Here is a 521,881-nt window from a genome sequence, read left to right as displayed (position 1 = left end):
GTTTGGTTTTCATTTTGTAAGCTATAGACTAGTATATGGTTCTATAGGATGGAGAAGAAAGGATGCTGAGGCCAGTTTACCCCAAAGAAAATTTTACATAAACATTTTGTTTCCTAAAACACAGTATAACCCTGCTCATAACAACCACAAAGGGTTGACATTTAGCTGGACATTTAGCAGTGGGATCAGAGACTGTACTGGCTGTTAGTTGCTTGCTAGCACGTGTCATTGTTTTATACTGAAGAGAAATTGTGTTCTGTGGGCCAGATTCTGATCTTGGTTACACTGTTAGAAGTCCAGAAGAACTCCACTGATATCAGTGGCAAAGGCATCAGAACCTTTGTAGAACTGAGGGAAGGCAAAGTGCATTCCAGTGCTCATTCGTCCGGTCATCTGTAGAAGTGGGTTGTGCCCACGAAAGCTCATGATACCATCCACATGTTTTGTTAGTCTATAAAGTGCTACCAGACCATTTGTTGTTTTTTAAGTTTATCCTTTTTACTTAGTTTTCTTTTGTAGCCACCTTCCTAACTGCAAATTAGTTACAGCACATTCACTTATCTTTCTTCACATATCCATGGTGGCGCTGTCATGTCTCTAAACATAACTGAGTAAAACCAAGACTGCTTATGGTAGATTGGGACCTATCTTTTGAGCCCTTTCATTCTATTAACGGAACACTTTTATACAAATACAAGGTGTTGTGCTGGTGCCGTTTTCCAGAAGAAGATCAAATATACTGGGTTTAGTTTGTGTGTCCTGGTGGCCTGTAATTATACAGGAGGTCAGACTACATGATGGTCCTTTCAGGCCCTGAACTTGATTCTGTGCATTTCAAAAATGTGTATGTTCAGCTGTTACTCCCCCACCAGTGCAGTGCATTGCTATCTTACATCAGTGCAGTGCGTTACTATCTTACATATATATATGAAAGCAAAGGTAAACGTGGGGTTTTTTTTTCCTCTCCCTACTAAAGTGTAAAAGAAAGAAAGCTAAACTGCAGACACCTTGATTGTAACTCTAGAGATTCTGCTGACCCCCACCCAAATGCAAGAAAGCCTGTCTGCAACAGGGCTCCACTGCCTCAGCCTGAGCTCATCTTGTGCCTACTAGGTTGAAATGAAAATATTCAGTGTCAAGGCCAGGGCCTGATCCTTAGCTTTTGCAATTTAGCAATGCTCTATTGACTGCATTGGGTTATGCTGATTTACACCAGCTGAAGGTCTGGCCTGGAATTTTAGCCTTGCCTCTGCAGTTGATTGTGTGTGTGATCATCTCCACCAAAGTTGATTGTGTGTGTGTGTGTGTGTGTGTGTGTGTGTGTGATTATATATCATCGCCACCAAGCTCTGAGGTTTACTTCTGTCACCCACAGTTCATCTGTTGTACTTCCCACTGTCCTTGATGGCTTATGCCACAGTCTCCATCTTTCAGGGTGAAGAGAACTTGACACAGAGGAGGACTGTCAATGCTACGTCTCAGTTAAGCCAAAAGGATTGCTTTGCATTTAATAAAAAATGCCTTGTAATGAATTTTTGTGTTCCAGAGACAGTTACTGCATATGTGTATCTCTCTCACGCACACACAAAAACATAGGCATCCACTAATTAAGCTAAAGAGGAGCTCCTTCAAAAAGTAGTAGTAACAGTAAGTCCCGGAGAGGGGCGCCTACTAGATTGCACTATTACTTATGCACAAAAAGCAAGTACAATATAGTCTCTGTGGCCCTCTGGAACACCACTGTCCTGAGCATGAGAAATGGTAGTTCTGGAAATCCAGGATACTCTCATGGCAGTAAACACTAACAGCAGGTCCTCAAGCCACCTTAGAAAAGGCCCTTCGCTAACTTAAAATATTTACCATTCCTGATTGTCTAGGCTACCAAGAAGAAATAGTCTTATATTAATTGATGTAGATGTTAGGGCACAGGACGCCTCTATCTAACAGTCTCCCAGGAAGAATTAGGTGGAAGGAAAAGGGAGAACAGAATATTTATCAGACTGCATGTGAAAAGCATTGAAGTGGCAATATTATTTATTAGTGGAATTTTCTAAAGCATATGACTTAGAAAAAAATCAGTGGGACCTTAGTGGTGTTTGCTTTCCTAATTTACTCATATGCAAATTGAAAATTCCACCCTATAATGAAAGTCTCTATTTTTCTGTAGTCTGACCTGGAGTGGGTTTTCTGAGAAGGGTTTGTTGCCCAAGTTAGTCAGCAGAACTTTATACATGATTGGAGATGGAGACTTGTGACCGAAGCATGTCTTTCCATAAAAAAGAGCAGCGCAGTTCTCTTTTGCTCAAGTTGGAAAAAAATAAAACAGTCGCTGCAGTGGAGAGTTGTCTGAAGAACCTGAGAGGACTTGAAGGAGACTGGTATTGCACAAGGTAAGGAATAGAAAGACATCAGGTCAGAGAAGCTGTCTCAAGAGAAGCCAGAATTGTTTATGAAGCAAGGGAACCAGTCCCAGGGCAACACGACTGAATGTTTTTGGGGCAATTAGCAGCTAGAATCTGTGTGTGTGTGATTTTCCTTTTTTTAAAGGAAATTATCAGCGCTCTTATTAGTGTGACACTGATTAACATAGCAGTTTTCCAGGGACCTGTTATATTGGAAACTACTAACATTTAAAGTTTAATATTTCTATATTGTTTGATTATATGTATTGATTAAAATTGTTTGAGCTGTTCTTAGTCCTACTGTGTGATTAGTTGTGTTTACTGAATGGCTTTTGAAATCCTTGCTCTGTGTAAGAGACAAGTAAGCTAGCATTGTAAAATTGCCCCTTATATAGTGATTTAGAGTTACATGACTTAAATTGCTCCCACAGCGACCTACAGGATGAAGGCAGGTCGGCAGGCTATAAATCAAGCTGGGTGCAACTTGTGATATTGGTCTTGGGTGAATTATACTTTTATATTGATGACATTCAGATTTCACGGGGAAACAAACTCATATTCTTGGCTGAGGACAAGCTTGCTAAACTTTTTGGATGGATGCCATGATGAGGGAGTAGGTTGGTGACCAGTTACTATTTTCATGCACTAGCAACTAGCACTGCCAATAAAACTCTATCGTAGCTTTCCTCGGTGTCATTTGTTGTTAAGCTGCAAATACAGACGGATAAACCTAATCTATACAGGCCTGCAGCTACCATCAACTATGAGTTGCTATATTTATTTTGTAGCAAATGTACTGTGCTCCTTCTATTGAGTCTGTGAACAGATTCATTCTTTTGGCTTCTCTCTATTAAGACACCATGGCTGTGTCTAGACTGGCAAGATTTCGCGGAAATACTTTTAACGGAAAAAATTTCCAGAAAAGAGCGACTAGATTGGCATGGATGCTTTTGCGCAAAAAGTGCAAAAAGCCCATTTTAGCCATCGGGCTTTCTTGCACAAAAAATTGAGGTGCCTGTCTACACTGGCCCTCTTTGTGCAAGTATTCTTGCATAAGAGGGCTTATCAAAGTATTTGCGCAAGAAGCACTGAATTCTTACATTAGAACGTCAGTGCTCTTGCGCAAATTCAAGCAGCCAGTGTAGAAAGCTGGCAAGTTTTTGCGCAAAAGCACGTGCTTTTGCGCAAAATCTTGCCAGTCTAGACGCACCCCATATGTATATTTTAATAACGCTGGATAGCATCCTTTTGGTAAAACTTAACTCATGGAGCAGCAATCCTTGGAAATGTTTGTGTTGAAAATGACTTGTCAAAACACTGGAAAAGTAATTGTGTTGCTATCCCAGGTTTTCATTTTTTAGAGTTAAAAGTAGACCTGTATTTTTCTTTCAAAGTGGGTTTTGATTTTTTCCTTGTTTTTTTTCTTCTTTCCTTCCAGTCACTTTTTTTTTAATGTAATATGGTTGTGGGGTGGGGGAAGAAAAGAAGCAAACACTCAAAGCCCCAAAATGCTGAAAATGGAAAAAAAATTTTTTGAAAAATAAGCCATTTTTGAATGAAAAATTTCATTCAGAAAATATCGTCCTGCTGTAGCAGTGAGCTTGAATCACTTCAGTCCTGTTATTTCTAGTATTTCTAGTCCTGTGACTAGAAGGAAAAGTGTGTGTGTGTGTGTGTGTGTGTGTGTGTGTGTGTGTGTGTGTGTGTGTGTGTACACATATACTTACATACCCTTTTTGAAGTATGCATGTTGGGGCGATCTGTATTCTAGTAGCCATATGACCATGGCTACTCAACTTTGGAAGTCTTGGGGGCCGCTACAATACTCACAGCACGTGCTGAGGGCCACAACTTAAGCGTCGTTGTATATGCATGCAAATAGTGTGTCTCACACTGACGGGCAAAAATACAAAAATTAAGGCAAGACTACACAACATACAGTCCCCATTTATGTCAGTTCTACTGATATTAATAAAACTAGCCAATTAGCCTGTCCTAAGACGGGATTTTCAGGTCTTCTCTTCTGAGCGCTCTCACTCTGTGTGTCTGTCTCTCTCTCTCTCTTTCTCTTCTCCTACTGCCTATCCCCCTCTCTCTCAGCTCTCCTCCGCCTCCTGCCTCTCTCTCCAACTCTTTCTTTCTTTTCTCTCCCTCCTGCCTCTCACTCTCCCTTTCTCTTCTCCTCTTCCTCCTGCCTCTCTCTCCCCTCTGTCTCTCCCCTTCCCCTACCCCTTCCCGTTCTCTCCCGCCGTGGCGCTTGGCTGAGTGCTGCCTGCTCAACCAGGCTGCCGCAGGAGAGGAGGGGTGCGGCGGTGACGTACATGGCCAGTGGGCGGGGCTGTCTACGTCACCGCCCCCCCCCCCGCGGTGGCCCGGCTGAGGGGTGCACCATTCAGTGCCACGGCGGGAAGAGGAAGGGGTACGGTGATGTACATGGCCCTGCACCCTGGCCATGTACGTCAGCGCCCCGCCCCCGTTCCCGTCCCAACAGGGCTCAGCTAAGCATCGCAGCGCCAGCGCCACTCAGCTGGGCCGCAGCGGGTGAGCAAACGGCCGCTTGCTGCCCGGGGCCCAGCTGAGTGGCACTTCCGCCGGGGCTAGGGTTGCCAGGTGTCCGTTTTTCTACCGGGCAGTCCGGTATTCGCACCATCTGTCTGGTAGAAAAATTCAGAAAATACTGGACACGTGCAATGTCCGGTATTTTGTGAATTTCTGGCTGGGCGCCGGAGGGAAGCCTGGCGGGGGCGAGGGAGTGACTGGGAGGCGGAGCGCAATTGGCTTTGGGAACCCTGTGGACGCGCGCAAAAGCTGGGTGGGGCGGGGGCTGGGACTCCCAGCCCCGTCTCTCCCCCCCCGGCTTTTGCACGGGACCAGAGGCTCCCAGGGCCAATCGTGGCCTGTCTCCCAGCTGGGAGCCTCTGGTTGCTAGCAGAAGCCGGGCGGGGGGAATGGCTCCCAGCCGCTCCCCCGCCTGGCTTCTGCTGGCAAGTAAAGGGAGTGCCTGCCGGGGGCACAGCCAGAAGGACTCCAGCTGCGGCCAGTGGCTGCACCCCCCCTTGCCAGGTCTGCTTCCTGCCCCCCTTCCTCTGTCCCCCCCTCCTCACGTCCAGCCCCCGATCCTCCCCAGCTCTGCTTCCTGCCCCCCTTTCCCTCCCTCCATGGCACGCTCAGCTGGGAGTGCTCAGCTGGGCCCCGGCAGAGAAGCAAGCGGCTACTTGGGGTCCGCGCTCGCCATCCATGGAGCGCCGCTCAGCTGGGCCCTGGGCAGCAAGCGGCCATTTGGGGTCCGCGCTCCCCATGCGTGGGAGTGGATGGGAGGCGGGGCCGTGTACGTCAGCGTTACAGACGCACAGATACTGGGCTACTATATATATGATGCAATATTTACCTGATTTCCATCCATATGACAGCACTTTTAATGAGCAATGACAGACCAGGAATTTAACTACTAAATACATATGAACAAAAGACGGTTATATTGACTCGCTGTTGTGTAGCGTGTTCCCAGTGAAGGCCATGTTCAAAGGATCCCACCCACGGGCCAAGTGTTGAGCCCTGCGTAAACCCAAACCGCACTAAGGGCCACAAACAAACAGGTCACGTGTTGAGTAGTCCTGCATTAGACTCTACAAAATAGCTTATGTCTGTATATAAACACACACAGGCTACAATTTTAGGCCTTTTTTTGTGAGAAGTTGGCTTATTCACAGATTGGAGAGTGGGGCCATGAGTACGGGCACTAGCGAAAGCTTTCTGAGGATGCCTTACAATCAGAAAAAGAAATAAATGCCACTGGCACTAGAGAGCAGCTAGTCTAGTCAGAATTGCAAGCCAATGTGTTTGTTTATAGAGAGAGAGAACCCAAAGCTGCTAGCTGTGTTAAGTGAGTAGACTCCTGAGCCTTTTCACAGTGCTACAGATTCATGAGGAATCTCTATGGGTACCAGGGTGAAGGCCTTAAAATTTAATCTGTTTTCCTGAATTTATCCCACTTGTGATATGGGGAAAATGGCAAGCTCCCAGCTTTATAAAGCCTTTTACTATCTCCAGAGAGACTCTCAGCATGAATTTATTTAATTTATAATAAACAATGTGATTTTTGAAGATTTCTTTTAATGTGAACACTCAGCTGCTGAGCTATATAAATAGCAGATTTTATTTCTAAAATATTTTCGCTGGTTGGTTTGTGAATTGTGAGATATTGTTAGTTTCTGGGATAAAAGACCGCTTAATTTTTCCCTGGTGGATTTGAGGTAGAAACACTCTTGGAAATACTTTCAGTGTAATGACTGATAATCCATCTGGACTGTGGGTGGAATGACAAATATTGCCAGCTCTGTGTGTATGTGGCATCATTCTGTCAGGGAGATAAGTCACCTCCTCCAAAGTGTCTTGTAATATACTTTGGGCTCGATTCTCAGCCGGGGCAAATTAGTGTGACTTCATTCAAGTCAATTAATCTATGCAAACTTATACCAGTTGAGCATCTGGCCCTTTGTTTTACTATCTCCAATTGTCTCCACCCAAAGTGCTTACTACTAAATTAATTATTACACGTTCAATAGCCAGATAAATCGAGGAGCCTGTTTTCTGTCATTTTAAAATGTTGCCTTTCACTATAATTGAATATCCCCTTGTCCTTGCATTATATGAATGTGTAACTAGATGTGCTAGATTTATCTTCTCTTTATTATTGTATCCTCTCTTCTGTTTCTCCTTTCTGAAGGACGACCCCAATTGTTTCAGTCTCTTCATAGGGAAGGCTTTCTATGCCACTGATCATTTTGCTATCTGTCTCAATATCCCCTCAATTCCTGCAATATCATTTTTGAGCTAAGGCAACCAGAACGATACTCCAGATGAAGGCATTCCATTGACTCCTGTAATGGCTGTGTGATATTGTCAGTGGTGTTTTCTATCCTATCCCATATGCTTCCAAACATTTGTTTTGCATTTTTCAGTTGCTGCCTCAGATTGAGCCAGAGGCCTTCACTGGGCTTTCCAGTGGCCCACTGGTCAGTGAGGAGAGGGAAACAGTAACAGGAAACTTGGAAATGGCAGAGATGCTCAATGACTTCTTTGTTTCGATCTTCACCAAGAAGTCTGAAGGAATGCCTAACAGTGAATGCTAGTGGGAAGAGGGTAGTTTTAGAAGGTAAAATAAAAAAAGAACAAGTTAAAAATCACCTAGAAAAGTTAGATGCCTGCAAGTCACCAGGGCCTGATGAAATGCATCCTAGAATACTCAAGGAGCAGACAGAGGAGGTATCTGAGCCTCTAGCTATCATCTTTGGAAAATCATGGGACACAAGAGATTCCAGAGGACTGGAAAAGGGCAAATATAGTGCCCATCTATAAAAAGGGAAATAAGAACAACCCAGGAAACTACAGACCAGTTAGTTTAACTTCTGTGCCAGGGAAGATAATGGAGCAAGTAATTAAGGAAATCGTCTGTAAACACTTGGAAAGTGGCAAGGTGATAGGGAACAGCCAGCATGGATTTGTAAAGAGCAAATCATGTCAAACTAATCTGATAGCTTTCTTTAATAGGATAACGAGTCTTGTAGATAAGGGAGAAGTGGTGGATGGGGTATACCTAGACTTTAGTAAGGCATTTGATACGGTCTCGCATGATATTCTTATCAATAAATTAGGTAAATACAACTTAGATGGGGCTACTATAAGGTGGGTGCATAACTGGCTGGATAACCGTACTCAGAGAGTAGTTATTAATGGTTCACAATCCTGCTGGAAAGGCATAACAAGTGGGGTTCCATAGTGGTCTGTTTTGGGACCGGCTCTGTTCAATATCTTCTTCAACGATTTAGATATTGGTATAGAAAGTACGCTTATTAAGTTTGCAGATACCACCAAGTTGGGAGGGATTGAGACTAATCTGCAGGCTGAAGGAATTAGGTTTGTCTAATTTAGAAAAGAGAAGATTAAGGGGGGACATGATAGCAGTTTTCAGATATGACACCCTTTTAGATAAGGAGGAGGGAGAAAACTTGTTCATCTTGGCCTCTGAGGATAGAACAAGAAGCAATGGGCTTAAACTGCAGCAAGGGAGGTTTAGGTTGGACATTAGGAAAAAGTTCCTAACTGTCAGGGTAGTCAAACACTGCAATAAATTACCCAGGGAGGTTGTGGAATCTCCATCTCTGGAGATATTTAAGAGTAGGTTAGATAAATGTCTATCAGGGATGGTCTAGACACTATTTGGTCCTGCCATGAGGGCAGGGGACTGGACTTGATGACCTCTCGAGGTCCCTTCCAGTCCTAGTATTCTATGATGGTCTTCTTCCTGAGTTTATGGTTAATTCAGCAAAGTGTGTGAGTGGTTCAAATAATTCAAACATATTGTTTGCCATGAGTGGTTTTTTGCACATGCCACTGAATTTCCTCTGAAGTCTCTCACGGCTTTCTGTAGTCTTGACTAAACTAAGTAAATACATTAAATACTGGTATAGATAGATATATAAAATCGCTCTGTGTGTGCATTAAAACATAATTGGTTTTAATATAAATATTTTACACACAAGTGATCTTACCAGGGAATGTTGAGGCAAATCTTATTAACCTTTAATCATACTGAAGATTTGCTCATTTATTTTCTTTGTTTCTTAGTGGCTGCTGATGCTGGACTTTAGCAAAGGCTTTCTGAAAATAGAACTATATTCTATTTACTGTTTCTCTTTTGTCTTCTACTAGTTAGACATCCTGTTCATAGAATACCAGTAGATTAAAGGAAAATCTTGCTTTGTAGCGTCTCTGCTGATTTGTCCCTATTGTATAATGGTCATCTGGAATAAACTCCTGCCCATGCACCAAACCACTGTCTCTGATTGTAGCTTTCTCAAAATATAGCTTTTTATGGGTGGTTGTGTAGTTAGGTTAGTATGCACCGTAGTTTTGCTTTCTTTGAGCTGGTTGTTGGTGTTCCCTCTAAGCTGAGCATCTGGGCAGTCACCCAGGAGAGATTCAAATGCTGCCCATCTGATTAGAAGAGCTCCTGCAGCTGACCATGTGTGTTTCTACTGGTGGTGCACATCCACACATATCTTGGTGCCCCTAGTAAAATGTATTCCACACATGGATGGAAATAGTTAGAGAGGATACTGGTATATAGTAGTTTCATCTGAGGTGTTACCATGTACGTACAGAGTGGATATTAGATTAGTAGAATGTGTGAGCATTTTTTGATGGTCACAGCAGATCCTTGGTGGGGGGTAATGGGTGGTGTGCCTCTCCTTCTATTCCTACAAATCGCACTAGAATTTGAGGCACATGTTGCTGCAGAGAACTGCGGGCTTTGATAGGAGGAATATTCACTGCACTTCGCTGATCAATTAGTTTTTACTGCTCCTTTAAGTAACAATAAAACCCCTCAGTTCTGCTTTCATTTTTAGGAGTAGCTATTCACACAACAGCTCAAGTCTAATTCAGTTGTTCAAGGTGACATTTTAACCCAATGTGCTTTTTTAAAATGTTGGAGAAAGTGGAATGAAAATCAGAGAGCACCTTTATGTGGATTTCAACATTTCCCCCAACCCTGCCACTTGCACAGTCAGAGTTGACATCCTGTACCCTTGTTCAATAGTAGTCCCCACGGGACTATTTATGAAGTAAGGTGCTTCTCAATGGGAGTAAGGGTGGCAGCATCTGGCCCAGAGTGGTTTGGATCTGGGGTTTTGCTTCAAACCCTTCTCTAAAGGAAATCTATCTATCTTGTAAAGTGTTCTGTGTTTGTACCAGTGACAGCACAATGGGCTTCTGGTCTTTGATTAGGGGCCCTAGATACAGTAAACTTCCGATAATCCGGCACCTTTAGGACCCAGGGGGTGCCAGATTATCAAATATGCCAGACTATAGGAGGGGGGCTATGAGCAGTCTGGGGTGGAGTGGGGGAGATGCGTCCCTTGGTGCTAGGGGACCAACCCGGCAGCACCCAGCTGCTCTGCACCAGACTTCCCCAAGTCAGCCGCTGCTGAAACTGACCAGCAGCTGACTTGGAGAAGCTGGGGGCAGAGCAGCTCCAATTGTCTGGCTGCCCGGACCACTTCCGGGTTCCCGATGGTGCTGGACCACCAGGGGTGCTGGACCACTGGAGTTTTATTATAGTACCACAGTGTAAACAATGACAGGTCAGACTTCCTTGGTCAGGAACCCTCGGGACCTGACTGGTCCCAGATGAGGGATTTTGCTAGACCAGGGGAGATCATTTCTGGTCCCTCTACTGCTGGTGTCTCCTCCGCCTCCCCCCTGCCTTCCTCCCTCCAAAGGCTTCCTGGCTCCTGTGTCCCTTCCCCATGGCCTACTTGAGCCATGTGCCGGCTCCAGTGTCCCCCCCACCCACAGCGCAATTGAGTTGTGTATTGGGTTTCTCATCCCCCCATATTGTGCTGGGCTCCTCCCACCCTCCTCTCTTCCCCCCCAGGAACCACAACACACTGGGGCTCTCTGATCCTGGAACATCCGTGATCCTCCCGGACCAGAGAATCACGGTTTATAGAGGTGTAACCTGTACTAATAAGAGTTGCCTCTTTCTGATTTTGTTGCATGTAAATTTATTAACACTCGCTTTTCTGTATGCTGTAGTGAAACATCCCCTTTGCATTTTACTGTTGCTAATGTGCCCATCATGACAGTAACATGAAGAAATCTGATCCCTGAAAGAGAGCTTGTGCCAAGCAACCCCCAAAATGATGGCGAATTATGTAAGAGCCGAGCAACCATGCTAAGCAGATTGGCACTGGTAAAGTACCTCTGATGCTTTCATATTCATCTTCTGGTTAGAGACATCCTTGCTCCTCGCTTGATAAAGCTTTTAATATTAGATTTTATTTTCCCAGCCAAGATTTTTGATTTATGGCTCAAAGAAAGACCTTCTGTAATTACACTGCAAGCACTTTACAAGATGTCCTAGTGCTGTGCATGTCTTGTTAGTGACAATATGTGACAGATCTGGATTAGAAAATAGTGAGGCTGCTGTTCAAACTGCCTAGCAGGGCAGGGGGATTGGCAGACTTCCCGCAAAAGCTTAATGAAATGTCTTTTTTTTATGGGATTCTTACTGAAAAGGGAATGAGGAAGGAGGGGGGCAGATGGAATGTTGCCATCTGAGATGTATTACCATAACGTGTCTCCCCCCCTCCCAACTAATACAGCATTGTGAATTCAATCCTATCATCTGAACTAGAATATAAGAAGCTTGCATTTTTAAGATTTGCCATTTGTAGAGGCAATCTTCCCGACCTGCCATCTTCAATATTAAAGGATTTGTTCTACCTACTAACTTATTGCTTCCTTTAAAGCATCCACTTGCTCTTTTTCTTTCTTAGGGAGGAAATTTAGGAGGGGCTCTGCAGGAGAGAATTATGCCTTGAAAAACATACCCATTTTGTATTTAATCCAAAGAGCCTCTGGCAGCATTGCTTTCTAGTTTGAGTGTTGTTTTGCACATCCTTATGCAAGAATGGTGCAGTGAGACTGAGTGCATCTGCCACACTACACATGCGAGTGGAAATAGTCTTAATATAAACAAGAGGGGCTAAGTCGCATGTGCATTCATATTTCATACATAACTTTTACAAACTGTTTTCTTTTTGACATTGAAATAAATATCGATTTAATTGCCCTCCTTCCTGAGGGCTAAATCCTTTTTTGTTTGAGAGATAGGGTGCAGGGAAGGCACTTCATTGTCTAGCAAGCATGCAGGATCAGTTCATCCAAACAGAACATTCGGCTATGTATAATTTTAAAAGCATGTTCTCTCCATAGCAGGTTAGATTCTTCAGACAAAAAAGACGAAAAGTGAAATATTTCATCCAGAAAACCAAAATAGTAGTTTAGAAATGCCATGGCAGTTCCTCATGGGAGGTGCAGTTCAGATGTTTCATACTCCTGCTCCCTTCCTTCTCTTTGGTTAGATAACATTTTGATGAGGGGAGGCAGTGTATCCTGGAAGTCCCCGGCCATGGTGGAGAGAGAGGACAGTAGGCAACTACACTACAACTCCCATGAGGCATTGCAGCAGCACATCTAAAACGAAACTTTTTGGTTTTCAACCAACATATTTGAGTTTTCAAGCATTCATTTTTTTTCTCCACAAGAAATTATTTTTTTAAAAGCACTGATACATTTTGCACAAAACTTCATTTGCTTGCAACCCCAATTTTTTTTGTTGAAAATAATGTAAATTGATTTTTTTTTTTTTACCAGTCTAACTACAGTTGCAGGTTACATTTTCAAAAGTTTCTTTTCTCTACAGCTCACCCTGTTGTGCCTGGACTGGGGAAAAACTCAGTAACAAAACTCCTTAATCCTCTTGTATAGTTACTGCTGAAAATGGCAAGGCTTTCCTTTCTCCCATCCTGCATTGGTCTAGGAAGCCAGAGAAAAGTACTGGGGGTTTCCCATGTAAGCTCAAAGCTTGTTGCCACCAGGTGTCTCTCTTAGTAACCCATGCTTGTGGATTTACAGCTGGCTATTTTAAGAGACATGGTTTATTTAATGTCTCATTCTCTAGGTGCATTGCTGCTGAATAAAAGATTGAGTTGCTATAGATATGGTCTAGTTAAAAAAGGAATTAATATCAGGGAAGTTCTGTGGCTATTGAAATGGTCCCTTCTGACCCTTATAATCTGTGGCTTGGTTTACACTATTGAGGGCCATTGGTCTAAGTTATGCAACTTCAGCTCCATATATAAGGTAGCTGAAGTTGAAATACTTAGATCTACTTACCATGGTTTCTTCACTGTGGTAAGTCGACAGCTGGTGCTCTTCCATCAACTCTGCCTGTGCTTCTTGTTCCACTGGAGTACCAGAGTCAAGGGAGAGCGCTCAGTGGTCAATTTATTGTGTCTATATCAGACTAGACATGATAAATTGACTCCTGCTGGATTGCTCACTGCCTGTCAATCTGGCAGGTACTGTAGAAAAGCCCTGTGCATAAATGGGTTTTAGATAAAGGTGATAGCAGGTTTCTGGTCATTAGTAGGGCATACAAGGCTGTAGAAAGTAGGAGTGATATTTTGAAAGGCATTCATTCTTGGCCTAAGGCTTTTCCCACTGTAATCAATAGGGACTTTTACCATTGTCTTTGGGGGCTGAGCTAAACCAATGCCAAGCACTTCTGAAAATCCTACCCTAAAACTCACTCTCTCAAGATGAAGAGTTAGCTGGACTACAAGTGATCCCTAAAATGTTCATGAAGTAATATTGGTTCTTTAACTTCCACCTGGTCACAGGGTAGGTTGAGTACACATGACCCCATGAGGCCTTGCCTCTCTTTTGAGTCCTACATCCATTGCTGTCATGGCTCCTTCCCCACTCTGGCATGATAAATGCAGAATTGGGGGCCAGCAAGTGTACCCCAAAACCTTATCTAACTGGCTTTAGCATAAAACTTCCCCCCCCCCCCAAAATCTTAAAACCCTAGATTTTGGGGCTAGAATCTCTGCTGCCACCACCCAAATTAATAAAGAAACCAGGGGAGAGACCATTTGGGAAAATCTCACCCCTAAAGTACAAAGCAGGACACAACCATTAACCAATACCAGGTTACTAAAAGGAAAAAAGAAAACTTTTATTATCACCACACTATTCCTGTTGCAAGCATAACGATTAGATGGAAAAGTAACAAAATAATATACTTCTATAGAAACTCCATGGGCCTAGAACTTAGTTACAAAGAAAAGCCAAACATTGCTTAAAAGTGCACAAACATCAGATCTCACACCCAACCCATAAAACAATAAAACAGATTTATCTAAACTTTACCCTACTTACAGAAATTGAAGAATTGTTCCTTAGAGAGAGAGACATGTTTGTCTCCCTCAGAAGCTGGAGGGAACTCTCTCGAACAAAGGAGGGAAAACCAAAAATTCCTTTGTCCCAGTTTGAAATCCCTATGTACATTCCTATTGGCCACTCCACCTGGCTAGGTAAGGGACATAGTTAACCCCTTAGTCCCCAGGCTGCTGGCTAACGCTCATGATCATGACAGTTGCAAATCTGGCAATTTACGTGGTGACTCTATCTGTGTGGTAGCAGCTCCAGAACAAGTGCCTAGTTCATTGCTTGACTCAACCCTTAAGGCCTTTCAAGTTGTTAGGTCAGCCCCGACTGGACAACCACTGAACACAAACTACCAAAATTCCAGCTGTTTTTTTCCAGTATAATTCCAGTCTGCTTAAATTAATTAATTTCACTGTTGTCAGTCAAAGCTAAGAGACAAGCAGACCATAGGTACTTGGAATGATTTAGGATCATTAACCTTCAAAATCTACTTTACAGGACAGCTTGAATTGTGCTAGTTTGGGCTGCGTGCATGATGTCAGGACTAAGAAGAACAAAAGTGGGTTTGGTGCACCCATTCTGTCTAGTGACATTGTTCTGAATGCAGCCTGTGTACGGTTGGAAGGCTGGAGCTGGGAAGGAGACAGATGAGAGATGGTTTAAAAAAACACCCAACTCTAATCAAGTATTGCTTATGTGGGATGCTCTCCATTGTCTGTTCAAATCCTTAGGCTCCCTAATCCCTGAAGCGTGAGCTATTTTCTACATGGTTAAGTCTGAAGATAAGAGCCACATGACAGCTCCAGCTGGTCCCGAGCCATAGTAATTAAAGCCAAGTCTTTCCTATTTCTATGTAGGCTTCAGACTCATGTTTAGGCTTTTGCCAGCACTAATCACCTTGCTCACGGGAGCTGTCAAGCTATGGGAGCAGCACCAACTAGTAAGTAGTCTTATCTTCTAAATTGGAAGGGCTGAGGGAAGGCTGTTAGCTAGCCTTTGTTGCGCCACTGTCTTCGGTAAGATAGATGGGAGAAGGGATTTTGGAGAGTGCAGGTGTAACACTGACAGACCCTGGTCATCAGGCAGGATCAAACCTGGGGCCTCTGGAGCAAAATGCAGGAACAGGAACTGTAGAGCAGACTCATTCATCTCTTCCTGAGTGGTCTCAGGGTGCCACTAGATGGGACCGAACACCACAACCAGGAGGTGGGTGTGTTACACAAAGACCAAGTAGTATCTCTTTAAAATATTGCCAGCTCTCTAGTGGCATTCAGTGCACTCTGATTTAGAAGCCCCCAGAAACCAGCGGAAGCAGTATGTTTGTTTGTAAGCAGGCCTTGCATGTTAAGTGTATAGTTAGTACACATGGTTATTTTGGACCCAACTGTGTCCATGTGGTTTCATGTTTTGGTTGTGTAATGAGCCAAAAACACATCAGAGCACAAAACATTCCATCTGAATAGTTCAAGGATGGAGCTGACTTAATTCCAAATGACTGATAAACTGGGCCAAAGGAAAATCAAATTCATCATGCATATCTAATGACATGTGCTGCATCCCTTCTGCAGGGCAAAATGACATACATTATCCCTACTGAGCAACGTGCATGTTATTCTTCCAACAGTATTCCGGTTCCAACTTTAACAGTGGTTACAATCACTGAATGTTATGAACCCTATTTGATACGAGACCAAAGCTTCACTAAAGTGGCTAAGACAAGAGTCGGCTCTGGTGACCTGTGCGGCAAGGAATATAACTTACATTTTGGACACAAGGTATTTTAAAGACTGCATTAGACATGGGTTTAAGAGTCGTGGGTTATGTCTACACTGAAAGCTAGGGGTGTCAGTTCCCCTGCCCACATACATGTACACACACAGGCTCCCATCAAGTTAAGGTGGGTATACACAGCAGTGTAGCTGTAGTAGCGTGGGTAGTGGCAGCAGAGACACAGCTAAGCTGTAAAGAGCCACTGGTTTCAGGTAGGTTTGCACTCTGCACAGTTAAGCTATATGTCCTCTGCCGCTATCCCATGCTACACCACTACGCTGCTATTTATATTTGCACCAGGTCAAGCAGAGCTGATGCCAGCATGAGGAAGGGAATCACACCCCTAGTTCATAGTGTAGACAGAGCCTGAATCTGGTGCAGGAAATACACATATTTGTGAGGGTTGCTTCATGGCCTTCACTAAATGGGTGTTGGGAAATGAACAATTTTAGAAAGCTGCAATTAATTGGCACATCTGTCAGAGGTAATTCATTCTTTCTTAGCCCAGCTCCCTATCAGGTTGGCCTAGCATTTGAGGACCTCCCAAAAAAGAGAAGCTGTAAATCCATCTACCACCTCTGATGCTATTGTATAGAAACTGCATGACTGAGGGCAGAATGCCTCACAGTTTTTCCACCACCAGTGTTTTGCACTTGAGAGAACAGGTTCACTGGCAGTTGTATTAAATCTCTAGCTCAGCTTTTCATCACATCAAAATATGAAAACATATGCTGAGAGAAGGAAAAATATTGTAGCTTGTGTCCAGCATTCAAAATGTACAAGCCACGTTTGCTTGGCAAATGTAAATTGTAGGGGAAATAGGAGAAGTTGTTACTTCTGCAATTACAGTAGCATCTAGCTTACTCCATATTGTACCTGGTAGAACTGATGTACTTGTCATTAATGCCAGAATGTTTTGGATCAAAGTGTTTGGAAAAGAGACATGTAGAACCTGACTCTGGGAAGCTACCTACACCATACCCCATTTCTAAGCTTAGATGGGTCATTTTTACTGTAGCTAAAAAATTCTAACTTCTTCTTCTGCCAATGGACTTGTATAAGCAGGAGCATTTACATCACATCTCAGTTGAAGTCAGATGTGGGATTTTGCAGCTTCTGCTTACTATTCTGGAAATGCACTCAAATTTTTAAAACAGAAAATAGCCAGCCATCTGATAGAAGAACCATGATGGATTAATTCTCCTCATCCTTGAGAAATGTTCTATTTTTTTCTATACCATCTGTGTCATCTTTGAACATGTTGACTTGGGATCTTCCCCCATCCCCTAGTCTGAAAAGGTCCTACAGTAAACAGCAAAAGATACCTACCAAAAGGGTTCCATGTGTACACGTGTTTATTTGCAATGTATAAATGACTAAGGAATACAAATCCCATGTCTAGCATATAGAGGAAGCTTTTCCAGACATGTGGATTAGCTGGATTTAAAAACTGCTTTACTTTACTACTACAGATAATGGCTCAGTTTTCCACCGCTAGGCGCTTTAGTGGGACATGCAAAAAACAAAACTCTATGCAAAATTTGTGACATTACATCCATTTCGATGCTCAGCTTGGCAATTAAGTATGCAAGTCTTAAAATGCTCACATATATAAATAAGGTTCAGTGTGAATTTAAATTACCTTTTGAGACAGTGTTGTAAGTTCTGTGGTGCTGAGGCTTGTAGCTATTTTATTGGTGATACTTTTTACCTCTGAAGACCTTTTTAAAAAACTGACTGGTCTCTGTAAAATACAAGATGTATCAGCAATATGTTAATTGGGAAATGGTAATCTAAGATTACAGCAATGGTTCTCAAACTTTTTGGCCCATCAACCATCTGGCTCAATGTAAACCTTTCTGTGGACCACAAGTTGCTAATGGAAACTCACCATTAATTACATAATTATGCCCAAGCCATTTTGCTAGTGCTGCAGCTGAGGAGAATGGTTTAATTTAAATTATTAAACAAATTAAATGTTTTAACTTTCTCATGTTAGTTTATCAAACTTCATTTTAACTAAAGTAAAATATTAATTTATGTCCACAATAAAAGGTTTCAATGTTTTCTTCATTTATGGCAGGTGTGGGGAAACTTTTTTGGGGTCAGGGACCACTGACCCACAGAAAAATCAGTTGGGGACCACACAAGTGAAAAGTAAAAAAAATCCTCCAAAACCCCCAACCTTCACTGACGTGTCCCCCAACTGAGACACCTCACTCTTCTGGCACTCCAGCCCCATGGAGCAAGGGAAAGGACAGGGAGGACCGAGATTTGGGGCTTCCCATTGGCCAGATTTACTTTTCTGGGGTTCTAGAGTTACTGGATTTTATGGACCCCTTAGGCTCTGGGGTGAGGACAAAAATGAGGGGTTCAGTGTGTGGGATAGGGTTGCCAGTGTGTGGGATAGGGATGGAGTGCAGGATCTGGTCAGGAGGTGGGATGCAGAAGGGGGAGAGGTTGTGAGGTCTGGGTGGGGGGTAGGGTGCAGAAACAGGCTGTAAGTAGGGTCTCTGTCCGGGGGAAGGGAGAAGGAACAAGGGAAGGTGCAGGAGCAATGGTGGATGCAGGAGCATGGTGGGAGTCGGTGTCTGGTCAGGAGGGAGGGTGCAGATGCAAACTGGTAGGTGCGGGGTCTTGACGGGAGAGGGGAGTGAGGGAGATTGGAGTGCAGGGGTCTGGACATAAGGGGGGATGCTTATCTGGCTTCACACCCCCTTGCAGCACGGCACTGGGTCCGACCTAGCCGGCATTTAAAAATGGCGCCGGCCGGCTTTATGCAAATGAAGCCCGGGAAATTCAAATCCCGGGCTTCATTTGTAACTCCGTATGACTACATTACCCCCCCTAGTTCGAACTAGGGGGGTAGTGTAGACATACCCACAGTTACAGTCTTGAAAGTGGCTATTCTCATGCCTAAAAAACAAAACAACAAAAAGACCCTTCAAAAACAGATTGCAATGTGAAATTCATGTACAAATTTGACACCATCAGAATATCAGAATGTGTCTGATATTACAATAAGACTAGGAATGTCTCTCTAATTACAATAGGTAATTTTCCACTTTAGGTATTCTCACCTTCTTATCCACATCCACCCTGATTGAATCAACTCTAATGTAACACTTCCATCTCTGTAGCATCATTGTCTGTTTCTTTATCTTTCACTTCATGCATTGGACAAAGTAAGCTGTAACTCACAAAAGTTTATGCCATAATAAAATTTGTTAGACTTTTAAGGTGCTATGAGATTTCTTGTTGTTTTCATCCTTTTCTTGTTAGCACAAGTGTATGCTAAAAGCAGTGTATAAATTGTATGTAAATGCCTAATATATTCACGTAGAGAGCAACAAAAATAAAGGAAGTTAGGGCTGTTCTAAAGGTTCCAGAGATGTAAAGAATTAAGAACTAAGAAAAGACCCAGTAGGGACTTCTTTAAAAACCTACACTTTTCTCTCTGGTTGATTAAGTTTTAATTTTTATTTGATATAAGGAGAAAAACCTGTTCTACACAGATCCACAGCCAGGCAATTAATCTCAACTGGAGGCAGAATGTGCAACCCAGAAATATATTTTCCTACCTGTCAAAACTCCCACTTGATGTGTAGAAGAAGTGTTTTCACATTTCTCACATTGGGTACCAGATGTAATTTGTGTCTCCAGGGATCTATGATTTTTATTTGTCAATGGTATTTAATAATTAAATTCTCATTCTTTGCAGCTGGAGAACGAAGAGGGAAACAGACATGTAAAACTTACTTTTTAAAAAAATCCCACTGAACAAATTCATACCTAGTGTAACTCTGGCTTGACTGAGGTTACACCAGGGATGAACTTGGCCCATTCTGTCCTCTCCTAGAATGTGTTTGGCTTTTTAAACAAAGACCAGGATTATAGCTCTAATGCACAATCTCTCTCCATTTCTGGTTTAGCAAATCAAGCTAGTTCAAGGAGAGTCATAATTTTAAAATTAGGAGCTAACATTAAATGCCTGTGATTACTGGCTTCCCATAAAAGCAATTTGCCACCTTAAACTTTAACCAGGAAGTGGAAGCCCTCTAGTTGGTATATTGATACTCGTGCCCTCTCCATCTTAAATTACAAGTTTTTTGGCAGTGTAATTGTAGCCATTTTAGTCCCGGGATGTTAGAGATAAGATAGGTTATCCAATATCTTTTATTGGCCCAACTTCTGTGACGCTTATGGAAAAAGAAACATATTGCGCACTCCATGTTGGCTGTCTACAGGCCAGCTGACACAGGAGATAAAAAGGACAGCTGTACCGGGGCCCGGCAAGTCAAAAGGGCCCAGGCTCTTGCTGCTACCTTGGGCCCTTTAAATCTCTGCCAGAGCCCTGCATGGCATGCTCTGGGCAGCTCTGAGGGCAGGGAAGGGCCGGGGTGGTAATCTCAGGGTGGTACTGAAAGCTGGGTCCTCCAGCCCCTTCCCTTCCATCAGGGAGCATGAGGCCGGGTGCCCCTCCATCTTGCCCAGGGGCCCAGCAAATATATTGCCCCTCCCTTACTGTATAACATGTGCTTACTTGTTAATACATCTGATTTGTTAATACACCCTTTTGATACGTTTATGCTCAAAAGTTCTACATCACTCATCTTGTATCAGTCTTTAGGCTGTCTTCATATGTGAACAGGGATCTCATCACAAATTTATTTTGAGGAATCATTCCATGACCTCCACTGGTGTTATGTTTTAGAAACAAGTTTTAGGAGGGGAGATACTTATTTGAAGTGATTCACTATTAAATAATTTCTATTACAAACCATCTTCTCTTTGTGCTCTCTACCTCATCTAGTTAAAGTCTGGCCCAGCTACAAATATTCCCACAACTCTGCAGTGGAGTAACAGAGATTTCATGCAAAATGACTGACAATTTTTTTTTAATCTGTCTCTTTTTAAAATAGAGGAGCAGACATTGTAGATACAGAGCTTGCTCCTGTGACAGATGAAAAGATGTGAACATCTTCTCTTTTTTTTACTTAAAATTGTCACCATCTTTAAAAAAATTCAATGGATTAGATTGATTTAAAATTCAGATCCTTCAGTGATTTTTTTTTTCCTGTCCTTGCCCCTAATCCCCCCCTCCCACACACACACACACACAAATTCCTATCTAGCATGGGGGTTTTTTTTGTTTTGTTTTTTGTTTTGTTTTTCTATGGCTAAGGTTTGGAATGTGATAAGCTGTCAGGACTTCGCATGTATTTGGAGACCTGTATGTATTTGTGCTAAAGAGCCCTTTAGGCACTTTTATTATAATCAACATAAGAAAATAAATTGCTTTTTGCTAATGGAATAAAGAATCAAAAATAGCTGTCACCCAGCTAGTATGAGAATTCTATGAGACAGATTGCCATGCATACCACATGATGGAGAGGAAAGTTATTTGGGAAGAAACTGATTTTTGTTTTCAGGCTTTCAGGAGACTAGTGGTTAACTACTATACATGTGTTGTTTTTTTGTTTTGTTTCCTGCAAATATATATCAAGCAGTTCAGAAGTTGGGCACACAAAATTGCAACCAGTTTTAGAGGCCTAGATAAAAGGCCTTTGAAGATGAAGCCCATCAAGTCTATAGTTAAGATAGTAGTTTGCCTTTGGGCAGATGTAGCTGTCAGCGTTGTCACTTGTGATGCACTCTTGTTCTTGGTGAACTCCCATCTTTTTAATATTATGACCAGATTTAATTGTACTGTTTTAACAGAAGTGAGCAGCCTGTGAGCAACCAACGGATTATTTTACTGTAATCATTGATTCCTTATTTAGAAATAGGCAGATTTTCTGCCTCCCAGCAACACATTGAACGGTTAGTTACTGGAGTCCTCAAATCTTGATTTGAAGACTTCAGGTTAGAGAATCTATTATTTATTCCAGTTCAGACCAGCAAGACGTGTACTCCATGCTTCAGAGGAAGATGAAACCCCTCAAAGGTCTCTTCTGGGGGAAAATACCTTCTTGATCCTAAATACGGCAATCAGTTAGACCCTGAGCGCATGGGTGAGTCCCAACAGCCAGACACCTGGAAAAGAAGTCTGTGGTAACTCAGAGCCCTCCTTATCTTGTGTCCATCAGTGGTCATTGGAGATATTTGCTGCTAGCAGTCACAGATTGGCTACATGCCACTGTAGGCAGTCTCATCATGCCATCTCCTCTATAAACTTACCTAGCTCAGTCTTGAAGCTAATTAGGATCCGCCCCTTCTCCCTCCCTCCCTCCCCCCCCCCCCCCCGCTCCTTTTTGAAGGATGTTCCAAAGAATTTCACTCCTCTGATGGTTAGACATTAATTTCAGACTTAAACTGGTTGATATCCCATTTACATCCATTTGTTCTTGGGCTAATGTTAGTGCTTAGCCTCTCCCTAAAAGGTATTTATCCCTCTGATGTATGTATAGAGAGCAATCATATCTCCCCTCAGCCTTCATTTTATTAGTCTAATCAAGCCAAGCACCTTAAATCTTGCCTTGTAAGGTAAGTTCTTCACTCCTCAGATCATTCTGGACCTGTTCCAGTTTGAATTCATCTGACTTAAACATGGGAGACCAGAATTGCACACTGTATTCCAGATGAGGTCAGACCAATGCATGGTACAATGTTAATAATGCTTCCCTAGCTCTATGTGAAATCCTCATAGGATTGCATTAGTGTGTGTCTCTCTTTTTTTGTTGTTGCTGTTGTTTGTTGTTACAGCTGCATCTTAACTGGCAGCTCATTGTCATCCTGTGATCAGCTACTACATACAGATTTTTCTCCTCTGTCTCTTCCAATTAGTAAGTCCCCAACTTTGCATGTGCCTGCTCCCTGGCCTCCATCCAAGCAACTAGCTTCAGCCTTTCCTCCTGCCTGTCAGCGTGCTACTGTTCCAGTCTTCCTCTTCTGGTACTGGACCTGTTCATCTGTCCTCTCCAGAACATCGACTATAACCTCATCAAGGAAACACTTCCTTTCGGAGCAGTCTAAGAAGGTATGTTGAGGAAGTGGGTCTGGCCCACGAAAGCTCATCATCTAATAAACCATCTTGTTAGTCTTTAAAGTGCTACATTGTCCTGCATTTTGGGTCAAGAATTGAGTTCTTAGAGACCAGCATGCAGTATAGGCAAGGTTGGATTTCCAGTTTGGCACAGTAGGCATGTGCCTAGTGATGCTGTCATTCAAAAGGCACAGGTGTTGCCAAGTATATGATGTTTTTTCTAGCCTTATTGGGCTATTTTTTTTTTTTTGCTGCCAGTTACTAGGGATTTTAGCAGTTGTGAGTTGTGGTATTTGGGGCTATTTTACTGGCTGCTTAGGAGTTCTTGGATGAGAAGGAACCTCTTGGTCTGCCCCATCTCCTACCAAAGCACTCCACATGCTGCTTGTCTCAAGTCATGCCTCCTGCCCTTAGGTGACACTTGTAGCACGTGCAGAATTCTTGTCTGAGGGAAGCAGAATTTTTTTCTTCAAGCAATGTGCTGTAGTTCCGCCTTCCACTCAACACAGGCCAGTGTGGCACCAGAAAAGCCTAAGCTGGTTGAGGCTGACTGGTCTGGTGGGTGGTGGCAAACAACTAGCAGACTTTTCTTCTTGGAGCCAGGCTAGGAGGAAGAACTGGCCACATAAGACGGCTGGGAGTTGGGGTGGGGGGAGGCACAGGGCCACGTGGGACACAGGAGGAGGGCTCTGGGCAGGACCACATGGGGAGAGAGTGGGAGCACTTAAGATGCCGTGTCTAGGGGCACATCAGGTATAAATCTAGCTCTGAGTACAGTGAGCCCTCGCTACTTCGCGGTTCGACCATCGCGGATTCACGACTTCGCGGACTTTTTTCATTACGTATGTATATATTATAAAAGAATTATATCGCGGATTTTTTTAATATTTGTGCATGTTAAATAAATACGTAAATATGGTGTCCCTACTTCGTGGATTTTCAGCTATCGCGGTCGGGTTTGGAACCTATCTACCACGATAAACGAGGGTTCACTGTATAGCTGAAGGGTTCTGAAACAGGACAAGAAACAGGAGAAGGGCTCAGGGGAGGGGCACAGAATTAATTATTGTGAAATCTCCAGGATGTCAAATATAACGTTTTGGAAGTGAACCAACACACATTGTGACTAGGTTGCTTTGGTCCTCATGCTGTCTCTGTACACAGCCTTGCAAATCGCAGCTACAGAAGTGCCGTCATAATGGTAACATTAAAATCGTAACCTTTTGATTTAATAAAAAATGCATCACTGATTGCCATATGGAGGGCGGGGCTGGCGTGCATTGTACTTTTGCTGCACAAGGTTTTTTTCTGTCATTTCAGGCCTTTCATATTTTGGAAGACATAATTATTCTTATGTCTATCGGCAGAGGGGGATGTTAATCCAAGATGCTGGAGGGAAAGCTGTAGTGTATGCAGTATTCAAACACATAGTGCCTGAACAGCATAGTTGTGAGTGGAGTGGGCTAGTTAGTTCGCTAGTTAGTTCCAGGGTGGCCTGGAAAACACTCCCTTCCCCACAGAGTGACTACCTGGAGTTCTCGCTTCAGGAAAAGTTGGCACCAGTGTTCCATGTAAGGTGAGCACATGGGCAGCCACCCAGAAAAGATTCAAATGCCACCCACCTGATTAGCAGAGCACCCACAGCCATCAGAATGTTTCTAATGCTGGTGCACATCCGCCTATGCGGTACTGTGCATAACAAAATTTATTCTGCTCACATATGGAAAAAAATTAGAGGGAACTTTGGTTAGCACCTTTTAGCAGCCGGGATTAGGTCAGAAGGTATTCACGTGATGTGATGGTAGTTCACACATGGCCTACTCTGTTACCTCTGCATACAAACATTCTGAAATCTGCAACTTTCCTCCACCCTACACCAGGCACAGTACTGCAGGGAAAACGTACACCTCCCTCTTCCCCTACTTCGGAGCAATGGTGACTGTCAGATTGCATGGATTACCTCTAAGTGGCATGAACTAGATTTGACAATAAGATACAGTTTTCCAAATGCACACATTCAGTTTATTGTTGTACAGGTGGCTCCGCAGACCCAGGAGGAGTGATTTATTGAAAGGAAAATACGAATGGCTCTAGCAATCATCTGTGACACAATACATAATTTAATTTTCACAGCTGTTTATGAATGTTTGAAATTCCAAGGTGCCATTTTGAACTCCACGTGGTGAAGGGGACCAGGGGGATGGGGGGAGGGGGAGACGCCAAGGCGCTGTGATACAATCTGCCATTAGTGGATACACTAGTATCATTTTTTGCCTTGCTCCCTCAGAGAGCAGAAATCCCTCCCATCACTGTAATAACTGTCAATTAGAGTTCTATTCGCAACACGCTCCAAGGAAGCTTCTGGGTTTTCTGCAGGCTCTGCAACAGGCTATTCTGTGCGGGCAGTGGGGGAACCAAACAGCTCTTCCCAGTAAGGATTGAGAACTTGCTGTTGAGCCAAGGCTACTTGGCACTGGTTTCATTAAAATAATCACTTCATGCTTCTGACAGGGAGCTACTGGCTCCCCTTAGTCCCCATGCAGGAGTCAGGGCCCAGCAGGGCATCCTGCTGCCTCACTAGGTTGGCATGAAGTATGACTGGATCCATGCTGGGTGCAGTGCCCAGAGCCTGGTCAGAACTTTCATAAAATGGACGTGTTGTGGGAGAGTTGAACAAGGTGCGGTTCTTGTTCCAGTCTTCTGGTTCTCTTCACAGGTGTCCTGCCTGGATCACCTGTCCAGAAAATGTGTAGTGCTGCCAGCTTTTTAGTTATCTGCTGATGTGTGGCCGGTCCTGATGCTTTTGCTGAAGTCCACTGTTTTACTTCGCACCCTTGGCTACGTCTACACTGCAGAGTTTTTGCACAAAACCAGCCATTTTTGCACAGAAACTCATGGAGCGCCTACACTACAAGTACTTTCACTGCAAGAAAAAGTACAGTAGATCATCAGAAGACAGGGCTTTTTGTGCAAGAGTTATTCCTCTTTCTACAAGGAAGAAGCCTTTTTGCACAAGAGCTCTTGTGCCTAAAGGCATGTGTGGACGGACACCAAGAGTTTCTTGTGCAAGAAACCCCTATCAGAAAAGCACAGGTGTTCTGATGGCCATTCTGTGAATGCGATCAGAGCTTTCTTGCACAAGAGTGTCCATGGCAGAGTGGACGCTCTCCTGCACAAAAGCACATCTGGTGCGCAAAAGCACATGGGACCATCATGATCATCTAGTCTGACCTGCACATTACAGGCCACAGAACCTCATCCACCCACTCCTGTAATAGACCCAGTATCTCTGGCTGAGTTACTGAAGTCCTCAAGTCATGATTTAATGACTTCAAGTTGCAGACAATCTGCCATTTACTTTAGTTTAAAGCTGTGAATGGATCATACCTCATGCTGCAGAGAAAGGCAAAAATCCTCAGGTCTTTGCCAGTTCCTTCCTAGCCCCAAATATAGCAGTAAGTTAGACCCTGAGCATGTGGGCAAGACCCATTAGCCGGACACCTGGAAAAGAATTCTCTGTAGTAATTCAGAGCCCTCTGTATGTAGAGCCCCCATCACTGGCCACTGGAGATAAATTTGTTGCTAACAGTCACGGATGAGCTACATGCACCTCCATAAACACATCAAGCTCAGTTTTAATGCCACTCAGGTTTTTTGCACCCACTACACCCCTTGGAAGACTGGTCCAGAGCATCACTCCTCTGGTGGTTAGAAACCTTCATCTGATTTCAAACCTACCCTTGTTGATGGGCAGTTTCTATCCATTTGTTCTTATGTCCACATTGATACTTGGCTAAAATAACTCCTCTCTCTGCCAGGGATTTATCTCTCTGCTATATTCATAGAGAGTGATTGTATCTACCTTCAGCCTTCTTTTGCTTATGCTAAACAACCCATGCTCTTTTGAGTCTCCTTTACAAGCTAGGTTTTTTCATTCCTCGGATCATCCTAGTAGCCTTTCTCTGAACCTATTCCAGTTTGAATTAATCTTTCCTAATCATGGAAGACCACAATTACACACAGTATTCCAAATGAGATCTCACCAGTGCCTTGTATAATTGTACTAACACTTTCCTGTCTCTATTGGAAATATCTTGCCTGATGCATGCTAGGGCTCCATTAGCTTATTGCACAGCCTCATCACATTAGTGGCTCCTGGTTATCCCAATCCACCAAGAACTTTCTTCTCCTTTGTCACATCCAACTGATACATCCCCAGTTTATAGCAAAAACCCCTGGTGTGGGTCCTTAAATGCTTGACTTTGCACTATAACATTTCTTCCCATTTCTGTTACTTCAGTTTACAAGGTCATCTAGAACATCATCTGTGATATTACAGTCCCCTTCCATATTGGCATTATCATCCAACTTTGAGAAATTTTATTAGCACACTCCAACTTTTTGTCCTAAGGTCGGTAATAAAAATGTTAAATAAGACTGGTCCCAAGACTAAGGCCTCTGGAACTCCACTAGTAACCTCTCTCCAGCCCAACAGTTCACTTTACAGTATGTCCCATTGTAGGTCTCTCCTTTAACCAGTTCCTTATCCACCTTTCAATTTTATTAATCCCCATCTTGTCCAAATTAACAAATGATAGGGACGTGATAATGTTGCAGGCATTAAAAAAATGTCTACAAATAACAATACAAATACTTTCTGCTCAATGGGACTTAAAAGGGAATGTGTGAAAGTTGTGACTGGTCTTATAGCAGAAAGTGCCCCCTCCTCAAAAGACAATGAAAAAAACCCAGCTACTCAGGCTGAAAGGATTGAAAAAAATCTGCTTTGCTTTTCCTGCTTTCTTTCCTCCTGCGTAATCAAACATCTATATGTTACTGAGCTACTGTGACAGAAAAATACATGTTCTGGGGCTTTGCATATCTTCCTATGTTTATTAAATTGTGATGCATCATAAAATGTCTATGATCAGCTGAAGTAGAGACAATTTGCATTCCCATTCAGTTATAGTGGGTTATCTATTTAGTTCTAAGGAAAAACGCAATGCATCCAACTGTAATGGAATATTGTAACCTAGTGAACTCTCAGCAGTGGTCTATTCTTTTATCCTTACTGATTTTTCAGCTTCTAATCCCTTCTTAATATATCAGCCATCTCTTCCCTGCTGCCCTCTCTTTCCAGAAAAAACACTAAAAAGGTAAAGATATGTATGACCATCTTTGCAGGCTCTGTTGTGGTACATAATGCAATGTAATAAAATGAGTCTGTATAGTGACACCACAGTAATCAATGGCATAGTTTTAAGTTACTGTTGATTGGTTGCCCACCCCAAGGCATGAGGATCTATGCTATAATGGTCTGGGTAGGTACAACCCCCTGGCAGGCTACCATTGAGAGGACAGAATTAGGATCCTGTGGTGCACAACAGGGATGCCATGCTTGTATTTGCTTGGTAGAGTAATACACTCCTACAATGTAGAAGAGAATTGAAAGATAATACCATACCCTTGCTTACACAATTGCTTGCAAAGATACGTGACACACAGTAGGTGATCGTCAGGTGGTTAGTTGCACCTTTCCCTACAAAAAATTATCCTTTATAATTGGTTGTTTTAGTGCTCCTTGATTTCATGCAAATTCGGATGCATGTCACCCTTGTTTTCTTCTCTAAGTTTGTGCACACTGTTAACTAGTTGTTTATTTACCTCGTCATTATTTGTTAGTTGCATGGTATTTCTGTAGTATTCCTGGAGCTAACTTATGTCTTCTGAGGAAGTGGGTTGTACCCGTGAAAGCTCGTGATGCCATCTACATGTTTTGGTAATCTTTAAGGTGCTACTAGACTATTTGTTCTTTTGTAAGTTTTTCCTGTTACAGACTAACTTAGCTAACCCTCTGAAGATTATAAGTGTCAGTTAAATTTACTCCTTAAACTTATCCTAAAATACTAATAAACTTTACTTTGTAGTTTCATACATCCTATCAGCTAATTTTCTTATGACTGGCTTCATTTTGTGCTTTGCTGTCACCTTCCTTTCAGTTCCTCATGTTATGCTAAACTTAGGCCTTAATTAGTTATGCTAAACCAGGGGTGAGGAACCTAAGGCCTGGGAGCTGGATGTGGCCCCCAGCTTGCCTGGATCTGGCCCCTGAGGCTCAGGGCTCCTCCACAGATTTTCCCCACCATGACATTGGAGCACACAAAATCTATTAGCCTGCCTCTCCCCCACACCCCCCTGAGCTCTGGAGTATGAAGGGACTGTGAGGGAGTGTCTTTGTACTTCTCAGTCGAGGGCCACGTCAGAGGCTTTTTTTGCTTCTCACTTGTGTGTGGCCCCTGACTGATTTTTCTGTGGGTCAGTGGCCCCCGACCCAAAAAAGGTTCCCCGCCCCTGCGCTTAGCAAACTACCTTTTAGGCTTTGGCCCTGTTAGTTCTCTCCTTGGGCTCGTCTACACTGGCCCCTTTTCCGGAAGGGGCATGTAAATTTCATGAGTCGTAGTAGGGAAATGCGCGGGGGATTTAAATATCCCCCGCGGCATTTAAATAAAAATGTCCGCCGCTTTTTTCCGGCTTTTAAAAAAGCCGGAAAAGAGCGTCTACACTGGCCCCGATCCTCCGGAAAAAGCGCCCTTTTCCGGAGGCTCTTATTCCTACTTCAAAGTAGGAATAAGAGCCTCCGGAAAAGGGCGCTTTTTCCGGAGGATCGGGGCCAGTGTAGACGCTCTTTTCCGGCTTTTTTAAAAGCCGGAAAAAAGCGGCGGACATTTTTATTTAAATGCCGCGGGGGATATTTAAATCCCCCGCGCATTTCCCTACTACGACTCATGAAATTTACATGCCCCTTCCGGAAAAGGGGCCAGTGTAGACGTAGCCCTTGTGTTTAGAGCATTAAGCAATATCTATCTGAGCTGTAGCTCTATATGGAAGGCTCCATATGAAGCCAGAGACCTTCAGCACCAAAGCCCCAATTCAGCCAGATGGTCTAGCACAGGGGTGGCCAACCCATTACAGATGAAGAGCCAAAATAGTGGTGGATACAGCACAAAGAGCAGAGGGGGGAAAAGTTGTTGAGCCCCCCCCGCCCCCTCCCCCCAAAAATCCCAGCCGCCGCCCTTTTAAGAGCAAAGCAAGCATTGCCCTTTCAAGGTGGCATTATGAACTCTGCACGGGACACTGCAACTCCGGCTCTGTGTCTCAGACACAAACCTGCTGCCCCTTTCAGAGCCACAAGAGCCGCAATTTTTTCTTTGAAGAGCCACATGGCCACCCCTGGTCTAGCATATGCCTCACTTGAATCATGTATGTTGCCATGGGTTTATTCATACATGTAGAGTGAGGCATGTGCTTCAGTGTCTTGCTGAATTGGGCCCCAAAGAATTAACTACCCAAGTAGAGCTTCAGCCATGAGAAACTGGTTGCTAGAGGCTGTCGTAACCTCCAGTAAAGCTGTGTGTTTACAGCAAGATATCTTACTGCGGAACCCTAGTGGAAATAAGACTCAGGTGTTTTTACCTCTGTGTAGCCAGTTAATGTTCATGCTATACCCTCTTCCCCTTCCTAGAATTGACCTCAGCCTTCTACATCTAGTTAAAAACTACAGCCCCTTCTTGTCTCCATTAAGTTTCCTCACTGAAATAGCTAACGTGATCTAGCTGTCTCCCTGCAAAAACTTAACCTCTGGAAAGACTGGGAGAGGGAAAGAGAGAGGGTGGGGGGGAAACCTGGGAGGAGGGAGCTGGAAGGGGGAAGAAGGGGGAGGGGAAGCTCAGGGCTCAGGGTTGGGGGTCTCGCCGGACCAACTTGACTTGCATGCAAACCTGCTCCTGGGTTCGCATGTGGCTTTTGGTGGCCAGGCTGGCAGCCATTCTGCCATTGATGGCCGCATTCCTCTGTCTAGTGCGGAGATCATGGACTTTGGGGGTCAGAGGCCAGGGCCCCCCCCCCCAAACCTGAATAAGGTCCATGATCTCCACCCTGGACCAGGAAGGTGCCTCCCTTCTCTGGCCCCTGTCAAGTTCCTGGGAGCTGGCAGACTGCTCTTGGGGAGCGGTGGAGGGCTTGCTGCCAGTGGCTTGCTGGCTTGGGGCCACTGTGTCAAGGGCCCCGGTGGCCACTGCTGGCTCTGGGCTGGCAGGCTTGGAGCTGGCACAGGCACTGTGGCCAAGTTCCACCCCTTTAATGGCTCCAGGGCTGGGGGAGAGGAGAATAAGTTTTCCTGGTTGTGCCCAGAGTGGCCACCAGGGCTCCCTGGGAAGGGCTGGAGCCCCCCTATTTCAAATTAAGGGTCTAGACAGCACTTAATTCGAAATAGCTATTTCAAATTTGGCGTTACTCCTCACAGAATGAGGTTTACCAAGTGCGAATTAAGGGCTCCACTAGTTCGAATTTAATTTGAAATAGCGATTTGCATGTATAGACACTATTAAAGTTAATTTGAAATAACGGCTGTTATTTCGAATTAACTTTGCAGTGTAGACATACCCTTACATAATAATTAAGTAACGTTAGATATGATTTATCCTTGCAACCCAACACACTTCCCAAGGTGCGGCACCCAGGGTTGCTCCACTCCTTCCCCCAAGCTCTTTACTTCTCTGCCCCTTCCTGCCTCTGATCCACTCCCTTGCCTGAAGCTCCCTCCCCCCAAGCAATGTGAACCAGGGGATTACTGGGGGGCCTGCCATGGGACAGCAGCAGGGATCACCCCCCCCACACACAGGCTCACTGCAGTGGTGAAAGCCAGAGCGACCCAGTAGCCTGCTCCACTCAACCCCACTGCCCCTCTCCCCATTGTGCTGTGCTCTGCTGAGGCAATGAAGCTGGGTGCAGTGGACTAGGAGATGGGTGGCAGGGAGGAGTGGAGTAGGCTGCTGGGTCGCTCCAGCTTCCTCTACTGCAGTGAGTGGGGAGGGGGAACCCCTGCTGCTGTTCTATGCCAGGCTGCCCTGAACCCCATCCATAGGATGGTTGATGCAGTCACCAGGGTGACCTCCCTGGTCCGGCATCCTTTGCTATGGATGGGACGGCTCTGCCTTCTGCAGCAAGAGAAAGCAAGACCAGTCATGAGGCCTGTGCAGAGGGCAGCGACCTATTGTCTTCAGAGTGAGAGTGGGCCATCAGTGGCCTTCTGCCAGCTACCTCTGCTGTGCCAGAGCCTGGAGCTACTATTGCCTAAGCAAGACAACTTACTATTTGCAAGTGTTTATTTGGAAACTGTTGGACTTGTAGAGTCAATTATTTAGGCTCAGCTGGAGGTAATGACTAATGTTTCTCTTTAACACCAAAAAGTACAATATATAGTCTCTTTCTGCAGCTGCGAGCTCAACTCCCTGAAGCCTGTAAACTTGTTTTCTCATAAACGTTCACATTTTATTAGACTTTGAAATAAATGATAGAGCTGATAATTCCCTGCAGAAGATTTTCTGAAAGCTGTCTCCACAGGATTAAAACAAAGGCAAAGCTTCTATGCAAGCGAGCTGGAACTGTGCCTTTAAGGTATGTGGGCTGATCCATTCCCACCCAAATGCACACACCTATCTTTTTCAGCAAGTCCAGCTGGGAAGAGATGAGCCACCACTTTTCTCCCCTTTGAGTCAGCTGAAGAGAAAAGCCGCCTTTAACATTACTGGTGCTATGATGAGTAGTGAAGCAGAAACAAGGCTGAAACAACCTGCCTAAAAATGACTCCAACAACAGCAGCTGTAACGATAACAAAAACAGTAACTTCCTGAAAAATCTTTTAGCTCATATTGAAGTTTACTTATGTTAGATTAGAGGTTCTCTTTCAGTAGTGATGCCAGGTTGTAAGGACTATGCAGTACACTATGTACATCAGCGTTGGGCAATAATTTTTGACAGGGAGGCCACTCCAAGAATTTGGAAAGTGGTCAAGGGCTGCACGCTTCTGTATTAATGGAGGAGTGGGGTCTGGAATGGAGGTTGGGTGCAGAAGGGAGCTTGATATAAGGGACTGGGGTGCAGGAGAGGGTCTGGGAAGGAGTTTGGGTGAAGGAGGCAGTTGTGACCTGGGCTAGGTGATAGGGATGTAAGTGACTAGTCAACAAGTCGACTACCCGATAAGCCCAGGCTTATTGGAGAGTTGAGTCACTACTCGACTAGTCACTCCCCCACCTTGCTGCCTCTAGCTAGATTTAAAGCTGGTTCCTCAGCACTATCTCCACAGGAGGGTTTTGGGGAGGCAGAGGTGCACCAGGGGAAACAGCACAAGTGGGGACCGAAGCAGTCTTCACTCATGTGGGGTCCTGACTGCGACACCTCTTCCTTTGAAATGTGCAAGAGCTGCGGGAGGTTCTTGTACATTTCAAAGGCCATTGACTACTCGATTCGCTGATTAATCGAAATTTCATATCCCTATTAGAGGACTAGGGTGCAGGGGTTTGGCTTGTGACCTTGGCCAGGAGGGGATTGTGACTTGGGGCAGGCGGCTGGGGTGCCGGGGTTTGGGTTGTGACCTATGGCAGGAAATTGGGATGCAGGATCTGGGAGGGGATATGGATGCAAGAAGTAGGGCAGAGGGTTTGGGCTATGTGGAATGAGGGCCAGAGTGTTGGGGTGCCAGAGGCAGGTTCTGGCTGGGAGATTTACCTGCTTGACTCCCAGCCAGCAGCCTTCTGAAGGAGACTCTCTGCTTGCCCCACCCCTGGCCTGGCTGCAGAGGCCATGTGGTTTTTCAACAGCTACAAGCCAGAGGGGGTAGGGTGCTTCACAAATTTCCTGTTGACAATAGGCAGCTCCCATTGGCCAATGGGATTGTGCTAGGGGAAGGGGCAGCATATGAAGCCTCTCCTTCATTATCTGGGATCACAGCTGTTCAAACAGAGTCCCACAATAGCTGCTTTTCTCAGAAGTATATGGGGGGCATGAGAGAGTCTGCCTTAGGCTCCCTATTGAGTCCGCGGGCCGGATCTGGCGGCTTTGTGGAGAGTATTTTGCCCAGGCCTGATGTACCTACATCTGCCCTATTTTCCTCCAGCATTCCAAGAACATAAGAACGGCCATACTGGGTCAGACCAAAGGTCCATCTAGCCCAGTGTCCTGTCTGCCAACAGTGGCCAATGCCAGATGCCCCAGAGGGAATAAACAGAACAGGGAATCTTCAAGCAATCCGTCTCCTGTCACCATAGTCAGACAGGTTTAGAACACTTGCTGGTATTATTATACGCTAAGATTTCCTGAGTAACTGGTGTTAGCTCTTTCATTTCATTTCCAGCATACTGATACCAGCACTGCTATGGCATAGCCAGGAGCTGGGGAAAGCGTGCTGAGATACGATGTTCAAATCAATCCATAAAGACTTCTAGTTGGTGTATGCAATCCTAAAGTCAGTAAAGTAAAAACACCAGGTTCTTTTCTAGGTCTTGTTGTACAAACCAACGGAAGCAGGGTCTCAAGGAAAGCTTCCCTGACGGCTATCAGGAAGGAGGCAGAGACCCTGTGTAAATACATTTTGCTCCTGCTTTGCTTAGATTTGCTAGGTATTCAGTAGGTAGAACAGTATTTTGCTCTTTGTAATCAACTTATTTTGTGACCCAACATCAACAATGTTAGCACTGACTATCGTTGGTGTGGTGACATTTGTGCAATTGTTGTAGGAATACAGAAAAAACAGAACTTTGTGCTTAATCTGTTCCATAAGAAGTACTCACGTTTAGCAGAAAAGACCCTAGGTCACGCCGGAACCCACCCCACCACCTTATTCTTAGGGCGTCCTTTATCTTGCCTCCCTCTGGGAGGCAAGTTAAGTAGGGAGCTGAATTAGAGAGAATAAGAAAGGTGGGGGCATGTATTCTGGTCAAGAGACCATGCACCGTTCCCCAGGTTTGACACATTTTCCCATTGTTCAAAGAATACAGCTAAAGAGGCTTCATTAGGAGCCCCTTTGTTGTGCTAATTGCAGTAGAGCTGTGTTATTTTATCTATATAATTTTGTTTAAAGTATTTTTTTGAAAATTTGAGGTCCCTTGCTACGTTTGTTATGAGAGACTAAATATATTAAACTTTCTTGGCTTACCTTTTATGAGCTGAAGTTTTGAACGTTTTTGTTTTTAAAATGATTTTAGACTTTCAAAGAGCTTTGGGGGGGAAGGGGGCGTGTGTGTAAATTGCAAGTTATGAACAAATGACTCATTTAAACTGCTATTCATTTTTATATTTAAGTATTGACCAAGGTTGATTGTGGAATTTTTTTCCAACTGAGATCTCTTTTGGTTTGGGCTTTGATCACTTCTGTATTTTAGCAATGTTTAGTTCCATCTTTAACTTCCATGTTTCAGCTATCTGATCTTATCTACATTTTTTATGGATAAACAGCTTAAATGGGATTGTTCTTGTACCTGCTGCAACCATCACAATTCATTCTTTGCAGGCTTAGGAAACACCCATTTCCTTCAGAATGACTGTAAGGCGTTCCGTATTGTGTGTGGTGACACGTCATATAGTGCAAGGGTGGTCAATAAGCAGATTGCGGGACAAATACAGTACAATGGCATTTAGGGTCAGCCATAGTAATAAAGATGTGTGGGTGAAAGTGCTGATTTAACAGCCCTTTTTATTCTTTGTGACTGGGAAAGGACTGGTTTTTAGTATTCTTTCTTCCATAACATGATTACATGAATATATTTGTTAGTAACTGGGGTCCGAACAAGCGCACATGACCTCAATACTGGTGCACAAGACAAAACTCACTCCACTCAGGGATGGAAAATCTTAGAGGGAACAATGATGGGCAGGGATGGAGAGATGCAGCCAGCAGGGTGGCAGTGAAGAGCAATGAGCAGGTGGACGGTAAGCAGCCAGCAGGGCAAATAAGGTGCCTCTCTCCTTCCCCCAGTATCGTGCCAGAATTAAGGTCAGGAAGTAAAGAAAAATGCTGTTCAGCTGAAATGGCAGGAGATGTTTTAGCTAAATAGATTGTAATGATCTAAATTGGAATTGTGCCAGGATAGGAGGCGGGAAATAAATGCAAGCAGCAAACAGTGAAAGGGTGACCCTTTTTGAAACTACATACCCCTTCTAACCATTTTTCTGGGTGGTGGGGTGGACAATGCCTCTGTGCCAATTAATAGAGGGTAATAATTGCACTAATTAATAATTCAGAGTGGAGATATTGGATGTGGCCAGGTTGGATAAAACACTGTTCTCTGTGATGAATAACATGCATGTTCAGAACTCATGATGCGCAGTAAGAGAAATTATTTGGTGACAAGCTTAAAAAAAAGTAAAAAGGGAAATATTATTAGTGTTGGATAGCCAGATGAGATCAATCTGGGGTCAGTATGGCTCTGTTAGAAAGGCTTGCCACATTCCTGTGTGCGTGATGATGCTTCATAAACATCTCCTCTGCGCTGTGAACAGTGTCATCATAATAACACTCTGGTGGCTTGGCGGCTAAAGTGTGCTGTCTCGTAGTGGGGAGGTGTGCCTGGAATAGAGATTGTGCACCATGTCAAGCAGCGTGCTTCCACTACTGAATGTAGAGAAGGGGAGAGGAGAGGAGCACTAACAAATACCAATGCTTTCTCCTTCTTTATCCTGACTCTGTTCTCTCTGGCTGACCCGAGCACTTTGTCCTGATTTGCCCGAGGTAATAAATCTACTGAAATGGCAGTGGGACCACTTTCCTCCCAGCTGTCACCTGTCAGCATGCCCTGTGATATTAGCAGTGGGTAACTGTGGCGCTACATTTCCCTTTCTCCCAGGGCAACCACTGAGCTAATGACTTCTCGGGTTCCAAGGCAGTGCATATGCTGACACAGTGAGGCTTTGAGATTACCAGCGCTGTCAGAGAGCACATTATTAACACCCCAGCTGGCTGAAGGAGACAATGTGTTAGTGCAACCCACATGCTGGGCAACCCTCTCCCCCCCCCTGAGTCTTGTCAGCTTTGAGGTGCCTTGGCCAATTACCACATACAAAGAGATGTAGCGCTTGCTGCTTAGATTTGCTTATTGGAGGACTTTTTGCTGTGTGATGCATGTAGGCAGGTACTTAGCACTCAGGTGAGGTGGGTGGTAGGAAATGTTGACTTAGATGTTAATAATAATTAACAATCTGATTAATAATCATTGGCTGATGCTATGCGGGGACTTGTGCTGGTTCATTGGTCAGAGTCACATCAGCTCTCTCCAGATTTGGCCCTTGTCCCGCAAGTCTGTGGCTGGTGCACAGCAGGGAGTACTAGGCTACTGCATGCCGGTGCAAGTGTAATAGGATGCTACCTGTGAGTACAGCAAGAGGAAGTAGTCCTTCTAGCCCTCTGCAGCAAGCAGACTATAGTGTAGACCAGGCCTCAGCAAAATACCCTCCACAGGCTGGATCCAGCCCACCAAGCTGCCAGATCCGGCCCACGTATGCAGCGGGGAGCCTCAGGCAAAACTCCCTGTCTGCTCCCCACACAGCACTGAGAAAAGCATCCATTGTGGGGCTCTGTTTGAACAGATGTGAGCCCGGGGAAGGGAGGAGCAGCTTCATGTGCTGCCCCTGCCTCCAGCACAATCCCATTGGCTGGTTTCTGGCCAATAGGAGCTACCTGTTGTCAACAGACAGCTTGCGAAGCACTCTTTCCCCTCCCCCAGGATCATAGCTGTTCAAAGACCATTTGGCCCCTGCAGCCAGGGCGGGGGCGGGGCAGGCAGGGAGTCTGCTTAAGAAGGTTGCTGGCTGGGAGTCAAGCAGATAAGTCTCCTGGCCAGAGCCTGCCTCTGGTACCCCAACCCCCTCTGCATACCTCCTGCACACATATCCCCTCCCAGATCCCGCACCCCAGTCACCTGCCCCAAGTCACAACCCCCTTCTACCCTAGGTCACAGCCCAAACCCTGCACCTTAGTCCCCCAACCCAGGTCACAACTGCCTCCTTCACCTAGACTCACTCCCAGACCCCTGTGGGGGAAATCTCGCTCCCCTGGGATACAGAGCCCCCAGAAGGGTCCGAGACTGGAGGTCAAAACAGTGAGGCAGGAGAGAAACCTAGAAGGAAAAACTTTATTATGCATGCATGCAGGCTGTCACTTCCAAGAGTGAAAGCAGCCCTGAGATACAGGTTTAGGGATCCTTTATACAGAATGCTTAGACAGTTCAGTTGTTGATTGTTTTCTTTAACATATCAAAGTCTCAGCAGAAGTACTCTGAGATGTTTCTGTTCACACCAGGAGTGCTAGAAGTAAGTTTTACAGAACAAAGCCATATGAGAACTTGAGTGGAGAAGTTTACAAGGCAAACTGTGACAAAGATAAGGGTTTACATGACAAATTGTGACAGACTAGGAGTATCCATGAACTTGAGATAGGCATTGTAAGGGTCTTGATTAGAGTTAATTTGATTTCTCTCTGATACAGGGAGAGAGTTCTGGAAAACTTTTAACCCTTACAGCAGTTTTCTTTTAGACAGTTTTGATTTCCTGCACAGTCCCCCCCTTTAGACATAATTGGAGTTATTTGATTTTTCTCCCACACCCCACACCTTCTCCTGCTTCCCAATCCCTTATGGCAAATTCCCTTCTGCACCCAACCTCCATCCCGCATCTCCTCCATTAATATAGAAGAGTGCAGCCCTTGACCACTTTCCAAATTCTTGTATTGCCCCCCCTCCCAGCAAAAATTATTGCTCACCCTGGAATAGAAATTGCCTCACTTCTGGATCTTGCAATGGCACAGCTGTGCCCTTGTAAGGTCTCCTGTGTGGTGCACTCCTGCTGCCATAATTAAACTATCCCCAGTGGGTGGCGGTAGCTATGCTGGAGCTTCTCCTGCTGATCTAGCGCTGTCCACACCAGTGCTTTTGTTGCTGAAACTTATGTCCCTTGGGGTGTATTTTTTCACAACTCTGAGCATCTAAAGTTTGGCTGACAAAATGCTAGTGTGGATATAGCCTAAATCTCTAGCTCCTTGTCCACTTGTTCCATTACTTTCACCAGGCAGGGTTAAGGAGGGGAAGGATAGGGGCAGATAATGGCTGTGTCTGAGGCAATGTGCTTATAAGTGATCTTCATCACACTAATGAAGCACTTAGCTAGATGGCTCCTCCTGGGCCTTATTTATGTTATTAGGCTGGGCTAGCGCTATGTTTTCACTCCAGAAGTTACGGTGGCACTACTGTGAGAGCTCGTCCATTCACATAATTAAACCACCCTCAATGAGCAGAGGTGGTTGTGTTGGCAAAAGAAGCTCTCCCATTGACATAGCATTGTGCTTACTACTTCATATGCCAGGGGAACGTATGTTGCTCCGGAGGTGTTTTTCACACCCCTGAGCAACATAAGTTTTGTGGACATGAGAGAGAGTGTAGATATGGCCTAACTTGGAGGTCACATAGCAGTATTCTCACTAATGCAGGATCAGGGGTTCCCTGAATTCTGCATTAGTCACCAGCAGAGAAACCTTCTTTAATCCAGAGTAACCCATACTGGTTTCTATCCTGTTCAACAATGCGACAGGCTCAGATCAGCAGGCTGTAAGAAAGTAGTGGAGGGGAGGTATATAAGCCTCAGACTGAGGAGATCTCTGTTCCCAGAATAACAGGGAGGGACTGGTTTAGAGCCAGCAGAGGAAATCTGGGGCTATTGAACACCTGGGGCTAATTGACCAGGCCTGCAGAGTCAGGCCAGCCTGGGCTGATTAGGACACCTGGGGTTAATTAAGGAAAACCAGTTGAGACTGGCTATAAAAGGAGCTTGCCTGCAGTTGGTGGTAGGTGTGTGTAGCTGAGAGGATGGAGGAAAGCTCTGCTGAGAGTAAGAGGAAAAGAGACAACAAGTGGACACCAGGAGGATGAGCCAGAGAGAAGGAAGGTGCTGGGGAAGGTGCAGGGGAGTAACCCAGGGGACTTAGAGCTGTCGTAGAGCAGGTGTCGGGAACTCACGTAGGCAGCTGCTATTACAGGTCCTTGGGCTGGAACCCAGAGTAGAGGATTGGCCTAGATTCCCCCCAGCACCCACTTCCCCATTTCCACTTGGGGAAAAGACTGTGGAGACTATTCTCCCCTATTATCACATACTGGCCAATGATGAAAAGAGCTCCTTAAACAGCAAGCTAACGCTGTAGGTGTGTGCCTAAAATTGGGGGCTGCTGTGAGCCTCTGAGGCAAGCAAATCTGCCAGGAAGCGCAGGACCCACCAAGTTTAAGTAGGAGCTTTGTCTCAACAGATATAAAGGAAAACCCAGTCTCTACTGTCCCCTGCAGGGAGTAAAAGGCTGGGCCAGCATAACATGAAAAAGGGATGATCGGCTACATAAAGAGGAATGCCCAAGTAAAATCCATGGGAAGGAGATTTGTTAATACCGGTTTATTGTCCGCATTGCAAAGGTCTCCGTGTTGTAATTGATGGTGAGATTCACTCAGTCGGAGTCTATTTTAGGTGTACCTTTTCAAATTTCAGTTTTCATTGTTTTGCAACACTGAATGAGCAAACTTTGTGTGATATCTTTCAGCGTTTGTTTCACTCTGTTGCCTGTGGCTCCCATGCTGACCGTTCTGGGCGCTGGGGGTTGTTCTCAAGGAATCAGTCTATTGGCTCACAAGTGCTATTTACTGTAAATATTCTTTAAAAGTCCCGTCTGAGTGACTTCACTATCACCCTACTGCTAGTGGGGGAGAGAGGAAAGGAATGAGAAATTCTGACTGGGCTCATTAATTTTTTTAAATGTTTCACAGATGATGAATTGTTATGCTTGTCTGGCTTACAAACATTTTTATAGATGCTGCCAATGCCAATTTGAGAGTTGAAACCTGCTGAAAAACAGCTTCAGTGAATTTTTATGGCACTAAGAGATAATAAGCAATACTAATGATTACTTGGGTAACAGTGCCTGGAGACCCCATTATGCACTACGCACATATCACATCACAAAAGATGGTCCTTGTCCACCAAAAACTTAAAACCTAGGTGGAGGAGATGTGGACGGTCAGTCCCAGAGGAGACTGAAAATCCCAGAGTTTATCCATAGAACAAGTACTGCACATGCAGTAAAAGTACAAGATCTCTCATGCTGCCCTCAGTATATTTCAGTTTTATCCTAAGAAGATCAGCTAGAGTGAAATGGCACTTCAGTCTCTCGGTCTGGGTTCATCCAGGTTTGGCTTTCCTGGTATTTAGCATGCTCATAGGCCGTGTCCAGACTCAGGGGTTTTTTCGGGAAAAGTAGTCTTTTCCCGAAAAAACTTCCCCTGCGTCCAGACTCAAGCCGCGTTCTTTCGAAATTATTTCGAAAGAACGTGGCTTTTCTTTCGATGGCGGTAAACCTCATTTCACGAGGAAGAACGCCTTCTTTTGAAAGTTCCTCTTTCGAAAGAAGGCGTTCTTCAATGTAAAGAGGCCGTCTTCGAAAGAGAGCATCCAGACTCGCTGGGTGCTCTCTTTCGAAAAAGCGGATTTTTCTTTCGAAAGATCCGCCTGCAGTCTAGACGCGATCTTTCGAAAGAGGCTCTTTCGAAAGATGCTTTCGAAAGAGCCTCTTTCGAAAGAAGCCTGCAGTCTAGACATAGCCATAGTGTGGGTGTCTCTTATTCTGGCAAAATCTGCTTTTGCCAGCACACCTTTTTTGCAAACCCTACACCCAACCGAGTGAAACAAACTATAGTGGTGGCCGAGCAGATTTACCAACAGAACTGCATCTACAGCAGGGGTTTGGTAACACAGTTGTCTCTGCCACAAATCGCATCTCATCACACCCCTGACCAGCGTAGCTATGCCAGCAAAAATTTTTCATGTAGACTTGGCTTGAATGTCATGCTGAACCAGACAAAACTCCTGTCCACTTGAACATGAATCTTACCTACGTAAGGACTGCAGGATCAGCCCCTGTCTTTAACTCACTCAGGTTTGCCTATGTATTGGGAGTTTTAGGCTCAGCGCTTAGTGTTAAATGTCATACAAATTAATCTGTAGCTTTAGAGCACAGATCAAATAAAACTAAAAAACTGAAAGCCTTAATTCTGCTTAAACCTTTAACATCAAGCTTGCTTTTTAAAGTGACAATTCAGTTCCACATAGGGTTGTATTTAATCAGCTGAAGACATTCCCCTTTGGAATGAGTTGCAAAGTTGTTGGCAGGAAATCTGCTGTGGGTGACAGTTTCCCTTTTGCTGGACAGATTTCAGCTGCTTGGTATAAAGGTACAGTGACCATATTCGCCGAACCAAAAATGGGGACATGTTAGCCACTCCCCCAGTCCTGTTAGCCGTGCCACTGACCCTGTTAGCCACACCTGCCTTCCGCAAAAAGTCCTCCCGCCCGTAAGTAGTACTTGCAGGGTCAAGATGGACACATGATTTGACCCCTCTAAGAACTCTTCCCACCATCCTCTACTAATAGGGATGGGTCTGGACCCCATAGACCTCCCCCCCATATACAATTATACTGCATTTACATTAACCCAACTTGCATTGCATTAACTTCGAGGGGAGAGGCTGGGGGTGCCTCTATTTCAGTGGTTCTCAAACTTTTTGGCCCATGAACCGCCTGGCTCAATTCAAACCTTTCCATGGACCACCAGTTGCTAATGGAAACTCACCATTAATTACATAATTATGCCTGAGCCATTTTGCTAGTGCTGCAGCTGGGGAGAATGGTTTAATTTAAATTATTAAACAAATTAAACGCTTTAAATTTCTCATGTTAGTTTATCAAATTTCATTTTAAATAAAGTAAAATATTAATTTATGTCCACAACAAAAGGTTTCAATGATTTCTTTATGGCAGGGTGGGGAACCTTTTATGGGTCGGGGCCACTGACCCACAGATAAATCAGTTGGGGACCACACAAGTGAGAAGCAAAAAAACTCCTCCCCAAACCCCCCAACCCTCACTGATGTGGTCCCCAACTGAGACACCTCACTCTTCTGTCACTCCAGTCCCACAGGGCGAGGGAAAGGGACAGGGAAGACTGAAATTTAAGGCTTCCCATAGGCCAGATTTACTTTTCTGGGGTTCTAGAGTTACTGGATTTTATGGACCTCCTTAGCCTCTGGGATGGGGTCAAAAATGAGGGGTTTAGTGTGTGGGATAGGGCTGCCAGTGTGTGAGATAGAGATGGGGTACAGAATGTGGGCAAGAGATGGGGTGCAGATGGGGGAGAGGTTGTGAGGACTGGGTGGGAGGTAGAGTGCAGAAGCAAGCTAGGGGTAGGGTGTCTGGCCAGGAAGAAAGGGGCTTGGGGCAGGGTGTCTGGCCAGGAGGATGTCGGAGCAAGCTGGAGATGCAGGGTCTTGGTGAGGAGAGTGAGTGAGGGGGATTGGAGTGCAGAGGTCTGGGCATGATTGGAGACACTTGCCTGCCTTTTTGCCCCCTTGCAGGAGGGAAAACCTTGAGACAGCGTGCTGCCATTCCCCCAGCAGGGCGGGAAAGGGGAGGGAGCTCAGCCTCCCCCCGACCCCCCCCCCCCCACACACACACATACAGTGGACACCCTGACGCAGCTGCAAGGCTGCAGTACCAGCTCCCTGCTTGGAGGGTGTGGAGGTGTGTGTGTGAAGAAACCCTGATCTTCCCCACCAGACCAGGCTCGCTGCAAGTGGGGGGGGGGGGGCAACAACACATGGAGCACACCTGCCAAGCCTGACCACGCTCCATGCCTGAGCACACTTACCAAGCCACGAGCAGGCCCCTGCTGGGGCTGAGGCAACAACTCCAAGGCGCAGAGGTCTGAGAGCGGCTCCACAGGGTTTTGCCTTGGACCTACTCGCCCCACTCCCGCGGTGGTGGCCACTGTACCAATAAGCAGCCTGGAGGAGGAGGAGGTGGCACAGCTGGACTGGGAGACCCACGTGCCAGAGGAAGTCCCGCAGGGGAAGGAAGGGGGCTGCATGCAGTGCTGGGGCAGTGAGTGGTGGAGTGTCCGGTGTCCTCACCAAGTAGTGAAATGTCTGGCAGGGCTTTTTGGGACACAAGAACAGGGTATTTAAAATCAGGATAGTCCCAGAAAATCCAGGACGTATGGTCGGCATATATAAAGATGGAGCTGACTGCATTGCTGTCTTAACAGTGAGAGTCCCAGTTTCAACACAGTGAGCAGCCATGGTGCTAGCCCACTGGGTGCTCTAAGCAGGAATATTTCTGAGAACCCTCCCACCCCCCATTACATAATAAAAAGCAAATAACCCTTTAAGCTGCTTGGAGCTCTGAGCAATCTGCTTATGCCTAGTGCCAGCTCTGATTGCAAGGAAATCATTCTCTAGCTATTCATCTTTTCATACAATAGGCCTTTAGGTTAGGACTTGCCTACAATGGACTTCTGAGCTGGCTTTTTGATGCAGTAATGGAAATGTCAGTTTCTCACATCCCCCCAACGTTTTCTGACAGTATCAAACCACATCAGCATTAAGCCGGGATGATGACAGTTCCAAAATACTTACAGCCTTTGTCCTGTTTATATTTAAGATATGACAGGCTCTTAACAAAGGAGCTCCTTCATGCCTGAGCCCTCTCCCTGCTGTGTCTTAAACACCTTCTGTCATGTGTGTGAAATTTCATTTTCCATTATGGCTGCTAAGTGTCAGTCTAGCTTTGTGCTTCTTCTGTCTGTATAATCATTGCTTTCTTTTTTTGCAGGAATGAAGTGGTGTCCACAGCCCACGAAGAGGAGATTTTTCTTAGGAGGCTGTCCTTAATTAGCAATACTGATTAGTGGTTCAGTGGCTTTCACTGGGGACAAAGAGTTCTCTCTAGATTTGGGACTCTCCGTTTTCAGAGATCTGAACTCAAAAGCTGTTACTTGTGTAGGCTGGGTCTGAATCAATGCTTCCATTACAGCCAGCTGGAATGGGAAAGAAATCCTGGGTTTGTTTATGTAAATACAGTTTGCCCCTACTTTGCTTAGGCCTGCTAGATATTTAGCTGTTACAATGGTGTTTTGCTCCTTGTAACAAAATTGGGTTTTGTGGACTCCCAAATTGTGTTAGCACTAACTGCAGGAATTGTGAGATATGATCACCAATGCTTACAGACAGCTATTGTGGGAATGCAGCAAAGTCAGACTGTAACTCAGTTCCAAAGGACAGACATCTCCAGTGTAAAGAACCTCAAATGGACAAGAGCTCACCTGCCAAAGCTCTGTGAAGTTCACTGGGAGAAGGGTAGGACTCTGAATCAGCAGGCTGCATGCCCTCCAGGCATGAGCTGTAAGACTGGTTCAACCTGTTTATCCCCAGTTGTAATAGTAGAACTAGAACAGACTTCACAAGGAATCTCTCTTATTTAAAAATTACTCCAGTGGATGCTGGAATCTCTTATGGCTGGACTCTTATGTGCTTTGGGCCAAGAGCTGAAATCACTGAGAGCTGAAATCACCAGGTTTGGCCAAAAGCCAAATCCACCACAAACCAGCAGAAGATGTGATGAGGGGTGGTGGCACAATGAGCGGCCAGCAGAGCGGCGATGGAGAGGCGCAATGAGCGGCCAGCAGAGTGGCAGCAGTGAGATGAGACGAGTGGCCAGTAAGGCAGCAGCAGAAAGCAGTGAGCAGGTGGATGTCAATGCCTCCTTGCCTACCCCCTCCCCTGCCAAGGATGGAAGGTGAATTCTGTGGACGTACCTCTGAGCTCTAGATCTGCCCTGACAAAGGGCAGCGACTGTGAGTGGGGTGCAGAGAAGGGTTGGGCATGTGACGGGGACGTTTACATTGCTGGACTTAAGAACCTGAGAGGAAAAGGACATTGTCCAACCCACTTGGGGTGGGACTGTCATTCGTGGTTTGGTTATGAACTCTGTGGTGTTTTCCCATATTAATGCCATGTTACTTCCCTCCCTTTTATTAAATGTTTCTTTCCTACACTCAGACTCTGTGCTTGTGAGTGGGGAAGGGTTGCCTCCTAGAGGCACCTAGGGATGTAATGTGAATTTCCCATGTTCCTAGGTGGGGGTTCGAGCCAGTTCTGTGTTGGATGGATGGAGAAGAACCCCTCGATATTGAAACCGGCCTTGGCTGCTGCTGGCACTACCTGGCAGAAGGGTTACACTTGTATATTTTGGAAGGAGGAAAACAGAAGGCTGACTACCCCTATTTTTTGCAAAAGTTATTGACAGGCCCCAAGATGCAAAAACTAAATTTGAATGCCATAAGCTTTTTGGATTCAGGAGGGGCCAGCCATGGGAATGGATTCTGAATGCACCCAAATCAGAATGGGTAGGGTCAGAATATGTATCCACTGCACATTCTGAATGTATATCCACTGCTGTGGCTAAGAGCATCCACCCGCTTCACTGTGACACTGTTAGCCCTGAACTGTTTGCTTGGGTGATTCGTATAAATCTACATTTTAACTGGGAAGAGAATGCCACTGAGAGGGAATTGGGTGTGTGTGTGTAAAGTTCAGCTCTGTGGATTAATCTGCTAGGCAGTTAATGATGCACTAACAGCTTGAAATTTGACAGGGTAATGATATAACTTGTAAGATGTTCTTGGGAAGCGGATATAAAAGTAGTCACCCAGTTAAACTGATGCCACCTGGTGGAGACAATTGAAGACTTACATTTATAGCAGCTTTTAAACCCATGTTTCTCAAACATCTTCCTTAACCCAAGCCCCTCGTCTACCTTTCATCTAGTTCTGTGTTGGGGGAGGGGGTGGTATTTTCCTCCTGACCCTCTCAGATGGTAATTAGCTTGTGCCTTAAATCATTGCTATTAGCCCATGCCATTTTCTCTTAGCTAGGGTAAATACACAGATTCTATTCTCATTCATCTAATGGGCTCATCCTTTTAAAAAGCTCCCCCGCACTCCAGGACTATGTCCCCATCGTACTGTCCAGCCACACGGGAGAAGGACCTGACTTCAGAGAACTTTGGGGCACAATGTGCTGGGATCTCTTGGAGCTGATGGAGCACGGCAAGCAAAACCCAGGCTTGATCCTAATGATTTTTTACGTCATCTGCAGGTGCAAACGTGACTAAAGAATGTTGTTTGATCATAGACATTCCGAGAGCGGAGCCCTCTGGCACGGTAGGTTCTCTGAGTGAAAAACAGGTTTCAGTTGCAAGCTGAGCAAACAGCTGCCCAGGAGACAGGAGAGCCTCAAAATGCTACAGGCAGAACCTCTTCTAGGATTGTACAGAGGGAGCTGATTTCACAATTTCCTTTCTCATGTTTGCTTTATTTGACAGACAATTATCATTCCAGAGGTAATGGCTGGAAGAGCCATATGGGACTCATAAGCCTCTAATGTTGAAGGATTTTCGAGTGAATACAAAAAGTTATATTTATTTGGTTTAGTTTGCCACAGCACCCAGGATCTCCAGTTCTGGATTAGGGTCCCCTTGCAGCCCTAAAGGTTTGGATCTGGTAAGAAATGAGTTATAACCGCAATCCTCCACCAGGGCTCTGAGGCCCCCTGATGGGACGGAGAGCAAGTTTCAGGAGGTCTGCCAAGCAGGGCTGCCCAAGACTTAGGCTTTGTCTACACTGCGAGTTTTTTGCAGCAGAAAATTTGCGAATGAGGAACTCATTAGCATAAGACGTGGCTTCATTGGCATATTTTCTGCCGTTTCTTTTTGTGCAAGGGGTTTTTGCTCGAAAAAAAAGCAGTGTAGCCGCCTCTATTTTGCACAAAAACCCAGTTTTGCGCAAGATCCTTATGCCTCTCCTGGCAAAAAGAAATGGCAAGAAAATATGCTAATAAAGTCACACCTTATGCTAATGAGGGACTCATTAGCATATTTTCTGCCGCAAAAACTCGCCGTGTAGACAAAGCCTTACTGTGGCCAAGGACAGAAAGCTGAAGCTCTGAGCTCTGACAGCCAAGGCTAAAGGTGAAGACTGAGCACCTTAATTTTGTGGAGCCCCATGTGGCCAGGGGCCCAGGGCAGTTGCCCTGCTTGCTACCCCCAACACTGGTCCTGACTTTTATATGCAGAAATACAGCTGCGGCACAGGAGGGGTGTGGAGCTTTTATAGCATGTCAGGGGTGTGCCTTACAGGAAAAGGAGGAGAACCCCTGGTGAACAGACTTTAATGAGAGATTTATCATATAAAATGACCCAAAGGAGGGTTAAAATAATCCTTGGCATTTGCATACCTTCCCCTGCCGGGTTAAGTTTGGAGGAAATGTTCTCTACATGACAGCTGATACGCAAATGTAGAGGTGATCCAAATGGAGAAGCCTGCAAGTGGGTCCCACTGTAACACTGGGTCCAGGACACCTTGGCCAAGAGCTTGGAACGCAATTAGAGATTCTGGGTGCCCAATTTGAAATATCTGAAAGGGAATATTGTTTTTTCCAAAAGTGTTGAGCACTTTCCCTCTGAAAATCAAGCTTCTGTAAGGTGTTTCAGGTTGGACACCCAAAAATTGGGGCACCAGAATCATTTAGTCCCTTTTGAAAACCTTGGTCCTTGTGGACAAAAGAATGTTCACCAGGGCCGCGGTGAAGTGGAGCGACCTGGCTGGGGATGATGGAGTGGAGCAGACTGTTGGGACGCTCCAGTTCCCGCAGCTCCTGCTGCCACAGTGAGAGCGGGGGAGGGGGACCCGATCTGATAAATCCACCAGATTGCCTGTGCCCTATAGACTACCATCAATATGCAGGGCCATCCCATCCATAGAATGGCTGGAGTGGCCGCTGCAGGCCCTCCAGAGTGCAGGGTCTGGGGTGGCCTCCCTGAACCATCCTATGGTGGGAACGGCTCTGTGGGCAGTAAATAAAAATGTGTGGCCTGTGAATCTCCATGACTTCTATTATATTCCTCTGACTTGAGGGGAGGGAGGTCTGGAGATTTCCATGGGTTGTGGGAGAGGTGACCTGGGGAGCACTGTGGGAGCTGGGAGTGGGGGGGGGGGGGGGACACAGGCTGGAGGCATCATAGGTGCATGGGTGGAAGGTTAATGAGACTTGGACAAGCTATCTGGTTCCTGGGAAATGGTGCCCTCCAGCTTCTAGCTTCCACTCCATCCCAAACCCTGGTTCTGCAGCCCCTATTGGCTGGGAACCATGGCCAATGGGAGCTGCAGGGATGGTGCCTGAGGACTGAAGCAGCATGTGGAGCTAGGAGCTGAGGCAGGGGAGTTCTGGGGAGCCCCCTCTGGGAAGTACCACTGCACACCCTCACTCCTAGCCCTGACCCCCTCACACACCCAAATTACTGCTGCTGGGGAGCAGGGGGAAGGGACTGAGACTGGCCCAACAGTGGTGGGTGTGCTTGGCTGGGGGGTAGCCTGACTGCTTGAGCGGCTCACAGGTTGGCCACACAGACCACTGCAGAAGTCATGGAAAGTCACGGAAAGTACACAGAGCTCTAACTATAATCTCCTTTTTAAAGAGCTGCTTGTTACACAAGCTGTAAATTTATGCTGGCAGCCTTCAGTTTTTGCATGTGTGTGTGTGTGTGTACGCACAAGAAGATTATCTATTAAACTGATTCTTAGGCTCCAACGATTCTGATACTTATATCATAAATTCAGTGATCTTCCTGTTACTGATCATTAAGCTGCTTCATCTCCTGACAATTTTATATTCTTTTGATAAACTGTTTGTCTAACCATTTGAAAGAAACAATGTCAGAAGCTCTACTTGAGGCATTCTCCAAACTAATGAGGACAATCCATCACTGGGAGAGTTTATCTCTTTCTTTGTTGGATGTAAATAAAATGTTAGACTAATTTACCTCCATAAATCTTAAAGGTTGCTGCCACAATAATATTCTCTCATTGGTGTGGGGGTTCTGTTTTCTTTTTCAGGCTAAATATTTAAACGAGTATCAAGGAAACAAAATCAATTGAATTATCTTCTAAAAAAAATCAGATTGTTTTGATACCTGCTGATTTAGTGATACATGTGGATTCATCTGCTAGATTTTGCTGTTCCCGAGGCAAGTAGCTCTGCTTTCTATTCAGGGGTTGCTGCTATCCATGTGGTATAATTTACCAACATCCATCTCACTATTTCTTTTAAGCAGCTATCTACATGGGTTCCAATGGGGAGATCTACTCTTACGTATAGGTACGAGGCTATAAATCCATTGCAATAAAGTAAAATGCTATCTGTTTTGTTAAAAGGGGGAAACCACTGGCTTACACACACAGAAGAGTCCCTAAGTGTATTTTATGAAAGCTAACCAGTTTTATTTCCTTCATTTTGATGGTGGATGGTAAAATTCTTTGGTTACCAGGGTCAGCGCATCAGGACTGAGGCAGTGAGAAAGATGTAAGTCCTGATCCTGCACTGAGCTGTCTGTGGAATATTAATGTAGCTTCAGGCAGGAGGCTGCCTACATGTAGGTTATGGAAAGGTAGGGCCTAAAATATCTGGAAGAAAATTTTAGGCTGAAAGACTTTTACAATAGCATGTCCTTACAGGTTTCACAGTTTAGATTATTAGATTCTGCTTGAATGAAAAAATTACATTGTAAAGGCAATTATTGTAGTTAACTTACTCATTTTAGTCTGGCTTATTTGAGCTAACAGAACTTTTCTGATTACTGAAGTACTATGGGCTGCTGGATTTCCATCTGTAGAAAGGACAGTAGAATTCTATCTAACTTTGGCATTTGGGCTGTTTTAAAATGACTAAAGCTATGCTACAGACTGAGCATGTGCGCCTTTGAAGGCAAGGCAGTACGTGGGTGGATTGGGCCCTTAACTGGCCTGCAATGGCTAATTTTGGAAACCCATCACTTTAACAACAAATTTGTGTCCGTTTCTTTCCTCTGATTCTTTATTACTAGGAAGATTTGTATGGGAAAAAAAAGGATCTTTCTTCTGCTCTTGAGGGCTGAGCCCCCTCCTAAGTTGTCATAAAATCATTTCCATGGCAACCGCTTGTGGCTGAAGAAAGGCAAGACACACTTGTTATGAGGGTTTGTTAAGGCTGGTGTGCCTCACTGCTCTTTAACTCTTAAGAAGACATTCTATTAAGATGCTGGGGTACAACAGGCACTACACAGATAACCATGGGGTGCATACAGGATGGTTAAACCATATGATTCAAAAGTACATTGTCCTGGATAAACATTATCCAACAAATGGTGAATCTGAATTGAGTTTTCATTTAGTCTTTGATTTAAACCCACTATTTTCAAGGTTTCTTTTTCCACGATATTGCAAAGGGTGATGCAAATGACATTTCCAGCCTCACATTTCCCACCAATTTTTGTATCGTACACATTTGAATAAACCTCGAGATTGGCTGGATGATGATCTGAACTGAAGTAGGAGGTCCCTTTGATTCCTTGAAGGGAGCGCCTTGAGGGGAGCTCACCAGTCAGGTGTGAGAGGTATGCACAGAATGCAAGCACTTTCCCCTCACTCCCTTACTGTCCGGGGAACAGGAAGCTGTGTCCCAGAGCTCATGGCTGCTGCCCCCCTACCCTCCCAAAATGGCTCCCTTGGTTTGTGCACTGCTGATAGCAAGATGCTTCCTACAGGGCTGGGTGCCTGGCTAAGAGCTTCTGCTTCCCAGATGCCCAGCTCTGAAGGTAGCAGCACAAAAATAAGAGTGGCTAACTTACCCCTAAAATAACCTTTTGACCTCCCGGCAACTCCCTTTTGGGTCAGGACCCCCCAATTTGAGAAACACTGGTCTCCCCTGTGAAATCTGTGTACTTTAGGGTAAAACCATACAAAAGACCAAATTTTAGAGGAAGATCAGATTTCACACTGTGTTGTGTTTTTCATGGCCATGAATTTGGTAGGACTCTACTTATATGGTTTTCACCATCATGGGCAGTTCTAGAGTTGCCTCAGTGTTTCCAGTCCCAAAGTTTGACTGGCTAAATGGCGATAATTCCTGCTCAGTCACACAATAGCAGAGGTGAGGCGAAGCCTCCTTGAACTTGATTTCCTGCCCATCCTTCTTCCACCCCCCACACAGGGTTCAGCACAGTCAAGCCCTATAGCTCCTCCTCTTCACTTGCTGGTCTCATTGTATCCAAAGGTATTTCAGGAGCCTGTCATTGGCTGTTTGCCAGACTTAAGCTGCATTTGAATTATGTGAGCATAGAAATGTCCCTCCGAAGTGTCCACTTGTATTGTCTTTTTGCACACATTAAATCCGTAAATGCCCAGTGAAATGTGATTAAAGAAAGACTCGCTCATGAGATGAGACTTTAAGCTAGAGTGAATTTTTACGATCGAGTTATAAAACCCTAAATATAGGTTTCAAATGGGAAGCTTGACGCAGCCTTAACTGAATCAGAGTGAAGGCACTGCTGGAACATTATACAACACACAACAATTTTCAAAGCAGTTCTGAGGATTTAGCCACACATCTTCTACTGATTTTAACAGCTAAATCTCCTGCACTGCTTTGAAAAACAGCCTAGATTTAGCTACATCTACAACATCAGCATTCTCATAGCCCATGATCATCTAGTCCAGAAGTTGCCAAACTGGGACATGTCCCCTGAGGGTCATAAAGGAACATTTTGGGGGAGGGGCGGGCAGCCAGCCAGGTCAGTCCCCATAGGGGCAGGGAAGGAGCACTATCCAGCCACAACCCACCCCCTGCTTTGCTCCAGCACTGCCTCCAGCCATGATTCTGGCTCTGACTCTTGGCCCTTTGCCTCCCTGACCCTGTCCCTTGCCTCAGTGCTGCTCCATACCTAGCCAAGGGCCTGGCTGCCAGTCCCCACTGTAGACCTGGCTGCTGGCCCCTACTGCAGCTCTGCTCCCACTACCACCCATGGCTGCTGGCCTCTACTGCAGCTTTGCTCCCACTACCACCCACAGCATCGGCCCCTGGCCCCAGCTCCATCCTCAGGCCTCTTACCCTTTCCACATTTTCCCCATCCCAAGCTGCAGTTCTGATCCTGGCCCTGGCTCTGTAGGAAGTGGGGGACTCAGACAAGGGGAAGGTGTGACCCTCAAAAGCCTTGGGACTGCTGATTTAGTCTTACCTCACCCACCTCTTCCACAGTAGGCCTATAATCTTCAGTTAAATTACTGAAGTCCTGAAATCTTGGGCTACGTCTACATTGGCAAGATTTTGTGCAAATACTTTTAATGCAAGAGTTTTTGCGTTAAAGTATTTGCGCAAGAGAGCGTCTACACTGGCATGTGCTTTTGCGCAAGAGATGTGCTTTTGTGCAAAAGCATCCGCGCCAGTGTAGCTGCTTTCTTGCGCAAGACAGCTCCAATGGCCATTTTAGCCATCAGGCTTTCTTGCACAAGAAATTCATGTTGCCTGTCTACACTGGCCTCTTGCGCAAGAACACTTGCGCAAGAGGACTTATTCCTGAGCGGGAGTGTCATAGTTCTTGCACAAGCAGCACTGATTTCTTACATTAGAACGTCAGTGTTCTTGCGCAAGAACTCGCGGCCAGTATAGATAGACGGCAAGTTTTTGCACAAAAGCAAATGCTTTTGCGCAAAATCTTGCCAATGTAGATGTAGCCTCTATGTAAAGATGTCATCTTGCAGAGAATCCATGTTTACTCTAGTTTAAACCAGCACTTGCTGTGTGCCCCACATCAGAGAGGAAGGCAAATACTCCCCAGGGTCTCTACTAATGTGACCTGGGGGAATTGTCCTTTCTGAACCCAAATATAGCAATCAATTAGACCCTGAGCTTGTAGGTAATACCCACCAACCAGCCACTTAGGGTGGGTCTACATAGCACCATAATTCTAAATAAGATACGCAATTTGAGCTATGCAAATTGCGTATCTTATTTCAATGCTATTTTTAAATAGTTTATTTCATCATTTGGCACTGTCTGCACAGCGCCAAATTTCAAAATAAAGAGCCATTCCGAAACAGCCCTTACTCCTCGTAGAGGGAGGTTTACAGGGACGTTGGAATAGTGAGCCAGAAATAATGGGCTTGCTGTGAAGACACAGGATAGCTATTTTGGGATACTCCGGTATCCTGAAAAAGCATTGCTGTGTGGCCATAGCCCTAGGAAAGAATGCTCTATAACTGACAACCCTCCTCATCTTGGTTCTGTTCAGAACACATAGTGATGAGTATTATTAGTATCACATCTTAGTGTAGCTTTAATTTTTATTTCATTTATTATCCACACAGAAACTACAAAAACACAGAAGAAAAATGCAAAAAGCTGCATGTTATGCCATGTTAAATCTGAAAAGATTAAAAAACCCACAAAAAAGTGCATGCAAAGTTTGTGTTTCTAAAAGTAACATGAACTCAGCTCAACTGGCCATCATATATGTTTGTGGTATTGAGTTTGACATTAACATAAATATATCAGCCAGAATAAACAAGAATGGAGCTTCTTACACATATACTAGATGGCCAAATGACTGTTGCTGTTGGGACTTTAACTTTTGCAGTAGTTTTTGTGGATTTAATTGTGAAATATTCTTATTTATTTGTTCATGTAGCTCTCTAGCTGTGCATGGCATTTCACAGAACAAATAATGGCTTACTCTTTGCTCATAAGAGTATAGCACAGTCTCTAGCCCTATAGCTCCTCCTCTAGGAGGACTCAGTTGGCAAACACTTACTGCTGACTATAATGCTTCCTATTATGAGGCATCCCTGTGATGTCATTGACCTCTTTTGGGCTCCTCATGGACACAGTAGCCAGAACAACAGGAGGTGAGCAGGAGAAAGATGAACACAACTAGAATACTCAAGGAGCTGATAGAGGCGGTATCTGAGCCTTTAGCTATCATCATTGAAAAATCATGGAAGTTGGGAGAGATTCCAAAAGACTGGAAAAGGGCAAATATAGTGCCCATCTATAAAAAGGGAAATAAGAACAACCCAGGAAACTACAGACCAGTCAGTTTAACTTCTGTGCCAGGAAAGATAATGGAACAAGTAATTAAGGAATTCATCTGCAAACATCTGGAAGATAAGGTGATAGGTAATAGCCAGCATGGATTTGTAAAGAACAAATCACCTCAAAACACTCTGATAGCTTTTTTTGATAGGATATCAAGCCTTGTGGTTAAGGGAGAAGCAGGGGATGTGGTGTACCTAGTCTTTAGTAAGGCATTTGACATGGTATTGCATGACCTTATTATCAATAAACTAGGGACATACAACCTAGATGGGGCTACTATATGGTGGATACATTACTGGCTGGATAACTGTTCTCAGAGAGTAGTTATTAATGAACCATTCACAATAATGCTGGAAGGTCATAACAAGTGGGGCTCCACCAGGGTCTGTTTTGGGACCAGTTCTGTTCAATATCTTCATCAACGATTTAGATGATCACATAGAGAGTACACTTATTAAGTGTGCAGATGATACTAAGCTGGGAGAGGCTGCAAGTGCTTCGGAGGACAGGGCCATAATTCAAAATGATCTGGACAAACTGGAAAAATGGTCTGAGCTAAATAGGATGAAGTTTAATAAGTACAAATGCAAAGTACTCCGCTTAGGAAGGAACAATCAGTTTCACACATACAGAATGGGAAGCGATTGTCTAGGAAGGAGTACTGCAGAAAGGGATCTAAGGGTCATAGTGGACCACAAGCTAAATAGGAGTCAACAGTGTGACACTGTTGCAAAAAAAGGAAACGTGATTCTGTGATGCATTAACAGGAGTGTTGTGAGCAAGACCCGAGAAGTCATTCTTCTGCTCTACTGTGTGGTGATTAGGCCTCAATTGGAATATTGTGTCCAGTGCTGGGCACCACATTTCAAGAAAGACGTGGAGAAATTGGAGAAGACCTAGAGAAGAGCAAACAAAAATTATTAAAGGTCTAGAGAACATGAGCTATGAGGGAAGACTGAAAGAATTGGGCTTGTTTAGTTTAGAAAAGAGAAGACTGAGAGGGGATATAACAGTTTTCAAGTTTCTAAAAGGGTGTTATAAGGAGGAGGGAGAAAAATTGTTCTCCTTGGCCTTAGAGGATAGGACAAGAAGCAATGGGCTTAAATTGCACCAAGGGAGGTTTAGATTGCACATTAGGAAAAACTTCCTGTCAGGATGGTTAAACACTGGAATAAATTGCCTGGCGAGGTTGTGGCATTTTCATCACTGGAGATATTTAAGAGCAGGTTGACAGACATCTATCAGGCATGATCTAGAGTAGACAGTGATTGGTCCTGCCGTGTGGCCTGGGGACTGGACTTGACCTCTCGAGGTCCCTTCCAGTTCTAGGATTCTAACAGAGCAATGGTAAAATGCCCACTGACTTCAGTGGGATAGGATTTCATGTGTTAAAATGGTGTGGTCAGTATGGAGGCCAATGTGGTGTCTAAGGCATGGTCTACACTAGGGGATGAGTTCATATTAAGATAAGCTACACAATTAACATAGCTGAAGTTACATAAGTCAAAGTATCTTAACGCAAATTCTGGCACCATCCCCACTGCAGGAAGTCGATAGGAGCACACTCTCCCTTTGACCTCCCTTACTCCTCGTAGAAGCAGGCATCGACAGGAGCACCCTCTGTTAAAATTAGTGTGTCTTCACTAGACCTGCTAATTCGAACCTTGGAAGATTGACTGTGGCTGCTTCGATATTATCTGTAGTGTAGACATGGCCTAGGTGACTACAATTTTTTTACAGTAATAGCAATTGTTTTGACTTGATAAACATGGCACTAACGTCAGTTGTATCATTTAATCTTTCTCTTACAAAGAAATGAGAGAAAGGGAAATTGCTTGTGCTGTTAGATGGTTGGTTTTATATTATCCTCTTTAAATTTTGAAGCTCACACCTTACGGAGTTGAATATGGTGGGGAAAGGGCGAGTTCCTGTATTTTCTGTTCTTTTTACTTGACTGGAGATCATTTTCTGCAAAACAGATTTGTAGGGTAGCAGCACATATGTTTACACTGCAGAAGATTGTTTTTTATTACAAAAATGTAGGTCAAGACTTCCAAAAGTGGCTGATGGTTACAGGTGCCTCAGTTGAGCGTCCAACTTGGGAGACCTTGAAGGAACCTGGTTTTCAGAGAATGGGTGCTTAACACTGTCTGAAAATCAGGCTGCTACACATGTCTTAAGCTGAGCACCTGGAGGCACCATGCTACACGTCTTAAGCTGAGCACTTGGAGACACATGTCTTAAGCTGAGCACCTGGAGTCACTTCTGAAAAGCTTGGCCTCAGCTTACATGGCAAATACAAAATATGCAATTAGAATGGCAGGAATATTGTAGAAAGGAAAATTTCAAAGAGCCTTTAACCTACCAGAATCCCAATTTTTTTAAAAAAAATTGCCCTTGCAATTTTGTTTGTCAGTATTTTTGGAGGATTTTGCTGTGTATTTTTCCATGAGACATTTTCAATTTATGTCATCTATGTTGTCTCAGTACTAGCCAGAGAGACACAATCACACTCACTGTCGGAGCAGCCAGGCACATGTACAGTGATGACAAAAATAAGACAGGACTCGGCTATGCCAAAATTCTGAGCAGACAGTATGGTCAGAAGTAATTTTGCAGTTGTTTATTTTAAAAATATGTCCCTACAAACCAAGGAAGGTTTTGAGTTTCGGACAGCTGATTTTGCTGCTGCCATGTCCAGAAAAGGGTATTTAAGAGCGGTGGGAGGTATTTTTGTTAATTTTCCCAGAGCTCCAAAATGACACATGATTTAGTTCATACTTTTTCAAATAAAATAAAAACTCACTCCAGACCTAGCATGGAAAATTGCAGCTCAAATACTGAATGTTTCAGGAATCACTGAGTGTATGAAAATCAAGAGTTAAGATTGCAAAGTACTTTCTATACTAACTGTAGCAATTGCTGCTAGATGCTTGCAGCACTGCATTATGGGCCAGATTCTAAGTTGCCATTAACTGATCTACCTACAGTATCATAGGTACAACATTAGATTGAAGACCTATCTTAGGTCACATGCTCTTACATAATTTATGTAATTCACTTTGGAGGTCCCGCCCTTTTTTCACGTATCAAATCAAACTGGCTTCATTGACTATTTTTGAAAGTTGATCAAAAGTCTACTGAAGTCAATGAAAAGACTCATTGTCTTCTGTGAGCTGTGGTCAGTCGCTCAAACAGTTGAGTTAATGTTTTTCATGCTGTCCTTAGTATTTTGCCCTAACATTCAAGATAAGATTTTCAAAGGAAACTAAGGGTGTTAGGTGCCTACAATCTCAATAAGATTTAACTCCCTTGAAAATCTAAGTTGGGAGTCAGTGCTCAGTGAGTACTTAGTTAATACATTTCCCCAGCCTTTCTGAAAAGTGTCAGAAATTCTTTCCCCCAGCGCTCTCTTCCTGGGATCTATTCTGCTTCTTCAGGATGTGTTGCCAAATTTGATTCTAAAGAATCAAGCATTCAAGATCAGCATTGGATCATAAGAGCTTTAGAGAACTGAGGTATATATCCATGGTTGCAGCCTTGCTCTTTATTTCAGATGAGTATCACCCTTGTAGGGAGCATGTTTTAAAGTGAAGAATCCTTAAAGCTTGTCAAATTGTGTTCCTGAATGTGCTGCAGTAGGATCTCTCCTCTTCTGTTAATGACATGAAGCAAGTGTCTAAGTCCTTGGTATCCACCCTGGCTTTCCCAGAATTCCTGATCTGTGTAGAGTGACTTCAGAAGCATGTTCTGTAAACATCCCGATTTGAGCACGGTCACAGCTGTCTCAGGAAACCTGATAAAGACAATCAGAACAGAGCGGGGAAAAAGGATTTGGAAAGGTAAAAATCATACAACTAAGGCGCTAGAGCAGCAGAATAGTGTTTACTCCATTTCTCTCTGTGTTGCTGGAAGTAGTCCTATTTTATGCATAGCAGACAACATTGGTGTGGTGCTAACTATTTTTCTTGGCTGCAGAGGTATAGAAAGCTATAACAGTTTAATAAGCACAGAATGAGAAATCTGGCCCTTGCCCAAAATATTTAAATTTGGATTAATGCTTCAGTGTTTGGGGGTATTTGGAGCCTCATTTTAGGTCTATGTCCAGTTTTAGCAAGGAGGCAAAAGAGCAATTCAGTATGAAAAAATATACCCTGATATTAAAGGGCTATGCTTTAGGGGGGACATAAGAACACAAGAATGGCCATACTGGGTCAGACCAAAGGTCCATCTAGCCCAGTAGCCTGTCTGCCGATAGTGGCCAGCACAGGTGCCCCAGAAGGGGTGGACCGAAGACAATGATCAAGCAATTTGTCTCCTGCCATCCTTCTCCAGCCTCTGACAAACAGAGGCCAGGGACACCATTTCTATCCCCTGGCTAATAGCCTTTTATGGACCTAACCTCCATGAAATTATCTAGTTTCTCTTTAAACTCTGTTATAGTCCTAGCCTTCACAGCCTCCTCTGGCAAGGAGTTCCACAGGTTGACTAAGCGCTGTGTGAAGAAGAACTTTCTTTTATTAGTTTTAAACCTGCTACCCATTAACTTCATTTGGTGTCCTCTAGTTCTTCTATTTAGGGAACTAATAAATAACTTTATTCACCCTCTCCACACCACTTATGATTTTATATACCTCTATCATATCCCCCCCTTAATCTTAGGGGACAAGTTGCCTAAGTGTCTAGTGACACGTTATTTCCTAGCACATACAAAGGGATTCAAGCAGCAAGATCTGGAGCTATGTCCAGATTTCAGATAACCCAAGTCCAGGATGATTCTGATCCAGGGATTTGAGTAGTTCCCATTTCTGCTAACAAATGACAATGGATGTAAAATATATAAAAATCTGCTTGTAATAGGCAAGCTGCTTCCACAACAATGCCGTCATAAATTAATCCAAGTGATCTCAAATCAAAAGGCTGATAATGTGTGAAAGCTGGCTATGCAATGACGCATGAAGCACTGAAATACCTGTTGAATATTTTGGGCAGCTGCCAGCTAGAGGGAAAATAATACACTTTATAGATTCTGAGATAGTCATCAGCCATCCCCATGGTGTGATATAAATATCCACCTCTGCATGAAGTATCCACATATAGGGCCTGATTCTAATCTCACTCTAATTTTATACCTCAGTAATGCCATTTATTTCAATAACACCACTCCTGATTTACATTAGTGCATGTTAGATCAAACAGAGGCCCCATAATTGTGTTTCTGATCTCTGCATGTAGCACCTTCTCCAAACCCCACTACAGTCAATGGGAGCCTTTCCACTGTCTTAAAGAGGGCCTGCCTCAGTCTCCATATTGAGGACTGAGTGAAAAGGCAATCCAAGAACCTAAGATATCATTGTGGGATTGCACAGCTTTCAGTACTGGTATATGTAGAACAAATATTTTTAGCACAGTCCTGAGGGAGGGGAGGGGGGAGCTGTAGATATCAACAAGGGATATGGGAAGTAAAGGACTCAGATTTTCTACTGGTGGTGAGCCCTAAGAATTACTGTCTAAAAGAAAACTTCACAAACACAGGGCAAGCCCCATCTCTCCAATATATTCTTGCCAGAGACATCTGTTTTTATGGAAGAATCTTAACTTCTGCCTTTTATCTCCTGAAAGGAAGGGACTGTTCCAATGGCATGGGTTGTGACCAATGTTCCTTTGATTTCCCCCCCCCCATTTATATGCAGAATAAATTTTGTTATGTGCACCAAGGCATGTATGGATGTGCACCACCAGTAGAAACACATGCTGCTGGCTGTAGGCGGCTGTGGTTGCTTTGCTGATCTGCTGGGCGGCACCTGAATCTCTCCTAGCTGGCTGCCTACATGCATGGCTTACAGGGAACACTAGTTATGACCCTCCTGTACTTTTAGCTAGAATCACTTCTGTTGCTCTACTTACCCATCAATGCCTTCCAATAGTCTGAAGTTGAGTTTGGCTTCCGGATGGTGAGGTCTACCTGCATTGTCAATGAATACCAGGCGAGATGGGTCACTGCCTCGGATCTGGGGAGAAAAAAGATGTTCAAATTTTGGAGGTTCTTTGAGCTGACATTTTAGGAGGAAAGGTAGTTTGTATGCAGAGTGGGGTGGGGTTTGCTTGTTTGTTTGAACATTTAGTGTTGACAGCAATGACACGCCATAGAAAGGATGGACCCATGGATCACGTATGAACTCTTAGGGCATGTCAACACAGCAGTGTTATTTTGGAATAATTGATGTTATTCCAAAATAACATAGCCCATGTCTACACTACAAGCTGTTATTTTGACATAATGTTGAAATAATGACGAGCCAGAGGACATCTTACTCTGACTCCTGTAACCCTCATTTTATGAGGAGTAAGGGAAGTTGGAGGGAGAGTGCTCTTTCTTGGCCTTCCTATAGTGTAGACAGTGCTAAAAGCCAAAATTCACTATTTCAACTTAAGCAACACAAATGACATAGCTCAAGTTGTGTAGCTCATTTTGGCTTTAGCCCTGCTGTGTAGACGTGCCCTTAGAGACCAGCTTCTTGTCTGTGCCCAGCCCGTGCAACTATGCACCACCCTTCACCTTGGACTGGTAGCAAAACCATAATTTAAGCTGAAAGTCTTAAATTGCTGAGCATATGTACTAGTTGCACCAAATAAAATATGCAGAGGGTCATCATAGATAGGTGCCTACAGTTAAACTAACCTCATCTCCAAGGATTAAATTGGCCTGTAGCAGATTTCTAAAACAAAGGTCAGATTATCATTAAACAACATTACTGAGGAACCTCAATGTCATGCTTCATTCTTAGTGGCCTATTTTATTTGATTTTGTTACTATCCAAAGATCATACTTATTAACAACCTATCTGGTTTCATGATGAGAATTCGTGTAGAATGAATATAATTTAATATTCTGGCAGAATAAAATGTGAGTATTGCTGATGTATGGAGCCAGTCTTATGATTTATGTCCTGTGGTACTTGTACTTCTGATGCAAAAGGAGATAATCTCATACTATTTTTTATGTGCTGCAACTTTAAATGGAGAGAGGTCTCCCTGCTGTCATGCTGCATTTCATTTTGGATGCAGAATGTTACAAAGAGAATCACACACTGTGCTTGCTGCTCTCTCGGGACTAGATTTGGATACACTTATATAGTACTTACTATACTCTTACTTACACTAAGCACCAAATAACTCCAATTATCCCACTGAATTAGAAGATAACCAAAACAGATAAAATGTAGAGGTTTGAAACAGAAAGGATGGAGGCACACACACTCTTTAGCCATATCGTACCAAGATGTGGACGAGGACCAACTCTGCAGGATTCCTACATTTGTCATGAAGCATTTCCTCCCTGCAGGGTTCTGAAGGGTCTGGCTGAAATCCACAGCAGTAACGATCCAGGCGGTCATGAACCTGTGGGAGACATTTGGAGTATTTAGAGACATCAGGAATTTCAGGATGGAGGTGTTAAGTTGTAGTTTAACAGGGAACTTTTCATGCCCAGAAGAAAAATGCTTGCTAAAATGTAGAGAAAAATCCAGGCTATTTGCTAATGAAAGAGCTGTTTATATAAAAGATTTGTAGATCTCCATTCAAACATTTGCTGCTTTTCTGTACTCTAGCTAAACCATTTTGGTCTGGAAAGTGGACTGCAGAGTTCCCAATAGCTGGCTTTCCTCCAAGATTTCAGACACCTCCAGCTTGCAGTATTTCAATACTCGATGGTTGCATGGGCTGAATAGATTTTGGCGTCTTTTGGAAAACCAAGAGGAGATGCATATACAAACTAAAAATCCACAAAACAAAAGTTAATCGATTTTTTTTTAACCTCATAAGAGGATTTTCTCAGTGAAAATCAAATAGATGGATGAAGGTTTAGATTGATATTTGCTTTATATGAACCATTTCACCCTTCCCTTAACAGTGATCTAAACAACACTTGACAAAAATGAGAAGAATGAAAAAGGGAGCATAGGGAATTATGCTCGCTTGGCCCATTGGCACATTCTTAACACCTGCATGCTGCAGAACTGGTGGTGCCTGCAGTTTGCAGAGCCAGATGAATACTCCAGGTGTGGCACTGTCATTTTCTTTAGCTGCATCTGGGATTCATCATTCATGGATACTTTTGAAGGGGCTCCTTCTCACTCGTGACAGCCCATTTAATGAAATGCTGATGCCCTCTCTGAAATCTTGATCCTGTTCTGGAGCCTTTACCGGAGTGACATTGTACAGCCTGGGGCACAGAAACAATTGCCCCCCGTGGATCCTTAATCTAACGTCAAGATGTTAATTTAACATTTTGGAATTTAGCCTGGCATAAGGATGACACAAGCTTATTCCCCCAGTTTTTGGTAGGTGAGTACCCCAATGTTAAACCGCCACTGCTAGGAAGGACCGCTCTCCAGCAGCAATTGTTATGCAAACCCTTAGGCTCAAATCCTCCCAAGGATATAGGTTGGCACAGGGGAGATGGATTCCTTTCCTAGGCTGTTATGGGGCCACTATAGCCCATTGACCGCCAGTTGGGTACCTGCCCCAAAGAGGCAATGGCTGAGTGAATCCCCCTAATGACAGACTGGCTGGCCTTATCACTCTCTGACCTGCTCCATTTACTAACCCCAGGTCAAGAGTGTTGGGCAGCGTGACACCCAGCTGTGCTGATACTTTCTACAGGGGCCTCTCGTGACAAGTGGAACCACCTCACCTGTGCTGCACCCATGTCACTCCGTATCTTGGAGAAAGAACGAGGATTAGACTCTCATTCATGACTAACGCTCTCACTATCAAGTCAGGCCCAGAGCCATAGCCCCTAATTTTTCATATCCCCTCCCCTATTTTGTTAGCTTTGTCACAAGAAGCGATTGGGTTTTATGCCTCTTGGTACAAGGTAGCCAGTCTGTTGTCTCTGTTATATAATTAGTCCCCCTCCCCCCTTCCCCCCAGAGGCATGGGCAGTGGGTGATGTAGGCAAGGGAAGGCATTGCCCATCCAAAAAGATCCAAGTAGTCCCACCCACACTCCAGCTGACTGACCACTGGCTTATGCAGGCTGGGGCTGCAGCCTGGCTGCCCTGCTGGCCAGTGCTCCTGTCAGATGCTTCAGGGACCAGAGTGGAACCAGGGCCACCTAGATGCTCCAGGGGCCAGACTGGTGCTTGGGGGTGGGGATTTCCCATCTACTCGGGGAGGGGTGGGGGCCGGACCTTGTAGCTGCCCAGCTACTCGGGGCTTCTGGTAGTGGAGAGATGGGGCTGCCGAGCGCTCTGGGAGCTGGTGAGAAACCAGTCTGCCTGGATGACATGGAGGCTGGGGTGGGGGAGCTGGAGCTGCCTGGCTGATACGGAGGTGGAGGGAGCTGGAGCTGTCTGGCTGCTCTGGGGCCAGCAGCCAGGCTGAGGGGAGTCTGGGATGCTGGGCAGTGGCCAAGTAGGTATGGAAAGGGCAGGGCCTTGGGCAGAAGTGGTGGAGCTAGACCTTGCCTTCCCAAGCCAGCCATTCACCTACTGCTCCTGCCCAGAGGTGTGCAAAAGTGCCAGGACTGCATGCATACAGGAGATGGACTCACTGCCTTCTCCAAACAAGGCCTGGCCAGAACACAGCAGCATGAATCAGCTCCTGCAAATACATCCTCCTTTCCTGCAATGGGACCAGTGCAACGGAGACAGGCAGAGTTTCCAGAGTAGCTAGAGAAACAAATGGATTTTGCATGGGGCTGCCAAGGAATCTGGTTCAAACCTGAGACATGACTATGGCCTGGTTTGGGTTATGAACCTGTAAGTCAGGGCAGGTTTGCTGAGCTTCATGAACCTCTCAGTCATGCTGTCCTGCGTTTCAAGTGCAAAGGGGGGGGGGGGGAGAATTTATGATTTTCAGTGGAAACCATCTAATACTAACTCATTTCCACAGTTTTACCTGCCAACAATTTTAGCTGAATTGTGTTTTGTATGATCCCCCAAACTCAGATCAAAGCACAGGAGAAGAAGGTGATATCAGGAGAGCAGAGTTTGATTTTTGTGACCATTTTTGGCTTAACTCTTAGATCCCTGTCAAGGGGCAACCTACTATAGAAGCCCAGGGCCCTGTTGGCAGTGGAACAGGTCACTGCCTGCTCAGCAGGGAATCTTGCTGCAACACACTGAGCACCCAGGAAACAATTCTCCTCCCTGGGCTACTTCCTACCATTCCACATACAGTGTTCTTCTCCACCCTCTTACTCCAGGGTCATGGTTCCTGGGGTAGCTTCTCCCAGCCTGGTGCCTGCTCCTCTAGTTCCAAAGCTTTCTCCACACCTCCTTCCCCTTCCACAGTCAGCCCAGACTGAACTGCCCCAGGGCCTTTTATAGTCTGGTGCCACTGGGAGCATGCCCAGTAGGGCTGTGGAGGAGCGGCTCTCTCAAGCAGCTGGGCCCTGCTTGCTCCCTGCTCTTCAGTGCAGGAGTTGATATACCCCGTTACAATCCCCAATTAATTAATTTCATACCATGCTAGTCAGTTGATGTTTAATGAGGCACTCCAGGTAGTATTTCTCTTTCAGGGAAACCCGAGAGCTAAAGTATTTTCTGAAACAAAACACACTTGAACTCAGAAAATCGTCATACTTATTCCACGTGCATCCGACATCTAGGTGTCTGAAAGCGCAGCACACTGATTTCTCTCACCTTTTATCTTCTTTTCTGTCACAGCAGAATTAATAATCTGTGCAGAACATAAAGAACATCTCAGCTGCTTTAGAGAGATTCAATGTGCCTGTGCACTAGACAGACGTTTGATTTGATATACTCACTGGATGCCTAAGGAAAAAGGCATAGATTATCATGCACAGGAGAAGACATTGGCCACATTTTCAAAGGCAACTGAGTTTCAATTTGGATGGGTACTTATGACGAAGGCTACGTTTTACTCACAATATTTTTAGTAAAAGTCATGGACAGGTCACAAGCAGTAAACAAAAATCCATGGCTCTGTGACCTGTCCATGGTTTGTGCTATATACCTCTGAATAAAAAATGGGTGCTCTGAAGTCCAGAGGTACCATGGATGCTCTGAAGGAGGCTGTCCAGGGGTGTTGTGGCTGGTCTGGGGAGGAGGTAGCCCAGTTCCTTCTGTCACTGCTGAGGGATGGTCTGGCTGGCAGTGAGTGGCCTGGGCCTGCCACTGTTACTGGTGAGGAAGGGGGCTAGTGGGGATGGCAAGCTCCCTCCCCTGCTCTGCTCTCCCTACCCTGGAAGTGGGGGCATGTCCCTGCTGCCCCTAGGCAGAGGCACGGCCAGGGAGGCTCCATGTGCTGCCTCTGTCCCAAGTGCCCATTCTGCAGTTCCCACTGGCTAGGAACCATGGCCAGTGAGAACTGCAAGGGTGGCTTCAACAGGCAGCGTGGGGTGCTGCCTGGCCACGTCTCTGCCGAGGTGCCACAGGGACATGTTGCCGCATCCAGGGAGCCCCTCCAAGGTAAGCGCCACCTAGAGCTCTCACCCCAAACAGTTTTTAAACTAAGAGATGAGGGAAAGCCGATTGGTGCAGAGGAGTACAGGGATCAGACAGAGACATCTCTTAGGGTATGTCTAGACTGCATCCCTCTGTCGCAGAGGGATGCAGATTAGGCAGGTTGACATTGCAAATGAGGCAGGGATTTAAATATCCCGTGCCTAATTTGCATAAAAATGGCCACCACATTTTGCTGACTCAGCACTTTGTCAGCAAAAAGCAGCAGTCTAGAGGGGGATCTGTCGAGAAAGAAAGCCTTTTTCGACAGATCCTGTAGACCTCCCTGCATTAATTAACGGTAATTCGAACTCCTCCTGGAATGAGGGGTAACAGGTAATTCAAACTAAGGACTTAGTTCGAATTAATGTTTAACTGCCGCATGTAGCTGCGGGCAGTTAGTCTGGACTAGTGGCATTTAAAAATGGTGACCGGATGGGAAGATGCAAATAAAGCCCGGGATATTTAAATCCCAGGCTTCTTTTGCAACTTCGAATGCCTACATTAGCCTCACTAGTTCAAACTAGGGGGCTAGTGTAGACATACCCAATGTTAGGAATCATTAAAAAAGGGATAGAGAATAAGACAGAGAATATCTTATTGCCCTTATATAAATCCATGGTACTTGAATACTGCATACAGATGTGATCTCCTCATCTCAAAAAAGATATACTGGCATTAGAAAAGGTTCAGAGAGAGGCAACTAAAATGATTAGGGGTTTGGAATGGGTCCCATGTGAGGAGAGATTAAAGCGACTGGGACTTTTTAGCTTGGAAAAGAGAAACTAAGGGGGGATATGATAGAGGTATATAAAATCACGAGTGGTGTGGAGAGAGTGAATAAGGAAAAGTTATTTACTAGTTCCCATAATATAAGAGCTAAGGGCCACCAAATTAAACTAATGGGCAGCAGATTTAAAACAAATAAAAGGAAGTTCTTCATACAGGGCATAGTCAATCTGTGGAACTCCTTGCCTGAGGAGGTTGTGAAGGCTAGGACTATACCAGGGTTTAAAAGAGAACTAGATACATTCATGGAGGTTAAATCCATTAATGGCTATTAGCCAGTATAGGTCAGGAATGGTGTCCCTAGCCTCTGTTTGTCAGAGGGTGGAGATGAATGGCAGGAGAGTGATCGCTTGATCATTACCTGTTCGAGTCACTCCCTCTGGGACACCTGGCATTGGCCACTGTTGGCAGACAGGGTACTGGGCTGGATGGACCTTTGGTCTGACCCAGTACGGCCGTTCTTATGTTCTTATGTCCAATCCCTTGCCTCAGCCCTGTGCCCCCTCCCATGCTTAAATGCCTGTTGCTGCTGGAAGTGCCCCAACAGTGGTTGGTACGGCTGGCCCAGGGGTTGCCCAAACTGCGCAGGTTGCTCTCAAGCCAACCACTGCAAAAGTCACGGAGGTCCTAGAAAGTCCCGGAATCTGTGACTTCCCTGATGTCTCTGACTGACTTGCACCCTTACTTAAGTCTACACAATTGCACATAAGAATGGGTAATAACACCCCATCACTCTGCGGGGGAAAGACAGCAGCTAGCAGCATGCACAGCAGTAATGGAGGATCGGTGTGGATGGTGAGCATCATAGAATCATAGAACTGGAAGGAACCTCAAGAGCACATCAAGTCCGGTTCTCTGCACTCATGGCAAGATAGAGCACCATTCTAGACCATTCCTAACAGGAATCGGTCTAACCTGCTATTAAAAATCTCCAATGATGGAGATTCCACAACCTCCCTAGGCAATTTATTCCAGTGCTAAACTAGCCTGACAGGAAGGTTTCTTTTTCTAATATCAAATCTAAACCTCCCTTGCTGCAAGTTAAGCCCATTGCTTCTTGTCCTATCGTGAATATTTTTCTCCCTCTTCCTTGTAACAATATTTTAGGTACATGAAAGCTGTTAGCATGCCCCCCTCAGTCTTCTCTTTTCCAGACTAAACAAACCCTGTTCTTTCAATCTTCCCTCATAGGTCATGTTTCTAGATCTTTAATCATTTTTGTTGCTCTTCTCTGGACCTTTGCCCACATCTTTCTTGAAATGCGGCATTCAGAACTGGACACAATATTCCAATTGAGGCCTAATAAATGCTCAATAGAGATGAAGAATGACTTTCCGTATCTCGCTTGCAACACTCCTGTTAGTTTACCCTAGATTGTTGTTTGCTTTTTTGCAACAGTGTCACACTGTTGACTCATATTTAGCTTGTGGTCCACTATGACCCTTAGATCCCTTTCTGCAGTACTCCTTCCTAGACAATCACTTCCCAGTCTGCATGTGTGCAACTGATTGTTCCTTCATAAGCAGAGTTCTTTGCATTTGCCCTTGTTGAATTTTAACCTATTTTCCTCAGACCATTTCTTCAGTTTTTCTAGATTATTTTGAATTATCCTATCTTTCAGCACTTGCAAATCACTCCAAGCTTGGTATCATCTGCAAATCTAATACAGTAAACTTCTGGTAATTCGGCACCTTTAGGACCCAGGGGGTGCCGGATTATCAAATATGCCGGACCATCGGAAGGGGGAGCTATGAGGGGTCTGGGATGGAGTGGGGGGGATGCGCCCCTAGGCGCTGCGGGACCAATCTGGCAGCACCCCAGCTGCTCTGCCCCCGGCTTCCCCGAGTCAGCCGCTGGTCAGTTTCAGCAGTAGCTGAATCGGGGAAGCCGAGGGCAGAGCAGCTCCAATTGTCCAGCTGCCGGAGCACTTCCGGTTTCCAGATGGTGCCGGACCATCAGGAGTGCCAGACCATTGGATGCTGGACCAGTGGAGTTTTACTGTAATCATACTCTTTATGCCATTATCTAAATTGTTGATGAAGATATTGAACAGAACTGGTCCCAAAACTGATCCCTGTAGAATTCCACTTGTTATGTCCTTTCAGGATGACTGTGAACCAGTTATGCACCCAACTTCCATCTGCGTTGCATTTTCCTAGTTTGTTAATGAGAAGGTAATGTGAGACGGTATCAAATGCTTTACTAAAGTCAAGATAAATAACACATCTACAGTAATTACTCATTTAACATGTGCCTACTTAACCCGTTTTCACAATAGCACAATTTTTTTTGAGGGAATGTTTTTCGAATAACATGACCGTTCCCAAAATAACACAAAAATAATCAAGTGGCGGACTACTTTGCTCAGCAGTAGAAGTTGGTGAAAACAGTGGTAATACGCATGAGCGGATGAATACACGTGATCACAGCGCTCCTCCGCTCACTCACATGTTTATCTTTGTGTTTTAACAAATTGCGGCGACTTGTATTGCTAGATATTGTGTTGCTAGAGATCTAATGTTGATGTTGACGACCCAGCGCCAATAAAAAATTGACTGTGCCACCACCACTTGAAACGCAACTCCCATCTTTTCCATTATTTTTAATGGGAAAATTGGCCCTGTATAGCACGTTTTTGCTTAGGACAAACATTTTCAGAAATGCATCTATAGTGTTAAACGAGGAATTACTGTATTACCACTTCCCTCTTAACCACAAGGCTGTTATCCTATCAAAGAGAGTTAGGTAGCTTGATTTGACATGATTTATTCTTGGCATGCTCAGAGGCTCGAGATGCCTTCATGTCATCAGTCCCATGGTTCTGTTACAGGGGTTCTCAAACTTCACTGTCCCACAACCTCTTTCTGCCAACAAAAATTGCTACAGAACTCTGCGTGGGGCTGAAGCTGTAACGTGAGCCCTGCCAGCCTGGGAAAGGGGGCTGAACTCCTCAGGGTTTAGCTTCAGCACTGGATAATGGGGTTTGGGTTTCAAATTCAGCTCCAGGGCCCAGTATGTCTAATGCGGGCCCTGGTGACCCAATCTAAAAGGGGTCATGAGCCACTGCTTAAGAACTATCATTTCATTAGCATACCCGGCCCCATCCTCCTATATGATACCTGCCTTTCTACCCCCTCCCCCCCATCTCCTTTGATGAAGGCTAACCCTCCCCCACCCCAGCATTGTGCCTTCATTCAAAACCGCCTTTGCTTGGTTCCTGTGGTAATGTTATGTGTGCCCCTCTAGATATGGACATATTGCCTCTGCTCCACCCACTAGAATGTGGGAGGCTATACCATGAAGTCTGTTGCTAGGAGACTGTTTTTAGGAAACCAAGGAATACATAAATGTATATTAGCAAAGCAGAATGTATAAAGTCTTGGCTGAGTCTGGCATCTGACTTGAGTCTCTCTCCAAGAGATGGTTTGGTTCTTTGTCCCTGGCTGACAATGATGATTTTGCAGAACAGTTGTGATGCACAGTGTAAGGTTCATGCACTTACTCGCAACTGACAGCTGCTCCCCTGCACAGTCTGGCTACGTCTAGATAGCGGCACTATTTTGGGATACCGGAAGTATCCCAAAATAGCTATTCTGCATCTTTAAACACGCCCATTATTTTGAAATAGATTTCTAAATAACGGCCACGCTATTCCAGTGTCCCTGTAATCCTCGCTCCACGAGGGTTAAGGGACAATTTGGAATAACGCTTAATTTTGAAATTTGGTGCTGTGTAGACAATAAGCTATTTTGAAATTAGATCAAAATAAGATATGCAATTTGTGTAGCTCAAATTGCATATCTTATTTTGACCTACAGGTGCAGTGTAGATGCACCCTCTGTGTCTTTATTTATAGTATAACTAGAGCCAGGATAAACCATATTCCATATAGGTTAGACCTACACCATCTATTGCATATTGCACATTTCTGTACTAGAAACAGACATATACCATACAGCTCAGGATCTCAAAGTGCTGTCTAATAATGATTTTGGCCTCTCAGCCCCCCTATGAAGTAGGCAAATATCATTATACCACTTGTACAGAAGAGGAAACTGAAGCAGAGAATTTCAGTGACTTAGTCTCATCCCTAAATCTTAGATCTTCAAACTGGGACCCCCACATTCTATTCCCGGCACTGCTCTAGACACCTTGGCTACGTCTACACTGGCCCCTTTTCCGAAAGGGGATGCTAATTTTCAACTTCAGAATAGGGAAATCCGCGGGGGATTTAAATATCCCCCGCGGGATTTAAATAAAGATGTCCGCCGCTTTTTTCCGGCTTGTAGATAAGCCGGAAAAAAGCATCTAGACTGGCCCGATCCTCCGGAATAAAGCCCTATTCCAGAGGATCTCTTATTCCTTATTCCTTGAAGTAGGAATAAGAGATCCTCCAGAATAGGACTTTATTCCGGAGGATCGGGCCAGTCTAGACACTTTTTTCCGGCTTATCTACAAGCCGGAAAAAAGCGGCGGACATCTTTATTTAAATCCCGCGGGGGATATTTAAATCCCCCGCGGATTTCCCTATTCTGAAGTTGAAAATTAGCATGCCCCTTTCGGAAAAGGGGCCAGTGTAGACGTAGGCCTTCTGGGGCCTTGACTATGTAATCTAAATGCCCTTTGGAAAGGAGGTGTCTGTGATGGATTTCAGTGGTTCTGGCAGCTACAATACAACAGTGAATATATATCAGAGACTGCCTTCGACTGAAGAGAGCTTTAATGTGATGGAAGAGTATACAGCCTGCTTGGACTATTTAAGTCAGAAAATCTGAGGCCTATTTTTGTAAAGTACTTTGGGGGGGGGTTCATACTTGAAATGGAAATCTAAGCCTTTTTCTGGCAAGAGTAGTAGAAAAATGGGAAGGTCTTGAATTTGACTTGTACATAGTTGACAAGAAATTGCTGGCTAGACATAATAAATTGTTATTTGAGCTTCCAAAAAACACCTGGTTACATTTGCCAAAAGTTAATAAAATGATACAGTGCAAACAAATATTTCTTCTCCAGAAACTTTCAAGTTCATATTTTTCATAAGAACTGAGTGAAGTTAAAAAAAAAACAGGTCCCTTTAAGCCCAAGGGAGAAAAAGCAGCAGGTGTAGAGCTGGTTAAACTACAGTCGGGGACGTTTTTTATACTGTATTTCTAGCAGTGGGTACTGAGCAAAGAAGATCAGACGCAGAGCTATGTATCACTGGCTGGCTTTGGCCTGCAGAACTGTCAGAGCATTTGTCATCACTTTTGATTCATTTAATTTCTCACATCTCACCCCTCTGAGCTGCTCTTTACAATTTGAGTTTATTCTAATGTAGTATAGTGATGGCATGTTGAGTTGAGTTAAGCTCCCTGCATTACATTTGGGGTTGCCAAAGGTTCATCCAGCCTGGAAAATTTACCATGTTGCAACATACTGCAGGTTTCATACCAAAAGGACAAAGCAGAATCTGAAAAAATTCAGGCCTCATCAAAGACTCCAAAAAAGTTTACATTAATTTCAACCCTTCCAAACGGGTGGCAAGTCACTCTCTGTGAACTGTGCGTCCATTTCATGATAGCATAGTCAAAAGGCCCAGTATGGCCATGATATCGTGTGTTCCTGCATGGTATGCCACAGAATTTCACACTGATTCTTGAGTGCAAGGAAGAAAGGCATGGGAAGTGGGTGAGTACAGAACTGGAGGAGGCAAGCCCTCAGCCTCGCCCCATCTTCCTGAGGCACCGCCTCCCACACGAGCCAAGCCTCCCTCCTCCCCACCCCCGACCACCACCATAGGAGAAAGCCTCCAGTCCCCCACGGGAGCACGTGCAGGGTGGGAAGCAGACAGCCCCAGCCTCTCAGAGCATGGGGAAGGGGGGTAGCACATGTCCACTGCTTCCTTGGCCTTGGAGCAGGAAGGCAGGCAGAGCACGGTCCCAGCCTGGGAGCTGTGTTGAAGCAGAAGGTATTCTGGGGGGCAGAGTGTGAGTGGGGTTATGCTTGACAATTTGGAAAGCCATTGCATTCCCTTGCCTCTGATACCCATCGCCCATGAAGAAAGGTGCGGGACAGGAACCATGGAGTGGGAAGGGGGTTAGAAAGAGAGGGGCAGGTGGGCAGGACCAGGATGTGGGAGGGTGAGATGGATTGAAGCAGAGGGAGACAAATGCAGGCTGTGGGCACAAGGGGCAGATGGGCCTATAACCACTACAGCACACTCCCCTCCAGGTCCTGGAACTGAGTCGTGAGCTTCTATATTCCTTTGCTGGAAGCAAGGAGCTGTGAAACCCAGTGGCAAACTGTATGCCTTTGTCACGTGGAAAAACTAGTACGTGACCTTGTGCTTAAAGGCTGCATCATCGTGCATATGCACAAAAGGGCTTGGTTAACATTGCACAGCCAGTCTTCATTCTAGCATTTCCTAACTCCGGACAGCTTGACGATGAAACCTTAATCATGGGCTTTCAACATACTTGGGTTTTTTGGATGAACTTAACATTTATAAATATGGAATTGCCTGCAGGCCAACCAGTTCAGGGACCTGCCATGATAGATGTTGGACAAACATATGGTAAATTACCATCCTTGCACCAAAGGACCTTGCTGTTTAGAAGACAAGACCCAACAGGTCAATGTGGAAAACAAGTGAGTTATGGTGGGGAGGGCAAGGGAGATGGGATAACAGAAATAACAGGGGTGTGCAATTCTTAGCCAATCAGGAACAGTGATCAAAGCTCTCTACCTACCTAGCCATCAGCTGATTGTAGTTTGCTATCCACATTACAGAAGAGCTGAGCTTTCTCTGGATGTGGACCAGGAATTTTTCTCACTTGTAAAGGGCAGCTTGGAAGAAAGACCAAAAGAGCATGTCAGAGAGATGGCTAGCATTTGACTCTAGAACTCACTCCCCATCTTCGTCTGACAGAACTTGCATTTGTGGACATTGAGAATAATCTAAAACCCTTACCTATTATCTGCTAATTTTGCTGAAGGATGGTGGATTGAGGGATGGGGGCAGTGCTGATGTTGGGCATGGTTATTCTAGATTTGATTTTTATTTTACTGGACAATTGCTATATTTTGTCTAGGTTGGTTTGTATGGGCAAGTCCTTGTGTGTCTGATTCTTATTTACATGGAAGATTCTTCACATTGCTCCGACAATATAAAGGGTCCTTAATGAGGGCACACATTATATAAGCATGCATTTGCAAGTCCCTTTACACTGCTAGAGAGGTGCAAAGGGGCCTCAGTGTAAATGAGAATAGGACCCCATATATCAAATGTTGGACAAAATGTGGCTAGGTTCTTTCCCATGGAGCCAGCTGAGTTTTGCACAAAGTGGGGCTTTGCTATGTAAGGCCCACGTATTTCTACTCACAATGGTTCTTACTACATCCCTAGGGGTACGTCTACACTACAGCGCTAGTTCGAACTAACTTAGTTCGAATTAGTTAATTCGAACTAAGCTAGTTCGAACTAACGCGTCTAGAACTAAAAACTAGTTCGAACTAGCGTTTTGCTACTTCGAACTAGTAAGTCCACATTGAGTGGACTCTGAACAGGGCTTAAGGATGGCCGGAAGCAGTGCCGGCAGGGCATAAAAGGAGGACTTAGAGCATGGAGATACTGTCTCAGGCTAGCCGAGGGCTGCACTTAAAGGGTCCCGACCCCCACCCCGGACACACAGTTCTAAGGGGTGCCCCGCTTCCAAAGAAGTTCTGGCTTGGAGTGCCCTGAGTGCCCACACTGGGCACATCACACCACTCGGCCATCAGCCCGGCTGCACTTGCCGCAGGCTGCCATCTGGGGAGAGGGAGTAATTGGGGGGCTGCAGGAGAGCTTCCACCCCCAGAAGCCCGCAGAGCCAGCCCAGTCCTCCCCATCGGGGGCTCGTACCCCATTCCTCCCTCACCTCCTTCCACTTACCCTTCCCTAGCCCCTCTTCTTATTGATGTACAAAATAAAGATAACGTTTCTTCCAACATTGACTCTGTCTTTATTGAAAAAAACTGGGGGAGACTGGGAAAAGGAGGTGGGAGAGGGGAAGAGAAAGGCTGGGAGAGGGGAGGGCAACTAACATGATCAGGGGTTGGGAACAGGTCCCAGATGAAGAAAGGCTACAGAGACTGGGACTGTTCAGCTTAGAAAAGAGGAGACGGAGAGGGGACAGGATAGAGGTCTCTAAAAGCAGGGGTTGGGTGGAGAGGGTGCATACAGAAAAGTTCTTCCTGAGTTCCCATAAAGAAGGACTAGAGGACACCAAAGGAAAGGAATGGGTAGCAGGCTTGAAACTAGTAAGAGAAAGTTGTTGTTCTTGACAAAGCAAATAGTTAACCTGTGGAACTCCTTGCTGCAGGAGGCTGTGAAGGCTACAACTAGAACAGAGTTGAAAGGGAAGTGAGATCAAGTCATGGAGGTTGGGTCCATGGAGTCCTATTAGCCAGAGGGTAGGAGTGGTGTCCCTGCCTAAAGTTTGTGGAAGGCTGGAGAGGGATGGCACGAGACAAATGGCTTGGTCATTATCTTCGGTCCATCCCCTCCAGGGTCCCTAGGGTTGGCCGCTGTTGGCAGACAGGCTACTGGGCTAGATGGATCTTTGGTCTGACCCAGTACGGCCATTGTAAGCTCAGGGCTCAGTGTCGGGGGTCTCAGTGGACCCCCTTGATTTTCATGCACACCTGCTCGTGGGTGGCCAGGCTGGCAGCTCTCCTGCCCTAGACGACCACTTTCCTGTGCCTAGTGCGGAGATCGTGGACGAGGTCCACGATGTCCGCACTAGCCCAGGAAGGTGCCCGCCTCTTGCGGTCCAGGGCAAGCTCCCGGGAGCCGCCAGCCTGGTCCCGGCAAGAGGGGGTGGGCTGGGGGGCATCGGGTGGGTGGCTCTGTGCCGTGCCAGGTGCAGGGTCTGCTAGCTGGGTGCTGGCAGGCTTGCACCTGGCACGGGCACCGTAGCCAGCCCGTGCCCCTTTAAGGGGTCCGGGGCCGGGAGGGGGGCATAGAGTTTCCCTGGTGTTGGCCAGAGTGGCCACCAGGGAAACCTGGGGAGGGCTAGCCTCCCACTAGTTCGAACTAAAGGGCTACACAGCCCTTAGTTCGAACTAGCTAGTTCGAACTAGGCGTTAGTCCTCGTAAAATGAGGTTTACCTAGTTCGAACTAAGCGCTCCGCTAGTTCGATTCAAATTCGAACTAGCGGAGCGCTAGTGTAGCGCATAGGAAAGTTAGTTCGAACTAACGTCCGTTAGTTCGAACTAACTTTGTAGTGTAGACATACCCTAGGAGTCTTTAAGCATGTGGAATTGGGTCATTTGGGCCTAATTTTACCTCCACTGGAGTTAATGGGAGTTTTGCTAGTGACATCAATAGGGACTAAGATTGGGACCAAATTAATTTAACCTTTTGTCTTTTGATGATTTCCTACCATAAGGTCAATGTTGCCAGTTGAGGCAGGAAAGTGCAAACAAAAGGCAGTATTATTGAGCCAAATCAAATGATCAGCTAACGCAAAGCCAAAAATCACTACCTAAGAGATGTACACTGCAGACATTGCCAAACTAGAAGATAATTGAAACAGAGTGGGCATGTCTACACAGCAGGGCTAAACTTGAAATAAGCTACACACCTTGAGCTACGCTAACTGCATAGCTTAAGTCCAAATAACTTATTTCAAATTTGGGCATGTGTACACAGCACTTATTTCAAAATAGAGTACTCTTCCTCCGACTTCCCTTACTCCTCATACAATGAGGTTTACAGAAGTCGGAGTAAGAAGCCCGTTATTTCAAATGTATTTGGTTTGAGTCATGTTAGTGAGCCACAGTATGAAAATAAGTGTAGTCTCTGTGCAGTGTTTATAAAGGATTTTGATCAATGTAACAAGCCTTTGGAAACTACTATGAAACAACTAAATGTTAGAGAGGCTGCAAATAATAGAAGCACTCTATTCTTTATGGCGATGCCCCTAGAATGTAATACAGAATGAAAACCCTTGTATGGAATTTTGGCTAATCCTATAGAATTCACCACTGAATTTTATCTCTGCTCAAAAACTCTACAGAATTGTTCAGGATTCAAAGGATTTCATTCGCTATTAAATCCTATGGGTGCTTCTACACAGCAGGGCTTACCTCAAAATAAGCTACGCAAATTGAGCTATGTCAATTGCGTAGTTTATTTCAAAATAGCTTATTTAGAAATTGAGAGCGTCTTCACAGCACTTATTTCGAAATAGAACACTCTTCCTCCAACTTCCCTTATGCCTTGTACAATGAGGGTTACAGGAGTCAGAGTATGAGGTCCTCAAGCTTGACAGTATTTCAACAATATTTCAAAATAACTGCCTGCTGGGTAGATGCACACTAAGTTATTTTGATATAACACGAGTTATTTCAAAATAACGTTGCTGTGTAGATGTACCCATAGGGTTTTACAGTCATTTCTGAAGACATTGTTACATTTTTATAATATCTTGCTAGCTTCATCCCTATTCAGCTTTATAGGACTTTTCCATCCATGATGATCTCTTTGGAACTATTGAGAAACTCTGTGGTCTGTTTATGTCATTAGGTCTGCTTCATACCCCAGACATCATACTTTTCATTCAGGGCCAAGTCCTTGCCTTAAGTCCAATGAAATTTTTACGGTCAGGCCCAATTTTCCCAATGGGAGACACTTGAAGTATTTTGAGTGGTGAGGCAAGGAAGTGGAAAAGAGAATAAACTTGTCCTGAATCTTCCCCTTCCTGGTATTTTTGAGTCACTGTCTGGTTTCTGTCTAGTATGCCCGTGGCCCACTGTAGTCTCCACATTATTGCACTGTGATTGAATCTGAGAGCCACCTTACCTCTACACAGGAGGAGAGGCAATAGCTGTTCAAATGGTGCCCTGGCAATCAACCCACAAAGGGACACTAGTGTTCTTCGTTAAGAAAGCTGCTTTCCTAAAACTCCTTGCCCAGAGGTAAATTGCTACTCTGCAGTTGTGGAGGATTATGAATCAAGGAGCAAAGAAGGGAACCATGCTGAACTGTTTTTTCACAGAGGGAGCCCAATAAAACCCACTATCAGGGCCTGACATCACAAAAGGACATGCTCATGGCCAGAATATGGGATGTGGTGGTACTGGAATGAGGAGGGCGGAAAATGGAAAATGCATTTTGGAAAAACCTTCAGCTAAAATTGTATAGCTCCATAGAACCTAGTGACGAGTGCTTCTTAAACTTTTTGTCTCACGGTCCACTCCACTCCACACAGACCTTTCGGGGGCAGAGGGGGAATCACCTGCCAACCACCCATAATGACAAAATGGGAGCAGGAGCAGGCTGGGGTGGGGGTCTGGCCAGGAGGTTGGGTGCAGGAGGAGGCTGGGGAGGTAGGGTGCAGGAGCAGTGGGCTGGGTCTGGCTGGAAGGTTGGGTGCAGAAGCAGCAGGCTAAGGGTGTGGGGTCTTGGTGAGAGGTAGGGTGCAGGAGTGGGCAAGGGGTGGAGGATCTGGGCATGAAGGGGGTGGGGATGCTTACATGGCTCCATGGCTCCTGTTGCTCCCAGGCACCACCCATGCTGCTCCCATAAGCCATAATTCCAGCCAATCAGAGCAGCAGGAAACACCTCCAGGAAAGAGGGTTTCTGCATTGCCATTCTCCCAGGTTGGGGAAGGGGGAGCAGCAGCATGTGGAGCCGCTTCCTTCCCCCACGAACCAAATCTAGCCCACAAGGTTCATGCCTCCTCTCCCCAGCAATGAACTATAGCTGGAGACAAGCCCTGAGCCTATGGCCCACCTGCAAGTCTATCTGGGACCACTAGTGGGCTGCGGACTACACTTTGGGTGTGTCTAGACTACAGGGTTTTGTTGACAAAAGTTGGCTTTTATCAACAAAACTATACCTGCGTCTCCACTACCGCCGCGTTCGGTCGACAGTAAGTCAACAGAATGCAGCAGTTTTGTCGACAGCGGTAAACCTCATTTTACGAGGAATAACGCCTTTTGTCAAAAGCACTCTTTCAAAAAAAGGCGCTATTGCATGGAAACTGTGCTTTTTCAAGAGAGCATCTAGACTCTCTTTCGAAAAAGTGGCTTGCTTTTTCGACAGTACTGACTGTAGTCCAGACGCTCTTTTTTGACACAGGCTTTGTCGACAGTATCTGTTGACAAAGCTTCTGTCGAAAAAGGCGTGCAGTCTAGACATAGCCTTTGAGAACCACTGCTAGAGACAGATGATGTAAATCAATGTAGCTCCACTGATTCTATGCTGATTTACACCAGCTGAGGATGTGACTATAATACAGTTTTGAAGTAAAAATACCACAGGTGAAGTCCTCGTTCCATTGAAGTGAAGGGAATTTTGCACTGTTTTCAATAGGGCCAGGATTTTACCCCATAACACCACTAACCCATACTGAGATGTGTTTATTAGTAAGCTCTAAAGTCAGAGGTAAACATAAAAGAGCTGGTCACAGAATTTCCATTTCCGTTCCTTAAAAGCTTATTTTGCTTCCTCTTAATTATAATATGAATGCTAATGACTTTAATGTAAAATATTCCAGTCATGACTGGATTTGTTAAATCTAATCAAGATTGGCCCCTTCTGCCAGCCATACTTTGAGGTTATAAAGATCAATGGCTAAGATCTGTCAATAAATAACAAAATAAAAAGGAACAGGAACACATATTTTAGTAGAGATTTAAAAAAAAAACTTTTCAGATGTTTTCCCCCTTAATGCTGATCCCTAAAGAGCTAAGTAATAGCTCTGAGGTGCATAAACAAGATTCCATCTCCCATATAAACTCTATCTTCTTCCTCTCAATTGCCCCTAATAACGCACAATTCTCTGTTCAGAGACAATGTGATAATCCCCCACAGCAGCAGGTTGTGATGTTCCAGATGGAAGATTAAGCACCCTTAATCCACACACAGAAGAGAAGGAAAATCTCCATGATGGGAAGAGGATCCTGTTAGAGAAAAAGCTGATTTTCAGCAACAAAATAACACCCAGGAACAAAAAAGTCAGGATAATTTGAGACTGACTTAAGATTCTTTTAAATAAGCATGACCTCACACAGTGTGAATCAGGAGTAACTCCACCCAAATCAGTGAAGTTACATCAGGATAAAACTAGAATAAGGATCAGGTTAGATGTGTCTGAAACTTGCCTGGGTATCCATGTTCCCCTTCAAGTCCAAAAGGCTTTGCATGCACACATTTTGTTCAGGCACAGCTTTTACACTGAGCTTCCAAACTGCACAGAACATTGAGAAGTGATAAAACAGCTGTCTCTCCCCTCCACACACATTGATTGATTATTAAACACATGTTTACTGAAGATTAACAGCTATGCAAACAGTGATGGCATTTCATGAGCACAAAAGTGAAGACATTTTTATTTACATGTACCTTGTAAATGACCAAAAAAAAAAGCCTTTCTGTGCTTCTCTCATACTTACAGACAGATCAGAAGGGCTTTTGGTGTTTGAAAAGCAGCTTGGATTCTATTTGGTTGGAGGGGTGGGAGGGAAGGTCACATTAGAAAAAATCAAGTCCTGTCTAGGCTTAGAGGCCCTATAAGGACTAGTGAAGTGGTGACATCAGGAGAACCAAGAGGATACAAGCTAAGCAGGAGCTAAAACCTTTGAACACCTCTGTCTTTATAGCATTCTTTATACAGCACAAAAACAAGAATAGGCAGTTCCCCTTTGAGTAATACGGCTTAATGGCAGGTCTGAAACATAAATGGCCTTGAGCCAGATTCCCTGTTACTCTGCATCTCTGCTAGTTATTTCCACTTCTACAAAGTGAATGCAAAATGCTGTCAAATCTGAATGGTAAAGAGCCCCACTAGTGTAAGTTACAACACAAGTTGCAGGGCAGCCGAGGGTCAGGCCCCCTTCTCTCTTCTTTGAATGAGAATGGAAAGACTTTACGTTGAGGTATTTGTAACTCCATCACTGCTTTGGTTTTGTTGGATTCCAGAGGGGAGCCCAAGGGGTGGGGGAAGGGATGCTTCTTGCTGTGCGCAATACCTCAGTGCGAGTGACAACAGTCAAGACTCCCTGTGGCATAACACATATTTTTCTTCTTCTTTTAGTCCTAATGACGGGTCCCAAATTGACAGCTCTGCAGTCTGCTATTTAGTGACACAGCTGAGACAGCATGGGCAGCTGCAGTACACACTTCCTCCCACTGCGATATATCTACACTTTGATCTATATTTGGACATCCGCTAGATGAAAGTTACAGTTCTCCCTCCCTACGCATTCCATCAACTGTCTCACTCCTGAAGCTGTTAACAACTGTGCCTGTTATATGGGGCAAGGATTTTTGCATTGTGGACACTGGTCCTTCAGAACCTGGGTGAACCTCCAACTCCTTGTCCAGACACTAGATCAGCCATACGGAGGGAATGAGTTTTGACAACATATGACAAGGGTCCTAGTGAATTCACAGCCATGAAAAACGTATCATGGACCATGAAATCTGGTCTCCCCTTATGAAATCTGGCATTTTCTGTGCTTTTATCTTATACTACAGGGAATTAATGGGGGAGACCAGCTTTTCCCAAATTGTGGGTCCTGATCCAAAAGTGAGCTGTCTCAGGAGGGTTGTAATATCATCACCTTTACTTTTGTGCAACTTTCACAACTAGGCATCTGGAGAGCAGTGGCTATTAGCCAGGTGTCCAGCTCTGAAGGCAGTGCCCTGCCAGGAGCAGCACAGATGTAAGGGTGGTAATAGCACTTCCTGACTTCTGCACTCCTGCCTGCACTGCTGGGTCCTCAGTCAGCAGCCACCACTCTTTGGACACCCCGTTCTGAAGGCAGCAGTGCACAAATAAGGGTGCATGGTATGGTACTACCACCCTTACTTCTGTGCTGCTGCTGGCAGCGGCTCTGCCTTCAGAACTGAGGTCTCAGCCAGCAGCCGCTGCTCTCCAACTGCCCAGTTTTGAAGGCAGCACCGCTGCCAGCAGCAGTGCAGAAGTAAGGGTAGCAGTTCTGCAACCTTGCCACAGTAATCTTGTGAGTTCCCTTCCATCCTGCAACTCCTTTTTGGGTCAGGACATCTACAATTACAGCACTGGGGAATTTCAGTGTTAAATAAGACATTTATTATTTTTTAAATCCTATGACTATGAAATTGACCGAAATGGGCCGTGACTATGGTAGAGCTGAGTGCTCACTGTAAGCTGTGTGCTTGGGTGACCAGCCAGGAGAGATTCAGGTGCTGCCCAGCTGATTAGCAGAGTGCCTACAGTCACCAGCATGTGTTTCTAATGCCTCCGTGCACACATAACAAAATTTACTTTGCACATGTAAGGAAAAAAATTAAAGAGACACAGACATTTAGCTCTTTAAATAGTGGGAGATTATTTAAAACATTTCCTAACCACCATGAATGTCATGTATTGCACATGCTCACTAACTTCCGCCAATATGCTTTAATAAGCAATTTTCTCTTTTTTCCAATAGCTGGTAATTGCCTTATAAAATGTGCACTGAAAGATCCAGAATTAATCAAGCTTCTCTGATGACTAAACAGGAGAGATGTCCCCAACTCCCACTGAAGTCAGCCCCTTCAGGAGCAAAGACTAATGAGGACCAAAAGCCCACAGAGCGAGGACACTACTGTACGTAACAGTAAATGCCAGGAGAGAGTGGGGTTAATGTCAGAGTGGGCAAATGTGTATTTTGTAATTAAAGGTTGAAGTTTTCTACAAGATCCTTCTATTCGGCTGCTTTTTCCCACTGGTAAGCCAAAGAGTTCTTGACACCTTTTTTCTAGGAAACCTAATCCTCTGCCCATAATCTTATGCCAACGTTTTTGAGGAAGCCTGGAATACTTCAGGCATCACTGTTTGACTTGGTTGGTGTAATGCTAGCCAGGAAATGAATGGCAAAGACCCAGCAAAGCTAGATGAAGCTCCTTGCTGGCTGCACAATTCTCTACTTGAAAGGTAGTTCGTTCTGCAAACAGATTGAGTCTGGTGGGTTAGGAGATTTGCCACGCTTGGTACAGCAAAGATGACACTGAAGGTTTGTTCAGAATGGAAAGCTACTGTGTACAGGTTTCAGCCTTTTCCAGTGTCAAGTCCCAGACACACTGAAACCTGAAGAATTAAAACAAATGATAGCAACAGTTTGCCCTGTCAAAGAGGCAGCAATCCAGCATATCCCTGCTCAAGGCAGAATTCCCCTGGGTTAGTATCAGTTTCAGGCTTCAGACTGAATCAGTTATCTGTGTGAGAAATCCCCGGCACAGAGTTCTGCTGATGGATGATCAGGGCTTGCTGTTCTTTATCTGTAGTTTGAGAATTCAAATAAGGTTAGATGCTCATGGCAAACTGAAAAGCAAATGAATACATGAAGGAGTCCAGACTGCAGACGTTCTGGGACTGAGTGGCTTCTTATGGGAACAGTGTTTGCAGATGGTGAGGTGATGCTTTTGGTGTAAGTCACCACAGCATCTTGTACATCAAGGAATCTACACTGATTTATCCCAGCAGGAGATCTGGCCACTCCCTTCCCTCCCCCTCTTCAAGGCTTGGTCAGGCAACCTTTCCTCAGGTAAGCAGGCCCATTTAAGTCCCTAGGGAGGATAATCTGAGTCAGAATGGCAGGACTGAGCCATGTGTCACAGACTGATTATCAAATGGCATTGTGAACTCCATTAACCTGAATCATAATGAGTCAAAGCCATGGAGTAGTGGCACAGTGATCAGCACATGGTTATGACCTCATAAACCTACAATAACACAGAGTACAAAATCAAGTGTCACAATCTAATTAGGATGAATACGAAAATGAATATATTTTTTAAAAGGCGTTAACTTTTGCACATTTGTCCGTGATTCATTTTAATCACGCAGCTGCATGGGAAAAAAAGCCCATGCCTCTCTTGGAGTGGACTTTGAAAACAAACAAAACCAGTGAGTTTTCATTTCTGATGGTAGTTTGAGTTTGGAAACCAAACAATCTGGAACTAAATTCTGCTTCCTCTTCAGCCTCCCGTTTACCTTCACTCTCCCAGTTGTGTTCTATTTGGCAGGGTGTCTGAGGAAGCACTTGGATGGAGACACACACCTTTGCATAGCTACGTTGACTGGTCTGGAGCCAGGCATTCTTGAGTTTTAATTGTGGCTCTCTTACTGATACACTCTGTGTCCTGGAGCCGTCAGTTGGCTTTGTGCCTTAGATTCTCTATTCATAAAATCAGAATAATAATGCCTACCTGTCTGCCGCCCAGAAGCTTTGGGAGGGTTAATTAGTATTTATAAAGCATTTTGACCATGGAAATTCTTTTACAAATGCCAAGCATAATTATAGAGACAAGGTGGGTAAGGTAACATCTTTTACTGGGCCATCTTTGGTTGGTGAGAGAGACAAGCTTTTGAGCTACACAGAGTTCTTCTTTGGGTCTGGGAAACTAACTTAGGGCTTGTCTCCATTATGAGGGGAGCGACTGATCAACCGGCAGTCGATTTAGCAAGTCTAGTAAAGACCCACTAAAGTGACCACCGATCACTCTCCTGTCAACTCCAGTACTCCAGCAGGACAACATTAGGGGAATCAACAGGATATTTTTTGTGTCAACCCTCTGCAGTGTGTACTGTGCAGTAAGCAGATATAAGCTAGTCGATCTGAGTTCTACTAACATAACTCAAATTGCTTAGATTAGATCGATCTGTCCTTGAAGTGTAGACCTTGTCTAAGAGTATTACTGCTAATACAAGGTGAAACAGATTGTTTAGCATGCTGGTTCCCAACCGCTGGGCTGTAGCCCACTGCCGGGCCACTGACCTCTGGCTGTCGGGCCGCAGTGGCTCTGGGGGCTGGGGTACGTTGCTCTCACCGCGGCTGTTGGGAGAGGCATATCCTGCCACAACTCTCAGTCATCCAGTGCCAGGCAGGGGCAGTGTCTCCTCCCAGCCGCAGAAGAGTGTTTCCCTGTGCGGAGGGAAGACCGTGCAGATATGCCTCTCCCAACAGCCATGGCAGGAGGGGAGGTGATAGGCAGTGTACATGGGCAGCTGTGCAGGGCTAGGCGAGAGGTGCAGGGAAGGCACTGGGACTCCAGAGGCAGGGCTAGTGCTGGGGGGCTCTGGAGCTGAGCTAGTAGTGGGGGGCTAAGGGGACAGGGCTGGCACTGGAAGGCTTTGGGGATGGGGCTAATATTGGGGGCTGGCACTGGGGGAGGACTCTGGACGGTTGGGACTCTGGAAACAGGAGGCTGGTACTGAGGAGGTTATAAGGGGCAGGGAGCTGGCACTGAGGTGTTTGGGATGAGGGTTGGCACTGCGGGGGCTCTGAGGGTGGGAAGCTGGCACGGGGGGCGTTGGGTGCAGAGGACTTTGGGTTCAGTGGCTAGCACTGGGGGTAGTGGAGTGGTAGAGGGCTCTAGGGATTAGGGCTGGACCTGGGACTCTGAGGACTGGGCTTTGGCAGATCAGTAATGCTTTATTTGCATATTTATCATTTGCATAATGAATATGCAAATAAAATGATGTTTACTGGGCTCTTAGGAGAAATGTAGGGGTAAATTAGAACTAAATAACAGCACAGAACACTAAGAGCAAGGACTGGTGGCTGTAAACAAACTTTATGAGACCGTGGGAAACTTGGCCACACCCATGGTAAGTGGACATCCAGCTAACTAAAATCATGCTGGACCACGGATGTTGTCAGACCAGCAAATGCTGTACTAGAGAAGTTCAACCTGTAATGGATACTTCTGCTGGGTTTGTTTGGCTCACATTTTTTTCTACACTCCAGAGTTGGAAATCTTCCCACATCTCCCCTGTCCCCAACTTTGTGAAATAAGACTTTCACTGAAACAAGATGTAATGCTGAAGGTGGAACCAAACCTGGGACCTGTAGAGTTTAGTGCATGAGTCTTTACTACTTGAGCTAAAAGTCAGCTGGTTCTCAGCTAAGGCTGTAGAGGAAACTCGTTCTTATGCACGCACTCATGCACGCATGCTCTCTCTCTCCTCTCCCCGCCTCCAAGAGAAGAAAAAAGCATACCAATGCCAAGAGCATACCAATCCCATGTTCCAATAGCAAGCATACCTGTAGGAGAAAATCAAAGAGCGCCAATTTGGCCCATTCCGTGTGCCGGACACTCAAACACGGAGCTATTCCGAGAGCTGCTGTGGAGTCCGCCATGCCACACCGCTGCCGCAGCAGAGTCTGATACTGTAGCCACCCAAGTGCAAAAGAGTTCTGGTCATTGTTGGGGTCATCGAGGTGCTGGATATCTGGCACCCACCATATGATGGGCCTCGCTGCACCGTTGGTGTATTTATAGGGCAGCAGGGGACTGTTGAATTTGCGGGCCACTGCAGGCAGACTCCTATTCAGCCCCAGCACTCTGTCCAAGTGGAAAGCTAGCACCTCATAGAGGTCACTGGGCCGCTTTATTAACCCACAGAGCCCATCCAAACAGTCTTGTTTAAGGTCAGATGGGGAAATGTCTTGGCTGGCCGAAAGGCTGACTCTGAGTATTTGTCCATGGGCAGGAATTCTAGTTTTGGTCACCACTTTGCCATTTGCCAGCCATTTCATCTTCTGCACGTCGTCTGCCGTAAACCAAGGTGGGATCCTCTCCCCAAACCTCAGGCTTCCCTCCCATTTGGCAGAAAGGGCATCTGCTCGAGTCTTCATACACCATTCCGATGTCTGTAACTGCTTAGCCACATCCACCCCGAAATGAGCTCCTGGCTCTCCAGGCTCCTGGGAGTAACTGCCTGTCTGTCTCTGAGTGCTTGCTGCACTTTTGAAGGGCAGCCTGATATCTGCTTCTGAGATAAAGGCTTTAATCAAATCTGAATGCTGCAGCTCAGTGCCAGCTGCTTGCACATCTGGTTTGCATTGGTCCTGCGCCACAGCTGGCTGGCTTGCAAAAGAGTTCTTAAGAAGTAAAACAAACTCCCGCTTTCCATCCTGCAAACCCCTTTTATTGCTGAGGGAAGAAGAAAAGAAAGGGGCCGCCGCCATTTGTGGTTTCATATCTGCCTTCTTCACTGTCAGTTTATAGAAATGGCTATTGTTCCCCATATTCTTTAGTGAAAAATGAGTATTAAGCTCCCTTTTCTTCTCACCATTGGTCCCGCGAGGAATGTTTTCATGCGGTAATTTATTGCTGGCTTCAGAGCTTTTCCCAACAATGTTATGTTTCCTAATCTCTCCTTTCTGCTTTCTCTTTGCTTTCAGCAGCGTGTGGTTTTGTTGGCGCAGGCTGCTTGGCTTGATCTTTTGTTTGCAAGTGGCATGGGGATGGTGTGAGGATTGCCTGTCCTTATTGGTGCCAGGAGGAGCGGATTTCCATTCACTGTGGTCAAAGCTCCTGGCCCCCCAGGGAACAGAGGTAGTGGTGTGTGTCCACAGTCGCCTGGGCCGGATGACTTTCCTATCTGGCTCAGCCAGTACCAAGAACTGTAAATCGGACTCCCTGTAGCTGTTTGGAAGCAGCAGTGGAAAACTTGTAAATGCCACCACAGAGAAAGCAAGCAAGAAGCAGAATCCAGCCACAGGTGGCTTCTTCAGCCTCCCCCTTCTCCGTGATCTCTGAGCCTGTGGAGGCAGAAAGAACAACCTTATTGACTACATTATGGGGGAAAGCTAGAGCTAGGGCAGAACCTGTCTTCATGAAATGTATTGGCCTACAGGGAGTTTGGTTGATCAATGCAAATGGTATCCATAAATCATATTGTATTAGCTCTCACACAAGTGGCATCCATACTTCCAGGAAGATCGGTGCTCTGTAGGTCGATCTTCCAGGTTCAATTTAGCAGGTCTAGTAAAGACCCGCTAAATCGAACACTGAGGATGCACCCATCGACCCTGGTACTCCTTGGAGTTGCAAGGAGTAAGGGAAGTTGATGGGAAAGTTTCTCCCATCGACCTCCCACTGTGGGGCCAACCCAGAAATTCGGTTTAAGGTATGTTGACTCCAAAAACACTATTCTCATAGCTGGAGTTGCGTATCTCAAATCAAAATTTCGCCACCAGTGTGGACTTAGCCTATGGCTCCTATACAGCTCCCACTAATGTCAGTAGCAAACCCCCAGTGATATCAGTGGGAACAGGGCTGGGCTGTGATGTAACTCCAGAGGCTTCACCGAAGCTGAATTTGGCCTAAAGAGGGGAAGAAAGTGAAAAAGTCAGGGTTTTTAATTAAAAAGACAATTATGCATCATCCTGGCCATTGTAAAACATGCTTCACTGCTTCACCAGCACTCTGATAATATCTTATTATTGGGGGACAGCAAGAGAGCTTAAAGGAACATCTGGAAAGACACAGATTTCCAGTGCATAATGTAATGCCAACTATTGCAGGACTTTGACTTATATTTGCCATAACCCTCTATGTTTCTGCCTTGCCTCTGTCTCTTTCTCATTTTGTATAGATTCATACATTCCAAGGCCAGAAGGGACCAGTGTGATCATCTGGTTTGACCTCCTGTGTAAGGCACACCATGGAACTGCCCCAAAATAATTCCTAGAACAGATCTTTTTGGAAAACACCAAAATTGTGATTTGGAAATTGTCGAAGGTGGAGGATGACCCTTTGTAACTTGTTCCGATGGTTAATTACTCTCACTGTTAAAACCTGGATGCCTTATTTCCAGTCTGAATTTGTCTAGCTTCACCTTCCAGCCACTGGAAGTTGTACTCTTCTCTGCTAGACTGAGGAGAATATTCAATATTGTTCTTCATGTAGATACTTAGAGTCTGCGATCAAGTCACCCCTTCACCTTCTCTCTAGGCTAAGGGGACAGCCCCTGGAGTCTCTCTCTTCAAGGCATGTTTTCTAATCCTTTCATCATTCTTGTGGTCTGTCTCTAAACCAGTAGTCACCAACCCGTAGTTCAGGATCTACTAGTAGATCTTGGAGCCTCTGACAAGGGATCCTGACTGGTTTGGCCAAGAGGCTAACAAGTGCCAGCACTTCAGCTGCTCCTCCTCCCACTGCTGCACACCTCCTGCCCTTTGCCGGCAAGCTGTTCCCCTCAGGAGCCTCCTGCTTTCTGGGCAGGGCAGTGGAGGAAAAGGGAGCGCTGATGTCAGGGTGCCCCCTCCCCCTCTGTATTATTTCTCCACAGAGCAGAGTGTGGGGCATAACAGGACTTGGGATGGAGTTTACTGGCTGCTTTTGGGAGTGGTGCAGGGCCAGGGCAGGGGTGAGCCTCCCTTAGCCCCACTGCACCACCACCCAGGAGCCACCTGTGGTAAGCAGCACCTAGCTGGAGCCCACATCCTGAAACCCTACCCCAGTCATGAACCCTCTCCTGAACCCCAAGCCCCTGCCCTAACCCCGAGCACCCATGTATCCAAACACCCTCCCGGAGCCTGTCCCTAGAAGCCCCCCTGGCATCCAAACTGCCTGCACCACGCTCAGCTCTGAGCCCCTCTCGCACTCCAACTCCCTTAATCCAAAACCAGAGCCTGCACCTCAATCCTCTGCTCCAGCCTGGTGAAAGGGAGGGAGGATGGAGTGAGCAGGGTTGGGGCCTCAGAGAAGGGGCACAAAGGAGGTGGGACAAAGGTATTTGGGTTTGAGGTAGATCCTGGATTGCACTTAAATACAAAAAAAGTGATCTCATGCTTGAAAAGTTTGGAGACCACTGCTCTAAACTCGCTCCCATTTTTCAACATCCTTCTTGAATTGTGGACACCAGAACTAGAGGCTGTATTCCAGCAGCAGGCTGAGCCGTACCAAATACAGAGGTAAAATAACTCGCTACTCCTACTTGAGCTTCCCCTGTTTATGCATCCAAACCCTGTTTATGCATCTCCTGTTTATGCAGTGGCCTCTTTGGCCACATCACACTGGGGGATCACAATCAGTTGGTTATCCAACACAATCCCCAAATGTTTTTCAGAGTCACTGTTTCCAAGGATGGAGTCCCTCCTCCTGTAAGTATGGCCAGCATTCTTTCTCCCCCGATACATACATTTAGCCATATGCAATGCATTGTTTGCCGGTGCCCAGTTTGTCAAGAAATCCACATTTTTGGCCTCTTCATTATTTATCCCTCCCCCAACTTTTCTGTCATCTGCAAACTTTCAGTGATGATTTTATGTTTACTTCCAGGTCATCAGTAAAAATATTAAATAGCGTATGGCCATGGACCGCTCCCTGAGGGACCCCACTAGCAACTATTTGTTGAGGAGAACCCATTTACAATTGCACTTAGAGGCCTATCGATCAGCCAGCTTTTAATCCATTTAATGTGTGCCAGGTTACTTTTATATCGGTCTAGTTTTTTAATCAAAATGTCACACTGCCTGATGTTCTAGCACACCCCCTATGTTCTGCTCAGTTGTCTCACCTTCTTCTCCCTGTAACAGCCTTTTTCTATTGATATTGGCATGGGAGTCACAACAGCAGCTTCTGTCTCTCATACATGTCATTGTGGTCAGCCCAGCTGAGCCAGCCTGGAGGGAAAAGCATGAGGATCCTGGAAAGGAGTCTCCATAGCTTACTACTCCTATGGAGCAAGGGGGAAGCAGGGAACAGCCTTTTTCCACAAGAAGCATCTTTGTTTTGTATGCCGCCTTTTGCACCTGAACGTCCGCTGTGCCTCATAACCTCACCCCCTTCTGTAAAGTCGACGGACCCCTTCTATAAAGCAAGCTGGCCCTTCTCTGGTCAACATACCCATACAGTAAATCAGATCTAGTTGACCGTGACTCTCCCTAAGTGCTGCATTTAACCCCACAGTTGCCCATCACTCACAATTCAGTCCCTGCTTCCCCTGTGTTCCATAGGAGTAGTAAGCTATGGAAATTCCTTTCCTGGAGACACATGCTTTTCCCTCCAGGCTGGCTCAGCTGGGCTGACCATCATGACATGTATGAGAGACGGAGACTGCTGTTGGGACTCCCACTCCAATAGCCAACACAAAAGCATAAGACGGTATCTCACACCCCATGCCCACCTGCATGGGCGCAGAATAGAGCCAATGAGTGAACCCTAAGTTTTACCAAACCAACACCCTACAACAGCATTTTGCTTCTGGTGCAGTGGAAATGGGCTCTCCTGCCAAGCGTGTATTGAGGAAGTGACCCTAATAATTGCATAGGCTTACTCACCAATTCGTTTTGTAAAATAACAAATGACGGTGGTACCCCTCCCACATTGGGACAATGCAACATAACATCAAAACGCAATGCAAAACTGCTGCCATTCAGCTGTGGAGCAGGAGAGCTCTGCCTGATGTCTCTACCTACGGCATCTCTGTCTGCTTAGCAGGTCTGAGAGATATTCCAGTACTAGGCTTCCACTGATCAGTGCTTCATTGTGATTCTGAATGTGCCTGGTTTGGTGAGCAACCCCCACTTCCACGTGTTCTTGCGAAAGGTCTAGTTCTGTCACAGCTGGCTGGTTTGCAGCATTGGGGCTTCCTTTGGCACAAGGAGATTAAAAAATGCTTGCAATGTGATTTATGTCAAGTGGCTTCTGACAGGCATCTTAACTAAGTATCCAGTCAGAACAGGAGCGAGCCTGTTACCGATTTTTTTTCGGACTTGTGTTTAGCCGTATAACTGAAATAAAGGAGAAAAAAAAACCATTACCTTTAATGAATTTGTCATGGGAAACATTTAGCTAAAAGTTTGTGCCATAAAAATGAATAGTCATTCAAAATGAATTTTGTTCTCCTCATCTCTCTGGCTGAGTAGGTCACTGATAAAACTGGAATTCTTCCTTTGCTTAGTGCTTGTTTAAATCTTGCCGAGGTTGCTAGCAACTGTTTTTGGCTTAGTTGAAAGGTGGTGTTCACTCAGGTCCCACTTTTGACACTACAGCTATGGCTACATTATGGATGAGGGCTGAAATTTCCTCTGCTTGTGTACACATATGCGGGCTAGCGCTCATCAAAGTAGCACAAGTATAAATAGCCGCATAGCCGTGGTAGCACTGGATATAACAGCAGGGACACAGCTGAGCCAGGCAAAACACATGCCCACCAGTTTCATGCAAGCATGGCTCAGACTCACCTCCATTGCCTCTACCTGTCCTACTATGGCTATGCTATGTTATACTACAGCGAACTCAATGGGAGTACGTGTACACAAGCGGGGGAATCCCATCCCCTGCTTGTATTGTAGACACAGCTTGATAGCAACGTGGGTCCCCTGCTGGGTAATCCCAGCCAACAGGCCAAGGACTTAATGTGCATGGAGGATGATCTACCTGCTTGTCCCTAGAGGTAGTCCCTCCATGGGAGGCAGGGCAGCATGGGGAGCCACATTACCTCGTCCGTAAATAGAGGATGTCCCGCTCTAGAGCTGTTAGTCAGGCACAAAATTCACTTCAAAAATGGGAGAGCACTAAAAATGGATGAAAGGTGTCAATAGATTTGAGTCTTATATTTAAAAAACGGTAAAACAGGTGCCTTGTGTGTCCAGGTTGTAGAAATCTGTCAGCGCCCTGGAGAACAAGCTCAGGCTGAGGGATGTGAGGTTGGTAGAGGTCCAAGAAAGAACTGAATCTGAAACCGAGAAATTATTCTTAGGTTGCCGCGATGAGAAAAGTGGTAGAAAGGGCTCTTCTGATGTTCTCTGTGCAATGGCATGTGAATTATTCCAACATCACCACTTCCCACTCCTATCCTCTGGCGTGGGGTGAAATCCCATTTCCCCCTTTCAGTCCTATGAGAGTTTTGCCAGTGACTTCAATGGGGAAAGGCTTTTCAACATAAAACTGACCCTTTTCCGAGTCAGTGGCACTCGCTCTTTCACCACAATAAAAGCCCTGTTTCATTGCTGTGCCCTGCATGTATCTGAGGCCCTGACCATGCAGATATGTATGCACATGCTTAAATGTACTGCTGTGAGCGGTCCCATTGATCTCAGTGGGATCATCATTCACCGGAGTATAGTTAAGGATGCATGCATGCCTATAGGACTGTGGTTTAAATCAGTTGTGCACCAAGATCAATGGGACTGCAATTTGTGCAGCTCCTTCTTGCTGCGTTCCATTGCACACATCCACATGCAATATTCCCCAATACACACATATCCTTTGTCCCAAGCTTAACAAAACTGCTGATGATTCTGTGTTCTGACAGGGAAATAACTTAGTTTCCTTCTGCTACTGGTGGCATCACAAGGAAAAAATAAGTAAGACAGCTAATGTGTCAGCTTAATCTGGGATCTCACTAAAATGCCATAACCATATGGGTATTACAAGGTGTCACTACAGGGCAGACATAAGGTTGTTTGAATGCTCTGCATGACTTTGTAGTACTTACTTTATCGTGGCTGGATTTCTTGTATGTGAACCCTTAACACTGAATTACCTAAGTGAGTAATGGTTAGTTTAGTGATATCACAACAGCCATGTAATGATTTTTCCCCTTACCTTATCAGTATATACTCTCAACCTTAATTCTCTCTTAATATAGATTTTTTTCTGGGATGACTTCATGTATATCATTTAACAAGATGAATACACAGCAGCTGTACCTAGCAGCCTCTCAGCTTTTCTGCTTTAAGTTGTCAATTTCTTATTGAGTTGTGGGAAAAGTGCTTTGTGGGGTATCAACAATAGCAGAGGCAGTTAATTGATCCACCTTAACCCCTTCAGGTCTTGTGTGAGGTGGACACTATCACAGGTCCTCATAGTGATGATCCATTATTTCCATTTGCTGAAAACCTGGGCGGTGCCATATAATCTGGTGCAGCTATGGGTAGTAACTCTATGTTCCTATTGCTCGAGTTACATAAGCATGCCTTCGTTTGAGGAAAAAGCACTGCCTTCCAGTTCTGGAATTGAATCCTCATTATGTTTATAACTTTTTAGCTGAATAAGCACTGAAGAAAATTAGAAATGGAACAGGGCAAGTAAGCAAAATTCTGGTTTCGGATTTCTGCACACATAAACACAGTATGGAGTACATTTACATAGAATGCCTGTCGTGTTTGTGGTGCATAGAGACAGGCCTGAATTAAAACCCTGGACATGCATCCTCTCAAACAGTGAGAACACTTGGATTTGGATCAGAATTTTGACCATAGCTCACACCTCTATTACAGACTTAACTCACAACCCAGAGGCAAGAGCCCTCCGATCATGAGATACTTTGGAGCTCTGCCTGCCTGTTGCCACTTAACAGTTTGCCCATTGCTAGTTTGAATATTATATAGTTACCCAGCATACATTGCAGGGGCTAGGCAAAAAGGAATTTCATTTAGTCTGATTTTCCTATAAATTCAATTCTAAAGGAAGATACATTTGTCCTAGCCCCAGGGGCAATGATATTCAGACTGCACATTCAGGGTGCATCTAGACTATAAAGCTTTTCCGGGATACCAGAGGTATCCCGGAAAAGCTCTACCATGTCCAAGGAATGTGTCTGCTTTTCCGAAAAAAATTTTGGAAAAACAGATGCATTTTGTAGGCATCCCTGTAAACCTTGTTTTACGAGAAAGAAGGGATGTTCCGAAAGAGGGTTTTTTCCCGACATTTGGTCCCGTGTAGACGGGCCAAATGTTGGAAAAGCCTCTTTCAGAAGAGCAATTCACAATTTGCATATCTTTTTCTGACTTTTCTTTGTAGTGTAGACATAGCCTCAGACTGCAATTTGAAGCTATGAGGAGGGATTCTTCTTCATCTTTGGCTATTGTGCACACACGATAAAAGTCCATAAGCTGGTGGAGAGAACAGACAGGCACTGGACAGGACTGCTGAAAGCTGACCTACATAGGCCCACTCACAAACTCCAGCGTCAGGGTGTGTCAGGCCAGGGGCAAGGGCAGAAAGGGTGTGTGGGGAGTAAGAAAGCCTACACATGTCCAGAAAGTCTCTTCTTAATAGAACTGAGCAGCCCAGCGCTGGGAGGGGGCAGGGCAGTGCTGCAAAGTAAAGCTGCTTCTGTCTGCCCTGCTGTATGTAGGGGGTTGCACCCTGGGCTGAGCTTTGCTGTACTGTATTTCCTGGAGCAGCGACACAGAACCTCAGCCTTTGTGTTTACATAGTCAGGAGTTAGTGGATTAGCGTGTCTTGGTCAATAGCTGAAGCATTTCTATGAGACTTATGGGGCAGTTCTCAGATGATACACATTGGTATCCGGAGGAACAGAACTAGCACAGCAATACTTTCACATTTCTTTAGCGTTGCCCAATAGCTACATGAATATATATAGGTACAAATAAAATGAAAGCTGTCCCTTTTAGCCAAACTCATTGAAAGTCATACCCAGGCGCACATCCCACTTGGTCATTTGTCGTGCACTGTGTCTTGCCTGTCGCGTTGCTACAAGGCACTGTTTCTTTTTGCCTCCTGATCTAAAGGCTGCAGAATTGGCTGGGCTCTCTGCCCAAGACTACACCACAAGCTGTCTTATGAAAAGCCCAGATGCCGCCAGAGACAACACGAGTCCCCAGGGAGTGCTGAAGTTTGCTGTACAGCCACATGTCAGTTAGTATAAAGGTGTGCACACATGAAAGGCATTTTGCTGTTGTTTTATTTCACAATATGGTTTTCACTCCCGTGAGTCTTAAAGACACTCAGACTTACTGACCTCCTCTGCCTTAAATCTTTTTTTCTAGGATCTTAAGTTCTTTTCCATTCTTTCCTTTCTCCAGTGCCTACCTCTCCCAAATTAGCCTCTGCTGAATGAGACTATACCAGTAGGGCTCATCTACACACTAGAAGCACTATTGCTGCCTCCAAACTAGATGGTTGCACTGATTTCATGATATCAGTTTTAAATTCTTACAGTTAAAGTAATCCAAAAACTCTGTCAAAAAATCCTTCAAGTGGAGTTGAACAGAGATTGTCACAATGTGTTGATTGAACCATTTGGCATTTTCCCACTTTGAAATATATTCCACAGTTTAGTTTGACTTGGCATGATTTTGATAGAGCCTCTAACTGGTGCATTGTTTGTCTGGGGTATGCAATATAATTCATACAGAAAGACTGGGAGATGATCTATCTTGTATGTAGGAGGGAACTAAGGCTGGTCTACTATATTTGGAGCCTGAAAAATTGCTGCTTTACCACCAGCAGGGAAGTGTGTATGGAGAGAGACTACAAAATTTTGTTTTATGCACAAAGCCTTAGATCTTATTTCCTTGTAGTCATATTTAGTAGGCTCATAAGAGACTGATAAAAATTGTAAACTGGAGATTGGAACATTGTGAGCGGATGCTATGCAAATTTCTCTGCATTGCTTAGCGAATTTAGCTCAGCCTTGGCCTGAAGTAACCCCTTGTATTACAGCACTGGGCCTCCTTTATGTACAGAATGCTAGCTGTGCATTTGTCGCCTGCTGCAGTGCACAGAAATATTCACTGGGGACTAAGCTGAGACCACGGTCTCATTCGCATCGAGCTGGAACTTGCCTGCTATGAAATGTTGGCATATTTCATAACTTTCTGTCCTCGCCTCTCTCAATATTCCCCCCTCTTATTGAAAAAAAGATTTTCTAGAAGTAGTTCAATGCACTGGCATGGTGGCAACAATTTCTTAAAGAGTATTAAAGTATTAAGCACTCAAACTCCACTGAACTTCATTTGAAAAAAATCTCAACCTGTACGTTCCAGGAATGGCTCAGAAGTGAAGGCCAAACTATAATAATAGTCTAATGCACTCCTGAAATGAACTGAGTACTCATGTGAACTGTGGAAATTCTTATGGTTACATAGGCATAGTCATACAGAAATCCCACAAAATAAAACCATACGGCTTTGTGTGAAAGAAAACATAGCTGTTCGCTAAGCCACCTCCATGTGGTTTAGGGAACAGAACACAAAACTGGCGGTTCCAAACACAGCCCTCTCACACAGGAGTTCAACGAGAATGCCCATGCGCTGTTACTAGGTGTAGCGGTGACAACTGGAGTGGGGGGGAATCTTTTTTTAATGAAACCTAAAAGCAGGAGTAGCTCATCTGGCTTCATGTTTCACTGCAAATCTGGAACCCAAGTCCATGTCCAGCAAACCAAAGTCTATGTTTCAAATGAACCTGATTAGTGCATGGCCTACTGAGGGAGTTGGAAAATGTCATTGAGGAGCCTTTGGCCATTATCTTTGAAAAGTCGTGGAGGTCGGGAGAAATCCAGGCTGATTGGAAAAAGGCAAATGTAGTGCTCATCTTCAAAAAAGCGAAGAAGGACGATCCAGGGAACTATAGGCCGGTCAGTCTTACCTCGGTTCCTGGAAAAATAATGGAAGGGATCTTTAAGGAATCTATTTTGAGGTACTTGGAAGAGAGAAAAGTGATTAGGAATAGTCAGCATAGATTCACAAAGGGAAAGTTGTGCCTGACCAATCTGATTAGCTTCTATGATGAGGTAACTGGCTCTGTGGATGTGGGAAAATCAGTGGATGTGATATACCTTGACTTCAGCAAGGCTTTTGATATGGTCTCCCACGATATTCTTACCAGCAAGTTAAGGGAATGTGGATTGGATAAATGGACGGTAAGATGGATAGAAAGATGGCTAGAAGGCCGGGCCCAGCGCGTAGTGATCAACGGCTCGATGTCAGGATGGCGGTCGGTTTCTAGCGGAGTGCCCTAAGGTTCGGTTCTAGGACCAGTTTTGTTCAATATCTTTATTAATGACCTAGATGAGGGGATGGATTGCACCCTCAGCAAGTTTGTGGATGACACTAAGCTAGGGGGAGAGGTAGATACACTTGAGGGCAGAGATAGGGTCCAGAGTGACTTAGACAAATTGGAGGATTGGGCCACAAGAAATCTGATGAGGTTCAACAAGGACAAGTGCAGAGTCCTGCACTTGGGATGGAAGAATCCCAAGCATTGTTACAAGCTGGTTAACCAACCAGTTAAGTAGTAGTTCTGCAGAAAAGGACCTGGGGGTTACAGTGGATGAGAAGCTAGATATGAGTCAACAGTGTGCCCTTGTAGCCAAGAAGGCTAATGGCATATTAGGATGCATTAAGAGGAGCATTGCCAGCAGATCCAGAGATGTCATTATTCCCCTTTATTCGGCTCTGGTGAGGTCACATCTGGAGTAGTGTGTCCAGTTCTGGGCCCCCCACTACAAAAAGGATGTGGACGCATTGGAGAGGGTCCAGTGGAGGACAACCAAAATGATTAGGGCTGGAGCATATGACTTATGAGTAGAGGCTGAGGTCTGAGTTGGGTCTGTTTAGTCTGCAGAAGCGAAGAGTGAAGGGGGATTTGATAGCAGCCTTCAACTTCCTGAAGGGAGGTTCCAAAGAGGATGGAGAGAGGCTGTTCTCAGTAGTGACAGATGGCAGAACAAGGAGCAATGGTCTCAAGTTGTGGTGGGAGAGGTCCAGGTTAGATATTAGGAAAAACTATTTCACTAGAAGGGTGGTGAAGCACTGGAATGGGTTCCCTAGGGAAGTAGTGAAGTCTCCATCACTAGAGGTGTTTAAGTCTCGGCTTGACAAAGCCCTAGCTGGGTTGATTTAGGTGAGATTTGTCCTGCCTAGAGCAGGGGGCTGGACTTGATGACCTTCTGAGGGCTCTTCTATGGCTTTGAATAGAGACCATACAAAACTCAATGGAGCTGCATGGGGATTGCACAAAACCAGACAAAATACAACAGCAATAAGTGAATCACAGAGTGCAGGGGAGTGGGGACTGAAAACATATAGGAACCTACCTTTGTTAAAAGTTCACACAGGACCCTGTGGCTCAGAACTAGTGTGACTAAATAGCCTTTTGCCTGGGAAAAATTAGACATTTTCAAATCATTGCAGTGTAGACTGGAAACAAGATCAACTTTAAAACAAACAGGCTTTTGCATGCCGAGCCAAACTCGTCACATAAATCTGACACTGCAGCCAGGGGGGATCAGCACTTCTAGTGAAAAAAATTATACAAAGCCAAATTATAAAGTGTGGGACAAAGGATTTTTACTGTGATGTGACACGGCCAGAACACGAGGTTTGGTTGTATTCTGCCTTTGGAATTATTTCTTTTTGGAAACACAATCCAATCCAGGCAAACATAACAGCAGAGGAGAGCCAGAGGAAAGATAAGATATGGTTTATAGGCCGAAAAGCCTGAAACCAGACCTAATAAGCTAATGGCATTGGAGCCAGCAGCTGGATCTGCTTCCAGCCGTTTATGCAGCAAACAGCTGAGATGTTCACAAAGCATGTTACAAGCACTCTCCATTTAAGAGAACACTCATCTCTGAATTGCAGCCACTTCTGGGGTGGAATGAGGCTGCCATTTTGCAGTCATAAGTCCCCAAGCTGGACCCTGTACTGGGTGCCCAGGCTTATATAACCTTACCAGGGATGTAAAATCCCATTTAATTGGTTAACTGGTTAAATGCAATGTTTAACTGGCTGGACTGGAGCATGTCCCTTCCCCCCACCGCAGGTGGGGGCTGTTCCACCCTGGCTGGAGCAGTGCCAGTCTGCAGCATGCCTGGGCCCTTATGGGGGATGCTTACAGGTTAACCTTTCACATCCCTAAACCTTACTTGGATGAAAAGGGGTGTGGGAGCTTCACTGAATACAAGTGCATTGGGCCTCAGTTTTATGTCACAGCCAAAGGACAACACCTCAGTCAGTAATGCTATCCTGGGACATGGCATCAATGCTCACCTCCAGGAGTTACAGAATTACCACCACGGCTCCCAGTAGCACCCTGACTTTGCCTCGAATGTCTCTGTTCCAAGAACTAGGCAGATCTCCTGCAGCTGACAAGAAGTAGAGAGAGCGCAGTTGAAGTGATTCAACATTAGAGATCTTATTTACTTGCTTCTCTAAGGGCGACAATGAGGGGGCCCAGACCTCTCCAGCCTCATGGCCTGTGTGTCCGTGGGGGAAGGAGGAAGGGGCACAGAGAATATCCCCTTTCCCTTCACTAGCCTTCAGTTGCTCCCCCAGCTGGGTGACTGGTGTGTGTGAGATCCGCCTCAGCCCAGCATGAAGCTAGAAAGCCAGGCCAAGCTGTTGAGCTTCCTCCATGGCTGTGAGGGCAGCCAAGCCCACAAAACAGGGCTGCTGAAGCAATACTGGTTGTGGAATCCAGCATGGGGACCACCTGATCCCAGCCTAAGGCAGGGCTCTTCTGGGCGAGGTGGGAGGAGGCCAGGTCTATAGGGTCTTGAGGAGATGGTGCCCCCCCCCCAATACTTGTGTGCAATGGAGAGAGCTTCCATCTGTGCCCCTGGGGATGGGGGTGCCTCCTAGGTGCCACTGAGTTTTCCTAATATGTGCTTGGTTCCAGGAAAATACCCCTTTCCCTACTGCCAAAAAAAGGAATCTCTTAGTCTTCCCTACCTAAACTTTGGTTGTGCCCTTGGCTTCTCATATAGAAATATCATTAAGTTCAGCAAAACATACTTGCAGAGCTTGATTCTTTACTCATTTCCATCAGTCTGGCGTGTTCCACCAACTTCAGTCTGATTCACACTGGTGCGAGTGAGAGGTGAATCTGGCTCATTCAAATATCAGTGAATTGTTATTCCCACATACAGACCCCCTCCCCTCCACCACCACAGAAAGGCCTCCAGGACCCAAAAGGACCTTGTGCTATGGGCCCATCCCTGAGAATCCTTCTGGGTTCCCATCTGTAAGTCATTTATTTGGAGAACAAAGGTACTGTGCTTTTTCAGGAAAGAATGGAAAAGTCCTTGATGTTATGCGCAAGCCCCACCTTTACAATCACACATGGAAGAGATTTGGGGCAAGGGGAAAATAAAAAGTCTTTTGGAGTTAAGAACCATCTGTTTTTCTGCTGCACAAATCAGGCTTAATAGAAACAGCTGATTCTTGGGTTTTACGCAGGCCTAGTGTCAGAGTTCTATCTCATAGCTTTCCTGCTGTTACTGCCCTTACACAGAGAAACAGCAACACACAGGACAGCAAACCTGATCTTGCAGACTATTAAAGTGCTCTCAGCTCCTGAAGGGGATAGAAGCACTCAGCATCCAGCAAAGAGAGGTTCTGCACTTTGCAGGATTGAGCCTACTATATGCATTCCAGGAATTCCTGTCCTCTGAATGCAACAACAGGCCCTCAGTCCGAAGAGGACAGGACAAGGAGACAGCTTAGGAAACAGTTTTAGTATCTCTAGACACTTTCTACTAGGAAAAGCAGATGTTGCTAGGTGCTTTTCAGAACTCTTAGAAAAACGTAAATATAAAACCAAAAACATCTGCATTCCTCAGCTCCTTTTGAGCTCCAAAATCAGGTTTTTAATGTTGCCAGGAGCAGGAACAGCAGCTGCATATGAAAAAAGTTCCTTGATCAAACGCCAACACATTTATCTTTGGGGTCTGTACAGCGCTCATCATCTTACTATCTGAAATTTGTTGCGAGTGAGTAAAGTTCCCATGAGCGGAAAGGAATTGCCTGTGCTCATACCAGATAGGAATTTGGGCTATTATTTTTTGTTGGACACACTAACAAGACGAGGAGGGGAAAATAAAGCAATACAGAGTTGTACCAACTGAGGATCTGGTCCAATAAATCAGAATAGCTCTATTTACTATAATGTAATGATAGCAGCTGACTCCATTTGGGGATTAAGATCTACCTAATGTGTAAAAATAAGTAGAGCCTTGCATAGCCGCAGATAGGGGAGCAGATATCTGCGCAGGGCTCTCTCCTGCCCTCTGCCTGGCCACCAGTTGGGGAGAGGTGGAGCAGCTCCAGGGCAGGCCCATGCACTGCCAGAAGGGAAAGGACAAGAGCAAAGAGAGAAGCAAGGCAGGAACTGAGAGCAGAGGTGTATTTGAGCCAGAATGCCTCTTGGGCTACTTCTAGGCTCTGGCAGTATATGCATTGCTCCTTGCTCCAGACTAGGCTCACATCATTTATAGGCCTGTAATACCAAGTCATGGGCAATTAATTCAAGAAGCTGCTGATAATCTGAGAAGTACACAGGCGGTTGAGGAGTGGGCACACAGCATGTGTTCACTCCTATGCACTGGTAACTGTCTTCAGGCGTCTGCATGGGAGCTTGCAAGTTCTTACTCCCTGAGTCACAATCTAACCCTTACTAAACTCAGACTTGGTATTAAGGTTCTGATCCCCTTACTCCTGTTGGGTAGCATCTTAGTCCACAGAGAGTCTCGCTGACTTCAATGGGGCCACTCGTTGCATAAGGTGCTGCTCGGTATGAGTGTGTTTGCATTTGGCCTTGACCCCTTACTCTGTTTGCGAGTCCTGTCGGTCCTGCGGCACTGACACTGTGAATGGCAGCTCACCAGTGGGAGTCAGGGCTTCACAGTCTGGCCCTTTGATCCCAGAACCACCCATACAATATTACTGCTGCCCATGCAGCTATTCCTGTCCCTAGCCTCTGTTTGTCAGAAGCTGAGAATGGGTGGAAGAGGATGGATGAAGATTGCCTTGTTTAAGTGGGGTCAGACTCAGGCTTTGAGTCTCAGCTTCCCTATGTGTATTCAGGTCCCTCCTTAAAACATGTTTCTTCCATGAAACCAGCCATGAACAATTCACCTCCTCAGAGAAAAGACACCCGCAAAAACCTGGAACTAACGTGTTTGATGGATGCCAAACTCCGGCAGTAATTTATTTCTTTACATTGTCTCCTTCCGCCATTCTTTGGCTGTATCTTGTCTAAGGTGCTGTCTCGGCAGCAGGGGCATTTCTGTCTTATGGGTCACTAAAGCAGCCCTCCATTCCTGTTGGCAGCAGGCACAGTTGGGCTGAGGCTGTGTTGCAGAGTATCTCTCATTGTGCACAGCACTGTAGTTACTTCCTTTGATTGCTATTACCAGCCTCCGTCAAGTCTGAAAATGCTGTATGTGAAGAGCACATCCAACAAAATCCATGCATCAGATGTGTGGCTTTAAAAAGATCTAGCCAAGCCATATTTGGTTATTCTCTAAACAGCCCTAGTACTGTATGAAATGCTTCATTTAATCTGGGATAGGAGTACAGACAGACACAGCAGTCCAGTGGGAGCCTAATGGACATAGGCTGGAGCCATTTTTTCCCCTTGAGTTGGTTTACTGACCAAATAGTCAGAGCATTGTTCACTTCTAAAACCACTTTGCCTTTTCTGTCAGCGCATGCTGGTTTGGGCACTGCAAGTTATGGCTTTATTTCACTCCTGCTCTAGGTTCCGAATCATACACTGTGAATCAAAACAAGAGCAGTCCCAGTTTCCCTTTTCCAGCTTTAACCAGTGAGTCAAGTTTTCCTTTTCACATCAACAACAACAACAAACTGAAGGAAAGTACATTCTTCATCAGAGACAAGGTGGCTGAGGTAATTTCTTTTATTGGACCAACTTCTGCTCGTATGAGAGACACGCTTTCAAGCACCTCAGAGCTCTTCTTCAGGTACTCAGAATGTCATAGCCAAATACACGATGGAACAGATTGTTTCATTCTACTCTTTATGTTATTTCTGGCAGGTGAATATTGCAAACTTAACAGAGGATGACGATGATAAATATAACACTACAGGAAGAGTGTTGTATTTATAAGCCCAGTGTAAGCAGTTTTCCAAAGACACTTGCTTCATTTTACCACACTTGTGGTAAAAATGATCTAGTTTATGCTATGGCTTCAATTCAGTCTGAAATGAAAACCATACCTACTGCTCTGCTTGGCCAATTTGACAATCTGGCAGGTACAGCATGTCCTTCTTGGAAATTAAGTTCAGTTCTCAGCAGGCATGCTAACAACAAAACCAATAAAAGATGTGAAATGTATTGGTTTTTTCAAAAAAGACTTTTATAACCACAGGCCAACATGACAAATTCTTACTGATCAAATGCAAATATAATGGCACGTGGCTCACACAAAGCATCTTGAAGAGCTGTGGATGTTGTTTGATCACCAAGATTGCATTTTTTTCCAAGTGTGATTCAGAGTTTTTATCTTTGAAATTTTACTCCTAGGAGGCTTGAGCTTTGGCAGCATTCAAAATCAAGAAGTATGTTTTCAATTTCTCTTTTAAAGCTGAATTTAATAACCTGGCATTGTTGATAGCTCAAGAGAGAAGTCCACAGTTTCGAAGTATAATGGGCAAAAACCCACTTCACAAAACATTTCCATGAATAAAAGTGGACAACTTTCTTCCTGCTCAGAGGACTCCAATTCTGATTAAGCCTACAGGGTGAGAGGATTAGGAGTATGTTTTTATTTTAGTTTAATTTTATTTTATTTTATGTATTTATTTTATTTCAAATCATAGTGAAATAACACCTAGGGAAAAAGCTATAGGCAAGATGACAATTAATTAATCTCACAAAACCACAATAATGACCATCCAGCAGCATTAAAAAAAAATCCATACAAATAACACCAACTTAGCTCACCAGTAGCATTAAACGATCATAGATGTTAACAAATTAACTCAGCCAGCCCATAAAACAAAACAGCAAAGCTTACTTATGCCTCTTACCATTTCTGGGAATGTACTCTCAACTTTCCCCAGCCTTATCCAATAAATGGCATTTGCTGTATGGCCAGAGGCCGTCAAATGTTTAAACAACAAAACAAATGCAAAACATACATAAAAATGTTGAAAAAACATGACATTTCTAGCCACCTTATTGTTTGCTTTGCTTGTACATTCTGTACCTTTCCCCTACTCTTTTAATTGTGTTGTCTATTCAGATTGTAAATCATTCAGGGCTGTCTCTTATTCTATATTTCTATAGGCAGGGCCTAAACAATGGGGCCCCCTGTTCTCAGAAGGTCCCTGGGTACAATTGTAATAAATTATAAATGATAAGACAGCAAAGCTAATGTTTGGAAGGGGGGGGGGGACATAATTCAGCCCCGATCTAGAGCCGGGGGCCCTCTGGCACAGGGCTGATTCCTGGAATACATTAGAGAAGCATCAATTGCAGGGGACTGGCCTTGATGATCTCTCAAGGTCCCTTCCAGTTCTAGAGTTCTATTCTATGAAGGAAGCCCTGACCGCGTCATTTTCCCTCAAGTACACCCATCATGCTAGGAGCCAAAGGAAGGGGGAGTTGGGGATGGGACATGGGACCCGCCACAACGGCTCTACCAATGCTGGGTGAGATCCTGTAGGGCAGTGGTTCTTACTGCAGCCTGCACCCCTTCAGTTCTCAAAATATGTTCTCGCTTCCCTTATTAAAAATTGTTGAAGTAGGTCAGTTCTTTAAACCCAAGATAGATCATAAAAATCTGGCTTGTCTTCCCCCCCCCCCCCCCGGAAAGGGCATCTAGCACCCCCAGGGGGTGCGTGCACCCCAGGTTAAGAACCACTGCTCTAGGGCTTAGGTAAGCAGCGTTAGGGCTGCTTTGCATCAGGAGAGTGTCATTAGACTGCCCTGACACAGCGCAGGATCTGGACTCTCACCTTTTGCCTTTCCTGAATTTTTCCCATGCAATCATGAGGCACATGACCGTATTTTTTATTTGTTTGTTCAGCCACTCTGTTTATGTGTCTGTCTGTCACCCTCCCCAGCTTTGCCCTCTGCAGCAACAGTGGCTATGGACAGGCACTTCTCACCTGGCCCCAAGCTGCTGCGATGAGAGAGGGCTGGGGTTGTGCTCTCTCGCTGGGGCAGCCTGCATAGTGAACCCCTCGTCCCCAGCCCCACCCCACAGCAATGATTCAAATGAAGACAAACAAAACTTATCTGAGTTAAGAACACAAGCAACACTGGGCAACTCTTCTCGTGTACTAATATTGAAGTTAAAAAAATGGTGTTGAACTACTTATCATGTTCCAAGTACGTCCCATTTCTCTCTCCACCTTAATCCTCTCAAGTCTCTACAGTGACATCTTGGGAGCTTGAAAACTGAACTCCGATTGCCTTGCTTGTGAGCTGAGCTGCTGGCATTGCTTTTGGGGGGATTATTTTACTTATTTAAGTTTAGAAAATATCACAGAGATTACAATTCAGCAAAACGCTTTGGTGTGTGCTTGAAGTTAAACATACACTAACACCACCAGCTGTCCATGATCCTCCAGCTGGACTGTTAAAGCACTGAGCATTCCAGCCACTTCCCCAAAATGCCTCCTATGCTGACCGCTAGACAGAGGGAGACATCAGAACTGGTTCCTCTCCTGTTGGGGATGCCATACCCTTTCCATGTGTATTTGGACTGAAATCTTCACTTTGATTTTCTATAAATACAATTCCCAGTAGAATCAGGAGCTGAATCTAACTCAAATCCCATACTCACAGATTTCTAGTTCCATCCTTCTGAGTCTCTTAAGTGATGCCCTGATTTGTCTTCCTGGCGGCACACAGGGTTTGATCTTCAGCAATGATGTAGATGATGGCATAGAGAATGCGATAATTAAGTTTGCAGATGATGCCAAGCTGGGAGGGGTTGCAAGTGTTTGGAGGATAGGGTCATAATTCAAAATGATCTGGACAAACTAGAGAAATGGTCTGAGGTTAACAGGATGAAGTTTTATAGGACAAATGCAAAGTACTCTGCTTAGGAAGGAACAATCTGTTTCACACATATGGAATGGGAAGTGACTGTCTAGGAAGGAGTATTGCAGAAAGAGATCTAGGGGTCATAGTGGACTGCAAACTAATATGAGTCAACAGTGTGATACTGTGGCAAAAAACAAAAAAAAGCAAACATGCTTCTGGGATGCATTAACAGGAGAGTTGTGAGCAAGACATGAGAAGTCATTCTTCTGTTCTACTCTGCACTGGTTAGGACTCAATTGGAGTATTGTGTCCAGTTCTGGGCACCACATTTCAAGAAAGATATGGAGAAATTGCAGCAAGGGAGGTTTAGGTTGGACATTAGGAAAAACTTCTTAACTGTCAGGGTAGTTAAACACTGGAATAAATTGCCTAGGGAGGTTATGGAATCTCCATCACTGGAGATATTTAAGAGCAGGTTAGATAGACATCTATCAGAGATGATCTAGATGGTGCTTGGTCCTGCCATGAGAGCAGGGGACTGTATTTGATGATCTTTCAAGGTCCCTTCCAGTTCTAATATGCTATGATTCTATCCCATTGGAAGGTACATACTCAAAGTTAACGTGCTGACATGCTTTTTTTGAACAGGGGCCTCTGATAGAGTGTAGTAGCCCTTCCACACCCCTGCTGAAGGATCTGTGATCCTACCACTCCCTGCCCCAAGAAAGGAGCAGTGAAGGCTGGGTCCTCCACAAGTGCCTAGAGCTGCAGCCAATCAGAGCCCAGCAGGATCAGATAAAAGCAATTGCTGGGTTCATTTCCTGGGCTGAGAGCAAAGGAGCAAGGATGGGAAGGACCAGAAAACAGGTTCTGGTGGTATGTGCATTTAGTGAGGAAGAAGAAGGTCTGAGAACTTCAGCCCTGAGATAAGAATGATAAGAAAGGGGCTATGTGAGAGAAGGCCCAGAGATTGTCCTATTTTGGCCAGGACAATCCCTTTTTTAAGGCTTGTTCCAGCTGGCATGATTTTTTTCCCCCAGAAGTGGGCATTTGTCCCTGATCAAGTTGACAAGAGCAATCAAGACAAATGTTCACTTTTTTTTTTAAAACAAAAGTGAGGTGTGGAGGAACACACGGGAAAGGAGTGGCTATGCCGGTCACACGCAAAAGCAGGAGGCATGGCTCAGGTGTGGGGCAAGCATGGCTTGAGTGAGCAGCAATGCTAGCCCCAGGCTTGCCTGGGAGGCTGGCAGGGTCTAAGTGAGATGCAACGCCCGCCCCTGTCTCATGTGGGGAGAAGGACTGGGCAAGCAGCTCAGGCCTGCCCCAGGCAGGGTAAGGGCTGGGGATTTGGGCCAGCCCTGCACAGTATCCCATTATCCCTTTGCTAAACCTAAATGAGTAAAAGGGAGATGTGGTCACCCTATCCAGGGAATAGTAGCAACTAATTAAAGGAAGCAGCATATGACTGTCGTTCATAGGGTCCCTGGGTGTGAGCCTGGAGTAGCGGGCAGGACTGTGTTCCCCCCGACTGGGAAAGTGTCCTCAGACCCAAGAAGAGGACAAGGCTCTTTTGCGAAGCCTGAGTCAGAGGCGGGATGTAAAGGGCCCAGAAACAGGGCTGAAGACCCTGGTGAGGGTTCACCATTTGTGGAACTCTTTGCCACCACAGAAAGGGTTTGTCCATTTGACTGTGAGACTCGGCCAGAGTGCTGAGCCACTGAAGATCTGTCTGGCAAGGTCGGCAACCTATAGGAGGTGCTGGGGGCAGGAAGAGAGTGCAGTACCACCTCCAGCTGCTAGGAGGCTCTCTAGAGATGAGTGCACCCACCGCTCCCCTCTCACAGGGCCTAACATGTTTTATATGGCAGGGGGAGGGGTGTAAACATAAAAAAATTGCATAGACTTTGCAAAACGGTATAAAGAGGAGGAGGAAGAAGCAGCACATTTTGGGCCTTCTTATCCTGATAGGGTCCTTGCTACTATAAATCTATGTCATTGATTTCAGGTTCAGGTTCCACTCGCCCTGGGTTTTCTGTTTCTCAGGACAGGGAGTCACATTTCTCATGTTCATCATCACCTCACAGTCACAAGTCTGTCTGCATATTTCCCACCATGTCCCTCATGCCAGGGACATCGCTGCTGAGTTATGGCTGTGTATCATGTGTGGCACATTCCTTTACGAAGAAAAATGTTTCAAAACAAAATCTTCTGCCAAAATCCTCATTTTCCAATGTTAAAAAACTGCTTTGTCAGCAAGAAAATTCCAGTTACTGTACATAATAATAGGGCTGCCATTGCATTGACTGCTTCTGATTACATTACAAACCAAACAAGTACACCTCAAATGCTTTGTTTATGCCATCAGAATTCCACAATAGGATTTCATTATAGCCTTAATATGAATAGTTCATAAGCACACCAGCAGCTGAAATACATTCTTATTAAACATTAATTGAATAATTTTGAATAATGACAGAATTTGTAGATTAACATCTGCTTCCTGATTTGCTAAAAAGAAAAAGGGTTAGTTGCCAAAGGGGCTACATTTACACAGAAACATTATTTCAAAATAACTAGTGTTATTTCAAAATAACTTAATCTGCATCTACACAGCAACCAGTTATTTCGAAATAATGTCAAAATACTGTCAAGTTGGAGGACTTCTTACTCATACTCCTGTAACCCTCATTATATGAGGAGTAAGGGAAATCGGAGGAAGAGTGCTCTATTTCGAAATAAGTCATGCAATTGACATAGCTCAATATGTGTTGCTTATTTTGAGTTAAGCCCTGCTGTGTAGATGCACACAAATAGATTTCTCACCAGGAATAGTTTGCCCTGCGATCTTCAACTAGGGGTCACCAAAAGAAATTAATAGGTGGCAGGTTTAAAACAAACAAAAGGAAGTTTTTCTTCACACTGTACACAGTCAACCTGTGGAACTCCTTGCCCAAAGATGTTGTGAAAACAAAAACTTTAACAGGGCTCAAGAAAGAACTAGATACATTCATGGAGGTTAGGTCCATCAATACTTATTAGCCAAAATGGGTAGGAATGGTGTCCCTACCCTCTGTTTGTCAGGGGCTGGAAGTAGATGACAAGAGAGGGGTCACTTGATGATTACCTGCTTCTGTTCGCTCCCTCTGGGACATCTGGCATTGACCACTGTTGTAAGACAGGCTGCTGGGCTAGATGGACCTTTTGTCTGACCCAGTATGGCCGTTCTTATGTTCAAGTCATTGGTATGATTGCCCACTGCTCGATGCTTTTCCCAAACAAATCACTGCTCAGGCCCATTAACTGGTTACCATGTTGAAGCAGTAACAAGCTTCAACATGGTAATCAATGGGGTCAATAGGGGCAACTGCCCCTCGGGTCTGATCTGTGTCAGCGGTAACAACCAACTCCCTGGGCCTTTAAATCACTGCTGGAGCCCCATACAATGTGTTCCAGATGGTGCTGAGAGGGGGAGTATGGTCTGGGCAGTACTAAGGGCTGGCTGCTTGCCCTGGACTCTTTTACCTGAGGTCTCACCCCTTTTGGGAGCACAGAGCTGCCCTCCCTTCCCTTTTCTCCTCCCCCTCCCCCCGGCTTTGTCCAGCAAGGTTGTCGGCTTGCTTGTTACTGCTTCAACATGTAAGCATTCTGGTCCCTTCTGCAGCCCCTCCCAGTTAAGCAGCTGTTTAAGTTCCATGAAAGTCAGTGGAACTTAAGGATGTGCTATATGCTAAGCATGGAAGTTGGTCCCATACTGCACTCAGATCAGCAGGACTCTACAGAGAAGACACTTTTTCTTCTCCCAAATGGTAGAAACTTGACTATTTATAAACTACATAAGGTTGAAAAAACATGCAATGTTTCTGTAAAATCCTAACATACTGGGCCAGATCCAAAGTTCACTGAAGTCTATGTGAATCTTTGCATTGAGTTTGGTAGACTACGGATCCGGCCTTCAGATACCATGGTGATGAGCACGATATAAATACCTAGATATGTGTGCTGGAAAACATCACCTAGTATGTATTTTAATTATGAAACTATATAGGGAGACAGATAATGAGAGCATAAATATTAGTCATAAAAGTTCTGCTCAACGCAAATGCTTTAGGTTGCTCCTAGCTAGAGTGGCCTAACCAGCTAATTGTGTGACTTTGGCACAAAAAAATAAAGAACTCATAATACTCCCTAATCTTCCTCCCCTCTGCTATATAAATCTTTCAGCTTATAGAGAGTTAATAGTGATCCTGTGATTCATGGAAAAGGCACTTTTCATTTAGAGGCTGTGTGTGCGGCAACTTAAAAACCACAAATTTAATCCCATAAGTCAATATAAATCACTTACAAAAAGAAACAAACAGTCTCCTGCACTCCATACTTTGACATTAATAGCTTTAAGATGCCCCCTCACCCTCTTTCCCAAATGTAAAAGAGGGATCAGATCACATGCCTGGCAGAGGCAGCATTAGCTCTTTATTCGTATTTGCAAGGTACCCAAGCAATGCTCTACACAAAGGTTAAAAGCAACTGAGTAGACCAAAGAAAGCATGGAAGGACTCTCCTACCCTCCCATCCTCTTAAACCACACCTAGCCCACCTCTTCCCCAGAAAAGCCCAGAAGAACAAGTGTCTTGTCAGCATGTACTGAAATCCCAAGTTACATGTTTTGGCCCACTGAGCAGCAGTGGTAGGAGGCAGGTGCTCCAGAATGAAGGAGCCCTCGCTGAGAAGGTCTGTCCAAACCAGCACTTCAGCTGATTTCTGTTGCCACTATGCCTCAGATGACAAGTAAGTGGACCAGGTCCCCTAAGCTGGACCTCAACCATTTAGGGCTTTGCAGACCAAACCAGCATCTTACACGTGTTAGGTATCAACCCATCCAAGCATCCCTGAAAGAATAACTACCAAATTAAACCCATCATCCAGGCAGTGGGAAGGGGATTTCCCGTCCCCCATAAATCAGCCCAGCTATTCTGGTTGCCCCTGACCCCTTTAAGAACCGCAGCATCTAAAATCTCCAAACAGTGAAGTCTAGAAAAACAGCAAGGCTGTGTCTACACTGGCGGCTTCTTGCGCAAGAACATCTTGCGCAAGGGTTCTTGTGCAAGAAGCCTTGCACAAGAAAACGTCCACACTGCCACATGCGAGCTGTGCTTTTGTGCAAGAGCGCCCATAGCAGTGTGGACACTCTCTTGTGCAAGAAAGCTCTGATGGCCATTTTAGCCATAGGGCTTTCTTGCGCAAGAAATCCCTGCCGAGCGTCCACATTGCCCTCTTGCGCAAGAACTCCTGCACAAGAGGGCTTACACCTGTTAAAAAAAAGAGCGTAGCTCTGGTGCAAGAAGCCCTCTCTTACCACACCGTACTGTAAATTTCCTTGCACAAGAGTGGGCCGGCAGTGTGGACGCTCTGCAGATTCTTGCACAAGAATGGCCATACTTGCACAAGAAGCCACGAGTGTAGACATAGCCCAATGGTTTATGGGCCAAATCTTTCAGTCTGAGTGTTCAGCATGTATGTGGGTTTTTCCTACATCTCTCCATGGTACCTCTGCCAAGAACCACCACAAATCAGTGCCCTGATAATTGTGTGCCTGCCTGGTGAATGTTTTCCTACACAAGGCTCTTCCAAGACTGCTGTGGCACACAGGACACCAGTGCATGTCATTCCAACTTGTCACTCCAATGACAGTCATGTTTATTATTATTCAGGGTTTCCTCTCTCTGATTCTGCTCTGAATGATCTTGTTAGTCCCCTTCCCCCCACCATTTTCCTGCCTGTGCATTGTGCTTACCTCAAGATGTTTTCAGACCAGCCTTTACATTTATGTGGACGAGAAAGGAATAACAGCCTCCGCCCACCCCAAAGAAATATGCTTCTTGCCTTTGTGTAGCATCCGTCTTGTGCTTTCATTTACATTCAGTAATATTCCCTTTGTTTGTGAGGAATTATGCTGCAGATGCCTGAGGGTATGGGAATAGCCAGCAGTGCACCAGATTTTATTTCTAGAGCTTCTCGACTGGTTTTTCTTTGGTGAGGAGGGGCAGAGTTTCCACAACTTTCAGGAATCCAGGGTCTGTTTCCCTGTTGGCATAGTTCAAAGCAAAGTGAAAGGGGTAGATGATACCCCCCTAACTGATGGGCAGCTTGACCAATGGACTGATCCTTACAAAGAACTCTTCTCAAAGGATACCATTATTTGTGACACCGCCTTAGTAGCCACTCCCCAGCTTCCAGCAATGTAGCTGCTAGGTTGAACACTATTTCTCAACAATGTAGAGAAGCTATCAAAGAGCTTGCACCTGGGAAAGCAGCAGGCAATGATCTAATCCCTCAGGAGCCCCTTAAGGTGGAGGAGGGAAGCAGAGGGAAGCTGGCAAGCAACTTCCACGCACTTCGCTGCACCTTCTGGGAAGAAACCCCCATACCAGATCTGAAAAATGCAAACAATTACTTCATGCAAAAATAAAGGGGACACAGGCGACTGCAGCAACTACCTCAGCGTGGTGGGCAAGGTGCTTCCAAGGGTCTTGCTGAAAAGACTCCAAGTCCTTGTTGAGAGATTTTATCCTGAGAGCCAGTGTGGGGTCAGAGCAGGATATTTTACGACTGACATGTCCTTCACGATGTGCTTGTTGCAATAAAAAAAAGCTGTGAACAGGAGCATCTCTCGATGTAGCATTTGTTGACCTACAAAAGATCTTTGAGACAACTGGCAGGAATGGTATATACAAGAGCCTGTTGAAAAAACTGGCTGTCCACACAAAGTGCTCTCCCTATTTAAGGAGTTCCATAAGGGAATGAAGGCAACTATTAAGTATGAAAATGAAACATCATCTGAGTTTAGCCTTGATATTAGCTTGATACAAGACTGCAACTTAATTCCCACTGACTTTGGTATCTTTTTCTCTATTCTTCTTAGGTATGATTTGGGAAAGGACCAATGTGGCACACTCCTGGAAAAGCCTAGAATTAAAGACCGACAGCAGCTTGCAGGGGTGCCAACGGCCTCCACAGGCCCCTGGGCAAGATGGGGGGGGGAGGAAGGGCTGGTTTCCCACTCCTGGAAGGGGCGGGGCCTCAGGCAAAAGGGGCTGGGGCAGCCAGCCCCCGAGCAGTTCTCAGCACTGCCTAGAATATGGCGCACCCCTCCCTCCAGCCTTTAACATTGCCCAGAGCGTGCGGCCCAGAGTGCTGGCAGTGATTTAAAGGGTCTGGGGCTCAGGCTGCCTTTGAATTGTGAGCCTTCTCCCCCACCCGCTCATCAGTGGGTCTGGCAGTTTGTTCAACATCAGACTATTTCAGAGTAAAAGGCACCTGCTCACTCTTCGGGATCTGCTCTTTGCAAATGCTGCTGCATTCATTTCTAACTCACCAGGTGAGCTGCCAAGCATGACGAATAAGTTCTCTGATGCAAATATCAAGTTTGGTATGGCTGTCAGTATGAAGCCTGGGGCTTCCCTCTAAAACAGGCATGTCCAAAGTCCGGCACGCGGGCCAATTGCGGCCCGTGTTCTGGTTTAATACGGCCCCACAGGTAATTTGGCAATATCTATCTTTTATGGCCCCCAACGAATCCATATGTATTGAGATGAATACATTGTAAAATCTCAGTTAATGTCAATTGGTCTAAATCAGTTATAAATATATTTGGACACAACATGTATACTTGGTGTTATGTTTCTGTTCACATTTTTTTAACTTAAAAGTTGACAGACAACCTTTATTATCAATAATATGTAATGTACTTTACAATGTTCCTGACATATATTTCAGCTTCCTGGATTTTTTTTTCATCTGGCCTTCAGATATGAAAGGCAGAGTGATTTAACACCTGTTTAGATTTATCATCCATGTGACGAAATGAAAAGTATGCCATTTGCAATAAACTTTGCATAAAATAGTTAATTTGCATTTAATTTTAATGGTTCAAAGAATGTCAGGCAAAATGGTCGGCCCTCACGCATGTTCACTTCATCAAATCTGGCCCTCTTTGAAAAAAGTTTGGACACCCCTGCTCTAAAATCTATGTCAGTAATGAAACTCTGTACAACATGGATCACTTCTTGCTACCTTGGCTCAACTATAACTGGCTCATTGAGCCTTTATAGAAAACTTGATGTGAAAATTGGCAAAGCCTCTGTGACGTTGGCAAACTTACCTCACGTCACGTGTCCATTTATCATGCCTGTGTCCTCAAAACCCTCCTTTACAGCAGTGACAACTAGGTCAGGTACTCCAAGCAGGAGTGGAGATTGAACAGCTTTCACCTTTGCTGTCCCTTAGAGTCACTTACGACTGACAGGTCACTGACAAAAAGATCCTTGAGAGAACCGGCTTATAGGCTATGCAGACCACACTGGATGCTCACAGGCTTCACTGGTTAGGACCAACAGAGCGTCTCTCTCAAGATTGTCTGTGGAAGGCAATGCTTGATGGACAACTCAAGAACTACTGGCACTGCAGAGGAAGCCATAGCTCTGATACAGCAACAAGGTCAAGTAAGGTCTCAAGAAATTCAGCATTCCCACTGACAGCTGGGAGAAGCTTGCCCACAACTGTTCAGCCTGGAGAAGCCATCAGAGAATCCAAGCCAAGGCCAGCAGGCAAACCAGGAAGCAGAGTGATCTCCAACCTCCATCTGCCGAGTGGACCTGTAGCCATTGTGAGAAGGTCTGCCACTTGTTCATTGGCGTCTTCTCCCACATCACTCTCAAGCACCATTGACTGACTGACTTTGCCGTGTTTCCATTTTGCCATTGTAGTCAATGAGGGCAGGATTGCTCTGTTAGAATCATAGAGTCATAGAATCCTAGAACTGGAAGGGATCTTGAGAGGTCATCTTGTCCAGTCCTCTGCCCTCACAGCAGTCAAACACATTCTAGACCATTCTTAATAGATCTAAATCTAACCTGCTCTTAAATATCTCCAGTGATGAAGATTCCACAACCTCCTTAGGCAATTTATTCCAGTGTTTAACCATCCTGACAAACTTCCCTTGCTGCAATTTAAGCCCAGTGCTTCTTGTTCTATCATGTGATGTTAAGGAGAATAATTTTTCTCCCTCCTTGTAACACCCTTTTATGTACTTGAAAGTTGCTATCATGTCCTCTCTCAGTCTTCTCTTTTCCAAACTAAACAAACCCTGCTCTTTCAGTCTTCCCTCATAGGTCATGTTTTCTAGACTGTTAATCAAATTTTGATTGCTCTTCTTTGGACCCTCTCCAATTTCTCCACATCTTTCCTGAACTGTGGTGCTCAGAATTGGAATTAAACACTGCAGAGGGGACAAAGTCAGGATCCTCACACCTGGTGAAGCAACCTGGGACTTGATCCAACCTGGAAAGGTTCCTTTTCTCTCAGCATCTCCCACACTGAAATGACACTCTCGCTTGTATCTTTGTTTTCATCCCACTCAAATCTTTGCACTACATCCTGAGAGAAGCAGCCGACAACCATCAGCTGTGTATTGCATTACTGCCTGCTATTTTGTATGGCACATAACAGTTTCAAAGTAGCAGAAAATCACTTACCCACACTTTTTGTAAAGTACTTTGGCGATAGATGGAGTGTGAGAGGCATTATAGAAACCATATCCTGTTTTATATTTTTCAATCTTGATGGGATTACCAGTCTCTCCTTTGAATGCCTGAAGAGCCACTACGTATCATTTAAATATTTTGGCACCCAATCTAATAATGCAATAGTTTTATTTATTTTTCTGAGGGTTGTTTTTTGATCTGCCTATTTTCAGTTTTAGTTATTAACCACCAGATTAGTACAAGAAATGTAGGGCAATCATTCAATTTCCACAATGGTTTGCAGTGCACTCATTTTGACAGAGTTCTTGCCTTCTGAGGACAGTGTCAGATTCCCTTGAAGGCAGTTTGGCAACGATCGCTTCAACTTTTTCTTCATGGACAGCGAGGAAGTGAATTCATAGCATTCCAAAGCACAGCAGACAAAAAGGAACGGAAGCAATACTGAAGGCCCTGCATCACAGATGACGTTATTGAAAATAGACAGAATTGTTTCCACGTGGATTTCAGACAGGTATCATCCTCCTCAGTTTAAATCACTCCCACATCTCTTAGTACAAAAAAAACAACCCCAAGCTGCCCACTGCTCCGACTGAACTACCACCTGAGTCACTGGTGCATTCATAACCACACCCCTGGAGAGCCACACAGAGCCAGCACTGCAGCACACCTTGCCCATGTGAATCCCAATGGTCAAATGAACCTAGTATACACTAGAGCATGGGTGTTGCCCATCTCTGAAGGTCCGGATTTGTAAGGGCCAGCAAAATAGCTACAAACTAGGATTATTTAGTTTAAGAAGGAGAAGAGTTTATTAAAGTATTTGAGGATGTACAAGTATTAACAACATCTGATCATTCTTCCTATTCACACTGTCTCATAAGAAGAGAACAAGTGAGTCACTTGTAATTGAAGGCTGGTAAACTTAAAATCATAAGAAAGGAACTATATCTTAACATAGTCAGCCTATGGAATTCACTGTTCCAGGAGGTCAGAGAGTCACATAGGGTTGGATTCCAAATGTCTGACTATAAGACTGTGATCAGTAACATTTGTAGTCTGACCTGGTCCTTTAGGGGTAAGCATGCACCATGAATTCAGATGACTGAAGTAAGGCTGGAGGCTAGCCCCTAGCTCCCATGTGCCACACATTATGGCGGGTGGTGCAAGTGAGAAAGTGCCTTCTGACGCTGGGAGGGGCAAGGTAACAGACTGATCACTTGATATGTCTGAACTGTCATGGCGGATCCTATGTTCTTCTGACCCTCATGAAACTTATCATCGCTTCTAAACTAAAATGCACAAGTAAATGCTTTTTGTGCTGAAAATGGAGGACAGCTTGTGGCAATAGCCCCCTTGCCTGCCCCTACAGGCTAATAAAGGGTTTAAGATATAGCTTGTGGTTCCTCAGAATAATGTAACCAGAGCCTCCAAACCCCACAGTTCTGGAGCACTAGGGCAGTGGTCACCAACCAGTAGATCAGGATTTACTGGTAGGTCTTGGAGCCTCTGGCAGGTGATCCTGACTGGTTTGGCCAGGAGGCTGTCAAATGCCTCCACTTCAGCTACTCCTCCCACTGCTGTGCATCTCCCACCCTTTGCCTTGGAGCTTCCCCCTCCCTCCCCTGGAGCCTCCTGCTTGCAGTACAGAGAAGGAAGGGAGAATAGGGGGGCACTGATGTCAGGTTGCCCCCTCCCACCCTATGTTCTATCTCCACAGAATGGATTGGGGGGCATAGGGCTTGGGGTGGAGGGAGTTTGCTGGCTGCTTTTGAGAGTGGTACAGGGCCCAGGGCAGGGGTGAACCTGCCTTAGCCTCACTGCACCACCACCCAGGAGCCACCTGAGGTAAGCAGTGCCCAGTTGGAGCCAGAATCCCGAACCCCTGCCCCAATCATGAGCTTCCTCCTGCACCCAAAGCCCCTGCTCTAGCCCTGAGCCCCCCTGGGCTCAAACTCCCTTACAGAGCCTGCACCTTGCACCCCCTCCTGCACCCCAACTGTCTGCCCCAGGCTCAGCTCAGAGACCCTCTCACACTCCAAATACCTTAGCCTAAGACCAGATCCTGTGCCCCAACCCTCTGCCCCTGCCTGGTGAAAGGGAGGGAGGATGGGGAAAGAGGGAGGATGGAGTGAGCAGGGGTGGGACCTCAGAGAAAGGGCACGAAGGAAGCGGGGACAAGAGTATTAGGGTCTGAGGCAGATCCTAGATTGCACTTAAATTAAAAAAGTGATCTTGTGCTTAGAAAGGTTGGCAATCTCTGCACTAGGAGAATGGACAGCATTGACTCAGTGTTACTGTTCCTCCACAGTGCTGGTTGGCCCCTCTCCTTACTTAGCGGCATCCTGCACTGGTGCAAACATCTCTCTCTAAAGGGGTCTGTGGGCATCAAGCTGGAGTTAACACTGCTTGAGTCATACAGCTGTCCCTTTGGCTCTCCAAGCATCTCTGATAGGGCAGTGTGCCTCTGAGAGCAGCTCGGAGTTTCCTCCTTTGAGGTACGAGCTGGGACCTCACAGCCTTGAAGTGATGGGGGTTTTGCAGGCTAACGGGAAGGCTAGAGGAGCCTGCAAGCTGATGCATCCCCTCCTCCACATCTCCTTATCCAAGTCCTCCAGCTCCCAGCCAATCACATGCGTAAAGAACACACATCAGGCCCTTTGCCTTTGAGAACCAGGCTCCACTTTTATTAGTCTCAACCTCAATTAACATGAATGTCCCCTGCACTGTTCCACAACACTCCCAAATGACAATTTGTCAGTGGAGGAGCCAGAAAGTGAAGCAAGTCAAGCCCCCGGGGAGCATGGTTTCTGCCTGCAAGTTCACCTCCTCATGCGGCACCCTGCCTAGCTATTCCTCAACCTGGCCTTTTCTCAGTGATGTGATTGGTTGCTTCTGATGGCAAAAAATAGGAGAAATCATCATTTTAGAGGGGGTTTAATTAAAAAGGCAAAGGGAAGGCTCACAGGATTATAATTACTATTATAATGAACTGTGGGAGAAGTCAAGCATCCTTTATTATGAATGATCCATACTTGATTGTTTTTTTTTAAACCCAGCACCACATCTATTCAGTACCGTGCCAGTTCCTGGGGGAGGCTGGCTTAGTACTGAGCTGTCTAATAGGACAAAACCAATGTCATTCCCCAATGCCATCTGACTGAAACCAGAAACTAGAAGTGTTGGTTGTCATGGATATCCTGGTTGACACACGCCGTTTAGAACCAAGAGCTGCTATCGCTTACACACAGGGATGACTTTCGTTTGTATGAATCGTCTCCAAGAAACACCCTCTGTGGAGATTGCTCTCACCTAACTATAATTAAGAAGCAGGTTAGCAAAAGGAAACAGGTTAGAAAGAGCCAATGCTCTAGTTTCTTAACATGCCTCGGAGGGAGCAGGAGGACATAAGCAAAGGGGCACAGAAGGGGAAATCTCATTGAAATCAACGAGACTACTCACAGGAGTAAAGTTACTCACTTATGTAAGTGACGGCAGGCTCTGGCCCTCCATCATGAATGATCCAGATGGGAAAGTTCTGCATGGTAACAACTATCACCAGCACCTGTGAGATTATGGGTGAGGAGTGAAAACAGTAGGGATGTTAAAGTGCAACCCAGTAACCAATACACTGATGCTTATTGGTTAATGGTGCCGGTTACACTCAGACTCCTAGGGAGGCTGTCCATTCCACTCCCCTGGGAGGTGGCTTCACTGCCACAGCAAAACCTCCTCCCTGGGAGCTGGGAAGGCAAGGGCTGCTGGCTCTGATCTTGGGGAGGAGGCTTTGCTGTGGCAGGGAAGCCTCCTCCCCAGGAATGGATCTAGCAGGGGCTGGTGGCCCTGCTCCTGGTGGGGGCTTAGTTGCAGGCTCTGCAAAATAAAGTTTGTTGAAGCTTTATACTGCAGAGCCCACAGCGTGTAACCATGTAACTGCTGAGGTTTTCAACACTTTCACGGTTACCTATTTAACCAAATTTTAACATCCTTAGAAAACAGACTGCTCCCAGTCTGGTGGGGATGGGGATTGCTATTTGCTTTATAGTTAAAAAAAAAAAAACGACATCCTAGACTAATGCATAAGACATGACAGTACTGCCATTGGAGAAATGCTCATGTTAGGAGACAGGGTGGCCTTTTTTCAGTTCAGGTGCCAAGACACAATCTGCAAATGGATAAAATAAACAGCTGTGGCTATATCTTAATATATCACCTGGACAGATCAGTGATGTCTGCCCCCACATTGTGTCTGAGGACTGTCTCTTTGGCATACAGCATTTCCAGGGCTGACACGCCTCAACATCTCACTAGCACTCAATTTAATTAGCTAAACAATGAGAAACCAGTGCACAATCCTCATTTGTTACCATGCAGAACTTTCCCAACTGGATCATTCATGATGAAGGGCCTGGTCCTGCCATCACTTACACAAATGTGATTTATCCTGGCTAAATATGGGATTACTCATCTGTCCGAGCGTTTGCAGAATCAGACCTTAAGAACATCCTTTACTGAAGCCCTGGGCAAAATACCCTTTGTGGGCCAGATGCAGCCCGCCAAGCCACTACCCAAAAAAATATCAGTGGCCTGATCATACTATAGCACTAGTTCCATGCAGCTGCACCAGAAACTCATTGGCTGTGTCTACATTTCAAGTAGGAATAAGGGATCTTCCGGAAAAGGGTTTATTTTCTGCAAGATCCTGTCTAGACTGGCGCTTTTCTCCGGCAAAACCCCAAGCCGGAAAAAAGCGGCAGCCATGTTCATGCAAATGCCGTGGGGGATATTTAAATCCCCCACGGCATTTGCAATTCCGAAGTGTCTCATTAGCATCCCTTTTCCGGAAAAGGGTGCCAATATAGACACAGCCAATATTGGGTTTATTCACTTATCAATACACAGTTGTGCAATACTGCACATTTTCTGGAAGTCCTATTGTTCTCTCACCTTAAAAACAAAATCTCTTCATCCTTGAGCTCCAAAAGACTCTTGAATGGCTACTGACTATATAATTCTCTTCTCAATGGCTAGCTAGTGCCAGGGTTTCTCAGGCACTTTTGCCATGAGTGCCATCCTGGGATGCCCTCAGGCTAGTTGGGAAGAAATGGTATTGACTAGCAGAAGAGGAACAAAGGGTTTGCTTTATAATAGTTTACAAATCCATGTAATGGGACAGGGACAGTGTTAAGACATCTGCAATGGACATGTTCTATAATGTGTGCTGGCTATGGCCAAAAGTAGCAGGTTTTACAGGCACCACAAATATCTTGAACAGAGATGGACACTTCAGCTTTAACATGAAACCCGATACTGAGAGCAGAAAAAAAAAATCTGGGTTCATTCTCTCTTAAGCTGTTATGTTTGTGCTAGTGGGAGACAATGTATTTGCCTCAAATCTGAACATTTTTGCGAGTTAAAAGCAGTCTGGTTTTCAAGACATCTTCATGTTAAAACAGGACCATTTTTTGAAAATTTGGGTGTGTTGTAAAAATGAGACATTTCTCAATTTTGCTCTTCTTATGCAGCCAAATAACCATTCTTTTCTTTGGGGATGGGGAGGGGAGGTTGTGATGGAATCTGTGTGCCATGGGTGTGAAAACAGACAAAATGATAGACCATTTCATCACGGCCATTGTGTATTTTCACATAGCTCTAAGTTTACCCCATTCTTTCAAAGTAGCAGATCAAACTGAGGAAAAGAAAAAGAGGCTCATGGGCAGCGTTCCCTGTGAGCTGAGCACTTGGGCGGCCACTCAGGAGAGCGTCTAATGCCACCCAACTGATTAGTAGAATGCTCACAGTACCCACACCTGGCAATGTGTTTCTACTAGTGGTGCACATCTACACATACATTGGTGCATATAACAAAATGTATTCCTCACATGAAAAAAAAATAGAGAGAACATTGCTCACGAGGGCTTATGATTGGAAGTCTGGAGAGGGAAAAGCCAGCAAACTAGCTGTTTGTGTGAGGAATTTCATTTTAGATTTCTTTTCCATTCCTTTCATCAGTTTGTACAGACTGATGATAATGGTAGCAAAATTCCACCACTCACTGTCCATGTTCCTTATCCATCCCCTTTGAGTCTGTGTATACCAACAATGATTCAGTTCATTATTTATTACTCTGTCACTGTAGATTGCATAGTTTATTTCTTTATACACTTAAAAAAAACCACTTTGTTCAAATGCTCCCTGTTTCCCAGGGTCACCTCACTGACCAACAGAGCAAACTGGCACAAGCATGCTTCTGAATAACCAGACATACCAGCCTAACGTTATCCACTAACTTCTAGGGAATTTTGTGTTTCAAAGCCTCTTAGCAGTTTCTTGACTGTCCACCCATGGCATTATAAAGGACACTTATTTAATAGGGGGCAAATGAGCTTCTTGTTTGCTTACCTGTGCACCAAAACATCTGAACAGGTCTAATCCCAGTTTTCTCGGTACCATCTTGGACAATGAAATGACCTGTCGGGCTGATTCTATGACGTCTATGAATGGCTAATGCTTCTCAGCAGCTTAAACATCCTTTTGCACCAAGAACTTTGCAGTAAAGCATGTAAATCATACCATAGTTTTGCAATGCAGGCAGTGGGGCTTCTCCTCTTCTCCCTTAGCCACCTTCTCTCTTCATCTCCTGGAGGAGACACTGCCCACTGTAGTCTTGTCCTTTTCAGACATTAAACCCTGTGGTTCCTAGGCTTGGACTAGTTGTAGGGCTTTTGCTCTGGGTTTGCACAAGAAACCACTAAAAAACAACAACCCAAACTTCAGCTATTAATCAACACGTCTCCTTTCTCCATTTTTCTCTCCTTTTTTTTAATTACAACCAGCTGTTGTCACTCCAGGGTGCCTATTCCAACCAATATATATTGCCCAGCGGGAGGCTCTTTGCAATTTGTACCTCCTACTCATTATTCCAAAGGGTAGTTAGTTTTCATAAATCCGTGCTGGTATGTTGTCATTAGCCTTTACAGAAGGGTCCGGTGTGTGTTACTTTTTCCTTCTTGGAGTCATTCTTAGCCGTGTGCTGGATGGGTGCATGAGTTTGAAGAATATAATCTGGTACTATGGGCCCAAATGCACTTCAGCAGCTAGTGCATATCCACAGTGTACAACTGGCAAACTTCAGCTGCTAGTTTTAAAGTATGTAGCAGCCCGACAGTCCAGACCCACCTCCCTGTGGGGAGGGGAGAAGAGAAAGGGGGGGTGCCAGCCAGTTAATTTGAAGAGGCTCTTTTCACAATAAAAGCCCTGCCTGCGTTCTTAAATACTGGGGGCTGCATTTAGCCACAAAGCACAGGTAAAGTGAAGCTAAAGAAACAGTGGCACAGACCATAGGAAATACATTGCAGGATTGTATTTATCCTGGAACTCAATAGAAGACTAGTGAAAGCAAACGGTAACTAACTGCAGAGATGCCTGAGAAGAAATCCTTTGCTTGTTTTTATAGTATTGTTTTTGCTTTTCATAATGCCATAACAAAGGCCTGTGTCATATGCTCACATAGTGCTCAAGCAAAGCACATCGGGACATTGGGACAAAGCTGCTTAGACGGTCTGATAATAAATGATCAAAAACTAATGCTTTGGCCTGAGTACTGTAGCGGATTTCATCAGTCTTTGATCAGCTCTGTTTCATCGCGGCCTAGCTTCTGCCTTCCTGTCAGGGAGATAGCTCGCTTCACAAGCAGGCCATCCAGCAAGGCGAGGAGTGTGCCATGTGGCGTAGGGTGACCATATTTCCTAAAGCTGCCCCCCATTCTGTTGCTGGGACTGGTGCTGAGTGCCTGAGCCCCATGCTGCCCAGGGATGGGGCTGGGACTAAGCACCCGAGCCCCATGCTGGCAATGGCTAGGGCTGAGTCCCAAGCTCTGTGCCTGCCGGCAGCTGAGCTGACTCCCCGCAAACCCTGCTGCCCAGCACCCAGGATTGCTGCCCCCCTCGAATGTTCTTCCACACCCCCTCTGGGACTTTTCTGGTAAAAGCACAAAGGCAAATCAGACATAATTCCCTTTTTTGTCAAAAAAGTCAGGATACCCAGGAGAGGACTGTCCTGGCCAAAACAGGCCCTACGGTCACCTTACGCTAGAGGCATTTGTGGAGATAAACAGCATTTTCCCCCTCAGCCAATTGAAATGCTTCTGTCAGCCACATAGCCCTGATGGGGTTTGATTCCCAGGCAGGGCAGGGTCTATTGACCGAGGGGCAGGGTGGGTGGTCAGCTGAAGCAGCTCTCCTCTCTGCAAGCTCCCTCAGGCAGCCAGCGGCTTGGGCTCACCAGGGGAGGCTGCCCTCTCTTCTTCCTTCCCAGAACACCCACAGTATTTGTCTGTTTTCCAGAAATGCTCCAGCCCTCTCAATCCCACACCTAACCCTCCACTCTGGCACCCATTTGCTCCTCCTACCAGCCCCATTCCATCTCCTCAGGTTCTCCCTGTCAGGACACTCTGCCTCCCTCCCTCCCTCCCTCCAGTTATAGCCCTCTATCCTATCTCTTCCCCCCAGCCACATCCCTCCACGTGCCCTGCAATTGCCCAGGAATGCCTTGGCTGTAGCTCTGCTCCACAACTTAGCAAATGAAGAGCTGGAACAGGAGCAACAGAAGGGGAGCTAGTGACCACAGCATTCCTCACAGCCCCTGGCTATCAGCTCTCCTGCCCCCGTCAGGCAAGGAAGGAGCAGAAGAAAAGGCCCATGAGGAGATCAACTTCCGGCTTCCTTGCTTCTGCTGCAGCCCCAGCCCATGAAGCACAGGTGGCCCATGGAGAGGTGACAACACTACCACAGCCTGAAGGCTGACAACCTCATAGCATTGAACCACCTCTGGGTCTCACAGCAGGACTGGTGATCTGGCGGTGATCAATCTCTTGGCTGCATTTTAGCACTGGGGTATTAACTGGGGATGGAGAAGCCCGGGGGTATGGCCAGAGGGAAGAGGACCCTGCTGGGGAGAGAACACTGCGCAGAACAGAGCTCCAACAGGGGAGTTTTAGAGCTGGCAGGGAGGGTATTTCCAAGTGGGAACCCACTGAGCTATTCATGTTCCCTTTGGGGACGGCAGCCTTGCCAGCTCTGTTATGGGCCCCTGTTGTACTAGGGAATAAAATTCACCCGTGGTGCAGAGGAACAGGGCAAGGTGCTCACCGCTATTTAAACTTTGCACAATGGGGAAGAGGGGCCAGCAGACCCAGTGGTCACATAAGGGCCCCCACCTACACCTTGTTTCCTGTGGAAAGGGTGTACCTCTCAGTCCTGCCTCTCAGTTCAGAAGGCTGCGATGGATACAGTGGCCCCGTGCCTCTGGCACAAAGATGTTCTACTTAAATTCCAAGCCCTTGGGCTTTACAAGGGAGGAATGGGTTTTGCTGGGCAGTGATGAGCCTGTCTCCTGTATCGTTGCAATGAGGAAAGAGGTCCCATGTCCTCTCCCCTCCCGTTATGTATCCACAGAGGGGCAGCCATACTTCGGCCCTTTTATACTGTGTTGAAATATGACTGTACGTTTGGTACCCCAGCACCTTATTTTTATTATATACTATTACTGCAGTGAGCAACCTGTGAAATAAACAAGATCAAGGCCAATTATTATGTACATATATTATGATAGCATCTGAAGGCTCCAACTGAGGTTGTGTGTAGAGCTAACTGAGACATTTTTTTTATATTAAATTTTTTTTTAACTAAAAGATATTGATTTGTCAAAACCAAAATGATTTCTGAAATAGTATCAGGTTCAGATCAAACTCTCAAAGGGAAACATGTTTGGTTTAAAAACGTTTTGAGATTGTTGAACAGGAAAACTGGGGGGAGTTGAGTCAAAATGACTTTTTGTTTTGAAATGTTAATCACTTTGCAGATAAGGGAATGGGGATAGGATGACATCAAAACGAACCATTTTGGTTGACCTGAACCAAACACCTTTTTTGGATTTGTGGTTTGCGAAATTTGTTTAATATTTTTAATGTAAGGTTATGATTTGTGATGGAAAATTTGCAATGTCAGAATTGTCATGGGATGAGAAAGCAACTTTCCACCCAGTCTTGTGTGCGAGGCAACACGGGAAACTGGTGGGAAATGACATGGCCAAAGTTACACTGTGGGCAAGTGGCAGAGCCACACCCAGGATTAAAACTGAGGTTCCTTGAGCCCTCGTCTAGTTCCCAGTTCACTGACCATGCTGCCTCATTGGCATGTCTTGTAAGACTGCAGAGAGTTAGACAATTATAAGGAAAGGTTACACTGTCTCCCACTGCGCTTTAGTCCCTCCAGGCCCAGAGATTTTTAATTCCTTCATGGCTCTGCGTGCGTGCGTGTGTGTGTGTGTGCACGCATGTATAAAGTGTCTCCTAGAATCCCTCGCTGCTATTCAAACTCCAACTAATAACTAGGAAAAGAGGTGAATTAAAGGTCAGACACAAACGGAATGAGTCTGACTTGAGATCATGCAGCATGATTTATATCCTGCCTGCTAGTATAAGCCAACCTAGCGAAGTAAATCAACTAAACCAAGTACCGAGCCCTGCCAGCTGGGATGTGAAAGCTCTCCAGCTCACCTTTTGCCTCTTGGTTTCATTACTGATATGGCAGGATTTTAATTTTGTTACTGGCCCATCACATTATTTGCATTAACTAAGTGTTTGGGATGTTTTTGAGACAAGGGAAGCTTCATATTGATTGTAATGATGTTTTCCTACCCTGCCATCTAGTGTTCCTACCCTGCCAAACCACTGTTAAGGCACCAAAAGCCTGAAACTTCTTCTGTTTATGTCAATAGGAAATTTACCACGTAAGAGCAGGACTGAGACATAATTAATTAAAACAAACAAACAAAAAACCCATCCCTGAGTAAATAGTTTGATCCTGCGGGTCAGACTCAGAAGATGTATTTGCAACATATTTGAAAGAGATGCCGTACAAGTAGCCTGTGCAAGTGTGAAGAAAGCAATTGGAAGAATCCCCTGTTAGAACAGCTGTATGAGGCTATGGGGAAAGAATGGCAAATCCAACACGTACATATTCTCTCCTTCCCCTCCTCCCCATTCTGTAGCCAGCCAATAGCGATAGATGCCTACTGTGGGCAGGCCCGGCCAAAGAATTTGCAGGGCCCAAGGTGGCATTTGTCGTTGGCTGTACCGCATGTCTGGGTGGCTCCCAGCCAGGGTAGCGAGTGAGCAGCCGGGCAGCTGGTCACTGGGAAGCGCAGGGACCTGAAGGTGCAGGGCTCAAGGCAACCACCTTGCTCGCCTTGCCCTAAGGCCGGGCCTGCCTGTGGGGTATTTGAGCTGTCATCCCTAGGAATTCACTACTGGAAGAGCTGCATTTAGACTATTGGGGGAGGGGGGCTTAATGAAAGTTTTGGCAACAAGTTAGGTCTGGTGGCTAAACATCAATATCCAAATTAAAAAGTTGGATGTGCAATGTGTCAACAGGCACAACATGCACAGGGAAGACATCAAGCCACTCTTGGGAGTGCATATCTATGGCTTTCATGGGGCCTTTCTTAGGCCATATGGCCCTTGCTGTGTGATCAATGACTGTTCAAAATGACTGGCACTATAATGGATGGCTGTGTCTAGCCTGGCAAGTTTTTCCGCAAAATCATCTGCTTTTGCGGAAAAACTTGCCAGTTGTCTACACTGGCCGCTTGAATTTCCGGAAAAGCACTGACGATCTCATGTAAGATCGTAAGTGCTTTTCTGGAAATACTATGCTGCTCCCGTTCGGGCAAAAGTCTTTTTCCGAAAGACTTTTGAGCAAAAGGGCCAGTGTAGACAGCACAGTACTGTTTTCCGCAAAAAAGGGGCTTTTTTGCGGAAAACTGCGTCTAGATTAGCCACGGACGCTTTTCCACAAAAAGTGTTTTTGCGGAAAAGAATCCTGCCAATCTAGATGCACTTTTCTGAAAATGCTTTTAACAGAAAACTTTTCCATTAAAAGCATTTTCGGAAAATCATGCCAGTGTAGACGTAGCCGATATGTTCTACAATACCACCATGTAGCAGTGTTGTATCACACACTTTGCTTTTCCTGGGTTTTAGCTCACCCCTTCAAGTAAGAACATGACCTAATATTCACTATACATGAGCTTCCAATGGCTGAGGCTCCTCCTTCCCCAGTTATCAGATAAATTGTCTCTTTCATCAAATTGCCCCCTGCAAACAATTTCACATGCTGACAGCTGTGGAAAAGTTCAACAGAAAAAAACCCAATAACCTTACGTGTGGATGTGCAGAAACCTAAATTATTTCAGTGGTGTCTGTCTTATCTCCCTGTACTTTATCTATCTGAGTGCTAATAAAGAACAAATATTGGCCCTGATATACCACTACCTTATCCCTTGTGTGGACATTTACACCTGTGCAAAATGGGCATCCAAAATTATCCAACCAGGATGGTACCATTACACACAAACTTTGCACTCTTTATCTATCTAAAGAAGTAAAGTCATGCACACTATGCAAGACAGTATAAAAACGGTGTTTAGACACTACTGGGAGGGAGTCTCAAAGAGGTAGCTGTATTAGTCTGTAAGGGTGTGTCTAGACTACTGGGTTTTGGTTTTTTTAAGTGGACTTTTTTCGAAACAACTTTCCCTGCGTCTAGACTGCTGCCACGTTCTTTCGAAAGTAAATCGAAAGTACACAGCAGTTTTTTTGACCGCGGAAACCTTGTTTTACAAGGAATAACTCCTTTTTTCAAAAGTGCTCTTTCGAAAAAAGGCGCTATGTAATGCAAACTGTGCTTTTTTGAAAGAGAGCATCCAGACTGCCTGGGTGCTCTCTTCTGAAAAAGCGGCTTGCTTTTTCGAAAGTACTGGTTGTAGTCTAGATGCTCTTTTTCGAAAGAGGTTTTTTTTTTTTAAAGTATCTTTCGAAAAAGCCTCTTTTGAAAGAGGCTTGCAGTCTAGATGTAGCCTAACTGAAAAGAACTTAAAAAACAACAAATGGTCCTGTAGCACCTTTGAGACTAACAAAAAATGTAGATGGCATCATGAGCTTTCGTGGGCACAACCCAAAACCAGTTTCAGCCCACAAAACCTTATGATATCAGCTACATTTTTGTTAGTCTCTATGGTGCCACAGGCCCATTCATTGTTTTTTTAATGTTTTTACTGGGAGGGAGGAAGGGAAGGAGGGAGGGAGGGATGAATGGATAGCAGGGCACAACCAGAATTTTCCTAATGAATGGATGCAGAGTTCTCCCTCCACTGCCCTGCACCCAGACCCACATTTGATCCTCCTGTACTCACCCCCACACACGCCTCCTCACACTGTCCCAGCACCCAAACCCACACTTTCCACTCTGCAACCAGCTCCACACTCATTGCCCCTCACCCAGCTCTCCCCTCTGAATTCTGACCCCAGCTCTTATCCAGGGAGGCAGTCAGACTAAAGAGCACCTCCCCCACCAAGAGACAGGCAGTTCTGGGAGCCCCAGGCCAGACCCCATCTTGCTTCTGCGGCTCTGCTTCCCTAAGAAGCACCAAAAGCCTAGATCCAGTTCTCTCACCATCCCAGGAACTGGGCTTTTTCAGTGCCCCCTGCTCTGCTTTTTTCTGGGATCTAGGGGTACCCATGGGTGCCAGAGAGACTGCAAAAGTGAATGGAGAGAGCAAGCAGGTGCATGGGGTCACAACACCACTCAGATTTGGCCCATGAGGGAGGGGCAGCCTGCACAAACCTCTAGCTCTGGTCAGGACCCTATGGGGATAGACTTGGCCCCTTCAAAAACCCCTCCCACTCACAGGTCACTTTTGGGTACTACAGTCCTGGATCTGATGGACAGCTATGCTGAGAGCAGGCCATTCCATACACTGCTTATGTGGGAAGTGGAGGGAAGCAAATATAAGTACAGTTGTCTGCCATATTATTGTGGCTGAGCTGTATCTCTTTGCTTCACAATTCATTTCCTTTTGGACTCATTTACTTTCCTTTTTTTTTTTCCTGCTGAAATGTTTCTATTTATATGCAATTTCCTGTCAAAATGATTCCTGCTGCGAGAATGCTGTTATTCTGTGGGGAGCAATGGCACTGTCAATTGTGATTGACGTGCCAGGTGATCCATCTCATCTTTCCAGATTCCCTCTGCATGCAAATAGCTACTTACAATGCATGCCTGACATCTGCAGAGTCTGCTGTTAGCACAACGCTTGGACTGCAGCTGGAAGCAGGATGGCAGACTTGAGGGATCATTGGGCTGAACTTGTGAGGCGGACCCGATGGCCTGTGCTCTTAGGAACAATCCATTTGCAGTATTTTGAAAGTGTGTGTTGTTTGTGTGGAGGGTTTGACTTGGGTTTGCAGCAGAAAAATCCGATAAAATTCAGTGAAACAGGAACAAAGATTTCTGTAAAGGCACTACCCAGGGAGGCTCAGAGACTGGGCTCCATGCAGCTATATAAGAGCCCATAGGCCAGTTAAAGCACAGTTAAAGAGTACATTGGAACTTCATCTGAAACTTGATGATTGAACAACTTTTCTTAACCTGGGCCTGCTACCCAGTGCTCCTTCAGAGAGGAGAATGGGCAGATTTGCGCAGGGCCAGAGCCAGAATGGGAGGACTCCGTTTAATCACAGTCTCTAAAGCAAAGAAGACATCACACTTCAGCAGTTTACTCACTGGCTTCTCCTGGCGCGGTGTAGTCAGAGTCCCTGGCTGTCATTCGGCACGTCCATGCTAGTCATGCTGCGTCGTGGGCTGAACTGTTGCAGTTCTGCCCCACATCCATGCAGCGACAGTTGCTCTGCCTTGCACGAACCTATCCCACAATTCCTAGCACCATTTCCAGCCCGAACAGCTTCTGGGAAATGCCAGCAGTGCCTAGAGCATTGTGGGACTGTGGTGGCAGGGCTGCTGAAAGCGTTGCTATGCCAGTGACTCCTCCCTCCACAGTACCACAAAAATAGTTCCAGCTCACCTGGTGGCTACCTCCATGGAGCAGCACTAAGTGCCACTGGGAGAACAAACAGCAGCACCATAGGTTCGGAAGTGGATGTTACTGTGTGAAGCAGCCAAACCTCCGCTCTCACCACTGATTTAGCTGTAACATAAGAACATAAGAACGGCCGTACTGGGTCAGACCAAAGGTCCATCTAGCCCAGTATCCTGTCTGTCGACAGTGGCCAGCACCAGGTGCCCAGAGAGGGTGGACCGAAGACAATGATCAAGTGATTTGTCTCCTGCCATTCTTCTCCAGCCTCTGACAAACAGAGGCCAGGGACACCATTTCTATCCTCTGGCTAATAGCCTTTTATGGACCTAAAAGGTAACATTCCCTAACACCCACAATCCACACAGCTGGACTTCTGTAAGGTCTGGAGAAGGAAGGATGCTGCTGCTTTAAAGTCTACTAATTAATGAGTAATGAATGGGTGGAATGCAATGTCCCATCGTTAGCAAGCCAATTAAACAAGGGCCCAGTTCCCCAATGCCCTGACCCATTCTGAGGTGGTAGCATTTTACCATACCTTTGCACCGCTGTGAATGACTACACAATGTGCCAAGCAGCAGAGAATCAGGACCAAAGGAGTCTTGTGCTCCCAAATCACCTAGGAGCTTTGAAACTCCCACCACTAATGCCAGTGGCTCCTATCCCACTCCCATTGGTCCATGGGCAATATTCCTGTGCCTACATTTCTGTGGGAGAGGAAACAGGCTCCAGTTCCAACACCATAGATTGAAAATGTGACCAGGAACATCTCCTGGAAGTATGCGAACATCACAGTGAAAATTAGAAGGGTCAAGATGAACATTGGCAATGGAGCCAGATTCATTCACTTGACAAATCTGAGGCATTCGGAAGTTGCTGCACTGAATGTATGTCACAAATCCACCAGCAGCTCTGAGCATGTGCAGGGTGGAGAGAGGCCAAATCATGTAGAAAACAATCATTTCCTGACCACCACCACAGAAGCAGATTGGCTTTGCAGCACAGACTCCTCTCACACCCCACTCTTGAGTAATATGAAAGGGCCCAAGCTATTTCCACGCATTGAGGCGCTCAGAAATGGCAGTCAGGCTAACAGCTTGGGACTGTTAGCAGCTGCCGGCTTGGCAGGAACGATTTCACTATTCGCTGTGAGATATATATGCCCTTAGGCACAGCCCAGAGCAAGAGCTGTGGTGCAGGAGCTGCTGTCTCCCAGAAGGCCCGGTGCCAGAGACAGCCCCTAGGGTGCCTTATTCCTCACTTGCTTTCCTTTGCTGTGAGGGAAAAATAAGTTATAACAACGCTTGGAAAGGGCACAGTTTACATCACTGCCTTGCATCTAACCAGCAAGTAGCTGTGCTGGAGTAAAGACTCCACCCGTTCGCAACCCCTGTCTGTCCTTATGCTCACAGACTAAGGAGGGCATTTGGTGAGCAGGAACTGTGCTCTGCTCCAGTTCAACCCCAGGATTCATTTAGGTCTTAGAGCGTGGGGCGCTCATTCCCCAGCTTTCCCAAGTAAGATGAGAACCCTTTCCGAGCATTTGAAAGGTGATCTGCTTCCTGAGATATACCTGGCCTGCCTGGAAACTGCGCTGGAGGAAGAGGCAGATGTGGCTGGCAGTCCTTTCATTGATTTGTCTCTGCAGGGAGGGGGAGAAATAAGGGTGGGATGCTGCCATCAACAGGTAGATTTAGAAATGGGTCTGAAATAAAATTTTCTCTTTGAAGCCCTCTAGTGATTTCACACCCTTATGAAAGAGGCTGATCGAATATACTCAAGCACAATATTCTTTCTACAGTGTTCTAAATCAACCAGCAGAATTCTGCAGCAGGGGTAGAATTCTCTTTCAAACTCTACAGGGAAATTTAAATTTTATACAGGAAGGACGCACCCTGTACTGTAGGGCTCTTAAGTAATTTATATAAAACTCCACTGGTTGCCTCCACAGCCAGTTCTCTAGGACTTTTCCATAAAGCACACCAAACTTAAGCAAAAGAATTGTGCTCATCCACACATTTCTCATTACTGACTTCCAGAGCAGCCAGTTCAGAGAGAAAACGTTCACGGAAGTGGCAATGAGTGGCCAGTGGATAGCAGGGGAGGAGTAGATCTGCTTTCCCCACCTTGTGGTGGTTGACGGGAGCGCACAGTGGACAATCCAAAGGCAGATTGTTGTAAGGAAGGATTCGCCAAACAGACAGGAACCTTTCTGAAGCTCAGGGCAGACCGTTCTCTCATGAAAGGCCCTGTACCAAAATAGCAGGAGCATACAGCCAGCATTCCAAGCCCAGCAAAGACAGCTTTGAATGTTAACCTCAGAAAGCAAAATATCAAGGAGGGAGCTTTTCAAAGGCAGAAAATGGAGTGAGGCTCCCTAGTGCCATTGACATCCTATGAAGGTTGAGCACCTTTGTGCCTTTGCTAACCTGAGACCCAGGTCACACAGCAAATCTGTCGTAGAGCCAGGAATTAGACCACAAATATCCCGGGCCTGACTCCCCACTGCCTGGGCCTGCCTCTTGTGAAGTTGTTTAAACCAGTCAAACAGGTGTACAATGCTGTTTTCTAGACTCGTTGCACTGATGTAAATGTCTAAATAAGGGGCAGGGCAAGAGAGAACCAGGACCCTGAGTCTCAGAATCATTTACAGGAAAGCCAGCATAGTTGTACTGTTCCCTGCACAAATTTCTCTATCCCTTCCACACTTTAGGCACACACGCCTTTACCCAGTTCCTAGGGCTCAGGACATAACTTCCTGCGGATTTGCAGGATCTTTTGCCACTGAAAGAGCCTCACACAGTAATATTCTTATTCCGTATTTATTGACAATTCCCAGCAAGCCAAATACACATGGTAAGCATACAGTGTCATGATCACCAATCCTGATAAAGGCAGGCAGACTTCCCCTGTTGCCCAAGCAAGGTCAGTCTCTCTGGATCCTAGCTGCTGCACTCATGGTCGTGCAAAGGAGTTCTGGCAGCTCTGGTCTTAGGCTGTGTCTTAGAGGTGAGTTCTTCCAGGTCTTCTTCTTCTTCTTCTTCTTCTTCTTCTTCTTGCTTGCAGGTCTCCTTCTTGGATCCCAGGTTATATAGTGAAACTTGAGTCCTGCTTAGCTATACTTTAACCAATTATTTTAGTATAATTTTACTAACCAATCATAACATACTGTACCAGAATTACCTAACCAATCATACCCCACCACCTTAGTTGATTTACATCTAGCAAAATTAATTATACAGCAGACAGAAACAGTTACAAACCAGACAGAGATCACCAGGGGCAGACAATAATTTTGCGGGGCCCAAGGTGGCACAATTTCGCGCATGCGCCTCGGTAGCAGCCGACTAGAAGTAGCGTGCGCGGAGCGCGTGCGCGGGACCTATTGAAGCATGGGGCCCGGGGCACCCGCCCCGCTCACCTTGCCCTATATCTGCCGCTGGAGATCACACAGACAAACAATAGGCAAGTGAGGACAATAATCATAGATTCCACAACCACAACTATATTGTTACAGTACTGGCAAACCCCTCCTAGGCAGCAGGGCCAACATCCTTGTTGGGTTCCTGGTAAGACGGAAAGGGCCTGCTCCACGCCCCCAGAAGGGGCAGTGCCTCAGGCAGAAGGGGCAGGGCTGGGGTTAGGCAGTCCTCAGTGCGGCTTGGAGTGTGCCCTGGGTTCTGGGCCGTTTTGTATCACCGGCCCGCAGGGGAGTTGGCCCCTTCCTCCTCCCACCCCATCCCTTCCCACCCCCGTCAGTGGGCCTGCTCCTAGGACAGACACAGTTTATACCAAAGAAAAAAAAGCTTTTGCCCACATAGCTTATACTGGTTCCCTGAGCAAAGTAAGTTATCTCTGCAAAGGGACTTTTATGCCAATGCTACTGTTTCTGTACTACAGCTTTTGCTGGAATAGTGATATCACCAAAAATCACTCCTAGCCCACGACTTCTAGCTTAGACCCAACCCCAGTCTGTCTCAGGCCGCAGGCTCATCCCTCCTCTCACCATCAAGAAAAAGCAACAAAGAAAAGGGAGAAATATATTGTTGATATTTCAAACTACACTTTGTTGGTCTGTTTCTTTCACTGTGAAGTTGAATCACTTAATTGCCTTGGGTGGCTAAGGCAGTCAATGGGTAGCATAGACTTCAAAGAAACCTAGAGAGAACAGAGAGCCATTTTTGCTTCTAGGAGAAGAAAAGTTGAATTATTCTTTTTCATTTGGAAATATATGAGGTTATAATGAGTTTGGGGGGCTACCAATGCAGCTTCCCACATCCACCATGATAATTATAAGCTTGACTGCATTTTTAGGCCTCAACTCTACCCACATAAATCACTGCCTAACAGCCACTGCTCACAAATTAGCTGCTTACAAATTCTTAGAATTTCTCTCTTTTTTTTGTTAGCAATAACATCTGTCTGTAATGGTCCTAGACTCCTTGCTAAATGATAGCTTTTGATGCTGTATGAAAAGCCTTGCTATAGCAGCCTTTCTTAGCATGGACGACAAAATGAAGCGAGGAAGGCTGAAGGCGTGGCAGAAGCAAGATAGTGTTAGAGCGAGGTCTCATGAGCAAAGTTTCATTCCAGATTCCAAACAGCTCAGTGTTTCAGGATGGTCAGCTTCAGAGTGTGATTCATTAGTAAAACTGAGGTTTGGATCTGGGTTCAGATTCTGACAACCCACCTCTCCTCTGCCACCACCAGTCTAGGGTAGGGCAGGCAAAATATGGCCCATGTCTGGCCTGCCAAACATTCAGCTCTGTCGTGCCATGATACTCTGGGCCACCAATGTCCTGCAGCCCAGTGGGGCCCTTGGGCAGGCTCCCTGGCTGCTGTGCCCCACACACCGCTCAAGCAGCTGGCTGCTGTGTGTGTGTCTGTGTGCGGAGCACACTACGAGGGGGGTCTCCAAGTGCTGCCACCGTCCCCAAAGCCATTGATGGATTCTCCATTTCTTATAGTCTTCTACTGAAATCCTGATGCCTTACTGGTGTGTGCTTGGATCAAAACTTAGCTACCATGATGGACAGGAGGGCTGGGATATGCAGGGATTTTTTTGATGTTCTAACAGTCTCTTCTGGCTTTAAAGTCTGCTAACTAATGGAAAACTAAGTGTGACATAGGGAGCAGCCTCTGGGCTTTACTGTGCAGCCAGCCTGATTCCCAGACTCAGCTGCCATTAAGTGGGATGATCTAAGGGAAGCTACTCAAATACCCAAAGAGGCTGTCCAGGTTCAGGACACCAGCCTTACAAGAGGGGTGGCAGTGACATCACAAACACATGTTGCAGGAGCTTAGCCTATTGGAGGACAGTGGTGGGGAGGTGATGACTTCATAGAAAGACCCTGACATCAGCCAGGCAGGATAGAGGGGCAAGGCATGGGCAACCTCAGACACTCCCGTGGCTTTGCAGCCGCAAGGCTCCTTCTCAAGGTTTCTCCTTGGGGATTGAGAGAGAATTAGGAACAATGTACATGAGCATGAGTAGGAACCTCACTGGAGTTTTCTCCTTCCCTACGACTGATTTTGTAATCCTGGTTTAGAAGGTAAGCGCCTCAGAGAGATTTGGAACCTGTTTAGTCTCATCCACCTAGTACCAGCTGAATTCTAGGCATAGAAATAAATAGGTTAAGGTGATTTTGTTTCCAAACACACATTTTGTCCTGTAGAATCACTGGGAGAATTGGGGGTTTGTCCTTTTAGGTTTCCCTTTTCCTCCTTCCCTTCTTCTTCTTCTTCTTCTCCTCTTGCTTCTTCCCCCTTTCCTATTCCTCCCTACTTTCACCAAGAAGTGAGGAGGGTGTGTCAGGGGGGTTTGCTGTCACTGTGGGAGGCCCTCACAAAGAGGTGTGGCTGGAAGATGGCTCGGAGACAGATCCTCTCCAATGGAGACCTGGGCCATCCTTTTGGACTTCTGCTGAAGACCCCTCCACTCCCACATCAGCTCTCAGAGTCTCGATGCTGATTGGCTGAGCAGGTGGCTATTGACAGGGAAGACTTGGGTTCTTTTGTTCTCTTTTAAGACCAAAGAAATGTCACAAGCAATCATGTATGTGATTGATCATGCTGCTTCTCTGCAATTATTGTCTCTGTGTAGTTCCTGATTCTCTCTAATGTTTCAGTTCTTCTCAAATACTTGCTGAATAATGACTCTGAACAATTGTTGGTCTTTAGCTCATTTAAAAGCACTTTATTCTGCTCAGTCAGTGCACCCAAAGGGGCTAGCTAGGGACAGGACATCAGCCTTGTAGGGGAGAAGGTGGATGTGGCAGTGACATCACAAAGGCCTGTTGCAGGACCTCAGCCTATTGGGGAAAGGTGGTGGGGAAGTGGTGACATCACAGAGAGACCCTGACATCAGCAAGGCAGGATAGAGGTGCCAGGCAGGGCCAACTTCAGACACTCCCACTTATGGCTTTGTGGGAGGCCATCCCAAAGAAGTGGGGCTGGAATTGCTCTGGTGGTGACCTGGGCTATGCTCTGGGACATCTGCAGAGACCTCTCAGTTTTCTGCTTCTCAGAGTTTCAGTGCTAATTGGCTGAGTAGGGAGCTATTAACAAGGAGGAGAAGTTGTCCCAATTTCCCAAATGTGACCCATGGCTGTCCCTTTCTTTGCAGACTCTGCACAAGGTCTTATCTGACCTCAGGCACGCCATGAAGGGGATCCTACTGGCAGAGTCCCCAGATACAGTCATGCTCCAGTACATCTCAAAGGTGAGCATGGTCAGGAGGGGCAGAGGGTAGTTTTACCATAGCACAGGGCAGAACTGGAAAGGAGAGACTGGAAATCCATCTTCCAAACTGTCCTCCTGGCTTGCACCCTAGTGGGCCATCCTTGGTCAGGACAATCAGGGAATGCTATGTTTGGTCCTTCCTCCTTCAGGGGTAGAAGAAGGAGATGGCACTTCAAGTTAGGGCCCTGGCTGGGTTTGGCTGAGAGAGAGCCTCAGATCCGTCACCCCTGTCCAACCTCCCCCAGTCCCACATTGAGATTCAGGAAGTGGTGCTCACAGAAGAGTCAAAGACTCCTTCCTAGAGAATCAGTTGGGCTGAAAAGACATCAGCTCTTCCCTCCTAAGAGCACTGAGATTCCGGAGCAGCTGGGGGTGCATGTCCTCAAGGAGGACCCTATCTACATCCCTTTGTTCCAGGAACCCTTGGGGGCAAAAGCAGCTGATTTGCTGGCTTTACAAACTGCTGATAAACTAGAGGTAAAGAAGCCAAGTTGGGAAAAGGGACCTAATAGAAGAGTGACATTGACAGATGCCTAGCAATGGGACCCCTAAAGAAATGATCCACCTCCCGTCTGATCCACTGTCCCCCATTGAGTAATGGGAACCCTGTTGAAACTTGCCAGATCTTCTGAGATTGGCCCCAGCCAGAGAATGAATCTGTCTCTCTCCTTTTCCCCCTACTCCATTAAGGATCAACCCTCCTCCCCAGGCACCAAGGATACACTGTAGGGAGTCCTACTATTCTGTGGGGCCAGAAATGTAATCCAATGGGAATGGAAGAATACAGACAGAGAAATCTAACAAGAACCTGCTAGAGAACAGCTGTCATAGGGAGATATAAAGAAAGACTGGAGGCAGGAGCTCCTCCTACAATAAGGTGTGCGGGAGGGTCTTGCATTGGAGGTCCTTAGGGAGGAAGACAAGTCCACTCCAGGGTGCCAGTTGCCATTATCCTCCCTGATTCCTGGGGGCATACAAGCCTCTGACTCACCCTTGTTCTCTTGAGACAGGAGCACATCACAACCTCGGTGATGCGCCAGCTCCACTCCATCGGATCCTGTCAGCAGGTGCCCAAGACCCTGCAAGGACTGTGCTTATTAGGGTGCCACTGATGGGATGTAGAACCTTACACTGGGCCTGGAGGGGTTAGAAAGTAGGCCTCAGCTGCTGGGCTCCCATCCTACCACCCTGCAGAACCTGTTCCAATTGGAGGAGAAGTTCCAAAGGGAGCCTGTATTGGGTTTTGTGTTCCCGCATGCTCAGCAACCAAAGGGTTAATCCAGGCACTGCTGATTGGCAGGCTAACAGCAGTTGGGAGGATCAAGGTCTGGGAAGAGAGTGTTGGGGCTGCTAAAGAGAAGCGAGCAGGCAGGAGGCAGGAACTCAGCTCAGCAGACTGCTAGAGAACCATCCAGGGACAGTACCCAGTAAGGGGTAAAGAGGCCAACAGACCAAATCTCCTGACGGGTCTGAGAACAGAGTGAATTTCCAGATTTTTGGACATGAGGAGTGGACTGACAGCCCCACTGAGCTGAGTGAGCCGGAGCCACATTTTAACTGCCCAATCTTCAGTTACTTACTGATTCTCTCTGCTCTCTGACTCCTCCCCCCGCCTTCTGTTTGTCCAGGGGATGCACCTTTGCACTGATGCACCATCTCCCTGAGCCAGACCGCTCCGAAAGGGGAGAACAAGAGACTGACTTGGGTTGATGCTGAAGAAGGGTGCAGCAGGAGTCCTGGCTGCAGGAGAGATTCCGCCAGTAACAGCTGCCCCAGGCCTGAGAGCAGGGCCAGCCTTTGCCTCAGACTACAGACCCCTTTGCTCTAGCATCTGGAGGCTCCTGGGTGGCCATATGCCTAGTGGAGGGGAAGGGCCCAGGCTCCCTCCCTAACCACCCATTTCTTGGAGGGAACCCAGACCCCTTTTCCCTCCATTGAGGAGGAGGAGAGGGGAGAGACATGATAAGCCCTGAGCCATTCACAGGATCCAGTGGTGGCTGCAGGCCCTTTCTTTGTGGGAAGGTTGGACTGTACATTGTGTTGCACTTTGTTAACTTGGAACTCAGTTGGACAACCTCAGATCCCCATCGCTCAGCCTGTTTGATCCCACACCTCCTCTTATCTCCATTGGAGCTGCTATCTGGATGGCAGCCTCACAGGATCCTAGAGCTTCTCCACAAGACATGGAAGGAGCCAGACTCAGCAACAACCAATGTGGTACAATGTAGGGATGTTAAATATTGACTAAGCAAATAGTCGATGCATTTTGCATTGACTATTCGATTAGTCAATAGGGCACCTCTACCTTTGAAGTGTAGGCCATAGCTGTTGCTACACTTCAAAGGTGAAAGTGCCGCATGGAGCCTGGGATCAGCCGCTGATCCCAGGCTCTGTGTGGCCACTGCTGCTTTGAAATGTCACGAGGAGCCTGTCACCGGGCTTCCCACAGCATTTCAAAGTGGCAGCGCCGCATGGAGCTCAGGGTCAGCTGGGGAGTCCCCACCTGATCCCGAGCTCCACATGGCACTGCCACTTTGAAACGCCGTGTGTGGCTTGGAACCACCCTAGCTGACCCCAGGCTACACATGGCATTTCAAAGCAGCAGCACTGCATGGAGCTCAAGGTCTGACCCCAGGATCCAAGCAGTGCTGCTACTTTGAAGTAGCCCTTCCTGTTCCCCCCGCCCCTTGCTGCCTCTATCTGATAAGCATTTGCTTATAGGATAGTTGACTAATCCTTCACATCCCCTAGTATAATGCATGGTCTGTCAGAGGGAAAACTTGGAGCCTTTGCAGGCTTTGTTGCAGGAGAACCTGCTGTAATCTCAGAACCAGGAACAGTGTGACAACAATGGCCCTGAATGTGAATATTTAAACCCAGTGAGAGGGTTTGTTGTTGCTGCCAACCTTGAAGTTAAAATTGCTGGCCAAGTGGCATGAATCATTCAAGGTTAGAAACAAGTCAAAGGCAGTTGATGATGAAATCCGCCCTGGGAAGAGAAACAGGACAGAAGCAATACTACATGGACTTACTGAAGACTTGAAAAGACCAAACGGGCCTCCTCCTCATGTCTTTTTCACTGGAACTTGAGCTCAGGCTGCCAGCACCCTTAACCCATGATACTGGAAAGAAAAGAAACAGCAAATACAACGAATTGCAGACCTCCCCGTGGTGTTCGTAGCATCGCCAGAACATTCCAATGGAGACAACCATCCACTGCAGACCACTGCAGGGAAAAAGGTCTTTGAGAATCTGACTACTGCCCTATCACTTTCACAGCTGTGAAAAATATGTCACAGATTATGAAATCTGCCCTGCACTGTGAAATCTGATCTCCCCATGCTGGTAGGAGCCTGGGGCACCCAGCTGCTAATCTGGGCAGGCTAGGGAGAGACAGAAGCTGTCCTTCTCCTACACAGAAGCTTCAGGGGGTGGCTGAGTTAGTCTGTTACAGAAAAAAAAATGGTCTGGCAGCACTTTATAGACTAACAAGACACGTAGATGGTATCATGAGCTTTCGTAGGCACAGCCCACTTCTTCAGATGACCGGAGTTATGAGTTTAGGATGTGCACACCCAAAATAAATAGGGAAGGGGAGGGGGACAGGGAAGAAAAAAGAAGGCGGGGGAGGAGTCAGAGAGCAGAGGGAATCAGTAAGTAACTGAAGATTGGGTAGTTAAAAAAAGCAGATAAGAATCAAAGTTAGTAGATAGTATCCTTCCTGGCATGGGAGTATACAAAAGTGCAAACAGCACAGAAGGGCTACGTCTAGACTGGCCACAAATTCCGGAAAAGGGATGCAAATCAGGTAAGTCAGCATAGGGAAATCCGCGGGGGATTTAAATATCCCCCGTGGATTTAAATAAACATGTCCGCCGCTTTTTTTCTGGCTTGGGGAAAAGCCGGAAAAAAAGCGTCTAGACTGGTGCGATCCTCCGGAATAAAGCCCTTTTCCGGAGGATCTCTTATTCCTACCTGGGGTATATTTTCTATATATTGCTGATGCAGATTAATCAGAAGGGGTAAAAATCACCCCTAAGGAGAGGGCCTATACTTACTACCAGGTAAGACCTATTTCCAGATTATCTCACCTGAAGAAGTGGGTTGCCCCTCAAAAGCTCATGAGACCATCTATATATTTTTGTGAGTCTCTAAGGTGCCATAGGACAACTCGTTGTGTTTCAAGTGTGACACAGGTCAAGTTCAGCTGCCTTGGAACTCTAACAGTACAGCATGTTTGCATTCCAGGCTGTACTTCAGCTTGACGTTGATGGCCTACTAGTTTCTAGAGAGAACTTGTCAAAGCCTTTCAGGGCCTGAGGGCCACTGCACTTAACCCAGATAAGGCAGCTGCTGGGAGAGAAAGATTTTGACAGGCACTGACTGAAGATATTGACCTGCCCAAGTGGGAGTGCTAAATCTTTCACCTACTCTTTTGTTCACAGCTGCCTGTTTCACAATACAGTCCAGCCCCACTCCTTTAGCAATAACAGCCGTGAGCAGCTCTCTGAGCAGCGGGATGGGTGGGGGGCAGTCTCCTCTGACACACTGTAAGGTGAGCTCACCTCCTCTGAGCCTGGGCATGTATCCTCTGCAGAGAAAAGAGTCAGGAGGGCACTTTTGAGGTCAGGTGGTCTCCCATTCACTAGCCCCTACCATTGTTCATTCATAGCTAGAGCATCATTGAATGGATGAATCTATGTAAATCCTGTGAGATATGGAATTATCATCTCAGTATGCAGAAAAGGAACTGGAGCACAACTGTCCAGATCCTCAAAAATATTCAGATGCCAAACTACCATTTAAATCATTAGGCACCTAATAGCTTTGAGGATCTGGGCTAAAGAGATTAGATAGGTGTACACTGGTTTGTTTCCTGAGACTATCACAGTAAATGGAGTGTTTGTATTTGTATGAATATATTTTTGCCATCAGAAAAGCGATGTCAAGAGTTTGCTAAGGCTGCACAGATGCACATGTTAAAGGTGCATGTGCTGCTTTAGCCCAGCCCACCTTCGGCCTATGCTGTTAAGCACTCTACTTCTCCAATGATACGATGTAACCACATACTGTTTTTTCCCTATAACCTATAAATGGACTCCATACAGTGGGTAGGAACCAAGACAGAACGTTGTGCTCCTTGCACGGGTAGGTGCTGAACTAAGGGTGCTGCGGGTACTGCCACACTCCAGCTTGCAGTGGTTCCCATCACACACAGACTCTACAGTTTGGTTCAATGGCTCTCAGCGCACGCACACACACACACACACACACACACACACACCCTACAAATTGTTCCAGCACCCCTGCCTCCACAGCAGCATGTGTGTTATATATTAGTGACAAGAAAGGCAGAGGCCCATGAGTCTATAGGCAAGGAGACTATATACTCATCCACCTGTTGTGTCTCCTAGTTCTGTGAAGAAAATATAAATGCAATAGCAAGAATGATAACTTATTATGAGGCAGCAGAATCAACGGTGTAACTTTTTAAAGCAGGCCATTCTTCACTCAGAATCACAGTACTACTTCATTTTCTTTATTGTACTATGTCTAGGCCTCATGGGAAAATGGATGTGAAGGATGCATGACTAGGAAGTGCTGAGTTTTCTGTAATATTGCAAATACCTATGGATTTGAATAGATGGTACAGTGATTTTCATTGGCTTCATGCTCTGCCTTTCTAGAAGACGAAACGGCTGGTCTCATAGGCCTGTTAAATGTCAGAGACACCACACTACATGCTTGTGAGTGTGTGCACAAGAACAGACTAGAACAGTGGTGGGAAACCGGTAGCCCAAGGGCCACATGTGGCCCACTGGTGTTCGATGTGCAGCCCACAAGACATTTTGTTTACTGTTGCCCATGTGTAGGGTTCCAGATTCCACTGGTTTCCATCTGCGTAGGTTTTTTCCTACCAGAATTACTAAAGTGACACACACTTAAAGCAAAGGCATGCAAAGTGAGGTGTGTGCTGATTGCACACAACACTGACTGTGAGAGCCATGTGTTCCCTCTGCATTCAATGAAAGTGCTGTTATGGTTCAATCAGCACCCCCACAAATTCTAGCTATGCAAGCACTGTTAACAAAACTAACCTATTCTGGGAGACCGTCTTGGTCTTGTGGCCCATGGAGATGAAGGAGGGCCATTCATGCAACCCACTCACTAGCTTAGCTTGCCTGTCACTGGGCTAGAAGTTATGAAGGCTGTAGAACGCCTCCCTTTCACTTCTGATGCACTAGCCCCACTGCCAAGTACGCATCAGATAAGGACACACATTCCGTGCACCACAGCAAGTCTCTAGACCCAGTCAGTGGGGACTGTACACATCACATTTTAACTACAAAAGGAAGATACAAAACTAGCTGATCTGTTTCTTTTCCAAATCATGGTCTGGAAGGCAGCCAGTAACATAAGCTAGGGTTTTGACTGCTAAATTTTACATGTGTGCACTAGGAAATGAGAGTAGTGTCTCTCTGTTAGTAGTATGGCAGGAGAGAAAAAATATAGGTATTGGCACATGGTGCAATCCAACTGTACAGCCGTACTTAATTCCAAAGATCTGATGAGGTCTAGGAAAACTCTTACAAGTCAACTCATCAATGCCTCCTCACAGCTCAGCTGTTACAGGAGTGAGGAGTGGTGTCTGCAGGTTCGGGTATGGCCAGACTGCAAGAATCTATCAGAAAAAGATACACACAATGCGCTCCACATTTTGCGTATCTTTTTCCGATGCTGTTCTCGGAAGAGGCTTTTCTGAAATTTGGCCCATCTAGACTGGGCCAAATTTGGAAAAAGACCCCTCTTTTGAAAGCCCCCTTCTTCCTCATGGAACAAGGAATACAGGGGCTTCTGAAAGAGTGTTTGCTCTTCCACAAAAAAAAAAAGCAAAAGAGCAAACGCATTCCCTGGATGTGGCAGATTTTTTTTGGGATACCTCTGGTATTCTGAAAAACCCCACAGTCTAGCCATACCCTCAGGGAGTGAACTGTAACACTGAGGAGAGCTGTGTGAATAACTGATTTTTCAGTTCACTGTCAGTTACAAGAATATCGGGTGGGGGGGGGGGGATGTCAGTATGAGTTAAACCAAACCTTTTTAGAATTTTCAGCTTAACAAAAAAGTCAAAACAAATTTTATTTCAGCTCAGACAAAATTTCCATTTGAGCTGATGCTTCATAAAAGCAACTGAAATCAAGAGCTAGAGTCACAAAAGAGGAGGCCGACGCGTTGATCAGAGGGCACACACCTGGGTTGTGGGATAAATAATAATATGGTCACTAGAGCAGGGACTGGATCCAATGCTCCCTCAAATCTTTTCAATCCATATACGGAACACATTTGTATGTGCACTGGGGCGTGTGCGAATGTGCAGCATAAGTAGAAAACAAAACCTAGCTGTAAGTACTCTGCTAATCAGCTGGGTGGCATTTGAATCTTTCGTGAGAGACCACACAAGCGCACAGCTTACAGCAAACACTGACTGGAACTCAGGTATCTACCTCTTACAGGGATGCTCCAATATCCAAGTATTATATAAAGTGATCTCATGTTCTCTCTCTGGCCTACTGCCTGAAATAGCTTTAACAGGCAAGACTGAGCAAGCCTCAGTCCAAAATATGTTGGTGGTTGTTGTGTATTGGGTTGTAGATCTAGATCTTGTTATAGTAACTGAGGGTGTGTCTAGACTACTGAGTTTTGTCGACAAAAGTGGACTTTTGTCGACAAAACTATACCAGTGTCTACGCTACTGCTGAGTTCTGTCGACATAACGTCGACAGAACTCAGCAGTTTTGTTGACGCTGGTATACCTCATTTTACGAGGCATAACACCTTCTGTCGATAGAGTTCTGTCGACAGAAGGTGTTATTGCCTGTAGGCATCTAGACTACAGGGTTCTGTTGACAAAGCAGCTTGCTTTGTCGACAGAACTCAATGTGTCTGGACACTATCTGTCGACAAAACTTCTGTCGACAAAACCCGGTAGTCTAGACGTACCCTGAGTTAAGTCACTGGGGTCAGCCCAGCTAGTTTGGGCTTGTTTTAGTTAGTTCTGTGCTATGCAATAAAATGGACACTTGCAACTACTCAAACTCTCTGCATTTCCACTGATTTCTTCCTGTACTGTGAAACTCCCCACTCCGTAACAAGTGGTGACAAGGATGGGATACCTGTGCTGCCTCCAGCAACAAAAGAAATAGAAGTCAGTGTAAGAAAACAAATTTTTTTTGTCTGTTCTGGAAGGTGGGGGTAAGAACTGACTGCTACACCGTGCAAACTGAAACTAAGATCAAGGAGCCCAGAGACTGAAAAAGAGAAAAGAAAGGGGGAGTGCAGCAGCCATGGCTACACTTATAGGGCCACTGGGACCTTTTGAGGAGACTATAGAGCAATGGCAAGTATATACTGAGCATTTTGAACTTTTTGTTATTGCAAATGACATTAAAGAAGAGAAGAAAGTGCCAATATTTTTAAGTGTTGTCAGGGCTAAAACCTACTCTGCTCCACAGTTTGCTGCACTCTGTTAAGCCAGAGACCAAATCTTACAGTGACATTGTGGAAATCCTGGGGTCACATTATGCTCCAAAACCATTGGTAATTGCAGAAAGGTCTAGGTTCCACAACAGAGACCAAAAAGAAAGTGAAACAATTGTACAATTTGTAGCAAATTTGAAAAAGCTTGCTGAACACTGTGAATTTAAGGAGATGTTAAATGATGTCATACGTGACAGGTTAGTGTGTGGCCTGCACAGTGAAGCTATACGGAGGCGTCTGTTAACAGAAGCTCAGCTCACCCTACAGAAGGCCATTGATATTGCGGTCTCCATGGAACTGGCCACACAGGAATTGCAATACCTTTGTGTACCCCTTAGGGTGCATAAAATGTCCCAAGCACCTACCCACCAAACAGTGGGGAGCCAGGAATGTTACCACTGTGGTAAGTCAGGCCACTGTGGAATGGTGCACATGAAAGAAATTGCACATGAAAGAAATTGAAGTGATGTTTGGTGGCCTGGCTTGGACAGTGACATTGAAGAGAAGGCAAGAGCTTGTATTTCTTGCCAAGGTGTGAGGAATGCACCTCAATTGGCACCTCTACACCCACAGGACTGGCCTGAAAAACCATGGCAACGTATTCATGTTGATTTTGCTGGCCCATTTGAAGGTAGCATGTTATTGGTGGTGGTAGATGTTCATTCCAAATGGCCAGAAGTCTGTATACTGCCTTCCACACTGCTGAGAGTACTATCCAAAAACTACAGGGAATCTTTTGTTGTTTTGGTCTTCCTAAACAACTTGAGAGTGACAACGGTCCACAGTTTGTCTCTCAGGAGTATGGAAATGTTATGAAAGCAAACGGGATCCATCACATCACTTCAGCACCGTATCACCCAGCCACAAATGGATTGGCTGAAAGGTTTATCCAGACAATGAAACAAGCTTTGAAATAGGTTAGAGGACATTCACTCATACAAAAGAGTCTGGACACCTTCTTACTATCCTACAGAAACACTCCTCATGCTACAACCAAAGTGTCCCTGGCTTTTCTAATGATGGGACGTCAGCTGCACACGTGCTTTGATTTGCTGAAACCGTCAGAACTGCGACAAATTGTGCAACATTAGCAGCAAGGTCAAGTTATCAGGCGTGCATCCAGAGCAAAAGATCGGACCTTTAGTCCTGGACAGCCAGTTTCGGCTCGGAACTATGCTCCTGGAGCTAAATGGGTCCCTGCCACTATTATTGCTCAAACAGGACCTGTTTCCTATACTGTCCGGATGGTGAAGGATCTCATCTGGCGGCGGCATGTAGATCAGTTACTGACAAGTTATTCCTGCCCCCAAGACACATCTCCAGTTGAGTTGCCCGTCCTTCCCACTGCTGGTGAGCTACCGTGGCAAGAATCACCTGCTCCTGACTCTCCTCCTCCATCACCACCAGCGGCAAACAATGACCCCCTCCCTGAGCAGGCTGATCCAACAGCCTCGCCTGTTCACACTTCAAGTTCCCAGCCCAGTGTCAAGCCTGCACCCATAACATCTTCGGGTGCAAGAACGCCAGACATTCGCCATAATCCACCTAGAGAAAGGAGGCCTCCTCAGCAGCTGGACTTGTAGTTGTGAGTAACTCACAGATGGGGCAAAATAATCCCCAGGGAGGGTTAGCTGGGAACTTGAGGTGTTCTACCCTCATTTCATAGTTAGTTTTTGTTTTCTTAAGGGGACGTTTTTATTAAGGGGGGAGGAATATGTTGTGTATTGGGTTGTAGATCTAGATCTTGTTGTTATAGTAACTGAGTTAGGTCATTGGGGGTCAATCCAGCTAGTTTGGGCTTGTTCTAGTTAGTTCTGTGCTATTCAATAAAATGGACACTTGCAACTACTCAAGCTCTCTGCATTTCCACTGATTTCTTCCTATACTGTAAAACTCCCCATGACATAACAGTGTCAGGGCATCCATCACAATGCAGCGACCTGCGTTCAAGTTCCTGCTCCAGAATGGGGAGTCAAATGTGGATCTCCCACAGCCCAGGGGAATCTGCTAATCCACTATTGGATGGGGGATAGGAGAACCCCCAGCACCATTTTTTGAATTCCCTTATGAATACGCTTCATTTTGAGATTTCCCATTTTTTTTTGTTTTGACCTAAACAATTAGAAATCAACACAAGTTAAAATGTTGCAATTGACCCAAATCTGCATTTATTTTTCCTGTGCAATATAGTTTTGGCTGAAAAATTTTGCCCAGCTCTACTCCTGAGTTCCAGCCCCAGCTTTTCCCAGGCTTTGTTTCTAGGACATTTCAGCTACCTGGGCCTCAATGGCCTTCTCTGTGAAATACAGATTTCTCACCTTCACGTCACAGGTGTAATGTCACAAAAACACTGTCACAGCCTTGCCACAAGGCACTGCGCAAGTGCTGTGTTATTATTAGTGCTGTACTTGTCAGCAGCCCCTAACAAGCTGCTATTGCAGGGATGGTGAAATCGAGCAAAATCCGGTGCCGAGACCCCTTGTGATCACTCTGTCATTCCTATATTTGGATCTGGGTTCCCAAGGAAGTGAGTTACAAACCATTAGTTCTCTGATAGGAAGCTGTAAAGAGCATGATTAGAAGGTAGCATTATCACCCAAGGCAGATGGGCTGACGGAGAAAGCTAACTGATGCTTTGTCAGAGTCTCCTGACAGTCAGGAGTTTCACAAGTTCTTTCATTAACATTTCACACAACTCACTCCCAACCTGATGTGTGGCCCAAATGCTTTCAGTTTGCTGGCTGCTTCCTCCAAGATGACATCTTCCTTGAGCTTTTGCTGAATAACTCCCACCTATGCTGGAGCTCTGAGAAGGGTGAGAGCGCTATCAGGGGGAAACTGAGGCAATCCATAGTATCTTACTGAGAACTCAAATCCTAAATCATTAAGGCCAGGCCTGGGAAGCACACAGACAGTAGCTACCATGACCCTGGTCATCCTGGCATCCACATTCCAAAAGGGCCTCATTTTGATAAGGTCCAAGCTGTGCAGGGGTTGTTTTCACTGTCTGCTTTATTCCTAGAAAATAAGCTTGGATCCCAAAGACCATGCCAACCCAAGGCAATATCACCCCCACAGTAGTCGCATTATATTTCCGGCCGACAGATTTACCATCAACACGTCCGTTTTGTTTATGTTGGATCATTTTGCTTGTTAGGAATAGTTGTCTGTATTATTGATAATATGTTTAATTGGCAATGGGCTGAGATATTGTGTAACCTTGTAGCCCATTGGCTTATGTGCTCATAACGTTTCTGTCGCTAGATCTATCAAGTCACTTCCCCCCCTCTCCCCCACCCATCTGCTGCCTATATAATCACAGACATTTACCTCTCCCACCCATCCCCCTTCTGTTCTGAAATTTGATTTGTCCTTTTCATATGTGTTCATTTTTTTAATTGTATCCTTTGGTATATATGGTTGTGACTATTTTCTTCCACTATTTGATCTGAGGAAGTGGGTCTGGCCCACGAAAGCTCATCATCTAATAAACCATCTTGTTAGTCTTTAAAGTGCTACATAGTCCTGTTTTTTGTTTCAGCTACACCAGACTAACACGGCTACATTTCTATCACTATTCTATATAATCTAAGGTATGTTTTGATTTAACTAGTGCTAACCAGGTTAACCCCTGGGTGGTACTCCACCAGCTGTGTGAACCAATAAATCTTCTGCTTGTTTTTACCTACACCCAGTGTGTCCGGAATGATTCCCTACAGTCCAATCACCCAGTATTGTAACCACCATGTTGCCTAAATCTGGGCACCTTTAGATAACACAGATCAGTGTCAATGCCTGATCTACACAAGCACTCCCACCAGTACAGGCGCCAGGGGAGAGTCCCCAGGTTGCAGTAATGGTGGGAGATTTCCATAAAAAAGCTCAGTTCAGAGAAGGTCCTGGGTCCAGAGCCTCAAAGATTTTTAGGCACCTACTTCCCTAGATGTTATTTAACAACACTGCTGATGTGGAATGGCTACTGCAGCTCCATCATGGAAGGGCTGTGATGAGTGATTGCAGTACAGGCTGAACCTCTCTAGTTCATCACCCTCGGGACCTGACTGGTACCGAACCAGAGAATTTACTGAATCACAGGAAATCAATACTGTCTAGCAGCATCACCAACACTTCCACTGCTTATTGGGCTCTTAGAAGACATTCAGGGTACGTCTAGACTGCAAGCTTCTTTCGAAACAGCTTCTTTCGAAAGAGCGCATCCACACCTCAAAACTCCATGGACGCTCTCTCGAAAGAAAGCCCTGATTGCTATTCACAGAATGGCCACCAGGGCACCTGCGCTTTTTTGATTGCCTCTTCTTTCAAAAAATGTCCCTGTTCTGTGTCCACACATGCCTTTTTTCGAAAGAGCTCTTTTGAAAAAGGCGTTCTTTCTCATAATTTGAGGTTTACCAATGTAAAAAAGAAAAACTATGTTCTTTCGATTTAATTTAGAAAGAACATGATTGAAGTGTGGACGCAGGTGAAGTTTTTCGAAAAAAGGGCAGTTTAAAAAAAAAAACAAAAAAAAACAATGTAGTCTAGACATACCTTTAGGGGTAAATGACAGCACAGAACACTGAGAACCAGGACTGGTGGCTGCAAGCAAACTTTATGGGACCGTGAGAAACTTGACCACAACCATGATATGTGGACGTCCAGATAACTTAAAATCATGCTGGACCAGAGAGTGCTGGACCAGAGAGGTTTAACATATGGTTCCCATAATCAAAGCATCTGTGAACCATGCTGTGGTCCCATACGAGAAACAGTGATTCCAGTCAATGTAACCTCCTTTAAGGCACATACATAGGAGAACAAATAAACACTAATAGCGATGGGGAATACAAGGCCTTGGGCCACATCTCCTTACCTCGGTGTTCCACACTTACAAGGTTGAGATGCACATTGCCCTGAAGGTATAGACCAGCAATGCACCAACACTACCAGATTGGCTAAATGAATTGGTGAGCGCCTAATTTGGCAATGACGGGGCTTAGCAGATACCATCGCAGGCTGCTTTGGGCTGGAAACTCTGTCAGCAACACTTATGTCATAGCCCAGCAGGCAGAGGACAGAGACTGTATAGAATCCAGGTTGGCAGATACAGTAATATCCAATGCCCGTGGAGGCCTAGACACCAGCCAAGCTAACTGATTAATCCTAAATAGTTTGAAGGATTTGTCCAGCTCTGTGTCCACTTCATTAGATATAACCAGATATTTGGACCAGAGATTAATTGGATTGCTACTTAACGGGACTAAATTAAAGGAATTAGAAGACCAGGGTTGGAGAATAGGGCAAGCTTTAGCCACTACCACCCAGAAAATCGTAACAATCCTTCTGGATGGTCAAGTCCATCCAGCCCTTATGGAGGTGATGAGTCCCCATGTGCTTCATGCCAAGAATCCATGAGAATCCAGAGACCTACCTGGACAGGCCATAGTATAACCGTTCAACTTCTAGCCCCTCTGGGCATTCTTCACAAGCCAGAATGGTAACTTCCCTGCCTGTATCGAAGCAGGGGCATATAGTTAAATGTTATGTACCTGCCCATTTAACATCATGACGAATCTGTCTAGATTTGAAGTGGTCGTCTCAGAGAAATAAATAAAAACCAAGCTGGTCCAAATAAACGGTACTCCCAAAGTAAATTAAAACCCCCTGAAATTGTTGTATTTAACCTGGCGGGTTAAAGAACCCTTAGGTCAAGAGGAGGGAACTGTAGGGGTAAACTGAGGCAGTCCATGGTATCTTGCTGAGAACTGAGAACTCAAATCCTAAATCATTAAGGCCAGGCCTGGGAAGCACACAGACAGTAGCTACCGTGACCCTGATCATCCTGGCAACCACATTCCAAAAGGGCCTCACTTCGAAAAGGCCCTTGCTGGTGCCTAAACAAGCCGCACAGGGGTTGTTTTCACTGTCTGCTTTATTCCTAGAAAATAAGCTTGGATCCCATAGTCAAAGTTAGAATGCCGTGTGGAGCCCAGGGCCAGCAGGAAGTCCCGGTGACTCCAGGCTCTTCTGCTTTGAAATGCACAAGAGCCCCAGCAGGGACTCTTGTGCATTTCAAAGCAGAAGCACCTGCATGAAGCCTGGGGTCTGCGGGGAACTCAGAGTCCTGCACTGGCCCCAGGCTCCAGGCTGCACTTCCTCTTTGAAACACACAAGATCCCCCACTGGAGCTCTTGTACATTTCAAAGCGGAAGTGCCCGTATGGAGCCTGGAGTCAGCTGGGGACTCCCCAGCTGATCCTGGGCTCCAAGCTGCTTTGAAATGCCGAGTGGAGCTCAAGATCAGCTGGGGTCTCAGGGCTCTGCATGGCATTTCAAAGTGGCTTGGAGCCCGGGATCAGTTGGAGAATCCCCAGCTGACCCCGGGCTCCACATGGTGCTGCCGATTAGAAATGCCACAGCGGCATTTCAAAGGGGCAGCATTGCATGAAGCCCAGGGCCAACTCCATGCAGCCCTGCTGCTTTGAAACACTGTGGCGGCGTTTCTAAGGAGTGACGCTGCACTGAGCCCGGGATCAGCTGTGCGGCGCTGCCCCTTTGAAACACCGCCACAGCGTTTCAAAACAGCAGCACCATCCCAGGCTCTGTGTGGTGCTGCTTTGAAATAACCCCTCTTCTCACCCTCTTTCTACCTCTATCTGATAGAGGCAGCAATGTGGGGGTGGGGAGAGGGAGAGACTCGTCAACTATCCAGTCGACTATCCAATAAGCATCTACTTATCGGATAGTCAACTAGTAGTCTAATCCTTAACATCCCATTGCAAACTAAGTTGCGTATTTTAGTAACTATGCAATCCTTTGACTGGAGTGCTCTGTAAATTGTTTGCTGTGAGAGAAGAATGTGTGTGAAAGTCATCAGGAAGGTCCAGATGGTCAAAAAGACTTGAGACACTTGGAGATGATGAAAAAACATCCATGGTGCCTGAGGCTGGATGAAGACTGATGAAATTAGCAGACTAGCCAAGCCCTGGAGACAGACAGACACTCCCAAAGGTGAGACCACAAACAAGAGATAACACAACCTGACCATAAACATCAAATGATAACTGTGGAGAAAACACCCCAAGATTAACATATCAAGGACTGCAGCATGACACTGCAAAACCCATAGACTCAAATGGGAACTTAAATGTATAAAAAGGGGTGCCTTTCCTCTGACTCTGGGTTGGGTCCTGCAAGCCTCAAATAGCAATTGATGAACCCCAACTCCTCACTCAGACAATCTCGCCTGGCCAGTAAGGCGGACTTGAGCCACAACAGACTATACACCCCATCTGCAGGACCTCTGTGTGTGTGTGTGTGTGTGTATGCGTATGAATACATATGCTGCTTTTCATGTTGTACTTTCCATAAACATGGTGTATTGCCTTTCCCCTTGAAAAAGACCTTGTGTCCTTCTTATAAGTATAATATGCTTGCTTCTTATTATGAATAAAGGAGGTCTACAAGAAGATATTGAGTTTTTCTTGGGTTGTTGCTGTTGTTATTTTAAACTTATAAATATAAGAAACATCAAATCTGGTCTGCCCTGATTTTTCCAGAGAATTTCTTAGAGGTCTCAGACAAGAACTATGAGCTTTTTCAGCCCTTAATTCATATTGACTCCCAACAGCTTCTCAGACATTTGAGTTACATTTTAAAGTGTTTTAAACATTGTTCTAGAAAGGATTTCCTCTTTTAACCCATCTAATTTTACTTACTTCATTTTGCTGATGTAACAAACCCACCAATTCTCCAGCCATTCACAGAGTTTTCCAGCATAAGCTAATACTCTACCTGAATATGTAATGTATAAGAAAAGCAGGAAAAATACATAAAAACCTAAAAAATAATTTGACAGCTCCTTTATCTCCTCCCTCCCTCAGAAAAACATCCAGAATCTAGTTTTCCTTCCTTCCGAGATTTACCTTTGTTCACCACCTCATTGCAAAATGACCGGTTCCAACCTGTTCTATTATTCACTGTGCCTTATCAAACACTTCTTTAAAATGTCTTGGCTGACAATGTGCTATGAGAAGTAGTTTGTATTCAGATGTTGCAGTATCCCACTGGATGCCTTCAGGTAAGCCTCCTTCTGCAATCTCCGAGCTAATATCCTTTTATATTATTTAAAAATAAACAATATTGCTTTTCAAAGCATCTAACATTTTCATCAAAGATGAATTTCCCATTGAGGCCCCCTTCCCCCATAGCTTTATCAGTACCATGGACCAGCGGAACTGCTCCTGGCTCTATCCAGCTCTCAGAGAGCACAGCCTGAAGCACATGTCTAGACAATCGCTTATCTCTGCTAGCTGTGATGGCAACAATCAATAGCTGAGCTCCTGCAGCTCCAGTAGTAAGCAATTAAAGCACAAAAATAGTAGCTAGATAAACACACACACACACACACACACACCTTTCATACCATGAGGCCACTGGGGAACTGTCTAATAGAATCCTCTCTATGAAAACTAGGTCAGTGCGTCCTATGAAGATGGAATTTACTCCATGTTAGGTTTAAAAGCATAACTCTGAAGTTGGTAATTAGCACAAAGAGCTAATTTCAGATAAAAGAGCTTTACAGAGCCACTCCCGCCTGCAAGCAGTGCTTTGAAAGCTTTGTTGGGTTTTTTTTAAAAGAACAGTTACAAAGACTTGGCCAGGGGGACTGTGGCTTTTATTTGCATAACCAGACTCACACATGAATCCTGAAATTGACATGAAGCAAGTGACTTAATACAGGATAAGGTACTTAATACAGGGTAAGGTTTTTTTTTCATGTATTTACTAGGGCCTCTCCCTATCACTAGTTGAATTTTAGGGCTCAACCATGGGAAGGGCTTAGCTGGGCAAAGCACCCACTGATATCAATATGAAATTAGCATGCTCAAAGCCACAGCTTCTAAGGATTAACCTTTTGACATGTGCATAGGAGAGATAAGTGGTCTTACAGAAGGACTGCCCAATAATCAATGCACTTAGAATCTATCTACCCATATATTTGTTCTGGGATAAAATGCTGCAGTAAATGAAACTCGTCTGGGGTAGCCAGGAATGCAGTACAGAATCAAGTAAAATCAGTAGTTTAAGTTCAGAGGAATGGAGAACTCAAGACAAGCCCCAAATATCTGAGCACAAGATGTAGTAAATATAACCCTACCCACTGCCCAGAGCAGAAGAGCTGCTTGCGAATTTTTCAGCAAAATAGCTTTTAATCAAAATGAAACTTTTTGTAGGAAAGGATGGATTGCAATGAAACAGTCAGTGGGGCGGTTTCTTATGTTCAGGACAGAGGTTTTTATCCTTGACAGACAGCCTGACTCACCATAGACTATCCACTACCCCAGTGCTGAGGGCTCAGCTGGGAGATCCAGATTATCAGTATCATAAGCACCATGATCCCATCACCACAAATGACCATGCACCCCTCAACTTGACCAGGAAATGCTGCTACCTGCGTAGCATACATTCCAGCAATGCTATGTTGGATGATGAGATTATTCAGAGCATGGCAAAGGTCAGTTTGGCACTTTGGCAGGCTCACCCACCAGCACTGGAGGGAGCGTGGAGTCTGCCTCAGAACCAAGATTATTTCCCACACTGTGGCATTCACCTCATTTCTCTACAGATGTAAGACCTGGATGCTCTATCGATGTCAAATCAAAGAGCTGGAGAGCTTCCACTTGTATGTTGTCAAGTGGCAGGATGGGATCGCTAATACTGAAGTCCCTGCGAGGTGCCAAATTTCTTGCATGAAGAGTATGCTCATCTGGGCCCAACTTGGCTGGGTCAACCCATGCGCTCTGCATGGAGGTTTCCTGCATGGCGAAAACAGTGCTCTACTGCTAACTGAGCATGAGCACATGCAGGGGCAAGATTAGAAAGACAAAGGCACAGAATGAGCTCAAACTAGCTACCGGAATAAAGGGAAACAAGAAGACTTTTTATAAATACATTAGAAGCAAGAGGAAGTCTGTAGGAATGCCTAACATAGTGAATGCTAGTGGGAAGGGGGTAGTTTTAGAAGGTAAAAAAAAAAAGAACAAGTTAAAAATCACCTAGAAAAGTTAGATGCCTGCAAGTCACCAGGGCCTGATGAAATGTATCCTAAAATACTCAAGGAGCTGATAGAGGAGGTATCTGAGCCTCTAGCTATTATCTTTGGAAAATCATGGGAGCCAGGAGAGATTCCAGAGGACTGAAAAAGGGCAAATATAGAGCCCATCTATAAAAAGGGAAATAAGAACAACCCAGGAAACTACAGACCAGTTAGTTTAACTTCTGTGCCAGGGAAGATAATGGAGCAAGTAATTAAGGAAATCGTCTGTAAACACTTGCAAAGTGGCAAGGTGATAGGGAACAGCCAGCATGGATTTGTAAAGAACAAATCATGTCAAACCAATCTGATAGCTTTCTTTAATAGGATAACGAGTCTTGTGGATAAGGGAGAAGCAGTGGATGTGGTATACCTAGACTTTAGTAAGGCGTTTGATACGGTCTCGTATGATATTCTTATCGATAAACTAGGCAAATACAACTGAGATGGGGCTACTATAAGGTGGGTGCATAACTGGCTGGATAACCATACTCAGAAAGTAGTTATTAATGGTTCACAATCCTGCTGGAAAGGTATAACAAGTGGGGTTTCGCAGGGGTCTGTTTTGGAACCGGCTCTGTTTAATATCTTCATCAACGATTTAGATATTGGTATAGAAAGTACGCTTATTAAGTTTGCAGATGATACCAAGCTGGGAGGGGTTGCGACTAATCTGGAGGATAGGGTCATAATTCAAAATGACCTGGACAAATTGGAGAAATGGTCTGAGGTAAATAGGATGAAGTTTAATAAAGACAAATGCAAAGTGCTCCACTTAGGAAGGAACAATCAGTTTCACACATACAGAATGGGAAGCGACTGTCTAGGAAGGAGTATGGCAGAAAGGAATCTAGGGGCTATAGTGGACCACAAGCTGAATATGAGTCAGCAGTGTGATGCTGTTGCAAAGAAAGCAAACATGATTCTGGGATGCATTAACAGGTGTGTTGTGAGCAAGACACGACAAGTCATTCTTCCACTCTGCTCTGCACTGATTAGGCCTCAACTGGAGTATTGTGTTCAGTTCTGGGCACCGCATTTCAAGAAAGATGTGGAGAAATTGGAGAGGCTCCAGAGAAGAGCAACAAGAATGATCTAGAGAACATGACCTATGAGTGAAGGCTGATGGAATTAGGTTTGTTTAGTTTAGAAAAGAGAAGATTGAGGGAGGACATGATAGCCATTTTCAGGTATCTAAAAGGGTGTCATAAGGAGGAGGGAGAAAACGTGTTCATCTTGACCTCTGAGGATAGAACAAGAAGCAATGGGCTTAAACTGCAGCAAGGGAGGTTTAGGTTGGACATTAGGATAAAGTTCCTAACTGTCAGGGTAGTCAAACACTGGAATAAATTGCCCAGAGAGGTTGTGGAATCTCCATCTCTGGAGATATTTAAGAGTAGGTTAGATAAATGTCTATCAGGGATGGTCTAGACAGTATTTGGTCCTGCCTTGAGGGCAGGGGACAGGACTCGATGACCTCTCGAGGTCCCTTCCAGTCCTAGTATTCTATGATTCTATGATTCTAAGGACTAAGCCCAAGTGGTGTTGGTGCTTTCAAGTACCCCCTCCTGTTCCGCACCCCTCTGGCTGCCTCTTTCTGACACAGACAGCAAGCGGGGGGGGGGGGGGGAGAGCGACTAGTCAACTAGCCTGTCAACTATCCGATAAGCATTTGCTTATCAGATAGTTGATGAGTCCTTCACATCCCTAGGCCAGAGCTCCCCTTCTTATACATATAAGTTCCCATTTGAGTCTATGGGTATTGCAGTGTCATGCTGCAATTATCCATCCTTAAATGGTGTTAATTTCAGTTTTCCAGTTATCATCAATGTCTGTGGTCAGGCTTCCTTATCTTTTGTTTGTGTCTCACTCTTGGGGGAGTCTCCAGGGCTCGGCTATTCTGCCAATTTCTTCAGTCTTAATCCAGCCCTCAGGCACCATGGATGTTCTCTCATCATTTCCAAGTGTCTTAAGTCTTTCTGACCATCTGGACTAATGATGTTAAATATGGAGTAATTTACTAGTCGAGTAGTTGATGGAATTTGCATCAACGACTCAATTAGTTGATTAGGCACTTCTCCCCCAGCAGGGGCTCTTATGCATTTCAAAGCAGAAGCGCCCACATGGAGCCTGGGGTCAGTGAGGGAATCAGAGTACCCCACTGATCCTAGGCTCCATGCGGTGCTGCCGCTTTGAAATGCCACACAGAACTGGGGTCAGCTGATTTCACATACATTCTTCACTCATAGCAAACAATTAGCAGAGCACTCCAGACAAAGGATTGCATAGCTACTAGAAGACACAACTTAGTTTATGAGGCAGACATTGTCTAATCACGAGAAACAAGGTGAAATAGAAGCATATAGCTCTCATAAGCAAATCCTTATACATCACACACACACACACACACACACACACACACGATACTAAAATATTACATTTTTGCTACAACTAACGTGGGCCCGGACTGAGAAAGACACTCCCCATGTTCCCTTCACACAGCAGAGAGTGGTCCAGGCTAGTAGATTTTGTGTGCTCCAGCCCTGTGGGGGGATGTGGGTTGAGGGGTGGAGCACCAGCAAGGGCTCTCCAATGTTGAGGGAAAAGCCCCAAGTCTCAGGGGCTGGATCCAGGCAAGCCGGGGGTCATGTGTGGCCTCCAGGCCTTAGGTTCCCCACCCCCGCACCAGAGCAAGCTTTTAGTTCACCAGGTGACTGGATTTTTCAAACCCTGAACACACCACCAGTCTTTTCATACACAGAAAAGGGTTGTTAAATACATGGGTAATCATGGAACTAAAGGATTCTTTTTTACAACATTTTGGCAACCATGGGAGTGAAGCTGGACTCCGTTGTGATGTTATTAGACCCTGAGATGTATGTGTATGCTTTTAGTGTGCACACATTGTATTTTATGTATTTTAGAAACAAGATTTTAACGAGGAAAATGTTATCAGTCCCCCCTCCTCTCTAAGCAAAGACCGCCTGCCGGTTTGTGTCATTTTAAAGGAAAATCCATTTTTTCCTGTGTAAATGTATTTTTGTTAAGTTTCATTTAAATACAGTAGTCTGACAGCCTTACAAGATAATTTCAAGTCATCGGCTTCTGAGTTTATTTCAACCCATTGCTCTGTACTAGACAAGAAAGTGCTTCCACATTTGCTTAAGCAAACTATCTTCTATTCCAGATCAGTACAATATACATCATTTGCGAGTATGCTTGCAAATTAGTTTTTTTCATGGAAACAAAAGATTGTTTTTCAGACATTTTTGCAAATTGCAAATTGAATTCAACATATTTGCTTACATCAGATGTTGAAGAAAGACTAGATGTGATCAGACGGCAATAGTTAAACAGAGCCATCTTGTGGCAGCTTTGGAGAACTAAATTCTCTTTATATTTCAAGATTACTGCTTATATGTTGAATTTTTGTAGCTGCATCTATCACACAGTAGAAATAAGCAGATTAAAAGAAAAGTTCAGAACAGCTTTAGCTGTCATATTCATGCATGAGCAGTGCTTTGAAATCGAAAGCATTTAGCATTTATACATAGTTTTTATATCCTGTCATTTTGCTTTAAACGCACAGTAGAAATTTAACAAGCTACAAAGCATTACTTTCAATCCCTCCAAATATTCAATAGTGCAGCTGACACATCAGCATGGCAGAATTTGCATTTTACAGAAAAGCAGTGTATTGGTACAAAAGAGGCAGTAACTACTGAAAGCTTCAAAACGGGCAAAACATTAGTATTTCTAAGTGACAAACTCTTGCTCCAAGTGCAAATGCTAGTTCTCGGCACTGAAAAAAGGCAGGTACAACTACTGCACAAAAACGGATATGGTAAGAGCAAAGTGTCTGACTTCTGCTTATTTTCTTTTAGCTATGAATGAAAATGAAAGCTGGATTCTTCATTCCAACACTGACAGCTCTGGCTATGTCTAGACTATGTGGTTTTTACGGGATAAACTCCACCATGTCCAAGGAATACATCTGCTCTTCTGCTTCCCTCCCACACACAAAAGAGCAGATGTGCTGTTTCGGAAGCCCTGTCTTCCTCCCCCCATGAGGAAGAAGGGCTCTTCCGAAAGAGGTTTTTTTTTCCAAAATTTGGCCCAGTGTAAACAGGCCAAATTTTGGAAAAGCCTCTTCCAAAAGTGTGCATACCTTTTTCCAATAAAGCCCCATAGTCTAGACATTGCCTCAATGAAGACACTGTCAACAACAAAAGTATTACATGATCAATCTCCCGGGGGTTCAATTTAGCAGATCTAGTAAGGGTCCACTAAATCAATCGCTGATTGTGCCATCAATTCTGGTATTCCACCAGGTCATGAGGAGTAAGGGAAGTTGGCAGGAGAGTTTCTCCCATCAATTGCCCACAGTGGGAACGCCATGAACATCTGAACTAAGGTATGTTGACTCAAGCTACACTATTCATGTAGCTGGAGTTGTGTGTCTTAGTCTGACTTTGTCGCCTACTGTAGATCTAGGTTGAGTGACCTAACAAATTTTTTAAGTGAAGACCATGACTGAGTTTCCAAGCCTGTTCTCTGTAAAACAGTAATACTGCATTTTTCCTACCTTTCAGGAATGTGGTGAGGGTAGATATATTAAAGATTGAGAGGCACTATGGTAATGGGGGTCATAAAGTACCTTAGATAAGGTACTTAGGGTACACCTAAAAAACCAACTCCCTTTCCTTCCTCCCTCTCCCCCCCTCCCAAAAAGAAAAGAAACCTGCAGCATTGAGTTTCAGTGCCCTGGTGAATTGACCTGGGACTGGGCTATGGGGTTATAAATAGCATATGGGCTCATGCTGGAGTCCCAAGTTCTGAGACCCTCCCCACAGGCCAGGTTTCAGAACCCAGGCTGCAGCCTGAGCCCAAATAGCTATGCTATAACTTTTAGCTCTATACTGCAATTCTCACAAGCCTGGGCTCTGAAGCTCTCTGCCATGGGGCTTTTGGCCATTTGGACATTCTCTTAGGCTAGGTCTACAGACTATGGGGCTTTATCGGAAAAAGCTACGCAAATTGAGCTCTGCAATTTGCGTAGCTTTTTCCGATCACTTTTGCAGATGCTTTTCTGCCATTTGGCCTGGTCTAGATGGGGCAAAGTGGTGGAAAAGCCTCCTCTTTTGGCGGAGGCCTTATGCCTCGTGAAATGAGGCGTACAGGGCTCCCTGAAAGAGCACATTTGCTCTTTCGTGAAAAAAAGCGGAAGAGGAAATGCATTCCTTGGATGCGGCATGATTTTTGCAGGATACCTTCCGTACCCTGCAAAAACCCCATAGTCTAGATGTAGCCTCAGAGATGTGAAAAATTTCACATCCTATGCAACGTAGTTAGGTTGACCCAACATCTAACGTTGAGGAGAGTAGCTAACCAAAGAATTATTCTGTCCATCTAGCTACTGTCTCTCCAAGTGGATGAAACTACACAGACAGGAATAAACCCTCCTATGGAAATAGAAAGAATTGACATTATGCCACTACAGTGCCATAGCTGTGCTGCCATAGGGGACCTTCTTGAAGATCACACAGGAAGCCCGATGGAACAAGAAATTGAACCCGTTCCAAGCTAGTACCCTGCCTACTGGACCATTCTTCCTCCCACTGTCACAACATCTTTGCCACAGTAGAGTAACGGCAGCCATTTCTAGACTGGACTGAGTTTCTGGAAAACTTGAATGGCTATGCTTCTATTAAAATACAGCTGGTCCCCAACTTACCGACCAAACACTTGGTCGTAATTCGAAGTGTTCGTAAGTCAGATCCCATTCATTTACATGCAACCGTGCTGTTCGTAAGCGCGGATCGCGTTCGTAACTTGGGGACCGCCTTTCTGAACGCTTAATGGGAGGTTTGGTCGTTAAGTACGAACGGTTGTAAATTGACCATTCGTAACTTGGGGACCGGCTGTACCAGTGAATAGGTAATGGGAAAAAGTTAAGCCAATGTTGTGAACTGAAGACATGCAAATCACAGCCCTATCTTCCAGCATAATTACTAGCAATGTTACACATCATATAATTGAATAGTTGTGTAACCGCATAAATTATTATCAGTTACGTGATTATTGGATAGTCCCTGAAGGCAGGCCAGCAGGCAGTGTGCTCCAGCCCCACTCCTGGGGAACCCCCTGCCACTTTGTGCTGCTGCCTCTCTATCAAAGGCAACAGAGCAGGGTGGCAGGCGGGAGCTGGTCCGCAAGGGGAGCATTTAAAAACAAGCTCCCATTACGGACCAACTGCCTGCCGCCCTGCGCTGCTGCCTCTAATATAGAGGCAGCAGGCCCAGACTCACTGCAGAGAGGCTGCTCCGTGGGATGCGATGCAGCCTGTCCACGGGGAGCTTGGCTTCACTGCAGCCTCTCCACACCGCTGCCTCTGCAGGAGGCAGCAAGGCGGGGGGCAGGCAGGTCTGAGAGAGCCAATAAGTGTGGGAAGTGTAGTTAGGAAGATTTACTGCTGTAGTGTCCTCACAGATCGCTGGCTCCGACAATAATAACCAGAAGGCTGCTTGCTTGCATGTGTACTCAATGATATGGACCCAATGACCACAGCAGACCCCAAAAAGGCCCCCAAAGACCACAAACCAGGCCAGGTTTATTAAGTACAGTAACAGTTGTCAGTAAACTCTACTGAACCACTACACATATGTACTTGCCACAATGGAATTACTCAGTGTGAAATTTCCACTGCCCCCTAAGACACCACTTTATATACCAGTACAAACAAATCACACCTCACGGCTGACATATCAGGTTGCCACCCTCTGATGCTACTTAGATATCACCCATAACCCTGTACCTCATGGTTTGATTACATTATCTCTATCCATCATGCTGTCATTTCAGACCCTGTCCTGAACTTGGGTCTGTATCTGTAAGGAGTGGGTACCAAGGTCTTTAATGAACTGGTGGTACCATGTGATTTCAACTTAAGACCAGTACCAATTATTGTTCTGTACCTGGGCCTACTACCAATTAGTGATTTGCACTCTCAGCCCTGTTTGTGCAAAGTTCTGTTTGCAGAGGTCTGCCTCTTGCTCACAGCTTAGTTTTATTAAGCCATGTTTTGTCCATTGTTAGCTAGGCTTCAAACCATGCCTGTGTTATATTGGCTTATGTTTTAGGCCTTCATCTTACTACTGGAAGTTGGTTTGAAAGCTGGCTCCCTGCACTTATTTGATCCCGCTTATTCCCCTATCCCTTCCACTGCTGCCTTTCAGTGGGGTGGTGGAGATGGGAGTTCAGGTGCTTGTGGGGAATCTGCTTAAAGCCAGCTCCTCACAAGCACTGGCTGCTGCTCCCTCTCACTTAAGGTGCAGGGGGAGTGTGTGTGTAGTCAACAGGATTAACCGATAGGCCTAGGCTTATCAGTTAAACGTTTATTCGACTATGTGCTGATATCCCTAATAACCACTGAACAAATTCCAGAAGTTGTGACTTGGGTACATGCTAATTGTTACATACATCCTGGATGGTTATAGAATAGCTAATAAACTGGAAGAAATATTTCTTTCAATTGTGTCTTACCACCTGTCAATCTTTCCCACTGATGACCTAGTAGGGCACTAATTATACAAACTGCTACTGTTGCTGTAAACCAGATAACTAAAATGCGTCCTGAAGGTATCATTAAACAGGACCAAAAACATTTACTTTTTAACAATTAAAACATTCCAGGGAAAAAAGTCAATTCTTCAATATAGGCAATTTCACCCTCCCCCACCCCCGCAGTTTTTCTTGTTTGCACATGCTTTGTCGACATCAATAGGAGAGAAAAATTAGGAAAATGGTCCAGTTACTGCAATTGTCTATTAGACCATTTTTGTAACAGAAAATACACTCAAGTGACTAGATTTTTCAGTTAGTCTCCCTTTAAAGTTTCTAGAAGTGTAACAATTTTATTCAGTAAAACACTTGTCCTATGTGGGCAGAATTTTAATCTTGCCACCAGATATTCCTAGAATTCTGAAATATTTGAGGCCAGAACTACACCTCTTTGGAGCAGTGGAAGTAAATTTTGAAGTTTGATGTGTTTTAGAATAGAATTTAATTATGAGCAGTCATTTGTGTTAGCATTTAAAAAGAATGCAAAATATTAACACGTACACAGTTTTTAAATTCCACTGTCCCAGAGACAATTATTCACACTTTAGCATTCTGGATAATATACAGGAAAAAAAAATAGTTCTCTTTCAGTAATCTTGTGTTTCAGACATGATTTTTTGTAAAATAGATTCATGAATTCCACATTATTTTCCATCACAAGTTAGTATAAAATGTATTTGAGGATTTTAACAGCTATTTATTATTAACTGGGGCATTCAACATTATAGGTACTGAAATTGAGAAGCACATAAAAAGCGAGCAGTAACTAACTCACTTCTCATTACTGGTTTAGGGCCTGCTTTTACCATGTGTGGAGTACCACCAACTCACAATGACATAAATTGCTCAGGCAGTTACTAACTGCTGTATAAGATAGTAAGTGATCTATTACCTTAATATTACAACACAGAAAAAACAGACACCAACTATATATTAAACTTGAACTTTATTTGATTACTGACAGTTTATGCTTTTTTGGAAGTTTGCTTCTGGAGCTTCTTCACTTCATGCTTGATGATCCTGTTCCTCTGTAAATTAAAGAAATAATTTTATATCATTAAGTATAAGAAGAACAGCAAATAAATACAATACAATCTATATATCAGTGCTACTCACAACTTTCTGAGTTTTCAAATTCTCCCCATTTTTTGTATAATTACCCTTTGTTAGGCAGATGTAACTGCAGAAAGTTCCCTTGCACTATATATTGGACATATTTCAGGGTACGTCTAGACTACATGCCTCTGTCGCCAGAGGCATGTAGATTAGGCTACCAGACATAGGAAAATGAAGCGGCAATTTAAATAATCGCCGCTTCATTTAAATGTACATGGCTGCCGCGCTGAGCCGACCAACAGCTTATCAGCTGTTGGTCGGCTCAGCGTGATAGTCTGGACGCGCGGGTGGCGACATCAAAGGTATTTGTTGACCACCCAGGTATGCCTCCTGGGATGAGGTTTACCTGGGTGGTCGACAAATGCCTTTGATGTCGACACCCGCGCGTCCAGACTATCGCGCTGAGCCGACAAACAGCTGATCAGCTATTTGTCAGCTCAGCGTGGCAGCCATGTAAATTTAAATGAAGCGGCGATTATTTAAATTGCCGCTTCATTTTCCTATGTCTGGTAGCCTAATCTACATGCCTCTGGAGACAGAGGCATGTAGTCTAGACGTACCCCCAGACACTGATGGTTTACCAAGTGGCAATGGACTCCTGTAAGTCTGGTAGCCTAGTCATTGTGCCCTGCTACAAGTCTGGGTGAGATTCCTAGTCAGTTTTTTGTTTCACAGATTGGCAGCATTGCTATTAAAGCAATGTGTGGCTCTGAAAAGAGGAGGGAAACCAGTGCTTCATATTGTCAACAGCAATCCCTCACAAAGAATCGATGAACTCTGGGACAACTTCAGTTCTCAGAGATGTCTGGTGCACAACTTTGAAGACTAACATGAAGTTAAACAAGAGAAATATAGATTGAATTGTTTAAAAAGAAAAACAGTGATGTACAAGCATCAGCAAACTCAAAGAACAAAATTTGAGTATAAGGAATTATATATTTTAATCTGATTCAAAATAAAGTTAGATTTGTTTTAAAAACACTTCAACTCAACCATCTAAAGACAGCTGCACATTTAACCACTCACCATTTTCTTTGCCTTCATGACCTTGTAGCGATCAAAGTCTGACATCTTGGCTTTCTGTTGAAAAAAATTTGCACTTTAGTTAAGTTAAATCTCCAGTTTGATTCTTTGAACATTAGAATGTAACTTTGCAAAATATGTTGTGCTTTTCAATCAGACAACTCAAAGAACTTTACAAACTACCACTAAAATGAATTTAAAAGCAATTTATCTTCCTAGCTGGAAGTTGATGCAGAGAACAGACAAAACAGTTTGTAGAGATGGCAAAGTAGAAAAATAAAGGATTAAATTCAGTGGTAAAACCTTTTGGTTTTCAATAGGGACATTAGTGTGTAGTCATTTACACAATTAACCAATAAGCCTGGTCTTATCAGTTAATGCCAACAACTACATGCACTGCCCCCTGCTGCCTCTGATAGAGAGGCGGCAGCAGCAGTGAAAGGCAGGGGAGGGTCAGCCAGTACACGTAGGAAGCAGCTTCCAAACCAGCTCCCCGCGCATATAGGTTCCAGTGAAACTGCCTGCCCCACATGCTGCTGCCTCTACCCCAGGTGGGGGGAGGGGCACAGGCAGGAGCCAGTGCTTGCAGGGTTGTCTGCCCCCTCCCCCCCATGTAAACATGTAACCGCTAAAAATTCCAGCGGTTACACATTTATACAAATACTTGTTAGTTAACATCCCTAGTTTTTAATAAAAGAACTTGCATTACAATGTGACAAACCATGTTTTTTCTGCCTTTAATCTTACTTTGCAATATTAATGTCGAGAAACTTTTCCATTGGATTGTATCTGACACTTTAGTAACATGCTAGGTGCAGCGATGAGTATTTTATATCACACTGCAGATCAAACATACCTTTTCTCTAGCTTCAATCTTCTTTGCCCACCTCGTAGCTGTCCACTTTTCATTAATATTTTCTTTCTCCCAGGCAACTCGCACATGCTTCTGACGAGCACTGCATTTAAACAATCAACATCTGCATTATTATAATACACAAATGAACTTCAGCACTCTTTCAATTTTAAATAAGTGAAGTCAAACAACAGACAGGTTACAATGTGAGTATACATCTTTAGTCCTTGTTAAAGGTGTTAAACACAGCAAATTTAATTGAAGTCCTGAAAAAAAAATTGTACTGTGACCTTCACTTTATCCTAAAAACTTCTTTCCTGTGTTAGCAGTTAGGATTGAAGGGATGGGCAATCTAAAAAGATACAATGGAATACTACTCTCCTGGCATTAATCTAAAAAGGTTAGAAAAAGGCAGAAGTTAAACTTTATCTGCACAGTACATCTCATAATAGTACTCAGTAGAGATTGTGGCTTAGTGATTTTATATATCACACAAATAAGGTATGGATTTCTTTCAATAAAGAAGATCTTGAATACAGGCAGTCCCCGAGTTACGCGGATCCGACTTATGTCGGATCCATAGTTACGAACGGGGATTTCTCGCCCCGGAGAACTAGAGCAGCGGGACACCTGGTCCCGCCGCCCGCCTTCTCCGGGGCGAGAAAAGCTGCTCCCCGTCTCCCTGGTCTGCTGGCAGAGCCAGCAGACCAGGGAGACGGGAGCAAAGCGGCGGAGCACCCAGGGGCCGGACCCGCGCCCGCTTCCAGATCAGCTGGAAGCGGCGCGGGTCCAGCCGGGTGCTCCGCCGCTCTATTCAGCGTCTCCCTGGTCTGCAGACCAGGGAGACGCTGAACAGAGCGGCGGAGCACCCGGCTGGACCCGCGCCGCTTCCAGCTGATCTGGAGGCGGCCGCGGGTCCGGCCCCGGGTGCTCCGCCGCTTTGTTCAGCGTCTCCCTGGTCTGCAGACCAGGGAGACACTGAGCAGAGCGGCGGAGGACCCGGGCCGGACCTGCAGCGCTTTCAGCTGATCTGGAAGCCGCGGATCCGCCCGGGTCCTCCGTGGCTTTGCTCAGCGTCTCCCTGGTCTGCAGACCAGGGAGACGCTGAGCAAAGCCGCGGAGGACCCGGGCCGGACCGCGGCGCTGATCTGGAAGCGCCACGGTTCGGCCTGGGTCCTCCGCAGCTTTACTCCATGTCTCCCTGGTCTGCTGGGGGGGGACGCAGCTAGTGCCCCCCCAGCAGACCAGGGAGACGTGGAGCAAAGCCGGGGGCCTGTGGTAGAGCAGGTGGGGCACTGCCGGTTGGTCCTGCAGCACCGCTTCTTGGTGCTACTGGACCAACCCGGCAGCACCCCAGCTGCTCTGCCTCAGGCGTCCTGATTCAGCTGCTGATCAGTTTCAGCAGTGGCTGAATCAGGATGCCTGGGGCAGAGCAGCTGGGGTGCTGCTCTGCCCCAGGCGTCCCAAAGTCAGCCGCTGCTGAAACTGACCAGCGGCTGACTACAGGAGTTGCTCTTCCCTGGGCTTCCTGGAATCAGCTGCTGATCAGTTTCAGCAGCAGCTGACTTGGGGACGCCTGGTGTTCTTATCTTGAATCTGTATGTAAGTGGAACTGGTGTCCAGATTCAGCGGCTGTTGAAACTGATCAGTTTCAGCAGCGGCTGATGCCAGTTCCGACTTACATACAGATTCAACTTAAGAACAAACCTACAGTCCCTATCTTGTACGTAACCCGGGGACTGCCTGTAGTTCACTTTGAATATGCAGCCATAGACTACTGGGTAGGAGCCAACTCATGAAGTTATGCATTACTGTGATTCATTTATCACTGTTCCTTCTAAGTAATATGGGACAGCAGCTGCCTCAGTCAAATCTGCTATGTATCAAAATACTCATAGGAAAGAAACCAGTACTTTTAATCATGATCATATGGTTTGCCAGGTCTTAACGGCATACACATCATTAAATTACTAGTACATTAGAGTTGATTAATCTTGGATTTAAATTATCCAAAGGTTCTAAAAAAAAACATATCCATACGATCTTTTCAAAGTTTTAGACACAAAATTCCATTAGATCACAAACAATGTAAAGCTAGTTTATATTAAGTCAGATTTAAACAGTCAGTACCCTTTGCACAGCCCAGAGGGAAAGACAACTTACCTGTGTGGAAATTTAAGTACAAAATCAGTCAGCTGCATGCATTTGAAGGGCATAGCCTGCCTTCTTACACCACTGCAAGGACCATCAACTAGTGCCTGGAACAAAAGTTTAAGTGAATTCACTAACATTTTTCCAATATACCATGATAGACTAGAGAAAGTTACTTCTAAACAAATTATGGCCCATCAACATGAAGAAAGTGTTACAAACTTGGGAGAGCACTATGCATATAGAACACTGGAAAGCAGAAAAAGAGTGGAGTACACTACCCAAATTCCATGGCAGGATCAACTAGTGTTTATTTAATACGCAGTTTCCACAACGCCAAAGGCCAAGGGAGACAAAAGAGAGGAGCTGAGACTGGGAAACTTTCATGATCTCAATGCATTGCTTTTCCCTCATTCACACATGTTCTATCACAGCTGTAACTAAAGGAGCAGAAAACATCTGTGCATCTTTCCCCTCCCTAATGCAAGTAGTAATAGGAACAGTTCACATATATCGAACTACAGGCTCAATCATGTGAGCAAGAAGACTGAAGAAGCAAAAAGTTAAACTTTTAAAAGTGCAGAAATTGTGGTGAGTTTGGAGATAGTGTTCCTCTTTCCCAGTTTACAAGTTACAAGTATTGGATTCTTGTAACTTGTAACTACAAGTTACAGTATTCAACTCCTTTTAGCAAGATATTAACATAAGAATACCCATACTAGGCCAGACCAATAGTCCATCTAGCTCAGTATCCTGTCTGCTAACAATGGCAGTTGCTTCAGAAGGAGACACAAGAACAGGGCAATTTATCAAATAATAAATCCAGTTTCTGACAGTCAGAAGCTAGGGATACCCAGAACATGAAGTTGCATCCCTGAATATCTTGGTTAAAAGGAATTGTCTAGAGTTCTTTTTATAACCTAATTATACTTTTGACGGCTAAATGTAGTGCCTTGCATGCAGAATCTCTATACTTTTGACCTGTATTAACCTGTGGGAATGAGTCCCACAGGCTGACTGAAGCAGGTGCTAAGTACTTTGTTTTGTTTTAAACCTGCTGTCTATTAATTTCATTAGGACAGTGTTTCCCAATTGGTGCTCCGTGGAACCCCAGGGTTCCGCAAAGTAAAAGTAAGGGTTCCGTGAGAATGCGGCATTCCTCCGCCCCCTCTTAAAGAGACAGAGTATTTTGCAGAGTTTTTTTGCTCAACCAATTCTGGCGGGGCTTTTTTTTTTTTTTTTTTTTTTTGCCAAATTTTACTCTGGGAACCCTAGGGGTTCCTTGAAATTATTTTAAGCTGAAAAGGGTTCCGTGGCCAAATAAAATCAGGAAACACTGCATTAGGAGATCCCTGGTTCTCATGTGATGTGAAGGGGTAAATAACATTTTCCTATTCCCATTCTCCATTGCAGTCATGATTTTATCAGCTTCCATCACAACTCCTTTTAGTCAACTCTTTTCCAAGCTGAATATCCCCAGTTTTAACCTCCTCAGATGGAAATTGTTCCATAACCTTAATCATTTTTGTTGACCTCCTCTTTCCTTTTCCAATTCTAATGTATCTATTTTTGATGCGCAAAAACCAGAACTGCATAATGTATTCAAGGTGTGGATGTATCATGGATTTATATAATGACATATTTACTGTCGTCTTATCTATCTTTTTCCTTATGGTTTCTAACAGTATTCACTTGACTATGACTTCACACTGAGTAGATGTTTTCAGAGAGCTATCGACAATGACTCCAATATCTCTTTTATGATATTTACAGCTAATTAGAACCCATTATTTTATATGTACAGTAAGGATGTTAAGAGACGGGTAACTAATCATGTAGTCCATACAATTTATATCAACTACACAATTAGTCGATAAGGGATGGCACTCTGTCCTGGATCGCACTGGTCCAGGAGGTCTCTCAGCTGCAACTGCAGTTTAAATATAGTAGGAGCTGGCACATAGGTACTCAGCTCCTACTACACTTACACTGCAGAGCACCAGCAGGTGTAGGCTCCAGACTGGCGTGAGCTGGAACCGCTGCAGATCTGCAATTTAAAATTTAGTAAGAGCTGGGCAGCTGGGCTTGGCTGCAACCAGGGGCTGCTGCCAGAGCAGCCTGGGCCCACTGCAAATAGGGGCTGCTTTGTAGCAGCCTCTCTTCCAACCCGTTGCTGCCTCAGATAAGCAGCAGCCGGAGGCGGCGGGGGGGGGGGGGGCCCACAGTGGAGACAGTGATGGGGTGGGGAACCTGCATATAAGCTCCTGGCCATCCCCCCCACTGCCTCAGATACAAGGGGGGTGGGGGGAAATGAATAGCCAAGTTGACTACTTGCTTACTGCCCTAATGTATAATTGGGAGCATGTTTTCTAATGTGCATTACTTTGTATTTATCAACAATGAATTTCATCTGCTATTTTGTTGCCCACTCACCATATTTTTTGTGAGACCTCTTTGTAACTCCCCGCAGTCTGCTTTGAATTTAAATATCGTTAATAATTTTACATCATCTGCAAATTTTGGCACCTCGCTCTTTACCTCTTTCTCCCAATCATTTATGGATAGGTTGAACACCACTGGTCCCACTACAGGATCTTGGAGGGGACACCGCTATTTACCCCTCTCCAGTCTGAAAACTGTCCATTTGTTCCCTACCCTTGGTTTCCTGTCTCACTGATTCATAAAAGGACCTTCCCTCTTACCCTTATTATTGATCCTGAGAGGGAAAACATAACTGTTTGAAAAATCACCTTATTTGGAATCTCTTAAGTCTCCGTACAAAGATTAATTTTTGAAGTCTGCCATGCACATTTGTATTGCATTTTCCTTAACACTGTTAGCCCCGGGAGGGGGGGGGGGGAAATGATGTACAGAAAACTGTTTTAAAATCAGTATTGTATGAAAAAGTATCTTTAAAATAGAGAACGAAAGAACAGGGGAGAAGAGGGCTACAGGTCTTTGAGCTTACCCTGTTCTGGTCAATAACATCCACTATTGCCACCAGCTTGCCAGCATGTGGCCCAAAGGAGATATAGGCAACTCGGCCAATCTCAACGTAACGTTTGAACACCTGGAAAAAGATTTACTTAAATTCAGAGCACGTCTACAAGTAGTATGACTAAACCCAGGAATTGCTATCTACAAAAGTCTCAGAGAGGTAACTGTGTTAGTCTGTAACTTTAAGAACAAGTAGTCCTGTGGCACCTTACAGAGCAACAAAAATATATAAATAGTACGAGCTTTAGTGGGCAAAACCCATTTCTCTGATCTGACGTGGGTTTTGCCCCCAAAAGCACATGATGCTATTGGGAATATTAGATATAACTGAATAGGCATGTAACCACATGAAATCTTAGCAGTTAAACAACTATTCGATAATCCCCAGAGGTGGAGCTGGCAGCCAATGCACTGATATAGAGGTTGGGAGGGAGAGCAGGAGGGAAATGCATGTAGTTGATCGTGTAGTGGTCTACAGTACAAGATGACATCCCTATATACTGTATATGTGTGTGTTTGTCTCTAAGGTGCCACAGGGCTACTCGTATCTACAAATGCATCAATTGCCTGGGACACAGAGCAAACTGCACCCCGCCTTTCCTTCCTAGCAGGGGGGTGATATACAGGTTCCCCGCAGGGATGAGCAGCGGGGATGGTTGGCATCGGGCGCGGGAGGCGGTGCACCTAGGTGGCAGACACCACGTGAGAAGTTGGGGGGGGGGTCTGGGAGGTACCACGTGAGAAGTTGGGGGGGGAGTTTAACAATATAGGCGCAGAGCTTATGACCGGGCGGGGGAGGGGGTGCCTAGGTGGCAGGTACCACGCGAGAAGCGGGGGGGAGGGAGGGCTGGGAGGTACCACGCGAGCAGCGGGGGGGGGGGAGGGGGGGACTGGGAGGTACCACGCGAGAAGCGGGGGGGGGGGGTTAACAATATGGGCGCAGCTTATGGCCGGGCGGGGGAGGGGGCTGGCCACACGCTCGGTGCCGGTCCCAGGTGGCGCGCGCTGCCCAAAGCGTTACCGCTAAGGGGCCATTTCAGCCACTTGGGGCTTGTGCGCGGCCCGGCGCCCTCACCCGCCCAGCGGCCCCGCCAGCCCGGCCACGGGAGCCGCACGTGGCCCCGCTCCGGTCGCTGGGAGGAGGCGGCTCAGCGCCTTCCCGGGCCCCGCGCCGGGCGGGCAGGGGGGATGCCGGGGCAGGTAGCGGAGGCCGCAGCCGCACACACTCACCATGATGGCCGCCCGCGAGCAGAAAAGAGCGAGCGGCTTCCGCTGCGCTCAGACGCCGCTTCCGATCCTCTAGTACGCATGCGCCCCGCTGTGGGGAGACAAAAAGGAGGCGGGGAGGGAGCGCTGCTTTACTAAATGCGCGTGCGCGCTAGGCCCTCCTGGTGGGTGTCGAAGGCGAGCGTTTCCGCTCCTCCTCCAATACGCATGCGCGCCAAACGTTCGTGGTGGGAGGGGCGAGATGTTTAACGCATGCGTGACAAGCCTGCAGGGCATGGAAGGGGGCGTGTGGGTTCCCGAGACGCATGCGCAGTCAACTGCTTTCTTTTGCGGTTGGGAGAGTCTCGCTCCCGCCCCCTACTGTAGTGCGCATGCGTGCGCCCTGTTGCGCTCGCGTGGCAGGTGTATGTCGCAAGGGGAGCAGCCGGCGCGCGGGGCTCGCAGAGGGGATGCGCTGGGGTAGCGCACCGTGCCCGCCCTGCGCCCGTCGTTCCTTGCACGGGGACAGTGCGCCTTCCTCATGCCGTCTGCTTCTGGGGGGCCTTCCCCCTTCTCAGGGCCAGAGGCGAACAGGGCTTATTGCCCTCCGCTAAACCAGCGTCTGTGTGAACTCTTGTCCGGTGCGCAAACGAGAAAAACAAATCCCAGCCAGGTCCAGAAGAAAAAGAGAGTCTGCCCAAAACCACACCCGCTTTTCTAAGCCAGTCAGTGTGCACGTTTCATTTGGTTTGGGAGGTGGAGGTGCCAACAAAAACTCCTGTGGGTCTTGGCAACATCTAAGCTAGGGCAGTCTGCGGGCACAGCTATGTCAACATAGGCTCTGGAGTGCAGACACACCCTCAGCTTTCACGTAGAAAGTGTTTGAAGTCCCCAAGTTTGCAGAAAAAAAGGCTAAAAACACCGGTGTGTGTCCTCAAGGTTCAGAAGGCAGACACATAATGACCCGAAATGGATTGTTTATTTCTCTTTACTCTCATTATTTTAAGCCAGTCTCATGATTTTTTTTAATGTGGCTCCTGATGTTGATCTGCTAGAGGTTGGCCATGGTCCCTGAACGAATTTTGCATTGATGCTATATTTAATTTCTGCTATTCCAAGGAATTAAGGAGGAGGCATCATGTGACATGAGACTACAGAATTAGTAGAAGGTTGTATACATTCTGGCTGATAAAAGTGGCATGTGGACACAATTGTTTTGTCCCTGGATATGTTTGTACAAAAAATGTATATCTCTGTTTAATGCTGATGTTTGACAGGCATAACATACCTGGATTTTCCTGGAAATGACCTCCTTTTTGGTCCTCCAGTCTCCATCCAGACAGATATTTGAACTACGAAAAACTTCCCTAAGAATCTACAACCACTTCCATGAATGTTGTGGGAAATGGTCTGCCAAGAACCACTGGCTGTGTTGGACCTCAGGATTGTAGATGAATCCCCTAGTGAACTGTTTTTCATACTGGGGAACCCACCTTAAAAGGGGGTGACAAAGTGAGTACAGGATCGCTAGTAGGATCACCATACATTTAGGTTTTCCAACTATGGCCTCTTTAGTCCTCTATTCTTTGGGCAGGTGGACTTTGGAAATATGAAAAAATGTCCATGACTCTACCTTGCCTTCAGAGTTGGGTGGCTGCAGTGGCTGCTGTTCCCAGTCGCCTAGCCTGGAAAGCACTGTCACTGGCAGTGACAGCAGCTCAGAAAGAAGAATGGCACACTACCATTGGTTTTGTGCTGCAGGGTAGCAGCAGTGATGCCATCTGAACTGGGCACTCCATCAGAGGCCATTGCTCTGCTGCCATCCAGCTCAGAAGACATCCCTACCATGAGCAGCAGTGCAGAGGGAAGAGAGGCAGTACCATATTCCAGCTTTTCTTCTGTGCTCTTGCAAGTGGTGACACTTACTGCTGACCTGCTAGCGGACACTTGCTCTGCTGCTGCACAGATCCAAAGATAGTGCCACCAGCAGCAGAGAAAGAAGAGTGGCAATACTATACCATGCCACTCTGCATGGCAATGGTGCCACAAGCAGCAACACAGAAGGAAAACTAGGTGCCCAGACAGTGGCCACTGCTTTCCAGCCACACAGTTTGAAAGGCCAGGAAAAATCAGACTTTTTTAATGTTTCCAAAATCTGCTCTGAGGAAAATTTCAGGACCAAAAAAGAGGTTATGTCTGGGAAAACCTAGACAGCTAGTGACCATACTAACAACCCCCCAACAGTAGCCTTGAAACTTCTTTTTTTGGTTGGAAGCCCCAGTTAGAGAAAAGCTGTACATGGGGATTCCCCAATGACTCTGAGGTCCAATATGGCCAAAAGTTTCTGGCAGACTGTTTCTCACAACTTCCTCTGAATAGGTCATAATTAGGGCCCTACCAGAATCACTGGCTGTGTCTAGACTGGCCAGTTTTTCCGGAAAATCAGCCGCTTTTCCGGAAAAACTTGCCAGCTGTCTACACTGGCCTCTTGAATTTCCGCAAAAGCACTGACGATCTCATGTAAGATTGTCAGTGTTCTTGCGGAAATAGTATGCTGCTCCCGTTCAGGCAAAAGTCCTTTTGCGCAAAAGGGCCAGTGTAGACAGCTCAGATTTGTTTTCCGCAAAAAAGCCCTGATCGTGAAAATGGCGATCAGGGCTTTTTTGCGGAAAAGCGTGTCTACATTGGCACGGATGCTTTTCCGCAAAAAGTGCTTTTGCGGAAAAGCGTCCGTGCCAATCTAGACGCTCTGTTCCGAAAATGCTTTTAACGGAAAACTTTTCTGTTAAAAGCATTTCCGGAAAATCATGCCAGTCTAGACGTAGCCTAACTGTAAACATGCCTGAACCTTAAGGGGCTTGGGATCTGATTGAAAATATAACCACTCTATCCTTCTTAAAAATGAAAGTTGTATCCAAACCACTCCTCTGAATCCCTTTAGAATACATGAATTCAAAGTGGGTCTCTAATGCTGAATGTTGTGATGTGGGAGATGATTTTCAGACACTAACGGCAAGCCCCTCAATTGCACAGAAAGTCAATAGGAGTTAGGTGCTTAACAACCATTTGTGCCTTTGAAACTCACTGGGCTTGGTGAGTTTTTAACCACTGGAGAGATATATCCTGAAGACCTGGGCAGTGGGCACTGAGGAATCAATCTTTTGGGGGTACTGAGCCCCAACAATTCTGACTACTGCACAAGATAAGTTCTTCATCTTGCCCGTTTCCTTCTCTTTGGAAGAATAATTTCAAACCTCTTGCTGTTTGGCTACGTCTACACTGGCCCCTTTTCCGGAAGGGGCATGTAAATTTCATGAGTCGTCGTAGGGAAATCTGCGGGGGATTTAAATATCCCCCGCGGCATTTAAATAAACATGGCCGCCGCTTTTTTCCGGCTTTTAAAAAAGCCGGAAAAGAGCATCTAGACTGGCCCCGATCCTCCGGAAAAAGCGCTCTTTTCCGGAGGCTCTTATTCCTACTTCAAAGTAGGAATAAGAGCCTCCGGAAAAGGTCGCTTTTTCCGGAGGATCGGGGCCAGTCTAGACGCTCTTTTCCGGCTTTTTTAAAAGCCGGAAAAAAGCGGCGGACATTTTTATTTAAATGCCGCGGGGGATATTTAAATCCCCCGCGGATTTCCCTACGACGACTCATGAAATTTACATGCCCCTTCCGGAAAAGGGGCCAGTGTAGACGTAGCCTTTGTGTTCTGCTAACATTAGCTACCATGACCAAGAAATAGGCATTGGTCAAGGAACTAGAGAAAATGTGTTCTTAGTTTGTCTTTTTTAAATTAGGAAACTATTCTGACCCTTTTCTTTCAATGAAAAGATGGGAAGATCATTTTTAACTGATCAGACAGATATTAATAGGATTTAATTTGAAGTGTGTAAATACAAACTTAGAATTGGAGAAAATTGAAAATATGAGCAAAGAATAAGAAAGTTACCCACAGAGCGCCTCCTGTAGCACTCCCTGAAGTACTCATCACAGCTGGGAATATGGGCAGCAAACTGCAGGGAGGATGTGGTATCCTTTGGGGAGCAAGACCCAGGAAGGCACGGGACTACCGTGATTCATGTATGCATGGGAGGAGTTGCACCTTTCTCTTCTACAGCTCCCACTCAGTACAAACATGATTTCAATTGCATGCTCTGGCTGCTCACCACCCTTGCCTCTCTCTTTCCCCCTTCCTCCATGACTCCACGTGGTGGTAGTATATGGTGAGCACAGGGAACAGAAACAGAAAGGGAGTTAATTACGCTGATTATTTTCAGGAAGAAAGGCATTGCGCAAGAGGGTTTTTCTTGCGCAAGAAGGGGCAGTGTAGACAGCTCCTTCTTGCGCAAGAGCCTCTTCTGCAAAATAGCGGCTCATTACATATGCAAATGAGGCTCGGCGATATTCCACGCTTAGCCTCATTTGCATAGCTCTGGCCCAAGATCGCGCCAATGTAGACATAGCCTCTGTGTTGAGACACTAGCACTACTGCCTCAGGGTATGTCTACACTACCCCGCTAGTTCGAACTAACGGGGTAATGTAGGCATACTGCACTTGCAAATGAAGCCCGAGATTTGAATTTCCCGGGCTTCATTTGCATAAGCGGGGCGCCACCATTTTTAAATCCCCGCTCGTTCGAACCTCGTGCTGCACGGCTACATGGGGCACGAACTGGGTAGTTCGAACTAGGCTTCCTAGTCCGAACTACCGTTACTCCTTGTGGAATGAGGAGTAACGGTAGTTTGAACTAGGAAGCCTAGTCTGAACTACCTAGCTCGTGCCACATGTAGCCGCGCGGCACAGGGTTCGAACGAGCGGGGATTTAAAAATGGCGGCGCCCCGCTTATGCAAATGAAGCCCGGGAAATTCAAATCCCGGGCTTCATTTGCAAGTGCGGTATGCCTACATTACCCCGCTAGTTCGAACTAGCGGGGTAGTGTAGACATACCCTCAGACAGTGAGCTCTATTCCAGTTGCCCCCCTTCCCCACCAGTCACACATTCCTGGTTCCTGTATTCACAAGCCTCTTCTCTTCCAGGCCTGTGCACCCCTGCAACTCCCTTGCCCCATTTCCCCAAGACTTGGTCAACCTGCTAGTCCCCAACATCTCTACCCATGCCCCTTCTCTTCCATAGAGTTTAACCTCATATGCAGGGGCAACAGGATAAGGGAAAACTTCTTGGTGTGTCAGTATTTCAGAAGAGTCCTATAGCTGAGATATTATTTGAATATGAAATCTGGACAAAGGTGTGGTTGTCTAGAACCCAAAGAAATGTGTGGACAACAGGTCAACATTTTGTTAAGGGAACCCTTTGATATGTTTCTTTTGTAAATGTTTATTAAAAAAGACTAAATTCAATTGCCCACCGAAGCACTGTTATTGTACATGTGGAGACTCCATTTAATATTAAAGTACAAAACAGGTGGATTTCAGGCTTACTTTCAGACTAAATCTTGATGCAACCTTTACTAGAGTTGCTGATAATGTCTCTGCATATAAATATAGCTATACATTTTGACATTTAGTATATCAATCATGGGTTTGGGTTTCTTAAATAAATGCGAAAAGCTGCTTAATAATTGAGTGATCCACTTTTACTTGGTGGCCTAAATCTTCTGTCACGGTCTACATGGTAATGAACAAAGTTTTTTTCCTGAGCACACCTTGCAGTTCCCTGTAAGCTGGGCACTTGTGGAGTCGCTCAGGACAGATTCAAATGCCACCCAACTAGACTTTTTGTTTCTACCAGTGGTGCGCATTTATTCCACACATGGATGGAATAAATTAGTGAGAACACTGAGTACTCAATGTATGGGATGTAACTAATGTCCTTACCAGTTTCAGGAATGAGTTTTTCATTTAGCTTCAATATGACAGATGAGTATTACCACTATTTTCCTCTGTCCTATGGTTTTGTCCTTTTGCTTGTATCTTGAAACTACTGACCAATTATGTCTCTAGGAGACTATTATGCAAAAATAACGTATTGTGCATAGTACTTATTCTTCTTCCACAACTACTTAATAACAAAACAGAGTTTACAGAGTTCACTATAAACGCCATAAGTCTATAGCACTGAGTGCTGAGACCTCTCATGAGAGAGCCAATGCATTATAATACCATTTCCTTGATTTCTGTTCTCCACTTTGGTTTCTGATCTTTTTCCTTTCTTTCAGGATACATTTATTTCTTTCTCACTTGATTTTTCTAAAATGCAGGTCTCCAAAGAACATTTCAAGTTTATGTCTTTTGTTGTCACTGAGCCCTCTGTTCATTCTGTAGCAAGTACATGGTCCATGTGATTGATATTCTTTCGCATACGCGATACAACACACAAATAAACAACAAAGATGAGACATAGCAATGCCACAGCTGTGAAGAAAAAGAGGAGGCCAGCAAACAAAGAAGGGTTCACAGGTCGCTGGATCAGCTGGCTTTCTGCTGGGATCATATTGGTGAGGCTCATCATATAACCAAGAGACCATGCTATACTGCTGTTACCAACCTGAAAGGTGAAAAAGACAATTCATATAAACTTTTTTGCTAAAGGCCAGAGAATCCAAAAGCTGCAGCACAGCTGACACTGGTGACTTTTCTAAAAATATCAGAGGCAAAGCTTTAGCAAAGGCTCGCATTTGCAAGGATTTTTAGAGGCTATACACTTCCCTAATGCTTTTAGCATTACAAAGAAGGACCAAAGTGGAAACCTGTAAAGTAACACATAATGTTTTGCTTTCTAGATCACCTGGCTTAAACAAGTCAGATAAAGACATCAGATTGGTGCCAACACAGAGAATGACTAGGTATGGCTCCATCTACTTCATCTAAAATGTGTGTGTGTGCGCACACACATGTGTAACCAAATCACTATTAAATATCTTAGTGTGAAGTACAATTTAAGATATCAATAAGCAGTGCTCTCTGTAAACTGAGCAGTCGGACAGCCACCCAGATGATATCCAAATGCTGCCCAGCTGATCAGCAGAGTGCCCACAAGCTGGCAGCATGTGTTTCTACTTTCTATGCTTTGGTGCATATAACAAAATTTATTCCACACATAGATGTTGAAAGTTACTGGGAATACTGCCTGTAAGCATAAACAAACATTGAATTGGACTCTCCTTTCACCATCCTAGTGTTTGGCTACTTACACTTGAATTAAAAAAACCCACAACCGCCCAAACGCACACTCACACACAATCCATTTTAGTCCTGAATATTCAAGACCAAAATGGCACCTGCAAAAAGAAGTTAGGAGAAAGCCTGAAATCAGTCACTCTGCTTATTAATAAACTTGCATTCTAATGCAATATTTTTGTAGCTCATTGGTACTTAAAGCCATTGGCTCTCTTCTTTTTGCCCAACAGGAGAAAGAGGGATTGTTTGCAGGCAACTGGTGAAATTAGGCAGATTGGTTGGAAACTGTTAAGAGCGGGCTGTCTGTCATACCTTTGCCTGTCAGGTTTCAGCCTTAGTGGCACTTCTAGAAATAACTGTTCTTTCCACTCAGAAACATGTCCACTTAAATAAGTACGTTCACTTTGATCAGTACTCTATGCTGCTGTTTGCAGGGAAACAATCATAAGTAAAATTTACTCTTGTGCTGAGGACCAATTCAAGGCTTATGCAACAAGTAGTTTTGGCTGAAGACCTCAAAATAACCTGTGTGCTGGCCTTTTGCCTACGCGTTAACTTACCATCTGCTAACACTTCTCCAGATCTTCTGGTAGCTGGCCATTAGATGGTAAAGCAAGGCAGTGTAATTATTTCCTACCTTATACTATATATTTGTCCAAATGATGGAGCTCCATTATTTAGAAGAATCTTGCTCATAATTTCTTGATGCCATACTCTCAAGTGCAGTGAGTGGATTATTTTTATGTACAATACTCAGGGCTGGCCTTACCATGAGGCGAACTGAGGCGGCTGCCTCAGACTGTGGGGGGAGGAGTGGGCGCCATTAGGACCGAGAGTGCAGAAAATTGTGTGTGCTGCTGGTGTATATGAATTCTCTCTGCTCTAGATGCACAGAGATGGTGGAGTGCTGTGCTAGAGGAAGGAGGGCACAAGAGACATAACAGGCAGGCAGGAGAAAAGGTGAGAGGGAATAAGAAAGCAGCAGGAGCTGCAGGGAGAGAGAGGAGGAGCCTCTTATGTACCTCTGTAGCACCCCGAGGAGCCCGGACTGATTAATACCAGCACGGAAAGCACCACTTTGATTATTCAAACAGATAAAAATGCCAGTGTTTACTATGCATACAAGAAAAGTTACATTTGCTGTTCAAGGCGTTTGAAAGTTAAGTGTTACTTAAAATTTTTGAACAAGGCGTTTTAAGTTGTTAGTTCTCCTTTATTGGGGTAGGTAGCAGAGCAGTATCATGAGAGGAGTAGAACAGGAAGAAGGCAGAATTGAGACCTTTCAAAGTTTTGGCCCAAGTGAGGGGGTATGAGGGCGTCATTTGAGCTCCCTGCCTCAGGTGCCAAAATGTTGTGGGCCAGCCCTGACGATACTTACACCTACACTTTGTATTACCTCATGTTGTAACAGGCCAGGGCTAGCCTCCATGAAGAGTTAAAAAATCTGATTGGAACAAGCTGCAGAAATAAGACTTGAGGGTGGAGAGGAAGGAAGTGATCACAGTATAGCAGAGTCTGATTACTCTGAAGAAACAGCTGTATAACTGTTTCAGAATCTAAATGGCACTCAGAATAGTGATAGAAATGTAGCTGTGTTAGTCTGGCGTAGCTAAAACAAAATACAGGACTATGTAGCACTTTAAAGACTAACAAGATGGTTTATTAGATGATGAGCTTTCGTGAGCCAGACCCACTTCCTCAGATCAAATAGTGGAAGAAAATAGTCACAGCCATATATACCAAAGGATACAATTTAAAAAAAAGTGAACACATATGAAAAGGACAAATCACATTTCAGAACAGAAGGGGGATGCAGGGGGGGGGGGAGGTCCTCCCCTCCCCCCCTGCATCCCCCTTCTGTTCTGAAATGTGATTTGTCCTTTTCATATGTGTTCACTTTTTTTTAATTGTATCCTTTGGTATATATGGCTGTGACTATTTTCTTCCACTATTTGATCTGAGGAAGTGGGTCTGGCCCACGAAAGCTCATCATCTAATAAACCATCTTGTTAGTCTTTAAAGTGCTACATAGTCCTGTATTTTGTAAATGGCACTCATCACAGTAAGTTTGTTTATAGTCTTTCGCTCTGTACTTTGGCTAGTGGGTTTTATTACTTCTGCTAATCATTTCATCAACTCTAAGAAGCAAGACTACTTAAAGGTCTTTTTTTCCCCGGGGTCCTCATCCAATCCTGCCATTTGATTTTTATGGCCAGACCCTGGTGCCTGTACAGAGCCCTGTTGACTTTAGTGGGATCCCATATGGGTAGATCATAACACCATACTACAGGAGTGGGCAAGATCTCCCTCGTGGGCTGGATGGGACCCACCAAGCCACAGGATCCAGCCTGCAGACACCCTGCTGGGACCCTCAAGAATGCAGCAGCAGCTGTTTTAAGTGCAGGGCTGTTCCACGTGGCCCTCTGCTCTAAATGGAGGGGGAAGCTTCCGTGCGATCTCCCCAGCCCAATCCTCAGCTCCTATTGGCAGGAAACAACCAAAAAGTATTGCCCACCTGTGCCACACTAGCAGACGTCTTTCCCTAACTGCTGTATAGACACAGTATCTGAACTCTAAACTCTTGCCCATCACCCTAGAGCAGGATGGGCAATAATTTTTGGTGGGGGGCCACTCCAAGATGTTGGTAAGTGGTCAAAGTCAGCACTTTTATGTGGAGAGGGTGCAGGGTCTAGGATGGAGGTTGGGTGCAGAAGGGTGCACAGGGTAAGGGACTGGGGTGCAGGAGATGCTGTGAGGTCTAAGAGGGAGTTTGGGAGAAGAAGGGGGTTGTGACCTGGGTCAGGGGATTGGGGTGTAGGATCAGGGAGGGAGTGTAGGTGCAGTAGAGGATTCTGGCCTGGGGGAGGGGCTTTAAGAGGGAGTGCAAAGTGCTGGGAGGGAGTTGTGACCTGGGGCAAGGGGGTGCAGAGGGTTTGGATGGTGACCTGGGGGAGGGGGGCAGGAGGGGCTGAGGTGCCAGAGGCAGGCTGTGGCTGGGAGGCGCTTACCTAAGTGTCTCCTGGCCAGCAGCTATGCAGCATCACCAACGCAGGATGGACTCCCTGCCCGCTGCAGCCCCAGACCACTTTAAACTGCAGGCTGTTCCTGCCAGGTGGCGCTCAGTTCCAGGAAGGGGAGAGGCTTGCACTGCCCCCATGCTCCAGGCCAATCTATCAGCTCCTATTGGCTGGTTGTTTCCAGGGTGATTACACAAAGCCTCACCCTCCCTGTAGAGCAGAGAGTCCCACGGATTGCATTTTAAAACCAAGGCAACTCTGTGCCTGAGGGTCCTAGCAGGGTGGTCCGTGGGCCAGATCTGGTGGCTTGGTGGGCCACATCTGGCCCCCAGGCCATATTTTGCCCAGCTCTGCCCTAGAGTTTGGCTGTTAATGAAGAAGAGTAATAAGATTAAACAAAAAAATTGGCTGAAACCATCTCTCCAGCAGGCTTAGCTATTTAGGTGGTCCCTCCTTTCAGATCTGCTGCTGTCATGCCAGGTAGCAAGTCCCACCTTGCTTATATCCAGGTGGTAACAAATTAATCACTAACAAAGTGAGTCAACAGAACTCACTTAGTCATGGCAAGGTGTTTCAGGCAAATATGGTCATCCCATTCCACACCACTAGATAGCCCAAGTGACGTCAGTGGATTTGCAGAGGCATAATGGAGAGTAGCATTTCTCACACTCTTTAAAACTCTAAAGAATCTAAGATCACTGAATCATATTGTCACCACTAGAATCATTAGGAGTTAGCATTGGAGCAAAAGTCACAGCTCTTACTTAGCTCTTAATATCTAAAAATCTTCTGCAGAAGCTGTCCACAATCAGTATGAATTTGCAAGGTAAAATGTCCTTCTGCTGCCCTTCTCCAAATACTTCTTCATGTTTTAATACTCACTTCTTTTCGGAAATGTATCTGGGGCCAAGTCTCAGCGTTAAATTTATATCCATATACGAGCAGGTAATAGAGGTAGTTTGCTGAAAAGCAGTAGGATCTAGCATATATTTCTTCAAATTTAGGCAGTATAGATGGAAGCTGAAAAATAAAAATAAGATCAACACAATTAAGAAGGATGTGCATAAAGTACACTTCCCATCTAATTAGCACCTTCCAGAAGTTTTCACAAACATCCTAAGAAAATTATAGGCATGTAGACAGTGATTTACAGGGGAAGTGACTGTGCAGGTGATATATTTTGTACTGTTAATTATATAGTAATTAAAAATAAAAGTTGCATGAAAGATAGAAATTGTGGTGACTAACCATTTCAATCTGACTCTTTAGATATGCTACAAGTGTTGGTAGTAAATTTCAGAGGCAAACCTCTTCAAGGAGATGGCACAGTCATTCTAAGTGTGTCAACAAGCATTCAGATCAAAAGGGCATACAATCATAGACTGGAGAGAGAACTGGGAACACAGGGTGAATTTGTGGCCTCAGCTATCTCAATGTATATCTGAAATTATTCCAGTGAGGTCACTTAGGATTTACTGGTGTAACTAAGATCGGAATGTGGTCTGCAGCTGATATTGCTGTAATACAGAGTTGACAAGAGGATCTGAGAAAGTATGGCAACTGGACACAAAAAATCCTTAGGTCAGATACTATCTGTGCATATTTCTGGGGTATTTTTTGGAGATAATTTTGGAGGATAATGCAGTGTTTGGGTATCCAGTCTGGTAGGAGCTTGAGTACAAAATGATGCATGAAGAATTATGATCCCCCATTCCACTTAATACTGAAAGGGGTGCTGGTGAGGGACAGATTGTTAGTGATGACAGCGAGATGACATGAAGGGTACAAGCACAGCAATCCATAAACAACTTAAAATAAGCAGAGCATCAAGCACTGCTGTCTGAAAGAGCAATATGACAGGTGTCAGCATGCCCCTTTGGGGCCCAGCATGGCTTCACTGCAGCTTTTAATTTTAAGGACTGCTCTAAACTATACTCATTCTCTTGGTGACCTTGACGAAGAATAAATCTGCCTCCAGGCCCAATCTTGCTCCTATCTAAGTTAATGGAAATGTTGCCATTGATTTGATCTGGAGTAGGATGAAGTACAAAGAGTACATAGTACACTTAGTACAAAAGACAAGTCTAGTTGTTTCTGGATTTATTGTACTGAACCCTTACATCGTAACTTAAGACAATGGCTCTTATTATCCTAACTCTCTTCTCTCCTCAAAACAAACAAAAAACCTTGGAATCCTGAGTCTCTCCCTTGATATTACGTACCTCTTGCAATGGAATCATTAGAAATGACTTATGTCCTTCAGGGTAGGTACAGCACAGTATAATTTTTCCTTCCCTGCAACTACCAGCAACACAGAGCAGACACCTACATGACATTTTGGGGGCCACTCAGACCAGCAAAAGGAATCTGTCATTGCCTTCCCTGTAACTTTTGGTACCCTCATGCAGCTTTGAGTCACACCCCTGACACCAGTAGCTTACCCACAAGCTTCCACCAATCTAGTTACCCCTCGCAGGGTGATAGCAAGAGCCCTGCCAATCTCAAGTCTCCCCACATCCATCCTTCCCAGCGTCTTAATTACCATGCACTCAGGACTTTTGCCCTCTGGTTCATCTCCCAAAAAGTGTGAAGCCAGTCTCTCCTCCCCCTCTCCCTGCCCTAAGCACCAGCTTACTTTGGCACAAATACTCTGCGCACCAGAGACCAGCCTGTGGTAAAAATTAATGAAAGGAGTATTTACTAGAAAAGCCACAAATTCAAAGGTGGAATAGCAAGGGAGAGCAAATATACACAAGTTACACAAAGACAGAACCCGATAAAATCCCATTTCTAATACAAGTTACTATTGCGTTTGTGGGATACCCCAACACGACTTCTACCCATAGGGCAGATCCCAGCATTTCACACAGAACCTGAACCAAGTGACTATCCCTCTGTTTCTGGATGTTTTTCACTTCAACTCCCTTCCATTTTAGCAGGTTTTTTTTTGTTTCATCCTTTAGTTACTACAGACATTTGTGCTAATCTGAAGAAGCGGTTTTTGTCCACGAAAGCTCACAATACCATCTATAGTTTTTGTTAGTCTCTAAGGTGCTGCAAGACTATTTGTTGTTTTAAAAGTTATTTTGAAATAGTTATTTTCAAATAGCGTTAGGATGGAGGCTCCACTGCTGCTATTTCAAAATAACTACTTCGCAATCATTCAAAGTAATTACTCCCCAGTGCTTCCTGGGGCTCTAAGTCGAGGTGGCACATCCACATTAAGGAAGCCTGCCTCAGACTAATTTCGAGGCTTCCCTGTAGTGTTGAGATACTATTTTGAAATGAGTTATTTTAAAATAACTCCCAAAATAACTATTTTGAAATAATTTCCTAGGATAGACAAGGGTATGTCTACACTACCCCGCTAGTTCGAACTAGCGGGGTAATGTAGGCATACCGCAATTGCAAATGAAGCCCGGGATTTGAATTTCCCGGGCTTCATTTGCATAAGCGGGGCGCCGCCATTTTTAAATCCCCGCTCGTTCGAACCCCGTGCCGCGCGGCTACACGCGGCACGAACTAGGTAGTTCGAACTAGGCTTCCTAGTTCGAACTACCGTTACTCCTCGTGGAATGAGGAGTAACGGTAGTTCGAACTAGGAAGCCTAGTTCGAACTACCTAGTTCGTGCCGCATGTAGCCGCGCGGCACGGGGTTCGAACGAGCGGGGATTTAAAAATGGCGGCGCCCCGCTTATTCAAATGAAGCCCGGGAAATTCAAATCCCGGGCTTCATTTGCAATTGTGGTATGCCTACATTACCCCGCTAGTTCGAACTAGCGGGGTAGTGTAGACATACCCCATGGCCTAAGGTGCCACGGGACTACTTGCTTTTAAAGTTACAGACTAACACGGCCACCCCTCTGAGACTATAGATATTTGGTTTCCCCACTTTAACTTTCCATTAACTCCAAAGGCATGTCCACAACAGGAAACAATAACTCCTGAAATAACTATTTCAAAATAAGTTTATTCCCCCAAGGAAAGCAGGAGTTGTTATTTTGAAATAACCAGCCCCTTATTTGAAATAACAGGCTTGGTAGTGTGGCTACTCTGCTTGTTATTTCAGAATAAGGGAGGTTATTTCAAAATAACTCCCTAGTGCAGACCAGAGCTAAGAGTGAGGTAAGGCTGCAGTTGTACCACAGTTACAGTGATAACTGTCTACATGTACATGTGCATATATTTATAATAATCACAGTTGCCATGCATAGCTCACAGTAGTCATCAACTGCAGAGCACTACAAGTCTTCATAGAAGACCTTACTCAAAATATTTGTGTAGTACAACATTATTGATTTAACTGCTTATTTTTTGTGGTTTAAATCTTCTGTTTGTTGTTCCCTTGGGATGAATGATTGTGATTATTGCAACTAAATTAAAGAGCAAATACTGAAACATAGTCTAGTTAGTGTATAAGTGATACTGCATTTTTTTAAAATCCCTTCTGCTTGCCAGTAAATACTGTTCAAGAGATAGTACTGATTTTAGACAGTGCCAGGGAGGGAGGCTTCAATTAGGCTACATCTGCACTTAGAACTGGGAGGTGGAATTCCTAGTTATGTCCAACCTAATTTTTTGAGGTTTACAGGATCTTTCAAAAAAGCGCCCCGTTTTTTAAAGAACCGTGTCTAGACTGCGGTTTTAATTTCAAAATAGCGCTTTCGAAAGAGCGCCATTACGTGATTACGCAAATGAAGCATGGGATATTTAAATCCTGGCTTCATTTGCACTTTTGAAGTGTTTCATTTACAACCCTCTGCCGACAGAGGGATGTAGTCTAGACATAGCCTAAGGGTCCTATATCAGGGATCAGGAAACTTTCCAAAGTGGTGTGGCAAGATTTAACCCCCCTACCCTGGGCTATGATGCTCTCTCAGGGTAGGAGGGGCTCTCTTCACTGTGTGCCTGTGGAACACCTGGGTCAATGCAAACCATCCCATGGACCACCAGTTGCTAATGGAAACTCATCGTTAATCACATAATTATGCCCAAGCCATTTTGCTAGTGCAGCAGCTGGGGAGAATGGTTTAATTTAAATTATTAAACAGGTTAAGCATTTTAACTTTCTCGTGTTAGTTTATCAAACTTCATTTTAAATAAAGTAAAATATGATGTCCAACTCAAAAGCTTTCAATGTTTTCTTTATTTATGGCAGGTGTGGGGAACCTTTTTTGGGTACAGGGTCACTGACCCATAGAAAAATCAGTTGGGGGCCACACAAGTGAGAAGCAAAAAAACTCCTCCCAAAACCCCCAACCCTCACTGATATGGCCCTGACTGAGTCACCTCAGTCTTCTGGCGCTGCAGCCCCCATGGGGTGAGGGGAAGGGACAGGGAGGAATGAGGTTCAGGGCTTCCCATAGGCCAGATTTACTTCTCTGGGGTTCCAGAGTTAGTGGATTTTGTGGACCCCTTAGGCTCTGGAGTGTGAACAAAAATGAGGGGCTCACTCTGCGGTACAGCACTGCCATCAAGTGGGATAGAGATGCAGGATTTGGGTGGGAGGTAGGGTGCAGGATGGGGTGAGGAGGGCGGAGTCTGTCAGGGTATGTCTACACTACCCCGCTAGTTCGAACTAGCGGGGTAATGTAGGCATACCGCACTTGCAAATAAAGCCTGGGATTTGAATTTCCCAGGCTTCATTTGCATAAGCAGGGAGCCACCATTTTTAAAACCCCGCTGGTTCGAACCCCATGCAGCGCCCATGAAAGCTCATGATACCATCTACATGTTTGTTAGTCTATAAAGTGCTACCAGACCATTTGCTTGCTGTTTTTTTCCTGCAGAATCTGGCAACCCTGAATGTGGGAAACAGCAAACAAAATGTCTCATGAGCTACACATAGAACCCTGATGGAAAAGAGGTTGCCTACCACTGGTAGAAAGGATCCTGAGTACAGATGGCTGTCAAGCCCTTTGGGGTTTTTTTCTGGCAAAAAATATGATCCATTTGCTATGGTGTGACATGACAGGTGCACAAGACTCACAGAATGAAACAGAAAACATATGCATTTTGTCTTGTTCCTTGTTTCATGAACTTGGGCCACAGTTTAAGCACTCTATAATATTTTAGAGTTTGAAGTGCATTTGAAACTCATAGAAAAGGAAGGCAAGAATTCACATGAACCTTTCAAAAAATTATTCATATGAATCCCTGTGAATTGATGTGACCCAATTACCCATAGTTCTGCGTGACTGCTCCTTGATCTCTCCCCTTTCCAAATGCAGAAAATTCATACTGACCTGATTCCAGCTCCGTGAGCAGAAAAACCACATGCTTGAATTAAAATCAGCTAGGGGAAAGTGTCCAGTTAAATTCAAAGCATTGGCTGTATAGTAGAATCCTGAAAATGCCTATAAATAAAACCAGATGAAAGGCACTTTATTCTCAGGATCTATGTAAATCAGAGATAGGTAAGAAATGCTGCAAAAAGGAACATTGTGCTTTTAGACTTACCACAAAGTTCCCTTTAAGTTTTGGCTGTTGGACTCCATTGAATGAACAATCTTCCCCCTTGTCGTTGCAAGCAGTGAAGTTAAACAATAAGGACACCTGCTCCCGGCACAGAGCTGGATTTCCAGTTCCCCTGAAATTTATGAGCTGTCCTGGGTTGTAATTTGTGGGTCTTACAGGTTCTGTGCAAAAGCTTCCATACAAGTGTTTCATTGTTATGACAGTTTCATAATCCTGAGGATAGCATGGATTATCAACTTTGGCCTTGTCTCTTGAATTCTGAGGGAGACAGTAAAGTTTGTCTTAACAGGAAAGCTTTTAATTTCACATTAATAGTATTTTAACCTTGTAAGTTTATATTCTCCCTATTTGCTTCACTGTCATAACATGTATAGTATGATTTAATGACCATTATTAAACAAATCCTAGCTCACAGAATGCACTTGTGCAGTAAAGCAAAGATTCATAAATCTAGTTTAATCTCTTAGCCGAATATATTTTGTGAAACTCTACAAAAAACACAAGACATTCATCATTAATACTCCATCATATATTAAAATGAGGCCATAGGTTTGTAACAAGGATTTCTCTCTTCCCTCACCATTTTTCCCTCCATTTTCACCAATCTCTTTCATCTCCTTTGGAGAATGTCCGAGTGGCTTGATTTATATATTCTTCACAGTGTTGCTCCTAAGATGGAATGGTCTGGATTCCCAAGTGAATGGGCTCCAGAAAAGCTGACAAGCAAAATAAAATATCCATTTTCCTACTGGTGCTGCCTTGCGGGGTTCACCTCACCCTGCTCAAACAGAGTAATAGGGATTGCAGGGCATCCTCACCAGGAAAAAGGCTGTGGTGAATTGACATACTCTGACCTAACCTCAACCCATTTTTCTTAGTGTAGACATAACCCAGGAGGGTCTTGTTGGGTTTCTGACATGCTCTTCTATCCGGAAGTTTGTTCCCCAAAGTTAGCAGAATCCTCAAGATCTCTAGGTCATGTACCCAGGATCTTTGCAGGTCAGGGCCATTTCAGCAGAGGAACTAGTTTCTTGATCACTCCTTTTCCATCCTGTATGCTGAACAGTACAGCTTTCCACTACGCCTAGGAGGACCCATGATGGGGCTAGCACAGGAGGGGAGAAAGGTGGAGTGATGAAAGTGTGTATCCTCCTTTGAGCGGTGCCTCCTGCCCATGTATTACCAATTTAGATGTTAAATTTAGATGAATTAACTAATCAAGTATCGACTATTTGATTTGTCTATAAGGGGCACTTCTGCTTTTGAGCCCTAACGGGCTCTTGCTACAGTTCAAAAGCAGAAGCCCCACAGGGAGCATGGGGCCAGCGGGGGACTGGCTCTGTGCTTCCTGCAGCGCCTCAGCCTTTGAAATGTACAAGAGTCCCTCTGGGAGCACGGGTCCAATGGGGGAGTGCCACGATCCCTGCGGAGTTTCTGCTTTAGAAGCTCCACAGGGGCTCTTGTACATTTCAAAAGCAGAATTGCAGCAGAAGCAGCACAAGCGGAGATTGCTTTGGTCCCCGCTCACGCCTTTTCTCACTGTACCTCAACCTCCTCTGTCCCCCACAGGGATAGTGCTTGGAGAACCGGCTTTCAAGCCAGCTCCCCGCGGCACTGGCTCATGCTCCCCACCCTTGCTGCCTCTCTCTGATAGAGGCAGCAAGGGTGGGAGTGGGGGAGGAAGCTTATGCTTATCGGATAGTCGACTAATCGCTTACATCCCTATTGCCAACCACAAAGAGGAGCTTCTGCATGCTCCAGGGTAAAGGAACTAGGAGCCTGGAGAGGCAGTGCTCCATTTTCCCTAAACCTCAGACAGAGATCTTTGATGGGGAGGACAAGAAATAAAAGGGGGAGGGGGAAGCAATATTCAATTTAGGTACATGTATAAAATGAGTCCGATGTGTTTGCATCGCATTTAACATAATGGGGCCCAAACTCAGGTCTGTAGGCTCTACTGCAAGAAGAATTTAAGGCAGAAGAGAGAACACGTTCAGAAAGTTACTGAATACAATCCAAACAACAGAGTCCCTGAATGTACCTGCACTAGTGAGGCTAAGAACCTTTTCTCTGCTTCGTCTCTTCCATAACACGGGAAGCTGTGAGTGTACACATTGTATTCATAGCCATACAGCTGCACTTGTAACGTGCTGCTGGAGTTCTGCGAACACTCCTCTGGGACAAAGGATATTTGAGTGGAGGCTCCTCCTAGATCAAGCGCACCCGTGGTCTCTGCTCCATGAGGACGGACCCATGTCCTCCAAAGGGTTTTCTAAAAATTAAACAGGTAGGTATGAAATACCAGCTACTTCTCTATGTTCTTTCAAGCTTTTTCATTCATTTGCTTTTAAGCCAACAATAGTGTAAAACAAACCACTCAAGAAAAGCTCTCTTGTGTGTAAGCATTGTCTGCTTAGGTTTCGTAGATTAGGGTGATTTTTTTTACAAAGGGAAATGAAGAGGAAGAATGAAGGAAAGGGTCAACACTACTAAAACTCAGAGGTATGATTTAGCATTCATAGCTCCGGCCTGGCAGCCTTTAATCCTAGTTCTGATACTGCCTTTGTACATGAGCTTGGGCAGATCACTTAGTCCTTCTGCATATGTAAAACAGAGATAATATTCACTTATCTTCCTAACAAAGGTATATAAAGGTAGTAAGTGTTATAAAGATAACACTTTAATAAAGGATAAATTAAACATTAAAAGGTCTGAAATGGTTAAGAACAAAGTTGGTTAAGCTGTCAGGAAATTTTCCATCAAAACACTTTTTTTCAAAATGAAAAATGACATTTTCCTCAAAATTAGAACATTTTTGAAAAAAAAATCTTTTCACCAAATTTAGTTTAGAAAAAACCCCAAAATGTATCAATATTGTCAAAATCTATCCAGTTTTGATGTTTCAGAATGAACTGTTTTGCTTTTTTTATTTTGAAAAAAAGCTTTCAAAATAAAATTCATGATTTTTTACATGAAAAAACACTAAAAGTTGAAAAGGGTAGAAAATGGAAACTCATGTTTAAATTTTATCAAAGGGTTCTTATAAACCCAAACACATTTATTACATTGCCATTATTTTTTAAAAATATTTTTTTGTTCAGTTTCTGAATAGAAATTTTGAAACCATGCAATTCCCTGGGACACAGAAAATCAGATTTCTGCCCAGTAGCTAGAGAGAGCCAGCTCCTCAGTTAAATGCTTGGCTGAAGTCAATGGAGCGATTGCAATTTACACCAGCTGAGGATCTGTCCAAGAGCTTCTCTGAAGGTTTTTATATTTTAAAAACCATTCCTATTATCTTAGGCCTATAAGCAAGGTCCATTTATCTAGAGGTTTTCAGTTTGAAAAGTTATCCGGATTTTTCTAGATACCTATCTGCCAGTCGTTTTATACAAACAAAGGAAAACGGCTGTAGGATTTGCATGTCATCAAAAGCAAAGTATGCACCATCCAATGATTTCTTTTAATACTGTCATTTATTGAAGGAGTTTTCATTCTGTGCAGGTATGTGTTGTGATGTGATGGGAGATGTGAGAGAGGACTGAATGCTCTAGCAAACATCTGTAGACAATCCCTATGCAGAAGTGGGCAATAAATGTTTTTGGAGGGCAGGGGGACACTGCAAGATTTTGGAAAGTGGTCAAGGGCCTCACTTTTCTATGGAGGTGGTGCAGGCTCTGGGATGGAGATTGGGTGCGGAAGGGAGTTCACGGTATGAATTGGGCTACAAGCTTTACTAGGATAATTTCAAATATTTTGGAGAGTAAACATCTGTAATTAATACAACTGTGCACTGAAGATCACTGTGGTAAAGCTAATTCCACGCACACAATTGAGTTAGGCCTGATCTATACACAAATTTCATACCAGTATAACTATGTCAGTTAAGGATGGGATTTTTTACCAAGATAGTTATACTGATATAACCCCTAGTATGAATGCAACTATGCTGTTACAAAGAAGCCAGATATTAGTTTAATTTTATCTCCTTTCCTACACAGGAGTAGCTCTACTGCTATAATAATCTATTAGGAATGTAAAGGGTAACCAGTTACACGGTAAGTATCACTCAGTAAGCTCCAGCACAGCCGTGCCATGGGAAGGGTCTGTACCATGGTTAACCAGTTAAACATAATGGCTGTGTCTACACTGGGCCACTTATTCCGGAAAATCAGCTGCTTTTCCGGAATAAGCTGCAAGCTGTCTACACTGGCCCTTGAATATCCGGAAAAGCAACGATGCTCTACTGTACAAAATCAGCTGCTATTCCGGAAAAACTATTCTGCTTCCGCTCGGGCATAAGTCCTTATTCTGGAACACTGTTCCAGAAAAGGGCCAGTGTAGACAGCCCAGTAGTCTTTTCTGGAAAAAAGCCCCGATCGCGAAAATGGCGATCGGGGCTCTTTTCCGGAAAAGCACATCTACATTGGCCACAGACGCTTTTCCGGGAAAAGGGCTTTTCCGGAAAAGCAGCCTGCCAATGTAGACGCTCCTTTTCCGGAACTGAAAATGGAATAGTATTCCGTTCCAAGCATTTCTGGAAATTTATGTCAGTGTAGACACAGCCATAGTATTTAACTGGTTAACTTTTTTAAAGACCATTTACATCCCTATCATACACAGTGGCATAGCTGCAATCACATACTACCATAGCTGTACCGACATAGATAAAATGGTTCAAATAAAAGCATTAGGATGAAAGATAAAGTCCGAGATGTGACTGACAAAATCCAGGAAGCATGACTTTTCTAGTTCAGACACACAGAGAGGATGAAAAAGGAGGACCCAGTGAAGAGCACATGGCAGGAAAGAGATCGTGAGGAAAGCTGAGGATGTGATTAATTGAACTTAAGAAGACGATAAACAGGTGGACCTTAGGGCTGCCTGAAACTGACGAAGCTGGAGAATGTTTGCACAATGATCCAGACCCTGATGATGGGATATGGGGAAGAAGAAGCAGCAATACACATTGTGCTTAGGACTAAGCATTAGATTTGCCATTTAGACAAGAATCTTATTTTTGTTTCTTGTTAAGAGTTCTACCTCGGCCATTAATATGCCTTTTAAATATTTCCAGTGTTCCTAGTTAAGATAAACACTCTATTCATTTTATTCTCTATGGACCAAAAGCTTGTCTGTGATCTACTTTTGGCTCCACATTTCTTAACATGCATCTCCTCCAAAACTTGGGATTCATAAGCAACAGTATAAAATAAAAAAACATGCAGTTTTTTCCACACACCTCCAAGAAATTGCCCATTAAATAGTTGGCTGTAATCCATCCATACACCCCTTCCTCTTGCCCAGTTATGATTTGAGCACCCCTAAAATCAAAGGGCTGGGAGCTGAAGTAGTTTTGAATGCTCTCAAGGACTTCATTGGCTGTCGTTTCATTTTGTGACCTAAGCAATTCACAAAACACAAAATGCTGAGCATCTGGAAAAACAAGTTTACCTTTATTATTTTATCAACCTAGTGACTTAAAGGAATGCCCATGATTTCCTACTGACAATCTGAGTCCGTTTTGATTGGAGGGACAGCCTTTAATAAGGAACATCCAAATTAAATGTACAGCCAGTTTTAGCAAGCACAACTGGCTTAAAACAACTCTGACGGTGGTAGAACATCAAACTGTGGGCATGTCTACTCTGCAGCTGGAAGGTATAATTTTCAGCTCAAGCAGACACAACTTCAGTAGCTCCAGTCAAGCTAGTGTGCTAAAAATAGGAGTGCAGACTTGTACAATCCCATCTGAGACCCTGAGGTACTTACTGGGATGGTTAACTTTTCTCACCCCTGTGGCCACACTTCTATTTTTAGCACGTTAGCTCAGTCAGAGCTGGTGCAGGTTGTGTCTACTTAAGCAGGAAATTACATTTTCCGGCTGCAGGGTAGACGGGCCTATGTCCAATGCTTGCCATGTTTACACAATGAGCACCTGAGTATTTTGTTCCTTATATAAGATTGTACTTAGTGAACTGAGTGTCTATGTGAAAGATGCTGGTTTAACTGTTAGAGACTTGAGCCTTTTCTTTAGCCATAGAGCCAGATACAGCACAGGAAACAGCAATGCAAATTTCCCCACATTAATGTGCCCCAAACCTGTTCTGGACGAATCATCTCCAATGATGACACGGTAGAGTTTTCAGGCCCATTCAAGCTATAACTAAAATGGAGAACAAAAAATCCAGCTGGTGCCAGTCTCAAAAGCGCCATGAATGGATATAGTGCATTTAGTACCCTCTCACCTCGTACAACTTTGGTTTCCAGATGAATTACACCATCTATGAATTTGGGTTTCCTAACCTCAAATATTTTTTATTTACTCGGCAGCAGTTGACCCCACATGCTGAGGACAGAAATTTAGACCTCACACTGCTGTAGTGCAAACAAAGCAAATATTTCTTTTATAATACAGTAAAACAATACGGTAAAAGAAAAGCAGAGCTGCTTAAAAATTAGACCAAAAGTTCCAAACCTTTAATTTTACTTGCTGGATTGGATTTTCTTTTGAGACAGATCAAAATTCCTGGCAAACACAGAACTGTCTAATACATTTTTCCAGATTAGTTTCATATGCTGCTGTTCTATTTACATATATTACATGTACTGAGGAGTTTTTGGTTCATACCTCAGTAATCGCATTCCAGCTGTAGCTCCCAGATATGTTGGGGTATTTTTATGCAAGTGAGATGGAATTTTCTCCTTTACTTTATTCATGCAGTTGTCAATGGGTTTGACCATTTCTTGAGGGTTATTCCCATAGCTGGATATACCCGGGCCTTAAAAGGGAAAAAAAAAAAAAAAAAAAAGTGGCTGATTTCATTTGCCTTGTCACCTAGTGACAGAAATCAGAAGAAACAGTTCCCCTTTTTTAATATTCCATTTAAAAAAGATGTTTTACCTTTAAACCAGAACTTAATTTACAAATCTTAATTATTAAAAGAATATTCATGAACATGCTTTGGAGTCTTATACAGGGCATTTGATGACTCTCTTCCCCCCCTCCTTCCACTGCCATCCTTCCAAATGTACATAAGCACAAATTGACAGAAGTGCCACATTAATGGGAAAAATATATTATATGTGGCAGGAACTGCAGAAAAATCCACATACTGGATGGAAAATAACTCTTGAATTACAAAAATTATAGAAAACTCCATCCCTGTGTGACCTACATCATGTGGACTACATCTAACAAACTGGCATATGTCAGTCCAAATCTGGAAGTAGCATCCTATTGATAGCTAACTAGTGACTTGTGAGCTTCAATTTGACCTTTATTTGGACTTAGTGGCAGTATGGTCCACTGGACAGAGACCTAGACTAGGAATCAAGCAACCAGGCAGACACAGGAATAGACCCCCAACAACCTCCTAAATTACTTTTGCCAAGTCATTTCCCTTTTTTTTCGTCTCGGTCTCCCTCTCTGTATAATAGGGATGTTAAATTTTGATTAATCAGCTAATTGAGTAGTTGATGGAATTTCCATTGACTACTCGATTAGTTGGTAAGGGGGGTGCTCGCTATCCCACTGTGTCTCTCCCTTTGGAATGTACAAGAGTCGCCCACAGCTCTTATATATTTCCAAGGGAGAGAGGCAGAGGGAACCCGTGTCAGCAGGGAGCAAAGCAGTCCCCACTAGTAGGGGTTCCCCTCTGTGCCTCTTCCTTTGAAATGTACAAGAGGCACAGGCTGCTCTTGTACATTCCAAAGGGAGAGGAGTAGCAGTGGGACCGGCACAAGCAGGACTGTTTCAAGCCCCACTCCTGCCATTTCCCCGCTGCCCCCTGCTTTCCCTGCCCCCCGCGGAGATATTGCTGGGGGAGGAAGGCTTTTAAGCCAGCTCCCCCCAGCACCAGCTCATGCTCCCCCCACGCCTTGCTGCCTCTCTCTGATAGAGACAGAAAGGCAGGGGGAAGCGACTAATCAAGTTCCTACCCAGCTACCTGATACGTATTTGCTTATCAGGTAGTCGACTAGTTGCTTACATCCCTACTCTTTACCTAAGAGGCTCGTGATCAAATCCAGACTCCAAAGTAGGCATGCTAGCTCAGAAACCATCTGGAATAAGGATGTAACCCTACAGCTGTGGTCCTTAGAAGCAATGGAACTGTCAATTACAAATATGAGACTAGTGGAAGCAAATGACAGCCTTCTAAGCGCTGGCCCCCAGCTAAAAACACACAAGAATAAAGACAGACCACAGACCAGACTGCATCTAGAATGAAATGCAAGCTTCTTCACTGTAGCTTTCCAATAGCACCACTACATTAATCAGAATAATAAAAAGGAAAACAAAAATGCCCATAAAGCAAATAACCAATCTCAACCACAAGGTTGCGGGTAGGACAAGGGAGGAGATGAACAGGGGAATGAGAAGAGAGATGATCTACTATTAAAGGATAGCCCTGAGTCTCCAACACCTTGTTGTTATCTGAACCTCTGCATTATCCAAGTTTCATCCTTGTCATTGCAGGGGCACAAGAGCAAAGAGACCCTCTGCTGCGGGGTGGGCCATCTTGCTGCTGAATAGCTCCTGTGGCAGTGCAGGAAGACCTGTGCCACTCCACTGTTTGGGTCAGATTGTGACTGTGAAGCTCCAGAGGGTCAGCCAATTCCTGCGGGTGTTAGGTGCAGGGGAGGCTGCAGTCTTGTTGGGGCAGATCCCAGTCCTGGCGTGGGGTCTCTGCCTTTCTCCACAGCTTTGCACCTGCAACATTTGAAAGGGCAGGTATATTGGCACAGCTCCCTTGGGCTGGAAACGCCAAACTGGAGCCAATGGGAGCTGTGAGGTTCCGTGGCTATGGACCCTTTAGGTAAACAAAGTGATGCAGGCCCACTAATGGCTTTCCCAAAGTGGGCCTGTGGCTCACTTTGAGAAACACTGGACTAGATGGTCATAAAAGTCTCTCTTGCCTTCTAATTTAGGGCTCTCCCCCATGTATCTCTGCAAACACACTAACGCGCTAAACTGCAACAGCTGTTATTCCACTCCTTGTCCTCTCCTGAACACATTGTGCTAGGTGCATGCCTAACCTGATGGCTCTGTGAGATACAGACATGTCCATTAGGTGAAACACTTAGCCAAATTTGAACTTAGAAAAATGTAAAGGGAATGTGTGACTGGTGAAGAAGAATAGAGCTTTTTCCTTCAAGATCACATGTCAAACTGACCCAGATTAGCAATGTTCAAAAGTTACTATCTGCTGGCTGTTCAATGCCCTATGTGAAATTAATCCAATCCTGTTCTTAGAGGATCAATATTCTCCGTCTCCAAACCATAATCCCAACTAGAACCCTTCCTGGCAGTTTCAGAAGCAAGACCCAGGAATCAATGACCATAAAAAATAAATTCTCCTCTCACCACTAGTGGCTTTCTCTTCAGTTAAGAGATTGATAGGGAAAGGGGAGGGGGAGAAAGCTTGTACTAATGCTTCCCATGCGCTTGTATCTGTTCTTTAGCTAGAGAACTTGGGTCTTCAGGATCCTCAGTCTAGCATCACTCACAAAGCACTAGAGTTACTTATAACAAAAATGTAAAAAAACCATTAAAGTACTCGAGATTTCCAGAAAGGCAAAGCAAATAACATGCCAACCTGCTAGCACAACTATTTTGCTTCCACTGAAATCAACTACAAAACTCCAACAGAAGTTGAGCCCCTAGTACTTTCGAAGAGTTTTTATTTTAAATTATTTTTACATGAAACAGCCTTTTCAAAGATACTAGAAGCACTAGATGTTGAAGGGTCAGATTGACCGGTACAATCTGGCCCCTTTGTGTCATTCAGGCAGTAGAGAGAGACTAGATTCTGCCCATAAATGGTCTCCAGAGCATTTCTTTCACAAGAACTCTGCGGATGTCAGCCCAGTGGAAGTTCCCACTCCAGTTGTCCCACTCCACTAGAGTGGAAGAGTCATGCTGGGGAAATAGGAAGCATGCGAGGGGAAAATCCCTGAAGAAGCATTGCTCCACTAGCATAAGTAAAAGTATCCCACAGATAACACAAACTACCACTAGCACTGGCTGGCCCAGAATAAGGGATTAATAACTTTTTTGGCATTGTACTACTGTTTCCAAATCCTCATTTGATTCTTACCTTTCACACTGCACTTGAAGGTCTGGCTTACTATTCCCGTATCATTTTCTTTTTCTGCTGGCCATTCATACACATAGACTGTAGTCCGAGATGATCCGGCATCAAGCACTATCCCATACTGGAAAAGAAGAGTTGCAATTGAAAAATCTAAAATTGGTCATCTTTTTGTTTTTTTAAAAAAGAAACACAAAGTTTTCAGTACCTGTCATTATGCTGCACATGTACTTAAACGCCAAAGGAATGCTTTGACGTATACTGGAGTCATTAACTAAAGACATCAGGTACTTGGACAATCTGCATGAATCAGGTCACAAGTCTAGGAAGGATTGCTAATGAAAGGATTCCTAATGAAAAACTGGTTCGTAGTCTATCTTAGCATCTCTGCATCTGGCGCTGTGGAAATTGAGAGTGATCAAAACTTTCAGACATATTTAACATGGGCTATGTCTAGACTGTAGGCTTATTTCGGAAGAAGCTTTTCCAGAAGAGATCTTCCGGAAAAGCTTATTTTGAAAGAGAGTGTCCATATTGCCAAAGCACATAAAACAAGATAGCGTCCACATTGATTGGATGATAGCTCGCATTTAAGTTGTGATTACTATGGATGGAGTGGCCACCAGTGCACCTGTGCTTTTTCCTGGAGGCCTCTTCTTTCAAAAGAAATCCCCTCTTCCCTGTCCAGACATGCCTTTTTTTTTTTGAAAGAGCTCTTTTGGAAAAAGGCTTCTTCCTCATAGAAAGAGGTTTACTACTGTAAGAAAAACTCTGCGTTCTCTCAACTTTCTGTCAAAAGAATGCAATTGCAGTGTGAACGTCAGTAGTTTTTCCGGAAAAATGGTCGTTTTTCTGGAAAAACCCTGCAGTGTAGACATACCCATGCTCAAGGCCTGAGCTTGCCAAGTGTTGATTACCTTCAGCTCTTTCTGAAGTCAATGGACACTGGAGGCATTCAGCATCTTCCAAGGGCAGGTTTTTGTGTTCCCTGTTGTGTTCTCCATAGGAAACAAACACGCTACAACTTGGAAATTGTAGTTCAGATCAAAATAGCTAGGTGAATCAGAATGCTACAGAGGCTGAAAAGCGAAATGCCGTATCAGGCAGGCTTCTGCTTTTTCCCACAGCCCTCATAGCTGCAAATCACTTATTTTGATTAACCAAATATTGTCAACTTCAAACTTACTAGAAGACAAAGTCATTCTTGCTTGTTTTGAAGCATTTATAGGAAATGAGTAGTTAACTTTAATGTAGCACAGTCCCCTGGCATTTCTTTAACTCTATTGTTTAGCACAGCCCCATTACTTTAATGTGGAGCACTGTCTGACTGCTCCAGTTTATCCAAAGGTTGTATAAGGAACGTGCTTCCTCTGTGCTCATATAAGCAGATAACAGAATTGGGGAAATATATATTTATATATATTTGTGCTCAATCTAAATTGCTCTAAAAATGGGAGGTAATGCAATAGTGCACTTTGGTGTGTGGGTCACTTTAAGGAGACTTAGATGCTTCAGGTAAAATGTATGTTACTGCCTTAGCCATCAGCACTAGCATTGTCTGACTTGAAGTGTTAATGTATAAAATTTTGCAATGTAACTAGAAGCCTGAAGAAGCCTTGTCTGCCAGTATCATGACCATTTATTGTTGCTGTTTTTTTCAAAATACAATCCAAATATACACAGGATAACAATTAACTCCTTTTGGATACAGACTCATACCTGCTGCAAAGCCACTAACATCAACAGCATCACACTGAGGATGAATGCATCATTGCATATTTAAATAGTTACACAACATGTACATTTTAATATCTCTCTCATCACAATGATATCTAAGTAAACAGGATTTCCCTCCCCTTGGGCTTACTCTTTGCCATATATATACACATATAAAGTCTAACTATACAAGACAGATGGGAGAGAGAATGTCACTGAGCTACAGAGAAATTAAGTAGCTTGCCCAAGGTCAGACATGAAATCTATGGCAGATCTGGGAATTAAATCCAGATTTCACCTGTCCTAGTCTGCTGCCTTAACTACCAGATCATTTTTTGCCTCCATTTCTGCTCTTTTGTGTCAAGTGAATGTTTAAGCAGCTGAAAAGATTATTTGTCTGAAGAAAAGAGGATCAGAATTCATGTATCCTCTTTGTGTTAATTCAAAGAAATTTAATTAAAAAACCGCTCTATTCCCTTGCACACCAAAAAACTCTTCTTTTGTTGATATGAAACTCACAATTCACCTGCTCTACTTTTCCCATCTTTGAAAAAGCAAATTAATGCATGGGAAAGGTACCAGCCTGAGAGGTATGGAGAAACAAAGCCTCCATCAGGCCATTTCAGTGCTGAAATCAGAACTTTGAGGACACGAAGGATGTAAAATTTAGATCAATCAACTAATTGAATAGTCAATGTAATTTGCATAGACTATTCAATTAGTTGATAAGGAAGCCTCCACCTTCGAAATGTAGCAAAAATGTGCCGTCTCTTTCTACATTTCAAAGGCAGAAGCACCGCAGGAAGCATGGCCAATGGGGGACAAAAAGTTCCCTGCTAGCCCTGCGCTTTGCTTCTGAAATGTACAAGAGCCTTCCCGGGACTTTTGTACATTTCAAAAGCAGAGAGTTTGAGTCCCGCACTGGCCCTGTGGTCCCAGCGGTGTTTTCGCCTTTGAAATGTACCAAGAACCCTGCTCTTGCTACATTTACCAAGAACTCTGCTCTTGCTACATTTCAAAGGTGGAAGCACTGCCAGTTCCCCACTGCACCCTGCCCCTTACAGAGATGGTGCTGGGGGGAACTGGCTTTTAAGTAGGCTCCCCTCAGCACCAGATCCTGCTCCCCCACTTGCTGCCTCATTCTGATAGAGGCAAAAAGGGGTGGGGAAGCGACTAGTCAAGTCACTAGTGGACTATCCGATAAGCATTTGCTTATCGGATAGTCAACTAGTTGCTTTCATCCCTAGAGGACTTCTCCTCCTCCCTCCCCTTCCCACCACATCTCTTGCCTCTGAGAACTGGAGAGTACTACACAGCTCAGAAGACAGAACAGGGCTTCCTGAAGCTCAGATGCATTATAGGAATGCAGAAAAAATAAGTAAGGAAGTGTTGCTTACTCCTTCCCATAACACAAGAATTAGGGGTCTCCCAATGAAATTAATAGGCAGCAGGTTTGGAACAAACAAGAGGAAGTATTTCTTCACAAAACACAGTAAACCAGTGGAACTCTTTGCTGGAGGATGTTGGAGGCCAAGACTACAAAAGAGTTTTAAAAAATCCAAAACTTTGGCTAGGTCCATCAAAGTCTATCAGCCAGAATGAGTAGGAATGGTGTCCCTAGCCTCTGTTTGCCAGAGCCTGGGACTGGGCAACAGGGAATGCATCACCTATTCTGTTCATTCCTTCTGTCGCACCTGGCATAGACCACTATCAGAAGACAGGATACTGGGATGGGTATGGCTGTTCTTGTAGAAAAAAATTGCCTAGAGCTAGAATGTAATTTGAGTCAAAGGTTAAAAAAAAAAAAAAAAACAGAGCAGCCTCCCAAAAAAATAACCCCCACAAGGCTTTCTCCCTCTTTTTATTGGGATTTTAACCTATCATTTTCCATCAATATTCAACAATATTCAGTAGACTACAGTATATTGTAAGATTAATAAGAGTATCTCTACACTTGCACTCTCTTTCGAAAGAGGGATGCAAATGAAGACATTCGAAATTGCAAATGAAGCTGGGATTTAAATATCGTGCACTTCATTTGCATAATCACGGACCAGTGCTATTTCGAAATAGAACTATTTCAAAATAACAAACGCGGTGTAGATGTGTTATTTCAAGAGAAATAACCCTTATTCCTTATAAAATGAGGTTTAACAATTATTTCTATAGAAGGGTTTTCTCTCGAAATAACGCGTCTCCACAGTGTGTTTTATTTCAAAATAGCGCTATAACACAATTATTCAAATGAAGCACGGGATATTTAAATCCCGGCTTCATTTGCAATTTCGAATGTCTTCATTTGCATCCCTCTATTGAAAGAGGGTGCAAGTGTAGACATACCCTAAGAGAGGATAGACAGGCAAAAAAAAAAAATCAGTTCTGCTGCTGTCTCGTGGAAATGTGAAAGAAGAAAGTGATGGTTTGAAGGGGAAAAAAATAGAGTCACAGAAGTGTAGAACTGGAATAGGCCTTGAGAGTTCATCTACTCCAGCCCCCTGTATTCAAGGCAAAAATATGTGATAAATAGACCATTCCTGAAAAGTGTTTGTCTAATCTGTTCTTTAAAATGAGAGATTCCCCAGCCTCCATAGGCGATTTGTTCCAGTGCTTAACGACCCTAACAATTAGAAAGTTTCTCCTAATGTCCAACCTAATCCAGCCATGATGCAATTTAAGTCCATTGTTTCTTGTCCTAGCCTCAGTAGTTAATAAGAATATTTTCCCCTCTTCTTTGTAACATCCTTTTATGTACTTGAAAACTGTTACGTCCCTTCCCCCCAGTCTTCTCTAGACTAACCCCCTTTTTTTTAACCAATCTTTTCTTGTAAGTTATATTTTCTAGACCTTAAATAATTTTTGTTTCTCTTCTGGACTTTCTCCAATTTTTTTTTAATCTTCCCTGAAATGTGGCCCACCAAAGTGTACACAATACTCCAGTTGAGGCCTAATCAGTAAAGAGTAGACTGGAATAATTATTTGTCAGTGTTTTACAACACTCCAGTTGACACATCACAGAACGTTTGCCTTTTTTGCAACAGTGTTAGCAACGCTGATTCATATTTAGTTTGTGATCCATTGTGACCCACATTTCCCATTTTGTATGTGGGAAATTCATTGTTCTTTCCCTAAGTGGAATACTTTGCATTTGTCCTTATTAAATTTCATTTGATTTACTACTGACCATTTCTCCAGTTCATTTTGAATTTTAATCCTATCCTCCAAAGCGCTTGCAATCTCTCCCAACATGGTATCATCCACAAACTTTATTTCCCTAGTTTGTTTATGAAAAGGTCATGCAAGTCAATATCAAAAGCCTTAGTAAAGTCAAAATATATCACATCTACCACTTCCCCCATGGATAAACCTTTTTACCCTGTCAAAGTTAGTTATCTGGCTGGTTGGACATGATTTGTTCTTAACAATCTATGCTGACTAATGTATCACCTTGTCTTCTAGATGTTTGCAAACTGATTGCTTGATTATTTGCTCCATTATCTTTCCAGGCACTGAAGTTAAACTGGGGTTGTCTCCCTGTTGCTACATTTGTAATTCCTCCATCATGCACCTTTTACTATTAGTAGGGGCACCCTCTCATTCATCACTCTGGTTTTACTTTACTAATGCTTGTAACTGATTCTATGGAACTGACCTCACTGTCTGATCTCTTGGGTAATTATTTACTCCTGTGCAAAGTGTGTGTAAAACTACCATTTGGATCTGGTGCCATTTTATACCCACTGTCTGTGAATACAAAAAAAATAACTAAAGTTCAAGGAAATAGTGAACCAGGTCCTATGTCCCTAACACAGCTGAATGACCTGTTTATTTAGGCCCGTGGTCACCAACCAGTAGATCGTGAGCTACCGGTAGATCTCAGGGGCTCTAAGAGTAGCTCTTGAGCCCTCTATGAACTGCGCACCTGCGCAGTACATTTACATTAGATTTCCTCATTTGAGGAGCAGCTATTCACTGAGCAACAACACAGGTGAGTAGCTGTGAGGAATGGTGGGAGCTGGGAGGTCGGGAGGGCTAAACACCCCAGCCAGCTGACTGTGGCTTTCACAGCTGGAGCTAGGCGCAACCTCCCTGGGCTGAGCGCAGGGCAGCCGGGATGGAGGGAAGAGAAGCAGCTGCCTGGCCAGCTGGCCATGGCGCTCAGCCAGGGTGCACCACACTCTACGTGGGCTGGCTCAGAGGAGAAGCTGCCTGGCCAGTTGGCTGTGGCGTTCAGCCCAGAGGAGGCTGAACTGTGCTCCAGCTGATTGGGCGGCTTCCCCTCTGCGCCTGCCCACGTGGAGCTTGGTGGCACCCTGGCTGAGCACCATGGCCAGCTGGCCGGGCAGCTGCTTTTCTTTGCTCCAGCCCGGCTGCCCTGCGGTCAGTCCGGAGGGAGCGCGGGTCGGAGGCTTCCCGCCGTGGCTGGTGTAGGGAACTCCCTGCCCCCAACCTTGTTCCCTCTCCTCTGCCCCAAACTTGTCCCCAGCCCTCCTGGCCCCCCGTTCCCTCTCCCTTGCCCCCCCGACCCCGCTACAGAAACCTGCCCCCCCCTACAGAAACTTGTCCCCTGGCATCCTGCCGCCCCTGCAGAAACCAGTTCCTTCTGGCACCCTGTCTCCTACTACAGAAACCTGTCCCCCTGCTCCCCTCTGCAGAAACCTGTCCCCCCCAGCACCCTGTCCCCTGCTGCAGAAACCTGTCCTGGCACCCTGCCCCCTCTCGCCTGCCCCCACTGGCACCCTCTTCCCTGCTCCAGAACCCACTAGCACTCCTCCCCAGTACTGTGTTCCCTGCTCCCAAATGACTTTTCTATGGGTCAGTGACCCCTGACTCAAGGCAGGTTCCCTGCCATTCTCATAAATAAAGACAATGCAGACACTTTTTGTGTTTAACATAGTATTCTATTTAAAAATGAAGCCTGGCCAACAAACCCCCAATTGGGGCCAAGCCCCCATCTGGCCACAACCACTCCTGCACTCCCCCTTCCCCAGACCCTAGATCTGAGCCTATCAAACACTGGAACCTCATGCCCTCAGCCCCTCACATATCCCAACCCAAATTCCTGCACCCTCACATCTGCAAGCCTGTGGCTTGCTTAGTATCCCAACACTGCCCAGCCTGGAGCCCCCTCCCCAAGCCAGTGTCCCCTTCTCCACCTCCTCCTGCATCCAGATTTCCTCCCAGAGCTTGCACCTCTCACCCCTTCCCACACCCAAATCCCTCATTCCCACCCCCATCCTGTCTCAACACAGCAAGGGTCCAGCTAGACTGCAGGAGTTTTTCAGGATTCTGGAGATATCCCAGAAAAACTCTTCTGCATCCAGGGTTGCGTTTGTTCTTCCGCTTTTTTAGTGGAAGAGCAAACAGGCTCTTTTGCTCACCCCTATATTCCTCTTTCCACAAGGAATAAGGTGGCTTCCAAAAGAAGGGTTTTTTTTCTGACATTTGGTCCAGTGTAGATAGGCCAAATGTTGGAAAAACCTCTTCCTACAGAATAATAATAATAAAAAAAAGCAGCAGTATAAGGATTGGGGATAGCAAGTGATGGAGAGGAGGAGAATAGAGAGGGCGGGGCTTCAAGGAAGGGGCGGGGCGGTAGATCTTGGCTTGTTCTGTCATTTAAAAAGTGATCTTGGGTGTAAAAAGGTTGGAGACCACTGATTTAGGCTATGTCTAGACTACAACTCTTACAATGGCACAGCTGTGCTACAGTAAGGTTGCTTGTGTATCCACTCTTTGCCAGCAGGAGAGAGCTCTCCTGCCCACAAAATTAAGCCAACCCCGCAATAAGCAGTGTTAGCTATCTTGGCAGGAGAACCTTTCTTGCCAATGTAGTACTGTCCACACCAGCACTTTTGCTAGTGAAACTTATGTTCATTGGGGTTGTTTTTTCACATCCCTGGCTGACTAAATCTTTACCAACAAAAGTAGTTGGGTAGACAAAGTCAAAGACCTGGTCAAATTGGAAAAAGTTGCACTAGTTTAACTCAATTTGAAGTCCATCTAGTTAAACAGATGCAAACCCCTGCAGAAAACATACTTAAGATGGTCAACCCTTGCTTAAATTGGATTAGTTTAAGTTTGGTAATTTTCCAACAAAAGCTAAACTGGTAACAGTTTTAAATACATCCACATTAGGGCCCAGCTCCACTTTAACTGTATGGATTTAGTTAAATCACAGGAACTATAGACAAGGTTTTCTGGAACTAATCAGTCTGAATCCATACAAATATACTCTGCTTACATTTATATATATGCCATTTTCAAAATACATTAAGGACACAAAGAAAATCATGTGCTAAATGGAAAAAAAAAAAGATAGTGTGATACCAGAGACAGAACAATAGAAAACATTAGCGTGGAGCAAAATACTTCCTATAGGTACATAGAAACTTTTCCATAAGTACCAAAGTTCGCTATGTGTCAAACATAAGAACAGCCATACTGGGTCAGACCAAAGGTCCATCTAGCCCAGTATCCTGTCTGCCGACAGTGGTCAATACCAGATGCCACAGAGGGAATGAACAGAACAGGTAATCATCAAATGATCCCTCTCCTGTCATCCATTTCCAGCCTCTGACAAACAGGCGAGGCATACCATTCCTACCCATCCTGGCTAATAAGTATTGATGTACCTAACCTCCATGAATGTATCTATTTCTTTTTTGAACACTGTTAAAGTCCTGGTCTTCACAACATCCTCTGGCAAGGAGTTCCACAGGTTGACTGTGTGCTGCATGAAGAAAAACTTCTTTTTGTTTGTTTTAAACCTGCTACCTATTAAAAGCTAGGGTTGTTTACAACACTGAACTTATTTCCATGTAATTTAACTGCAGGATAAATTACTTGATCACTGCTCTCATTTCACAATGTTTGAATGAGTCACAAGCCCTTTCAGTGCCTCAATCTATGTGAATAGACTAGTTCGTCCTTCATGAACTACTGAGATGGAAAGAGGATCTGAGGCATCAGTTGACAGGCATGAAATAAGTACTTAATTGGGCAAAAAAATTCACAACAGGACACAGATTGCATAAGACAACAACTTGTGTCTATGTATTATAAAAGTAGGTCTCTGAAGGCGGAGTGCTGTCAATGCTCTATGGAAGAACTACTGTGTAATCACACTGGCTTTAGAGGGTCACATTCTGATGCTTGTTTTAGTTTAATGGACAGTAGTTTAAGATAAAGATGCTTCTGAGGAGGAAACACTTTCTCTAACAATTTCCGTATTTAGTTAAACTAAGTCTAAACTTTAGGATACTCTACGTCCATACTTTCCAATTGTGAATACTACCGGCTTCTCTGTTCACACTGCACCTTCTCCACCACAGAGCCCAATTCTGTAAGGTCGAGTACCTCTCAAGAGACACTGAATCTCCTCTAAACTAAATACAAAGCCCATACCTGTCCTGATTAGGGTGCCCAACTTTCTGATTGCAGAATACTGAACATGCAGCCAATGGGAGCTGCGGCTCCAGCATTTGGGGTGGGGGGCAGAATGCAGAACTTCCCTGGCTATCCCTGTGTTAGTGGCTGCAGGGACATGCCAGCCATTTACAGAAGCCATGTAGAGCTAGCACAGGTAGGGAGTTTGCCTTAGTCCTTCTGTGCTGACAATTGCACTTTTAAAGGCCTAGTCAGCGTCCCTTTTCGACTGGGTGTTCTGGTTGAAAACCAGATGCCGGCAACCCTAGTACTGATGTGCAGACTTGTGGCTGGAACTCCTGAACTCCTAGTATTCAGGCCCTACAAGAAATCCAAGGCCATAGCAGTTGTCTTAGAAACAGCCACTGCTACTCCAATGACACACCCAGCAGGTTCACTGAGGCTGTTAGAACTCAGGAAGCAAATTGGTCATTTCAAAAATGACTTGTGAGGGTCATCACTGAATTCTGAAGTGGTGCAAAGAGAGGAGGGCGGGACAGGGCATCTGCCCCTCCAAGTCGGTTCAGCAAGTTCCCCGAGGACATTATTTCCATGAGGCCAACTGCTTTCAGAGAAGTAACCGTGTTGTCTATTTGTTTGGCCTTATAGCAGTCACCCTGGGCAAAGCCCTCAGAAAAGGAATCATGATGGGCAACCATGGAAATAGCACTGTAGCCTTAAAGGCACTTTTTAAGCAATAAAGTGGATTGCAACATTTGCTTGAACTAGCACCCTGTAGTACCCATTATCAAAGGGAGCAGCTGGGCAGGACTCTAAAGCACCTCAGGGGCCGTTTCCCATAAACCAGGTAGTAGCTTTAGGAGAGGAAACAGAACACCCCTGGGACCTGAATTCAGGACTTGTCTGGGAGGTAGATTTCCATTGTTTTAGAGATGTATGAATCTGACTGAAGTCTGCACATACCTTCTTTTAATGATCTGGAACCTGCAAACACTGAGCTGATTTTGCAGAGCGTTGCCATTCCCCATTTCAGATTTTCCCCACTCTTTCGTGGAAGGATAATAGAGCTAACAAGTTCTAACCAGTGCGATGGGTATGCCATTATACAGTTATGACCCAAACATGGGCGCCTCACAGGGATTGTATCATGGAGGGCAGAATTCAACCCCTAGGTATGTGATTCACATGCAGATCATTTCTTGAATGAAAGCCATTTTATAATTATTGCCAATAAAACCTCAATCTGGACTGACAAAGAGAAATTTCTCTTATTGCAATTCGGGCTTAAAAGAAGCATTGTCTAGAGCACAAGCTTGGGCATGAAGATTTTTTATGGCAGCTTTGTCACTGGTTTGTTGTGTAACCTTGAGCCATTTACTTATTCTTTCAGCTTCAGTTTTCCCCCCTCTCGTCTATAAAATAAAGACTCTAATGCTTATCTCAAAGGGGCACTGCGAGACTTGAATTAGCTAGCACTTCCCTGTAAAGCATTTTGAGATTGCCATGGGGATGCATAGAAACACACAGCATTATTTTTTCAAAGAACATTTTAGTTTATTTTTTCTGTTTCCCTTAAAAACACACACACACACACACCCCTTACCTTCAGTCCTGGAGAAAGGACCTCTTTGTGCTTGATCTGAACAAGGGTAACAGCAATCACAACAACTATGCTTAAAAGCAGAAATACCAAAGCAATTATGGTTGGAGTTTTGGAGAGCACCTTGAAACCTAAATAGAAAAGAGAAAATTCATGTAAAGGAGTGCAGGGATCATCACTAAGTCAAAGGGTTACACCCTGCAGCCCCTTCTTCGGCAAAAATTCCAGTAATATCAGTTTTGCCTAAGTATGAGCTGCAGGATTTGCCACTAGAAGAGTCTCTATTCCTCTCAGGGCCTTGCTGAAAGATGAATTTTGCCACCATTAATCTAGCCCTGTAACAAACTCTAACTGCAGTTGGTGAGTATCACATACTGCACTATCTAAAACAATTCAGAGACAAGTTAAGCATTGTATAGCAGACATTTTCTAACTAGGTGCTGATGTGTCAGCGAAACACAAGGTAGGTTATATACATGTAATACAGAAAGTATTATTGTGTGGTGCCCAAAGTATGCTGGATACTAACACATGAGTAAGACAAGGTCTCTGCCCTGAACAGTTTATGAACCAAACCTAAGTGTATATGTACAAACTAAGCTTAAAGTTAAGTGTAGCTGTTTTGTGCATGAAAGGCAATGCTCTCTCCAGGCTCCACTGGAAATGTTCACTAGGGAGTTCAAGGAGAAGGATTTGTACTGGTTTTTCATTTTAATTTCTACTAACCCTTTAACTCTGCATGCAGAGGTGGCCCTTGCTGGGCAGATCTCACCTCACTGCCCTCACGCATTTCAGTGCCATGAGACAGCAACCTCACCCTTCCCCTGTGAAAGACTATAGGATGAGGTGTGGAGAAAGTAGGCTGGAATGGAGTGGGCAGGCTGTGAACAGGGCTAAGGGTGGTAAGAAAGCTGCGCTGTGATCTAGGGAGGAAAGCTGGAAGGGTTAACTTCTCCCAGGATCCCACAGTGCAAGCTTCCCACACTGCCTAAGCTTCACACTGACCCCCCAAAATCAATCATTCCCGAGACTATATCCTCCCACTGCATTCATTACAAAATAAATACACACTTGTCTTAACAATGAAGACCAAGAATTAAAACTTTGGGAAATGTGTGTGATAGTTTTCTTTTTCCCCCTTGAAAACACTTTGACATAAGCAGCAGGTGCAGCCCATCGTGTATGTTACATCATGCAAGCCGAAAGGGGCTCTGCTCAAAAGAAAGAGCTTAGAAGTTTATTATAGTACAAATGTCAGAAGCACTGTGCACCGATACCATCCAGGTCCTGCTCTTTGAATTAAGTGGGACCGCTCACACGAGTAAAACAACCAGGATTTTGGCTGCAAAGGCTACACAAGGACATCGGCCTGGCTACAGAAGTGTTAGCAGGGCCAGACTGGTGATTCTGAAGGTGCAGTAGCTCTAAAATCTTCTGGTGTGACATGATAAATGGGGAAATGGCAGAGATAGAGCCCTACAACTGTGTGGATATCCACTTTATATTCACAAGTATCTGCATACTAATTTTGCATCTGTGCACGGCTCTAGGCAGAGGGTTAAAGGATACTTAGAGGTCAAAGGGGTCCATGGAAGACAAGAATGTAGGGGAATATTGCAGCTGTGGGAAATTGAAATGGAATGTGAGAAGGGCATATTATAACTCTGAATTTCCAATATTTGTACGTTTTCCTATGTCCATGTTCTGACTGCCAGTGATTTCGCAATAGAAACTTCTTTAGGACTCTGTTGTGCCCTGTAGGCCCAGCCAGGCACTGGGAGCAGCACCATCCCAGGGAGGGCACACCTGTCATTTCAAGTCTTCAGAAAATACAGTCAACTCCTGTATTATGCAGGGTTAACTGCCACACCACAGTGTGGAGCGTGGCCAAGAGCACAGTACTGTCTCTTCACACCCCCTTGGGGACAATATGCACAGTGGCGGTACCTACGTGGTAGCCTCATCTCAAAAAAGATATAGTGGCATTGGAGTAGGCTCAGAAAAGGGCAAAAAAATTATTAGGGGTTTAGGTCCCATATGAAGGAGAAATTAAGAAGACTTGGACTTTTCAGCTTAGATAAAAGGAGACTAAGGGGGGATATAATAGAGGTCTATAAAATCATGACTGGCGTGGAAAATGTAAATAAAGAAAAGTTATTTACTTATTCCCACAATATAAAAACTAGGGGTCACCAAATTAAATTAATAGGCGGCAGGTTTAAACCAAACAAAGGGAAGTTTTTCTTCACTCAGTGCACAGTCAACCCGTGGAACTCCTTGCCAGAGGATGTGATGAAGACTAGGACTTCAACAGGGTTCAAAAAAGAGCTAGATAGATTCATGGAGGTTAGGTCCATCAATGGCTATTAGCCAGGATGGGTAGGAATGGTGTCCCTGGCCTCTGTCTGGAAATGGGTGACAGGAGTGGAATCATGTGATGATTACCTGTTGTGTTTCCCTCTGGGGCATCTCGTATTGGCCACTATTGGCAGACAGGGTTCTGGGTTAGATGGACGTATGGTCTGACCCAGTCTGGCTGTTCTTATGTTCTATGGGGAACAGTCCCTGTAAGCCCCCTGAGTGCAGGGACAGCATTGTTACAAGCCCCACACAGTACATGCAAATGATGGAAAAGTTTCCTTACTCACTATACCCAAACCAAGCACTCACTCAGAGGCATGTCAATGAATTGAGACTAACATTTTCAATATCTTGTGCACTCATAAGTTCTCAAGTTTCTTTATACTGAAACTCTTAACGACCTTAATATGTTAAAGGTCAGCCTCTCACTTCAGTTAATTTTCATTACCACTAATCATAATGAGATTTCTGCATGAAAATCATTAAGCTACTACTAATCACAATAATAGTGGATTTCCTGACTGTACCATATGTTGCTTTATTGTCTTGAGGGAAATTGTGAAATTCAGGAAAATGAGTATTGTATGGGAAACGTGAGCGTGATAGGACAAAACTCTAGTTTTATATCAGAAATATCTGTAGTTACCTAGAGGTCAGTCCCTTTTTAGAACCTATGCTTAATGGTCATTAACGTTATGGAAATTATTCACATACATTGGTTTGAAAACAGACTTCATGCAAGATTGAAAAGCCAGTTCTAACAATCCATCTGGGAACAATAGCTATTGGGGGATAAGACATAACACATTCTTCTCCATGCAGAATTTATAATTTTGTAGCTTTCTGTGATCATAGGATAGCGTACAACTGACAGTTATACAGAGCTAGATTTCTAATACATATCTTTTCCACGAGGAGTAACAGTAGTTCAGAATAGGAAGCCTAATCCGAACTACCTAGTTCGTGCCACGTGTAGCCGCGGGCACGGAGTCCAAACTAGCGGACATTTAAAAATGGTGGCGCCCGGCAATATGCAAATGAAGCCCGGGAATTTCAAATCCAGGGCTTCATTTGCAACTCTGGTTGCCTACATTAACCACCCTAGTTCGAACTAGGGTGCTAGTGTAGACATACCCTTATAGAATGGAAGGGACTAAGTCATTATGAAAGAGTAAATGATCAAGACAAATTAATCAATATTTGTACAGAACTTTGAAGGTGTCAAGCCCTATTAAAGTGCAAATCAGTATTATTATTATTACTTCAGAGCACCTACTAAAATTATGAAATATTGTTGTTCTGCTATAGCCTTTTTAGCAGGGAGCAATGCACTCTAATGCCTATATATTTCAGGAAACCATACATTTCTATGTGCCAAACCCTGGTTCTTTTGAAGTCAATTGTAAAAATGTCATTGACTTTACCGCAAGGTTCCCTCTACGCTGCGTGGCAGCACAGCCCCGCAGCTGCTTCACGAATCTCGCCCAGGGTTTAAGGGATGCCCTGCACAGAGTTGCTGGGCTGGGGGTGGGGCATTTCTCCCTCACTTACAGCGGCAGCTCCCTGCTGAGGACAGAGCATTGAGCCAGTTGGTTCATTAAGCAGCTGTGGGGTCATGCCGTTGTGCAGCTTAGAGGGAACCTTGCTTTACTGGTACCAGGATTTGACCTAAAAGGACTTCACTTTTCTCCTTGAAGAGATTTGTGAAGAGTATTATGCAAATTAACATCATCTGTCACATTCCTCTTTTAATCTAGTGTCACTCCCAGGTAAGACAATTTCCTTAGAACGTAATTTATAAATCTAGGCCTTTTGCCTTCCTGTTTTTCCCTTTGATTTTTTCATAACCTCTGTTCCTTGTTTCCTGCTCCCCCTCCTTTTTTTTCTTCCCCCTTCTCCCCTATTTATTTTGGGTCTGCACATCCTAACTCAACACTCCGGTCATCTGAAGAAGTGGGCTGTGCCCACGAAAGCTCATGATACCATCTATGTGTTTTGTTAGTCTATAAAGTGCTACCAGACCAGTTTTTGTTTTTTAAGTTTATCCTGTACAGACTAACTCGGTTACCCCCTGGATGCCCTCATGAAGTTAGCTACATCTTTTTTAATTACATTAGCTGAACTGTGCAAGAGCCTAGAAGACTTCATGTCAGTGGAACAGAAGCACAAGGACATACTTTTCTCACAGTTACACTCAGGCAACCCCCGATCCCAATTAGTCAGACACACACAGTGAGAGAACAAAATTCATCCCAAGTATTTAAGTTGCAGGAGGGGTTAACTTGGCCTGTTGACTTCCACAACACTGCATAAATGTAAGTGAGAGCAGATTTTGGCTCATTCTAGCTAACTTGGTGGATTTTAGGCAAAGAACCAACAACATTATTTAAAAAGATGTTGATGAAATATTAAAGTGCCGTTGCTCTTCATTACTAAAAACAACAACATTCTGGCACAAGTTATAAAATAAATACAGGCGACTTTCAGTCCCTATTAAATTAAATTAAATTAAATACAATGGACCACACAGGAATACATTGGAAGGAAAGAACATTTTCCCCTTTCATATAGCTTATTGTACATAAAAAGAATCACTTTCTGCAAAGGAAAAATGACTCTAACCTCTCCATGACACTGAAATATAAAAGTTAAATATACATCTATATGTGTGTGTATGTGTGTATGTGTACACATATTATGAAATGAATCTCATCTTAATAACTGACTTGAAACAGCTATGCCAACCTATTTTAAGTACTAACCTGTTTGCTGACAGGGCTGGCGGGAAAGTACTGTAAACATCTTTTTTCCAATCTGTACAATGGGAGAAATAGACATATTTTTAACATTAAAAAAATAATAACTTGTGGTCTCAACTTGAAAGTGTTGCCACAAAATGCAGGGATGGGACTACCTATAACCTTACAATATAGAATTTTTAAATTCCTTAGCTTTTGTTTGCAAAACCATGTATAGGCCCCTGTATTCCAATTGGGGGGGAGGGGAGGGACAGCAGGCAGAAAGAAAATAGTTTCAAGGGTGGGGAGTCCATCCACAATGTACTAAAATTTGTGGCTGAATCTCAAGACCTTCTCCTGACCCACCCATCCCTAATACACAGCATTACTAGCTAGAACCTTATTAGGAAAGGTTCAAGTGTATAGGCCATGTAAAACAAACAGCAAAAAAGTGTGCAGGTGTCATTCCACAAAAAGAGAAGAAGCTGCAAAAACGTCCAAACATATGAGCACCCCCCCCCCCCCCACACACACACACCCTTGATTCTGCAAGCATATCGCCAGCTGTGATCACAGAACACAATAAGGAGCTTTCCTAACTATGTGCCTGTGTCTGAAAGGATACTCATAGCATCATTCCCCAAGATCTTAAATGGAGCTTTTAAAAAATAACCTACCTAGCAGAAGCTTTCTGACATGGTTCCCCTCTCCTTGGCCTTTGCTCTGCCTCAATCCCCGTTCTCCAGCTCCTGTCTACACATATGTCACCTGACACATCCTACCACTAGCTTGTGTGTGTACACACAGGTGCGCGCTACCCCTAGCTGTGTGTACACACACACACGCAGGCTACCACTACCGTATGTGTGTACACACCAATACACACACACACTCTACCTTATGTGTGTACACACACAAACACTACCGCTAGCTTATGAGTGTACACACACACACACACACACACTCTCTCCCACTAGCTTATGGGAGTACACACACACTTACCGCTGGCGATGTGGCACGGGCGGGCTGCTGCACAGCTCCGGCTGGCTCCTTGCTGACCGTGCCCGGGAGGGACGGGACCCAGCCCGACTCGCAGCGCGGGGCAGAGGCTGGCAGGCGGGGAGGCGCGCAAGCAGCTCGGCGCGGCTGGGAGGCGGCCGGCTGCGCTATAAAGCCCGGGGCACCGGCTGGCCCCTCCCCTGCCTCCTGCGGAGCTGCCGCCGCCGGGAGCCTCGCGCGCTCCCCTCCCCGGCGCAGGGCAGAGCAGGGAGCGGGGCCGGTGCCCGGCTCCCACCCGCCCCGCTCGGCTCACCTGAGCCCGGCCCCGTGGAGGCGGGAAGCTCCCGCCCGCCGCAGCATCCCGCGCCGGGGCTGGGCGCGCAGCGAGCCGGGCTAATTGAAACTCGGGGCAAACCCGCGTCACCCGGCCGGCCGGGGAACCCTCTCCCGCCCTCTGCGGGCTGGCTCCCACCGCCGCCCGCTAATCCCGCCCTGGCAGCGCGCGGCGGGGCGGCGCCCGGCTCCTCATGCCCGCGGAACAAGGGGCTCTCTTCAGCCACCCCCCCGAGCCCCCTGTCAGCCCCAACCCCGCTCCCCTCCAGAGCCCAGCCACAGAGGGACTGGGAGGCTCCCACGCCCTGGGATGTGATTGCTAGTTGCTAAAACTGGTTTGAGGGATGCCAGGCCTGTTGTGCCAGTCCAACCGCACCGAGAGCGAAGCGCTCCAGGCCCGCCAGTGACTCGGCAAGTCCTGCAGCCCGGCCAAAACAGGATGGGAGGGAGAAAACAACCCCTCCTGCCCAGCCACTGGGGCAGTGGTAGGGAGAGGAGGGGTTTCTCCTGTCTGACGGCTCCACGGGTTCGCTCATGCCACTTTTCAAGCCCTGCACAGGAAATAGGGTCCTAACTTCTTTGCTTCTTCCCCAAGCCTGCTCAGGCCCCTTCAGCACCATGCCCTGCTTTCCCAGGGATCCTTCAGTTTCCCACCTCTCAGCTCCTCAGCCCATTTTGGCCTTCCTCAGCCTATAGCCCTTCTGCTCCTCTTCAGTTCCTCCCTCAGCTGCTCTCTCCCTGGGGCTTTTCTTCCACTTGACCATCCTAGCCATCTTCCACCTGTAGCGTGGAGCTTCATCTGGCACTTTCCATCCATTCTGCCCTTCCTCCAATCTTCCCGTCACCACCTGACTACCGGACCACCTCCCACTATAGCCAGCCAGGCCCATTGACCTAGGAGGGGGAAGGAGGCAACTGTCCCAATGCCCAAAGGGGTCTTGGGGCCCCGTCCCTTTAATTTGCTGTCGGAGCCCAGCATGGCACACTGAAGACCCCTAGGTGGTCTGTCCAGACAGTGCTGAGGGAGAGGGAATGGTGTGGTCTGGGTGGCACTGTGGACCAGCTGTCCCCCCTTCCTCCCAAAACCCCACCCCTTCCAGAAGCATTGAGCCACCGTCCTCCCACCTTGCCCAATGGAACAACACATCTGTTGGCTCACGTGTACCCAACCCTTCTGTCATCTCCTGGCTGCTGCTCCACTCCTATTCACTTCCCTCTATCCCTCTTTCTAGTTGCCACTTCGGCACCCCTTTCTCCTGGTCCAATTGCCCTCTGTTTAATGCATCCAATCCCATTGGCTTCATAGAATTTGTTCCTGTGAAGAAGAATTTTACCCATACACTTATTTAAAGCTACAGATTAACTGATTTTGCTGACAACTAAGGAAAAGTGAACGTGCTTGGGCTGTAGTTATCTCGTGTAAACATTTGCAATGAAAAACCAGTGCACTGTCTTTGCAGCTTCACAGGCACAAAGTGCTATGATCAGTTGCTAAACTATAGATATGAAAACGACATAAGCAAAATAATTATTGTGTGCAAATTAACTCAATGTGGTTATTACAACACAGGTACACCAGGTAATTGTATTATACTCCCTCACACATACAGGACAGGATCATCATTAAGGCTTTGATTATGTCATGAAGTCATGGAATCTGTGACTTCTTGACCTCCATGGCATTTTTTGACCCTCGGCTGGGGCTGTCAGCAGGCAGCCCTGTGCTGCATTTCTCTGCCCCTGCTGGCAGCAGGCCCTCAGCAGCTCCTTAATTCTGGGCACCCCACAGGTGGCAGCTCTGAGCCACCACAGGTGGCGGAGGACGCCTAACAACTCCAGCCACTGTAGGTGAGAAGAGGACTCTCTATGGACTGCGGGGCTCCCTGCAGCTGCTCAGCAATGGCGGGTAAGGAGGGAACCCCACAGTCAGAGCTGTCCTGTCCATAGGCTGGTTCGGAGCGGCCACCCTGGCCCCGTGATGTGAGGAGGCCTCGCAGTGGCCACTTCAATCATCCTATGGATGGGTATGGCATGGGGAAATAGCAGGGCTCACCTACCTTCCTGTATTCAGTGGGGTGGCAAGAGCTGGCTTGGCCCAGCAGCCTGCTCTGCTCTGCCCCACCACTGTCTCACAGCCAGCTGCACTTAGTTTCTCCATGGCAGCAGGAAGCAGAAAGCATCTCCGCCAGGGCACTCTGCTTCCCACCACCGCAGAGAGGTGAAGCACAGCAGGCCGTGAGGGCGGCGGGGCACAGTGGAACTCAGCAGGCAGCCAGGCCGCTCTGGCTCTCACGGCCTGGGGAATGTGGAGGGGAGGGAGGTGACCCCTGCTGTCACCCCGCACCTGGCCTCTAGTAATCTCCAGGCTTGGGGGAGGGCCAAGGAGGTGGAGCAAGGGTGGAAAGGGGAATGTCAGGGACAGAGCAGGGGCTTAAGGGAAGGAGTAAAGCGGGAGTGGGGAGAGGTGGAGCAGAAGCAGGGCCAGCAGGGGGGTTTCCCTATGTCTGGAGCACTGGGGGGATTGCCTATGCCTCCCTCGGGACAGCCCTCCTGTGGTAAGGAGTTCCACAGGTTGACTATGTGCTGTATGAAGAAGAACTTTCGCTTATTAGTATTAAACCTGATGCCCATCAATTTCATTTGGTGTCCTCTAGTCCTTCTATTATGGGAACTAATGAAGAACTTTTCTTTATTCACCCTCTCCACACCACTCATGATTTTATAGACCTCTATCATATCCCCCTCAGCCTCCTCTTTTCTAAGCTGAAAAGTCCCAGTCTCTTTAGCCTCTCTTCATATGGGACCTGTTCCAAACCCCTAATCATTTTAGTTGCCCTTTTCTGCACCCTTTCCAAGGCCAAAATATCTTTTTTGAGGTGAGGAGACCACATCTGTACATAGTACTGAAGATATGGCTTACCATAGTTTTATACTTCCCTTCCTCCTTCTTCCCCTGGCTTCCCCCTTCCAGCTCCCTCCTCCCAGGTTTCCCCTTCCCCTCTCCCACCCTCTCTCTTCCCCTTTCCCACCTCCTTTTCCCAGTCTCCCTAGAGGTTAATCAACCCCCCTCCCCTCGGTTTTGTTAAATAAAGAGAGTTTCTATTTTTGAACACACGTGTCCTTTATTTTTTACATCAGGAAGGGGGGCTAGGGAGGGGTAAGTGGAAGGAGGTGAGGGAGGAATGGGGCACGAGCCCCCAATGGGGAGTACTGGGGTGGCTCTGCGGGCTCCTCAGGGTGGAAGCCCTCCTGCAGGGCCTCCTGGATCCTGACAGCCCCCCAATTGATCCCCCCGGATGGCAGCCTGCGGCAAGTGCAGCCAGGCTGATGGCCGAGTGCTGTGATGTGCCGAGTGTGGGCACTCAGGGCACTCCAAGACAGGACTGCTTTGCTGTCCCTCATCGAGGTAGACAAGCAAGTGGGGAACCCTAAGAACTGTCTGTCCAGGGTGGGGGTAGGGTCCCTTTAAGCACAGCCTTCAGCTAGCCTGAGGCAGCAGCTCCACACTCTAAGTCCTAACCTGATGCCCTGCCAGCACTGGTTCTGGCCAGCCTTAACTTCAGTTCAGGTCCACTCAATGTGGATATGCTATTTCGAATTAGCAAAACGCTAATTTGAATTAGTTTTTAGGTCTGGATGCACTAATTCAAATTAGCTTAGTTCGAATTAACTAAATCGAATTAAGTTAGTTTGAATTAGTGCTGTAGTGTAGACATACCCTAAGCTAGTAAAGAAGAGAGGATAGACATTCATAGAGTACAGGTAGGAACTGAAACAATCAAACTTTCACTTGCTTGAGCATCTGAGGAAGTGCGCTGTAGCTCACGAAAGCTTATGCGCCAATATCCGGCCTAATCAATGTTTTTGTCTTTAAAGTGCCACCAGACTCCTTGTTGTTTTTATGTATATGTATGAAATCTAGTGCCTGAGGTTAAATGAAGATATTAGTAAAACAGGCATCACAGAAAGTTGGTGGAATAACGATAATCAATGGAACATGGTCAGGGCTGCTGACAGGGCAGGCAAAGGAGTCAGCTACCCTGGGGCCTCGGGTTCCCAGACACCGCTGCTACTGCTGCAATAGCAGCTGGAGCTCTGGGGTCTTTAAATTGCTGATGAAGCCCCAGACATTGTGGTCCAAGCAGCATAGAAGGGCTGGTTTAGACAAGCTAGCCCCCAACTCCACCCTCCCCCTTCTGCCCACGGTCCTGGCCCTTCCAAGAGGGCCCAGATTCAGTTCCCCCTCTTTCCCAGGGGCCCAGCATTTCTGTTCTTGGCTCTGGACATGGCAAATACATGGGTACAAAATATATGGGAATGACAGAGTAGGTCATGTTGGTGAGGGAATGGCACTATATGTAAAAGAAATGAGAATCCATGATAGTAAAAATCTTAAATGAATCAAACAGAACCATAAAATTGCTATGGATAGAAATTCCATACTTGAATAATAAGAGTTCAGTTGTAGGAATATACTAATGACCACCTGGCCAGGATGGTGACAATGACTGTGAAATGCTCAGGGAGATGAGAGAGGCTACAAAAGCAACAACAAAATCAATAATAATGGGGATGTTAACTATCACCAAGTTGTCTGGTCATTTCAGAACACAACACAGAGATAAAATTTCTAGACACCATAGAAAAATGGAACTAGCTTGGGAAAAGCTAGTCCTGGAACCCACAACAGAATAGGCAATTCTTAATTTAGCACTTATTTAGGGAAAAGAGGAATGACTTTTTTCTTGTGGATATAAGTGTCTCCATGATGGTTTTTCCTGCTAGGAGCATTTTGAACGAAACAGTGTAGAGTAGAGTGGGATTTTAAAAGTCCTTTAAAGAATGCACCACTTTCCTTCCTTACCCTTGGAAAAAACCTTTAAAAATGACTTTAAATAACCCAAAGAACAACTCTTCAAAGGAGACTTGACTGGCTTATGGCTACTGCTCCATTTCTGAAGTATTGTTGAAACTAAGTTATATGGAGTAGCAATCAACTGGACCAAGTGTAGCAACCAAGTGTGTAAATCAGGATAGAAAAAAAAGACTGGTGCCCAAATATAATTCTTGTCCTTATCAAGCTGCGCATCCTAAGCACCTATTTACTTTTCAGTCTGAGAGGAAAATTCTCTCTTTCAGAGCAAATTATATAGGCCATTTGGGAGGTGATGACCCAGAGCCCTGGCAGGCAAGAGCCACTAGGATCAGCTATTTCTTTATCATTCAAATGGATTTGGGGTCATGGCTGATACCCCAGCTACCATGTAAAATGCTTCCCCGTGACCATTTGCAGAATTTTGCAAAATTTTTAAATATTGTGTACAGAATTTTAATTTTTGGTTTTGAATGCCCTCAGGAATATAGGGTGCTGGGTAGTTGTGTGTTGGGGGGGGTATAAGAGAGGCACTGGGCAGTGGGTGGGAGGTCTCGAGGCATCGGAATTTGTGGTGGAGATCCCTGGGTGCGGGGCCAGTGGGCATGAGGGATGCTGGGTATAAGGGGGTGGAGGGTACTGGTCAAGCAGGTGGTGTGACAGGCATGCTGACAGCACAGCACTGGAAAGTGCAGGAGTTAGAGGTGAAGGTAACAAAATACAGGTATTGGGGCTCAAGGGTCATAGTGTAGGGTTAGGGTGCAGGGGTTAGTGCCAAAAGGGGTGTCAGATTGCGATACAGAGGTTGGGGAGCCCATAGGAGCCAAGGGAAATGGAGGGACATGATGCTCAAGCGGTGCAGGGGTGCAAAAATACAAGTTCGCCTAAGCCAGCCCTGCAGTCAATGACTTTTTATATTACTTTGTTTATTATGTACACTGAAATGTAGTACAATATTTATATTCCAACAGGTTTATTTTATAATTATATGCTAAAAATGAGAAACCTGCAGGTACACAAGATAAATCAGACTTCTGCAAGGGGTGCAATAATCTGGAAAGGTTGAGAACTATTGTGTAAGTGGGCAAAAAAGAAAGCCACCATGTCTAAATGGCAAAGTTAAAGAGATAAAGAGACAACTCCCTGGTCTACACTAGGAAGTTATTTTGAAAGGAGTGTTATTTCAAAATCCTCCTTATTTCAAAACAACAAGGGGAGCATCTACACTACCAAGACCATTATTTCAAAATAATGGGCTGATTATTTCAAAACAAAAACTCCTGCTTTCCATAAGGAATAATGCTTATTTTGAAATAGTTATTTCAAAATAGCGTTAGTGTGGATGCTCCACTGCTGCTACTCTGAAATAACTGCTCCCCAGAGTCAAAGTAATTAATTACTCTCCAGTGCTTCCTGGGGCTCTAAATTGAGGCAGCACATCCACATTAAGGGTGCATCTATACTGCACCATAACTCAAAATAAGATACATAATTTGAACTATGCAAATTACTTATCTTATTTTGATGTTATTTTGAAATTGCTTATTTTGTCATTTGGTGCTGTCTACTCAGCACCAAATTTCAAAATAAAACACTATTCTGAAATGTCCCTTATTCCTCATAGAATGAGGTTTACAGGGACATTGGAATAGCAATCTCTAAATAACGGGCTTGCTGTGAAGACATGGGCAATGCTATTTTGGGATACTCCAGTAGATGTACCCAAAGGGAGTGTACATGTAGTGTAGATGTACCCAAAGGGAGCTTGCCTCAGACTAATTTCGAGGCTTTCCTGTAATATGGACATGCTATTTCAAAATAGTTATTTTGGGAGTTTTCAAAATAAGTTATTTAGAAATAATTTCCTAGCGTAGACATGCTCAAAAAGGCATCTTTTAAAAACTGGAAGTCAAACCACACTGGGGACAAGAAAGGAGCATAAACTCTGGCAAGTGAATTTTAAATGTATAATTAGGTTGACCAAAGAATTTGAAGAGCAACTTGCAAAAGACACAAAAACGAACAGCAAAATATGTGTGAAGTACAGCAGAAGCAGGAAACCTGTCAGTCACTGCAGCCACTGAGACTATGTCTACACTACAGAGATTTTTCGAAAAAACTCATGAGCTACATCTACATTGGCACCCCTTTCCGGAAAAGGGATGCTAATGAGACGAGTCGGAATTGCAAATCTGCGGGGGGTTTAAATATCCCTGGCGGCATTTGCATTTACATGGCTGCCGCTTTTTTCCGGCTTGGGGATAAGCCAGAGTAAAGCACCAGTCTAGACGCGATTCTCCGGAAAATAAGCCCTTTTCCGGAGATTTCTTATTCAAGTAGGAATAAGAAATCCTCCGGAGTAATGAGTAATGAGTAATGCTGTTCAACTTGTTCACAAACAATTTGAAAAAAGGGGGTAAACTGTGAAGTGCAGTGGGGCCACTGGGAAACATGGGGGGGGGCTGTCTCCACAGACAGAAGGGGTAGGGATGGGGCTAGTCTCCCCCCAGTCAGGAGTCCCCGGTCCCTTGGAATAAATCACCACAACCCAAGGCAGTTGCATGAAGTGAGGGCTTCAGCTGGTAGGGATTTAAACATACAAAAGCTGACCTCAAAGAATTACAAAGGGATCTCATAAAACTGGGTGACTGGGCACCACAGTGGAAGATTAATTCAATAGTGGTAAATGCAAAATAAGGCCTAATGGAAAAAACCCAAAACATCTATAAAAAATAGGTTCTAAATTAACTTTTATCACTCAAGAAAGCCACTGTTGATCATTCTGTGAAAACTTCTACTCAGCGTGAATCAGCTACAACCGTCCTGGGGTCCAGCAACACGAAAAGGTCCAGAACTCCCACCCCATCATCGGTGTGCCTGGTTCTGTGCATATGTAACCTCTTTCTCCGTGATTCTCTCTTTTGGGGCAATACAGGTGTGCAATTCTACTATGCATGTCTAAGCAGAGAGCTGAGGGGGTATTTTCTAAATATGCAGGATGACAACACCACACATTTTAACATTCTGTATAACAGTGGAAGAACTGGGATGCTGCATTTAAATGGCATAGTATTGTACTATATTAGCATTCTGGAGACTTGGTATTCGGCAAATTGTAGACACAGGGATCTACAAAGCTGCTCACCGTACCAGGTCATAAGGATCATTGTTCCAATAATATAATTCTGAAAAATGAGAATTATAGTTTTAAAAATAGGAATAGTCATAGCACATGATATATTAATTCATTCTAAGTTGTTTGTCATGGGAAATTATGAGAAGTCGTATCCATATCCTTTATTTTACAAGCAAAGAGGTCTGAAACCATTTTATATTATCTAATAGTTTAAAACTACTTTAAAGTCCATATTTTGCTACAGTGAGAATGTACAGAGCTCAGTTTTAAGAAATTCCTAGCAGACTGCTTAGTAGCAGGCTGCCCCCAAGACAGAGACCACAAATGAAACTTACAGGTCACAGGTTTTGTCCTGGGCACCATGGCCATGTAAGACACAGCTTTGGGCAGCACAGTCCAATGGATAGAACTTTGTACACCAGGAATCTATTCCTGACACTGACTTACTATATGTTATTGGTCAAGTCACTTCTCTGCTTTGTGCCTTTCCCTCAAACCCTTGATCCATTTAGACCAGCAGTTCTCAAACTATGTCCTTTTTCACTTAAGAGCTCCAGTTGGGCAGCTGGGGCTGTACAGAAGGGCTGTGCACTCCCAGGAGATGGGGTGGAGTGGGGGTAGGATAAAGGAGACAACCAGAGACCCGCTGCCCCAGGGCTGACAGCCAGAGCTCCCACCCAGACTTCTCTCCACCCCAATCATAGAATCATAGAATCATAGGACTGGAAGGGACCTCGAGAGGTCATCGAGTCCAGCCCCCTGCCCTCAAGGCAGGATCAAGCTCCGTCTACACCATCCCTGACAGATGTCTATCTAACCTGTTCTTAAATATCTCCAGAGAGGGAGATTCCACCACCTCCCTTGGCAATTTATTCCAATATTTGACCACCCTGACAGTTAGGAATTTTTTCCTAATGTCCAATCTAAACCTCCCCTGCTGCACTTTAAGCCCATTACTCCTTGTCCTGTCCTCAGAAACCAAGAGGAACAAATTTTCTCCTTCCTCCTTGTGACACCCTTTTAGATATTTGAAAGCCGCTATCATGTCCCCCCTTAATCTTCTTTTTTCCAAACTAAACAAGCCCAGTTCATGAAGCCTGGCTTCATAGGTCATGTTCTCTAAACCTTTAATCATTCTTGTCGCTCTTCTCTGTACCCTTTCCAATTTCTCCACATCTTTCTTGAAATGTGGCGCCCAGAACTGGACACAGTACTCCAGCTGAGGCCTAACTAGTGCAGAGTAGAGCGGCAGAATGACTTCACGAGTTTTGCTTACAACACACCTGTTAATACAACCTAGAATCATATTTGCTTTTTTTGCAACAGCATCACACTGTTGACTCATATTCAACTTGTGGTCCACTATGACCCCTAGATCCCTTTCTGCCATGCTCCTTCCTAGACAGTCGCTTCCCATCTTGTATGTATGGAACTGATTGTTCCTTCCTAAGTGGAGCACTTTGCATTTCTCTCTATTAAACCTCATCCCTCACCCAGAGGCAGCAGCAGGACTCTAGCTGTCAGCCCAGGGTCAAGAGCAGCAGTTCAGAAATAGCACTTGCAATAGGGTGCTAAGTCTGCTGTGAAAAGTGATATTGGAAAATATAATTTTTTACATTACGTACCTCCTTTACTTCTGTGCTGCTGCTGGCACAGCGCTGCCTTCACAGCTGCATGCCTGGTTAGCACCAGCTGCTGCTCTCTCATCTGCCTTCAGAGCTGGGCAGTGGTATATGTACTTGGGGCAGGGCATAAGCAACTATCAACACAAAGAGAAACACTGTCAAATACATTGAGAACCACTGCTTCAGACCGTAAGCTCTTTGAGGAAAGAGTTATCTCTTAGGCTGTGTCTAGACTACATGCCTCTGTCGTCAGAGGCATGTAGATTAGACACATAGGCAAAGGCAAATGAAGACGCGATTTAAATGATCGCGGCTTCATTTACATTTACATGGCTGCCGCGCTGAGCCGACAAACAGCTGATCAGCTAGTCTGGACGCGGGACGAGGTTTACCGGGGCTGCCAACAAAGGGCTTTGATGTCGGCAGGGGAGTGTCCAGACTAGCGCGCTGAGCGGACAAACAGCTGATCAGCTGTTTGTCGGCTCAGCGCGGCAGCCATGTAAATGTAAATGAAGCTGTGATCATTTAAATCGCGGCTTCATTTGCCTTTGCCAAAACAACAAATCTACATGGCTCCGTCGACGGAGCCATGTAGTTTAGACATACCCTTATTGTGCATATGCAAGGTACCTGGTCTTGGTTGGGGCCACAATTTAGCACTGCGAACAAAAATCCATTAATAAAATGAATAATAAATAATAATCCCAAAAGTGGATTCCATGTAAGCCAACCTTTGTGCATGTGAAAAGCGTAGCTGACTTCAGGAAGGTTGTGTGAGAACAAGCAAAAGATTATCAATATAGAAACATTGATCAAATGTCAATGTCTTCTGAGCTATTTCACTTGCCAATAACATCGCTGACTATAGTGGTTTATATTTAGCTTTAGGTTTTTAAACTTTAGCTAACGCTGGATAGAAAATCCTGGACCAAAACACTGTACTTGCGGAGTAGCCAGAGCGAGTTGCTTGTACATTTTCCTGAAATGTACAAGCAACTCACTCTGGCTACTCCGCAAATAGTACATGTTCTAACATTTTACAGTTCGTTTCTCTGCCCCTGCCTCAGGCTCTTTCTTCACCACCTCATCGGGCTGCACTGTAATGCCACCCAGTTTTCTGTTGATTAAAAAAGCATTTCCAGCTACCAAATCTACAAGGGATTAATCTTTTGCTTAACTAGTTCAACAGTGGTCCAATTGTTAGAACATTTTTAAACAGTTTTGTTTAATCAGCTTTATTGTCCAAATAAATTCTAGACTTGCACACAGTAACTCTGTGTTCAAAAATAGAGGGGGGTTTTCTGAATCCACTGCATAATTCCTTTATAAACTCCTAGTACATTTATCTGAAATCATAATTATAGCTACTTTACAGCATGTTAACACTTGCCTTTCTTAGGTTTAGAACATTAATGTCTCTATTATAATGCCGAAAACATTGTTGCTGTTGGTCCTTAGTAAGTCCCAAATCTACACGTATACCTGTAAGCAAGATTATTAATTATTATTCTTATCCTTTATATAGTGCCTTCCCTTCATGACTATATACCTACAACATTGAGACACGGGCAACTCTGACAAGAAAAACATCATCCATGTGGTACAAAGCACAACAGTAGCAAAGAAAGAATATTTGGCCAAAGAAATCAGGACAAACTCTCCTATTCTTGCAAATAATGCCACTGGGTTTTTGTTTTTTTCCCTGCTGATGCAGCATAGCTGGGATCTTGATTTAGAACAGGGGTGGGTAAGAGGCAGCCTGCGGGCTGGATTTGGCCCACCAAGCCTTTTGATCTGGCCTGCGGCCTGCCCCACTCTCTGCTTGTAGCAGCCCCAGGCTCTCTGCTTGTAGCAGCCCCAGGCTGCTCAAAACGGCTGGCTGTTCCTTCTAGGTGCTGTATATCCTGAAACTGGCCAATTGAAGTTGTGATGATTGGGCTGGGGGTGTGAACAGTGAGCAAGGTCCCCCCTCCACCAGTGCAGTGTAGAAAGTTGACTGCCATTTTGAACAGCCTGGGGCTGCGACAGGCAGAGCCTGCCTGAGAGTCCAGTTGGGCTGGTAGCCAGGTGCTGCCTAGGTAAGCACCTCCTGGCTAGAGCCTGCAGCTGGCACCCCAGCCCCTTGTGCTCCCCAACTCCCTGCCCCAGGTCACTACCCCCTACTGCTCCACCTCCCAAACACTCTGCATCCTTTTAACCCAGGTCACAGCTCCCTCCCAGACTCTGCACCCCTTCCAAAAGCCCCTCCCCCTGGCCAGAATCTGCTCCTGCACCCTTACTCCCTCCTGGACCCTGCATCCTAAGCCCCTGCCTCAGACCACAACTCCCCCACCCCCTCACCCAAACTCCCTCTCAGACCACACGCCCCCTCCTATACCCTAAGTTCCCTTCTGCACCCAACTTCCGTCCCAGACCCCGCATCCCTCCATAGAAGTCCAGCCCTTAACTACTTGCCAAAATCTTGGAGTGGCCCCCATTACAATTATTGCATTCGATCTATTACCTTTATGTCCTCCACAGTGGTTGCACAGACAGACCTTCTAGTACCATCATAAAGTCATAGAACTGGAAAGTCAGTAACCACATGAATGCACTTCCATTTTTACTTTTGCAAAAGTAAGCACTCTCTGAACTCAGAATGAACTAAAAAGTACTGAGATAGTGCCAAGAAATTCTTAGCATGAATTTGAATGGGATGAAATAAGAAATATGAGAAGCGACAACATGAGAGAGCTTTGCTTAGAAAAGAACGGTCTCTTTTGAAAGAGTCTGAAGTATCTGAATATAAATCTGAATTATGAGAGAAGTCATGGAAATGTTGAAACATTGTAGCACTAGGGTTGTTCCTTACCAAATATACTGATTTCATATGAAATCCAGTGTGCTGATTCTTGAATCCAGAATCAGAAAAGTAATCCATAAATTGTTTGAGTATCACTGTAAATACACAGAAAATGACAAAAACATTCATCCACATAGAGGAAAGAGGAGAGTTGGTAGGTCTCTGGACAATGTGCTAGGTCCTGTTTTCACTACCAGCCAGATCGATGGGGGCAGCAATCAATCCACTGCAGGGGGGGGGTCACTTTAGCATGTGGAACATAGATGTGATAAGTCAACCACCAATCACCTTTCCGCACCTCAATGAGAAGTGCAAGGAGAGTCGAGGGGAGAGAATCTCCCGTTGATACACCACAGTGAAAAGACACCATGTTAAGTAGATCTAAGTACATCAACTCCAGCTATGCTACTCACATAGCTCAAGTTGTAGATCAATCTCCCCCTGTAGTGTGGCCCTGCCCCTAGGTAGGCAGGAGGAGGCTGCAAGAGGGCTGGATGGGCCCCGTAGATCCTAATAAATCAAATCTTCCATAATGAGTTCCATACAAGAAGTGCAAAAACCCCCTATATTAATGAATTTAACCTAAACACCATTCTCTGAAGTCAATATTATCCAGAGCTGGGTGGAAAACATAGGTATGTTTTACAAAAAGATAAAAATAAAATGAACGATTTTTGAATTTTCTCTTTTTTAATCTCCTTTTAAATTCAACTCTCTCATTTAAAAAATAATCCCCCTCATTTATGGTTTTAAAATAAGGGGGAGGGAATACAAAATTGAAAGGAAATGTTTTTTTCTCCCACTCTTTCACTGTACTTTTTCCACCTTTCCTCTTTTTCTGTAAAAAAGACGGTAGGGGAAAAAGAAGAAAATGTGCTATTTCCCACAATTTTGAAATGAAAACTTATACGTCTATTCATTATTTTTGTAGACATGTTTCATTTTGAAATTGTAGCAACAATGAAACGTTTGAATCAAAATGAATTTTTTCCATCTAAGTGTCATTGGTCTCAAGCTTCTATTTTTCACTGAAAAAATGTCAGCCAATTCTAGTCTTATTCCCACTTTACAGATGGGGAACAGACACAAAAGATAACTCAACTGAGCAGGTGTGTGATCTGCCTCAGGTCACAGGAAATCAGTGGCAAAACAAAATTCAGAGACGGGATTCTCTTGATTGCACTGGCCACTTTACAGATCATTCACTGCAGAACGTGTATGCTCCATAACTCACATCTTTTATGAAAATGACTTCCATGATCTCTGTCTAATATACACAGAGGAGTCCACATTCTAGGAGAAACCACATTGTGCATCTAGGTTTCATCAGGACATGTATCTCTGACAATCAGGGTCGAGATACCCTCTGGGGAGATGGAAGATGAGACCTCCAAAATAAGTAGTTAAACCAGCTGATGGTACACTGTTATTTCACTGTAAGAGTACATCAAGTAAGGTCCTTTATGAAAGCTTATAATGCACTGAAACTTAATAATCCTGATGTGTCTATATAGAAAATTGTAACTAACTCTGGTGTGACTTCAGCAGCATCTCAAAACAGGGTGGTGAAGCTATCAGACAGGGAAGAGCTACCAACAACAAAATTGGGAACAGCTTAAAACTGAAAAAGAAAATGCCAGTCTTGGGAAACTAAGGCTACATCTATACAACAACAGAAAGTTGACTTACGCTACACAACTCCAGCTATGTGAATAATGTAGCTGGAGTCAATGTACTCAAATCGAGTTACTGCAGACTATACTGCAGGTGGTCAATGGGAGAAACTTTCCCATTGATTTCCCTTATTCTTCTCATCTGGCATAGAGTAATAGGGTCAATGGGAGAGTGATCTGCTGTTGATTTGGTGGCTCTTAACTAGATCCGCTAAATTGACCACCAATTCATTGATCACAGAGTGTCAATCTGAGCTGTAGCGTAGCGGTAGCCTAAGCAAGGAGGGTGTTGCCCCCACTTGCACATCTATAGTGAGTAAAGAAAAAAACTGCAAAATTATGTTAGCCAACTTAGATCAGCATAAAGCCTTGCAGTTATTAAATCGCTTGTGCGTGCATGCTTGGCTTGTTATGGCAGCACTCTGTGCCCTCACCAGAAGTGCTTATCTCAACTGCATTGTCCGGGTGGAGCATTGTGGGATGGCTCCTCCTGAAAGGCAGTAACAGTTGATGAAAGCACAGAGCAACACTGACACTGCATCAACCTAATTACATTATGCACGACTGCAGCACTCGGGGAGGTGGCATTATTAAATAAGTGCAGTGAGGCACTTACATTGGCAGGAGCCACATTTCAGTGTTGACACTTGTACAGCTTACATTCACCTAATCCTACAGTGTAGACCAGGCGTGGAAATGGACAGGATCTGAAGTCAAGATTCTGACTGAGGTCCCAAGGGAGCCAGCTGAGGTCATTCAATTAGGGTGAACAGCAAAGAATGGGTCTGCCAAGAACAGGGAGTTTTACTCCAAAAGGAGCTGTCTACAAAGCACTTTTTTGTGCAAAAACCTCTTGTGCAAAAGGGAAAGGAAGAAGAAATGCAAATGAGAGTGTGACATACAAATCAGCGTTCCATTTGCGTTTCCTCTTGCGGAAGAGGATCGTAGTTTAGACGTAGCCAGGGAGAGTATGTGTGGCACAAGAGATGAGAGAAAGTGTATGACAGTGACTGTGTGCATGTGTGGCACAGAGGCAGTGTGGCACAAACTGGATGTGAGCGGCAGTGACACAAAATGTGTGCACACTGGCTGCTGCTGGGTAAATTTCTGAGAAACCACACACTGTCTCTTTAAGACGGGGAAAGCTGTCCTGCTTTGTCATCTCCAGTTTCCCCCCTTCCCTGCTCTGCAGAGATGGGCTATGGGGGGAGATGTGTGTGTGTGAGAGAGAGTACGCACATGAGCAGGAGCACTGAAATCTTAAAAACAGTGCACTGCCTCTTAAGACAGGCACTCCTGAGTCACTTACCATCTATGCTTCAGATTGGAGCAGCTCCACTGTTCAGCTCCACTGTGCGTCTCCCTGATTTTGCCCATCCCTGTACTAAACAGTTTGTCACAAATATAAAAGAGATATACAGGCAGTCCCCGGGTTACGTACAAGATAGGGACTGTAGGTTTGTTCTTAAGTTGAATCTGTATGTAAGTCGGAACTGGCTCCAGATTCAGCCGCTGCTGAAACTGATCAGTTTCAACAGTGGCTGAATATGGACGCCAGTTCTGACTTACATACAGATTCAACTTAAGAACCCCAGGCATCCCCAAGTCAGCTGCTGCTGAAACTGATCAGCAGCTGAGACCAGGAAGCCCCGAGCAGGGGCTTCCTGTAGTCAGCCACTGGTCAGTTTCAGCAGCGGCTGACTTGGGGACGCCTGGGGCAGAGCAGCTGGGGTGCTGCCGGGTTGGTCCCATAGCGCCCAGAGCGACGCTATGGGACCAACCGGCAGCGCCCCAGCTGCTGTACCACAGCCGTCCGGAGCAAAGCTGCGGAGCACGGGGGCAGCAGGACAGCCAGGACGCGCCGTGGCTGTCCTGCTGCCCTCGGGCTCCGCGGCTTTGCTCTGCTTTGCTCCCCTTCCCCCTGTTCTGCAGACCAGGGGGACGGGGAGCAAAGCGGCGGAACACGCGGGCAGCCCAGACGCGTCTGGACTGTCCGCTGCCCACGTGCTCCGGGGCTTTGCTCTGCTTTGCTCCCCATCCCCCTGGTCTGGAGACCAGGGGGACGGGGAGCAAAGCAGTGGAACACGCGGGCAGCGGGCAGCCCAGACATGTCTGGGCTGTCCGCCGCCCGCGTGCTCCGCGGCTTTGCTCTGCTTTGCTCCCCGTCCCCCTGGCAGGGGACAGGGAGCAAAGCAGAGCAAAGCTGCGGAGCATGTGGGCGGCGGACAGCCCAGACGCATCTGGGCTGCCCGCCGCCCGCGTGTTCCACTGCTTTGCTCCCCGTCCTCCTGGTCTGTAGACCAGGGGGACGGGGAGCAAAGCAGAGCAAAGCCCCATAGCACGCGGGCGGCGGACAGCCCAGACACGTCTGGGCTGCCCGCTGCCCGTGTGTTCCGTCGCTTTGCTTCCTCTCCCTGGTCTGCTGGAGACCAGGGAGAGGGCCCCGTTCGTAAGTGCGGATCCGACATAAGTCGGATCCACGTAACTCGGGGACTGCCTGTATAGACAATTAAATTGTTTTACCTAAGATTTAAATAGTAATGGGCCCTTTGATTTCCTAATCAATAGCTATAGGACAGGAACTGTCTGTTTGCGTGGCTAATATCTAACAAGGTATATAAATAAACCCACATAATTAGGTTTGCACTTCAACATTTTATCCTAATTACTATTTACATACTTTTCTAACATGTCTCCACAAGCTGACTCTGGGTCAGTTAGCTTTCAGGATGCTTAACCGTTTCTTCCTCATGTGTCATACTTGGCATAAGATTGTGATATAGCAGTTGTTTTATGGTCATATTATAATCAACTAATGTCACAAAGATCAGCCAGAACTCCAGCGAAAATCTCAAGTCAGAAGGCTTTCTATGAATGCTGGACCCCCTCTATAGCTTGTGATACAATGAGAAACAGTTTTAAGGCAATACATAATCCTTATGGCTGCATCTAGAACTGGCAAGTTTTTCTGCAAAAGCAGCTGCTTTTGTGGAAAAACTTGCCAGCTGTCTACACTGGCCGCTTGAATTTCCACAAGAACACTGACTTCCTACTGTCTGAAATCAGTGCTTCTTGCAGAAATACTATGCTGCTCCCGTTCGGGTTAAAGTCCTTTTGCGCAAAGATTTTGCGCAAAAGGGCCAGTGTAGACAGCTCAGATTTGTTTTGCGCAAAAAAGCCCCGATCGCGAAAATGGCGATTGGGGCTTTTTTGTGGAAAAGCGCGTCTAGATTGCACAGACGCTTTTCCGCAAAAAGTGCTTTTGCGGAAAAGCGTCCATGCCAATCTAGACGCTCTTTTCCGCAAATGCTTTTAACGGAAAACTTTTTAACGGAAGGGTTGTTCATTTTACCCTGCAAAGAGTAACTAGGCTGCTGAGACTTGAGGCTTGTGGATAGGCTACTGGTGTCAGGGAACTATACCATATGACACTCCCACAGTTACAAGGCAGGCAATGACAGAACCTCTTACTGTCTTAGTGGGCCCATATATCATCATAGTATGTTAGTGTCACATTTGACAGGCCACATGTGATCATGTAGTTAAAATCTACATTGAAATGTGTACATGTGGAGGTGGCAGAGTGAAGATAGTGCGCAAAGCTTCCAGCCTGGCATGTCCAGCTTTGTGATCAGTTAACTGTGCAGCCTGAGTGTTCTCTGAGGGTTGGTATTCTATGGAGTTAGCTGGGGTTTTTATCTATTTTTTCCTAGTTGCTTCCTTAATACTCTGAAGTCTGTCTTTGGTATTATTTCTGATCTTTCATCTTGGTTCTTCATGCTGTATTGTGGGAGCAATAGCTAGATCATGAATTGCATTTCCAGGTTGTAAAGCTGAAAGGGGCCAATAAAATGAGCTATTTGTACGCTAAACAGCATGCATAGCAAGGCGACTTGATTTATACTTTATTAATAGGTAGCAAGTCTCATAGGCTGGGAGAAGCTGCGACTCCCCCAGTCAGGTGTGGCCCTGCGCATGATCTGCCCTGCCCAATCTGCCCCACTTCTGTGGCTCCTCTCAGTCCCCCTACGCTCTATCCAGGACTGGGGAAGCTGGAGCCACCCATGCCTGCCTTTCCCATACTCCAGGGGGAAGGTAGCTGAGGCTGCCTGCCTTCCTTGTGCTCTAGTGTTGGGTAGGTTGCAGTCTCATGCCATCTGCTCTCCCCACGCTCCTCGGGGGCTTGGGAGTGCTTCGGATGGGGCTCGGGGCTGATGGCCATGTTGGGGAGCGGGGCTCTGGGCTCCAGTGGGGAATGGAAGGGGTAGGGCTTCAGATGGAAGGGTCAGGCCAGGGGACTAGCCTCCCCCAGCCAGGGGTTCACCCGCCACTCATGACTTTATTACAACTATTCTCATCTACAGCTTTTCCTTCTCTTTCTCAGCTCATGAACCAACATATTAAAAGTTCCGAGCCTGGTGTTTTTAACTTATCAGTATCACATAGAAAATAGTGTGACTGTGTTAAATGTACAGCTTGTATGCAAAGAGCTGGACTAAACTAATAGCTAGCAGGTGTATTTCAAAGTGCATTTAAAAGGCAGGGTCTTATGCACCTCATGCTGTGGCCACGTATGCTGCTATAATAGTATAAAGGAGCCTTAAAGTAATCTACTCCCTCTTTCAGGCCCTCCTCTGTGTTTTTCCCTTTTAATACAAATAAGGCTTGAGCCCCAGACATTTTACATTTGCAGAGCACCTCTCATCTCAGATGGCTTTACATCCCTGCAACGCAGTCATCCAGAGGGCAAGGCAACTGATGCGCAGCACACGGCACTACAGAGCAGCAATGGGAAGTTCTGGCTAGTGATGCCAAGGTAAGTTCCCTTACAAAGAGCAGCCTTGGGATCTCATCCATGCAGAGAGACAGAAGCTTGGGTTTTAAACTAAATTGCACGGAATTCGATTTAGCTACATTCCCAGAGAGAGGAGCTGGTTGGACTCTGCCAAGAATTGAACCAAGAATTGTAGTTCCACAGAGCCTAGTTAGTTCTAATCTGCAGCTTCCGGCCCTGATTCAACAAAGCACTTCGGCATGTGATTAGCTTTCTGCACAAGTCCCATTAGGATTTACAGTTAAGTACATACTCAAGTGCTTTGCTGAACTGTCCCCTCCAGGTGGCAAGGGGGTAGGGTGGGGGGACAAAGATATAGCAAAGGGGAAGGAAATCGCCCCATCCCTTCACTTTACTATTTGCTTGCATCAGAACAGCACAAATTGTTCATCATGCTGTACAGCACACACAGCCTATGGCACAAATGCAGCCTCGGTAATGGATTCCTATGAAAACTGACCATGAACAAGCCTCACAGTTCCAGATATCCCTGCTAGCAATGCTCTTGAAATCCTCTGGGCCTACTGCCACAAACAACAACTTGTTGGGGCAAGAGACAAGGGTTTATGGTGCCTCTATAGCTAACAGAGGAAAATCAACATCTGCCCATTCCAGGGGCGATTCCATAGAAACAAAATCACTGCACTAAATCATAAGGAATTATTATATCATTTGTGAGGATTAAAAAAAGAAACATGCTCTGAGGTGCTTAAGATTGTAAGAGAAGACCTATAAAATGAGAGGTGGGTACAGTGAGAAATCATTAGCTTTCCTTGATGAGACACTGGAGACAGAGAGGGACTTTAGAATTCAGGCCAATGGCTATTCTTGGAAGCGGACACAAATACATTGTTGATGAAACAAATTAAGTGGGAAGCAAAGAAATGCTGTGTGCCTGATGGGAAAAAAGCGTGTTTGTGCACAGCACACAGGAGAAGTCATTCAAGAATAGCTCATCTCTGAGAATGCGACCTTGTACTGCAGCCAAGAACAGTGAAACAGGGTGATTTATGGATCCGCTTTTATTTAGGCACCTAATATTTCCAAGATAAAAACAACAGAATTTGGATCAGTTACTTTGTTGCTTTCTTCTCTTCTGAGAAATACATGTCTCCATCCTTTGCTTTACACCTGGAAGCAATCCAGTATGCTCACCACATTAACATAAAGAATAGCAATTTTGTCTAATTTGAAGAAGGCAGCCACATACTGTCACTTCTTCCATTTAAACAGCATGCAAAGTCTAAATCTGCCCAGCATAAAGAAGAGAACCCTCAAAAATCATTTTACTAGTCTTTATCTAGAGTCATTTCTTGATTGTTTTCTGAAGTAAATTTACTTCTTGACTTCCTATGAATATAGCATTCATTTGCAAATGAAGTCCATCAAAACACCAACATATTAAAAATGTCCCTAGATAAATTTGGGGAGGAAGGCAAATTCTCCATAGAAATAATTCCACTGATTTTAATGGAGTTATGCCAATGGAAGATTTTATAAAATGAAATGTTCATACGACTCACAGCCATCTATTCCTTTTGAAGCAGCCTCAAAATTAAAATTAGAAAGCTCAGGTAATTAGCTCATAAAAAACATTAACTCAACACATGCAGCAAAAGTTAAGTTTTCATCAAGACATGCCCATCTACTCAACACCTTAAAAACAATGGAAATCAGAAGCCAATGGGAAAAGTATTTTGTATTTTTTGCCACCTGTAAGTTGCTCGTCACAACACTTGGTAACATTCCCACACATAAGAATGGCTATACCGGGGCAGACCAAAGGTCCAATCTAGCCCATTATCCTGACTTCTGCCAGTGGCCAGTGCCAGATGTCTGAGAGGGAATGAAAAGAAAAGGTAATCAAAGTGATCCATTCCCTGTCTTTCATTCTCAGCTGCTTGCAAACAGAGGCTAGGGACTAGCATTCCCTGTAAGCTGTGCTCCACTGGCCACCCAGGAGAGATTCAAAGGCTGCCAAGCTGATTAGCAAGGCACTCACAGCCATCAGCAAGTGTTTCTATTGGTGGTGCACATTCACACATGCTGTGGTGCACATAAACTGTATTCTGAAAATGGATGCAAAAAATTAGCAGGAACTTTGCTAGGACGCCTGTCTCCCCACTTCCCTGCTCTGCAGGGCCAAGTACTATCTAGATCAGGGGTGTCCAAACTTTTTTCAAAGAGGGCCAGATTTGATGAAGTGAACATGCGTGAGGGCCGACCATTTTGCCTGACATTCTTTGAACCATTAAAATTAAATGCAAATTAACTATTTTATGCAAAGTTTATTGCAAACGGCAAACGACATAACACCAACTATACATGTTGTGTCCAAATATATTTATAACTGATTTAGACCAACTGACATTAACTGAGATTTTACAATGTATTCATCTCAATTGAAAAAAAAACTTGCCTACACTAATGTGAAGGGTGAAACTGAGATCTGGACTGCAGTACATAGGCTAGGTCTGGTTCAAAGGCAGTGGTTTTGATGCGCAAAATGTCACGCAGGTGAGAGTCACTTAGTCTTGTCCTCACGCGGTTCTTGTTACAGTTCATAGCAGAGAATGTCTTCTCACACATATATGTTGAGCCAAACAAGCTCAGCATTTTCTTAGCCAATGTTCGAATCTCTTGAAACCGGCTCTTATCCAGTTGGCGGTAAAAGTTCACAAGAGAGAGCTGTTGGTGATGACTGCGTAACTCGCTGTCACAATGCAGCTCAATGAGCTCGAGCTGCAGCTGATCTGGAGCATCATCGGGGTCAACAGAGAATGGAGTGGAGAAAAGGCTGATCTCCTTTTCAATAGCTGCAAAGTCCTGAAAGCGCCGTTTAAACTCCCCAGCCAGAGATGCAATGTCTGCTGCATACCTGCTCGTTTGCGCACTGATATTGTCCTGTGGAAAACTGTTCATTATTTCCTGCAACGCTGAAAAATGTATGGTATTGGGCTGTGTTTGTGACAACTGCCTTATGAAAAGTTGCAGCTTTGTCCCAAAGGCTTTGAGGTGTGAATAAAGCTGGTTCACCGCTGCATCTTTCCCCTGAAGACTCGTGTTCAGTACATTCAGATGCTTTGTTATGTCAACTAGAAACCCCAAATCAGCCAGCCAAATAGGATCAGATAGTTCTCGCATTGGTTGTCCCTTTGTTTCCAAGAATTCTCCGATTTCCTTTCTGAGAGAGTAGAAACGCTGCAGTGCAGACCCCCGACTGAGCCATCTTACATCGTTGTGATATAAAACATCTTCGTATTCAGCCTGGATGTCCAGTAGAAACTGTTTAAACTGGCGGTGGCACAGGGCTTTAGAGCGAATAAAATTAATAGTCTTTAGCACCGGTTTCATAACATGATCATATTTGAGATGTTTAGCACAGAGAACTTGCTGATGAATGATACAATGGAGTTTAATAGCTTTGCCTCCTTCTTCGATCACCTTGTTACAGATTAGGGTTGATAATCCACTTCGTTCACCAACCATGGCAGGTGCCCCATCAGTAATAATCCCAGTAACTTTGTTCCAAGGCAGTTTCATGTCATCTATGGCGGAACTAACAGAAACAAATAAATCTTTTCCTCTTGTTTGGTCCGTAAGGCTCTGGAGGTCAAGTAGCTCTTCAGTCACATTCATTTCATCGTCCACCCCTCTCATAAAAATCAGCAACTGAGCTGTGTCAGATAGGTCCGTGCTTTCATCACAGGCTATTGAAAAGAAGTCAAAATCCACTCCTTTGGATGTCAACTGTCTCTTAATATCTGATGAAATCTCCTCAATTCTCCGTGCTACAGTGTTACGAGCCAGGCAAATGTTGGCAAACTCTTGCTTCTTCTCGGGACAGATATTCTCAACCATTTTCATAACGCATTCTTTGATAAAGTCACCCTCAGCAAAAGATTTGCAATTTTTAGCAATTAACGTTGCCACCTCATAGCTCGCCCTTGTGGCATTTTCATTTGACTCACGGGCTCTTATGAAAAATTTCTGTTGTGACATTAAAACAGCTTCAAGTTGCTTCAACTTTTCACTGCGGTCGTGCCCTGTAAGCTTATCGTATGTGCTATGTCTCGACTGGTAGTGTCTCTTGACATTAAATTCCTTATAAACAGCCACAGTCTCTTGGCATATCAGACAAACACAGTGATTCTCTATTTCAGTAAAGAAATATTCCACTTTCCACCTGTCCTGGAAGCGGCGGCCCTCACTGTCAACTTTCCTTCTCTTATTTACAGTCGCCATTTTTTAAAATTGACCAGAAGGGGAAGGGATCATGTGAGCGCAGTGCCAGAGGTTTAATACACTGCCCAAGTAATACACTGCCCAACAAGAATTCTCTTGCCTTTGTGGCTGTTTGTGGCGAAGTCTCTAATGATGAGCTCCACGTGCCTGAGCCCGCCAGGAAGCTGACAGTGCGCAGGGCCAATCGCAGATACTGAGCTTGAGCAGCTGCGGAGTCCGTCCCTGATCTCAGCAGCTGCGGAGTCCGTCCCTGCACTCTCAGCCCCAAGGTAGAGGGCTTGCAGGGTCAGAGGCGGGTGGAGAGCGCAGGGCACGCTGGCCTCACGGCGGCCCGGGGGCAGGGCGAACCCGTAGCCAAGCGGGGGAGCAGGGCTGTGGACGTGCCCTACATGGTGGACTTTAGGACCGCAGCGGCCGCCATGGACGGCGGCAGAGCGGCCGGAAGCGGCGTCAGTCAGAGGAGTGCCGGGGAGCCAGGAGAGGGGGAGGAAGCGGGGGCTGTCCCTGCACTCTCAGCCCCAAAGCGGAGTGCAGGGGCAGGGTTTGGGACCGTGGCGGCGGCGGCGGCGGCGGCCCGAAGCGGCGCGCTGAGCGCGCCAGTTAAAAAAAGCACCGGGGAGCTGGGAGAAGCGGGGGGCCGTATTAAATCCGACCGCGGGCCGCATTTGGCCCGTGGGCCGGACTTTGGACATGCCTGATCTAGATCATCCCTGATAGATGTCTATCTAACCCGCTCTTAAATATCTCCAGTGAGATTCCACAACCTCCCTAGGCAATTTATTCCAGTGTTTTACGAACCTGACAGGAATTTTTTCCTAATATCCAACCTAAACTTCCCTTGCTATCACGAGATGTTAAGGAGAATAATTTTTCTCCACCCTCCTTGTTATCATGTTTCCTCTCAGTCTTCTCTTTTTCCAAACTAAACAAACCCAGTTCTTTCAGTCTACCCTCAGATCATATTTTCTAGATCTTTAATCATTTTTATTGCTCTTCTTTAGCCCCTCTCCAATTTTTCCACATCTTTCCTGAAATGTGGTGCCTGGAACTGGACCCAACTCCAGAAGTGTGGCCTAATTACCACAGAGTAAAGCCAAAGAGTTACTTTTCATATCTTGCTCACAATATTCCTATTAATGCATCCCAGAATGATTTTGCTTTTTCTGCAACAGTGTCACACTGTTGACTCCTATTTAGCTTGTGGTCCACTATGACTCCTAAATCCCTTTTTGCAGTACTTTCGGGCAGTGCTATGCTCTGGGCAGTGCTGAGGACTGGCTGCCCTTGACTCTGCCCCTTCTAGAACCGCAGAGCCAGAACTTACCCCACTTTGCCCAGGGGCCTGTAGGGGCTGTCAGCTATTCTGCCCCATCCCTTCAAAACTTCTGACCAGCCCTATCTACAAGCCTCTCAAGTGCATCACCCAACCACCAAAAAGCAGCACATACCTGAGTTTTGTAAGTTTGCCCTCTGACACAATCTTAATGTCAACCTAAAATGGTCTTTCACCAACACATCTCTGACGGCCACACATTCCAAGGATTCGGGAAGTTAATCAGATTTAACATTGCTGAGATTGCTGTTAACCCATGATCCATCAAACCACCGTGAAAAATTCAAACATTCAAAGTTTACATCTCTGCTCCATCTAGACTGGCATGATTTTCCGGAAATACTTTTAACAGAAAAGTTTTTCCATTAAAAGTATTTCCGCAAAAGCACATCTAGATTGGCAAGTGCCTTTGTGCAAAATATTTGCTTTTGCGCAAAAGCATCTGTGGCCAGTCTAGACGCGATTTTGTACAAGAAAGCCCCGATCACCATTTTAGCCATCGGGGCTTTTTTGCGCAAAACAATTCTTCCTTGTCTACACTGGCCCTCTTGAGCAAGTATTCTTGTGCAAGAGTGCTTTTTCCCAAGTGGGAGTGGGAAAGCATTTGCGCAAGAAGCACTGATTTTGTACATTCCAATGTCAGTTCTCTTGTGCAAATTCAAGCAGCCAATGTAGACAGCTGGCAAGTTTTTGCGCAAAAGCAGCTGCTTTTGCGCAAAATCTTGCCAGTCTAGATGCACCCCCATATTTTGGAGTTTGCCTTTTTTTTTAAATGACATTTTTACAAAATAAATGCCTGTTACACTAGAAGCTCTAATTCTGCCTAAATGTGTCATGATTGTAGGAATAAGAAAGTAGGAATAAGAAATCCTCCGGAAAAGGGTTTATTTTCCGGAGAATCGCGTCTAGACTGGCGCTTTTCTCCGGCTTATCCCCAAGCCGGAAAAAAGCGGCAGCCATGTAAATGCAAATGCTGCGGGGGATATTTAAATCCCCCGCGGATTTGCAATTGCGACTCGTCTCATTAGCATCCCTTTTCCGGAAAGGGATGCCAATGTAGACACAGCCTATATGCTTAGCATGTGCATTCTGCTGGCTTGGCAATTGTTAATAGAGAGGATGGCTACATCTACACTGGTAGCTTTTTCTGCAAGAACAGTTGTTCTTGCGCAAAAACTTGCTGGGTGTCTACACTGCACGCACGTTCTTGCGCAAGTAAATTTACAGTCTAGCTTTGGAAAACAGAGCTTCTTCTGGAAGAGTTATTCCTCTCCCCATGAGGAATAAGCCCTCTTGTGCAAGAGGGCAGTGTAGACAAGTAACATGAATTTCTTGTGCAAGAAACCTCTATGGCTAAAATGGCCATCAGAGCTTTCTTGCGCAAGAGAGCGTCTACATTGCCATAGATACCTTGTGCAAAAGCACATCTCTTGCGCATAAGCACATACCAGTGTAGTCTTGTGGAAGATTTTTTGTGCAAGAACTCTTCCACAAAACAGTTCGGCTATGTCTACACTGGCACGATCTTGCACCAGAGATATGCAAATGAGGCTAAGTGTGGAATATTGCCAAGCCTCATTTGCATACCTAATGAGCCACCATTTTTGCGAAAGAGGCTCTTGCTTTAGAAGAAGCTGTCTACACTGCCCCTTCTTGCGCAAGAAAAACCCTCTTGCGCAACGCCGTTCTTCCTGAAACTAATCAGCGTAGCAGCATTGCGCAAGAGGATTTTTCTTGTGCAAGAAGGGGCAGTGTAGACAGCTCCTTCTAGCGCAAGAGCCTCTTTCGCAAAAATGGTGGCTCATTAGGTATGCAAATGAGGCTTGGCAATATTCCACAGTTAGCCTCTTTTGCATACTTCTGAAGCAAGAAGCCCAAGTGTAGACATAGCCCAAGAGTATTACTGTGTAAGGCTCTTTCACTGGTAAGAGATCCTGCAAACCCACAAGAAGTTACACACTGAGCCCCCAGGAGTTGGGTAAGGTGAGGGGGTTAAATTAACGGGTTACACTTTGAGCCCTAGGAACCAGATAAAGGAGTGTGCTCCTAGGAGGTGGGAGCAACAAAGAATTTTGTGAGGGTAACAAGCTCATCCTGCCTTCCACAGCACTGCTCTGCCTCAGGTACCCACTAGCTTACTAGCAACCAGGTTCTCCCTTCTCCACAGCTGGAGCAAGAGTCTCCTGTGCCTCTTGAGGAGCCCCTATTTATACTACTCCAGCTGGGCCCTAATTGCCTCGGGTGCTTGCTCCACAGGCTCAGCCCTCTCCCAGAGCTGGGTTTAACCCTTGTTCCACCTGGAGCAGGGTGACAGATGCCCCACTATAGGTAGAGACAGTCATCTTGCTCTGTGTTTGTACAGAGCGTAGCACAATGGGATCCTGGCCCATGACTTTCACAATGACATTAGTAATAATGAATAATAATTGAGTGGTGACTCTACTGATACTGTATCAAAATAAATTAAATGAATTTTCCCCTTAAAGAATGACACTAAATCTTACTAGTGATTCTTTCTAGAGATGTCTTGTACATTTCATTCTTGCGTATCTGCACTTTTTTCAAAACAACAAGCAGTCTGAATACAATCATGTATTAAACACAAGGTCCCCCTGGTGGTGAATAATTTAAAATGCCCTCCCACAGATGCAACAAGAGTCTGTAAAACTGACACACCGGCCCCACCCACCCTGCTGCTGGAAGGGTACTGTGTCAACAACACTGCTTGCATGTCAATTTAAGTGTACTGAGGACAGCTGATGGAAGTGAAGAAAAGGGATGAACAGCGGATGGATTTGGGAACATGGGGCTCTAGAGAAAAGACAAAATGTAGAAAAGAAACTCTCCCTGGAAACCCATTTTCGTTGCTTTTTTGTTTAGCTGTAGTTTAATTTTTATAATGTAATTTATCTTAGCGCACCAGTCTGATCAATACCAGTTTGTTCAAATATCCATCTGAAATATTTCTAACATTTACCCCAGAGGTGAGCAAAATGGTATTAAACACACATGTAGCTACTGAAAGATTGTTATTCCACAAGCAAAACATTTGCTTTTCAGAAGTAATATAAACCAGAAGGGGAGATTCCTTCCGTAACAGTATAGGAAATCATCCCCAACCTACCTTTCAGGTCTGTGGCAGAATTTTGGTAAGGATTTATTACTGGACTTCCAGCCTGTACCTCAAAATACAATCCACATTGGCCTTCATGAAGATTGTGCAAATAAGCATGTGGCTTTCTTTCACTTTGTTCCTATTCTATGAGACTTCTACTGAGGCTCTGTCCATAAATATATGCTTGACACGAGAGCTGGCCAGAAAAATGGAACTCCCCTTCCGTGAAAAAATTTGATTTCTCGGGGAAAATGTTCATCCCCCATGAGGATGAAAAGACAATCTATGGGGTCCATTTCTAGGTTTGCCTGATTCCTCAGGAGGCCTGCCTCAGGAGGCAACACAGAGTGGGAATGCAGCTCCCAGGCAGGCACCCATGGGCAGCAAGTAATACACACAAGGGAAAGCCTTCCCAGAGAGATGGGATGGCTCCATCCATGGTCTGGCTGGCTGGGAAGTATAGGGCTATAACCTGGCTGCCTGGCTGCTCCTGGGGCCAGGGTCACAGGGAAGGGAGAACTGGGACCACACAGCTCCCCAGTTGCTCCAGGCTGGGAGCAGGGGCTGCCCAGTGCGCAGGAGGCAAGGAAAAAGCTGGAACCACTCTTCCCACCCACAATGAGAGTGACCAGATAGCCAACACAGGATAAGGAATCCTCTGAAGGTAGGTAGGTGGAGGAGCGGGGTTCTTGAGTGGACTAGGTGATAGGGCACTTGCCTGGGGAGGGCAGAGCTGCCCTGGGTGGAGGGGACTGGGGCTGTCCAGCACCCAGAGGTCCAGGGAGGGAAGATGGGAGAGCACGGCTGCCTGGCTGCTCGGGTGAAGGGGCTCTGGGGCCACCAGGCACTCAGGGCACTGGGGCAGAGGGGAGAAGAGATAGAGCTGTGCAGCTGCCCAGCAGTAGGTGGGAAGGTGCTAGCCTGGGAGACGGGCTAGCAGTCATAATGGGGGAGTCTGGGGTGCAGGGCAAGGGCCAGCAGCCACAATAGGAGCCAGGCTCTGATGGGCACAGAAGGAGCCAGGCCTTGGACTGATGGGGCAGAGCTGGAGCTTGCTACCCCAAGTCAGCATTGTACCCACTGTCCAGCCTACGCTGGGAGCCCAGGCTGGCAGGAAGCGAGGCATGAAGGCTCTCTGGCCAGCACTGTTTTCCATTCAGAGTTTCAGAGGAATGGAGACATTCCCGCTGGATGTCTCAGTTCCACGGAATCACCCTCTTCTAACAGAAAAGTGTTCAGCCAGAAAATGTTTTGACCAGCTTTACTTGACACTACTTTGTGTAGCTGCTTTTTCTACCAGGCAAAAGGGTTCCTTGGAATTAAATTTGAGATCTCACTTTGCAAACAGGAAAAAGAATGAATGCTCTGGACTCATGCCGGCAGGCACCAAGCGGACTGGAAATGATAAGCATGGTAGCTAGTGAAATAAACAGGTCATACTCTGCAGCAGCTAATTATTCAAATAGAGGCACTCATGCTATTGCAAGATAGAACTCCTTCCTCCAACTCCCCGTAGGAAAAGTATTGGGGAGGACACAACACAGGGAAAAGGGGGAACATTACAAGACATAAAAGGAAGAGGTCAAGAACAAATTGGGGTAAAAAAAATCTGCCTGAAGGGTTTTGCAATGAAAAGACAGAAACAAGGACTGCAACCATTAACTAACACAAAGCTCTTTACATTTCCCTCTGGAAATAAATCCGGTTTATTATGCAATATAGCTATGAGCAAGATTCCCAGATGCTCTCAATCGATGTATTTCCAAGCCAATAAGATAAGTTGATTTACATTAGCTGAGAATCTGGCCTGATGTGTGGATGTGAGCTGTTTTAAGGGAATATGGCATATCCAGGAAAAGCACTGGTTTGTTTTTCATGTGCTATTTATGTATCTTCAAGAATTCGTCTGGAGCTTAATGTTCTCCGTATCTCCAGCAGGTTTGCATATTATCCCTGGAACAATAATAAGAAATGGAAAATGGCAGTTCACTGGATGAGAGGCAGGCTCTCTTTTGTTTCATTTTGCTGCAAATATCAGAGTTATGTGCCCATACTGATGCTGTGATTGCTTGTTAACACAATGCTATATTGAGAGAGGAAATTTCTGTCTCAAACTCTTGTGAACCTCTGCTAACCACATCAATGGCACTTTTAAGCTAACAAACCTCTACCTTACACATACAAAGGTGGTTGACACCACATCTGGACCTGTGGGTGGACAAGGAAAGGTAAAGAGTTAGGATGCATTGAGATAAATCTTTAGGGTTGGCCCAATATGACTAATTCAGGGCCTGATCCACAGCCATTCTCCCATTAACTTCAATAGGCTTTGGATGAGATAGACACTGTACTTGCTAGATATAGCTCCTTTCATACTAGAATCTCAGAATGTTGAGCATACATGAATGAATCTAATTTAAAAGAAAAAAAAAGAAATAAGGGCCAAACCTGAATTCTTTGTTCCCAAAATCTGAACAGGAGTTTCAGGTGCATAAAGAATGCAAAATTGGGGCTTTAACATGTTTGTTTTTAATTTGAGGAAACTTTAATGCTATATATATATATTGCATTCACTGTATTGCACATACAATACTTGTTCCAGTACTCATTAGTCCAAAGTTCAAACCAACAGCTAGATTTCCTTTGATCAAACTCTAAACTATTACAGCAGTGATTCAAAAAAAAAAAAAAAAAAAAAAAAAAAAAAACCCAAACACTATGAAATTTCCCTTTCCAGGCACTGGTTCAAGGATAATAGAATTGAGCTATATGCACCACAGGAAAAGATAAAAAAGAATCAATAGCTAAGCAACTTCAACATTATCTTTTGACTCTAATATCTAGTTAATTAGTTTATATCATGATGGATCTGTAGTCCTATTTTAAAACATTCTAAGTGAAGTACATCCTCTCCCTGATTGAAATGCTTCCTAATTGGAAAGAAACCAATACCAAGAAAAGCACAGTTTACCTTTCCAAAACTGAGTTATGCTCAACATGTGGATTCCTAAAATATCACCGTTAGCCTGAGGGAAATCTTCTACAGAATGAAATATTTTAAAAAGCCCAGGGCAACTTAGGGACAGAGGAAAGTATGAGATAGAGGTCCTGCACCATTGGAGTGCCACGTGGTCCAAGCGGTTCTGAGTGCTATGTGTGGGGCTGGCACAAAGGGCTGGCTGCTCCACTCCTACCCCTTCTGCTTAAGGCCCCACCCTTTACAGGAAAATGCTGTTGGCTCCCCTGCCTCCAACCACTTTGTAACCCCCTTTCAGATAGTTAAAGGCTACTATCAAATCCCCCTCCCTCCAGTTCCCTCAGCCTCTCCTCATAAGTCATGTGCTCCAGATCCCTAATCATTTTCACTGCTCTCTGCTGGACTTTCTACAATTTGTCCGCATCCTTTCTGTAGCCGGAGCCCCAAAACTGGACTCAGTACTCCAGATGTGGCCTCACCAGAGCCGAACAAAGGGGAAAATCGCTTTTCTCGATCTGCTGGCAATGTTCCTTCTAATGCAGCCCAATATGACGTTAGCCTTCCTGGTAACAAGGGCACACTATTAACTCATATCTAGCTTCTTGTCCACTGTAATCCCCAGGTCTGTTTCTGTAGATTTGCCACTTAGCCAATTGGTCCCCAGCCTGTAGCACTGCTTGGGATTCTTCCATCCTTCTTCCATCCATTCTTCCAGACTCTGCACTTGTCCTTGTTCAACCTCATCAGATTTATTTTAGCTGAATTCTTCAATTTTTCTAGGTCACTCTGGATCCTGTCCCTACCCTTCAACATATCTACATCTCCCCCTATCTTAGTGTCAGTTGCAAACTTGCCAAGGGTACAATCCATCCCCTCATCCAGGTCATTAATGAAGATGTTGAACAAACAGACCCAAGAACCAACTCCACTTGATACCGACTGCCAACTAGACTTTGAGCAGTTGATCACTACCCATTGAGCCCAACGATCTAGCCAGATTGCTATCCACCTAATAGTCCATTCATCCAAGCAATACTTCTTTAATTTGCTGGCAAGAATACTGTGAGGGTTCATATCAAAAGCTTTGCTAAAGTCAATATATCATGTGCACTGCTTTCCCCATATCCACAGAGCCAGTTATCTCATCATAAAAGGCAATTAAGTTAGTCAGACATGACTTGCCTTTGGTGAACCCACATTGACTGTTCCTGATCACCTTCCTCTCTGCTAAGTGTTACAAAATGAATTCACTGAGGAACTGTTCCATGATTTTTCCAGGGACTGAGGTGAGGCTGACTGGTCTGTAGCTTACCAGATTCTCCTTTTCTAAAGATGGGCACTACATTTGCCTTTTTCCAATCATCTGGGACCTCCCCCGATGTCCATGAATTTTGGTAAAGATAATGGCCAATGGTTCTCCAATCACATCACCTAACTCTCTCAGAACCCTCTGGTGCCTTAGACTTGACCCCATGGACTTGTGTATGACCAGCTTTTGTAAATAGTTCTTAATCTGTTCTTTCACTACTGAGGGCTGCTCACTTCCTCCCCATATTGTGTTGGCCAGTGCAACAGTCTGGGAGCTGACCTACGTGAAAATCGAGACCAAAAAAAGCATTGAATACTTCAGCTTTTTCCACATCATCTGCCACTTGGTTGCCTTCCCCAATCTGTGAGGTTCCCACACTTCCCCTTACCTTCTTGCTGCTAACATACTAGTAGAAACACTTCTTCTTACCCTTCACATTCCTTACTAGCTGCAATTCCATTTGCACTTTGGCCTTCCTGATTACACCACTGCACATTCAAGCAATATTTTTATACTCTTCCCTAGTCATCTGTCCAAATTTCTACTTCTTGTAAGCTTACTTTTGGTGTTTAAACTCACTGAATATTTCTCTGTTAAGCCAGGCTGGTCGCCTGCCATATTTGCTATTATTTCTGCATCCTGGAATGGTTCATTACTGCACTCTTGGAAAGACTCCTTTCCCCCTCATTTTAGCTTCTAAGGGTATGTCTATACTTGTGCCGTCTTTCAAAAGAGGGATGCAAATGAAGACATTCAAAATTGCAAATGAAGCTGGGATTTAAATATCCCGCACTTCATTTGCATAATCACGTTATGGCGCTATTTCATTATAGCGCTATTTCGAAATACAAAATGCATTGTAGATGCGGCTATTTTTGAACTAAATATGACTCAACAGTGTGACACTGTTGCAAAAAAAGCAAACATGATTCTGGGATGCATGAACACGAGTGTTGTGAGCAAGACATGAGAAGTCATTCTTCCGCTCTACTTTGCGCTGATTAGGTCTCAAGTGGAGTATTGTGCTCAGTTCTGGGCACCACACTCCAGGAAAGATGCGGAGAAATTAGAGAAGGTCCAGAGAAGAGCAACAAAAATTATTAAAGGACTAGAAAACATGAGCTATGAGGGAAGACTGAAAGAACTGGGTGTGTTTAGTTTGGAAAGGAGAAGACTGAGAGGGAACATGATAGCAACTTTCAAGTACCTAAAAGGGTGTTACAAGGAGGCAGGAGGAAAATTATTTTCTTTAACCTCTGATGATAGGACAAGAAGCAATGAGCTTAAGTTACAACAAGGGACATTTAGGTTGGACATTAGGAAAAACTTCCTAATGGTTAGAGTTGTTAAGCACCAGAATAAATTGCCTAGGAAGGTTGTGGAATCTCCATCTTTGGGGATATTTAAGAGTAGGTTAGACCAGGGGTGGGGAACCTCATCCCCAACATTGGGGAGCCTGCACTGACTCTTTAGCCCTCCCACTGCCCCACCATGGGGCTGGAGCACACAAAATCTATTAGCTGGGCCTCCCTAGCCTCTGGTGTGGGAGGGGAAAGTGGGGAGTGTCTTTCTTCTTCTCAGTCAGGGGCCACGTCTCACTTGTGTGCAGCCCCAACTGATTTTTCTGTGAGTCAGTGGCCCCCCAACCCAAAAAAGGTTCCCCACCCCTGGATTAGACAGACATTTATCAGGGATGATCAAGATGGCATGTGGTCCTGCTGTGAGGGCAGGGAACTAGATTTGATGACCTCTTGAGGTCCCTTCCAGTTCTAGTGTTCCATTATTCTATTAGCCCCCCGTGAGGGGGTTCACTCACGAACCGTAGCACACCCAGCAGTCTGTCCACAGAATTAGCTCCTTCCGGTGTCAGGGGACCTTCCCTCTGGCAGTGTTTCCCCCTTATCTTTCAGGCCGCGGCGTCCTCTTCAGGACACCGCCCTCCGGCAGCGCCCACAGCAGTCTCTGAGCCCCCCTTCCGGGGGTAGCTGTTGTTTCCTCAGCGGGACTTACTCCAGGCCCTGCAGTCTGGGGGTTTGCTTGGCCAGGGCTCCCCTTGCCTTGCCTTGCCTTGCCTTGCCTTGCCTTGCCTTGCCTTGCCTTAGCTCTAGGGAGTCTCCTCCTCCCCTAGCCAGGCTCTCACTACCTCTTTCCACAGGAGCAGCAGCCCATCATTTTATATGGTTCCCAGCTGGGCCCCAATCATCTAACATGGCCTCAGCTGGGGCCAAATTCCCAGACCCTGCTTCGGGCCGGGGTTTGCTCTTAAAGGGCTAGTGCAGGGCAAACGCCCTGTCACACCCCCTTATCCCCATTTAAAATATACACTCACTTCCTGAGGAATGATGGTGAGTTGCTACCACTCTGAAAACAGCCATTTTCTACCCAGATATTTAAATACAAATTTGGTTTAATCTGTTTTCTGATCTAATTTGCATTTTCTGCTTTAAAGCTGACACTTGCTACTCTGGGAATGCCAATGAGTACACATGGAAGGCTATTTGAGCAAAGAATCACAGTGGATGACACTAAAATAGGGCTCGTTGGGTGTTAGGAGATGGGTTTATGAGGTTTACAGGAAGCTCAAGCCTCTGGATCTATTTTGAATAACTTCCCTGAGGCAATCCAGTAAGTGAAACATAATCACATAATGGAATTGTTCTTGGAAAAACTACTGGCTCCAGAGCCTTGGAACACAGACCTATGATCTCATTTTTAACATCTTTATTAGTTATCTGGGAAAAATGTAAACAGCACACTCATTGTAATGGCTGATAGTGGTGTTAGGGTGTAAGACGGCAATTGCATAGGTGGGATTATTTAGCAACATTTCTCAACCCCTGGACCGTGACCTAAAAGGGGATCACAACAAAGTATGGAAGGATTGAGAACAAACTTTAAAAACAGATCATATTTTGAATACATTTTTTAAACAGATGCCAAGTAAGCTTCCTAACCTGTTAACACTCCATATACCAATAAAGTTATTTGGCCAAACCGTGGCACCTGCATATTCAATCAAATGTGGCATGTGAAGGGTTGGGGAAAGACTGTGCTGGAGATCAAGGATCTCGTGTCCCAGCCCCTGAGCTGATTACCATGGGAAGGGATACGGTGGGGATTATTGGCATGCTTGCCTATGTCTGGCATGTGCATGGTGGCCTCGGCTGGCACTCACCTGCCTCACAAGGGACCCACCCTTTGCTTAGAGGACATGTAGCAGCTCCAGGGACGCAGGTGAGAGAGCAGGGGATGGAGACCTGTAAGTGAGGAAAGCAAGTGCAGCGCAGCAGGAGGGAGTTACCTGGTCTTCTGCCCAGCCACCGCACCACCTCTGGATGCCACTGGGTAGTTTTCAGTACCCTGGATTCATCACCAGGGCTTGGGTTGCACCCTTGAGCATCACTTTCCTGACCCAGGCAACTGGAAGCCCTGGGGGGATAAGAAGGGGAATTATTCCTGCCTCATAAAGCACTGGCAGATGCTGGAGTCCCAGGGGGATGGAGTCCTGAAGAGCTGCAGGAAGTCAGGGTGTCTTTGCAGCTAGTCTCCACAAACAGCTGGTCCCCATGGTGCCCCATATGCCTGTGCACATTTCTCCTGGTGTGTTGGTTGGTTGCAGTGGGGCTGGGACTGGCTGTGCATATTGCGGACACACAGGCCCTACTGGTAGCAGTGAGGGGCTAGCCTGGAGGCCAGGAGCTGAGCACACCACTCTGCCTTTCCTGAGAAGCTGGCAGACTCGGACAGCTGAGGGGCACCCAGGCAAGCACCCCACAGAGACCCAGGAGTGGTAAAGGGATGATGTGGAGGCTCCAGAATAGCACTCTGATGTGGGCTGGGCCCCTGTTCAGGGGAAGGCTGATGAAACACCAAGCAGGGGGTAAAGTTTCCATGACTGCTGGGTCCATGACAGTGCTAAAGCTTCATGTGCAAGGCGGCGGGCATGAGGGGATGGAAGTGCTGTGGGGTAGGTTATAAGTCTTGTGAGAGCAAAATACTTGTGTACTTTCTCCTTAAGCTATATACTGGGTTGGAGCCATCTATCAATATTTATACCCATGATAGTGCTGGAGGAATATTGCACCAAAACATTTAAAAATCCTGCACACAATATTTTAAAATTCTGCAAAATTCCACAAATGTTGTCAAAATAAAACTATATAATGATGCCAGTTTCAATTATGTTGGTAATTTACTTCAAAATCCCTATCAGCAAGTAGGTCTGTAACAATACAGATACACAGACACAAATTCCCCCAGAGGTAGAGAATTAAAGAAATCCTTTTGATAACCCAACTCCTGCTTCTCTACCCCTGCCCCCCAGAGCAGGGGTGGGCAATAAGCGGCCCATGGGCTGGATGAGGTTCATCAGGATAAGCCACTGGCCAGCTACTGGACGTTTTGTTTACCTGAGTGTTCACAGGTACGGCTGCTCACAGCTCCTGTTGGCCACAATTCACCCTTCCCGGCCAATGGGAGCTGCACAAAGTGGTAAGGACCAAGCCACTACTTCTTGCAGCTTCCATTGGCCAGGAATGGCGAACTGTAGTCAGTGGGAGCTGGGAGCAGACATGCCTGCAGACATTAAGGTAAACAACACATCGGCAGCCAGCCTGGGGCTACCTCTGGCAACCTGTGTCCAGCCCACGGACCACTTATTGCCCACCTCTGCCCCAGAGCCTAGCCTTGATTCCTCCCCTGCCCAGACACTCACAGCCCTTCCACCCCCAAAGGCCAGCTGTGTGGTCCTTCAGCACAGACGTCCACAGACCCAAACCTCCTAGAGCCCAGAGATCCATAGGGAGAAACATCATGATGCTGGGTCCTAGGCGTGCACAGAGTTTCCTGCTGTTTGGTGCCTCCTCTTTCAGGGCATGCTGTAAACTACAGCTGCTGGAAACCCTCCACTTTCCATCCCCTTCTCCTGGCCTTGTCTGATATTTAAGAGCTGGCTCTGCTGGGTCCAGTGGCTCCTAGTGGCAGCCAACATCTTTACAGCCCATTTTTGTGGGGGGAAACAGAAAATTCTCTGTGCTCAACATTAATTTCTGTAAAATTCTGCATTTTTGTGCAGCGGTACAGAATTCCTTCAGGAATAAAACTTAATCTGGCCCATACAAGTTTGAGAACTTCTGGTCTAGAAAGAAGTCTGTTAGGTACCCTGATAGGAGAATTCAGACTATATGAATTATTATAAAACTTCGCATGATAGCCTATTTGAGTTAATTGAACAGACAAGAACTAAGTGTCATAGGTTTAAATTACGTGAAAACATATACACAAAGACTTTAAGGGAATACTGGAGTTTTCTTAGTATTATTAGGTCTGTATGAAAAGTTCTCAAAACCCCATATGAAATCAGGAAGGTTGGATGTCCTCCATTACAAGATCAAACATCAGCCCCGCTCAAAGTTTGGCAAGCTTGGGCACAGGCTATTTATACTGCCCTCACTTCCTCCATCTAGGGAGAGTGCCATGCTCCACCCTGTCCTTGCTAGGGCCCAGTGGGAACATCAACCAGTCTTCATATGACAATTCTGCCTATAGCAGGATCTTTGGGTGGCAGATGAGCAAATGCTGCTCTCCCATTGCTAATCCAAAGGGGTTTGGTGGGCTAGAAAGTGCCTGGCTCTGCAAAATGGCCAGAGGATGTGGGAGACTGCCTTCCCAGATTGGTCCTAGTGGACCAAGTAATTTGAGAGAGGTCCCATAGGACATAACAAAGGCTAGGAGATCCAAGGGAGCTGTGCCTCAGCTCTCTTGCTTTCACAGTCTGGAGCAGGCAGAGATATATGTCCTTGTGTCAGGGAAACTCGGGGAAGCTATGCCCCAGAACACTAAGGATAGATTTGGGCCAAGATCTAAGAAGTAAGTATTTGTTAACAGTAACTACAATGATGGTATTTAATAACATATTATGATGTTTATCCCTCTGAACCAAGGAAGAGCATGAGTTAGCATGTGTGAACCTTGCCCCAACATGATATGGCCAGGGGAAGGTTTTGAAGGGACTATAGTCCTTCAAATCTAGCACATTTCTAGCTAGATGCCTCCTAAACTGATGGAAAAATCTCCCCCAGAATGGAAATGTATTTAGGATTTAGCAGTAATACACAGTTGTATAGAGTCGGGGAGATGCAATACTGGAAAAGGGGGAGCAATCAGAAGCCCCAACTACAGAAAGTTCTGCCCAGAAAAATAATAAATTCAGGACAAAAGAAACAGAGGGCTCTTCAGAAGAAGACGCTCAAAGACCATTCTAAAAAGTGCAGTATAAACCATAGGTAGATTAGAGATACAGAAACTCATTTTTACCATTAACACATTCAGAATGTGCTGTCATATTGGCTTTTCTTTAAAATTCAGCTTGGGAGCTACAGCTCGGCATCACATGTAATATGATGAGAAGTGCGGATGGGAAAGCAATTAAAATATTTTCCTGATGGACTCTATCCTTTAAAGGACACTCTATCCTAAATTCTTAACTACTAAGGGTCAGTCTTCACTCCTCCATATATTTTCTTTCCACAACCAACTTTCTGTATAACTTTTCATGAGTAATGAACCCAAGTAATTGGATGAAAACATCTAAACTATTCTGTTAAATTTATTCACCTAAATTTGGGTTATTGCTGACATGCATTATGCATCTTTGACTTTTAACGAAATTCATATTTGTGAATAATCTTAGTATTGTACCCAGATGTACAGATGCTCTTTTCTTAGCCCATGAATTATGTACATTTTTAGCATTAGCTTTAATAAAAAAAATTTTATTCTTGATGGCGTAAGAGTGTCACCCAGTGGCCACAGGGCTTCAGCAGCAGCCATTGTGTTCCTTTTGCACATGCAATGCATCAAAAGTGACAGTCTGAGGCCACATCTGTACTTATGCAGAAGTTTGAATTAAGATACACAACTCCAGCTATGTTAATTGCGTATCTGGAGTTCATGTACCTTCATTCAAAAATCAGCAGGAGGTCAACGGGAACAAATGCTGCTGTTGACTTCCCTTATTCCTTGCGATTCCGAGAGTACAGGCCACCGATGGAGATGCCCTCAGCATTCAATTTAGTGGGTCTTTACTAGACCCACTAAATCAAACTCCAGAAGATTGACCACCGCAGAGTCAATTTTTCGGGAAGCGAAGACATAGACCGAGTGGCACTTCTTACTGCAGTACTGAGATAACCTTCTTGGCTAGATCAAAAAAGCTGGGCATAATTATTAGTGGAAATTACACCTTCTTTTGACCCCCTCATCATTAGAGCCATGCAAATCTGCGATATCCACTTTATATATGAATCTGCAGATGTGGAAGCGTAGGGCTCGACAAAATATTGAATCTACTCGCCAATGGCGAGTAGATTTCAGCCGACCTCCCCATTCATTTGCGGTGTGCGCATACTCAATGCCTGTCTTGCACATGTGCAGTGCGGGGCTGGCGAGCGGCTTTCTCCGCCGTTTGTCAAGCCCTGTGGATGCAGATATCCGTGGATCATTTTTGTGGATATGAATGTGGATACAAATTTTGTATCAAGACTATTGCAAATTTGTGGATATCCATTTTATATTGACAGGTATCAACATCTGCAGATATCAATGTGGATATCCTTGGTGCATTTTTGCAGATACAGATACAGATGTAGAGATAAATTTTGTATCTGCACAGGGCTCTACTCATTATGCTAACTATTCCCAATTTAGATTTCCATTTACCATCAACTTGGAATTTGACTATGCCACTTACTCACAGTGTTTTCTATCTAGACATGTACAGGGGAATTCCTGTTTCATCCTATTGAAAATATTATTTTATCTTTTTTTCCCAACAAAGTTAAATCTATTATCAAAGTTTGCCATTATACCAGGGATAGCATGGACTTATTAAAAGCAAATCTCCATAAATGATCAAAGCCACATCTGTCTTGGAAGAAAAAGATATTATTCTCCCTTTGTACTTTTAGGAGACCTCCTCTCGTCAGGCAGGGAATGAATTTTGAATTTCTCTGAACCTTGTGTGCCCCATTCATAATAAAATATTCTCCAAGGCAAAATTTTGTCCATCAATATTCCCCAGATCACTGACAGTCAGGGAGAAGGAATTTTTGGTGTAAAAGGTCTCTGTGTAATAGAAAGAGAGAAAATAATAGCTGGTGATGCATGAAAACACACCCAGCTCCAGCTAGCAGTGTGTTCCATTATGAACGCAGTATAAAGATAATATATGATACAGTATAATACACTTGAACCTCCGTACTGGAGGTTCCTGGATTAGGTGCCCCTAATCCAGGAACACCCATGGCTCTGAGGAGGAAGCAGCCCACACCCAGACCCCGCAGTGACCTCCCTGAGTTGGCAAATTCTTTACTCTGGCAGACCCTGTTTCCCAGGGTTGTTGGATTAAAGAGGGTCAAGAGTAAATATCTGTAAAACAAACAACTGAAATATATTAATCAACAAGTGCCAAGAGAGATCCCACAGCATGGTCACTGGGTTAAAGAGACCTTAAAAGAATCATCATGGCAAGAATGAGCAAGATATTGCTAGAAACCAACTTGCTACCACAAACATTCTCCCTGGGTTTAAAGTAGCCTGGCCCATTGGCGTCCGCTGAAATGAACAGAAAGCTAAGATAAATGGATGCTATTTTGTGTGAACAACAGGGGATCAGGTGGCTGTTGGGATCTGCAGGAATCGCTCATGCAGGAAAGGGAAAGCAAAATACTGTTTCCTTGCCTTTTCCACTTGACGTCTCCTATGGCTTAGGATCCTGAGTCCTTACACCAGTGGTCCCCAACCATTTGAGGTTGCCGGGCGCCAGGGGCCGTGGCCATTCACCCGCCGGGCGCCAGGGGGCGGGGACACTTGCGTGCCCGGGGGCTGCCCCCCCATAGCTGCATGCCTGGGGGCGGCCCCCCTCCATAGCCACATGCCCGGGGGCAGGGCCCCCCATAGCCGCATGCCTGGGGGCGGGGCCCCCTCCAAGCGCCACGCGCCTGGGGCCGGCGCTCCCCCCGCCAAGTGCCGCGCGCCCGAGGCCGGCGCTCCCCCTGTCAAGTGCCGCGCGTCCGAGGCCGGGACTCTCCCCCCCCCCAAGCGCCGCGCGCCCAGGGCCGGCGCCCCATGCAAGCGCCCCATGCCCAGAGCGTGGGCGGCCAATCCGCGGCGCTCCTGGGGCCGGTGCTCACCATGCGCCATGTGCCCGGGGCCAGGCCAGCCCCGAGCACTTGGTGGGCGCATACAAATGCCCCCACAGGCGCCATGGCGCCCGCGGGCACTGTGTTGGGGACCACGGCCTTACACCTACCAGAGGGAATCACTGAATTCCCCCTGTAAAGCCTTCAGCATTGTCTATGAAGAGTGGGGTGCTCATGGTTAAACCTTTGCATCCATGGTTCCTGTTTGCTATTCAGATGTGGATGCAAATTTTCTGTCCACACAGGGCTCTACTCGTAGTGCTTGGCAGTACCAGGCCCCTAATGAAGAGTGGCGCACAATGCATTCAGTGAGCTAGTTGTCATGGGATTGTTTGCTAAGGATTGGCATGAGCTTGTTCTCCTTTGCCTGTGGGGTCACACCCTGCCCTGTCACGTGGTGGTGTCAGGGCAGCAGAGATCCCAATGTGGGAGACATGGCTGAGTCCCATAGGGGTCTCCCTTTTGGTGGCTTACAAAAATCCAAGAAAAGGGGGGCCACCCAAAACAATTAATTGAACAAGCCAGCAACAGGTCTCCCTCCCTTCCTTTAGGGACCCTCCAGCAGGCCCTAGTCCAGTCCAGTGTCCCCTGGCAGCTCACTCACCAGTTCTAAAGTCACCACATGAGGTTTGGCCCCCTTCCTCTCAGGCAGTTTACATAGGCAGTAGTCATGTGAACCATTCTCGGGGGAGGTATAATTACATCATAGAGAAGCTCCACAGGGGACCTTACAGCAGCCCGGCAGCAGCGGTACACCTGTACAGATAGCCATCAAAATAGTGATGATTCTAGGATTCAGAATGCTACTTATCACACCACCCTAGTGTGACACAGTCCAGTCCAGATGTAAGAGCACGGTGATATTGCAGGACTGGAGAACACAGACCATCTATAACTAACCTTATCTGATAATTTTTCTGTAATGAAAGATGACAGAGGGAAGCAAAAGCATAGCAACCGACCTCACACTGACCTACAGTCGCTAAGAGGATGACGAGCAGACAAACCTACACTAAACAGAAATGGCAGAACTGCTTGGAGACAGTGGGATACAGTAGTTTAATCTGTCCCCATGGATTCATTTGTAATTGTATTTACTCAGAAAATGCTAACGTGTATTACAATACTAACAGACAAACTGTTTGATCCACCATGACACAGCGGAAATGTCAAAGCTAGACAAAAGGCCACATTGGTCCCAGAATATTAGAGAAACAAAGTAGGTGAGGTTGTATATTTTATTGGATTAACTTTGTAAGTAAGCCAGAGAAGACAACCAAAACTGATGATCTGAAAGGAACAGAAGTGTTCTGTGTCAGGATATGCTAATGAGGAGAGGTTCTATGACAATTCATGCTAAATGTTGTCCCAATAAAATATCTTGACACTCACCAAACTAAAGTATATCAGTAACTATGGAAGTTAACTTCACAAAATCTTTAGTAACCATTTGCTTCTCACCATTAAGGAAATAGTAGCATTCAAAAAGGTCAAAAAACCCAGCGCCACCCACCAACACCTTGCCCAGGGCCCGACAAGGTTTGTCGGCCACACTGCATAGGGGAATGCTTTCAAAACTAGCCATGAAAGTCAGGCTTTCAAGGAATGAGTGCCCCTGTTCAAATGAGTACTTTCAAGTGTAAAATATTCACTTATGTACCATCACTGAGAATGTCTTATAGAATACATTTGTAGACTTGGCAGAATTCTGTTTTTAAAATGTTGACAAATAATATGTCTGTATCTATTTTTAATCTGTTTAAATGTTCATAGTTGCATGAAATTATGGGATTTAAGCATTTTTTCTATTGTTATCCATTCAAAGATAATGATCACTGACGTGGTTTTGAAAAACTAAAAATATAAAATCCAATAATACTATATGAATGTTCATACTTGTGGGAAATTATGTAAGGCTACTTCTAGACTGCAGGCTTTTTGCGCAAGAAGCTTTTGCGATGCGCTTTTGCGAAAGAGAGCGTCCAGACTGCCTGGAATCTCACTCGCAAGTAAGCAGTGATTGCTATGGACAGAATGGCCACCAGGACACCTGTGCTTTTTCCTCTTCCCTCTTCTTGCGCAAAAAATCCCTATTCCCTCTCCACACACGCCTTTTTGCGCAAGACCTCTTGTGCAAAAAGGCATTCTTCCTCGCAGAATGAGGATTACCAATTGCACAAAAATCCCACTGATCTTTCAATTTGCTTGCACAAAAATGTGCTTGAGGTGTGGATGCTCGGCAAGTTTTTGTAGAAAACGGCTGTTTTCTTGCAGAAACTCTGTAGTGTAGACATAGCCTAAGTGTCAGACACAGTGGGGCTCAGACAAAAATTATTTAATGGCAGGAGTTAGAATCATAGAATAATAGGACTGGAAGGGACCTCAAGAGGTCATCGAGTCCAGCCCCCCGCCCTCAAGGCAGGACCAAGCTCTGTCTACACCATCCCTGACAGATGTCTATCTAACCTGTTCTTAAATATCTCCAGAGAGGGAGATTCCACCACCTCCTTTGGCAATTTATTCCAATATTTGACCACCCTGACAGTTAGGAATTTTTTCCTAATGTCCAATCTAAACCTCCCCTGCTGCACTTTAAGTCCATTACTCCTTGTCCTGTCCTCAGAAACCAAGAGGAACAAATTTTCTCCTTCCTCCTTGTGACACCCTTTTAGATATTTGAAAACCGCTATCATGTCCCCCCTTAATCTTCTTTTTTCCAAACTAAACAAGCCCAGTTCATGAAGCCTGGCTTCATAGGTCATGTTCTCTAGACCTTTAATCATTCTTGTCGCTCTTCTCTGTACCCTTTCCAATTTCTCCACATCTTTCTTGAAATGTGGCGCCCAGAACTGGACACAGTACTCCAGCTGAGGCCTAACTAGTGCAGAGTAGAGCAGCAGAATGACTTCACGAGTTTTGCTTACAACACACCTGTTGATACAACCTAGAATCATATTTGCTTTTTTTGCATCAGCATCACACTGTTGACTCATATTCAACTTGTGGTCCACTATGACCCCTAGATCCCTTTCCGCCATGCTCCTTCCTAGACAGTCGCTTCCCATCTTGTATGTATGGAACTGATTGTTCCTTCCTAAGTGGAGCACTTTGCATTTCTCTTTATTAAACCTCATCCTGTTTACCTCTGACCATTTCTCTAACTTGCTAAGGTCATTTTGAATTATGTCCCTATCCTCCAAAGAAGTTGCAACCCCACCCAGTTTGGTATCATCTGCAAACTTAATAAGCGTACTCTCTATCCCAATATCTACATTATTGATGAAGATATTGAACAGTACGGGTCCCAAAACAGACCCTTGAGGAACTCCACTTGTTATCCCTTCCTAGCAGGATTGTTAATGCAACAACTCTCTGACTAAGATTATCCAGCCAATTATGCACCCACCTTATCGTGGCCCTATCTAAGTTATATTTGCCTAGTTTATCAATAAGAATATCACGCGAGACTGTATCAAATGCCTTACTAAAGTCTAGGTATATGACATCCACCGCTTCTTCCTTATCCACAAGGCTCGTTATCCTATCAAAGAAAGCTATCAGATTAGTTTGGCATGACTTGTTCTTCACAAACCCAAGTTGTTAAGAAGAGTTAAAGCTTTGTAGCAATTAAAACACAAATTGTCAACATCACATGACAAAATGTACAAAGTAGAGATCTTTAAATCAGACTCTAAGTTCTCACACAAGGTTTTGCCTACTTTGCCTATCTGTACATTTCTATTATTGTCAGTGGAAGTATTTTTGGTTTGTGTGTGTGTGTTGTGAAATCATAGAACACTAGACCTGGAAGGGACCTCGAGAGATCAAGTTCAGTCCCCTGCCCTCATGGCAGGACCATCAGTGTTCCAAGCCCTACATATATGTGTAGTTTTCTTTAAAGAAAAATGGCAGAGCACATCCTGATAGGAATCCCTAGAGAGGAGTGATATATGGCAATACTTAATTTAATTAGTTGCCCTTATTCATCTGAGTATTATTTTTTAAAATTAACTGGCTCCTCTTTGCCTCAGTCCTGGATTTGGGAATTTTTAACCACTAGATGGCAGCCTTTAGCTGATCTAGCTGATCCCACTGACAGATTTTTTTACCTAACACAAAGCAGAAGAGAGCACAAACATATAATGCATGAAAGCAACAGGGAGTGGCCGAATTAGTCTGTACAGGATAAACTTAAAAAACAACAAATAGTCTGGTAGCACCATCTACATATTTTGTTAGTCTTTAAAGTGCTACCAGACTGTTTGTTGTTATATAATGCTTGGCGCATCTAGATTTATTCTTCTAATTGAGATTAATTTCTAATTTGTTTACATAAAAATACTATTTAGTTTCTCTATTAATTATTATTTATAGCCATGATGAATTGTGTATATCCAAGTCCTTTTTGGTATGTATAGTCAGCCAATAAGATCTCAGCTGAGACAATAAGCATAACAGATTGTCTTTGTATTATTGAAATGTTTTGTGCGTACAAAGAGGACAAAACTGATTACTAATTGTTTTGTGTCAGCTGATTTGGAGACATTTTGAAACATCTATAATTGATTTGCTTCTAAAAGCAAGTTTCATTTAACAGCCTAACCTCTTAGAGAAGATAATGGTCACTGACATGGTTTTGAATAAACTAAAAATATAAAATCCAATAATATCATCAAAGCAGAGGTTGCTTAAACTCAGATAACTGTAGGAAAGGTTACTTTCATCATTCAGAAACTCCATTTCAAAGTAGGCTGCAGTCTAGAATGCTCAGTCACCTTTTGCACTCTCAGATAATGCTTGGCAATTGCATGTTGTTTGTACCTACTGAGTTTAACTCTAGTTCTTGCATTTCTTACTCAAAGAATGGTTTCATCAGATAAAATATTCACTGTCATTCTGACATCGGCTACACAGAAATGAATCTTTCTGAATACCAACATATCTCAGGATACATGGTAAATAGGATTAGATACTTAACCATGTTGATTTGTTGCTCAGTGTTTGGGTTTAAATAGATGGCCAGATTTAGGGATACTATTATTTATTTGTATTACAGCAGTACTTAGAGACCCCAGAAAATATTTTGTCCCAGGTTTTGTACCTACACCTTGTAAGAGACCTGAACAGGTTACAACCTAAATAGACAAAACACACCTCGGAGGGGGGAGGGGGGGCTAAGGAGGGGAGAGGGAACCAAATTGTTTTCTACTTCACATTAGCATGGGGTGCAAGATGTTTTCATCTTCCTATGGAAGGGTGTCTGTCAGCAGGTGATTGAGTAGTGGCTTGGATATGTTTCCTTCTTTTAAATCTAGGTCAAAGATATTTTTGGTTCAATTCAAGTCAAACTGTTAAAAAACAAACAAACAAAATGATACTTTGCTCCCTGGATCCATCCAAACTGCATTCCCTAATGATATAAGTCATGCTACCTTCTCAGAGTAGATTGTCACGTTCTTCAAACTACTAGCAGCACTTTTTTATGAGTTTAGTCAGTCACAAAATCGTTTAAAAAGCTAACATGTAAATTACCATCAGGAGGCTGCTGAGCTACCATGTCACTAAAATGACTTGGCTATAGAGATGTTACAGTGCTCTAAGGTGGGACTATGCTCAGTAGCCTAATTGCTACCTCAGTCCCTGTTGCTTTGTTTAATAATGTGCAGTTTATGCATAGATCTATTGCTTTTAATCTTTCTCTGTGGAACATTGTTGAATGTTTCCACTGTGTAAAAACAAATGTATTGTTGCTGTATGCATTTTATCAGGCACAAATACTAAATCTGGGAGCTGCTCAAGAAACTATTAGATAGTCTGGAGCCTTTCAAAATAAGCATCTCTAAAGTTCTGATGGAATTGTTGGTTGCATGTTAGGATTATTTGGATCAGGGATGTTTATTTAGAACAGAGGAGATATAGAAAATGTAAGAATACACATTGCCTATTTCAAGCACCAGGCAGTGGTAAGAGTTTCTAAACCAATAATATGGCATTAATAGCCTAGCTACTGAGGAAAGATGTAATGTCACTAATGTGTATAATAAGCATGACATTGCTAAACTGTTCAAAGATTACTTAATAAGAAAAAGAGCATGGTATTGGTAAGGAGACTATTTGCTATGTGTTAACTGCCATAACCAGTTTCTCAAGTGATCTTGAAATGGATACATTTTCTGATTTTTATCAATGACAAACAATTAACTAAATGAAACCAAAACCAGGACTATGTAACACTTTAAAGACTAACAAGATGGTTTATTAGGTGATGACTTTTCGTGGGCCAGACCCACTTCCTCAGACCAAATAGTGAAAGAAAATTGTCACAACCATATATACCAAAGGATACAATTTAAAAAATGAACACATATGATACAATTAAAAAAAATTGATTTGTCCTTTTCATGTGTGTTCATTTTTTTAATTGTATCCTTTGGTATATATGGTTGTGACAATTTTCTTTCACTATTTGATCTGAGGAAGTGGGTCTGGCCCACGAAAAGTCATCACCTAATAAACCATCTTGTTAGTCTTTAAAGTGCTACATAGTCCTGTATTTTGTTTCAGATACACCAGACTAACACGGTTACATTTCTATCACAATTAACTAAATGGTCTTTCTTTCAGTATATCTCAAAGGCTCTTGTAAACCAGCAGTGGCTCAAATCCTGTGAACCGATTCCTTGAGCACCGGTTGTAATTTGGGGGCAGAGACACCATCATAAGAGGTACTTCTTGATCTAAACAGTCTTGTTCTGTGTTGGCCTCTGTGGACTGCACCTTTTTGCTGCCATGGTTAATAAACATTCATCCAGTCACTTGATTATCTAGAAGAAGACATCTACAAAGAGTGGATACCAGCTACTGGTATTTCATTCAGGAGTACAAACCTGGGGCTGACCACACGAAGCCTGTTACCATGTATCAGTGGGTCTGTGTAAAGTCTTTGACATCACAGCTCTTGTTAGAGATGTAGATGATTAACCTTACTGGTTGAGGCTTGCCGATTCTGGTTAACCAGTAGAGGCTGGAGCAGCTCCCTAGGCAGGGGGCTGCTCCAGTACTGCAGGGCCCTTTGCAGCAGCCCCTGTCCATGATAGGCCCAACCAGGCCACCACAGTGCAGGTTACAAGCCGGCTGTCGGCCTCACTCCTGGGCAGTGAGTCTACAGAGTCTACAGCAAAGCTTCCCCGGGAGTGGGACCAGCAGGCCTTGCTGACTCCACTCCTGGGGAGGTGGCTTAACTGCAGGCTTTGCAGTAAGCAGCTTGTATGTGGCCATGCCAGCCTGACACCCCAATGAGACAGATGAACAAGGTGCAAGTGACTCTTCTCTTGCCAAGCTTGCCAAGTGGTGATGTCATATGTTCTTATGGGCTAGTTTTCTGACAGACTTTCTGCAGAGTCAGATCCCCATGTTTCCATTACTGTTTGCTGCGAGCTTTGAAGCGTCCTTTGTGAGGTGCTGTTACTCTCACCTCCTCCTGGCTCAGAGTCTCTACCATGCATGTGAGCGTTGTTTGAAGAATATCCATAATAAATAGAAGTATTGCACTGTGTCACATTTTAAGAGTTTCTCTGCACGTAGGCTAGATTTTTTTAAAACAAGAGCTTAGATTTTGGGGATTATAAAATTGCACTCACCAAGACACTGCAAGCCAGTCCGACTCGGCCTTTGCTGCTATCACACTCACAAATATTTGAGATGCTAAATCACTGTTTGTAAATTTCCACAGGCTATTCCTGGTACTTTGGATCAACTCATTATGTAACATTGTGCTAGATCCAGAATAGGTAATGCCAGTTAATATCACATACTAGCACATGTACCCAGTGTTGCTTGGGTCTTTAACTGAATAAATTTTTTTCTTAAAAAAAAAAAATGAAAAATGTACATGCATTAGGTCAATGATCGTATTTTTTAAAAATGAAGGAAAATGAAGGCTGGAGTGAGAATTGCAGACGCAGTGAGTGGGAGGGTGGGTGGGGTAAGGCAGAGGGTTGGGAGATGTGGGGGAGGTCAAAGCAGAGGGTGGGGGGCCTCAGAGCAGGAAGTGGAGCTGCATAAGTCAAGGCAGGTGGGAGGAGCAGGACTCAGGGTAGGGGAACTCAAGGCAAGGGGCTGGGAGTGGGGGGGACTCGCCGGGGCCACCTGCAGTGGTGAGGGTTTGCACTGCTCCAATAGAGCCTTCTCCAAAACAGGTGTGGCAATGCTCCCTGGCCAGCAGCTCCTCCTGAGGGGCCAGGGCTGCGCTCCCAGGAGGGCAGATCCTCCCAGGAGGGGGATTCGGGTCTGAGCACTTGTTGGGTGGAGGTTGGGAATCTGCAGGCTGACCCTGTCCTCCAGATGTCCCCCACACTAACCTGCAGCTTATTGGGGAGGGCAGCCTGCAGCCTGCTGCTGCCCCTCCATCCTCCAGGCTGTCGGAGGTGGGGGTGAGGAGAAGACCCTGGCCTGTTGCTGCTCCCTGGCCTCCAGCTGCTCCGGTGGAGGGCTTTCTTGAGGCAGTTGTCCTGTCCTGCAGCCTGTTGAAGGGGAGGGCAGGATTCTGTAGGCTGGCCTCAGCCTCCAGCTGCCCCCCTGCTCTGCAGCTGGTCGGAGGGGGTGGTAACACTTCAGGGGTTATCCCCAGCCTCCAGTGGCTCCCTCCATCCTGCAGCCTGTTTGGGGGAGCACTGGCCCAGCTCTGTGGGCTTCTGGGGGCTGGCCCAGCTCTGTGGGCTTCTCCTGGCCTTCAGGGCACTTCCTCTTAGCAGGGAGGAGCAGCTAACAAGGGGGTTTGGTGAGAGACTTTGACAGGTCAAAGCTGGTCAATTACATGACCATTAGGGGAAGTGGCTGTCTATAGTGTATGTGTTTGTGTTTGAAAGACACTGTGTGCTGGGCTTGTTTGTGTAGAGGTTCATATGCTGAGATTGTTCGTTTGGAAGTCTGTGTATTTACCTTATTTGTTTGGAGGACCATGTGCTGAGCTTGTTTGTTTGGAGGACCATGTGCTGAACTTGTTTGTTTGGAAGTCTGTGTACTTATCTTATTTGTTTGGAGGACCATGTGCTGAGCTTGTTTGTTTGGAGGACCATGTGCTGAGGTTAGCAGCCTGCTAAACCAGGCTGAGAGCTTCTTAACAAGACTTTGAGACCTAATCCTTTTCACACCCATCAAGACTTTACCAGAAAGCAGGACAACTGAGGAAGGCTAGGACTATAAAACGCCTACTTCAAAGTGACCTGGAAGCTCAGTGAACAGCAACAGTTAAAAGGGGAGTTTGGCAAGGGAGTTTAGAAGGGGAGTTTGTAGGGGGCTAGATACACTTGGCATTCTTTAAAACATCTTTCAATTAAACTAAAACCAAAACCACTTGATTTTTTTGGGAAAACTTATCAAGAAACTAATCAGCTGTAGGAGTAAAAAGAAAGGCAGGCAGAATCCTGGCAGCAGAGTGGGGCCGATCCAGATTATTGCTGCCAATGTAGCATGTATAATTAATTACCCTACTGTAGCATATGTGTGCATTCAGTGCAAGGAGTGCTTGGCCCTCAGAGACCACATACAGGCTTTGGAGACCAGGGTGGCTGAATTGGAGGAGCTAAGGGAGGCAGAGAGATACATATATGAGATTTTCTGGGACATAATGGAACAGTCCCACCCCCAGCCAGACAGCCTCAGTATTGTTGAGGATGGTGAAAGGCTCTGGGAAAGGGAATATCCAACTGGAGCAGAGGGAACTGATCCCATAGTTGGGATCTTTCTTCCACATGAGGCTGTGGTATCTTATCACACTGAGGATACCTCTCCAGGGGCGGGAACTCCAGTTATTAGGAAAAGGCAGGTATTAGTAATGGGGGATTAGACCTTCAAAAACATAGACAGCTGGGTTCATGATCACTGGGAGAACCATATGGTGACTTGCCTACCTGATGCCAAGGTGGCAGATCTCTTGAGACATCTAAAAGAGAGGTTTTAGAGGCCAAATTTGGGCTGCTAGGAAAGAGATTAAAATCCAGGACCTCAACGGTAGCGTTCTCTGAAATGCTTCCAGTTCCACACACAGGGCCAGGGAGACAGGCAGAACTGTAGGGTCTCAATGTGTGGATGAGACAATGGTGTAGAGAGGTGGGGTTTAGATTTATTAGAAACTGGTTAAACTTTTGGGAAAGGGGGAGATTTTGGGAAATGAAGAATGGGCTCCACCTAAACCAAAATGGAACCAGATTGCTGGCACTTAAAATCATAAACGTTGTAGAGAAGTTTTTAAACTAAGGGCTGGGGGAAAGCCGACAGGTGTGCAGAAGCACATGGAATTGGACAGTGACATCCTTGAGGGGAGATTCTCTATGTACTAGTACAGAGGAGAGAATGGAAGCTGATAAGATATGGGTAAGATCTGATGAGAAACAATCAAATGAAAAAGAGTCCCATTCAATCACATCAGGTAATGGCAGACAGCTAAATGGTGACACGTTTTTAAAGTGCTTGTATACAAATGCTAGAAGTCTAAGTAACAAGTTGGGGGAACTAGAGTCTCTCATATTGAACAAGGATATTCATGTAATAAGCATCACAGAAACTTGGTGGAATGAGGATAATCAGTGGGACACAATAATACCAGAGTACAAATATATCAAAGGACAGAACACATCGTGCTGGTGGGGGAGTGGAATTATATGTGAAAGAAAACGTAGATTCAATTGAAGTAAAAATCTTAAATGAACCTAACTGTTCCATAGAATCCTTACAGATAGTAATTCCATGTTCTAATAATATGAATATAGCAGTAGAGATATATTATCGCCCATCTGACCAGTATAGTAATGGTGGCTATGACATGCTGTCAGCCGACGGTCAGGGCAGTGAGTCCCTTATGACCAGCTGAAGTTCTTTTAAAATTGTGCTTGGTTCTGTTACAGCAACTGAAGGAATCAGGTTAAAGCTTAAACAGTTACTATTTTATTGTTAGAGGGTAAACTTAGTTGTTAAATGCTACTGCTGTGTTACAGATAACACAGCCACTACAAAGGACAGGACAGAAATTACACTAATAAGTCACTTACAGGTACCATGAAACCCTTTTGGTTCTCTGAGCTCTTATTAAATGCATGCAAAATAGACACATAGCAGGTATATATTCTCACCCCTGCGTTCCAGACTTGGCGTGGCCAGCGTCATTCTCTCAATCCCTCGGGAAGAAGTAGGGCGAGGTTGGGCATCCCACAGACCTCGGGAGACAATCAATAACTGCCAGCAGGTATAGATGATTGGAGCTCAAATGGGGTGGGCTACTGAACCCCTCTTTATACCCCTTGGGTCATGTAGGCTTCTTCCTGGTCTCAAGTGGCCAATTAGGAAAAATGGCTTTGAATGCCAAGTTTCCCACAAAGGGTGCAAAGCATAATTCACACCTGGGAAAATGCAGACAATGGGCACCTCTGGTATGTGATGGGCGAAGATTCCTCTCCTGGGACAGTGCAGGCATGTCAATTACTGGTACTAGCCATCAGGGTGACGGGAGGCCCCGGGTCGTCAGCTAACCCATTTACTGTCTGGTTTCTGTTTATGGTAGAGTCAGGGACAGGCAGCACACCTGCGTTCCCAGGGCATCAAAGGCTGACTGCTCTCTGGGGGGGGTGGGAGGGGGGAACAAGATGGGGTTCGTGTCTGGCTACACATGCTAAGAGAGATTATAAAAATAAAAACCTCAGTAATATTGGGGGATTTCAATTATTCCTATATTGACTGGACACACATCACTTCAGGACAGGCTGCAGACAGAAAGTTTTTTGGCAACTTAAATGACTGCTTCTTGGAGCAGCTGGTTCTGGAACCCACAAGAAGAGAGCCAATTCTTGATTTAGTCCTAAGTGGAGCACAGGATCTGGTCCAAGAGGTAGATATAGCTAGACTCCTTGGAAATAGTGACCATAGTGTAATAAAATGTAACATCCCTCTGGTAGGAAAAACACCACAGCAGCCCAATACTGTAGTATTTAATTTCAGAAAGGGGAACTACACAAAAATGAAGAAGTTAGTTAAACAGAAATTAAAAGGTACAATGCCAAAAGTAAAATCCCTATAAGCTCATGGAAACTTTTCAGAGACACCATAATAGAGCTTCAACTTAATTGTATACCAGAAATTTAAAAAATAAAACCTCAATAAGAGCACCAAAAAAGTGCCACCATGACTAAACAACCAAGTAAAAGAAGCAGCGAGAGATAAGGCATCATTGAAAAAGTGGAAGTTAAATCCTAGTGAGGAAAACAGAAAGGAGAATAAAGTCTTTCAAATGCAGTGTAAAAATATAATTAGGAAGGACAAAAATGAATTTGAAGAACAGCTAGGCAAAATTTTAAAAAGTAATAAAACTTTTTTTAAGTACATCAGAAGCCGGAAGCCTGCTAAATAACCATTGGGGCCATTGGACAATTGAGATGCTAAAGGAGCATTCAAGGATGATAAAGTAATTTAGGAGAAACTAAGTGAATTCTTTGCATTGGTCTTCACAACTGAGGATGTGAGGGAGATTCCCAAACCTGAGCCATTCTTTTTAGGTGACAGATCTGAGGAATTGTCCCGGACTGAGGTGTCATTAGAGGAGGTTTTGGAACAAATTGATAAACTAAACAGTAACAAGTCACCAGGACCAGATAGCATTCACCCAAGAGTTCTGAAAGAATTCAAATGTGAAATCTATCTTCTGCACCAGAGTGAGGTAGAATCCATGAATTTTGCTGCAGATTAGAAATCCAGTTTCCTGCATTGTATGTTGCTGCTATTTTTCATGAAGCCACTTGTGGAAGGAGATAGTCATAGAAAATGGAACTCCGTTAGTTAATATTTTTGTTAATATCTATTGTAAATATATTTTATATGCTTAACAGCATTCTCCATTAGGGTGTATCTAGACAGCACCTTTCTGTCAGAATAAGCTATTCAATTTGCACTATGCAAATTGCGTAGCTTATTCTGAGTCTAGGTTGAAAGAGCTTATTTTGAAATTTTGCACGGTGTACACAGCACCACATTTCAAAATAAGGCAGAATTCTGACAAATCCCCTAACCCTCGTCTGAGGGTAACAGGGATGCTGGAATAGCACACCCACTATTTTGGAAAATAGCAGGAACATTTAAAGATGCGGTGCTGCTATTTTAGGGTACTTCCAGTATCCTGAAATAGCAACGCAGTCTAGACATACCCTTATAGTCCTCAGTGGTACTTGGCAGACATACCATTTGACAAAATCTATTAATGTGTTATCTTATGAAAAATTAATTCTGTTGAAGGAATAAAAAGCTTTGCTTAGTAATCGAATATTGACAAATAATGAACTAGGTTATGATCTGTCATTAATATGCTCCTACAGTCAGCTTTCTGCTTACACTCAAGGGGTATGTCTACACTAGAAAGTTAGTTCGAACTAACGGACGTTAGTTCGAACTAACTTTCCTATGCGCTACACTAGCGCTCCGCTAGTTCGAATTTGAATCGAACTAGCGGAGCGCTTAGTTCGAACTAGGTAAACCTCATTTTACGAGGACTAACGCCTAGTTCGAACTAGCTAGTTCGAACTAAGGGCTGTGTAGCCCTTTAGTTCGAACTAGTGGGAGGCTAGCCCTCCCCAGGTTTCCCTGGTGGCCACTCTGGCCAACACCAGGGAAACTCTATGCCCCCCTCCCGGCCCCGGACCCCTTAAAGGGGCACGGGCTGGCTACGGTGCCCGTGCCAGGTGCAAGCCTGCCAGCACCCAGCTAGCAGACCCTGCACCTGGCACGGCACAGAGCCACCCACCCGATGCCCCCCAGCCCACCCCCTCTTGCCGGGACCAGGCTGGCGGCTCCCGGGAGCTTGCCCTGGACCGCAAGAGGCGGGCACCTTCCTGGGCTAGTGCGGACATCGTGGACCTCGTCCACAATCTCCGCACTAGGCACAGGAAAGTGGCCGTCTAGGGCAGGAGAGCTGCCAGCCTGGCCACCCAGGACCAGGTGTGCATGAAAATCAAGGGGGTCCACTGAGACCCCCGACACTGAGCCCTGAGCTTACAATGGCCGTCCTGGGTCAGACCAAAGGTCCATCTAGCCCAGTAGCCTGTCTGCCAACAGCGGCCAACCCTAGGGACCCTGGAGGGGATGGACTGAAGACAATGACCAAGCCATTTGTCTCGTGCCATCCCTCTCCAGCCTTCCACAAACTTTGGGCAGGGACACCACTCCTACCTCCTGGCTAATAGGACTCCATGGACCCAACCTCCATCACTTTATCTCACTTCCCTTTAAACTCTGTTCTAGTTGTAGCCTTCACAGCCTCCTGCAGCAAGGAGTTCCACAGGTTGACTCTTTGCTTTGTCAAGAAGAACAACTTTCTCTTACTAGTTTGAAGCCTGCTACCCATTCCTTTCCTTTGGTGTCCTCTAGTCCTTCTTTATGGGAACTCAGGAAGAACTTTTCTGAATGCACCCTCTCCACCCAACCCCTGCTTTTAGAGACCTCTATCCTGTCCCCCCTCCATCTCCTCTTTTCTAAGCTGAACAGTCCCAGTCTCTGTAGCCTTTCTTCATCTGGGACCTGTTCCCAACCCCTGATCATGTTAGTTGCCCTCCCCTCTCCCAGCCTTTCTCTTCCCCTCTCCCACCTCCTTTTCCCAGTGTCCCCCAGTTTTTTTCAATAAAGACAGAGTCAATGTTGGAAGAAACGTTATCTTTATTTTGTACATCAATAAGAAGAGGGGCTAGGGAAGGGTAAGTGGAAGGAGGTGAGGGAGGAATGGGGTACGAGCCCCCGATGGGGAGGACTGGGCTGGCTCTGCGGGCTTCTGGGGGTGGAAGCTCTCCTGCAGCCCCCCAATTACTCCCTCTCCCCAGATGGCAGCCTGCGGCAAGTGCAGCCGGGCTGATGGCCGAGTGGTGTGATGTGCCCAGTGTGGGCACTCAGGGCACTCCAAGCCAGAACTTCTTTGCAAGCGGGGCACCCCTTAGAACTGTGTGTCCGGGGTGGGGGTCGGGACCCTTTAAGCGCAGCCCTCGGCTAGCCTGAGACAGCATCTCCATGCTCTAAGTCCTCCTTTTATGCCCTGCCGGCACTGCTTCCGGCCATCCTTAAGCCCTGTTCAGAGTCCACTCAATGTGGACTTACTAGTTCGAACTAGCAAAACGCTAGTTCGAACTAGTTTTTAGTTCTAGATGCGTTAGTTCGAACTAGCTTAGTTCGAATTAACTAATTCGAACTAAGTTAGTTCGAACTAGCGCTGTAGTGTAGACGTACCCTCAAATATTAATACCCTAAATAAAACATGCCCTAGAGTGCCTTTATACAAAAACAAATCCTTTCTTAATGGATCACCTCAGGGACCATCAAAAATTGATTGTTTAATTGTGCTTAATAGAGGCCGATCAAAAGTTTACTGAAAACCTTGGAAATGGTCTAAAGCAGTGTCATCAAAAGTAGAGCTGCCCACTGGACATCTTATTCCCTCAAGCAGGTTTCACTTCAATCACTCTTTAAAACAGTACTAAATAACTTTTTTGCCACTTTAAAAATGAGTAGTCCTGTGGTACATACATATATATAAAATCACAAGCCTTCATGAGCAAAACCCACTTCTTCAGATGAGAAGATCATTTCATCTGAAAGAGTGCATTTTTTCCATGAAAGCTCATGATACTCTCTCTCTCTCTCTTTATCTCTTTCTCTCTCTCTATATATATATATTTGTTATTTTCAAAGGTGCTACAGGACTACACCTCTGAGACTTTTTTTTTGCCACTGAAAACCAAAGATCTAGATGTGAATCATTCATCTGACTCCACACTTATAACTTGGATAAATAGCAATGGGTACAAAATGGTCTCTTGGTTTACCTGTAAACAATTATCCTTCTCCAAAAATATTCTGAAAATTGCAGGCAGAAACAATGCCAGATTCCATGCTGTGCCGATGACTTTCTGTACTTTATGAACATAAGACCAACCATAGTGGGTCAGACCAATGGTCCAACTTTCTAGCCCCATATCTTGTCTACAACATTGGCCAATATAGGGATTATAATAGTGTAGTGATTAACTGATTAACCGATACCCAAAAGCTTATAGGTCAATGCTATAGATTACACGCATTTCCTCCCCCCGCCCCACTTGCCAGTAAATTTTTTAGCAGGCTGGCCAACAGCCCGGCTCAGTCCTGGTTTGCGTTGGGTCTGGGACCTACCCCTGCTGTTGTTCTGCATTTAAAGTGTATTAGGAGTTGGGCAAGCAGGCAGCCTGGCTCAGTTCCAGCTCACGCCAGGTCTGGGAGCTCTGACCCCACCTTAGATAGGGGCTGATGTCACCCTGTGTTGCTGCCTTTTTGTCAGAGGCAGCAACACAGGGTGGCAGGCAGCCAGTCTGTGTGGGGAACTGATTTTTAAACTGGCTCCTCTCATGGACCAGCTCCCACCCGGCACCTTGCGCTACTGCCTCTGATACAGAATGGCAGAGGGCTCCTCAGGAGTGAGACCGGAGTACACTGGCTGCCAGCCCCACCCCCCAGGGACTATAGAATAGTTGACTAACCGATAAGAATTCATGAGGTTACTAGACTATTCAATTAACTGATATTTAACACCCCCCCCCCCCCCCGCCAGGCCAGTAGCACCAGAGCTTCCGGGGGAGTATACAGAACAGAGCAATTTTAGAGAGACCCATCCATCCTCCCCTCCAGACTTTGGCAGAGCTTTAAGGTTGCCCTAGACATGAGGTTACATTACAGCACTGATCATCTTGGCTAACAGCCATTGACCGACATAGCTTCAGTAATTTAATCTAGTTCTTTTTTGACCACCATAACATCCCATGGCAATGAGTTCCATAGCTCAGTTGTTTGTTTGTGGAAAAATATTACCTGTACTTGAATATTCAATGTGCATCCTGTTAATTTCAGTAGATGATCCCTGGGTTTTCTATTATGGGAAAATGTAAATAACACTTATCCACTTTTCCCACACTGCTTCTAATTATATAGACTTTTCTCTTATCCCACCTTTGATTGTCCCTTTTCTAAGCCCTAATCTTTTTAGTCTCTCCCTGTACTGAAGCCATTCCATGCTCTTATCTGTATCTTGTCTGGTGATCGTTATTGAACTGAGAGGTGATCAGAACGGGACACAGTATTCAAAGAGTAGGCATATAATTGATTTGTACAGTGGCATTATGCTTTTTTTCTACCTTATTTTCAATCCCTTTCCTAACAATGCCTTTACCTTTTGGCCACTTCTGCACATTGAGCTGAAATTTTCAGAGAACTATCCATGGTCATGCCAAGATCTCTCTGGAGCAGTGATTGGGAATTAACACTGCAGTGGCTCACAGGCCTAGGAGCCATTCCTTTTCGTAAGAATGGCCATACTGGGTCAGACTAAAGGTCCTCTGACAGTGGTCAATGCCAGGTGCCCAGAAGTAAGAAACAGAACAGATAATCATCAAGTGATCTCTCCCATCACCCACTTCCAATGTATCTATCTCATAGAACTGAAAGGGACCTTGAGAGGCCATCGACTCCAGTCCTCGTAGCAGGACCAAGCACGATCCCTGACAGATTTGCCCCAGATCCCTAAATGGAACCCTCTAGGATCGAGCTTATCATGCTGGGTTTAGCAGGCCAATACTCAAACCACTGAGCTATTCCTCTGATAAACAGAGGCTAGGGACACCATTCCTACCTATCCTGGCTAATTAGGATTGATGGACCTAGCCTCCATGTGTGTAGCTAGTTCTTTTTTGTACCCTGTTAAAGTCCTGATCTTCACAACATCCTCTGGCAAGGAGCTCCACAGGCTGACTGGCCGCTCTGTGAGGAAATACTTTGTTGTATTTGTTTTAAAACTGCTACTTATTAATTTCATGTAGCGATGCCTAGTTCTTATGTTACGGGAACAAGTAAATAACGTTTGCCAAATCTGACATGATTTCATAGTATAATCCCCCTCACTCTCCTCTTTTGTAAGCTGGAAAGCCCCAGAGGGGCATCACTAGCTAGCCAGGCTCAGTGCTGGGGGTCTGCTGCCCTTCGCAGCGTCACTGCAGCTTCTCAGCGCTGCTCCTTGCATCAAACGCCCTTTCCTGCCGGCGCTTCCGCCACCTAGTGGCCTAGGTCGAGCCTGCAGCCTCCAGAGTCAGAGAGGCAGGGGGCGGATCATCCTCCTGACGTCATTCTGTGCCGCTCCAATCAGCCAGCGGGTCTCCCCAAACTGCTTAGGTAGCCTCTGGGGGGGGGGGATTTCCTAGGCGCTGGCCAATCAGAGGCGGCGGCACGCGGCGCTCGGCCAATGGGAAGGGAGCGCTGTTGCGAGGCTGCCGGCTGGCTAGAGTCTCTGCGGGATCGGTGGGTCTCTGCTGCAGTAGCAGCCGCGTGGCGCCCGCCTGGCTGGGGAGGTGAGGCGGGGTCCCCGGGCTGCGCGCGCTGGACGAGGCGGGGGCCGCGCCGGGCTTGCAGCTGTGCGGCCGCAGCGGGGCCTTGCTGCCCGCCTGCAGCGCTCTGCCAGGCCGCTGGTGCGGGGAGCCCCGGGCCTAGCGCCACTCACCGTGGCTGCAGGGCGCGGGTCGCCTGCCCGAGCGGGAAAGCAGCCTGGGGCCGGCTTCTGCTCTGTAGGGGGGTGTACAAAGTCCGCGCTGGCAGGTCCCTGCAGATCGGTGGCGCTGGAACAGTTTTTAGAGCGGGGGTGCTTTTTACTTCGCACCCTCCCTTAGCTCGTCGGGGGTCCCCTCCAAAGGTAGGGCCAGTACTGGGCTGTGGCTGAGGGATGTGGATTGGGTGAAGGGAGCTAACGAGGCTAGGACCACAGCAGCTGGTGGGAACAGAGCCCTTGCCTGAGTCCTGGAGCCCGCCCGTGTGTAGGCTGGGAAGTAGAGCAAAGAAAAAGTAACTTGAATTTCTTATCAGTACTAGAAATGTAGCCGTGTTAGTCTGGGGTAGTTGAAGCAAAATGCAGGACAATGTAGCACTTTAAAGACTAACAAGATGGTTTATTAGATGATGAGCTTTCGTGGGCCAGACCCACTTCCTCAGATCAAATAGTGGAAGAAAATAGTCACAACCATATATACCAAAGGATACAATTAAAAAAATGAACAAATATGAAAAGGACAAATCACATTGCAGAACAGAAGGGGGATGCGGGGGGGGGGGGGGGGGGGGGGGAGGGGGAGGAAGGAAGGTAAGTGTCTGTGAATTGATGATATTAAAGGTAGGGAGAGTGGGATGTTTGTGAGTTAATGGTATTAAAGGTGATAATTGGGGAAACTGTCTTGGTAATGGGTGAGATATCAGTACTATGCTGTCACAACCCCCCCCCCCCCCCCCCCCCCCCCGAGGTTCCTCAGGGCAGGTGGCTCGAAGGATTATGATAGGACAATACCTGTAAAATGTAAGTGTGGGATGGAGTGTGGGTGGCTCAGGGCAGGGAGCTGGGAGTGTGTGGGTGTGGGGGAGCTCAGGGATGGGGGTGAAGTTATGGAGAGCACAGGAGTTAGGGCAAGGGTTGGGGAACTGCGGAGAACTTGGAGGCTGACGGAGTCAAGGCAGGGTGAGGTCAGGGCAGAGAGTGGGGGTGGTGCAGGAGTCAGGGCAGAGGGCATGGGGATGTAGGAGACTCAAGGAAGGGGACTAGCGGGAGCTTGGGGCTGGGAGTGCAGCCACGGTGCTGCCTAGCCATAGAGCCCCAGGTGCAGAGTCCTGTGTGCAGGTCCTGTATCTGGGACTCTGTGTGTGGGGCTGGAAGCAGAGCCCCTGACATGGGTCCTGTATCCAGGACCCTGGGTATCCATGGGTCCTTTCTCCATAGGGAGAAGAGCCCCAGACAGGCATGAAGTCAGGTGCAGAGCCCCAGGTGTGGGGCCATTGGCAGCTGGCACCCCATGTGAAAACAGCAGGTGCTGCAGCACCCTTTGTACCATGGAGATGTGAATGGCTGACCAGATAACTGGTAAGCACCATGCTTGCTGAATGATGCTTTCTGGTTATGGTTAACTGGCGGGGGCTGGAGAAGCCCCCTGCCTGATGTGGGCATGGGACTGTTCCAATCCAGAGCGGTCTGCTGTAGACAAGGGCTGCACCTAGCCGGAGCAGCTCCCATCCATGGCGAGCCTGGCCAGAGCAGCATGACACAGGCTGGGGGCTGCCCCTGTTTAAGAAATTAACTGGTTAAACATAACGTTTAACCGGTTAACTGATTAAATGGAATTTTACATCCCTAGTGCACCTCTAGTTCCTGTGTCTATGCTACAGATACCCTATACTGTGAGAAATTGGTATCTGTTTATAAGCCGGGGGAGCAGCCACCAAGAAAAAAAAAAACAGGAGTAAAGGGGAAGAATAAATGTGGGTGCAGCTGCTTCAAGAAAGATGGTGAAGGAAGCACAGAAGTCACAAGGCCAGGGGGCATGAGGAGGGTATAAGTAGAATTCCTCCACAAACACTGTTGTGATTTCCTTTAATACTTGCTTTCTTATTATTTTGTGTGTACTAGATGGAGAATCCCATGAGCCGTGCTTGTACCCAGTCATGTGACAATTTGGTAGTCGGTATTGTGGAGGACAGTTTCCTGTATTTTGCTTATGGCAGTAACCTGTTGCAGGAGAGGATCCGGCTTAAAAATCCATCTGCCGTTTTCTGTTTCATAGCCATTTTGCAGGTCTGTGTCTATGAGTGAGATGGAAACTGGTATTCTCCTTTCTTTCCCCTTTTCTTTTGCATATACCAAAGAAATGTATTCTTAATCTGTGTTTTTAATTATGATTTCAGGAATCTGGGGAGGAGACATAGCTGCTATGTAAGCGTAAATGTTATATTTCACTAACAATTTTGAAGCCCTATAGAATTTTGAGGGATGCTTTGTGAAGCTCTAAGTTCATGTCTGAACAAGACTTGTGAAATGTTACTGATGCCTTCGCTATACTGCTTCATAGGCTACCTGGATTGAGAATACTCTTGATCATGTAAACTGGCAGAGTTCTGAGTATTTAGAGCCCCCCCCAGGCACCCTTATATGCTCAACCTATAGGTTATCCTCCAGGGAGGCAGACTGAAATCAGTATTGGTGAAGATCTACAAATGAGTCTCTGAAATAATGGAGGGTGCATGACTAAAATGCTAAAATCCAATTGACTGGTTAAGAGTTGTATCCAGTCCTTTTATTTTTTAAAACAACCAGTGTTAGCAGATCAAATTTTTTACCTTGGTTAAAACTATGAGGAAAACTGTGCTGACGTTTTATGCTGTTTGATAGCTTAGATCTGCTTAAAATGTAATGCAATGAAGATGTCAGAGAACTTCTTGGAAAAATATTTTGCTACATAAGGAAATTTCTTCATGAGAGAGAACTTCTGTTGAAACTGGTAAGAGTTCAGCTGAATTAAGAGGACTTCTCATGCCAGAATAAAGAGGAATAGCTCAGTGGTTTGAGGATTGGCCTGCTAAACCCAGGGTTGTGAGTTCAATCCTTGTGGAGGCCATTTAGTGAAATGGGGGCAAAAGTTTGTCAGGGATGGTACTTGGTCCTGCTGTGAAGGCAGGGGACTGGACTTGACCCTTCAAGGTTTTTTCCAGTTCTAGGAGATAGACAAAATTAATGGAGATTGTCTAAGTGAGAAATCTGAAAGTGCTTATTAGATCAAATTTTTCATTAAAAGCTAGATGAGCTCTCATAATCAAGAATTTTTTATTCTAGGCTAAGAAGTTACTAATTTCTCATTTTTCTTATGCCTCAGTATTGTAATCTGTGTGGTATTCTTTGAAGGGCTTACCACTCAAAGTGATGCTGCTTACCAAGACTGCCGATGGGGTGGGCAAAAAGGGCAATTTCCCTGGGGCTGGGCGATTAAAAGGGGCTTGGGGCTCTTGGCTGGCACTACTACAGCAGCAGCTGGAGCCCCAGGCCCTTTAAATTACCACCAGAGTCCCATGCAGTGCACTGCAGAGTCCTAAATGGCATGCTCTCGATGGCGCTGGGGGAGGGGACTGAGGTTGGAGCACTGAGGACTGGCTGCGCTAGCCCCGCCCCTTCTGCCTAAGGCCCCTCCCCTTCTAGACGCACAGAGCCATCCTCCCTTTCCTAGGGGACCAGTGAGTTTGTCGACTTACCACTTGTTTCAACAATCTCCACTGAGGCTGGAACGACGTCCTCTGAAGTTTCTTCCTGGACAAACTGGTTGCTGAAAGGAAACTGGGACAACTCAATTTCTTAGCGATAAATAGATGGCTGCAAGCCTCTCCTTCTCCAGAGAGAGGGTAATGCTCAGTAAGGGTACGTCTACACTGCACCCTTAGCTTGAAATAAGCTACGCAATTTGAGCTACGCAAATTGTATAACTTCTTTTAAATTAATTTTAAAATAACTTATTTTGTAATTTTCAAAATAAACAGCTATTCCGAAATGTCCCTTAATCCTTGTGGAATGAGGTATACAGGGATGTCCCTGGCCAGCTGGAGCATGGGGGAGGGAGCTTGGGGGAGGGAGGCTCCGGCAGCGTGCTGCTCCTGCACTGGAAGACCCCAGAGGTTATGGGGTGGGGGGGTGTTCACACCCTTCACACACACAACCTGCATTAACTAGTAGAAAGGCTTTGGAGTCATTACACTGTATTAAGAATAATTAAATTACATGGCAAACCAGAAAAATGTAATTGGGAAAAATGAGCATGTGACAGCATAAATGAATGTGTTTTTTTTTTTTATCAGAATGAGTGGTTTGTGCAGAAGAATTTTCTTGTTAGTGTTATTTTTTAAAGATATGTGTGATTTTCATGAACAGTAGGACTAAAATCACTGGTTTGAGCCAACTTAATACTGGTGGAAACAATGCAGGTGTAAATTCCACACAAAAATGCTGCTACACAGCCGTCTTGGTATGACATAAACATAGAAATGTCATTCTGCTACTCTTGGACCTCCCTTGACTGGAGGCTGCCAGTTGTGGTCATTTGTGTGGCTTTTTTGTGGTAAGACCAAAGGAGGGGAATAAATTTGAAGTACTTAACTTAAGGCATCTAAGACTATAAGTGGAGAACCCAAGAATGGAGGTACTCAAAATTAGTGGACACGAATGAAAATCTTAATGTCATACAGGGTGGCTCTTCCTTCCAAATATCTTTAATGTGCCACCTGTACTGATTTGTATTTTCTTTGTGACTTTTCAAGATCATGCATCACATTTTTTCTCTTAAGTTTAACCATTCATTCCTGCTTGATGGTTGAGTTGAAGTAATAATCACCTAACTTTAAAATATAGGTTTGTTGTAGTCAATAGAATAATTATTTTATGGCGTTAACTGTGTTTTAACTTTTGGATGTTTATTACAATTCGTGTTGTTCACGTGGTTTCCACACACACACACACAAAAAGGACTAGATAGTGCCATTGAGGCCCAGCCTTGTTTTGGCTGCAGAGCTACTCTGCTTTGGACGGAGCACTGTGAAATCTGCCTGAGTTTCCCCCAGTGAACAGTGGCCCATCAGACATAGCTCACTCCCTCGCTGCATTGCTCCCCCTCCCCTTCCCCCTGCCCCATTATCTCGGTCCTGGGAGAGGGGGAGAAGTGGTGCACTTCTGTCTTTTTCCTGCTGGTCAGAGTATTGGGGAGGGAGGCTGAGGCAACGCACCATCCCAGGCTTCTCCAGCTCAGCTGGAATCAGCCTCATGGGGGACCATGTAGGACCATTGGGCGGAGTGATGTTTGCACCCTTCACACTCCCCTGCATACGAGGCCTGATCTAGCATGCACACACAAAAAGTTGTGTGAAGGCTTTTTGCCTAAATCCAATCTTCAGCTTGCTTTATCGTTTTTTGGGTTATGGAGTAAATATACTGTGCAGCAATGTTATGATCTGGCTCTCAATTTCTGGTGGTTTTGAAAAGACCTGTGTCCTAGATGTACAGTGGGCTAAGAACACAAACTGGGTTTGGTCAATTGCTCTGTACTGATTCAGTTATACTGTGTTTAAAAAAGAACTGAGATTTCAGAATGAAAAGGCACTATTTGGATAATAGTTGACTTCAGACGTAATTTGCGTACTGTGAAACTGGGTACGGGTAGAGAGTAAAATCAGCTTTGGAATAAAAGGTTAAGGGGACTGAACAGGAGTGTTAACTTTGACAAAGAAGCAAGGGAGGGTGTAAAAATTACAATCTGAATGTGAGGGGTGACTGGGGGATGGGAATTAGTGATTATAGTAAATGCGCACGAGGAAATACATGAAGGATAATTCAGCTAAAATTGGATCAACATTTAGGAGAGGGACAAAGAAAAAAATTAAGGGTATGAGCCCAGTAGTGCCCAGGGACTTTATTGCTCTTAATTCCAATAGGCACTAGAGGTGCTGAGTACTTTGCAGAGTCAGGACCACAGTGGTCTTAAAACAGGAAAATCTTAAGACATTATCAAAAAATAATTTATTAAAGTATCCTTAATGTGCTGGGCTCTGTACATAACCCGAAAGGCATCCTCTTTAAGGGAAAGAGAGCCCTATTCTGCAAACACTTACCTGCATCTTACTTTTTGCCTTTGACTTCAGTAGGGCTACTGGCATGCATACAGATACTCATGCTTGAATTTGCAGGATCTAGCCTAGAGTCTTGAGTAATATACAAGAGTCTGGTGACCCTTACACTCTTAAAGCACTTTGTAGCAACTCATGGAATGGCTGAGGATGAGCGTATATAATGTTTTTATTTTAGAGAGCTCTTTGAGAAGTTCCTTTTTGGAGGTTTTAATTGCATCCTCTAGTATAGGGGGCATATCTTGCAAAACCATCTGTTGCATCCTCAAGGTTTATTGAAAATTAGACAAGAGTCTCCAAAGTGCAGACTCGACTTTTTTAGCCCTCCCAATTTCAAAAATATTTCAGAGATTGAAAACATATTTTAAGAGTTGGCTCACTTCAGAATTTAAAATCCTTAAGTAAGGACACTGTAAAGGAACTTCAGTTTGAAATATAGTCAGTTTAAAAAAAGGAGGGGAGGAGCTTAAATGTAGTTTAAAGAAGGTTGCTTGGTCTTGAATAGGGCCCATGCAAGCTGCAAACTGGCTGACAAGTGATTCATCACACAGACTAGGTCTACACTACAGTTGTTTTTCCGCAAAAATTCCCAGAGTGTCCACACCTCAAGTGCGTTTTTGCGCAAGTAAATCGAAAGATCAGAGGGGTTTTTGTGCAATTGGTAATCCTCATTCTATGAGGAAGAATGCCTTTTTGTGCAAGAAGGCATGTATAAATGGAGAAAAGGGTTTTTTTGCGCAAGAAGAGGGAAGAGGGGGAAAAGCACAGGTGCCCTGCTGGCCATTCTGTCCATAGCAATCACTGCTTACTTGCGAGAGAGCATCCAGGCAGTTTGGACGCTCTCTTTCACAAAAGTGCATTGCTTTTTCAATGCGCTTTTGCAGTGTGGACGCGCTCTTGCGCAAGTAGCTTTTGCGGAAGATCTCTTCTGACAAAAGTTTCTTGCACAAGAAGCCTGCAGTCTAGATGTAGACCCAGTGTGCTGAATGCTGTCCAGAGCACGAAGTAAAACTGAAAAAAAAAATGAGGAAAAGTTTCCTGTATTTAATTTTATAGGAAACTTTATGGTAAACTTGGGTGCTATTTGTGAGAATAGGAGGTGTGTGAAGTATCTCAATTTTGTTCCTACAGTGGGTTAAAAAAAACTGATGAAAATATCCCTTAGAAGTCACTCATCTTCTATTCTCAGAAGTAACACCCAAAAAATATTCTAACTGAAAAGCTTAGAAACTTTTTTCCCACTTGCTTTGTGCGTTTGATAGTACTTTCTGTTACTCAATTTTTTTGGTCAGTTTCAGTTCCTTTCTTTTCTCATATGCTAGCATGAGGACTTCTCACATGCCCTGTTTGGCACCACTCAGACTTACTCTTCCTTATGCACTTCAAGAAGCTTTCATGATTAACAGCAGCACCAGAAAAAGAATTAAGCAGCTGACACAGAAAAGCATGCATGTACACAGAGAAGAAGGGGACAAGGAGGAGTACTGGGCCCTAACAGGTGTGATGCTGTGGCTCTCAGCCCCACTCCTCCCCCCGCTGGAAAAAAAACCCTTCTAAACATCTGAAGGGCAGCAGAAAATCATTTCAGAAATGGGATTTGAACTTCAAAAAGTTACTGACATCCCCTTGCTATCATTGTATTTCATTTAGAATGCATCTATTGTATTGAGATGAGGTTCTTGCTCTTTCCTTGCCAATCTCATTTTCTAGCAATTCTGTTGTTTGGCCTAAAAATAGAGATATATCCAGATCTGGGAACATATTTCACAGTGCAGTTCCATTACAAATGAACCTACCATAGCTTTCTTCCTTCTTCCAGACCTCCTACTGAAGTCTGTAGAAAACATCCAATTAAACACAGAGAGAGCTGGATCACATTGTTAATGAAGGAAAAGTAACTTCCTTGTGGTTATTCTGGCTTTTCTTGTAGACAGCTTAAACTAGTGCTTTGTTAAGAAAACCCAAATCACTGAGGTTCAGTGGAAATTGATCATTTGCATTGGTTTAATTTGCAGGATTTTAAACTCATTTTTGGCCATCATCAAGGCAAAGCAACTTCTTACTGGCATGGAGGTGTAGCTACCATTGTTCAAAGCCCTGGAGACGAAGTGTGGGGAGTAGTGTGGAAAATGAACACTAGCCATTTAAATTCTCTGGATAAGTAGGTGATTTATAATTTTAATGTCTTATCATTTTAAGCAAGCCAAATGCAATGGTTATTTTTCAGTAATCCAAGTGGTGAGTTTGTTTTGGATCAGGGAGAAAGCATCGGATTCTAAAACAAACTTAACTCAGTTTTGGAAGTTGATAATCTGTTTTAACTTTTGAAAAGCAAAAGAACTTTAAAGAAGGTCTTTAATACCTGGAGGAGATTCTGAACTGTTGAACTGACTTTAAAAAATTGTCACACTTTCTTTCCACATTTACTAATTATGAAAGTTCTTTGAGCAAGGTTTTCTGCCTTCGCAGCCCCGTTATCTGTTTTGTCCTGCAGCGGAGCGGAGATGATACTGACTTTGACATTGGGATTCCTACATCAGTAGACAGATATGAGCACCATGCTTAGATCTTGGGTTCCAGCTGGAGGAAGATGAGCTAGGCTGCACAGTTGAGAACCAGCTCTTCGATGCTAGCGAAGGGAGCTCTTGGAAGAGCCACTAATACAGCAATTTCCTATGCTTGCCACAGATTTTTGAAATGTTTGCTTTGAGGTTAGTCCAAATTATGAAATAACTAGGGAGCAGACTAAGAAACTCTTGTGGCGGTGCCATTCAGATCTCTAAAATGATGAGCATGGGAACTGTGAATTGACGTAATTATCCTTCCTAATACAAACCTGTCCTGCCCCTGTTCAGTGACAACTTAGCTCTGCCACTTTTCAAATTGTTTATCTGCCTGTATGTGTGCTGGAGAGCATTGAGGCAGTATATAACAAAAGCCTCAGAAAATCATCCCACTCTTTTGCGGGCGCCCTAATAAGGATATAGGAGCATAGCTTTAGGCACTGTTGGAAACTTTGGCCAGAGCTCTGTACTTCTTGTTTGTTACAGCTTTTAATGGTCTTGTCTATAAAACTGAAATTTCAGCTTGCACATTAAGGGTGTGTAATGAGTCTAAATCTGCAAGGGGAAGAATGCTCTCAGCTGCCATTGACTTCATCACCTCACACAATCAGGCCCATTGTGAACACTTTCAGGAGTTGAGGAATAAAATTAATGTTAAAAAGTTTAGTTTGGAGACACTGGAATTAGATTAAATCGGAGCAGTAAGTTACCGTGTGTACTTCTCACTGGGAAGCATTCCTATCCCAGTTCTTTTCTGCCCCTTTCTCCTCACAATGCTGATCCTACTAGTGACTTCTCTCTCTTTTCTACAGCATCTTAACTGTTGTCATGCTTTCCTGAAACCTAACATATGGCACACACCTAAAGAGCCATTAATTGTTTCTGTCTGAGGGAAGATTGTACCCTGACCAACACTATCAGGAAAGAATAGGTTGATTGGTAAATTCTTGTAATTTAATAAATATAATATATGGAGATATACTATTTCATAGATCTGGAAGGGACCTTGAGAGGTCATTAAGTCCAGTCCCCTACCCTCACAGCAGGACCAACTACCATCCCTGACAGATTTGCCTGCGATTCCTAAATGGCTCCCTCAAGGATTGAGCTCACCCCCTGGGTTTAGTAGGCCAATGCTCAAACCACTGAACTATTCCTCTCCCCAATTTGTATTGTGGGATCTTAAATCACTTGCTCTTATTTTTTTAAAATCAGTTTTAATTCTAGTGAAAGTACCTGCTTGGCAGCTCTGGAGACTTGACTGCTCAAACTCAACAGAAATGTTACAGGAAGAGCATTTGTATTGCTGACTCGGTGCCCTGACAAGTTACTAATATGTCCTATAGATGATCTGATAGAGGAAAGAAACTGGATTTGTCCTCCTTTTTGCTTCTTTATGACCTATAAGGAAAACATGATTTAAATTAAAGAAAATCTAGTGCTAATCTTTTCATTGGATAGTCAGGTTTTATCTCCCCCATCTTCCTAGTGATGGGGTATAATTATGATGGAGTAACCATGAAGTGAAAAGTGATGGAGCAGAAAACGTTTTTATCGGATGTTAAAAATTGGCATTTTGTGTCTGTTAATAGACATTTTTTCTCTTTCTGCACACCTTGCCCTCTAGAAATAAAGTAATTACCAGCTTTTTACCTGTTAAAATACTTAAATTGGCTTTTGTTCTGATAACGTGGCAGTGTCCTTGTGAGGACTATGGCTCCAATCCTGCAAAGGCTTACGTTACGTGTACACTATGGATCTTACAATGGCACAGCCGTATCACTACAGTTATGCTGCTGTAAGGTCATCTGTGGGTTTTTTCACACCCTTGAGTTACAAAAGTTCTACTCGGGTGAAAGTAATGTAAATTTCTTACAGGTACTGGCCTATCGCCACCCGGGTCTCTGCTGGTTTTTGCTGCAGCTCAGTCAGTTCTTGCTGGAGCTGTGCAGTAGGCAGCACCCCCTTACTTTCACCTCTGGTTCTAGTGTAGACAAAGCCTTAAATGTTAAATACACAGATCAAATAGTCCTGCTGAAGTCAATGGGACTGTTTGCGTTTAATTTAATTGCACACATTCGTAACTGTCTGCTTATTGTGACATAATCTATTTTTAACTATGACTAACTTTCTTTATGTTGGATTATTAAACATTATTGGCAAATGTTTATTTTTGTAAACTTGTAACTGTTGAATTTCTCACATTTACACGCAGAGGGGCAGGCGAGAGCTGGTGCTCTGGGGGAGCCAGCTCCCACCTGCTCCCTCTGTCCTCCTGCTGCTGCTGCCTCTGTTACAGAAGCAGCAGCAAAGGGGTGTGCGCTCTGTGGGAGTCGGTACACTCAGAGAGCCAGCTTGAAAGCCAGCTTCCCATATATACTGGCTCCTACCTGCCCCCCTCACACTCTGTGCTGCTGCCTTTCTATCAGAGGCAGTAGTGTGGGATGAGGAAAGGGGCGCAGGTGGCTTCTCAGGAGCTGGGACATGGGGGCAGCAAGCTTAAAAATTGGCTATCCTGAGTGCCAGCTCCCACCTTTGCTACCTCTGATATACAAGTAGTAAAGGGTGTGCATGTAGTCGTTAGGATTAACCGATGAGCCTGGACTTATCGATTAATCACGTAAATAACTACATGCTAACATCCCTACTGTGTATGTTCACTTTTCCTCAGCAAGGACAATGAAAGTAGTCTTTGTTGGGTTCTGTTTTTTGGATAACATGTAGCCAATTTCAATTTTAGTTCCTCATTTACTAGCCAAATAGTACAGTGCTTGGATTGCAAGCAAGGGAGAGGAATCTTTGTGTCTTTGTTTTCCTTGGTACTATTCAACTTCTTGCAGACACTTCTCTTAATCATAAGTTTTGGAGGTTTGGTCTTAGAATAAAATTTACATTTCTTGAAGTTTTAGTTTGACCTGACACTCAAACTTTTGTTTAAATCCCAACAAGAAACACTGTTGGCCTCTCCTCTTTCTTCCCCCAGCTATGACCTAGAAATCTGTTTCTGAAGTTCATATACTGTTTATTTGTAGGCTGCAATTCTGCTGCTGGTTCCATGTAGGCATATGGGTATGCTTATATCGAGCCAGCGTGGGCCATGCTCTTCTAGTATGGTAAATCAGTTGTGAAAGTGATTAAATGCTTTCATTTTAAAATATAACTTGTCAGTTTCTTAGATACCTCTGTAATGATTCTGGTTAAAACCTAGACAAGGCGTTCTAAGTGGTCACATTTTTACCTGCCATATTTAGCTAAGAAGTTAATGATTCTATCTAAATTCTGTCCCTGGTCTCATGACATTTCAACTACGTTCACCCATTACTGCTGCCAATTTACTTAGTACATTTGTAATAGTGCTAAAAATTTAATTAGCTTCTCTTTTTTTTTAATCTACTATCCCCCTCCTGCCCCTGGGCAAATCTTTCTTTTGAAAGAAACTAGTTATGGCAGTTCTAGATATAATCTCGTAGCTCATTGCTTTTGTACAGATTCTATGCAATGAGGTCTGGGCATGTTAATGGGTGTGCTGGGTTGTTCACAAGGCTGTGCTTTCCCAGAGAACTGTGGGAGTTTCCCCATTTTAGAACTATCTCCATTTAACACTAATTAAAGGGGCAAGATAAAATGTTACAATTGTTTCATTATCAGAACAGAACTTAATGATCCTGGCATTGTCTTTTAATTCTGATAATTTTGTGGATTATAAAATGTTATTTATATAACAGACATTAACTTATTCACAAAAAGTAGTGTTGGTAGTTAACTTGCATGGTTACGGGGATAGACTTGGTTTTACAGTATTTGTTCTGGATCTAAAAACTTAGCCATTAGTTGTATTGACTTTTTAAATTCAGTTTTCCAAGATACAAGCAGTGATCAAAATGACTGCAATACATTGATTTTATTCAGTACTGCAGCCAAAAAGCCAATTTCCATGCTAAAACTCACCTATGCAAATACATGTTATTTCAGATATAGGATAATTTCCTCCACTGTATTGGTGGTTCAGAATGAAAGTATATGTTTTGATTTTTTACAGGCAAGAAGGGGTTGAAGATGGTTTTTATGTTCCAATAGAAGTTTCCGTTCGCACGCAAGAGGGAAAAGTGTTGACCTGTCGAAGCTATCAGATGACTGATTACATCTGTGATCTCCCATCACCACAGTATAAAAAAGTAGGCATCTAAAAAGAGCATGAACTGAAGCGGATATTATATTACTACTTCCCATTTAAAATACTCTCTTACAATAGCATTTGCTACATAGTATAGTTCCTTCAAATAGAATTTCAATTCTTTCCAAATGTATTAAGCCAATATGTCGCTATTGTTATTCTGACTTCAGTGAAACTAAACAAAACGTAAATCTGACCTATTGAACGTAAAGCAATTGCTCCCATCCACAAATTGCTTCATCCTGAACTCATGTGCAACTACCTATGGGGTGGCATCAGCTGCCCACAAGCACCCAGCCACTTTACAAAATACAGTAAACTTCCGATAATCCGGCACCTTTAGGACCCAGGGGGTGCCGGATTATCAGATATACCGGACTATCGGAAGGGGGGGGCTATGAGGGGTCTGAGACAGACCCCTCATAGCCCCCCTTCCGATAGTCCGGCTCTGCCCCAGGCGTCCCTGATTCAGCCGCTGCTGGTCAGTTTCAACAGCAGCTGAATCCGGACGCCTGGGACAGAGCAGCTGGGGCACTGCGGGGTTGGTCCCCGCAGCGCCGCACCTTGGCGCTGTGGGACCAACCTGGCAGCACCCCAGTTGCTCTGCCCCAGGTGTCCCCAAGTCAGCTGCTGCTGAAACTGACCAGCGGCTGACTTCAGGAAGCCGGGGCAGAGCAGCTCTCCCTCGGGCTTCCTGTAGTCAGCTGCTGGTAAGTTTCAGCAGCGGCTAAATCGGGGACAGCTGGGGTGCTGCCGGGTTGGTCCCGCAGCACCGAGGGCCAGCGCTATGGGACCTACCCAGCAGCACTCCAGCTGCTCTGCCCCCAGCTTCCCCGATTCAGCTGCTGATCAGTTTTAGCTGAAGCTGGGGGCAGAGCAGCTCCAATGGTCCGGCTGCCTGGAGCACTTCCGGTTTCCTGATGGTGCTGGACCATCAGGAGTGCCGGACCATCAGCTGCTGGACCATCTGAGTTTTACTGTAGTTGGAACAGATCACTACTCAACTGAAGTCTCGGGGGAAATTTTAGTGAACAGAACTTAACTTTCTGACCTGAAATCTGGCAAGGATGTAGGTATTAATATCTCCACTCTTGTAAAAGGTGACCTAGGATCTTTAATGACTACAAGTAATTAGTTTTTTGGTTTGACCTCTCCAACATCACAGGCCTTGTAATGTTGTTCTGAGACACTGGCTAGAATGTCTTAGTATATGTGCAGTGTGCCTCAAGTGGCATGTGACCAGGATTCATTACTGAACGATCATCAGTTGGATCATTAGTTTCCCTGGCTTGGGCCGGGTACTGATGGGAAGCGCAACACGAACATGGATCTGTGTTCTCTGCTGTGGTACTGGTTTGAAAGAAAGAGTTCCATATGAGTCACCAGCACCCCTGCAGCACACTGACTCTTTTGGGAGGTGTGCCTACGTTCCAAACAGGCCTGACTTGCTTAGCTGGTGAGATCTGAGGTCCTAGCCAGAGCCAGTGTGACTACATGTCTAGAAATGTTTAGCTAATCAGAATTACAGATGAAAATCAACAAGTTGCCAGAGTGACTTTCTACTGAAAACAACTAACTGGACGTGATTCTACAACGCTTATGCATATGTTACTCCTGTTGAACCAGGGATCCATCCTTATGGATCCACTTGCAGAATCAGACTTTCTTTTTTTGTTTAAAGAACAAACACTACCCCAGGAGTCCTTCATGTGCTGGCCAACCATCATTCCCTCTTATGTTTCTCCCAGACATATCTTTGGGGCTGTGTGAAGAAATACAACTATGCTAATATGAACATAAAGGTTGGTAATGTGTATATATATAAAAAATCTGGGACTCTCCTTGCCATACTGTATGTATGGAAAAACTGATCTTTTATTTGTCAAACAAAATTACCCCATACAAGTAAACTTTTGCAAGATAGTCATCTTACTGTATACACTGTAATCTAATGCGGTGTAATCTAATATGTACAGTTAGACATTTTTATGTCAAAACTGAAACTGTTATGGGCATTGTAACTTACTGACTTAGGCTGCATCTACACTGGCATGATTTTGCGCAAATACTTCTAACGAAAAAGTTTTTCCATTAAAAGTATTTACGTAAGAGAGCGTCTATACTGGCATGTGCTTTTGCGCAAAAGATTTGCCATTTTAGCCATCGGGCTTTCTTGCGCAAGAAATTAACGTTGCCTGTCTACACTGGCCTCTTGCGCAAGAATACTTGCACAAGAGGGCTTATCCCTGAGCGGGAACGTCAGAGTATTTGCGCAAGAAGCACTGATTTCGTACATTAAAACGTCAGTGTTCTTGCACAAATACTCGTGGCAGCCGCTTTTGCGCGAAATCTTGCCAGTGCAGACACAGCCTTTGTGTGTGTGTTTGTGTGTATTTTATCAGTTCTCTTTTCACTCTGGCTCCCCTCCTTCACAATTGCATCATCACTGGCTCATTCCTACTTTGACTTTTCTTCGTTATAGTCATATCAATTCAGACACTGTATTCTGTAAGAGAAGTAAAAGTGCTCTCAAGAAGACAAGTTGGGGCTGTTCATGTCATGTGGCTGTGTCAGTGACTAAATGCCTCTATGTATATGTGTGTGGTATCTCCATACCCGGGATAAGTAGTTTTTATTTTTGTAAACTCTACCCCAGTAATTTCCTGTATCTTTTTTTCTCACTTCCCATAAATATATTACAAACTTTCATTTCATTGTGGATGAAGGAAAGCATCAGTAAAAGAATCAGCAGAGAAACGTCTTACTTTATGCTACATCTAAATAGTTTCTTTGCTACTGTTGTTCTGAGTCATATTTACTACTGTCCAATCAAATTAGAAAGACTTGGTAGCTGTTGGTGCACCATCTCAGGATTTTTTTAATAGCCCAAAGCATTCTAGTTACTTCTCACTAAGGAGGATTTATGCTGAGACTGGTTGAAGATTGAAATCCTCTATCTTGAAGGCAGAAATGAATTGAAATAATGTTAAGGCGCTTACACAATAGTCTCCTAGGGTTTTGTACTAGTACCCAGCACAGCAATATGTGAACTGCTTCAGATTCATTATATTGGCACTTGTGAGATATTCAGAAGTCTTCATAGTTGGTGTTTTTTACTGCCTTCCCTTTTCTGGTAAGGTAAGGTGTGCATTTTGTTTTAGTTCCATTATCTTAAGTGGCACTATTTTTACACAAGTAAAGGTGTGATCTAACTCTTTCATTACAAAGTGATGTTAAAAGTTTTGGTTTTTTTTTAATTGTAGGTCATCTGCATGGGTGCAAAACAGAATGGCTTGCCAGCTGCCTATCAGAAGAAATTAGAAGCTATAGAGACTAACAACTATGCAGGGCCAGTGTCAATCTTTGAAGAAATTGAAGCTGCTATTACGGAGAAGGAAACAACAACTCAGTAGAAAAGTTCTTCCCAAAATATTTCCATTTCCACTTCCTTGCCTGTGATTTATTTGTATTGCTTATATTATACAGGTGATCAAATTAGGTTATCTCAGTGGTCCTTTCTGGTCTTGGAATGTATGGATTTTTCATTTTGATTTAGGCATTTTTTAGGCATCTTTCTTCTTAATATGCTGATTAGCAATAATTTCTTTCTTTGATAAAGAATGGTGAACTTGTCATATGCTGATTAGCAATAATTTCTTTCTTTGATAAAGAATGGTGAACTTGTCATGTTTTAATTCAACAAGATATTGGATTTGATGTGCAATTTAAGGCTCTGATCTTGCAAAGATCAGTGTACATTGTTAACTGTGTGTACCATGTTTAAAGTTAAGTGCATGTGTAAATCTTTGCAAAGTTGAGCTTAACTTTCTACAGTTCTCATACAGTGCTGGTAACACTGCCTATGGTTACAGTGCTGCTGCTGCTGCTGCAATGCTGTGATTTGGGCAGTGTAGTCAAAAAACCCAAACAAGGGCTGTAGTTTTATTGCCAGGGCCCAGGAGTGGGGCTCCCAACGATAAAGTTCTGTTTTATACTGGCATTTTTCAGCATTAAAACTTTTGTTGCTTGGGCTGTGTTTTGTCACACCCCTGAATGACTAAAGTTTTAGCACTGAAAGTGACAGTGTAGATATAGCTTAAGGTTTTTAGGATCAAGCTATGGGTCCCTAGCTACGGTGCACACAGATCTCCAGCCAGGTTTAAAAACCATTTTTTTCCCCCTGATGTAGTAAATAAGATTAATTGGGATGCAAAGTGGGAAATGAAGCTGATGCTGATTTGGATTTTTACATATCTAACTTCTTTAGAAGGAGTGCTGGAACAATTTGTATAGTGGGGATGCTGAGAGCCATTGACCCAAACTGGAAACCCTGTATATAATAGAAATCACTTCAAGTAGGGGCACCCCCACATCCCTAATTCCAGCACCTATATTCTGTAGAGCAAAAAAAATTTCTATTTGGGAGGTGTAAACATTTTATTTTCAAAGTTAATTATTGGCTATTCTTTACCCTTTAGCTGTGCAATCACTCTCTGTGAACCAATATGTCATACCACTGAATACTGGTCACATAAAAGCCAGTTTTAAAAAAAGGAATTTTAAAATACAAATATCTTCCATAGAAAATATGCTTTTTAAAATGTTAAGCTAGGAGGCAACCCACCCCCTTAAGGAAGTTACCAGCACGGGACAGTGTTCTGCCTCTAATGGCTTGCTGGTTTTGTGGTATAATTTCAAGAAATGGGTGAACCAAGTGTAATAAAATACTTTTTTGAAATCTTTATTGTAAACGTTTTACACTTCAGGCTTGTGTAACTTTAGTTGTTATGCTTGTTTTTAAAGGGTATGGGTGGAGTGGGAACGGACAAGAGCGCTTGCAGGCTGATACCTAAAGATTCTGTTTTTGTGGTATCCAGCCAAGTGTGGCCCATGGCCACCGCAGGAAGCCGTCACTTTCAGCAGTTGTAGATAACTGTAGAAACAACAGTATGAGGCTGCCCTGCCCTAAAGTCTGTCAGCCTTCTTCCTGCAAGTTCAACTATACAAGCCAGAAGTTGAATCATATTTTCTGTGGGCATGTTTTTCTAGCTCTTGGGCACTGTGGGGGCAGTAATGCTCTTCCAAAGCACCCATTTCTGGATGCTCCTAGTACGGCGGCACCACCCAGACAAGCCTGAATACTTAGAAAAAGCTTAGAAACAGCTTTAAAAAAGTGAACAGCGTTTGCATCCGCTCCAGCTCTCAAGTGAGCTGGCCCTCCCTGGGTGTGGCTGCGTTCTCCAGCCCAGATACCCTGGGGGGAGACGGGCTTGCAGGGGTCAGCAGGGCTAGGGCTTGGCCCAGCTGCAGGCTGGGTGGGGGGTGGCTGGAAGGTGTAACTCTCGCCTTCCTTAACGCCGGCTGCGGGCCTGGCTCCCGGCTCAGCAGGCGCTGTGGAGGGAAAGCCCCCCGCGCAGCCAGGCTCCGGGCGGCCGGGGCAGGGAGAAAGGGGGCTCAGGCGCCAGACGAGCGGTGTCCTAGGAGCTCGCGCTGGCTGGGGCGCAGGCGGCTGCAGAAGGAGCCGCTGCGCCCGGAGCGGGGGAGGCGCCTGGGGTTGCGAAACCGTCTGGCTCGTCGGGGCAGCAGCTCGCTCAGGCAGCGTCGGGCACCCGCGAGGGGGAAGCGCCCAGCCGAGCAGCGCGGGGCGGGACTCCGGCCCCAGAGTCCGCCGGGCCCGGGCAGCGCCTCGCTCCTCCCTCTCACTCCGTGTCCCGCGCCGCGGTGAGTCCCGGCCGCGCCCCCAGTGCAGTGCCCGGCGGGGAACGGGGGTCCCAGTACTGGGTATGAAGCTGCCTGGAGCGGGGGAGGTGTCAGTGCTGGGGGGGAGGGGCTGCCTGGGGCAGGAGTGGGGGAGGTCACAGTGCTGGGTATGGGGCTGCCTGGGGCAGGAGCGGGGAGGGATCCCAGTGCTGGAGGGGGCTGACTGGGGCAGGAGCGTGGGGAGAGTCACAGTGCTAGATATGGGGCTGACTGGGGCAGGAGGGGGGGGTCACAGTGCTGGCTATGGGGCTGACTGGGCAGGAGGGGGGGTCACAGTGCTGGCTATGGGGCTGACTGGGCAGGAGGGGGGGTCACAGTGCTGGCTATGGGGCTGACTGGGCAGGAGGGGGGGTCACAGTGCTGGCTATGGGGCTGTCTGGGGCAGGAGCGTGTGGGGGGGGTGTGACAGTGCTGAGTGGGGGGCTGCCTGGGGCAGGAATGAGGGAGGGGTGAGTGACAGTGCTGTGGGGAGAATGCCATACTGTTGTGGGTGAGGCCTCGGAGAGGTGAATGAGAACTGCAAGGCACTATGGCTCAAATCTCAAGGTGGCTGGCTGGCTCTTGCACTTCCTTCCCAGAGATCTCTGTGATAGGTTTTGAGATGCCGCTGATTTATGCAAAATAAAAGAGTTGAGTGTCTTTTAAAAAGCACAGTTCTTCTAAAACAGTGATGGGAGCAGACACACCGTAGCCAAGTGGGCCAATGGCCATTTGCAGAGATGTGAATGAATATCCCTTAAAGATCCTTATTAAATGCAAAGAAGTGGTGTGTTAAAAGAATAGTAAGGACTGAGATAAATTACTAGACTCCGAGGATGTGTTGTGGGAAATGGAAGAATTTTCTTTACCCCTCCAGTCTTGTCCTGGGCTGTGTGAGATCCATGTTTCCCACTAATAGGTTTGTTGGTTCTTTGCCTCTTACTGGCTTTTCCAAAATTGAATTGTTTAATTTGGAAAGATATTGGGAGGAAAACAAAGCACTCAGACACTCAGTGCTGTGGGAACAAAATTTTTCAAGAAGCCTGGCCTTAGAATTTAGGTGATATAAAGAAGGAAAGGAGCAAGAAATAAAGGAGGTATCAGATAATGTGAGAATAAATTGTGTGGGAGATGGGCCAGTGAAGCAAGTATGTGAGGAGGGAATAGTGAGGCAAATGGGTTAGTGGAGCTGAGAGAAAAGCTAGAGAAATTTACAAGGTTAATTAATGAAGTCTAGAAAAATTAACTAAATGTAATTGAATTTTCTTAGCCATTTTGGAAAGTGTATTATGGGAACCTCTCTCATTTTGTCCGCATGTGTCCTCATCAGGAGTTTGGTCAGTGAGATACAGCCAAATTCAAATTACTAGGTGACATGGAGACAGTAATGTTTTCTATAGTTTCAGTGTGTTTAAGTTTCTTAGTCTAGTTTAAATTGGTGTTTTTGTCTAAACTTTGTTCATCTAATATTTGTACTTTGTGAATCCATGTTTCTAAATTGTAAGGCTTGAGTTTCACATCTCTTCAGTGAAAGACACTCCCATTCTTCAGAAATTTGGCAGAGGACACGTTACAGTGGAAAGTGCGTTGAGCAACTTTTAGGCAGAGATTTCAGCCCAACTGCTATAGGCTAATACAGGAGCTCCAGTAGCAAAGGCAAAAGAAAAAGCCAAACCTGGCTGCTCCTCTGCTGGCAGAGGAAAAGATTTGCAGTAATACAGTAGAGCTACATTACAAATAACAGATGGTAAGTTACCTCTTTTTCCTGGATGCCAGTAGCAATGCCAGAATGATCAAGCTTTCCACATGATTCATGTAAGAAGGAATATGGCCCTCAGCAGGATGATGAAAGAAACACAAGAGTGGGAGCCCTGCTACTTTGGTTCAACTCAGTTCCATCTCCTTCTTCTAAGAAGAAAAAAAAGGATGATGCCAGTCAATGTCTAGTAAACTCGAATACATTCATACATATAAATATCAATTGCATATAAACATAGTTTAGGGGCATCTGCTGATTAAGATGGAATGCTCACCAGCCACGTGATTACCCCCTGGCCCAAGGAAGTGTGGGGACAATACCCTTCGCCTCCTGTCTGCCTTTCTCCCACCCCTGTTCCATCCCCCCTCCCTGCCTTGCTCTGCCCCTGCCTAGGGTTAAACGCTAGGCTTAACCCATTAACCTTGGAGCAGCGCCTGCCTGTGGCTGGCGGTGCTACAGGAAGGGGGCTGCTCCAGTCCGACGGGGCCTGCTGTGCATGGGCTGCTCTGGCTAGCCAAGCCTGCGGGGACTGCTCCAGTTGGGCCAGGCTCACTGCACCATGGGTGGGGAGCTGCTCCAGCCCAGCTGGGATGGTGCAGCCCCCGCAGCCCATGGTATGGCAGGCTTGGCTGGGATGGAGCAGCAGCCACTGCCCACATCAAGCAGGGGGGCTGCTCCAGCCTGGCCAGGCCACCGGTTGCCCATAAGCATCACCCAATCAATGTGATGCTTAGTGGGTAACTGGCTAACCCTTTACATCCCTACCCCGTCCCACATCCTGCGACCTATATGGCCCGGCGGACTAAGGGGTCAGGAGTCCAGCACGCTCACCGGCAGTGGCAGAGGAAGTGGAGCAACGTGGCCTCAGCTCGCTCTGCTCCCCCAGCCGTGTCGCTCCACTTCCTGCCACTAAAGCATAGGGATGGTCCCGGCCCTCCCCAGATCAGTGTGTCAGGAGAGCAGAGTGAGCTGGGCCCACGTAGCTCCGCTTTTCACACTGTTGCCAGTGAGTGCAGGGGGGCTGGACCCCTGCTGCAAGTGCTGGATGCCAGAGACTCTGGGGCTGTGTCTAGACTGCATTCCTCTTAAAATAAGGAATAAGGGATCTTTCGGAAAAGGCTTTATTTTCCGAAAGATCTCCGTCTAGACTGGCGCTTTTTTCCAGCAAAACTCTGAGCCGGAAAAAAAGCGGCAGCCATGTTTATGCAAATGAAGCGGGGGAGATTTAAATCCCCGCTTCATTTGCAATTGCGATGTGTCTACTTTGCATCCCTTTTACGGAAAAGGGATGCAGTCTAGACACAGCCTGGCTGGCTGGCCCTTTGCCCCTCCTGCCCTGGCACTTGAAGGGTGCACGTGCCTCCTTGTGCCCCGCACGTTGCCACTGATTTAGGCTGCATGCTGATGCTCTCCCTACTGATGGAAGAGGGCAGAAGCAGAAGCCGGCAGAACTGGGTTAGGGGAGATGTAAAAGTGAGCAGTAGGGGCCCTTTGGCCCTCCCCATCCTCTTAATTAAGCTGAGGCTCTGTGGGTCAGCGGAGGAGAAGCCAGGATCTTTGACATGCTTCCATCAAAACTCAGTGGATATTATTACAGTTTGTATCACAGTAGCCCCTTGAGACCTTGATCAGGGCCCTGGTTAGCTAGGTCCTGTTTAACCACTTAATAAACACATGTTCCTTGACAGGAACAAATTTTGCTCCAACTCCTATGAGACCAAGCATGGAAAGTTTCTACTACTGTCAATTAATCACAGTTTACTCGTGCAATTAACTCAAAACAAATTACCTTGACCCAAAAAATTAATTGTGATTAATCACAGTTTGAATTGCACTGTTAAATAACAACGAATAGTCCGGTGGCACCTTAGGGTATGTCTACACTACCCTTCTAATTCGAAATAGGAGGGTAATGTAGTCATACCGCAATTGCAAATGAAGCCCGGGATTTGAATTTCCCGGGCTTCATTTGCAATTGCGGTATGACTACATTACCCTCCTATTTCGAATTAGGAGGGTAGTGTAGACATACCCTTAGAGACTAACAAAAATGCATATATAGTATCATGAGATGCCACAGGACTACTTGTTTTTAAAGTTACAGACTAATATGGCTACTCCTCTGAGAACAACAATTGTGATGGGTTTGATCAGAGGGCCCCTTGGGACTCTTACCCTCTGTGCTGTTCATGTCACTGATGTCCACCTACCTGCTCTCTGGTACCCTATCTTACTGTCCTGCTGTGACAGTATACCAGAAGCTGTGGTTTCTCTCTGCCAAGGCAGAGGTGAGGTAATAGCGCCCCAGCAGAGCAACACAGACACTCAAGCAGCTCAGCTCTGGGAAGGCTCAGCTATAAGGTCATTGGCTGAACCCAGGAACACAGCCTCAAAGAGGACCAAAACTCCAGATAAATGTGTCTTACTCTTTATAAAAGTTTTACACAGAGAACGCTCATAAAGTCTACCCCCTTTACAAATGAGAGATATACACAGTGTTTGCTCCCCTCTCTTCCCCCAGTAACGGTTATTTACGCTGGGCTAGATAATAAACAAAAGTATTTTATTAAGTATAAAAAGGATTTAAGTGATTGCAAGTGATAACAGGCAGATCAAAGTAAAAAGCCAAAATAAAACACGTCAGTGAACCCTATATGCTAAGAAACTTGTTAAATGCAAATTTTTAACCTAATAGTGGTTCTAATCACCTCTTTCACAAACTAAGCTGCCTCTTAGCACGGGCCCAACTCTTCTCCCTGTTCTGATGTAGATGTTTCTATCAGGCATTTTGGATGGTAAAGGGAGGGGGTCTCCTGGCATCTGGCCACCCCGTTATTGTTTGTTTTCCCACCTTTATATCCCTTTTGCCACCTTTATATCCCTTTTGTGTAGTGGAAATTCTTTGTGTTCAGGTCAAACTTTTCTCATCATGAGTGGAAAAGTACAAGATCCAAAAAGGGTTCCAGCATCAGGTGGCTTGACACAGAAGAATGATACGTGCACAGAAATAGAATATACACATTCAGATGATGTGTTACATGATGCATTTTGCTTAAAGCATCTTTGAGTTATACATATTCATATTCATAAGCCAATTTTTATAAGCATGGAGGGGCCATGACACCAATTGAAATTTATTAAAAATATTGTTTTTCTACATTTCCAAAAGTATTGATTTCAATGACAACATAAAATGCAAAGTGCTCACTTTTTTACTAAAAATATTTGCAGTAAAAAAAAAAAGAATAATTTTCAGTTCACCTCATACAGGTACTGTCGTGCAATCTCATTATGAAAGTGCAACTTACAATGTAGATTAGTTTTTGTTACATAATTGTGCTCAAAAATAAAACAATGTAAAACTTTAGCACCTACTAAGGATGTTAAGTAACGGTTAATTTACTAGGAATTTCCGACTACTTGACTAGTTGATAGACACTTCCGCATTCCTCCTTTGAAATGTACAAGAGCTCCTACTGGGGCTCTTACACATTTCCAAGGAGGAATGCGGAACTCCACGTGCAGCCCAGGGTCAGTGGGAAGTCCCACTGTCTCCAGGCTGCATGCAGCGTGCCAGCTTTGAAATGTACAAGAGATCCCAGCGGAGGCTCTTGTGCATTTCAAAGCAGCAGCGCCCTCATGGAGCCTGGAGTCAGCGGGGGACTCAGAGTCCATCGCTGACCACGTGCTCCATGCTGCGCTGCCAATTTGAATGCCATATAGAACCTGGGATCAGCTGGGGACTCCCAGCTGATCCCGGGTTGGGGAGTTCCCAGCTGACTCGGGGCTCCATGCGTGGCAACGCCGCACAGCTGAGCCGGGGATCAGCTGTGCGGCACTGCCCCTTTGAACGCTGCTTTTGCATTTCAGAGAGGCAGCGCCGCAAAGCTGATCCCGGGCTTAGCTGTGTGGCGTTGCTGCTTTGAAGTATCCTCCCCCCCCGCTTTGCTGCCTCTATCTGATAGAGACAGCAAGGGGGGGGGAATCAACTAGTCGACTGACTAGCCGATAAGCATTTGCTGCATCCCTATTGCCAACAAGTCCACTCAATTTTACCTCTTGTTCAGTCAATCGCTAAGACAAATAAGTTTGGTTACATTTATGGGAGATAATATTGCCTATTTATTTAAAATGTCACCTGAAAATGAGAGCAGGTGTTTGCATGTGGCAGGTATGATAGATATTCATATGCCCCTTCATGCTTTGACCACCATTCCAAAGAACATGCTTCCATGCCGATGACAGTTTCCCCGGCCAGCCCTGCTGCACCTGCCGCCAGCCCTGCTTCTGGCGGCTAGTTCTCCCCTCCTCTCCCGATCTCCCCCGGCCAGCCCTGCTGTACCCAACACCTGCCCCCGCTGCCAGTTCTACCTCCTGCTGGCTGGTTCTTCCTCCCGATCTTCCCCGGCCAGCTCTGCTGCACCCCCCGCCAGCGCTGCTTCCATTGACCAGTTCTCCCCTCCTCCTCCTGAGCTCCCCCAGCCAGCCCTGCTCCCGCTGGCCGCACTCCCTTCCCCCCGATCTCCCCCGGCCAGTCCTGCTCCACCCTTCCCCTCCCGCAACCGACCAGCTCTGTTTCACATCGCTCCCCCCCCCAATCTCCCCCAGCCAGTCCCCAACCCCTCCCCTTCCGCCAGCTCTGCTTCCCTACCCCCCGCCCCTTCCTCCCGGCCAGCCCCGCTCCCCTACAGGCCGGTACCTCCCCTCCCCCCCCCATGAAGTGTGTCCGATATTTTTTTTTAAGACTACCTGGTAACCCTATAATGTCTCTCAAAAAAAGTGGCTTTGGATTTTAATTTAATCACATGATACGCTCTTTTAGTTTTAAAGTATGGATTGCTGTATTATGCAATAAGCACTGAATTGCACATGTAACAAACAAACAAAGAAGCACAATGTCCCATACTTAAGCTTGTATTTTTTAAGTAAAGTTTAGTTGTTAATTTAAAAAAAATTAAGTTTAGTTAAGTTTTAGTTTCTTTAGTTTATGATTGAGTACAGCCTCTCTCCGAGTTACAAATGAGTTACAGACCAAACACTTGGCCGTAGCTCGAACTGTTCGTAACTCGGACCCCATTGAGTTACATGCGACCGCACTGTTGGTAAACATGGGTCGCGTTCGTAACTCGGGGACTGCCTTTACGACTGCTCCATGGAAGCTTTGGTCGTAAGTGTGAACGGTCGTAACTCGAACGTTCACAACTTGGGGAGCGGCTGTATTCAATAAATGTTCGCCTTTAAAAAATAAAATAAAATTCCCTGGGTGCACGCCCTAATGACATGTGCTGCGTATGCCTATGGAAGTACTTCAAAGCGGCAGCACTGCACAGAGCCCGGATTCCTGGTATGAGAGAAATTGAAAAATACTATTATCATTTTTACAGTTCAAGTATTTGTAATAATACTGCAAGAGCACTGTACACTTTGTATTCTGTGTTGTAATTGAAAATGTAGAAAAACATCCACAAGTATTTAATAACTTTCAATTGGTATTCTGTTGTTTAGCAGCATGATTAAAACTTTGAGTAATTGTGATTAATTTTTAGTTAATTGTGTGAATTAACTGTGATTAATCAACAGCCCTAATAAATAGGTTTTCCAGCTTCCAGAAACTAGTTCAACCAGTGATGTGTCATAGTTGTTATTTTCACTGAGTCAATAGGAATGGTCTGTTTTGGACAGTCAGACCAGAAATAATATGGGTTGGATTTTTCATTTAATTTCTTTCTTTAAAGAGAAACCATTTTTTTAAATTAGTTTTTCCTTTACTTTAAAAACTAAGTTGCCTTGGGCAAACTTGTTGTTCAGACTAATTTTACTTCCCCCACTTGTATACTCTTTGGCTACGTCTACACTGGCCCCTCTTCCGTAAGGGGCATGTAAATTTCAAGAGTCGTCGTAGGGAAATCCGCGGGGGATTTAAATATCCCCCGCGGCATTTAAATAAAAATGTCCGCCGCTTTTTTCCGGCTTTTAAAAAAGCCGGAAAAGAGCGTCTAGACTGGCCCCGATCCTCCGGAAAAAGTGCCCTTTTCCGGAGGCTCTTATTCTTACTTTGAAGTAAGAATAAGAGCCTCCGGAAAAGGGCACTTTTTCCGGAGGATCGGGGCCAGTCTAGACGCTCTTTTCCGGCTTTTTTAAAAGCCGGAAAAAAGCGGCGGACATTTTTATTTAAATGCCGCGGGGGATATTTAAATCCCCCGCGGATTTCCCTACGACGACTCTTGAAATTTACATGCCCCTTACGGAAGAGGGGCCAGTGTAGACGTAGCCTTCGTCAGTGAATAGACAATTTAATCAGAAGCCAAATTTAGTGGATTAAATACTTCATGTTCTTGCACCCCTTTCCCTGTTGCATGTAAGTTAAGGGCCTCCAATAAGCTCTTTTGGCAATAAGTATTTACAGTATCAGTGAAACACAATATTTTTCACTACCAGAAAATTAGATGAGTTTCTTGCATCACCAGGTGAGGAAATGGCAGGCAGGAGTGGCAGTTGTGACGGGATTTGAGGGAACACTTTGAGCAAAAAGAGAATGTAAATGGTAGAAAGAAGAGCCCATATTTTTTGGCTGCACAAAGATTACCATTTTAAAGAGCTGTTGTAATCAGCAGACTCACTAACGTCAAAATAGCATCATCTTACTCAGCCTTGTGACTCCAGCTCAGTGATTGTCCGACGCCTCGGTGTAAGTGTAAAGTATATGTATGTTGTGTCTACTTACTCTGGCAAGTCTTGACCTCTGTCCCCCTTTCATTTCTCTCTTGCCTCAGTCCCCACCCATCCTCTCCCATAGTCCATTATAACAAGTAGGGATGTAAAACTCCATTTAATTGGTTAACTGGTTAACTGGTTAAACGTGATATTTACCTGGTTAACCGATTAAATGGGGGTGGGCGGGAAGGTGCGCTCACCCCACCGCACAAAGGGGATGCGCTGGCTAGACCGGAGTGTACTTGTCCATGGCAAGCCTTAAGGGGTTGGAGCATCCCCCTGCTTGCAGCCAGTGGGGAGTTGCTCCAGCTCCCATCTGTTAACCAGAACTGGTAAGCCTCCCCCCATTAAGGATGAAGCTAACCAGTTAATCTTTCACACCCCCAATCCCCAGCAATTCATGCTCTTTTCCCTGTTTCCAGGGTTGCTTGTGTTTCCCCTGTCCTACAGATCCTTTCCACCTGCCTATTGCTCTAATTCACTTCTCTCCTTTGCTTTTAAACTCCTTGGATGATCCAGGCCCACCAACGCATGGAAGGAAGGGGGAGTAAAGGGAGCAACTGCCCTAGGGTCCCGCAGTTCAAAGCTATGGATTTGAAATTTGTGCAGGCATTGGCATTAGCCGTTGCCCCATCCCACCCCATCCATGGTTAAGTGAGCCACAGTATGATCACTAGAACTGTGTGCTAAGAAAAGGCTTGCTACAGAATACACATCTTGGTCTCATTGTTACAGCCAATGGGACTTCTTGGAGAGTCAGAACTGTACACCCTAGCATGCATGAAATCAGCAAGCCTCCATGTATTAATGTTATGTTAATGTTCCCCTGAGAGAGATCCAAGGCCCTTTTCATCTAGATAAGCTATTGCCATTTCGCTGATCATTATGTGTGGCTGTGAGGCTTAAAGATAATGTGGGAGGAACAGGAACGAAACTGCTCTTATTTTAAAAAAGGCTGTGTTTTTGGATTTCAAACACCAGCTATTGTATCCATGAGAGAACTGACAAAATTGGATTATAATTAATTACAATTACTAATACTGTACTTAAATAGCAATATAGTAAAATATATATAATTACTATTTTGGTACAAGCATTGTACACTAAACTTCCGATAATCCGGCACCTTTAGGACCCAGGAGGTGCCGGATTATCAGATTTGCCGGACTATCGGAAGGGGGGACTATGAGGGGTCTGGGGTGGGGGGGATGCCACCCCAGACCCCTCATAGCCCCCCCTTCCGATAGTCCGGCTCTGCCCCAGGCGTCCCTGATTCAGCCGCTGCTGGTCAGTTTCAGCAGCGGCTGAATCGGGGATGCCTGCAATAGAGCAGCTGGAGTGCTGCCGTATTGGTCCGATAGCGCTGACCCTTGGCGCAGCGAGACCAACCCGGCAGCACCCCAGCTGCTCTTGGGGACGCCTGGGGCAGAGCAGCTGGGGGGCTGCCAGGTTGGTCCCACAGCGCCACTCCTCAGCGCTACTGGACCAACCCGGCAGCACCCCAGCTGCTCTGCCCCAGGTGTCCCCAAGTCAGCCGCTGCTGATACTGATCGGGGGCTGATACTGATCGGGGGCAGAGCAGCTCTGCCTCGGGCTTCCTGGAGTCAGCCGCTGGTCAGTTTCAGCAGCGGCTGAATCGGGGACAGCTGGAGTGCTGCCGGGTTGGGCCCCGCAACCCCGAGGGGCAGCGCTACGGGACCAACCCGGCAGCACTCCAGCTGCTCTACCCTAGGCGTCCCCAATTCAGCCGCTGGTCAGTTTTAGCAGCGGCTGAATCGGGGAAGCTGGTGGCAGAGTAGCTCCAATGGTCCGGCTGCCCGGAGCACTTCCGGGTTCCTGATGGTGCCGGACCATCAGATGCCGGACCATTGGAGTTTTATTGTACCTACATTTAATTTACCAGCTGAGAAGTAGACTTCTTACATGATCACTGTCAGATCCATTCTGAATACTTCCTGAGAATTTACAAATTGAGCTCTAAGTATGCACTATAATTCCAAGGTGGAAAATGTTGGGTGAAATGATGCAGCTGTTCCAGTGAGATTTTGGTAACACTTTTAGGTTTCTAACTGTAGTAATAGTAGAGAAAATCTCTCTCTCCCCTCTGCAGGAAAGGGAGTGTAGCTGCTTCAAAGTGTATATAGTTTCCCAAGGCATTTACAATGCAGAAAACTTTCCACATCCACCTCACCTTCTTTCCCTTTCCAACTATATATAAAGTCTTATTCGTACTGGGGATTTCATCTATAGTATCCAGACACCAGTGCAGACTCACAGGACTCTTTTGTAGCCACACTAGAAGATGCAGTATGCACCAATGCAGCTTACTGCTGCTTGAAACTGGGATAGGATGTGATTCGCACTGATGAAGTTTGTAATGACTTTGCCTATGTACACTGAGAGCCAGATTCACAGCTGATGTAAATTTGCATAGCTCCACTGTCCCCCTGAATCACCTGAGAATTGCTTTGCACAAGTGCAGTTGCAGTAGTGATTGGTTCTCATTGGCTAAAACTGGGGTAAATCTCTAGCCTAGACAAGTTCTAAATGTCCATTCCTTTAACTGGACGTAATAAAACCTAAACAGCCTGGCTAACATTTTCCGCCACAAATAAGTGATCTGTGTCTGTTAGACCAATCTGTCTTCATTACACCATTCAGATTATCCCTGCAGCTCGGTTGGCTGGTTTCTGCTTCACTTAGCTTACTGGAAGCCACTTTGCTATTTCTCTTGTCAGAAGAATCTTATTGTGTAATACTAATAAACTTTGATGACTAAACCATTTTTCAAACACCACTTCATTCTAAAGCCTGCGGTCGGACAGCAGGGGGCCGAAAGGGAGGCTGGAGCACCAGACAGACTCCCCAATGCCTGAGCGGTGGGGGAGCCCTGAGCCTCAAGGGCTGTATCCAAGCAAGCTGGGGCCTGCAATAATTGTCAACTTTATTATTTCACTGCTGATTGTTTCACATCCAACTAATGTGATCTTCCCACCCCAAGCTGTCTCCTAAATCTACTCAGATGCCATCTCCTATTTTTTAATGTATATGAAGGTGTCATGGATTCACTAGGTCATGTCTATAAGCAACATTTTAAACACATTCTTAGCTTTTTGTAATAAAGCAGAACTGACCTGCTCTGTGAGAAACTATTGCATTTTGATGCAATATCATTTTCTTTCCTTTCTTTCCTGCCCAACGACATTTGGACAGAGGCCATGCCTTACCCACTGAAGCATAAAAAGATAATATAAAATATTCTATCAGACACCAAAGCGCATAAAATAAAGTGGAAAGAAGCACAGTGCAAAGTAAAATAATGTTCTTTTTTACAAAACAACAAATAGTTTTGCAGCAGCTTAGAGACTAACAAAAGATGTAGATGGTATCATCTACATTTTTTGTTAGTCTCTAAGGTGCTGCAAGACTATTTGTTGTTTTTTAAGTTTTTCCAGTTACAGACTAACACGGCTACCCCTCTGAAGCTCTTTATTATAGAGTACTGTGTATGCTTTTATTAGCTTGGACCATTTGGTAACTTTTTCCCAAGAACAGTATGAGTTCAAGTGCTGGGCTAGCAATCCATTGTTCTTGGAAGGTGAGGTTAGCAATTGTACTCTTGATAGACTAGAAAAACTTTGTTTGGTTCGTGTTTGAGGAGTAGTCTCTACTGTTGAATGTTCTTTTAATAGATATTCCATGCTATTAACTGCACAGGTCCAGTAATGCGAAGGACAATCTCTGTGTCACTTGCATTAAACTCCATGCCAATTCCACGCTGCAAATCTACAGTCGCTCAATGATGAAGTTAAAAGGACCAGTCTCTGGCTGTCTTAACAATGGAAGGTCAGTCTTGTGCTAACATAGAGACTATCCAGCAAGTACTCTCCAAATCAAGTCCTCCATCCTTCCTTAATGTGCTGAAAATACATCGAGAACTTTTAGTCAGCAAAATCCGAAACACACAATGTTTGATTGACAACTTGATTAAGAACGAATACTTCTCTATTGAAGATGCAGAGATTGCCGTGCAGTTTCCTACTCAGGCCGACAAGGTATAGTCTTATTTCACATTCAGCTTAAGTTTTTTATTAACCATGTAAAACCGCATAAGTTGGAGCCTGCATGGTAACTTTAACTCAACTGCCTTTTACATTTTTATCATGTTTGATACTCTCGGTCTACTTCCTATGGGTCAGCGTCCTCGTCACCGGTATCACAGCCAATAGTTGGTGCTCTAGTGAGTAGATGCAGCAGAGAGGCTATTGAATGGGTAGGATGACTGAACAGTTGAGTTCTCTATCACCTTGAGGTGATCCTGCCAGTGCGGAAGGTCATTGCTGAGGCAATCTAAGGAAGCTTACACAGTTGCTAGTTTTGCTCTATGGATAACAACAGAACACCTGCACCTTTGACAAGCACTAGATTCACACAGAAAATAAATGAATGTATTAAAACCATTCTATAGGATGGAAATCGTTGGTGTATTTGGGCAGTGAACAGCAGAGGGTGGAGTAGATAAACTGCTTGGTTACTAAAAAACTGAGGACTTGATTGTCAAACCAAAAGCAAGCACTCAGGACTTGTCCACAGTGCAAAGGCAGCAAATCAATTTAAGTTACACAACTTCAGTTATATGAACAGCATAGCTGAAGTTCACTGCAGTGTGTTGACTGGAAATGCTCTCCTATTGACTCCCCTGGCGCTTCTCATTGAGATGGAGTACTAGAGTCGAGGGGAGAGCAATCGACTTGGATCATTCACTGCCTCATTGATCTGACCCATAGTGTAGGCAAGCCCTCAGTGTTGGTCCAACTCGGCTTTTGTTTATTTTATTAGGACAATCAGTGTTCGTATAGGGTCTGAACCCACTCCCATTGAAGTTGATGGGAGCCTTTCTGCTGATTTTAGTGAGAGTTGCATTGTGTCCTCAAATCATGGCAATTAACCTCTGTAAATCTATATGTTTGCCGATATAAGAAAAGCTCTAAAACATACATTTACCAAAAAATCTGTGATGCGAGCAAATACTTAAGAGGGAAACAGAGTTAATATCAATCAAGGTCTATATGAGACCAGGAAGGTCGGCTTAAGGGATGCAACTCCAGCTACATAAATAACATAGCAGGAGTTAGCATACCTTAAGCTGAGCTTGATGCTGTTTTCACAGTGGGAGGTTGACAGGAGCAAACACTCCCGTTGGCTTACCTTACTCCTCGCGAATCGATGTGTACCAGCGACGACTGGGCACACCCTCAGCATTCCATTTAGTGAGTCTTTACTAGACCCGCTTAGTTGAATGCCAGAAGATCATTCTCCGACATGGTGGGTGGAGACGTGGCATAGATGGAGCCCTAGTTTAAAGGAGAAAAAGTGTTCATTTTAAAATTGTAATCATTTTTTCTAATGAAGGCTTTCCCCTCATTTAAACTAGGACCCTCCTATGTCACATTAAAGGTTTTATTTAAATACATATGGACATTCTGTATATTTCTTCATGAAATTGAGGAAAACCTTGATATCTTGACTAGGGATGTGAATGACTAGTTGACTATCTGATAAGCAAATGCCATTTGGAATAGTCAACACATTAATCAACTAGTCACTTCCCTCCGTCCCTTATTGCCTCTATCAGAAAGAGGCAGCAACGGGGGAAGGAAGAAGAGGGGGTGCTTCAGAGTGGCAGCGCTGCGTGGAGCCCGGGTTCTGCCACTTTGAAATGCCCCATTGAACCCTTGAGTCCCCCACTGGTCCTGTGCTCCCCGCAGCGCTTTCATCTTTGAAGTGGGCTGTTGCTGCACTTCAAAGATGGAGGTGCCCTTATCGTCTAATCGAATAGTTGATGCAAATTGCATGGACTATTCGATTAGCCAGTTAATCTAAATTTAACATCCCTAATCTTGTCACACTTTGGGTCTAGATTTCTGTCTCCAGTGGCAAATAATAGCAAAAACTGCTTGGGTTTCCAATTCTTCCACTAGAGAGAGGCATTTTTTCCCAATACAATGATTTAATACAGTACCTGACTGTGATTTCCCTTAAGAACCAGTTATGCAGCTCTTGAGGTTTCAGAACTATGTCACAGCTAGAGGAGAGTGAACTACAAAAGATTCAGAATCCTGGGCTTTTCATCAACGTGCAGATTCCCCTAGTGTAATGACACTTATTTGAGAGTAAAAATTGTAACTGGTGCTTACTCTGTGTAGCTAGCCTAAGCTGGGAGTTGAACAGTGGTGTATTGTATGATTACTTTGGGGTCTTTTTTTTGTTCAGTAGTATAACATAGTAATAAAGCACTCAGGCCAGTTCTACACTAGACCGAGCATCTCGACTTAAGGTACGCAACTCTAGCTACTTAGAATATGTAGCTGGCATCGGCTTTCCTTAAGCTGAGCTTGGTGGCATCCCCACAGTGGAAGGCTGATGAGAACAAACGCGCCCATCGGCTTCCCTTACACCTTGCAAAAGGAAGAGTACCAGATGCCTGTGGGAGCACCCTCTGAGTTAGTTTAGACTCGCTAAATCAAAATTTGCTAAATCAAACTCTGGAAGATTGATCCCGGAGCAGCATTCCTGCATGTACTGAAGACAAGCCCTCAGACACCTACCGAGTGTAGCTCCCAGCACAGGCAATGTGTATTTCACAGGAAAAGGGGGAAGTTTAGTTTTTGGGCCATATTGCCTAACCTCTCACGCAGAATCCTGCAGAAGGGGCCAGAAGTGAGTGAAAACTGAGGGTATGTCTACACTTGCAGCCTAATTCGAAATAGGGCTGCAAATGTAAGCATTTGAAATTGCAAATCAAGCCTGGGATTTAAATATCCTGCGTTTGATTTGCATCTTCCTGCCCTGGCACCGGTTTTTGAAATTGACAAGCCCAGAATAACAGCCCGTGTCCACACACGGCAGTGAAATGGGCGTTCGAAATAAAGCCCTCATTCGAAATACCTGTTATTCCTCCTGCAATGAGGTTCCCATTTCCATACATGAAGCATTTCGTAAATGTAACGGCTGTGTGTTGCTAACATTCGATGTGGTATTTCTTCAGGTTCGTAAAATTCTGGATCTGGTTCAAAGCAAAGGAGAAGAAGTTTCAGAATATTTCATCTACATCCTACAAGAGGTCTCTGATGCGTATTATGAACTACAGCCTTGGTTGGATGAAATAGATTTCCGCCCATCACAGAATGTTCAAAACAAACCTGTTACAAATACAGATCCAGGTAGGAAGAGCCAATAGGTCAATTCTCTGTAGAAAACATGTTTCCAGAGAGAAACATGTGCTAATACCCATCAAATTAATGTCATCTATTGATTAGTCTCACTATTTGTTCTGATTTCCACAGTATTGGGAATCAAGATTTAAAAATATGTAACCGGGATAAACACTACACTGTGGTTCTTGTTTTCCATGTGAATATTATGGGGCGAGATTTTTATCCCTCTACAGCTCCCTGTGGCAACATACTCTCTGTAAAAACTGTAGAGCTATCTGGGAAAAATAGCCTGGTGAATGCATTGGCTTCCTTATACAGGCCTCTTTACAAAGGAACTTAGGAGCAGGGTGCCTAGCACGTAGCGGTGTGGGGACCTTGGGTGGTGCTGAGGCAGATGGTGGAACTTAGAATTGCTCCTTCTGTTACCTAAGTAAGTTATGCTGGCAGGGGAGAGGGGGGCAAGGTCCCAAAGCATGGCAGAATCATGAGGGCACACAAGTGGATTGAAGTAATCTTAGTCCCTGCCCACACAGGGCTGCAAGCAGTACAGTCATCACACTCCCATTTCATTTTATTAATGACCACAAGATTTTAAGTGCTTACAAATAATGAGTGTTCTGATCATCAAAGTTGATCACCTAAGACAGTGGTCTCCAACCTTTTCAAGCATGAAATCACATTCCAGGATCTATCCAAACACCTTTGCCCCGCCTCCTTCCTGCCCTTTCTCCAAGGCCCCTCCCCTACTCACTCCATCCTCCCTCCCCATCCTCATCACTTTTATCAGGCTGGGGGCAGGGTTTTGAGGTGCAAGAGGGATTCAGGGCTGGGGCTAGGGTTTGGAATGCGGGCTCCAGCTGGGCACCACTTACCACAGGTGTCTTCTGGGTGGTGATGCAGGGGACTAAGGCAGGCTCACCCCTGCCCTGGTCCTGCACCACTCCCAAAAGCAGACAGCAAACTCTCTCCATCCCTGCCCCCTCTGCCCGTGGAGATGGGGTGCAGGGAGGGGCACCCTGAAATCAGCACCCCCCCTTTCCTCTTCTTCCCGTGCCCTGCACAGCAAGCAGGAGGCTCCTAGGGGTGAGGGGCACCTCCAAGGTAGAGGGCCGGGCAGCACAGAAGTGCTGAGAGGGGCAGATGAAGTGCCAGCTCTCGATAGCCTCCGGGCCAAACTGTCAGGATCACCTGTCAAAAGCTCCAAGATCTACCAGTAGATCCTGATGTACTGGTTGGTGACCACTGACCTAAGAAATAAAAGTAGAATCACAGTCTGTTTGATAAGGAAGAAGTCCTTTCATAAACGGCCTAGGATTCCTCTTTTTTAGCCTGGGACCACCTCCCCCTTCAAACTCTTTGTTCTCCAGACTTGTTTCCAAGTGTTGAATTTGGGAGGGGGGAAGGAGCCAAGTCTTGATGTCACTTCCCCCTTTTGTAACTTCTTCCAGCTTTACAGTGATGTGAGTCAAGCAGTCTCCATTGTCTCTGATATTGGCACTTTACAGCGCTGTAACTTTCTGGCTCAGGAGTGTGAAAAACACTCTCCTCCTCCTCCTCCATCTGCCTCCCGCACAGCAAATTACAGCGCTGTAAAGCACCATTGTGAACCAGGCTACTAGCTACTTCCTTCACAGAGATGTCTTACATAGAGTACTGGGAGAGCCCTCTCCCAGCAATCCAGCCGTGGCCACACTTTCAGTTTTTAAGTGTAGACAAAGCCTCCGTATGCTCTCTGAGAGGTTTCCATTTCATACGGTTGCTGGGGGTATTCCTTGTGGGTGTGTATTATGGATGTGAACGACTAGTCAACTATCCGATAAACAAATGCTTATTGGAGAGTCAACACACTAGTCAGCTAGTTGCTTCCCCCCTCTCTTGCTGGCTCTATCAGAAAGAGGCAGCAAGGGAGGGGGAGAGGAGGGAGTGCTTCAAAGCGGCAGCGCCATGTGGATCCAGGGGTCAACTGGGGACTCCCCACCTGACCCCAGGCCCCATGTGGCACTGCCACTTTGAAATGCTGTGGGGATCATGGGGCCAGCGGGGAACTGCTTGAGTCTCCCACTGACCCCGTACTTCCCTCAGCACTTTCACCTCTGAAGTGTAACAACATCCCTGGGGCTGTTGCTACACTTCAAAGGTGGAAGCACCCTTATCAACTAATCAAACAGTCAGTGCAAATTACATCTACTATTCGATTAGCCCATTAATCTAAATTTAACATCGCTAGTGTGTATTCCACTTAATGGGCCAGCATCAGTGTCTGGTTGCTCCATTGTACCTGAAAGATTGATTGTGGTGTTTCCAACTTTGCAGCACGTTTCAGTCGCACACACAGAGTGCAAAACTTCATAACATTGACAGCATATACAATAAAACAGGATTCTAACGTTCAACAGATCAAGACTTTTAAAATTATGCTTCAGAAGGTATATTTTGTATAGAACACATCATTGTCATATCACCCTGGTAAACATGGGGTGTTGCTTTGAGGTCAGATCAGCATTTTCAGGTGAAATGAAGCTTTGATTTTAGCCACATAACCTAATGACAGCAGTTTAAGCATCATCATTAACTGATTGAAAGTGAAGTATTTTTGCAAAAGCTTCCTGGTATTGTAGGTGGAGTTTTGAGTAGCGTGCCACTTGACACCTGAATTACCCTTAGGGACAGGAGTTTCTAACCAGATCATAGTGTGATATGGACACCGAGTGCTGTGCATCTAGGGCGGTCTCTGTTGTGCTTGCGATAACCAGAAACTCATGTATTCTGTAAGATGAAGTGTATCTTGACAGCAGCCCAGTCTCAGTATTGGAATGTAGTTAGTGGAGTTAGTCAAACATGTATATTTTGCTTTGTTTACGTAGCTTTTGGGTTTTTTAAAACCTTAAGCACTGTTTTATTTTTACATAGCCAGTAGTGTTGTAAGAGCCTCAGTCTTGGAATGGTGGTGATTATTAAATCAAACTAGCCAACAGGCAAGGAGTGAAGGGGATAAAATTGATCTAAGGGATGGAGGGCAAGCTGTATGAGCAAAGGCTGAAGGAACTGAGGATATGTTTAGTTTGGAAAAGAGGAGACTGAAGTGGGGGACATGACAGAAGTCTTCAAATAATTGAAAGGCTGCCACAGAACAGATGAAGGAATAACTTCAATCTACTGCATAGAGGATTTGGATTAAATCGCAGGGAAAAGTTTCTAACTGCATGAACAGTAGCTAATGGAGCAGCCTTGTGAGGCTGCGGAAGCTCCTTCACTGGAGGTTTGCAAAAGGAGGCTGTATCGCCAGCAGTCTGTGGTATTTAGGCACAACAAATCCTGTATCTTGGCAGGAGCAGGACAAGGTGACCCTTGCAGTCCCTTCTAACCCTGCAGTTCTAACAACAACAAATTTAACTGAAACTGTCTGGGAACCTTACGAGGGGGAACATGTAACCATCTGAATCGGGGTGGGGGTGCAAACTTTTTGTCCTGAGGGCCATATCTCAGCATAGAAATTGCATGGAGGACCATGGATGCTCACAAAGTTGGGGGCCGGGGTGCAAGAGGGCTCTGGGTGGAGGGGGGGAGAGCTCTTGGGTGGGGACAGAAGCGAGGAGTTCACATTGCTCCAGGCTGAGATCGAGGGGTTTGGCATATGTGAGGGAGGCTCTCAGTTGGGGCAGAGGATTGGGGCACATGGGAAGGGGGGTGAGGGCTCCGGCTGGGGGTGCAGGCTCTGAAGTCAGGCTGGGAATGAGGGGTTTAGGATCCAGACTGGGATTGAAGGGTTTGGGGAGCATTTGATAAAAGGTAGAAAGGTGTTAGCTGTAACCTAAAGCTCTTATTTACCTAAGAACCTCAGGCATAAGTTCTTGAATATAGCCAGTCATTCCTCCTTAGTTCCCAAGCATGGCAGGACTGAATATACTGAAGCCCTTATGTTAGAATTGATCTCCTTAATAATTAATTCTTTCTTTAGTTAGCAGGTATCGCCAGAAACTCAAATATGAATTGGGACGAGATACAAAGTTTGTTATGTCTTACGCTCAGAAGGAGGAAATGCTTCTGGAGGAAACCTATTCTGCTAGTCTTATTGAGTTGGTCAGTTATACCAATGAGAGCCTAGGCTATGTGAGCCACTTAGAAGACCTGTTTGATGATAAAACTGGGGTAATTAACGAACATGGAGAGACGATCTACGTCTTTGGTGATGCAGGCATTGGAAAATCCATTCTGTTGCAAAAGATGCAAAATCTTTGGGCCAGAGAAGAATTGGGTGTAGGTACCAAGTTTTTCTTCCGGTTCAGATGCAGAATGTTTAGCTGTTTTAAGGAGAATGACGCCATCTGTTTGAAGGATCTCCTGTTTAAATACAACTGCTACCCTGACCAGGATCCTGAGGAGGTATTCAACTACATCCTGCACTTCCCGCATGCAGTCCTCTTCACGTTTGATGGCTTTGATGAGATCCATTCCGATTTTGACCTGAACAGCATCCCAGAGATCTGCTCACCCAATGAACCTACTCACCCACTTGCCTTGCTAGTGAATCTTCTCAGTGGAAAAGTTCTTAAGGGATCAAGGAAAGTTCTGACCGCAAGGACTGGAACTGAAGTTCATCAAAACATCATTAGGAAGAAAGTACTACTCCGAGGGTTTTCCAGCAATAACCTGAAGGAATATTCTAGGAATTTCTTCAGAGATGAGGAGTGTCGGGTATTGATGTTGAACCAACTGGAAGCGAACCCCAGTCTCTGCAGTTTGTGTTCAGTGCCTTTGTTTTGTTGGATTATCTTTAAATGCTTTGAACACTTCCACGCCATGTTCGACAGTGCTGAGCTTCCAAACTACTCAGTTACACTCACAGATGTTTTTTTGCTCATGACTGAAGTTCACTTGAACCGAACTCTGAAAACAAATTTGCTGAAAAAGAACACCAGGAGCCAAGTGGAGACATTCAGGTCAAAAAAGGAAACTCTGTTCTCTTTGGGTAGAATAGCACATATGGGGATGGAAAAGTCTCTCTTTATCTTTGACCAGGAGGAAGTCACAGCCTTGAACATGTCAGAGCAGGATTTGCACCTGGGATTCCTCAGAACAGTTCATGACTGTGGTGATTATGAAGACCAGTCCTATGAGTTCTTGCACATGACCCTGCAGTCTTTTTTCACAGCTTTGTTCCTAGTTACTGAGGAGAAAATGGGTACAAAGGAGTTACTAAAGTTTTTCACAGAGTGCTCTTCCACTGAGACTGCCCAGTCTACTTGTCTCTCTATTCCGTGGTTCCGTACTCACCCCATAGGAGACGATCCTTTCCGAAACAAAGAACATTTTCACTTTACCAATCTTTTTCTCTGTGGTCTACTTTCCAAAGGCAAGGAGAAGCTCATCAGACATTTAGTTTCACCTGTAGCCATTAAGAGGAAAAGAAATGCACTCATCACTTATCTCTTAAAAAGCATGAAATTTCACATGGAGAGCCTGATGCGGGCAAGACTTAAGGGTTATAAACAGATTCAGGTCATGCCTAATTTTGTTTGGATGCTGAGGTGCATTTATGAGACACAAAGTGAAAAACTAGCCAAACTGACTATCAGGGGCATGAGAGCCAACTATATCAAACTTACTTATTGCAATGCCTATTCTGCGGATTGCAGTGCCATTTCCTTTGTTATGCAGCACTTTCAGAAGCATCTCGGTCTGGATCTAGACAACAATAATATCAATGACTATGGAGTAAAACAGCTTCTACCTTGTTTTAATAAGCTTACAGTGATCAGGTAGGACGTCATGCCAGGTGACTGTTTCTCTAGATTTCTTACACAATATAAGCATTACACTTATAGAAACTCTTTTAAAGCTTGAGAGGGCTAAAGGCACCAACTGCCGCTGGAAATAAACTATGTTCAGCTTTTAAAGCCTTGTTTCAGAATGATCACCTCAGTATCTTGAGAGGAGGCAGTCCCAAGTAGCAAAATTTGGATCAACATTTTAATCTCCCAGAGTTTGCCAACTTCAGATTTTGTGTGTGTAAGTAAAAGGTAGGACAGCAGAAGGGACCTGCTGTGTGAATTTGGAATCCAGATTGCAAAAAATGCCACCAGAAGTTTGGTGTTTAGGTCTGTGATCTTGATGTGGGCCCATCTCAGGTTATCTTGGAAGTAGGCCAGGTTCTGAGAGGGAGGGTGGGGAGGGAGGAGCAGAGAAGTACTTCCCTTACATAAAAATTTGCGAGAGCCCTGTCCTGGTTTTAAAATATGGCAGTGGAAGGGAGGTGCCATTCATAGCAATTGCTAATCAGTGCAGTGTGCCTTGTATGTTAGCATGGCTAATCCAGCATGAGGACTGTCATTTCCATTTGTTAATTCCTGCATGAGAGAAAATGATATTTGTAATAATAAAACCCAGTTTCTCAGCCAGTCACTTGAAACGAAGCAAACTCCTCTGATCTGTGGAAGTTGAGACCGTTCCCTCTACCGAGCAATGCATCTCAGGCCATGTCTTTACAAAACAGAAGATTGATACGACTGTGATTGATCTTCCAGAGTTCAATTTAGCGAGTCTAGTTAAGGCTTGCTAAATCGAACTCAGAGGACACCCCCATCAGCGGCCTGTACTCCTGTTTCTGCAAGTAGTAAGGGAAGCTGACTGGAGCGGGAAACAAGGTACCTGGCCTCAGACTGAGGGAGCTATCGGATTCCTGGAAGAAGCAGGAGTGGCTTTGTAGCAGGGCGTTCTCAGAATTTGTCGGTATGGCAGCATAGTGCGAATTCTGGGTTTGTGTGAATTGTACGGTACGCGAACGGTTTGTGCTGTAACTTCCCTGTGCAGACCCAGCAGAACTGAACGTAAAGCTACCTGCATCTCATTACCTTTTAATTCATGCCAGCAGGGTCTGCGTGGTGCAGTTACAATACAGCAGGTTAATGTGCTTTACTGTTCACACCTCTGTAATCTGCAGTGTGCTGCTGTGTAGACAAGCTCTTGGCATTGGAGCTTGGTCCACAAATGGCACTGGTCAAAACTTTTCCAGTGGATCATTTATGTTGGAAAATGCTGATTTCTTGAAATTGAAATGTTTCACAGGCACATGTTGATGGTTGATGACATTTAACAGAATAATTTCTAAGCTATTCACTTATATAACATGAGAAGAATTCAACTTTATCCCAGCAACTCTTTTATAAATTGTAATATAAAAACCAGAATTATAAAGTTGAAATAAAATGTTCAGGTTTTTTTCAGAAACAAAATATATTGGAAGATTTTGTTTCATGAGAAAATTCAGTCATTTGATTTTTGGGGTCCCAATTCAGGGCAAAAAAGAAATGTCAGAATTTCCTGTGGCATGGAAATTCAGTGCTTGGATCACAGCTCACTAGAGCATACATGGCATGACATCAGAATGTGCTTCTGTACACAGCTGTTTTCTAAGCATTCACTGCATATGAGGAGGCCCATTGAGGAGGGAGTTGTGCTAGAATAGGTTTTGGTGCAGGGATGCCGAGTGGAGCGTCTCCAGTAATTACAATAAAGTGGGGGAGGGTCTGTTTCTGCTTTGTTGATCTACTGATTTTTTCTGGTTTTAAGCCTGTGTACAGAACACACAGAATTATCTGGGAGCTCTATTTTTTTTAAAGTGAAGTTTTTAAACCTGAATTCACATTTCTACTAATGGCTTTTATACATTGAGGTCTGACGCTCTGTTAAAATGTCAAAGGAAGATGTGTAGATCTCCAGCAGTCCATGAAGATCCAAATACCAAGATCCAAATACCCTGTGGCTGGTGAACCCTTCATAATCTGTACTAATCAGCCATCGATTTCCTGCCTTCTTCTTTTAGGCTGAGTGTTAACCAGATCACAGATCACGGAGTAAGAGTACTATATGATGAGCTCTCCAAGTACAAAATTGTGACTTTTTTGGGGTATGTATCAGCATGGAACAGCATAAGAGAGAATTGTTTCATTACAGCACCTTGCATCCTGAGTGATGCCTCAACACTGATAGTTGGGACACTAGCAAGTACAGGATGGAAATGCAGGTCCCTTTAGAGTGTGTCTCCACTGCAGTAAAAGACATGCAGCTAGCCCGGGGCAGCTGACTTGAGGTCACAGGGCACTGGTCTGAACCCCTGGATATGTACACTGTAATTTTATAGCCCTGCCACCCAAGCTTAAGCCACCTGACTGGGCCACGACTGCTCGTGGGTCTTTTATGATAGTGTAGACTTACCCTTCGTTGGTAGATCCTGACTATGGCAGATGTTACAAAGCATGTTTTGTGTCATAATGTAGCGAGATGTGGTGCAGGTGTCCACATGACAGCACGGCAGGAGAGACCATTTCCCCATAAAACAGTTTTCCTCTCCTCTTTGTTCACAAGGTGGATTCTGCTAAGGGCAAACCTCACTCCTGTTGTAATGCTGATAGGGTGTGTTCAGTTTTGCCAGTAATACCTGACCTCCTATGTCTTTATCCACCTGTACAGTAGTTCAGTCATTTCTTTCTTCTGTACAAAGTAGATTTAGCTTACAAGAGAGAAGGGGAGTGGAAGGGTTATCTTTTAAGGGGTCATGTTCACTGGATCCTTTTGCAGGAAGCAGCAATTTCCTTAAAGCCCTAAAAGAAGATCAGTTTCTAGTCAAGTTTGGGGTGTGGGGTTTGTTAGCCTTTATTCGCTACTTTTGATTAAATGGTGGCATAAAAATTACTTAAAAGTGAACTTAAATTCAAAAAAATTGTTTCCTTCCATGCATGCCCTAATTCCCTGTGAACCTACCCAGTAATCTGACCTTGCAGTGCAAGGAACAGGATGTATTTCAGAGGGATTTAATGCATCTAATAAAAGAGCACATATTTTGCATGGCTTCTGGTTTCAGAACTTTTTATATAAAATATGTTCATATTGGGACAAAAAATGGAAGCTGGGTTTGCTGGAAGAGATCATTTACATTTCTTTTAATATGTAAACACTTTAAATAAATTCCAGTCTGCTCTTCTTAAATTTTATAGATCTTGATTAAATTATTATTCCATGACTAAAAAGAAGTATTTAAATCCTTGTACAGACCCTTATAAAGATAGATACTCTGGGTGTACCAAAAATGTCCAGGTTGTATATATTCAGATAACAGCAGAAATAATCTATTTTTATCAATGTGATTTTTCTTTAAGCTTGTACAACAACCAAATTACAGATGTTGGAGCCAAATACGTTGCAAGACTCATTGAAGAATGTTCAAGTCTCACATATGTTAAGTATGTCCAGGATTTTTCTTTATCATGCTCTGAGGTACCCCAGTTAGGGTATATCAACTTTAAAGGAAGATAGCAAAAAGTTTCTTACTTGAATACAAGAAAACACATGTAGATTGAACAAAAGGAGGTTTGCAAAGTTATGTAATTTCTTATAATACTCTGACAATGACTGCTCCGGATTCATTCCTTTAATGCTTAATCTTAAGACTGTTTTGCACAGTGGGATGCATTGACCCTTGGAAGAGGGTCAGCACAAGATCTATACTCCACTTATATCCAATTTTTAGTGCTAGAGAGGCACTTTAGTAACTCATAAACCTTGTCCTGTGACTTCTGCATAGGGATACATTTCCCTCATTGTAGCTAATTTCAGGTTTGTTTAAGCCTGCCCCTTTCACGAGTAAAGGGAAAGAATGTATGCCAGTATTGCATTTCAGTGAAGGAACTACCAGAAGCCAACCAGTGAATTATTACCATTGGTTACAGGGAACTTCCTCAAAGGTAGAATGCTTAGCCATGCACAACACCAGTTTTCATCCTATTGTTAAGCCATGTTAAACTTGTTGCTTAATTATTTTTATCACAGAAAATGAAAAGAAATGAAAGAAGCAATGAGAGCTAGCGGGAGTACAGAATTCTTGGATTCTAGTCATGGCTCTGCTACTAACTTGTTGTGTAGCCTTGGCTCTGAATTTTGCAGCCTAAAATGATTCCTTTTGGTCTGAGGCCTTGTAACCAAAAGTGTAAATGTGTGCAACATTTTAGTCCACGGAAATTTGCAGGAGTCATAATAGACCTCCTCCACTGTTATCTACCATAGGAGTCGGCTGTGAGGATCCGTGTCTAAGCTGGGGGTTAAGTAGCTGTACAGATGAGGTGTTTCTCCTTTTAAGAGCTGCATCTTAACAGTGAATATGTTTTTATGCAGAATAGGGGCTAACAAGATAACCAGCGAAGGAGGGAAGTGTCTTGCCCTTGCTATCCAGAAGAGCAAAACGATGTTTGAAATTGGGTACGTAAAATGAGTTATTGCCTGGCGGGATATTAAACATGATATTTCCTGGGGGCTGCAAAAGGAGCTGGGACTGTTTGTAGCAACTGAAAAGCTGGCCCATTGAGTGTAGGAATGGCAGCTTCCAGAGGGTCAGGGCCTGATTAATATATAGACACACTAGGCCTATGGCCTAAATTCAAGTGGAGGGTCCAAAATCATAGCTTAGCATCCTTTGCCACAGCTGCCACCTCCTTGTCCTGCCCAAGGGGCATCAACCACCTGCAGGAGCACCCACCCCCAGCAGCCTGAGGTCGTGTGAGTGGAGGCCCCATCGTCCTGTCTCCTCTTTGCTTTCTTTGGGGTGCTCAGTGCAGTCTCTCTGTTACCCTGCATGCAGAGCCTGTCACTGTTCCTGGCTCTGACCCAAGCCGTATAGGATATGTGTGGAAAGAGAGGCTCCTTGGGCCCACCCCAGCCCCGTGCCAATGCAACTAAACCAGCCCTGCAGGCTCGTCCTCCTCTGTGATGTGTGAAGATAAAATGGTGGTGATGCTCCTACCACCTTGCCAGGCCAGCGGAGTTGTTGGCATCTCAAGAGCAGACTGACACTGAGTGAAATCTCAGGGAATTGCCACTGTCAGTCTGCTATTGAGATTACTCCTCCTCCTCAAGACTAGGTCAAACCCCGCACATCAGGGCACGATGCCCAGAGCAAGGAGCTGGGCCCAGACAGGTGGGACAGAAGCTGCTGCAGTGGGACTCAGTCTCCTTCCCCTCCCCTGCCTTAGGGCCTCCCCTTCACACCAGGATTAGGGATGTTAAATTGTGGTTAATCAGCTAGTCGAGTAGTCAATGGAATTTCCATCGACTACTCCATCAGTCGATGCGGGGAGGGGGGGAGGTTCTCTACCCCCTTTGAGGCTCTGCAGTTTAAATGTAGTAGGAGCCAGGTGCACAGCCAGTTTGCGCCGGCCCTGGAAGCTACCGCTGCTGTGGCTCTGCATTTTAAGTGTAGTAACAGCCCCCCTGCAGGCTCTTACTACATTTAAAATGCAGAGCCACAGCAGGGGTAGCTCCCTGAGGCAGCGTGAGCTGGGACTGAACAGTCTTGGCTCATGCTGTCTCCAGGATACTGCAGCTCTGCCACAGAGGCAGCAAAGTGGAGGGGGGAAACGTGAGTCGTCGACTAGTCAACTATATTACATCCCTACTCTGGGTCAGCTGCATGGGAAAGTGTCCCATAAAGAGGTGTGGCTGTAGGCGGCTCCCAGCACACTCCAAGAGACACTCCCACCGAAGCAAGCGCTCTCCCAGTGCTCCCTTAGAGCAGAATTGAACCCTCAGAACTCAGTCTTGGAAGATGCTGGAACCTGCAAGGATCAAATGAAGGGGGCCAATTCCTTGACCGGCTTGGAACCCTGCTCAGTAGAACAAGCTCCCTGGGGAGGTGGGATAAAGGTGGCACTAGATCCCTGTCTTGTATGTCTCTGTTTCCTTCCCTTGCCAGAATGTGGGGTAACCAGGTTGGAGATGAAGGAGCGAAGGCATTTGCAGAGGCGCTCAGGAATCACCCCACTTTAACAAATGTGAGGTAATAAATTGGGTTTACCAAACACCTGCCTTTCTCATGTGCTTTGAAATCAGTTCTGATCTGGGGAGGCTTTGTCTGAGAAGTCGGTTCGGTGCTGCAGCATTTCTTCTGCAGGCCAGCATGCCCCTGAGTCAATCAGGAGGCCAGCCTGAGGCCCGTGCTGAGGCGGGATTTTCGGTCACAATGCAGGTGATTGTTTATATACCTGTCATTTTCTCTTCTTATAATGCTCCCTAATTACAGTCTAGGGACTCTTCTCTGCTGCTGTCCATAGTCCCTTAAACCCATGCTTAAACAAATTTCTTGCACTCAGGCTAAAGTTCAAACTAGGCTACTTTTTTCATGATCAGAGTTTATTAAGGACTGATTACACAAAGTTTGGAAGGAGGAAATGGAATTACACTAACACTTAAAAAAATACAGGAAAAAGGTTTCAGAGACTGGTACCATTCTCATTTGATGACACTTGACACCTACTTTGTAATAGTGCAAATGATGGCACAAGCCACAGAGCGGTTGAGAAATAGGCCCCTGTTGCATTGTATGCTAGTAAAGTGTGCTCTCTTCAGGAGAAACAAGCAGTTTCTGAAGTATTTCTTAGGCCAGTGGCTCCCTTTTTTATGCTGCCAACTGGCAAACCCATTCACAAACTTTTGGTGAGCTGGCAACATTTTATTTGCATATTTGCATTATTCATATTCGCAATGAATATGCAAATAAAATATTACTGGTCTGCCAAAATATGTATCCCAGCCCTGAGAGCTGCCGCACAGCAGCTGGCTTCAGCTTAATCGGCCACCGCTTTGTAGGCGGCTGTCAGAGCTGAAGCTGGCTGTTCGTGGCGGGTTTGGGCCCAGGGCAGAGGTACACCCGACCCCCTGAATCATCACTCAGCAGTTGGCTGTCGCTCCAGCAGCCCCTGCGGACCGGCAGTCAGCAGACCGGCAGTTGGGAGCTGATGTATTAGGTTTTGTTTGCACTAGAGACCTTACATAGGTGCATTGATATAGCTGCATGGCTGCTAAGATATCCCATGTAGCTGCTCTAGGCTGATGGGAGAGAGGTCCGTCGACATAATTAAACCACTCCCATGAGAAGATTGTGCTGGGAGCCATGCTATGTAGGTAGCAGTGTATTCACACTGGTGCTTCTGTTGATGTCACTTACGTCTGTCAGGGGGTGTTTTTAATACCCCTGAAGCTATATCTACACTGCGGAGCTCTCCGGTATCCCGGAAAAGCTCTACCGTGTCCAAGGAACACTACCTGCTTTTTCGGAACAGTTTTGAAAAAGTGGATGCATTCTTTCGGCATCTCTGTATTGCTTATTGTATGAGGAATAAGGGATGTTCCGAAAGAGGAGGTTTTTCTGAAATTTGGTCCCATGTAGATGGGCCAAAGTTTGGAAAAGCCTCTTCTGGAAAAAAAAGTGGAAAAAGATGTGCAAATTGCCATTCGCAATTTGTGTATGTTTTTCCAAAAGAACTCTGCAATCTAGACATAGCCTGAGTGACATAACTTACCAACAAAAGTGCTAGTGTAGACATAGCCTTAGGCTGTAAACCAGGGGTGAGCAATAATTTTTAAAAGGGGGTCACTTTAGAAATTTCTAAAGTGGGCCCCCAGTCACCCTGAAGGGGTGGGGCCTTGGGCTGAAGGGGCGGGGCCAGGAGACTTATTGTGCTTCCCTCCATACTGTGATTGTCCTGTGGTTGGGGAGCGTGAGAAGTCTTCCCCTTCCCTTCCCCACTCCGCCCCCTGGAGAGAAATGCCAGCTGTTTTAAAACAGCTGGCGGTTCCCTCTAGGTGCCTAGCGGGAGGAGTCTTTGCGTGCTCTCCCTGCCCCCAGGCCAATCAAAGTCTGGGGACAGGAATTGCATAAAATCTCCTCACCCCCGCAAGAGCATGCGGCGGCTAGAGAGACACACCTATTGGCAGGGCGGGGACAGGACAAGAGAGACTTTGTGGGCTCCCCACTCCCAAGCCCTGATTGGCCTGGGGGTGGGGGAGTGGCCAGACGACTGCGGGCCAGGTCTGGCCTGAGGAGGGCCCTATGCCCACTCCTGCTGTAAACACTACATGTCTTTAACTGTTTGCGCAACCAGGCTACTACAATATAAATTATAGTATTCTGTGCGACAGTGGTGATAATGAAGTTCTGTATCTAAGCTTGACACTAGTATGGGAAGGCACGCAAATGTTTGAAATTGGCAGTAAAGTATAAGGGGAAGCTAGCATTATAAATCTCAAGATTCAGTTCACACCTATTTGCTTTAATGTTTTCAGTTCTCTGAATTTTAAAATAATTCCCAGTTTCAGTGCGTGTCCCCGCCACCCTTTGTTTCTTTTGTATTGGGTCATTTACTTTCATTTTGTCTCCCAGTTACACTAAATTCCACAACCCTTTCTGGAAATTGAGAGCAAATATCCTTGCTTGCTTCCCCCACAAGATGGTGCTCTTCACTAGTTTCTTCAGTAGAGAAGCAAGGATTGTGGTTAGGACATTGGGGAATCTGTGGAGAGCTTGCTGCTGCTGTCTCAGATGATCAGTGATTTCACAGACAGAGCTCTGCCCTGGTTTCCCCAGGCGGATGACTGCCCAAAACAAAACTCAGTGGTGAACAGCTAGCTGTAACCTAGATTTTTGTTCAAATAGAAAAGCTACCTCAAAGAGCCACCTTCTCCTCACTGCAGAATTCCTCCCAGAACCCTACTGTCGAGGGCGGTGCACCTTGAACCAGCATTAAGCTGAGTTATGCTTGTCTGGCACTTGCTGTGGAATTCATGTTTCATTAATTTAGTGCATACAGAAGCAAAAGTGATGATGTGCACTGGCAGGCTCCAATCCGTGTGTGTGTGTGCACATGCACACATGTGCATATGAATTCTGCCATTGCATCTTCACCCAGCTCATTCTTGAACCATATAGGGCTAGAAGGGAATGCAAGGGTCTTCTAGTCTAATCCCCTGACAAGATGCAGGATTTGTCATGTCTAACCCATCCAAGAGAAATTGTGATCCAGCCTCCTTTTGGAACCTCCAGCGAAAGAGCCTCCACAACATCCCAAGCCAGTCTGTTCCATCGCCCTACTGTTCTTACAGTTCAGAAGTTTTTTCCTGTGATTTAATCTAAATCTGCTGTGCTGTTGCTTGAATCCATTGCCTCTTGTCCTGCCCTCTGTGGCAGGAGAGAAGAACTTTCCTGCAACTTGCAAATTTTTGAAGACCACTATTCTGCCATCCTTTAATCTCCTCTTTTCCGAACTAAATATGTCCAGGTCCTTCAGCCATTGCTTGTATGGCTCACATTCCGTCCCTGGGATCATCTTTGTTGCTGGCATCAGGATCATTTCCAGTTTTCCCACATCCTTTCTAAACATTGGCAACCAAAACTGGACCCTGTATTGCAGCTGGGGGCCTAACCACGTAGCAAGGTCACCTGCCATGATTTGCATGCTGTGCCTCTGTTACTATAGTCTAAAATTGCATTTGCTTTTTCTGCAACAGCCAAGACTGCTGGCCGGGCGATTCTGCAACTGCCCCGGGATCTGGTGATTCAAAAGGGCTTGGAGCCCTGGGCCCTTTATATCACTGCTGGAGCACTGTCTGGCATGCCCCAGGCTGCTCTAAGGTTGAGGGCGAGGGGGTGGGCTGGCTGCCCTGGCCCCGCCCCCGCTTGCCTGAGGCCCCACCCCTCTGGAAATAACCCCCCCCCCACACACACACACACACCTTGCATGAATGTCTGCTCCCCTGGCCACAGCATCACACCGGTGACTCATGCTGAGGTTGTGATCCATCACAACTCCCAGATTCTTGTCAGCAGTGCTGTTGCCGAGCCAATTGTCCTCCATTCTGTATCTGTGCATTTGTTTTTTCCTGCCTAAGTGTAGCACTGCATTCATCCTTATTGAATTTCAACTTCTTGTCTACAGCCCAGTTCTCCAGTTTATCAAGATCCCTTTGAACTTTAGCCCTGTTCTTCAGTGTTTTAGGGAATCCTCCTTAGCTTTGTTGCAGTTGCAAATTTGATCATCATGCTCTCTGTTCCTACAATTCTTAAATGAAGAAATTACATTATGAATTTAAAATACTTTAATCTTGCTCCATCTGTTGAATACCCATGAGTGTAAATGGTGGTTTTAATGCAAAGTTTAAGGGTGGATGAAGATAGCCCAACATTTGAGCCATTAGGCTAGCCCTGAGACTATTGCACATAAGCAATGGATTGGTGGCAGCCAAATGCAGCAGCATCAGCAGTGCTGATAACTGACCCAAGCATGCATGCACCTGGCATTGATTTGTCACACCACTGATGGATCCTTCTGAACCAGGTTTGAACAGTCAAAGGGTTAGTGTGCACCCAGCTTTTACATGAAGGGCTAATGAGAGAGTCCCACTGTAGTTGTGGCCCATGCACACAACGTCTCAGCTCAGTGACGACAGCCTTCTGACCAGATTGGATAGATTGGTCAGAGGTAGGGATGTGAACAACTAGTTGAAGATCCGATAAGCAAATGCTTATCGGATAGTCAACACACTAGTCAACTAGTCACTCACACTAGTTGCATTGACTATTCAATTAGCCAATTAATCTAAATTTAACATCCCTAGTCAGAGGCCTCTGGCATTTTGCTGATGAGGCTTCTGCAGAGAGGCGTGGCAAGCTCTGCATCCAGTCAGAAGAAAATCAACTGGTGACCCTTGTGTGGATCCTTTTGTGTCAGTTGACGCCTGCCTTATAGAGCTTAGCTTGTGCCTGCACAGGAACAAATTGCACAGCTTGTCCATGGGGCTGATCCAAAGACCACTGAGTCCATAGAAAGACTCCCAGTGATTTCAGAGGACTAGGGCTTAGGCCCTAAAGGTTGTGTTCTCCCCTACCATGCCCATGTGCTTTCCTCACTTCTTGTCTCCTTACTGCTGGTGTGTTCGTAGGCACCAGCTCTGTGGGTGCTCCAGCCCTATAGGAAAAAATGGTGGGTCCTGATCCACCACCAGTAGCCCCCCTATTAGCTCCTCCTATCTGCCTGTGGAGATCAGCTGCTCCACGGCATACAGGAGGCGTGGAGGGGGCAGGAAGAGGTAGGGCAGAGCCCTGAGAAGAGAGCCGTGGGGATGGGCAAGGGGATCATCCCTTGGCACATTAGAAAGTCAGCACCTATGGCTGTATTTGAATCCAAGGGATACGTTGTGGAGGATCAGTTGGAAATGTGGATAGTTAATAAATTCTCTTGGCTCTCTGCTCCGCAAACCGCCTCCCCCCCCATGTTAGCAGTATGAATTCAGTTTACTCTGTTTGATGTATGGATGTGACTGATTTGAATTTGGGCTTCACTGGTACCCAGTGAAAATGGTGGGCAAAATTAACTCCTGTGCAGCAGGCAAACATGGAGCTTTTGTGCATTTCCATTCCCTACCTGCCCTATTTCGAACACTCACAGGAGAATTAAGTGGTGTGTAGGCCTCATGCTAGGAATCTGCCCAGGACTGATCTTGCCCATTGCACAAGCAATACTGCCAGCTCCTGTTTGGCTTTGAGGGGACTTAGAAGAGTTGCTTTTTAAAGACCTAGAATTGGGAGCTTAGTATTAGACAGATACTCTTACCAATACCTGCCTGAAGATAGAGGGAAGATTTGAAACGCCTACAGTTTGCACTGAAAACTGTGTGTGTGTATAAGCTTACATTTCCATATGCAGCTGCATACTGTTTGCAAGATAACTAGGAATCTAGGAGTTTAAATTCCCCCATTTACGAGCTATAAATGACCAGTTCTCACACTTGATATCTCATTGAACACAGATGTATTGTGGAGCATGTGCCTCAGTCAGGGCTGGTTCTATGGACAATGAGCTGGACAATGAATTTCAAGAGGTGCCGTTCTAGGTTTTCCCCTTGCACTTCACTGATTGGTTTTTGTGGTTTGGGGTTTTGGCTTGGTAACTGGTGAAGATGGAATTAGTACCAAAACATTTTCCACCCTGGCACTCAAAGCTGCCGGTCACAATTCTGCTGTTCATCTCAAAAGTACAACTGTCTGATGCCAAATCTCATGACCTGTGTAACTGAGGGCAGAGTTGGATCCAGGCTATTGACAATAACAGAAGCATGTAGTTAGAATGCTTGCAAAGTCTTAATTAGTTACCGTTTGTAGAGCCCTTTGAAGAGGTAAAGCACTATCTAAATATTATGTATTGGGGCTGGTTTAAAGACAATTCAGGCTTTTTATACAATGGAGATGCTGGCTATTTTTATATATTCCTGTCTCTTGTTTCCCAGTCTTGCATTCAATGGCATTACGACAGAGGGAGGCAAAAGCATTGCTGAAGCTTTGCAGCACAACAACTCCGTGAGGATATTTTGGTAATCAGTAGTATCCTTTCATTCTGTGGAAATATCTGTGGAAAGTTGCAGTTTATTTTTACAGGATCATTTTACTTTAGAATGGGTATGAGCTGTATTGGAGTGCTAGCTCTTATCCGACTGGCACAAGGATGTCTCCTCGAGCTGGGAATCACACTCCTAAGCCAGGTCTATACTACAAATGTACAGCACTATAACTGTTTCTTGGGGGGTGTGAAAAATCCACACCCTTGAGTGATACACGAACCTAACCCCAAGTGTACATAGTGCTGTGTTGCTGGTAGAGCTTCTTGTGTTGACATAGCTACCGCCTCTCACAGAGGTGGATTGACAGTGCTGGTGACAGAAGCCTTCATGTTTTCTCCAGTGCTGCTCCCCTGTCTGGACTTGTCCATGTCTTCCAGTGCATTGTGTCTGTCCTCTCCTGTGCATCCCCTTTCCATTCTGCAAGGGCCACTCCTGCTAACACATGGCAGGGAAATACCATCCCTGCCCCATTGTTAATAAAAGCATAAGGGTATTTTTCCTACTCCCCTACATTCTGGCTTCTCTAGTGCGTTTTTGTGTCCAGTCTTTGAAAGCTGCTCAGGACAGGAATTGTTTGTGGCTTGTCCAAAGCTTAGCACTCAGTCAGCGCTTAAATAATTGAGTAGCAAATGTCAAGATGTGAACCAGAGTTACTGAACAAACTCTCTCTCCCAATTAGGTTGACTAAAAATGCATTTGATGACGAAGCTGCAGAGAGATTTGCAGAGATGCTGAGAGTCAACAAGAAGCTAGCACATTTATGGTGAGTTAGTTACATTTAGACAAGCATGGGATCTTTGGCAGCCATCACAATAAAACTTCCAAGTCCATGCAGGTCGCAGCAAGCCATCTCTGCACTCCTGGGCTACGTGAGTGACAAGTGAATGGAGCTGCTGCTTTGCATTTTTTTTTAAACTTTTGAAAAAAAATTGCATAAAGTTGGACACCTGAATTTGCATGCAGGTGCCTCAGGAAACATCCTGAGCACCCGCAGCTCCTACCTTAAAGAGTAGATGCTCTGGGCACCCAGTACCTCTGAAAGCAAAAAGGGGCCTTGATTTAGGGCGTTTAGTTTTTAAGCACCTACATTTGAACATTTTGGCCATAGTTTATTATATATCTGCCTTCAAATTGTGAGAGCACAGCACCCTTTGGGCCAGAGCCGCTACAGTGGCTCAGTAAAGCATAGGAGCTGCTGCCAGCCGATGAGTGTTTATCACCTGGATTTCTGGGTTAAGCCACTTGATTCTTTGAAATGGCATATTGACCAGGGAAGATATTTAGTCAGTCTCTTCCAGGTGTCAGGGGTGGGGAACCTAATGCTTGGGGGCTGGATTTGGCTCCTGAGGCTCAGGGGCCCCACCATGGCAGTAGGGAGCCTGCACTGATGTTCCAGCCTCCTCCATTTGGAAGGGTCACCTGTGAACAAGATGTTGGGCACACTTTTCCCCCTTGGCCCACAAGAGGGGGAATATAGTGACCTTATTTCCTCCCTGATGTAAGCAGTGGCAACTCCTATTGACTTCACTGGGAGCTGCACTTACTGCACCAAACAGCCATAGTGTAAGCATCTCCAAAGAGATCCCAATCCTTTCTGGCCTGATATTCAAGAGACTACCCTCTAGACTTTCCTTTGGATTGCTCACAAGGCAACTAGTGACCACTAAAACACCTGGCCTGCCCCAGGATTTATGTGCAGAATTGATCTGCTACACCATGAAGAGTCCTTGCTCAATAGAAAATATAACTATGCTGGACTAAAAGCCACAGAGCAGCTAATTTATCAACTGACCCAGTGTTCCTAATTCCACACTGATCATAATCAGTTCCCACTCATCAGACAGCAGATGTATTACCAATTGCATAATTCAGTTCCCTAACCCTGAAACACACATGCAGACACTTAAAATCAAGAGGCTTTAAGCCTCTTGGCCTTGCTGCTACTAGCACATCTTAGAGGGGGGTGTTGTCTGACACTGGCATGCCATACAAACAAGAGTTTGGTAATCAGAAATTCTTTTCTTGGTAAATAGTCAACCCTATTGACTACCTCCGGGTGTTGATTTCTGCCTCAGGCATACCAAGGGTGCAAGAGAGGGGACTGCTACAAATCAGAGCTAAACAGTTGGTTTGATGCAAAGTGCTTTATTTTTAGGCTTATTCAGAATCAGATTACAGCCAAAGGGGCCAAGTACCTCAGTGACGCTCTCCAGGAGAACACAACCATTAAAGAAATCTGGTAAGAGGCCGCTGCTCAGCGTTGCTTTGTGACTTTCTTTCCTGTGACTGTGACACACTTGCAGTAACTCAGAATATCGAGCTCGGGGAATCTCAATCTTTTCTTTTCTGAACCCCTCCCCCAACAGGCTATAAAAATTCCACAACACACTAGTGCCACCACAACTGTTACTCTGCATCTCTGAGGCCAGTATTACAGGGTAGCCAATAGGGCAACTGCCCAGGACTACAAGGGGCCCCACAAAGCTAAGTTGCTTGGGCATTGGCAGCAGCCCAGGTGATGGGGCTTGGGCTTTGTGCCCTTGATCCCAACGAGTGTAATGCAGGCCCCTCGCTGGGTGTGTTTTATTTTTATTTTTTGACAGACCCTCTGAAACCTGCTCACAGACCCTTAGCAGACTCCTGTTTGAGAACCACTAGTTCAGAGCAAATTTCTAGGGGAGTGATGTATTTCCAGCCTGTAGGATTCAGATTTTGAAGGACCCATTCATTCCGACACTTACACCTCTGCTTTGCACATGTGAGCAGTCCCATTGGCTCCAATCTTACTGCTTTCCTGGAGAAAGCAAAGCACATGCATAGCTGGTTGCAGAATCAGGACCTAATTTTGTAGCCTGAGTGTTGCTTGATCCAAATATTCATTTCAAACTTGCTTCTCAACCTATTTCTGCTCACAAGGGGCTAAAGCCAGACCAGGTGAGGCTGCATATAATTAACATTATTAATTTGGTTCACAGACTTTATGCTTCGATTGGCTTGGTTCAGGCAGCACTCCATGCACAGTAAAGATGCTAAACTACAAGGAAGGAGATTAACTTTTTTGCAGAGTTTGCTTGGTTTAGATGAGGTAGGCATCACAAGCCACCTGTGTTCTGAAGCACACAACCAAAGCTCATTCCTTCCACCAGCTCTGAGGGGTGTAAAAGCCTCTAGAATTGGGCTCTTTTTAGCGCTACTACTTTCAAGCTATGATTTTGCACAACATAGATTAAAAAAAATATATTTCTCTTAAGTGCCAGGCCACAGTGTTCTTACTTTGAAAGACTGTCAGTCACCACCTGTGTTCCACTACAGTAGGCCCATGGAGGTGGTGATCTCTTACAGAGCTGGGGCAGAAGGGGGAAGCGTACACACCCCTCGGCTATTTTCAGACCAAAGTGAGGTTCCTATGTCTGTATTTAGATTTCTAAATTGGCTTGTTTCTCAGAGATGCTGAGCAAGGGCAGGATTTATGAGTGCTTCACCCTTCTGAAACGCAGGCTATTTATAGGTCTAGGGGGCTAACTTTAGGCAAGTGGGTTTGCAAATGTCGACCTAACATGATATCACTACTATTAAAATACTAACAGGAATAGCTCAGCAAATTAGGTTGCCCTTGGTAGAGTTGCTCTACTCAGGAGGATAAAGGTTAAATGAGGGTTCAAGGATGAACAAGTCTCTGGCCATTTGGTCACACTAGATTCCCACACAAGAGGAACTCAGTCAGCTGGATTCCTCTTTTCCTATTGGCTGTAATACAAACATACCGTTCACTTTCTGAGCAGTTTGGAGCAGGACAAGATTGTCTTGCTCCAACACCCAACTCACCACATCCAGCATAAAGCTAAAATGTCTAACGCTGGCTGCCTAAACTTAGATGCCTCATGAGTAGAAGACTAACTAAGGGCATGTCTTCACAGCAGCATTATTCCGGAATGACTGACATTATTCCAAAAGAACATGTCTACACTCTTAAGTCATGATTTCAAAATAATGTTGAGCTGGGGGTCTTGTTACTCCAACTCCTGTAACCCTCATTTCACAAGGAGTAAGGGAAGTCGAAGGAGGAGTGCTCTTTCTTTGACTTCCTGCTGTGCAGACAGTGCCAAAATAAGCTATTTTGGCTCAAGCTACACACATGACGTAGCTCAAGTTGTGTTGCTTAATTTGATTTTTTCCCTGCTGCATAGACGTGTCCTAGGGGGTCTGGGCTTTTAAAAGCACCCAGCCTGCCTTGATTCACATATGTGGGAGCTGTTAGACACCCAGCACGTTAGAGTGCCTAGAGATAAAACTAATTATAGGCACCAGTTTTTGAAAAAAATCTTGCCCCCTGTGTCTAATCTGAACTACAGTGTCACCTAGTTAGGGGAGACCCTCCCATTTGAGGTCCATCCCCAGCTATGCACATTTGGTAAATAAATAGCACACAGAGTGCAAGGAAATTTGGATTGCCACTCCACAAACGAAGACGCCATGAAATTCAGAGTGCAAAATAAGACATAAGTTCATATTCATTTCCTTTTCCCTCCCCACTAGCTTAAATGGGAATCTGATAAACCAAGAAGAGGCCAAAGCCTTTGCAAATGAAGAGCGGATTATTTGCTTTTGAGTGTATTCTTTCCAGTGTGGACAAGCTCTGTATCACAGGTACTGTTCCAGCACTTAAAGACTACGGGATTACCAAGGTATCCATCTGCACTGGGAGCCAGTGGTTACTTCACAACATGGGTCGGGTTAACTGGCTTTTTCAGCACGCTGTGCCCTTCACTTCCAGTTCCCAGTAAGGTGCCTGCATTGTTATGCTATGCATTTGCTGAGTGCGAGAGTACCTCAGAGAACTATGTTTGTCCAGTGCTTTGATGATTTAAAGTGCTGTGGCAGTGTAAACAAACCAACTCCCCCCACCCCACCCGGGCAGCTCTGTGTACTTGATACATGTGTATATACATAAAGCTATAAGTCTCTTTATAGCTTACTGATATGTACAATATCTTGTGGACAAGCTACAAGCTCACACAACCATGCCCAATAGAACGAGACGCACTTGTGAGCATTTGGAGATTGAGTAGCACTGTAAACCATCCATGCAAGGCACTTTTTGCTGTTGTCTTCAACACTGCTACTCTTTTCTGCCTGGTACCTGAGGTCTGATTTTCTCAAGGACTCTCAGTGGATGTTCAAGATCCTGCTTCTCCAGCGTGCTGAACTTCAGCCAGGGGTTATTTTTAACACTCCTTCTCTGGAGCTGATTTGGCCAACTTCCCCCGTATACCCAGCTGCATGCCTGCCAGCCATTTTGTTGGCATCACCACCATGGATCCTCTCATTAGAATGCAGTGTTAGGTGTAGATGCGGCCCACTGTCATCGCAATGTTCAGTTGCGAGGAATTGGGGGGGGATAAACCTGAAGAATAAGCAGGCTGCTCTCTGCAGTGCACCCACTGAATTGGCCTCTAGATACTAGACAAATTTAGCTGTAGAATGTGTCAGTTTTTCCATGAGAAAAATCAGACACCTTTTTAAATGCATCTCAAGCAGCAAAACTCTCCAACCCATGAAATACTTTTCAAAAGTTCAGCCAAGGTTTGTTAATTTTCCTTTAGTTAAATGTATTCATTCATAGATCAAGTTAAAAAACCAAAATCACCTACTTGTGTGTGTGCTGGAGTCTCCATTTACTAACTTGCCCCCAGAGCCAGGTGGGATAAAGGAAGGAAGTCATGGTACAGATTTTAGTAAAAACATTCTTTGTGGCGGTCTAAGTTGAAATATTTTAAAGGGTTTTCTGTTTTAAATCCACCCCCATCTCTTTTTGGTAGTAGCACCCTCCTTTTTCTCCAACACGTACTTCCAAACAGTGTGAAGGCATATTAGTGCTTGTTGTTTTCAGTGGCATTTCTCATCAGCTGTCATGCCAGTGAATAGTTCTCCTCCCACCCAGGTGAAGAGATGACATTTCCAGTCTTCCTAGAGTCTAGACAAATCAGCTAAGTGGATTGATTGATGTGGTTTTGTTTACTGAAGCAAAAAGGTGCACAGTTAGTCATGCAGCATATTTTAGCAATGAGGACATCTGCCAAGACAATAGTTAAAGCCCTGTTAAAGGCTATTTAAAAAACCCCACATTTCTTAGACCAGGTCTACACTGTACTTTCATTGTTAAAACTCAGATATGAAAACACACCCCTGAATGATAAAATTGTAAATGATGGAAAACATCCCTATGGACGCCATTTTGTCAGAGGATGATTTTATTATGCCATCAGGAGAGCTCTCTTTTCAACAAAGCAAGGCTATGCTACTTACATTACAGTGGCACAGCTCAGACATAGCCTAAGGCGAGGTCTACACTAGACCCAGAAGCTCAACTTAAGGTATGTAACTCCAGCTATGTAGAATAGGGAGCTGGAGTCAGTTTACCTTAAGCCGAGCTTGGCAGTGTCACCGCAACAGGAGGCCGATGAGAACAAACGCTCCCATCGGCTTCCCTTACTCCTGCCAAGGAGTACTAGCCGCCAGCAGGAGAACCCTCTGAGGTTTTTTTTTTTTTAGCAAGTCTTAATTAGACTATGGCAGATGCAAGCAAAAGAGAAAAGGGTGTGATCCTGAGCGGTAGCAAGTCCTCTTTGTTCCTACGGTGCTCAGCATATCCCAAGAAGTGTGTTAATAGCAGAATTAGACTCTAGAGCAGACTCAACATTTGATGCCCCGCGGCCACAATGATACTCACAGCACATGCTGAGGGCCGCAACTTCAGTGTGGTTGCAGATAGAAGCTATCTGCATGTTTCTCACTGACGAGCATGAATACAAAGATTAAGGCAAGACTACACAACATGCAGGCCCCATTTAAGTCAGATCTGCTGATATTAATAAAATGCAACATTTACCCTTTTCCACCCATCTGACAGCACTTTTAATGAGCAATGACAGTCCAGGAATTTAACTACTAGAACACATATCAACAGGAGACCATTGTATTGACTACATTTTTGTTTTGGCTCCCACCTGCGGGCCACATATTGAGCCCCACATAAATCCAGACCACACTGCGGGCCATGTGTTGAGTAGCCCTGCTCTAGAGCATCAGAGGAAAAAAAATGCTATTTTCACATTCAAAACTTTGTCCTCCTTTTGGTCGTCAGTGATGTGAAAATACAGTGTCATGAATTTAATAGGCACTTTTGGGGCGTCTCCCTTCAGCTTCTTCTGCACTAGGATTTAGACCAGGGTGTGACTAACGCTGTTACACGAATGGGCCTGATGTTACAAGTTCTTACTCTGGGGCATAAGGTTCAAACTGCTCGGGGAAGCAAGCACTGCATTTGGCAGGCAAAGCCTGCAGGAACTGGCCTTGTGTTCAGAAACCGCCTACTGCAGACCATGGCCCTGTTAAACTTTACTGTCCAACCAACCATTAGTGTCAAAGGATGATCGACACGCAGAGAGCTCAGAGGACTGCGCCTTTGCTGTGGGCAGAGGTCAAGCTGTAGCATTGACAGGGCTGAAGCCTCGATACTGAACCCATAGCAAATTTCTGTTCGGAGTGGAGCCACGACAGTGATTTATTTCCTGCATTACATCACAGCTTCAGCTTGGGGGAGTATGGCTGCCATGCATGGAGAAGCTGGAATTTCCTGACAGTTTTGGGCTACACTTTTTTCTTCAGACTTAATGGGCTACTTGCAGTGAGCCCCCAAGCTATAGTTGACTACAGAAGGGGCCTTGTTTACCAGAATTCACATCTCTGAGAAACAGACACTGATATTGTAATTAAATACAGTTTTACACTTGGAATTAGCAATTTACTAAAAAAATCCTTTGTATAAAACTATGTATTTTTTCAACCCTTTGTTAATAAAGAGCTTTTAAAAGCTTCTCTAGCCTTCTCCTGTGACTCACTAAGGTTTATTTCAGTCCTGCCAGGCAGACACAGGGTAGATTCAGACCTAGATGAGAGACCATAGCTCAAGGTTCAGAAATGAAAAGTCTGTAGTGGGTAAGAAGGGCAGCTGCACCTGCTCTAATGGGTACACACGCAGCCCACATGCGGGCAATACTAGACAGGCATGGGCAGAGCAGCTCAGACCACACTATTACTTTGGAACCTCGGTCATGTGCTGAACCTAGCAATTGACCTGTATTCCCCTTTAGCCCCCGCGTGAACTCATCCCACCTCAGGAGAATAGTAATAGAGATGTAGCCGTGTTAGTCTGGTCTTGCTGAAACAAAAGACAGGACTGTGCAGCACTTTAAAGACTAACAAGATGGTTTATTAGGTGATGAGCTTCCATGGGCCAGACCCATTTCCTCAGATCTATTTGTGGAAGAAAATTGGTATCATTAGTTCTTAGCTGGGACAAACCTAGTGTGTTTGTTAGAGACACACACATCTATCCCAACTTTATAGAAAGACTAACACACTGGCCTTTGAAACAAAACAGCTCATGTCACACACTTCTGCACATTCAGGCTATATCTACACTACGGGGGTTTTCTGGGATATCAGAGGTATCCTGGAAAAACTCCACCTCGTCTAGGGAATCCGTCTACTCTTCTGTTTGTTTTTTTTTTTGTTGACGAGCAGACACGCTCTTTTGGAAGCCCTGTCTTCCTCCTCCCAAAAGGAAGAAGGGCTCTTCTGAAAGAGGATTTTCCAAAATTCAGCGCAGTATAGACAGGCCAAATTTTGGAAAAGCCTCTTCCAAAAACACTATTGGAAAAAGGTCCGCAAATTGCAGAGCACATTTTGCATACCTTTTTCTGATAGATCATTGTAGTTTAGACATAGCCACAGTCCTAACCTTGTGTTAGGAGAGAACATTTAAAAGCTGTTCTGATGCCACAAACAGGCTGACGTAAGTATCAACAAATTCCTTTTAAACAAGTGTTTAATAGTTGATTCGTAATAGAAGGTCAGGATGTGTTGCGAACTGCAGCAATGATGTCCAATAGGTTCACTCATTGATACTGATAATTGCTAGGACGACAACAATGCAGGGGTGAGAAGCCTCGAGGACTTTCTAAAAGCCAGTGTATATTAGGCCCAGAGCATTGCCCCGAGCCCCAGTACACACCACTTCTCTAGCATGCATGAAACGGACACGGATCTTCAACAGTTTGATTCTGTTCCTAGTATTACTCCTAAAGTGACTGTGTGCATCCTTTGGCCATGTTACACATCATCATATCCCCCACCATCCAGTGCCAACTCATTAATTTTACAGACTGCTAAAGGCAGAGAGCCCATTTCTATCCCATGTTCATCACTGCAGTTACCTGAGCTAGACTTTGACACTCAACATCCCCTGCTGTTCATAAAACCTTGAGCCAGAGGCAAAAGCATTTAAGGAGTGCTTTTATAATCCAGATAAGGCACTGAAGCTACAGCAGCATGGAAAGTACCTGCAGACAGTAACAACAAAACACACATTCCCTGAGAGGAAAGGAGCAGCACAAGAGTGGGTTACCTATCACTGTAGGGGATGTAAAAGAAATAGACCAATGGTAGATGAAAATGTGCTTTTGGTAGGACTACAGCCTGCTGCACTCTGAGACTGTTTCAGCTGATCGTTGCGCTGCTGCTGTCTGTTAGCTTCCTCGGGGCAGCAGGCATGCGTCTGGACAGTCTCAGCCCCCCCACTAGGAAGGGTTCCGTTTTCTAAAACATGTATTTGGAGCAGGAGGTCTATTCCTGATGTCAGATTTCTACGCTCCAAGCAGACTGAGGATCCAGACAGAGCTATAGGCACTAGAATAATTCCTTGGTTTTAGGCTGACTGAGTTTGAGCTCCCTGGCTGGGTAAGCCTGGGCACCTTCCACTCTTGAAACCCTGAAATGAAAAGAAGCATCAGGTGAAGCACTGAATCATGGGGTTTCTAAGTAACTGGGCCAGTTACATATTGCACTCTGAAAGGAGGCTCTGTTACAGGGAACAGTCATTGTCTGTAGTTCCATATCTATGCAGTCTACATAAAGCACACACGTAAGACAACACACATTAGGGAACGGGGTGGCTCAGGAGCTTCACAAAGGGATAACTGTAATCAAGTTGATGGGTAGAGTATAAAATCTTCCTTACTCCCAAGATTGCATTAATAAGCAGGGCAGAGAACTCAATCAAAATCATCCATCCCCAATAGCCTGGTATGCCACAGGACATAAAAACATACTCTCTTCATTAGATGGGGCAGAGGAGGAAAAGGGAACTCAATACCCACACCTTGAGCTCCCCTCAAATAAGAACGGCCATACTGGGTCAGGCCAAAGGTCCATCTAGCCTGGTATCCTGTCTTCCAACAGTGGCCAATGACCAGAACAGCTAATCATTAAGTGATCCCTTCCCTGTCACCCATTCCCATTTTCTGACAAACAGGCGCCAGGGACACCATTCCTACCCATCCTGGCTAATAAGTATTGATGGACCTAACCTCCATGAATGTATCAAGATATTTTTTGAAACTTAATATCCTGGTCTTTACAACATCCTCTGGCAAGGAGTTCTACAGATTGCCTGTGTGCCTCCTTTTGTTTTAAACCCGCTACCTATTAATTTCATTGGTGACCCCCTAGTTCTTATGTTACAGGAACAAGTAAATGACTTTTCCTTATCCACTTTCTCCATACCTGTCATGATTTTATAGACCTCTCTTCTATCCCCACTTCCTTTCCTCTTTTCTAAGCTGAAAAATCTCAGTCTTTTTAATCTCTCTTCATATGGCAGCTGTTCCAAACCGCTAATTATTTTTGTTTTCCTTTTGTCAGTCCTGTCAAATCATTCAAAAGCTAGCATCCTAAAGACCACCATTTTATTCCCCCTGCCTCCAACAAGCCCAAGCCATTAAAATCACTGTCTTAAAACAAAAGCTCTAAATACCTCCTCTTTGGTAGAGAGAGCAGCTATAGCACAGGAGGATGCCTGCAGAGCCCGGACAAAATTTATATCTGCTGGTTGCTCAGGAACTCATGAGAGCAAAGTTAGTGATCCCAGTGACGGGACACTAGATGGTGGAGGTTACAACAGAATTCTCTCAGGTGTCTAGGTGGTGGACCTCACCCACGTGCTCATAGTCTAACTGGTTACTATGTTTATGGTCACGAATGAATTTCTCCCCAGGTCAGATTAGCAGAAACTCTGGGGGGATTTTTGCCATCCTATGTAGCATGCTGGTTTGAACAAGAGTAAATGTGGATTCTCTCTAACTTGAAGTCTTTGAACCAGGAATGGGGAATATATGGCCCATCTTGACGGGGGAAGGAAGCGACTCTGTGCGCTGCTGTTTCCCCTTCCAGGCTCAGCTGGGGTAACAGCCACAGAGGGAAGCTCTCTCCCTGCATTCACTTGCAGGTTCCACTCTCATTGCTCCCAATAGCAGGGAATTGTGGCCAATGAGAATGGCAGGAGGTGGTGCCTGCAAATGTGAAGTGGTGCAGAGACAACTGTGACCCCCTGGAAGCTGCGCCAGTTTGATGCCCAATCCCCTGCCCCCTCCCACAACCCTCTGCTGCCCAGACCCCACACCCCACGTCCAGTCCTGCACCTCCCTTCTCACTCAGACCCTGCACTGCCATCCCCAGCCCAATCCTGCACCCAACCTCCCTGGCAACCCCCTCCTGCACAATGAACCCCTCGTTTTTGGCCTCACCCTCAAGCCTAACCCACAAAATCAACTAGTTCCCTGACCCCCAGAAGAGTTAATCCAGCCCTGGAGGTAAGCCCTGAGGCTCAGTGCCTCTCCTCCTGCCTTCTCCCCACGGGACGGGAGCGGGAGGGAAGTGAGTGCTTCTCACTTGGGGCCACATCAGAGAGGATTTTTTTTTCTTGTGCTTCTCACTTGTGTGTGGGCCCCTGACTGAGCTTTCTGTGACTCGGTGGCCCCTAATCTAAAAAGGTTCCCATTTAAACCATGATTTGAAGACTTCAGTATCGGGTCAATGTCTGGGTGAAGCTTCTGTGGCCTGCAATGTGCAAGAAGTCAGACTAGATGATCATGATGGTCCTTTCTGGCCTTAAAGCAGACGAATCGCAGCCCCATGCCAAAGTGGCTAAGTACTTGGTCACAAACCGACAGGCTGCGTCTAGACTGGCCAGTTTTTCCGGAAAATCAGCCGCTTTTCCGGAAAAACTGGCCAGCTGTCTACACTGGCCGCTTGAATTTTGGCAAAAGCACTGACTTCCTACTGTAAGAAATCAGTGCTTCTTGCGGAAATACTGTGCTGCTCCCGTTCGGGCAAAAGTCCTTTTTGCGCAAAACTTTTGCACAAAAGGGCCAGTGTAGACAGCTGAGATTTGTTTTGTGCAAAAAAGCCCCGATCGCACCAATGGCGATCGGGGCTTTTTTGCACAAAAGCGTGTCTAGATTGGCACGGACGCTTTTCCGCAAAAAGTGATTTTGCGGAAAAGTGTCCATGCCAATCTAGACGCTCTTTTCCGAAAATGCTTTTAATGGAAAACTTTTCCATTAAAAGCATTTCCGGAAAATCATGCCAGTCTAGATGTAGCCACAAAGTTTACAGTCTCAGCAGAGATCAAGGACTGAGGATAGCCCCTGAAGAGCAGAGTGGCACCCACCAGCCAGGCAGTACATGCTGCTTACCTTGCTGCTGCCTGTGCAGTGGCTTCATTGGTGGCTAAATGAAAGATCTCAGTTATCATGAGTAGCATGATATCCCCCCCCCCCCCCCACAGGATGTTAGTGGCCTGAGGCAGGCTGAGTACTCGCGCAGTGAAAGGAAGGCGGTGGGGGCTGGGGCTGCTCAGTACTTTTTGAGTATCCGGCTGTTAAAGGTTTATATTTATCATAGCAAACGGGGGAGAGGGGGAAAGGGGCTCGATCTTCATCAAGAACTCAGTGGGGAATTCTGGAGCCCCCCTTAGCTCTAATGGACTCACACATCATTGGAAAACAAAGCAGAGATATTTTTGCCTGGCTAATACTAGCTCAGTAACTTCCCCATGGGGGCACTGAAAGGAATACATTCAAGTGTCACTCCACAGAAGGGTTAGTAGCCACTTCCTAGTCAGGCGCTCTGCTAGCAGATAGTCCTTAGGCTGGTGTGGGAAAGACCTGACCCAGAACAGAGCACTTCAGCATTACCCATCGAGAAGTGGCTCTAATTTATTTGTCTCCGAGCTCTTCTCGTTCGGGCCTGCCCGCCCCCTGCTTCTGCACTGACTGCGGCATCACCAGCACCGGTGGAGCCTGCACACTAGGGCTGCATCTAGACTGGCAAGTTTTTCTGCAAAAGCAGCCGCTGTCTACACTGGCCGCTTGATTTTGCGCAAAAGCACTGACGTTCTACTGTCTGAAATCAGTGCTTCTTGTGCAAATGCTTTGATGTTCCTGTTAGGGCAAAAGCCCTTTTCCGGAAATGTTTTTGTGCAAGAGGGCCAGTGTAGAAAGCTAAAAACTGTTTTGCACAAAAAAGCCCCGATGGCGAAAATGGCGATCGGGGCTTTCTTGTGCAAAACCACATCTAGATTGGCACGGATGCTTTTCCGCAAAAAGTGCTTTTGCGGAAAAGCGTCCGTGGCCAATCTAGACGCTCTTTTCTGCACATGCTTTTAACGGAAAAACTTTTCCATTAAAAGCATTTGCAGAAAATCATGCCAGTCTAGATGCAGCCTAGGGGGCCTGCAATCCCTATACAGAGTTAGAGAGTCAGCAAGTCATGCTTCGTGAAGCATGCTCCACACACAAAAAGCAGGGTACTAGTTCTAGGGCATCTAACCCCTGCTCAGCCTGGGAACTTTTTGTAGAGGCTGCCCATTATTCCCACTAGAGCCTGGGTGATGTGGACACCGCTATCCGAGGAATTGGATTGGAACAACTCGTTTCATAGACTTCTTAACAGCCAGACAGCGAGCAGCCTGGAGTGGATTTGAACTAATACCCTGATGGCGAAAGGCTCCAATTCCCATTACCAAGTCCCAGAGCCAGTGAGCCCACCTGCCTTGCTATACATTGCAAATGAGTTATATGCACACAACATGGAGCCTCCGAACAAGCACAATTTGCTGGGTTAAATTTTGAATATCAGTTTAGTGCAGGGTCAGAAATCTAGCCTCAAGTGTTCTGTCCCTTCTGGCTCAGGGTGCAGTGAGCCCATAGGCTCCTTCACTTGTAACCCTAAACTTTGTGATTCTCCCTCCCTGGCTCACAGCCACCATGAGAATGATAGGTCTATTCCTCTCACAATGAACAGGCAATGCGTCACTTGAGTCCTCAGGGAGCCACCACCCGGCACGGGTCACTGGAATCACGTCAAAGCACAGGCCATGAGCGGTTTCAGCTTAGCAGAGAACAGTTGTGTGGGCTGCAATCCAAGAGCAAATTACATGTTGTGCTGAAGTTAAATCCACCTGCAATGAGCCCAGGGGAGACAAGTTCAAGTCCTATCACACATGGAAGAAAGCCAGGAAAACGCAGCACCAGAAGACCCTCCACAGCCAGCACTGGGAGGGAACATGGGTAAGGTGCCCACATGGGACACCTGGTAAAATTATTCACATTCAGGTGAGTTCAATGGCAAGCAATCAGCACTGGGCAGTAACACCTTCAAATTAACAGCAAGTTGACTGAGTCCTGTTAAAAAGAAATGCCGCGCAGCTTGGACTCTTATTTACCTTCTTATCTTTATGACTTTAGGGTTCACCCGGGGAGATATCTCTCTCTTACACACACAGGGCAGGAACCAAGCAACGTGGGCCTCTCCCACCCGCCATGCCTGGCTGGGCTCCTGAGATGGCCCCACCTCTTCCCGTATTTGGCACACTGACTTCCCAAGGCAATATGAGTGTGGGGGGCGGGGGAGGAGGGAAGAGAGCTGCAAGGTCACTCCTCTCCTCTCCTCCCCCCCCTCCGGATTTTTGCTCGAGTGCATCTAGCAGCAGCCTTTTGTCACTGTGCGGCAGAGAAGAGACAGGAGCTGCTTCTACTCCTGGGAGAGGGAAGGGATGAGCTGGCCCGTGTCTTTGCAGAGCCGATTCCTCCCTGCCCGTACAGTGTTGAAAGGCAGCCAACACCTCTGGCCACTGACATAACCCATCTACCTCCTGTCCCTGGGCTACAGAATAGGCAGGAAGGGGTCAAGCTCTAAGGCCCCCTCCAGGGCCCAGGGAGCCTGACTGCAGGGGTCTGAGCAGCCACAGGACCTGGCCAGAAAGATGACAGTTGGGGGAGGGGCAAAAAAATGCTACTCCCCTGCCTTGTGGGCTGCTGTGGAGCCTGTGGGTTTGGGCCAGGAACAGGCTAGAAATTGCTTCCCCCTCCCTCGCCAGCCACTTCAGAGCTTAGCCGAGAGCACAAGGGATTCCCCGTGCCAAGGCTACGGGAGGCTTTAGCATATGCACCACTTGGCTTCTCCTGCCCAACAAGGATCCTGGGCTTTTCTAGGGCATCAGCTCAACCAGAGGGGGGTGGAAAAAGCTGGCCAATGAGGCTACTGGTGAGCTGAGTGCTCCTACCAGGGACTGGTTCTCTGCACAGCACTGGGAGTGGGACTTATGCCACCAAAGGGATATGGAGAAGCAGCAGGGCTGGAGGGGGGTGAATGGGCATAGCAGGGAGAAGGCAGTGAAAGGGGGAAAACATAAAGGGGTGAAGGGTGGGCAGCAGAGGTGACAAAATCAGCCACTCACCCGGCGCCTGCTTGCACTCAACAACTGCAGCTCACAGCCAATGCCAGGCAGAAACGGGACAGGGGCTGGTGCTTTCTGGCTGAGAGCTAGCATGCAGCAAGGGCTGCACTGACAGACCAGCAGGGGGAACAGCTGGCTCCACCTGCTTCAGCTTTGCTCCACCCATCCCCATTGAGAGCTACTGGACCCATCTCACTCACCTCTGGGGGGGCAGGTGGTTGACAAGGTGGTTCCCTGGGATCTGGGCTGAAGCAGCACCCACAGGCACCGATAAGGGCTGGGAGACAGAAAATATGGGACACTGTGCAAGCTTTTAAGAAAAAGTTGGGCCACCTGCAGGAGGGCTTAAATATGGGACTGTCCCTTTAAAAACAGGACTGCTGGTCACCCTATGTCTGGGTAATCAACTATATCCTCACTTTCTGGGAATGTGCTCCTCAGTCTGACAGTTTGCTCTCCTTCTGGGGCTGAGAGGTCTACTTGTACAAGCTTTTTCTGAGGAGATTGCTTCTGTATACGGTTGCCTAATACTGCAGCATCTGAGAAGTCGAGGGTCTGCCCTGTCTCCTTTCTCGAGACCAAAAGCTCTGCTTCCTGTAGAGATTTGGGTTTTGATTATTTAATATTTTAATTCATCTCCTTTTTTATAGGGTTTAGGTATGAAAGGGGGGCAGTGTTGTGCATTTGCCTTTGATAATTTGAGGCAACAAGCTGCAATGAAACTTTAGGGGGTAGCCGAGTTAGTTGGTACAGGATAAACTTAACAAAACAACAAATAGTCTAGTAGCACTTTCAAGACTAACAAAACACGTAGATGGTACCATGAGCTTTCGTGGGCACAGCCCACTTCTTCAGACTGTAATGTTCAGACATGTCTCTTCAGTGTTATGGGCCTGTAGTCACTGGAACAGGGTCTGTGCCTACATTATAAAAATAACCACTACAACTATTGGCCAGGATTGCAAACAGAAGATCAAGATACAGATTGAAACAGAGGGAAATGCTGAGCATGGTTCCTTCTCTCTACATAAGTAAGTGTCACCTCTACTTGCTGTGCTTTGCCGTAACCTAGATTTTAAGATCTTCAGGGCTTGGGCTTTATCTTCTTATTCATTCCTTTCAACTTTTCTGTCATGGCCCATCCCAGGGGGTCAGAATTGCTTTCCTCCCTTCATATAGTTACCAGCCTTGGAAAACGTATTCTAAGGCCGGTTCCCAGGATCCACAGACCAACCACACACTGAAACCCACCGACTTAGCTCTTCCCAGCAAGTGGAGGGTTGGAGCTGTTTCTGAGATGGGCAGCAGGCAGAGACCAGGGGAGGGAACTTCTGAGATCTTGCGCAAGAATCAGCAGTGTCTCCACGCTGCCGGCCCGCTCTTGTGCAAGTCAATTTACAGTACAGCGTGGTAAGGGAGGGCTCCTTGCGCAAGAGCTATGCTCTTTTTTGACAGGTGTAAGCCCTCTTGAGCAAGAGGGCAGTGTGGACGCTCAGCAGGGGTTTCTTGCGCAAGAGAGCGTCCATACTGCTATGTGCATGCGGAGCTGGCCATGGCACTCAGCTAGGGTGTACCAGGCTCCGTGGGCAGGCGCAGAGGAGAAGCCGCCCGATCAGCTGGAGCATGGTTCAGCCTCCTCCGGGCTGAACGCCACAGCCAGCTGGCCAGGCAGCTTCCCCTCTGCACCAGCCCACGTGGAGCATGGTGCACCTTGGCTGAGCGCCATGGCCAGCTGGCCAGGCAATCGCTTCTCTTCACTCCAGCCCAGCTGCCCTGCGCTCAACCCAGAGGGAGCACGGGTCGGAGGCTTCCCTCCGTGGCTGATGTAGGGAACTCCCTGCCCCCAACCTTGTTCCCTCTCCCCTGCCCCAAACCTGTCCCCCACCCTCTTGCCCCTGTTTCCTCTCCCTTGCCCCCCCACCCTGCTTCAGAAACCTGCCCCCCAGTACCCTGTCCCCTACTGCAGAAACCTGTCCCCCTGCCTTCCCCACTACAGAAACCTGTCCTCCCCAGCTGCAGAAGCCTATCCTTCTGGCACCCTGCCCCCTCTCCTCTGCCCACACTGGCACCCTGTTCCCTGCCCCAGAACCCACTAGCACCCCTCCCCAGTACTGTGTCCCCTGCTCCCAAATGACTTTTCTATGGGTCAGTGACCCCTGACTCAAGGCAGGTTTCCATGCCATTCTCATAAAGACAATGCAGAAACTTTGTGTTTAACATAGTATTTTATTTAAAAATGAAGCCTGGCCAACAAACCCCCAATTGGGGCCAAGCCCCCATCTGGCCACATCCACTCCTGCATTCCCCCTTCCCCAGACCCTAGATCTGAGCCTATCAAACACTGGAACCCCCTGCCCTGAGCCCCTCACATACCCCAACCCAAATTCCTGCACCCTCACATCCACAAGCCTGTGGCTTGCTTAGTATCCCAATACTGCCCAGCCTGGAGCCACCTCCTCCTGCATCCAGATTTCCTCCAGAGCTTGCACTGCTCACCCCTTCCCACATCCAAAGCCCTCATTCCCACCCCAGAGACTACACATCCTGTCTCAACCCAGCGAGGGTCCAGCTAGACTGCAGGAGTTTTTCAGGATTCTGGAGATATCCCAGAAAAACTCTCCTGCATCCAGGGCTGCGTTTGTTCTTCTGCTTTTTCAGTGGAAGAGCAAACAGGCTCTTTCGGTCACCCCTATACTCCTCTTTCCACAAGGAATAAGGGGGCTTCCAAAAGAAGGGTTTTTTTTTCTGACATTTGGTCCAGTCTAGACAGGCCAAATGTTGGAAAAACCTCTTCCTACAGAAGATTTTTTTTTAAAGCAGCAGTATTAGGATTGGGGATAGCAAGTGATGGAGAGGAGAAGAATTGAGAAGGCGGGGCTTCAAGGAAGGGCCGGGGCTGTAGATCTTGGCTTGGTCTGTCATTTAAAAAGTGATCTTGGGTGTAAAAAGGTTGGAGACCACTGGGCTAGAGCCAACTCTTTGCTAACAGGAGCAGCAGCCCCAGAGCAGGGAAGAGGGCTGAGGACAGCTGCTCAGTTTAGATAAGATATGTGCTGCTGACGCAGTATCCCAGGATGTTGGGAGGATGTCCAGGGACACTTGGCCCAGGACTGTTAGTAGCTACGGTCTCTATTTCCCAACAATATCAGTGGTATTTCACGTGCAGGACAAAAATTCAAGTTGAACCTACTGACACTACTGGATCACTAGAGGGCAGCAGGCGTGTGCCGCTTAGTCCATCATAAACACAACCTCGGGTAATACGGCCAACACCACCTCTGCTTAAATAAAGCCCAGGAGCGCGACCCATCTCTCTTTGGTGTGCTGTGTTTTAGATCTGCTAAGGCAACTCGGAGCAGGACAACGTGTCCTATGGCTGGGCCTGCCACTCTGCGCCCTTTGTGTGTGTGGGTTGGCTGGCCTCAGCCAAAGGCGCGAAGTCAGAGGTGCAGAACATTCACACAGCTGCTCTGTGGGGGCCAGTCAGGCTCCTCTTTGCCTTTTCACAAAGAACGTCTGGACAGGGACAACACCGACAGTGCTCAGAGAAGCGATCTGTGGATGTTGGACACATTCGAGCAGACAGCTGTAACAGGGGAAGCAAAGCAGTGCGGCAGCCTGACACTAAATGTCACTTTTGAATAATGGGCCAAAGCCTGAGGCACTGCGTGCCTGCCATTCCCACGGAAATCAATGACAGCAAGAGACACTCAACACCCTAGGAATCCAGTCAAATTGCTGGTTTATACTGCTGCCTTTTCAGGGAGCGGAGTCATCTTGCTCCTGAATTCGGGTTGATACTTTATTACTTATTTATGGCAAGCCCTCTCTGCCCACACCCCCTGCCACACCCTGATCTCAACCCACTCAAAAAATGGAGGCTTATTACATGGCAGCTGAAGAACTCTGTTTCCAGGCTAAGGGGATGGTGTTTGACAGGCTTCTTGCTATTTCACATTTGGCTACTAGTGAGATATTTGCGTAAGAAAAAAATATACTGGTTCAGACCAAAGGTCCATCTAGCCCAGTATCCTGTCTGCTAACAGTGGTCAATGCCAGGTGCCCCAGAAGAAGTGAACACAACAGGTAACCCTCATGTGATCCCTCCCCTGTCACCCATTTCCAGGTTCTGTCAGAGGCTAAAAACCACCATTGATGGACCTATCCCCCATGACCTCATCTGGTTTTGACATTGTGCATGAATAGAATGGAAAAGCCTCAGCGAGCAGCACTGCAAATCATTTTGCTAGAGACTCACCCAGCTCTGGAGCAAGATTAAATGCTGGTATCAACGAGGGATGTAAAATCCCATTTAAGTGGTTCACTAATTAAAGGAGGGGTTGGGCAGGGGGGAGGGAGCTGCTCTGGTCCCTATCAGTTAACTAGAACCTCACTCATTAAGGTGAGGCTTACTGGTTAACTGGTCACATCCCTAGTGTCACTTTTGATACTTTACAACATTGCATGAAGCTGGCTGCAGAAATTCTGCTCTGATGGTAAACATCAAACATGTCCTTCAGCTTTGCTGATGTCTCCTGACTTTCCCTCACGGCTCTTGTGAGTAGCAGAGCAGATGTCAGAGCAATAGCAGGCTCAGTGCATGCCTTTTGAAACACCATCATATTAAGAACAACGAATAGTCTTGTCGCACCTCAGACTAACAAAAATATATAGGATCGTATTTAGGAAATCTAGTAAGCAATACCAGAAAATGTAGCACAGTGCTCCAGGGATGTCATAAGGCTAATCCAGAAACATGGATTTCATCTGCAACAGCCAAGAGAATAGGCCTTTAAAAGCACTCAAGTCACAGCTGTGATATTTGATCCATTTGACGAACGCTTCCTAAATCCTAGAGGCAAACTCTATGATTTCTGCTGTGCTTACAATGGTATGGGGAGCAGTTACAGAGTAATTCATGTCCATCTCTCTCAGTTTCATTAAGGGACAAAGGGACAGTCCCAATAGATACTCTGGGGAGACTGATACAACATGCTTTCTTCCTTGCCCCTAACCACTACCACTCTTTAAATCAGTAGCACCTGTGTTGACAGAACTTGCCCACTGGTTAATTCCCAAAGTCTGGTCATGTACGACAGCCAAGCTAAAGGAAGGGGCACTGCACTGAAAATAGTATTTCAGGTTGCTCTGAAGGAGCAGGTGTCACTGCTAGAGTGGCTATGAGGGATGTAAAATGCTAGGTAATCAGTTGACTGGTTAAACCTTAGGTTTAACTGGTTAATCAATTAAGTGGGATCCCATGGGGGTGGGGGCAGCAGCAGGCATCTCCAAGCACAGGGAGGAGGGCAGCTTCTGCTCCTGGTCCCTGCAAGGCAGCTGCTCCCCAGTAGCAGTTACCCATTCATGTTCCTAGCAGGCACCAATTTTGCTTTATTGCTCTTTGTAATCCTATTTTTGAAAGGACAAATGTGATTTTTTCAGTCCAGACTGTGGCACTCACAGCCTGGCCAGCTAGGGCAGAAACAGCAAGCTGGGAGAGGGGCAGGAATCTCGTCCCTTTTTATTTCCCAAACATTGCAGAGATGACATGGAACAAGTCATTTGTAACAATCCTTTATCATCGCTCCACTTCCCCAACACAAACACCCCTTTTCCCCAGACACATTCCCTAGCAGTACTCAGGGCTAGCACGCATGCAGCTGAGTTCAGGTTAGTCAATGGCTCTCTGCCCTGGGTAACTGGGATACTAATCACAGCTTACACCACTAGTTTCTCCTTCGTCCATTTCTCAATTTCATAAGCCATTCCTTAGACAAGTTAATTTCCAGTGAGTCTGCAAAGACGGAGGAGAGAGATCTCCCAATCTGCTGTTTGGGGACCAGTACTGCTTTCTCTCCACCCCTATAGAAGTGCCTGCTGTACCTATTAAGTACAAAAGCTAGCTGGCATTCAGCAATCATCTGGATATTCTATATAGAAACCACATTGCAGTGAATAGGATGTTAGCCATCTCTGAAAAACCTCTCAGTGCTTTCTCTACGGGCTCTTGGCCATCGAACAGAAGTCAGTTTTGTCCACTGGGAACTATTTTACTCATCCTGTTTTTTTAAATACGGCTCCCATAATCATACTGCCTGAGCCCCTCACAATCTTTAATCTATTTATCCTCATAACATCCCTGGGAGCAAGGGGAATGCTATGATCCCCATTTCCAGATGGAAAGTTGGGACCAAAGGGCAAATCACTGAGCCTCAAGGTCAGAGGAAGGGAACTGAGATACAGATACACAGAACAGGTCCTCTCTGATCATAACATGTCTTTTAACCACTGGATAATTCTTATTCTTCCTTCTCACCACTAACTCCTTTAAAGAGCCTTTTCCAGCTCTCTTCTGATCCTTTAAATATCAGAGAGGAATGCAGATGCTTCCCTAAGGTAGCCATTTGACATGAACTGCCAAAGACTATTCCTTCCCTTCCTGCTGATAAGTAATTTTAGATCCTATTAGGTTCTCCCTCTGTCATTGCATCCCTCTCACATCTATGACACATGTACAGCAGAGCACAGGCCAAAACATAGCTCAATCCTCACAAGCAAAGCAGGCAAATTTTAACCACACTTTAGGCCCAGCTGTAGATTGTGCAGCATTCACATTTCATGCCAACAGCCCCACGAACAGGGTCCACCTTTGCATGCTGTAATCCCTACAGCACCTGATTAACATTCTAGTGCAGGCATCTACGGTAGATTAACTGCCAAGCCAAATGAAGCATAGCTCTCTTAATTGAAGACAGAGCTGATATGTTCTAATGATACGTCATCAAGCATAGCATGAACTCAGATGCCACCAATTTAAATTCAACAACATGAACTTCTGTACCTGGTGGATTGGAATAATTTCCAGCCGAATTCCTGTTGCTAGAGCAGACATTGTTGTCCTAAATATCAACTGCTTCCATAATAAAGCCCTCTTTCCATGCGTCCAGAATGGAGGGGGAGAAAGCACACGCTTAGCAAAAGCCTAAGAGAAAAAGAAAAATCAGAATAGCAAAGAGTGTGGGCACATTTCATGGTAATTCTAGCTAAATCCCTGTCGGTGAAGACATGAATGTGAATAATTCATTTAGTAAACTCTTAGAGACTCCCCCAGAAAGAATCCTAATGGTAATAAGCTGTCTTATTTTACTGGCTTTCTCTATGTTGCTTTACATTGGTTGTCCCAGATGATCTCCATACAAGTAGAGTGGGGAGGCACCCATCTGGCATCATGGTGGACAGCCTCTGAGAAACTTGGGCTAAAGCCCAGAAAGAACCTGAGAGTTTTATAGTCAGTTTTTCTCACTACCAAAGAGCCCCATGCTGCCATTTTTGCCATTTTCCAGTTAAAATGAACATGTTTGGCAAATGAAATCTGACAGGAGTATACAGTGACCAGGTTTCTTTCCTATTATATATTGCGTAAACCTCAGCCAGTGGCTATTATAGTAGTGCCTAGAGGCCCACGCTGGAATTGGAGCCTCGTACTTCAAGGCACAAGCACAAACACAGCAAGGAATAGTCCCTGCCTTGAAGAGCTTATAAGCTAAATAGAAAAGATGGGAACAAGGTGAAATGAGGGAAATGGAAAACTGAGGCACAGAGCGGTGATGTGACTTGCTCAAGGTCAGAGAACAGTGGCAGAACCACATATAGAACCCAAGTCTCTCGTCTTCTAGCTCAGCACCCCACACACCAAACTAAACTGTCTTCCTGGTGTGTAGGCTATGACTTGGAGAGAGGAAGGAAGGACCAAATTCTGCACTCAAGCAAACCATCTGAAGTTTGGAATAACTACTGGCTCTCCCAGCTATATCACAACAAAGCAAACCTGAAACATCACCAAAAAACTACGAAAATCTTAGAGGGAACAGTGGTCACAGGGAGACTAGCATGTGAATCCCATGTCTAGCTGGCAGTTTGGGAGTGAATGAAGGAAAAAGGATTTTGTTTCCTCCTCAAATTTGCTATAGCTGCTCTGTGAAACACCCCTTTTTGTCTGATTTTGCTCATAATATGAGGAATTGGCCATAAGCCACCATCTATGCTCATGAAATTTGATATGCCAATCACTTTTTGAGCTCCCTAGCATGCCTGTAATACACCACCATGTGATCATGCAGCTAAATGTTCCCAGTGGTGCACAAGCAACAGTGCCAGCATCTGTACAGCCAGGATGTGGCCAACATCAATGCAGACAGGAAGTGCTAGTATAATAGCCCTAATAGTACTCTTAGTCCTTGCAGCAGTCAGAATTCACAGCCCAGATAAGCCATCTGCTCTTTTATTTGCCCTCTTCCAACAAGGGATTACATTTGCAGAAGCCACTTACCTGTACAAATTGCTCTACCCTCACCAGAGAGCCCGTTTACACACTGCTTTGCCAGCATCTGCTTCTTCTGCAGCCCTGTCTAGCCATCAGCTCCTTTAGAAACAAACAGGTCTCCAAGGAAGCTTTCCCACCAGCATTTAACCTAGAGGCAGATGTGGGGCACTGGCAACCATCTGGAGCAATAAGGAAATCCACTCACAGCTGAGAGATGGACAAATCAATGAACCATTACATTTTGAAGAGAAACAGAGTGGTTGTTTCACAAAGAGTTCAAATTGAACGAAGTACTAACACACCATGCTTCACCATAAAAGAGAGTTTCTGCCAATTTAGCACCTCCCACCACTTCACACCTCCATTTTTCAGAGATTGGACAATAGGTCTCAGGGCTGCTCCAACTTGTACTACTCCCAGAGGGTAACGCCACTCCCCTCATGTCTTTCCCTTAGCCCTGCACATTTCACTGGAGGTGGCATAGTGTCAGCTCAATCTTCAGCTGGCAAATTAAGCCTGTTCTACATCTTCTGCATAGTGCAGGATCCAAAGGGACCATATGGGGAGCCAGCATTGGTCAGCAGAGCCAACAAGCTTTTCTCGGAATTGTTCCTCCACGTTGCTGTTGGTTCTTTATTTCTGGTGTTTCAATAGTCTCTCAGAGAACAGAGACAACAACTCTGCCCAATCTACAGCATTTTTCTTTGCAGTAATACTGAAGTCACCTGGAATCATGGCAAACTGTGCTTCAAAAGATTTATTACACATATATTTGTACATATTTTACATAAATGGAATGTTAAACATACACCCTAAATCAATAAAAAATATTCAGTTCATGATTACACACTGACAGACCATCAAAAATGTACCTTAACACAACTTAAGTCAGCTTCCAATCATACTGCTCAATTACAAAATTTACAAACATGTTTTACATTGCAAGTTACATTCTTACTTATACTCAGGGTAATGAAGGAAGACTTCTTGTCCATTACCACTACAAATAATTGTAGCATTCATAAACTATTACAGTTCCATCTAGCACTTTGTGTACACTTAATTTTATGGGAACAGGTACGTGAACCGGTGGTTGCACTTCACCTTTTACCATCAGCTTGCTGCTTAACGGTAAGAAAAGAGTATGAGAGTTTCTCAGGCAACTGGAAAGGTTCCATGATGAATCACCACTTGCTAAAATAAGTTGAATTTTTAAAATTAAGATGGCCATTATAACATCCCCTCAATAACTGAGCTGCCTCCCCTTCCTCAAGTGCAGCAATTTGGCAAAGTTCTCTAGAAGAGTGTTATTTACTATACAATGATCAACATTTCAGCTTTATTTTAACAGAACCCCTTATTATGCATGAGGCCATACCTGGATGTCCCGATTACTTATAACCGTTAGGAACTTGTGACCATTATATTTGCCATTAAAGCACTTTCTAATATAACAAAGGGATAAAAAAGGCAGAGCTTCTGAGGAGAACAAGAACAAACAGGATTCAACAACAGAGGCTATTTACCTGCAGGTGTGTGGGGGGAGGGGTTACTTACATTTGACACTCTGCCAAAGTCAACTCAATCTTATCCTCGAAAAACCTTTGTCAAAGCAAACCCCAGGGGAAAGTCTCATACCAACAAGTTAATTAGAAGCTAACACAAGGAAATGAACAAGTAGTAAAAACAGGTAAGCAACAAGTGTTAAGGAAAGAAAACTAATCAATCCCAGAGCCAAGAAACACATACTAGCCAATCAAGTCCAGCCTCCTGAAAACGCAAATATGCTATAGTTGCTTACCAGAGCAAAATCTTCAGTTAACTAGCAATGTCTTTCATTAAGTCAGTTTACAATGTATCCAGTCGGTGACTCTGACATACCCATTATGAAGGTAAGAGAGCTTGTAGTCTATACAACACTGTACAGTGGCCTGAGAAATTACTGGAACAAAATTCAAAAGCTCAGTTCCAATTTCAGAGCACAACCACAAAAAACAGACAAATTTACAACTAAAGTACAGCTGGGGAAGGGCCCTCCATTCCAACAGGGAAATATCTTTAATGTCTGTCATGACAAAACGGACTTCAGAAGTGAGCAATTCACTTCTCTACGCAACCTATGCAATAGAGTCAAGTATAAATTCTGTATTTCATAAAGAAAACATTGCCACCGTTTTGAGCAGAATCTCCTGCTCATGGCCATTTCAGATGGCAAGAATTTAAGTGGGGCAAACTGCACCTGCTGATAAAAGCACACCTTAGAAAATGGTTGAAGCAAGAGTTTTGACAAACATTCCTCTTCCAATGAGTTTGTGTGTGTATTTTTACTGACATCATGGAAGCTCTGTCCAAAGAAGAAGGGTAGAATAAATTCCTAAAAATCATATGGCTTGTTGGGGTAGAAGGAGGAAGAAAGGAAAAGCAGCATTGAAACTTGCATGAAAAGTAAAGTTTTGCGCTGGTCAAATCAGAGCTGAGATAACCCATTGGCATGGACAAATTGGAAATCTTCAGGTCAGCACTTCTGTATTCCATCAGGAAACTCCCTCTCCACCACATAAATAGCAAATACAACAGCTACACTGAATCTAAGTGGAATCATTCTATTCCACGTGACAAAGCAACTCAGATTAATAGAAACCTGAAAGGGAACTGAAAGCAAGTGCATTTAAAAAAAAATACTGTTTGCTCCTGCTTCCTTAGAGATATCAAGAACATTAAGTTTCAACTTCCTTGGTTTTGCTGGAAGATTGAGGAGAGAACATCTTAAACCCTAAAATAAGAGTTAGAGTGCTCAATCTTCCAACTGGAAAAATTCTCCCAAGTCTTTGTCAGGAGGAGGTTAGAGGATATAACAAAGTTATAAAACAAAGTTTCAAAAGTTCTGACTCAAAATTCCTTGTCCAACAATTGCTCATGTTTAAGCCTCTTGTGAGGTCAAATTTTGCTTTCCAGCAAAATTGGGAGTCAAAATGAGATACTTGTAATCTTCCTGGGGGTGAGGCGGGGGGGGGGGGGGGGGGGGCGGCCTTAAAAATAAAATCCCCATGACATCACAAAGAAGAGAACACAAAGAATTTACTCCCACCATTGTAGGTTACCTTCAAATGTCCCAATTACAATACTACAGTACACTTCTCCTTGCACCCTAGAATTGAGATGCTCTAATTTTTAATCCATTTTAATCCATTTAAATAAATTCATTTTTCTCAAAATAAAATACTGCACATGTTAAGTAGGAGTCACATTTTCCTTTTACGTTCCACTCAAATCAATTTCTAGAGTACATGCACAGTGAAAACTAGCTCACTATTTAAAACATAAAAAGTGAGAACAGATACCTTAAATACAAAAGACAGGATAATCACTGTCCTTTAATGGCTAGCAGCATGGCTCTCTGGGCTGATCATATAAAACCCAAATCATAGCCACTTTAACAAATCTTTTACTCAACTCATCTGCTAGATAACTAAGTCACATTTCTAGATAACCCACATCTGTTCTTTATGGCAAGCAGCATGTATATGGCAAACCTGAGTATGGGAATTAGTTCCCTCTTCCATACTTGGGCAAGATATACACCACAAAAAAGAAAATAAACTCAAGCAACATAAATTGGCAATGTATATATTTACAGGCAGAAAATGTGGCACACTTAAATTTTATCATAATCTATTGGCTTTTAATGTGTGAAAGTGTGGTCTTCCTCTACTCAGTGATGGAACATTTCCCCTCCCTATTGAACACTGGTCCAAGGTCTTGGTGAGGAGATATTTTTAAAATGAGGATAGGCTTATTTTGCAGTTGTGTGTACAATATTTTTTTCAGAATATTGATAAACAGTAGTTTGAAATGAAAGCTTGCATTTAGCCTTCCACAGGAAGCTCTGAATACAAGTTTTTGTTTAATCTTTCAGTATTGTTTTAATCTTCATCCACATTAAAGGCTCTAATCCTGCTTTCCTTGGCTCTGCCAAAACTTCCATTGACATCAACATTTTGGATGAACCAGGAATCTACGATTAGGCCTCAGTACTGAAGCCATACTAACAATTCTGAACAGTCCAAAAAATCCACTCTCTCCAATGGCTGGGGCAAATCTGCAAGCAGACACCATATGTAAGTGACAGCTGCTGGCATGTTTCAGCTACAGCATGCACACTGGCCTTAAAGTCTGGTAATGATGATAAATGCTGGGGAGTTTGTTCTTTCAACAATTTACTTAGACATTTAAATCTAGAAGATTCGGGTTTTGAAAACATTGCAGTTGAATTAAAAGAGTGAACTACTGAAATAGTGTGTAAACTGTAAACAGATTCATGTTTAAATACAGATTTATTTAATGCCTAAAACAGAGACTACCTACAAAAACAGGATACCAGAATATGCCAAACTTTCTTTGTAACTTACAGAGGAGTTTCTGCTCCAACAGTTGAGCCCACAGTTTGATGTGGAGGGAAGATAATGAGCACTACTTGAGTGTATTGTGCATTGACATTATATGGCATGAAGCCAACAACAAATCAATGTAAATGCAAAAAAATTTACTTTTTCAAGATAAGTGATTCAAAATAGCAAAAAAGCAAACCTCTAGGCAATAACATCCCTAGTAAAATATTACCTACCACTGCTTTAACGCTTGCCATAATGCAAGGCAGCAAAACAATTCCCTGCTACAACAGAACCTATACTGAAAAGTACAGGTTGGAGCTCCCAGGTCCAGCACCCTCAGGACCCCCTGCTGGCTCCTCACTTCCTGCTGCCCTGCCAACCTGCTGGGCAGCCATCATTGCCCTGGCTCTGGGACCCACGGGGTAGCCACGTGGCATGGATCCTACCAGGCAGCCATGCACGTGTCTCCCAACCCCATCAGGCAGACTTGCTGGATGGCTCCATATTACGCTCGCAGCGGGCAGCCCACTGTCCTACCAGCCTTGCAGGGATCCTTGCCACTGACCCTCCACCAGGACTCTCTAGTCCGGAAACATCCATGCCAGAGTTTCAACCTGTACTATCTTAACCATTTATTGGGAAAGCGTATTTGATGTGACTACATGATTTAAAACACGACAATCTGATTCTGCTGCCACTGAAGTCAAAGAGTATGACTGGGCCTTATAACTATAGATTCAATTGAAAGATTATGCAAGGGGAAAAAAAGCCCCTAGGAAACCATGCTATCAGTTGCCAGCATTAACTAGTTTTGATTGCATCAGATTTGCAGCATAACAAAAGGCATTTCACAGCATAACGTTTAAGGGAAAAAGTAATCTAGACAAAGTCATTTGACAAGCAAAATGGGTTGTTATACTGTGCAATGCATTAATTCTTATGGGTGGCAGCAGTTGCTCCTTTACTTGCCTTTATTATGAAACAGCAGCAACAGAGGGAAAAGTTAGACTTAAGAATACATAGCACGCCAAATTAAGTACACAAGAAAATACTTATACACTTAAGAAAAAGGTGTGGTGTAATTTATTTTTGCTATTGAAACAACTAAAAATTGCAGCTAGTAATAAATACTCAATCTGTCCCTATAATGTGAAAATTCAGAAGCTGCAACATATCAATTCTTGAAATAAAATGTTTTTCTTCTAAGCTGTGATATTTATTCCAGTTTTTTTTATTGTGATGTTTTATGGGAACTCTCATTCATCCACATTTTGTTTTCTGTTCCCCCATTCTGATGTGTGCTAAGCCCTGATAAGACAAATATAGTGATATAGGAAAACAGTAATAAATTAAACAAATGCAGGTGCTTGTTAAAAATACTGCCAAATGCTAATATCCACAAACAGATAAATGATGTGAGGTGCAAATTACTATGGCTCTGCTATCAAGAAAATTTCAATTAAAAATTTGCATATAAAAGTGTTTCAAAAGTTAATGCAAATCCCACCCCATGTAATCATTACTATAATGCCTAGGAAACATCACTGTGCCCATTTTCACAGTTATTCTCCTAAACCTGAAGAGACAGACTAGAGATGAAAGTAGTACAATAAAATAATTACCTGAAACTTTTAAAAAAAAATACCCGTTAAACGAATTACCTTGACTGGCAGCACTTAAATTTCTCCCAGTAAAAAAAGTTGCATAGCTGCAAGATTATGCTTTGCTGAATTTTTTTAACCAAAAGCTTTAAGAGAGACATTTTAGTACGCTTAAATAACAATACAGCATCCAGATTTCAACAATTCTATAGCTCAATCAATAAAAGTTAGTCACCTGCCTTGGTTTATTCTTTGGACAGCATTATGACATAGATTTAGTTAAAAAAAAACTTTGAAATACAGTTTTCCTATGCAGAAGTAGTTTTCATTTTCCATTCTTGAAAAAGGTGAAGAACATACTGAGGACAGGGTGTGAATTCAGTGAATAAGGTCATAGTGCTAGACTGCTTGCCATTTACAATTCTTCAGCCTAAGAGGAGATTAAAACACTTCCACGCAAAAATATGGGGATCCTCACAAAAATGTTTCAGATAGTGTTGATTTAGAATGTATCAATTTCCATTTGGGTGAGAGTAAGAAGAGAGAACCATAACCTGCTTCTGCAGAAAAGTTAGACTGAAAAACAACAACTTTGGCCTTTAGAATACAAATAATCAATAACATCTGTGGCAAGAAGACTGTTACAGGATGTGCAGCATTTTCAAAATCCCTGCGTGTCCGGTATGCCGACTCTACTGGCAAGCAAATGGATTCTACAGCTTTTGTTCCACACAACTGTCTATCTTTGCCTTTTCCAGCCGCACAGGAACACAAGTCTGAAGCCAAGTATGTTCTCAAATGTATGTCCAAAGACAGAATCTTAAATCCTCTACATTTTCTGATCCGTGTAAGAAGCTGTGAGAAAATCAATAAAGATGACAAATATTACTTTCCTAGCTAGTTCAGTAAGTTACACGATAATGAATTACTTGTTAATGCAAAGAAATCCAAAGAAAACCTATTTTTCCCTATTTTATCCCAGTGTATCATTCTTATCCTTTACAATTTAAAAGCATTTTATTTAGAGAGGTAGCCACGTTAGTCTTTTTTGGCAAAATCAAAGAGTTTGGTGGCACCTTAAAGACTAAATTTTTTTATGGCATCAACTTCTATGAATTTTGGCAGATGAATGAAGTGACAGAAACAGAAAGTAGCCATACAGAGCTGGGAATATTACATCAGAGATAATTAAATCAGCGTAGATTTGAATAAGGTGGGAATACCTGAAGTGGAAAACTACTTATTGTAATGAGAGAGCCATTCCCAACCCCCTATTCAGATCCATTCTGCAGGTGTCAAATTTGCATATGAATTCAAGTTCAGCAGTTTCACATTGCAGCCTGTTTTTGAAGGTTTTTTTTTTCTTTTTTTTTGTTGTTGCTTGTTTCGCATCTGAGTATGGCAGCTTTCAAGTGTGTAAGTGTATGTCCAGGGAGGTTATAATGTTCTCCCACTGGTTTTTGTATGTTACCATTCTTGACGTCTGATTTGCGTCCATTTATTGTGTTTCATAGAGACAGTCTGATTTGTCCAATGTACATCATAGAGCAGGGCTACTCAACACAGCCTGTGGGCCACAAGTGGCCCACAGCCCCTTTGCATGCGGCCTATGGTGCCTTGAGCCACTTCCCCGGCCACCTGCCTGCCTCATTGCTGGGGCTCCAGCGGCAGAGACATGCTGGGTGTGCAGGAGCTGCCTGCTGGCCGGGGGTAAAGGGAGGGGAGGCGGCGGCAGAGCACACCTACCGCGTCTGCCACAACGGCAGCACCTCCCTGCGAGCAGAGCCGCATGGTGCGGCACTGACAAGCTGCATCAGCACATGCGCAGTAGCTCCTGGCCAGCGGGGGATGGCAAAAGGTGGCAGCAAAGCAAGTCTGCTGCTTCTGCCTAAGTGCTTGCACCAGGCCACGTAGGCGCGTGCGCAAGAGCTGCTGGGGGTGGCAAGAGGCACGTGGCAAGGCAGTGGCAGAGCTGGGCAGTCAGACTACGGTGAAGCCAAGCAGCAAGGCTGGGGTGAGGAAGGTCTGTGCTGGGGCTTGGGTAGGGTTACCATATGTCTGGTTTCTCCTGGACATGTCCTTGTTTTTACATGTTAAATCACCATCTGGACAGCTTTTTTAAAAGGCAAAACATGTCTGGGATTTTTTTGCCCTGCAAAGGAGGGGGCAGCAGCACGTGCCTTCAATGGAACGTTCAGAGCGACACGCCTGGAGGTAAAAGCGTGTGGCTCTGGTGAGACCCAGGGCATTCCCCTCTGCCCCACTAGATTTACGTCCCCGGCTCTGTGGGAGGGAAAGGCCATTGAATTAGAGCAAGGAGGCTGGGGGGTGCCTGGCTCTGTGGGGAAGGGAGGGACACTGGGTTGGAGCAGGTGTCTGGGGGGGGTACCTGGCTCTGGGGGAGGGGAGGGGCACTGGGTTAGAGCAGGCAACTGGGTGTTAAAACTTCTGACTTTTCTTTTCCTGTAGGTGGGCAGTGGGTCTGGTCTGTTGGTTAGATTTGGGGGTTCCAGTCTCTACTCTGAGGACTGTGGGAACTGGTGCTTGGTGGGGCAGGGAGGGGAAAAAAGGGATTCTGGGAAGCAGGATTCCTGAGTTCCTTTTCTAGCTATGCCACTTCTCTGCTCAGTGCTTTTAACTTCACATTATTTGTACTTATATTTCAGTAAATATTGTATTGGCAGTTTTTGTTTGAGTTGTTAAAATTGCAAAGCCAAAACAAAAAAGTAGTCAATATAATGATCTTCTGCTGATGTGTGTTCTAGTAGTTAAATTTCATGAGCAATGACAGTTCAGCAAAGTGCTGTCATATTGGTGGAAATTGGGTAAATATTGCATTTTATTAATATCAGCAGATCTGACTTAAATTAGGCCTACGTGTTGTGTAGTTTTGCCTTAATCTTTGTATTCAGGCCTGTCAGTGTGGAAGAAGACATTTGCATATATTTGCAACCACACTTCAGTTGTGGCCCTCAGCATGTGCTGTGAGTATCATTGTGGCACCTGGGGCTTCCAAAGTTGAGTTGCCCTGTCGCAGAGAGTCACTGTGGCACATGATGGCATATGTTACATTAGTAGATGCCACCGGACTCCTTGTTATATCAATTTAAAATACCAAGTGAAACATCCTTAAGTATTTTCAAAGATAAACATTATTGCAAACAGCCTCTTATGCTTCTCCTGTGGTTGAAACACATGACACTATGTACAGTACACGTCCAAGTTGAAAAATTAGTCTTAATCTTATGCTATGGGAAAAACAGTTGTCCCTGCAGATGTGTACTTTGGCAAGTGTGACAATGCATAACCATCTCTAGTATGACTGCAGCGTGAGCTACAACACATGCTTGTAAAGTGAAAAGGAACACCACGGAATCAAAGATTGCTTCAAAAAAAATCACTATACTATTTTGGGCAAAGAGTTCAAATTCCCTGACATAGTGTTTAACATAAACCCTAATTTGTTTTGTAATGATTGGAGTTGAGTGTAAGCAAGTTACCCGCAAGAATAAAAATGCCCCCCTTAATCCTTTGACTAACTGGTTTGGGATCTAAACCATTAACACATAATAATAAAAACCAGGAAAGCTTTGTACCTGTGTGAATACGGGGGAGAGGGAGACAGGCAGGTCCGTAACATTATATATGCATTTCAGAAAAAGCAATACAAGATAAAATGTTTGTTGAAAGTAATCAGCAGGGTATCAGTGAAAATTATATAACATCCTAAATGAAAATGCAGATTTCAGTATAAAAGGAATGGTCATTCACTAAACTAACACAAATAACGGGTAATTGGTATTTTAAGCAAGTTTAGGTTGCACAACAAAATAATTTTTAAAAGGCTGGCATTACTGCTTCTCCCTTTGCAAGTAGTTAAATTGCAATTTATTCTAGACTACACTGTACTGGATGTGAGTGTGCAAAAACCGTTTATACATTCCAGTATATTTACTATCTATTTAAAGCCTACAATAACCTGACTATTTTAGGATAAACTTAGAATCACAGACTACTAGAACTGGAAGGGATCTCAAAAGATCAAGTCCAGTCCCCTGCCCGCATGGCAGGACCAACCACCATCTAGATCAGTGGTCCCCAACACGGTGCCCGCGGGCACCATGACACCCGCGGGGGCATTCATGTGCGCCTGCCACGTGCTCAGGGCTGGCCTGGCCCTGGGCACGTGGCGTGTGCACAGTGCCGGAGCTTGGAGGCGGCGCCGGCCCCGGGCATGTGGCACTTGGAGGGGGGCCCCGCCCCAGCCCCGCGGCGCCCGGCCACGCCCCCTGGCACCCAGCAACCTCCAAAGATTGGGGACCACTGATCTAGATCATCCCTGAGAGACGTCTATCCCACCTGCTCTTGAATATCTCCAGTGATGGAGATTCCATAACCCCCCTTAGGAAAAACTTACTAACTGTAAGGGTGGTTAAACACTGGAATAAATTGCCTAATGCCCAACCTAAACTTCCCTTGCTGCAATTTAAGCCCATTGTTTCTTGTCCTAGCCTCAGAGGTCAAGGAGAACAATCCCTCCCTGCTCCCCCAGCAACACCTTTTTAGGTACTTGAAAGCAGACCCAGCCAAAGAGTTCGCAGGGCCCAAGGCAGCGTGGCTGAGACATACTGCCGCAAGTGAGCGGATGGGTCACCCATTGCAAGTGAGCGCAATGGGCCTACCCTGTTTTTGGTCATCCTCTTGCTTCTAATATTTTTGTAGAATGTCTTCTTGTTAGCCTTTATGTCTCTAGCTAGTTTTAGCTCCTTTTGTGCCTTTGCCTTTCTAATCTTGCCCCTGCATACTTGTGTTGTTTGCTTATATTCATCCTTTGTAATTTGACCTAGTTTCCACTTTTTATATGACTCCTTTTTTATTTTTACATCATGTAAGATATCCTGCTTGATTCAGGTGATCTCCTACCATACCTTCCAACTTTCCTATGCAGTGGTAGAGTTTGCTTTTGGGCCCTTAATAATGTCCCTTTAAAAACTGCCAACTCTCTTCAGTTGTTTTTCCTTAATCTTGCTTCCCATGGGACCTTAGTTCTGACTACATATTTAATGTACTTATTACTGAAAAGATCAATAAAATATGCAAAAAGAGAAGTTACCTACATAACAGGAACCTTGTAGTCTCAGTCTGAAGGGTGTTCAGGACAAGATCTATTTACTTCAAACCATTCATCTATGCAGCTGTTTGAATGGAAGAGAATAATTGTTATGTGTATTAAATGTTTTAACAATTAAAATCAAATGACTGGAAATATTAGAACATGGGGAGATGGAAGGGAGAGAAAATGTGTTTTAAGACCAAAGTTATTTCAACTAGGGATGTTAGTGTACAGTCAAGTAAACAATTAACTGATAAGCCTAGGCATAAGCAGCGCAGGGGAGACTGCTGCGAAGCAGCCTCTGTCCATAGGAGGTCCAAGCTCCATGCAGAGGCTCCGTATCCCACTGGCTGCCAGCTCCAACCCCTGGGACTACCAAATAATTGTGTAACCAATGATAAATTATGTTGTTACACAACTATTCAGTTACATGATAGCTAACATCCCTAATTTCAACCAGCATGCATGACATAGTATTTTTCAACATTCACCGATTATTGTATTGTATGATACTATGTATTAAACATTAGAGAAACTGATGTGTAACATGTCACTGTTTTTCTGACATTTTAACAAATTTACAAATTATTTTGTGTACTTGTTTCATTTAAGAGGGACATGAGTACCCTACTCATACTACTGCCTGCAATTGTTGTACATTATTGTTATAAACACCATCTAAAATGAATACCAAAAACCAGAAAAACATATTTCTCAATCTTACCCTGTGCATTCAACAGAATACATGTACAGGTTGGACACCTTGCTGGTCCAGCACCCTTGGGACCTGACTGGTCCCAAACAAGGAGATTTGCCAGACCAGGAGAGGACCCTCCTCTCCTAGCCCATGCTGCCACTGGGTTAGGACTCCAGCCTACCCCCAATGCTGCCCCAGCCTCCCCTGGGGCTTGCTAGATGCCATCGGCCCTGCAGCTGCTGGGGTACTACAGCCACAGCTCTGCAGCCTCGGCAGAGCTCCACAGCCGCCTCACTCTGTGGCTGGGGCTAGAGCTGCACAGTCGAGGGCCAGGATAGAGGGCGGGAGCCGGAGCTCCATGGCTGCCCTTGAGTCTAGGGCCAGAACGGAGCTGAGGCAAAGCACCACAGCCACCGCTCCCTGAACCCTTCCTCTCCCCCCCTTCCCCCCCCCACACACAGGGCTCCTAGCTGACTTGCTGGTGCCCCCTACAGCGCTCCTGCTCACCTCCAGACCTTCCTGTTCCTGGGCTCTGTGGTTCAGGAACATCCATGGTCTGTGCTGGACCCTGAATGTTGCTGGATCAGGGAGATCCGGTTAAGGGAGGTACAACCTGTATACATATAGTGGTTTTTACTTCTTCTCTTGGACAAAACTTTTCCTCATTTTATTTCTGGGAGATTTTCAAACAGCAATTAGAAAAAGCAAAGGGGTAAAAGAGGGTACCTCAAGATGTAGTACCTGAAGTACTTTTGTTTTTTTAAAGTGACTAGATGTTAAGTGTCCCTTTAAACATCCTTCATAAAAAATTACACCAACCGATGTGGGTATATGGAATTTTGTCTGGGAAGGATAGCGTGAAGAATACTTGCCCTTTATGATATATGCATAGACAAGGCAGGCGTGCTATGGTATCCCCTTGCTGAAGCTCTTCCAGGCATATTGCACACTCCCCAGTATCTTTACTCAGCACATCCTCTGTAAAAGCAGAACAGGTTTAAAGGATTAAAAAACAACACTTAAGGCAAAACTTTCATCGCATAAACACAATTATACAACCACCATTTTTAAAGATTCTGTTTCAGTAAAAGATGTAAAATTAAGCATGTTTATAATGTGTAATGATGTAGGAGTCTTAAAAGACCAAATTAAACTATGGCTGTGATGCAATCTGACTAAATGCAGTCGTACAAAAAGGGAAAGTACTAGAAGGCTAAATAATAACACCACCATACTGAAGCTTGCAGGTAAAACTGGTTTATGTCTGTGCTGCAATAGCTAAGGGTCAGTTACTCCTATAGTTAGAGACAAAGCATCCACCACCTCAATCACCCTCATTCTGATCAGCAGCATGTTACACAGCATAAAAGCTCTGAAGCAGGACCAACACTGAACACTGGAGAAGTTGGCTTCTACCCTAATGGCTCCATTTCATTTTACGAAAAAAGGGATTTTTCCTCACTGCTACCTCCTCCTATCCACACTTGCAGTACAGACCAGGGCTGAGCCTGGACAAATGGCTTCTCTGAAAAGGATGTTACAGACTGACACCTACCCCCATGATAGCCAGTATTGTCTCAATCTTTCTCCCTCTTAGTATCTAGTCCTTCCTCCCACTTCCTCCCATTTATTCCATCACTATGTCCTTGGCCCCTTCCCCACCTGCGCTCCTGTGAATACCTGGCTCTGCTGCTGCCTCTCACTTTCCACAGCTATCTGTCTGTTCCCCTTCCACACCTGCTTCCCTCCCATTCCCATCATCCAGCACTTTGAAAGGAAGTAGACTTCCCCATCACTGCAACCGATGTATGGTATGACTCACAGCCCTACATTCTGTAAAGTCCCCTAATTTTGTGGAATCAATACTATGCCCTATAGTGAATGGCGAGATTAGGCAGTTGCCAGAAATACACAGAATTCACGTTTAAAATGGAAAATACTAGAATGATCTAGTAAAAGCTGTGTTTTCTGGACACCTTTCTTAGCAGCAGTGCAGGATGCAAAATTCAGCATTAGCACAACACAAATTAAGAGGCCTCATTTACCTGAGTGTAGGCCCACTGTGCTGTAGACTACCAAACAATCTTCTGTGGATTTACACAGCACAAGGTCTGTGACCAAAAGGCACATTCAGGGTATCATAGCAAAGAGCTGGCAATCCACGGCATACCTGAGTTATGCACTCTTAAAAAGGTAAGGCCCCTTTTGACTAACTTTAGGGCACTGGTTCTCAAAGTGCAGGGCACTGCAAGGTTATCATAGGAGCCCTACCCCAGCCATAGCCTGCTGCTCTCTCTCTCTCTCCTCTCAGAGCACTGGAGGCTCTGACTTTGCATGCTCTCCCAACTGCTGTTTGCTCCAGCCCAGCCACTCAGCAGCCACAGCCATGTGTATGTTATACCCTCCAGAGCCTGCAGAACATAATATTCTGTAGCTGGCGTGGGGGAGGAGAAGGTCAGGGGTGTCCAAACTTTTTTTAAAGAGGGCCAGATTTGATGAAGTGAACATGCGTGAGGGCCGACCATTTTGCCTGACATTCTTTGAACCATTAAAATTAAATGCAAATTAACTATTTTATGCAAGGTTTATTGCAAATGGCATACTTTTCATTTCGTCACATGGATGACAAATCTAAACAGGTGTTAAATCACTCTGCCTTTCATATCTGAAGGCCAGATGAAAAAAAAATCCAGGAAGCTGAAATATATGTCAGGAACATTGTAAAGTACATTACATATTATTGGTAATAAAGGTTGTCTGTCAACTTTTAAGTTCAAAAAATATGAACAGGAACATAACACCAAGTATACATGTTGTGTCCAAATATATTTATAACTGATTTAGACCAACTGACATTAACTGAGATTTTACAATGTATTCATCTCAATACATATGGATTCGTTGGGGGCCATAAAAGATAGATATTGCCAAATTACCCGGGGGGCCGTATTAAACCAGAACACGGGCCACAATTGGCCCGCGGGCCGGACTTTGGACATGCCTGCCCTAGGTGGACGGGAGAGCCCGTTATGTGACACCGATGGAGAAGGAGAGCTTAGTAAAAATGTTTGGGAACCTCTTATTTAGGGCATTCAGTACATCACTCCAAAATCCCTAGTTTTTTTAATTAAATATGCAGGTTTGCTTTAAAATTGTGAACAAAGCTATCAAAGTTTCTACAGAACCTGGGAGAGAGTTTCCCTCCTTAACTAGTAACGTGCAGGATTTCAACATTTTCAAACGAGAGAACACACTCATCTTTAAATTATCCTCATCATAGATATTTCTACAGTGCTCATCATACTTGCTACTGCAAATGACGTGCATGTAGCCTAATCAATGTAGCAAATGATCAAATAAAGAAACCAGGATGTAGATTTGCTGTACATGGACACAGAAAATCATTTGCTGCTTCTTAGGTTTCTGAAGAGATGAACTACTTATTCTTTTCACTGACTTAGGGGTTGTTTATTGTGAGAATATCATACCAGAGTAGTATGGCTTCATATGGAGAATAGATGACCTGAATAAACAAACTAACTCTTAAAAAAAACAACATATCCACATAATGATGAGAAGGAAAAATACAGTATGTATTTGCACTGTTTGTAGGCAGTCTACAAAGAAAGGGCTTTTTAAAAAGCAAGTAGTCCTGTGGCATCTTAGAGACTAATATATATATTTTATAATGCATGTGTGTATAAAATTAAATCACAACAAATATCAGCTGATTGCTCACTATTCATATCTTCCTTGTAAGAGCCTCTTCAGACATTGATTTTAATATATAAATAAAATCATGATCAAAACCCACTTCTTCAGTTGAAATGAGACTGAGTGGAGAAAAAAGGGGGGGGGGGGTGCTTCAGAATAAGAAGAGAGAAGAAAACAAAGAATATCTGTCAACTGTAGTTCTGGTGCTAATTAGGCTAATTGAGTGGGCTGAAAGTGTCCCATACTTAGTTTATGTCAATAGGCTGTTGAATGTAAGGCAAGTTGGTGTTATAAAGTTAACCAGTTCAAGTCTTTGTTCAGGCCATAGGAGCCAGTGTCAAATTTGCATATGAAGGTCAATTCTACACTTTCTCTGTGTAGTTGGAAAAATTTAAAATGACAAATAGTCTAGCAGCACCTTAAAGACTAACAAAACTTGTAGATGGTATCAGCTTTCATGGACACAACCCACTTCTTCAGATGAATGGAGTAAATAAAGGTCCAGTTCCAAAATAAATATGGGACATGGGGAGGAAAAATGGAGAAAGAAATAGTCAATTAGACTGTTTATGCCACATGAAACTGATAGAGAAGGTGCAAGTTATTCTTAAGTACCCATTGTTTGGTTTTTTAAGTCATTAGTATGTGGAATGTAGTGTGCTAGCCAGGTAATGTCTTTGTTCATACCTTTATGATGTGTCCCAAACCTGTAAAATTTGTAAATGAAGTTAAGTTCCAAAGCTTCCCTGTGTATTTGGTTTGTGGAATTTGCCGGACAACATGATGACTTGGAGATCCATTAATGAGTGCTCAGGCAAGTTAAAATGTTCTCCCAACAGGTTTCTGTGTGGAGCCTTTTGGATATCTGATTTGTGTCCATTAATACTTTCCTGTACAGACTGTCCAAGATACATGACAGAGGGGCATTGCTGGCATACATCACATTAGTGGATGTGCAGTTAAATGAGCATCTGATGTGATGGCTGATGTGGTTGGGTCCAGTGTGATGTGGTTCCTAGATGATTATGATGTAGGTGTACTGCATGGTTACTGGAAAGAATTTGTTTGAGGTTAGGGGGTTGTGTGTAGGCAAGGACTGGCCTTTCCCCCAAGGCCAGTGAGAGTGAGGGGTCATTTTCCAGGATAGGTTGTAGATTGTTGATAATGAGCTTGAGGGGTTTAAGTTGTGGATTGTAGGTGATGACAAGTGGTGCTCTGGTTTCTCTTCTTGGCTTGTAATGAAGTAGTTCATGTCTGGGTGCTCTTCTGATCTGTTTTTTCACGTCTCTCGGTGGGTATTTCAGTTTTAAGAATGCTCTATACAGATCCTGTAGGTCTCTGTCTCTCTGTGGGATTGGAGCAAATCTAGCTGTATTTTAGGGCCTGGCTGTAAACAACTGATTGGTAAATGTGTCTTGGATGGAAGCTAGAGACATGTAGGTAAGTGTGGCGGTCGGTAGGTTTCTGGTATAAAGTGGCGGAAATGTGTCAAAAAAGTGGCTCTCTCGTGTGGACTGATCCAGGCTGATCCATCTCTGTAGTTGGTTTGTGAAATACCTTTGTAGAAGAATGGCTACTTTTAAATCCATTAATCAGTGCCCATGCAGGTTTTCTAATTGATTTCTGTTGCACTTTAACTATGAAATTTTACATGAACATTAGGGGGCATTTACTATTCTCAAGTGATAAAAAGGTGGAAAGTACCATATCCTCTTGCAGAATCTCACATTTACTGCTTAAACTTCCAACAAAGACACTAAATTTGCCCAGAAAAGGGTACTAAGAGTACACATTTTTCACTTGCCCAATGAATTAACTAATGTAGGAAAAAAATGAAGGACAAAGACATTACATTTCTCTGTTACAGGGGAGATTCTAAGCTTTCTCCAAGGGCTCTTTCATCTCACTGCTGCCTCCTCCCACCAACTCCTATCTTAACAGGACAGGTACTGTCCCAACATGTTTCTCTTGATCCCCTGAACATGTTTATTCTACCTCCTCTTTATGGCCATATAAACAAATGCTGTTAAATATAATTCACATGCATATATACAAGGAGAACACCTTCTAATGTAATGCTATTTTTGGTCACAGAACAAAGCATAAGCTTATTGGGTAGTCAAATGGAGAACTTGATTACTCGCTTCTCCACCCCATCCCTTGCTGCCTCTCTGTATGAGAGGCAGCAAGGGAGGCAACAGGAGTCAGTTAAAATCTGGTTCCCCACACACCATCTCCATGGTGCCGCCTGCCTCCCCCACCCCCATATCAGACACAAAATACAGTCAAATTAGCAGAACTGGATAAACCATAAAGAATGGAAGAAAAAAAAACCCTAGCAAGCCTTGGTCTAGTCAGAATTCTTATCTATCCCAGTTATACACAACCACCCCATGGTACCAGACCTAAAGCACACCACATGGAATTCAATGTAAGGTCCTTTTAACTCTGACTTTTAAATATCTGTCCGGGAAACCCATGTGTCTAAATAATATTTTGCTTACCTAATGAAGCATGCAATAGTCCATACTATTTCTCATGTTGCCCTGGGAATGGAATGATTGCATGCTAACAAAGACAGGGGAAATAGTTCAAAGTCTTTTAAAAGGTTTTAATTATAACACTTATTTATTGCATTAAAGGTATGGAAAAAATTGACATTCAGGGAAGATGGAGAAGAGTTCAGCTGTTAGAGACTCCTATTTGCCAGAGACTCATGTAAAAGAGCCCCTAAGCATGATTTGCCCAAGTCCCCATAATGAATATAGTTTTCAGTTCTGTAGAAATTTGGGGCTCAAGTTCTTCAATCTTCTCTTCCAATATGGAGATCAGCTTGCACTTCGTACAGTCATTTCTATCCTCCAGGAGAAAGACATACATGGCATATCCTTTGCAGGTCACAACAGCTGATCATTCACTATCCATACTGTCTTCCTTGTAACAGCCTCTTCAGATACTGTATTTACTGAATTAGGAAGCTTGAAAAGGCACAAAAAACCAAGCACACCTGTGCGAACTCTCCCTAGGTCAACTCTCAGGCATGTTTGCCTTCCAATAAAAGATCATGAGGCATCTTTACTGAAATAAGCTACAGCCGTATAAGCAGTATAACTGGATCCCCAGTAGGAGGCTACAGCCATTTAACTATGTAAGTTCAGAAACCAATATAATTAAAATTGCTTCAAAAAAAATGTGGATCATGCTATCATTTCAATTTGGGTTTACTCTTCCACCTCCATTCCTTTAACAGCTCTCTGATTTTATACTGTCTGTTCTCTATTTCTTCTGTTTTGTTTTCCCTCCCACATTCACTTCCAAAATCTCTCTACTCCAATATTTTAATTTTTTACTATCAACCCCTCTTCCTTTCACCCCCTTTCCCACATGCATAAGACCAAAAAATTTACTACTGACAGGTAGCAGCTAAAAGATTAAACCCCCTAAGACAACAACTGATACCAAAGATTGGGGAACAGTTCTTAAGGAGGCAATGAACTGGTAAGAAAATGACCATTGGGAGGCTGGAAGAAGGAAGGTAGTGGATTACCTACCAGGACTCTAGTCAAGAGCTCCATATTTTATATCTGCTTGCAGCAAATATATAGTTGAAACAGTTGATGCTTCTTTCCAAAAAGAAAAATGAATATTCCCACTGGAGAGCCTCCTTACCACTACAAGGGTGAGTAGAGTATTCACTAATCTATCCCTTCTCCAAACTTTGTCTGCTGGGCAAGATGTGTCATACTCAATAGTCCCCAATTTTGAGGAGGCTTCCCGAGTGACTAGCTCCAGCCCTCTGTTACTGCTCAAAACGTGTCCAAGCAACAACACAACAAATATCTGATTATTTGCTGTTCATAGGGTTCTCCAAGTATCATTACCAAAAAAAATTAGAAGGTTAGTTATTCTGCAGCAGGCTACCTGTCTGTCTTTGGAAAGCAGTACTAAAATATTTACATTTGGCTCAGGTGCAGAAAGTTTTCCTCAAAAGTAGGAAGCTGGGAATCTTTTTTTACAATGAAAACTTACATTTTGCAAAGTTACTGGCTTTTAATCAGAACATTGATTGCTGATCAAAAGCAAGTGGTGTTTTCAAGCTCCAATATAATTAATTGCTTCTGCTAAAATCCGTATAAAACATCACATTTATTGAAACCACAAGGAATTCTATATTAATGGTACATTTGTAAATTCAGACTTAAAGTTGCTTGCAAGTTTGATTCTATTCCCATTCCATATCCTTAACCTACTACAGGCAGTCCCCGGGTTACGTACAAGATAGGGACTGTAGGTTTGTTCTTAAGTTGAATCTGTATGTAAGTCGGAACTGGCGTCCAGATTCAGCCGCTGCTGAAACTGATCAGTTTCAACAACGGCTGAATCTGGACGCCAGTTCTGACTTACATACAGATTCAACTTAAGAACCCCAGGTATCCCCAAGTCAGCTGCTGCTGAAACTGATCAGCGGCTGATTCCAGGAAGCCCGGGGCAGGGGCTTCCTGTAGTCAGCCACTGGTCAGTTTCAGCAGCGGCTGACTTGGGGACGCCTGGGGCAGAGCAGCTGGGGTGCTGCTGGGTTGGTCCAGTAGCGCCGCCGCTCCTCGGTGCTACTGGACCAACCCAGCAGCACCCAAGCTGCTCTGCCCCAGGCGTCCTGATTCAGCCACTGCTGAAACTGACCAGCAGTGGCTGAATCAGGACGCCTGGGGCAGAGCAGCTGGGGTGCTGCCCGGTTGGTCCAGTAGCACCGAGGAGCGGCGCTACTGGACCAACTGGCAGCGCCCCAGCTGCTGTACCACAGGTGTCCGGAGCAAAGCCGCGGAGCACGGGGGCAGCGGGACAGCCCAGACGCGCCGTGGCTGTCCTGCTGCCCTCGGGCTCCATGGCTTTGCTCTGCTTTACCCCCCCCCCCCCCGGTCTGCAGACCAGGGGGACGGGGGGGGAAGGGGGGCAAAGCAAAGAAAAACAGAGCCAAGCCGTGGAGCGCGTGGGCAGCGGACAGCTCTGTCCGCTGCCCCCGTGTTCCGCCGCTTTGCTTCCTCTCCCTGGTCTGCTGGAGACCAGGGAGAGGATGGGCCCCGTTCGTAACTGCGGATCCGACATAAGTCGGATCCGCGTAACTCGGGGACTGCCTGTACTACCATCCCCATGGTATCAAAGCAGTCACATTGTGCCTTTTTACATATTTCCATTATACACCATAACATATCACCTGGCTTTGCTATTTCAGACCGGGCTCTATGAATAGGCTGCACTTGGATCCACCTACCAAAATGCAACAAAGTTAATCATTCTGTAAGGTACCTGTTACTAGTCATTTAACCAGATGCCAATCAAATACCTGCCCTCTCCCTTTCCTCCATCAATTTCTGTTAAGATATATTTTTATATCTCACCAAATGACAGCCTCCAAAACCCATGACTAATATGCTACAGTTTTCTACAGAGTACAAATATTGTATTTTCTCCCTCAATTTGGTCAGAGACCCTGTGGATAAATCCCTGTAATATTATCACTCTGATATAACTTTGTATTAAGATCTTGTCCTTTTAGATATATCTTTGTTAAGTGTTCTTATAGAATCTCTAACATTTCTCCTATAACTTTGTATTAGGAGAAACTTTCCTTTTTTTAAATTTATAGATAGATTAGATCTTGTAAGAAAAAATGTCTTTTGAGCTCTCCCCTTTCCTTGATTGTCCTCTTGAAATGAATGAGGTGTGAATGGAGAATGAAAGGTGAGCACCTCCAGCAGCAGTTGCAAGGGTAGAGAAGGTCTGGGAGCCAGACCCAAGACAATACCTGTAAAGTGAGCTCATTAAGATGACTGGACACACAGAGGCCTTGGGAGTCAAGCAGCAAGTGCCTGCCCTTGGAAGAACTCTTTGAAGCAGCATTAAGAAAGGCAAGGTGATGACTAATTGGCTGCATGAGGGGGATAAATATGAGGCATCTTGCAGAGGGACCCTAGGTTTTCATCTTGTCAACATGGGAGCATGGATTTGGATCAGCAGAAGCCCGACTCCACCCCTCCCCCATCTAACTCACCTGGCCAGTGCAGTTAGGGGGAGCAACTTTTGGTAACAAGAAGATGGAGTGTGCTTGTGTGTGTGTGAGTGTGCATGAGTGTAATGTATCATATGCATATTGTAAGTATTGACTGATCTATGTATGTTCAATAAATGTGGCGTGTTGCCTTATCCCCCTGAAAAAGATCCCGGGTGCTTCTTTTAAGCACAACAACCTGGACATCAGCGTATAAGCACATATCCACTCAGAGTCATATATTGTCAAACACTGGCTACTATACTCTGTTCTGCAAACTCATTTTCAAAACCAAATACTATATATTGAACAAAGGTGGAAAAATTTGCAAAAGTACTTGAATTAGCATAGAAGCTTATCTACAACACATGTAATGCATACTGAAATGGACAAGTGAGAAGGTTGTTTGTAGCCTCTTAATTCTGCATTTGTAGTCTGTCAAAATTGTAATTAATGTTATTTGGGAGAGTGCCAACTTCACACATTTAAAAAAAAAAAAAAAAAAAAAAAAAAAGAGTAGCCAGAAATAAATCCTGAAACACAAGTAGATAGATACACATTGAATATACATTGACATTTTTTGTAACAACTGAACATATTTTACAGAATAAACAAAAGCACAAAAAAATATTTTATTATTCTTCAGACTGGGATCAACTAAAGGCCAATCTAATTCTAAATTTGGAACATCATGGATTTTGTATGTCTTTGAAGCCATTCTCTGGTTATTACGCAAGTCACTTTAGCAGAGACCAGGATTCAAATCTATTTACAAATTCAAAGTGTCCACTGCTTTGAATAAGATTTCAACATAGTGCAATTCTGAAAAGACCACTTAAGTCGAAGACTTAACTTTCATGCAGCCAAAGATGCAAAATTAAATACAAATCACCGTACCTTAAACAAAGACCTGTAATGTGTAAACAGGTCAAAGCAATATGATTAAAGCAAAAAGAAAAAAAAAATCTGTATTTTCAAAAGAAAATATATCAGTTTTATAAAAGGCATCCAAAAAAAAATTCCATGCTTTAGTTCCCATTATGAAGTATCGCCATTCAGACCAAGCATCCTAACCAAATTATATTTTTCAGCTATTTAAAATACAGGCACTATAATCTAATAGAAAAATAGCAAGCATTTTACCTGAATACTTTTTTTTTTTAAAGCTCTTGAACCCTCAGCAATAGAAAACAAAAGCAGCTCTAATGTGAACTTCTCTAGAAAAATCAATAATTACATTAATAGTTCAGCAGCAATTATGAACAAAACACAGTTTAAGGAGAATGGCAATGGTCTTTTCATGCTTAAATAGTCTGCAGTTTCATTCTTTCTCCTTGTTTTTAAAAGTTGAAATACTGACTTCTTTAAATTAAACTTAATCTGCTGTGCTCTTAAGAGAAGGCAAAAATGGCTTGTGGCTCAACATGTTGAAGAGTTTACTGTAATAAAATATAACTAGTTATCTTACATGCAAAATACAATCCAAAAGGTTGAAGGCAAACAGTTTGCGTATATCTGTTGTTCATAAATGATTCCGTTGCTAATTGACAGAAATAGTATGATCCAATGGTAGTGAGCAATGAGAGTTGGATAAACTATATCTGAAAGCGACAAATCTCTCTATTAAAAAAAAAAAAAACTTTCCGAGGGATGACAGTGACACCACCACATCACTCTGCATCCTGCAGTCCCACCTCCCTCCGTCACCTTGCTCCTCCTTCCCTGCCACTAACCCCATTAGCTTAGAACAGTGGTCTCCAACCTGTTTACACCCAAGATCACTTTTTAAATGACAGAATAAGCCAAGATCTACCACCCGGCCCCTTCCTTGAAGCCCCGCCCCTTCCTCTGTATTCTCCTCCTCTCCATCACTTGCTATCACCAATCCTTATACTGCTTTTTTTCCCCAATTCTTATGTAGGAAGAGGTTTTTCCAACATTTGGCCTGTCTAATGTCAGAAAAAACCCTTCTTTTGGAAGCCCCCTTATTCCTCGTGGAAAGAGGAATATAAGGGTTACCAAAAGAGCACGTTTGCTCTTCCAGTAAAAAAAAGCGGAAGAACAAACGCATCCCTGGATGCAGGAGAGTTTTTCCTGGGATATCTCCAGAATCCTGAAAAACTCCTGCAGTCTAGCCTTACCCTCACGGGGTTGAGGCAGAATGTATAGGCTCTGGGGTGGGAATGAGGGATGTGTGTATGGGAAGGGGTGAGAGGTACAAGCTCTGGGAGGAAATCTGGATGCAGGAGATGGAGGAAAAGGGGACACTGGGTCGGAGAGGGGGCTTCAGGTTGGGCAGTGTTGGGATCAGATGTAGGGTTAGGGTACTAAGCAAATCACAGGCTTGTGGACATGAGGGTACAGGAATTTGGGGTAGACTATGTGAGGGGCTCAGGGCAGGAGGTTCCAGTATATGATAGGTTCAGATTGAGGGTCTGGGGGAAGGAGGAGTGCACGAGTATTATGATGCTGTGGGCAGATGGAGGCTTGGCCTCAATTAGGGGTTTGTTGGCCAGGCTTCATGTTTAAATAAAATACTATGTCAAGCAAAAAGTTTCTGCATTGTCTTTATTTATGAGAAGGGCAGGGAACCTGTTTTGAGTCAAGGGTCACTGACCCACAGAAAAGTCAGCTAGGGCCACGCAAGTGAGATGCAAAATAAAAACTCCTCTAAAACCCCCACAAGCCTCACTAATGTGGCCCCAACTGTGCTGGTGGGAGTAGGGGACATGGTATTGGGGAAGGGTACCAAGGGGTACCAGGACAGGGTGCTGGGTAGGGTGCCAATGGGTGCTGGGGCAGGGGACAGGGTGCTTGTAGGTGCCAGGGCAGGAGACTGGGTGCCAAAGGGTGCTGGGGCAAGGGACAGGATGTCAGTGGAGGCAAGGGACAGGGTGCTCGGGTGGGGACAGGGTGCCAGTGGGAGCAGGGGACAGGACAGAACAGGGCAGGCCCCCCCCCCCCGCCCGAGGAGGGAAGATCTGGCAAAAGCCTCCTCCCAGGACTCCTCCCCTCTCCCCAGCGCGCACTCCCCCCCCCCCCAAGACTCCTACTTCCTCCCCCGCAGGGAGCCCCGGGGCGCACCTACCTTCCCCCTCCCCTCCGGAGGTAAGCCCCAGCACGCGCTTCCCCCCAGGACACCTACCTCCTCCCCAGTGCATGCTTTCCCTTCGGACTCCTCCCTCCTCCCCAGCAGAGGAGGGGAGCTCCGGTGCATGCCTTCCCTCCTCTCTCTTCCCTCCCCTGCCCTCCCCCTGGAAGCCCCAGCACGTGCCTTCCTCCAGGACTCCTACCGCCTCCTGGCACACCACAGACCTGGAGGGGGGGAGTAGTGGGGGCTTCTTGGGGGTTGAGGGAATTAGGGGGGCCCCCCGAACGCCTCACGATCGACTGGTTGAGCCCTCCCAATTGAGCAGTTGATCATGATCGATGGGTTGGTGACCACAGGCTTAGAATGTGGCCTGCACCGCCCCAGCCCTTCACCAATCGGAGGGGGCCGAGAACACATGGCCTATGCTGCCCTGTCCTTCTCCACCAGCCGGAGGGGGGCCACAGAAGCTCGTGCTGGCTTGGGAGCAGGGGCCCCAGCTCCTCTCCCCAGTGGCTGGTGGGGAAGGAGGCGGGGGGCCCACAAGAGGCCGGGCTAGTACAGCCATGGCCCTCTCCTCCCTGGCAGCTGGGGAGAGATCTGGGCCTGCCTATCCCCAGACACAGGGGTTGGCGAGCGTAGCAAGCAGGGGGACACAGACCCCTAATGAAAATTGAAGAAAACCTGAGAACACTGCAGTTACTGACTTTATTCTGTGTAACCATCATGAACGCCACAGTACTGATATGAAGAAGCAGAGAAAATAGCTGCAACTTCTTCTCAATTCACTTGTTACCTTGGAATGGACATGAATTTATATTTTTAGTAGGGATGTGAATGATTAACCAGTTAACAGGTAAGCATCACCTGTATCAGGTCATGCTTATTGGCTACAGTTAACCAGCAGGGCTGGAGCAGCCACCCATCCACGGGCATGGGGACTGCTACAGCTCCATGAGGCCCTCCATGGGTTGGGACGCACCAAACCACCCATCCACCCCAATTTAATCAGTTAAACAATGTTAACTGTTTAATGAAATGGGATTTTACATACCTAATTTTTAGTCTAGTAAAACTCAAACTTAAAATTGGGGAACAACTTGAAGACTGGAGTATTGGACACAAGGGAATAAAATACAGCTCCCTCACTTCCTTCAGAGGGTCTAAAGAGAAATAGCAACACAGCCTTGAAGAAAAGCAGTTTGAGAGACCTGCTCTATAGGTAACATACAACTCAAATAAAGCCAGGCTTTACCTCTCCTGAGGAAAAATCCACGTTGCTCTACACAGGTGGGAATTTGAGAACATCTACTCACATGAGGGCCCTGTTTCCAACTTCTCTTGAGCTAGTCTGCTTGTAGGTTTAGGTACCCTGGGATATTAAGTCCTTTCAGGAAATCCAAATATCTTTTTCAGATATGTCCAACAGAAGAATTGTGTGTCTCACTTTTATCAGTTTTTATGCCATTACCACAACATTGTTGGTCCTGATGAAGACAGGGTGACAAGCTGGACTTTATGGTAAGATGAGTGGTTGGACTTGGCCTCCAGCTCCTGATGTAGAAGGTTTTGCTCCTTCCTGCCTATCATCCTTGGTCAAGTTCTTCCATTGACAAGATCCCAACCTAGCTGAATGTATTCATATCTATGGTTAGGCTGATTCCAAGGGCCCCATGATTCCTGAAAGGGTATCCCTTGGGATATTATAACTATTCATCCCTCATACCAAGTTCTTTACTGCTCCTCAGAGATAGATACTTAAGTCTAAGTTCTCTCCCACCAATGAGAGAATCTCAATGAAAAACCAGTGCAGAGACCCTGAGTGGGACTGAGTGCACAGTACTAAGCCCTAGCATGACACTGATGTCCCTATGATGGACATGCATGTCTGGAATAAAGGTCTGCTGATGCTATGGGAGCACAAGGAATCATGAGAGTCTCTCTCCTTAGAAGCCTCTCTGGGCAGTAGGCATAATTCCCGCTAAGCCTCGCACTTGCTCAGGTGTGCAGAAAGAATTTAAGTCCCACCCATCTCATTAGCAGAGCCACACAGCAGCGTGCCTGCAGCCCTGCACTACTTAGGTCCTACTTGAAGGTGGAAAAAGGTAAGCTGGTGGTGGTGGGCTTGGCCAGGGTGTGGGCTGCTTAAAAGGAAGTCTCAATACAGCCAGGCAGCTCTTTGCTGTCGCCAGGGCTGAATGGTAGCTGCCCAGCTGCTCTGGAGGCAGGACTGTATAGCGGCTTCCCCAAGTGCCAGAGTTTAGATGGGGCTGCAATGCAGCTGCTCTGGGGGCAAGGACCAAGGTGCGCCCTCCTCTGGACTCAAAGAGAAAGCACCCAGCAGCCACATTTCTAAGCGGCCTGTGGGGCAAGCAAGGGAGCTTGCCTGGGATACTCTGCCTCCGCAGACCAGATCTGGTGGCTTGGCGGGCTGTATTTTGCCCAGGCCCCTTGTAGCCATTGCAAAACACTATAAGCAGTTTAGTTATGGAAGGTCAGGTTCCGTCAAAATTGAGAATAGCAGCAGTTGGGTCTTTGCCAAGGAAACGATTCCTTTCACCATTTATTACCGGTGTTGTGTAGCAGCGCAGCAAAGGTCTTTAAGAAAAACAGCTTCTAGTTCAAACTTTGCAGGTGTGTGTGGGGGGGAGGTATCCTTTTACCCCATCTGTAACTGATGGCATACAGCAGCAGGGATGTAAGCGACTAGTTGAGTAGTCAACTACCTGATAAGCTTAAGCTTATCGGGAGGTTGAGTCTGTACTCCAGTATTCACTTCCCCTCCCCCCTTGTTGCCTCTGATAGGGAAGCAACAGTGAGGAGGGGAAGCAGGAGCCGGTGTTGGAGGGAGCTGACTTAAAAGCCAGTTCCCCCCAGCAACATCTCCACAGTGGGAGGGGGGACCAGGGGAGGCAGAGGTCTGGATTCTGGACCTAGCCCCCACTGTAGCTCTGCATTTTAAATGTAGTAGGAGCTGAGCTGCCATCGACATGATTGGCACTTAGAAGTGGGTAATTGACTAATGTACTGTATAAGGATATTAAGGTCAGCCATAATAATGACACAATTTTCATTTTTGGGTAACTCCACAAAATGTCACTTTTCTTCTAACAAAATGCTAAAATCCCATATTTTAGGGATAGTGAATTTAAACATTGCAAACAATCTGAAAGACAAGGTACAATGTCTGCCCTGTGGCAAAATTCCCAGCAGTCAAAAGACAGCAACTGCAGGCATGATTTATGACATCCTCTGAATGACCTCTCAAAGCCTGATTAAGTGTAGGACATAGTGCTATAGGTAGTTCCTATCCAGTTGGATCACATGATGCAGAGTGTAATAAGTTTGCATTTGCTATTGGGCATGTGCAACAGCATTTCACTGTTTAGCACTTTTATCATATAAAAGCAGTGCAATGGATGTACATTTATGAAAAAGAATGCAGCAGAATATAAACATTTTCTCAAACCTGCTTTGAATTATTTATTCCTGAAACAAAAAAAATTCTGGACTCTCTCAAAGTTATATCCTTAACTTTGAAGGGCATTTAGATACTACAATGATGAAAATATTTACCTTTAGCACTTCCTTTTATGGTCAATACCAAAACAAGATTAAAAGATATCACTTATGAGGCTTAGAAACAGCGTATGATGGGAAGAAGGAAGAACCCATGGAAAAGCAATATGTATCTGGTTTTATTAGCTCTATATGCTCTCTCAAAAACCTGGATTAATTTGCCCTTGCTGTGTACAAAGCATTACTGTGGGATGGGTTTAAAGGCAACTACAACTTGTTGAAAAGAAGCCAGAGGTCAGCCTCAGTATTCTATATATTCTAACACACAAAAGAAAGTGTCAAGGATAGAACATTTCTTACGCAGATTGTTTTTTTTGCAAGTTCTTTTGTACCAATATAAAACTGCAAGGCCTTCCTTACCAACAGGCAGACATTACAAATTCTAAAGATGTAGGATGCAAAGACAGCCACACTAGGTCACCCCAATAGTTCATCTCTAGCATAGCATTCTGTTTTCTGGCAGCAACTAACATCAGATGCTTCAGAGGAAATGAACGGAACAGAGCGATCCGTTTGAGTGATCCGTCCCATCATCTTGTCTCAACTTCTGGCAGTTGGAGATTTAGAGACATCAGGAGCATGGGATTGCATTCCTGACCATCTTGCCTTATAGAAGAATGCTTCCATTAGCCAAGTTACTGTTGCTTGGGAAGGGAGAGTTCCTACTTCAACAGGAAAAAACCCTTATGTCAACGTTATGGACTTCCAGTGGCAGAGCTATATCATAAGTACGCCATTATAGCACCCATACTGTGTCCAGACATGGTCTTATACCATCTAAGGATTGCGTCCATCAATGGCTATTATCCAAGATGGTCAGGGAAAGCAACTCCATCCTCCAGTTGACTTTAAATCTCCAAGTTCCAGAAGCTGGGACTGGATGACAAAGGTCACAAGATTTGGAGAGCACAAGGAAGGCTTAAAGCCACTTTAATCCTTACTTTCCTCTGTCAGAGTTCTGGGGTGTGCCTCTCGGAAAGAAAGCACAGACTCTCCCTCAAACAATTTAAAAAATTGTGGCAGGGCGTTGCCCTGTACTGGGCCTTTAAGGGGCTGAGACCTGGAGTCAGGAGGAAGCCCAGATGAGGCAGCTAACCAGGGCCCAGCTGGAGGCGATATAGAGCAGCTCCTGGGAGGAGAAAGACCTGCCTGTCTGCTTGCAATGAGGCCCTAGGGGCTGCAAGGAGGCAGTCATGGAGGGCAGGGCTTGCATGGAGGCAGCCCTAAAAGGCCGGGCTGCAAGGAGGCAGCTGCAGTAGGCTGGGGGACTTTGAGCCAGGGAAGCCCCAGGTCGTAAGTCTGCAAGGCAGGGTTGCAGGAGGCAACTGGACAGGCAGAGTGGGAGAAGAACTTGGGGTCCTAGGAAGGACCCTGGAGGAGGAGTGAAGGAAGAACAATGACTCCTCCCCAGAAGGGGGCATGGACCAAGACCGGAGTGGTCACTGCAGGAGGGCAGTGCCCTGAAGAATAACCCCTCACCCAAAGGGGGCGCATCAGCGTCGGAGCCGCCAGTTACTTCCCCAAAGCCACCCAGAGGGAAGAGCTTTGCAGAAAGTGAGTCCGAACCCGTTACACAATATTTTTGACTACTCACAGAGAACACTTCCCTTTAAGGAACAGCTTGACAACCAACCTGGAGACACACACCAGGATCAAACTTTTCTATATTCCACTTCATATCTATCCTTCTTATACAACGGATACACACAACTTGGAAATATTAGATTAATCAAACTCGACTGCATTTGAATTCCATAAAAGACCATTTCTATTTTAAAGGACATGTTCCAATGTGCTATGTGTAGTGTCCGGTAACTTTTTTTAGACTGACCGAAAGTGACTGTCTTTTGTTCACCGTTAGACATGCAGAATCAGGTTTTCTTTGGTGGTGGTGGTAAATTAGTAAGCAATGGCATTTGTGTCTTAACAGCTGCTTAGCTCACTTAATAAAGTCTGCCCCTAAATAACAGTATACATCCCATTGGCAAGAGGGCCTTGGAAACTGGATTGACATCTCCAGCAGTACATATTTTCTCAACAGCTTACTGAAACAACTTTGATAAAAATAGAACTTGCAAACAGCCATGAGGCAGCCAAGCCATCTTTCCTTAAAGTGATTACTGAAAATTCCAAGTATTTGGATAAAACAATAAAAGCAGTATCTTATTTAGTGTTTTAATTTTGTTTACAGTCATTTATGCCGGCCCCAACTCTCTTCTTGCTAGTCATAGTATTAAGAGTTTGTATTAATGTTCCCTGTAAGCCGTGTGTTTATGCGGCCGCTCAGGAGAGATGAAATGCCACCCAGCTGATTAAGCGTAGGACATAGTGCTATAGGTAGTTCCTATCCAGTTGGATCACATGATGCATATTCCTGGATTTCCAAATATTTTGTTACTTTAATCTTCCACCTTAATTGTTGAGATTATTGACTATAAAAAACAGTGGTCACATAATATCTTATGATTTAGAAAAAAGCTGACTTGATTTTAAATATAAATTCAAAAGCCACAGGCAATGCTATATTGTTTACATATTTTACAGTTGACATGGTTCAGATTTCACTTATTTTTGTAGCTAAACAAGTGAATATCAAAGTTATCCTGAGTAACAGTGTTCAACACTAAGGGTGTGTCTACACAGCGCAGTTATTTCAGAATAATGACCATAATAATAATAATGACCATTATTCCGAAATAACAATGCGAGCGTCTACACAGCAATTCCATTATTTTGAAATAATTTCAAAATAATGGATGGCTAATTTTTAGGTCTGTATACCTCATTCTAGAAAGAATAACTCCTATTCTGAAATAGCTATTTCAAATAAGGCATGTGTAGATGTTCCACTTCTGCTATTTCAAAATAGCCCTTAACAGGGCCATTCTAAATTATTCCTTCTGGGGCTCTCAATCAAGATAGTACGTTTACATTACGGAAGCCTGCCTCGGACTAATTTTGAGTCTTCCCTGCAGTGTAGATGTGCTATTTCGGAATAAGTATTCTGCAATAGCTTATTCTGAAATAACTGTGCAATGCAGACATAGCCTAAGTTGACATGCTACATGCTTTGAAATTCTCCCTTTAAAATTACACTATTAGTCAATCTAAACAAAATCTTACTACCTTGAAATTTCTCTCTCCATCTACAGCCGCTCTGCGAGTTACGAACAAGTTACGGACCAACACTTGGTCTGTAACTCGAAGTGTTCGTAACTCGGATCCCATAGAGTTACATGGCAACTGCACTGTTCGTAAGCGTGGATCGCCGTTCGTAACTCAGATCCGCATTTACGACCGCTTTGGTTGTAAGTGCAAATGGTCGTAAGTGGAGGTGGTCGTAATTCGGGGAGCGGCTGTAGTGTGCTTCATGACAGTTTAATTATACGGATACGAATTAGGAACAGCCAGAGATTCACAAGAAAGTGAACACAACAGATTAAGGAGAAGAAAGAAGACACCAATGGAAGATGGAAATCTCAGTAAAGAGGAATACAGGAAAGTGATATTTCAAGTTAAGACTTGAATTTTTTTAACAGAATCTTAGGTTCACAAGATGATCGTGGCTAGGGCTCGACAAATGCACTCGCCCGCGGTGAGTAGATTTTTCCAGCTGGCGAGTGCAGGGGAGGACTGGCCCAGTGGGCTGTTGTGACGGGCTGGCTGAAGCCCACACTACGGGCAGCGCGGCCCCATCTGATCCGCCGGCTGGCGGAGGAGCAGAGTGCCGCTGAGAAGCAGGAAGTGTGGAGATTCTTCCCACAGGGCTGCCTATGTGCAGCTCTAGCGCAAGGAGGCAGGGCAGGATGCCAGGACGCTGGTGTGACATGGCCCCGCTGATTTTAAAGGGCTGCGTCAACTCGGCTCTGGCTGCATGTCCCTGGGAGCTGGCTGTGGCACAGCCAGGGCCCGCCCTGCCGGCTCCAGTCCTGCCCCAGCCCCCCTTTGTCTCTGCGCCACCCGTTCCCCACGTCTCCCCTGCACCCCGAACCCTCTGCTCTCCCTCTTGCCTGCGACCCTCTGGCTCTGCGCCGCCCTTACACCCCGCACCCTGCTCCCCCGATCCCTGCCCCCCCCAGCTCTGTTCTGCCCATTCCCTGCACTGCCCCTAGACCCCGATCCCTCTGCCCCTCCCGTTCCCCACGTCCCATTCCCCATGCCTCCACCGTACCCTGCTACCCCCGATCCCTGCATCCCTCTGGCTCTGTGCCTCCCATTCCCTGCGCCACCCCCGTACTCCCCCACTGTTCCCTGCACCCCTCTGGCTCTGTGCTGTCCCTGAACCCTGCTCTCCTTGTGGGTCGGGAGTAAAGGGTGCTTGCCCATAGGGAGGGGCTGGACAGCGCAGGGAAAAGGCTGCTGTGACCCAGCAGCGAGTGAAAGGGGGAGGTCACTTGAAGCGCCTTTGCCTTTATGGGAAAAAAATGAAAATGCTATTTGTTGTTTATAGGGCTAAAATGCCGGGACAAAAAAAAAAAAAAAAAACCGTTACAAAATGCAAACGTGTAAAAGACAACAACAAGGAGGTTGGGGGGGAGGGGGAGGGGAATGTTTTGCTTGGGGCAGCAAAAGACCTAGAGCTGGCCCCTGGGGAGGGGAAAAATATGAGGAAGGGGCTTGTGCTGAGTGAAGAAGAAGGAAGAAGGAAGGCACCAAGGGACAGGGGTGCAGGTGAGACAAATGCCAGGGGGCCAAGTGCAGACAGTGAGGAAAAGGGCAGGAGGGGAGGTGTCAGTGGGGGGGGGGAGGGGGACAGGGTGATGCTGGCAGAGAAGAGGGTAAGGGCACTGGGGGCTAGAGGGGGAGGTGCTGGGAGAAGGCTTGAAAGAAGGGGTGGGCATGAGGAAGGCAGGGATGGAGCAAGGCATCTGTTAGGGCACAGGGACATGAAGGGAACGGGGGCAGAGGGTAGTGAGGGGGTGGGTATCAAGGAAAAAGAGAGCAAAGGGGGCAGTGAGGGAAGGGGGAGGCACGAGGAGGGTGCAGGTGCCAAGGGATTCTGGGGGTGAAGCAGAAGGGCAGACACCTGCAGGGGAGGGACCAGCACCAGAGGAGAGAGGCAGGGCAGGTGTGTAGAGGGATGTTTTAGGAGAGGGGATGAGGAGGGGTAGCTCACACGATCAGAGTGGGGCTACTGGAAGAGTGGGTACAGGGCGGAGAGAAGGGCTGGTGGAGGGGGGCAGGTCTCAGGAAGGCTGACGACAGTGAGAAGGGCAGGAGTCAGGACAGCAGAGGGTGAGGAGTTGGGGGGCAGCAGGTACCAGGGGAGCTGATGGAGGAAGGGGAAGAGGCATGGCAGCAGAGAGAAAAGGTAGAGGTTTATAAGATATTTATTAATAACCCGGGTGATATTTATTAATAACTTATTAGTAATTACTGTTATTAGGAATTTATGCCATAAAAAACACTTTTTGTGGGGGAGGGTGGCAAGTCCCTTTTTTGTCTGGCTAGTAGGGTTTTCCATAATTTGTCGACCCCTGATCATGGCACACATCCTGCAAAGAAGGAATGTGTCTTATGTACGAATATTTACTATATTATAGAACTTAGATAAATGCAATTCAGCCTAATGTGATTGTTGCTTTTTGAGCAACTAAATTCCACATGTGCATGATTGCTGACTTCAGTAAGTCATCATCATAAGCTTGCTTCCAACATTATACCAGTTCAGGTTAGGGATGTAAGCGACTAGTCAACTACCTGATAAACTTATGCTTATTGGGTAGTAGAGTAGTGACTCAACTAGTTGCTTCCCCTCCACCATCACTGCCTCTATCAGAAAGAGGCAGTGTGTGTGTGGAGGGGGGGGGGGGGGGCAAACTGGTGCTGGGGGTAGCTGGCTTAAAAGCCAATTCTCCCCAGCACCATCTCTGTGGGGGATCAGGGATGCAGCTGGGGGGACCAGGTGTGAGCGGGATATCAGCTGATTCCCAGCTCACGCCTGGTCCCAGACGCAGTGCCTCTGCTTTTTAAATGCATTAAGAGCCTAGCAGCTCTCAATACATTTAAACGGCAGAGCCACAGCAGGGTTAGCTCCTGGGGCCCAGGAACTAACCCCACTGCAGCTTCCCTCCTTATCGACTAATCAAGTAGTCAATGGAAATTCTATCAAGTACTCGATTAGCTTGTTAAATGCAATTTAACATCCCTAGTCCAGGTACCTTGAATAACTGATTGTTGATTTTGGTACAATTGTGCTTTCAAAGTCAAACCAGCTTTACCGCACCACTGCACCTACAGGCAGAATATATCCTAGAAAAGTTGCAACAGTGGGGAGCATGAATGAAACCAAGTGCAATGCAATAAAACAAAGTGCTGATTTCTCCACTCTTCCAACAATGAACTAAATATATCTGAAATCCAACCAGAGCTATTAATATGAACTATAAACAAAAGACTGATCAAAGACACAGTTGAGATGAGCACATTGTGAAAAATGTACCAAATTCAAAGTCTGAGTGCTTCATTGCTGGGGTAGGAGTGGGGGATTGATGCCACCTTGGTTATTTTTGTAAAACATACAGATCATATTAAGTTCATTATGACCTTCATGTGGGTGCTCTTGATGAAAAGCAGAAAGTGTGAACAGGCAGTCCTACCAGCTCTTAGCTCCAAAAGAGTGATATGCAGGAGTGGCACCTCTTGGAGCTGAGAAAGCTGGGCATGCCCGAGGGGGAGGGGATACTATAATTCTGTAGTGCCGAGGAACGTAGATGAAAGATCTTTGTTCTTTTTATTTTCCTCTTTTTATTTTTAACTGAAAATGCATATCTCAAAATGGGAGGGCGGAGGAGAGAATGCTGTCCAGATAAGATAGGAAAGGATTCATGATCAAATGTAAATATGAAGCAGGAGAGATTTTTTTTTAGCTGCCTCAATATCTAATCATATGAAAAAGCCCACGCCACACTAGGCTACACTTGGAATTTTCCAGTTTTCAAAAATATCATGAAGGACCCTACCTTCAGAGCCCCTCCCACCCCATTTCTTTGCTATAGTTCTAGACCCATGGTCACCAACCAGCAGATCACAATCAACTCGATTGAGAGGCAGTGTTCCCAGCCTCCCTTGCTTCCTACCACCCCCAAAATGAGGAGCCCATGCTGGCACTATAACTTACTGCCTCCTGCAAAAAAAAAAAAAAAAGAGCTAGCCCTGGCTTCCTGCAGCGTGAGGTCCTGTGGCTTCGCAGCAGATCTGGAGCTGCATGTGTCACGGAGCCTCAGGACTTCCCCCGGATGCTGCAGGAAGGAAAGTAGGCAGCACGGGGCAGAAAGGCAAGACAAGAAAGCGCGTGCTCATCCCCTGCCCACAATAGCTCGCGCACTTTCTTGTAGTCCCTTCCTTCCCCATGCTCTGGGGAGGTGGAGGCTGGGGAGTGTTAAGAGGTGGTGCAGGATCCAGAGTGGCTGGATTTTTTTTTTTTTTTTTTTTTTTTTTTTAAAGAGCCACATGTGCGCTTTGTCCAGCCCTGCCCATAGATCCTGCCCCAGAGAGCTTCATCCCTGGAGACCCCAAGGTACTGGCCGAGCTACCCTTGCCCCCTTTCACTTGGCCAGACACCCCACCAGTACCTTGCCAACTCCCCCTGGCCAGACCCCCACCAGCATCCTGCTCCTGCCTCTAGGCCAGACACCCACTAGCACCCTGCTCCTGCCCCCTCCTTCCTGGCCAGACACCTACCCCCAGCTTGCTCCTATATTCCACTTTCCAACCAGATTCTGCAATTCCTCCTCCTCCCCCTCCCCCCCATATTCCTATCCCACTCACTGGCAGCCCTGTCCCACATATTGGATCCTTCATTTTTGGCCCCACCTCAGAGTGTATAGGGGCCCACAAAATCCACTAACCCTGGAAACCTAGAAAAGTTAATCTGGACTGAGGCCTTGATGGGGTAGATCTTGGCTTGCCCTGACATTTAAAAAGTGATCTTGGCTGTAAAAAGGTTCAAGACCACTATTCTAGATTCTAAATGATTCCCTGGCATGATGGGAGGTGAGGGAGGGAAAGGCAGGGCAGGCATGAAACAAGTTAATTCCCAGGTCGACAATGGGATAAAGGGCCTCTGCCAACCATCTTTTAACAAACTGCCTGCTCTGTAGTTAACAAGCAACTAAGGAAGCCCTCCCCTGGATTGTAGAAGACTAGAGGAAACAAGGGAAGTGATGTTTAAGACATAGAAAAGACAAAAGTGAATTGAGTCACTGATCTGCAATGATATGTGTGAAGCTACTCGATCATATTAAAACCTCTAACGGATGTGGTCAGACTTAAGAAACAGTTTATTAATACTACTATTACAGTTCTTAACTTACAGGAACTGTTTCAAATTGTGTTATCCACATGGATTCCATTTGTCACACATGTGACCCACACATGCAAGATCAGATTGTTTAGGTCAGCAGTGTCCATTCACTGCGTTGGTGCGCCAGATGTCCTCACAAATCTCCAGGTGAGGGCCTGGGCAGAGGCAGGCACAGACACCCCTAAGTGACTTTGCCAATACAGAATCCAGATAAAATATAGGGCTCTTCATAATGGAGAAGGAAGACAGGCTGCAAAATCCATGTGGACAACACATCCTGAAGCATTACAGTTACCATAAAGATAAGAATCTTATTTCTTCTTCCAATGACTGTTGACATGTATTCCACTTCTGATGACTATCAACTAGTCACCTCAATCAGAAAGTGGGTGTTTGAAGTCTTATTTAAATAATGATTGTGATGTAGTGTCAGTACCTTGCTGGTTGCTATGCTTGGGCTGTGGGTGACCCATACTGGCCTCTGTCTAAACACTGCCCAGCGGGGGGCACCTTGAGGACCCCCATGACTGACCGAACTGGTCCTACCGGTTAAGGGAAGGGATGGAACAAAGGAAATCAGTGCTGGGGGAAGAGTCAGTTTCTGGCTGGAATCATGAAGGAGACAGACTAAGGAAGGGGGCTGGGAGTCTAAAGGCCGAGGCACCCCAACTAAAGGGGTCTGAGGCATCCTGGCCCAGACTCTTGTAGCCACGTCACATCTAGGCTGAGCTGTATCCTGGAAAAGCAATAAATCCTCTCTATTCTACTGGCTGGCAGAGTCTGTTCTTGCTGCTATAGGGCTGCATGATCGGGGGAACCCTGACTCGCCATCACAATGATAATAGGATACCACTGCCAAACTGGGTGGTAGATCTGAAACTCCATACTATTTCTTAGTTTTGGATGAGAGTGTTGACTGGCATTTTTCCAATCAAGATAATATAAAAAAGCACTATTTGAATCAAAGGTGTGCAAATTCCACCTGGATGGAATGGGGCTTGGGAAAAGACTGGCAGGTAGACAGTCTGATTTAGATGAAAATTTAAAACAATCATTGATTAAAAAAAAGTAAGGTAAGGCCTATGGATCAGTTTTCCTAGGTCTGGGGAAGGTGACCTAGACCTGTGTTCACTGTGGAAATAATGTTCCTTCCTACCCTTTTCAGATGACTTGGGTGGGTGTCTTCGCTACTTTGCCAGACAGAAGATAACATGCTAAAGGAGGGGCTGCTTCAGGAGGGACGCGATATAAGTGTGTCCCGACTGGGAGGCAGTGAGCCCGCAGAGGAGAGCCATCCTGCAGTGTCCACTGGTGGCAGTCAGACCAGGGAGGGAGGCGGGTATCTGTGTGAGTAGAACAGGCCCTAGCAGCTAGGGGGAAGAACAGGTTTCAAGCAGGTTGGGGGGTAGCCTGCAGAAAGGAGAAGAGAGGAAGATCAGGCCTTGGGCAGGCTAGGGGGTGGCCTGGGTGGATGAGGGAGGGGAAGAACAGGCCCCTGATCCCCAGCGTCCTCCATCCCCACACCCTCATCATCCCCAAGGCCCTGTCCAAAGGATCCAGGCAACACCAGGTAAGTCTGCTAGTTAACATATATAGACCCACATAGGAGACCAGAGGAGCTTCTCAACAGCTAAAAGAATGTTTATCCCAGTTAAAATGAAAAATAAATATTACTTACCATTGTAGGTTATCCTTGGCTTTGTCAAACACATCACAAGATGCAAATCCATTTCATCTGAAGATACAAACTTTGAACATACAGGGCACTTGAACCCTATTAAAAAAAAAACAGAGAGATACTGATCACAGGAACCATTCTGATAGAAAGCTGTATATTTGCACTGGATACAAATTTTACACACTTTGAAACATGTGAACAAGTAGCTTTTTATTTATATTGAATCCATAAATGTCTTACATTTATATAGTTCCCTGGATCTGAAAGAACATGGGTGTTCACTCCTTTTGGAAGAGACAGTTTTGCACTCATTGAAATTGACCCTATAATATCCTTCTCTTACTTCATGCATGCTTTGCAACTGCAAATGCTGCAGGCACAAAATTCCATCTTCAGAGAAAACATTCAAGGGATGGCAGGAGTGCCATTTCAGATTTTGGTGGGGGGAGCAACCTGTGCATTCTGTGATGTGCGGGGTCGAAGAGAGTGAGAGCTTGAGGAGGAGTGGCTCGAGGACAGAGGCTTCAGCAGTGTTACTGAGCATGCTCAGTACAAGCCAACCACCAAATGGGGATGGGGGAACCAACCCCATCCACCCACCCAACCCCACTCCTCATCTCTATTCAGGGGCTAACCACGAATGCATTGGAAACTCTCTACTTTTTTGGCAGACAACTTAGCAGTTAGCTGACAGGAGCACTGTATCTAATTCCTACATGAAAGAACGAAAATTAAATAACTATTAGATCCACTCAGCTCTAACACTAGCATATTCTGACATCTTGTGGCAAGTCTCTTAACGGACACTGGTTAGCCTTAAAATTTTAATATATATTCTTACTCTGTTACTAACTCTGTGGATAGAGACACCGTCAGGACTCCTGGGTTCGCTCTCAGCTCTGGAAGGGCAGATACATTTCAGCTCTATACAATAACATCAGAATGGCCATACTGAATAAAACCAAGTATCTAGCCCTGTGTCCTGTCTTCCAACAATGGCTAATGCCAAGTACTTCAGAAGGGATGAACTGAAGAGGCAATCATCAGGGTCTATCCCCTGTCACCTATTTTGTTTGTTTTAAATATGCTGCCTATAAATTTAACTGGGGTCAGCTTCTTGTGTTATGTTAGTGAAGGAATTAATAGCATTTCCTTATTCTGTCTTTCCACTTCATTCATGATTTTCTAGACATCTAGCACATCCCCCCACCCTTTAATAATTTCTTTTCTAAGCAGAAAAGTCCAAGTCTTATTAATCTCTCCTCCGATAAAAAAATGTTCCTTCCCCCCCAATAATTTTTGTTGCCCTTTCTGTACCTTTTCCAAACACAATATATCCTTTTTTTAGATGGAGTGACTAGATCTGCATACAGTATTCAAGATGTGGGCATACAATGACTTTCTATAGAGGCAATATGGTATTTTGTCTTAGCTATTCGTTTATTAATCATTCCCAATATTCTGTTAGCTTTTTAGTTTTTAGACTGCCACTACACATTAAGCAGATGTTTTCAGGGAACTACCCACAAGGATTCCAAGATTTTTCTTCAGTAGAAACAGCTATTTTAGACCCCATCATTTTGTATGTATAGTTAGGATTATATTTTCCCTGTGTGCATTACTTTGCACTTAACACTTAATTCCATCTGCCCTTGTGTTGCCCAATAACCTAGTTTTGTGAGGTCCCTTTGTAACTCTTGGCAGTCATCTTTGGATTCGTCACTGTTTACCCCTTTTTCAAGAACATTTATGAAAAATTTAACAGCAGCGATCCAAATACAGATCCCTGCAGCACAATACTCAGTCCTATTCTTCCTCCCACCCCCACTCCCACTATCTTAAGTGGATTATCCAGCAAAAAAGTTTCCTGGTGATCCAACAATCCTTCAATTGCTTGAATGTTCAGCCTTTGGCCTTTTGTTATTCTTAATCACCCTGCCTCCATCTTTTTATAACAAAATCCCTGCCCCAAAGGCAAAGCTGCAAGCAGTCAAACTCAGTTGCATTTAAGAACTACCTCTGAAGTTAGGATATGGCCTTTAAGCAAACCTTTAGTATGAACATCAGGGATTCAAACTTGGGAGGGGGGTTAATGCCCTCCTAGTGCCTCATAAAAGGCACCTTTGAGTGGTGAAAATTAAAAGGTAGAAAGAATATAGTCACTAAAAATCTGAATTTGGACAGGAGCTCCTAATTAACATCTTCACTTTCAAAAATGCTGTGGAACCTTCAGTTACCACAAACAAATACTAGACTGCAGTTTCAACACTAATGCATCTTCTAATACCACATCCTGGACACAGGTTTAATGTTAAATATCAGCTCACTTACTGAATCACTAATATTATTTCCTGCAGCAGAGTTTTAATTTGACTTCTCTAATTGAAATACTAACCAGGTATGACCCTGCATAACTTGGAAGATCAGAACCCGAAGTGATTTGAGGTAAGGGAGAATTAGTCAGTCTGGATTCTGATGCAATGTCATAATGATGCATGACAGTTTGCTTAATGCTGTAATATCTGGAATCACTCACGACAATGGTCATAACATAAGAACAGCCATAATGGGTCAGACCAAAGGTCCATCTAGCCCAGTATCCTGTCTGCCAACAGTGCCCAATACCAGATGCCCCAGAGGGAGGGAACACAACAGGTAATCATCATGTGATTCCTCTCCTGTCATCCATTTCCAGACTAGAGACACCATTCCTAACCATCCTGGCTAACAGTCATGAATGGACCTAATCTCCATGAATCAATCTAGCTCTTTTTGGTTGTCTAATTAAAGAATAAGATTGGCTGCTCAGGTCTCGGAACGCACATCCCAAGGAAATTTTAAGTATCAAACTTTTCTTTTGATCAATATATTTGGTTTGCATAAGCTGTCTTAAAGAAAAATCTCATCTTAAGGACTAACAGCTTGTTAATCAGTAGAATCACTGAACGTACAGCAAAAATATGTGAACCTAAAACAACATTCAAAGTGAGCCTTCACCAGTCATCCTCAGCTAATAGCATAAGAGAAATAGGAAGGTAATGAAAAAAAATTAACACGGAGAACAATTATGTAAGTGGCTTCATACAGTTAGATACAGAGTCTCCCATCTCCATGGCCAGCTGAACATGGGATTGTTGAGCTTAGAAATAAAAAAAGACAACTGAGGGGAGAGTATGATAGAGTTCTACAACATCATAAATGGTACAGAGAATGTAAATACGGAAGTGTGATTTACCCCCCATTTAAACAAGAAACTAGTCAAACCAACGGAATCAATAGGCAGCAGGTTTAAAACAAACAAAAACAAGTACTTCTTCATACAGTTCACAACCTGTGGAACTCACTGCCAGGGGATGTTGTGAAACCCAGACGTATATCTGAGTTTAAAAAAAAAAAAAAAAGACTCAGATAAGTTTAGAGGATAGGTCCATCAATGGCTATTAGGCAAGAGGGTCAGAGAAGCAACCCCGTGCTCTGGATGTCCCTAAAGCACTTACTGCCAGAAGCTGCAACTGAACAAGAGGGAATGGTTTCAAAGAGGATGGAGAGAGGCTGTTCTCAGTAGTGACAGATGGCAGAACAAGGAGCAATGGTCTCAAGTTGTGGTGGGAGATGTCCAGGTTAGATATTAGGAAAAACTATTTCACTAGGAGGGTGGTGAAGCACTGGAATGGGTTACCTAGGGAAGTAGTGGAGTCGCCATCCCTAGAGGTGTTTAAGTCTCGGCTTGACAAAGCCCTGGCCAGATTGATTTAGTTGGAATTGGTCCTGCCTAGAGCCGGGGACTGGACTTGATGACCTTCTGAGGTCTCTTCCAGTTCTATGATTCTATGATACTTTGATAAACTGCCCTATTGTTTATTCCCTCTGAAACCTCTGGCACTGGATACTGGGCTAGATGTACATTTCGTCTGACCCAATGTGACCATTCTTATGAAGGGCTGATCACAGACTTTTCATAGTGTTTTCCCACAGTCATGCTCCTATTTCTATCAGAAGAACTAAACCATTGATAATGCAGAAAAGTCAGTCAAGAATAACAAATGACTTGATGCCACATTTTCAAGCTAATTATTCCTACAAGCTTTGATCTGTTAAAACACTATACAGAAGTGGAGTCAAATTTCAAAGAATATTTACTTCCAATATTGTGCAATGGATTTCTTTCCACTGTTAATCTCCAGGAAACTATAAATTTTGGTGCAAGATAAAAGGAGGCAGAGATTAAAACAGAAGACACAGAAGTGATGGTTGATGGGTATGAGGAGTTCAGAACAAAGACTGAACAGCTTTAAGAAAGTGATCATGTGAAGTCCTTGCAATCTAGTGATTTCACACAAGACTAAGTGCTCATTACCAAGTAACTGATAAATATGTACTGAGCAAATTTCTTCAGCCACTACCCAAACTGAAATGGTCTGTTTTCTAGACCTTTTTCAGACTACTATGCCCCTTTCAGGAATCTGTCTTCCCCATATCCCCAGGTTTCAACTCACTTAAAAACTTCTTGCCTACAAATAAGACATAAGAATACTGAAGTATCATAGAAAATTACTGAAAAATTGCCTTACAGAATTATAGAGTTCTGTTCAGATAACAAAAAAATCTGTATCAGCTAGGGATGTTAAAATGCATTTACTTAAAATGGTATACGGTTACACGTGGGGCACTCACCGCACACTCATCCCCCTGTACTGCTACCTCTGATACAGAGGCAACAATGCGGAGGAGGGAGGAGCCGGCTTCCTGGGCATACCAGGAGCCTGTGTGTAACTGTGAAGGTTAACTGATGAGCCAAGACTCATTAACAGTGTACACAGTTACACTATCAGGTCCCTAGTATCAACATCAGATCTTAAAAAATTATCCGTGGACGCAGATATCTGTAGATTTGCAGGTCTCCACACAAGGAGTGGTCTGAGGCTCCACAAGGTAGCCGCCACCTTATCAGGGCCGGCTCTAGGCACCAGCAAACCAAGCAGGTGCTTGGGGCGACATGTGGCCAGGGGCGGCATTCTGGCCAGCCTCACCACCCCACACGGGCACGCCCTGTGGCCACCCAGGGCAACGGGCGGGGCAGTGGAACCAGCGGCCTGCAGGGGGAGCGCACACTCTTGCTGCCCCACGCGGACACCTGGGAAGAAGGGTCCGCGCCTCAGTACGGGGCATGGAGGGAACCCCTAGTTCCCCCTCCGATTGCAGAAGCAGCCCCGGCCCCAAGCCCTGAACTGGCCAGACCTCGCCCCCCTCCCCACTCTAGCTCTCTCCCCTCCAATGCAGCACCCCGCCGGTTCTCCACCACCCGCAACCCACCCAGGCCAAAACCCGCTCGGCCCCTCTCCTGCTGAGGTGTCAAGCACCAAGAGCAGTGGCACTTTGGGAATCGGCGAGTGACCCGCCCCCCAGCCCGCAGAGAGCTCAGAGGTTAGTGGGGCCCAGCCTATAGCTGGGAGAATGGGAGGGGGGAGGGGAGAGCTGCTCCTGACAAGCGCCCCATACAGGCTTGCTGCTCTGTGGACACGGAGAAGCGTGGGGGCTGGGACAGCGAGTTCAGTGGGGCACGCAAAGCCTGTGGCCACTGGGAACCATGCCGAGGGGTGAGGCAGCAGCTCCCCCTACCCATCCCCTCTGCTGGGGGTTGGGCCAGGAAAGCAGAGCCAGGTCGCACCCGCTGCTGGGAACTTGGGTGGCAGCAGCACAAGACTGTGGGTTTGGTTTTTGCCAGCTGTCGGGAGGGGAAAGGTGTGTGTGGGGGGGGAAAGGAGCTCAAGGGGAGGCAGCTCCCGGGGATCGTCTGTGGGGAGATCCTCCCCCTGCTCCGCAAGGAGCTTGGACCCTGGCGCGCAGCCAGTGCCCCACCCAGCGCCCTGCCTCTCTCCTGCTCCCAGGTGTTTGCCCAGGGCAGCCAGCCAGCCAGCCGTGCTACCACACTGGCCCCTCTGCACTTCCACAGCACTCCCAGGAGCTGCTGGCCACAGAGTCCCTTGCAGTGGCTGAAGGCGAGCCCTGGCTCCTCTCTCTCCTTGTGCAGAGGAGGGGAGGCCGCGGCGCCCCCTTCACACCGGGGAACAGTGTTTACAGCTGCAGAGCAAGGGAAGGAGGGGGACCCCCCCACTTTCACCCCTCCCCCAGGGCGCTCCCATGTTTCTGTGCGTGCTGTGGGGAGGGGATACAAGGGTTTGGCGGGGAGAGGGAAGGGAGATGGAGTTCGGTCAGTGGGGGGAGGTGGGAGAAGGGAGCAGACTGGGTCCGGTGAGGGGGGGGGAGAGAGATCGGGTTTGGCTGGGAGGGAAGAGAGGGTGCAGGGTGGATTAGGTGGGGAGATAAGGGGGGACGGACTGGGTCTGGTTGGGTTTGCCTGTGAGGGGAGAGAAGGTGGAAACTGGGTTCGGTGAGCGGCGGGATGTAGGCTGGATTTGGCTGGAAGGTGTGATGAGAGTCAAAGAGTCGCAAGGTGAAAGGAGCACTTTCCTCCTCAGTGCCTGTCCTGCAGCAGCAGGCCAAGCCGGGGGGGGGGGGGGGGCATTTTTGCTTGGGGCAACAAAAAACCAAGAGCCAGCCCTGCCCCCTTCGAGAGCCAGGGAAAGCTATGTGGGGCCTGCGTGGTGTCAACCACATACCTCATTTGGAACCAGAAATACATAATCAGGCAGTAGCAGAGACAAGAAAACACACAGTATACTTTACATTTAAACACAGTACTATTAAAAATAAAGGGAAAGTTTAAAAAAGATTTGATAAGATAAACTATTTCTGTGCTTGTTTCATTTCAGTTAAGATAGTCAAAAGCAGCATTTTCTTTTGCATAATAAAGTTTCAAAGCTGCATTACATCAATGTTCAGATCTAAACTTTTGAAAGACCATGACATTTTGTTCAGTTATGAACAGCCTCTATTTTGGAGATGTTCGTAACGGAGTTTCTACTGTACTTGTTTCACGAACAACCAGAGTTCGAATAGTACTGAATGTACTAAACAAAAAAGAGTGGGGAGGGGAAGGGTGGGGGGGGGGGCGCGGTAGAAGTAGTACTGAGAAAGGTTCAAGGATTCACAACCTTTAACTCTGAGAGAACAAAAGATCTACTGTGCTATTGCAAGTAGGGCTGTTACTGGTTACCTGGGTAACCGGTTAACCAACAAGCAACTACTAATTGGTTAACGTCCCAGCTAACCATAACAAACATCCCTCCCTCAGTCCCAGCCTGCAGAAAGGCAGCAGCGCGGGATCGCAGGGGGTCCCCAGAAGTGGGGCCAGGAGCCAGGAGCGCACTGGCTATCAGCCCCACCCCCTAGGGGTGCACTAAGTAACCATGTAACCACTAAGAAATTTAGCAGTTACACTGTTATTAAAATAACCGCTTTCTAACATCCCCAGCATTTATGTCAATGTTTGCTTTTTGTCACCAGCACAAGTAAACATTCCAATAACCAATTCGGTAAGAAAGTTTCAGGTGCCTAAAGTCATTGTCAGTGAAGCAACCAACAGATCATTCAAACTGATCTGTTCTCAAATATAGTCAAGTCCTTTGTGTTTCATAGATAAACTGTTAATGTACATGCAGATGCATTAGGGCAACAAAAAAGGGTCAGAAATCAGCTGAAGTGATATCAAATTCATTGAGAGTATATACAGCTGTCCTGCAGTAACCACACAAAAAAAATCTATTAAGAGGGTTACAGAAAGGGATACAACTGATTTTTTTTAAAGTAACTAGATACCCCTAAGCAAGTTAGAAAAAAAAGCCTTTTTCCCCCTAATTATACATATTTGTGTAGACACATAAGCTATCCCCTTCAACATACTGAGGATCTCAATCTTTAACCAGTGTATCTTTACAACATCCCTATGAGGTGAGAAAGTATCACCTCCACACTAGGCAACTTGCTAGGATAATACACAGAAACTCTGTAGGAGTTAGGTATTGAAGCCAAGTCACTGCAGTATGAGTCCCAGGATGTCCCTTCCGCCCAATACAATGGAGAGACCATTGTCAGACACAAGGAGATCCTCCTTCCATTTCAGGAATTAATTCAGCAAAGCAGAAAATGGTACCAAATTGCCTAACATAAGCAGTTAATGTTAGACCAACACATACACAAGTCTCAGAACGAAAAACACCAATGGGTCCTCATCCAAATATTCAACCCCATACAATGCAATTTTGAAAGGTTAATATTCTATTGATATAATTATGTAAAACAAAGCATGATTCTGGAAAAGTACTAGAGCAAGACACAAAACAATGAAGATCAGTTTAAGCAGACAGAACAGACTAAAAGAAGCATCTTTGATTTCTTGGATATGCAGCTTCCCCCCCCCCCCAATCTCTGATGACTATTCACACATTCAGACAATGTCACCCTTACACAGCTCTGTAGGTACATTTTGACAGCTATTACTAGGGATGTAAAATCCCATGTAATTGGTTAACCAATTAAGGGGGGGAGGGGACTCCAGCCTAGCTGGGCTGGAGCATCCCGCCACCCCACTGTGGCCGGCCTGGAGCAGCCCCTGCCTGTGGTCCTCCGCCATGGATAGGGGCTGCTCCAGATGCCTAGAGCAGCTAATGTTTGTGGCGGTCTGCCCCCCCTCACCGGGGAAGGAGGAGGGCCTGCTCTAGCCCCTACAGGTAAACCAGAAACAGTAAGCATCACCCATTAACCTTTCCATTTGAAGTAGGGATTTGAAACTATGAAAAATCTTGGACCCCGCATACTTTTTGGGAACACAATATTTTCTCTGGAATACCATGTGTACACCCCATATTCACCATGGGGGTATGACTGACAATTATGATGCAACTTGTACAAAACGAGCTGTGTATCTGTGGAAAGCTTGATTTGGTGAATATGATTATCCATTTTATGCATTTATTATTTTTCTATCTGAAGTTATGAATATTGACTATAGATCTATATTTCAAATGTGCTTACTCTGGAAACATCCACAACTTAGCCTTTCAAGTATAACAATGAAGCTACACAGTGCTAATGGCTCATAAACAAAGATAATGGGCTATGAAATGACTTCGTCTTCTTTGTAAACCACGGTGGGGAACCTCAGGATGCAGCTCTCGGCTTGCTGGGATCTTGCCCCTGAGGCTGGAGCACAAAATCTACTGTGAGGCAAATGTGTAGAGTGTATTTCTCTCTCAGTAGAGGGGCCCATATGTAAGGGAGGGGGTTGGATGGGGGTTGTGCTTCTCACTTGTGTGTGGCCCCCCCAACTAATTTCTCTGTGGGTCAGCAGTCCCATCCGAAAAAAGGTTCCCCACCCCTGCTACAAACATTTCAACTGGCCTGTAAATGACAACTGCTATGACTCAGCAAAAGCATGTGACCAAACCACATGATACAGAAATACCATTTTTGGACACCTGTATTTTGTGACAGAGTTCTCCCACGTGTTAAGGTTACATAAGGTGTGGTGTGAGATACCCGAGAAACAAAAGACTAACCTGAGGGAAGTGCTGGTCCCATGCTAAAAGGATTTCAGGCCTGTGTATAGGAGCCTGGTGGACTGCTTGTATCATCACCTAAGCTGAGAAATTGCTAATCCATATCCAATTTATCTAATATTTTAGGCTTAGTTTGCAGCTTTATTTGCTAAATCTGCTTTTATCAGTCTATGACCACTAAATGACTTAACATGAAAAATCAAGTTAACTTTTATCTAAACCAGTGTGCCTTTGAGTTAGGTGTCTGGGGAAACATCTCAGCTTGGTTAACACAAGCTTGCTGCATGTTCTTCCCCACAATGAGTTTATCATAATTCACGCCCCGCCCCTCCCATACTGGTTTTGCAGTGGTCCCCAACACGGTGCCCGCGGGCGCCATGGCACCCGCCGAGCCATTTCTGTGCGCCCACCAAGTGATCAGGGCCAGACCCACCCCCCAGGCACATGGCACATGGGCGGAGCCAGCCCCTGGGCACATTGGCAGCAGCAGCCCTGGGCACACAGAACATGGACAGCCCCGGGCTTTCAGAGTATGGGCGGCCCCGCCACCGGGCGCGCAGCACATGGGCGGCCCCGCCACCGGGCACGCGGCGCATGGGCGCTGCTGGCTCCTGGGCGCTTGGCACAGGCGCCAGCTCCAGGCACACAGCACATGGGCGGTGGCTGCCCCATCCCCGGGCGCGCAGGACATGGGCTGTTCCGGCCCTGGGCATGCAGCGTAAGGGCAGCTCCACCCATGGGCGTGCAGCACAGTTGCGGCGCCAGCCCCGGGAGTGCGGCGCACGGGTGGCACCAGCTCCAGGCATGCAGCATATGGGTGGCCTCACTCCCAGGCGTGTGCGTGGCCCCTCCCCCGGGCGCCCAGCCTGTGAGCAGCCCTGCCCCCAGGTGCCCGGCAGCCCCAAAAGGTTGGGGACCACTGGGTTAGGGTTTTGACTAGGGCAGGACAGTACAGCACTTGGGTTGTAGGCTGAGAAGCTGGGAGTGTCCTGACTGTTGCCTCTCTATTGTTAGTTCAGGAAGTGGCCTGAGTGTGCTGCTGTCTGAGCAAATGCTGGTGGTAATGTAGGACCAAGAGCGGTATACAGCTTGCCACAGCAATACGGTATTAGAGTAAAGCTAAGGGGCACCTCAGCTCCAGGTAGCAACCTGCCATATACCTATTTTTGTGAGAGTATGGGGGAAGAGAGGGAAGGAGAACATACAACTTTCACTCAGCACAGTGAAAGGTACAACAAATTTACATCAAGAGATATTAAAGAAATCTGAATAAAATAGTGGTAAAATGTTTAGTTAGTCATGCTAACACTGGCCAAAAGGCCATGAACAAATCCAGAAGAGCCACAAAAGACATTGTGGCTCAGCTAGGGATGAAAATAACCATTAAAGTAATTAACTGGTTAAACAGATAAAATTAGGACAACAGATGGTAGCCAGGGCTAGGTTCCCACATGCCTTCCCAGGCAGTGTCAGAGGGGCCAGGGTCCTGCTGGCTGCCTGGGCCAGGATCCTGACAGCCCGCCTGCCCAGGCCGCTCCTGTGCTAGCGTCCCATTGGCCTGGGCTACACCAATGTGCCAGGGCCCCACCCACCCTGCTCTGGTTAGGCCACGGGTTTTTTCTGGCCACGTGTGCTGCTCAAGTGTAGCTGGCGCCAGGGTTCTACTGGTGTGGCAGGGCCTGAGGTCCTGTCAGCGCAGTCAAGATCCTGCTGGCCCACCAGTGCAGGCTGCTCCAGCGCAACTAGGGCTGAAGCCCCAACTGGCTGCCCCAGTGTGGCCGGGGCCAAGGTCATGGTGACTGGCACTAGCACAGCCGGGTGCCTGTCTGCTCAGGCTGCAATCCTGTTGGCCCACACAGGCCACTCCAGTGTAACCAGGGCCAGGAGGGCCAACGTATACATGATCCTGCCTGCCTTCCCCACATGACTGACTGGACTCAGCCAGGGCTGCTCCAGCTTGGTGCAACTGGTTGTCCAACCGGCTACCCAGTAAGCATTCCAATAAGCCTAATACTTACCAGGCAGCTGGTTAAATGGTTAACCGTTTACATCCTTAGACTCAGCCTGAACAGAATACACCGATAACAGAGCAAGTTTCTGGCAGAACACAGAACTCACACCAGTTTGAAAATATGAAAAAAAAATCAACACAAAAATACTTATACAAATTGCATGCTCCTCTGATATGACTCAGATACAATGCTAACTTTGGTTTTCAACAACCTTTTAAAAACTGAGTAAAGTTAGCATTACATATTTGTATATTCTTATAATAAAAAGTTCTTAAAAACTGCTATAGACAGATCATACTCGTGCTTGTTCTTCAGCATTGAGAGAATTCAAAGATGCATACAATCTGGAATCATGACAACAAATAAAAAGTGACATGTATAAAGATCATCCAGGTAAGGTCTACTGTATTTATGTACAAGCCAAATTCTTCTTGAGTGTAATGAATTAATATTTAATTATAGAGTAGACCAGCTGTTATTAAAAGGATAGGGAACTAGGAGCATCAAAGGAACTAATTTTTTTTTCCTGAGACAGACACCATGGGCAAGTCACTTGACTACTTTGCCCTAGTCAGCTATTTTGTAAACTAAAACTGATTTTCAGTGAAAGCTGCTGCAACAAAACCATTTGGATAAATAAATTCACCACCCCACCCTCAAAATCCAAAATAAATAAAATGGAAGGGGAGAGAGGGTACAAACTCATCACTAAACACACACTGAGCTGAACATCTTCAAACTTTTATTATCTCTGAAAATATATCCTTTTAGCAAGATTTCTAATTACACCCCAGTAACCTTCACTCGTCTAAGCTAAAAGTGGTTACAAATGTATTTAAATTGCTATCAGACCACAGATAAAACACAAAGTTGAGTTTGTAGTTATTCTTTAAAAAAGTCATAAGGGGGTAAAAAAGAAATATTATGATGCCAGTGGGTCATCTACTGCCTGGGGATTGCCAAAGTACCACATGGTCCTGTCACATCCCCTACATCAAAACTGCATAGGGTGTGGAAGAGGATAACCTAGCACTATACCTCCTGGGACTCCTCAATAATTAGAGGAATCCCCACCTAAAAGATGTTGCCAGTTTTCTGTCCCCTTGTGCTTCCAACTCCCTAACCCATATAGAAGACATAGCAGCAGACAGAAAGATCAATAAAGGTTTAACAGTTGAAAGTGAATAATCTCCTTAGATTTCAGAAGGGAGGGAGAGGAAACGAATTATGGAAGATCATGCCAAGGTTCCATAGCAAAAAATAATTACAAGTTTTCTAGGAACTGCAATATGTCCAGATGATGCTTAGTCTTCCATTAGATAGATTTTTGTGCTGATGTGCTAGTTTTCCCCTTTATTTTATGCCTCTCAATAAAATGAAATAGATCATGAATTGACAATGGGTATAGTAGGCAAAGTACTACAGATCCTCAGCTCATAGCAACAAAGAGGCCTTAAAATTGTCTCAAAAGTACATCTGGGTAGTACACTTGAGAGGAATCCACTATTGGTATAAAAGCACTAATGATGACTACCTTTCCCGCTCAGGGAGTGGAAAAGAGATTAGTGAGGACATGCCCAAACCACAGTGACGGCTTTAACTTGCACCAAGAGGCCAGTTTGGCCACTGAATTAAGTGGCAGAAAGGTGGCCTAAATTTTGCTTTATCCCTGCACCATATCCACAAACATACAGCCAGATATGAACCCAGCCTATGTTTTTTGGGCCCCACCAATAGGTTTCAAAGGGACAGGCTATGGCTTGGGGCACTAGTGTATTTTGTGTGGTAAACAGAGTTAATTCTTGCACTAGTTGGTGGTGCTGCATACTTAAGTCTACATTTAGAAATCTCAAGATTTTATGCAAAGAATGCTATGTCATGCATATCTGATCATCATCATTTGCATACCCCCGTCAAAAAAAATCTTACCAGTTGGACCCCACATTATTAAGTCTAGCAATTCTAACTCTCTATGGTTCTCATTTGCCACCCCTCCTCTGGTTTCAACTGAGGGTATGTCTACACTATGACTGTAGGTTGAATATATTAAGGTTGACTTTTTAGCATCCAAATTTTCAAAGTCAAAGTTGGCATGTCCTCTTTGGGCACAAGATTGACAAAGTGTGTCCCCAGTAGCGTGGCTAACTTTGATTGTAATAGCAACGCAATGTGGGTAGACAACTCTCAGTTCCTGCCATCCATTTGCAGTCTGGGTTAGGTGCCCAGTGCCTGATGGGACAAAAACATTGCATCGAGCGATTCTGGGTACATGTTGTCAATCTCCCATACTCCCCCCTCCCTCCCTACTTGAAAGCAAGGCCAAACAATCTTTTCAAACCCTTTTTTCCCTGGTTATCCATGAAGATGTCGCAACACAGCAAGCATGGACCCCACTCAGTTTCAAACTACTCTGGCAAGCATTGCTAACACTTTGCACATTATGCTGCAATTTGCAGTTTAGCCAGGAGCTGCCAGCACAAGAATGAATGTGAAAAGGCCATGAACAGAGATGCAGGAACCCAACAGAGCAATTAGCATATGCTGGTTGCAGTTGACCCTGTTGACATAGTGGAACACCAATTCTGGTCCCATGAGACAAGCACTGATTGATGGAACTGCATCGTTATGCAGCTATGGGGCAATGACCGGTGGCTGTGAAACTTTTGCATGCATAAGGCCACTTTCATAGAACTTTATGAATTGCTTTCCCGCACCCTGAAGTGCAGCAATACCAGAATGAGACCTGCTCTGGCAGCTGAGAAGCGAGAGGCAATTGCCCTGTGGAAGCTTGCAACACCAGAGAGCTACCAGTCAGTTGGGAATCAATTGAGAGGGGGTAAATCTACAGTGGGGGCTGTTGTGATCCAATAGCCAGGACAATAAATACCCTTCTGCTAAGAAGGATAGTGATTCTTGGGAATGTGCATGACATAGTGGATGGCTTTGCCACAGCAAGGTTCCCTGTGATGGGGCGATAGACTACCTTGCCAAAGAGTACTAGACCACCTTGCCAAAGAGTACATAAAGTCCAAGGGGTACATCTTGATCACTGTGCAGGTACTGGTGGATCACAAAGGCTGTTTCACCAACAACGTAGGATGGTTGGGAAAGTTGCATGTTGTATCAATCTTTAGGAACCCCAGTCTCTTCAGAATTCTGAAAGATAGAACTTTCTTCCCAGACAGGAAAATTACAACTGAAGACACTGAAATGCCAATAGTTATCGTTGATGACCCAGCCTACACCTTGCTGCTGTGACTCATGATGCTGTACATAAACAGCCTGGAGTGGAGTAAGGAACAGTTCAACTATAGGCTGAGCAAGTGCAGAATGGTGGCAAAATATGCCTTTGGACATTTAAAAGGATGCTTTCGTCATTTATTGACTAGGTTAGTCCTCAGAGAACGCAATATTCCAACAATTGCTGCTGCTTGCTGTGTATTCCATAATATAGGTGAAAGTAAGGGGGGAAGCTTCTAGTGGGGTCAGGATGGAGGGGTCCAAGGTGTTACCTCAGTTTGCAGTTGAGAGTTATAAGGTTATGTGAAAGAAACTTGTGAGTTATGAGTGCTGACTATATTGAACTGAGATATTGGTTCTAACTAAAGGTATTAGAACTAGTAGTTAATTCGGACTAAGGAACGGGACTAGATAGAGGCTTCCTGCCTTTTTGCCCACTGCACACGGCACTAATGCTTTGCACTCAGCCCCAAACAGCTTTGCACTCAGCACCAAATGGCTTTGCACACGGCTCAAAATCTATGCACACCACCCGCAAGATTGTGCACCCGGCACCCGTGAGGTTTTCCCGCCTCAGAGAGTTTATATACCTTGGCTAAACAGGAGTTCGGGTTCTGGATTCTTCACTCCACCTGAGAGCGACTACCTTGATTTTTGATCCAGATCCATTTTTCTTTTGGTTCCGTAGAAGTTTTCCTTGTCAGTGTGTGAGAGAGTGAAAGAGTGTGAGTGTAGACAGTCATGTGTTAGTGTGAGAGTGGTGGGTATTTTGGGGGCTTTGGTGACCTGTGGAGTATTCCTGGGTCTGAAGACCAATTGGTTCCCCACGGATTACATTCGGAGAGCGCAAGGCCTTCGACGGATAATCTACAGCCTGCCTACCATAATCCAGAGGGCTTGGTCCAGTGTCATCGTGGGACTCCTCACAGTTCCTCTGCCAAGGCTTGAAATTAGCTGCGGTATTGAGGTCATGAGCTCCTCATCTGTCTATGCCATGTGATTGTAAAGTATATACCTTGTGTATCTAGGGATCTTTTCTATCTTCTTAATTTTCAGGGATAGGGAGGGAACTGTTTAGGAAGTTATTACCTGCTGTTGTGTATTTCAAATTTTACAATATATGGTTGGGCCCCAAATTAAGTCTCTTGTGTCTTATTTCTGGGAAAATCCGTGCCAGTGATAGATACGGCCTCGAGTAATCGGCCTCAGGCGAGCTCTCTTCTGGGACTTGGGACATTTAACATCATCTCAAGTTAGAGCGCGTCCAAATTAGGTTTTAAAATTAATCGTTACTGCGTCCCAGGGTAACAGAGGCAGATTGCCTAGCAATTATGAGCATCAGGACATCAGGCAATAGAGAACAGATCGAGGAGCACTATCGGAGAGGCAAGTGCGCTGAGGGAGGGGAGAATTGCCAAAGTTCACACTTTCTGGAAAAAACTGTAGGCACTCAGGCCCCAAGCATCCACTTGAAAAATAACTACTAGAACAGGAGTGGGGAACCTTTTTTGTGAGTTGGGGCCTGCTGACCCACAGAAAAATCAGTCAGGGGCAACACACAAGTGAGAAGAAAGGGGGAAAAAAAAAAAAAACTGTGGACTCTCGGACAGGCCCTCAAGTGAGAAGGAGAAAGATACTCCCCGCATTTCCCTCATACACCAGAGCCTAGGGGAGCCCAGGCTAGTAGATTTTGTGGGCTCCAACCCCACAGGTGGATGGGAGGACTGGAGCACCAGCGTGGGTTCTCAATGCTGAGTGGGAGCCCTGAGCTTTGGGGGCCAGATCTAGGCCCCCAGCTTGCCTGGATCCAGCCCCCAAGGATCAGGGCTCCCCCTCTGTACAGGGGGGGTGCTCCAGTCCCCCTGACATCACCCCAAGGGGCTGGAGCACACAGAATCTACTAGCTTGGGCCCCCTAAGGATCTGGTGTATGAGGGGAATGTCTTTTTCCTTCTTAGGGGCCATCTTAGTGAGGGGTATTTTTTCCTGCTTCTCACTTGTGTGCAGCCTCCCAACGAATTTTTCTGTGGGTCAGCAGCCCCCGACCCAAAAAAAGATTCCTCACCCCTGGTTTAACCAGTTAAGCAACTAAGCAGGATCTGGGCTGGGGACCGCTCCAGTCCAGCCGGAGCAACTCCCAACCCGAGAAGCTCCTGTTCCAACACCCGTGCTGGGCTGGCTCTCTCGGCTCCTAGCCCACAAATGGGAGCTGGAGCTGTTGCCAGCTCCCAGCCACTGGCGGAACAGCCCTTGCCTGCAGTGGACCCAGGCTCCCCATGGACAGAGGCTGCTCCAAATACAGAAGCAGTCCCCTGGCCACAATAGCGGGCAGCTGCTCCAGCCCCTACCAGTTTCTGGTTAAAGGGAACTAGTAAGCATTTCCTGTATAGGGTGCTTACCAATTAAGTGGTTAACTTTTCACATCCCTACTAGGATCCCCAGGAGAAGGGGCCTGAAATGGAGAGACTCCTAAAGAAACTAAGGCAGCACACAAGGCTGGTTTTCAAACACCTTCCAACTTGAAACTACAGTGTTTTCAATTAAATATACTTTTACATACTGTTTTATAATTTATATAATTTTCAATCCTCTTAGAAAGCTAAATGAAGATTAAGGTCCAAGCAACTATTATTCTTACCTATAAAATATTTTTATGGAAAGATATACTGTTAAACAAATCTAATTCATACAAGGTAACAGAAAAGAAAAAAATATCTGGAGAAATGGAAGATTTGAGAGCATAGTTACTATTGTTATGCTATTGCAACGTCAAACTAGACAGTCTTAGCAATGCAATGCTGTTTTATAACTGAACTCCTACATGGCTCCACAGGCAGAGGAGTTAGAACAGTTTTAATATACTTAACATTGTGAACTGTATTTCAGTAACCAGCATGTGAGTTAGCATTAAGTATTATCAAAGAGTACATTTAAATAGATAAACAATATAGTGTTTTGGATGTACTAGCAATGTCCCATCTAGCACAAAGCCAAAGGAGATTGAAATACCTTTTGTAGCTGAAAATATTTTGTTTACTCCACTGCACTATTATAGTACCTTGAAAAGTTATTTAAGATTCTTATTTTAAATTCTGATTACACTCCTAGTGAAGTTGGAATTATTCCCCTTTATAAATAAGCATGCATTGAGGCACAGAAAAGTTAAATGATCATCACAGACAGCATGCTTAGTCCTATACAAAACAGCATCATCCTAAATTTACAATCTAAAAAAACTATTATACAGCCTTGAAGTATCTTATGCCAAATTGTAACTTTCCTTAAATTCTGGTAATGACTAGGTTTGACCCCTTTAATGGCATCATACCAAAATGTGCATAAAAACAACCACCAAGCAAAACAATGGCTCATTTTCATGTCAATGAAACAAGATGGTTTTTTTTTTAAAGGTTTAACATCAATTTTTCCTAAAGTAAAGTTAATGCAGCATCAAAAATTACATGGGTTTTAAAAAGATCAGTTGAAATGTAATGTCATGTTATTTCATGTAGTTTCAGAGAAATGGTGGAAAGAACTGTTCCAACAGCACAAAGAAGAAAGTTCTGGTTTTATCAAAAAGTATGGATTTAAATATCTTGAAGATTTAATACTGTACACAATGATGAATAGGATGAAGATTATATGATACATGACAACAGGTGGATAGAGCGAGAACACCATGCTGAGCTAACGCTACTTAATGGAAAAGTCAAAAAGACATGAGTGACAGCAAGAATTAGCAAGTCTTTTATATGTAAAACTTCCTCTCAAAAGCTTAGGAATCTTATGAGCAGACTGATCAAAACATGTATAATGAACAAAAACAAATGGGGCAGACATCATATTTAAGAAAATCCAGAGAAAAGAGCAAGCTCCTGAAGAAAGCTGCATCATACTGGACCACACAGAAATGGATGCCACTTGACAGCATGCAAATGCAGAAGACAAAGTATCTCAGAAGGCTTGAATACTATTATCTTTCTACTAAACAAACAAGGCGATAATGGAGACCTGAGAAGGCACAGTTAACAGACTACTGTCTGTAGTCTACAAAGTTTCCACCAAAAAGTAAGGAAAATATAGAAATTCCTCACTAGGGCAAAACTTTGTAAAATCTGGTTTAATTGAACTACTTACCAATAACCTATTGGTTCCTGGAGGAACAGAGGTAGCAGTGATAAAGAAAAAGGAAAACCAATCAACAACAAAAATTAGAACGCAACATTAAGAAGTACATCTGGGAGGAAAGGCAAAGCAATATATCTATCTAGATCAAAGTTAAGTAAATAGTTATGTGGTCTGCTCACCAGAGCTTAACTGTTCTATATACAACATATCTAAATATTGCAACTTATTCCTTTAATATTTTAAAAGCAAGTCTTAATTTATAATCCTCAAAAGTAATCTTCGTATTTTGGGCCTACTCTAAATTTGTCTATTTGACAGATCAAATTATGCAATATTTTGCTAATAATTAAAGTGTCACACTTCAAAAAAGTATGGAAACTGAGCGAAATAGCAGACAACTTCTATATTACACACTGAAGTTTTCCCTGTTCCAGTTTTTCCAATTCAGCTGTTCTTTAAACATCTTCAGAAAATACTAATTTCTTAAAGCGGCCATGGGAGGAGTTGGAGGATATGAATCAGCCTACAAATTAAATCACTATAATGCAGCTCAAATTGACCAGAAGAGTTAAGTATTTCTCTCCTTCAGAGAAATGATAGTATGTCAAGGTCAAAAGAAAGGCCTGAAGCTGGAAGATCTCTACATCACCATCATCTTTGGCTCACAGGAATCCAGCTGCCCAATGGATCTTTTTTAAGAAGCACAGTCAATGTCACTCACAATAAAGCCTTTCCCTTTCAACTCATTGGGTGAAACTACTGGAAAAATTCAAATCTAATAGAAACACCACAGTGTGACAGTAAATTCTCTATTATCGTGACTAGGAATAAAATTATCCTCATATGAATTAATAATTGTATAAATATTCCTGAATTTCAAGTATATTGTGCCATATAGGTCTTAGAAACCCTGTACAATACAGGCAGTCCCCGACTTACGCGGATCCGACTTACGTCGGATCCGCACTTACGAACGGAGCTTTCTCGCCCCGGAAGTCGGGGCGAGAAAGCCCCGTTCGTAAGCTGCTCCGATGCCCCTGGTCTGCTGGAGACCGTCTCCAGCAGACCAGGGGCACCGGGCGGGTTCCCGCGCTTCTGAGGCTTTGCCAGAGCAAAGCCTCGGAAGCGCGGGAACCGCTGCTGCTGCCACTTGGGTGCCGGTGCCTGTGGTCTGCTGGGGACCGTCCCCAGCAGACCACAGGCACCGGGACCCAAGCGGCAGCAGCGGGCAGGTTCCTGCGCTTCTGAGGCTTTGCCAGAGCAAAGCCTCAGAAGCGCGGGAACCCCCGCTGCTGCCGCATGAGACCCAGTGCCTGTGGTCTGCTGGGGACCGTCCCCAGCAGACCACAGGCACCGGGACCCAAGCGGCAGCAGCGGGCAGGTTCCCGCGCTTCTGAGGCTTTGCCAGAGCAAAGCCTCAGAGGCGCGGGACCCCCCCGCGGCTGCGGCTTCAGTCCGGGTGCCTGTGGTCTGCTGGGGACCGTCCCCAGCAGACCACAGGCACCCTGACTGAAGCCGCAGCCGCGGGGGGTCCCGCGCCTCAGAGACTTTGCCAGAGCAAAGCCTCAGAGGCGCGGCACCCCGCTGCCGCTGCAGCTCTGCTCCCCGTGTCCCTGGTCTGCTGGGGGGAGGGGGCGCAGCTAGTGTGCTCCCCCCCCCCCCCCCAGCAGACCAGGCTTTTGTTTTGGACTCTGGGGCAGAGCAGCTGGGGCGCTGCCGATTGGTCCTGCAGCGCCCGTGGGCACTACTGGACCAACCCGGCAGCACCCCAGCTGCTCTGCCCCAGGTCCTGATTCAGCCGCTGCTGGTCAGTTTCAGCAGCGGCTGAATCAGGACGTCTGGGGCAGAGCAGATGGGGTGCTGCTGGGTTGGTCCAGTAGCACCCCAGCTGCTCTGCCCCAGGCGTCCCCAAGTCAGCTTCTGCTGAAACTGACCAGCGCTGACTACAGGAAGCCCCAGGCAGAGTTGCTCTGCCCCGGGCTTCCTGGAATCAGCTGCTGATCAGTTTCAGCAGCAGCTGACTTGGGGAGGCCTGGGGTTCTTAAGTTGATTCTGTATGTAAGTCAGAACTGGCCAGTTCCGACTTACATACAGATTCAACTTAAGAACAAACCTACAGTCCCTATCTTGTACGTAACCCGGGGACTGCCTGTATACAATTTAAGAGGAGCAACAGAATATCGGAAGACAAAGGGCAACAAGAGGAAGTTTCAGCATACAATGTACTGATTTATGCATTTGGCTCTCATGAGCATTTACAGATTTCAATGTGATTTCAATTCGACCATATTGTGATGAAAGTTACATCAAACTTGAGATAGTTGTTCAAAGAACGCCAAGTAATATTTCATTAAGGAGTCTCGGTACAATCTTTTAAGTAATGAAAAACAAGTTTGTGGAGAAAGAATTAGCTTTCCAAAAACTCAACATCCAAGATGAACAGTTATATAGAAAGATCCTTTTTACATCACTTTTATGCTATTCTGGAGAATACACTGAAGGAATGTAAGTTGTAATGTGTCACAAGGAAACATGCATAAGTTGCTGCAATGGATTCAGAATGTACGTGTTTGAACAGTATTGCTTTCATATTAAAAATGAAAAATTGTATTCAAAAGATGTTTAAAAACCCAGAAGTATCTGTCTATTTGAAACAGAGAAAAAAGATTAGCATTCAGAAGAACAAGAACATAAAATACTTTTCAGTAGGACTGAAGAAATCCTAGATGCAGCTTGGATTAGAGAATCTCTTCAACAAGAAATGTAACGTAAAAAATATTTCACAGAAATTCTCTCAATTATGGCATCACTGACATTGTATGACCGTTAGTACAGATTTCTGGTTTTCCTTCTTCAATAACGATAGTACCTATTGAATTGTATAAATAAAACCTTCAGCTAACTGTACAACAGTTCAAATTTTCTTTAATGTTATAGAAGGAAATGGGAGGCTTTTTTGCTATGATAGACAGCTAATTTAAAATCAATGTTTCAAATATAAAAAGATGAATACACAGCATAATGTATTGGTTTTTATTATTACCGTTCAGCAAGTTTTGGTGCTAGGTGTTTTGCATAGATCCCAGCAGAGTTTAAAGCCCTTGCTAAAACAAAAATTACTTTCTGATCGATACATTCAAAATTACTACAAATGACAAGACAGTCAAAAGTATTAAATACATCCCTGCATATGGCTACTAGATACAGGTCTATCAGCTAAACTACACTGCTGAGAAGTTTTCTAGAGATATTACTTTAAAGTTTCTCTTCTTAGACATGAGTATTTTGTGGTTTGAAATTATGTTTACCTGCTCATAATAACTGGATCATGACAATCAGATGAGTAAAACACACAGTTTATTCACACACACACACGGTATACTGTTTAAGTGAACATGAACATATATTTACACTCAAATGCACACTGACTGTATTTTGACATTTCAGCATTTCAAGGAGAGGCGTAGTAGCAAAAAACATTTCAATCCACACAATAATTAAAGCTTTCTTGCAAAGGATTGAAAAGGATGTGTTTAATACTTCACCCTTGCATAAAATTTCATGTAAACAAAGCTCTTTTTATAGCTATCCTTAAGAGTTATTTTCACATCAACAGTGCTGAAATGATCACTTCTGCATATGATTCACGATGTATATACCATAACCTTAGAAAGGGAAACTAACCAATGTTTTAATTAATTCACTGGTTTAATTAATTCACTTTACTATATTTACCAAGATTTGTTAAAAGCAGATTAAATAAGTCAGGATAATCTTGTTACCACAGTGTAGACAAAAGGTAGTTACTGCAGAAAGACAAACCACAGAAGGCTTATTTAGTTACTTAAAAAAAAAAAATTACCTGTAGTCTTCAAATAGAATGTTTCAGACAGGCCTAGGTACACAGACTCCCAAGATGCAGAGAATTAAAATACCAGGGTTTATAGCTTGCTCTACTGGCTAGGCTAGCTGGATATAAGACAAGCATGGTAATGCTACCATTAAGCATTCAAATGTCTAAAAAATGCAAGGAAATTGTCTGGAATTACAGTGGAACCTTTGTTATCCCGTACACTGTTAACCAGAAAACTTTGTTAACCAGCATTGCCCCCAGTCACAATACTGTCACATCTTCAGGCACACAGGCCTGGCTTGGTTTACCATGATTGGCTTCATTTTTTTATTTAAGTAGCACTAATCATCTTTAACTCCAAATAGAAATCTGAGACCAACTGCCTCACACTACAAAAGTACCAATATTAAAAACTTGAGTTGTACTCTTATTGTCCATTGGTTCTTCCTAGGTTGATGGGACCCTTAGATAATTGGAACACCCTAATCCCCAAGCGTGCCAGGTAACACAGGTTTTACTGTACTTGGAAAAGTTCAGTGGCACAAAAAGAACAAGTCATTTTGAAGCAGCTAAAAGGGCAACACAACTGTCTACTGTTATTTGGAAAAAAGTATATAGGACAAGTTTGAGTTTACAGTAAGTGCAAGAAGTATTTCAGGTAAAAGTTCTGATGAGCTACATAAACTGCTGAATAGTTTTATAATCAATTTAGTTCTTGTATACCAGCACGTTAGCCAATTTTACAAAGCATGTATTTCAGGATTTCAAAAATTATGTGCAGTGAAGTTTAAGGTGAGGGGAAATGCTTCACCAGTAAATACCAAATAAATAGTTTTGCCACTATTCCCAACGTTATCTGGCAGACATCCAACCTAAACAAAGCACAGTTAGGGAGCTTTAGATACAGTTCATTTACATAGGACACGTAATTAGAAACCCTGCTTGTATAGTCTGAGCAAACTTTAAATTCTAATTTTCTATTAAAATAGAAATATCTATATTCTATATAAATAATTTTTCCTGTGACAGAGGCAATGCCTTCCAATAAGGGAAAAAGCTTTTAAAATAAAAGATTTGGTAAACTGACAGCCAGCAGGGTAAAGATAACAAAGTTCTCTCAGAAACTACATCCTTACACAAGTGATGCACAAATATGCAGGAGTCTAATGTAGAAAGAAGGACATATTTACCTAAGATTCAGATACCCCAAGGACATTGTGACGGGGTGAAGTCACAGACAACCTCTTGGGGTGGCTCCCAGGGTGCTGACAAGGCAACTGCCACTTGCCTTCCTGCTGTCTGGGGCTCCTCACTGCCCAGTCCTGCTGGACCAGCTCCGCTGGTGTCCCCCAGCCAAGGCCCCAAGCAGAGGTCCCTGCCCCGACCGAGAAGCAGTACAGATACTGAACCTCTTCAGGTCCAAGGAGAGTGCAATTTAGGGCCCAGCTTCCTGAGATACCACTCCCCAGATGAGATCAAACCCCAAAGAATTAGATAAGGGTAAGCCACCTTTAACAATAAAAGCGGGGATGTACACACTGGTTGCCCCCCCCTCTGGTAACAATTATTTATACTGGGTTTGACAGAAAATATAAATGATTTTATTAAGTAGAAGCAGCAGGATTTAAGGGATAATAAAGGAGAACAGGCAGAGCATAGTATATTACAAATCAAAAGAAACAAAACCACTTAGCTAATTCTACACTGAAACCTCAGTACAAACTCTACACGCTCACCTTAAAACCTCTTTTCCAGCTGCACCTCCCAACCAGGGCTCTCTCCCCACCCTGGGGTCTTCCGTTCCTTTCCTTCAGGTGCAGCCAAGCCATAAGACCCAGGCCCCATATTTCCTATCCTTTTCGTTAAGGAGTTGAGACCACTCTCTACCAACCCCTACTCAGACTTAAGGACAAAAGAGATTGTTTAACAGTTGCTCATCAAGACTTTTGAAAGTAACACCCTCCCTGTCTCTCATTCAACATCTAAAACCCACAAAGTATTCCCCACTTCGTATGTTTAATTTTACACACACAAATGATACATACATCAAAATAAGATAAACAGAACCAGCAGATCATGACAGGAAGATTGATGGGTTACACAAAATAATTTGCTCAAAGCACCTTTGAGTTATGTATATTCATGTCCATAAGTCCATTTCACAAAGCATGGGCAGGCGATCTGTTAGACATATGGCAAGTTATTTGTAAAAAAGCAACTGAATAGACCTTTTTATTTAATGTTATCTTAAACATTTAACAATGGAAAACTATTCAGGTCACAGCTTTCCCAAACACCTGAGTCAAAGTCTTACTGTGTTTTCCATTTCTGCTTCAAAAGCTATTAAATGAATTAAGTACTTAGTGCTTTCTCCTTCCTTTGTGTTTGTATGTTACTGTCTTTTACCTTAAGTGACTACTTTATCCAGGTGGAAAACTAAAAAAAGCAAACAAAAAAAAGCAGGATGGAGCAGCAAAAATGCCAACAAGGAAATCTACTTTTGAGAACAAAAGCTGAGGAGATACTGTGATAGCCAAATTCAAAAGAAAATGAGTCTAAACAAGCAGTTAAAAATTCATAAGAAAACTAGACATAAGGAATCGTAGATGGACAGATGCTTTGACTGAAGAAGACTGGAAGGTCCCCTTCCAGATAAATGCAGTCTTTATTGCCCTTCAGCACTGCTAAAGCTATTTCCTACATCTAAAGGGAAATGGAGAATAACTGTACAAGTCAATTAAAGCAACTCCAATCTCTGAAACACAAATTCCCTAAACCTGCTCTACAAAAGCAAAAAAAAACCCAACAAAAAACAAACACCCCCCACAAAAAAACCCTACAGCACATGAATCCTGGAGGTATCTTGCTTTCTAGACATTAGCAATAAGAATCCTATCTGACAAAGCCTATGCCTTGGTTCATGAGCTCCAATCTTATAGTTTGAGCTATCCACAGTCTGGGTGCTGAATAGATCTTTGGATTAGGCTGTTCAAACTTTTTTCTTGTTTTTATAAAGGGATGCATGCGCGCACATGAAACTATTTTACCTACAGGATGCAAGGGAAGAAAAAGTGATTGTTATTTCTATTTCAATGCTTGCAGGTGGTGATGTAAGTAGACAATTTAAATATAAAGATCTTGTAGAGCAGTGGTCCCCAACCTTTTGAGGTTGTTGGGCGCCAGGGGGTGTGGCTGTTCGCCCACCGGGTGCCAGGGGGCGGGGACACTTGCGCGCCCGGGGCCGGTGCCCCCCCACCAAGCGCCGCGCGCCCGGGGCCGGCGCTCCCCCCGCCAAGCGCCGCGCGCCCAGCGCTCACCGTGCGCCATGTGCCCGGGGCCAGGCCAGCCCCGAGCACCTGGCGGGCGCATGCAAATGCCCCCGCGGGCGCCATGGCCCCTGTGGGCACCGTGTTGGGGACCACAGTTGTAGAGCCAAGCCATGATCAGGCATCTTGAGTTTTTAATATTTACTCTCTGGGGAAGCAGTGAGCATATCTAGCCATGAAGACTGCAGGACCTACCAGTGTCAGGAGGGAACTCTTATCTAAAGTAGTGAGATTATGGCAATTCCTGGGAGTTTCAGAATTTCTAACAAAATTAATCTTTGCAAGAGAAGAAGTCTGAAACTTTAACTCTTATAGATGCAAAATACCTCCCTTCCTCCTTCAAATTATCTTAAATGCAGAAAAATCACTGACATCTCCTCCTACTAGATTATAGTTTGGCCAGACAGCCTTCATTATAATATGTTTGAGCTTTGAAAAGAAATGTGTTCCCGTCATGTCACTCATTTAAAAGTTTTAAAAAGAAACTGCATCTAGCTTAGGGATGTAAGCAACTAGTCAACTATCCGATGAACATATGCTTATCAGATAGTTGACTAGTGACTTGACTAGTCGCTCCCTCCCCCTTGCTGCCTCTATCAGAGAGGCAGAGGGAGGGGGGACTGGTGCTGGAGAGAACCATCTTAAAAGCCCCCCCCCCCCAATCAACATCTCCGCAGGGGTCAGGGGAGGAAGAGGCATAGCAGGAACCAGGCATAAGTCAGGAATCAGCTGATTCCTGGCTCCTGTCCATCTCCCCCAATGCACTTGTGCTTTTTAAACGTATTAAGAGCCTGACAACTCTTAATATATTTAAAAGGCAGAACCACAGTGGGGTTAGCTCCTGGGGCTGGGAGCCTACAGCATTTTGGCTCTGTAGTTTCCCCTGCTTATCAACTAATTGACTAATCAATGGAAATTCCATCAACTAGCTCAATTGTATTTAATCAACTAATTGACATCTCTTATCTGGCTTTACAGCTGATACTGGCAAAAGCAGCTTTAAGTTAACCAACAAAAAGTTGTTTGGCTTTACTAGACTTTTTTAAAAGACTCTCTCATTGATCCATCCATTTTGAATACAACATATAAAACAGAAGTGCTGGAACATAAAACAGCAATTGAGACATACCAGGTATTCCAAGACACAAACTGCCTTATAACAATGCAGTCTGCCTCATTCTGAGCAAAGCCCTTCTTCAATGGAAAACGCCATCAAACTGGGCTTACAGCAATCCAGAAAGCTTTCTATTGTTGTATAAAAATGCTCTAAACTGAGAAGCATACATTCCAAAAGGCACAATTACTTTAGAACTCTATAATAATGGGGGATTTTAATTACCCCCATATTGACTGGATACATGTCACCTCAGGAAGAGAAGCAGAGATAAAATTTCTCAATGGCTTAAATGACTGCTTCTTGGAGCAGCTGGTGCAGGAACCCACAAGGGGAGAGGCAATTCTCGATTTAGTCCTGAGTGGAGTGCAGGATCAGGTCCAGGAAATAACCGTTACAGGACCGCTTGGGAATAGTGGCCATAATATAACAACATTCAACATTCCTGTGGTGGGAAGAACACCTCAGCAGTCCAGCACCCTGGCATTTAATTTCAAAAAGGGGAATTACACAAAAATGAGGAGGTTAAACAGAAATTAAAAGGCACAGTGACTAGAGCCAAATCCCTGAAAGCTGCATGGAAAATTTTAAAGACACCATAATAGAGGCCTAACTTAAATGTATACCCCAAATTAAAAAACATAGCAAGAGACCTAAGAAAGAGTCACCGTGGCTTAACCACCACGTAAAAGAAGCAGTGAGGGACAAAAAGGTATCTTAAGAAGTGGAAGTCCAATCCTAGTGAGATAATAGAAAGGAACATAAACACTGTCAAATCAAGTGTAAAAATGTAATAAGAAAAGCAAAAAAAGATTGAGGAACATCTAGCCAAAAACTCAAAGAAATAAAATGTTTTTATAGTACATTAGAAGCAGGAAGCCTGCTAAAAAACTTGTGGGTCCTCTAGATGATCAAGCTATAAAAGGAACAATCAAGGACGATAAAGCCATTGCGGAGAAACTAAATGATTTCTTTGCTTCAGTCTTCACGGCTGAGGATGTTGGGGAGATTCCCGAATCTGCACTGTCCTTTGTGGGTGATGAATCTGAGGAACTGTCCCGGATTGAAGTGTCATTAGAGGAGGTTTTGGAACAAATAGAAAAACTTAATGTTAACAAATCTCCAGGACTGGATGGCATTCATCCAAGGGTTCTAAAAGAACTCAAATGGGAAATTGCTGAGCTATTATCTGTGGTTTGTAACCTATCCCTTAAATCGGCTTCTGTACCTAATGACTGGAAGGTAGCCAACGTGACACCAATATTTAAAAAGGGCTCTAGAGGCGATCCTGGCAATTACAGACCGGTAAATCTAACTTCAGTACCGGGCAAATTAGTCGAAACAATAGTAAAGAATAAAATTGTGAAGCATGTAGAAGAACATAATTTGTTGGACAAAAGTCAACATGGTTTCTGTAAAGACCCAGAATATCTTACTGCCCCTGTATAAAACTATGGTACGCCCACATCTTGATACTGTGTACAAATGTGGTCTCCTCACCTAAAAAAAGATATTTTGGCCTTGGAAAGGGTTCAGAAAAGGGCAACTAAAATGATTAGGGGTTTGGAACGGGTCCCATATGAGGAGAGGTTAAAGCGACTGGGACTTTTCAGTTTAGAAAAGAGGAGACTGGGGAGGGGATATGATAGAGGTATATAAAATCATGAGTGGTGTGGAGAGGGCAGATAAAGAAAAGTTATTTATTAGTTCCCATAATAGAAGAACTAGAGGACACCAAATCAAATTAATGGGTAGCAGGTTTAAAACTAATAAAAGAAAGTTCTTCTTCACACACCGTGTAGTCAACTTGTGGAACTCCTTGCCAGAGGAGGCTGTGAAGGCTAGGACGATAACAGAGTTTAAAGAGAAGCTGGATAATTTCATGGAGGCTAGGTCCATAAAAGGCTATTAGCCAGGGGATAAAATGGTGTCCTTGACCTCTGTCAGAGGCTGGAGAGGGATGGCAGGAGACAAATCGCTTGATCATTGTCTTCGGTCCACCCTCTCTGGGGCACGTAGTGCTGGCCACTGTCGGCAGACAGGCTACTGGTTCCATCAACTATTCAATTAGTCTGTAAGGGCACCACCACCTGCTGAGCTCTTGCTACATTTCAAAAGCAGGAGCCCTGCAGCAAGCGTGGGGCCAGCAGAGGACTCCTCCACTGGACGCAGGCTCTCTGTAGCATCTCAGCCTTTGAAATGTACAGGAGCCCCACTGGGACTCTTGTATATTTCAAAAGCTTCTGCTGTGGTTTTGCAAGACAAGCAGAGACTCCTTCCGCCCTTCTTCCTCCCCCTCCCCGTACCATTACCCACTGTGCCTCTACTGCCCCTGCCCCCCCAGGGAGATGGTGCTGGGGGGAACCAGCTTTAAAGTATTTGCTTATCAGGTAATTGACTAGTCACTTATTAAGAAGTGTTCAACCTGTAATAGTAATCAAATTAAGCCAGATTAAGAAGTGTTCAACCTGTAATAGTAATCAAATTATAAACTCTGGAAGAATACATTGTTCAGTTTGTAGATTTGCTTGCAATGGATTAGGAGAAAAAAAAAGACAGATTATCTAGAATTCCATTAATTAGGTAAAATACTGAACTACAGCATTAACTTGCTAAATATTAAAATATTTTAGAAGATGTAGAGATACTGCTTTTTCGTACTAAGCAATTGAATTACTATTGACTGCATTCCTGATAGAGCCGGAACTGCTTGCTGAATCTTTTAAACAGCTACAGGTTGAACCTCTAAACGGGGACTCTCTGGTCCAGCAACATCCATGGTCTGACAGGACCACAGATGTTCCAGGCCAGAGTCCTGGTGAAGGGCTGGTGCCTAGGAGCCCTGTGGACTGGCAAAGCTGTGGGCTGCTGGTAGCAAACTGCCAGCAGGGTCAGGTGCCTAGATCCCCATACCTGGACAGCCAGCTGCCCAGTGGGGCCAGGAGGCCAGCACATCAAACGGCACACTGCGAGTTGGGCTGCCTGGCATGGGAGGCAAAGACCAGCAGGGCAGTGGGACCTGCGGCCGATCCAGCACTGGGAAGGCCAGTAGCAGGGTGGGGGAAGGAAGGGAGATGATCTCCCCTGGTCCAGCAAAATCCCTTATCTGTTTAGGTCCCAAGGGTGCCAGACCAGGGAGGTCCAACCTGTAGCAACATGAAGGCAGAAAAGAAACTAAGGAAAACGGAATCTCTGAACAGGATGTAAGAGGCAAAACACTTATTTGCACTGCAACACTTTGCAGCATCAGAGTCTACAAGATTAGAGAACATTTGTAAATGTGAATAAAACAACACATGTTGTTACTCTTAAGCAACATTATAAAATAATCAGAAGACTATATCTTGGGGGGGGGAGGGGGCAGAAGAGAGGGATGAGGTTTGATGGTTTTAAAAGCCACAACAAATTTGAAAGGAAATCCACTGCAGGCTGCAAAATTTCTGAGAAGATTGTTCTATTCTGTTTATTCCAAGGCAGCCTTCTAAAATTATCAATCACCATCTAATCAATATAAATATCTAAGCTGTATAATACTAGTAAAACATGTTTTAATGTACTCAAATACACGAGTATTTGCATGTTGATGCTAACAGATTGTTCCTTACCTGTAAAACTGTTACAACAAGAATGTAACTGCTCTTTTGAATAAACTGGTTTAAGGAGTATAGTAAACGTTCTAACAGAGGAAGAAAAAGTAAAGTCTCTACAGAGCTTACTTATATTTGACATTTATCTTGTGCTTTTCATGTTAAAAAGCACTTCACAAACATTTAAAGTTAAGTCAATTAAAACATTCCACCACTTGCACAGAGTTAACTTCAAGCAGAGTGGCTAAACTGCATGACACTTTAATGACTCTGTCAACCTGGAAGGTGAGAAATGACTATCAGGATTTTGGGTTTCTTCTAAATAAAACCTAAAATTGCATCAACTAAGCTACACCAAGACATTTTTGAAGTTTCTCCTTTTCAATTTGATACCTCAGTCTCAAATGATTGTCTAAACAAATTATAGTTATAAAGCACAATTTGTCTGGAGAACAAGAAATGTCCATTCAAACTACAATACAATACAATATACAAGATACCTCTCCACTGCAGCATAAAAGAGTTTGGCTTTATGTGCAGATATTTCACATGATAATCAGAAAAACTAGAGTTCAAAGTTTGCACCTCATGAATGTAATACCTAGCTCTCTCTCAGCTACAATCATCAATCAATCTCAAAGCACTCTAAAAAGGAGGCAAGGACCACTATCCACACTTTACAAATTGGGAAAATGAAGCAAAGAGTGGTGAAGTGATTTTTCCATCTCTCTTATGGCAAATGCAAGAGAATCTGCAGTTAGGGAAGAAACTTTGTGATCAGAAGAAATTTTACAATTCTTAAGTGAAAGTTAGAATCTTTGTAAAAATGAATACAGATGTTCATTCCTAGCAACTTCTATGTAGGATAAACAGAAACATTAAAAAGAATTGGAACTTTTGTCATTCTGTGTAAAAGTATTGTGAGAACTCTGATGTAAATGCCCCACAACTGTTATTTATAAAAACTATTATATATTGAATTGACCAAAGAGGCCAGGAAACAGAGCCATTCAAACCCATTTTGTCTGTGTCTGAAGTATGGATGTGATAGGTAAATGATTACATGAAGGCCTCCCTGTCCCTCCCCTCATGCTGCTGTCTCTGTATCAGTGGAAGCAGCGCAGCGGGATGGCCAGACAGTGGTCAGTGCTAGAGGAGAGAGAGCTTTTAAATTATTGCCCATCCCTGCTAAAGAGAGTTCCTCCTGATTTATGCATTACCTGGTAGGAACCCTGTAACTCCACCACTTAAAATGCCACTGGTGAGTGTCTTGTCATTATGTGAGTGTCTGAGTGACAGGAATTCATAGAACACTAGAACTGGAAGGGACCTTGAGAGGTCACCAAGTCCAGTCCCCCGCCCTCACCACAAGACTGAGCACCATCTAGAACCATCCCTGATAGATGTCTGTTTAACCTGCTCTTAAATATCTTCAGTGATGGAGATTCCACAATCTCCCTAAGCAATTTATTCCAGTGTTTAACCACCCTGACAGTTAGGAAGTTTTTTCTCGTGTCTAACCTTAACCTCCCCTGCTGCAGTTTAAGCCCATTCCTTTTTGTACTATCATCAGAGGCCAAGAAGAATAATTTCCTACTCCTTCTTCCTGTGACACCCTTTTAGATATCTGAAAGTTGCTATCATGTCCCCTTTCAATCTTCTCTTTTCCAAACTAAACAGGCCCAATTCTTTCAGTCTTCCCTTATAGCTCCTGTTTTTTAGACCTTTAATCATTTTTGTTGCTCTTCTCTGGACCCTTTCCAATTTCTACACATCTTTCTTGAAATGTGGCATCCAGAACTGGACACAATACTCCAATTGAGGCCTAATCAGTGCTAAAGCAAATATTATTTCTGAGGAAATTGGGTCATTTTAAATTTAAATGCTTTCCTTTAAAGTTAGCAGACAGCATTTTGACAATCTCCCTAAAAAATTCTTCCAGGCACATTTCAGTATACAGCAAGTCTTTATCAAGTTACAAATCTCTTTCATGAAACTAACATTCACAATGGGAGTCACAACAGCTTTCACTATAACAACAGTGTAGAAACCAAAGTTTGTCAAAGTAGGCCTTTAACTGACAAACACTCCTCATTTGTGTTTGTTCAGTGTCTTGCAATACACCAAGATGGTTTAAGACATAATTTTTCTGTTATATCCTCTTCCTTTGCTTTTTGGAAAATGATTTTTTGGGAGGGGGTGTTTTAATGAGACTTACACAAGTCTGTTTACTCTGTGTACCTGTAGCCTTAAACAACAAAGTATGATAATGTAACTATCCTAAACAAATTTCAACTTTCAACACCAGATTTACCCTTATGAAAGGTGCCACAGAATCTCTGATGACAATAAACCCCCCACATCAGCAACAAGTGTCTGTTAATACCATGTGCTTAGACATTGTTTAATTACGACCAAAAGAAGAGTATTGCTTTACTGAAATCAAGATTTCTGCCTGGAGTACCACATTTTATAAACCAAAGAAGGTAATGAAATCATAGGAGAAAGTCATATGGCTGCAGGTAACTTCAGTCAGAGTGGCTAGCAAAGATTTGTGAACAGTACTAGTTTTAAAACATTTAAAAATAAAGGCTGCTGCCAGATGAATCCTTTATGTAAATTTCCTTTTCATACGCTAGAGGGAATAAGTTTACAAAAACTCATCTTTGTTGCATATTAGAGGAAACGTAATGTGCGCAAACTATGTGAACTGCAAACTTATGATACATTTAAGTCAGAAAAACAGCAGAATCTATTAAAAATCTCCACTACATGCAGCACATCAACTCATCTGGGACTATGCAAGGCTTAAAAAGGAGAGCCAAAAAAACTCCCATACAAGTTAATGGTTAACAGAGAAGGAGGAGAGAAAGGTGCCAAAGCTAATTCTAAATCAACATTTGTGTTCTGTTTGTGAGCTGGAATCAGATCTCTCAACCTCTGGGGTTTCTCCTGTAGGTTTCCTGATCTTTTCAGAGCAATATTAATTCTCTGCATATGCATGGGAAAAGGGACACATGCTGGTAATGAATTGCATGTCCGTTTCAGGTTGAAAATAAGTCTCATGGTTTTTTAGTTTTTGATCACATCTTTGTGAAACCCACCTGATAGCCAAAGGGAAGTCCTAGAAGCTTAGCACTTATCAAAGTCAGAACATTTATGATTTATATGACCTTTGAAGCCTAACTGAAAAATTTGAGCTTAACACATTTGCAGCTGTGGAAGTTGAGCAAAAACCATTGTTCGTACACCTGGTTATGAACATTTTAAACTTTGGGAAATGTGAATTATAGCAGATTTTTCTTCCTTGGTCCACAAACAGCAGATAATTAGTGGGCAATAAGCAACCCACGGGCCAGATGAAGTTCACCACTGGCCAGCTGCCAGACGCTTTATTTAGTTTTCTGTGGGTTGGGCCACTGCTTCTTGCAGCTCCCATTGGGCAGGAACAGTGAACCGCAGACAACGGGAGCTGCAAGCAGCCATGCATGCAGACGCTCAGGTTAAGAAAAGCATCTGGCTCCCGGCCAGTGGCAAACCCTGGAAAATCGCAGGCCATTTATTGTCCAATGCCTATCCCTGCTTAAGATGCTCAAAAATAACATCTCAAAGCAGTAACCAAGGCTTTCAACTCTATCACCATTGTGAACAAGAGCAATCTGCTTCATCACCATGCTAAGTAACACAGTCTGTGGAAATCAATGAAGGTAATTACAGCAAGTTATTAAACCACGATGCAAAAGCATTGCAGAAAACTACAGATTATTTGGCTCATGCAGATGCAGGTACAGGTCAACTTCAGCAGAAAAACCTCAGCTATACACAGATTTATTCAGAGGTTAAAGGCTTCAAAATGAGGCTGTATAAAAGACATTGAACCAAGAACATCGATCCGTTAGGATTCCCTAAAATGACTGACAAGGGCTGAGGAGAACTTAACAGAACACTTTGAAATTGTTGATGCTCAGCCAGCTGTAGACTTAGTGTATTCAGATTCCTACCAGTAATGAAATCCCCTTTATGCGATGTTTAGAAAAAAATACCACTTAGCAGGCTGCCAGAAATTAGTGTGCAATTGTGCACAAGAGGCCACTTAGGGAACTATACCATCAGGATTTGAACAATTATTCCATATATTAGGAATCCTAGAAGAGCAGGGCATTTGATTTCCATTATGCCAAAGGAAGCAGGAATAGCGCACATGCATGAATACACATGCAAATTATACAGAAGTTTGTTTGAACTAGGGATATTAAATTTCTATTAATCAGCTAATCAAGGTGTCGATGGAATTTCCATCAACTCGATTAGTCAATGAGGGGGAGCTCTCACTATCTTGCTGCGCCTCTGCCTTTAAAATGCACAAGAGCCGCCTGCCCACCTTTTAAGCCAGCGTCCCCCAGCACCGGCTTGTGCCTGCCCTCTCCCCATTGCCTTTGTAGAAGGCAGCAAGGCAGAGCGGGGGGGGAAGAGAAGGGGGGAGAGAAGGAGTCCAGGCAGATCCGGAGAGTTGTCGTGTGGAGAGCTGGCTAAAAGCTGACTGCTTGCTTTTGACAAAGAGTGAGAGGAAAGTGCACAGTGTGCTGCAGTCCTCACCTCTGACTGGGGAACATAGGAGAAGATGAACCTGGACCTGCCCCAGCCAGGGGCATGCACACCTCTCCAGGCTGTGCCCACTGGAGCTTGGCCATGGAGAAGTACTTTTCACATGACTCCAAACAGCTGCAGCAAGAGAGAACTGGGGTAATCCTCTCTCCCCAGAACAGCCTGCATACTGAACCTCTCCTGCCCAGGCCCACCCAGATCGATGATATTTAAATGAAGAAAAAAAATTAAGTGAGTTAAGGACCTGAGCAACACTGAGTAAATCTTCTAGTATTTAATTATATTAAACTGCAGTGTTTTGCTTAACACCAGGGCCAAAGCAGTTTACCACCTATTAGGCCCAATATGGAACCCAGCAGTCGCCCTCTGTACAAAGACAATGCCTTGCTAAGAAGCCAGTCTCAGCTGTCAGGAAGATGGAGGGCATACAGTCCTATGAGGTAATGTCCCAGGGTATAAATTTTGGTACCACTCAGCTAATATTTAAACTCTAGTTGAATGGTGGGTAACCTGCAGCCTGAGAGTTGCATGTGCCCCACTGGGTTTCTACATGCAGCCCATGAGACTTTTTGTTTACTGTTGCTCGCGCGCAGGGCTGCCAGATTCTGCTGGTTTCTGTTCACGTAGTTTTTTTTCCTATCAGTATTAATAAAGTGGCATGTACATAAAGCAGGAGTAGGAAACCTCAAGCCCCTGGGCCAGATGCAGCCCCCAGCTTGCCTGGATCTGGCCCCTGAGGCTCAGCATTGGAACTCCAGCTCCCAAGCCACCCATCCACAGGGTTGAAGCACACAAAATGTACTAGGCTGCCCCCCTCTTCCTCCTCCAGGCTGTGGTGTGTAAGGGGAATGTGGGGAGTGTCCTTCTTCTCAGTCAGGGGCTTCTCACTTGTGTGTGGCCCCAAACTGATTTTTCTGTGGGTCAGCAGCCCATGACCCCCCCACACCTGACAAAGAATGGGCATGTGAAGTGAGATGAGTGCTGATTGCACACAATACTGACTGAGAGCCATGCGCTCCTTCTGCATCCAACCAAAGCGCTGCTATAGATCACTGACATCTCCCGCAAATTCTAGGTACACGAGCACAGTTAACAAAACTATCCTATCCCAGGAGACCTTCTTAGTTACGACAATTTTGTGGCCCACAGAGATGGAGAAGGGCCACTCATGCAACCCACTCACTAGCCTAGGCTGCCCATTGCTGCTCTAGCTGCTAGGTTTGGATACAAATAATGAAGAGTAACAAGACTGGCCAGTCTTCATTGTGCTGCAATTTGGGAAAGCTATGAGCAGCAGCAATGGAACTGGATTTGTCTGAACACGTTACCTCTGCCTACACAACAGTTAGAAACGTATTTATGTAAAAGCTTAATTCCATGGAGAATCTAATGGCATTGGAGCTCTTCAGTCACTAGGAAAAGCTTCCTGCTCACCAGAGAACAGCTTTTTCAAGCTCTACCAATACCTACATGGACTGAAATAACAGCATGACTTGGGCCAAACCTACACTGCCAAGTTACCCCAGAGCTGTAATTTTCACAGTTTCCAAACTGGCAAGGCACATAGTGTGCACTAATTCTACAGTCAGTGTGCTCTAGGTAAACCACCTCTGCAAAAAGCACAGAGTTTGCTGTGCTCTGGATAGTGCACTGGGGTGCCAGTGTAGACACCATGGAGAAGTACTGCATCCTGACCGGCCTCCAGCACCCTTCCCACAATATCTGTTCACACCTCTCTAGTCATCTGTTTGAACTCTACTGCCCTGCTCAAGTGACCAACCAGGTGGAAATTTGAAAGTCCCCTTCCTGTTAACTCAGTGATGCGTGGTGTTCTCAGCACCTCTCTCCAGTAAGCCATTCCTGCTACATGCACCAGGAGATCCCTGGCTTGGAAACATGCCAAGGTGCTAGATCTCATTTGTGTTTGGGGAGAGGAGGTAGTCCAGTCACAGCTGTGCTCCAGCTGTAGGAATGATGGTATCTATAGGCAGACCTCTAGTTGCATGATCAAAAGGAGCCATGACCACGAGGAACTACTACAGTGTAGGGTCAAAACGAAGGAACCATGAAACACCTACCACAAGGCACTGAAAGCAAACTGCTTCTCTGGTGCTGTCCCTACAGCTTACAAAGAGTTGGATGATATACTTGCGAGGTGACCACACCTCTCCACTCCAAAGATCCTATGGAAACCTCAGGATCTCAGGGGGCATATGGCAGTGGACTGAGCCAGGAGGAGGAAGTTGTGGCTGAATGTGCTCATGGGGAGAGGGCCACAGAGCCAGAGGGGAATTGGCAGCCGTAGAGGTTTGCAGCCAGGAGCTGTTTTGTACCCCCCCAAAGAGACTGAAGAGACTATTTCTACCAATTGCAGTTAACCTAAGATTCTGGAATAGAAATATTATTCATTAAATTGTTTGTATTTGACAGCTCTGTGTGTACAGAGTTTTGAGTAATTTGTGCAAGTTTATATAACAAAGAAGTAAAATCTAATATTAACAAGTGTGAAAATACAACTTCAGGGCTGGTAAAAATGCTGGAGGGACTCAAGGTTATATGAAGTACCTCCTTTTAAATCATTTGAAGATTACTGTGTGATGCTGGCAATTCAGGTGCCAGCTCTTGCCAAGGCTTTAGGCCACAGCCAAGCACTGAAACTTATTGCTGGAAACCTGTTTCACCTCTGTGTTAGTATGGCTAAGATGGGTACTGAACTTATAAGGATGAATTTAGTTGGTTAGATTTATGAAATGCTTGTAAATTGCTGCATTTGTTAATTTCATTTATCTTTATTACATTATAAAGGTAAATATTTACATTTGTTTATAACTAAAAAAACAAGTTTGTCCTGAAATTGTCAAAAGGGATCACCTCCTTCTCATTAAGAAAGCTATCAAAATTTAATGGGCCACTGTATTGGAACATCACAATACAAAAACCTTTGTTAATTTCTCCTTTACACTCATGAAGAAACTACATACAAAAGAGCTTATCCATCAGCTTGAATTATGAAAGAAGGAAATACATAACGAACAAGAAAATGTTTCCTCTTTTTCTGTTTGGACTCTGACAAAGCTAGAGCTACAAAATATAAGTGGGCACCCCTGTATCAACCTGGCTTATCCCAAAAATATATTCAGCACTGGCTGACTGCTACAATACTGATGAGGTCAGATTGTAACTCGCCCATGTGCATCTGTTTGCCTGCTTTACCCTGTAAATAGTTCTTATTTCTTTTTCCTAGTTAATGAATCCGGAAGTAATTTACTAGAAGATTAGCTACAAGCATTGTTTTTCATGTGAGATCTGAGGAAAATGACAGAGACCTGTCTCTTCCAATTGAAAGCAACCTGACATTTCTATGATCTTTGGTATATAACAATCAACCATCATTAAATCCAGCTTGCCTGGGTGGCAAGATAACCTGGAATGCCCAAGGAGTCTGTGACTCCATGGGAAAAGTTCAGGAATTCACATTTGTTACTGGTTTGGTGAAATCTAATTGCAGAACATACAAGCAGATCAGGGTGACTGCCCTACTTTTTGATAGCATGCTGAGTTTGGCACTCAAGGTCATGAACAACTCCAGACAACATGACTTACTATACTTCCCATCAATGGTTCCCCTTCAAATATTTTAAAAGCTATTCAAATTACATTAGCTGAGAAATAGCTGAAGTAAAAATGAAAAGATATTTAACATTTTCTTGATGGTGTAACCCAATTCCCACCAGTAGTTTTTTTGTTTTCAAAACAGAAAAATAGTTCAATTTAAAGCCTCTTCTCCCTGTCTGATCACTCTTAAGAGACTGTCAAGATACAAATGAGGTGTTTACTAGGGATGTTAAATTTCATGTAGTCAGCTAATCAAACAATCGCTGGAATTTCTTCAAAGCCGTAGTAGGCTTAGCACCTGGCCTTGGGAGCTAACCCCACTGTGGCTGTGCCTTTTAAATGTAGTAGAGTCAGGCGACTCTTACTACATTTAAAAAGCAGAGGCGAAACAGAGGAGCAGGTGTGAGCCAAGAATCAGCTGATTCCCAGCTCACAACCAGTCCCCCGCTGCACCTTTGCCTCCCTTGTCCCTCCCCATGGAGATTGTGTTGGGGGGGGACCAGCTTGCTGGCTTCCCCCCCCCCCTTTTGCTGCCTCTGATGGGCAACAAGGGGGAAGGAAGCAATTAGTTGAGTAGTCATTCTACTACTCACTTACATCCCTAGCATTTACACTATGCTTTCATTAGTGCTTCCACCTTTGGAGCAGAACTAATGTAAACAAAATCCTAAGCAGCTACTAGAGCTTTAGATATGCGCAGCATTGCTGTAGCTATATTGGTCCTCGAGCATGAGACACACAAGAGATAGATAAATAAAATCTTCTACCGGACCAACTTCTGTTAGTTCAAGATACCAGGTTTTAAGCTGCATAGAGCTCTTGTGTGTTTTGTGTTTTAGACGGCACAGGGTTAAACACACCGGTAGCTGCCTGGATCCAAAAGCTACCCAACGGTGGAGGGAGGGACACGACTCAGATCTCTGCCAGGTTGCGAGTCAGGCAGAACACAGCTTGGGGGGGGGGGGAGGGAAGGGGAGCCTGTGAAGTTAAACACCTAGAGATCCCAGTAAGCACCACTATGTGTTGCCCAGAACAGGGAAGTGAAACAGGGCTACCACAGCAGGTTGGCAGAGGACAGAGGGTCAGATTCCACCAAAACCCATTCCCTCTTTCTGTACCCACAACTGCAGTTCTGCTTGACAGTAGGCGTGCAGAGTGCACTAATGCCCATGCCACACTCACAGTAGCGAGGCAATGGAAGAAATAAGTAGGGAAGGATCTGCGAGGGTGGGGTCCAAGCTAAGTTCTCTCTAGGGTGGGCACTTTCATGAGCGCACAAAAAGAATTTTAGTCCTGCTCACCTCCTTAGCAGAGCCACGCAGCAGTGTGCCTGCAGCCTGCACTAACCATCCTACTGGCGGAAGAGCTAAGCTGGTGGTGGTGGGCTTGGTTGGGGAGTGGGGACTGTCTGCTGTTCCAGACTCCCCAGGACCAGAGCTGTGGCCAGGCAGCTGCTGCTGAGGCGGGCTGTGTGGTGGGTGGCTGCTGAACCTAGAGCTGGGCCTGCAGTATGACTGCTCCTAGGGCAGGGTCTTCCTGCATACCTGTTTTCCTCCCTTCCCACCCCTTCTTCCTCTCACTGCCCTCTGGTTCTCAGAGGCCACTGCCCCTTCAGCTCCCTGCTGCCTACCCCACCCCCAGTCCTCCGCTCCCTGAAAACCCTGGGGACTGGCAGCAGCTTCCCTCCGCCCCAGGCATGGACTTGCAGCCAGCTCCGTGGGGAGCAGCCCGGAGCAGCCCCTGCCCTCCACACAGGCTGCCCTGGGAGCAGGGCTGAGGTCCCAGCAATGGGGGGCTGGGGCATCTGCACTGGGAGAGTCTCTCAGGGAACAGCAAGAACGTCCCCCTCCCTTGCATGGTGGCACACATACGAACACATGCACATGACCTCAGTATTGGTACACATAAGAAAAGTCATTCTGCTCATGGATGGAAAATCTTAGTGGGAACTCTGGGTGGAAATAGTGCTAGTTTGGAGCACATGTGGGAGGTGCAAGGTGGGTGCAGAAGAGGCCAGAGGTGATATAGGAAGTGACCACATATCCCTCTCAAAGCTTTAAACTGGACCCTCTGCCCATAACCCACTGTTGGAGCTGAACCAGCTATTGCTATAAAAGGAATTTTTTGCCAAAAAATCCTAGCATAGACTGTATCACAGTAACTCTGGTACAGTAAGAGTTAAACAGGTTACACCTAGACATCAGTCTTGACAAGAAATATGAAGAGTTGAAAACAAATTAAGTTAGGCACACAAATTTAAACTGTTTTCACTCTTTTCAAGGCCATCTTTTTCTACAGGCTGTTTAATAGGAAGTCTAATGTAAACAATATTGTTCTTTGTGACGAGCACGTGAGACAATGCTTAAAATTGAATCATTAATTTTATTTGTATCTCCTTAAACAAAGTTGGAACTTTGTACTACAGTGCAAAGAACAGTCTGAAGAGCATGCAAGGTTTAGGAGTCTAACTACAGCATAAGGTCTGAATCCTGAAATTCACTAACTTAAATAGAACTATTTGCAGTGCATAAATTCAAGTATATACACAAGTCTTTGCAAGATCAAGGCCTAATTTGTAATTAACTGGTTTGACAAGTACAAGATATACAACAATATGTGATCATAAAGGACTGTAAACCTAAAATTAGCATGAACACATGATCCTCTTAATTCAAAGGAGAGACTTATGAATGATTTTTTAATTTAAATATAATTATTTTTAAAAGAATTACTAAAATTTTAATTACTACCAGGGAAATACAGCAACAGATTATCATACTTTTGCACACCTGAGCATATAGCAGCATTTAGTTTTTGGCACTATGTGATTAGTACTAGAGGTATACTAAAGCTTTAAATAATTAACAAATTAACATAGCTAATCTTTAAACATTATTTTGATTAAATCAAAAGTCACAATAGAGTACAATTCATTAAGGGTCAATTATAGCAGTATTATAAATGTAACACACGTTATTGATTGTCAAAGCAAAAATGTCTGCTGGAGAACACAGTTTAATCTTTATATATCAATAAACTGAATCCCCAAAGAAACTGATGAAGTGATTCTCAAAATAAACTTCTGTAGTTTGTTTTTAAACTACAGTTTACAAAATAAGGGAGCCTGTCTGAAGCATGCTCACAATACACAAAGTAACTGCCTAGGACAATACCAAGACTAGCTTAATCTAGTCAGAAAGAACAAAAGGACTACGTCTAGACTGGCATGATTTTCCGGAAATGCTTTTAACGGAAAAGTTTTCCATTAAAAGCATTTTCGGAAAAGGGTATCTAGATTGGCACGGACGCTTTTCCACAAAAGCACTTTTGCGCAAAAGATCGGGGCTTTTTTGCGCAAAACAAATCTCAGCTGTCTACACTGGCCCTTTTGCGCAGAAGTTTTGCGCAAAAGGGACTTTTGCCCGAACAGGAGCAGCATAGTATTTCTGCAAAAAGCACTGATTTCTTACAGTAGGATGTCAGTGCTTTTGCGGAAATTCAAGCGGCCAGTGTAGACGGCTGGCAAGTTTTTCCGGAAAAGCGGCTGATTTTCTGGAAAAACTGGCCAGTCTAGACACAGCCAAGCAGTCCTGCAAATTATCATCTTCCACCAGAAAGTGTCTTATAAACTGGTGATCTACGGCAGAACTACTTGTCTGAGCCAAGCAACTGACTACTGTATTGAATTTTGTAAAAGAGTATAGCTAGAAAAGACACTAGGTTAATTGTATGTGAAAGTTGTTATGCCATCCACCAATATCTTCTATATATTTGAGAGAGCTTGAGAGTGAGTAACTTTGTTCATTCAAGAACTCCTAAACAGTAAGAGCTAGGACCACCAAATTCGGTATGCAGCTTCCCCTTATCATACCTTAAAGCAAGGTAAGGGTTGGTTGTGCAGGGGGAGAGAGGGAGGGAGGGGAGGGAAGGAGAAGGGGCTAAAAACCAAAACCATGCAGAAAGGAAATGGAATCACAAGGTAAGTGAAAGGGGCTGGCTGGGTGCATGCCCCCTCCTGTCCAGGACAGCCCCAGCCCATAGCCTCCCGCCCCGCAAGCACCCCATTGGGCAGAGGAGGCTGATGCTCTCATCACCCCTTTGTACAGGAACTCTGCTAGCTGTTCCCTTTGTCAGCGTGAGTGGAAAACGCAACATTTTCTACATTCCTCAATCTGGTTGGGGGATCACGGAGGGCAGACGAACCCCCTCCCAGGCCCATCCCAGAGCAATGATTTAAATCAATAAAAAACAAAAAATAATTGAGTTAAAGGTCCAAGCAATGCCAGGTAATAAAAATATTTATCTAATAAATTTAATAAAAATATTTATGTTGCAAAAAATATATAAATAGGAAAGTGTGAAATGTAAAGGTCTCTCTTAAAAAAAAAAAAAAAGGAATGTTAGGATTAAACAGTCATTCATTTTCATATAAAAAAAGGAAAGCTACTTCAGACTGATTCACAGATTAAATATTGTGACCAGTAAAGCTGGTTACATCTTGCTTCTTGATGATCAAAAACCTAGTACCTGGGATGTAAAAGGTTAAATGTTAATCATCGCCCTTATTAGGTGATACGTAGGGGTGCCAGTTAACTGATAATGATAACTAGTGGAGGCTGGAGCAGCACCCCACCTGCCATAGGCAGGAGGCTGCTTCAGCCTGGGCTTCTACAATTGTCTGGAGTAGCCCCTATCTGCAGTGGGCTTGGGCATCCTGCAGGCAGGGGCTGCTCTGGTCGACCAGAGCAGCCCCTACCTGTGATGTGCCCAGGCCCACTGCAGACAGGGCCCGGCTGGAGCAGCCTCTACCTAATGCTGGGGGATGACAGGCGGCAGCTCCAAACCAGGCCCCCTGCTCAAGCCCCCTTTAACCGGTTAACCAATTAAATAGGATTTTACATGCCTAGTACCCATCAACTATTAGTCACCCTGCAAGGTGAAAGATTATTGAATTAGTGGAGGGCATATATTCTATAGCATCTTCATCAAATATTTAATATTCTGCATTTTAGTTTAACAGAGTCACAGATAAGAAAACATATGGTACTACTCTGCAATTATGTAAGTTATCCCCTGAAATTGTAACAAGAGGAAAATATGGTAGGTAACTGATCTAATTAAGGCTTTGATGCAAGTTTTAAGCAAGGAAACCTATTTTTGAGTGACACATTGGCAACTAAGTTTTAAATTCTTTTCTCTCACTAGACCCATGTCCAACCAGTTCTGAAGCAGTAGCCTCTACAGTGGCTAGTGCCTAGCATGTTGGACACCACAGCACTAGACTATACAATATGCAAGAGCACAGTACCCTTTGATTGCAAAAGGAATTGCACACACCAGCTTTCATGATTATTACTCAGATAACACTGCAACCATCCTTGCATCAAAGCCCTGCTACTCTTAACTAACAGTTAATAAACATGCAACTCAGCACTATAGGAACACTTACACTTTTTTCCTTCTCAAGGGCAAATGCTCCTTGTTAAGGTAGGCTTGATGCTCTCCATTAGCATGTTCAATCACAGCACTAGGAGCAGCCAGTAGCGGACCTAGGAGATGACAGGACTGTCTTCAGGTCCACACACAAAAACACAATTGAACAGGAATCTGTTTGTAGGGGTATCTAATAGGCATGTTGATCACCCAAAAAGTGCCAAGAGTGGGGAAAAAAAATCTTTATCTGACCTACCGTTCTTGAGTCTATGCCACTTATAGTGCAGGTTAAAAGTGTCAAAAGGAAAAATCACAGACTGTTTATATTTACAGAACTACATTATCACGCTGCTGCAAATGCTCTAATTCATCACTATCAAAAATGAAAGTTCGTTCATACAGACGGGCACCTTACGCCAAAACTCACCCCAAAAATGAGGTTTCATTATTTTTAATTTAAAATTTACACAAGCTCTCACACATGTATTAAGCTCATCTAGACAATTATAACAGTTATCAAAAAGAATTAACACATTAAAGGACAGCCCTGTTATACCTTAATGTTTACTCATTTGAGCAGTAAACCTTTGTAAGAATTGTAATTGAAAAGTCAACTCAAGAACCTTCCCTAAAAATTAAAAAAATACACCTGAAAGGGAGATGGTAGAATGCTTTTTGGTGAACACTATCTTTCATTTAAACAATTGTACAGACTTCTGTACAGGAAAAACTGCATAATTTTAGTTAATCTTTTCCAAACTATTTACAGAGCATTTACCTCCATTCTCAATAGATTTAATACTCTGCTTCTGTTCCTCTATTTTATCGCCTCCGGGAAACATACTGCAGTCTTTAAGAAAATACATTTTTAAGAGGTTGCTTTTAAATTCCTCCCCTCCATCTACACATTTTCTTCTTATGGAAAAATAAGCTAATTCCAAGAAACTTTCCATTACAACAACAACTATTTTATTAGCCAACTTTCAATACAAACAATTCAGTGATTTAGAAACAGGAACAAGCTGCTACCACATTTTAATCAGTATCTAAAAACAGATTTCAGTCTGATTTAAAATAAACTGCATGAATACATGATCCAATTAAATCCTAATTATGTAAGTAGTAGGCAGGAGTATTTACACAGGCACAGATTACAGCTATTAGTCTAAAGTGGCAGGACAGAGGCCCTTTTTCCTTTTTATTGTGCTAACTACATTGCTGGGGGGGTTGTTTCATTATTAAATTCCTTCCTCTTTCAGGGGGTAATTTTTTTAAACCTATGTGGTCAAGAATAGCAGCAGAAGCATGCATAGATAAAACAAACTTGGAGAACTAAAAGATGACTCCTGTCATCTGAAGTGGGTTGTGCCCATGAAAGCTCATGATACCATCCACATGTTTTGTTAGTCTTTAAAGCACTACCAGATTATTTGTTGTTTAAGTTTTTCCTTTTACAGACTAACTCGGTTACCCCTCTGAAGCTAAAAGAAAACTGTCCCTTTCACTAAACGATGATTCATTGTAGTACTCTCCAAAGTCAGGAACTACTCTCCCAAGTAAGAGCCAAAAGAGCTATAAGAAAACACTCACTTCACTGTATAACTCTGAAATGTATGAAAAGTTCAGAATGTAGAAGCATAGAACAGGAAATCAATCAGTACTTCAGCTGAGAAAGGTGCACTGAAATGAAAGTTGACAAGAATATATTGTTTTTTTAAACATGAGTGTAGTGACCTAGATTCAGACAGGGGATTTCCATGGAAAGAAAATAAGCGTAACACCCCTTTCTTTAGCCTCCCAAAAAACAAAACTCCCACACCACTACAGAATTGGCCCCAAGTCCCTTACTAGGGATGTAACTATATTAGAGCCTGCAGCAGGGGTCAGCAGCCAGCTCACCAGAAGCGGAGCAGGCATAAGTCGACTCCTGGCATGCACAGACTCCCGAACGTCAGCCCCACTCCCAGGCAACTGGCCGTGCTGCAAGCTCTGCAGTATAAGCTTTATACTGCAGAGCCCACAATATGTAACTACTAAGATTTTTATAAACAAATTTTTTTTTTACATCCCTAATACTCACCCTCTCAACCTCACCAAAAATAGTGCTATCCCTTATGTCTTTCCCTAGATCATCACTGAGGAGTTAAAGACCTACTCTCACAGGTCCTGGGGACACTGCTACACCCCATAGGTTGAAGCTGTTTCCATATACAGGGCTTACAGTTTGGTTCAATGGCTTTCAACATCCCCACCGTACAAAATGCTCCGCACCCCTGCCTACCCCACCACAAGTTTGAGAGACTGTGTAAATACTTATGATCTCTCTGCATGGGGAAGGTCTGAGTGAGTCACAGTCTAGTCTGCCTCTCCCCCCCCCCCCCCCCATGCCATAGGTGAGGCTGGAATAATCCCTAATGTTACAGTTCTCCCCACTCCGGCAGAGGTAGCACGGGAGGTTGTAGACTCCCCCCCAACACACACACCCACACCCGGCCGGGGTAACCAGGAGGGCCGCAGTCGCCCCACACACACATCCCAGAAAAAGGTAGCATGGGATCCGCACTCCTCACCACACACCCCAGACAGTAGTGTCCCCCCCCCCACACACACCCCAGACAGTAGTGTCCCCCCCCACACACACACACCAGACAGTAGTGTCCCCCCCCCACACACACACACACCAGACAGTAGTGTCCCCCCCCCCCCCCACACACACACACACACGCACGCCGGGGCAGGGAGAGAGCAGGGGGACGCGGTCTCCCCTAACCCCCACTGCCCCCAGGGTAGGAAGAGAGCAGGGGGGCCGCTGTCTCGCCCCTCCCTCCCCCCCGGGGCAGGGGTGACACGGTGCGGGGCCCAATGTCAATGCCGGGGCCGCCCCGCGGGCACTTTACCTCCGAACAGGTGCGGCGAGAGGTGCGCGGGCAGCGAGCCGATCACCAGCCGAGGCCCGCCGTGTCCTCCGCCCCCTGCGGGCCGGCCCCGGCCGCCCTCCTCGGCCGCGCTGTTGACCGAGTCCTGCGAGCCGTAGGGGCCGCTGCTGTGGGGGATGCTGAACGCTGACTGGGCCGCCCTGGCCCCAGAGGCTGCCGCCGCGCCGAGGGACCTGCTCCGGGGCGCCGCCACGGGCGGAGCGGCCGCAGCTCCCGCCGCCGAGCCCCCGGGGGCGGCCTGAGGCGCGTATCGCCCGCTGGCCCCCGCCGAGCGCCCGCCGGTGCCGTTCGCGCCGCCGCTGCCGGAGGGCAAGTCCCCGCCCGAGTACGCCCGGGTGCGGCCGTTGGCGGCCGGGCCGCTCTGCTTGGCGCCCATAGTCCCGGCGCCCTGCGCCGCCGCCCTGAGGCGGCTCCGGGGGGAGCGGGCGGCCCCGGAGGCAGCGACTCCCCGAGGGGCGCGCGGAGAGGGGCGGGGAGGCGCGGTCCGGCCCGCGCTGGCTCGGTGCCGCCGGGATCCGGCTCAGCTGGTGCTCCCGGGGCGGCCGCTGCTCTCGGGTCTCGGGCGCCGGCATGAGCCGCTCGGGACGGCGCTGACTCCGGCCGCCGCCACTGTCCGGGGGCCGAGCCCCGGCGCCGCCGCCATCCTCCGCCGCTCGCTCGCCCCGCCGTGCGTGGCTGTGCCGAGGGGCGGCCCCGCCCCTACTGTGTCGCCATCGTGGGGGCGGCACCGGCGGGGAGAGGGTGCGACGGGAGCCGCCCCCTCGCTAGGTGCAGCCCGGGGCGCCCCAAGCCCTGCCCCCAGCTACGAGCCACTGGCTGCTGCCGCCGCCTGGAAACCCCCCAGCACACCCGCTCTTCCCCCGCCCCCTGGCCCGGGGCCGCCCCCTAGGGGCAGGCTGGGTTGCGGGGTCAGGAGGGAAGCGTGGTTCCCCTCCCCCCCTTCACCGCGAGGCAGAGAGGAGCAGGCCCTGGTCTCCCACTTGTGTGGCCCAGGGGCGGGAGTGAACCGGAACTGCCAGTGAATGCACCCGCAAGGGCTGCTGCAGAGCCCTCTAGGGACCCGGCGCACCTGTTACTGCTCCCCGACCCCAAGCAGGTGGCTGCAGCTCTAGCCGCTGCTGGAGGAGCAGAGCTCAGATTCTAGTGGGGCATGCACGCAAACACACATCCAAACGCTGCTTTCAAAGGGGGTTGCAGCCGAGGAAGAAATAGGGCTGCTTCGGGGCCCCACCTAAGCCTCTTGGAAAGGCAATTAAACATTTTAAAGCTGTCTACTCACAGTTCATAGTTGCCCAAATTCTTGATAGTGGAAAGTTGTTGGGTTTTTGTTTGGTTTGGTTTGGTTTGGTTTGGTTTTCTTGGGGCTTTGTTTGGGTTTGTTTTTTTGAAGGCCCAGCTCCTGGAAACGTGAAATGAAGGGAGAAACTGATCTTTCGTTTTAAAGAAATGTTCCAACCTTACTTCTCTAGAGAAAAAAAACCTGAAAAAGAGATATGGCCCTTGAGCTTGGGGCATCACAAAAAACTAGGAAATCCACACATTAGTGGAGTTGCACAAGGATGAATTTAGGTCTTCATCTTTAAAATGTAATAATCCAGTTCTAGCACATGCCATAAAGGTGGGGGGAGAGTAACAAAGCACAGCTACGTGCATTAAAATCACTCTCAGTTGTATGCAGCACGGATAACTGCATTGGCAGCTGTGCACAGAAAACAGATGTATGTGTGTGTGTACATCCAGGGCTCTACCACCTAAAATGGAGTAGCTATGAATGAGTACTGTTATGTCACAAAGAAATTGTGTGGGCAGCTTCCATTCTTACTAGGCAATTTGTACATGAATGAAAACCTTGCCTAAGATTAGTGAGCTTTCTATTGAAATGTGTAAAAGACATAATTACTCACTGTAGTTACCACAATACAGGCAGTCCCCGGGTTACGTACAAGATAGGGACTGTAGGTTTGTTCTTAAGTTGAATCTGTATGTAAGTCGGAACTGGTGTCCAGATTCAGCCGCTGCTGAAACTGATCAGTTTCAACAGTGGCTGAATCTGGACTCCAGTTCTGACTTACATACAGATTCAACTTAAGAACCCCAGGCATCCCCAAGTCAGCTGCTGCTGAAACTGATCAGCGGCTGATTCCAGGAAGCCCGGGGCAGGGGCTTCCTGCAGTCAGCCACTGGTCAGTTTCAGCAGCGGCTGACTTGGGGACGCCTGGGGCAGAGCAGCTGGGGTGCTGCTGGGTTGGTCCAGTAGAGCCGCCGCTCCTCAGCGCTACTGGACCAACCCAGCAGCACCCAAGCTGCTCTGCTCCAGGCGTCCTGATTCAGCCGCTGCTGAAACTGACCAGCAGTGGCTGAATCAGGACGCCTGGGGCAGAGCAGCTGGGGTGCTGCCGGGTTGGTCCAGTAGCGCCCAGAGCGGTGCTACGGGACCAACCAGCAGCGCCCCAGCTGCTGTACCACAGGCATCCGGAGCAAAGCCGCGGAGCACGGGGGTAGCGGGACAGCCCAGACGCGCCGTGGCTGTCCTGTTGCCCTCGGGCTCCGCGGCTTTGCTCTGCTTTGCTCCCCGTCTCCCTGGTCTGCAGACCAGGGGGACGGGGAGCAAAGCTGCGGAGCACACGGGCAGCGGACAGCCCAGACACGTCTGGGCTGTCCGCTGCCCGCGTGCTCCGCTGCTTTGCTTCCTCTCCCTGGTCTGCTGGAGACCAAGGAGACGGGCCCCATTTGTAACTGCGGATCTGACATAAGTCGGATCCGCGTAACTCAGGGACTGCCTGTATAGGCATAGCTGAAATTTATCTTGGAGTTTGGGTTTTAGAGAGAGGTTCATTTCATGTCTCAGAAGGCAGACTCCCCTCCAACTAATACCTAGTTTTTGCGTTAAAGTATTTGCGCAAGAAAGCGTCTACACTGGCATGTACTTTTGCGCAAGAGATGTGCTTTTGCGCAAAAGCATCTGCACCAGTGTAGATGCTCTCTTGCGCAAGAAAGCTCTGATGTCCATTTTAGCCATCGGGCTTTCTTGCACAAGAAATTAACGTTGCCTGTCTACACTGGCCTCTTGCACAAGAACAGTTGCGCAAGAGGGCTTATCCCTGATCAGGAGCATCAGAGTATTTGCGCAAGAAGCACTGATTTTATACATTAGAACGTCAGTGTTCTTGCACAAGTACTCGCAGCCAGTGTAGACAGATGGCAAGATTTTGCACAAAAGAGGAACAAGTTTTAGGTAATTTTATTTTGATGTCTGTAAAACTTGAAAATTTAAACAGCCACATTTTAACATAAAAATACATCATCAGTCATCTTTAGAAACAGGTTTATAGAGCACAACAAGATTCTTAGAAGACCTGTTTCCCATTCAAGATATAGATGTATCAACCGTAATTTAATTTTAATAGGATATAATGGTCCAGATTCTCATGAAAGAGTGGATTATCATTACCTGATTCACAAATATGGCTGCTACAACCACAACAAAAAAATCATAGGGGCCTAGGGACTACTGAGATTTACACAGGCTGGCCATGCTCCATAAAAGGGCTGTATGCCAACTGAGAATTATCAGAATAGCTGCTATATCTGCCCAGCCTTCAGTATGTGCTCTTCTGCGCCTGCCACTCCACCTGCATAGAGTGACAGGGCATGTTTGGCACAGAAACAGATTATACCAGTTTAGAGATTTCCCAGGCTGGGGAAATTTTAAACCCCTTAGTCTTTTATTCAGACAAATTTCCTAGTGACTAATGAAAGTTTAATATAAATGAGGACTGCCAAATTTGGCCCTATACATTGAACCTTTTGAGTAACTGATTCAATCTCCATCTGACAGATCACATCAGGGTGATCATATTTTAAAAATAAAAAGATGATGTGATTGAATATGTCATATATGGGATGTAGGAGTAGAATTCCTACAATCAATCACCCAGCACAAACTGTCTATATACATGAGCATGGCATATAATAGGGTACATCACTGTGAAGTTTTTCTATATAACAACCCAGGGCTCTCATCTTTTGGTAAATTCTCCAACATTGCAAATTTAAATAACTCCACACAGCTGCGTCCATATCAGTAATAGTAGTAGTGGAATAATTTGAAGTACTGCCAAAGATTATTCAACTGAATTTTCTAATGTTCTTAAAACTTAAATTTTCTAAACAAAATATTACACCTGTGCTGACAACTTTTATACTGTTTGTGGCTGTGAATAGAAGCAAATAAGATTTTTAAACCTATGTTAGCATGCCTTGGGAAATCACATCTTTCTTAGTTAAACTGTTAAAGTCAATGGGGTTGGGGGTGGTCACATTAGAGTAAGTTGAGCCTTAGTGGTTTTGTGAGTTTTCTATTCACACATAACTGAACACCCTTTCCCACCCCTCCTCCAAGGCCCTGCCTATGCTTCTGCCCTTTTTCTGATGCCCTGCTCCCACTCACCCCACAGCCCCTCACCACTCTGTCACTTGCTCTCCCCACTCTGACTCACTCTTTTTCACTGGGCTGCCTCCGGTCTGTGGTGCAGGAGGGGTGAGAGCTCTGACTGAGGGTGCAGAGTCTGGGATAGGGCCATAAATGAGGAGTTTGGGGTACAGGATGGGGCTCTGAGCTGGGGGGGAGAACCAAGGAGTTTGGCGCATGGAAGGGTGGTCCAGTCTGAAGCAGGGGGTTGAGGCATGGGAAGAGATAGGGGCTCTGGGCTGGGGGGAGAACCAAGGAGTTTGGCGCATGGAAGGGTGCTCCAGGCTGAAGCAGGGGATTGAGGCATGGGAAGAGATAGGGGCTCTGGGCTGGGGGTGCAGGTTAGGGAGTGGGATCTGAAATGAGGGATTTCATATACAGAAGGGAAGGGGGTTGGAGTGCAGGGGGAGAGTGAGAACTCCGGCTGAGTGTATGGGCTCTGGGGTGGGACTGGGGATGAGGAATTTGGGCTGCAGGATGGTGCTCTGGGCTGAGATCGAGGGTTTCAGAGGGCAGGGGTTGGGGCACACGGGGATTAGGGGTGCAGGCAGTGCTTACCTCAGGAAGCACTGGTATGTCTCCATGTAGCTCCTATGTGGAGGTGTGGCCAGGCAGCTCTGGGTGTGTCTACACTGCACCGTTATTTCGAGATAACTAGTGTCATTTCGAAATAACAATGCAAACGTCTATACAGCCATTCTGTTATTTTGAAATAATGGACAGCTTATTCCGAAATCTATAAACCCCATTCCACAATGAATAACGCCTATTCCAAAATAGCTATTTCAAAATAAGGTGTGTATAGATGCTCCACTGCTGCTATTTCAAAATAGCCCCATCCCAGGACCATTCTAAGTTATTCCTCCCCAGTGCCTCCTGGGGCTCTAAATCAAGATAGCACGTCTACATTAGGGAAACCTGCCTCGGACTAATTTTGAGGTTTCCCTACGGTGTAGACATGCTCTTTTGAAATAAGCTATTTCAGAATAACTATTCTGGAATAGCTTATTTTGAAATAAGTGTTCAGTGTAGACACACCCTTTGTGTGCTGCCCCATCTGTAGGCACTGCCCCTGCAGCTCTCTCTGACCAATGGGAGCTACAGAGGCAAAACTTGGGGTGGGAGCAGTGTGCAGAACCTCCTGCCTGCCCCTACCTATGCCTAGGAATTAGAGGAAAGACATGGTGGCTGCTTCTCAGGAGCCACACAGCACAGAGACTAGCAGTGAGACTGGCAGCACCACTATATAGCAGCACTAAGCAGACAACAGCCCAGTCAGCACTGCTGATCAGAGCCACAGGATACCTGGTCACCCTACTAGCCCTGCTCATTGTAGGTCTGGATAACGCTGTAGTACAAGTGCTCACCTCTAGTTCACACATACCTAGTATCAGTACAGCTGCTAGAACAACAATGGAGAATTTCTTAAAATGCTCAGTGGAACACCATATTTTCAGAAATTCTCCTACTGTTGATCTAGCAGCTGAGCATTCATTGTTGATAGGAACATAGATATGGGACTCAAGTGTATTCTGTTCAATTCAGATTTAAACAATATAACTCATACAAAAGTTTAAGGTGCCCCAACAATTAATTTGATGGACAATCACAGAATAACCACCCAGCAGTGTAAAATTAGTCAAGCACAGGAAACAATTTCATCTCAGCCAGTAAGTAAATCAGCAGTCCTCAATTCATGGCCACTTGTAGCCCAGTCACCATACAGCGGTGGCCTATGTGGCAGCATCAGGGCCATACAGGTAGTATATGAATATTGTTTAAATACGGCCCACATAGTATATGTGAAGCTGCATATGAGGGACACAGTGGTAAATAGGTTGAGAATCACTGCAATAAATCAAAGCAGCAGAAAAGCCCCTGATAGCCTCCCAGGGACTTCCCCACCAACCCAGTCAAATAAATGGCTAAATTTAAAAGATATTGCTGAGAGTGGAAAGTCATCACATTAAAATAAATACATTAAAGTGAGACTTCTAAACTAACATTTCCACTCACTAACTGGAAGTCATGTAAAGACAAATATTTACACTATGTCTTCACTGTCCCTACCCATTCATTCACTCAACCACTGCAAAGATACTTTTATTAAAATCTATAATGTACTGTACAAACTATGGAAAGTGATTAGTATTCAGAGTAAAAAGGTGCACATTTGGAGCCTGATCTTAAAGTCATTATACAGTCAAAATTCCTATTGATTTCAAAGACTGTAATATGTATGTTTATGTATACAAAATAGCCTCACATGGTGAGTGTCACTGTTATCCTTATAAAAACATGTCCAAGGAAATGTAATTATAATTAAATAAGCACCCAATCTGAAAAAAAAATTTGTTCCTCCAGTCAGGATAGCCAAAAGTCTGACTTGGACAGGTTGTACTTATTGCTCTGTGTGTGATCTGCTTACTTGCATGTCAGTCCCGGCTGGACTCATAATCCCAACAAAAATGAAAATTAAAACATCTCTCATACCCAATTTTCCTGTAAATGGCACTGACAATAGGTGTCTTCTGGGGAGAGAACACACATAATTAGGCACATATACTTTCCAAGAAGTGCTATATCTGAGGAAGCAGAGCTAGCAGAGAAATTTAGCTAGGCAGTGAGCCAGACAGAAAACTCACCCACTTCTGTTAGTCTGTCATGTTTACAAGGAGACTAAAGCAAGAAGCAAGTTTTCATTTTTGTCCTAATATATCTGACTTTGGGCTAATCAATCTGCCCAGAGTTTTATGTTTGGCTTAGATATGATCAGCAGTTCATCCTTAAATGAATGACACAAAACATACAAACAACACAACTTACATTTTAAAAGTAACTAAACTGGGGCTCCTGGCAAAATTGTAACAGCCATATTTTCAGTCAGATACCAAATTAGAAAACCAGGTTGTCATTGGAAGAGGTACCTTTACAAATTAGCTTTAGCCTGCAAGACCTTTTCCTCATATAGCAACTTTATATTGTTGTAAATGTTAGACATTTATGGAAATACAGATAGCACCAGACAATCATTACTCCTTGGCTATTGAAAATGGGAGATTTAAGTGTTCAGTTGCCTGGAGAAAGAAGCAAAACAGGACAGATGCTTCCTTCTAAAATAAGAAATGTAAGATATTCACAAGTTACATGTTAACAGCTAATATTGAACCATCAGGTTGGCCAGATGGCTTTAAGATCTGTTCATATCTATACTCCAATGAAAAAGCTCCCATATCATACCCATGCCAATTCCACCACATGTGCCACACATACTCATCTTAGTTTTGAGTTTTCTGCTATTCAGATTCTTATATCTGTCTCCAGCTGGCAATTGATATTTTAATTACATCATGCAAATTAGCATTTCAAACATTATTGGCATGTCTATATTTCAGGTACAAAAGAGAGGACTATGCAGCATTTTAAAGACTAACAAGATGGCTTATTAGGTGATGAGGTTTCGTGGGCCAGACCCACTTCCTCAGATCAAATTCTGGAAGAGAATTGGCATGACCATATATACCAAAGGAATACAATGAAAAAAAGTGTATTCCTTTTGTATACATGGGCATGCCAATTCTCTTCCAGAATTTGATCTGAGGAAGTGGGTCTGGCCCACGAAAGCTCATCACCTAATAAACCATCTTGTTAGTCTTTAAAGTGCTGCGTAGTCCTCTCTTTTGTTTCAGCAAGATCAGACTAACACAGCTACATCTCTATTACTATATTTCAGATAGTTTGACATACCATATGGACACCAGCTAAAACACAAAATGTTCTGATTACAGAATATCATTAATTCATACATTTTTGCAAATGCATCTATTGTTATCTGGTATGAACCAAATTCACATTGCTTCAGGTAGTGCTCAGAATACTCTAGAGATTGTACAAGAATAAGTGTATATCAGAATCCCAGCCTCAAGTACTTTACAATCTAACAAGACAAATAGACAAATGAAGGTAAGCAATCAAAGTGGTGATTGGCCAAATCTCGATAATATGCATTTGTTTTAACAACTCTAAGGCAATCCAATAGCTTGGATTAACAACAGAGATGAACTTTACTATCTATCTATGATTGGTCCTAATCCTGCAAAGATTTGTGAATGTGCTTCACTTCACACAGTGTGAACAGTTTTAAAAATTATAAAGCTAAGCATGTGCTTAAGTCCTTGCAGGACTGGCTCTTAAGAGATTCATTCTGGAAATGTATGGATACTGATATTTATAGTATAAAATGTACCCTCTTTTCATGGAAACATGAGTTATATTCTGTCAGTCATTGGCTGTCTACACCCTGCATCATGTTAACAGAATATATTGTACTTTATACTTTGACTATCCCAACTTAAGAATTTTGAATACAGAAAAAAACAACATATAAAAATAAAATCACCATTTGGGGCTATATGTCTTACTCAGCCTTTTCCCCCTGTTGTTATTATGTCCAGTAACAAGTATTTTAGAGTGGGTTCTCTTAAGAAATGTCTACTTTTCTCTGTGCAGATGCTGTAATTTAGTAATATTTTAAGAAATATTGTAAAAATGTGTTATAAAATAATGTGGTGATCATTTATTTGTACAAAATATACAAATTATTTGCATCATAAACCCAGACCCCCAGAATGTTAGGCATTATTAGATATGCATTTGTTATTTTATCTCATAAGTATTTTGTTGCTGATCCTTCCCCTTAAATCATGGTTGAGTTAAATTTGTTCCCCATTTGCTCTATAACTAGGATTTACCCACAGATCACATTACACAGTACATCACTTCTTCCTCCCTCTTACACTTGTTTGCAGTTTGGCTGCATCTATGCTGCCTTCCTTCCTACCTATATATTGTTACCCTATATACAGATACATTCTCTCTATATATTTTGTATATTTGTGTGTTGTCTGTCTGTGAGTCCATCTGTGTGTCTGTGTGTTTAAGAGCTAGGATCATCACATTTGGTAGGCAGCTTTCTCTTATCCTGTCTTAAAGCAAGGTCAAGATTTGTTTGTGCCAGGAAAATGGATATGCCTGGAATTTGATTGGTTTCCATAAGATGGAAAGTGAAGTGGCTGAGTGAAGTCACCACTGAGGGCAGTAAGTGCAGGGGACAGCTTCACTGCAGAGTGAATACTTGGGGCAGCTACACCACCAAGGGAGTGGCCAGCTGGGGACAGGGCTCACCATATTACCTGTCACTGGCTCAGGTAAGTGGCCCTCCTAACCCAAACCTCCACCTGCTGCCCTTAGCCATAGCGCTAGACTGAGGGCAGCGGGGAAGCCCCGCTGGACCCAGCTCCACCGGGGCTGACCAGTGCAACTCTAGCCTCTGCTAAAGGAGCCACAACCCACCCCTACCCCCTGCACCACCGGACCACACAGTGAGACCGCAGACAGCTGGCCTGCATGGCCCACCCCTCCTTTCACCCCGACTACTCCGTGGGCTGAACCCAGGGAGCATCAGCAAGAGGCCTGTGCCCCCTCTGCCCCTGGACTAGACCCAGGCAACACCAGGTAAGTCTTCTTTGATGGTAGAATAGAAGACAAGCAATGGATCAAACTATGGCCTGGTCTACATTTGACGTTTTTACAGTACAAATTTCTCTATCGTAGAAAAGGCCTAAAAATACAAATCTCTGCTTTGAAGATCATGCCCCATTTACTTAAACAGCTGTAAACTATATTTGCTCTTTCCTGCGTGTGTTTTCAGATCCGGACTTGACAACATCTAGCAATCCTTGCTAAGTGCTGGGTTTTTAACAACCTAACTCTCCCCGGTTGCTAAGGAATGAGATAGTGGTATTGGGCCAAAATAAAATCTTGCAAAACATCTTGCCTTGTCTTACAAGTTACAGGGCACCAGGCCACAAACCCTTCACTCACCTTAGTGAGTCGATGCTCCCATTGGCGTCAGTGGGATTTCCTGGCTGAATGACTGTACGCTATTATGAGTACAGCTAGGGTTTGCAGTCTGGCCCAAAAAGCGTATTACTGAATTCAATCACAATCTTGGGAAGCGTTCAAGCTGGATGCAGACAGTTTCAAATCAGGCACAAGATCTCTCTTACAAAATGTGAGCTGCTAATTTCTTGAATGCTACATACCTCTTACATTATCGACAGGGGCAAGTTGCTACTTGAAAGCTAATGAAAAAATAACACTATGGAGCAGTAAAAAAAGGGAACGAGATGGAGAATCCCCAGGAGGTGGGAGATCTACAGCACTCAGCTTGCCAAGTACAACATGTACTCTCTCAGTTATAGCATTATCTGCCAATTATTACCCTAATCCTACTTCACTGAGTCCACGAGAGAGACGTGCCTTGCTTCCTTGTATTTTCTCAACATATTTGCTAACATTTTTAATCAATGGTTTTGAGTATTAGACGTTCAATGCTTGTACAGCCTGCTGCTTACAGTCTGCTACTGATTAGCCTAGGCCTCAGAGACACAAAAACAGGAGATTGCTGCTCACGTGGCTTTTTAACTACAGCAGCTTGTGCAATAACGGCTTCAGGAGGCAGAAGTCCACACACCAGTGCAGTAACCACCTTGAAATGTAATGAGAGCAAAGTGTAATAGTTGTGTGCACAAGGGTTCTTCTTCTTGATGAACTGTTTATGGTGAGCTAAAAGTGGAGCAACAAAAGACACGCAGCAAGATTTTCTTAACAGAGGCCTGGACTGTTGCAAGCCCTGAATAAGAGCTGTGCTGCCCCATACAAGGAGCGCCAGGATGCTCAGATGGCCTCAGCTTTTAGGCTGGCATAAAATGTTCCTTTGGAGACACCAACTCTGATCTACTGGCTGGTGTATGAGGGTAGTGAAGGGGGCAGGCTATGGGAAACCAGCACAATGACTCTGTCTCCATCCCACCCCAACCTGTCCCTTCCCAACATCTCATCTTCTTTGGGTAACAGGAATAAGCAGTTCCTGTGCTTTCCAGAGTATCACCCACACAAGGGGTAGGTCATGCTGATTCCTGTACTTTTCCACAGCAGCGCAGGGGCCAGGCATAATTTGTCCCATGCCACAATGATTACATTTCTTACGTCACATGTTTTAAAGGAGGGCTGGAGTTCAAATCGGCAGTGAAACCATTTTAGAAGTCAAGGACACGTCTTGCTGGGCAGTTCAAACTGTTTGTCGTCATCTCCAGAAAGTGTCATGCAAACTAATCAAAACACATTCAAGTAGAATAAGTCTTGCACCTTAAAGACTAAGGGTGCGTCTCCACTGCACCGTTATTTTGAGATAGCTAGCGTTATTTCGAAACAACAATGCTAGCATCTACACAGCCATTCTGTTTTTTTGAAATAATTTCAAAATAACAGATGGCTTATTCTGAAATCTGTAAACTTCATTCTACGAGGAATAACACTTATTCCAAAATAGCTATTTCGAAATAAGGCATGTGTAGATGCTCCACTGTGCTATTTCAAAATAGCCCCTCGCCAGGGCTATTCTAAGTTATTCCTCCCCAGTGTCTCCTGGGGTTCTAGTAATTCCAAAATAGCTTATTTTGAGATAGCACGTCTACATTAGGGAAGCTGCCTCGGACTAATTTTGAGGCTTCCCTGCAGTGTGGACATGCTCTTTTGAAATAAACTATTTTGGAATAACTATTCCGAAATAGCTTATTTCGAAATAAACATGTAGGCTACGTCTACATTGGCCCCTTTTCCGGAAGGGGCATGGTAATTTTTGAAATCGCAATAGGGAAATGCGCGGGGGATTTAAATATCCCCCGCGGCATTTAAATAAAAATGTCCGCCGCTTTTTTCCGGCTTTTAGAAAAGCCAGAAAAGAGCGTCTACACTGGCCCCGATCCTCCGGAAAAAAAGCCCTTTTCCAGAGGATCTTATTCCTACTTTGAATAAGATCCTTTGAAGTAGGAATAAGATCCTCCGGAAAAGGGCTTTTTTTCCGGAGGATCGGGGCCAGTGTAGACGCTCTTTTCCGGCTTTTCTAAAAGCCGGAAAAAAGCGGCGGACATTTTTATTTAAATGCCGCGGGGGATATTTAAATCCCCCGCGCATTTCCCTATTGCGATTTCAAAAATTACCATGCCCCTTCCGGAAAAGGGGCCAATGTAGACGAGCCCGTAGTGTAGACGTACCCTAACAGATTTACTTTGGCATAAGTTTTCATGGACAAAAACCCATTTTGCCAGAAGCTTATGCCCAAATAAAACTGTTAGTCTTTAAGGTGTCACAGGACTCCTCATTGTTGTTGTAGATACAGACTAACATGGCTACCCGTAGATACTACTTTCAACAGTGTGTTTACCTTTTGTTGTAACAAAACACTTCCAGATACACAGAGAATAGTTTACAATACATGAATGCCCTGTGGACATATTGAGATCATTAGCCCTTTAATTACTGGATTAAACGACCATGTAAAGCACATATAGCACATTACCCTGATAAGAGTAGTCATTATAGTTTGAATATGGAGATTTTTTGATCCTCCTGTGTCTCTGCATAGACTTGCACACATGATTTTTACTCAAGAGTCATGGTGGATGCTGTTCTCACTAAAAATAACAAAATCACCAGGCTGGATTGCTGTTCTCATTATGGTTATATCAATCATCCAGATCAAGGAAATATCAAAAATACATATTCTGTTTAGAAAAGGAGAGTGAAGAAAGGATTTGGGTACTGGTTTGTGCTGCAGGAGATGAGGGAGACTACTGTTCTGATTCAGCATGGCAATTTTCCTTTGTTATGAAAGAAAAACATACAGAAGAATGCAATATCATAAACGAGTTGATAGTGACATCTAGTGATAAAAAATTGCACTTACTCAATGCTGAAGAATGCATATTTGTGTATTTTGTTTTTAGTCTTAAAGAACCAACATTCATTATAGAGCTTTGAAGAACAAAAGGAATTAGATGAGAAAATATGGTTGCTTTTTCATCTGTCCTATAATTTCAGTAGGTGGGAATTGAAAAAAAAAAAACAAACAAAAAAAACCCAAAAAGAAATCAGAGGAAGAACAGTTTTTGATTGTCTTTCTACGCATGACTACCATGCACACATCCCTCCATGTCATGTCAGCACTCCATAAATCATAATAATACAGTAAAACTCCATTGGTCCAGCACTCCTGATGGTCCAGCACCATCAGGAACCCGGAAGTGCTCGGGGCAGCCGGACCATTGGAGCTGCTCTGCCCCCAGCTTCCCTGATTCAGCCGCTGCTAAAACTGACCAGCGGCTGAATCGGGGAAGCCGGGGGCACAGCAGCTGGGGTGCTGCCGGGTAGGTCCTGTAGCGCTGCCCCTCGGGGCTGTAGGACCAACCCGGCAGCACCCCAGCTGTCCCCAATTCAGCCGCTGCTGAAACTGACCAGCGGCTGACTCCAGGAAGCCGGAGGCAGAGCTGCTCTGCCCCAGCTTCCTGGAATCAGCCCCTGATCAGTTTCAGCAGCAGCTGACTTGGGGACACCTGGGACAGAGCAACTGGAGTGCTGCCGGGTTGGTCCCTGCAGCGCCCCAGCTGCTCTGTCCCAGGCGTCCTGATTCAGCTGCTGTTGAAACTGACCAGCGGCTGACTCCAGGAAGCCCGGGGCAAAGCTGTTCTGCCTTGGGCGTCCTGGAGTCAGTCGCTGATCAGTATCAGCAGCGGCTGACTTGGGGACACCTGGGGCAGAGCAGGTGGGGTGCTGCCGGGTTGGTCCAGTAGCACCGAGAAGCGGCACTGCAGGACCAAACCAACAGCACTCCAGCTGCTCTGCCTCAGGCATCCCCAAGAGCAGCTGGGGTGCTGCCAGGTTGGTCTCACAGCGCCAAAGGTCGACGCTACCGGACCAACCCGGCAGCACTCCAGCTGCTCTGCTGCAAGCATCCCCGATTCAGCCGCTGCTGAAACTGACCAGCAGCAGCTGAATCAGGGATGCCTGGGGCAGAGCTGGACTATTGGAAAGGGAGGTATAAGGGGTCTGGGGTGGCATCCCCCCCACCCCACACCCCTCATAGCCCCCACTTCCGATAGTCCGGCATATCAGATAATCCAGCACCCCCTGGGTCCTAAAGGTGCCGGATTATCAGAAGTTTACTGTACAAAGGAAAAGAGCTAAGGGCCTGCTTCAGAGAACTCCTTATTTGATTGGCTTCAGTGAGTTTCAGATCAAGTTCTAGAAGAGTACAGCAGTAGAAGTCTCTTTTAAATAGAGTTTAACCCAAATGTAGCCGAATCAGCACAGATTAAGTACAGAGACTTCTTTAAAGAAAAAGAAAAAGAAGGTTGAGGAAGTTAAAAATTAAAGTCAAAGAAGCAGCAGCTAAATCCAAGACTGATCAAAAGATGAATCATAGATCATAGGATCACAGAGCTGGAAGCGACCTCAGGAGGTCATCAAGTCCAGCCCCCTGCCCAAGGCAGAACCAATCCCAGCTAAGAAAGGATGAGTCCTTTCTTAATGCAATTCTTAACTGAAAAGAGGAAGCATGGTCTAAAAAGAGAAAGCATAGTCCAGGAGTTGAGGCATAAGCTTAGGAAACCCTCTAATACAGACTTCTAGTGTGACCTTGCGCAAGTCACTTAACTGCTCACTACCTCAGATCAGGCTTGTTGACAGGGGGAGCAAATGGGGCAACTGCTCCAGTGCCTGGTGATTCAAATGGTCTCCGGACTCCTGGCCATCACTCCTGCTAATGCAGCAGTGGCAGAGCCCAAAGCCACGAGGCCTTTAAATTGCCATTGGAGCACCATTAAGTGTGCTCCAGCCAGTGCTAAGGACTGAAGGGGGTGGGGTGGGTGGCTCTGAGTGATTGCTGCCCTGGCCCCACCTCTTCCACTACTTCCAGAAGCACCAAGCAGCCCCCACTGTGTCTTGCCCAGTGTCCTAGTATGGCTGCCAGCTCTCCTGGATCCCAATTTGTAAAATGGGGGAACTTCCCTACCTCACAGGGTTGAAGATAAAATAGCTTAAAAGATGCTCAGATCCTACAGCAAAGATTTGGCTTTAAGTACTTAAATACTAAAAATGTGTTATACCTAGAAAAGGACCTAGAAGACAATAAGAAGAATTGCTATAAATGCATTACAAGCAAGGGGGAAAAAAAAGTGTAGGCCCTCTATTTAGCAGGGAAGAGGACCTAATAACAAATGACAATAAGAAGGCTGAGATGTTAATGCCTACTTTGTTTTAGTTTTCACTAAAATCATTAATTGCAACCAGACACTTAACACAATTAATATGAACAACAGTGGAAGAAGGAACAAAAGTCAAAGAGGTTAAAGAATACTTAGATATTAGATTCAAGTCAGCAGATCCCAAAGAAATTTATCCTAGGGTACTTAAGGAACTAGCTGAAATCAATTTCTGAATCATTAGCAGTGGTGAAAGTAACTTAAAATTTCTTACAGGTGCTGTCCTATTGCAACCAGAGTTCCTACCAGCTCTTTAAATAGCTCCCTGCTGGTTTTTGCTGCAGCTTGCCAGAGCTGTGCACCCGCTTACTTTCACATCTGATCGTTAGTGATTATCTTTGCAAATTCATCCAGTATCAGTGAGGTCCCACATAACTGGTGAAAGGCAAACAGCTTATCTGTACAAAGGGAAAAAAAGAGGACCAGAAAATTATAGACCAGTCAGTCTAACTTGGATATCTGTCTAGATACAGGAACAAATTATTACACAATCAGTTTGTAACCACCTAGAGGATAATAGGATACAATGTAAAATAGTCAGCATGGATTTGTTCAGAACAAATCAATCCAAACCAACAACTTCTTCTTTGATACTATATTCAAAGAATATAATTGTTTGCTGTTGAATATGAACAACCAATGTGATGTAGTTGCAAAAAAGGTTAATATCATTTGAGGGTGTACTAAGAGGTGTGTTGTTGTCACAATCCAGATCAGTGAAGGGTTATGTCACTGCTTGCAGTCTTGGAGGCATCACAATGCTTTGTTGTAGCTCCTGATTTGGCTCACTCACAATCAGCCTGCCATCATATGGGTCATACCCTGTGGGTTTGTATATAGCTTCAGCCCTGGTCCAGCAACTCTGACACCATCAGCCTGACAGCAACACACTGGCTTCCAGCAGCTTTGGTTACTACTTGCATGATGACTCCAAAACATGCCCAGTCCTGAATTTTCACTAAAACATGTGTTCTGCACTATCCAGTCCTCTCCTGGGCATTTCAAAGATTACCAGTCTGTTGCCCTATGAGAAATACTGAAAGCAAAAGCAGGAGGAGAGGAGGGCTGATAACCCTAAATATATCTGAAGACTATTATAAAGAGGACTGTGATCAATTGTTCTCCATAGCTACATCTTATCCTGCCTTTAGTGATCAGCTGAATTTGCAGCAAGGGAAATTTAAGATGGATATTAGGAAACTCTCTCTTACCATAAGCTTAGTTAAGCACTGAAAAAGGTTTCCAAAGGAGATCATGAAATCTACATTCCTGGAGGTTTTTACGAACAGGTTAGACAAACACCTGTTAGAGATGATCTAGGTTTACTTGGTCTTATCTCAGTGCCCAGGGCTGAACTAGATGACCTCTCGAGGTACCTTCCAGCACTACATTTCTATGATTCTATAAGGTGCCAAGTGCTTTAGTAATGCCCATGACAGACAGAAACCAAGCTAGCCAGAATTGTAATGAAGTATGATTTTGTCAAAACAAGTCTTTCTGGTGGTGAGCCAGCTGGCTGGCCAGCATAATCAGGGATGTCCCATACTATAAGCAGTTCTACAAAATGATGTTGCCAGTTCACACAGTGCAGATGTAGCTGAAAACTGCATCCAAGTAATACTAGCTCATATATACATTCTTTAGGTCAGCAACTAGCTTGAAGCACGTACACATTACTAAGGCTGCTACACCATCCGGTGGCATGTATTTCAACTTCTCAGTGAGAGAGATTCACCACAAGATCTCAGAGCATCGATGCTATAGCACTGATGGTCTTAACATCCCTGGGACATCAGTGCAGGGAGCTCACTCTTACTGAAACCGGCCAATGGGGAGAAAGGAGCAAAGAGGACAACTGTCTTGGGGCCTGATAATTCAAAAGGGCCCAGTGCTCCTGGCTGCTGCTGTCACTACTGCAGTGGCTGGAGCCCCAGGCCCTTTAAATCACCGCCAGAGCCCTGGGCAGCATGGTCCAAATGGCACTGAAGGGCTTGTGGGGGAGGCTAGACCCAGACCCACCCACTCTGCCTGAGGCCCTGCTCCTTCCAGGAGTGCAGAGCTGCCCCCACCCCCTGCTCTCACTGAAGTCTCTTGCAGGCAACAAAGTTGAAGTAATGAGACAGAGTTGAATTGGGAATTCAAGGGCAACCCAGAGCTTACTTTATAAACAGCTACCTAGTAATCGGATGGGAGAGCTATTGAGAATTAAAGTGGTACCCCATATGAAGACAAACTTCATAAGCAAGGCATTTTTCATTTTTAAAGGGGGATATTTTAAAGGCTGATTAACTCCATAGGCAGACTCTAAAGTCTTAGGTGAAATGCACTCTAAAAATCACAAAAGGCAATTTTATTTTCTATTGGATCAGGTTGATTGACTCTGCAAGCTCATGCTCAGCTGGTAAAAGTTTAGCTATTATGGGCTATTGACTTCACAGGTGCTCAGGAGTTTCCCCAGTGTTTTCAATTCTTAGGCCTCATCTACATACAGTTTGAGCAAAGATTTAACTAAGGCCTTAAATGGATCTACACTTCTTTTGTGACCCACAGACTAAAGCTAAATCCTCATAAGATTTTTTTCCCCACAAAGGCTAAGGTAACTGAAAAACAAGTCAGTGGGCTTTCTTAAAAAACTGAACGAGGGTTCTCTTATAAAGCAGGTCCATTATGCAGGATTTTTTTTGGGGGGGCTGCTTTTTTATAAATGTGGACTGCAAGGGTGTGAATGCACCTGATAGTCCCCCAAATAAGTGGGGAAATCAGCCCCAGCATTTCCCCGTTTGGTCAGAGCATGGGGGAGGAAGGCTCGGGTAGTGTCCTGTCCTACCGTCCCCTGGCTGGCTGGAGCATGCTTCCTTGGAGGAGCAGGGGGGTGCTTTTACACCCTTCGCACCCCACTTGCATATGGTCCTATAAAGGGACACGTGATTGACAAGGAATCTCTGAATGAGGGTTCACTCTGGCTCTTGTCCGATGGATTGGTCAACTGGGCAACATTTGCAAGAAGTCCTGGATTACAGCCTAAAAAACCGAGCTCTTGCAGAGCCCATTGGATTTCTCTCCCCTCCTCCCCATCCATCGCCGCCAGCTCTTCCCTAAAGATCTGGGATACATGCCAAGCTCTTGGATCTCAGATGGTTAAATGTGTCTGAAAGCAGTGCTATTATTGGGAGGCCTGAATCTCTAGTATTTGCCAGAAGACAGACGTGTCTGGAAGTAAAAAGCAATTAGCTTTACATGGCTCTAAACCTGAGCCATCTGGCAAGAATTCTTTCTGAAGACTGAAGCTTTTGGATAAGAATTGGGCAGTTCCATTATCTTTCTCAAGCAAGTGAATATATGAAAAGACAGAAGCCACGTTTTTATTGACCACTTCTAGTGTTCATGAAAATAGAAGAATATTTTTTTTAACCTAAGAAAGTCTTGCAGTTCCTTATAGATGGGATACATCTTGATTCTGACATTCTCATAAGCACACCAGGGAAATATGATCTAGATGAAATTACTGTAAGGTGGGTGAATAACTGATTGAAAGACTGTACTCAAGGAGTAATTATCATCAGTTTGCTGTCAAGCTAAGAGGATATATTTAGTGCAAGTCCCACAGGAGTCTAGTACTATTCAATATTGTTATTAAATTTCTTGGATGGAGAATATGCTTATAAACTTGCAAATGACACCAGGCTGGGAAGGGCTGCAAGAACTTTAGAGGACAGGATAAGAATTCAAAATGATATTAACAAATTGGAGAATTGGTCTGAAATTAAAAAGAGGAAATTCACTGGAGACAAGTGCAAAGTACTGTACTATGTTTAAAAAGAAAAACAATCAAATGGACAAACTATAAAATGGGGACTAACTGGCTAAGAGGATCACAAATTGAATGAGTCAATATTATGTGCAGGTGAAAAATGTTAATATCATTCTGGGATGTATTAACAGGACTATTGAATGTACAAGATGGCAGGTAAACATCCCATTCTACTTGTGAGGCTTTAACTGGAATACAGATAGGGTCGCTTCATCTCAAAAAAGGTATATTGGCATTGGAAAAGGTTCAGAAAAGGGCAACAAAAATTATTAGGGGTTTGAAACGGGTCCCGTATGAAGAGAGATTAAAAAGACTTGGACTTTTCAGCTTAGAAAAGAGGAGACTTAGGAGGGATATGATAGAGGTCTATAAAATCATGACTGGTGTGGAAAAAGTGAATAAGGAAAAGATATTTACTTAGTCCCACAATATAAGAACTAGGGGTCACCAAATGAAATTAATAGGCAGCAGGTTTAAAACAAACAGAAAGAAGTTTTTCCTTGCCAGAGAATGTGGTGAAGAGTAGGACTTTAACAGGGTTCCAAAAAGAGCTAGATAGATTCATGGAAGTTAGGTCCATCAATGGCTATTAGCCAGGAGAGGTAGGAATGGTGTCCCTGGCCTCTGGAGGGGGTGACAGGGACGGAATCACGTGATGATTACCTGTTGTATTCCCTCCTTCTGGGGTACCTGGCATTGGCCACTGTTGGCAGACAGGATCCTGGGCTGGATGGACCATTGGTCTGACCCAGTATGGCCATTCTTATGTTGGAGTGCTGTGTCCAGTTCTGGGCACCACCATTTAAGAAAATAATGGCCAAATTAGAGAGATTCCAGAGAAGGGAAACAAAAATAAGAAAAGATTTAGAAGCGACTAGTCGACTTGACTATCCGATAAGCATTTGCTTATCAGACAGTCAACTTGTCCTTAACATCCTGGCTGTGTCTAGACTGGCCAGTTTTTCTGGAAAATCAGCCGCTTTTCCAGAAAAACTTGCCAGCTGTCTACACTGGCCGCTTGAATTTCCGCAAAAGAACTGACTTCCTACTGTAAGAAATCAGTGCTTCTTGCAGAAATACTATGCTGCTCCCGTTCAGGCAAAAGTCCCTTTTGCGCAAAGCTTTTGTGCAAAAAGGCCAGTGTAGACAGCTCAGATTTGTTTTCTGCAAAAAAGCCCCGATCGCGAAAATGGCGATTGGGGCTTGTTTGCGGAAAAGCGTCCGTGGCCAATCTAGATGCTCTTTTCCGAAAATGCTTTTAACGGAAAACTTTTCCGTTAAAAGCATTTCCGGAAAATCATGCCAATCTAGACGCAGCCCCTTAGTTTAGCCTCCCAGAGTATGTCGTCACTGTGGAGTTAACTTGGGGGATCAGCACCAGGGGTGATCTGGTTGAGTGTAAGCATGCACACTGCAAAGCCATATTCAAGCATGTCCACTCAATTGCATACACACTGGTGCTGTACTCACTTGCATGTGTAACTAGGCATTTACAGCAGTAAAATAGACCATTCTAGACTTCTTCCGTAGTGAATTGTGGGAGAATTGGCCTGTCCTAGTTGGTGCACAGAGGAATCTTGGGAAGGCTTTAGAGGACTATCAGCACAAAAGTGGTTTTTCCTACATTCTCACTGCTAACTAAGCAGGCTGCAAGCTAGAATGTTAGTAGTAGCTGGACATATACTAACATCCCAGGTCAGAAAGTTAGCCTGAGTGTAAAATGCCACTGCATTTAGGTGGAAGTGTTATATGTGTGGATGGGACCTGGGCTGAATTAACTCTGCAGTGAAGACAAGCCCTTAGAGTCAAGCACACAGTATCAAATGGGGCATCTTCTTGAGCCCCAACATTTTTGTTTTAAATATACTGCTGATTGTTTCTTGTTGTCTAGTTACATATTCCAGATGCCTGAACCTCTGAGGACCCCTCGTCCCCCTTCCTGCAGAGAGTAAATAAAGCATGTTAGCTGGTTGGCACATGTGATGTCCAGCCTTTCTAATATGGACTTGAATCTCTGTTTTGTGTTCTGCAGATATGCTTTTTAAAGATCGAGCTCCCCATCTTGAGCTGCATATGAAGGGCTCTCCTTCACTATTGTGGTAATGAAGCATCTCTAAAAGAGCTCTATTCTGTTCTGAATTTTCATACAGCCATCAGCATTGTGGTATCTGATCTCCTGGCCCTACAACAGAGCAGCTAATGAACATGTGTGCAAAACTTGGGAGAAAAGAAAGAGTGGGTCAGCAAGCAACACTGATTTGGGGAGAAATTGGCTTCAGAAAGGGGCTGCTGGAAATGGGTGATGTGCCAAAGAGCAGGGAGGAAGATGAGAAAATAGAACATACATGAGGCAATACTATCCAGGCATGGCTTTAACAAGGACCACCACTAAAACCCAAACTGAGCATTTCACTTAGGCTGCGTCTAGACTGGCAAGATTTTGCGCAAATACTTTTAATGGAAAAGTTTTTCTGTTAAAAGTATTTGCACAAGAGAGTGTCTACACTGGCACGGATGCTTTTGTGCAAAAGAAATCTTTTGCGCAAAAGCATCCATACCAGTGTAGAGGCTCTCTTGTGCAAGAAAGCTCTGATGCCCATTTTAGCCATCGGGCTTTCTTGTACAAGAAACTAACGTTGCCTGTCTACACTGGCCCTCTTGTGCAAAAATACTTGTGCAAGAGGGCTTATCACTGAGCGGGAGCATCAGAGTATTTGCGCAAGAAGCACTGATTTTGTACAGTACAAAGTCAGTGTTCTTGCACAAATACTCGCGTGTAGACAGTGTAGACAGTCGGCAAGATTTTGCAGAAAATCTTGCCAGTCTAGATGCAGCCTCATTGTTAATAAGTGGCTGTTCTGCTGCCTGCATCTTCTTAAAGGGGTCGAGGCCTATGTAGATTTGTGAGTTGAAGGTGCTGCATTGCTGCCTCTAGCCCACGCAGATGAGAGAAGAAAGGGACCTTGTTTCCCCAGGGAGGGAAGACGCAGAAGGGGTCCCAGCTTACCTCCAGGTTTCAGCCAGAGTTGAGGGCACTTTGCAGAACTGGGTCCACGAAGCATCCAAATTCAACTGTCACAGAACCAGCGGCTCCCAACCTTCTGCTTTGTCTTGCCCTAAAGGAACATGACTCAAAATATTCAGCACACCCCGGAGGCAGCATGGAGGGATAACAAAGCAACTGGACACCCCGGCAGAGGTTGCTCAGTCTCCCAGGACTCTCACTCTTCCTATGAGCTCCCAGAGTGCACAGACTGGAGCAGCAGCTCTGCCACTTTTCCAGTGGTACACCTAGGCAGCTTTGGTGGCCACTGCAGAGGTGGTGGTGAGAGCACTGGTCATGACTTCCTTCCCTAGATCTTTTCAGGTCGCTGGTGTCCAGAGGGATTAACTGAGAGCAGCTCTTCTTCTGCGCAATTGGATTGTATGTGTCTTGCTCAGGGGTACTAAGTTGGAGAAGGTGGACCATATTCTCCACTGATTTTGAGCATCCATCAAGGTAAAGTACACTGTAGCCCCACATTAGCTTTTCAGTATGGTAGAGGTGGGGTTTGGGGTGGCTTTGCTATAAGTTTGATAACTTTAAGGGTACATCTACCCAGCAACATTATTTTGAAATAACTTAGTCCGTGTCTACATAGCAGGCAGTTATTTCAAAATATCATCAAGCTGGAGGATTTTTTACTCTGACTCCTGTAACCTTCGTTGTATGAGGAGTAAGGGAAGTCAGAGGAAGAGAGCTCTATTTCAAAATAAGTGCTGTGTAGACGCTCCTAACTGCGAAATAAGTTACGCAATTGATGTAACTCAATTTGCGTAGCTTGTTTCGAGTTAAGCCCTGCTGCATAGATATGTAACCACCACCAGAAGGATTTCAAGTATCAGAGGGGTAGCCGTGTTAGTCTGAATCTGCAAAAACAGTAAGGAGCCCTGTGGCACCTTATAGACTAACCAAAGTGTTGGAGCATAAGCTTTTGTGGGCAAAGACCCACTTCATCAGATACATGTAGTGGAAATTTCCAGAGGCAGGTATAAATATGCAGGCCAGAATCAGGCTAGAGATGATGAGGTGGATCCAATCAGGGAGGATGAGGTCTACTTCTAGTAGCTGATCTGGAGGTGTGAATTCCAAGAGAGGAGAAGCTGCTTTTGTAGTTAGCGAGCCATTCACAGTCTTTGTTTAATCCTGAGTTGATTGTGTCAAACTTGAAGATGAACTGTAACTCAGCAGTTTCTCTTTGAAATCTGGTCCTGAAGTTTTTTGCTGCAGGATGGCTACCTTTAGATCTGTAATTGTGTGTCCAGGGAGATTGAAGTGTTCCCCTACAGGTTTTTGTATGTTGCCATTCCTAATATCTGATTTGTGTCCATTTATTTTTTTACTTAGGGACTGTCCAGTTTGGCCGATGTATATAGCAGAGGGGAATTGTTGGCACATGATGGCATATATTACGTTAGTAGGTAAGCAGAAGAATGAACCAGTGACGGTGTGGCTGATCTGGTTAGGTCCTGTGATGGTGTTGCTGGTGTATATATGTGGGCAGAGTTGGCGCCGAGGTTTGTTGCATGGATTGGTTCCTGAGTTAGAGTTACTATGGTGCGGTGTATAGTTGCTGGTGAGAATATGCTTCAGGTTGGCGGGTTGTCTGTGGGCGAGGACTGGCCTGCCTCCCAAGGCCTGTGAAAGTGAGGGATCATTGTCCAGGATGGGTTGTAGATCACTAATGATGCATTGGAGAAGTTTTAGCTGAGGACTGTAGGTGATGGCCAGTGGTGTTCTGTTGGTTTCTTTCTTGGGCTTGTCCTGTAGCAGGAGGCTTCTGGGTACACGTCTGGCTCTGTTAATCTGTCTCCTCACTTCCTCGTGTGGGTATCGTAGTTTACAGAATGCTTGTTGAAGATCTTGTAGGTGTGCGTCTCTGTCTCAGGGGTTGGAGCATATGCGGTTGTACCTCAGTACTTGGCTGTAAACAATGGATCGTGTGGTGTGTCCGGGATGGAAGCTGGAGGCATGCAGGTAAGCATAGCGGTCGGTAGGCTTTCGTTATAGGGTGGTGTTTATGTGACCGTCACTTATTTGTACCATGGTATCCAGGAAATGGACCTCCCGTGTAGACTGGTCCCTGGTGAGGTTGATGGTGGGGTGGAAGCTGTTGAAATTGTGATGAAATTCTTCCAGAGTCTCCTTCCCATGGGTCCAGATGATGAAGATGTCATCGATCATGTAAGTGGACGAGAGCCGAGGAAGTGTTGTTCCAGGTCAGCCATAAAAATGTTGGTGTATTGTGGGGCCATACGGGTGCTCATAGCAGTGCCACTGGTCTGGAGGTATATATTGTCACCAAATCTGAAATAGTTGTGTGTGAGGATAAAGTCGCAGAGCTCAGCCACCAGTTGTGCTGTGGCATCATCAGGGATACTGTTCCTGATAGCTTGTATTCCATCTACATGTGGGATGTTTGTGTAGAGAGCCTCTACATCCACGGTGGCTAGGATGGTGTTTTCTGGAAGATCACCAATGTATTGTAGTTTTTTCAGGAAATCAGTAGTGTTACGGAGGTAACTGGGAGTGCTAGTGGTGTAGAAGGATTTGAACCTGGGATCTCTGGAGCTTGGTATAGGAGCCTCTACCCTTTGAGCTAAAAGCCAGTTGCCTCTCAGCCCATGCTGTAGATCCAGGCTACTCAACTCAGGGCCCATTGGCTGTATGGGGCCTGTGGCCCATTTATTTGAAACCTGCGGTGAAGTTTTGGTTTACACGGGACTCAACAGGCAGCCTGTAGGTGGGATCCTTTGAATATGGCCTCTACTGGGAACACACTCCACAACAGCGAGGCATCTCCCCGGTAGGGTGAGCATTGAAAGATGCAAGTAGATGGGCTGGCTGAAACAGACAGGTATAGAGTGTCAGCATTTCTAGCCCCCAGACAGGTGGTGCCGGGAGCACCAGGGCATTGTGGGAAGTGCCTTGTATTCCTTCCCATCAGTGTGAAAGAAGCTTTTTGGATATATATTTGCATGTGTATGCAACCACACTTAAGCTGCAGCCCTCGGCATGTGCTGTGAGTATCATTGTGACTCCCTGCTGTAGAGGTCTCATTCACATCTGTTCCAGGACAGTGAACCACACTAAGTGTGTGGGTTACAGATGCATCCTAAATTACCTGACCCTGGCAAGAGGCCTGTACTAAGAGAGTTGGGGATCTGGACCTGTACCTTCACAAATGTCAAGAGAGTTTACAAATGGTGGTCTACTTCAGGCTTATCTCCAGCATTAGTCTGCCAACTGAAAAGAAGAAAGAGCAGTGACTGATATGGAAATGCAGCATCTCTCATGCAGTAATGCTTCCACCCCAAAGCAATGTTCATATCCAAACATACTATAATAGTGTTTTGCACCATTACAGGTGTAGGAATGAGCTGTAATAATGAAATATAGCCAGATGCACCCAGACATCTGTGCACCAGCAGTGGACATTGGCACACAGCAGCACACAGGCAGCCTCCCATAATTCAGCAAAGAGAATCTTGAAGATAATTGGGACAGTTGTCATCTTTCTTTCATCTTCCACCTTTGAATATGTTGAGATAAAGACTATAAAGGAACAAGCCCCGGTGTCTTCTAGTCAGACCTCAATAACCAGCGTTAAGCAAATATTGCCAAAAATAAATAAACCCCACCAACACTTAGTTCAGTGATTAGACAAACTGACTGGGTTCAAGTCACTTGTGCTCACTTTCTGATCATATGCTAATGAACAAGTTCCCTGGCAGGAAAGTTTGCAGAAAAAAATTTAAGCAAAATGTTGGCACATATTTGTGAAAACCAAACTTTAAATTAAAAAAATATGGAGTATTGGCATACCCCATTCTGAAGAATTGCCTTAATCGAATCAAAGAACAGAAGAGATTCCACGTGACCTATTGAAACCAACCCCACAACATATATGTCTAATACTTGCAAGTTTCAAATCAAGAGTTTGCAGAAATCATTTGGTAAATGGGTTCAAATGACAAGATGTGGAAAAACTAACCTGTTTAGACAATGCACAAGCAGAAAAAAGGTGGTGTGTTGAACAAATGTACTGAATATGTTTTACCCATCATAACTAATCATCATCATAGGCATAACAAATCAGTAACACACCAGTGGCTTTGGAGTTCTGGCAGCTTTCCAATGGCAATCACTCAATTGGAGTACCCTGAAGCAGGATCCCATAATTATTCGAATCATTCCTCAGAAGCTAGAGCAATTCCAGATCTAAAGATTAAGTAGCAGATTTTCTGACCTCTTGTGCTAGCACTGCTGTGCCATGAAATTGTTTTACTTCTTTTGCATACATGTGGATACACAAAAAATGACCCTTGAGTTGATGGCCTGTCATGAGGTGAACCAACAGTGACAGAGGCATGAATACATTTTCCTTAGGGACATACTGCCAGGCCAGAGAGCCATGCAGCAGGGGCAACTACTAGCAATTCTCATTGCCATTTTAAATGATTGTTCTAAGTGTCCCTAGAAGTGGGGATGAGAGATGTTATGTTTCAGGAAGAAGGGTACTAATTCCATATGAGAAGAGGCCAGTTCTCTAGTTACAGGTCATGGGTTTGAGCCTTTAAGGGGAACTACCCTAGGAGACAATGGGAGTTCCAAGCATGGAGATGCAAAATCAGCTGCAAGATTGTTTCTCCGTGTATGTTTCAGTTGGATGAGCTTGCTTTGCTTTTGCTATTTCTGCATATTTGACAGCCCCACTGCGTACCTACGCTTGTTGAATGCAAAAGCCTTGTATAGTTCAACAACTGCAGCTGTGCAAAATGTGGGATTGGATTCCTTCTGGCTACCATGATGATGGACACACCTTGCACCTTCCTCTCCTCTGATGTTATCACAGCCCACTGTATTAGGGGGCTGCGGTTGCTAGGTCCACTATCCTTTCCCCCTGCCTCCAGGAGAAGTCAAGCAGAGATGGACAAATATAGCAGGCCGTTTGGGTGTTTTGCCACCACTTATAATAGCATTGTGGTAGCACCTTGGAAGCCCAATCATGGATCAGGATTTCATTATGCCAGGCATTGTAAAAACACAGAACAACCAAAAGATGGCTCCTGTCTCAAGAAGCTTGCAATGTAAAGATATGACAAGAGAACAGGTAGTCAGACAGGCAGGCAGATAGGGCTGCAAAAAAAAAAAAAAAAAGAATGAGATAATATTGGTCAGCATACTGGGCACTGCTCTAACATAATGTTCTCATATTTAAACACACCAGTGAGTCACAACAAGACAAGTCCAAATATTAATTTACTAGTTTCCACATCAGTGACCCCAACTCAATATCCTACAAGCCTCCCTCAACCTCTCTAGGCACTGGACCAATAGTCTCCATTCCCATAAGCCTAACAGCACAAAAGGGAAGTCCATATTTCTCAAAATGGCTGCCTGTCAGAGATACACACTGCAGGCTTGTTCTCTAGTATTCTTACCTTCTGCAGCTACTTCTTCAAAAGGATTCTTATACATTTAATCAAAGACAGAGGCCCAAAAGAGCTACACATCCAAGCGAACTTATCTAGCTGTCCCAACACACATGCAAGTTGGTTCTATGCATGTAGGGTTGCCAGATGGTTTCAACAAAAATACTGAAATCCCCCTTCCCCCCAAAAAGTGGGGAAAAAATTCTGTTGAGGGGGGGAATAGAGTGGGGGGGGGGAGACCAAAAAGTTGTTGAGCAAAAAAAAAAAAGGACCCCAAGAGTTATTAAGCAAAAAAATTAATACATAAAATAAACAGCATTAAAATAGTATGACCCCTTTAATTGCATGCAGAGTCAGAATAGGCCAGGGATAAGAAGAGGAAGGGTTGAGCACTAAGACCCAGGGGAGGCATTGCTTCCCCTTGTTCTGGTCTTGAGGATTTTGTCAGCAGCCATCTTGGTTTTTTGGTCAAGCAGCAAGAAGGGAGCTTCCTTGCGAAACCAGGTAAGCAGGGGGGCCGGGGCCCAATGAGAGGAGGCCGGGGGCTGGTCCCAGTTGCCGAGTGTGTAGGGTTGCCAGGTGTCCAGTATTTTCACCTCCTGACCGGGGAAAAAATCAGAAAATACCAGACATTTTAGGTGTCCGGTATTTTCTGATTTTTTTTACCAGACAGGAGGCGAAAACACCACACTGTCCAGGTCAATACTGGATGCCTGGCAACCCTATATGCATGTCTAGATATGAATGCAGGGTGCACCACTAAGGATGCAGTTGGGTGCTCAAGTGGTGTACATGTGCTTTTTGAAAACTCCACCCATAACTTGGCTTGAGTCAGCATGAATATCATGATTCATTCAAATCTGCTTCAATACTAATAGCCTTGTGGCACTAATGAAGGCAGAAATGTACAGCCAAGTTTCCATTTGTTGCCTGAAGTGTATTGATTGTTACAGTGATGGAGCCATTGTACTTTTTCCAAACAGATTACTATTTACAGTATTTTCATCTTATGGAGACTCCAATATAATATGTCAGCCCTGAATACCTTTGCCATGGGGCCAATTTCTCCGGCAGTAACGAAGAAGTTCATTTATATGTATGAGCTATCAGCACCTGGCTACCTGCAGCATGCACTGGAATGGTCAGATTGCCAGGGTATAGCAATTCCATGTTCCAGAGGGAGGCAAGATATTTAATAAGAGTAACATACAAAACCAGTCGATACTTATCCCTCCTAAATCCACACATTTCTTTTACCCCGCCCATCCCCCATTACAGAGTTCATCATTTGGAAAGAAGGGAGCAAACCAAAACATTAAGCTTTACTTTCTCCTGTGAAATAGCCTGATGGGAGCAAGCTGAGATTCTGCTTTGGGACTCATTTTCAGAAGTGATTCAAAACTAGAGAGGGTGGGTAAGCAGAAATCCAGGAAGAGGTCAAGGGATGGAGACAGCAAAAGCAGTGGCTGCTAGGAATCAACAGGTATCCAGGGCCTAAACTGCACTGATCCCCAGCCAGGACACTAGTTCTCAACTTACTGGACCCCACTATCCCAATTATCTAGGGCAGTGTTTCTTAAACTCTGTTCTGTGGCACACTGGTGTGCCACAGAGAACAACAGAATACAAAATGGCTTCCCTTAAAGGGGCAAGCGACTTTTTTCTCTAACTTCCCCCTGACCCTTTTTCCCCCTCAATAACTCCCCCCCACCCCTTTTTTCCCTCAATAGCTTCCCAACCCTTCCTCCCCCCCATCTTTTTTTTTCTTCTCAACAAAAAATCCTTGGTGTTCCTCGTTAAAAAAAAAAAAAAAAAAAAAAAGATTGTTTGGTGTTCCTCAGTCTTAAAAAGTTTCAGAAACACTTTGCTAGGACATGCATGCATCAATAGCTGAGCAAAGACTGGCTGTCAGCTCACAGTCAGATACTAGGGAGTCCTGGAGTGAATCCAGGGAAGTTAATATTGCTTTAAAGAATATTCAGTTCACAATCTTAGTCCATGTCTACACTAGGAAACTATTTCAAAATAACTAAATTCAACTTAACTGCCAATTTTAGAAAATTGAACTAACATGTCCCCACTACAGGGAAGCATCAAAATAGTCAGAGGCAGGCTCCCTTAATGTGGATGCACTACTTCAACTTAGGACCCCAGGAAGCACTGGGGAGTAATTAGTTCAAATTACTCTGGGGAGTAGTTATTTTGAAATAGCAGCACTGGAGCGTCCACACTATCCCTATTTCGAAATAACTATTTTGAAATCAGCATTATTTCCCAAAGAAAGCAGGAGAACAGATTTTGAAATAAGCGGCCCCTTTACATCAAAACAACGGGCATGTTAGTGTGGACGCTCTGCTTATAAATTCGACCTAAGGGGGGTTACTTTGAAATAAAGCCCTAATGTAGTTCCTCTGCAGTTCTTGAATGGGGAAATATAGCATTGGACTCCTCCCAGCTCCTTCCTCCCACTCCTGGTCTCTCACCACACAGCCTGTAAGTCACAAGGCTGTTTTGCAGGGGGGAAAGAGGTATCTACAAGAGGGAGGAGGAGCAGCATTCTACACAGCAGCCTCCTTTCTCCACCCAGTCCTACCACAGCACCTCTACTGCTTCCAGCCACACTGTTTAAATGTGTGGTGCACTCCTGTGCTTTGATGTTTGTTCCTCTTGATTTTTTTGCCAAATTACTTTACAACACAGATAGAATCAAGTGGCACATGGCAACACAGCTTTTGTCTTTGGAACAAAGGGGCTAGTTTGTTTCCTGTCTATTTTGGTTCATTGCTTATTCACGCCCACCTGAGTCATCTGGTATTTAACAGTTTAACAGTAGGCCTCATCCTCAAAGGTGCTGAGGTGTAACCGAACACATTAGGCTCCTACTGAAGAGAATGGGAATCAACGGAAACTGAGGGCACTCAGCAACTCGCTGGATTGTGCTCTCCCACTGCTGCGGGTCATAGGAGTGCTGCTCAACATCATCCTGAGGTAACTGTTTCATAGCTTCCTCCTTTCCTAGCTGCCATCAGTTCACAGATACCAGTAACTGCAACACATTTCCTGAAACACAGCAGCGAGGGAGAAGGGCTGGGGAGCGCTGCTTGACACGTAGGTACCTTATTAGGATTGTCAATCCACTCAGTGAGGCCTATTGGAAAAGTCAGTTTAATGAAGTCGCCAGTGTTGTATCTATCTATCTATCTATCTATCTATCTATCTATCTATCTATCTATCTATCTATCTATCTATCTATCTATCTACTTTTCTTTAGTGTGACACATCTGCCCGGAGGGGAAGATGTGGTAGCACAAGATGGTCCACTAAGGGACTCAGAGACAGCAGTGAAGGCCCAGGAGCACTGATTCAGCAAAGTAGCAGCCACTTACAGAGGGGTTCGGAAATCTGAAGTTCCCCTCAGGGACAGAATCCTGGTAGTTTGCATGGTTTGCTCCAGGTCATTCCCCCTCCTCCCACTGCCCACAGCACTGCTCCCTCAGGCATCTGCTCAGTTATGGCCATCTCAGGAAGAATGACTGTCTTTTGCCAGAGACGATCTGTCTTGGATCTGCCCCAGTTTCTCTCCCCCTTTTCTTCCTGTCTGAAAAGACTAGCCAGTGCACTCTTCCTGGCATTTTTGATGAAAGCAGAACTCCCAATGAACTGAAGGATTAAGAATCAGAGCCTGTGTCTGTCCTTTCCTAACTTCCTGTCCAGAGTTTGAGAATCCTTGTCACAGGACACTGCCTGTTTGGGGTTAGGTATCTGAGGGAATCATTACTGGGCACTCTGGCCTTACTCCTTTGCCTGCTCCTTGAGTGAAGACCGTAACAGGCATGTACGTGGCCAGGGTATTCTGACTGTTGTGTCGGACCCTGGGAACCTCCAGAACATGGTTGTTAAGGCCACTGAGTTCTGCAGTCTGTCAGGAGGCCAGCAGCAGCTACCAGAGCAGGCCCAGCACAGCCTTAAAGGCTACAAGAGGTGCCACTTATTGTGAGTACCTTGGGAAAACACAACAGGCAGCATCCATGCTTCAAGCCAGCCCTGAGGAGTGGGAAGGATCAGGGACGGCTCGAGCCATTCCTGAGTCCCAGGCAGTGGGCGCGTGACGCATGCACGGCTCCGCCCCCAGGCGCACGCCGCATGCGTGGCCCCGCCCCCACGTGCTGCACCCCATAGGTTGGCGCTCTGGGCAGCTGCCCAACTAGCCTCCCCTTAATCCGGCCCGGGGCAGGATTGTTCATTATCAGTCAGATATATCACATTAAGCATGCTGTCTGCCTGAGTCAGAGCCTGGTGCCCGTATTCATATGGCATGGCACGTTACCCCCCCAAGTAGCCTTACTGATTCCACTTTACAACACAGACAGATTCAAGCGGCACATGGCTACAGAGCTTTTGTCTTTGGATCAAAGGGGCTGGTTTGTTTCCTGTTTATTTTGGTTCATTGCTTATTTATGCCCACCTGAGTCACCTGGGCCTCATCCCCAAAGTGCTGAAAAGAATGGGAGTCAGCGGAAATTGAGAGCACTCAGCAACTCGCTGGATCGTGCTCTCACTCTGCAGGTCATAGCTCTTGGGGACCTCTTGCAGAGCAAGGTACTGTTCACTCTGAGCATGGGAGTCAGAATATGACCCTTTCTGAACCTGATCCTCCAGGGCTGAGAGCCTCTTGAAAGATGCTGAGCAACCGTAACTCCCTGAAACCACTGGAAATGGATGCACCTTCCAGGATCAAACCCTAAGAAACATTTCTGGGAGCTCCTCAGAGGAGTTAAAAGGACGTGGGAAGAACAGGCCCCTGTCAGAGAACTCCTGATTCAAGCCCTGAAAAGAGAGTGTGAGATTTCCTAGACCTCATTAAAGAAAAAACAAACACATGTCAACAATGGGAAGCAGAAAAACTGGTTTGCGGTTTTCACTTTTGGTGACTTTTTGCAGGAAATGGAATCATTGAACTAGAAGGGACCTCATGAGGTCATCGAGCCCAGTCCCCTGCCTTCACCGCAGGACCAAGCACCATCTCATCCCTGACAGGTGTCTATCTAACCTGCTCTTAAATATCTCCAGTGATGGAGATTCCACAACCTCCCTAGACAATTTGTTCCAGTGTTTAACCACCCTGACAGTTAGGAAGTTTTCCTAATGTCCAACCTAAACCTCCCTTGCTGTAGTTTAAGCCCATTGCTTCTTGTTCTATCCTCAAAGGCCAAGGAGAACAATTTTTCTCCCTTCTCCTCCTAGTGTCACCTTTTTAGATACTTGAAAACTGCTATCACGTCCCCTTTTCTTTTCTAAATTAAACAAGCCCAATTTTTTCAGGCTTCCCTCATAGCTCATGTTCTCTAGACCTTTAATCATTCTTGTTGCTCTTCTCTAGATCTTCTCCAATTTCTCCACGTCTTTCTTGAAATGTGGTGCCCAGAACTGGACACAATACTCCAACTGAGGCCTAATCAGCGCAGAGTAAAACAGAAGAACGGCTTCTCATGTCTTGCTCACAGCACTCAGGCCCGTATGCAGGAATTTCTATGGGATGTATGTGCTTTTTTTGTAAATGTGGACTGAAAGGGTGTTTATTTCCACTTCCATGGTCCCCCAAGTATGCAGGGAAATCAGCCCCAGCCTTCCTCCGCCTGGCCAGAGCATGGGGGAGGGAGTTTCAGGCAGCGCACCACTCCTGCCTTCCCCTGACCAACCAGAGCATGCTTATTTGGGGGACTCTGAGGAGGTGCTTTCCCATCCTTCGAGCACACACCCTGAGTACGGGTCTGGCATTTGTCACTAAACCTTCCCAGTGTAGACATTTCATGGCCACATTACTAGCACCCTGATGACAGTAGAGCAAAGCAAATGTGGGTAAGCATCCCACAGTGCAGTGTTGTGGGAAGGCAGAGCTGATCCCTGTGCTTCTTGGGATTCCCTCCCAGCTCTGTGAGCCTTCCATGGCAAGGAATGTCAAAGCAGCACAGCAGTCACGCCAGTCCTCCCCCACAGCAGCAGAACAGAAACATTCTGATTATTTGTTTTTTGTTTGTTTCCCAAACAGAGCAGCTCACTCAGCTGTCAGATACGTCAAGGAACTTTGAAAGGGGAGGGGCACATGCCTGCAGGGCAGCAAAGATTACAAAACAGTGAGCATTGCCATCAGGGCAGGCATTGCGGGATAATGGCAAAAGCCAGTTCTCCACAAAACAAACAGCAGTGTCTAAACTGGCTCTTTGTTGACAATAAAGGGAAGGGCAAAGACAAAAGTCTCTTGCAGAGTGGAAGCTTTTTGTTGCCAAAACTGGGTGTTTTTCCTGAGAAAAGTCACATTGTAGTGTAAACACTTTCACTGTTTTGTCCCCAAAGTCAGATTTTGGTAAACAAACATGCCGGTGTAGACAATTTGTTAACAATAGTCCATGAAGTTATGCACGTGCATCAGTGTTTGCAGAACTGCCAAGTATTTAGTAAAACTTCCTCCAGACTATACCTGAAAACATTCTGCAACATTACAGTTATACTATACGACATGTGGAATAATGAAAGAAATAGGCTTGTGAAGACATTTTATGGTAAATAAACAGAAGATCACTATGTAAGGCAGGGGTGGGCAAAAGGGTCTCCCCGGGTCAGATTTGGCCCTCCAAGTGGGTTGATCTGGCTCACAGAGGACCTGCTGCTGCCCTGCCCCCAGGCCAATTAGAGCCTGGGGGTGGGAGGAAGCGCATGAAGTTTCCTCTGCCCTGCCAGCAGTGTACAGCTCCTGGCACGGCAGGACAAGACTTCGCGCACTCCCCTGTTCCTAAGCCTTGATTGGCCTGGGGGCAAAAGAGGGAGTGCATGAAGTCTCCTCCCACCGCCAGGGGCATGGGCACATAGGGGGAATCTCGGGGGGGGGGGGCGAAGGCTCTCTTCCACCCCCAGACCAATCATGGGGTGTGGGTGGTGTCACGTTATTGGATTCTAAAAATCACTGTTGTACTCATGGGGGGGGGGGTGTTTGCCCCAAAGTCTATACAAAGGGAGCCATGTGAGGTGTCAAATGAAAGCTTATGTTCTACTGATTCAGTATATGCTATTCACGTACTTGTATAATATCTGTATGTGGAGTTATAAATATGTACTCTGTGTTGATGCTGGAAAATTCTCTGTCTGAGGCAGAGCAAAGGGCACAGAATGTTCAGCCAGTGACTGTGCTAATTAGCAAGGCTCCAGGGACAATGGCTCTCTCGGTGCCAATACACACCCGAGGAATGCGTCTGGAAATCTGGATACCTGCAGACCAGCCAGGGCATAATGGCTGCCAGCATGTGAAACAGATAGGTCACTCAACCATGTGACCTGCTCTGGCCAGGAGAGGTATATAAGTGCCATGTGGCAATCTCCATTTTGTCTTCAGTTCAGCTACTGATCCCAGATGCAGCCTTGCGAGGGACAGAGAGCTGGGAAGAATTGTGGACCCATCCTGACATAGGATGTACACCAGAGACTTTTAAGATAACAGTTTATAACATCTCTGCTAAGAGCCTATATCGAGAACTGGGTGATTCAATGCATGTAATGTATTCTCCTTAACAACCTTACTCTCAGGCCTTTCTTTCTTTTATTAATAAACCTTTAGATTTTAGATTCTAAAGGACTAGCCCAGTGTGATCTTGTTGGTAAGATCCAGAGTGTAAATTGACTGGGAACTGTGGCTGGTTTCTTGGGACCGGGAGAACCCATTCAGGGTAGGTGGGATTGGGTTCTATAACCCCTCACCTGTGTGTTAGGCCCAGGGCTGACTGCAACACAGAGGGAGCTGGGGTGTGAGAGGGGTTTTGCTCATGAGGCTTCAGGCTGGCCAGACAGGCAACTGGAGCGCTCAGTGTGACTGGTCTGAGGCCTATCTGGGAAGGTCTCCAGTCTGGGGCTGTAAGGAGCCCCGAGTTTGTGCTATTCCTCCTGAGCGGACACCCTCAGCGGTGCCCAGACCCGGCCCAGTCCGTCATAGGTGGGGAAGCAGGGAAGTATCTTGGTCCTGCCCCCTCTGCTTGAGGTCTTGCCCTTTCCGGTGCAGCAGCAAAAAATTATTGCCCATCCTCACCTGTGTGTTAGGCCCAGGGCTGATTGTAGGCTAATGGTAGTAGACAAGGGAAATTCACACAAACAGGAACACAAAGCATTTTTTTCAGAAGACTTGTTCTATTAGCTGGAGAGATACATGAAGGCTGTACCAGGTGACAGGGGCTGTGCAGGAGAAGACAGAATAGACCACTAAAAAGCATTTTACATTGTAATACAGAACTGCTCTGCTGGTGTAGACTGGTATAGCTCCTTTAAAGTCAATGGAGCTCCATGAGCCGAAGAGGGGGAACAAAATGTTGTTATAAGCTATGTGCATAAGTCACCAATTAGGTTATTTCAATGTAATTTATTTTGTGTTAGTAAAACGCTCTCCAAGGGTCAAACTGAGCCACACTGATGCTAATCAGTTTTATAACCCACTAGCTAAATCAGCATAATTGCTTTTGGCTTTTGTGCGGATTTATCCCAAAGCACTACATCGTCCAGCAAACAGCACATGGTGCAGTAAGACAAGCCAGGCACGTCCAGTTGGGTTTAACAACAACAAGCTGCAAACAAACTGTGCTACCATGCAGGCCTGCCTTCTCTCAGCACAACACGTGCGGGGGTTGGAGGAGCCAAAGGCAGGCAGGCAGCCAGCACATCTGGATGACATGCTTCATCTGCTCCGGCTCTGAGTAGCTACTGTCTGTCCATTGTCTCCAGGCGTGCTGCAGCAAGCTGTTTGACATCTGTACACATACCGGTCAACCTAGCATCCCAATCTTCTCCCAGGGCAGGCCTGCTTTGGCTGTCTCTCACCCAGCAGGTACAGCTAGAAACAGAGACCTAGTGCTGTGTGAACACTGGGCTTAATAACAGTGTTTAAGGGAATCATCACAAACCCTGCTAGTATGCCACAGAAATATCGTCCCCGGGAAATGAATGGTTGTGCTCCGCAGTGTCCATGAAGTATGTGCTTGCCTGTGACAGAGCGGTCAAGCCATCTATCACTGAGCAAAACCAACACTAGCCATAAGGACAAGATATTTCTTGGGAGCCAGAAGGTTCCTGTGCAGATTCTCAGGCCACTCCCATCTCCACCTTCCAAAGCAGGAATAAAGGGAAATAAATGCTCAGCATGATTTTTTTCCTCCCCTCTCAGCCCCAACAACTTTGTGCTTTGCATATCCGGAGCCAGGCCGCAGCCTAAGCTCAGCAGTAAAGACCACTCTGTTAATCTTTTCTCTCTCTCCAATTGCAGCTAGCACCTGCCGTTTTGTGCATCCAGTTCTCTCCTTTTTGTTATAGCCAAATATCCCTGTAGCCACATAGAAATCCAGTCCTAAATACCTGTTTGTGTACGGTGGAACAGACTTCCCTGATTTCAGACGAATAGATGCATTCATTTGTTTTAGAAAAAAGCAACCAAAGGAAAAAAAAACAAAACCAAGAGTCCAGTTGCACTTTAAGAGGCATAAGCTTTCACGAGACACATCCTGGCCCAGCTGATTCTGAGTAACAGGAAGAGCTTTGACGAGAAGGGGAAATGACCATGGTACTGACCTTCTCAGTGTCTTTATTAAAAAGCCGTGTGCACACCCCGTGGATGTTTTTTCTTGTACATGCACTGAAATGCTTCCAATACGCTTAGGTCTCCAGAGAGCTTTTTTCATTCATTGGATGTTTCATTTGGTCTTCTGATAAATAAAAAGTGAAACTGTATGTGGTTTGTTCTGGGAGATTTTCTCTCACCCTTTTCATGGGCAGTTTTCAGACACCAACTCACGTCGTGATGACAGTCATGGGTGGTGGGTGAAGGCCCAGCTGGGGGAAGACAAGCCCCAGCCCCACTTCTTCCAGCCGAGGCCCCACCGCTTCAGCAACCTTCCCCTCCTCCCCCGCTATGGAGCCAAGCCCTGCCCAACCCCAGCCCTGAAGCCTGATCCTTCCTGGCCAGCCAGTGGGCTGGGCTGCCATGTCACAGCCACAGCCCTCCTGGGCAACTAGGGAGTTTGGCTGCTGCGGCCCCATCACTCAGGGGGAGGCGGGCTGCTGCACCACAGCCCCAGCCCGCCTGGGTGGCCAGGGAACATAGGCAGTTTGGGGAAGGCAATTCCTTCCCTTGCCTATGTTACCCACCATCCATGGTGACAACTGTACGATTTAACAGTGTGGTCAGGAATGCAGGGAAGAGCACGGCTACTCACACAGCAGTTTCAGTACTAGTGTCAGTGGACACAAGCCTAACTCTAGGTGTTTTGAGAAGTGAAGTACTGAGAATGGAAAATCTGATGCGTGTCATTTGGCTATGGTGGAATGGGAGAAAGCTCTTGTCTTGTAATAACAATGGGAGGGAAATTTCTATTAGAGCCAACATTAAAATTAGATAATACATAGGTGAAGGAAAGAGTAGCTATATATAAAATCAGGCCCTCACTCTACCTTTAGGGCAGGGCTACTCAACTTTGGAAGCCTAGGAGGCCACAGTGATGCTCACAAAATATGCTGAAAGCTGCACCTTAAGTGTGGTTGCATATACATACAAATAGCTTCTTTCACACTGACAGGCATGAATACAAAGATTAAGGCAAGACTATGCAACACGCAGGGCCCGTTGAAGTCATTTCTGCTGATATTAATAAAACGCAACATTTACCCAATTTCCACCTATATGACAGCACTTTTAATGAGCAATGACAGTCTAGGAATTTAACTACTGAAATGCATATCAACAGAAGATTACTCTTTTGTTTTGTCTCCCACCTGTGGGCCGTGTATCGAGCCCTGCGCAAACCACACCACAGGCCGCAAACAGATGGACTACATACAGCCCGCATGTTGAGTAGCCCTGCTTTAGGGCCTGATCCCACAGACTCTTACCTCTAATCCCCTGGATTTTGATGGGATTGGTTATAGGAGAAATTGTTATTGTGGTAAGGGGCTGCAGAACAGGGCAGGCATCTCCTGGCCATGGCTATGATGCTGATTTGGGCAGTCTCAAGCAGAGGAGAGAGCAGATCTTATGCAGGAGAACAGCAGAACACAATATGCGGTTATGCCTCTGGCAAACTGTATCTTGCCATGTTAAATCAAAGCGGATGGCCAGTCAGTGAGTTAATAGTGCGTGACATGAGGTATCAAGACAAAGGATTTATTTTAAAGTCACCTTGAAACTGTCCCCTCCACCCCAATGTGTTTATGATCTTTGCTTCCTAAATCTTGATCAAGAGTAAGCCCTTCCCCACGCGTTCTATTAAAAGAGTCCATTTCATGTAGCTTTTTCAATTCTTCTTTTGTGTCCTCACTCCTCATAGCACAGTTCACTGCCTCAAACAGGTCAGTAGAGAGGTTGCCTGCAATACAAACACACATTTTTCAGTCTTCAAGCCTGCACCCTGGGAAGCAGCATTCTCATCTGAAAAGAAGTGCCTTGAATAGCTGCCATAAGGCATTTAATTAGAGTTGTCCAGGAATAGTTTCATCAGCTCTGAATTCTTCTCCCATCCTAAACCTGCATGATTTAAGTTTACATAGTAACTCCTCATGTACATTTACTGTAATGAACAGAGGGCCCAATTCTAAAGAAATTGTGGGCCTGATTCTCAGTTACTAAGTTTCCGTGATGAGGTAGGGACAGAGCCAGGGTGCGAAGCTGACCAATTTTATGCTCCCCCTATGGTGTGTTGTATGTATGGAGGGGCTTGCCCGTCCTCTGGTGCAAGTTAGAGCGGCCTTGAGGACATGCCTTGAAGCTACTCTAACTTTTTCTCTGCTTTCCAGAGCCCCCCATGGATCCTGGAAAGCAGAGGATGTCACAGAATGCCCCCAGTACGCCTGCAGTGAAGGTTTGGAGCACAGTCAGTTCTACGTCTGTCAGTGAAACCCTCTGCACAGGGGCATGTTCTTTGGGGATGATTTCGGTCTTCTTTGAGGTGTCTTTACATCATGCTGGTAGGGTAACTTACTCTGGCCCATTTCATGGCCATCGGGTCACGTATGCTCCAGCTCTGCACATCCAAGCTGGGTGCAAAAGGCCACATTCTACCTATTTTCTTGATATCCAGTGAAGAGGAACTTCGGGTTTGCAAGTAAAGGGAAGGGAAAGAGGGAAGACGTCTAAGTCAGCATTTAGAAGAACTGGGGCTGTTCTGAGAAAGGGAACTGAAGACATAACTGGGCTGAACTAGATTCTTGCATGCTGCATGGCAAAGAATAGAGCCTTCTTTTTCAATTCGCCTTTGGCAGAAGAGATGAGGTACGTTGCAATTGTGGTCATTCGTCCTCACACCATTACTGTTATTGAAACAATCGGAGCCGATTATTGTTTTGATTGATCCTCAATTTCCTCGCCAGCATTTCTACCATCACTTATACTAGGCACGAAGAACTCCTAAGATGCTGACATTACATTCAAGCATTTGTATTTGAATTCCAGTAAAGCTACATCGCATAAGCTCATCACAGCTCACTGGAGTTGTTAGGTGTTGGATATCCAAGCTATGTGGCCTAAAACTTCATTCACTGCATTTGATTTTGAACAATTCTCTGGCAGGTGATGAAAAGGAAACACACACTTCCTGTTTACAAACTAAATTAAACTCCAGTAAAGCAGGAGTTAAGTCCCATGCACAAAGCACATGCTTAAATCCACCCTTGTTCAGAAGCCATTTACACATGTGCTTTGGTCTCTTCAGCTTTAATTAGACTTAAATGTGCTTAAGTACTTTGCTGTGTAGGGATGAACTATTGAATAGGGGCCATAGTAAGAGAAGGGGATCTTCTGATTTATCCTTGTACGCTGCAAGGGAAAGATCTCAGGAATTTGTACATTTCTTTTGCATCTGTTTTCTAATGCTACTGTATCTTTAAAAGGGCTTAGCAGCATTTTGCTAAGGGGGACAGTCAGTCTCATCTGCTTAGCTTCAAAGCAGCACATGGCTGGTTATTCCCTTAAGGTGCGTCTACACTGCACCGTAATACGAAATAAGATACGCAATTTGAGCTAGGCAAATAGCGGATCTTATTTCGATGCTATTTCAAAATGGCTTATTTCATCATTTAGCGCTATTCTGAAACATCCCTTACTCCTCGTAGAATGAGGTTTACAGGGACATCGGAATAGCGAGCCCGAAATAATGGGCTTGCTGTGAAGATGCAGGATAGCCATTTCAGGATACTCCCGTATCCCAAAGTAGCGTTGCAGTATCGACATAGCCTGACTGTTTCAAAGTGAACATGCAAGTTCCAGCCACGTTGGAGTTGGCGAGTGGCTAGAGGCTCTGTGCTACAGCTGATTTAGGAATGCCCTGCGACAAAGCCATGTGGGGGTGGGGAGGACAGTTATGAGTCAACTGAGATTTATTTGGGGGGCAGACCCTACACGTCTTCCCCATCCTTCTCGGAGAGTTGTGAGCTTATCGGGAGAGTTATAAGCTTGTGGGCTTGTCGGGGGAGTTGTGGGCTTGCCCGACTGCCCAAGCACAGTATGTTCCAAGTAGCCTCCTTCTGAGGGACTGACTTGTAGAAACAAGACAGGTTGGAGGGCCCGTGGCAAACCTCCATGGACTTTTATTCTCCAAAGGGGTCCCCTCAGACAGTCCAATTATAGAGACATCTAGGAAAGGCCTGAAAGTGGCAGGGGTAGTAACTGAAGATTGGAATATTTTTAGAGCCCAATCCTGCTGCCTATACCCAGATAGGATTGAAATTGGTTTTAATAGGCGTCTTGCTGGAGCACTGGAGAATCAGGCCTTTGCTCTGCTAGAACAACAAAGGCCTCCAGAGGCAGGGTCTGATCATCTCCATTTGCAGTGAGGCATAACGCAATTTGCCAGAAGTCACACAGGGGTTAAATGCAAAGGAAACCTACAGAAAAGAAGACAGCCCCTGATACTATTCTTCACCACTGGGGAGTGGAGGCTCCTTTGATGCAATGGCTGCATATTCTTCAGGCCCTCATTCTCAAGGAGTTCATCTGCCTTCCAGGATGACGCCCTAATTAGGGCTGCTTTGGCCATTTCTGGACAAGTACCCTTTTAAAGACCTGTTAGCCCATCCCAACTTCAAGCAAGGCAGGTTCACAATTTGAATGTAAATGGGTCAGTCAAGGAAAGCCATTGGTGTAACAGATTTCTTTAAAGATCACAGCAAAAACATTTTACTATCTGTTTAGGATGCAAGTAAATATGTGAAGCCAATGCCGAAAACATTTAGCTGAGGGGACAGAAAAAATCAATAAAGGAAATAATATTAGTCAAGGCAGCGAGAACCTGCCCAGGGCTGGATTAGATCCACTATAAACTCTGCCTGTAGATGCAAACAGCTTTTACATGTGTGCTGAAGGGATTCTGAGATTGCTTGCAGAAGCATGAAATCCCAGTAAACTTGCAGAGCTCAGGGAAAAGACAGCAACATTAAAATGACTTGGATGACATCTCCTCAGGTCAGCAGCAGTTCACAAGGTATTTGCTGCAATGACTGGAAATCCAGAGAGAAGGACCAGATTAAATCTTTTCCTTCCAGAATTAGTCTGTGATGACAGCAAAAATGAGAGAAATCTCAATACACATGGTTCCATACAAACTTCCAATTAAATCCAAAGAACAAGATCTGTCAAATGGCAGAAACCAACCTTGAGCTACTCACTATCCTGTGAGGGGAGCAGAGGTACCCCAAACATTAGTTTGGAGCTAACACTTGAGACTAAGATCTGTTCCTGCCAGGCACCGAGTGCCTCCTGAGAAAGGACGAGTACTCAGCATCTTGAAAGATTAAATCTTGCACAGCAATTAAAATCGCAGCCAATGTAACCATGCAGTGAAGTAGGCAGCTCAACACTGAACACAGCATATGAAAATGCCCAGAATGCACAAGTCGAATCGGTCTCCTGTGAGCAATTTTTCAGCAGGGGCAGGAGCTGAATGGTCTCAAGGTGGCTCAGTGGCTGGATATTTGCATTACTCCAGCAGGGGACACAACAAGCACTCAGCTGTCTGGACGTGGTGAAGTGGCTGGCAGCACATCTTCAATTTTTAACTGAGACCTAACCATGGCAAAACTCCGGCCATGCCCCATGGGTCCTGTGCTTCTAGATGCTTATTGTATGCCTCAGAAGCTTGTTATCACCCTCCACATTGCCTCTTACTTTTTTCTAGAGGCCTAGTCACAGTTTACTGAGCTACCTCATCCTTGGCAAAGTTAAAGGACTGTTGAGGTGGAGGTGAAACACCTCCATAATCATGGCCTACCTTTCCAGGAACACACTTTTTTTGGTGGTGTGGGGAGGATTGGGGGGAACCCAGCCCCTCCCACTACTCTGGGTTCTGGCCCAAGGACCTTAGGTAGGAGCAACTGTCAGGGTTTTACTTCTAGCCCCAATACAGGGGTCTCCCCCCAACCCCAACCTTTTCCCTGGGCTACTTACCCAAACACTCCCCTAGTACCTTCTTCTTGGTACATGAGCAAATATTTCCTTCTTCAGACCAAATATTCCTTCCTTTTTCAGTTCTTAGCTCTCCAACAACACACTTCCTCCTCTCAGTCCTTCACTCCTTTCCTTCCCCCTCCCTTACCTGGGAGGAAACTTTTTAAAGTAGCCCAGCAGACCTTGATTGGCTCCAAGTGCATGATTAGCCTGCTGCTTCAGGAAAGCTCTTAAGTAAACTCAGGTGTCTGCCAGCCTTGATTACGTGGATGCAGTCTCTGGCAGGATATCAGAAAACAGAAAACCATTCACCCAGCTCCTGGTATGCCTACCCTCCACCAAACTATTGTAGCCAGCTGCCCTGGGTCTGTCATGTAACCAATATGAGTTAATAGTCCTATTCCATAAATGTACCCGACTCTACGTTCTGATACAATCTAGCTGTTCCACAGCACTTTTCATCAGTAGATCTTGAAGCACTGTACAAAGGAGGTCAGTCTAATTTTACAGATGGGGACTCTTGAGGCACAAGGTAGTGAAGTGTCTTGTCCAAGGCCATCCAACAGGTGGAGTAGCAGAGCCAGGAGAAGAACCCAGGTCTTGAAAGCCCTGTCTAGTGCTCTATTCAGCAGCACACACTGCCTCAGAAATATTACAGAATTGCATGACCAGGCACTGCTAAATTAGGAAACCTCGACATTAAGATTTTCTGCAGAATCTTAACTCTTCCAGGTATACTTAATCATATTGCCATACATAATCCCTAGATCTGAAGCAACACAATACCATACACAGTTAAAAATACCAGGATGAATGAGACCAGGATGAATCCCAGCCTCAGCTAGTAGGGGAAATATCCCAAGCCAGTGGTTCCCCAACTCCTCCAAAGTCAGTAATTCCCTCTTCCCCTTCAGAAACAACTTTCCTGTAGACTAGTCTCAGATAGGTAACCATGTTAGTCTGTATCTGCAAAAACAATGAGAAATTCTGCAGCATCTTAAAGACTAACAGATTTATTTGAGCATAAGCTTTTGTAGGTAAAAAAAAACCCCACTTCCTCAGATGTCTTTAAGATGCCACAAAACTCCTCGTTGTTCTTTCTGTAGAGTTCAGGAGAGTACAGGCAGTCCCCGGGTTAGGTACAAGATAGGGACTGTAGGTTTGTTCTTAAGTTGAATCTATATGTAAGTCGGAACTGGCTTCCAGATTCAGCCGCTGCTGAAACTGACCGCCAGTTCTGACTTACATACAGATTCAACTTAAGAACCCAGGTGTCCCCAAGTCAGCTGCTGCTGAAACTGATCAGCGGCTGATTCCAGGAAGCCCGGGGCAGAGCAACTGTGCCTCGAGCTTCCTGTAGTCGGCACTGGTCAGTTTCAGCAGCGGCTGACTTGGGGACGCCTGGGGCAGAGCAGCTCGGGTGCTGCCGGGTTGGTCCAGTAGTGCCCAGAGCGGCGCTGCGGGACCAACCGGCAGCGCCCCAGCTGCTCTGCCCCAGGGTCCACAACAAAAGCCTGGTCTGCTGGGGGGGGTACACTAGCTGTGCCTCCCCCCCCAGCAGACTAGGGACACGGGGAGCAAAGCTGCAGCGGTGGGGTGCCGCGCCTCTGAGGCTTTGCTCTGGCGCGGGACCCGCCGCCACTGCGGCTTTGCTCCTGGTGTCCCTGGTCTGCTGGAGACAGTCCCCAGCAGACCAGGGGCACCGGGAGCAAAGCCGCAGCCGCGGCGGGGTCCCGCGCTTCTGAGGCTTTGCCAGAGGTGGCGGACCGCTGCCTGCGAGCTCTGGGACGAGAAAGCCCTGTTCGTAAGTGCGGATCCGACATAAGTTGGATCCGCGTAAGTCGGGGACTGCCTGTAGATATTTTGTGGCTGCTCTTCTGTAAACTCCCCAAATTCCCTTTGCAGGGTTCTACTTCAGTTGCCCAGCTCAGCATTATCCTACTCAAGGAATATCCTTGGGCTCGGGGAGATGATGCCATAGCATAGAGGAAAGCCAGGGTGCAGCACTACCAATCTTGATACTCAGGCAGTGTTTCCCAATTGGTGAAGCAAATGCGAGGGTTCCGCGAAAAGCTGGCACTCCCCTGCCCTCTCTTAAAGAGACAGAGCCACGTCGGGAATTGCGGCGTCAGGGTTTTTTTTTTGCTTGATGAAACACGGTAGGGGCCTTTTTTTTTTTTTAAAGGCAACCCTAGGTGTTCCGTGGCCAAATACAATTGGGAAACACTGCTGTAAGGGCTTATCTTCATTACCAGCTGGATTGACGGGGCAGCAATTGATTCAGTGGGGGAGGAGGGGCTTGATTAACTAAGTCTAGTGTAGACATAATAAATCAACTGCCTATCACTCACCCCTTGACTCCAGTACTCCACAACGACAAAAAGTGCAAGGGGAGTTGCCTGGAGAGTGTCTCCTGATGAAGCAGAGACACTGTGGTAAGCAGATCTAAGTACGTTGACTTCAGCTATGCTACTCATGTACTCTGCCATTATCTAAGGCCATGCCTACACTATAAGTGCTACACAGGCACAGCTATGGTGCCACTGTAGTGCCATAATGAAGATGCTTCCTATGATGGACTTCTCCATCGCTGTAGGTAATCTACTTCTCTGCATTAGTTATGTTGATAGAAACAGTGTGAATTTTTTACCCCTGAGTGCCATAGCAATGCCCACTTTCTTTAAGTGTAGAACCAGCATCAACTTAAAAATTCTAGACCTGATTCTCCATTGCCTTGCAGCTTGTCATTTACACCTGAGAAAAGTGAGTGATATTTTACACCTGTTTTGCACAAGTGTAAATGGCCACATCCAGTGAAAATCCATTGGCAATCAGACGCCCTGTTTTACACAAACATTTCCTTGTCTGCATTAGTAGCCTTGTAGATTATAACAAGACACATCCAGTTTACAGCTCCCCCATCATATCCTTCTACTTTCTGTGAAATGACAAATCTCTCCACTAGACATTGGGATGAATGAGGGGTGTCAGAGGTCCTGTTCCTGCCTCAAATGGGACCACTCACATGCTGAAAGTTTAGCACATGCACTAATCTTTGCTGAGAGCCATAGTATAATTTCATTTGTGTCCTACCCAGTTTGCAGAACTGAAACGCTAGCCCAGTAACCTATTTTGTCAGCTGGACAATGCCAGAAGCATTTTAATTCTCAGAAACAGTCAGAGATCTTCTTTGCTAATTAGATATCCGACTGAATCGCCAACAGAATGGCATATCATGCAAAGCTCACTCTTCAATAATATCGGAGCAGTAAATCTTCATATCACAAAAATATTGAGAGATCTCATATCTGGGGTTTCTTTTGCTGGAGCACAACTATGATTCATACTCAGTAATTAAAATGCTTTGGACTGCAAGTCAGCTCCCACTTACTATTGATTTCCATAGAAACTGATTAATAACCTAAATGTAACAGAGATATATAGTCTAATCTTGCCAACCTTCAATACTTGGATAGGAAATTACAATAAAAGAGAGCAAAGAGCATCCTCAAGACTACACAGAGGGAGAAATGTACATCACACATGTTAGAAACTCACTGGGCCAAAGAATAAGTTAACTGTTCTGCTACTTATTAAGAGGCCAACTGCTCCCACAGGAGCTGTGGGATACTTGTTTTTATTGAAAGGGGGGAAGTTGATTAATGAGTGCAGCACTGATTAATATAATCATTAGTGGAACAGAACAGCTGCAGTCACTCCATCTTTACACTAGTGAAGACAGTTCTCCAGCTGAGCAGCCACTACTTTGGGTTTCAGATCCATAGATCAGAATTTGATACCTATATTAATGAGAAAGTGTAATGTTAGTAGGGCAGCAACTACGCCAATGCCTGTGGTAAGACTCTGACTAAGCCCGCTAAGAATCAGAGAACTGCAGAAGCCAGAGCAGACTCCAGCGTATCTGAGCATTCACGTAGTTAATAAAAATGCTGTGCCTTGTTTCCAATTTGACTTTTGAGTGCTCATTTGCCATAACAACCCCTGGCCGGAAGCTAATCAGGACTCTGCAAATTACACATTCTGCTGAATGCAGGTTAATCTTTTTTTCCCCAGGTAAAGATCTCTGTTGGGATATATACGGAAGACCCAATTGCTCACAGTGAAGAAACAACACTGGTATAGGATTAATAAGAAGGACACAGATTCCAGCTGAGAGGGGGCAAATCTACCAGTTGCTTTAAAGACCAAATGAGTTTCCCCAAATTATTGTTTGGATTTACAATTTTACAAGATCTGATTTCAGGATGACACACAACATTCCGCCAGGGGCCAGGTAGCCTCACTGTCACAAAGTAGCCCAGCAGTTTAAGGATCTTCACAGATGATGGGAGAGGAACCATGCTCGAGCTCAGGGCTACTCAACTTTGGAAGCCCCAGGGGCCACAATCATACTCACAGCACATGTGGAGGGACACAACTTAAGTGTGGTTGCATATACAGGCAGTCCCCGGGTTACGTACAAGATAGGGACTGTAGGTTTGTTCTTAAGTTGAATTTGTATGTAAGTCGGAACTGGTACATATTGTAGGGGAAACTCTAGCCAAACATTTCTCCAGAGCTCAGTTTTATTCTCCCACACCTCACTTCCCTCAGTCCTTTATTCTCAAGCTGAGGTGTCTGCTGAGAAAAGCCGCTCCGCGTCTCCCTGGTCTGCTGGGGAGGGGGGCGCTAGCTTCGCGTCTCCCAGGTCTGCTGGGGGGAAGCAGCTAGTGCGGGGTTGCCTCACCCCGTTTGTAAGTAGGGATCCGATGTAAGTCGGATCCATGTAACCCGGGGACTGCCTGTACATGCAAATATATATGCAAATAGCTTTCTTCACACTGACGGGCATGAATACAAAGCACTTCCCACAATGCCCCAGCACTCCCGGGCACCTCCTCCCTGGGGGCTAGAAACACTGACACCCTGTACCCGTCTGTTCCAGCCAGCCTGTCCGCTTGCGTCTTTTAGTGCTCACTATACTGGGAGACACTTTGCCATTATGGAGCATGTTCCCAGTGGAGGTCATGTTCAAAGGAACCCACCTGCGGGCCACGTGTTGAGCTCCGTGTAAACCCAAACCACACCATGGGCTGCAAACAAACGGGCCGTGGGCCACATGCGGGTAGCCCACGGGCCGCATGTTGGGTAGCCCTGCTCTAGCCGTTCTCCTGTTCTTGGTCTGCCTTTTCCCATTCTGTGAAACTCAAACTTTGGGGAGCGCCTCACAGCAACTTTAACGAGGAAAATGTTCTAAGTTTGATCTGCCAAAGCCCAGTCCCCTCAGCTCAGGAAAAGGGAGAGGACCATAGGGCTGGCATGTACTTTTCAAAGGGCCTAAATGAAAGCTGTGATCTGATTGGCTAATGAGGTTCCCAGACCCTGTAATTATTACACAGCAGCACCTCTTGGGACTGACAGGTGAAGAGCCCTTGCTTGAGCCCATTTAAAATCCATTGCAAAATGCCACTGAGATTACTTCAACAGGAGCAGATTAGGCACCTGGATTAGCCAAACACAGCTCGACTGCTTATCCAAACATGTGAAGACTCTTGCTTTCTCCCTCTCAGAAACTGTAGGCAGGGTTGCCAAGTGTCTGGTTTTGCCATTTCAAGTCTGGTAGGCGAGGTTGGACGCACCCTGCCTGGCTCCACAGGGCTCCAGGAAGCAGCAACATGTCCCTCAGGCTCCTAGGTGGAGAGACAGCTAGGGGAGCTCCATGCACTGTTCCTGCCCTGTTTGCGCGCTCCACAGCTCCCACTGGCTAGGAACCACAGCCAATGGGAGCTGCACGGGTGGCACACACAGGCAGAGACAATGTGCGCTATACAGAGCCACCTGTCTGCCCCTACACCTGGGAGCTGAGGGACATGTCCTCACTTCCAAGGAGCCCCCCAAGGTAAGCGCTACCCGGAGTCTGCACCTGCGCTGCACCACAGCCCAGAACCTATACCCGCTCCCACACCCCATTCTTTTCTCTTTTTCCATTGGGTAAATCCTCAGCCATAAGGCCCCTGGATTGCTCAGCTCCTGCAGCAGTTTCTTGGACTTCAGCATCAGTCTGAAGGCTTTGTTCCAAGACACACACCTTTGTGCCTCCTGGGGTTGGATCTGCCCCCTGATGTTCATTTGTCCCTTCTGGGCATTCCACAGCTTAGACAGACTCACTGGTGCTGGACTCAGTGCTTGCTTCCTCTGGTGCTGCCCCTTGTTGCAAATTGTCTAGTCCAGCTGGTGGGGGATCAGAAAGACAATCTCTTGTCCCCCCACAAAACTCCTGTGGAATTTCCCTCCCCCACTAGGATTTCAGCACAAGGTTCCTTCTTGTTGCTCACAATACCTGGGAGGGACTCTGCCACATCAAAAAAGTCACTTCCCAAAATAAATGGCATAACATTTTCATGTATAGCAGCAAGAGTTAATTCAGCTTGTTTATGCTGTCTGTACCTGTACCTTGGCCAAAGGTGCCAGGATCTTATGGCCACCAACCAATTATAACTCAGCCATGTCCCCCCGAAGGATATCCTTCTCTTTAAGCAAATCCCTCTGGACTACAGAAATTTCTGCTCCAGTATCCCTCCAAGCAGGATGAGCTTGCCATTCAAGCTGATGGACTTCAGGTGCTTGCAGTCTGACTCTGAATTAGCCAGCTTTACACCTTCCTGAGAACACTACAGTCAGCGTCCACATGTCTTCAGACTCCATTTTGGGATGTCAATGTTTTTTCATAGACTGCTTTGGGAACCAAGCTTGGGAACAAAGGGCTCCTTCCATATGCAAAAGCTACTGAAGGAAGTGAGCAATATCATCAAAGGTTCTTCACTGGGATGCTACCCAAGAACACTTCTTGAAATACCTGAGGAACAAAGACTGAACTGGGGAAAGTGCTGGACCCAGGCTAGAGAGATTTGTAACCTGTGAATGGAACACCTGGGGATTCGAAGCTGTAAGCAAGTGAGGTTTACACTTTAAGAATCCGCAGCCTGCTTATAACATCACTTAGGGTAACACCCTGCTATTCATACTCAATCTATTCAGCATATTATGCTTAACTTGCATTTTTTTTTATTTGCTGGGTAATCTGCTTGGATCCAATTGCTATCTACTTAAAATCGGTCTTTTGTCGTTAATAAATGTAGTTTTGCTTTATCTAAACCAGTGTGTGGGAATCATAACTTGGGGTAAAAGGTTTTGCATGTTCCTCTCTTTTAGTGAGGGAGGGGAAAAAGTTTATGAGCGTATGCTGTACAGTTCCCCCTGTAGCACAAGACAGTATAATTCTGGGTTTACATGTCAGAATAATTTTGTGTGCCTGTAGAGCTGGGAAGCGCCCTAGCTGGAGCCTTCCCATGCAGAGGCTGGTCCTAGAACCTGCCTGCATATAACTGTAGCTGAGCGTGTCCCTACATATATGTATTCTGGTAGACGCACAGGCTAGAGAGGGCTTAGACACTCATCCCAACAGTACAATGTAAAAGGGAGCTCAAGCTGGTAGGTCAAGGGGCTCAGTGGTACCCCAGTGCCAGGAGGCCTTCTAGGAGGAGCCCATCACACCACCCCCTCACATTTTTATTCTTCTTTTACAAACACATCTTCCTATTTAAAACATTTCTCTCTCTTGTTCTTGACAAACCAATCCAAAGGCCATGGTAACAGACAGTGCAAAAAGGGAAGCTAATTCTATGCAAATTGCTGCCACATGCACAAAGATTCTGAGGATTTATTTTTCTTCCTAATCGCTTTTATTTCTAGTAAAATAGGTGGTAGGAAAACGCTTCTCTGGCAGAGTGAGGTTTAAAAGGGGGTTGTCCCTTTAAACTAAATTCAATCAAATACATAACTTCATCATGCACCCAAAATCACTGTTGTATATTAGACATAAAAACAAACCGATTAAAGCCTCATTATTGAAACGCACAATTTTCATCAGCTTTTATCTGCCCTTGAGGGCTTTCATAGTAAAGCAGGCTTGGAGTTTTTTAATTAGATCTTTTTACATGGCCAAATTACCCTGGAGTCTTCTACTTGATTTTCCAGTTCTCAGGGACGGGGTTTTTTAACTGTTCGATACTTGAATAGAAATGTATTTTCTATTAGTCTTTGCTACCAGTGGCTGCATTAAAGACTTTCTGATTATGAGAGGTAGAAAAGCACCAAGGCGGAGAGCATAAACTTCAAAGAATAGCTCTGATTCTAGAATCTTATTAATTTCCTCACTTTAGGACAAGTTAGCAATTCTCTAGGGGTGAAATTCACTCAAGCAGATGGGGTTGCGGGAGGCCTCCACTCAGCAAAGCCGGCTTGGCTGACTGGATGCCGAATGGATGCAGCCTGTGGGCAGGGAAGCTAAGGTAAGCTGCGGTAGAGTCCTCTTTGCTTTAACTGCCTGTGGATTCCCTCCACAACTGGTGCACAGTTGGGGGCGGGTGGCCAGCCACCTCCCCTTAAGTTCTGGGTGCATCCTTTCTGTAGATCTCCAGGACCTGGTTGATTGATTTTACAGCTGCTCTCTGGTGTATTTGTGGGGAAAATCACAGAATTTTCTTTCTCCTCTGGCTTCCTCCCATGTTTTAGCTGCTTTGGGGCAAACTGATCTAGTGACCATTGGGAACTGCTGCAGAGCTGTCTTTGATTCCGAAGAACCTCTGCCCATGCAATGGTATGTGGGGTGAGCAGCTGTGTTACACCTGGCTCTAGCATCCATTCCGCACTGATTATGCAGGGAGCTTTGTTCTAAAATCTCTGAAGTAATTTTGTGATTTTCACCTATGTTGACTGTCAGGGTTTTGCCCTGGTTGGAGTGGCACATGACCTGTACACTGAAGCAGGCTAGCGAATAATGCACTTGGAAATGAATAAAATTCTAGGGAAAGTACTGTGTCCCCTGCCACTAAGACGGCATGTAGCCAACAAAGCTGAGCGAAGGACTTCCTTCTGCCTTCCCCCTGCTAGTAGCTTGCCGAACATGCGGTTTCGCTTTCAGATAACAACACCTAGTTCTTACTCAGTGCTTTTCATTTGTAGGTCTCAAGGGAGACATAACAATGTAACAGCAGAGTGAGAGGAGAATCAGGCCAGAAGGGGTAATATGACCCGCCAGAGGCAAGTCAGCTGTGGAGCTGGGGTTAGAATACAGGATTTTCTGACTCACAACCATTAGTCCATCTTGTCTCTCATTATAAGGGTCTTGTTTTTCTTTGTAGAGAGAAGGTGGCTTTTATGTCATTTCTGTTCCATTTCTTCCTATTTCTTGCTCACTTCACAACCCTCCGTCCTCTGTCTCTGGACACCCCAGGCAAGGAGTGATGTGTCCGACAAGCAGCTTTCCCCATAACAGCCCCTCGCCCTCCACCTTTCTCCATCAGAGGAGCATAGTAGAATGGAAAACAGAATGATTTTATGTTGTTAGGCATCCCAAGTGGCCTTTTTATTTCTTTTCCCAGCCAGACAAAAATAACATTAGTAGATCTCATGTGAGCAGCCCTTTATATCTGGAAGGAGAACAAATCCTGTGAATAGATTCCAGAAGCTGTCTCTGCAGAGAAACAAATGCTCCAGGAAGCCCTGGCTGTTAGGAGTGAGAGGGAACGTGTGGCAGGAAGGAACAGCTATTGCAGTGAACAGTCATTCCAGAACGAAGTCTCCTTGTTCACTTATCTCATACCACCCCTTCTCTATCAGATCACCCACTTCTTTCCACTCCTGGTCATTGGTCAGCCCTGAGGAATGGTCATGTGAATATCATGTGTCATTAACAACTGTGTTGTGATCAAGACACGAGAAGTCATTCTTCCACTCTACTCTGCGCTGGTTAGGCCTCAGTTGGAGTATTGTGCCCAGTTCTGGGCACCGCATTTCAAGAAAGATGTGCAGAAATTGGAGAGGGTCCAGAGAAGAGCAACAAGAATGATTTAAGGTCTAGAGAACATGACCTATGAAGGAAGGCTGAAAGAATTGGGTTTGTTTAGTTTAGAAAAGAGAAGACTGAGGGGGGGACATGATAGCCGTTTTCAGGTATCTAAAAGGGTGTCATAAGGAGGAGGGAGAAAACTTGTTCATCTTGGCCTCTGAGGATAGAACAAGAAGCAATGGGCTTAAACTGCAGCAAGGGAGGTTTAGGTTGGACATTAGGAAAAAGTTCCTGTCAGGGTAGTTAAACACTGGAATAAATTGCCCAGGGAGGTTGTGGAATCCCCATCTCTGGAGATATTTAAGAGTAGGTTAGATAAATGTCTATGAGGCATGGTCTAGACAGTATTTGGTCCTGCCATGGGGACAGGGGACTGGACTCGATGACCTCTGGAGGTCCCTTCCAGTCCTAGTATTCTATGATTTACTATAAACTGTTCCCTTCAAATGAATGGAAAGCACTCACTTGAATTAGGATCAACCAGAAGCTTCACTCCATTAATTAGAAACACTTTTGCTTTTTGTTTCATTGTTTTCCAGAAAGCTGATTTGAAATAAGCAGCCAATTTCCTGCACTGCTAGAGATGTAATTATTTGTGACCATTCCACAGATTAGAGTATGCAAAACAAGACTAGTTCAGCTGTTCTGCTGGTATTTCATAGCGGGATGGCTTCTGGATATCTGGTGGCATAGGCGAGGACAAGTACACACTGGTAGCCTTGGGTCGTCTTCTCTAGTGGTCCCACCAGGTCCATGGCAATCCACTCTAACGGGACCTCAGTGATTGGCAGGGTACCAAAGGAGCCCTCAGATGGGGACGAGGGCTATGTAATTGACAATTGGGAGAGGAGCAGTATCACCAGATAACATCATGCACCCCTGGACAGAAGAATCTGCACAAGATTCACATCTGGATATTTTTCATCCCCAAATGCTCTCCAAAAAGGTGACTGTGGGCAAGGTCCAAAATTGCCCTCTGGTGTTCATGGGGCACCAAGAGTGGTGTACCTCCTGCTCTTGTATGTGTACAAAGTGGTACAGGAGGTCCTTCTTGATTATAAAGTATGGATCTGGCCTCTGGGCTTTTCCTGCAGCAGGTACCCTATCTATCTCGGCCACCTCCTTTCTGGGCCCTTCCACCTGGTCCTGCCCAAAAGTTGCCCTCCCGGGACTTATCGGCCCAAATTTTGAGGGCTCTATCCCTGTCCTTTCGGCCGGTCCTATGGAGTTGCGATCAATGCTGACTTCTGGACCTTTCGACGTCTCAGGGTCTTCCCCTTCCAGTGTCTCAGGGTCCTCCCTTCTTGCACCTTAGGGTCCTCCCCTACCATAAACTGTGTTCATCTGCCTACACAGGCAGTCGTCTGTGCCTGCATCGAAATTTGCGTGCCCAAAGTCTTGGCCGCCCTTCTTTGCTTCTTAGTCTTCCTACCCCTCCTGGGGGTGGGGAACAGCTCCTGAGACATCTCCACAAACATAGGTGAACACTTCCCAGTGTGGACCTCCCCCAGTTCGGGAGGTCCCTCTTGTTCTCGCTCCTCTGGGGGGGAGCAGACTATTAAACCCAGGGAAATCTCTCCCAATGAGCACAAGATATGGAACATGGGGGACCCCGTTGAGGTTTCCCTGCACTTCTATCTTTCATGTAGTGCAGGGGAGTCACTGGACCCTGCACCCCCATCTGCAGCCAGATGTGACTCTCAGCCAGCAAGCAGAATGGAAGGTTTATTCATTGACAGGGACACAGCATAGCATATACTCGTTGTTAACGCAGGAACCAGCAGCAGACAATGCAATCCAACTTGGGAAGAGGGGGACCCAGGGACAGCACCCTGGGCCCCCCCCCCCCCCGCATCCTCTGCTAGCTGAGAACACTCGCACCATCAGCAACTCGTCCCCCAGCCTGGAGGCAGCTCCGGCCCTTCCTTTGTTCAGATACCCAGGCAAGGTGTCACCTGGTTGTTCCCTCCACCCAGGCTCAGGTTACAGGACAGCCTGAGCTATTGTTGTGTACATGCTAAGATGGGGCAGCCTCCCCTCAGTGGAAGCCACACTCAACATTCCCATCCCCAGCCAAGTTCCAGTGCAGTGCCCAGGGAAACTGAGGCACACACACACAGGGTTACAACAGAACAGTACAGGACAGTAGGAATCACATACAGCATAACAAAGTGAACAGAGCAAACACAATCCCCACTATGTCACACAGCTATGCTAGGGTAATAACCACAAATGGTCTGCCAAAGATGACATCTGGGGATGATGTCGAGGCCTATCTTCTATCATTCGAGAGAACATCTCAGCAAGAGACATGGCCTGAGGATCAGTGGGCCAGCATACTCACCCCATTTCTCCATGGTGAGGTCCAGAAGGCCTACTCTGATTTGCCGGCCAAGGACACAGCTGATTATCCCCGGCTGAAAGGGGACATCCTGGCCCAGTCAGGGGTGACAGCAGCTGTACGGGCCCAGAAGTATCATGACTGGAAATATCAAGAGGGTAAGCCGCTGAGGTCCCAGCTGAACAACCGGATTCATCTCTCATGAAAATGGTTGTGATCTGAACTGCACAGCTGGGAGGAGGTTTTGGAGACAGTGGTCATCGACCAGTTCATGTCGAAATTGCCACCATTCCTTCGCGCTTGGGTAGGCCAACATGACCCCACCACCTATGATGAGACCATTGCATTGGTGGAGAGATGAGTGACAGCAAGGACATTAACTCGCCTGCATAGGAAAGGCCCCAGGTGAGGCAGGCCACCAATGCTAACCATGGGAGTTGAGGTGCCCAGAGCCCTAGATGGAAGAAGAGGGCAGCCAGAGATCTATTGAGAACATGGAAGCTTGACCCCATGGCTAAACCCATTTCATCATTGGGCCAGAGGAGCAATTATAGATGTTATGGATGCAGGGAGTAGGGCCACATAGCAGCTCAGTGCCCCAACCTCGAAGAGCCCATACAATGTAATCTCAGTGACGGGCCACCCATGAACCTTACTCAACCTGGTGGGAGTCCTGGAACAAACATTTCTCTCATATCTACTACAGCATTGACAATGATGTTAGTTAATACTAAGCCGTGATGCTCCATTAACAGTATTGCTGCCATTTTCACATGGATTTATTATGATCTACATTCTTAAATATTTGTAACTCTACAGGCATAGTCTGGTGAGCTCTGTACACTGAAATACAGAAATCTCACACATGTATTGAATAGCTGAGGACATAAAATTGAAGGCAGCAATTTGAACAGTCATTTTAAGCCCAGATTCTTGATGCCTAAGAAGGATGTTTGTCCAGTTCGTTATTTCCCGTGTTTCATTTCTGTTCCATTTGTTAAATTTTATAAAGAATTTGTAGCTAGCCCTTGGGTTCTACTAGCACTGACAAAACAACATAGGCCTTATATATGAGGAATCTCAGCCTTTTGGTTAAATATACATACAGGGTATATTCTTCCGCCCTTAAATATGAAATAGATAATAAAGATCTAGTAGGTATCTTCCACCTCTAACTTCTGCTCACTCTGCTTTCATATCACCTATGTCTTCTACTCTCCAGTGTAGCTGTTCATATCTAGTTAAGTTTTAATGTTACGCCCATCACTGTGGTATCTGAATGCCTGCCACAGCAGTGGAGATTGTAACTGCCACTAACAATATTCTCAGGAACATACAACCTTTACCCTTGGACACTATTTGTGGGGAATTTTTTGTGCCCTGCCTTGCATTTTAACGGCAGACAATGGGGGGACACAGAGTGTAAGCTGAGCTAGAATTTGATCCATGCTTTCTCTAATTTCAGAATATATTGTTCTGCTACAGCCAGGGGCTTGTTTTATTTTAAGTTAGTGACAATTCATCTCCACCTATAAATAAATCATCTTTAATGGAGGTTTGCATGGCTTCACAAGGGGAAAGTTATTATTAATAGAACTAAATGAATAAAAGGTGGGAAAACTTCATTTGCCCTTTTGAAATGTTGGGGAAATGTTCATCTCAGGGACAATGGAGCACAGGGGTGACCAGCTACTTACAATCAGACATGCACAACTCTACATTTTAGCCATACATGTGTTTATTTTCCAGTGGAGATCAGGCATTAAATCCGCTTTCCTGCTCATTTCAGTGCTTAGATGTTTAATGAAGACCTGAGAAAGTTGGTGTTTCCCTGTACTGCAACATTACACCGTACAAACAGAACCTCTTACTTTTCTTTCCTATTAACATCAATGAGAGTTCTGCATATGCAACGACAGAATAAATGTCAAACTATAGGAGCCTGCATTCCCAGGGGGAAGTGCAGCTACTTGAGGCAGTGCAAGTATAAGGGAAGAGTAACCAGAAAATTGGAGAGAGCTTCCATCCATGCAGAGAAGTAAGACTCTTCAGAAGATTATTAATGCCAGGAAACCAAGGAGTGTGGGAGTCTAGCCACATGGCAGTACTTGGATTGGGCACTGAGAACTAGAGCACCAGTAACAGTAGGGCAGGCAGTGCCCAGGCGGTATTGAAGGAGACTCTATGAACCGGCTGATGACTCCAACAATTCCTAGAGATGGAAGGCAAAGGCACAGCCATGAAATCTTGGGAAATTTTCGATACCAAGGCTGGTCAGACACAAATAGTAGGAATTGGCTGCAAAATCAACTCTTCTAGGATTAAGCCAAAGAGCTAGAGAAGAACGAGACTCTGTTGTTCACACTTTCATGGGGCTTTTAAAACTGCTGAGCTAATACAGTAAAATCTGGTTTTAACTCATTTCCAGGCACTCTCTTTTCACATGCAGTTCACATCGGTAAGCAAAGAGCTTCTCACTAGATATCATAGTAAGTGCCAACATGACAAGGTGCAAGATACACTGCAAGGGAAAGAGTCTTATTCTATTGCCCTTGTTACCTTATGATACAAACCCAATGGTTTCCTTCTTTAACTTCCTGGTGGTAGGCTTTGGCATGTCCTCCCTTCCCCTGCTTTGCTTTACCACAAAATAAAAACTTTTGTATTTTAAAATTAAATTGCTGGCTTTCACTTTCAAAAGCAACCTGCATGAGTGTTAACAATGGCACTTACCACTCCCTTGAAGAGAAAAGCAGCAGCAGTAGACATAGGCTCTGACATCTGCGTTAGTTGGGGCAGTGTGTGTGCTCAACCTTTCCCCCTCCACTCCACCCCTTTCCCCAAGCCTCAGTGCCACCTCTTTCTGCCCTTACTCCTCACAACCCTGTGGAGCAATATCAGCAGTCAATTTAGCAGGTCCTTATTAGATCTGCTAAATCAAACCCAGAAGCTCGATTTCAAAAGCTTCAATCTCAGGGTCAGTGTAGATTTGGCCTTAAAGAGTGCATCTGTCAACTGACCCATGCCTACAATTTGATCATTAGAGAGCACAGTAGCGAAACAGTAAACTCAAGTGGTCATGAGTCATTTTTAGGCTGGGTTTTCCAGAGGACTAAAAAGATAGATACCAGCTCCCCTGACTTTCAAATAGGCACCTAATTGCCATAGACCCATTTGAAAAAACAAAAACAAAACTGGCCTACCTCTGAATGATGTCTTTTCACTATTTTACTGTGATTGGTTTCTTAGCCCATCTAGATTCAAAGCAAAATTTCCTTGTCTCACAACATATGAGAGTTTTTCTGCCCCCTTACCTATTTTTTTCTTTTAGTCTCATCGGCCCTGCTTCCCAGGCAGTGAGGGAGATATATGACATTGCAAAGACATCTCACAAGCTAGTACGGAATACAAACCGAGAAGTGAATAGCCTCCTTAGGAGTGAGTCACTCACAATTTAGGTTACACTGACCTCTAGGGGACTACAATCAAAAAACAAAAAATACAAAGGCCTGAATTTCCATTGATGCTGAGGCCTCTTCACACCATTGGCAGTGTAGAAGCGCCTGAAAGTAGTGTACATTACATTAATGCCTACTTGAAGACCCCCTTACACTGCCACAGCTCTGTAAAGGGACCTTAGGTCCCAACTGTCCCCAATCCCTAGTTTCATTATCATTTTGATACCTTGAGAAAAGCACACAAAACCATAACCTGTGTGTTTAAAATAAAGGATGGGGCCAAGTGACAAAAGTATGAACAAAATTTTTTTATGATGTGGAAGGTGAAATATGGAGACTTATAGGACAAGATGGTTTGTTGTTGTGGGCTTTTTAAAATAGTGTATGGATTCGTGCAGGTTACATGCTTTTATTATACATCTTTTTGCTGCAACTGTGATTGATGATGGAGGCTGGGCAGGCAGCAGCCAAGATTTACAATTTGTAGGCTACAGATGGAGCAAACTATAAAACTCTAAGGGAATTTTCCTCAACAACAAGGCCAAATTTATCACATCACTGGAACAGCCTTGTTCTCTTTTACTGGAGTAGAAGCGGATGTGCCTCAGAAAATTGTGTTGAAGCTCTATGACTTCTGAAGAGCTGTGTGAAACTCAGAGGCACAAGGTGGGTGAGGTAATTTCTTTTATTGAACCAACTTCTATTGGTGAGAGAGACAAGTTTTTGAGCTAACACTAAGCTCTTCTTCAGGTCTGGAATCCAATTTCCTGCCTAATCCACAAATAGCAGACATCTTGTCCCCAATGGGAATGGTTCTGGATACTCCACTGAGCGTCCCATGACATTTTCCCCTTAAATGGTGTTCCCTCTGTTAAGGTGAATGATTCCAATCACCAAAATTATCAAAACAATATGTAGAGCATTACGGTTAAATATCTGCTCTTCCACAGACAGAAAGGTATTTCAAGAAAGCCAATGATGATGGAGTCACTGTAGAAAACTAGACTGACCCAGTAGTCTTTCAAACAAATCTGGGTAAGCAGAGTTCAAAGTTGCTTTTAAAAGAGCAGATGTATCAATGGATGAGTACTGGCATTTTTATTTATATATAGAAACAATGCTTAACTCCCTAATTTCCACAAGACAGAGGACTTATTAGGTGTTTAACCCAAATCTGTGGAGAAACAGTGACTCGTTTTAGGACTGCGAACCTACTGCCTCATGTTGTCAATGTTGAGATTCACTATTGGTCCATTTAGCTGAAAACAGCTAGTAGTCCTGAATTCTGCTTCCCAAGACACAGCTTGATCTGTAAGGTTTAAAACTAGTTTTCATTCAGTGCCTTACATTTGCAAATACTGTACTTGTTCCATCACACACTGGTGCTGCACAGAAGATATTAAGCTCATACCCAGCTCCTTCTCTCTCTCACAGCACGTTCTTTGAGTTGTATATTCTGTCCTGGAACCACAGTTTTGCCTTATTTCACTCACAGAAAAGAATCCAGAAGTCATCAAAGTTTGGTAAGCTCTTTAATGGCAAGCTTATGGTGTAACTACATTGTTGGATTTGATGCCTAGGTCTTGGGGGAGCAAAAAGTAGGAATGGAAGAATAGACAGGGTTCCATAGAAAGTTCACACCTTTTAAAGCATTTAACAAAAGGGCAACATCTTTTGGCAACCCATTTCACAGCTTTGTAGTCACAAAGAGAGACAAATCTTCCAGCAAGAAAATGAGAAAAACCACACTAAAAACAGTTTTGCATGGCAAATGGCTCAAAGTTATTTCTGCTTGTCATGTTGCTGGCTGGACTGAACCCAACAAATAGTATAGTAAAATTTGACAACAAAATTGATTTAGACTGAACTCCAGCTTTGACATTTATTTCCCTACTCCCTAAAGACGAAAGTAGACACCCTTTACATGCAATGTTACCACATATCTTTGTCTACATAAATAACGGTATGTCAGTACAGAAAGGGAGTTTCAAAAGCTCAAAGTATTTTACATGAAACCAGTGTAGCTTTCCCGTGGTCAGTACTGGCTAGCTCAAAGCACTGTTTCTAGAGGCAAATGAACACTATGTGATATTCTGTATATTCCTGCTTACAACTGAGTGCTGATTGATGAAGCCATGTTACATGGCTTTATTAAAACTAACGTTTGTTATAACAGATGCATCTTTATGCACAATACCCTTTAGAAATAATAAAACAGGAGATTTAAACTCCACAATGCATTTGACTGACAATTTAGTACTGAACTGGTCATTGCGAGTAGGGCTGTGGGACAAATCTCCTACGGTGTGCAATGTGCATCTCCATGGACATCAGATACCAACAATGCAATCTGGTAAATTTCAGATCAAGGCTGATTAAAATCCCAGAAGGGTAGTGTCTGGTTTCAGAGAGGACTCGACGCCAAAGTTTAGGTACTGAGGAACTACAGAATGATCGGTCTGTCCCATTGTGTGTTTTATGGTAGTAACCCTCTTTGGAAATGTAGGGGCCAATCCTACTCCTTCACTCACAGAGAGAGCCCCACTGCTTCCAGGGAAATTCACCCACAGAGAGCCTGATAGGAGTTATAATGACTTCACTTCCTTCAGTCATTCCTGCCTAAGAATCAGGCAACATCATTTTCCAACTGGCAACTCATATTGCCGAAGTGGGCTGGAAGAAAAGGGCTTTATCAGATTTAAAAAACAACCAATAAAAATGTTCCCTTGTTCAGCACAATTCAGAACAGAGTACACAGATGCTGGATACACAGTGCCTGCTTCTTCCTGAGCTACTCAATCTTCAGAGCTGGAACCCCAGGCTGAGCAAGATTTTCAAGTGACTAGTGATTTCAGATGCCTTCGTTTTTAGGTGTCTAACATGGGACACCTTGAAAGGACTTCATTTCCAGCACTTCCTGGAAATCCAGCCTTATTAAGATGGCTCAGGACATCCAAAATTACTAGTCACTTATGATCAAACCTTGACCAGCGTGCTTCAGTCTTGGGTCCTGGTAAAACATTACTAGAAGTCCTCTTTATTGAGAAGGTTTGGACAACTATTCAATGCTTCTGTGCAACAGCCATCTGCAAACTACAGGGATGGCTTTTCACAACTTACTAAAAAGGAACTACAGCTGGGGCTGGATATGCTACAAGCCACTTCGCTGCAGAACCCCTTCCCCACTCCTGCTCCCTGACTCAAATGGCACATCCTGCAACACAGGGTGAAATTGAAATAGTATGTGCACAGGCCACTGATAAAGGAAATCTAGCTACAATTATTTTCACCAAAAGCTGCATTTTATGAGCTTACAGATTTCAAAGGCACAAAGCTACCCAAAGGGGGTGGAACTGACTAGCTGAGAAATACTAAGGGATAGGGCTCGCAATGTGGACATGGTGGACCTGAGAGGTTCAAGTTACTGATTAAAACCATGCATGGTAGTTAGTTCCATGCATCAGTGTTTGTGAACACAGAACTGCAGAATTTAGTTTGTCTCTAAAATGAATTGCTTATATCCAGGGGTCTTTTTGGTCTGTGTTTGGACAGTTCCTAGAACAATGGAATTCTGGTCCATGGTTGGAGCTCCTAGATGCCTACCTCACTGCAAATAAATAACACCACCAGGAAAAACGGTCTCTTAGGCCTGCTGTTAGGTCAACACTGCTATAGTGCTCAGGGGTGTGAAAAACCCATGCCTCTGAGTCCAGGTCAGCAAAGCTATGAATTCCCAGTTAGAATGCTTTCACCCACCCACCTACCACTGGTCGGAGAGGTGGAGTTCCTACAATGATGAAAAAAGCCTTTTCATCAACACAGGAAGCATCTACACTATGAGGTTATTTTGGCATAGCTAGGGCAGCATAGCTATATCACTACAGTGCTTATTGTCTTGACAGGCCCTAAGTTAACCCTTTCTCCACCCTTTCCCCCATCACCCTATATGTTTATCACTCTTTATGCTAATTTTAACTTATACAGAAATACACCCCTTGGACACCATACAGGAACAGGTAGCTGTTTCTTTATGGACTGCATGGGATCCAGAAGCAGACCGCTTGGAACTAGGTCTGTGATTTCTCAGAAATCCTGGCTTTTTCCTGAAAGATGTCATTCTAGCCTCTTGCCCTGAGATATCCTCATCCCACCATAACATAGCTGTAATATTTATAAAAGCTATTCATTTTTTCCCCAATGTTGCATCTATTTCTGGATCTCCCCAAGCTCATCACAAAAATGCAGCTTGGATTCCAAAGAGTCAGGACTGATCATCACTGTTCTGGTACATGTATGTTGAGTTAGAAAATCAAACCACTACATGGAAAAAGACTTGTTTGGCCAATGCTTTTTTACTTTCTTTTCACCAACATTCTATTCTGCTTTGGGGATTGACAATAGTAAAATACTTACCAGAATCCATCCCTAAGTCACAAAGCATATTTATATGGGTGAGTAAACATTTACCATCATCCTCATTTTACAGTCTGGGAAACTAAAGCACAGGAGATTTTCCAAGGAAAATATGGCTGTTAGGCACCCATTACCCATTGGGATCTGGATCCATTCCTCTCACAGGCTCCCCCAGAAATCCCAGTGACTCATCTAAAGTCAAGACTGAGTCACTGGAAGAGCTAATAAGAAACCCCAGAGTCCCTGACTCAGGCTCCCAGCTTGCATGTGCTTCCCCATGCGTGTATACAGGGCCGGGTGTTCTGTTCACCGGGCCTGGCCTCCCTCCTTTTACTTACTAGGTAAGTGGCCAATAATTCCAACTCAGATAAGGGAAGTGAGAAGAATTATATAATAATAGAAAGTATGGAACCTTGTGGTTCCACTAAATAATTCAGCATTTCTTGGATTGTTTGATAAATAAGAAACAATACCATAATAACACTGAAATGGATATGGTCAAAGCCTAAGAAACCAATATTTTTTGATAGAATACATTCCCTATTCATGCTCTTTCACATTTAATACGCCTGTAAATGTATATTTTATCCTCTCTATATCAAATTCCAGTTTATTTTAAATGGTGCATGGTAATAGCCTCACCTAGCAGTGATTCAACAAGCTTAGCTCCCATCAAAATCAATGGGAGACAGGGACTTTGCAGGATTGGGCCCTTTCAGGAACCTGATATGCAGTCCTCATTTGGGCAAAATTCTTATGGGCTTCAAGGGGAATTTAATGGGAGTGAAAGCTGCAGGGTAGAACCCTAGGAAAGTTGCAGAAATCACTCACATGGAATACAAAGTTCAACATAAAAACAAAAATTAATGAATACAGGAAATAATGTATCTATCTTCATAAATTACAGCTTCATGTTTGCTTATAACCATGTTAATACTCAACAGTTCATTTGCAGATCAGCATCAATCAAAATGCAAGCAAAGGTAGAAAAGTGCAGAATATATCACGACTCCATTGTATGTCGTTCAAAAGGGCTGGACCCTCCATTCTTCATTCACTTAAATGGTTCTTAGTCACAGAAATAGTCCCACTGCACTCAAATGGCCTGATTCTCATTTGCATGAAGGCTCCTACAAATTACATCTATGCTCACCTTAGAGCAGTGCAAAGGGGCCTTATTGTAAGAGAGAATCAGAAGCTGTGTGCATAATCATTTGCATTTATACAAAATCAGTCTAAATAGCCAGCAAATCAGAATGATAGTATTTTATCCCCACCTTGCACAGGTGCAAACAATGATTACTTTCAGTTCAAAGCAGAGGAAAATCAGTCCCAAAAGGTCTATTTGTGTGAGCTGAAATCAAAAGATCAGACTCTATGGAAGTAACCCCCAAAAGACTCCTCTGAAGGTTGCCTCTGTGTAAAGTCTCTTTTTGATGGAAAGAAAAACTTGGGTACTTAACGCAGGAATGGAAACCACTGGTATTACACTTTATTTTGGTAAGCAAAAAGCCTATTACTGCTATACAGTGTTATACGTGAACTGCCACAGTTCTCACATCACTAGTCCATAGAAAATGTGTTGCGACTATCATGTTTATGCCTGCATGCCAAGAGAATATACAAAGTTTCATTAAGGTTGGTTTCTTGTCTATTTTGTGATATTCTTAAACGCAGACTTTTACAGTGTTTGCAGACACCTCTGTGCATATTCAAATACCATTTTCCATCCTGGTTACATAAAGTTTTGCCTCTATTAGAAAATTAAGTTTTATGCATCCCCTAAACCTTCATCAGACATGCAAGTCACCAAGAAAATGAACTCTTTAACTAACCTTTAAAACAATTTCCTTTACAAACATAACTTGTAGGAAATACTACTACTAACAGGGATTTTTAAAGGGGGTCAATTGTTTCTGAGAATTGTCCAAGCATTTTCTTATCACTAATCGTTAATTTGTATAAAGCTAACACTGTATTAAAGGGCTTTGAAGTTTGTGACGTACATTTTGTTTTTTAAAAAAAGTTGTCTAAAAACAGACATTGAGAAATACTTTCTTATATAGTGGAAAATTGCTGTATGAGAATGGAATCCCCTTTCTTAAATTTTCAGAATAAAAGGTGAGTAAATTAAGAGCTGTGTGTCCTTACCATCTGACATCTACCTGGAAGTCATTCACATCTGGGTAAATGAGATGTAAAATGCTAAGGGTCTTATTTTAATTTACACTAAAACTTATTCCACCATTCCGGGGGACAGATCTTCAGCTGATGGAAACTGTCATCATTCCTTTGGCAACTTACATCAACTGAGAACTCACCCTAGGCAATGTAATGGGACCTTAAAGGTGGGCATAAATTACATCCGTTTTCCCTTTGTGGCTTTTTTACACAGTGAGAGCAATATAAAGGGGGCCTGAATGAGAATCAGGCCCTACCTTTCTGGTTTGGTAGCATTTTACACCTACTTTGAAAAATGTGAATAGCTACACTAGGTACAAGACACTGAAGAACAAAGCCCAGAGTGAAGAAAGATTCTATTATAATTTAAAGAGCCAGGTGCTGGTTTATATCCTTAGGGCTCCAAAGTTAAGTTGCTCTTTAATTCAGGATGCTACAAGATTTGAATAATGTCATTGTTTTATTAAAAGCCAATTAAGCTGATTTTCGTGCAGGAGCAGAATACACAATGGCCATTTTTTCAACTCATTCAATTTCTTTTAAAACAGCATTTGGCTTTACTACAGATGGCATCAAAGTACCAATATATATCATCACATGTCCTAATCACACAAATGTCCTAACTGTTCCCAGTGATTAACCCAGCACCTGAACATTCAGGTGGTGTTAAGAAAAATTAAAATGTGCTGCACTTTATGTGCACTTCTGCAATATTAACCATTAAGAAACTGGTGCTATATAGGCAAAAGCTCTCAATTTGATACTCTGTCTGACAGTACAGGGGGAAAAAATGAACTAAAACGAAAAAGTGCAGATTGCATTTATTCTCTGCATTCATTTTCCTCCATAAGATCATATGTGAGTACTTTACACACTATCCAATAGTTCCTACATTCAAAGTACTCTACATTCATGTCAGTAAATGTTATTCTCAAACACAAGTCAAAGAGACAGTCAGCGACAAAACTAGTTCTAAATTAATGATGGCAGAATGCTACCAAGACGACGCCATAGAAACCCCACTGAAACAGGAGTGAAAATCAGGTCACTTCTTAGCAAAGCTCATCACAAAGATATTTATGTTTTTATTAACTTTTTTTAAACTTTAATTTTGGGAGCCAAGTTTCCCATGTGATGCGCTAATTCAAAAATGCTAACGCAGGAGCACAGGACCCCACCTGCTATCAAGTGATTGAGATCTTTTAATTCCTCATATAATTACTGCTGGCTGACACCCATTTGTTGGTGATCGGCTTCTGGTTCCTCCTCTTCTACATCTGCGTTATACTCTTCAAATGCATCATCATCGACATCTGGAAGCCCCAGTAACTATTTTTAAAGAAAAGAAAATGGGAAGGTATAATAATCAATGGCAAAGATCAAACTGATGCCATGGTCACCCCAATATTTGGCTTTTTCCTGAAAGCCCCAGAGTCACGAGACTATGTGAGAATCTCAGCTTTCTTTAAGTAAATTCCCAGTCCTCATGGTTGTATAACAAAACTTCAAAATGTGAACCAAGTGCACCCTGAAGGCTCAGAAACCAATGTACAAATAAAATCATCCCCAAACGTTTTTTGGAGTAGGGAGGAAAAGACACTTTATGATTTTTTAGCCAGTCATGATTTTTGAATGCTCAGGGTAGGTAATACAACCAATGCTCTAAATTAAAAAAGACCCTATGTAGTATTCTCTGTTTGCATTGCATTCAGTAACCATAAGAGGAGATCTTTTGCACCAAAAAGGAAACCATTCTATCCCTATCCACAGGAACGGCCAGAGTGCAGCCGACTGAATTAGATGGGGGAGCCATAGGTATTAAAGCCCTAAAAGACAGATGATCCCAGCATGCAATTGCTTCCTCTGGAACTATTCACTCTCTCAGTCAAGTGGGAGCATTTTATGCAGGGTTCAATAGTCATAGCAAGAAATAGCTGCATATGAAAATCAAAGTTGGCCCACAATCCTTTCAAATTTCTGAAAATTAGATTTAGATTCCTTAACAAGGTACCAATACATCTCTCAGCTGGGCAAAGTTTGGATGACTCAGCTCTATAACGTTTCAGATCACTGTCATGGCAACTCTTTGTTTTGGAAGATGGAAAAACTATTTGAACTTTTCCCTTTCCTCCAAAAAGAGATTGGCAAGTCAATGAAATTCAAGAATATGTAAACACATCCCAGTCTAAAAATGCATCTGTTTTGAAAATCTCATACCAGACTCTTCACAAAACATACTTAAATAGCTATTAATATCTGCAAAGCATAATCATGTGCTAAGCATTATTGTAATAGTAAGTATTTAACCTGCCAAGACTGAAAGAGCAACCCTACATGCATGATGCACTTTCTTTGGGGAGTGATGCACCTGCTGTCTTCACAGGAGGGGCAAAAACAAGCATCTCCTCTAGGAGAGGGAAAACTACATAGCCAATTTTTAAAAATGTAAGTTAGTTTTTCAAAAAACTATACATTGGACACACAGATAATACCCAGCTGTGGCCTTTGGGACCAACGAAGCTCATGGGTATTGGGCCCACCATCTCTTGATCTGTGGGAAAACTAACCACATAAATGAGAATATTAACCTTCATTTTGGGAATGAGGGAACTTTTTAGCTCTTCTGCAAAATGAAGCACAAGAAGTATAAACAGATATAAACATATAATGAGGGTAAAAAAACAAAAAACAAATAGGGATCCACTTCCGTAATGAGAGGATGGAGATAGATAGATTAGATAGATTAGATAGATAGATCTCTCTCACACTCCTACAACTCCTTATCTAAAATTAATTAGTTAAATGAGGAGTCTACCCCAAAGAAGCATCTTGCTAGTCCTCTGAAATCCTTAGGGGATTCAATCCATGGATTTTAGGTCCCTAAATGCCTCTGAGGATCTGAGCCTACGTGGCCTAGAAGCCTAAGCGCTCCTGTTCTGCCCTGCACTAGGAACACAGCCACAGACAGACTGCTGCTGCAGGGGGAGGACTGGAAAGACTGGTGCACTGCTTTGACATTCCTCAGCACAGAGAGCTCACAGAGCTACTCATGATTCTGTTCCCAGCAGCTGAAAATGTTGTGGTGGAACTCATAGGAAATCCCAAGAAGCGCAGGGATGTGATGCTTACCGATACTGCTTTGCTACCATGACATGGTGCTAGCAATGTGGCCATGAAATGTCAACAACGAAAGGCAGAAAAAACAGTCTGATCGGTTTTCAGTTCTCTCTCACTGCCGACAGGGTGCTAACAATGTGGTTATGAAATGTTGACAATGGGAGGCAGAAAAAACGGTTTGACCAGTTTTCACTTTTGGTGACTTTTGCCTGTCGACAGCATTTTCACTGCCAAACCTTCCCAGTGTAGACATACCCTTACATAAGACAGAAGGCATATCAGCTTTACATAGAAAACATCCTACTTGGATTTAATCTTTCATACTGAAAGTAGCACTTATTCTTGGAGGACTGGAATTTGCAGAAAGATGTTGCCGGTACATCTAATCAGAGAAGAGTAACAGTCATTTATATTTAGGGCATATGACTGAATTGTAAATAAATGCTTTGAGTAGGGATTATGGTCCTGAGATTTTTTTTTTATACATATATTTTAACCAGTGCAAAGTGTCTTGTATACTCACAGTGGTATCCAAATAATCCAATAGTTTGTAAAGGGCAGATCTAAGGGTTGGTGATAATGTATGTTATTGAAATCTAATAAATAAGTATTAAAATATGTACATATGTGGCTTAAGTAATATAAGTGATTCTACTCTCAGGTGTGTTTGAGGAGATGAAACACAGATGCACAATACCATTAAATCAATGAGTTTTGTGGGGATTTTACTATTTGTTTTATTTTTTGCTAGCATTGGGAACATAGGCTATTCTGAAAGTTAAAATGATCTACATTTACTCTCCATCAACATTCTACAGGAGATGCATTAGAGACATGGCAGAGGGAACTATGGATGTACCTAGACCATAAACTCTAATCTAGACCCCGAGGACATGTCTAAACTACATTTCTCTTTAGAAAGAGGAATGTAAATGAGGCAAATCGAAAGTGCAAATGAAGCGTGGTTTAAATATCTCATGCTTCATTTGCATATTCACATCCGATCGCTGTTTTGAAAAAGGGTATTTCAAAAGTGAAACTGCAGTCTAGACGTTCTCCTGAAAAAAAAAAAACCTTTTTCAAAAGAACCCGTACTGCTGGAAAAATGAGGAGTATGGGTTCTCTCGAAAAAGGGATTGGTTTTTTTTCCCGAAAGAACCACATGTAGGCTGTGGTTTCACTTTCGAAATACCCTTTTTCAAAACAGCAATCGGATGCAAATAGGCAAATGAAGCATGGGATATTTAAATACACGCTTCATTTGCACTTTCAATTTACCTAATTTACATTCCTCTTTCGAAAGAGGAATGTAGTCTAGATACAGCCTTACAGAGTCAGAACAACAGGGCAGAGGCAATGTTTTGTTTTATTGGTCTATATGGGGCCCAGAATACTTTTGGGTATGCAGTGAATAAATAACAATCTCTTTAAATAAGAATAGGTAAACTGTAACCTCCTGTAGATAAAAGCCCTGGGAGCTGATTAGAAGCCCAGGAAACTAGGGATGTAAAATCCTATTTAATTGTTTAACTAATTACATGTATTGTTTAACAGGTTAACTGCTCCCCCTATCTGTAGCGGGGCTGAAGAAGCCCCTGCCTGTGGGAAGACCCTTGCCTACTGTGGACAGACACTGCTCCGGATGACCAGAGCACCTGTCTGTGGTGGGACCCATGAGGCTGGAGCAGCCGCTACAGGTTAACCAGAACTGGTAAGCCTCAGCAGTTAAAGAATGATGCTTACTGGTTAACCTTTCCCATCCCTACAGGAAACTCACGGTATTTCTCTCAATTCACTCTCCTCATAGAAAAGCCATCAGGGACACTTTGCCTCATCCAAACTAGGATTTAAAGATGTGATGTTAGCTAACATGTGGCAGCTAACACATTTTAAAAGTCTAGTCTAGACATTTAGTCTAGTCACACTGCCTTTCATACAAACCAAACTGACTAAATTAAAACTTAGTGGGGAATCCAGGCTGTAACTTGACCTGTTAAGCATGAGTTAAAAGCCATGTAAGGACATTCTACAGACATTGGTTTTCCTCATCACAGCTCCCTCTAAAGCTCAATAAAATCTCCATCCTGATGGACTAACATGGGGGTTTCCATAGTGGGTGCAAAAAGAGGAATGTGTGGAAAGGAATGTTGTCATGTAGGCTACACTCCCTCCTTAGCTGCTCCACCTCACAGATACACTGGGAAAAGATCTCCGCACAGACAAGTGGAGAGCCGTCTGGGGCCTAACTAATTAAACCTCACAATACCTCAGCAAGAGATGTGTATATCCCTCTTTATTGTCAATGAATCACACAGAGTTGGAGTGAAATTGAATGAATGTTTGCAAAGCACTTGGAAATCCTCAGATCTAGGAGCAAGGCACAACAGCACTAGAGCAATGGTTCTCAAACTATGGGTCGGGACCCCAAAGACATTCATCTTGGGCAATGGGGCTCAGGTTACTGGCCCCCTGCCTGGTACTGGACTCTTTGGGCTTTGGCCCTGCACCCTCACCCAGGATGGTAGGATTTGGGGTTTGGCTTGGGCTCAGGCTTTGCTACCCATCCTGGGGTCAAGTCGTAATTTTTTGTTGTCAGAAGGGGGTCGCGGTGCAATGAAGTTTGAGAACCCCTGCTGTTAGTCTCTCTGCTCATCTGAGGCAGTGGGTTAGTCTCTAAGGGTATGTCTACACTTGCCCCCTACTTCGAACTAGGGTTGCAAATGTAGGCATTTGAAATAGTCAATGAAGCGGGATTTACATATCCCACCAGCATGTTACTCCAATCAACAGCTGTTTCGAAAGTGAAAGTGCATGCTGGGACACGTTAGTTCGAACCAAACCCCTTGGTTCGAACGAATGTTACTCCTCATTTTTTGAGGAGTAACATTCGTTCGAACCAAGGGGTTTGGTTTGAACTAACGCGTCCCGGCGCGCACTTTCACTTTCGAAACAGCTGTTGATCGGAGTAACGTGCCAGCGAGATCATGCTAATGAAGCACAGCATATTTAAATCCCCACTTCATGGACTATTTCAAATGCCTACATTTGCATCCCTAGTTCGAACTAGGGTGCAAGTGTAGACATACCCTTAGCTAGGGGCCATGGTACTACGGGTTGTTTTTAAAGCTATAGCACAGGTTGCCTAACTATTTTCATTCTAAAAATCCTATTCAAGATTTTCAGAAGTGTCTCTAATGATACTGAGTTCCCAGCTTGAAAGTGATGACTGCTCACCTTCTGAATATTGGGCCCCTTTGAAAGGTTTCAAACTGGACAGTCAAAATTATTAGTCACTCCTAAAAACCTAGACCCCATTTTTAGTAGAATATAACTTTTCTTGGCTTTCATTGTTTGAGCTGAAATTTGCCTGGCCTGGTCTCTGTCTGAGAGTGATGTTTTCATTAAGTTTGACCATAAAGAATCAGTCATTTTTGAGAGTGAAAACATACAAAATAAATATTTTCCTTATTCCATGAAATATATTTTCTTATCATTTGTTAAAAATAATCTAGTGTGGAAGTGAAAAGGGTTCAATACTTGCCATGACAGGGTGAGCATTCCCAGGGAAAGGAAAAGTGTCTTCTGAGATGCCGATGAAAACTGGTTTTGATTTTGCAAAAATCACAAGGATTTGAAAATTCCTCTTTCCAGTAGGGATGTGAATCACTAGTCGACTAGTCACTTCCTCCCTTTGCTGCCTCTATCAGAAAGAGGCAGCAGGGGGGCAGGGAGAGAAAGGAGCAGCACCACGTGGAGCCCCGAACCAGAGTCCCCAACTCCCCCACTGACTCCAGGCTCCATGCGGCTCTGCCACTTTGAAACACCACATGGAGCCTGACACCGTGCTCCCCACGGCATTTCAAATCGGCAGCACTTGAGTCTCCCACTGGTCCTGTGCTCCCTGCAATGCTTTTGCCATTGAAGTGTAGCAAAAGCCCTGAGGCTGTTGCTATATTTCAAAGGCGGACGCTTCCTTATGAACTAATCGAATAGTCGATGCAAATTGCATCGACTATTCGTTTAGCCAATTAATCGAAAATTTATATCCCTAGTTTCCAGGTACAGGGTAGCTGATAAAAGTTCCACTGCTTGTATTTTAAAAACAAAAAATCTTGCTGTGCATGTACTTGCCTTACTCCATAATATGCAACAGAAGAAAAACTCTCCAATAAATAGCTAAGTGTCATGACTTTCCTATATACAAACTTGCAGCAGTTTAACTATACCAGTGGAAACTCCTATGTAAACACAGCTATAAAAGTGACCTGAGGCCCAGAACTGGTTTTTCAACCTGCACGTCAGAACTCTAAATTAAGCTGCCAGAATGTGTCAAAAGAGTCACATGAAAGATCCTTGTGTGTGTGGAGAGGGAATATGTAGCACAACTTGCACCTCACTTACCCCACCTCTAGTGACACCCCCTGTGGCTTTGGTCTTATGAGCTTGCTGGCTCAGCTCCCCAACCAGGTACAAAGGGTCACAGTGCTCATGAGGGGAGCTGGCTGGGCCAAATGCCCAGATGCCCCCTCATCCATGACAATGGGGGGCTAGCTGGGCCAAATGTGAGTGCCACTGCAACCCTATGCACCAGGTTGCAATGCCTGGAGCAGGGAACCAAGCCCAGACAATTCTGTGGGAGAGGACCTGCAAGAGCTACTCCTGTGGTATGCACAGTGTACTTACTATGTTCAGATATATATTATATATTGTGGGTCAGAAATATTTAAAGAGCGAGAGGTTTTTACGCTTCAGCTATTTACAGGGTCATGACAGGCAATCAAGGTTTACAAATGGGCTCCGCACTCCACAAGGTTGAAAACTACAGGCAGTCCCCGGGTTACGTACAAGATAGGGACTGTAGGTTTGTTCTTAAGTTGAATTTGTATGTAAGTTGGAACTGGTACATATTGTAGGGGAAACTCTAGCCAAACATTTTTTTTAGTTTTGGATAGCATAGGGAAAGGTTAACTCCCCTCTAATGTTTGTTTTGCTGTCTGTTCCCCTGTTCAGAAGATTTCACATCTATTTCTGTCCCTGTGACAAACTCAGGACTAAAGGAGTAACTCATCAAATACCAAACAGCTCTGCACCATGCTTTGAGCTAATAGCTTTATTTCCACACACCACCCAGGGTTCTAGGAGGAGGGTCCTTTTTTTGCTAACACAATGAGGCCAGCACTTTGTTTGTTTTGGTGGAGTCTTTGTTTGCCCAGGGAGCCCAGCATGCATAGGGGGAGGAGGGGCGGAGAGGCTGCTTTTGTCTGCTGTTCGGCAGCCTGTTGCTCAGGGGAGGGGGCAGCCTGTTGCTGGCAGGGGGGGAGGGGGGAGGCGTGCAGGATGCGAGGCCGCGGGGGGGGGGGGCAGAGGGCGTGGGGAGGCACTTTTCCTCTGCCCCGCAGCTCTGCGGGATCCCTGTCCCTGTGGCCAGCTGCTGCAGGCAGAGGCCAGTTGGAGCCGGCCGAAGAGGAGGAGAAGGTGGATTCTAGGACCCAGGTGAGCGAGCCCCGGGGACGCTGCTGCGCTCCGGGAGCCCGGCATGTATAGAGGGGAGGAGGGGCAGAGAGGCTGCTTTTGTCTGTTCGGCAGCCTGTTGCTCAGGGGAGGGGGCAGCCTGTTGCTGGCAGGGGGGTGGGGGGAGGCACTTTTCCTCTGCCCGGCAGCTCTGCGGGACCCCAGTCGGAGCCGGCCCGAGGAGGAGGAGGATCCTAGGACCCAGGTGAGCGAGCCCCGAGCCCCGGGAATGCTGCTGCGCATGTGCGGGAATTGCCTCACCCCGTTCGTATCTAGGGATCCGACGTAAGTCGGATCCACGTAAGTCGGGGACTGCCTGTACTAGTCTAGAAAATCTACCTTATAGGAAGAAACTAAAGAAGCTCAATTTAGTCTGTCCAAGAGACAGTTAACTGGTGACTTGATCATAGTCTATAAGTACATGGCAAAGAGAACACTGGTAATTTGATCTAGCAAAGAAGATACATTAGTTGGAAACTGAAGCTAGACTAATTCAAACTAGAAATAAGGAGCAAGTTTTCAAGTGAGCGGAACTTTTTTCAGTGGCTATTTATCTAGGGATATGGACAATTTTCAGTCATGTGGAGTCTTTAAGTAAAGACTGGGTATCACTCTAAAAGATACACTGTAGCTAAACCAGAATGTATGGACTCTATGCAGGAATTACTCTGAAATTCTATGGCTTGTGTCAAACTGGATGATCACAATGGTCTTTTCTGGCCTCAGAAAAATCTATTTCTTAGACTCTATTACCTTTTATTTCTTCAGTTTAAGAGCAGCTTTATTTGGTTTATTTTAAAGCAACTCCTTAATAGACCTTAAGCTAAACTTAAACCTGATTTAAACAGAAATAAAAGTATCCAAACTGGGGTTTGCAATCCTTTAACTAATTTGGTTTGAAACCACTGCTTTTGTTCAGTGTTTCTCAAAGTGGGCCACAGACCCACTTCCGGAAAGCTACTAGCAGGCCCGCTCTACCTTGTTTACTCAAAGTGTCCATAGCCACGGAGCCTCATAGTTCCCATTGGCTCCGATTCACCATTTCCAGCCAAGGGGAGTCCTTTAAGTAAACAAAGCAGTGTGGGCTGGCAACACAGAGTAGAATGAGGCCCAGTATTTAATGGGCACACTCCTGGCCACTTGCCTTTTGCATTAAACTCTTGGCATGAAGTTTAGTCCTCATGACTAGCTGATCAAAATATCATCCAAAAGAGAAAAAAGTTGTCTAAAATGTTCCATTTTTCACCAACAATTCAAAACCATGATAACCAGCTCCACTTACTGACATGATCAAGCAGAGTAAAAGCATTTGACTCTGCCAATTAACCTCTACTCTTTAGTTATTCCAGTCCTAGCCCACTCAAAAGGAGAAGCTGACAATATACTGTATTATGTGGAGGTTCAGTAAGAACAAATGTCCAGTTGGAACTATGCTGAGACCAACAAATTCGCTTCACCTTGACAAAGCCATGTTTTAATAAAGATCTCTGGCAGCAGATGGCTAGTGAAGTAACATGAGGCATATTAGCCTCACAAATATTGGTGCTACATAAGGACTGGTGAGCAGGAAAAGTTAAGAGCAAAATAATAAAAACAAAGTCAAACGATTAGTATTCCATTCACTTGCGGAGAAGCTATCCTGAGCTCTCTCAAACATCAGGTGACCTAAATGCTAAATTCTGAAAACAGTTTGAAACACAAAATTGTATTTCCTTTAGCTTCCCCAAACTGTATTTCCTTTATACAAATTCTTGAAAAAACTCCCAAATTCCAGTGCCAGGAAATGATTCTGCCACCAAGTTCCACATGGAGTGTAGTATTCCATTCTTCATACTCAGTGCTAGATCAACCACACACAATTCATCATCCGGGTGCAGTGCCAGCTCTGCTGGCTGGGACATCAATTTGCCTCCCACAACAGCAGGGAATCTCAATTTGTCAAATAAGGAACTAGAAATAAAAAAGGCATCTCATATACAAGAACCAGTTCCCTCTACTTGCTGTTAACTTGTTTGAGCTATTTGACAGGACAAATAAGTCACTGTGAAAAATTTGTCTTGTTCTCAATGGCATGTTTTATTAAAATTACAAATATAGTAAATATATAGACATAAAACATTCACCTACCGGCCTGAAAGATTTGAAGACTTTTTCCAGTATTTCATGGAGTGTCTTTTTACCACAGGAAGAGATGTAGTCCTGTGCCAACTGTAGGAACGGTAAGCAGTCCTCACTTTCACTCCACACATGCTAAAAGCCAATAACAATGAAAGAAAGAACAAGAATGAATAGGAATTCATATGGACTTTTTCATATGATTTTATAAGGTAAGAAGGTTTAAAGATTTGGCAAGGTGTACGTGGACCTGGACCTGCAATTTAAATTTGACTAGGGATACGAATATTGCAGGATACGTCAGGAACTGAACATGGATGTGCCTTTTTAAAGCAGCCTCCAGAAATGAAACTTGGTTGCACTAACACGATATACTGGAGATAGGGAAAAGAAAGAAAAGTTGGAAATAAATCAGAAAAAATATACCTTTCATTACTGAACCAAGGTGGGGAATCAGAATGTCCCAAATACACATGCCCCATCTACACATTGCCTCATGTATATCATGTTACAAATAAATAAAACCGCCATTAACACCAGCCCTGCAAACTCAGCTTGGGATCTGAAAGTCAAGCTGCGGTTTTTCCTTCTTATGCATCAGTCACAATAACAATGCCCCCAGCAACACACGTGCAACCTCACTGATCCTTTAAATGGAATTTGGTAAACAACTCTGACGATGCTGAACAAGAAACAGAACACCGAGTATGTCCATGAGATACTCTGACCTGCCCCATAGCCTGGTTTTATGAAACTCCACGCCTTCAGCCTATCCTGTAACCCGGGGTGGGCAATAACCCAGGGGGGGCCACTCCCAAGATTTTGGAAAGTGGTTGAGAGCCGCACTCTTCTGTGGTATTAATGGGCGCCTGTGGGGGTGAGAAGCTTGGAGCTGGGGCAGTCCCAGACAGGGAGTGGAGGGAACATGGCCCCAGCCAGCTCCTTTCACCTGCCTGGTGATTCTGTTGCTTTTCTGTATTTTTTTATGAGAACCAATCCCATTCCAGGCACATCCTGTTTTCCTGGCACAACCAAACCTTGACTTTGCTTCATGTTAAGATCTGAGGAATTTGGTGGTCCTAGCTCTTACTGCTTAGGAGGAGATCTTGAACAATCAGATGGACAGACAACATCTCCCAAATATATAGTAGATAACTTACTCCACCCTAGAAATGTTAAATATCAGTTAATTGAACAGTTGAGTAACCTCATGAATTCTTATCAGTTACTCGACTATTCTATAGTACCCAAAGGGGGGGGGGGCCGACAGCCAGTGCACTCTAGCTCCACTCCCGAGGAGCCCTCTGCCACCTCTGTATCCAGAGGCAGCAGCATGGGATGCCAGACGGGAGCTGGTCCACAAGGGGAACCAGTTTAAAAACCAGCTCCCCTTGCAGACTGACTGACTGTTGCCCTGTGCTGCTGCTTGTGATACAGAGGCCACAGCGCAGGGTGGCAACAGCCCTTGTCCGGAGGGAGGTAGTCTGAGCTCCCGGACCTGGTGTGAGCCAGAACTAATCCAGGCTGCCTGCCCACCTAGGTCCTAATACACTTTAAATGCACAGCCACAGCGGAAGTAGGGCCCGGGCCCGGCATGAGCAAGGACTGAGCCGGGTTGCTGGCCAGTCTGCTAAAAAATTTACAGGCAGAGAGGAAGGGGGGAGAAAACGAGTGTAGTCTATAACATTAAGTGTAGCAAAAGCTTATACATAACGGCTATGTCTACACTGGCATGAATTTCCGGAAATGCTTAAAACAGAATAGTTTTCGTTATAAGTATTTCCGGAAAAAGAGCGTTTACATTGGCAGGCTGCTTTTCCGGAAAAGCCCTTTTTCCAGAAAAGCATCTGTGGCCAATGTAGACGCGCTTTTCCGGAAATACTTATGTCTTCCTATTCCTTCTGTCACACTCCTCAAATTAGTCATTTTATCCTTCAAATTCATGATTTATCACATACATCTCTGGCACCCTCTATGTCAGTGGCCCCCAAAATGTTCAGGGTCGTGTCCCTCCTTGTCCTTGTCCACACACACTCCTTCAGGAACGGGACTGTGGCTCCTGCAGGCAAATGCAGACAGGGTAAGAGGGCTGAGGATGGGAGTGGGTCTGGGGCCAGGAGCAGAATAGGGCTAGGAATGGGGACTTGTCGCCAACTCCAGCCTCAGGCCTAGAAGTAGAGCCACAGCATGGCCCATGGCAGGTGCAGCTCTGCTCCCAGCCTGGCAACAGAACCACAGCCAGGAGCTGAGGCTGGGGGCAGGAACAAAGCCACAGCTGGGCCCATGGCTGGGAACAGAGCCACAGCCAAGGCTGGGGACAGGGACAGGTACTGGTGCCACAGCCAGAGCAGAGATGGGGACAGGTAAGAGCTCTCTTCCTGCCTCCCACTGTAACTGGTGTGGGCCTTACTGCACTTCCCCGGATATTCCTCTGCATCCCCGATTGGCGCATCCCATAGTTTGCAGAGCTCTGCCATATATACTCTGTTGAAGTCTCTTCCTCATTATGAACTCAACGTATAAAGAAAGGTGATCAAAATACTATGTAGTGTACTCGCTTCTCATTTATAGTCAGAATGTTTACAAGTGCAGGCCTGATTTGTTATCCATGCTAGCTAAATTCAAGTTAGCATGGATATGCCTACCTATGCTATGATCAAACACCTTCATGTGCAGTGCAGACATGCTCTTTGACCCCTTTGCAACACCTTGGCAGTGCAAAGAGACCTTAATGCGGAATTACACCATTGTGGCACTGAAAATGGGCCTGAAATTTGAGGTTAATTAAAGTTAGACCCATTCATGTATCCGGAGCCATAGGTAGGAAGGGTCCTTAGTGCAAATGTGAATCAGGCCTCAGGTTTTTGTTGTTTTCTTAAAATGAACTTCAATACACAGTTCCATATATACTGAAAACTGTATTTTATAGCATTTTATAAAAAAAGAATCTGTAAAAGTGAGTGTATCAGTTTGGGATAACTGATATGGTGAATAGATCATTATTAATTCTGAGCTATTATATTAAAGAGACATCATCAACTGAGGAAAAAAAATCATTCCTGTCTTTTTTTTTTTTTTTTTTTTTTTTGGCAAGAGGACTAATGCTCATAGCACAACTTAGGGGGACGGAAAGAGATGGAAGAAACATAGTTCTCCATTTTTTAGTTTGTTTCCTTTGTGCACCAGACAATATATTAAGCCTTTGCACAGTTTCACTGTTGGAATCTTTAGGTTGTGGGATAGAGCCTTTCAAACAGAACTCCTAGGAAGGAAAAAATGTGGTTGTAAAAATCACAAAAGTTGGCACTTGGAAGGAGTAAGATCTGAAACTACTTGTACTTTTGTAGGTTTTTTTTAATTGACTAGATTTCAACTAATCAATTAATGTGGATTATATATAACCCTACAACCTGAATAAAAAACACATGTGTTTTCTCTGATGCAGGATATCATTAGAATCCCTGAATGGAATAACAGTCTTTAATATCCAGGTCCTGCAATTGTATCTACCTGAGTGCCCCCAAAGTTGACTTCCATGGGGCTTGGCATTGCCACAGGGCCCTAGCGTGGCCACAGAGGCCCACCTAGAGGGATCCAGTTGAAAGATATGTGGCATTTAGCTTTGGTCCTACAGGGAGTTGTGCACACAAATGCATTGGTGTTTTTGCAGGAGTGGGGTGTCAGGATCCAGTTCTGCAATGGGCCAAAGGGACTCCACACACTGGCAGAATCAAGACTTTTGTTATAGAGTAGCTGATGGATACATTAGTCTTTCAGTTAAACTCTTGTACATTGTCTCCTTGTAATTCTGCATCACCATCTGCACAATGTGATAAATAAGTATCTTCAGGTTGGGTTTTCCATCTTTGGGCAAGTCACTTACCTGCACCTTGTCAGCTGTAAAAAGGATTCTTACTGCACCTACCTATCAGAGGTTTTATGAGGGGGAACTTGCTAACATTTGTATAGCAGATGGAGGGATGGAAGATGCTATGAATTAGAACCATGGCATTTCTCCAATAAAGCTCAAAGCCATTTTTTAAAAAATCATCCTGCTAAGTGTACTGAACTAGACCTTTACAATTTATAAACCCTGCAGCTAAGTTTTCCCATTCAACACTATGATGTTTGGTCCCGGTTAACAACACCCTTTTGATCCTGAAGCCATTTTTTGTTGCCATCATTGTATGAACTCACTGCTGAACTTCGTCAGGCCAGGATGAGCAGAAAGCTGAAGCTGCTGCATAGGGGTGAGGGTTAGAGAAAAGGCCAGCACCTGCCCGCACCACACCGGAACCAAGCTAGGCGTGGGGAAGCCCACTTCGGAAACAGTGTCCTGGAGGATCAAGAGTGACTAGGAGAAAATTCACACACACCCAGCCCCAGAGAGGCCATGGGACACGGGGGGTGGGGGGGAAGAGGGGGCGGGAGCCCTGTCATTCTGACTCCATTTTATTCTTCTACGTTCTCCATTTGCTGCGACAGCAAAGCAGCCCCCCAACCACAGCCAAGGGGGGCAGCGCACTGTGGTGCACAAGCCACAAGCAAACCACAGCGCAGGAGCAAGGGGCCTCAGGAGCCGCCTCAGCCCTCTGGGGCCTGCATCCTCGCCCAACCCCCAACTCCTCCCAGCTCTAGCAGCATAGGGGTACTGCGAGGGGCCCGGTGGCTCCTTGCCCTACCTGGGGCGGGGTGGGGGGGGGCTGATTGTTCTCCCCACTCCCCGGCAGCCCAGCTTGCACCCACCCAGCACCAGCCTCCATTTTGCAGCTTTTTGCTGCGGGCTCCCTGCCCCCTCGCCGGGCTTTGCCCGCAGCTCAGCCCCTGCCCCCGGCCCCGGTCCGCCCACTGCGCCCCAGGAGCCAAGGCAGGCGGCGGGGCGGGAAGGGGGGCGGGTCAGTGGCAGGCAGGGCGGCGGCTCCCGGCGGGGTCCCAGGCGCGCCGGCAGGGTGCGGGGCTCCGGAGCGAGCGGCAGCAGCAGCACAGGCCTCCCCTCCCCGCGGCCCGGCTACTTACAAAATTGTCCCCGCAGCCGCTGTCGGGGCACAGCACGTAGAAGGAGACGCCGGGGTCGGCGTAGAAATCCATCCTCCGCTCCGTCTCCTCGGTGGCGATGAGCTCGAAGGGGGTGTTGGAGCACCACTTCTCCGCCACGTCCGCCAGCTGCTGGAAATCCATGCTCGCTCCCTGCCGCCCTGCCTCTCGCTCGCTCGCTCGCCAACGCGGGGCGCTCCCGCACCCACTTCAGCACCTCGGGCGGCGGCTCTCGCTCCGCATTATTTGCCAACTTGCACGGGTTGTTTACATGCCGCGCGTCCCGGGCGCCCTCCTCCTCCTCTGGCTGCTGCTGCTGCTGCTGCTGCTGCTCCCGGTATTGCCGGAGTCTGACATTGGCTGAGCGCGGCTGCGTGGGGTGGCTGGTGTGCAGGTCATGTTGCGGGTGTGGGTAAAAGCTGGATGTGGCCGGCTCTTCCCGGATTCGGCCACAGCCAGGGAATTTTGGCCTCCCCAGCGCCCCCAATGCCGCGGGGCTGCGCAGGGAACGAGTCTCCGCGCGGGCATCCAAAAATTCCACACCCGGCAGCATCCTGGCTGCGAAAAATCGTATTTGGCCGCTGGATCCAGCCAGTTTTTGGACCCGGTCTCCCAAATTCCACTGCTTCAATAGAGACCAGATGCTCTTACTCCACCTAAAAGCTCCAGATCCCGAGCGAAAAGCTGGATTCAGCATCTGAATCCTGCAGGATCCATCCAGCCAATTTTTGCTACCAACTCCCCCAAATTCCACTGTGTAAACAGAGAACACATTTGACTGCTCTTGCACCACAAAGAAAAATCTGGAACCCAAAATTGCCTTTTGTAATGATGTTGCAGGCAGGCACTGAAGCCCATCGTATGTCCTGTATTGGCTCCTGTTACCTTTTGGCCCACAAACCACAAATTCCATTGTTTAAATAGAGAACTGTATGACTAGTAGGGGGCTGCTCCCCCTGCTCGCTACACTTGCCAACCCCCCTCTCTGGTCTCTGGGGGTAGGCAGCCCTGGTTCTCCCCACTGGTACCGGGGAGGGCCAGGCTTAGGTGTGGCAGCCCTGCCCTGGCTTCCTCCTCCCCACCTCTCCACCCCCAGCTGCTGGGCCCCCCTGAGGTTGGGCCAGCCCCAGCTCTCCCGCTACCTCAGCAGCCCGGGAGTGGGGCCAGGCCAACGCTGGCCTAGATCTCTCCCTCTGGCTGCTGTGGTTTTGGGTCAGGCTAAGTATGCCGCAGACCTGGGTCTCTCCCTCCAGCTGTGAGGCCATGGGGCTTGTGCCCCCGGAGGGAGGCCTCACGGCTGCCACACTCTCTGTGAGGGCGCGCTGCTCCCAGCCCCCGGGAGGTTGGAGGCCACGTCACTAGCCTGCCTGAGTGCCAGGGATGGCAGGGTGGTTGAGGGTGGAAGGAGGGGCTGTGGTACGCAGAATGACATGATGACACACACATATACATACATACATACATATATATAGGTTTTGTTATATATAGAGAGAGCGATTTCTTATATTGCTAGTGAAGCCTTGCATCTTGATGCATCCTAGCTTCCTAGTATTTCATGTACTTGGATCCAACATATAGATCAGGGACAGCAACCTTTTCAAACCAAAAAGCCAAACTACATCCAAATTCAGAAGAAGTGGTCAACAAAGAGGCAGTACAAGAATGTCCATTTGCATGACTGAAAAAATACAACTTAATATTACTAGTAATCAACATGATGATTAATAACAGCATAAATAAAACATTGTACTCAAGGACTTTATTTAATGGAACTTCTGCTGCTGCATCTTTTTGCACATTTCTTTGAAGTTTATATCATAACTGGTCAAATTCAGCTTTATGCATGCATTCAGGCTGTCTTCTGTCCATCCCAAGTGCAAATCACCTTTGATGTGATTCCAATGAGAGAAAATCTGCTCACACATACAGGTGGAGCCAAACACTGAAAGTAAGGCTAAGCTGAGATTCTGCATGGCGTTGTATGTGACAGGAAGTTCTTTCCAAATTTGCAGAATCAGATCATCATCATGCTCCAATTTCTTCATGCAAGCCCATTTGTGTA

The 521,881-nt window shown here is 45.0% G+C and overlaps 7 protein-coding genes and 3 long non-coding RNA genes across 22 annotated transcripts; 4 read left to right on the top strand and 6 right to left on the bottom strand.

Annotated features, from left to right (window-relative positions):
* Positions 1–52,658: 52,658 nt before the first annotated feature.
* On the bottom strand, positions 52,659–122,873 carry GASK1A (golgi associated kinase 1A). 2 transcript variants are annotated; one of them, XM_006125572.4, is made up of 5 exons: positions 122,264–122,873; positions 85,907–87,409; positions 61,890–62,012; positions 60,519–60,622; positions 52,659–58,407 (listed from the first exon to the last, which is right to left on the bottom strand). In XM_006125572.4, the coding sequence occupies exons 1-5, from the start codon at positions 122,264–122,266 to the stop codon at positions 58,197–58,199; spliced, it is 1,944 nt and encodes a 647-aa protein (XP_006125634.2). In that variant the 5' UTR covers positions 122,267–122,873; the 3' UTR covers positions 52,659–58,196. The 2 variants fall into 2 exon arrangements, with proteins under 2 accessions (XP_006125634.2, XP_006125633.2); XM_006125571.4 differs by having other exon boundaries at positions 122,093–122,872.
* Positions 122,874–136,018: 13,145 nt separating this feature from the next.
* LOC142827287 (uncharacterized) lies at positions 136,019–139,849 on the top strand. The gene is made up of 3 exons (XR_012901926.1): positions 136,019–136,176; positions 137,250–137,345; positions 138,994–139,849. It is a non-coding gene; the product is annotated as an uncharacterized LOC142827287 (long non-coding RNA).
* A 24,695-nt stretch (positions 139,850–164,544) lies between these two features.
* On the bottom strand, positions 164,545–173,115 carry RPL14 (ribosomal protein L14). Its single transcript, XM_075921958.1, has 6 exons — positions 172,986–173,115; positions 171,727–171,828; positions 168,771–168,865; positions 166,611–166,710; positions 165,758–165,811; positions 164,545–164,643 (listed from the first exon to the last, which is right to left on the bottom strand). The coding sequence occupies exons 1-6, from the start codon at positions 172,986–172,988 to the stop codon at positions 164,581–164,583; spliced, it is 417 nt and encodes a 138-aa protein (XP_075778073.1). The 5' UTR covers positions 172,989–173,115; the 3' UTR covers positions 164,545–164,580.
* Positions 173,116–178,053: 4,938 nt separating this feature from the next.
* Positions 178,054–266,651, bottom strand: ENTPD3 (ectonucleoside triphosphate diphosphohydrolase 3). Of its 2 annotated transcripts, XM_075921953.1 has the most exons (13): positions 266,341–266,651; positions 252,082–252,209; positions 226,453–226,586; positions 215,511–215,562; positions 210,391–210,518; positions 199,692–199,809; positions 196,223–196,373; positions 194,834–194,993; positions 191,633–191,863; positions 189,574–189,849; positions 189,360–189,470; positions 183,997–184,134; positions 178,054–179,465 (listed from the first exon to the last, which is right to left on the bottom strand). In XM_075921953.1, the coding sequence occupies exons 4-13, from the start codon at positions 215,548–215,550 to the stop codon at positions 179,232–179,234; spliced, it is 1,587 nt and encodes a 528-aa protein (XP_075778068.1). In that variant the 5' UTR covers positions 215,551–215,562; positions 226,453–226,586; positions 252,082–252,209; positions 266,341–266,651; the 3' UTR covers positions 178,054–179,231. The 2 variants fall into 2 exon arrangements, with proteins under 2 accessions (XP_075778068.1, XP_006125635.2); XM_006125573.4 differs by lacking the exons at positions 226,453–226,586; positions 252,082–252,209; positions 266,341–266,651 and adding an exon at positions 216,489–217,027.
* A 9,581-nt stretch (positions 266,652–276,232) lies between these two features.
* GGCT (gamma-glutamylcyclotransferase) lies at positions 276,233–293,992 on the top strand. Of its 4 annotated transcripts, none has more exons than XM_075921951.1 (5): positions 276,233–276,375; positions 278,469–278,633; positions 284,512–284,657; positions 289,100–289,235; positions 292,498–293,992. In XM_075921951.1, exons 2-5 carry the CDS (start codon positions 278,469–278,471, stop codon positions 292,645–292,647), a joined length of 597 nt encoding a protein of 198 aa, XP_075778066.1. In that variant the 5' UTR covers positions 276,233–276,375; the 3' UTR covers positions 292,648–293,992. The 4 variants fall into 4 exon arrangements, with proteins under 4 accessions (XP_075778066.1, XP_006125636.2, XP_075778067.1 ...); XM_006125574.4 differs by lacking the exon at positions 276,233–276,375 and adding an exon at positions 276,399–276,713; XM_075921952.1 differs by lacking the exon at positions 276,233–276,375 and adding an exon at positions 277,305–277,367.
* LOC106732194 (uncharacterized) lies at positions 278,610–310,523 on the bottom strand. Its single transcript, XR_001368456.3, has 5 exons — positions 310,395–310,523; positions 308,655–308,800; positions 296,730–296,881; positions 280,082–280,152; positions 278,610–279,549 (listed from the first exon to the last, which is right to left on the bottom strand). It is a non-coding gene; the product is annotated as an uncharacterized LOC106732194 (long non-coding RNA).
* Positions 294,130–336,756, top strand: NOD1 (nucleotide binding oligomerization domain containing 1). 5 transcript variants are annotated; one of them, XM_075921950.1, is made up of 13 exons: positions 294,130–294,955; positions 307,164–307,501; positions 310,495–310,669; positions 314,622–316,422; positions 318,486–318,569; positions 319,819–319,902; positions 320,831–320,914; positions 322,404–322,487; positions 328,769–328,852; positions 329,559–329,642; positions 331,035–331,118; positions 333,416–333,526; positions 336,467–336,756. In XM_075921950.1, the coding sequence occupies exons 2-12, from the start codon at positions 307,286–307,288 to the stop codon at positions 333,486–333,488; spliced, it is 2,853 nt and encodes a 950-aa protein (XP_075778065.1). In that variant the 5' UTR covers positions 294,130–294,955; positions 307,164–307,285; the 3' UTR covers positions 333,489–333,526; positions 336,467–336,756. The 5 variants fall into 5 exon arrangements, with proteins under 5 accessions (XP_075778065.1, XP_075778062.1, XP_075778064.1 ...); XM_075921947.1 differs by having other exon boundaries at positions 333,416–336,756; XM_075921949.1 differs by having other exon boundaries at positions 307,139–307,501; positions 333,416–336,756.
* Positions 336,757–353,584: 16,828 nt separating this feature from the next.
* On the bottom strand, positions 353,585–439,364 carry LOC102443672 (E3 ubiquitin-protein ligase ZNRF2). 4 transcript variants are annotated; one of them, XM_075921944.1, is made up of 5 exons: positions 438,322–439,316; positions 391,055–391,150; positions 365,517–365,622; positions 363,948–364,029; positions 353,585–359,689 (listed from the first exon to the last, which is right to left on the bottom strand). In XM_075921944.1, exons 1-4 carry the CDS (start codon positions 438,734–438,736, stop codon positions 363,972–363,974), a joined length of 675 nt encoding a protein of 224 aa, XP_075778059.1. In that variant the 5' UTR covers positions 438,737–439,316; the 3' UTR covers positions 353,585–359,689; positions 363,948–363,971. The 4 variants fall into 4 exon arrangements, 3 of the variants coding, with proteins under 3 accessions (XP_075778059.1, XP_075778060.1, XP_075778061.1); XM_075921945.1 differs by having other exon boundaries at positions 363,952–364,029; positions 438,322–439,315; XM_075921946.1 differs by lacking the exon at positions 391,055–391,150 and having other exon boundaries at positions 438,322–439,349.
* LOC112546217 (uncharacterized) lies at positions 369,087–371,776 on the top strand. The gene is made up of 3 exons (XR_012901925.1): positions 369,087–369,798; positions 370,226–370,304; positions 371,001–371,776. It is a non-coding gene; the product is annotated as an uncharacterized LOC112546217 (long non-coding RNA).
* A 59,597-nt stretch (positions 439,365–498,961) lies between the features above and the next one.
* On the bottom strand, positions 498,962–520,188 carry MTURN (maturin, neural progenitor differentiation regulator homolog). Its single transcript, XM_006120908.3, has 3 exons — positions 519,802–520,188; positions 514,798–514,920; positions 498,962–505,371 (listed from the first exon to the last, which is right to left on the bottom strand). Exons 1-3 carry the CDS (start codon positions 519,961–519,963, stop codon positions 505,261–505,263), a joined length of 396 nt encoding a protein of 131 aa, XP_006120970.1. The 5' UTR covers positions 519,964–520,188; the 3' UTR covers positions 498,962–505,260.
* Positions 520,189–521,881: the final 1,693 nt, after the last annotated feature.

This window comes from Pelodiscus sinensis, chromosome 2 (assembly GCF_049634645.1).
Source record: "Pelodiscus sinensis isolate JC-2024 chromosome 2, ASM4963464v1, whole genome shotgun sequence".
Classification (NCBI taxonomy): domain Eukaryota; kingdom Metazoa; phylum Chordata; order Testudines; family Trionychidae; genus Pelodiscus; species Pelodiscus sinensis.
Note: the sequence above shows the minus strand (reverse complement) of the source record. Positions and strands in the feature narration are given on the sequence as shown.

What these genes read in the sequence shown, in the direction of transcription:
- GASK1A (XM_006125571.4), bottom strand. Translation starts at nt 122,143, where the DNA reads ATGGTACCGAGAAAACTGGGATTAGACCTGTTCAGATGTTTTGGTGCA. An exon ending in TCAGATGTTTTGGTGCACAG is followed by an intron (nt 87,410 to 122,092) that starts GTAAGCAAACAA and finishes CTGCCTCCACAG; the next exon opens with GCTCAGAGATCACGGAGAAG. An exon ending in TGGTCCTCGTCCACATCTTG is followed by an intron (nt 60,623 to 61,889) that starts GTACGATATGGC and finishes TTTTCTCCCCAG; the next exon opens with ATCCGAGGCAGTGACCCATC.
- RPL14 (XM_075921958.1), bottom strand. An exon ending in ATGTTATTGACCAGAACAGG is followed by an intron (nt 168,866 to 171,726) that starts GTAAGCTCAAAG and finishes CTTTTGTTCCAG; the next exon opens with GCACTAGTTGATGGTCCTTG. An exon ending in TCATGAAGGCAAAGAAAATG is followed by an intron (nt 164,644 to 165,757) that starts GTGAGTGGTTAA and finishes TTTAATTTACAG; the next exon opens with AGGAACAGGATCATCAAGCA.
- ENTPD3 (XM_075921953.1), bottom strand. Translation starts at nt 215,550, where the DNA reads ATGTTTACAGTACTTTCCCGCCAGCCCTGTCAGCAAACAG. An exon ending in GCTCACGGAGCTGGAATCAG is followed by an intron (nt 184,135 to 189,359) that starts GTCAGTATGAAT and finishes TTTATTTTTCAG; the next exon opens with CTTCCATCTATACTGCCTAA. An exon ending in AGATACATTTCCGAAAAGAA is followed by an intron (nt 179,466 to 183,996) that starts GTGAGTATTAAA and finishes TTCACCTTTCAG; the next exon opens with GTTGGTAACAGCAGTATAGC.
- GGCT (XM_075921951.1), top strand. Translation starts at nt 278,469, where the DNA reads ATGGAGAATCCCATGAGCCGTGCTTGTACCCAGTCATGTGACAATTTG. An exon ending in GTTTCATAGCCATTTTGCAG is followed by an intron (nt 278,634 to 284,511) that starts GTCTGTGTCTAT and finishes TTTAATTTGCAG; the next exon opens with GATTTTAAACTCATTTTTGG. An exon ending in CATCACCACAGTATAAAAAA is followed by an intron (nt 289,236 to 292,497) that starts GTAGGCATCTAA and finishes TTTTAATTGTAG; the next exon opens with GTCATCTGCATGGGTGCAAA.
- NOD1 (XM_075921950.1), top strand. Translation starts at nt 307,286, where the DNA reads ATGGAAGGTCAGTCTTGTGCTAACATAGAGACTATCCAGCAAGTACTC. An exon ending in AATAAGCTTACAGTGATCAG is followed by an intron (nt 316,423 to 318,485) that starts GTAGGACGTCAT and finishes TTCTTCTTTTAG; the next exon opens with GCTGAGTGTTAACCAGATCA. An exon ending in AAAACGATGTTTGAAATTGG is followed by an intron (nt 320,915 to 322,403) that starts GTACGTAAAATG and finishes TTCCCTTGCCAG; the next exon opens with AATGTGGGGTAACCAGGTTG.
- LOC102443672 (XM_075921944.1), bottom strand. Translation starts at nt 438,736, where the DNA reads ATGGGCGCCAAGCAGAGCGGCCCGGCCGCCAACGGCCGCACCCGGGCG. An exon ending in GCCAAGGATAACCTACAATG is followed by an intron (nt 365,623 to 391,054) that starts GTAAGTAATATT and finishes CTGCTTTTACAG; the next exon opens with AGGATGTGCTGAGTAAAGAT. An exon ending in CTATGCATATATCATAAAGG is followed by an intron (nt 364,030 to 365,516) that starts GCAAGTATTCTT and finishes CCATTCAAACAG; the next exon opens with CTGCATAGATGAATGGTTTG.
- MTURN (XM_006120908.3), bottom strand. Translation starts at nt 519,963, where the DNA reads ATGGATTTCCAGCAGCTGGCGGACGTGGCGGAGAAGTGGTGCTCCAAC. An exon ending in GCGGCTGCGGGGACAATTTT is followed by an intron (nt 514,921 to 519,801) that starts GTAAGTAGCCGG and finishes ATTGGCTTTTAG; the next exon opens with CATGTGTGGAGTGAAAGTGA. An exon ending in TCTTCAAATCTTTCAGGCCG is followed by an intron (nt 505,372 to 514,797) that starts GTAGGTGAATGT and finishes CTTTAAAAATAG; the next exon opens with TTACTGGGGCTTCCAGATGT.